The sequence below is a fragment of the Kogia breviceps genome, chromosome 12 (assembly GCF_026419965.1).
Source record: "Kogia breviceps isolate mKogBre1 chromosome 12, mKogBre1 haplotype 1, whole genome shotgun sequence".
Taxonomy (NCBI): Eukaryota; Metazoa; Chordata; class Mammalia; order Artiodactyla; family Physeteridae; genus Kogia; species Kogia breviceps.
The window spans coordinates 88,486,373-89,001,488 of NC_081321.1; the positions used below are offsets into that span (position 1 = coordinate 88,486,373).

Below are 515,116 nucleotides of genomic sequence, written 5' to 3' on the forward strand. Positions count from 1 at the left end.
AGGTGTGGGTGAGGGTGTGACATGGGTCTGTGTATTGTACAGAGGAGAGAAAGAGAAGAGGAAAAGAAAAAAGAAAGAGCAGAAAGAAAAAGAGGAAGAAGGACTTCCCTGGTGGTCCAGTGGTTAAGACTCTGTGCTTCCACTGCAGGGGGCACAGGTTCGATCCCTAGTCGGGGAACTAAGATCCTGCATGAACCTCGGAGCAGCCAAAAAAAAAAAAAAAAAAAGGAAGAATTCTAGAATGTGTGTCAGCAAAGTAAGCTTAAGGGGAACACAAGAGGGAGAGTGAAAGTGAGACAGAGACAGAGAGCAGGTTAGAATGTGTGCGAGGAAGCAGGGGGAATAAAGCACAGCTGGGGGAGCTCTTAATGGGGAGAGGCCCAATTTAAGAGCAAATACTCCTTTAAGAGACTGGCTGTCAGCCTGTCTGTCCATGTATCAGTCAGTCACTGGCAGTGTTGTACAGGCTGTAGGAATGTTAGATGTTTGGGGGTCATGGTCCCACCCACAAGGAACTTATAAGGAGATGGGGAGCTCCAGGAGAAATCCCTGAGGGCTCCAACACAAGGGGTAAGTGAGAACCAGTATCAGCGGTGGGGCAAAGTTGTTAGTTTGCTGGGGGGTAAGGGTTGGGGAGGGAAGAGGACTCTAAGTCCAGCACTGAGTTCAACAAGAGGGAACTGTTAAATAAATTATAATCTGCCATATAATGTACCACTAGGAATAATGACATAGATGCATATCGATTGCCATAGCAAGAGATCCACAATTTATTGTGAAGTAGAGAAAAACCAGCAGGTTGTGAAACAGTACATATGGTATGATGCAATTTTATTAAAAAATTATACATTTAGATATATGAAAAAGGATACATGTAGAATTGTTAGTAGTGATGATTTTTGGATGGAGGGATCTTGATTTCCTTATTTATTTTATTTTTTTTAGTAGGCATGTATTTCTTTTACAATCAGGAAAATAGGAAAGAATGTGTATAAGAGAGAGAATGAGAGGCTGTGGATGGGATAAGAGCAAGTGCACATTGATCAGTTCTGTCTTGGAGGGTGCAAAAGGCTCTGTTTGAAAGCCCAGAACTAACCAATGACCACCCATGGCTGATCAGTGACCAACGAGTGATGACACCATTGTGTCTCCCATCTCCCCCTCCCCCTCCTTTTCTCCTACCCTCCCTGGTCCCCTGCTTCCCCCTCTCCTGGCACTGGGGGATGGTCCTGCTGATCTTTGGGAAGGTGCCCCCCTAACCCTGTGCTGAATTGGACCCAGATGGGACATGCCCTTGACCCCAGGGAGGAGGAGGAGAAGGAAGGAACAGTGGGGTGCCCTTCAGGTTTTCCCCCTCCCTTTCCCAGGAAGCAGAGCTGAGCCAGACCCCAGGGAAACAAGGACACACATTCTCCTGCTCAGATGGACTTGGAAGATGACTTTGTCCTCCTGCCCCATGTGACACCTAGATTGAAAGTTCTTGTGGAGAAAAACCAGGGAGCACGTTCTCGGCAGCTGACTAATCTGATTCATTCTTTTATAGTTTGGGTCTGAGGTTGGCTCACACCGCTGAGGCCGTCTGCCAGGGGGGCAGGGGTAGCTCAAAAATCAGCACACCGCGGGGCTGGTGTAAAGGGAGACTGTGATAAACACCTTTTGGGGGCTAACCGATCTCAGAAGGTGGACTTAATTTGGGCTCTTCTTGTTTTTTTGCGGTAGGCAGGCCTCTCACTGTTGTGGCCTCTCCCGTTGCGGAGCACAGGCTCCGGACGCGCAGGCTCAGCGGCCATGGCTCACGGGCCCAGCCGCTCCGCGGCATGTGGGATCCTCCCGGACCGGGGCACGAACCCGCGTCCCCTGCATCGTCAGGCGGACTCTCAACCACTGAGCCACCAGGAAAGCCCTCTTCTTGTTCATCTTGCTCAAGCCCATCACTGGACATACAAGTGAGTTTTTAAAACAGTTTTTAAAACAGTTTTAAAACAGAAAAACAGATACTACTTAAAACACAGTTGCTAACAGCTGCTTCTGCTAATAGTGATATACATTCTCTCTAGAGGAGGTGGCTTTTGGGTTAGCAAAATTCAATTTAATTAGGAGCTCAAGCAAGCACTGTGCTTGCCCCCTCCTGCCCCAACCAGGGGTGGTTGAGAAAGTGACAAGAAAGCAGAGGTAAACTCTCTGATAAGAAATGAATAGAAACTTTGGGACATGGAGAACGGAGAGCTTAAAAATGAAATGGTGGTAGGTAGAAGCTATGGAGAAACATGCCTAAAAAGGTCCTAGTGTCTAAGGTGGCCTAAGGACAACTAAAACCAAGTGTATTTTATATTCAGTGGTTTTGTTTTGTTTTGTTTTGTTTTGTTTTTTTGCGGTATGCGGGCCTCTCACTGTTGTGGCCTCTCCCTCTGCGGAGCACAGGCTCCGGACGCGCAGGCTCAGCGGCCATGGCTCACGGGCCCAGCCGCTCCGCGGCACGTGGGATCTTCCCGGACCAGGGCACGAACCCGTGTCTCCTGCATCGGCAGGCGGACTCCCAACCACTGCCCCACCAGGGAAGCCCGAGTGGTTTTGTTTTTGAATCAGTTCCGAGACTCTGTAGCCCCCTCGGTCGCTCCATTATAAAGAGCATTGTTCAAGTGACAGAGTGAAGCACCAGTGGTTTAGAAATTGGGTTCTGGGTCAGGCTGCCCAGTTTGAGACCCGGCTATGCCACTTGGGGGCTCTGTAACTTTGAACAAGTTCCTTTACTTCTCAAAGCCTTAGTTCTTTCACCTGGAAAATGAAAGTAATGGTATTTGTGAGGATTAAATGAGATCAGCTGTATAAAGCACTTAGTACAGTGCTTGGCTCATAGTAAACGCTTAGTGTCAGTGGTAGTGGTGGTTGTGGTGATGGTGACGATGATGGTGATGGTGGAGGAGGAGGAGACAATGATAACACAGCAGCTGCAGCTGCATTATATAGTCTTTCATCTGCCAGTATTTAATATCAACTAGAGAAACCATAGAAGACCTAGCTGAACACTGGACTTTCGATGAATTTGTACAGTGGTTTTCCAAGTGTGGTCCCTGAACCAGCAGGATCAGCAGCCCCTGGGAACTTGTTAGAAATGCTGGTTCTAGGCCCCACCCCAGATCTACTGAAACGGAAAATCTGGGTATGGGTCCTGTAATCAGTATTCTAAAAACGCTTTCAGATGATTCTGGTGCACACTTTAAATTTGAGAACTACTGAATTCGTGAACGCTGCTTTAATGACTTGCAAGAAAGGAGCCACATTGCTGGTGGGTTAATGTTTTTCACCCGTGTTCTAACGTGGCCAGTATACAATCATCATAATTTCACTGCATGCGATTATAAATAAATATATAGTGGAGTCAAAACTTATCCAGGTGTGAAAACCAGTACTTCCGTTTTCTAAAACTGATCTCATTTTGCTCTGCAGTTCCCATTCTTCTGGGGAAAGTCTTTTTCAGTTTAGCTCATTGATTTACTTCATCAGTTCAAAGTTCAAACTCCTGTTGGAGAAGTATTTTGCCCTCCCCTCACCACCTTTCCAGGATGGCATCTGGTGCAAGAGGGAGCTAAGGCAGCCTCATGGTAGCGGGGAGAGGTCTTTGCACACGCTGGGTGTCCTCCCACCGTGGGTGTTGCTTATCCCTCTGGGCTCACAGATGTGACTTTGCTCCAAGACTCTGGACTCTGGCCGCTCCCACCTGGTCTTTTGGTGCCTCGTGCTGGCACCTGCTGCCGGAAGCTGTCACAGTTTGCCCCACTGTAGCCTTCTCATCCCAATCCTGCTGCCTAGACCTCCTTGGATCCTGGCCATCTGGACAGCAGACAGAGCCCAGACTGTTTCAAACCAGGGAGGAGGCAAGGAGAAATGCAATTAGTAAGAAAAGACAAAAATCAATTTATTCCATAGCTATTCACCCTCCTCCCTCCCTTCCTCTTTCTTTTCTTCTTTCTTTCTTCCTTTCTTTATTTCTTTTTTTAAAAAAATTATATATATTTTTAAATCAAAGTATAGTTGATTTACAATGTTGTGTTAGTTTCAGGTGTACAGCAAAGTTATTCAGTTATATGTATATGACAGATTCTTTTCTTTAATGAAAAGCCAAAAGGGAAGACATCTGTCTTGGAAATTGAGATTTAATAAAAGCAGGTAATACTCGAGGAGGACCTGGTTGCTAAAATTGTTTAAATATTCAATTCAAGATTATTCCCAAGAACTCAAGGTCTAGGTTATATGACAAGACACATCAGGAATTAAATTTTCTTTCTACTTAGGTAGAACAAAAATTAAAGTCTTGGTAATTTGGGTTTAATATAAAACCAGACCTTTTCTAATTATTGTAGGACAGTCTCTTTCTCTTCACTGCCTTCTAGAATATGTACTATATTAAAAGTTTTCATTTATTTAGCACTCCTAATAAGCAGTGAAGACTTATTTAATATTTCATTTTTCTTAAGTCTTCTGTTCTACATGAGTTATAAGCTGCTCAAGGGCAATGATTGTAATAATGATAGCTGACAGTAATTTGAGAGGTTGCTGTGTACCAGGTTTGTTAGGCAGGGTGGACTAGGTTATGCTGTATTAACAAATGACCTCAAAATCTCGGTGGCTTAACACAAGAAAAGCTTTCTTCTTGCTCATTGTGTATGTCCACTGGGGTCATCAGGCAGCCTCTGCTCCAGATAGACTCCCTGGATCCAGGTTGACAAAGCGACCTGTGCTCCCACAGTCTCCCCAGCAGAGCAAAGCGGGTGTGGAAGATTGTACAGCATCGCTTAAAACTTCTGCCTGGAAGTGACATTTCAGTCCTGCTCACATTTCATTGGCCAAAGCAAGTCATACAGTCACAGCTTACTTTAAATTGGGAAGGTACAAACTTACCGTGTGCTTGGAAGAGAGAAAAATATTTGGGGAGCAGCACTAATGATTATACCAGGCAATATGTTAAGCTCTTGATTCATCTCTCCATCTTTACAACTCCGTGATGGAGGAACTGTATGAGTCTCATTTTTTATAATATGAGAAACGAAGGTCTCATGATTTGTAAATGGTCAAACAGGATTCAAGACCAGATCTGCTGGATTCCAATATTTGTGCTTATAACCAAAAGGTTATTCTGCTTCTTAAAGTATAGTGAGTTAACTTTTATTGAGCTCAGAGATTATCAAGGCACAAAATCTAAGTGTTTTGTACACTTTATCTCATTCCATCCTCCCAGCTTTGTGAAGTAGATTCAATTACTGGTCCATGCTAAGGGAAAACAAAGCTTAGAGAAGTTACAGTCTCACAAGGAAACTTCACCCTTCTCTAACTCCAAAGACTAGTCCCTCAATCTACACTGAACTGCACTGTTTCTCAGAGTGAATGTTCTTCATGAGAAGCTCAGGGTGCTTATTCACTGCTGGCTCCTGGACCCCCTACTGACCCACTGAATCAACCTTCTCGGGAGGGGCTTGGGAATGACAGCTCTGATGCTCACAGGAGTTTGATATCGACAATCCTCTTATCACTCTCATCCATGGTTGCCTCACTGCCCCGGCATGGCGGTTTGCTTCTGGTGGCAACTAAGCAAGGAAAAAAACAAACAGCCCTCTATCCCACCACCAGACCAAAAAGAGATGATTATTTCTTTGCCACTTTGCCGGCACTTACGGGAGAAGATGAAGAAATGAATACATTCAGCTCCAGGCTCCTAAGCAAAATCCCCACCATCAACACTTTTTAAGATTTAAGGCAATAAAGGAGGGGGGGAAATGAAAATTATTTCTCACTGAAATTAACTCCACAATTTAAGTCATAATTACAGAACTCATTACGGATCTAAAGCAAAATCGAAAGACATTAAGATTCTGTGAGTGTAGACAGTGGGTGCCTTTCTCCCTCCATACCCTACACGAAGGCAGCTAGATTCTGATGGTCTGAACACAGACAGGGCAGGTCCATTGTACACAGCTGTGCAGGCTGAGCAGTACGTGATGAGGATGCCGTTCCCATAGCCTGTGATGTACCTGCTCTGAGGAGGGGTCACAGATGTGGTTAAAGGACCTGATTTCTGAGCCCATCTTGGGCTTATATCTTTCTAGCTGTTGTGGCTTGGGCAGACTCTTAACTTTTCTGGACCTACAAAATGTCATGATTTTGTGAGGTGCATTATATGGAGATTTTACTGATTAACACATTTATTGAATACTTTATATGCCCCAAGCCCTATTCCAGTACTTTAAGTCATGTAAATTTCAAAATAACCTCTTGAATTAGGTACTATCTCCTTTTTGACGGATGAGGAAACAGGCACAGAGAGGTTAAATGATTTGTGCAAGGCCACCCAGCTGCTACGTTATAGAAACAGGATTCAAATATAGGCGGTTGGCTCCTTAGCTCAATTCTAAATAGCCTTTATATGCTATCAGCTCTATTCTATGGTACCCAAAGGCAGCAGGTGTAAAACTTGGCATCTAGAATGAACTAGTCCAATTTACTTGAGCTGGCCAGACCACAGTCAGTGGTAGGCTCAGCTCTAGGTGATTTACCTTAAAAGAGGCGTGGACTAATTGGAGGTGATTCAGAGAAGGCTGGTTAGTACAGTAAGGAAGCTGGAGCCCTGTCAACAATAATAAACTCACACTTACTTAGTGCCTGACTATATGAAGTGCTTTACCTGGATTGTTTTATTTAAGCCTTTATGACATCCTTGTGGAGTAAGTCCTAAAATTATTCCCATTTGATAGAAAAAGAAACTGAGGCACAGAGAGGTTAAATAATCTACCCACACACCGCTAATAAGTATCAGGTCCAGAGTACAAACCCTGGCAGTGTGAATCCAACCTGTAATTTAAATCAGTCCTGTGCACAAGTCACGGGGAGATCCTGTTAAAAATGCAGTCTCTGATTCAGTAGATCTGGGGTGAGTCTGAGATTTTGAATTTCTCACAGTTCCCAGGTGATGCTACTGGTCCACAGGCCACACTTTGAGTAGCAAGGCTTTCAACCACTCTGCTTGACTGCCCGCCAGGTGGGAGGAGATGGGAGGAGCCAAGAGAGTTTAGCCTCCAGGCAGCTCAGTAGGTAAAGTTGAAGAAGGTCATGGCTGTCCTCAAGTATTTAAAGGACCTCTGTGTGAAAAGCAAATCAGACTTGAGTTATAGAGCCCCAAGGGTCAGAATGACACTGACATATCCCTGACCTTGTCCCCGAGCTTCAGACTTCCATATCTAACTGCCTGCAGGACCAGCCCCCTGGGTGTGTCCCTCAGGCAACTCAAACTCGATGTGTCCACGTACACCCATTGACTTTCCCCTGATTCTCCACCTCAGTCACCCACATCAGGAACTTGAACCATCCTAGACTACACTCAGTCACCCCAAATCCCATTGGCCATCAAGCCCATTTTACCTTCTATTTCTTCTTTTTTAATTTTTAAAATTGAGATATAATTGACATATAACATTGTATTCATTTTAGGTATACAATATAAGGATTTGATATACGTATATGATGTATGTATATTTGTATTATAGAATGATTACTACAAGTTTAGTTAACATCACTACATATAGTTACAATTTTTTCTTCTCATGATGAGATCTTTTCAGATCTACTCTCTTAGCAACTTTTAAATATAAAATAAAGTTTTGTCAACTACAGTCACCATGTTGTACATGACATCCCTAGGACTTACTTGTCTTAAAATTGGAAGTTTATACCTTTGGATCCCTTTCACCCATTTTGTCCACCCCACCCCCACCCCCTGCCTCTGGTAACCGTCAATCTGTTCTCTGTATCTATGAGTTAGAGTTTTTTGGGTTCCACATATACGTGATATCATACAGTGTTTGACTTATTCACTTAGCACAATGCCTTCAAGATCCCCCCTACCTTCTATTTCAACACATCCTTCCTCAGTTTCTTTGCCTCTATCTACTGTGTTCCTTGAGTCTCTTAGCATTTTTTACCTGAACTACTATTATAGCTTCTACACTGACCTCCAATCTGCTTGCAACTCCTTTCTCCACACTTTGCCAGAATGATCTTTCTGAGGTCCACACCTCACCATAGATGTTCTTGGTTTAACACCTACCCACGGCCCCTCACTGTTCTCAGGATAAAACCCCAGCTCCTTAGAATGGCCAAGACTCTTCTCGGCTTGTGCCCTCTGCACTGTTCCAAACTCATTTCCTTCCATGTCCTTGCACACTCACTTCTGTCATAACTGGTTCTTAGTGTTATCCTCAACACCTCCCTAATTTTCCTGCTTCCAGGCCTCAGCCAGGCTAGTCCCACCCCCTGGAAAGATCTTCACCTGCCAACCTTACAAATCCAAGCTTCATATAGCTATTTCTCCCTTAGGAAGCCCTTCCTACCTTTTTCCTGGGTTTCTAAGTACATTCATTTTAATATTTAGCCTGTTTAATAGTCTTTAATGTTACTGTTTTTTAACCTTGAAAATAGAAACTTTTAAAACTTTTTTTTTACAGGGACTTTAATATATTAGGCCCTGATATATAAAAATGATCTGGGAATGTGTCTGTCTCTTTCTGGGGAGTACATAAACCAACTGTGTTTTATTCATAGGGTATCCCCACCGTCTTACACGAATATTTGTTGGCTTAAGGTTGCTTGTGGAATTATCTCTGACTCTCCTCTCACTTTCATACCCACATCCAACAAGTCCTGTTGGTTCCACCTTTGAAATACATTCAGAATCCAACCACTTCTAATCCATTTGCTTCCTGGACGACTAGAGCAACCTCTGCACTGGTCTCCCCTCCCTCCCTCTTCTTCACCCTTCTGTTCCCACACAGCAGCTGGGGTGATGCTTTGAAAACATCAATCAGCTCATGCCATTCCTCTGCTCAAAAGCCTCTGGCAGTTTCCCATGACTCTTAGCATGAAATCCAAAGTCCAAAGCGTGGCCTTCAAGGTCTTCATGCTCTGCCCTCACAATCTTCCCTGACCTCTTTCTCCTGCCTTTCTCTCCTGTATTCACCACTGTCCAGTCATCCTGGCCTTCCTGCTTTCACTCAGATATGCTGAGCAGGCTCCTGCTTCAGAACTTCGCCCTTGCTGCTCCTCCATCTGGAATGTTCTTCCCTCAGATATTTATAAGACGCCCTCTCTCACTTCAGTCAGGCCTCCAGGGTCACCTCCCCAGGGTGGCCTTCCCTGACCATCTTTTTTAAAAATTGTACTGTCCTCACTCTCAATCTCCTTGCCTTGATTTATTTTCCTCATAGTTCTTAGCACTATCTGTCTTTATCTTTATATATACACTGTACATCTCTCCCACTAGAATCTAAGCTCCTTGGAAATAAGTCTTTATCTGTCTTGCTCTCTGTTGTGTCCCAGGACTTAGAACAACGCATGGCACATAGTAGGCCTTCAACAAAGACTTCATGAATATTTATTTCATGAATAAGACCAGTGAGTGGAAGACTTTGTGTCATGGGAGGTTGAAGATGGAAAGCACTGGCTCTGGATGCGATAAATTCCCTGTCATGGAGACCTTTCATTCACAGAAAAGCTGGGCAACAACTGTCTCATGGGCTTGCATACAGGAGATTTAGAGCAGCTGGGGGGCTGGACGGGACAGTCTCTAGTACCCCTCAAGGCTTTGGCTGTATTCGGTTTCATGCACCAGCAAATGATCCTCAGGAAAGCCTGATGGGCACCCTTGAACTTGACTGAAGGAGCCGGGATGCGAAAAAAGTCACAGTTAAATGCTTTTCAACATAAAATTTATTTTTTCAATTTTTCAAGGAAATATATGATCATTCAGTAGATTCAGAAGGAAGGGGAAGGGAGAAAACATATACATATAATCTCCCTGGAGATGATCACTGTTAATACTTTGGGGTATCTGCTTCTTGTTTTTTTTTTTTAATGTATTTTTTGCTGTTACTTTATATAGTTATATATTTTGTATACTTATATATTAGTTATCTATTGCTGAATAAGAAATCGCACCAAAACTCGGTGCCATAAAACAGCAACAGTCATTTATTATCTGTGGGTCAGGAATTCAGGAACAGCTCACCTGGGACTTCTGGCTGGGGTCGTTCATGTGGTTGCAGTTTGGCTGGGGCTGGGACAAGACTCCTTTCAGTGGCTTCTACATTCATGAGTCTGGTGCCTGGGCTTGAAGATTTAAGTAGCTGGGATTCCTCAGGCATCTTTCTCTCTCTGGAGTCTGGCCACATAGTCTTTCCAGCGTGGGCTTGGGGGTCAAGGTGGACATCTAGATGACAGCTCAGGTTTCCAAAGGTACTTGTCTCAAGAGAGAGAACCAGGCAAGGTTCTTTAATGAGCTAGTTTTGGAAGTCAATAGCATTTCTGTCACTTTTACCGGTGGAGGCAGTTACAAAGTGCCACCAAGGGAGGAGGGTTAATGCAACATTGTGAAAAAAGTATCTATCCATCCATCCGTCATCTATCTGTCTATCCATCCATTCTCTCTCTCCCTCCCCCACACTGCAGCTTTGGAAAATCCAATGCCTATAAGTTATAATCATAAAATGTTTCCTATGTTTAACAAATTTATTATAACATAAGGCTCCCCTCAAACTATAAACCCTTTTAAACATTTTAATTGCCAATAATATTTTGCTCTAATTAATTGTACCTGGTTTTGGACCTATATTTGGTTTCTAGTTTTTTTCCCTACTATAAACAATCATGCAATGAACATATTTATTAATTATGAAGCTTTTCCTTCTTTATCTCAACAATCGGGGATATGAAACTATTCTATAAAATTACTGGTTTAAAAAGTATGAACATAAAATCTATGTTTCCCTCTTCTAAATAGGATAGAAATGTTTCTTTTAATATTCTCAGTACATATTACCAAGTTGATTTCCCAGAGTGTTGTGGTGACCACTTTATATTCCTGCTACAATGTATGCAAGTGTCTGTTTCACCTAACCTTAGAAATTACCACTAAAATAAAATGGTTGCTAATTCGACAGGCCAAAAAAGTATCTTTTGTTACATTTCTTGAATTACTAGCAAGAGTGAGCATGTTTGCCTCTGTCTGATAGCCTGCAACATTCAAACATTCTCTTCTTAAAAAACATTTTATAATTGAAAACATAAAGCGTTCAGAAAAGTAGAGAGAATATTGTAGTGAACCTCCACGTACCCATCATCCAGCTTTATGACATCCAACCCATGGATGGATGGATTTCATCTATTACCTGCTAACTCTGCCTCCTACGTTAGATTATTTTTAAGAAAATCCCAGCTATCATATCATTTTCCTTATAAATATTTCAGAATGTACCTCTAAAAGATAGATATTTTTATAAAATATAACCATAAAACCATTATGACACCTAAAATATTATTATAATGTTAATACCAAAATATTCTTTAATGTTCAATATCCAGTCAATATTCAAGTTTCCCTGCTTGTCTCAGAATATTTTTTTAAAGTGGAATTTGCTTGGTGTGTATCTTAAGCCTCTTTTAAATTTATAGATTTCTCCCCCTCTCTTTTTTTTTTTTTTTTTTTTAGTTTTTGCAATTTATTTTTTTAAGAAAACAGGTCACTTGACCTACAGAATTTCCCATATTCTGAATTTTGCTAATTGCATCCCTCTGCTGTTTAACATGTTGCTCTGTCCTATGTATTTTCTGTGAATTACTAATTAGATCGAGAGAACTAGTCTGGTTCAGGTTTGAGTTTTGGCAAACAGTAATTTACAGATGACATTGTACACTTCCATTAGGAGCCACGATGTCTAGTTCTCTTTTTTGTGATGGTAGCTGCTGTTGATGACCATTGCCTGGAAACATTGTTTCCTAAAGGGCTTTGCAAAATAGTTATTTAAAAAATGTTTTCATCCCTTCTTGATTTATTATATGGAAAATATCCATATAATATCCATATCCATATAACACAGTTTTCTTCATCAACTATTTGGTTACCTCGAGGTATATAGGAAAGGCAGGTTAAATGCTTGATTCTTTTCCTTTACTTAGCAAATTTCAGAATTATGAGTTGATGTATTAGTTTGCTAGGGCTGCCACAACAAGTACCACAGACTGGGTGACTTAAAAAACAGAAATTAATTTTCTCACAGTTCTGGAGGCTGGAAGTCTGATACCAAGGTGTTGGCAGAGTTGGTTTCTTCTAAGCCTCTCTCCTTGGCTGTCTTCTTGCTGTGTCTTCACATGGTCATCCCTCTGTGTCTATGTCCTAATCTCCTCTTCTCATAAGAACAGCAGCCATATTGGATTAAGATCTACCCCAATGATGTTATTTAACCTTAATTACCTCTTTAAAGGTCCTGTCTCCCAAAACGGTCATGTTCTGAGATATTGTGTGTTAGGACTTCAACATATGGGATGCAGTTCAGCCCCTAACAGTTGATTCCCTATCATTCTCCAGAGGTGACCAGTGAGAATCCGCCCCCCCAGTATCATTATGAACTCATGGATTTTAACGTATTTGATATACTTTAATTAACTGTGGTTATTATTCTAATTGGTGCTTAAATTGTCCAATCTTTGACTAGTGGAAGACTCTTAAAGTTGACTCCTGAGTCTTTTAGACATAGTACAATTGTCTTTGATTTCTTGTGTTCTGGCATAACAAAATGTTCCAGGTTCATCTATATATTTCTTGCCTCAGACAAAGAATCAGCCATTTCTCTAAGTAGCCTTGCTCCTTTGCATGGGAAATGGCAATCAGGGCCCACAATATAGGTACAAGAGATGCTCAATACTACTGGGTTGCTTATTGAAATATTCATATTTTTACAAGTAAAATGCCAAGATATTGATGGGAGGTGATGGGATGATACAGTAACCACAAAACCCAAACTCCTAGAAGGGTGGGAGACAGTCCTTTACTCACAGAAGATCTGCTTCATCGATTCACACTTTCATTGCTGTCAATGTCATTTGGCTTTACAAGTATGAACTGAGTGATCCCTAAGGGCAGGGCACCTGCAATGTGTTCGGACCCAAAGATGAGTAAGGCACGGTTCCTCTTGGCAATTTGTTTTCAATCTAGTGGATGTACCCACATACCATTATTTTCTTTGGGTTGCTTCAATAATGTTCACTTACTTCAATAATAGGTCTAACATTGATTGGGTGCTTCAAACCCTGGTTCTGTGAGTTGCTAACAGGTTTAAATGAATTAATCCATAAAAAGCACTCAGCCCAGTGCCTGGCTTATGGTAAGGGCTCAGTAATGTCAGTATTTGCTGGTTAACTGCCTGTTTGCACTCAGATTCCCCCCTGCCCTTCTCTTGCTCTGCTCTGTATTTCAGAGAACAACATTTTCTCAGCTCTTTGACCCTATAGCTCCCAGGGAGGTTCAGCCGTGAAAGGTTTTGGTGGAAAACTGGAAGACAGGATTTGGGGAGAGGCCAGAGTATTTCTCCTCTGTCTATCTGCATCCTATGGCATCTCCTCCATGGCTCCAGCTCAGACCCTGCTGTGGTTTCAGCCCCTGCAGGACATCCTCCTACTGTCCCTCCAGCCCTGACAGTGTCCCACTATTTCTAATGTCTGAGTTGCTTTATGGGCATCTGTTTGGTGTCTCAGCTCTGTTGTCTCCTGGGTCACTTATTTCCTGTATTAAATTCCGGTTGATTGAAAGACCTAGAGTGGTTCATGTTTCCTTGCTGGAAGAGTTAGATGCTAATATTAATATTAGTATCTCATTTAACTGTATAATCACTCTATCAGGTGAATGCTATTATCATCCTCATTGTATAGGTGAGGAAACTGAGGCAGAGGGAGGTTAAGTCACTTGTCTCCAGTCAGATACTTAGTAAGTGGTGGAGCCAGTATATGAATCCAGAAGTATCTGTCTTCAGTCTGGTTTTTGACGTGCATGATTAGGTAACACAACCATCTTCCCACCCACTGTGCTTTAAGAAACCTCTTCTTATGCTTTCTAGCCAGTTCCTAACCTGAGGAGGGGCACCTCTTGGTATCTTGGGGTTATTTCTCTTCTGGGCGTTTTTCCAGGCCATTTTCTCATGAAGCTCCTCTCCCTGGGAACTCATGAATGAATAAAATGTCATGGTTCATTTCTGCATTGTTCTCTTTTAGTGATTTATTGATAATTTAGAAGGCTTTGCTGTATAATGTACAGGCATATGACGGAAAGTTGATTAAGCACAGGCTTTGTGGTTACATCTATAAAACATGGAGTATCAGCCCTCGGAAGGAACATAACTCCACATGGTAAGTGTTTCCCCTCATGTACCTAGAATCAACTGACAATATCTTTTTCTAAAATGCCATCCATAATAGTCCCAGGAATGTCCATGTTATTCAAAAAGACTCTCAAAATTTAGAACAGCTGCCTTTGAGTGGGATGAAAAGTGACAGAAAGCTTTACAAAGTGGAAAATTACTATTGTTCCCTAGAGCCCAGTATGAGAAATGGAACATCAGATTAATCTCACACACGAAATAAAAAGTATTAAAAATCCCTATCGTCCCAAAAAGGCATTAAACATGGACACTGATGAGAGATTACTTTCTTTCAGAGAACGGGGGCTTTTTCCTTACAACTGATAGCATTGCTATAAGAAGGTATTTTACCACTTTAATCATGAATCTACTTTCAGATTTTGCCATTTAGGCGGGGACTAAATTTGGGGTGAGCGGATCGCTCAGGACTTTACGAGAGCCCACGTCACCTTGGCAAGTCTCGTTGAGCCCGTTGTGTAACAGGGTTGCTGGGTTTGTGGATTCTGCCTTCCTAGGCTCCAGCCGTGAAAATCATTTCTACCCAGCACCTTGGGTGATTTGAAGATTGGTTACATCCTCCCTAGTTTGGTGTTTCTACTGTAAACAACACTGGTATGAGAGTCTTTAATGAGGACTTTTGAAACAGGATCCAGTTACAACGGGATGCTAGAGAGGGTCAGGAGAAAGACACCCCATCCCGTACATCACACACCCCTGCTGCCTGCCCCAGGAAACTAGTGAATCCTTTCTTTATGGTCTTTTCCTGTTTCTCAATTCAAAGTATCCTCTGTTCACAATTATAATAAAGCTGATAGGGCTCAAGGCCACATTTAGAGAGTTTATTTAGAGAAACCATTCTGCAGTTTTAATTCTTTAGCATTTTCTTTTTCCTGACCACTATTCATGGTTGCAAGACACTGTAGCCAATTAATTTTCACTTTATCACTCACCTGATAATTCTGTTGGATCCTTTTCTGTGGTAATTCCAAAGGACCAAAGTCGGTTCAAGACCAAGATCAGTCTCATTAAATGCCAAACTCACCAAATTAGAATCATGGGGCCAGGAGTGATGTACAAGCCCCTGCTCGAATGAGGCATTAGAGGCTGGCTCACTGTGCTGACCTTTCAGAGTCTCTGCCATCTTATCAATAATGCAAAGAGCAGCCCTCACAGCTTAGGGCAGGCACAGAACAGATAACTCCTAAGGATCAGAATACATCCCTACTGCTGTTCCAGAGAATAAATATGGAGAAGGGGGGCCAGCATGTATCGAGAAAGCAGGCTGCAGCCAGCACCTTGACCAAGGGCCCAGGCTGACCCTGACAGTAGCTAATTAGTGAGGAACAGAAAGAAGCTATTAGCCTATTTGCATGTCACAGTATGACACCATCTCAATTTTTAGCACAAGGCAGAGAACTTTTCCAACTTATAACCATCAAGCTCAGAAGAGAAGAATCTCCAGGCTTCCTGCTTCCAGTCCCATCACACCCAGTGAGCAGAGTTCTTGAGGCTACTATGGGGATAAGACTTTGCTGTAATAGTCAGTGGTTGCTAATAAATGTAAATCTCCTCCTTTCAAGAGACATTCAGAATGAACTAAAATCTTCTAGTCCCAATCCCAAACACCCAGGATATAGATTCTGATTTGTTCAGCATGAGTCACATATTCATAATTGGTCCAATCAACTTTGAGTAGGGTGACAGAAGCCTCATAGAACACACATGGCTGCCTGGGCCCATCCCTGTAGGTGAGGGGCAAACTAGGATTCTTGTGAGCTGAGGAGAACATGCAAATAGTATATACTATGATTGTTTTGCAAGAAAGGTCTGGATGGCAATTCCTGTTCTTAGAATAGAATACCACTGCTCTAGCACTATATCTTCTTTCTTTAAATTCTCCACTTTCTGATTTAATTGTACTTTCAGTATTCACAGCATCTACTGTTAGATGGACACAATGCTAAGGATTCCAGATCCTAGTTTTTGAATTTTGCAACATGGCTGCACACTTTTCTAGGCTCAGTATTAGCTAGGTCCACCCACACGAGAGCCACATTAAATGAATAGCCAGACTGTAATACTTAGGTGCCAAGGTATGCCAGACATTTTCAATCTCTCATCCTTTGTTCTTGCTGTCTTCTCAGCCTGGAATAGTCTTAAATAATCCAGCTATTGAAATCCTATTCATTATCCCTTGAGGCACAATTCAAATGCCAATTTCTCTCTGAAGTCTCCCTTGATCCTCCCAAGTTTAGAGTTGCCAGATTTAGCAAATAAAAATATAGGATACCCAGTTAAATTTGTTTCAGATCCACAATGAATAATTTATAAGTATTTCTCAACTATTTCATAGAACATACATACACTAAAATTTTATTTGCTGTTTATCTGAAAATAAACTTTAACTGGGTATCCTATATTTTTATCTGGTAACTCAGCTTCAATTGGATTTAGGTACAATCTCTTCTCACTCCCAACATTTAGCCTACACTCTTTCTTCACATTTATTTTATACTGCTGTGGATTAGTTTATTGTTCCTGTTTCCTTCTTTCTCAATAAATTATAAGGTACTTGAGGGCAATATTCTTCCTTGTTTTTTAAAGACTTTTTTAGAAGGGCAGTTTTAGGTTTACGATAAAATCAAGAGGAATGTACAGAGATTACCCATATAATCCCCTCCTCCCCACCGTGCATAGTTTCTGCAATGTCAACGTCACTCATCAGATTGGTACTTTTTTTTTTTTTTTTTTTTTTTTTTTTACCAAGAATGAACCTACATTGACACATCATAATCACCCAAAGTCTATAGTTCACTATTGGTGTTGTAGACTCTATGACTTTGGACAAACGTATGGTGACAATTATCCATCATCATAATATCACAGAGTATTTTTACTTGCCCTAAAAATCCTCTGTGCTCTGCCTATTTATCACTGCCCTCCCAGAACCACTGATCTTTTTATCATTTCTGTAGTTTTGCCTTCTCCAGAATGCCATATAGTTGGGATCATGCCGTATAGGTGGAATCATACCGTATAGGTGGAATCATACCGTATGTAGGCTTCTCTGATTGGCTATCTTACTTAGTTGTTAATATGCGTTTAAATTTCCTCCATGTCGGGCTTCCCTGGTGGCACAGTGTTTGAGAGTCCGCCTGCCGATGCAGGGGACACAGGTTCGTGCCCCAGTCTGGGAAGATCCCACATGCCGCGGAGCACCTAGGCCCATGAGCCGTGGCCGCTGAGCCTGCGTGTCTGGAGCCTGTGCTCCCCAATGGGAGAGGCCACAACAGTGAGAGGCCCACGTACCGCAAAACAAATAAAAATAAAAATTTTCCTCCATGGCTTGATAGCTCATTTGTTTTTAGCGCTGAATAATATATTCCATTGTCTGGATGTACCATAGTTTATTTATCCATTCACCCACTGAAGGACATTTTGGTTGCTCCCAAGTTTTGGCCAGAACTTAGGCACAGAACCACATCTTGCTGCAAGAGAAGCTGGGGAACATCGTCTTGTGGTTGTCCACATGCCCAGCTAAAGCTCAAGGGTTCTTTACAGGAGAGAATAAGTGGAGAATGGGATTCGGGCGCATCCAGCAGTCTCTGTGATAAGCGTCAGAGTAAAGGAGGCAGAGGAGCTGTTAGAGTATGAGACTATGAATTCAGGGAAATGGAGAGTCAGAGCGGTGAGAACATAGAGAAAATAAGGGAAGTCACAGGTGAATGGCTTAGTCAAAGGCTGTGCTGGATTTTCACATCTCCCTGAGCTCCCTGCGATCTACTGTGAAGGTGGGTGTAGTGGACGTTTGCCATTCTTTATGGCCACCCAATACCTTGAACATCCTTCCTATGCTTGAGAAATTCTATACTTAATGAGTCAACTTCCCCACCTTCATCCTAGGTAGAAGCCAGAAACTTGCTTTTGCAGCCTCCTTGGTAGCCAGGATACAGTCAATGGGATGCACCTGCTCTAAATAGTAAACTGGAAACTAGTGAAGCAGAAAAGCAGTTTCTGGGTAGAATCCATTCTGATGAGAATGCTGGCAAACACCTCTGTTTACAAGAGGCAGTAGGGACAGAGGTTCCAGGGGTAGCATCTAGGGCCCAGCACTGGTGGTATAAACTGAAGAGGATGTGCCCATGGGTGGCAGCAGTGGGAGTATGATAGACTGGAAAACTGTCTCCACTCTTCACTGTCTCCCTATCATAGAATCCGTGCCTTTGGACCGGTAACTTGCAGTGCCTCCCATGACAGTAGACAAAGTCTACATTCCAGACCCATTTGCCTTGAGCTGGGCTGTATGACTTATTTTGAGCCATGGAAAGTAGATGGGAGGGATGGTGTCTTAATTCTATCTAGGCTGAGGGTTTTAGAAGCATGGTGAGTTTCCATTAGCGCACTGGAGCCTCCACCCTCACCATGAGAAAAGCATGCTCCATGTAGCCGTTGTCCCTTCAGCCTGGGTCCTAGGATGAAGATGCCTGAAACAAACCTGAACCTGACCCGAAATCTGGACCCAAATCCCAACTAAGCTCAGCTGAGCCCAGCCAAGATGAGCCAAACCACAACCGATCCACTGAAGATAAAATAAAATGCTTGTTGTTGAGATTGGAGAATAATTTGTTATGTTGCATTATCATAGGAGAAACCTGACTAATACAATGTTCCTACTGGAATGTGTCCAAAGTATGATTTGGACAGGGCTGATATCCAGCGATTATGTTCCAGAACAGCTGTAGAGGTTATTTACCATGTTCCACTATTCTGATTAGTTGGAGCCTATGTCAGATGGTTGTCAAATATTTGAGAATGATCCCTAGGTTCGGGTGTCCCTGGCTATGTGGCTCCTAAGCCTGGTTCTTTAGCCTTTCTGGACTTCTGTGATGTACCTAATATCCTTGAAGAAATTAAGTTTTCTGCTTAATAAAAGGAGTAAGCATGTGTTGATTTGCAACTTAAAACCTTGACTAAAAGAGATGAGAGTGTCAAGGTCGAGGCCATTGAGAGGGTCTCTCATGTCCCTCAGTGACCACAAAACATTTTCAAATTTGTTTCATGAAAGCATTTCAGCACTTTCTATCTTTGGACTTTGGGTAAAAATGTCAACAACCTAAAAACTATGATTCCACATTTTACAAACTTGGCACCAGTACTCAAGACTCTTCTCTTTGGTGCCCCTGGGACAGATTTCCAGTCCATTGGAAAGAAGACTTGGCCATGACCCAAGAGACCTAGGCTCCAATCCCTGTTGAGCTAGCAAAATCTGTGTGACCTTGAGAAAGTGACTTTACTTCTTTGGGTCATAGTTTCCCTGGATGCAGAATCCCAGGACACGAACATCTGCTTTCCTTTTTATGATGGTGGCCAGAGAAAAAGAAATGATGGGACTATGTCATGGAAAGTCACAAGATCTAAATATATGCAAAGTATATGGCATGCATCTCTGTTTAATATGAAGTCCGGCACTAATTATGTACAAATGTATGTATAAGCATACATAAATAACAGTCTGGAAGGAAATGTGCCAATATGCTATTTATGGTTTCCTCAGGGCTCTGAGATTATGGGTGATTTAAATATTCTTTCTTAAATGCTCCTGAATTTTCCACATTTTCTATAATGAGCATTTATTACTTTCATAATGAGGAGATTATTTTTTAAAAGAAAAGAAAGGCACTAATATACTATCTTAATGTAGGGCATTTATTATAAGTTCTCTTGAAAGCACTTTGACTCAAAGTGGGACCTCTTTTCAATTAAAAGAAAACATGAGGAAAGGCAGGGGAAATGGAAAGCGGGAACAAGAAATGGTAGCAGGGAGAGGCCCCCATTTCAGTCAGGCCACTGGCCCCTTGCAGGAAGGGAGATGAGGAGAGGGAATAAGGATCCCCCTTGTAAGTCCAGGGACCCCCCCCCACCTCCCCTTAATGTGGCACTTTGAGTCATGCAATCATTCATTAGCAGTTAAGCCACGACCACCAAATGTACAGGAAGTCGAGCAGAAACCTGACCGCCCAGCATTAAGCTATAGTGACTGTTATTCCTGTCCCCCAGCACAGGGCCATAAAGGATCTGGTTACACACATCCTCAGGAAATCCTCAGGAAATAATCTGGGCACATGACCCCGGTGAAGAGGGGCCAAAAACTTTCTCTTGGTCCTGGGTTTTTTGAGATGCCTGCAGCAGCCAACTTCCAAAAAGCTTTCCCATTGTAAATGCAATGGAGATGAGGGGAACTGAGGCTACAGTCTGAGAATGGGCAGAGGCTGTAGAGTTTGGTTGCCACCTGACCCTTACTTTTTCATCCCAACAAGACAACTCTGGCCCTACCAAAAAAAAAAAAATGAGAGAGGAAAATCAGTTATGGTCATATTGCTTCTAAGCCTAAGGACAACCCTCTCCTCCCCTCCCTCAATGCACGCTTCCTGAAAAGTTGCCAGGTTCATTCCACAAACCTTTATGGAGCACACCCTGTGTTCCAGGCGCAGGGCAAGGCTAGGAGTACAAGGGGTGTGTCAAGATTAATCTAGTGAGAGAGAGAAACAGACACACAGGTTTCAATACCAACTGGTGGGTTCTCTAAGAAAGAGTTAGTAATGATAATTGTTAATATTTAATGAGGGTTCAGTATATACCAGGTATGTGCTAGGTTCTTCACATGGGTTATCTCGTTTAAGCTTCACACCAATACATGAAGTAGGTACTATCATCGACCCCATTTTACAGATGAGAAAACCACTGCTTGGGGAGTTTAAATAACTGGCTGAGGTCACACAGTTTACTAGTAGAGGAGGAAATGTGTGAATCGAACTCAGCTGACTCCAATCCCTCTGCTGTACAACACAGAGAGGGAAGACAGAGGAAGAGCAGTCCAATTGGCCTGGGGAAGGTCAGAGAAAGCTTCATGGAGGAGGCGACTCTTGAGCTGGGTCTTGAAGGATGAGCAGGGGTTTCCTTGAGGACAAGGAGGCAAGAAGGACATGCCAGGCATGTCCTTGCCTCCTACTGAGGCAAGGGGTGGAGAAGCAACTTGGCTTCTTCTGGAAATACCAAATATTCTGGTACAGCTGGAAGGTAGGGGGCCAGCAAAGGTAGGCTGTGCAGATGAGGAGCTTGCTGAGACCCTTGGCTCAGCAACTCCTTGCACCTGGTGGCTTCTCCTCGGAATCCTCACCAATATGTGTCCATGCCAACAGGCAGGGTGTGAGCCAGCAGTGGCCCGTAGGGTCTGGCGCTCCCAGCCCAGTTGGGCCTCCTTTCCAAGGAGCTAAATTGGGTGTTTTCCAAGATGTTCCCTGGTGAACCTGAAGGCAGCCTGTCTGAGTGCCAGATACAGCAGCGGTATTGGAATGTGAGAGGGAAAGTTCTGGCAAGGAAAGGCAGGAGAAATCTTTCACCTGACTGCAGGCTTTGCCTACAGAATGGTGGACTGGAAGCCCAGCTCCTCCATTTACCTACTCTGTGACCTTGAGCACATCACTTAGCTGCTCTGCCCCTCCCTGTGGGTACCATCACACCGATTTCTTAGGCCATTTGTGAAGATTAAATGAAGCAATTCATATCAAGTACTTAGCTTAATGCCTTGCACAGAGTAAACACTCAGTTTATAGTGGTCTTTATTATAAGCAATCATGGTTACTCATTCAACATTCATTCAGCAAAGATTTATTGAGTGTTTTCTCAGGCCTGCACTGGATTATGGCCATGAACAAGGAACACTAAGTCCTTGTCTTCCTGGAACTTATGTTCTAGGGAGGGAGACAGACAATAAGCAATTAATATGTATAATAATTTCAGATAGTGATGAGTGCTATGCAGATCCTAAGAGGATAAAGAGTGAAATGTGTATGTGTGTGTGCACATGTTAGCTTTAGATAAGGTAATCAGCTAAGGTCTCCTTGAGGAGGTGACATCTGAGCAAAGACCTGAATCAAAGGAGCTTATCTCATGAAAATGTAGAGCAAAAATGATGCAGGTAGAGGACACAGCAAATGTAAAGGCCCAGAGGCAGATAAGAACTTAACATATTCAAAGAATTACAAGAAAGCCAGTGGCCTGATAGGGGAGAGAGTGATAGGAAATGAGGGGGTAATGGTAATAGTAATAATAACAACAATGATAATAATTTTATGGAACATTTGCTCAGGGTTAGATGATTCATACTCATCTTCACAACTGCTCTGTGAGGACGGGGCTATTAGAGTTCCCATTTTTAAATTGGGAAATTAAGGTTCATCAAAGCAAAGAAACTTGCCCAAGGTCACACAGCCCACATAGGACTGCAGAGCCAGGATTTGAGCCCAAAAGATGGCTCCAGAACCCATTCATAATCACTGCCCTATTCCACCTCCCCTGGGAAGGCACTCAACTATGTATCCAGACCTGTGTGTAGCAGAGGGATGTGCAAGTAAGTGTGTGTGTGTGTGTGTGTGTGTGTGTGTGTGTGTGTGTGTGTGCATGCACGTGGGATCAGAGGAGGAGGAGGACAGTGAGAATTACAGATGTGTCTGAGCTCTGAGCTGTGGAGGCGAGACTAACATGCCAGCCAGCATAGTGACTAATTGAAGACAAAATACTATTAGGTGACAAGTTTCCCCTAGTACCTTAGGAACTCTCTAGAGAAGGGGGAATTGATGAAGGGAGCAGGGGGAAGCAGTACAGTTTACTGATAAAAAGAAAGGACTCCAGACTCAATGGATAGGGCTCAAATCTCAACTGCTCCATCTGTCAGCTTAACCTCTCTGCACCAGTTTCCTCATCTGTAAATTGGGAATAATAACAATATTGTGAGGATTAAGTGAATTAATCTACATGAATTACTTAACATAGTGCTGAACAGAGAGTGTTTGCCATTAAGATATTTTTTTTTTTTTTTGCTATTTGGTTCTAGATTTTTAAAAATAACTTCACCAATAAAATATACATTTTCATTAATAACCTCTTTACTTATAATTTATTAATTTATTTCTACTACCTCTCAGTGCTGCAGTTTCAGTATGGATGATCCATCCCCCCTCCCCACCACCTAACACCTTGGTGTTTCAGTTCCTTGAACTTCTTTCCTCCAACAACCTTCTTCTTCACCCTGTCAGTCACTCTCATAGCCACATCCTATAACTGCACTCCATCCCTAATCTTGATTTCTGTGTCTACTCTCTAACCACTATGGTCTTTCTCTAAAGTTCCCCAATGCTAACAACACTTTGTCCCCACTGGGACCTCCAGTTTATTGATCCTACCATGTCACTACATGGCCAACCATTATAGTACTATAGCATGCCATGTAGTATATAAATACCATATATATAGTATATACACACATATATGCTATATATTACATACTATTACATGTACTACCACCCTTATAGTATATAGTATATACTATATACAGTATATACTTATAGCATAGTACATATATATAGCATATATAGTATAGTATATACTGTATACAGTATAGTATCAACTCCCTTGCCCCCTTTAGCTATGTCATCCTTGCTGGGCAAAATGAAACCCTGGTTAAATCCAGCACCACTGACTCCATGTCCAAACCCACGCAGCTAAATGTGGCTGGAGAGAATTCACACAGACTTCTTGCTGATTTCACTTTAAATTCATGACCACAAACTTCACATGATATTTCTCTAGTGAATTCATTTTCTCACCATGTAGATGAACTTTGGCTTCTATTTAAAGCCAGTCCCTCCTCCTGTACACAAAATCTCATCCCCTGTACCAAAGGGCATCATTTCAGCAGTTCTCTCCTTTCTCTCCTGGATTTTTCCCTCTACAAGATCATTCACAACAACATACAAACCTGTTTTCTTTCTCTTTTCTTAATAAACCTTTATCTAGCCCCACTGTATTAGTTATTTATTGCTACTTACCAAATTACACCCCAAAATTTGCAGCTTAAGACAATAAACACTTATTATTTCACAGTTATTTGGGGTCAGGAATCCAGGCATGGCTTAGTTGGATGTCTCTGGCTCAAGGTCTCCCTCAAGGCTGCAATCAAGAGTCCATGGGGCTACAGTCATCTCAAGGCTCGAGAGGGGATGATCCACTTCTAAGCACACACACTTGGCTGTTGGCAGGCCTCGGGTGCTTCTTGGCTGTTGGCTGGACCCATTAGTTTCTTGCCATGTGGGCCTCTCCATAGGGCAGCTCACAATGTGGCAGTTTGCTTCCCTCAGAGTCATCAGACCAAGAATGTGCCCAAGACAAGCCTTTAACCTAACGTTGGAGGTGACAGCCTGTTATTTCTGCCTTATTCTATTTGTTAGAAGCAAGTCAGTAAGTCAGCCTGGGAAAAATTGTGCACTGGGAATGTAAAATGGTGCAGCCATTGTGGAAAACAGAATGGTGATTCCTCACAAAATTAAAAATAGAATGACCATATGATCCAGCAATTACACTTCTGGTTATATACACAAAAGAATTGAAAGCAGGGACTCAAATACATATCTATAAACCCATGTTCAAACAGCATTATTCACAATAGCTAAAAGGTACAAACAACCCAAATGCCCATTAATAAATGAACAGATAAACAAAATGTGGTATGTGCATACAATTGAAAATTTTTCTGCTTTAAGAAGGATTGAAATTCTAATATATGTTGCAACATGGATGAACCTTGAAGACGTTATGCCAAGTGAAATAAGCCAGTCACAATAGGACAAATATTGTATGATTCCATTCATATGAGGAATCTGGAATAGTCAAATTCATAAGGACAGAAAGAAAGTAGAACTATGGTTACCAGGGGCTGGGGGAGAGGTGGGGAATGGTGAGTTAGTGTTTAATGGATACAGAGTTTCAGTTTGGGATGATGAGAAAGTTCTAGAGATGGATAGTGTTGATGGTTGCACAACAATGTGAATATACGTAACGCCACTCAACTGTACACTTAAAATGGTTAAAATAGTAAATTTTATGTTAAGTATATTTTACCACATTTTTTTAACTGGTAGGGGAAAAAAGTCAGCCCACACTCAAGGGAGGGAATGAATATGTGAACACAAGGTCATGAACACCAGAGAGCAGCTCTAGTTGGTGGGAGGTAAATGTTGGGGTTTACGTTGGTGGTAAATGTACACCCCCATCTGTTTCATCTGGTTTGGATGCCCCCAACCAGATGAAAGTTGATTCTTGGTGGGAGAGAGAAAAATCTTACTTATTTTTTATGTAAGTATAAAGCACAGACACATACATAGTACCTAAACAGATGGACAATATATCTGTATTAGTGACATTTCATGGGAAAGCTATTAGAAAAAAATGTTTTCAAATGCTCCTTTGGGGAGGACCATAATAACACTGGGTTAAGGCAGAAAGCTGGCCTCTTCCGGCCACAGTTTTGTGAGGTGGGGTTGTGGGAACCCAAAATCAATGATGAGAATCCCTTATATTGATCTTACTCCATAGAATTTACCAAGGGCTCTTGAGTATGGTGGGTGTTCTTAACTCTAGACCTGTGGACGTTTAAGTGGCAGTGGATGGGCTTTGGGTGGATAAATCTGTGACTTTCCTGAATTGTAGGCACAGTCTAGGTACCCCTGTATGAGGAGCAGTGAAGCATCGTTGTTAAATCACTGAGTTTGAGTCAGATGACCTGGGTTCAAATTCTGGCCTTGCTGCTTACTTTGTGACTTGGACATGTTACTTAAACTCTCTGAGTCAGTAACAAATCATAGGTTTGCTGTGATGATTAAATAAATGAAGCTGCTAGAACATAGTTAAGTATTTAGCCAATGTTAGGTATTATGTCCACACATGCTAATATTTCTGGGAAGAGAGTATACAGATTTCAGAAATTCTGAAAGGGATCCATGACTTCCAAAAGGTTAAGAATCTTGGAAATACAAGAGTTATTCTCATCAGAAACCCACGAGGTAATATACAATCCTCACCCTGCTTGTCCATAACCAAAGAACCACCATGTTCTGTCCATTCAACTACTATATCATCCACTACTTAGCTCAGTCACTCACCATCTCACTCCTGGACAATTTCAACAGCGACCTCCCCCAATCCCTCACTCCTACCACCACTTCATCCCTTCATCTCCCATCTTGCCCTCTTTCAATCATCTGGAATTGTTATTAGTTTATTGGTTGGGTTTTTCAAATCTTTCAAGTCCTAGCCAATCTCTCCCCTCCTGAAAATTCTTTGGTGGCTCACCATGACTTTTAGAATAAAGGCCCAACTCCTTTGCATGACATAGTCATGACCTGGCCCCATCCACCCCTCTCGGCTCATGGTGGCCACTCCCGGCTTCCTACACTATGCTGGAGCTGTCCTGAGCCTACTCCTCTCCACTCTTCATGCCTTTGCAGATGCTCTTCTCTGTCTAGAATGCCCTTATCTCTCTACAAGCAGGTCTCAAGCTCAAAGCATTGCCTGATATCGTCCGCCAGACAGACTTTTGTGCTTTCTCTATACTCCCGTTGAATTTAAAAACAATTTTTCCGTTGTTTTTTGGTCTTTTTATTTATTTATTTATTTGTCTCCCAAAAAGACAGGGATCAAATAGTTTCATCTTTCAGCCTCAGTGCCAAGTTCAGTGTCTAGCACTTAGTATATGCTCAATAAATACGTGTTAAATAAGTGAATGAATGAATAAATGAAAGCATGAATAAAGTTTAATAACTTGCCCAGGCTCATATGTTAGTAAGTGGGACAGCTGAATCTAGAATTCAGTAAATTCAGACTCTTTTGGATCATAAGGGACAGCAAAACCCCAAGTCAGCGTAGCTTAATTGAAAAGAACAATAGGCCCCAAACCGTGGGTTTCAGTCCAGGTGCAGCTGGGCCCTGGGGGTGCAATGACAGCATCAGCATTCTGTCCCTCCCTCTCCACCCCTCAGCTCTGTTTTCTTCTCAGCTCTTCAGTCTTCCATAGGCTCTGTCCACTGCTGATGGCCTCTGTCAGCAACAGGCGTAATTCATCCTTAGAGCTCCGTGACTCTAGAAAAAACAAAGCAACTCTCCCTGCTGGCCACCGCAGATTGAATTACAGATCTTCCTTGACTTACAGTGGGGTTACATCCTGATAAACCCATTGTAAGTTGAAAACACTGTAAGTCAAAAATGCATTTAATACACCTCACCTACCGAACATCAATGGCTTGGCCTAGCCCACCTTAAACCTTAAATGTGCCAGAACACTTACATTAGCCTACCGTTGGGCAAAATCATCTAACACAAAGCCTATTCTATAATAAAATGTTGACTATCTCATGTAACCTATTGAATAAGGTACTGAACATGAAAAACAGAATGGTTGTCTGGATACAGAATGGTTGTAAGTGTATCTGGTTGTTTACCATCATGATCGTATGCTGACTTGGAGCTGCATGAGAGTATTGGACCGCATATCCCTAGCCCAGGAAAAGATCATATTCAAAATGTGAAGTACGGTTTCTACTGAATGTGTGTCGCTTTAGCACCATCGTGAAGTTGCAAAGTCGTAAGTCCAATCACCATAAGTCAGGGATTGTATGCACTTGGAGGGGCTCTCCTTGAGTCTTGTGTTCCCCCACCCTACCCCATTTCAATGAATCACTGTAAGAAGGAGTTGGGCTTTGCCAAGCCTGAATCACAAGTCCATCCTTGTGGCCTCTGTCTGATGAGGTGCTCTGTGTAGAGGATATGGGTGGTTATCTAGGGGCAATATTGAGCCTCATCTTGATCCCTGCTGCCCTGCTCTCTGTAACCATCTCATCCCCTTCCAACGGCCCCTCACCTTGTGGGATATCCGTTCTCTTGGCACCCTTGGACAGCCCATGTCTCCTACCCTTTCCTGTAACCCCTGCTGCCTGACAGGGTGCCTTGGGAGTCTCTGACTTCCTCTTTTACACTCTCAGATGGCTGCAGGAAACTGGGCTGGGGTAGAGGATGCCCCATTCTCTTCCTGTGCTCATTATCCATGGCCCCTTCTCTCTCAGCCATCACGGGCTACTCCAACAAGCCTCTTGCCTTCAGAGGTCTCCAGGCAAGAAGCCCCTGGGTGCATGCCAGCCCCCGCCCCGCCCCGCGAGCTTCCACTAAATACACACTCTGCCTTATGCAGACCATAAAAGGGCACCCCATCTGAGTGGACAAATTACCAAAAAGTTTCCCTTTCCAATTGCTCCTCAGCCCCTATTCACTCCTTCAGCCAGGCATCCTAATGCAGGGCAAAAACGCACAATCCTATACTGTGGCCTTCCCAGATTCTGGGGGACACACACCAAGTTCTCCCAAGCATCCCCTCACCCCTGATGGCAGCCCACAGTTTGCCTACTGACTGCAGTTCCTCAAGCATCCAGAGAGGAAGCCAGTTTCTACTTCTTGCACGCACAACACCCCCACCCCGGCCCTGCTCAGTGATTTTCTTGATGTTTCACCTTCTCTCAATTTGCTAGGACAGTGGTTCTTATAATGTGGTCTGTGGACCCCTGGTGGTCTTCCTTTCAAGGGGTCCACAAGGTCAAAATTATTTTAATAATAAAATATTATTGCCTTTTCACTGTGTTGACATTTGCACTAATAGTACAAAAATAATTGGTGTGTAAACTGCTGGTCCCTTAGCATGAAGTAAGGCAGTGGCACCTGAATGTTCTAGTTGTCATTGGATCTTCAGCACCATGCATGGAGCAGTAGAAAATATTCCAGTGTCACTTAAGAATGTTTTGATGAAGCAGTAAAAATGATTAAATTTAATCTCAGCCCTTGAGTATGTCTTTTTAATAATATTTTGTGTGGCAGAATGGGAAGTACATGAAAAGCATTTCTGCTACATGCTGTAGTATGATGGTTGTCTTAAGAAATGAACACTTTTGCAACTGGGTTGTGGCCTGAACTAGCCTCTTCTTTCATGGAACACCATTTTTTACTTGAAAGAAAGACTGACATATAAACTATTGTTATCCCGACTTGGGTAGTTGGCAGTCATTTTCCTGAAAATGTACAAAGAGACCTTGTCAGTTCTAGAAAAAGGAGCTGACAGTATTTGTCACCAGTGATAAAAGTTGAGTTTTCAAGCAGTAATTGGAATTTTGCAAAACTTGCATCTGAAACCATGAACTTGATAGCTTCCTTTACTTAAAAGACTTTTCTGATGTCACTGCTAGTGATGATAATGAATGTGATTTTTTAAACTAGTAGATGCAATGTTTTTATTTGAAAGATCTACATAACTCAGTGAACTAATATTTTCAAATGACCAATCAATGAATGATGTTCCAAAAAATTGGTAAAAGCTCCATTCCTAGTAGAAGATAGACCAATGGATCAAAACCATTTTTAAAATTGAGATATAATGACATATAACATTATATTAGTTTCAGATATATAACACAATGATTTGATATATGTATTTATTGCAAAATGGTTATCACAATATGCCTAGTTAGCATCCATTACCACACGTAGTTTCAAAATTCTTTTGAATTTTGAAGATTACTCTGTTAGTGACTTTCAAATATATATTTGCTAAATGACTACCATGATAAGTTTAGTTAACATCCATACCACACATAGTTACAACTTTTTTCTTGTGATGAGAACTTTTAAGACCTTTTCTCTTAGCAACTTTCAAATCTACAATACAGTATTGTTAACTATAGTCACCATGCTGTACATTTATATCCCCAGGACTTATTTGTCTTAAAACTGGAAATTTGTATCTTTGGCCAACTTACCCATTTCACTCAGTGGATTTTAATACAACAAAGTACAAAAAGGATTGAAACGGTTTCAGATTCCACTTAAGAAATTACCACTTGTTGAGTTTTAGTGTAATATCAAAGAATAGCCACAGTTATATAAAAGGCTAGGAAATATTACTCTTTTCCAGCTGCATATCTGTATGAGGCCAGATTTTCTTCATATTCTTTAATCAAAGAAATATATTGCAACAGATCGAATGCTGAAGCAGACATGAGAACCCAGTTGTTTGCTATTAAACTAGACATTAAAGAGATTTTCAAAAATGTAAAACAATGGTACTCTTCTCATTAATTTTTTCTTGAAATATAGTTGATTTACAATATCATGTTTGTTTCAAGTATATAGCACCATGATATATATATATATTCTTTTTATATAATATATATAATATATATATTATATATATATATATTCTTTTTCAGATTCTTTTCCCTTATAGGTTATTACAAAATATTGAGTATAGTTCCCTGTGCTATACAGTAGGTTCTTGTTGGTTATCTATTTTATATATAGTAGTGTGTATCTGTTAATCCCAAATTCCTTATTTATCCCTCCCCCCTGCTTTCCCCTTTGGTAAACCTGTTTGTTTTATATGTCTGTGTGTCTCTTTTTGTTTTGTAAATAAGTTCATTTGTGTCTTTTTCTTTTTTTTAAGATTCTACATATAAGCAATATCATTATATTTGTCTTGCTCTGTCTGGTTTATTTCACTTAGTATGATACTCTCTAGGTCCAGGCATCTTGCTGCAAATGGCATTATTTCATTCTTTTTTATGGCTGAATAATATTCCATTGTATGTATATGTGTATATATATATATATATATATATATATATATATATACACACCACATCTTCTTTATCCATTCCTCTGTTGATGGACATTTAGATTGCTTCCATGTCTTGGCTATTGTAAATAGTGCTGCAGTGAACACTGGGGTGCACATATCTTTTTGAATTATGGTTTTCTCTGGATTTATGCCCAAGAGTGGGATTGCAGTCATTAATTTTTTATTTTTGGAAAATAAAATTATTTTTCACTAAAATGTTATTTATGTTAACACATAATAGATTTATTTTTTAATGAATTAATAAGTGTATAATTTAAAATTTTCTAGTTTTAATTTCTAATACTGTGAATATTCATAGATAGAATTCATGTAAACAAAAGGTCCTTAGGGTCATCAATCATTTTTAAGAGTATAAAGGAGTCTTAAGTCTAAAACATTAGTTAACTACTGTGCTAGGAAATGAGGAAGCACCCCTCCCATCCACTGTAGAAGAAAAATTCTCTGATCCCAAATCAGCAGGACCCAGTAGGCCTGTGACTAACTACCCAAACCTCCCACAATTCCTCTCCTCCGGTACAGAACCGGTCCTTCTGCTGCCCTTATGAAGTCCTGGGCAGATAACTGGCCCAGTTATTTGTGGCTCTGTTTAGAAGATTGGGTATGTGGAACCTTCATTCCGACTTAGTTATCAATTCCTGGAACTAAGAACCTTCCTGCTTAATATCTTATTAAATAATCTTTAATAGTTGGACAGTATTTATTTTTGTTCCTTTGTGGGAGAATAGTTATTCTGTTGTAGTGTAGACTCACTCTCATTTAAAAATATTCATATTATTTGGTATGACAAAGAAGAGAGGGTGGTGTTTTGAAAAGAGCATGGGCTTTAATTTAGAATCCCAGCTTCGCCATTTACAGAGTAACTGACCTTTCTAACTTTATTTTCTTATCTGTAAAGTTGGGATAAAAATATACCTGCCTTTCAGGTTGCTTAGGGATAATGCATATAAATTGTCTGACACATAATAGCCAATCAAATGAACTATCATCATCATCATCCTAGTATAGGAGCTGGGAAAGGGTTTCTGTTGGAATCCTCTGAGACAAGTATGATAAATCCTTTTTGGTGCCCTTGCTAATTTCCTAGTGGCCTCTTATTTACTTTCTCACCAGAATCTCAGAGTTTCTCCCCGAATACTGGGGAACAGGAGATCGATTGTACAAGATGAATATCTGACACCTTCTTCCACATTCTGTCTTGACAAAGAGGGATTGTTTCACCCTGATCGAAGGGTCATTCTCCCTAAGAGCCTTCTTACCTCTAATGCCCCTCAAGGCAAACACCTTTCTCTGGGCTTCTTCCAAATTCTAGGCCTCGGTGTAGGCTAGAATGAACCAAAAAATCACCACTGAATGCCATGTTTGGCTGATAGTGGAAAAAATGAACAGCTGGGTGGATTTTATGGGGCAAGATTTGCTAAATAAAGAGTTATGTGAAGCTGCAAAGAATGTTCCCTTGAGTATTTTTTTTTCCCTTAGATAAGGGCTCCAGGAGGGGATTTTTAAATGGAATAATGCGTGGGAATGGTATGCTTCTTCATGCTGCTAAAATGGAAGCCCTGGGTTCCTTTTGTGGCTGAGGGAGGCAGATTAACCGGTTGGGGGGTGTGGCTGCTGCCTCCCAGCAGCTGGCTCAATTACCTCTCCTGCTCCAGCTGGGCTGTCGGCCTTGGCACACAAGCCTGATGGAATTCTGACCTTGCTGGAGGATTTTGCTCCTTCACTGAGGCTGCCTACTTCTAGCTTGAATATGTCCTTTACTTCTCATAGATAGGTTTGCTGGAAACATGGGTGTGAGGGAATTGTCCAGTGAGTTTCTTTTTAAAAACAAGGAGAGTAAATTAGATCATGAGGATGTTAACAAATGAGAAGCTCTGGGAAGAAAAATTATATGTATTTGGGGAAAGGATCTTAGTGCATTTTATTCTAATGAAGCATTTTGGTGGGAGAAGTGGCTTGTCCAAAGAGGTTGGTCAGAAATCATTTGATTGCAAGTGACAGAAACCCACTCAGATTAACTCAAGTAAAACGTGGCTCTCATGCAAGGCACTAGGTACACCTCATGGATTCCAAATACAGAAAGAAGAACTGAGAATTAAGAGGTTTGTAGCTCTATGGCTAAGTGTAGGTTTCTAACTCAAGTTGCCTGGCTTCAAATTCTGGATCTATCACTTACACTGTATGGCTTTGAACAAGCTACTTCTCTCTCTGTGCATCAGTTCTCTTCTCTGTAAAGTGAGGGAAAATAAGAATTTAAAAAACAAGAATTATATTTTAGAATTGTGTTGAGGTTTAAATGAGTAGATACCCATGAAGTACATGGAACAGTGCCTGGCACATGTAAAGCTCTTAATAAATGTTAGGTATAGAGGATTTCCATAATAGCTATCTTGTTTCACCAAAGACAATGAGAAAAGCTGAATAAAAATTTCAAAAATCATTCCAAAGATATTGGAAAACTACCAAGGCTGAGAGGCCTTTAAGAGCCTAAAATCTCAGAAAGAAAGGAAACAGAGAACAATGAGCCTGAAATTCTGTGCTGCTTTTCCTCCAGGGCATTTGCTAGTTGACAAGCATTACCTAAGATACTGAGATGCTGCAGAGAAAAGACTGACAGGTGAAAAGCTGAGCATCACTTCTGGCAGTTTTATGGGGGTGGAGGAGACACCAATGAAATTTAGGGCCTACCAAAGAGGAGGAACCATGGTGTTTACCCTACTCTTTCAGTTAGAACTACCAAGGGTTATAATCCAGAAATATGGATGAGCTATAAATACATCAACCCTTATAAAGACTGAAGCCTGGTTCTGAATCTGCTCACTGATTTAATTAAGGTGGGCCCATCTTGCCAGAAGCAAAAATAATCCTCTCCAGAGGAAGATAACACCATCCAGAGCCTTATATATTATATCTCATATCCAGTCCAAAATTACCAGACTCACCTGGAGGCAAGACAAAATGTCCAAAAACTATGAGGGAAAGAAACTAAGACATTATAAAGAAACCAACAGGAAATAAAAAATATTGGAGTTAACACAGACACAAAAACAGCTATCATTAATGTAGTCAAGAAATTAGATGATGAAGTGGTAATTTTCAGCATCGATTAAGAAACTATTAAAAAATGGCCAAATTAAAATACTAGAACTGAAAAATACAGTAGCCAAATTTTTTTTAAAAAAACAGCTCAATATATGGAGTTACTAGCAGGTTAGAAAGAGCTGAGGAAAGGTTAGTGAACTGAAGAATTTGACAGAAGAAAACATCTGGACTGAAGCATGGAGAGATGAAAGAATTAAAAATACAGAAATGAACCTAAGAAACATGGGACAGAGTGAAAAGTTGAACAAATAAGTGGTTAGAGTCACAGAAGAACAAGAGGGGTAGAATGGGGGGAAACAATGTATGAAAAAGGGATAGTGGATGAAATTTTTCCAAAACTGATCAAATACATTGCACCACAGATTCAAGAACTTTTATGAACTCCAAGGAGGATAAGTAGAAAGGAAACCTCACATAGGCACATCATAGTAAAACTACCCAGAATCAAGGTTAAACATCTTAAAAGCAACCAGAGGAAAAAGGCATATCATCTTTAAAGAAGCAACAATAATCTGATAGATGACTTCTCACAAGAACAGTGGAAGCTCCACAGTGGAAGAAGACAAGTGAATGGCATCTTCAAAGTGATGAAAGATAATAGTTGGCATCTAGACTTCTGAACCCACTGATAATAACTTTTAAAATACAAGTGAAATTAAGGCATTTATAGACAAACAAAAAAGAGAATTCATCACCAGCAGACCCTCACTAAAGAAATACTTAAGGGTGTTCTTTAGGCAGAAGGTAAATGATATCACAGGGAAACATGGGAAAACAGGAAAGAATGAAGATTAATGGAAAGCAAAATATGAGGATATATCTAAATGAATGTTGAACATTTAAAACAATATCTTATATGTTTGAAAATAATTATAGAATTAAAGTATATGACAATAATAGCATTAAAGGTGGGAGGGTGGTGAATGGAATTAAAGTGTTCAAGTTCCTGGAATTTTTCAGGAAGGAGTAAAATTACTAATTTATACTGGACTTTGGTAAATCTTTCTGTATAATTGTCTTCAGGACAAGCAGTGACAGAATAAAGAATAAATGTGTGAAACTATGCTAATGGACAGATGGAATAATTACAAATACATAATTTATCCAGAAGGGAAAAAACTGAAAAAGGAACATAAAACAGGTGAAACAGTGAAAACAAACTAACAGTCAAATTTAAAAATTAACCCAAATGTGTAGGTAATTCCATGAAATACAAAAGATGTACTACTCTGATTAAAAGCCAAAGGTTGTCAAACTAAAAAAGAAAATAAAGCCATATTCTTCTTATAACACACACTTTAAGCACTAAGATGCAGAGAACTGAAAGCAAAATGTCAGGAAAAAAAGGTATACCATGTAATGCCAACCAAAAGAGAGCTGACATAGTATACTAGTAGCAGACTAAGTAAGTAGCTTTAAGGCAAGAAGAATTACTAGAGTTAAGAGGAGCACTTCAAAATGATAAAACAGTCCATCCACAGGAAGATGTAAATATTCTGTTTGTATGAACCCATTAACAACACCTCAAAAAATATGAAGCAATAATGACAGAACTAAAAGAAGTAGACAAATCTATAAGCATACTTGGAGATTTTAGCATTCATTTCTCAGTAACTGACAGAAAAAGCAGACAAAAACTTGACATGATTATAAAGCTTGGCTTAGTTGAAATATCTAGAACTCTATATCTAAAAACTGCAGAATACAGACTCTTTCCAAGTACACATGGACATTTACCAAAATTGGCCATGTGCTGATCCTTAAAGCAATTCTCAACAAGTTTTAAAGGATTGAAATTTTAAAAAATATATATTGTCTAGCCACAATGGAATTGAGCTCAAAATAAATAACAATGGGCAACTATAATATCGCCAAATATTTGGAAATTAAGCAACACACTTCTAAGTTGTCCATAAATCAAAGATAAAAATCACACCAGAAATAAGAAAATATTTAGAATTGGATGGTTATGAAAATATGACATATCAAAACTTGTGGGCTACAACTAAAGAAGTGCCTAACAGGAAACATGTAACCTTAAGTGCATATACTGGAAAAGATGAAAGGTTGAAATTCAATTATGTATGTATCCATTTTGAGAAATTTAAAAATATCCAGCAAGTTAAACCCATAGAACGTAGAAGGAAAGAAGTAATAAGTATAAGAGCAGAAATTAATAAAACTGAAAATAAATGTACAGGGACTTCCCTGGCGGTCCAGTGGTTAAGACTTTGCTTTCCAATGCAGGGGGTGTGGGTTCGATCCCTGGTCGGGGAGCTAAGATCCCACATGCCTTGTGGCCAAAAAACCAAAACTTAGAACAGATGCAATATTGTAACAAATTCAATACAGACTTTAAAAATGGTCCACATCAAAAAAATCTTTTAAAAAAAAAGGGAAAGAAATATACAATAAAGGAAATCAAGAAAACCAAAAGTTATTTGAGAAGACTCATGAAATCAATAAATCATGTGAAGAAAGAAGAAGAAAAGAAAAAGAAAAGAAAATAGGTACAGATTTCAGGAATAGAAAAGGAGATGTTACTACAGATTCTGTGAGTATTAAGAACAGAGCGTGGACTTGAGGATATGGGGAGGGGGAAGGGTAAGCTGTGACGAAGTGAGAGAGTGGCATGGACATATATACACTACAAAACGTAGGATGGATAGCTAGTGGGAAGCAGCCGCATGGCACAGGGAGATCAGCTCGTTGCTTTGTGACCACCTAGAGGGGTGGGATAGGGAGGGTGGGAGGGAGGGAGACACAAGAGGGAAGAGATATGGGAACATATGTATATGTATAACTGATTCACTTTGTTGTAAAGCAGAAACTAACATACCATTGTAAAGATAAAGATGTTAAAAAAAAAAAAGAACATACTAAACAACTCAAGACTATTTGAAACCTTGGCGTGTTAAAGGAAATGAACAAATCCCTAGGAAATCAAAGCTTAATAAAATTGACATATGAGGAAATGAAAGATATGAACAATATTATACCTATAAAAGAAATATAATTAATAATTTATAATTTTCCTGCACTTTAACCTTCAGGCGCAGACAGTTTAATGTTGAGAGTGGTGGAAGAAATTTTCACATATTGAAGTATTGGGAAGTCATTCTTGCTTATACCTGATTTGGCTTGAACTTTATGCATTGTGAATTTGCTTTAACCATTAAAGAAAAGAATGCATTTAAAAATCAAAATGGAGTAATTGTGGTTCAGGCATTCAAAATGGAACCAGGTAGCCATTGTAGTTGTGGTTTCAGACACGTTCCTGAATCACTGAGAAATTGAATTTTCTGAACTGTATCAAATTCAAGGATACCACCAGCCATTTTCTAAACAATGTCTGCTAGCAGCTGCCAGCTGCAACTTTATGGTCTTAAGGTCTCTCCTTGTAACTATGCAACCATTTAGGACCCCAACCAATCCTTGCTTAACAAGCATGCTTACTTCTTGCCAGCTCCAATCCTAATTCTTGACAAACAACTTATGTAGCTTTGAGATTTTTGCTTATATAAGCCTCCCCCATTTTGTAGTCTGGTGGAACACCATTCAGGTACTTCTTCAATCTGTGTCTCCAGGACTACAATCCACAGTTTGACTTGAATAAAACTCTCTTCTATTCTTATTATAGATTGTTGACTATTTGCATCAACAAGAGAATAGACAAAGCAGGAACACCTCTCAGCTTCTTCGTTACAAAAAAGAAAAATCACCAATGAATTTGTCTAATAATTGTAGATCTAAAAAAATCCTAAGCTGGGACATCCCCAGTGGTGCAGTAGATGAGAATCTGCCTGCCAATGCAGGGGACACGGGTTTGATCCCTGGTCCAGGAAGATCCCACATGCCGTGGAGCGACTAAGCCCATGCACCACAACTACTGAGCCTACACTCTAGAGCCCACGTGCCGCAACTACTGAGTCCACGTGCCGCAACTACTGAAGCCGGCGTGCCTAGAGCCCATGCTCCACAACAAAAGAAGCCACCACAAGGAGAAGCCCACGCACTGCAACAAAGAGTAGCCCCCGCTCGCCGCAACTAGAGAAAGCCTGAGCACAGTAACGAAAACCCAACACAGCCAAAATTAAAAATAAAATTAAATCTTAAAAAAAAATCCTAAGCTAAATATTAGCAAATCAAATTTAGCAACATATTAAAAGGATAATACATTAATTCTCAGTTAGATTTACTCCAGGAATGCACAGTGGATTTAACAGAGAGTAATCAATATAATTCATTATATTCACAGAATAAAGGGGAAACATCGTGAGCATGAAATAGTTACAGAGGAAATTTGCTAAAACATTCAGGAGCACATCAGGCTTTTGTAAGCCCCGAAGCTGGTACCATTTCTAATATTAATAAAAATGATAAAGAATTACCAGCAAAGGGCTTCCCTGGTGGCGCAGTGGTTGGGAGTCCACCTGCCGATGCAGGGGACGCGCGTTCGTGCCCCGTTCCGTGAAGATCCCACATGCCGCGGAGCGGCTGGGCCCGTGAGCCATGGCCACTGAGCCTGCGTGTCCCGAGCCTGTGCTCTGCAACGGGAGAGTCCACAACAGTGAGAGGCCCGAGTACCGCAAAAAAAAAAAAAAAAGAAAAGAAAAAAAAATTACCAGCAAAAAACAAAAGACATGGAAGTGAAGGTTTATTTAGCATGAGAAAAGAAATCCCAACAAGTTACAAATAGTAAAAAGATGACAAATCCCACAAACATCACAGAGCCCGGAAAAATTTTAAATTACCTTGATGATTTAATTGTCTGACATAACTACAATATTTTTCCTTACATTTTTTGGCTGAATAAATCTTTGGTCACTCCTTTTTATGATAATTATTTGTGCAATACTTTCTATAGAGAAAATAAAAAGATAACTTGGTCTTTTTTCTAGCATGATTTATTTTAAACTTTTTATTACTTATTTAGAAAAAATGTATTTTATCTTAAAAGCTTGTTATCGGCAATGAAATGTAAATACCTAGGATTGCTGTCAATTTGGGGAAAATCTATCAAATTTCTTTCATATAAAATTTCTAACATTACAGGGCATATGAATTTTTCTTCTGTAATTGCTATTCTAAACAACTCTTTGAATTGATGACGTTCATTAATCAATAGGCATATTCTCAGAAGTCATGCCTACAGTAGGACAGCAGCAATGACTCAACTATTCACAGATACAACTGAAAACTACATAAATATCCCATTAAACACTAAGTATATTCCAAACTCAATTGCTACTTTCCCTACATCCCCACAAATGCTCATGGCCACTTCAATGCTACCTGACATAAAGGAAAGTATAATGAGAGCAAGCTGGAATGGAAAAACATGCTGATCTTAACTGACTGTAGTGAGTATATCTTTTTCACATTTAACATAATACATCTTCATGTAAACACATTCTCAGAGCCCTAAGGAAAAGATTAATAAATTGGTCTATATGAAAAAAATGAATTTTTGTTCATCTAAAGACACCATTAAGAGAGTGAAATGCAAGCCAAAGAGCAGGAGAAGATATCTATATTAGATGTAATCAGCAATGGACTTATATCTGGAATACATAAAGAATTACAAATCAAAAAGAAAAAGACAGAGAACCCAATTTTTAAAACTCATGGCTTACAAAAGAGGAGGATATTCAAAAGTATACCAAGTATATGAAAACATTATTATAACAATTTATTAATAATCATTAACATTATTCACAAAGGAAATGTCAATCAAAACCACAAAAAGATACCCATAAACACCCACCAAAATGCCTAAAATGAAAAAAAAAACCCTGACTATATCAAGTAGTTGTTGAGGATATGGAATAACTGGAATTCTCATACATTGCTGATAGGGATGGAAATTGGTACAACCTCTTGGGGAGACTTCCTGCAGTATCTACTAAAGCTGAATGTATCCATAAACTAAGACATCCATAAACAACCCCACCCCTAGGAGCATATACTCAACAGAACAGAAGTGAGTTTATACGGACACCAAAGGACACAAACAAGAATAGTCACAGCAGCATTACTCTTCGTAGCTCTAAGTAAAAACAATCCAAATGCCCACCAGTGATAGAATGAGTAAATGAGAGGTGGTATTTTCATTCACTGGGATACTAGAGAGAAATGAAATTGAGTGAACTAGTTCTACATGAAGAAACATGGGTGAACATCATAAAGATAATATTGAGGGGAAAAAGCCAGATGTAAAAGAATACATATGATATGATGCCATTTATATAAAGTTCAAAAATGGGCAAAATAAAGAGAGAATGTTGGCTACCTTTGGAAAGGATGGAGGGGGTAGTCATTGGAAGGGGGCATGGCTGCTGGGTAATGTTCTATGTATTTAGTTGCTTATTACATGGATGTATTGATGATTGTGCACTTTTATGTATGTATCTTACACTTCAATAAGAGTTTTATGTATGTATGTTATGTTACAATAAGAATTTTATTTTTAAAAGGTTAGCTATTATCATCATCATTATTATAAGGTGAGGACTGGTGAGGAAAAGCAACTTAGGGTTTATTCATACTATATATGTTTCCTCAGACCCTCCCCTAACATTTGAGGGGCCTGGAATGAGGATACATCTAGAGTATACCAAAATACCATTTATATAAATATTTAAAAGTTATAGATCAGGCTGAGACTGTTCACTAAAATATGCTCTGTCTTCCTGCTTGGAGAAATATGCCTTTATTACTGCCCTGGAAGGCTGGGTGAGAATTTAGAATTCTCAGGTTCCTCCAAGTTCAGAGCTGTCAGTAACAGCCCAGGGAGAGGCAGCCCTCAGTCCCCAGCCCCCAGCCCACTCCGCCTCTCTTCCCATCTCTGACTCTCTGCAAGGAACCTCATGCATTCCCGTGGACATGGCAGCTTGCACAGGCAAGCTCCTTCCACACTCCCAGCAAACAGCTGCCCCATGGCCACCCCTCAGGTCCAGGGATACATAAACCATCAGCGTGGCTCAGCTTTGGGAGGACAGATCTGAAGAAGCCTGCAAGGCCCTGGTGACAGACTCAGGGACATTGTGGCAGAGGATACAGAGTCAGGGATACCAAGAGCATGGTGTAGGAGGGTGGCATGCAGTTTTCGAGTGGACTTATGTCCTTGGCCTCATGGACTCCTCTCTTGGTGTGCAGGCGCATGGGCAGAGGAAGGTCAGAACAGGACCCTCCAAAGTGTAGGCCAAGGGTAGAGTCTCTTACCCAGTTGTAAGGGAAATAGTGCATTTTCTTATAAAAAGCCAACTATGCATTTTCAACCATTAAAGAAATAGAGGGAGACAGACATAAACACACATATAGAGAGAAACAGTGAAAGAGAGAGAGGCAGAAAAAGATTTCTAAGGAGAATGGGGAATACCACTCAATAAACATATGTCCTGATACAAATCTCCCTTCAGGTTATAAATACCATAAATATGGGGATTTTTTATTCATTTTTCTCACTGCTATATACACCCAGAGCCTGTGCATGGTAGGACTCAATAAACATTTGACCAAAAAATGGATCTGCATTTCCCTCAGTTGTTATCAGATGCTTTGTGCTTCTAGCGTAAGCATCTTGCTAATGCTAGTGTTTAAAGACACAGCACAAGTTTTTTGAACAACAGTGAAAAGCGGGTGAAGTCTGCTGGCCCCAGATTGAAGAGTTTGGGATTACAGACCTGAAACCTGGAAAGGCCCTTATTTGTCCTTTAGGCAAGCATCTCAGGGGATCCAAGCACCCCAGAAGCTGGGTGCAAATCTGTGTGTGTACAAATGTTCATTTTTCTGGTGAGATGTCCAGAGCTTTCATATAATTTCTAAGGTGTCCATGACTCCCAAAATATCAAAAGCAGAGCTGTCAGTGAAAACTCTTGTTTCACAGATGGGAGGTGTGTAGCACGAGGAAGTGAAGTAATTCAAGTTCACTCAGAGCTCTACTTACATCTACCGATTCCTGAAGCTTCTTTTTATTGCCTCATAACAGAACTCACGTCCTCAGGTGGAATGGGGTAGGAGACATTATTAAGCTCTCCTTTGCAAAGGTTCTCAAATGTAGCCACACATTAGAACCATAGGGATTTCAGGTGGGGAAGGTGTTTCCCACGTGCAGCCCGGGTTGCGAATCACTAGGTTAGAATATTTCCCTACGAAGAGTGCTGTGGACATGGTGGGGTGAGATTTTAGTGCCAAATCCTGTTCCAGGAGTCTCCTCTTCCCAGAATTTTGACTGTGAGAATCCAGAGTTTAGATAACAAGGAAAAAGACCTAAATGAAAAATAAAGTTCCACTCTATTAATGGATGAGCATGTGCCCCATTCCCCCACTGTCACTCATGCAAATTAGCCGTTTCTCTGGTAAACAGAGCCCGATAGCTGAACTTCAGCTGGGAAACCCAACTAGGACTTCCTATTTCTTTGCCCCTGAAAAGATAACATAGCCTACAGAGCACACCCCACCCGGCTGACCTATGTGGGTACAGGTGAAGAGGCTGGCACAGGCATGGGAGGATGGCTGGGCTTCCAGGGCAGGGCTGCCTGGTCTCTGTCATACCCAGGGCTGCAAATTCTCTTAGTTTACCAACTGTACAGAAGAGAAGAAGTGGAAGAAAGAGAAGGTTGACCAAGTTACCTCCCAGACCCTCTGTTGGTGGCAGGGGAAGCCCAGAAAAGTCCTGACCCTCTTCAGGAAGGATGGAGTTTTCTTGACCATGGCAACCTCACTCACTAAAGAAATGTGGCTGAGTCAATATCTTAGGTGCATCAAATTAGCAATTACTTTCCCATTAGGTGGGGGATGGGAAAAGGTGGGAATTAGAAAAGAGTGACCCGGCATTGGAAGGAGAAGAATATCTCACCTCAACAGCAAAGAGTGATGAGAGTTAACGTCAGGCTTTATTGGGCCGTAGAGGAAAGAGCTACTGACCTGTGTGGGGCGGAGAGTGAAAGGCCAAGGGCGGCTTTATGGATGAAGTGCCTCTCTAGCTGGATTCTGAAGGAAGAATGCAAGTTTTCCAGATGAACACGTGGAGGGAAATGAATTTTCACACGCATTATGGCATAGAGGGTGAGTAATATGGTATTTGAGAGGACTGTAAGAGTTAAGTCTGACTAGTATGTAGAATGAGTGAAGATGTATTTGTAATGGGTTATTAAAATCTAAGAATTAGGCGTGGCAACCACTCCGTGAATATTGCTTAGGATGAATGAATTACTTAGCTGAAACTAAAGAAATTCTTTTAATCTTCTTGGTTTGGAAAACTTCCACTAATTTTGATCAGCTTCTCTTTTTTCACTAGACTTTGAATAATTCTCTAAGGACAAGACTGCTTTGAATTTGACCCAATAGGAGTCACAAATAACAATGCCTGACTTTTCATCTATTCTGAATTAGTGCATTTTAAATATACTTTCTAGGCCCAAACCTCCACAGGAGAATCTCAGAATTACTGAAAGCTCTTGAATTGGCCCATGTATAAACAAAGCGTAATCCCCAGAGTGGAGATGTCTTGTGCAGGTTACAAAGAAAATGTTCTTGCAATCAGCTGTTGATTCCAACACTGACAAGGTCCCCTATGGGGGTGTGTGGTGAAGTAGAAGTCTTCGGACCCAGACAGGCCTGGGTTTGAATCCCTGATCAACCATTTACTGGCTAAGAGCTTCAGGAGGTCATGTTGACCCTCTAAGCTTTGGTATCCACATTAATAATGAGAAATATTACTTATCTCATGGAATTTTTGTGAGAATTAAGCTGGAAAAATGTTTGTGAACAGACCATCCTGGCCAAAGCTCTTTTTTATTGCAAGGAACAGGAAACCACTGAAACTAGTTCAACTGAAATCAAGGAACAGGAAATAAAATACTCCTTGGGGAGTAACCAAGAACTGGATTGCTGGAATCTACGTACATGCTCTGTCTCCCAGGAGCCACAGAGTCTGCCTTATGGGGTCTCCATCTGTTTCTCTTTGCACATTCTCCCCTCTTTGCTCTTCACAGACTGGTGTCCTTAGCTTTCCTCAGCTCCTTTCCACCTCTCACTCCTTCCCCCTTCTCTAGACCTCTCTACACCCCAGCCTTTCCACAGAAAGTCCTGTTCAGTTTTCTGGTGACCAATGCTATATTTCTGGGAGAAGAACTGGATCAACTGAGTTTAGGTCCAGTGTCCACGCCTGGTCCAATGATCTGTGACCAGGATGTGAGACTGTCACATAGTATAAATACGGCCCTGGCTAGCCTACCCCTTCAGCTCTATATGGGGTTGATTCCTAGAGACAGGACCTGCAGGAGTGCAGACACCAAAACATTTCAGCTGCATCTTGCACAACAAATGTTATCCTCCATCTCTTTCCCTTCTCCTTACTCTACCAGAGCAGGTTTCCATAATGAGCCCCAGACAAATTCATGATTAACTTTAGGTTTTCACTTTTACTTGGACTATACCTCTCACTAAGGATATCCTACTCAATCTATCCATCTGTTCATCCACCCATCCCTTCATCCATTCATCCTTCCATCCACACTTCCCTCCACCCATCCCTCCCTCCATCCACCCATCCCTCCCTTGATCTGTCCTTCCATCCACCCACCCACCCATCCCTCCATCCACCCATCCCTGCCTCCATCTCTATCTTCCTTTTATCTTCTATGTCCTCTAGGAAATCTTCAATGATATCTTCAACCCCTCTTGATCCTCTTCATTTCTGACAATTCCTTATAGTCTGTAGTGTAAAATTTCACACAAAATTATACAAGGTTTGGATTTTTCTCTCAATCACTTTTAAGGTATTAGTCTTATAGTTTCAACTAGATTATAAATGCATTCAGAGCAGAGAGTGCCATGGGGCTAAGAACAGAGAGGAACAAAGAATGAATGTTCAATGAATGGAGACAATTCCAGCACAGTAAAAATTCTATAGCTGGAAGGGATTTCAAAAATAATTTAGTCTAATCTCCTTGATTTCAGAAGAACTGAGATCAAAATAGAAGAAGTTTTTTGGGTTGATTGAATATAAAGAATGAAATGTAGACTAAATGTTATATATGTAACAGAAGAATCCTCTGCCATCATACTATGGAGTAGCACCTGAAGAATCAGAATACATTTGACCTGGAAGGGAACTTAGAGGTGTTCTAGGATGTGCTGTTCAAATTTATGGATGAGGAAAGTCTCTCCCAGGAAAAGGAAGTGATTTGTTCAAGCTCATCCACATATTCAGTGGCAGAGCTGGGATCGGGCTCTACATCTCCTGCTCACTCCTATGATTTTCCCTTGCCCTCCACTGCCACCAAATCCTTGCCAGTAGCATTAGGTATTCTCATTCCCCCCCTTAACCATGCACCTGGCACCATGAAAGAGGTGAGCTCCAGACTCATTTGCCCTTCACAGTCATTTTCTGTATTACCTGCCCTGACCCGTTCCTTGCACTATAGTCCTTTTTGGCCTCCTCTTCCTCCTGTCTGTTTTTACCTCTGCTCTCTTTGTCACTTTTTGCCTTGCCTTGCCCTGTGGACTAAATGCTTGGTTCTGTCTCCCTGGCTAAAACTGATTTTGCTCCTGACCTCTGGCTGGTGTAAATACCCTTCCCAGTTCAGCCTGGCCTCACGAATGGGTATTGCCCACTGTCGGCTAATTTGTGCATTGATTTAATACAAATGTACCGTGCATGTCCTCTGTGAAAGGTTCTGAATTCTGAGGAATTCAGAGATGAAGAACACTTAGTCCCCACCTCAGTATGCTCACAGTCTGGTGGTGAGAGGTAGATATTTTAAGACAATGTGGTGTGTGTATTCATTTCAGAGATTTATTCATGAGGGAGCCCAAAACAGAGCCTGGAGGATTGAAAGGTGACCATCATGGAAGACTTCCTGGATGAGGTGTCGCTAAGATGAGGCATTAAGAACAGATAGGTGGATAAGTGTTAGCAGATTGGGCAATAGGGTGGGGGAGAGTGGATATGCAGTCAGAAGGAATAACACAAGCAAAGACATAAAAGTATGAAATAGCAAGGAGCATGAAAGAAATTACAAGCATCCTGATGTCCTTGAAAGATAAGAAGAGGGCAATGGGCAGTGTGAGATGAAGCTGATGAGGTGGGTAAACCAAATCGGAGGGCCTGTCTGCAAGTAAGATAATTCTACTGTTGGGACTTAGGGCACTAATAAATGACACCCATGTTCCCTGCCCAGGTTCCTAATTAATTGAGAAAAACCCGAAGGAGTCATCCAGGTGGAAATTAAAATGCCAGGTTTATTGCTGATAAAACAATAAGCATGGCTTAGATCTGGCCAAATTGCTTGCTAACACTTCCCAGTACTGAACTTAATTCCCAAACACAGGCCTCTCCTACAGGGACAGACCTGCTTAGAGCTGATGAGCATCTGGTCCCCAGAGAAAGAGAGAGATGAAACTCAGCACGCTCAGCTCCTTGTCCTAAATTCGCCAGTCGGATAAGGCACTCCTCATCTGGGAGAAGAGGGAAGAACTGTTACTTGAATGGTGGTCCCTCTACTTGGAAACATGAAGCAAGGGGAAAGGAGGTTCCCACTTAAAATATATGCACCATGTACTGAGCACCTACTGTGTGCTGCCATGCAGAATGCCCTGGTTCTACAAACTGGAACTGGACAGAATCAGAATTAGGTTGGGAAGTTTCTCTAACAGAATGGGTAAAAGGACATGGAAACCTCCACCCTAGAATGTCAGGACTGAAAGAAACCCCAAAACTCATTGAATCTTGTTTTCCATCAATGCTTGAAAATATCTATAGCATCTTATTCCTGCAAAATGGCCATTCACCCTCTGCTTGGATCCCATAGCACAGACATAGCAGAGAAAATGGCTGGGGTAAGGCTATCTACCTTAGATAGGGTAGGGCTCCCTAGAAGATAATGCTCATAGTCTTTGTTTTCTCCTTCTACTTTGCTGAAATTTTCACAATTTTATTTTACTGTGGAACAAATAGAAAACACTGCTTTATAGTTTCCATTTGTGCTTTCACGGACTTTTGACAGGTCTATGGAATATCCAGTTCTTACCATTTTTTTTCCTTCTAGGACAGTCAGACATTATTTTGGGATGTTGTAGGAAAGGCAGCCCTACCCCCACAGAGCTCCCGCTGCTGGGTTTATGTGGATCTACAACAGTCCATTCTATCAACAAACTGTTCTGACTTTAAGAAAGTTCCTCCTGACTTTGAATCTCCACGGTCTCTTTGCAGCTCTCACTGTGGTCTTGGTTGCAGAGCCTGAAGCATTGTGGGCTAGTTCTGGCATCCCCCTCTCCTCTAGCAGACCAAGCTGGTCTTCGACATTCATGAGATGTTGAGAAATACAACACAAGAGTTCGTCTTCTGAGCCCAGCCCTGACTGTCCAGTTACAACTCCTTAGAGATCCACATGGAGACCAGACTAGATATGGATGGCACAGGCCTCTGTGCTTGGACCGTGCTGCAGCCAGCGTTCTATGACCTTGTATTAGAAACCTTCCTCAAAGGAGGGGCTGCAGCCCATTAATCAATATCCTTTAGGCACAGTCATTTGGCCAGTTATACATCCAACTACCATCCATACTCTACAGCTCTATCTAACCTCTAATACTCAAGGATATATCAAGAGACCCTGACAAACCCCTGTCTTAACTGCTTAAGCACAACTACAGGAGACTTGGAACCAAATAATCCAGGTTTGGATTCTAATACCAACACTTACTTTCTGTTGTGTTTCATGCAAATGGCTTAATGTCTTTCAGTCTCAGATTCCTTATCTGTAGATTGAAGATAAAAATATTTCCTACTTCCTAGGATTATTGTGAGCATTAAGTGTGGTAACATACCTAACTCACAGGGTTAGCAGAGCAGAGTGGTTACGCTTGCTGTTGGCTCCAGAGTCAGGTTACCTGGGCTCACAATCCAGTTCCACTGCTGACTTAATCCCGAGGAACAGAGGTGATGGTGTGCCCTTTAATAAATGTATTTTTTTATGTTCGTGTTATGTGAAACTTTCCAAGGAGCAGGGCCCGGGGCAGAGGTCCCATCAGGCCTGGTCTAACAGAAACACTGGAATCAAGAGTGGAGAGTGACGTGCAGGGGTGTGTAGCAATCTTTTCTTTTGTTTTGTCTTGGTGAGAGAGCTTTGGTGTGATGATGTCTAGTACAGTGCCTGCCTGGTGGTACGTGCTCAGTGGTAATAATAACAACAGCAAGGACAGCAGCCAATGTTTCTTGAGTGCCTACCAAGAGCCTGGCCTTGTTCTAAGTGCTTTATATAAGATTCTATCATTTAACCCTTGCAACAGCCTTATATGGTAGAGAATATTAATTGCCTAATTTCATTAGAAGTTAAAACACAGAAAGGCTTTAATTTACTCAGAGTCATATATAGCCAGTAACTAGAAAAGCTGGGAGACAAACCTATGCAGCTTCATGCTTGAGCCATACTCTTAAGCACTTTACTATTCTGCCCCAATCATTTTTGTGTTGTTATTGAATTGCTGAGCAAGAAGAGTACTGGGGTGGGGTAGCTTACTCTGAGGATGGGGGACAGGGTGATGCCAGGATGCATAGGTTCGTTCCAAATTGACAAGTGAAGAAAAGTAGCTCTTTGGTTTTCCTATAGAATCAATGTAGGTTGCCATAGGAGGGAAGAAGATGGGAGAGTACAGCAGAGAATTCTATTTGAGTGGTGCAGACTGTATTTTACTGGAGCTTCCATCTCCCCTATTCCATCGTGGGCATGTCCAATCAAATCTACCTCTGCAATGTTTCTCAAAGCCTTTTCCTCTTTAGTCTCCAGCCACTGCCCTAGGTCAGGCTTTTATAATTTCTCACTTGGACTTTTGCTTTCATCTCTTAAATGTGATCCTTGCTTCCTGTCTCTGCACCTTCTAATCCATCCTCCGCTCAGCTACATATAAAACCTCTAACGTCTCCCCACTGCCTACAAGACAAGGTCAAATCCTGGCATGAAATTCAAGCTCCTTCAAGGACCTTCCCTAGCCCATCATATTTACCATTTCAGATTCCTCTTTAGATACTACTCGAGTCTCCCTTGTAACCTGAAACCCAACCACAGAAACTTACTCTTTGTGCCCCTAATACACCACACTTCTAGGATTTTGCATAAGTCCCTCCTTCTTCTTTCAGTGCCTTTTATCTCCCTTCTCTGCCTAGTAAAGTCCTACAGTAGCAGAGATGATTAGTTGGTCAACAGAAATGGCATAACCCTTCCATCCTGCAGAGTTGCTGCCTATGGAGACGGGACCATGCAACTAGCACCGGTGGAATATAAGCAGAAATGTACGGCACTTCAGGCTGATGTGGCCTCTGTTTGGGGTTCACAATCCTTTGCACACTTTCTCTTCACCCAGTGGCTACTGGATTCAGAGTATCTGGAAAGGACTCTGAGGCCTCAGGGGACAGTGGAGCCGCTAGATGGAAGGGCCTGCACCCCCTGAGTCAGCAGGTGATGGAGAGGTACGCAGGACAGCCTCCTGACCAGTTATGTCTGTATTCGCTTCTGCGTGAGTGTGCAACTTTTATTGTGCTAGTCCCCTGAGATTGGGGATTTACTTGTTACCGCAGCACAGCACACCCTATCCTGACTTACACTTACTCTCTTTTCGAGGTCCAGGCCAAAGGTCACCTCCTCTCTGAAGCTTCCCCTGACTCACCTGTGCAGGTGGCGTTAGCTACCACTCCCTGGACCATGCTCCTATTGTTCTATGAACCTACAGCTAAAACCCCATTCACCAGATTTATATTGTAACGATTTGTTTTTGTCTGTCTTCTTCATTAACCTGAGAGCTCCTTTTGTGCAGAAATCATCTCTTCGTATTCCTGTAATCTCACATTGCTTAGCACAATACCTGGCAATTCGTTGACTGGGTAAATGAGTGAAAAAACAACTTAATTAATGAATTAAATGATTAATTAATATTCGTCTGTAACTAAGAGTTTGATAGGAAATATAAGGTGAAGCCCTTTGGGGTTCAGGTAAACCTGCCTAATGGAGGTTAGGAGTATAGCAAGCATTGCTAGTTTCCTGTCTAATATTCATTCTCTGTCTTCCTTACTAAAGAACCCTGATTTTCTTCAGGGTAGCAGCACACCCAGATGAGAACAGCTACATTCCTAGACTTCCTGCAGCTCTATTTGGACATAGAATATATAAACTTTTATTGGGAAAGCTCTTATGTTTCTGATATAGATACCAATTCTTCCTCCTTCCCTATGCTACTCCCCGTATGGAATGCAGACGTCATGGCTAGAGTTATAGCAGCCATCTCGTGTCCATGAGAATCAAAGCTAATCATCTATGGATAGCAGAGCAGACAGGAAGATCCAGGATCCCTGATGGCATCGCAGTGTCCACACAGCTGGAATTGCCTTCTTCCAACATTCAGTTGTGCGACAAAGGTAAATGTGTGCTTAAGCTACCACAACTTGGAATTTCTGTTGTTTAAGCTGATGCAAACCAATTGATATTAAAAGGAGAATTCTGAGGCACTGGTAATCCTACCCTCTACTTGGCCAAATTTAAATTAATGACAACCCCTTCAAAATAATGGATGGTGAGCTAGATCTAAATTCTTTGATTCTCTAAGGGAATTTGATAAATCTGAGTAAGGTAAGGATAGATTGAGTCCTTAGATAGCTGGGTAACCTGGAAAATCTTATGCTTCTCTGATGTATAGTATATACATTTGGAACTGTCATTTTCTAAGCACCTAGAATATAGCAGGCTAAATGGTAAACGAGTTACAATAGGTTAAGTTACACAACAACCTGGTAATGTAGATATTTTAAACTTCTATTTGAAGATATGAGGAAATTAGGCCTCAGCAAGTTTACTTACCCAGTGCCACAGAGAGGTGAACCTCCTCACACAGAGGTGAAGAGGTTCAAAGCCACAGAATTTGAACACACAGTTAGTTTTGATTCCTAAACTATACCCTTAATCATTATTATACTTGCCTGGACTAGTAGGCACTTGATAGATTTTCATTTAATGATCATATGAATAAGTGAATACAACTATCCCTTTCTGTTCTAATATCTGATATTGCTATAGATATGGGGGTCAAGGCTTAATTAATCTGTGTTGGTCAAGAATATTTCCCTGCAAGTAGAAGAAACTCAATTCAAACTAGTTTAAGAAAATTTTTTAAAAGCATGGGGTGAGGGGCTTCCCTGGTGGCGCAGTGGTTGAGAATCCGCCTGCCGATGCAGGAGACACGGGTTCGTGCCCTGGTCCGGGAAGATCCCACATGCCGCGGAGCGGCTGGGCCCGTGAGCCATGGCCGCTGAGCCTGCGCGTCCGGAGCCTGTGCTCCGCAATGGGAGAGGCCACAACAGTGAGAGGCCCGCATACCGCAAAAAAAAAAAAAAAAAAAAAAAAAAAAAGCATGGGGTGAGGGAGGGATATGTAATTTTTGGCCCTGAATAATCAAGGAGTTGTACAGGCTAGTCTCCAAGACATCTGCCCCAAGGAGGCTCAAATGCTATTATGTCTCTCTGCTTCTTGTTCTGCTGTCTCTCCTTGTGTGGGCTCTATTCTCCCCTAGTGGGGCATCAAGCCACCAGCAACTGCAGGTTCATTCGAATCTATGACCAGAATGAATGAAGCTGAAGGGCGATTGGTTCAGCTGAGGTCACATGCTCATCATTGAACCAATCACTATGACCAGAAGAAACTGGCCTTCTTATTGGTCCATCTTGTGTGACTGTGGCAACCCCAGAGGCCAGAGTATGGAGCATGGCTAGTGGCCTCTGTCAAGGGGTGGTCCCTCAAAAAAGGGAGGAACATCTATCAGTTGAAAGAGGGGAACTGTGGAGACCTCCAAACCCCCATTAGTTGCCAACTACAGAACCCAGCCTCCAGTGTCTAAGTGTCTGTCATCCCTTCTAATTCTGAGAGTTCTTTCCTGCCACAGAGGAAACGGTTCAGAAAAGAAAAAGCCAGTGGGAAGCTAATTCTTTGTAGGAGCAGAAGTTGATACAACGCATATTGATACAGACTCAGAGAATATGTGCTGGGGCCTGACTCAAAGAATCCAAAACTGGGAGGAGAATTCTGAAGGAAGGCAGTAGCTGAGTCAGCCTTCACAAAAAACCCAAGGAGAATGCCTGAAGGGACGACAATGAACCTGTTTAGCAAGGAGTTGGGAAGACCTGGCGGATGTGGTTTTTGCTTTTATTCACAAAACTCATCAAGTTCCAGTAAATAATCAGCTTGTGAGCAGGTTAAAGGGCCGGGGAGGTGGCTGGGTTTGTACCTTGCAGGTTTTCAAGGTGTGCAAGTCTTTTCCTTGACTGCCTTCACCTCTGTCCAAATAAAAATGAAAGTCCCCTTTCAATCCCCTTTTGTAGTGAGAGTACAATTCCTTTCCCTATCCTTTGCTTTTCTTTCATTGTGCTCGGACCAGTTAGGATGCTTTGAACAGAACAATCAGGATGTTCCTAGAACAGTTAGGTTGCAGTGAACGGAACACCTGACTAAATGTAACTTAAATAACAGCATTTTATGAGTCTCATGTAATAAGAGGTTTACAAGCAATGCTAGGGTTGGTGCAGTGGCTCAACTGTGTGGTTCGGATGAGGGACAGGTGCCTTGTGCCCCTTCCTGAAGTTTCCTTCCCTTTGAAGGAAGCTTAATCACTGTAACCTCTGTTCTCTTTCTGCCCCTTTATTCTCGCTGTCCCTGGTGGGGAAAAGTGGCTTATCTGTTTGGTAAATTTGGTCAAGCTCCTCCTGGGACGGAACTTACCACACGCAGCCCTTGGTCTCTGCTGCTCTGGGTGTGATCTCTAACTTGGTGCTAAGTCTGCCTAACCTGGGGGCTCAGACCCAGCTGGTTCTTGCATTAAGTTACATCCTCATAGTTAGCATTTATCAGCAACCAAGGTGATATTTTCCCCTTCATCTCTGCCTCCATTATCCGATTTCTCAATTTGTTCAGAACTCAGAATGGGAAAAAGGGAGCTAGCTATTCATTGGGTTCCAACAGATGCTATCAAGAACCAAGCTATATTCTGTCTGCCTGCTCTGCCATCATCAGTCTGTCAACAATGTGTCCCCTTGGTGTCACAAGATGACTGCCACAGCTGCAAATATCACATTACCACATGACTGCATCCCAGGCAAGAAGGATGGAGAAAGGGGCAAAAGGGATTTTCTCTTGAAAATATTTCTTAGAAGCCCCCAGTAGACTCTCCCTTACAACCTATTGTTCAGAACTGGGTCACATGTCCACTCCAGACCAATGACTGGCAGAGAGAAATGGAAGTATCATGACAGTTTAGTTCAATTCAACTAACTGATGTTGAGTCACTCAGAACTGGGGATATGGCCTCTCAAACAAAGCAGGGTTCTGTTAGCACAAGAAAGAAGGGAGCGATGATCTCAATAGGCAGCTACTAGTGTTTGTTGCATTAACTATTCACAGTTTGTGGTTGAGTATTTATCGGTTTGACGATTCATTAATGATCTGACTATCCTTTCCAGCCTAAGTCCCAGGAGGCAGGATGGGCGGCTGTGTTGTTCAGTGCTGTGTCCTCGGCACCTGTTATAGTGCCTTCCACAAAGTCGGGGCTCAATAAATATTCATGGGAACATATGAATAATTACATGCTCAGAATTGCTGGGCACTGTAGTGAATACCAAGAGAAATGTCAGACACACTCCTTGTTTCAAAAGACTTTATGGTACAGATGAGGCAAAACTAATATATTTAAATCCTTTTCTATCAACATGAGACAAGGTGTCTCCCTTCCTTCTTCCAAATAATACTTATCAGGTGTCTACTACATGCAGACACAATGATAGGTGCTGGGGATGTATGCAAGACCCAATGGTGAAGGGTTGTTAGTGAGGGAGATGAATGAGGAAACCACCATGATAAAGACAAGTAGGGTGGCTGGGGGAGCATAGGAGGGGAAGTTCTGTATTTTTTCTTTGCCCCCAAATCCACAGGATCCAGCCCAGGGCCTCGTACCTCATAAGCACTCAAATAATAGTGACTATTGATTGTTGCAGGGGAAAAAAAATACACACACACACACACACACACACACACACACACACACACACAAACTTATCAAACATTTAGGGCAGGCATTGTTGATCCACTTTGCAGATCAGGAAATTGAGACCCAGAGACACTAAATGACCGTCCACAAATAACAAGGGACATAACCAGAAGGAGATCCCGGCTCTGCTGAGGGCTTGCTCCTCGTTTCTGCTCCTCCTCCCTGCCTTCCTGATGAGGTGACCAGCTGACATCAGATTCTTAGTCTCGGAAGTTGTTCTGTGTCTGGCGTCCTCATTTGACCCATGAACATCTAGACCCATCTTCTCACATGAAGTGCAGAAAGCAGCATTCATTTCCCTCCTGTCATTTCAGCTAGCAGCCCAGCATGAGCAAATGGAAACAGCCAGTGCTGGGAGGCCAAGGTCTAAATGTGTAAGATTTATTTTTCTCCTTTTCTTTTAATGACGGTATGTCTTTTTTATTTAAGCACTAATTATAATTAGTCACTTCCTAGAAAGTGTGCAAACATCACAGCACAGCTGGGAGCCTGCATAATTTAACCACGATTGCTCATTTAACTTCACAATCTGGGATTGTGTGGGTTTTACAAAAGAAACCTCCAACCCTGGAAGGTGGGGAGGAAAGTCCTTTATTTTCTTATCAGCATCTTTCTCCTAGTGCTCTGCACAAGCCTTTGTATGGATTTATAAGATTTCACATGAAAATGCTAACAATCAAAATATTTAAATACTATTATTACATTAAGCTTTCAAAGAGGCTTGGTTTGCCAATTCCCAGCTATAATTTTTATACTTTAACGGGTATGAATAACTGTTCTCTAACTTGGGTATATAGGAAATAGCATTTTTTTTTTTTTTTTTTTTTTTTTTTTTTTTTTTTTTTGCGGTATGCGGGCCTCTCACCGCTGTGGCCTCTCCCCTTGCGGAGCACAGGCTCCGGACGCGCAGGCTCAGCGGCCATGGCTCACGGGCCCAGCCGCTCCGCGGCATGTGGGATCCTCCCGGACCAGGGCACGAACCCGTGTCTCCTGCATCGGCAGGCGGACTCCCAACCACTGCGCCACCAGGGAAGCCCCGGAAATAGCATTTTTAAATTTCCTTTAAATCACCTTCATTATGACACTAGACCCTTATTCCCCTGGGATGTGGAAAATTTAATCTCAGACTTTATTGGAACGCCTTCAAGTTCCAAGGCTTTAACGGGATCTGAGAGACTGAAGTGGTCAGACATCCTTACTGTCCAAGCTCACGGGGGTAGAGGGGGACCCTTGAGGTCCAGAAGTCCCTGTTTCTGGGCCAGTCATGGGGTTTGGGGATTTTTCCTGATGGGGCCAGGGTCTCCCTGCCTCAGGCACACCGAACAGTCATCCTCTCTGAAGCTCTTCCATCTTCTAGACTAGGCCACAGAACAGTGCGTGGGGCTCCGTGCATGGAGGACCACGTCAGTACTCCCCTCCCTGGCTGGGCAAGTCATCCTGTTTCCAGAGTCTCTCTATCCTCCCTTCTCAGAGTCTCTCTGTCCTCCTTGGTGTTTTCTCTTCAAGTGGCTGAGGTTTCAACAAAAGATTGGAAAAGCTCTCAGCTCCAGGTTGCTTCAGCTCTTCCACCCTGTAAGCAAGCACACAAGTCCACCTGGCTCCCTGCTGTAACTGCAAGGAGGGAAAGGTTTAGGAAGAACAAACATCTCTTAATCTCTTAATATATTATCCTGCCACATTAGGTAATCCTCACCAACCAGTAGTTTTCTTCTCAACCTAGAGAGATTAATTTACTAAGAATACCCTATATATTTATTCAAGCATTATTTATTTAGCATCTCATGTGCAGTGCAGTGTGCTGTCTACTGCAGGCACAACCATGTAATGCAGTGCATTATTGCTCCCAATTCTTCACCCATCCTTGTACCTGCACCCTTTGCAATTGTCCCTACTAGAGGTGGAGTATGTTACTCCCCATGTTACTAAGGTCAGGCTTGGCCATGTGGCTCACTTTAGCCCATGGGGTGTGGACAGAAGTGACTGTTTGCCAATTCCAAGACTAGGCCTTGAGAGACTTTGTTTGCTTTCAATGCCTCTAGCACTTCTGTCAGTGCCATGAGAAAAACATGCCAGTGGTTCTAAAGAATAAGAAGTACTGTCAGCTTGGAGTTAAGTTCAGTGGAGACCAGCCTAAATGTATCAAACTGCAGCCAACCTATGGCTATATGACTGAGAATAAATAATTGTTGTAAGTTACTGTGTTAGGGCATTGTTTGTTATGCAGCATTAGCTGACTGATACAAGTGGTGAATGAAAAAGACATGATCTCTGCCCTCATGGAATTTATAGTCCAGAGGGAGAGGCAGACATTAAACCAATTATTACACAAGCAATTTTAAAAATTATAATTGTCATGAGTATCATGAAGGAAGTACACTAAAATACATAGTGCTGAAAGAGTGTGTGACAGGAGCATCTAGCCAAGTTCCCCCCCCCATGGGGAAGATAGTTCTAGAAAGAGTAACACTGAGGTTTCCTATCTGTAGCTAACTAATTATACTGTCAAATTCCTTCAGATAGTTGACATTGTTGCATTTGTACGAACCTTTTAAGCTATCTTAACGCTAAGAAATTAAACAACTAAAATACATGAATAGATACTGATGATGTGTACATGTCTATGGCGGAGCTCTGGAGCATTCAGGTAGTATGAGATTTGATGTGCTCTCTAGCTACTGGGGTTGGGGGAAACAATATGCAAACTTAACAATATGAAGTGGTATACTATTAGTCTCAGAATGTCCCAGGTAAACCTTGATGGACAGGTGAGCTACACATTGCTTGTGGCCTGCTTCTTTTCTTGCCCTTTTCTATCCTAGGAGAAAGCACTGTGTGCGCCCAAAGATTTGGGAGTTGAGAGCCTTTTTAGGCAAAATCCCATGGGGATATGCCAATAACATATTCAGCAGATGCAAGTGGTCTTATGGGAGTGGGTACTTCAAATTCATTAATGCTCACAGTACAAGATGGAATAGGAGATGCAAATAGAGCCAAGTGGGGCAGTGAATAAAAGTGGATGTCAGTGCCAGACCAGCCTAGGTTTGAGGTGCCACTTAGTAGTATATGATCTTAGGGAAGTGATGTAACTTCTCTGAGTCTCATTTTCCTCCTCCGGGAAATGGGGAGGCTGCTAGAGTTTACCAATATCTGCTTCTGCTCCTTCCTGGGCACACAGCCTAACTATACTTGATTGAGTTCTGGTCCCTAGAATGTAAGTGGAGGTGATGTGAGCTCTTCCAGGACTGGTTGATAAAACTCTCCCATGTGCTGTCCTCATTCTCTCTCTTTCCCCATCTTGCAGCTGAATAGAGAGGATCCTGATACCCTAAAGGAGGGTCCAGCCACAAGGTGGAAGGATCCTGGGTCCCTAAATGACTGCATAGAGCAGAGCTCCCCCTCTTAACCCAAATCACCCAACCCTTGTGAGGTGAGCAAGATATAAACTTTCATCGTGTTCAACCACTGGAATTTTAGGGCTTGTCTTGTTATAGACATAAACTTTTCCTGATTAATCCAGTCATCTACTTTGCATGACTGTTGTGAGAAAGCTTGTGAAATGGCTAGCTTAGGTGTTCAATACATGGTCCCCTTGTTACTGTTAAGATTATTAATAAGTCCTATAAGAATGGTGCCAAACAAAGATCTGGGGCTTCAGGGGAACATGGTGGTTTCCTGTCTGGCCCTCAGTTCCTTGAGTGTGGGCCCTGCCAAGCCACTGAGATTATACGAAGTTTAAGAAGCTGGGAGACCGGGCCTTGGAGTTTTCTGCTACCTGCCCAGAGGCCCGCAAAGTGATTGCTCAGTGCAGGAGACAGAGGAAATGAGAACAGCCTTGGAAATCGATGTACTCAGAAAAAAGCAATGCCACTATCTCCAGAATGCAGACAAACAGAGGGTTCCCATTCTCAGAAAGCTCTTCTCTCTTTTCCCTGATGATGACTGATGCCGGAAGTGGGGAGCCTAGACATGGCAAAGCCACAAAGTGCCTTCTGAATCAACCCCAGAACCAGCCTTAAATGCATTGTAGGATGCTGTAATTCTCGGAGAGCCAGCCATCTTTGACTGAGTATAAGTCTGGTATCTGGTAAGTCAATTAACTAGCATTTTTCACGTAAACAGAATACAGTATTCTCCAATCCCACACTTCCAACTTGCAGCCCAACTTTTAAAAATTAAGCTAGTTGCCAATTTTTAAAAACTGGAAGATTTCACATAAATATTTATATTTCTAACACCTCTCTAATAATCAAATGACCTGGTAGTGCTGGGCCCACATTTCTGGCTGGCAGCTGTTGGCTGCTGCTGAATAGAAGCTGCCTCCATGAGATATGGCAGACATCATAGCATTGGCCACTGTACTTACCCAACCCTGTTTTACCATTTACACTACTTTCTTGGCCTTGATAGTCTCCCGAGTTTGCAACCCCTAAATTAACATACGATAAACATGACTTTAGTATATGGTATAATTGTTGGCGATTATGACTTATGGTTATCATCTTTATGCCAATGGTATTTTAAATACACTCATTTATTTAGATATGCTAATCGGGCAGTTGTTATGTGCAATGCACAGTGCTGAGTTTTGCAGTGATACAAAGATGCATTGTATTCTCAAGAAGTCCTAGTCCAATATGGGAGATATAATACATACAAAAACTATACTAAAAGTATCCATTTCTAGGGAAAGAGAAGGGAAAGATTGCTTTCTCCTGAAAAGGTAAAATAAGACTTATGGAGGAGGAAGCATTTATGCTGGGCTTTGAAGATTTGGTATGATTTAGGTGTGTAGAAATTGCAGGGATGGACTGCTAGGAACTGCATAAACAAAGGCATGGAGGTATTCAAGTACTCAGTATGCACAAGGAATAAAAAATAGTTAAGTTTGATGGGAGCATAGGACTCACGAATGAACGTGGTGGGAAATAAATTGGAAAGCTGGGTGAGACCAGAACATGAAGGTCTTCGGGATAATCTAGAGAATTCAAACTATTTCTGTGGACAATGCGGAGCCACTGAGAGGTTTTGAGCAGGAGAAAGCCAGGCTCAGAATTGTGATTCAGAGAGAAGAGTTCAGAAATGATATGGAATGTAGATTAGTAAAGAAAGAGACCAGAGATTATTGCAACTTTCTAAAAAAAAAAAAAAGTACCAAAACCAAGGTCATAGACATCCAAACAACAAGACAATGGAAGTGAGAGATATTAAGGATATAAAGTCTCTGGGCTTTTATAAACAGTTGGTTGTTGGGGACCAAGAAACAACTAGAATTGAATGCTTCTGAGAAGGGAAGGCAAACATGGAGAGTGAGGAAGAAGTGGGACGTGTAGGCAACTCTCTGAAGAAGTGTTGAAGGAAAGGAAAGAGGGCAAGCATGGCCCGGTGGAGAGATGGTTTTGTAATAGGGGTACTTGAGCACATCTGGATGCAGGGAGAGGCAGGACTTTAAGAGGCAAGAGGGAGGAATCAATGAGGCAGGGCCTTGGAGGAAGCAGGAGGTGGGATCAGAGAACAGGAGGAGGAACAACCCTCAGATGTTGTCTGGCTGGTGAGAGTGACCCTTATCCAGATCAGCCACTTTTGGTCTCAGGACCATGTCTAACAGGTAGGACACCTTGACCATTTACTTCTGCTGAGTGGAGCACTGCTGGCTGATGCCTCCTTGTGCTGTTGTGGATGATGCCAGCCTGGGAGGCCACCTCTGGGGCACTGGTAACACTAGCCTGACAGTTTCTTAGCTTCTGGTTATCCTTTTCAATCCATCACCTGAAAAGTGATTTCCAACCAAAGCACATCATGGCCCACGGAACATGTTATGTTCTCTGGTTCTTCCCTACAACAGATGCAACTTACTAACCACAGCAGACTGTCAACACAAGGCTCTATAAAAGTTCTTATATATCCTCCCCAGGCCACGCTTTCCAGGCTGCTTTTATTTCCTTTTTGCTTTTATTCTCTGTTTCCCATATATGAATATGTTGGTGATTACAACTAAAAGCTGCAGAGAGAGTGTTTAACATCTATGAAGTGTTTTCTCATTTGATTCTTCTAACAACCTATGTGGTGGGTATAATCATTAAACCCATCCTACAGATAAGGAAACTGAGGCTCAGAGAAGTGAAATATTTTGTGCAATCATTGACAGGTAATAAATTGTAGAGCTGGGATTTGAATACAAGATACAAGGTTCCAGAGTTCGTGTTGGAAGGAGCTAAACCATCCAGACACTCCATCTGAACGATTGATTTTGAGGTTTCAGGAGTTTAGATTTAAGCAGCTTCAGTTTGAAGTGTATGTCAGTTATCTATTGCCACTATAATGCTATGTAACAAACAACCACAAAACCTCAATGACGTGTGACAAAAAACATTTATTAGCTAACAAGTCTGCACAGTCAAACTGTTCTGGGCTGGGCTGATCTTGGCTGGGTTCACTCACGTACCTGTGATCAGTTGTGTTTTGGCTAATCAGTTCTGCTAAGCTCACTTCCAGGTATGGGAATTGGCTGGCTGTTGGCGGATCTAGGATGGCCTTGAATGAGATGACTGGGTCCCAGCTCTGATCCATGTCTTTCTCCTTCCAGCTAGGCCAGATATGTTTTATGATGACAGAGGAAGTCGAAACATGAAAGCGCTTTTCCAAGTCTCTGCTTGCATCACATTTGCTAACAGTCCTTTCAAGGTAAGTCATATGTCCAGCCCAGATTCTAGGTGAATCTTTATTGAAAAGAATTGGAAAGTCACATGAAAAAGCACATGGATATAGAGAGGGGTGAAGAATTGGGGTTATTAATTCAATCAGCTTACCATGAGATGAATGTCCAAATTGAGACTTTCACATTTCTACAGATTTTCTATAACATCAAAATACAGCTAGAAAGCAATGCATTTCAAGTTCTGTGGCTTCCTGTGGCACTCAGAGTAAAACCCGGCTCCTTCCCATGACTACAAGGCCCTCCATTAGCTGGCTGACAACCTCTGCAAACTCAGCTCTGACCACTCTCTTCGTCTCTCCCTGCAACTGGGAGGAAGCCTCCCCTCCTTCATCTCTTCATCTCCCCTCCTTCATCTCTTCATCTCAGAGTGCTCCAGCCACACTGGCCTCCTTAGGTCTTCAAACAGGCCCAACTTTCCTGTCTCAGGGCTCGGCACGTGCTGTTCCCTTTACCTTGGAACCTTCCCCACCCCCACTCCTCACTCTTTGTTGCTACCTCCTCTGCATCCTTTAGGACTAGGCTTAAATGTCACCTCCTCAGAGGGGCCTCCCTGCAACTCCTGAACCAAAGTTTTAGTCTCTATCTCAGCTTCCTATTTGGACTCCTACTTAATCCTCATCACCCTTTGCTTTCTTGTAGAGTTGAGCTGTTGCAGCAAAGACCACGTGGGCTGCAAAGAATAAAATCAAACGGCCCTTTACAGCAAAGGCTTGCCAACCCCTGTCCTATATGATCGCCTCATCCGTACTCCCCATGGTCACCTCTCAGACCCCTGTCCTCCCACCCTGCTCACTTTGCTCAGTCCACACACTTGGGTCTATGCTAGTCCCCTAACTTAGAACATATCTTTCCACCTCAGCCTTGAAAGGCTGATCCACATCTGTGGGGATATTCTTCCCCTCAGTATCCTTATGACTTGCTCCCTAACTGCCTGCAGGTCTTGATTCAATGAGTCTTCTCACCAAAAACTTTCCCTGTCACCCCATTTAAATTGCAACCCTCCCTCTCCCAACAGCCTCTATCCTCCTTTCATGGTTTACTTTCCTCCTTAGAGCTGTGCACTAACGTAATACATATTTCACTGCTTGTCTTGTTTATACCCTTGACCCCAAAAGTAAGCTCCTTGAAGATAAGCATTTTTGTCTTTTTTGCTCTGCTCTATCCCCAGGGCTTAGAATAGTGCCTGGCACATAGTAGGTGCTCATTAAATGTTTGTCAGATGGATAAATATAACATCAAAGGCTCATAATTCTGCTGCCCAACAGAAGACCCAAACAATAGTGGCATATGATATCAGTGATATGATATGATATTTGTCTTGGTCTGTCTGATTTACTTCACTCAGTATGACAATCTCTAGGTCCATCCATGTCGCTGCAAATGGCATTATTTCATTCTTCTTTACGGCTGAGTAATATTCCAATATATATCTTTAGTGGCTTATTCAGGTTGTAGGGTGGCTTCGCCATCAGGACCCCTTGGCTCCTCCTCCACCTCCCCTCCCTGCCATCTTTGGTGGGTGGCTTTCTTTTCCCTATGGTGTCCTTGTGAACACAGGATGGATGTTCACTCCACTCTGGCCTCCCCTTCATGTTCCAGGTGACACTTACATCAGGAAAGAAATCTTTCCCAGAAATACCTAGCACGCTCCTGCTGACATCTCTTACGCCAGAACCAAGTCCCACAGCCACCCTCAGCTGCAGGAGAGGTTAGGAGATGTGGTCTTACAGCAGGACACATGACTACCCTAAAGAACATATCAAGTTTCTAAGAGTAAGGAGAAAAGAGAAATGGATATTAGAGAGGTGACTTACAGCATTTGCCTCATCTGCCTTTTGGTTTTTTTTTCTCAGCTGGGAGAAGTATAGAGGGTGGGACTTGGGAGAACTTCCAGGACTTTGGAAGTTCTGATTGCTGATTTTTATAAGAGTTCAGCCCAAACTTTCCCTGTAGTAAAGTCTCCTAGCTTGCTGAATGTCCCTTGTCATCCTACTTTTTGTGAGCTTTATGTCATGCTCGCCACTAAGCATGTCCTCAGCAGTGTGTGTCACATGAGGTAGATGCTCAGGAACTATTTCTACATGAGTTAATAAATGAAGTGAAATGAATTCTGAGGAGCGTATACACACACATAGGTACATATATGTGGGTGTCTAAATGCCTATATTTCATTTATTGCATGTTTCCTATATGCCATCACATATATTCAGTTCTGCCAACAATCCTAGGAAACCAATAATAGCATCTCCATTTTTGTGGTGAGGTGTCTCTGTTCCAAGGCTCAGTAATCATAAGGAACGTGTACAGCAGCACACAGCTAATAGCTGTTAGAGGCAAGACTCAAACCCTAAGTCACTGAGTCTAAAACTTATGTGCCCCTGATCACATTCATTCAGTGAATCATTCAACAAATATATACTCACTGCTTCCTGTGTGCCAGGTACTGTTGTAATAATCATATTTCCTGTGTCAAGAAAATATTGCTCAAATCAATAGACAAATGTTGGCAAGTAAAGTGCAGTATAAAGAGATTAAAATATACATGCCCTATCTCTTTTTTATCTGTGTGTTTCTTCTGAACATTTCTATGTAAAGAACCCACCCATGTGCCTTCAGGGTCACATGACTTATTTTAAATTTCTTAACTAGTTTCATTTAATTCTCAACTTGTATGCATATTATTTGTTTAAAGAGATTGTAGGTTACTTGAGATGAGGTATGTCTTATTCATTACTGAGTTCCAATTTTAAGCTTGCCTGAAGTTAGGACAATAATGGGCACTCTGGGCTCAATAGACTCCTATTGCATGAAACAGAACTGACTAGTATTAGACAGGGTTTGGGGCTGCAAGCAATGGAAACCCGCCCTGAGTGATTTATGCAGGAAAGGGATTTATTGAAAGGATGTAGCTTGCAGGAAGGAAGTGAGTTTAGGTAGAAAAAAATACAGCCAAAATCATGGCTGGTTAAGCTACTACCACTGGCAGCACCACTGCTGGACACTCAATCTACCATTTGCTGGACACTGAATGCTGATATTCATTGCTGGACTACTGTATCAGTGAGATTATGCTGCAGTGACAAACAGCCCCAATATCTCAATGGCTTAGATGACAAAGGTTCATTTCTCACTCCCATTATATGTCTACAATCATGGGCCCAGGCCAGCGGATGCCTCACGCTTCCATGATCCCAGAAACTGGAAAAGGGAAAGGCATGAAGCCGAATGCAGCTAGCCAACCTAACAGCTCTTAAAGCTTCTTTCTGATGTAGCACACGCTACTTTCCCTCACATCTAACTGACCAAAGCAAGGGAGGCCTAATCTTTTACAGGATGAGAAAATACAATTCTACTAAGCACCCAGAATGAGAATTTTTATATTTGTCATCAGCTTTGATGACTCTGACAGTTCCAATACCACTTCTGCCATGAACGCTTGCTCACTAGCTTTGCATTTTATGTGACTCATTTAGAATTCAAAATCCTGGTGGGAACATCCCACCAGCCAAGGTAAGGTCATGTTCAGTGCTCCATCAAGAAGGCATATGAGGGAGGGCACATGCTAGTCAGTCAGAAGGCTACAACGTGACAGAATCCTTCCCCATCTTTTTCTGTTGGAATCTGTACTGCTGATCAATTAAACCTGCTTCTTCTAGGATGATGCATTCTCAGAGGGACTCCTCAAATATGAGCTAAACTCTGAGCTCTTCAAGGAGGCAGTGCTACATACTCAAAACATATATATATTTTTACAAAGAATAAATTTAAAAATAAATTGTCTTATATATTCTTATGCCTTAGGACCTAGCACTCAATACATATTAGTTTTGCATGTTTCCTTAAGTGTTTTTCTAAGTTAAAAGCTATTACTTGAAAAAAGTTAGGAGGTCAAATAAGTATGGAAAACGCTGGGTTCTTTTAGTCATTCTTTATGGTAGGCAGCCTCTAAGCTGGTCAGTGACCCCCATCTCCCAATAATCACACCCTGTGTAAGCCTCTCCCCTGGGGTGTAGGTTGGATTTATTGACTCACATCTAACAAACAGAATATGACTGAAGTGATGGATGTCAATTCTGATGTTAGGTTATAAAAAGACTGTGGCTTCCATCCTGGGTATCTTGATCTTTTGCTCAGAGAGAAGCCAGCTGTCATGTGAGCTGCCCACGTGCAAAGAACTGAAGCCTCCAGCCAATAGCCAGTTAGGACCTGCAGGCTTTCAACAGCTGTAACTAATCTTGAAAGTGGGTCCTCCCCAAATGAAGCTTGAGATGACTGCAGCCCAGCCAACACATTGATTGCAGCCTGGGAAACCCTGAGCTAAGGACCCATCTAAACTGTGCCTGGGTTCCTGATACACAACTGTGAGCTAATAACTGTTTGTTGTTTTAAACCATGAAGTTTTGAGGGTAATTCTTTATCAGCAACAGATAAAGAATTCAATAAATATCTAACAGCAGTATGTGAAGCTCTTGTGACACATTAATGAGCACAAAAGACCTGACTTATGCCCTTATGGAGTTTAAATTAATTTAAATGTGTTTCTATGCTGCAGGAATAGACAGAGCCTTTAATATGCAAGTTTATACCATCAATCTCTAAGAGGGGGAGGATGGATCTCTTACTTTTAAACTCTTTTTTTTTTTGCTCTCCATTTCATAGGGCTAATGTTTTATGTAATACACACTGGATAATTCTCTTATTAGCTAAATGGGTAAATGAATTAAAGTTGTAATTTTAAAGGTTTAAGCTCCCCTGCAAAAATTTCAGAGTATGCCACCCTTTGTTCATTATAGACTTAATAGCTATTCTTCTTTTCCTGGACCCCATGCACATTTTCACTAATTTACTTAAGCAGACATTGACTGATTATCTACTGCAGGCACCGAATGGTTACTTGGGCAATGGGGCTGCTGTATTTCTCCTGAAGTGTATTTGGAAATTCACTAATTGTTTCATTTTGTGAGTAATGGTTTCAGCCACAATATTTGGACAGAGAGCCAAGGAAAGAAAGAATGGGATTGGTTAGTGTTAAAATCAAAGCTTTGCTGAAAACTGTAATGTGTATTGAAGCAAAGCATTGTACTCAAGGAGAAAAAACATAATTGGTATTGAAACTGCCTGAAACACTTCATCGGACTGTATTTAAAATGTTTAAAGAACTCTTGGAACAAATAAAGCCCTGAAAAGGTCTTTCAAATTGAAATGATTCTTGGCATGCTTTCCCCTCAACTACCACTGCTCTCCACACAACAGCCTGCTTCAGAGAAGCCTGTGGAAGCAGGGCTTTTGTCTTAATTGTCAAACATGTGTCACAATCCTATTTTGTCTTTGGTGCACTGCTCCTTGGGATTGCACGTGACATTTCCAGATTTAATGAAGTAAGAGATGTCCTGGAACCAACCCCTCAGCAAACTGTGTCCCATTTCTATCCCTGGTAGGCAAGAGGCAATGCCGGTGTTGGCAAAGACACAGAAATGGGATGGGTTGAAGATTTAAAAGTAAAATGTGAAGATATAAGATAGGATAATATTTATCCTCTTGAGAGGAAGGCAGACTTTTCTAACTTACCAACATTAAATAAAAGAATTGACAGTTTTAACTGTGAGAAAATTAAAATCTTATGCTAAACAAACAAATAAATAAATACAAAGGGCAAGTGGCAAGCCATGGAGCATTACCTGCAGTGTATACGACAGAGAAAGAGTTAGTATTTTTATTCTGTAAGTGGTTCCTAAAAGTCATTAGGAAAAAGACAAACATCTTAGGATGCCCCCTCCCCACTCCAAAAAAAGAAATGACATAAACAGGGAATTCTTACGGGCAAAGATATGAAAGACAAACAAGTGAAAACATTCAACTTCTGGGGTGATTAAGTAAATGTTAGACTCTATATTGAAAGGTAAGAGCATAAAGCAAATAGTGGCACAGTCTTTGGGTTCAGGCTGCCTAGGTTGCTGCCTCAGTTTCCTCATTGATATCATACAATTGTAATAGTGCCTGGCACACCAGGAGTGGTATATAAATGCTAGTTATTATTTCTCTTATTAAACTGATAAATACAAAAATGATAATAGCCAGTGGTATCAAAGGAGTGAGACAAGCACTCTCGTTCACTGCGGGGGGGGGTGTATAAATTGGTACAATCTTCTTGGAGGGCAATTTAGCACTGTGCAGTAAGCTCTTAGAATGCTATATTGCCTTGTGCCAAACTCCATGGTAGGAATTTTCCCCAAGGAAATGAGAGGTCAAATATATAAAGAAAAAGCTGTAAAGACTTTTCTTTAGATAAGGTTATAATTGTGCAATGCTGGAAAGAACTTAAATGTCTAACAATAGATTCACTGAACAAATTACTGGACATCCATTAGGTAGCATTCTATGTAGTCATCAAATGACATAAAGACCCACTAAAAGGGCATTTGGGGAACAATTGAAATATGACTTAGATAATGTTATTGTATCAATGCCATTTCTTGAGTGTGATAATGGTCCTACAGCTCTTTGTAGGAAAATGTAGGATACATGCTAAAGTGCCATGATGTTTACAGCTTACTTTCAAATGGTTCAGGAAAAAAAGAACATAACACACCATACACACACACACACACACACACCATATATATATCCATAAATATCTCACAGAGAGAAAACAATGGTGAATCTGGGTGAAGGGTAGATAGGATGTTTATTTTATCTATCAACATTTCTGTCTGTTTGAAATTTTTCAAAATAAAAAGTTGGAAAAATGTAAGAAAACATTTAAGGACAAGAAGAAATAATATATTTTAGGGAAAAAAGTAGTTTACAAATCAGTATATGCAATATGATCTCATTTTTTTTGTTGAAAGATTAGGATTAGCTGGTATTTATTGGAGCTTCCCACATGCCAGACACTGTGTTAAGTGTGCATTGTCTCACGTAGTTAAAACCCTATGAAGTTCTGAGACATTATGATTTTCCCTACGTAAAAGATTAACAGATAGAAATTCAGAGATTAAAATCTTACTAATGAGGATTCCCTGGCGGTCCAGGGGTTAGGACTTGGTGCTTTCACTGCTGTGGCCTGGGTTCAATCCCTGGTTGGGGAACTAAGATCCTGCAAGCTGTGCTGCATGGCCAATAAAAATAAAAATAAAAAATAAAAATTTACTAAAATCAAACGGCCAGCCACTTGTACTCAAACATGGGTCTTGATGACTGCAAGTTCACACTCTTTTTTTTAAAAAATGAATGAACGATTCTTTTAATTCTATAGTGCTTTAGAATTTTCAAAAGTTTCACACACATGATTTCTTATAATCCTATAACAACGCTTTTGTTCCTCCACCCCTATCTTGCCCCTCCCCCCTTCCCTTTGCCCACTGGTAACCACTAGTTTGTTTTCTATATCTGTGAGTCTGCTTCTTTTCTGTTTTATTCACTAGTTTGTTGTATTGTTTAGATTCCACATATAAGTGATATTGTGCAGTATTTGTCTTTCGGTGTCTGGCTTATTTTGCTCAAGTCCACACTCTTAACTACCACGTTATTGCACAAAGAGCAGGAGGCTGCTGTGGCTTCTGACCGTGATATTGATTATGGCTAATAATTATTGATAAGGGCTGTAATGGAGATACATAGTCAATGTCTTAAAGAAGCAAAAGCAAAGGGAGAGGCTAGTTCTATAGGGCAGGAGGACAGGAGGAGTGTAGTACTTACTACAGTGGTACCATTTGAGACGACGGGCTTTGAAGGATCCATAGGAGTACAATAGGGAGAACAGCATGAGTAAAGACACTGTATTTAAGAAAACCATAATTAGTTTGTAGGGAGTGTAGGGGCAGTTCACCAGGGAAGAAGGCAACTTATAAGATTGGACAGGGACCAGCACTCCTCCTTTCTGATGGTGAGGGGAACTGCTTATGAAAAATGACCCAGGCAGCAGAGTTCTGGATGGGAAAATGAGACTGTCACTGAGGAGACCAAGTGAGGGGCTTTTGGGAACTGTCCCAATAGGAGGTGATGAACAATTCTACCAGAATAAGAACAGTGGGAATGAAGAGGGGACAGAATCGAAGCTTGCTCCTCTGAAAGTCTGCAGTATTACTCAGGGACATGCCATAATAGATACATGTCTTGAAATATCATCTTATCTTCCTGAGTTGGTCCTTTGTTTGTGCTCATATCCATCTAGTTTGTATCACAGGAGCTACCTTTCCCAGACTCCCTCACCCTCCAACTTCTTGGTGGGTTTGCCCAGTGGGAGGCACTGGCAGAAGATGTGGGGCAGGAGGAGGGGTGAGCCCAGGGCTTTTCTGTTCCTCTCTGTCTGGTACAGGTCCTGTTCCTGGCAGCAGCTGTGTCTCATCCATGAGGCCAGATCCTGCTGGGCAGCCCATCCCAACATGGAGCTACCTCTCCTGCTTGATCACCACTGGCAGAGGCTCCTTGCTGATGCTACTTTCCTCCTTGTCTCGTTCCTGTCCCATTTAGCTCCTCAGCTCTCCCATCCTCTCTGGAACTGATTCCTTGTATTAGATTCCCTCAGATTGAAACACCTAGAGTATTTCTGTTTCTTGGCTAGACTCCCCTCCCAGAGCAGAATTTCCTAATGGACAGGCACTGTATCTCTCCATTTTTTTAATTATACAAGGAGGAAGATAGAATTACTCAAGAAATATTTGATTGATACTTGGCCTTGGATCCCAGCAGTAATCGTCATTGGCTCACTTGTGTGGGATCTGAAAAGAGAAGACACGAAAGAAGTGAGTTTTAATTCCTTCTTCCAGGTGCTTAGCTTGGATTATGGTGTAGTTTCCACCCACTCATTGATTCATCCAATCAACAAACATGGATTGAGTGCCTAGCAAGTACTAGGCACTTTCCTAGGTGCTGGGGATATAGCAGTGATCTTTCCTTGGGGAATTTACATTTTAGTAGAGGACTTTAATGCACCAATAAGCCACTGGGGAGAAGGGGCTGGCTCATTTTTTCTAGAGTCACTGCCTGGAGATCCCCCATCAGATAATCTGGTTAGGAGATGGAGACTTTCAGGTAGGAAATAAAAATAACAGTAATATCATTTGGGGGGCAGATTCTGTGCTAAGACATCTATCCATCCAATCCAATAAGCATTTCTTGAGTACCCACTATGTAATAGGTGATGTGGTTTACAGAAGTGAGCAAGACAAATAGGTCCACACCCTCTTGGATCATATCGTCTAGTTGCGGTAAAAGACATTAAACACATAGTAAGGTGAATATATAATTAAAATTAGGGCACATGCTCTGAAGGAGAAGTAAATGTGCTATAATAGAGCTGATAATAGGGGAACTTGACCTAGCCTAGGGGTACTGGTGGTCAGCTAAGGCCTGCCTAGGGAAGTCAAGTTTTGGCTAAGCCTTGAGAGCCCAGTGGGTTGGGTGGTAGAAAGTGTTCTGGAGCAGTTTTCATTTGCCATCTCATTTAACACTGACATCAGAGGGTCCAGAAACTCGAGAAGCAATTTCCTATTTTCTTACTGCTCTCTAAGGGCTTGTCACCAACATTCTCAGATTTTAACAGACCAGATTGCTTGCAAATAATGAACTTGGAAAGATCAGCATCTCCTCCAGAGTCTGTCAATTAAACTGTCCTCCTATGGAGTAATACTTCTAGTAGAGCAAAAGCTGCATTTGTGGTAGCCATTATGATTGTTCACAAATATTCCAGTTTCCTTTCTGGGTACATGTGAGATTATGCTTTCAAGTTCCTTTGCAATTAGATGCAGTCATATGAACGGTGTTAGTCAATGAAACATGAGCGGAAGTGATGTGTGTGTAACTTCCAGGTGAAAACTTTGAAAGTCAAGAGTGTTACTCTTATGTCCTTACCCCTTTTCCTGCCTCATCAATTTTGGAAGCATGTGTTGAGATGGTGCTTCCAGCAGCCTGGGTCCCTAAGTGAACACTATAAGTAGTGTAGCCAACCCTATCGACCCACATTGCACATTGGAGCCTGAGCAAGAAAGAAACCTTTGCTGGTTTAGCCTGCTGAGATTTGGGGACTGTTTGTTATTGAAGCATAACCTAGTATATCCTGACTGATACAGGATTGTTTGTGTATTTTCTTTTCCTCTTCTCAGTGATGAGTGACCAGTTGCTCTCAAACAGACAAGCCAGGCACGTTACGTACCTTATGTTAATGAACTCTCCTAACTCTAACAGTTTGAGGTAAGCATCATATTTCCCAGTTTTGCAGCTGAAAGTCAAGAGCCATCACAGACAGGGCTGCCACTGGGCTTTGCACACAGGACCCTACAGTGTCACCTGGCTCCTAAGGAAGAAGGGCGAGAGGTTTATCGAGCTGAGAAAAGGGAAAACCTTTGGCTTGGGTAAGGCCATTTACAGCTTTACCTAAAATCCCTGGGCTCTGATGGGCGTAAGGCAAATTGGTTCTGAATGATTGTGGCCCTGCCTTCTTTCTCGTAGTTAATCTTGTAGGTCTACTGATTTTGGGATTTCAGGGAGGCAGGGCATATTGGCCAACCGTGGTCTGAAATTGATTAGTTCAGGATTAAGTCCAAACTCTGTAAAATACCCTCTGGGCCTTTACGCTGGCCTGTGCCTTCCTTCTCTGTTTCATTTTACAAATCCCTTTTTCTACCTCTGAGCTCAGCAACACTGACCTTCTGCCAGTTCCTCCAAACGACTGAGTTCTCTTTGGCCCTGGGACCCTTGTATGTGCCATTTCTGCTTTGGGGGAATATTTCCCATACTGGGTAAGTTCCTACTCATCCTTAAAGTCTGACCATCTGTGTCACTTCTTCCAGAAAGCCATCTCTGACTCACCCACTGTGGGTTAGGGTCCCCTCCTCAGGACTCCCTTGGCATACAAAATGTCCCCTATCACAGCCCCGTGGTACTGATTCAGGAAGTGGAATGGAGTTGGAATGTCTGGGTTAAAATTCTACGTCCACATTTTGTAGCTCTTTGACTTTGGGTAAGTTGCTCAGCTTCTTTGCACCTCAACTTTCTCATCTATAAAGTGGGGATTCTGTGGGGAAGGTACATGAACGGTGCGTAGAACAGTTGTCTGGCACAAAGTACATTCTCAATAAGGGTTAGAGTTTATAATCATTATCATATTAATTGACAATTAGGACAATTACAGGTGGAATCTTGGGGGTCAGTGAACCCCAGATATTGTATACCAGTTTAATACAAATAATGTTTATGCACACACATGCAGCTCTACCCGTTTATCAAAGGATGCATGACCCTAATACATGAAGACTCACTGCCGTGAGGGCCATGCTTGCACTGGGATCTGCTCTCAGAGCTGCCTTGTATTAAGAGGTGCAACTATACCCCTTGCTTAAAAGTTACCTCTTAATAGCTCCTTGAGTTGTGTGACCTATCTGCTCTGCAAATGAGCAAGCCATTATGTTGACTCTGCAATTCTTTCAGGAAAAAGTTCAGAAGAAGTAGGCACATACGTCCCTTTCTGATGCAGAGCAGATTGAAATTGGGTTGGACTCGTCAGTAGTCTTCTACCTAGTGACAGAGTCTTCCACTCACAAAGACACTCACATGACAAAGGGCTCATTGCAGAGCTTTACACACACTGACTATACATCCAGGGAACAGCTGGTATTTGCCAGGGGCTTGCTCAGAAATGGTGCAGTGAAACATACACAATCTGTTAATTTGTGTGTGTAATTCTTGAACTTCCTCTTTCCTGAAACTCATTGCACTTGCAGCTCTTATTAACATCTGTCTTTCAACTAAAAGCTCAACAAGGGCAGGACCCAGAAGGAAAGCTGAGTCCCCATTGCCCCCAACAACCAGCACTGTGCCTGACCGATAATAGAAGTAACCAACCCTAGTTGAGCATTTACAGTGCTGGCCAGACACTGTTCTAATGATCTCATTTAGTCCCACAGCCAACTGGTCAAGGTATTGTTATTATCCCCAGGTAAAAATGAAGAACAGAGGCATGGAGAGGCACAGAGAGGCTAAGAAACTTGCTCAGGATTACAGAGCTAGAAATTAGTGAAGCCAGGCTTCAAACCCAAGCGGACTTGTTTGCTCCTGCACAGTAGATGCATAGAAAGCACGTGACAAAGCTCTCAACACGTGTGACCCTAGCTGAATGAGGCTGGCTCACATTATGGTTGTTGGGTTGGTTGCTATGCTTGCTGCTTGGTTTCTAGAATGCTGAAGGATGAAAGATTATATTAATACTTTGAATGACAGGTAGGCTTCAGAATAATGAGCAGAAAATTATTTAATTTTCTTTGGAAAATAGCTTTCTGACTCTGGTAAAAATGATCCCTATTTATTGTAAAAAGTTCAGAAGTATGAAGAGAAAGTTAAAAAAAAGATCATAAGAAAACAAAAGAAAAAGAAGAAAACATCAGGGATAGAACTAGAATCAATAAAACTCCTTTTAAAAAAAAATCACCAGAAACCCAGCAAACTAGTTATAGCTATTATTTCCACCCTTTCAGGCAAGTTTACATATTTATATACATATTTAGCTCTACATAAAGTATTTTACATAAATGGGATCATATTATATGTGCAATTCCAAAACCTATTTTCAAAAACTTCACTCACCAATACACTGTGGAAATAAAGATCACCATCATTATTCTCTGCAACTGCTAAATATTTCCTTGTATGAATTAATATAATTCAGTTCATCAGGCCTTATTGAAAGGCATCTAGGTTGTTTCCCAAAGTCCTGTGTTAAAGCAGCATTACAAAGAACATTCTGTATACTTTTGAAAAATTTAAAAGGATCACCTTGGACAATATCAGAAGATATGACTTCTGGGAAGTCACAAGGAGTGCACACTGACATTTTGATACATATTGACAAACTGCCCTCCCAAAAGATTGCCCCAATTTCTGTCCCATCGTGACACATATTCATCACGCCTGACTTTATAAATCTTTGCTAATCTGATAGGCAAAATAACCCCAGTAATTTATTTCTGTTTTCAAAAAATCTTTAGTATATGTTTATTGTTGATCTGCATTTCTCCAAGGATAACATAGATAAAACTTCTAGTTTTGAGGAAGAGAGTTATTTATGTACAAAGAGGTTCATCCCAGCATTACTTATAGCAGTTAACAACCAAATAGGGAATCAACCCACCAGTTAAGGTATAAACATATGTTGGAATATTTCATAGTCACAAAAAAGAATGTTTTGGATGAATATTTACTAGCATGGGGAAATGATTATAGTATCAAGTTTGAGAAAACTTCTTAAGGAAAAAGTCAAAATGCAAAATGATTTACAGAATAATTCCAACTCTGTTAAAATATATATGTTAGAAGAAAAAGACGGGAAAAAATTAGAAAGACATGAAGGAAACACAAGTCATTAATGTTCATCTCTGTAAGATGGAATTTGGGATGATTTGAATTTTCTTCAGACTTTTTTGAAGATGCCAAATTTTCTCATAGTACGGGGCTAATATTGAACACGTGGTTGGTGTGTTTATTATTCTCAGTGCTTGGGCTCACTCGCCCTCAGTCATTTAGCATTATCATTAATGATCTATTTCAGTAAACTAAACAGACATATGCTTTGGTTTATCCATAAGACTAACTAAGGGACATGCTCATTAGTACTGGAACTGTGTTGGGGGCAAGGCCCGGCTTTCAAGGAGTGTGACTTCTGAAAGGGGAGAGGAGCCATCTGCACATCTGTAGCATAACAGGCAACAGCATGTCTACTAAGATATGGCAAAGGCTCCTAGACAAGGTGGCATTTCAGCCCAGCCCTGAAGGATCATTTGGATTTTATATATAACATTTGTCATTTTTTTTCTGACTCTATAAGAAATGTGTTTATTACAGAAAATAGGAAAATGTATAAGATAATAACAGACATGTATAGGGTTATTATCATGTGTGGAACACTGTGCTAAATCCTATATACGGAAAAATCTCATTTAACCCCCCAGCAACCCAAAAAGATGGGTGTGATTATCTGTGCATTTCAAAGGCAAAGGAAGAGAGTATAAAAGAGATTGAGGGCTTCCCTGGTGGCGCAGTGATTGAGAGTCCGCCTGCCAGTGCGGGGGACGTGGGTTCGTGCCCCGGTCCGGGAGGATCCCGCATGCTGTGGAGCGGCTGGGCCCGTGAGCCATGGCTGCTGAGCCTGCGCGTCTGGAGCCTGTGCTCCGCAGCGGGAGAGGCCACAACAGTGAGAGGCCCGCGTACCGCAAAAAAAAAGAAAAAAAAAACGCAAAAAAAAAAAAAGAGATTGAATGATACATGATTGGAAAACTGGCAGAGGCAGTAATGGAACCCAAGTTGACCTGGTGCCATCAAAAATATAAATCAATGTTAAGCCCATTGCTTTCAGTCTCTTTTCTTCCCTGTGCATGAGCTTTTCTTGGGTTCTCTTGCTGCTTACACTCTGAGAGGTCATCACTCAAGCATCATTGGCACATGGGTGGGAACTGAAGGCATACAAGTGGACGAGATCACCAGGGAAACACACAGAGAAGACAAAAGGCTCTGGGAACAAATCCTAAACAACAGAGATGGAGACACCCTCCCAGGTCTGGGCTGGGTGGACAGGAGGCAACATCAGGAAACACTTCACTGTGGTGGTAATCTTGGAGCTGAATCTTAGAGGGTGAGGTTTGCCAGGTTCAGAAGAGGAAGACAAGGTCTTTGAGCAAAGTGAGCAAAGGAAAGAACATCTGCAAAGACTTATCGGATGCAAGGGACAACATGTTAACTTGGAAAACCAGCAAGTGATTTCAGTATGGCTAGAATATAGGCGTGTGTGTGTGTGTGTCTGTGTGTTCATGTGTGTGCAGGTATCTGTGTGGGTGTGGGAGTGCATCTGTGTGTTTATGTGACTGTGAATATGTGTTCAGGAGGCTAGGGTGATGACGGAGAGCCTAGAGGGGGAAGCAGGGTTCAGATCATTAAAGACTGTGTATCCTTGTATTCGATGGTATATGAAAAATACATATAGAAAAAGATTTATTATGAGGAATTGGTTCATGTAATTATGGAGAATGAGAAGTCTCACGATCTGATGTCTGCAAGCTGGAGGCCCAGGAAAACTGCTGGTATAATTCAGTCCAAGTCCAAAGACCTGAGAACCAGGGGAGCAGGTGATGTAAATTCCAGTCTGAGGGCTGGAGAAGATGAGATGTCCCAGTTCAGTCAGTGATGGGGGGTGGGGAGTGATGAATTCTTCCCTCCTCCACCTTTTGTTTTATTCAGTCCCTGGGCAGATTGGAAGATGCTCAACCACATTGGGGAGGGCAATTTACTGAGACCATTGATTCAAATGCTAATCCCACCTGGAAACGCCCTTACAGACATGCCCAGAAACTATGTTTAATCTGGGCACCTGTGGCCCATTCAAGTTGACACATAAAATTAATCATCACAATCCCTTTTAAAAGGTTTGGAATGTTATGGAAAAAGTCTGGGAACAAAGTGTGGAGATCCCTGAAGGCCACTAATCAGTATAAACTTTATGTGGAAGGCAAATGGGAACCTTTGAATTTTTTTCAAGAGGGAAGCGACAAGATGAGAATTGGGTTTTTGGAAGATTCTTGGGCTGGATGGTTTGGAGAAGGAAGAGGCAGGAGAAGAGGCCAGTTGGTAGAATATTATAATAGTCAATAGAGAGGGGTAATGAGCATATGCATTAGGATGATAGCTACAGGGTGATGGTAGCATATACTGGGGTAAAGGGATGGGTGATGGTGGATTTGGGCTGACAGAGATGAGAAACATCAGTCTACTGGGTTATCTGGCAAAATCCATTGTTGAACATCAAACCAACAGTTCAAAAGCATGTCCGTTCTTCCTTCCTTCACCCATTTACAACAGATATTTACTGACTGACTACTCTGTGTCAGGCCTATGCATGGGGAACCCCTAGTTCAGTGTGGAATCTAACAAGTAACCGGACTGTAGTAACCTAGTGTTACAAGGGGCCAGAAATCAACAGACTCAGAAGTGGGGGAGGCAGTTGAAACACCCAGGACAGTATTAAGTGTTAACAAGATACCAGGCCCCAAATGGAGTCACTTATGCTAAGCTCCACTTCACCAAACTGAGACACTTAATTACAGTTTTGGCTCTCCCAGAAATGGAATCTTAAAGTAGTCAATCAGGAATCACCTGATCAGCAGTAATTAGGTAATCTGCCTTATAGACCTCTGCCATCTCCTAGAGGAAAGTAACCTTGCAATAAGCAACCTGCTTTTTCACCTAGTATAAATTCCTTGTTCCTTCTCCATTGTGTCTATGAAAGTCTTTCATTTTGTACAGCTCCTCTCTATCTGCTAGAGTGGATACTGCCAGATTCGTGAATTGTTGAATAAAGCCAATAAGAGCTTTAAAATGTACTCAGTTGAATTTTGTTTTTTAACATGAAGGATATGGGCTACCTTCTTGTAGGATGGCACTTCTAAGCTGGAAACTCAGAGGAGAGTCCCCTACAGGTAGAGACAGTGGGAGCTGGTGATCCCCCAGGTGAATAAGATATGGTTTCTGCCCTGGTGGATGGGGACAAATAAATAAGACAATGCCACTGGACATAAATGCAACTAAATCATGCATATATACCATTCTTTATTCAAAAACGAAAACTCTCCTCTGTACAAATTTATCCTTTTTAAAGCTGAGCTCTCTGGACCATTACCCACCAGAACGTCAAAGTGGGACATAAGCCTTCCCTGCAGTGTACCCCCAGGCATTTGAAGGATGGGCTCAGCGTCCTCCTTGCTGCTGAACGAATGTAGTTAATGAGTGTTGGTGGCAGACGGCTGACGTCCGGAGACTCAGCCTTCCAGTGATGTCCACTTCCCTGATCCCTCTGCTTTGCCTGGTGTCTTATTTCCCTCCGCTCTGGGGCAAACTGGGGCTGAAAGAGGACCTCATTAATTGTTTTGGGGACCCGAAGGTGGGGGAGGCTGGAGAGGGAGAAAAAACATGCTTTGTGTACTAGAGAAAGAAAAAGGAAAGTGAAATCCGAAACGCAGGGGCACAAAGCGACCCCAGGCAGACACTTTGTGAACCGCTGGGGGGAGCACAACTCGGTGGGTGGGTGGGTGGGTCACATGCCCAACCTACCATTCTCCTGTTCTGGTATCAAAGCCGAAGGCTCAAGGACAGGGACAGCAGCAGAGGGGTGGGGGGGCATCTGCGTCTCTACGCTCCCACAAGTCCCCCAATTCTCAGGCCCTGGCTCCCCACTTCATGGAGCCTCGGTCACGGGCCGGGGGCGTGTATGAGGGGCGGGGCTGCGTGGAGCTGAGGAATTTTAAAAAGAGGTAATTAGCATCCTCCAATCCCATTGGCTCTCCGCCGGCCCTGCTTTACATACGCCCGCCCCGTTGGGCCGCCCGCGGCTTGCGGGATTTTGTAGGGTTTGCAGCTGTCGCGGTCGCTGCTGCGCTTCAGTGCCGGGCGGGCGAGCGCTGAGCGAACCCCCGGCCGGGAACCGGGAGCCGGGGAGCCGACAGCCGAGAACCAGCTGCCGGCAGAGGTGCTGCAGCGGACATCTGGGTCGATTTCCGTCCTACGAACACCGAGGCCGGCTCCCAGTGGTTTGTGCGCCCAGCCCGGCCCGGTGGGGAGGGGGTCAGACAGTTTTATTTTATTTTGGAAGAAAGAGAAGAGTCCGGCGTGAGCTTCTCCCCCGGCCTGGCTCGCTCCTCAGCGTGTCCCAGCTCCGGCCCGGGCTCTGGAAGATGACTCTCTGCTCTGCCCTGCGTATTGCAGCGGCGACAGCTCGGGGAGGCATCCGAAAGTAGTAACAGTAGGTAGTAGCGGCTGGTGGAAAAGTGAGCCGAGGCGGCGCGGACTCGGTTCTTCCCGCGCCCGGGCGCCCGCTTTTCCTCACTGCTGCTTCCCCTCGGCTCCCCGGCGGCCGCAGCATGAAGTGGCGCAGCGATGGCCAGGAGAGGTAAGAAGCCCGTGGTTCGGACGCTGGAGGATCTGACGCTGGACTCGGGTTATGGTGGCGCGGCGGACTCGGTGCGCTCCTCCAACTTGTCCCTGTGCTGTTCCGACTCGCACCCGGCGTCCCCGTATGGCGGGAGCTGCTGGCCGCCTCTAGCTGACTCCATGCACAGCCGGCACAACAGCTTTGACACTGTCAACACTGCCCTGGTGGAAGACTCCGAGGGGCTGGACTGCGCCGGCCAGCATTGCTCGCGGCTGCTGCCGGACCTCGACGAGGTCCCCTGGACCCTCCAGGAGCTGGAGACGCTGCTACTGCGCTCGCGGGATCCCCGGGCAGGCTCGGTGGCCCCCGGCGGCCTACCCAAAGACGCGCTGGCCAAGCTGTCGACGCTGGTGAGCCGGGCGCTGGTACGCATCGCCAAAGAGGCGCAGCGCCTGAGCCTGCGCTTCGCTAAGTGCACCAAGTACGAGATCCAGAGCGCCATGGAGATCGTGCTGTCCTGGGGCCTATCGGCGCACTGCACGGCGGCCGCGCTGGCCGCGCTGTCCCTCTATAACATGAGCAGTGCCGGTGGCGACCGCCTGGGCCGCGGCAAATCGGCGCGCTGCGGCCTCACCTTCTCTGTGGGCCGCGTGTACCGCTGGATGGTGGATAGCCGCGTGGCGCTGCGCATCCACGAGCACGCAGCCATCTACCTGACGGCCTGCATGGAGAGCCTTTTCCGGGACATCTACGCGCGGGTCGTGGCCTCCGGGCTGCCCAGGAGCTGCAGCGGCCCGGGCCCGGGCTCCAGCTCCGGCCCGGGTCAGGGCTCGGGCCCCGGAGCAGCCCCCGTGGCGGATAAGGAGCGGGAGGCGCCAGGAGGGGGAGCGGCTAGCGGCGGCGCCTGCAGCGCAGCCAGCAGCGCCAGCGGGGGCAGCAGCTGTTGCGCCCCGCCGGCCGCCGCTGCCGCCGCCGCCGCCGCAGCCCCACCGGTAGCCGCCGCCAACCACCACCATCACCACCACCACGCGCTCCACGAGGCGCCCAAGTTCACCGTGGAGACTCTGGAGCACACGGTCAACAACGACTCCGAGATCTGGGGGCTGCTGCAGCCCTACCAGCACCTCATCTGTGGGAAGAACGCCAGCGGTAAGTGGCTGCGCGGGTGCTGCCCCCTCCCACCCAACCCGGCCAAGTCCCGTCGTAAGTTTGCCTCCCGGCCCCCTCCCGCGTCCTTCCGGCTGCCCGCTGCTGTCTTAAGCCTCCGAGGGAACCGCCGAGCTGGAGGCGGCTAGAAACACCACTGGTCCCTCCTGCTCTCGGGATCCGCGTACTTTACGCGCTGGTAGGGTCCCAAGTCCGAGAGGGCGCGGTTCCGCCCCGCATTCGGGGCGGGGCAGCGGCTACCTGAGGCAGGCGGTGGGAAGAACCCAGCACCACTTTGGAGGCACAGGTGTGCGATCATTTGCGCCAAGTACATATTTCTGCCAGAGCCCTGTGTTTCGTTGTTGTTGTTTTTTCATTTTAAACATTTTATTTATTTAAATTTATTTTTGACCTTGAAGATGCCAAATACCCGGGCGCAGGAGTTTGGCTCCCTGGAACTCGGGAGGAGGCGCATTCCGCCCTCGCCACCCAGTTAGCATACTTCCCCGTGCCCTCGGGGACACCGTCGGTGCGCGCAGGAAGGCAGGGCCCCGTGACCGTAAAGGCAGAATGTTTGAGAGCTCGCTCGGCCTAGAAACAGTCGGGGAGAGGTGTGTGTGGTGAGAGGGTGGAGCGGGAAGGCTTATAGGTCCCGAGTTTTTTCCGGGGCAGTTTTTGAGGGCCAGAGCTCACAGCTGGTGGCCGCTGCGCAATGGGCAGGACCCCCCCCCCCCCCCGATTCCGACCTCTTGCCGCTGTCGGTTGGCTGGAAGGTGCAGCCGTCACCACTTGGCTTAAGGAGCGCCACAAGGGACCCGGTCAGGATGGGAGTGGGGCGGGGTTCCGAAGGGACTGTCAGTTTAAGAGGTCTTTTCTAGCAGGTTCTGTCATTCCTTCCCGCACCCCCTGTTTTGAAGGCCGGAGCTGCGTGGGTTTGAACCTGCAGTTCTGGTGGCGGAGGGGTGGGGCCCGGGGCGCTTGTTTTGGAGAGCTCCAGCTGGCGGTCCTGCCTGTCTGCGAAAGCCGGAGCTAGACACTTCAAAGCTTCAGTTTTCCACAGGAAATGGTAGAAGCGTAACTGGAGACTCCAAAAGCGAAATAAAACTTTGTTACATATTCGGCGGTTTGGCTGGAGGTTGCGTGGTTGGAGCTGAAATGCAGTCTTTCTGGGCAGATTTCATTCATGTTGCTGCCTGTCGTTTCCCCGGGGCTGCAGCAGAGATGCAGCGGGCGCGGCCTCTTGGGGGTGCCAAGTGTGTGCATAGGCGTGTGTGCGTATTTGTGAGAGTCTGTGTGCGCGCGTCCGTGCGTGTGTATGTAACTGTGCCTGTGAGTGTGCGCGGAAGCAAGCAGCTCCCGCAGAAGCCCTTCGGAAACAGAACCTCCAGTTGTCAATCCCCTCACCTGGCTTTGGTCATCGTTGGGGGAGGGGAAGGAAGAAGCAAAGCGTGTGTGTGTGTGCGCGCGCGCGCTTGTGTGGTGGGGGCAGGATGGCGACTTCCGCGTTGATCGCCAAGACTCCTCCGACCTCTTTGCCAGAGCCCTTCCCCCTCTGCTGCCAGTAGAGGGCTAAACCTCTAAAGGGAGGGTACCTGTGAGGCTCCCCGTGCCTGCCCCACCTCCACCCGTGAACTCCTGATGAGATGGAAACACCTGGGAGAAGGCGTTGGTCTTTGTGTGTGCTTCTTCTTCTGGAGGAGGAGGATTCACCTGCAAAACCCAGGAGCTTTGGACTGGACAGTTCTTTGTTTGAAGACCTACCCCAGTAAAAAGTGCAGAGAGGCGTAATTTTCTTCCCTCCGCATGTGCCCACCACCCCTGTTCTTATCCCCCCATTACAATCTACTGGCCCCCCAGACCCTTACCTGCTGGAATCTCCTCCCACTCCTGTGTGTCCTTTGGGAAGAAGGAGCATTCCCCTTTGGGCTCCAGTTTGGGATGCTGGGTGCCCTGCTCCACCTTGGCCATTCTCTTGAAGTTATGATTGTGGGTCATAACTCACTTTCCTTCTCTGGGTCTCAAGTCTCCTCATCTATAAAATAAGGGCCTAGATCTGTAATGCACCCCCAGGTCCTCTTGTAGCTCTGTCTGTTTTTGTTAGTAGCCTCTGCATTTTTTGAAATTGGTTTTACTTTTATGATCTTTAACATCTTTTAAAGACAGATTTTATGTTTATCCTTTTTGGAATAAGTATAATTTGAGGAAGGAGAAGACCGCAGAGCTGGTTTGGGGCAGGGTGAATGTGTGGTGGTTAGGGTTTGCTGCCATCATAGCATTTCCCACACCACAGAGCTTAACTCCTAGGTTTCAGGGCCCCTTCAACATCTCTTAGTATGGGATATACTGTAATTTCATTGTGATCTCTTCATCTCTTTTCCTTGGGCTTGTTAAAAATGGCAGGAAGCAGTAAGAAATGAACAGTTAATTTCTTAGGTATCTGAAACATACATTAAACATCAAACCTTTTTCTTCAACTACTTTGCATGACATTCTTTCTGATATGCAAGCTTTATTAAGGAGCCCATGCCTTACATAATCTTTTTCCCCCTTTAACTCAGTAGCCTCACTTATTCATTCGTGAATTCATTTGTTCATCAATATTTATTGAGCAGCTACTAAATCTAAGGGCTGCACAAGTACTGAGGTACAAGCTAATAACGGCTAACATGCATCCAACACTACTCTATATATTGACCCATTTACTCTTCAACATTCCCTTGAAAAAGTACTGCTATTATCCCCATGATACAGAGGAGGAAACTGAGGCACAGGCAACTTAACTGTTTTGCTCTTTAGTGACAGATGAGTTCCCTGCCTTCAGGCCATCCGCCCTGCCCTTCATTACCTACGCAGTTGAACCGAGGCCCTTGATAGCCTGACAGTCCTTCTGTTCTAACACACCATATGTTCCTATTAAACTGAACTGGGCAGTCCTGGATTTCATGTTTTTATATCCTCTGTCAAGTCTGAGAGGGCCTGGTACACAGTTGGAGCTTATTAGATGCCTGTTGAGTTGAGCAATCTATTGTATAATATTGTACAATGATATCCTGAAAGAAACTATTGAATTCTGAGTTCCTTGAACCATCCTTTCAAGTCTTTTTACCTTGGTTGCCCATTCTTACTGCCATCTCTGCACCTGTCCGCCTTTCTAATTTGCTGCTGCTACTGCCTGAGGAATCAGGAAACGGATCACATGGGACTCATGGGGTGATAGCAGTGTCCCTTCTATCTATAGGGGTGTGGGTTCAGGGGTACTTGCATTAGTCAAAATGCATTGCATTGTAAATTTAACATATGTGTGTTTCGCTGTACTGCAAATTACACTTCAGTAAAAAAAGGAAACATAAAAAAGCCATAGGCATCCTTGGATGAAATTTTGTTTTAAATGCAGAAAGAATTTGAAGGGAAGACTGCAAGAGGCAGTGTGGTGTGATGAAAGGGAGAAGGGCTTTACACTTAGAAAGATCTAGCCTCAAATTTTGGCTCTGCCACTTTCTAGCAAGTGACTTAATTTTGCTGAATTTGTTTTTCTCATCTGCACAGTAAGGATTACAAAACAAAAAAAGACATGAAAAAGGAAGAAAACCCAAACCTACCACATAGGGTGATTAAAAGGATTAAATCGGATCAGATATGTGAAAACAACTGTCACATAGTAGGCACTCGATAATAATGGCTCTTCCTTGAAAAACAGATTATTCAGGCTGGTGATAATAATAATAAGGGGATTTGGAATAGTCTCTTTCATTGCTGGGATCCCCAATCACTTTATAAACTTTAATTAACATGAGCCCTCTCCTCACCAGCACTGGTTTGGTGGGTAAGTTGGTGTTCAGGTCTTTTGCTTTTCTGTTGCTCATAAACTAAATGCTTACTCAGCAGTTTTGCTGCCTGCCCCCCCAGCCCCGCCCATCACCCCGTCCACATCCCCGGAGCTGGTTCCATGGTACAGTGTTGCTGTGCTGGACAAAAACATCACAGAAGAAACCCAGCTTTTTACAAAGAACTGCAAAAGCTATCTCAGCAGCCAGCCATGTCAGTGTCTGTGATCACAGAGCATGTTTTTAATTAACTAGCTTAATGTAAATTAAAACTTGGAATTCGGGTCAGTGGAGGGTTATTTGGTTTTCTATTCAGATTTGCCAGTTCAGTGCTGGGGCATTTGTAACTAGAATGTTTCCTGAAACACACCATAAAAATAACAAAAAAATAAACAATGGCAGACCAACCTGGAGATCTGGGGTCAGGGGCGGGGTGGCTAATGGCCTTTGAATAGAAGAAAGCCCTCTAATTCTGGGTCTGTTATTATTTGTGACCTTGAGCCTGACACCAAACTTACCTATAAAACGGGTCTGATTATCATTTACTGAGAGGTAAATATAAAATAGTAATTGACTTTGGAGCCAGACACACCCATAGCTTGCAGTTTCCCTGTCTGTAAAATGGGTCTTGTAATAATAATAGCTATACTTGTATAGTGCTTATTATGTGCCAGGCACTGTTCGAAGAGTGCTATATGTTATAATTGTTGTTGTTACATTAGCTATTGTAAAAGGCAACCCCCAAATCTTAGGAGCTTAACACAACAGAAGGTCCTTTCTTACTCACTAAAGTCTGATTGCAGGAGGAGTGTGGTGGGAGGGTGCTGGAGGGTCATTTAAGTACCAAGACTGACGGAGAGAGTGCTTTCTTTATCTTCAATATGTGGACTTTAGGGCCTTCCTTGGTCATTTATCCAGCCAGTAGGTAGAGAAAGAAGGAGAGTATGGAGGATCTTAAGAAAGGTGTTATGGGCTAAGCCTGAAAGGAGCCTTCATCACTATGCCCATATATCATTGGCCAGATGTGTCACTGGCCCCCTTGGCCACCAAATATCTATGTGCCTCCTTCTTCTCACACACAAAACATGCTTCCCTTCCCCTAAGGGAGGATATTCATGTTCTAGCCAATCTGTGCTTCCAACTTAAAGTTCAAGATCTTTGGGTGAATTCCTGTCCTATCCATGGGATTGAACATGGCTTCTCATGGTTCAGAGACCCATGAGCTAAAAGAGACTCATTATCTTCCCCTCTGTGCCCATATACCATATTGGAGGATAACCCATTAGGAAAAGGCAACAGTGGAAGACCCACAGAAGTCGCTGGCCCTCAGTAATTATGAAATCTTGCCAAGCAGACACTGTGTGACCATGCCCTGGAAGTGGGTGAGGTTCCTTGCTTAAGCCCTGATTCTATTCTCTGGAAGCAGTTTCCTGGTTCATTGTCCTCCATGGTCGTGGCTCTGCCCTGTGGCAGGATTTTCTTTGTCCGTTATTCCTCTTGGCCACACTTGAAGTGGGTCTTGGGGAATATGACCTCCTTGAGGCCCTAAACCTTGTGTAACCTAGTTCCTGCCCTTGAACTTTAAGGGGCCCAAGGATTGTTTTAATGCTTTAACAGTAAAAAGTTTTTAAAATCCAAGCTTATAGATTCTGCCAAAACAATTCCCACAACAACTTAGTAGGATTTTCATCTATGACGTCAATTGTGCCAGCAGTCAAAGTTATTTCCTAGACCTAATTCTCAAGCCTGGATTATTTCTTGGCTTTCTTAACCCCATACCTCTATTTCTCACTCAACTTAATGACAGCTACCTTGAGGCCATCAGGCTTATGTGGTGGGAAGCTTATACACTTCATCTGATATTTATTTCACTTAGAAGTCTGCTCAATCTTTACTCTTATTGTTTGGGATCTAGGAATATTGTCTTCTTCGTGTCTCCACTATTCCGTAACAGTTTTACTTGCAAACAGACTAATTCATGCCTGAGATCCTCTCTTTCCCTAATACCTTGCTAAACTCAGCCAGGAACAAGCAGCAAACTCTCTTACCATTATTTTTCAGTCCTTTTTCCTCTAGTGCTTACAGGCTCAGTAGGCATGAGTTCTGCCTTCTAAGTTATCACAGGTGACAGTTTAACCAAACCTTTTATTGCTGTATAACATGGCACTCCGGTTTTCCAGCCTCAAACATCATAACCCACCATCTGACTTCTAAGCCAATGCCACATATGTAAGGAACCCACTTATGGTGTCAATTTCTTTATTAGTTAGGGTAATGCAAGCTGTGGCATCAGATAAACCCTAACATCTTAGTGGCTAAACACAATAAAAGTTGTTTTCTCATTCATGTTGAGTCCAGTTGAAGGTAAGGGAGGGAGGCGCTGTGTTCCATGGAATCTGATGGAGGGTCTGCCCTCTGGAACACGTGACTCCCAGGAGCTTCCTTCATTGGGGGCAACAGTGTGTGGAGGATGGGGATATTTTTATAGGGGAGTCTTGGATGTGGGTATATTAATTGCTTCCACATTCCAAACACCAGAATTTAGTCATGTGGCCTCAACTAGATATCAGAGGCTGGGAATTATGGTCTCTGGCAAGGCAGCCACTCCCAGCCACAATTCTGTACTGTTAGAGGGGCATCAATTTTTGGTAGAGTGTTAGACATCTCCACCATCATATATTAACTATTTGAATCCTCACCACAACTATATGAAATAGGTGCTATTATTATTATTGTTCCCATTTTACAGGTTAGGAAGTCAATTAGGAAGTAAATTCAAGAATTTGACTAAGGCGACACAGCTAGCAAGTGTTTGGGTCACATTTGAACCGGAGCAGTCTGGCTCTGGACTGCCTTATGGAATGTTTATGAAGATCAAAGTAATATTAAAATAATACTATGGTGGGTGCAAACTGGTTTCCCCAGTGTCTTGTACATGGTACATACTTAACAACTTATTCTTTATCTTTATTATTCTTGTTATTATCATCCTGTTCTGGAAGTGGTATATTATATGGATTAACAACAAATTGGTGTGAAGCTCTCAGGCACGGTTAAAATATGAATCCAAAAGAGTGGGTGCTCCAGGCAAATTGTACTATGTGCCTGTCTTCTCCCCTCTGCCACCCCCTGCATTTCATACACTGGGGAAACTAACAGTTGCTGAGCCGGGTACTGTACGGGGCCTTTCACACACGTTAGCTCATTTAATCTTCACACTGTTCTTGTGAGGTGGGTGTTTCTTATCCCCATTTTATTGGGGGAGGAAACTGAGGCTCAGACAGGTTCAGTGACCAGTCCGAGATGCCATAGCTACTGAGGGGTAGAGTTGGAATTTGGGGTCCAGAGCCTGTGCTCTGAACAGCTATGGCACAGTGGTGAAATCTGGTTCAAATGAGACTCTGAGAGGATCCCAGATGGACTCCAGGGCAGCTTGAGGAGTGTGTGGGGTGGAAGCGGGGCTTGCCCTGGTGCTGCTGGTCATGGTTGATGATCTTCCTTTGTATAATATGTGGTCATAGATCTTTTTTTTTAGCCCCTGCTGGTTTCCTCTTCCCTGGCTGCCCCATGAATCACTGCCCAGCTGTCCATGACGTTGCTATGTAGCCTCCTCAGCCGAGACCCTGGAGCAGCGGGTGGCTTTGTGGCCTCCAGGGGTCAGCTCCTTCCATATCCTGTCTAGCTGGGTAGGCTCAGGGCAAGAAGGAGCTCAGGCCTTCTTACCAGAACTGAATGTAGAAATCTGAGGCTTGGTGGGGAATCTGTCCTCCCTGAGAATCACAGACTGGGTTTTCCCAGACTCTGGAATTAGGTGGACCAAGTCTCTACCACCCATAAGCCAGGTGACCATGGGCAAGCCAGTTAATCTTTCCGAGCCTCAGTTTCCTCATCTGTTAAATGAGGATAATGGTAGTGCTCCCCCCTCCACCACTGGGGGTCTTTGGGGGCATGAGTTAATTTATGTAAAATCCTCAGAATAATATTGAACATATCATAAAAACTCACTGTCTGTTAGCAATTATTATTATTATTAAGTGCTTAAGAAGTGCCAGCCTCCTTGCTTAAAGATCTGTTCCCTGTACCCTGCTTCATTTATTGAGTGAAAGGTTTTAAGCAGTTTGCCAGTAACCAGACTTACTTGATTTGACCACTCACTAGCTGTGTGATATTGGGCAAGTTACCTAACCTCTCTGTTATTCAGTCTTCTCTTTTGTTAAATGAGAAAAATAATAAAACCTAATTCTTAGAGCTTTGGGGAGCTGCCTGGCATATAGAAATTGCTTAATAAATGTTGGCATTATTGGATTTTATTATGTTCATTAAGACTTTTTCTACAGGCACTGTGTTAGATGTGAAGCAACATGGTCTTTGCCCTCATGGAGATTGCAGGCCTGTAGTGGACTTAGTTTTGTCATCAAACAAACAATCATGCAGATGTAAATTTACAGCTATGGCAGTAGCTACAAAGGAGAGATGAATGGGGCTGTAAGAGTCTTTACTGAGGCTCTGGATGTAGTCAGGAGTGAGGAAAGGAAGCAAGGAAGAGTGAGGCTTGAATGAGGTTGAAGAATGGTGTATTTGGTTGAAAAGGTAGAAGAGTACTCCATGAATGCAAGCAGAATGTGCAAAGGGCCTGTGGCAGAAGGGAGTTCGGTAAGGAGGAGAGCAGCCAGTGTGGCTGGAATGGGAGAACCAAGTGAGTGGAGCTGTTTAGAGGTTGGGCTAAGCATCTGCCAGATTAAGGAGTCTGTCTTTCCCAAGGACACTGGAGAGCCTTTGGAAGCTTTTAAGGAGGGAGATGCTGTGATCAGATTTGTGTCCTAAAAAGCTCATGTTGGCTGCAGTACAGAAAGCAGACAGGAAGGGAAGGGTGAATGTGGGAAGGCCAGTCAGGTATTGTTATCACCTCCATCTTACACAAGAAGAATCTGAGGCTATGAAACATTTAGTAACTTTCCCAGAGTTGCTAAGACAATAAATGGCAGAGCAGGGATTTGAACTTGAGCCTGAGGGACTTCACATTCCACCTTCCTTCCACCCGTGCCACGCCTCATCATTCAACTCTCACGTTTTACAGATGGGAAAACTGAGGCCCAGAGCAAGATACTGCCTTGCCCAAGGTCACAAGTTCACATGGCAGATCTGGACCAGTATCCCAGGTTTCTGGATTCTTAGCCCAACTCCCCTCCACTGTGATGCATTGTCTCCTCCAAACCAGATAACTCCTGGGAGGCAGAGTGGGGTGAGAGGCTGCCTTGATGTCAGACAGCAGTTTGGGAGATTAATTTGCCACCTGGGTGTAACATGGCGGGTTTTACTCTACGTATGTCTCACAGCAGCAGGGAATGCTAGTCTGGAAGCTTGCAGAGGTCTCCATTAGCTTGAGCCAAGGAAAGCAATTACTGTGCAGATCAGGTGTGCTGAAGGTAGAATCAAATTAGTGGTTCCCCAGTGTATTAACATCTGAAAGCAAATCAGAGAGGCAGCTCTACAGGGTGAGTGGAACCTTAAGGAGGCTGAGGTTGCTTGGATTCAGTGGGGGTTCTTGGGTAGTGTGTGTGCCATTGTTTCTTCCTAATCCCAGCTCACAGTGCCAGCCAGGGGCTCAGGGTGTGTGTAAGAAACGTGCACACACAGATCACCTCCTGCCTCCCTCCCTCCCTCTCTCTCTCTCTCTCTCTCTCTCTCTCCCTCCCTCCCTCCCCCCCTCCCCCTCTCTCCACCCCCCCACCCCCATCTCCCTCTCTGTCTCCCTGTCTCTCTCTCGATACCTCTAAAATGTCAAGTACTGGGGAGCATACATGGATACATGGTTTTTCCCTCCCTCAGCCTCCTCCCTCAGCCCCTTCAGCCTTTTTCTGGCTGACTTTGAGGGTTAGGGCCTGGGTTCACCCTTGTGAGCAAAACTACACATGGTTCCTGCCCTCACGCAGCTTGCAGGCCTGAGGCAGGTTTAGTTTATGCACAAGGAATCACCCAGATGTAAAACTGCACCCATGGCAGGACCTACTTAGGAGCGGTTCATGGGGCCCGAGGACAAAGCCCCCTCTGACGCGGGCTGAGTCCGGGTGCCCCCTCCCTTGTGCTTCTGGGCTGGCTGTGGCCAGCACAGGGAGACTAGACATCTGGGGCCCAGTGTGGGGTTGGGGTTAAGACTCAAAATTCTCTTCCCATGTTGGAGTATGTCATCAGGGCCGGCAGGGGAGAAGGGCCGGGCACCTCCTCCGCGGGTCGGCGTCTCCGAATTCTGCATCTGTTCCTCTGTCTTTAGAAACCTACCCTCACCCCCACTCCTGCTCGCTCCGTCCTGCAGCTGCCATTTGGGGGGCCAGTTTATGAGTCTCTCGATGCTTCATATTCAGATCACTGGGGCAGGCTGGTGCAGGTGTGGGACCAGAGGCTCAGTTCCAGGGGCCAGGGCTGGGGCCCCAGCCTCTCTCTGCATCCTGACCTCCTCCACGCCTCCCCACCTGCTTCCACTGCTGTTGCTGATTTGGCTGCTGCTCCAAGTCCTCCTTCCTCCCAGCATGAGAGCTGTGGATTAAGGAACAGACCAAAGAGCAAGCTGGTGATTTCATGGCCTCTGATGGTCCCATCATGTGGAACCTCTGGGGGCTGCTGGGAGCCTGGGGAGGGGGGAGGAGGGGGTACAGGAGGGGAGACGGGTCCTCCAGTGAGTGGGAAGACCTCGGCTCAGGCGTAGCGGGGGTACCCATGCTGTGTGACCTTGGACAGGCTGTGACCCCTCTGAACCTGTTTTCTCATGTAAGAATGGGAAATCATGACACTACCAGGTTCTGGTATTCATACAAAGTTACAAGTGTCAAAAGAAGCAACACTTTGGAAAACCATTACCAGCACTTAGTAATGGCAAAAGCTAACACTGATTGAGTGTTTACCCCTGTGTTAGGGTTCTTCAAAGAAACAGGAGTATAACAGGAATTGGCTCACGTGGTTATGGAGGCCAAGAAATCCCACAATTTGCCATCTGCGAGTCGGAGAACCAGGGCCCCAGGGGGCCTCTGGTGTAGGTCCTGGAGTCTGAAGACCTGAAAACCAGGATTTGCTGCCCTCGGGTTTCCCAGTAGCCTGTGCAAAAAAGGAGCCAACGTGAGCACGTACACAATTCAGTGTGATGGATGAGACAAATAAACTAGCTGCTGTAGCTGTTCCTGGGGCTCAGGCCCGAAAGAAATTTGTCAGCAGGAGGCTTGAAGCAGTTATTAAGTTGTACTTGTGACCTCACATTTCGGCCTCTGATTGGTAAGAAAGAATGAGGAGGACCTCTTCTTGATTTGCAGTGTCTCTCTCCCCTCCCTGCTGCCCGCACCTCCTCCCTCATTCCTTACAGAATGTCCAGTTGTGGTGATCATGTGTGTTCACAGAAGGCTGGGGGTGGGCAGCGTATCAGTGTCCCTCCTGTATTTGGGAGGAGGGTCTTGGGGTTAGAATCTGGCCTTGGAAGCTGATGTCTATGTCACATGGTCCCTAGAAACCAGATATGAGTTCATTTGAGTGAAAGTGTACAAATGCTCCTCTGGGTCGGGGTCAGGGGGAAGCATCCTGTGTACTGAGCCTGTAAATGAGGTCCCCAGCAAGCCGGGCTATGAGTTTGGGGAGGTGGGTGGGGCCTGGGCCTTGGAGAGATTGGCACCAGTGTGGTCAGATCAGATGCACTTGAGGGTTTAAGGACAGAAGAGGAGGGCATGAGACCCACTGTGGAACAAGCTGTGTGATCTCAGGCTAGCGATTTAGTCTCTCTGGGCTTGTTTTCTTATCTGAAAAAAACCAGCAGAGTTTTGAGGCTCAGATGAGTCCTCAGATGTGAAAGTGATCTGCAAGCTGCAAGATAATCATTCATTCATTCATTCAAAAAACGTTTATTGAGAGCCTATTATGGAAGAGGCATGGTTCTGGGCACTTAGCATACATCGGTGCACAAACAGACAAAACTTCTTGCCTTCATAGAACTTGTATTCTAGTGGAGGGAGACCCTAAACAATCAACATAAGTGAATAATATAGGATGTTAGAAGTTGATATCTACCATAGAGGAAATAAATCAGAGTAAGGGGCATCTGGAGGGCTGGTGATGGTGGGTTGTAATTATAAATAGTGCGGTCAGGGTGGTCTCACTGACAATGTGAATTTGGTGCAGAGAGAGGTGAAGGTGGTGAGGGATTTACCATGTGAGTACCTGTGGGAAGAGTGTTCCAGGCAGAGAGAGTAGCCAGTATAAAGGCTCTGAGGCAGGAATAGCAAAGAAGCCATTGTGATGGAGAGAAGTGAGTGAGCCAAGAGGGATAAGACAGGAAAACAGAGAGTTCCTAGGAGCCAGCTTGGGTAGGTCCTCATAGGCTATGGCGGACTTTGGGTTTTGCTCTCAGTGAACTAGGAAGCCACTGCAGGATTTTGACTCAGGATTTGAAGGTCTGACTTGGGATGTAAAAAGAATCACTTTGGGGACTTCCCTGGTGGCACAGTGGTTAAGACTCTGCCTGCCAATTCAGGGGACATGAGTTTGAGCCTTGGTCCACGAAGATCCCACATGCCAGGGAGCAACTAGGCCCACGCGCCACAACTGCTGAAGCCTGTGTGCTAGGGCCCGTGCTCCGCAACAAGAGAAGCCACCGCAATGAAGAGTAGCCCCCACTTGCCACAACTAGGGAAAGCCCACGTGCAGCAATGGAGACCAATGCAGCCAAAGTAAATGAATAAGTTAATTAATTAATTAATTAAAAAAAGAAGATCCCATTCTTCCTTTAAAAATAAAATAAAATAAAGAATCACTTTGGCTGCTGGTCAAAACTAGACTCTAGAAGAGCAGGAGGGAAGGCAGGGAGACTGGTGTGTGGAGGCTCTTACAATAATCCAGGCAGGAGATGGTGGTGTCCTGGACCAGGGTGCTAGCAGTGCAGGTGTGTTAAGAAGTGATTGGATTTGGGTCATAATGGAAAGGAAGAGTCAGCAAGACGTTGCCGCGCTGGGTGTGGGGTGTGAGAGAACAAGAGGAGTCAAGGATGCCTCCAGGGACGGTGTGGAGAGAAGGGAACCTCCTACACTGTTGATGGGAATGTAAATTGGTGCAGCCACTATGGAAAACTGTGGAGGTTCCTTAGAAAACTAAAATCAGAGTTACCGTATGATCCATCAATCCCACTCCTGGGTATATATACGGAAAACTCGAATTCAAAAAGATACATGCACCCCAATGTTCATAGTTGTACTATTTATAATAGCCAAGACATGGAAGCACCCTAAGTCTCCATCAACAGCTGAATGGATAAAGATATGGTACATATATACAATGGAATACTGCTCAGCCATAAAAAAGAATGAAATAATGCCACTTGCAGCAACATGGATGGACCTAGAGATGATCATACTAAGTGAAGTAAGCCAGACAGAGAAAGACAAATATATGACATCACTTATATGTGGAATCTAAAGAATAGTACAAATGAACTCATTTACCAAACAGAAGCAAACTCACAGACATAGAAAACAAACTTATGGTTACCAAAGGGAGGGGGGGATAACTTGGAAAAAAAAAAAAAAAAAAAGGATGCCTCCAGGGTTCAGTCTGAACAAAGGGAAGGGTGGAGTTGCCATAAACGAGGTGGGAAAGACCTTGGAAAGAGCTGGTTTGGAATAGTGGAAAGATCTGAAGTCCAGATCGGGATGTACTGAGTTTGAGGTGCCTTTCAGACATCCAGGTGGAGATGTCAGGTAGTAGTTGGATAGCCATGGCTGGTGTTCAGGAGAGAGGATGGTTTGGAGATACAAATTTGGGAGCTGGGAGCATGCGAGTTGATTTTAAAGCCATGAGACAGGACAAGGTCACCTAAGGAGTGAATGTAGAAGAGACCGGAGGACCAAGGATGGGGCCCTTCCTTGACCTGGGCAGAGGAGAACCCAGCAAAGGACACCGAGAAGGAGCAGCCAGCAAGACGGAGAGCCAGAAATACCCTAAAAGTCAGCAGAAGGAAATATCTAGGAGGAGGAAGTGATCACCTGTGTCCTGTGACAAGCGAGGTAGTTCCCACCACTGCTCCCCGAGCTGTGGGAGTATTTCTGCCTGCTACCCCTGGGCACTGTTTGAGGCCCAGTGAACAAGCATCATCGATGTGCTTAATGGGAATCACACTAACCATAGTGAACCAGAAGGATGTTTTGGATGTTTTCTCAAAGGGATGGAGGCAAAATGGCCTCAGTATGTCATCTATAAATTGAGGGAATTAGGCCAAATCGGTGACTTCAGTCTGGGCTTTCTTGAGTCTTAGGGTCCTGTAAAGGGCCTTAGGGAGTCCTATAGGGGTCACATGGGGAGACTCCACACACACACACACACACACACACACACACACACATACACATTTCATCAGAGTTGCTACCCTTTCATCTGTTTTTATATCGGAGTTTTGCATAAGATGCATTTGAAAAAGGGATTCTGTTGCCAGATCAAGTTTGAAAGGCACTGGCCTGGAGGATTAGCAAGTCCTTGCTGCTCTGACTTCCCAGGAGGCTCAGGCTACCCAGGGAGCAGGGATCACACAATGTGCTTTGGCTTTGGCTGTGGAGACAAGCCAGGAGAGCGTGTCCCGCTGAGGCTCGGAGAAGCACTGAGCGAGGTGGGGTGGCGAGAGGGGAGAAAGCTAAGTGCTGTGCTTGGAATCTTGTAGAGCTCCTGGACCCAAAAGAGATGGAAAAGAGAGAAAGGGAATGAGGGGAACCAATACTGGGAAGAGGCGGAACTGGTAGAATGCAGGGTCCAATAACCAGATGCTTCAGAGTCAAACGTGACTCTCCTCTCCCCATCCTCACAATTATTTGCAGTTCTGCTCGCTGCCTGATGCAAAGCTCTTCTTTTTGTTCCTCCTCCGCTGACTGCTGCATCCTCACCTCCCAGGTGGCATTTCTGATATGAGGGAGCAGAGGTAGAACTCTGCTATCAAAGCTGCCTTGGAACCCAAAATAACCCTGTCCAGCCAGACACATTCCAACTTTCCATGCCAAAGTGCTTGCTTTCATTTGTTGAAGTCGGCACATTCACCTGTGGTTTTCAAAGGTCTGAGGTTCAAACTGGCTTGCCTCTGTATTAAAGAAATATGTATATTTTTTTCTGAGGGGTTTTGTGGCTAAACCCATTTTACATAAACAGAAAGGATCAGTCCTGAATTCCTAAATCCCAACATAGAAGATGGTGACTTTAGGATATTGTGACTCCTGGGGTATTAAGTTATTTACTCACCAAAATGTCTAATCTGGTTGATGCTTTGGAGAGCAGTCAACATGGTGTATCTTGTCATGTAACCAAGGGTCTGAGGCCAGAAGCCTGGGGGCCCATCCCAGTGCTATCCCTTACTGGCTGTGCCACCTTGGACAAGCTGTTCTCTCTCAGCCTCAGTTTCCTCCTCTGTAAGAGTGGCCACCTCGTAGGAGTATTTTGGGGATAAAAAACTAAGTGACATGACATTTATATGCACTGAGTTTGGAGTAGTGAGTGCTCGATGCATGTCAGCTCTTATTGTTGGGATTATCATCCCCCAGTCATCTGAAACCTCTATTATTATTGCACTCATCAGGTTACACTGAATAGTTCACTCACCTGTTAATCCTTACAAGTCAGACTATGTCTTCTTCACCTTTGCATCTCTGGTACCACATCTGGCACACAGTAGGCACTTAAACATATTTGTTCAATGAATGAAGGAGGCCATAGAATGTAAGCTCCATTCAAGCAGGGGAGCTTGTCTGATTCATTCACCACAATCACCTGGCATACAGTGGGCGTGGAATAAATATTTGTGGTCTGTGAAATGAACTGTGAATCAATGGAACTTCACGGACAGGAAGGCCGTTGCTAACCATTGGCTAACTGGCTGGGTGTCTTCCTCTGTTTCTGAATTCTCCGCACTGAAAATCTCTCCTCTTCAAAGCTTGCTTCTCTTTGAAGAACAGAAAAGAAATGATTGCCCATTATTCCTTTATACCCGGTTTCTTCCTGTGAGATGGCACCTTGCTCTAATTCAAAGTGGAAAGCTGTGTCTGCAGAGGCTCTTGCATCTTAGAACTGGAAGGAGCCTGCCCAGCTCTCCTGATGCAGCGTAGTCTGGGTGTCAGGCAGATTTTGCAAAGCAGACACCTGAGAACCGCAGGGATGAATAGACGTGTGTGAGGCCACACAGCCACTGGCAGATGAGCGAGCTCAGTGGGTGAGACAAGATACCGAGCTTTAGAGGTAGAAAGTTCTGAGTTCATGGTGGGGCCAGCCTCAGCTCCCTGAACCCCCAGGTTGGCATCTCTCCACGATGCCATGCTGCCCCAGGAACCAAAGAAACATGGCTTTGTTTTCTTTCCTTAGTTGTGATTAACCCCGGGTCCCATTTATTGGAGGTCAGCTGCGCCGGGATTTGTGCTGAGCAATTTCCCTGTATTCTCACATTAAGCCCTCCAACCCCGCCGTTGAGGTCAGTGTTGTTTGTTCCACCACCCCAGTCAGGGAAACCGACTCAGACAAGCTCGGGGACTCACTCCAGGCCACGCACTGGGGGAGCAGGAACTGGGATTCCCACCCCAGTCACCTGGTGCGTTATCCTCAGGCTTTCCCGTTAACCCCGTTGGCTGCTCTTTCTGTGTTTCCCCATACCACTCCATGAGCATTCTTGGCGCTCAAGTATTTTGAGAACTTGGATTGACTATCCCAAGGGGATGTGTGACTAGTACACAGGGGCCCCATCTGAAGACTCATCAGGATGTAGAGGTTACCCCAGCCTCTGGATCCCCCAACCTTTGGATGTGTGGAGTTATTCTCTCCCTCCCCTGCATCCTCTCAGGTCTCAGTGGAACCTTGAGTCTGACTCTGGCTCCCACCTTTCCATTTTCAGCCATAGGAGGGACCACCCAGACCATTTTGATTTGGGCTTCAGATGCTGCTCCTTGAAGGTCAGTAAGTGTGTGGATTGTCCACTCGGAAAGAAGAGAGAAGGGGCCATGGGAGGAGGTAACCTCTGGATTATCAGAGCTTCTGTGGGCTCTGCAGACTGCAGATGGACCCTTCACCAGCTTTCCACTGGCCCCAAAGGAAGGGGCCTCCATCATGGGATACTTGAGCCTCCCCCATAGTGGAACTTTCTAGAGGAACAGGTGGCCCAGCCTGAGCTCACTCTGCTGAAAGAAAACACGTGTAGAGGCTCACAAAGCCCAGGGTGCGCAGCTCAGCTGTAAAGTCCATTCTGTCCCCGCACCAAAGAGGTCTTTCCTGGGTGCCTGGAAAGATGGGTGTGCCCTGTGGTAGACATGCTGCCGGCTAGGTCTTCAGTTTGCCAAAAGTTTTCCATTGCAAGGACTGTCACAGTCAGAAATCCTTATGTATTCCATCCACAGGGTCTCTGTTATGGATCTTAATCACTCATCATGTTTGCCTTAAAGTAAAATGAGTTTTCTATGAAAAGAGAAGTGGGAGGTTATTGATCATGCATCATACATCAAGGAAAGCTTCAGTTTGTTTTCGTTTGGATAAAGTAAAGGGAAGTAGTTGTTACTGCAGCAGAGACCCGGGAAACAGGCAGCCACTCTGTGTGTGTGTGTGTGTGTGTGTGTGTGTGTGTGTGTGTATGCACGCACTTGCACAAGTGCCTACATCAGCTCAGCAGAATTGTCAGAAATCAAACATTTGCCATATCTTCTGAGTTTTGATAGTTAAAATTTTGTAGACTGTCATATAGGTGGTTTTAACATCTTCCAAAACTCTAGTCACCCTGTCTTTGGAGGCACCATCCCGTGTCACCCTCAAACATACCCCGTTAAGTGTGTGTTATGGACGGAAAAAGATTGTACTGGTTTTGCTTTGGGAATTATTTTGCTCTGTGTGTATCTTACCTGTTTTACCGTGGGCTCTGATTTCTCTCCCATCGTCAACGTGTCCTCAAGAATTCTTGCAAAATGAGAAAAACCTAACCAGCTTCCCTACCCTCACCCCAACAGTAATGAGACTGGTACGAATATTGAAGTCAACAATTCATGATGTTGATTTCATGGTATTGATTTTAGCCACTTAATTACAGTTATTAATTATGGCTTTGCAGTTTTCTTTTCATGTTTTATAGCCAATAATTTTAGCTTATAAGGCATCAGATATTTCTGTAGGCCGAAGAAGAGGCCCTAAAACTGAGTTGCCTAGTGGAAAGAAAGGCCCTGTGTGGTGACATCAAGAAACTGAGTTGAGATTGGCCTCAGAAAGATCATTCTGAGAGTTTCACTGCCCAAGTGAGGTATCTCTCTCTCTCTCTCTCACACACACACACACACACACACACACACACACACACACACACATGCTATATAGTTGTTGAGGTCATTAGAATCTCATGCAAAGTCAATAGTGAGTCCTCTCCTGCATCTCCTGCTCCCTGTGGGCGGTGCGGTGTGTCTTCTACAAATCTGGATAGAAAGTCTGGTTCTACAGGTGTTTGGGCTCAGAGATGTGGAATGAAAACACAGTTGGTGCCTGCAGTGTGAGTCCTTGTTTATACAGTTCACCTGTCTCTTTTCCTACAACTACATGGAGCATTGATGCTGCCCTCAGGGGTTCATTAAGGCCAACCTTCCCATTTTAGAGAGAAGAAGAGAAATGAGCACTCAGGCAGGAAAAAAAAAAAAAAAAAAAACACCACCAACCACTCCTGGGAGATTCACCAGAGATTTCCCAGGATGGAGAATTTTTCTAGCTTAGTCACTTTACCATCTGCACGTTCCCAACTGCATTTTCAGAGGCTTGCCAAATGTTTGTAAAAGATCACGAATTTGGTGAAGGGAAGCAGAAAGGCAGTGCTGAGTGCCTGTTCTGGGCCAGGCTGGGTGCTGGAGAGACACGATGGATGGGATGCAGTTGGTGCCCTTGACGAGCTTGAACCATTACTCGAGCATAGGATGCCCTGAGCTGTAACGCAGGTTGGAGACAGTGGCGTGGGAAGGGCTGGGGCACAGACTCCAAGCCCTGCCATAGGTACCTGGGAACTATGAGCCAAGGAGCCAAGGATGCCCTGTTAACCACGTGCCCGAGCTCGGTCGCCAGCAATAACTGGGCACGGCCCAGGCTTGAGTAACTGTGGCTCTGCCACTGTTGCACTGAAAGCCACCTCCAACCCCTCCCAGTCAAAGCTCTGTTTAGTAGATGCTTATGGAGCACCTACCTTGTGGTGGGTTTTGTGCCAGCAGCTGGGGGTTCAGCAGTGAATGGGAATAGCCTTGCCCCAAACTTGTGAGGCTGTCTAGGAAATGTAAATGTTAGCTGAGTCATTACAAGTTCAATGGGGGTGACAAAAAAGGGAGTGCAGCGTTCAGTGGGCTTCAGTAAGATGAGGGAGGGAGGTGTTTGTCGGTGGCTTTCAGACTTGGTGGTGACCCTTTGGTTTGGAATACAGCTTTGGGGGGAGCCTCAGTACGTGAAACAGGAAAAAGCAGAGTTGTTTTGCTTTGTGTATAGGGGACCCTACTGCTGTATTGAACCCACTTTGAAAACTGGTGGGTGAGATGGTCCTTCAGCAGCCTTCCAGGAACCCATGCTGTTCTAGAATTCTAGAATCTCTACATCCTGATGAGTCTTCAGGCAGGTGAGGTCTCTTCCATTCCAAGTCATCACGATCTTGTGTCTGGAATCCTGAACTGTCCGTTGGAGCAGGGCTAGCATCTTTCTTTCTGTGTGGATGCCAGACTCACACTCTTTATTCTTCCTTGGGGGACTGGAGGAGTATGAATGTCAAAGCTTCCATCCAAGGAGCCTGCCTGCAGGGGAGGAGACGGGGGATGATGTGCAGTCAGTTTGCTCTGTCCCTCTAGCTGTCCAGAGTGACCCCCAGCCAGACAGACCGTGGTGGTACCGTTGCTCCTGTCGTCCCATCTGCCGCAATGGCCCCATCCCCACTCAGAATGTCCCAGGAGCCCACAGACCACAGTCAGCCAGCCTCCTTACTGGAGCCTCACCTTAGTCTTGTTTTCCACCTCCTCCTCGTCTCAGTCTATTCTTCCCGACACCCCCGATTAGCCTTGCTCTGATAGTATGGTTTCCCTCTTGGTTGCACGGTCAAGTCCAAGCTCCTCATCCTGGCACCCCCTAATCCTGCCTCAGTGGAGCCTCTGTAGCCTCCAAGGCTACTCTCATCCTCCCCTGAACACTTTCATTCCTTATTCTAAGCTTCTACTCAGGCTATTTGTCCACCTGGAATGGCTCCTTTCCTCCCCTCCTTTCAGTTGCAGTGCTCCAAGCCAAGCCCTTCATCTGTCCTGGGGCTGCCCCAGAACAAGCAGCTTTCCCTTTCTTTGAAATCCCACAGCATTTGCTTACTGTCTGAAACACTTTGGCTGTGAATCATACAGGTCTTTATGCTGTTGGAAATCTGTTGCTGTGACTGTGACCTGCCTCTCCCATTAGACCATAAACTTGTTGAGGGAAGAGTCTGGATCTTCCAGTTCTTTTGTCCCCTTTTCTGCCCTATACTCAGTGAAACTCTTACTTGATCAGCTCGCCCTGAACTGGAGCACAAACCAATGTATTCAGTTAGAGCATTTTGATTACTAAAGGTGACCAGAGGTGAAGACGCCATCCTTGACCAATAAGAACACTTGATTTTAATTGGCCAATCTGATGTCAGATTGTATTTGACTGCTAGTGTCAGAGACCAAACTAACAGTGGCTTAAACAAGACAGCGAGGTGGTTTTCTCTTTTATAACAGTCCAAGGCAGGTAGGCAGTCCAAGATCGGGAAGGTGGTTCTACAACCTCTCAGGATCCTTTTTCTTCTCTGCCATCCTTAGCATGTGGTTTGCATTCTTCAGGTACCCTCGTGGTCCCAAGATGGCTGCTACAGCTCCAGTCGTCACTTCTACATCTTAAGCAGGATGAAGAGTGATGAAGGGTGGGGGAAAGGGTGCCTGCCAGTGGAGTCAGCCCTTCTTTTAAGGAACTTCACCGATGCCTCACCCGGTAATCCTGCTTTTATCTCTTTGGCCAACAATTAGCCCCCCAGCCACCATTTTTCCAAGGGAGGCTAAGAAATTTAGTTCTTTAGCTGGACATATGTTTCTCACCCCCACTACTCAATCAGAGTTCTCTTAGTAAGGAAGAAGGCAGAGAGGAATATTGATTGGGTTGGCAGCCAGCTGTTGTAGCTGGTTAATGACACTGTTGTGTTTCAGGCTGAGTAGGTGTCTGTCAAAGAAGGCAACAGATTTTTCCAGTCCGTGCTTTGCAGTTTTCTGCCGGTGAATCCAAGGACTTCAAAGGTTGGGTTTATCCACAACCTCATCCTCAGATGAGTGCTTCTTGAATGATTCAGCCTGAGCCCCCAAAGTCACTGAACTGTAAATGACCTCATAAAGGGGTGATGGCTGACACCCTTGTCATGGCCAGCTCAGCCTTTAACCCTGAGGAATGGTCCTGGTGTTCTGGATCACTTTAAAGATTTGCTAAAGCCAGGCCACACCCTCTACATTAAATTCATTGTCCCTAGTACTTGATTTTGAGCATAATCTTGATTACACACAACTATGAGCTTCAACAAAGATTTACTTTAATATTTCTGTAGATTTTAATTTGACAACCTGATTAATAAGAGTAAATTTTGATTTTTAAAAATGATCGATTTGCTTTTAAAATCACTCTGGTGGGTAAAGGGACTCTAAAAGAAATTAGCATTGGACCAGAAAGCACCCCACCTCATGATTTTATGGTCAGACCTTGTTTATTTCCAAAGGAAGATAATGATCTTCCAGCCTGCCATTCATCCCAACTCACCGAATAAGCCTTCAGCTGGATGTCACCCCTGCTTTTACCATTGCTTATTATGTTCTCTGCCTGGAAGGAGAGTCCCTTTTTACCCATCTCTGCTTTCTGTTTACAGGGCATTTAGTGTTGAGAGATGAGAGTGAAGTATCTTGTTTGTGGATTACCATGGTTTGTCTCAAGGTTGAAAAGATGTGCAAAATCAAGTGTGATGGAGGCAAGAGATCCTTTATAAACAAGCAGACACTTCGGTGGGCCTGAAAAATGTATCTGTGAGGCCACTTGTAAGAGAACTAGATGCTTCATTCCCTGGTTTTAGAGCTCTCTGTGAAGGAAGAATTCTATAGGATTTGTCTGGCAAAGAGAATTGGTTTTGTCCTTGGATAAAAAGGGCCTTGTGTCTTCGGATTCTTTCAGATGCGAGTGATGAAATATCCAACCCAAACATCCACGTAGGGGAGATACTGGCTCATGTAAATGAGAGGTCGAGGGACAGGGCTGGGTCAGGGGCTGCTGGATTGAGGCTCCATCACGTCCTCGGGCCTCAGCTGCCCTTGGTACCTTTCAGCGGCCCCTTCCTCCCTGTGGGGGTTTATCTTCAGATGGCTGTCAATACCCCAGACCTGACTCCCTCATATCATATCAGGAGGAGAGAATGATCTTCCCCTTCCCAGACATCCTGATAAACATCTGGTCCTGTTCACTGGTCCTGACCGAGTATTGGTTGGGCCTGTCCCTGACCCAGTCAGTGTAGTGTTGGGGGGGGGGGGGTTACCCATGCTGGAATGAGGTTTCCTCCAAAAGGAGGGTGGCCCCAGAGAGCTGGAGACCAAACAGTTCCAACATCCAGAAATCCCAGAAGATGGAATTGGGATCTAGAATGGCCAAGAAAGGAAGTTTTGTGGGGCCCCTGAGCCTGTAGCAAGAAAGCCGTTCCTTCAGGGTGTCGTGTGCTCTGTTCTCACCAGTGTGTTCTTTCATTCATTCACCGCCCCGCCCCACACAAATGCTGGGTCCCTGCTCAGGCCAGACCCCGTGCTAGGCTCTGGGACTATGCAGATGAAACATTCATTCCCTGACTCTGAGAACTTACAGCTAAGCGGAGGAGACAGGGCACCTGGGCAAGTGCGATTAGAGACTCAAAAGTGTGGATTAGGAGCATGGAAAGGGAGGCTGGGAGGTGGGGGGTGACGGGCTGAAGGAAGTTCTGTATTAGACCAATCAGGCTTTGAGGAGGGAAGCAGAAGGGCAGGGGTGCCTTCTCCCCCCTAATTTGAACCGACATTGGGCAGGTATTGGGGGTGGGCCTCGGGGGGTGGGCAGAGTGCAGAGGAAGCTAAGCAGGAACACTGGGGAGAAGAAAATGAAGGGTGAACCGGAGAGGCTGCCCATAAGCGGGGAGATGGTCTCCCACGCCTGGTGTGTGCCATCTGTTCAGCTAGAGCAGCTCCTTTCATTGAACATTTACTACCTTCTAAGCGTCTCACGAGACGTTATCTCACGCAGTCTTCACGGTAGTCCCCTGAGGTATGAGCTGTCCTTGGCCCCCCGTGGACCCAGTGAGGTCATGTGACTTGTCTCAGGTTCCATCGTCTGTAAGTAGCAGAATCGGGACTCACCCCTGGGGCCGCTGAGATGGAGTTTGTACCTGCTCCCCTACCGTGCAGCACACCAGAAGGGTCCGGTTGAAAGAGGCCGGGGCTCCTGAGCGAGGATTTGACCAGGCCCTGGCATAGGGGGCCCCGAGGTCCCTTTTGGTGCTGAGTTTATGATGTGGATGAAGATGGAAGGTCTGGATTTGGGTGGGGCTGAACTGAGAGGACTTGAGAGGCATCCTGGTGCAGAGCATGGCCTTGTGATGGTCCAGCAAAGGCATCCTACAGCCAGATCTCTCAGCTACAGGCGGTATCCCATGACAGGAAGCCCTTCTAATTGAGGCTGCTTCTAAATTTTTACCAATAAAAAGTAAATGCAATTTTCCTGGAGGCAGACACCCTGACTTGCCAGACTCTGTCTCTGAATGCCTGGGAGTAAATAGCCAAGGCCATAGGACCACATCTCCGTTCTGGTCCTGCAGGGAATGAAGAAATTGTCAGGGCTTCCTAGTACCAGACACAAAAATGGGGTATTTTTATGCGATGTTTTTATAGTAACTCATAACCGGCAATATTCCTAAAACTTATTGGGGGTAAATCATGGTTTTACTTCATCCCTTCAGAAGTCTTTTGTTTAGAGCAGTGAATAATATCCTGTACATCTCCATATAAATGCTACCCATTCATTTTTCACATGGGCCAGGTAGTAGCTTCAGCTGATTGCTGAGGACAGTTTAGCTTTATTTATTGAAGTAGTCCTCCTAACTTGGGGAAAATTTAACACGTCATTACTTGTATTTAATGTTTTACATGTGTGTGGATGTGTATGTGGATATGGCTATATATAAATACATGTGTATATTTACATAGGTGTATATAAATATATATATACATACACACATACCCATATAAGTGTGTGTGTGTGTGTGTGTGTGTGTATATATACATAAAGTATTTTTTACACCGAGACCTCCATTCAGTCTTTCACTCAGCAAACATGTCCTGAGCACTTAATGTAAGCCAGACAGTGTTCTAGATGCTGAGGATGCGGTGGTGAGGAAAACAAAAGCGGTGAACAAGAGGCTGTTCTTGGAGCTTATATGTTATGCGGGAGACCAGCAGTCAACAAATGGACATTTCAATCGTGATGTGATTTCGGGTAGTGCTGAGCCATAAGGTGGAGATCTTATCTGTTTTAGACAGAGCGGCTGGAAAGTCTCTCTTGGGAGGTGACACTTAAGCAAAAGTGGGGATGCTCTTGGGCAGAGAATTCCGGGAGAAGGGAACAGCAGGGCCTGTGTGAACTGCTTCGGCACGTATTGTCCCCCTCGTACCCTGGTTCTCTCCGTAGACCTGCCTTGTTGCACCGTGGGCTCTCTGAGGTCACAGGCTAGAGCGAGGGGCTGGGGACCCCTGTCTGGGGCTCTGCTGCTCTGAGCCAGAGGAGGGTAGCTGCAGGTGGGGGATGGTCAGCTTCCAGGCCTCGAGCTCCAGGGCAATGGCTTCCCAGAGTAGTGAGGAGCCTGTTCTGTCCAGATACCCCCACCCCACTCGACCCTGCCACGCCCCGCTGTTCTGGCACCAGGATATTTGTTTTCACTTAGGGAGAACCTGACCTCATCTACGGCATCAGTGTTGTTCTCGGGAAGCTGGCCCTTTCCCAAGAGGAGGAATGTGGGGCAGGGTCATTGCGGTGGGCAGTTTTGCTCATAAGGAGGTGTGGCTGGGATTCCGGAGAGGGAATGAGGACTCAGAGCAAGGCACATAACAGGTTCTCTAGCTACTCATCTTCTGCAGGTGTGCATTCATTCATTCATTCTCCAAACGTGTGCCGAGCATGTAGATGGAAAGGTAGAGGTTCACGTTCAGCTCTGCCACCTATTAGCTGTGTAATCTCAGCAGGTTATTTAGCCTCTCTAAGCCTTTGTTTCTTTAACTATAAAATGGGTATTATACCTATTTTTCAGAGCTGTGAGGATTAGATGAGAAGAAGCCCTGGGGATAAGATTGCCAGATTTAGCAAATAGAAAGGATGGGATGCCAATGAATCTTGAATGTCAGATAAACAAGGGGTATTTTTTAGTATAAGTTATGTCCCCAATATTGCATGCTTATCTGACATTCAGTCTTAACTGTGCATCCAGTATTTTAACCAGCAACCCTACCTGGGGATAAAGATGATGGAAAAAAAATTGCCTGACTTTGAGGAACCCGTGGCAGTGGTCGGACAGGCGTGAAGAACGTCATTGCCATGCTGGGTGATGTGAGTCATGTCAGAGGTACAGACAGAGTGCTGTGGGAACAGACGTCCCCCTGTGAGCTCTTAAGAAATCCAGACTCACTCACCCTTGCGGATTGCTGCCTTGCTTGTTGAGCGCCCACCGTGACCGTAGGATTGACGCCACGAGAGCACAGGGTGTGAGCAATTAACTGAGATGGACAGTTGAAGTTTGCTTTCCTATCAAGTAATCGGGAAGATGAACTCTTCTTCCTTCTCAAAGCAAAGGGTGATCTTTGTTGATCAGGAAACAGACAATACGTTACTTATACTCTTTTTCTATAAGCTATTTAGAAATAAAATGAAATTAATTTGAGGGGATTGTTGCCCGACTTTATGGTCTGTGCATCTCTCAGATAAAGTGCTGATAATTCATTATTCTGCTTCCCTGCAGATATAGAGATAAATTTGCCATGCGCCACCCAGGGATCTAATAGGAGACACACAATTGGAGTCTGGCTCCAAACTACAGTCTACCCAAAGCCTCTCTGGCTAAAGCTGCAAGCATCAAAACGCTGGGAGGAGAGTTTGGGAATATTTTGCAGAAGGTGAAGCTGCCAGACACATTCTTGTCTCCCCTTGCAGATGCACCGCCTGGGCTGGAACATGGTCTGATCAGCATTACTGAAGGCTCCCTCTTCTTTCCCAGACGTGGCAGGGGATATTTTAGTTTTTTAAAAATTGTTTTTGCTGTTTTTTTTAACACCTTTATTGGAGTATAATTGCTTTACAGTGCTGTGTTAGTTTCTGCTGTGTAACAAAGTGAATCAGCTGTAGGTATACATATATCCCCATATCCCCTCTCTCTTGCCTCTCCCTCCCACCCCTCTAGGTGGTCACAAAGCACCGAGCTGATCTCCCTGTGCTATGCGGCTGCTTCCCACTAGCTATCTATTTTACGTTTGGTAGTGTATATATGTCCATGCCACTCTCTCACTTCGTCCCAGCTTACCCTTCCCCCTCCCCGTGTCCTCAAGTCCATTTTCTACATCTGCGTCTTTTTTCCTGTCCAGCAGGGGATATTTTAGATAGAGGGTTTTTTTTTTTTGAAAACCCTGGAAGCCTCAAGGCCATTTTGGAGTCCCCTCAATTGCCTGCAGCTGCCCTCAGAAACCGAATACCCTGTGAGGTTTGAGTTTTCCCCTGTACCACGGTGAGGGATGGGAGGGAGTCAAAGGTAGGATTTGTGCTGATGGGATTGGCAAAGGGGAAAAAACAGGGCCTGGGTTTGAGTCCGGGGTGGAGGGAGGGTGCATCATGGGGTTATAAAAAGCATTGTTCAGTTACAGGATTCACAGATAGTTTTTTTAAAAAATAATTTTTAAAAAATTTAAAAAAATATTTATTTATTTTTGGCTATGTTGGGTCTTCATGTCTATGCGAGGGCTTTCTCTAGTTGTGGCAAGTGGGGGCCACTCTTCATCACGGTGCACGGGCCTCTCACTATTGCGGCCTCTCTTGTTGCGGAGCACAGGCTCCAGACGCGCAGGCTCAGCAGTCGTGGCTCACGGGCCTTGTTGCTCCGCGGCATGTGGGATCTTCCCAGACCAGGGCTCAAACCCGTGTCCTCTGCATTAGCAGGCAGATTCTCAACAACTGTACCACCAGGGAAGCCCACATGGATAGTTTTAATTGACTAGTAAGGGCCTGGCACTGTGCTAAGTGCTTTTCATACAGCATCTCTTTGATCCCACTCATACCTCATGCAGTAGGTGCCTGAGTTCCATTTTACAGAGTGGAGACCCAGTGTTCAAATTAGCTGCCCAAGGTAACATGGGTAATAAGTAGCCCCGGGCTTTCTGATTGCAAAGCTCTTGTGCTTAACCACTGTGTTCTACTGCATTTTGCCATCAGAGTTTCTCTAAAGGAGTGTTCCGAGTGCTTCAGGTACTTCTGCTGTCTCTGTCTGCTGTGGTAGGTGGAGGATTGGCCAGGCTTCTAATGCCCTCTCCCAGTGGACCGCACATGCGTGACCTGAGGAAAGACATGGAACCTCCCTAAGGCGTCAGCCTCCTTCTCCATAAAATGATGGGTCAGGCTGAGTTAGTAGGAGTCTTCAAAATCCTGGTGTGTCCTACCAATGGCAAGCAATTTTGTTTCATTCACTTACCTCTTCATTAGTTGATGAATTCATTCATTCAATAAATGTCTCCCTTGTGCCAAGTATATGTGCCCCAGATACAATGGTGAATTGGTGAATAAGCAGCTGGTTCCCGCCCTTGCAGAGCAGGGGGTCTGGGGGAGAGACAGCAGAGTAAACAGGCTATCGTGGTACTGGGTGAAAAGAGCTATAGGAGGGAGGTGCCAGGTGCCCTGGGGTCACCCATCTAGGACTTGGTGGGGTGAGGGGAGGCTCTAGTGAAGCGGGGCACATCTAAGGTAAGGGCTGAGGGATGTGCAGGACTTGGCCGGGCTTGGAGGGAACAGTGTGTGCAAAGGGAGGGCACACATGGAATGCTTGGGGGACTTGAGAACTGTGCTGACTGTCTGAATGGAGGATGGAGTGCAGTGGGGAGGGAACAGACTGGAAGGGGAAGAGCATGCAGAAATAGACAGGGGCCACATTGTGCAGGACCTCAGGATCGCCTAGGAGGAGTTTGGTGTTTGTTCTCAGAGCAGTAGGCAGACACTGTAGGTCAGGCCTGCCCTGGGCGGTTTCCCAGGTTGTGTCCTGCACAAGGGTGCCAGCTAAGGGGAGCCCCTCCACCCACCAGACCATGGGCCCCAGTGTAGGGCCCGTGTCTGCCTGGAGGAGGGCACCTTTTTCTCATTCTTATCAAGGAACTTTAAGGGTCTGTGCTTTCCTTGATATCAGGAGAATGATGTGATCAGATTTGTGTTTTTGAGCCTTTTCTCTGGTTGCAGCATTTGCTGGATGACGGACGGATCAGGAGGGAGGGGGAGAGTGGTGGGGTGGGGGGAGGGGTGGGCATGGAAGAGATGGTGGCAGCCTGGGAGGCAGTTAGGATGGAAACAGGTGAATGGATCTGAGATGCAGAAGAAGTCATGGCCTGTACGAACCACCTGGTTCTCTTTGCCTCCTATGACTTAACGAGGTGAGGACATTCTTTCTGGAGCAGAAATACTAAATCACGAAGGAACACAGCCTACAGGATTAGTGTTTTGCCCCCTGGCTCCTGAGAAAGCCAGAGTTAAGTGTGGTCCCCTGCTCTCCAGCTCACACTCAGGTATTTGATCCAACAGTAGGAGGCCCATCAGATGGTGACTGTGTGTTCTAGTGACCAGACTCAAGGACGAGTGCCAGGAGACCCAGGCATGGAGTTCATCGTAGCTCTTCTACATTTCTGAATGGCATTCTCCCTGCCTGTCTTTTGTTATCCCCTGATTATACCCAAACATTCGTGCACTGCCTGCTAAGTGCCTGGCTGTGTGCCCAGCTGTGGGGGATACAGAGTCCAGAGGCACAGTCTTGGCCCTCAAGGGACTCACCAGTGGGGCAGTAATGAGACTTCTGAGAGGTGCTCAAGGAATGTTCCAGCTTTTCAGTGTGCAGGCGGGCAGAGCACATGGGATCTGGAGTCAGAACTGAGTTCAGAATCTGGCTTTGAAAACATTTCCTAGTTGTGATCCTGGGCTAGTCACACAACCTCTCTGAGCCTCAGTTTGCCCACCTGTAACATGGGGATAGTAATACTTCAGTGGGGCATATAAAGTACTTAGCAGAGTGTCTACTAGAGGGTAACCTTTTTTCTTTTTCTTTTTTTTTTTTTTTTTGTGGTATGCGGGCCTCTCACTGTCGTGGCCTCTCCCATTGTGGAGCACAGGCTCCGGACACACAGGCTCAGCGGCCATGGCTCATGGGCCTAGCTGCTCTGCAGCATGTGGGATCTTCCTGGACCGGGGCACGAACCCGTGTCCCCTGCATCGGGAGGCGGACTCTCAACCACTGCACCACCAGGGAAGCCCGAGGGTAACCATTTTTAATACTGATTAGGTTAGGCTTTTTTTTTTTGTATCTTTGGTGTATAGTTCTGAATTTTGACAAGTACATCGTCATGTAACCAGTACCACAAACAAGACACACATTATTCTACGACCTCCCTCCAGATTCCCTTGTCTTACCCCTTTGTAGTAAACCCTCCCTCTACTCTTTTTTTCTTTGTGATAATTCATTCCCTTCGTTTTTGCAACAGCTTTCTTGAGATGTAATTCACACACTGTACAGTTCACTTATTTAAAGAGTACAGTTCTGTGGTTTTGCAATACCTTCACAGAATTGTACAACCATCACCACAATTTTAGGACAGTTTCATCACTGCCACAAGAAACCCTGGATGCTTTAGCAGTCACAGTCCTTTCCTGTTAGCTCTCCCCTCCTCCCCTGCCCCAGCCCCTGACAAACACTAACCTACTTTCTATGGATTTGCCTATTCTGGACACTTCATATAAATGGAATCATACATTATCCTGTCTTCCGTGACTGGCTTCTTTCACTCAGCAGAATAGTTTTCAAGGTTCACCCATGTTGTAGCATGTATCAGGACTTCATTCCTTTTTATTGCTGAATAATATTCTATTTTATATGGATCTACAGCATTTTGATTATCTATTTGGGTTGTTTCTGTTTTTTGGCTATTATAAATCGTGCTGCTGTGAACATTAGTGTACAAATTTTTATGTGGACCTATGTTTTCTTGTGGAATTGCTGGGTCATAGGGTAACTATGTATAAGCTTTTTGAGGAACTGCCAGACTGTTTTCCACAGCAGCTGCAGCATTTTACAATCTCTCCAGCAGTGTTTGAGGGCTCCAACCTCTCCACATCCTTGCCAATACCTGTTATTATCTGTATTTTTGATCCTAGCCATCCTAGCAGTTGTGAAGTGATGTCTCAGTGTATAATCTCCCCATACATATCCTTCTTCCCTGGCAACCACTGATTTACTCTCTGGACCTCTCGTTTTGCCTTTTCCAGAAGGTGATAGCTGTAATCATACACGATGTAGCCTTTTGACTCTCCTTCTTCCCCCCAGCATAAGCCACTGGAGATTCATCCATGTAGCCTTGCTCCTTTTCATGGCTGAGTTGCATTCCTTCCCTCGCATGGACGTGCCACCATAGGAACCCCTGCCCCTATGCACAGTAGAGTTAGGCGGACCCCTTGCCCAGGGAATCAAAGAATAAGCCTCACTCCTTGCCCAGGGCCTTTTAGAGTTTGGGAGGCCTTTTCCCAGCCTCCCTGGGCTGCCAGCATTGCAGGACACCCAGGTTGTTCCTCTTAGAGGTCCCTCTGAGCTGCAGAGCTGAGTCCAGTGAGCTGGAGCCGCTAGGGAGCGGAAACCCACCCGGGATTAGAATTTCTATATCGTGGCTCTGACATGCCATTCTTTTTTTTTTTTTTTTTGTGGTTCGCGGGCCTCTCACTGCTGTAGCCTCTCCCGTTGCGGAGCACAGGCTCCGGACACGCAGGCCCAGCGGCCATGGCTCACGGGCCCAGCCGCTCCGCGGCACGTGGGATCCTCCCGGACCGGGGCACGAACCCGCATCCCCTGCATCGGCAGGCGGACTCTCAACCACTGAGCCACCAGGGAAGCCCTGACATGCCATTCTTGGCATGAGGCCTCTGTATGGGGGCTGCAGCCCAGTGAGACAGGTGGGGTCTCGACCCCTGAGGCAGCTGCTGCTGTGGACCCTGGGCCTCCGCTGCCCAGCTGTCTCCCTTCTCATCAGGGAGCCCCGGAAGCTCCTTGGGCTCATAAACAAAGCCATTTTCTTGTTCCCTTATCCGTCTGCATGGCCGGTACACAACTTGGAGCATTTGCCAGCCCCCTGCCCCAAGTACAACAGTTTCCCAACTCTCTATTATAGGCACAGGGAGAATATGATGTAATGATAATAAACTAATAATGAATTTGCACCTACCAGTTTTAGTATCTACAGCAGAATCCACAAGGTAGACATAATCACTTTATGCAGGAAGAAATCAAGGTCCCAGGTGGGTAAATAACAAGTTCAAAATCACCCTGCTGGTAAGCAGTAGGCTTGGGATTTGAACCCACCATCTGTGCTTTCATCTACTCCCAGTGGGTTTCAGACCTCAGTCATCTGCATCCCACCTTTGTGAGTTCCTTCTACCACCAGCGCTCTAGTTATCTAACATTTTTATTATCATCAACTTGGCAAGAATAGTTTTTGTTCATGAAAAACAAGGCCAGTGCACAAATGCACATAACACAGAGGGTTTGATGTGCTAGTTGTGTTTCGGGGGGATTATACATGAAAATAAACACATAACTCAAGATTAAAATGTTCATCCATATATCGCCTAAAACCAGCTCACATCTACCAGTGCTATGTGGATCACACTTTGGGGAAAGGAACATGTGATGTGCAGAGATTTGCTTACAGGTCTGTCTTTCCCCCTCGATGGGGGGTGACAAGTAGGCTGTTCCTGTGATTTATTCATCTCGGCATCTTCAGCATCCAGCACCGTAACAGACCCGTTATAGGCGCTTGCTACGTGAATAATGGGTACATGACAGAGTGAATGGAGCAATAAAGAGCAAGGGTAAGAGTGAGTGGCATTTCTCCTTCCTTATGGAGAAGACCGGAAGAAAGCCTCTTTCCCTGACCGTTGATGAGATGGGGAGGCTGGCAGGGAGCTGGGGCCTTAGCACCAGGGGTACAAGACTGCTTAGAAGCTACGATGCCTGCGGTCACCATGGAGAGGTTGGGAGGCTGACATTCTCCATGTGAAGTCCTTCCTGCCCTCTCAAGCTCTTGGTTTGTGGGACTGTGGACACTGTCATCTCCCTCCAGTCCATCCAGCCGCTTTGATCTCTGGATGTGGAAGGACATCAGCCTGCTTCTGGCTGTTTCTCTTGTCAAAAGTTCCCACCCTGTGTACCACTGGCTGCTTTCCTTCCTCCTCCAGCCTCTTCACAAAATCTGCCAGTGCTCCAGGCAGATTCTGCACCATCTACCCTAGCGGAAAATGCAGCAACAACTATTTCAAGAGCTGGTGAGACCACAGAGTCCTGTTCGATATCTGGGTGAGTCAGAAGATCTGTCAGTGAACTCACCAGCCAACATTTATTGAGGACCTACTATGTGCCAAGCACTGGGCTAAGTGCCCCTAATTCTCTCCTACTTTAGAATCAGACCATCTAGGCATAGACGTTGAAGCCAGAACTTGATTTCTGAGTTTAAAAGGAAAAACTCAGCTCAAAAAATATTTATTGAAGCCCAACTGTATGGGGGTGGGAAGGCTGAACTCAGACTTGAGAATACAAAGAGGAGCTCAGAGGACCCTGAGGAATCTTGTTGACTTACAGCTTGGGAAGTTGCATGTGTGTTGGGCAGTGTCTTGAAATGTCATCATACTTGCACCCTTAGACAGCCAGCATATTATGGGCACATTCAACAGGCAAACGTCATTCATGAGTTCATCCAACACTTATGGGGCATCTTCTGGCAAGTGTATGGCTCACGCGTGCTCCCACCATCACCAACTGCCCCACAGTGGGGGTCCTGGAGGTGGCCTCTGCATCCCTTAGTACCCCAGGCATTCAGAGTTGATATTTGAAGTGAAATCTACAGCCCTTTCTCTGATAATTGAAAGGCACTAGGACTAAAATGTCCCTTCTGTAATGAAATGATGGTGCTCAGAGCTCTGTGTGGCACCACACGTGCTGTGTATCGTCCAATTCCTGGGCCGCTATTCACTCAGGCTACCATGTGCTCCGCAGCCTCTGGTCCACCCTGTGGGGTCCTGAAGGGATAGGAGATGGTAACTGATGTTTCTGGGCTTTTAAAGCACTTACTGGGCAAAATAACAAAGTCAGTACCCACGTTGTTGATCTGCAGCTATTACAAGAATATTACTTGTCTGTGAAATTCCTTTCTTCCTTCTTTGCTTTCTTCTTCCCTTCTCACTCTTTTCCCCTCCTTCCTTCTCTTCCCTCTCTTCCTCTCTTCCCTGTATCCCTTTGCCCTTTGCTCTTTCCCTTCCACAAATGCTAGATTATCTACAATATACCAGATACTATTCTGGGATACAGCAATAAATAAGTTAGACAACCCCCCTTGCCCTCGTGGAGCCCACATCCTGGTGGGGTGATACAAAAATAAATAAAATCAATGATATAAAATATATAGTATGGGGACTTCCCTGGTGGTCCAGTGGTTAAGACTTCACGCTCCCAATACAGGGGACCTGGGTTTGATCCCTGGTCACGGAACTAGATCCCGCATGCATGCCGCAACTAAGAGCCTGCACGCTGCAACTAAAGATCCCACATGCCACAACTAAGACATGGCACAGCCAAATAAATAAATATAAAATAAAATAAAATAAATAGTATGTTATGTGGGGATAAGTGCTACAGAGAAAAACAAAGCAGGGAATGGGGATAGTAAATGTTGGGAGATGGTGATTGTAGATAGGGTGGCAGGGGAAAGCCTCATTGACAGAGTGACATTTTAGTAAAGACCTTTAAAGAGGTTAGGGAATGAGCTATACAGGTAACTAAGGAAGGGCCCTCTAGGCAATGGGACAGCACATGCAAAGGCCGCTGTGCCTGGCATGTTTGAAGAATAGTGAGGAGGAACAAGGGGAAGGTGTAGGAGATGGCTTCACACAGGTAATGACGGATAAAGGCCAGACCTTGCAAGGGTTTGGGAATTCTATCCAAAATAATGGTTCTCAAAGTGTAGTCTCTGAACCACCCCAGATCCACTGAATCAGAAACTCTGGGGGTGGGGTCCACAATCTTTGTTTAAACAAACCCTCCAGGGGGGTTTCTGATGCCCGCCAAAACGTGAGAGCCACTGATAGCGAACATCTGGGCCACTGCCGACCATCCCCGCATGGTCTGCAGTTCCCTCCGGTGTGCGGTATAAAACAGAGGGGGTAATCATCACTGACCTGACCTCGTCACCCCAAGAAATGCCATCATCTTAGTGTCTGGACGTTGACATTTAGACTAATAAAAAAAAAGTCAGACGCCGTGCCTGTGCTCAAACTGAGGTCAGGCGAGTTCGAGGGACAGAAGGTAGGAAGAGAAGGCAGGGATGGGTGGCCCAGTGCCTCTGGGCTGGGATCATTGATTGTCAGGGTGGAGAGACCCTGAGGACATCTGGTCCTGTCCCCATATTTGTCAGAAAAGACTGAGGCCTAGAAGGGGGAAAGGACTGCTAATTGGATACACGTTGGGTTCCTGAGGGCCCTCTGGACTTCTAGGCACCTGCTCCATTTCAAATTGTGCCTATAGGCTCAGAGCTTTGTGGCACCCAGACACCATTGCTGCTGGATAGATGTAGGGGATGTCGCAGTGTAGGTAACTGTAGAGGGCATTAGTGGTGTAGGTAAGTGTAGGGGATGTGGGTGGTGCAGGATCAGAAAGAGGTAGAGGATGATGAGGAGAAGAAACACTTCATCAGGGGCTTTGAGGGAGCGGTGTCTGGACCATTTGAGGAATGGCTAGAGTTTTATGGAGCTGAGCCAGTGGGGTAAGGATGAGGGCCAGATCCAAAGGCCATGAATGTCGTGCTAAATGGTAGGGACTTTAACCTTTGGCAGCGAAGGCCCCAAAGTCCCAGGTGCCCATTTCCTGATAGTTGTTTCCAGGCTGTTCTAAGCCCCTTGCTTGGGTCACCACTACCTCCGCTACTCGGCCACTACTGACTATCCCACAGGGCTCCTACGGAACCCTGCCCTGACTTCTATCAGAACAGTCAGAACAACTAGACCTCAACTGATAAGTCAGGGAGGACCCCAGACGATCTGAGCACAGTCCCGTTTACCTAATGGCTCTGTTTCCAAAACGAGGCCAGGTCCATCTGCGGCTGGGAAGTATAGGTTGCGCTCTCTGAAGGAGTTCTTGCCACCAGCCACTGCACCCTTGGCTTTTGAGAAATGAAAAATACGTTCTTTTCTTATTTTGAAGGGAACACATGTACATTAGGAGAAAATGAAGCATTTACATAAGCAATAAAAGAAAAAATTGAAATGACCCACCATCTCACTATCTAGAGAGAAAGTGTTAACAGCTTATTGTATATCCTTTCCAAACGTTTTTACGCATTTCATGTTTTCCTTACAAAATAGAATCACCTTGTACATATTGTTCTGTACTTGCTTTGTTCACTTAGATTATGAACATCTTTACATGCTGTTACATACTGTTTGGTAGCATCGCTTTAAATGGCCGTATGATGTGCTATCTCACAGTCAGTTCCCTAATGTTGGATGTTTAGCTTGTTTCCCATTTTTCGATTCTATGATCAGCTCTGTCGTGAATTGTCCTGTAATATAACTTTCACATGGGATTGCTTATATGCTAAGGTTAAATTTCTAAATGTGGTATTGCTGGATCCGACCAGCCAGCTCATAAAAGGCCTCGAATGCCCACCAGAAAGATTGCAGTGACCATAATCGAGATTGGAGGCAATCCAATAAACAGCACTTCTTTCCCTACACCAGTTCTCATATAAGAGGTAGACACGGGAGAGATCAGGTAGATGGAGATGAAAACGCTGCTTTTATTATTAATAAAGACTAGCTAGGAGAACGTGGCTTAGATGTGCAGCTACGATTGGCTTTCTAATACTGGATCCTGCCACTCATCAGAGGTAAGCACCTACTCATGAGCTGTGCTGGAAAACTGCAGACCTCACCCTGGAAAACTATGGCAGAGCGGGAGCTCAGAGGACTACTCCCTTCCGGTAGGCAGCTGGCTTCCCAGGAGAAGGTAGGAGGAGCTAAGCGAGGCCTGCCCAGCACCTCCTCCCACGCGCATTAACAGGACGAGTCATTCCACCCATCTCCCCAGGGAAGGAGTAAGAGGGTAAAGAAAAGCCAAGACTGTTATACAAATGGATGTCCCTCCACATGGCAGGAAAAGAGCAAGGGAGGGCAATAACCGTTCTCTAGTAATAATTATAAAAATGATAGCTCATTTGTATTGAGTACTATGTTAGGCTTTGGGCATGCATCTTCTCCTTTGATCCTTCTAACAATGAAATAGCCATTCTGGCCATGTCTATCTTGTAAATGAGGTAACAGGCTTAGAGAATTAAGTAAGATGTCCCCAGTCTTCTAGCTGAGGGGGAGGAGGAGCTGGGATTTGAACCCAGGCAGCGGGACCCCAGAGACCAGTCATTAGGAATCTGCTTCCCGCCATCAGCAGCATCACCTGACTTTTGAAAGGTTGACAACCCCTAAACTTAGAGGAAGAGTGAGCTAAGAGCCAGACCTGCCAGCTTGTGAGTGTCCCCAGGTTGAAAAGGCATGCCCTTCACTGGCAGACCTTCTGACCAGCCCTGTTGCCATGGAATTCATTAATTGCTTTGGAGAGGACCACTTAAGCAAGTGTCCTGAATTACGACGAGCGGCGATTGCGGTGATTATGATGGACCGCACAGGACAGAGAGGACCTTGACAAGTGTCCTTATTCACAGAGAACTCAGAGACACATTCAAGTTCACGAGGTGAGGTTTCTGATGATTCCATTTTATCTTAAGGATCTCAGCAATTCATTAAGGATTTGCTTGGATTTAGGGAGAAAATAATGAATCTGTTAAAGAAAAATTTTTTTTCAATCAGAAAGAAAACATGTAATTTGGGGGGATGGGGTGAGAACACTAATTATACTTTTAATTGTATCTATTGCCCTTTAGGGTAAACTCTAAGGAATTGGGTAAAGAAAGAGAAACTGAGTTTTTCTTTTAAGTGGCTTATGATCATTCCAGGCAATTCCCTAAAGAACAGTCACCTCTGTTGCAACCCATTTTTGGTTTTAATTGCTTTACAAGCAGAAGCTAGGCTTTTTTTTTTTTTTCCTTCATCTTTTTTAAAGCAAACAATTTTGGTGCTTCTTTAATTATATGTTCTTATAATTCCTTTATTCTTTAAACATTGGCTAAGATTTACCAAGAAACTTATAGACCTTGATCTTTATGCATTAGTATATCTGACTGGTAAAAATGTTAGTGAGGAAATGTAGGGTACTGATTAAGAACATAGATTCTGGAGTTTCCATTCTTGAGGTTCACAGTTGCTCTACCTTTTATTAGCTGTGTGATCTTTGGCAAGTGACCTAACTTCTCTGTGCTTTAGTTTCTTGTCTATAAAATGGGCATAGCAACAGCACCCCCAGCATAGTTGTTACAAGGATTCAAGATAGTCAAGATGGGCTAGGTTATGCTGCAGTAACAAATCTCAAATCTCAGAAGTTTGATGATACCAAAGTGTATTTCTCACTCCTGCAGAGTCCTCCAAAGATCTGGATGATTCTCATTGCAGTTGCTGTCCATGTGTTGGCTCAACATATTCTAGGCCTTCAGTTTTACAGCCCCTTCATATCAACATGCTTCCATGCTTGCTACAGTGGAGAAGACAGATGGTGGGGAATTATGTAATGGCTCTCAAAGGTTTTGACAGGCAGTGACACAAATCATTTCTGCTTGTGTTTCACTGGGGAAAGCAAACTGCATGGTGATACATAAATTCAAGGTGGCAGAAAGGGCCTAAAAGCAGAGGGAAACCAGGGTCATGGGTGAGCAGTGGTATGTCCACCACCATGTGCATAGCGCTTGTTAGAAATAAGCATGAAATAAGAGTAAGCTATCATTGCTGATGGCTAGCACTGCCAAAATATAATTTTAATTTTTATTGAGGCTGTTTTTTCTTTTTTTGAAAAATAAATTTATTTATTTATTTACTTTCTGCTGCATTGGGTCTTTGTTTCTGCGGGCGGGATTTCTCTAGTTGCAGTTAGCGGGGGCTACTCTTCGTTGCGGTGCATGGCCTTCTCATCACGGTGGCTTCTCTTGTTGCGGAGCACGGGCTCTAGGTGTGCAGGCTTCAGTAGTTGTGGCTCGCATGCTCTAGAGAACAGGCTCAGTAGTTGTGGTGCACGGGCTTAGTTGCTCTGCGGCATGTGAGATCTTCCCAGACCAGGGCTCGAACCCGTGTCCCCTGCACTGGCAGGTGGATTCTGAACCACTGTGCCACCAGGAAAGTCCTGAGGCTGTTTTTTCTTTCTTTTTAGATTTGGTCTAAGGAATAACTTCTACATACTCAAAGAGGCGCAAATAAACTCCCCTGGGAGGTAGTGGGTGTAGCTACTGTCACAGTAGTTGCTTTAGTGTCCTGTCACTTAGTAGGTGGCACATATTTGAAAGGTAGCATTAGTTGTGTTTGAGAACCTGGGTTTAGCATCAGGTGGACTTGCATTTGAATCCCAGAACTAACACCTACTGAATGTAATCTTGACAAGGTGATTTAACCTTTCCTGGACTCAGTGACTTCCCAGTTAAATGGGGTCGTCTTTCTAATTTTGTTATTCATTTTTCATTATGTCCTTTTTAATATCCCTCTTTTATTTTTCATCGGTTTATTTCTCATTGGTTTATTTTTCATTATTTTATCTTTTATGGCAAAATTGCCTTACAGCCAATTAGTTATGCAGTGAAAATGTTGGTGGCAAAAATATTGGCAGCAAAGATGTTTACAGCAAAGAAGTTCACAGAGATAATACAGGACACAGATTAATAATTTCCTGAACCCTCAGCTTGCTCATCTGCAAAATGGGAATAATAACACTAACACTTTAGAGCTTTTTAAATCACATACGTGGACACTTAATACACAAAGTGAACACCAAAAAATATTTTTTTTCCTCTTTTCTCCACCTGCTTCATAATTATGTCAGACTGTGATCCTGATCTAGCTGTAGGGGAGCCATTTGGGACATCTGCAACTCTTCCCTGCCTCTCAAGGTTGCTGAGGGGTAAACGAGCTGATGTGAACATTTACCAATGTGGGTGCATTGCAGCTTCTCAGTAGATGTTGTTTTCCATCACCTTTCCCATCCCATCATGTCCTCTTACTACAATGCTCTTCCCACAATGGGATGGAGTTGCAAACATCAGGGAGGGAGATGTTTCACGACATTGGATGGGTCCAGCTTGGCACTGCGCACATCTCACCAGACAACTGCCCATTCCACCTGCTGCAGTGAATTGACCCAGCACAAAGTGAAAGGTTATATTTCACTCACAAATGGGCGGCATTCATGGAATTCGACTGCCTTTGAAAGAATACTGGCAGCCAGTGACCACCTCACACTAAGACTGACCAGTAGTTGGCTGAGGTGCCCACGGGTGCCCATGGGAGCTGATGAAGCCAGAGTGAGGATTATGTATTGTGAGAACACACCACACATCCCTGATAACATTGCTACCACCAGCACCTTTGTGTGTCTTCTAGAAGGCTTCTGAGAATGTGCCCTGCTTCTCTGAAGCCCTTTTCTCCCCTTCCCGGCCAGTCGGCCACTCCTTGCTTTGTGCCCTACTTGAACATCTGGTCAGTATCCATCAGTGAGCCTTCTGGAGGGGAACTGGATCTCATTCATTCTTGGCACCCCAGGCACTAGCACACAGTAGGCAGTTAACAGATGATTATTGAATGAATAATTACGGGAGGAAATCAGGGACCTTGAAAACAGCGATTTTCCAGAGAAAACATCTTACATAAGCTCTTTGGATACAGTGAGTCTCCTGGGAAGAGAAGAATGAATATTTTCCTTCTCATCTATTTTTTTTTTTTTTTTTTTTTAAAGAAAGAAAAGGAAAAACTTACCACCAGGAAACTCTGCGCGGTACCATTTGAGGCTGCGGAAAAGGTTCAGTGATTGATTAGTCATGCCTGCTGGGGAGGGGGCAGGGAGGAGGGCAGCACTCATGCCTGACAGCTGCCATCTCTCTTAAACCTTTAACTAGTGACCAAATTAGTGAAAATGCAGCTTAAACAGTGAAGTATGGCCTTTCCTTCAATGTTTAATTGGGACATTTAACAAATGTGTTTTACTATTTAAACGAAAGTGGGGTGGAAAAGAGATTTTATTTTATAATCCATTTTGAGTATATATTGGTACCCTATCAACAGAAAAGATTCTGAGAAGGAATGCAGCCCCCTATATCTGAGTGACTGATTATTCTTTCTGGCTAGAAAGGGATCTGATGATAGTCCTGGGGACAGGGAGGAGGAATGTTGCTTGTACACCAATAGCCACCTATAGGGGTGGGTCAGTATCCCACGTTATCCTTGGCCTTAAAATCAGAACACCTATGTTTTCCTCCCAACTTTATTTTAATTGAAAAATTTCAAACCTACAGAAAAGTTGAAGGACTAGTACAGTAAATAACTGTATACCCCTTATCTTTAGCTTGATTCACAAACTGTTAGCATTTTGTCCCATTTGTATGCCCCCCTCCCTTCCTCTGTCTTTACACATAGACACACACACACACATTTCTCTTTTGCTGAACCATTTAAAAGTAAGTTTGAGGTATCATGACACTTTATCCCTCATCTTCACTGCAGATGCTTCAGCTGCTTTTCCTCACGACATGGATATTCTCCTACATAATTATAAGACCATTACTGCAATCAAGAGATTTAACATTAATACAATATTATCATGCCTCAGAAAATTATTTATTCATTTATTCATACTGAATGAAAATTATTCATTCAGTAATGTCATCTGCTATTCAGTTCTTATTTAATTTTCCTGAAATGGCCCAAGAATGATTTTTATAATTTTTAACAAATCTAGGAAGCAATGTATTACATTTGATTGTGAGATCTCTTTAGTCTCTTTAAACCTAAAACAGCTCCCCTGGCTTTTTATGTTTTCATGATACTTTTTTTTTTTTTTAAACTTTTTGGCCACATCATGCAGCATGCGGGATCTTAGTTCCTCGACCAGGGATTGAACCTGCACGCCCTGCAGTGGAAGCACGGAGTCTTAACCTCTGGACCTCCAGGGAAGTCCCTTCATGATGCTGTTTTTGAAGAAGAACAGACCATGTGTCTTGTAGAAGGTCCCACATTCTGGATTTGTCTGATGGTTTCCTCGTGGTTATGGTAATGTGAAACACGTTTGGCAGGAATACCCACAGGTGTTGCTTTGTATTTGTTAATACATCCCTTTGGGAGCACATAGCATCGGGTTGTCCCACAGTTGGAGACATTAAGTTTGATTTCTTGGCTAAAGGTAGTGACAGCAAGAGCTCGCCACTGTAAAGACACATTTCCCTTTGTAACTATTAATCTGTGAGTGATATTTTGAGAGCGTGTGAATATCCTATTCTCCAACAGTTTTCCTCCCAGAAGTCTTAGCCTCTGTTGATGATCCTGACCTGAGTCAATGATAACGCTGAAGATTGCAAAAGGGTAATTTTTCTAGTTCTATTGTTCCTTCCACTTTGATTAACTTACATTCCAGAAAACTGTGGGTTGATTACTTATCCTCTCTGAGCTTTACCCTACTTATCTATATAAAAAGCATAATAAAAGAGTGTTGATATAAGGATTAATCTTGATAATGAAGAACCTTGTATCACATGTTTGACAATTGAAAGGAATTACTATTATTTACATTCTGTGGGGGGGGTGCCTAAAATAAAATGAATGCATTTATCTAAGTTGGTGGTTTCTAAAAGAAAATGAATAAGAAGCATACAAACAGTTCAGTTCAATTCAGCAAATATTTATAAGCTTCTGCTGTGTGCCTGACACAGTGCTAGGCATAGAGATAAATAGTGCAATGTCCTGAGTTAACTCGATGCCTAGGGGGAAAGAAGATGTGTAAACTAGGGATCATTGGAAGAAAAATTAATTTGTTAATCAGTTAACTCATTTGCTCATTCATTACTTTATTCATTCAATAGACATTTGATGAGGTGCTAGGGATGTTAAGTCAAATAATCCCTGGTCCCTGTCCCCAGAGAGCCAACAGTATGGTGCAGAGACTTACAGCTTCTTTCTGGGGCATCCCCTGAATTCAGACTCAGGTCTGCCTGACTCCAAGCCCAGCCCCTTTACAGTACTCCAAGGAAAGAAACGATGGCAGGGATCTTCTCTGGTGAACTGTTTGGGCTGAGCTGTGTTTGTTGCACAGTCATTGCTGCAATGTGTCTACATAGTGGATTTCCAAGCCAGCCTACTCCTGAACCCCGCTTCCTCTTGGAACCCAGCAAATTCAGGCTGAAAGTCTTGCATCATCTCCTGCCGGTGCGACCAGAGCATGACTTGCTGGCTCGCCCACTGGCTGACCATTTGTTCTCAGCGGAGATCCTCTCAGGGGCCAAGATCACTCCCCACATGGGGGGATGGAGCCCATCAAAGCCATCGATTTGTGCCATTCGGGTCTTGCTTCTCCATTCCTCTTGTTTGCTGCTCTGTTCCCTCACAGGGGCGCCTTTCCTTAGATCACGGTGAAATGAGGTATTGGCAGTGGCTGCTGTGGCTGTAATCTTTGTACCAAGGAAGCGTAGTAACCGTGGAGGTTGTGAAGTGAAAGTCTGTCTGGGTCAATTAAAACTTGGTGGGGAAAGGAAAACTCCGTGCTTACAAGTCTCATTGCCATGAAGACTGATTGGCATAAAATGCATACAGAAGTCAAATAAGGAAAGTTATGTACACCTCTTCCCCGTGCCTTTTCTCCTTTGATCTCAGATATAATGGAGAGTTGAGTAATTCATACTCATAAGTTTATGGAAGTTTCATTCTGTTTTAGTTCTTAATTTTTTTGTCTTCATCTGTGATCCCCACTCCCCTATAGGTACCCATGTAAGGTGTCTAATATATGCCCTCAAACGGGCGTGTGTCTGAAAAAATACAGTATTGTTTTTTGTGTGTGTATTAATGATTTATAGAAAGGATATTGTGTCAAGGACCTTGTTTCTGTTCTTACCATTTTCACCCATGTTCTCACTAAGGTTTTAAGATCTATCCATGTTGTTGGCTGTACATCTAGTTTATTGCTTCTAACAGCTGCATAGTTGTATCAATCAAGGTAGGCTATGTTATGGTACAGTAACAACACCAAATTCTTATTGGCTTAAAATGATAAAGGTTTACTGCTTGGCCACACTACCTGTGCATCAGGTCAGCACGAACTTTGCTTCACATCTCACTCAGGTCATAGGCTGATGGAGCCTCCACCATTCACCATGGGAGGGAGAGGAGAAAGTGGCAAATAACACACTGGCTTGTAAAGGCTCTGTCCAGAAGGTAGCAAATAGCACACTGGTCCACAGGTGGCCAAAACAAGTCACATGGCCATTCCCAGTTTCATAAGGGATGGGAAGTATAATCCTACCATGAACCTAGAAGGAGGAAAACTGGAAATAATTGGTGAAAGGTGCAAATAACTACCACAAAGTAGGTGCCCACCATATTTTGCGTTTATCCATTCTTTAGCCATAGGCAACTAGTTGCTTCCAATTTCCCATCACCACGAGCAGTGCTATCACAAATATCCTTTGCTTGTCCCCTTATAAACCTGTGCAGGTATCTCTCTGAGCTCTATCCCCAAGTGTGTGTTTTTAGTCATAGGGTTTATAGGCACTTGGTTTCCATAATCACTGCCAGATGAGTCTCTAGAATGGCCACACCAATCTAGACTCCCACCAGTGGTGTGTGGGTTCCCATTTACCCATACCCTCTCCAACATTCAGTATTAAACATTCTAATTTTGCCAATCTGTTGGGAGTAATGAGGAATCTTGTCATTGCTTTCATTTTCATTTCTCTCATTACCATGAATCTGAGCATTTTCTATATATCTGTTGAGCAAGCTAGCATTCTAGTTTCCACTTTTTTGAACTGCCTATTCATATTCAAGGATCATTGTTCTGTTGTTTCCTGTTGATTTATTGGTGTTTCTTGGGTAGCTAAATGTTAATCGTTTGTTGGGTTTAGATGTTGAAAAATCTATACCTTTTTATACTATGCCACTTCTCTGTTAATTTTGTCCACAGTTACTTCTGTTGAATGGAAGCTCTTCATTTTGATATAATCAAATCCATCTTTTTTTTTTTTTTTTTTGCTTTATGGATTGTGCTTTGGGAATCTTATTTAAGAAGTTCCCCCATACCCTAAGTTCATGAATATAGTCTCTCACACTTTCTTCTATTAGATTATAGATTTCTTTCTCCACATCTATGTTTTTTATTCATTTGGAGTCTACCTTTATATATGTGGGGTATGGGAGGTATCCAAATTCATTTAGTGAGTCAGTTTTCTCAACATTATTAAAGAGTCGGTCCTTTCTCCATTGATATAAGAAGCAACCTTTATCATAAATCAGGTTCTTGTGTGCATCGGTTTGTTTCTGAGCTTTTTATTCTCTTCTGAGATCTCTGAACCTTAACATTTGAAAACGAAAGAAGAATGAGGTTTTTGTTTTGCACAATTTGTATGTTGTGTTCTGAGCAAGGGAGCCTTGACAATTTCCTGTAATGCTGAGAGGTGGTGAGGCATAATGAAAGGAGCAGGGTTCTTGGGGTCAGATAAACCTGCCCTCAGCCCTGGCTCCACCACTTCCCAGCCACGTGAACTTGAGTAACCCCTCTGAGCCTCCATTTCTTCATCTGTAAAACAGGGAGGATAATATGCACCTCCTAGGGTTATTGTAAGAATTAAAAGCTATAATGTATATGAATGCATAACACTCAATAAATGTTATTTCCCCTCAGATCATCATCAATGACTTAAAAAAAATTTTTTTAATTGAAATATAGTTGATTTATAATGTGTTAGTTTCAGGTGTACAGCAAAGTGATTTAGTTATATTATGTGTGTATACATATGTATAATATATATGTATATACACATACATATATTCTTTTTCAGATTCTTTTCCATTATAGGTTATTACAAGATATTGAATATAGTTCCCTGTGCTATGCAGTAGGTCCTTGTTGTTTATTTTATATACAGTAGTGTGTATCTGTTAATCCCAAACTCCTAATTTATCCCTCTACCTGCTATCCCCTTTGGTAACTATAAGTTTGTTTTCTATGTCTGTGGGTCTATTTCTGTTTTATAAATAAGTTCATTTGTATCTTTTTTTTAGATTCCATGTATAAGCGATATCATATGGTATTTGTCTTTCTCTGTAAGTGTTTAACTTACTTCACATAGTATGATACTGTCTAGGTCCATCCATATTGCTGCAAATGGCATTATTTCATTCTTTTTCATGGCTGGGTAGTATTCCATTATATATATGTACCACATCTTCTTTATTCATTCATCTCAGACAATGCCTTTAAGGGTGCTCTGAGCTATTTCCCCAGGCCTCACCAAGGTGTGGGTATAAATGGGGGAGCATGTTACCCTCAATCCCTCCAATGTCATTGCCTCTTGCCCCCACCTGCTAATCCATGACTTCCACTCAGTTATTTCTGGTGTCCCCATATTATCCCACTTGGGCTTCTGAAAGCTTCCGCTGGCCTTTCCACCAGCACATCTGTGGGCACCGCCAAGGTCTCCACAGAGCACCTGCTCTGTCCAGCCCCATGGGGCTCTGAGACGAGGGCCTGGCACATGGCAGATGCTTAGCTGGGCCTGTGGAATGAATCCAACGAATGCTCGTCTTGCCTGGCCATTTCTGCACGTGGGCTTCAGGAACACGTAGTATTTCTGCTTGGCTCCCCTGCCCCTCTCAGCCCTTTCTCCTGAAACGGAAATAAAAATAGAAACAAAATAAAGCAGGGTCTCTGGGCCAGAGGTTTGAGAGCAGCACCAGCGGCTTCACAACCAGGCTCTGGGCCGCTCAGCCTGTGCCTCTGGAAATAGTTTGGTTTAAAGGTAGCACAGAGCTGGCTCTGTGAAGGCACTTTTTTTTGGGCTGCCTTTCAAAAAGGACTTTTTGAAAAAAACTTTTGTGATTTAAGCCTTTGATCCCTTGGTTGCAGCTCTGTTCTGTCCCCTTCTTTCCTGAGCTTTGGAGGGCTGTCCCTCTAAGAGAGAGGACACGTGGTTCCTCTTCACATGGCGCACTGGCCAACAAGGGCGACTGCCTCCTCCCAGCACGGCTGCCCTTGGAGGGCGAAGGGCGTGCCTCTGGGGGATCCCCCTGATCCTTCTCTCCCCTCCCTTCCCATTGTGTTTTTTTTTTTTTTTAACATCTTTGTTGGAGTATAATTGCTTTACAATGGTGTGTTAGTTTCTGCTGTATAACAAAGTGAATCAGTTATACATATACATATGTTCCCATATCTCTTCCCTCTTGCATCTCTCTCCCTCCCACCCTCCCTATCCCACCCCTCTAGGTGGTCACAAAGCACCGAGCTGATCTCCCACTGCTATGCGGCTGCTTCCTACCAGCTATCTATTTTACCTTTGGTAGTGTATATATGTCCATGCCACTCTCTCACTTTGTCACAGCTTACCCTTCCCCTTCCCCATATCCTCAAGTCCATTCTCTAGTAGGTCTGTGTCTTTATTCCCGTCTTACCCCAAGGTTCTTCATGACATTTTATTTTCTTAGATTCCATATATATGTGTTAGCATACGGTATTTGTCTTTCTCTTTCTGACTTAACTTCACTCTGTATGACAGACTCTAGGTCCATCCACCTCACTACAAATAACTAAATTTTGTTTCTTTTTATGGCTGAGTAATATTCCATTGTATATATGTGCCACATCTTCTTTATCCATTCATCCGATGATGGACACTTAGGTTGCTTCCATCTCCTGGCTATTGTAAATAGAGCTGCAATGAACATTTTAGTACATGACTCTTTTTGAATTATGGTTTTCTCAGGGTATATGCCCAGTAGTGGGATTGCTGGGTCATATGGTAGTTCTATTTGTAGTTTTTTAAGGAACCTCCATACTGTTCTCCATAGTGGCTGTACCAATTCACATTCCCACCAGCAGTGCCAGAGTGTTCCCTTTTCTCCATACCCTCTCCAGAATTTATTGTTTCTAGATTTTTTGATGATGGCCATTCTGACCGGTGTGAGATGATATCTCATTGCAGTTTTGATTTGCATTTCTCTAATGATTGATGATGTGATTAAAAACCCTGTAGAAAGTAGGCATAGAGGGAACTTTCCTCAACATAACAAAGGCCATATATGATAAACTCACAGCCAACATCATCCTCAATGGTGAAAAACTGAAACCATTTCCACTAAGATCAGGAACAAGACAAGGTTGCCCACTCTCACCACTCTTATTCAACATAGTTTTGGAAGTTCTAGCCACAGCAATCAGAGAAGGAAAGGAAATAAAAGTAATCCAAATCAGAAAAGAAGAAGTAAAGCTGTCACTGTTTGAAGATGACATGATACTATACATAGAGAATCCTAAAGATGCTACCAGAAAACTACTAGAGCTAATCAATGAATTTGTTAAGTAGCAGGATACAAAATTAATGCACAGAAATCTCTGGCATTCCTATACACTAATGATGAAAATTCTGAAAGTGAACTTAAGAAAACACTCCCATTTACCACTGCAACAAAAAGAGTAAAATATCTAGGAATAAACCTACCTAAGCAGACAAAAGACCTATATGCAGAAAATTATAAGACACTGATGAAAGAAATGAAAGATGATACAAATAGATGGAGAGATATACCATGTTCTTGGATTGGAAGAATCAGCATTGTGAAAATGACTCTACTACCCAAAGCAATCTACAGATTCAATGCAATCCCTATCAAACTACCACTGGCATTTTTCACAGAACTAGAACAAAAAAATTTCACAATTTGTATGGAAACACAAAAGACCCCAAATAGCCAAAGCAATCTTGAGAACGAAAAATGGAGCTGGAAGAATCAGGCTCCCTGACTTCAGACTATACTACAAAGCTACAGTAATGAAGACAGTATGGTACTGGCACAAAAACAGAAATATAGATCAATGGAACAGTATAGAAAGCCCAGAGATAAACCCACGCACATATGATCACCTTATCTTTGATAAGGGAGGCAGGAATGTACAGTGGAGAAAGGACAGCCTCTTCAATAAGTGGTGCTGGGAAAACTGGACAGGTACATATAAAAGTATGAGATTAGAACACTCCCTAACACCATACACAAAAATAAGCTCCCATTGTGTTTTGAAGTGCCTCTGGCACAGCAGAGCCAGACACTCTCTTTCCCCTTTCACTTTGCAATATTAATAAAGCAATTCCATCTCTCTCTGGATCCTGAGACCTGTGTGCTGCCTTTGGCTCAGTCCCAGCTTGCCTAGCAAGTGGGAATATCATTCTGGAGCTTTGTTGTGTCAGAATCAGACTTAATCCCACCTCTGGGCTGCTGTTCTTGAAACAGCCTGAAAAAAAGGCAGTGGACAGAATCCCAGAGAAAGGAGACTTGGGAAGTTGGCCCCAAACCTGTTGCTGAGCAGGTTTGTGAAGGATCAGGCAGTAGCAAGGTATCTTGTCCTGTCTGTCCAGGCCCTGGGAGGGAAGGATTTGACTGGCAAATCCAGTTCTCAGAAGAGATTTCACTGCTTTCCTGCCAGACTCCTCAATACCACCTCCTGTGGAGCTCTGGGGAGAGGAGGTGGGAGGGTGAGGTGTCTGGGGAGGGGTCCTCTGTCCAGAGCTTGGCCCCCTGATTTTAAGTGGTGACACCTTGGCTGAGTCTTACTTGTAATTAATCATTTAGTAGCAGAGAATTCTTTGCTCTTTCTCTTATTTCTTAAATACTCCTAGAGTTGAAGAGGTAAATAAATGTACACTCAATGTTATGAAATTGAGTTTTTTACTGCTCCTCTATTTCCACTTCAGTAGTGTAGCATATTAATTATATTTCTATGTTAATCATTAAAAGGAAGGACATAATTCACTTTTAAAGCTACATTTCCACTTATTTGGTCTCCACTTAAACTTGGATGACAAAAAATACTTGGAATGTATGCCACCTGGCTTCCTTGTTCATAGCAGACCCAAGTAAATGAGCACAGCACTTTTTCTCACTGAGTTCATATAGGATATCAGAAGTCTTCTTAACACTGTTTTAGGCATGTCTGTTGATCAGTTGGCAAGTGAGATGAAAGCTTATGCTATTCAGCCTTATATGTAGTCATCTGTTCTTCATAGTTCTTTGTTACTTCTCTTCAGCTGGTACTTTGTACCTTACATTATTAATTAGATATACATTTTAACTTTTCTACTACCCCATAAGTTGCTGGAGAGAAGAATCTGTGCGTGATTCATTTTTGCATTATCCCAGCTCTGCCCTGTGGTTATCTCCAATAACTACTTGTTGGATCAGTGAATAGATAGACACGTCTTTTCGTTAGGACTAAGAGGACAGTGCAGAAATTCTATTCACAACCAGCTCTAGGGCTTGTGACTCCCTCCTCAGTGATACTTATCATTATATTCTCTCTCCTGAAATGAATGAAAGCCAACCAGCAATCACGAAATGAAAACTAAAAGCGCATTTAAACTCATTTCCTGCCCAAACCAGAACAAAGTAGGGGCAATTTGTCTTATGCAAATTTCATAATACAGGAAACTGCCTTCCCTGAGCCAAAATATAATTCAGCTTGGCGTCTTCCTCAGCTTGGTTCCAGCAAGTGTGTGGCCCTGAGAGGTTGCATACAAGGGCATGGCCTCTGTCCTCAAGGAGTGCACCACCCCTGGGGGCCAGAAGATATCCACACAACCAAATAAATTGTCCCAGTCACTTTCTGACCTCATGTCCGACTACTCACTCCCGGCTCACGGGCCTCCTGCTTCACCTGAGGATGCTCGTGTGTCCTGCCCGGGGCTTTTGCCCATCACATCAGGCAGCTATTGGTTCACTCCTCATTCCCCTCGGGTCTCTCCTCAATGTCCCCTTTGTCCCTGGTGACTGTGTCACTCTTCTCTCCTGTCCTACTGTGTTTTTCTCCTTAGCACTTTGTACCCACAGACTCCTTCCTGTTAACTTGTTATCTGTCCATTGTCTGTCCACTGTTCTGGGATGTGAGCTCCAGGAACACTGGCCTGTTTGGTGCACCGCTGGATCCCCAGGGCCTGGAGCAGAGTTTCTCAGCCTCAGCACTACTGACACTTTGGACCAGATAATTCCCTGTTGTCCGGGGGCTGCCCTATGCTTTGTGAGATGTTGAGCAGCATCCCTGGCCTCTACCCACTAGATGCCAGTAGCACTGCCCCCTCCAAGTCATGACTTTGGATCCCAGGTGCCTGGGCTGTACGTCCTTGAGGGAGGGACGATCTTGTAACTCAGCCTCCTTCACAGCTCCCAGCCCAGAGCCTCATTCACGCTCAATAAATATTTGTGGAAGAATTGAGTGCACAACCCAGCAAATGAAAGGGGCAAAATCACCTCTGGTTGAGAACCACTGGCCTAGAAACATGTCGCACATAGTAAACACGAGTATGTGTCTAGAGAATGAATTAATTCAGCGTGTATTCACATTCCTACCATGTGCCAAGCACCGTGCAAGATCACTCCCATTTACCATTGCATCTGTGTGCAGGCGGAGCAATTCCCACTTTGTGGGGAGGTGGTAGGGTTTAGGAATAATATCCATAAAGCAACTGAAACAGTTCTGGACACTTACTAGTAGGTGCTCAATAAACGGCAGTTATGATGTTGTACAATGGCCCTGACCTGACCTCTCCTCTATTTGCACCTTTAGGCTTCTCACTCCATATCCCCGTCTCCAAGCCCCTCCATTCTACAGAAAAAGAACTGAAATTGAGACAGCTGGAGGAATTTCTTCAAGGTCATACAGTTAGGAAGTCTTGGAGGCTGGACTTTGGATCCCAGGTGCCTGGGCTGTACGTCCTTGAGGGAGGGATGACCTTGTAACGCAGCCTCCTTCACAGCCCCCAGCCCAGAGCCTTATTCACGCTCAATAAATATTTGTGGAAGAACTGAGTGCACAGCTCAGCAAATAGAAGTCAGACAGGATAAATGCTGGAGTGGGGTTCATGCAGGGAGCTCAGGATACGCGGGAGGGAGATATTCTGGCAGAGAGGACTTTTAGTGAATTATTAGTCAGCGTCCTGGGCAGCGGCCTGGCCTCGGGTCTCCGTGTGTCTCCACGGTGGGAAGGGATGCTCGGCTCCTGTACCACTTAGCCCTGGCGTCTGTGGGCGTGGGCAGGGGAGGGGCTGCTGGCAACTCTGCCTCTGCTCAGCCAGCCTTCCCAGCACCCCTCCCCCTGCTTCATCAGAGCAATTCTTTATTCTTCCCCCTCCGCTCCTTTTCCAAATCAGAGGCTTTGAGTCCCGCTTGGTCCTTTGCGCATTCTACTTCCTGTCTCTTACAGCCCCTGCCTGACTTCCTGACAGACAAACCCCAGCTTCAGAACTGCCCTAGATGCCTAACCTACATTTCCTTCCCCTGCTGCGCGCACCTGTCAGGCCCCTCCTGGAGCTACGAATGATTTCTGCCCTGCCCCACAGTGCGGGGTAGATCCTGAGGCCTTGCTCACATCCTCACATCATTTCCCTGCTCCTTACCCTCCAGGGCTGGGACCCTCCCCATGCTGAGCCCAAGACTGGGCTTTCAAACCTTTGCACGTGGGTGGGCCGGGCGGGGAGAGGTGGGTGTGTTGGCGGGTGGACTTTTCCTCAGTGTTCTCCTTCCTCCTGGCCTTCTCCAAAGGAGCTGCTGTGTTCCTGGGCCCTGACATGGTAGCCCCTCCCATTCTGCTGGGACAGGAATTCTCGGCTGCCCTGCTTGCAAGTGATGCTTAATGTACAGAAAGTGAACCTCGGGGGCGCGTTTCCTTTCTGGACCCTGGCAGAGTAAGATGGACTCAGACTAGCGGCTTCATGGCTTATGGCCCTGAATCTTCTCATGCTTTTTTCTGCAGGCACCATTCAGCTGGAACAGTTAGGAGCAGAGCCCCTCCGTGGTGAATTATCTGATTATTTCATACATTGGAGACTCTCTGGTAGCCACACTCACCTGACAGTTGGGCTCTTTTCTCTCTTGGGTCCTGGGCTGGACCCACAGATGGAGGAAGCAGGCAGCTCTGGGGAAAGGTTCAGTCTTTTTGGCCTCCTCCCATGTTTGGAACAGAGAGTGTCTGGTCAGAGGCCACAGAGAAACCATTTAACTGGCACCTCAGCTGCTGTGACTGAGGAACCTCCCTGAAATGTTTCTTTCTACAACTTACGTTAGTGTTAGGGCTTGCCTTAGAACAGAACATCAGCAGCAACAAAAACCAAAACCCATTCGGTCCTCAGCGTGGGCTTGCTGGCGGAGCAGTTCCAGAGAAGAGAGAGTCCTGGCCCCCGTTCTCCCTCTCACTGGCCACAGAACCCTCGGCAGATCTCTTGCCGCCTCTGGGCTCAGATTACTCCTCCACGACATGGCGATATTCATCCCGTAGTTGCTGGAAGGCAAGAAGCTGGGCCAGATGCTCTCAGGAGACTTCTTACTGCTCCAGGACCCGGGATCCTTTCCCTTCTTCCTCCCCTGATGGGCGGAAGAAGAAGTCCCTGATGGGACTTCTCTTGTGTCCTGGAATCCCATGCACCCCAGCAGGGTTCCTCTCCTGCCCAGAAACTTGCCAGGGGCTTCCTTCCCATCACCCTTGGAGGAAGATCCAGAGTTCTCGCCTGGCCTGAGGCTCTGTACAGTCCAGCCGGGCTGCCTCTTCAGCCCCAGGGCCCTCCCCCTTGTTTATGGTTTTTCCAAGCTCCGGGGGCCCTTTGTGACATTCCCCGAATATGACAGGCAGCTCCCAACCACCAGGATGGCGTCCCCCAGACACCCTGCGGCTCCCTTCCTCACTTCCGTCTGGAGTTTGCTCACTGCCTGAGATGCTTCCCTGATCATTCTGTCCAAAACAGCCCTCCCCTTCTCCACCATTCCACCCACAGCCAGCCCCCTCTGTCCTTCTGCCTGGCTATGTGTTCCTTCTTAGGGCCTGTGTTACAAACATACAGTAAGTCTCCTACGTATGAACCTTCAAGTTGCGAACGTTCAAAGATGCAAATGTGCGTCCACATGTCCAATCACATAAGTTAGTTCACGTGTCTGGTTTACATTGTCACTTGCGTGCATCCTCTACAAGTGGTCGTGCTTTTGTGTACTTTACTGTGCAGTATTGTATAGAGTACAGGAGTACAGTATCTTTATTTCAAGCCCAGGGTGTCCAGAAGCAAGCGTAAAAGCAGCGGTGATGTAGCTGGTACTGCTAAGAAGCACCAAGAGAGACAAGAGGAGGAAGAAGTAACTGAAGAACCGAAGAGATTCACGACACAGGGAATGGCAAGGGGGTTTTCTTTATTTGAGGAGGCACTGTTAGTTTTTGAGGCACAGGATCCAAACATAGAACGGTGCACGAAGGTTGCAGCAGCTGTTCAGAATGCAATCCAGCGCTACTGTGTCATCTATGACGAGAAAAAGAGCTACGACCCAGACATCACTGGGTCATTTTTTCAAGAGGGTAGATAGAATTGAATCCAGCAAGGAACCAGAACCTGTGCCGTCCACGTCAGGCATGAGTGAAACTGCAGCTTGCCCTCCGTCTCCTGTTGCTGACGATCCTTCAGCTCTGCCATCTCCCACCTCCTCTGCCTCCTCCACTCAGTAACTCTCCTTGCCTGTTCACTCGATGCCAGCCCCTGTATGCCAGCTGTTGTACGGTACTACTGTACTTTTCAAGGGACTGTACTGTAAGATTAAAAATGTTTTCTTTATTTTTTGTGTTTGCTTGTTTTTTTATGTATTATTTGTGTGAAAGGTATTATGAACCTATTACAGTACAGGGCTATATAGCTGTACAGTATACTACTATATAGTTGGGTACCTAGGCTAACATTGTTGGACTTACGAACATGCTCTCAGAATGGAACTCGTTCACATGTAGGGGACTTACTGTATTGGTTCTTTTGTTCCACTCAATTCCATGAGGGCCAGGCTTTCTCCATGGATAACCGCAGTACTCCCGGGACCTAGAATTGTTCCCTGTATATAATTGTAGGCCCTGAATAAATTTCTGATAGATTTGCACCTATGCTGCAGACCCTGTGAGACTAAGAAATACACGACTGCTGTGCCCTGAAGTAAGCAGTGTCTGCCTCCACTGTGGGTTTGTATCAATGACCAGAGTTGCCTCTTATGCAGTGATTACTGTACTCAGGCATGTGTGTTGTCTTATCCAGTCCTAGAGCAGCTGAGTGTGGAGATGTTATTAGTGACCCCCTTTTACAGGTGAGGGACTTAGAGGTATAAGGGACAGGTTCTCCACTGGACCCCAAGCCTGTCTGATTCCAGAGCTCAACATCTCAACTACTGCCCCGTTCTTCCGCTCTTCAATGGGGAAAAAGAGTCAGTGGCTGTCCCTAGCGCTCTCAGACCAGAGGTGTGCTACTGGAGACCCCTTCAGGACTGAAGGCCACTCCTCGCCGTTTGAAGTGCTGCTGGTACAGCCCTGGGCTTGCAGCCATCTTCGGAAATTGCCTCTGTTCAGAAGAGTATCTGGGCCTGCATGGTATCACTTATATGTGGAATCTAAAAAATACAACAAACTGGTGAATAAAACAAAAAAGAAGCAGACTCACAGGCAGAGAGAACAAACTACTGGTTACCAGTGGGGAGAGGGAAATGGGGAAGGGAAATATCAGGGTGGGGGAGAAAAGAGTTATTATGGGATTATGTGAAATCAGGTGTGTGAAACTTTTGAAAACTGTAAAGCACTAAAGAATTTAAAGAATCATTCAATTAAAAAAAAAATAGTATCTAGGCCAAAGTCATGTCCCTTCTGTAGGCAGCCCTCACTCAGTGACCGCGAGTCTGCTTCTTTTTTGTTCTGTGTAGGGGATATAAAACCTGGGCCGCCACTCACCAGCTCAGGACAGCTCTGAAGGGTCACCCCAGCTTCTGAGCGCCCAGTGGGCTGGGCTGAGGCCCCCGTTGAGACTGCATCACAGCCCAACTTCTGCCACTGCCCAGTCTTGCTTCTCACCTTCCCTTACGCGGGGGCCGAGCCCAGGAGCACTCCTTTGTCTCTGTGTGCCTAAGTCCTGTAGATACACCTCCACATGCTCGACTCCACCTGCTTTTCTGCTTCTCAGGGAACCCACCTTGCCACGTGACTCCCCCCTGCATCCCCTCAGAAGTGTCTTGAGTCTTGGAGGGCCAGCATATGCTGGTTGAAGGCTTGGGACTGTTCATTGGTAGCCATGACTAGAGGGAGGGGACCGTCAAGCGTCAGACTCAGCATGGTTTCTCCCTGTGGTTCTGAGTTGTGATGGTCCACTGATGAGATGAATAACTTTGCTGTGAGCCACTGTGAGCCCGTCCTGTGGTCTTCTTAGGAAATGCCTGTTGAGAACTGGGAATAAGAGAGGCAGAAATGAAATTGCTCTTTTAAGATTTCACACACAGCCCGCACAGGAGAGGGAAAGACCTTATTTTGGGTGGGCAGTGAGATGTGGCCAAGTGTAATGCATAGGTCACCTTCTGGTTGTTCAATGCTTATGTCCGGTTGCTTCATTTTCAGCCCTGTCCCACCCTCCTTTTAATACTCTTCTAGTTTCCAGCAGGACCACAACATACAATAGATGCTCAAGAAGTGTGGGAAGAGGATCAATGAATCAGCAGGAAGGGAAGTAATGGGAGACAAGCCAAGGGAGAAAGTAGGGAATATAATCTCATCACGGACTTTGGGAGACCCACAACTTGGACATTTCTCAAACCTCGGTGGAGTGCTCACTCTGAAAAGCCGATCAGGGGCTGGAATATCAGATGATTCAGCCGCAGTCCCTGCCCAGAAAATGCTGTGACTCAGCCTTGGGCATGTTCCTTAACGACGGTCTTTGCCTTGGCTGTATTCAGACGTGGTCTGTTAACCTCATGTCACTTAAAGCTTGGGGGGCGATACCACTGCACCTTCTTTACATCTCACCTGCTCATGCCTTTGCCTCCCCTTACTTAACACACCAGTTACATGACTGGACCACCACCACTATTACTGGTTGAGCACTTCCCATATGCCAGCTCCTGTGCTTGAAGCAGTTTATATACACTATTTAATCCTTATAACAACTCTGTAAGGTAGGTACTAGTATTATCCCCATTTTATAGATGAGAGCCTGAAGCTCTGGGAGGTCCAAGGTCTCACAGCAAGTGAGTGGCCGATTGATGTAGCCCATTCTCTTGGCGCTTCTTCATCCGCTGAACCTCCTGGTTGCAGCTCCACACACTGGCTTGTCTTCCCTGTTTTTCCTTTCTCATCTGTGTCCTGACTGTTCATGCCCAAATCTACAACTGCGCTGGCTCCTTTTGCTTTGGGGAATGAGAGTGGATCTTCTGTAACTTGTGAAAATGTCCCCTGACAGGGCTTTGGCTGCACGCCCCACCCTGTAGACAGACATTGGGGTTCCCCAGGAGTATCCCCGGAGGCACCGAGTTGCTGCCTCCACCTGGTGTGAGAGCTGCCCCCACCCTTACAGCACAGAGTAGCATAGGGTGCTGGAAAGAACTCAAGAAGCACGGTTTCTGCTCCCAGTGGCAGGCAGGGTGGGGTGGTGGTTAAGCATCAGAGCTGTCAGAGCTGACGTTCTGGGTTGACCACGTACCTGCTGAGTGACCTTGGGCAAGTTACTGAACCTCTCTGTGCCTCCATTTCCCCTTCCCCTTCTAAACAATGGGGATTACAACAGTACCCTCCCCAGAGACTGCTGGAAAGAGTAGCAGAGACATTGCTTTTCAAGCACTGGTTGCTCCAGCTGATGTGAGGTAAGGGCTCTGTGAACGATTGTTTTTAGCACTGTTCTTAGTATTGGCAGACAAGACATAAATTGAATTTCCATCTCTCATCTCCCTCCATCCCTTCCTCAATGTTAGTCACCTTCTGCTACCAGCAAAGCCTTGTGCTGGGGAGTGAGAGGCAGAGATGACAAAGACCGACCCAGCCTTGAGCTTACAGAGCCTTCCAAGGAGAATGAGGATTCGTGGGTCAGGCTGCCGGGAAGCCTTGGCCTTAAGTCTCACCTCCACTCCTCGCTGTGTAACTCTGGGACAAGTTGATTTCTTGGAGCCCCGGGTTCCTGAACCTAACAATGGGCTTTACTCGCATCCACCCTAACCCCTCACAGTACTGTCTGGTCACAGTCCAGGGATCCAGCAAACCTCCACCATCTACATACTTTGCAGCAACAGAATTCCCAGGCCCCTGACATCCCTGGCATTGACGATGCTGAGATTCACCTGTGACACTTAAAGGACCTGCCCTTAACCCCAGCGGGCGTGCAGAACAACAGAACGGGTCCTCAGCGCCAGCAAATGTGCTCCGAACTGAGCGCCAATAAACGGACCTGGGATTTCTGAATGGGTGTCACTGGCCTCCTGTTTTGCATTTTATCACCAAAGATTATGGACGATTGGGAGCTCTTATTTCAGCGGATGCTTTATGGTTTTCATTACTCTCTTGAATCTCTGCATAATTCGCTGGGGTTAGAGATGGAGTGCCTTTGTTTCTTTGTTTGCATTTTTTTTCCTTTCTGTGTAAACCAATAAAAATCAATAAAAGGCCAGCAAATGAAAGCCCCGCCCACACCAGAGCTTGGTTGAGTGTTGCTTCAGGACCAAGTGGGCCCTCTTCTAGGTCGGGGAACAGTGGTGTGGTTCAGGCTGAGGGAATCTGAGCCTGGGTCTCTGGGCCCCTGGGGATTTAGACCAGACCCTGCGTTTACAGATGGGGAGACCAAGAATTAGGAAATGACTGTCTGGGGCTGACTTACCTAGCATCTACTGAACCCCATTTCCTGAGTCACCTGACAGATTATTTTTGGGTGTCTGCTACGTGTAATTAGCCAGAATCAGGGAGTGGCCTTGTTACTTTGTTTGCGGTTTTCCTTTTTAACACTAAGCCGAGCTGACATTCTGGCACTGTGGTCTCTAAATCAGGGTACACGTGTGAGTGTGCAGGATGATGCACCAGGAGGAAGGAGGAACGTTCCAGAACGCCTCTTCCTCATCATTTTTTTCTCATCCTTGTGGTATTTCTATATTTTGTGTCTATTTTATAATGAACTGTAGAACAAAGTAGTACAGCAGTGATTAGGATAGTCTATGATTAAATATGTATTCATATACTGGAGAGGTACCCTCAAGAATTATAGGGTAGATTCCATATGGACTTGAGATCACGGGGAGTGGGAAGGGTAAGCTGGGAGGAAGTGAGAGAGTGGCACGGACATATATACACTACCAGACGAAAAAATAGATAGCTGGTGGGAAGCAGCCGCGTAGCACAGGGAGATCAGCTCGGTGCTTTGTGTCCACATGGAGGGGTAGGATAGGGAGGGTGGGAGGGAGACGCAAGAGGGAGGAGATATGGGGATGTATGTATACGTATAGCTGATTCACTTTGTTATACACCAGAAACTAACACACCATTGTAAAGCAATTATACTCCAATAAAGGTGTTTAAAAAAAAGAATTATAGGGTATATGATCAAAAAAATTTGGAGACCATTGGTTTAGTGAATGGACAGCCATCCCCAACCATGCTAATATAGCCTCACCCCATTACTCTCTTTCCCTCTCCTCTGCCTTTGTCTCCATCTTTCTCCCTGACATTATATTATATTTTTGTTTCTTTCTTATGCATCTTCTGCATTAGAACGTCAGGTCTGCATGGCTGGAGATTTTGGTTTGCACGCTGCTGTCTCCCCAGCACCTGCAAGGCTGGCATGTAGTAGGCATGCAGTAAATATCTGCTGAAACAAATGAATGGTTGGGGAGCCACTGCAGATGGGTGAACACACATGCCCACTAGAGTGGGCTACACACAGGGTTTGGGGGAGTGCAGGGTCCTAGGAGGACGCCAAGGGGGCACCTGACCCAAGCCTTTGGGGAAGCTTGCTAAGCTGGAACCCTGAGCTGAAACCTGCAGAGTAAGAAAGGAGTTGGTCAAGAAAGATGAGAGCTCCAGGTAGAGAACGGCAAAGGCAAATGGCAGAAACAATAAAGGACAGGGTCTTCCAGAAGTTTCCTCGGGACTGGAACTTAGTGTGTGCATCAGGGAATGGCCAGAATGAGGCTGGAAAGGAGATTAGATCTGATCACCAAAGGCTTCCTCATCGTGTCAAGGAGTTGAGGCTGCATCCTGAGGGCAAGTGAGAACTATTCGGACCTCTGTGTGGTGTGGAGCAAGGACTTCGCAGGCAGACTGCCTGGATTCTCATCCTGGCTCTGTCATTTAGGCAAGATATTTAACCCTGTCTGCCTCCGCTCCCTCATCTGTAAAATGGGGATGATAATTAGGACCAGCTGCAGCAGGGTGATGCGAGGATTAAATGAGCTAATTCATGTTAATCACAGAGCTTGTTCCTGGCATGGAATAACTGCTCTGCAAGTCTTACTTATTATAATTCGTTCAACAAATATTAACTGCATATCCTACTGTTCTCCAGGCTGGGGTTACATTGTGACCAAATTATACATAAACCATCCTGGCATGGAGCTTGCATTCTAATTAGGGGAGAAAAATAATAAATGAATAAATAAATTAACAGGAACAAATCAGTCAGTGATAAGACTAAGGGGAGAAATTACAGCAGGGATGTACAGAGGTGCAGGGGGCTCACTTGGGTTTGGTGTCCAGAAAGGGACTCCTGGAGGCGGTGACTTATCTGCGGTGAGACTGGGTATATGCGAGGGCCCAGAAGAATCAGAGTGTTGGAGATGAAGCAGGGGAGGGGGAGGGAGGCCAGGACCTGGTCTGTGAAGGTAAGGGGTTCGGGTAGAAATGCACTGGAGGGCTTAGGAGGCGATGGGATTTGGCTCCTTTTATTTTGTTCCATTTTAGAAGTTATTCAATGAATAATTTGCATATGTATTCTCATGTAGAAATGAGTACAGGTTTCGCATTTGACTTTATCAATTAATAGAGTCTAATATTAACATTGTCAGACTCTTCAGTACATTTTAAAATCACTAATCATGTCTTAAGTTGAAATTTAGCTGTAAAATAATATGTATATTAAGTATGCAAACTTTACTACAAGGAAAATAGCACATATATTTTACAATAGCTAATAAATATCTCAGTTTATTCAGTCCTCCCTTCCCCCTTTTTTTTAACATCTTTATTGGAGTATAATTGCTTTACAATGTTGTATGAGTTTCTGCTGTATAACAAAGTGAATCAGCTATATGTATACGCATATCCCCATATCTCCTCCCTCTTGCGTCTCCCTCCCACCTTCCCTATCCCACCCCTCTAGGTGATCACAGAGCACCGAGCTGATCTCCCTGTGCTATGCGGCTGCTTCCCACTAGCTATCTATTTTACGTTTGGTAGTGTGTATATGTCCATGCCCCTCTCTCACTTGGTCCCAGCTTACCCTTCCCCCTCCCCGTGTCCTCAAGTCCATTCTCTACATCCGATTCTTGATTCCTGTCCTTTTGGCTCCTTTTAAAAAGACGCTTGTGGCTGCTGTGTGAACTCATTGCAGAATGGGAAGCAAAGAGATGGAGAGAAAGATGTGTTTATCTGTGTCGCTCTTGCGATGGCACTTGGCCTGCCATTGCTACCAGTGCCCGTGTGTTGTCTCCCTGACCCCGTGTCATGCTCTGATGCTCATTCAGGCAAAGATCTGAATGTCGGCAATAGCCTACTTAGTGGCTCTTGGTTTGGGGCAAGATCAGCCAGCAAGTGAAAGCCACATTTGGGGCACAGACCCACTCCTGAAGCTGGGGTCTGTAGGACTTCCCTGCTCCTGCATGTATAGTTGGTCTGAGACTGTCACCCTCTCTGGGGTGTCTTCTGTCCACAGCTCTGACTTTTGCGTTTGTCCCTGGTGACACTTTGCCTCTTGGGTTTTGGGAGGCCGCCAGCTGCAGGGAGTAAATGAGCAGTCCCCCGGGTCAGGGCCTGCTTCCACTCCTGCCGTCTGGGTGACCTTGGCAAATTCCTTAACCTCTCTAGATCTTAGTTGCCTCTGTAAAATGAGGATAACAATAGAGGTAACCATTTCACAGAGTTATAAGTGAGTTAAAATTTATAAAGCCCTTGAAACAGGGCCCAGCGCAGAATAAGTGGTCGATGAGTATTGTATTTGCTATTACTATCAGTATTATTTTCCTGCCTATTCAAGGGGAGAAGTGCCTGTTCTGTGCCTACCTTTCAGAGATGGCTATAGGATTAATGAGATAATGATTGTTGACTGTCTGGAGGTTTGCAGAACAAAGGCACTGCATAAATACACATGATTATCGTTATCATCTTTATGCTTCGTGGGCAGGCCGACTGTGTGGTTGGTTGATTTATGGAAATGGCGAGTCCCTAGTTGATCTGAATCACTGATAAGCAAATTTCAGACAGTTCAAATAACAGTATCTTCCATGTGCTCCGGGTCTTTCATTCTGAAAGCTTCTAGAAGGCTGGTAAGGAGGAACAGCAAGAGGACACCCATGTAAGCGTCGATCCTAGCATCTAGGCATCACTCCCAGCATCCAGGCATGCATGCATCCATTTACCATCCACCCAGTGATTAGCGTCAGGCCCAGGCTGTGATGGGCTTGTTGGGCTGCACCCCTGCACACCTGCACACCGGCACCCCTGCACCCCTGCACCCTGCACCCCTGCACCCCTGCACCCCGGCACACCTGCACACCTGCAGTCCCTCTAGGAGAGAAAAGACAAACATACACCTTATAGAATTGGCCGTAGCTAAGAGCTAATGTGTCTGGGGCGCTTGCAGTGTGACGGGCTGTGTTCTGAAGGCTTCCTATGTATTGATGTGTGTGATCTTCAATGTCCTGTGACAGAGGATTTCATTTTACGAAGGAGAAGACAGAAAAGACTTAGGCGTAGTCTCATGTAGCCAGGAAGGGTGAAACTGGGTTTTGAACTCAGGCAGCCTGGCTCCGGAGGCAACTATGTCCTTAACTAGCCCAAGGCCATTTCTAGCCCCAAACAAAAAGCCCCCAGGTCTCAGTGGGCTGAGGAATCGGTTGCCTGGGAGCCATGGCACTGACCCAAAATTGAGGCCCTGGTCGGGTTTCCTTGGTTTCCAAAGTGCATCTTGGGAGGTGTCTTAGGTTGAGTTTCCTGGAAAGGAGACTCTCGGATTTGCCTTCAGGAGGATGGGTGAAGCGTGCTCCTGGGATCAGCAAGGGGAAAGCAGAAATGGACAGATGGGGAGGTTGAACTGCAACGGAGGTCTCTGCTAGTGCCCTGGGGAGCTCCAAAGCTGGGATGTCCCTTCAGGGCTGTCCCCAGTTCAGGGAAGGGGGCCAGGCCATCGCACCTCCACGTGGACCAGTCATTAGACGCAGCTCTCCCGTGCTGGGACATGATCATGGGCGAGGCCCTTCCTTATGCTGAGCAGTTCCTGGAAAGGGTTTCAGCAGCTGGGGGCAGGGTGCCTTGAATCTGAAAAGGGGGCCTTGGGAGGAAGCCCTACAGACACCATCTACTACATGAGGCATTACTGACTCTGACCAATTTTGTATCTTTTATTCACTATGGAGTCACTGTGGAATCAGGAGTCATAACCAGAAACCAAGAGAATAGCTTGGACTTTGTGTCTTTCTCAGCCCTGTGTTGCATCACCAAGTCATGCCATTTCTCCTCGGGCACATCCTTCCTTGCCTCCACTGCTCCCCATCACCATCCTGGGCTGGCTTCAGCACTTCTCCCTGGGCTGGATGTAGGCTCCGAAGCTTACTGAGCATTGGGAATAAGCCCAGCCTTTCGAGGGGTGATGCGCGTTAGTGGGATAGTGTATAAAGCTCTCCCAGCCCAGCGTCCAGCACGTGTACAAACTCCACACTAGTTAGCTTTCTTCCTTCCTTGAAGGAAACCTTCCTTCCTCCTTGCCTCCCTTCCTCCCTCCCTCCCTCCCTCCCTCCCTCCCTTCCTCCCTTCCTTCCTTCCTTCCTTCTTTTCTCTTTCTTTTTATTGTTCACCCATTCCACAGCTATTTACAGAGTAAGTGCCGGGTTCTGGGATACAGCAGTGAGAGGCAGGCAATATGTGCTGTCTTCATGGCGTTTCCCTTCTCCTGGCAGACAAGTTAACACGTGGGATAATTTCCAGCAGTGATGAGTGCTGTGATGAAAATAAAGCAGGGTGTTGGGGGTAGTGACTGGAGGGCCTCTCGGTGACAGAGACAAGTTTGTGGCTTACACATCTTTGCATTCCCTGCTGCCTAATGCAGTCTCCCCTTACATGATAAATATTCATTATTTGAGTGTAGCTGAATGACAGGCTGGCTTAACTGTCATTGTCAAGGCTGGGAAGCCTGTCTTTCCTTCCTGCTGGCTAGGGTGGGGTTCCACAAAGCTGCTCCGGGGGTGTGGTGCCTGCTGACTTGGCTGTCCTCTGCATGGTAGGGCTGAGATGTTCCTTGGAAAACCTCCCACCTTGGTCCTTGCCCGAGTACCCTGGAAGTGAGGATCAGAGCAGCTCTGCCATGAAGACAGCTCTTGGGGCCTGATGGCTACCCATACCCTCCCTACCACCCTCCCCAAGGCCAAACACAAGTTGGGCAATCTTGTGAGAATGGGCGTTCTCTGCTATTTCCTGCTTCTCGCTGGCCTGGAATGCCTTGTGAGAACAGCCCTGCCCCTACCCTCCTGCCATCCCCACCAGCACACCCAACCTAGCCTGAGCCAGGACCATGGCAGACCTGGAAAGGGGATCCTGGGGGCTTTGAAGATTTCATGGAGTTTCACAAAACCAGGTTTTGAGTCAGAACTCTGAGTTCTGATCCTGATTCTGCTGTGTGGTTCTCTGGGTTTTAGTTCCACTTCTGTAAAATGGGGATAAGGTGAATACAGCTTTACCTGCCTCCCAAAGTGTTCTTTCCTGCCTCAGTGCCTTTGCACAGGCTCTTCTCTCTGCTAGAATGCTCTTCCTCACCCCTTTCCCTTTTACCTAATGGAGCCCATTCCTCCTTCACGTCTCAGTCAATCATCACACCTGCCTAACCGGGTCAGTTCCCCATTATCCACTCATGGGCCTACACAGAGCCGCATTCCTTCTCTTGGTCACTGGTCAGTTGTCAGCTGGCATTTGTTTGTGGGATTCTTGGATCAGTGACATCCTTATTTGCCCCAATGAAGGCAGGCACCTTGTTGTCTTGTCCGTGGCTATATCCCCAGCATGCAGCAGAGTGCTTGGCGTATAGTAGATGCCCAATAAACGTTTGTTGCTGAATGCCTATTCAGATGAGATTATGTAGCTGAAGACCTTTGTAAATGAAAAACACTAAACAAAAGGGAGGTGTGTTATCAACAGGTTCGTAACATCGACCCGGGGGAAGCATCTCAGTATCTTCAGGGGTTTGGGTAATTCTTCTAGAACCTAAAAGAACACTTGTCCAACTCTGCCTTGTGCTCAGTGAGCTGACAGTACTGACCAATCATTCCTTGGCCCTTGCTGCAGACCAGGCAAGGGGAGGTGTTCCCGAGGCCCTGGCAGATTGGCTTGCTCAGCCTCTCCCTACTCCATCCTTTGACTGCAGCCGCCACACACAATTTTCTAATTGCATCATGTCACAGTGATATCCTTGGTATGTCACAGCAGCCTGGGCCTCCCGGGTGGGAGGCTGAGAAGTCAAAGGAAGTGGAAAGTGTTTGTGTGTATGGGTGTGGTGTGGTGTGGTGTGGATAAGACAGGCAGCTGCATTCCAAACCCACGTTAAACATTCACATCTTCACAAGCCCGATCCTGCAGACGGGGCTCTTCTACCCCTCTTGATGTTAGGCAGTCTCTGTCCCTCAGTCAGTGCGTAGCAGTGAGTACTGTGTGTCAGGTGCCTGACTAGGTGCGGAGGACTCCCTGGTGACAACACAGGCAGGATTCTTGCCAGCTTGCAGGGGACTGTTCAGTGAGAAGACAGATGTTAAATGAATCACCAGATGTAGTTGCGATTCGGTATCAAGGTATCAAGTGTTCCAGGTGCTGCAAAGAAAGGCGACAGGGTAGGTGCGTTGTTTTTAAGTTCATCCATTCATTTGTTCAACAGTCTCTTGAAGCACCCACTCTGCCAGGAAGTGTGTTAGATAATTAATAAGCACATTTCCTTCTGGAAGCATCCTAGACCACCAGGCCAGAGTAATAACTCCCTTTCCCCTGAATAGCCCACATCACCTGCATCTCCCATTTGAGACTTGGGAACTTTTGACTTATGCCAATTAGCACTGATTTAGCACTGATATAAGCATGCATATATATTGAGAACAGTCAACATATCAGGCCCTAAGTTCTGGGAGATGAAGATGTGTAAGAGCCTTCCCTGTCCTCCAGCATCTAGTACAAGAGCTTTGTTGCCTTTTTCGTGGGTTTGGTTTTTATTCCACCAAAGAGTTAGAGCATCCCTTCTTCCTTCTCTTCCTCTACCCCCTTCTCCTCTTGCTCCTTCCTCTCCCTCTTTTTCTCCCCCTCCTCCTCCCTTCTACTGGAGGCCTGGCCCAGCTGTTCTTGGGCACTTGAAGGCCTCTGCTGGGGGCTGGGTGAGTGTCATCTGTGTAGCACTGAAGGGTCTCCTTTGCTGAGTGTTCCTTATCTCCCCAACGTCTATTTCCTGGATGGCCCCAGGGCTCTATTAATAGATATAAAGTGCTTTGCTCAGTGTCTGGCGCATAGTCAGTACTGATCATGTTGGTGACTAGGGTGATGGTTATTAGGAACCAACGTTTCCTCTTCAATTCTTTCATGGATACGTTCATTTAACAAAGATCAAATAGGCTTCTCAGATCTTGTGTTCCTTGGGGGAAGAGCATTCAGTGTTTATGTTTTCCATGTTGGAGTGAATCAACATTAAACATCAGAGTCCAACTTTTTGGATTTCGTTTTTCAAAGAAACAGGCATGGGCTGCAGATGAGTATTAACCCATGGTAATTGGGGCTACACCTCTGTACCTTGCACATCATAAGCCAGCTCTGTTTGCATGCTTGGGGATGGAAAATGGAGCCAGAGGGTAATGGGATTGACCTCAATAAATCTGCAATAATATTTGGGAAAATTATTTTAATTAAACAAAGACTCTTCAAAGAAGCTGTATCATTCAAGCTGTAACTCCCTACTTCCTCCAGTCTTTTCCCCATAATAGCTAACAATTTTTATTTCTTATGTACCAGGCATTTTGCATCTTTTATCTCATTTACACTTCCAAAAACCCTATTTTTCTGTTTTACAGGTAAGAAAACTGAGATATAAGCAGGAATTCTTCCCAAGGGTCACATAGCATATAGATGACAGAGCCTGGACTCACACCCAGGCAGTCTGACACCTGAGACTCCACACTTGCCCACAGTGACATTCTGCCCCCCAACAAGAAACTGTTAGCGTACAGATTCTGAAACTGGCATGGCACTTGTCTCTCCTCAACTGGCAGTTGAGTTGGATTTCCTCCCATGGTCCCGTCCAGAGTGAATATTTTGATTATCAATTGCTACATAACAAACTACGCAAACTATAGTGACTTAACAGTGTCTTATGTCTGGGAGTTCTCCGTGTTGGCTGGGCTCAACCGGGTGGATATTCTGCTTCAGTGATGTCAGCTGGGGCTGTGGTCAGCTGGGGGCTCTGCTGGACTGGCACCTCTAGGACAGCTCACTGATGTGTCCAGTATCTTAAATCTGAGGTCAAGTGGGATGCTGGGATACCTGGGGTGTGTGTCTGTCTGTTCCCCTCCCCTCATAGAGGCCTCTTCATGTGGCCTTTCCACGTGGTCCCTCCACGTGGTCTTTCTAGCACAGTAACTGACCTTCTTACATGGTGGTTCAAGGCTCCCCAAAGCTCCAAAGCAGAAGCTGCCAAGCCTTAGTCTATGGCCAAAGTCCTGTCTCATTCATTGTGGGAGGAGACTAAACAAGGGCATGACATTGGGAGAGATGGTCTTTTTGGGGCCACCTTTGGAGCCCAGCTAACATGGTCGGGCTGGTTAGTGCTGACATGGTACTTCTGAGGATGGAGAGAGAGTCCAAGGACTGATGACCTCAGATGATGCTTCTTGGAGGCAGCAGGACTTACACTGGACCGTAAAAAGCGATCGGGATTTGGAAAGAAGTCTGAGTCCAGGGTGGTGATCAATGACCTTACATAACATGTGCTACACAGGGCACTTGTAGCTTTATATGAATTAATTCATTTAACCCTCAAACAACCCAAAGGACCGAGTGACACCATTATTGCCGCTTCGCAGATGAGGAAATTGGGGCACAGAGAAGTTGTAGCTTGGCCAAGTACATACAGCTCCTAACGTCATGGAGCTGGATTCAGACCCAGTCAGGCACCCAAATCGGGATCCTAATCATCAGGCTTTACCGCCTCTCCTAAGGGAGGCTGGCTTTAGAGGGACGTCCTTGGGGGGAGTCGTGGGTAAACCAGCTTGACCAAAATATTAAGTGCTTATAGGGGAGGAATGGGCAGAACCATACTGAGCACTTAAATAGTGTCCGATGAATTCCTGATTAATGCCTGTCTCCTCTGTAAGACCGTACACTCCCTGAGGGCAGGAATCACCTCCATTGATGAGCCAAGTCCAGCGATGGTCACACAGTAGGCACTTAGTACATGTTTACTAGACTGGATGGAAGTGTAAAGTATAGGTTGTGTTCACAGGGAAAAGGTCAGTCCTTTCTTCGGGTATCAGAAAGAGTTTCTCTGATCCGGGGGAGGTCTTCCTCCCGGTAGGAGCCCTGTTACAGACTCACGGTGGACAGGTCACCAAAAGGCCCAAGGAAAATGGCGGATGGGAAACTGTGACGTGCTTTGGCTCTTGCTGGATTTGGCCTTCAGAACAAGAACCGCTGGTGAGGTGAAAGAGGAGGCAGGTGTGCAGGACGTGCCCATCCCAGGTCCCCGTTGGTGCCTCTGCAGCAGCCGTTGAGGAAGCTGGTGATTGGCATGTAGGTGACTCAGGAAATGCTTCCTTGGGGGACGCTGGGGGCGATCAGGCAGCCACGGGAGCTCCTGCTCTGCAAAATGTGATCATGATTCCTCGTCTTAAAAATAAATCTTCTGTGGTTTTCTAATGAGGTCACAGAAAGAATGCTCTGCGCTTTCTAGTAGGAAGTGTGAGCAGGGCAGGGAAGACGATCTCTGAGTGTCATTTCACATCTCAGGCAGAGGCGCACAGGGGCGTGTAGGTGCCGGGGAGATGGAAATCCAGAAGCATCTAGAGCCTCCCCCACCTCGTGCACTGTGGAGCAACAGGGGCAGGAGACAAAGAGCTCTGAGTGATGACGGGACCCTAGGCTCTAGCATTTACAGTGGTTTCCCCAACGGCACTGACCTTGGCCAGGCAAGGTGGGATGCCCTCCACGGAGGTGATGTCATTTAATCTTCACTGCAGTCCACCCCACTTTACAAAATCACACCTGTCGTGTGTCTGGGTCATAGTAGGTGCTCGGTAAGTGCAAATGAATGAATGATAAAACCAAGGCGCGGAGAGGTGAATTCACTTCCTCAAGGTTGCACAGCCAGCAGGGTTCAGATTCTCACCCAGGGCCGCCTGACTCCAAAGCCAGGGTTCTTAACCATGGCTCCATCACGCCCTTTTTTGCAAAAAACTTCCGCACCGTTGCTTCTTGAAGCCCTACAAATAACCCCCCCCCCCAAACTAGGATTTCCCCAGGCAATTTGTACACATCATCTTATAAAATTCTTCCAGTAGTTGTTGGACAAGGCCCATACTGGCTCATTATTTCAGATGGGAAGACTAAGGCTTAGAGAGGATCATCCACTTACCCAGGGTCACAGAGTAATAGGTGATAGAATTCCAGAGTCGAACCAAGTATTATAAAGGCATTTCTTTAAGGAAGTTTGCATCCTGTTAGCTTAGTTCTTCCTCCTGGACCAGAATTTCTGTCTGTTCTGACCCCAGCCAGCCAGGTAATGGTGGGTACAGCATCACTGCATTAAGACCACTTGAGGCTCGAATAAGGAAATGAATACCGATGTGTTTCTGCCAACACTAAAGTGCTGTTCAAATGTAAGCTGGTTTTTATACCCTGACTGTCGGCAAATGGGCTTTCGAGTGAAACCATGGGGTTCACATCCCAGCTCTGCTACCAGCGGTGTTACTTAACCTGTCTGTGCCTCCATTTCTTCCTCTGCATGATAATACTACTTTCCTCCTGAGGCTGTTGAAGTTAGTTAATGCATGTGAAGCATTTATTTAGAACAATGCCCGGCACAGAGCAAGCTCTCAGTAAATGGCAGCTCTTATCACCTTCACCATCATCATGATCATCAAGAACATTATTATCCCTCAAAATACAGGTGGGCCGGGGCTTCCCTTGGGCTAGCGTGAAGGCTCCCAGCAGAGCCAGCGCAGCCCTGCACTCAGCCCTGGAGGCCACTCTGGGCAAAGGTCCGGGGCCTTTACTCTCCTCTGGCCTTTCTGTGGAGCCCTGAGCTCCACCCACCTGCACACCTGGCCCAGCCCAGTCTCTGACCTAGATATTTGCCTTTGCAGCCCCGCTGCCCCCCATCAGCAGGTGGCATCTGGAAGTGCTCCTGTTGTCCTCACCTGTCGGAGTCCCAAACACCCACCTGCACCTGCATTGAGCTTTAGTCCCTGGCCCACTGGTTTACCTGTTCGTATGCTGGGGCTTCCTGGCTTGGCCTTTAGGTCACCTGCTAACGCTGTCTAGAGGTCTAGGTTATTTGCCTGTGGCCGTGACACCCCCCCCCCCATACACACACACCCCTGGGATTCACCTGTGCTGCTTGCACGCCTAGCTACTAGTAGCTCCAAACTGGTTTGTTAAGTGTGTTTATTGAACACCTACTCAGTGCACTGTTTGAAGCCAACTGTCTGTGCCAACTGTGTCCAAGCATTTCCTCAATTGCAAGCACGCCCCTGCTCAGGTGTGTGCTGCCGCCCACCCATCAGAGGCTCTTTCTGTGTATGTCCATGGCCTCCCTAATCGGCCATACTCCCAGGTGCCGTGGGGGTGCCGACCACCCCCAGCAGGGCCAGCCCTAGTCACTTCCCTCACTCCAGGCCCGCCCATCCCCAGCTGCCTTTCCTCTCATACCCAGTGTCCTTTAAGTTCCCTTTTTTTTTTTCCCAGAAGGGAGCCAAGGCACAGAGAGTGTAAGTAATTCACAGAAGGCATCACGGAAACCACGTGTGGGGCAAATGGATGGTGACCAGAGACACTCAGATCACGGTGTGATGGGCACCAGAGGGCTGGGCCGGGAAGGATGCTGGGAATGATAGGACCAGGACCTGGGCACTCTCCCAAAGTGGGCAGGGAGCCGTGAAGGTGCAGGCATGGCCAGGGCAAGCAGGTGTTTCCTCTTAGCTCCCCACTCCAGCCGGACCTCATCCTGCCTAAAACCTGGGAGGTCCTGGGCCAAGCGTGCCCACAGCCTTTGCATTTCAGACCCTTTACAACCCAACCCAACCTCTCTCTGCCTCTCCTCTTTGTCCTCTGCATGTTAATAATACTTTCCTCGTGGGGCTGTTGTCTTGCTTTAATAAGTTACTGCATATGAAGAATTTAGGACAACGCCTGCAGCTCGAGGGCTCTGCCCCACCTTCTCCCCAGCCTCCTGCCTCTCGTGGAAGTGTAAGCCCTGAACTTTGCCCACCCGTGTGGAGTTAGGTCCAAGTTCAGAGTCTGCTTGCCTTGCGGGCTTGGGCAAATCTCTTCACCTTCCCAAACTGCAGCTTTCTCATCTGTACAATGGGGGCGCTTCGGAGACCGCTGTGAGGACCAAATGAGGTAAATGCATTAGAAAGGTCCGTTTAGCCAGCGCGCAGACTGTGGCCAGCGCTCTGCGGAGCTCTGCATTTGTAGCAAAACGCGAGGTCCCAAGCTCCGCCCTCCGGGGAGGTGGACCCGAACTAAATAGTGTGGCGTGGATGATTCTTTCACACGATGAATTTTAATTTTATTTGCTTTGGGATTAATGTTCTTTTCAGTAATTAACAAAACAGAGTATATAAAAACCCCCAGTAGAATTAACGGTAGTTAATACTTTCTCATATTTGCATGATTTTCTCAGATAAAAGAAGGAACACATTTTAGTAAGAGCTGAAATCGCTTTTGTTAGCCACACCCCCAGTCCTTCCCCCTTGGCCAGAGGCAACTACGATCTTGAATTTGGGGTAAGTCTTCCAATCTGTCTTTATACTTTGTTCTCTCTCTCTGTGTTCATAATTCATGGATGGTCTTTTCTGTGTTATATTTACAATATATAACATCAAACTGTGGGTGATATTCTGCAACTCAGTGTTTTCACCCACTATTGTGTTTCAGATACATTCATGTTGAAACACTGAGTTCACTCATTGGATTGCTACATGCTGTTCTGTCAATTCCCCACCTTTGCCCTCTCCCAGGGCTGTCAGTGATCAGGCGGGTGTGCCTCTCTTCCAGCTCCCATGGGAGGTATTCCTAGAGGTAGAATTGCTGAATCACAGGGCGTGTGCGTTTGCAGCTGGGCTGGACAGTGCCAACTTGTTTTCCCGAGTGTTTGTACCGATCTACTGTAGCAACATATGAGAGTTCTTGTTTCTCCACATTCTCACCAGTGCTTGGTATTATTAGACTTTTTAATTTGTGCCAGTCTGATTGGATGTGGAATGGCATCTCATCCTTGTCTTCATGGTCACATCTCTGATCACTAGCAAGTTGGACATGATTCTAAGCTTTCTGAATATTCGGGTCTCCTATTCAACAAAATACCTGTTCATATTCTTTACCCGCTTTTTTTTTCCTGTGGGTGTTCCTGATACATCTTGGGGACTGATTCTTCATCTGTTGTGTATTTTTCAAATGCCTTTTCCCAGTGTATTGCTTATCGCTGAGCCTTATTCATTAGGCTTTTTGTCATGCAGAAGGTTTTAATTTTGTTATGGTCAAATTCATCAGTCTTTTAAGATTACAACTTTCTTGTCTTGATTAAGACCTAAGATTGTAAAGTTACTCTCCTATGTTTCCTCCTCATAATTTTGAAGTTTGTTGTTTTAGTTTCACATGTGGGTGGTTGATCCATTGGGAACATATTTTCGTGTGTAGTGTGAGGTAGGGATCTAATTTAATTTATTTCCCCTAAGGAAAGCCATTTGTTCCAGCACTGTTCTGTAACACCACCTCTGTTCTGTACTGAGTTGATATGTTTATGTGGTCTTTTTCTAGGCTCACTATTTTGTTCTCTCTATCTAGACGTAAAGTATTACTTAATCATAATTGTGGCAAATGCCACCATAGAAAAGCCCAGGATGCTATGAGAACGTACAGCAGGGGGATTGGCAGGCCCTTCATTCCTTTGCTCTATTCTGCTGCTTTCTTAGCTTTTATATGAGTTACGGACCTCTTCATTACACAGCCTAATCGTCTTATGTAAACTGTCTGCCCTGACATAGGGTTGAGGCTGGATGGGAGAAGAAAGCCTGACCCACTGAGCAGTGACAGATGCCACACCACCCTGGGTGGCCATGTGCAGGCAAGGTCCGAGTTTGTTTGCAGAATCCTGGTGTTTATGCATACCTGTCCTCACTGCCATAGAGTAATTTTTCACAGCAATTTAACCATGGCCACGGGCCTGTCCCCACAGAGACTGGATAACACAGACGCAGGATAGCACAAATTGGCTCCCGCAGAAAAATTTAAGGTCTGTGAGCTCATTGGCAGGACAAGTGGGCATCTTCCGACTGAAAGAGGAGGCCAGAGGTAAATTCCCAGGATGGGTTCTCCCATCGGTCCCCGGGAGCAGAGCCCATCAGTTGAAAAGCAAGCACGCTGACTTCCCGGGCCTCTCAGAGGCTGCATTTCATGTGCCACATCCCTCCCTCAGCATTGGCCTTGGCCCCATGGTGTCCAGAACCATCTCTTCATTTCCCGCTTCTGGTTCTTGCATCCAGGGTGCTGCATCGCACACAGTTCTCACGCTACTCAATCTCACTTTACAATCTAGTGCGTGCAATTTGGGAGACCTCTAAATTGGGGCTGATGGGGACTTGGAAAGGGTGGGGGAAGGTGATCATTTATATTTTACACTGAGGGTCTAAACTCACACAGGACTTACTTAGCAGGGAGTTCCAGGGAGCTCTGTACAATTCACAAGGCACAGACTGGCTTCCTAGTACCTTCTGAGAATCAGTACAATCAGTAAAACATTAAGAGCCTGGACTCTGGACCACAGACCAGGGCTGAGTTCTGTGTGAGCCTAAACAAGCTACAGTGAAGTCCCATCTTGCATGGGGTATGGGCAGAGGGGTATTATGTCTAACTTCTGTGCATTAAGTGAGAGTCTACACTATGCTGGAAGAATCCCTTACGTTATCTACAAAGTGTGACGTATAGACATCCATTCTCAAAACAGGTCCACCACAGCTAGTTTTTCCTCTGTTATTGGGACAGATCACCGTATCTTTGGTGGAGCCCCAGATTCCCCAGCAGGGGCACAGCTCCCCATCCCCAAGCCTCTTCCCTCTAGTGTTAGAACCTGGCTCCGCCTCTGTCTTTGAACACTGGGCTGACGCTCAGGGCCAGGAGGGGAGCCCATTCAGGGGGGATGCGAGCCCTAGAGGAAGCAGAACACTCAAGACCCCCATCTCCTCTATATTCTGGGCATGAGCTTATCAATTAGAAGAGTGGGTGGAATCACCTGCCCCCCAAATGATAATGAAATCACACCACTACTATTATTACAGCTAACACTCTGTGTCCAGCACTGTTGTAAATGCTCTCTCTGTATTAACTTACTTAATAATATGTATGTAATAAACACTGCAGTGTGCTCCATGATAAGATCGCCTGGGGTGCTCATTCACCAGACAGGTTGCCAGGCCTCTCTGCTGGGATTTCTGATTGAGTAGATCTGGGTCAGGGCCCAGAAATCTGTGTTTTTAACAAGTACCCCAGGGAATGCTTGTATACAGGCTGGTTTCGGAAATGCAGAATTATTTCTCTCCGTTAGTTTGCTGGGCTGGCACGGTGAAGTCTGTGTCAGTTTCCATGCGTGTGCCTGTTCCCCTGAACTGAGCCTGTCTCCTCTTCTGTGAAACTCGAATGGTAACAGGATCTACTGCCCAGTGAAGATGAAGAGATGAAGTAGAGATGAAGCATTCAAAGCGTGAGGTCTGGTACCTGGTAAGTGGCCAGCGCTACCATTGTTATTGCTATTATTTAGAGACGTACAGAGCCCTAAGAGAGACTCACACCCCTGCATCAGTGTTACCGGTTGGAGTGGCCTTTACCCAGTTTACTGCCAGGATATGCCCAAGCTAATCTCCTTTTGCCTGTTCTCACATGTGGATCTGACGCCCAGAGGAAAATGCATTGGCAGAGAGTTGATTACTTCCTAACTCCCTCAGCAGCCACGTTTCAAAAGGTCCCGGTCAAATTAAAATGCATTAACTGCGTTTGTCAAGGAGCCACCAGCCATCTGGGAGAGCCCGTGCCCCGCCTTCCTGTGTCAGGCCACCGACCATCCACGTTCACATGCAGGACCATGCAGTTCCAGGACTTTTCCTGTGGCTGCAACCCGGCTCCCATGGAAACCTGGGGTTTGGTTCTGAGCCTGGAGACAAATGAGGTGGCTATCTGTACCATGTTCCCAGATGGGTTCTCTTTCATGTCCAGTATTTTCCCCGCCTACTGTAGAGGCTCAGCCTCAGAAAGCAAAAGCAAAAGCACAAAAAGGCCAAATGGAGAAATAGAGCAACGGAAAGGGAGCCAAGGAGAGATGATTACATAACCCGGCAGCTAGGCTGTCTGCAAGCCATATGACTTATTTAGCTGTCTGTCTTTGCAGGACGTCAGACTCCATCCTTTCCAGCTGGCTCTCTGCTTCGGTGATTACATTAACACTCGGTAATTATAGGAAATAGACACCTCTCTAGTCACCAGCAGTCCCAAGTGGCAGGATGGGGGAGATTCAATACCAGGAATGCCTGATTGCTGGTCGGCACACTGGTCCCCTACCCAAGGTCTCGACCGTCTGTGGCAAAATGAGACAGAAATAAGGGGAGAGTAGTGAGTTTGCCCCGGAATACTGCAAAATATATACAGCTTAAAGGCTGGTGCTTGATCTTGAGTTGATGTCAGAACGTCCTTTAAGAAATCCAAAATGATGGTGATAATAATTAGTGGTTTGCCTTTGTCATTTTGATACCACACAAAGTTGGTCCCTAATAATGGTTTCTACTTTGGGGAGAAATTCCTGATCTGTGGAATCCTCGAGTCTGAGAATCACTGCTTTATATAGAAAGGAATAGAGCAATGTAATAAACCAAACGAAATAATAAGGTATAAAAGCAACCTCTCTCCTTTTTTAACCCACGTGCATAGCATTTTTAGCCTTGACCTCTGCTCTTTACACAGTAGGTAACGAGAACGCATAGGGATTGATTCCCGCTGGCTCCTCCTGCTTTGTTTCCTACGGCCCCCAACCCTGCCTTACCCCACTGAAGACAGAATTTCTAGCTAATGACATCCTTGCACTTCTGCTAACCCCTAAATTCCTCCTCTTCCTGGGTTTACATCTCTGTGGCTGGCTCAGTGGGTTGGAAACCTGTGAGGCCAGCAGTTTCCAGGAGGGTAACCGTAGCTCTTGGGTTTATTCCCTTCCCAAGCTGTGCTGTTGGGAGTTGGGGAGGGCTGGTCCCCAGCCGCAGCATACCTTAGGCACAGATCCTAGGTCCTTCTCCCTGCTTTGCTGCATGTTGCTGAGAGGGCTCCTGCAGGCCTTGGGTGCAAGTCGTGCATCTGTTTGCATGGATGCCCTTTAACGTGGCACCTGTGATGCCTCAGACGTGGTCTGTAGATCACATATGTAAGTGAATTCTCCTGACTGCTTGTGAGGTGGGTCTCATTGGTTCCATTTGACAGACGAACACACTGAGGCCTGGCAAAGGCGGAGAGAGATGTGCATATCGCTCATAGCCCATTCATGACAGATCTGCCCTTGCACAGTCTAAATATCCCTGTGCCTCATATGATACAGGCCAGAAATGCAGTGGGTGTTTAACCAGGCTCCCTCAATTTCCAGAATCCATAAGAAGGCTTGGGGGATGGGTGGCCCCAGCTCCCTACCAGCCTCATCTGCCCAGGGTATGCCTTCACCTCTCCAATGAGCCTTGGTTTTCTCATCCCTCAACTGGGTCTACAGATGCCTAATAATACCTCCTAGGGCTGTAGGGAAAGTAAAATGAGATTGTGTCTGCAAAGTGTTCACCAATGGTAGACATTTAATAAATGTTATTCTCCTTATTCTTGATAAAATCCTCCATCCTCCGGCAACATTCTTGTTTTTTTTTTTTTAAAAAAAAACATACAGCTCTCTGAGGGCACAGACTGGGTGGTCAGGGAGCCCTTTGCAATCACAGATCCCAGAGGGCAGGAGGGAACGCCAGGCAAGGAATACACTCCTCCAAAGGCTGCCCGTTTACGCGAAACTCTGAGGATACCAGTGAGAAACCCTCCTTTCCAGGCCTCCTCCCCAAATCAGAAGTGCACAGTTAGAGGAGACCAGATAAAATGCCTGGAAGTCTTTGGAATTTATGGAGAAACCAAAGTCAATGGCAAACAGATTTTATTCTAATGATCCACGTCCCATCTGTCGGAAAGAACTTGTTCCCACAAGTTCTTTCTATGCTCTCCTGAGCAGGGTGAGAGGGGCCAATGAAACTGCAGTTTTGGAAAATTGGCTCCATGAAGACACGGCCTCTGCTCCAGACAGGCAGTGTGGTGGCTGTGCTGCCTCTCAGGAGCTCTCACTGCCTCCTGTCTCTTTAAAATGCGTAATCGAGACAGATCTGCTCAAGACTGCCTTTGAAAGCAGCTCCAGCATCTCACGTAGCACCGCAAAAGATGGAGTATTTTGTGAACTGCTTGCTGGATTTGGCTCTCCTGGGACTTCCTCTGGCTTCTAGGAATAATGCATACCCAGTTTTCCTACCTGCTTGGGGAGCACTGATTAATGGAGCTGTAATGCTCATTGGAAGCAGGTGCTTTTTCACTGCTCAGCTGGCCCTGATGGATGGCACACCCTCTTCCCTGGCTGGGGCGGCCTCAGTGGAGGCTCCCTGTCCGCATTCCAAGCTTTATTCATCACAGTAGCTACTATGGCCCAAATGCCGGCTGCATTAGAGGCACTGTTCCTGTGTCTGTGCTCCTGTAAACTTCATAATCACCCACAGGGAAAGCACTATTATTATGATCTATTTTGTAGTTCAGTAAGGTCTGGTGAGGTTTAGGAACTCCCCCAGGCCTTGCATCCGTATAATGTGGCCGATCCACGATGCAGACTCAGGTTGGTACGAGCCCAGGGCCCTGCTATTTTGCTGCAACACTCTGCTTCAGTGAGCAGATCTTGGGAGTGATGTAGACAAAGTGCTGGTTTGATTTAGCTGCCTTAGGAGGCACCTCTGTCTGGGCCATGGCATACAGTTGGCCAGGTTGTACACTGCATAGCCACAGAGGGTATCAATCACAGTGTAGTTTTTTGTGAATGGCACCCTCTAGAATTGTGCAGTGCACAAGCTGCACAACCAAAAGGGCAGCCCTGGAATTCTAGCTGTTTTCAGCTGTTTACTCCTAGGTGGAGTAATGTACACCATCCCATCAGCTCTGGGTTGGACAGCTGGCTCTCTGCTTACACTTGTGTGACCTAGGACAAGTTCCTTAACCCTTCTGTGCCTCAGTTTTCTCATCTATGAAATAGAAAATGAGAGTACTAGGGAATGAGAGCACTGTCTTTCTCCAGAGGTTGGTGTGATGATTACATGAGTTCATCCATGTACAGTGATTGGGACAATCCTGGCCTACAGTAAACGCCCCATGAACGTTGGTTGCTCATGTTTGCTGTTGTTTTTATAACCTGCACAACTTTACTTCCCAATGTCCCTTTCCCTACACACCTTCTAGACAAATGAATTTCCTCACACATTCCTCTACTTTCCTACCTCAGTGCCTCTGCTCATGTTATTTGCCTCATGTAGAATGCCATTCCAGATTTTTACTGTGTCCACATTCTACTGTCAAGGTCTTGCTCGGGTGCAGCCTCTTGCGTGAAGCCTTCTCTGATCCCCCCTCCCCTGTTCTAAGCTTTCTTGTCACATAAGAAAGTGATAGTGCTTGTCTCTGACAGTGATCACATCACAGCTATGCCTCCTGTGTGAGGTGTCTCCCCCACCAGGCTTTGAGCTGGTTGGGGACATGACCAGTTGATCTGGCCATACGCCTTAGTCCCCACAGTACCTTTGCCCAGGGCTTAGCACATAGTAAATCTTTAGTAAATGGTTTGCATTTTTAGTTGAGTGAGTAGATTAATATCCCCCTAATGGTAACCTAACAGCTGGAGTTTTGTATATGATGGGCATAACCATATATCTTTCCTTTTTGTTTTAAAATATCAACAGCTGTCATTTATTTCACCTCATTTTTCTTTTTAAAATTCTCTTTCATTTTTTAAGTGTAGAATTCAGTTGTTTTTAGTATAGTCACAAAGTTTTCATAACCTCAGGAAGAAATCCCATTCTCATGAGCAGTTCATCTTCATCTTCCCCTCCCCCCAGCCCCTGGCAACTGCTAATCTACTTCTGTCTCTAAGGATTTTCCTTTTCTGGACATTTCATATAAGTGGAACCATACAGTATGTCGCCTCTTGTGTTTGGCTTCTGTCACTTGGCAGTATGTCAGGGTTCATCCGTGTTGCAGCACGTATGAGAACTTCATTCCTTTTTATGGCTGGACAATATTCCATTGGATGGATAGGCCACGTTTTGGTTATTCCTTCATTAGTGGATGGACATTTGGGTTGTTTCCACTTTTTGGTGATTGTCAATAACGCTGCTGTGAATATTCACGTACAAGTTTCTGTGTGCCCTTTTCATACTGCCCCTGACATCTCTACATGTTCAGAAGAACAGTTTGAAAGGGACTGTTGCAGAGAGTGGCGAAAAGGAGGAAGTTTTGATTGAGATTGCCTCCCGAGTGCCAGGCTCCGTGCTGGGTGGTGGGTATCAGCTGTCAGCTATCTCCTTTCATCTTCACAAAGCTCAGTGAGGGTCTCAGAGAGGCCGAGTGCCGTGCTTAAGGACATGTCATGGGTAGGATTCGAACCCACACTTCTGTGACTTTGAAGCTTCTGTCCAAGCCGCTGCCTGGCCGTGGCTGCCTCTGTGAAGTGAGCAAATCCACTTAATGAAAGATGCCCCTTTCTTCTTCCCAGAGAACTCATGCCTTTCCAGCCTGGCCCCAAGCAATCTTGGATGCGGGTGCTCTTCCCTGTTTGTCCTGGGCCACCCCAGCCAGCATCCTGGGCCTCCCAGGCATGGGCCACCTAAAGCCCAACATTCAGGCTGCTACCTGCCAGTGTTCATAAGGATTGATGTGGGGTGGAAGAAACCAAGTATCTGTGCCAGCCAGGAGTGCCAACTGTGACCCAGCAAGCAGTGAAGAAGCTCTGCCAGATAGGAGCTCTGGGCAGGGAGGGCCCCCCGTGCTCAGCAGACACCATGACGACAAAGTTTATACGGCCCAACCTTATGAAGACGGACAAGGGCTGCAGAGACTTCTGCTAGGTGTGGCTTACCCTCTGTCTTGGCAAGTGGTGACGCTAACTGAGCATCTGAAGGGGACTCACTTTTCTCTTCTTTTTGAAGCAGGGGATACATACAGGGCCAGAGGCTGAGGGTTGGTAGCGTAGTGCACTAAGTGCCATCAGGGTCCAGAGGAGGGCAAGGTGGGGTCTGGGCAAAATTGACAACCGTGTACATTGTCACAGAATGTCAGAGGCCTGTGCAAAACGACACAGGCAGAGGACCTCACTGTGGCCAAATCTTCCACCAGGTGGGGAGGGCAGCAGGCCCCTTCCAGAACACTGGTGATTCCTCCAGACCCAGCGCTGAGCTTCTTGGCCCAGGAAAAGCTTAGGATCACAGCTTCCAAAGGATCCATTTGAGGTTGTGAAAGGAAGGTGATCTGTTCCCTGGAGGATGGGTGGACTGGCCCACGGTGTGTGTGTGTGTGTGTGTGTGTGTGTGTGTGTGTGTGTGTGTGTGTGTGTGTGTGTGTGAGAGAGAGAGAGAGAGAGAGAGAGAGAGAGAGACAGACAAATGGGTAGACCCTAAACCAACTGACGAATGCACATGGGCTCTATCTAGAGAAGGCTCAGGCTGCGGCTCAGAGGCCATAGTAACGGCTGACATTGGTTGGACACCTACTGTGTAACGTGTCTCAGGAATGACCACATCTCGTTTATTCCCTACAAACAACCCTATGTGGTGTTAACATTCATTTCATTTCACAGCTGAGAAAATTGAGTGCCTGGGAACAGCTCCTCTAAGGCAGCAGAAGCAGTGGTGCTGGGATCTGGACCCAGGCCATGGGGTGCCCTTACCCCCTCCTCCCTCTGCAACCCTGGCCACACCCAAGGCTTTGCCAGCCTGCTCTTGGCCTGGGTGGACAGGTGGCTGCCTGGGTCTGGCCCCAGCATGGTTACTCACTTGCTGTGTGACCTTGAGCAAATCACTTCTCCTCTCTGAGCCTTAGTTTTCTCATCTGTAAAGTGAGGGTTTGGCCCCGAGCAGTGGTTTTCAAAGTGGGTTCCCCAACCCCCAAGGATCCTATGGGGACTCAGAGACCGCTGACACTAGAGCACTGCCCGTGTTATTTGTTTTGTTTATCAGATTTCTGAGGGAGACTTTAATTAAAGGCTTCTGGTAGTTATAAATAAACAAATCAATAAGCATTAAAAAACCTCCAAACTAGATACTAAGGAATTTCCCAGCTTTGACTACCTGAGATTCGGAGAAGCAGCCCTGAAGTCCCCACCAGCAAGCTCCAGAGGAGACTGGACCTGTATGCTGGGCTGTCCCATTTGGAGGGGCTGCATTGGTATGAGGGTGGGGCATCCCCAAAGAGGCCAGCCATGAACGGGCTGGGGCAGGACAGGTCTTAGGATGACCCTGAGGTGGTGGAGTCACCTGAGTGGCCACAACCAACCCAGGCAGTGTTTCCCCAGCTCCAGTTATTTGAGCACTAAGCCATGATTTTTGCTGCGTCTCCAGTACAAGAGGCAGTATGGCCTGATGGTTAGCAGTCAGGCTCCCTGGGTCATCTACTTACTATCTGCTGCCTTGGGCAAGGTACTTAATCTCTCTGAGCCTCAGTTTCCTTCTCTGTATGATGGGGATGATAGTAGGGCCTGTCCATGGTGTTGTCATGATTTAATACATGCGAAGCATTTGGCACAGTACCGGGCCCACTGTAAGTGCTGATTATTACTGAAGCGATGTGACCTTGGCTCTTTCCTTCTATTTCCACACCTGTTAAGTGGGGATAATGATGAAGGCAACCTATCGGGTCTTTGTCAGGATCGAATAGAAAGTCATCATTAAATCGTCGAAATGGTCGCTATTTTTATTTACTTGTATTTTTCTTTAAATCTATGCACACCTTCTCCTTTGTTTAGCCTCACCCTCTCTTGAAGGCAACCACCATCTCAGCGGTGGGCACAGGTGAATGGTCAGTGCCGGTGAGGGTACCCAGAGCTGTCCTGCCGGGCAACTGAAAGAGAGCCTCGGAACAGCAGACGCGGAAATCCTCAAGTCTGGGCCGGAGCCACCGCGGCCGCCTGACCCGCCAGCTCACGCTGGGAGGGGAAGCCAATCCCTGGGTGGGGGGTGCTGTGCTATAGACAGACACAAGCCTGGCATGGACGCTGGCCAAGGAAGTCCTCCCTGCCTGGAGTTGGTGGAGTTGGCTCCTCTGTTTCCCTGCCTTCCCAGGGCCCATCGTCCGCATGTCCCATCAAAGAGAGATTGAGCTGGGCCTTTAGAGATCCAGTGCAGGGCTTCCCTGGTGGCGCAGTGGTTGAGAATCCGCCTGACGATGCAGGGGACACTGGTTCGTGCCCCGGTCCGGGAAGATCCCACATGCCGCGGAGCGGATGGGCCCGTGAGCCATGGCCGCTGAGCCTGCGCGTCTGGAGCCTGTGCTCCGCAACGGGAGAGGCCACAACAGTGAGAGGCCTGCTTACCGCAAAAAAAAAAAAAAAAAAAAAAAAGAGATCCAGTGCAGGTCCCTTTTCTGCTCCTGACCAGCGCCCTGACTTGGGTGTGATGCTCCCACTCTGCCATCAGTAAGTGAGGGCGTGGTCCAGATGACCCTGGAAACTCTCTTCTTTCCCTGCCCTGGTTTGTTTGAGGGACAGCATAGGGTAGTGGTTAAGTGGAGTGGAGTCATACCTACTCCTGTGTTCTAATTCTGGTTTTGCCGCTTCTTAGCTGGGGGACAGGTTACTTCACCTCTCTGGGTCTCAGTCTCCTCGTCTGTAAAATGGGTTGGTGGTGGGGTTGTGATAGTACCTATCCCAGGGGCTCGTTGTGAGGATTATGAGGGTGCTTAGAACACCAGCAGCGCTCCACCATTGGAGCTAGTTACTTACCAGGCTGCTCCTTAAACATCCCCCGGTTTTCCTACTTGAAGAGTTAGTCCCATCGTCCCAGGCCTCAGGGTTTAGTTGCTGTTAAGTCCAGGAGTTGCCAGCCTTAAGTCAGATCAGTATGCTGGGGTGGTCTCATGCAATGCACGGTCTTCATTCACCAAGTACTACTTCATTCATTCGTTCAGGGCTGCCTAGTGAGCACCTGGGGTGTGCCAGGCCCTGTTCTAGGCACTGGAGATGTGTCTGTGACCAGAACAGGCAGAAATACCTGTTCTTATGGAGGCTGCAGTCTCGTGGGGGACGACAGACACCCAACAAATAAGCAAGTAGAATATAAGCAGGAATCTCCATGCATTGCTTCGGAAAAACCGTAGGTGATTTTCTGATTCCTACCATCCCCATCATCGGTTGAGACTCATTGATCTAGAAGTCCCTACTGTATTCCTCTGGGAGTTCTGAGCCACCCTCCTCCAAGCTAGACTCTCATTCCATTATTCCTCCAGAGGTTGGGCTCTGGAGTCGGACGGCCTGGGCTTTGAGTCCTGGTTCTGCCAATCCCTGGCTGCTTGACCTTGGGCAAGTCACTTGACCTTTCCATTCCTGTTTCCTCGTCTTTAAAATAACATCGCCCACATCCTAGGACTGTCAGGAGGATTCAGGGAGTTAATACATGTAAAGCATTTAGAACACTGCTTGCCCTGTATGACCTTGGGCAAGTTACTCTTGGAGCCTTAGTTTGCTCATCTGTAAAATGGGTGTAAAATAGTTCCTAACTCACAATGGAAGCCGGAGATGTGATGATGTATGTAAAACACTTGGCTTAGCACAGAGTGGTGGTTTTTCCTCCTCTCCTGTATTGATTAATTATTGCTGCATAACAAATCACCCTGAAACGGGGTGGCTTATAACAACTATTTATAATTGTTTACATACCTGTGGGTGAGATAAGGCAGCTGAATTATTCTAGGCTAGACTGGACTGCTGTGCTTTAAAGCACAGATCCGACAGGACTTGGCTCCTCACTGGGGTTTGGGCTCAGATCTGCTCCACGTGTGGTCCATCTTGGGGCTTGTCTCAGAGAACAGTAGCTACCCAGAGAATATGCTTCTCATTGCAATGCAAAGGTAAAAGAGGGCAAACATGCAAGGCCCCTGAAGGCTCGGGCTGGAACAATACTTTCCCTTGCACCTGATTCTGCCTGTAAAAGCAATCACATGGTCAAACCCAATGTCAGGAGGTAGAGAAATAGATTCCAGTCTTTTAGTGGAAGGAACTGCAGTCACATGGCAGGGGGTGTGAAGAATCTCAGGGACATTAATGGGATCTGCTGGGCCTCCCAAGAGCCCCCAGGAGAGGACCAGTGTAAGAACTGCCAGCGAGGGGCAGTGATTTGGGGAGTCCTTTATATTTTCAATTGTACGTGGGGACAATAGCCCTGAAACACTCACTGGATCATCGCTCCAGAAAATTGCTCCCATCTTGCACCCAGATTGCCTGGGGTTGTAGCCTGGGATTTTTTTCCCAGGAATGTTGTGCAGAAGTGGAAGATGGGTACAGGGAAACCGGACTGCAAAAAAGCCCTGGGATGCCACCCCCTGACCCCCCTCCCCATCAAACCTGCCTTTGCCACAGAATGAATAAGACTGTCAGCTGGAAAAATGAGGGGCCAGCCGACCAAATATGATAAACTGTCTCTTGCTGTGTATTGTGCTCTCCACGATAAAACTCCAAGCAGATGCTAAAAATGTATGCAGCTTTGTGAGGAGACAAGCATGCTCTGTGTGGCCGAGATTTCTGAGAAAGGTAACTTAACTGCAACACGCATAAAGGAAAGAAATGCATAGAGCGGTAATTTGGAAATTGTACATCAGGTGCTTTTAAAAAATTGATATTGTTGCTTATTTTTCTTTTATTAAAACCCATAGTCCTGCATACTGCTGTCCCATCCTTATCTAGCTCATGGGAGGTACATGTTGACATTTCTAATTTGCACGTTTAAAGATTGTCAGGAAATGGTTTAAACACGTTGGAGAGCTCTGTTAGTGAGGAGAGCATCTCTGGGAAGACGGTTGGGTACAGGGTGGAAGAGCTGGGCTGGATTTAGGGAGACTTGGGAAGAGCTAACACTTACTGAGCACTTAGTGTCAGACATTACTCTGTGTGTTCTACGCATCTATTTTATTTTACATTAAACCTGTGATTTCCATTTTGCAGATAAGGACAATGAGGCACTGAAGGTTAAATAACCTGCCCAAGGTCACGCAGCTCCTAAGTGGCAGAGCTGGCTTTGGAACCAGGCATTCCAGTCATTTCGCTGCCTGAGCATTAGTTTTCTCCTCTGTGTAGATATTAATACCTACCTCGTGCGTGGATAATTGCGTTAAATGCCATAATATGTGTAAGGCACTTGGTACGTGCCTGGTCGTCCTTAAACGTTGCCTGAGTGATCGTGGGATATTCACTCAGTAGGCGCTTAATAAACATTAGCATCCCCTTCTTACTTTCTTTCGGAGCCTCCAACTGGCAAGCTCTGTTGCCTTGGTGAGTCTTGTTACCCCTCTGGTCCTCACTTTCCCCATCCGTGGGAGGCTCTGGGCCACCATCTCTGATCCTGTGGTCCATCAGCTGCAGGGTCCTATGGAGCTGGACAGATTTATGCCCGTGGCTTCCCCTCACCTCATCCCTCAGCCCTGCAGGACTGACTGACCAGTGGTACCCAGCGAGGTGCATTTTAACTGCACTGACTAGTGGATGGTGTGGTTTCTGATCTGAGCTCCATCTAGCCCTGCTCAACCAGTGGTTCTGGCGGCTGAGAGCGAGCGAGTCCCCTTGTGGCCTGTAGCCCTGGGAGCCACAGAGCAGTGACTCCCTTTGTGTTGGGAGTGTTTGCTCCTGTGTCAAGAATGCCAGGGCCCCAGCAAACCCTGACTCAGCAGGAGAGACGGCCAGCTTCAGTGTCGTTTAGAAATTGTGGGCCTTACGACAGCCATCAACATTGTTTAGAGGGCGGCCGTCTATTACTCTACCTCACTGCCACCATCAACAGCAGACACTTATTGAGCTCCTCGTGTTTGCCAGGCGCTCTGCTAACCCTCTGTATACAACCCCTCATTGTATTCCTGCGGCAGCCTGTGTGGTGTGCATAACGCACTTTTCTCTGTTTTGTAGATGAGGAAGCTGAGGTTTGGCAAATTCAAGTTACCTGCTCCAGGCCACACAGCTCGTGGTCTGAGCCTGGCTCAGATGCCGGAGCCAGCATTCTTCCTGTTGGATATTATTCATCCAAGCAGGACACATCAGTCTTACAAGGTTGAAAGAGGCAGTGGAGAGGAGCCATTTGTGCTTAGCATCTTCCAAGGGGTGATGCATTCATGAAAACGCATTAACAGCGGAACGCAGAGATGTAGGAGGTTGGAACAGGGCCTCAGAAATCCTTTTGTTATTTTGCGAATGAGAAAACCGAGGCCCTGGTTGATGAAGGGCTGTAAGGTGATAGACACAGATTAATGAAGACACATCCTTCCCTGACCACGGTCAAACTCGAAGCCTAGTCCCCTGCTCAGTTAGGGTGCCCCTGCTGGGGGCAGCAGCATGGGGTTGAGGTGGTAGGAAGGTCAGAGACCCCCATATTAGAGAAGCTCTGCGTTGAGGGACTTCACCTTCACTTGGTGGCCTCCATCCTCCACCCTACCCATCTGGTGCCTGAATCATCTAGATGGATGGGCCCCAAACTCATGGATCATCCGAATCACCTGGCAGACCTGTTAGAACTGCAGACTGCCAGGCTACGGCCCTAGAGCTCCAGATGCGATATGTCTGGGCTTGCATCTGGGAAATGGAGCTCCTTTAAAGGCCCCGCTGATTCTAACATGCAGTCAGATTTGGAAACTGCTGCTGCCTTAGTCCAGCATTCCCCAGAATGTGCTCCACAGAACACCAGCTCAGCTCAGTTCCACGGGATTTCCGGGCAAGTAAGTTTGGAAACTGTTGAGTGAAAGGAGTGATTTCCAACTGTAGCTGTACATTGGAACTACTGGGGAAGCTTTGACATCTCCTGTTCAGGCTACACCCCTGAGTCCCTCTTTAGAGGCGGGACTCAGGCGTGAGGATTTTATAAGGCTCCCCAGCCACTAGGTTAGACAAAGTTAGACACTTTTTTTTTTTTTTTTTTTTTAAACTGCAGAACTGCTCAGGGCCTCTAATACACAATGTGCACTGTAGATCTCCAAAAAGAGAAATAAACAGATGATTTTCTAATCTGGCGATCAGGGACATAGGAGAGAAAAGAAGGCGTGGCTGGAAAAGGAAGGACCCTTTTAAATATGGAGAGAGTGTGTGTTAGTAGGAGGAGGTGATGGTAGGCCATGTGAAACTTAACAGGCCAGTAGAATTTTTGAACTCAAATGAGCATGAATGTTTTTTGTTAGACTGTTTTGTGTGATGGGGATAATTTGGTAATTGGTAATAGTTCTAATACATTTTACGCTATACAGACAGCTTTTCTGTAAGCGATAAGCACAGTGTTACCTGTATCATCTTGCTGGGGGCTCCAGACACACTGGGTGGGTCTTATGGGCTGGGCAATTTGCTCCATTCTGTAAGGAGTGATGCTTTAAATTTTAAAGTCTAAACATATCAACCAGGTCCTCTCATTCTCCCATTTTAAACTCGTGGAAGGCTCACTATCCCACTCCTCACTCTTTTTTTTTTGCGGTACGCGGGCCTCTCAGTGTTGTGGCCTCTCCCGTTGCGGAGCACAGGCTCCGGACGCGCAGGCTCAGCGGCCGTGCCTCACAGGCCCAGCCATTCGGCGGCATGTGGGATCCTCCCTGACTGGGGCACGAACCCATGTCCCCTGCATCAGCAGGCGGATTCTCAACCACTGCGCCACCAGGGAAGCCCTCCTCACTCTTTTTCACAAAGTTCTATATTAGTGATGTCTGAAGTGTTTTTACATATCCCGCCCCCCAAATTTGAGCACTCACCTTCATTATATGCCTATTCATTTAGAACTTAAATACCTATACTACCAGCAATAATATAGTGAAATTCGTTGAGTTTAATTTCCTTCTTAGATTGTTAGATCCTCAAATAAATGTAGCCGGAAGGTCTCATTTTTTTCCTGCACCCAGTCATCAGAGCGTGCACCCCAGTTTGGAAGCCTCACGTGATTTGGTCCCTTCCTTTCTCCAGCATCACCTTTCCCCACCTTATCCCTCGCCCACTATACTCCAGCCCCACAGCTCCTATCCAAATTTTCAAGTGTGGCTCAGCCTTTGGGCCTTTACACTAGCCGTTCCCCCTTCTTGGAATGCGTCTCCTCCTGCTTTCTCTGTAACTGGCTGCTTCTTGTCCCTTGGATCTTATTTTCAATGTTACCTCCTCCAAGGGGCCACCACTCCATCTAAAGCTGCAGTCCAGCCACTGTACCCTCCTTTGCCCATTTACATTCTCTGAATAGCACTTATCACCATCTGGGATTTTTCTTGTTGTTTGTTTATGGCCTGGCTCCTTCAGCAGAAAGGAGCAGTGCTGGCCACAGGGTGAGAGCTCAGTAGCTATTGAATAAACACACAGACTGAGACTCAGAGGTTAGAACAGTGGTCTAGGCCATGCTGTCATAAGCGGTGGGGCTAGGCTTTGAACTCCAACCTGTGTGCCCCCCAAGTTCAAGGTTCTTTGCATCACACCAAGCCTGCCTCTTGTCCTTCAGAGGCTGGCTGAGCGTTGTTTGAGCCCTGATTCTGACAGTTTGAGTCTGAAATCAGTTATGATGTCAGATGACTATGGAAGGTGAAAGAGAGAAAAAAAAAAAAATGACTGGCATTTTACGCTCTGTTTCACAACCAGCCAGTAATGGGAGTTTGGAAAAAATTCCAGAGTCTGAAAGAATTCAGTCAGGCCCAGCAGCAAACTGGAAAGACTGTGGTCAGGAAGTGCAGTAGGTAGACGCAGCCTGAAGAAATGCCTGGCCCGCGTGTCATACGAAGCCCAGAATGGGAGAAGAGGCACCGGGGTCCGTGTGTTTGTTGCAGTGAGAAGAAAGTCCCTCCATCTTCCCTTCTGTTTCTTGTGCAGTTTTGAAGTGTGATGTCAAGAACTGAGCCCTAGATAAAGAGGTATTGGACGTTCCACTTCCTTCTTGAGCACCGCAGCTTGAGAGCATGTACCAGGTTCTGGAAATCCAGCTGGCCGGCCCTTCCTCTAACCAGAAGCCACCGCGCCTATCCCTGAGGCCTGGGGAAGGAGACAGTAGAAAAGAGGATGAACTCCTGAGGAGGCCCTTGACCTTTGGAAGAATGAATGGTTCCTCTGATGCCTAGTTAGGTATGCTTTTTAAGAAACCGGTCACTTCTTTGCATGACCTCTTTCTGTCCTTCCCGGTGTGACCCGCTCACATTTGAGCTGAAAAGCAGTTCGTTGCCTGACTCAGCCTGGTGTTCATCTTATTTCACTTCATGGCCTCTTCATGCAAAACCTGCTGTTCCCTTCTTCCCTTTCTGTTGAGCACAGGAACCCTAGTGGTGAATGAACAGGCAGAATTAAGAGTGTTAAATTTGACACCTGAAGGCAAAGAAGTGCAACTGAATTTTTTTTTTTTTTTTTTGGCCTGGCTCTCCCTCCTTTCTATCCTGTCACTGAAACAATATAGATCTTCTGCTGTAGTGAGGTTTCCTTATTCCTTCCTTCATTCCTTCTTTCGTCAAACCGTGGATCCATTCATTCATGGTTAAGAGCACAGCATTTGGGGTCAAACGGACCCACCTCTGCCACCCACTAGTGTTGTGACCTGCATTAGTGTCCTAGGGCTGCTGTGACAAATTACCGCAATCTTGGTGCCTTAAAACAATAGAAATTTATTCTCCCAGTTCTGGAGGCTAGACATCCAAAGTCAAGATGTCACCGCAGGGCTGCACTCCCTCTGAAGGCTCTGGGGAAGAATCCTTCCTTGCCTCTTCCAGCTTCTAGAAACTCCAGGTGTTCCTTGGCTTGTGGCTGCATTTCTCCAAGCTGTCCTCCCTCTGTCTTCTAATGGCCTCCTCCTCTCTGTCTTCTCTTCTGTCTCTTATAAGGACACTTGTCATTGGATTTTGTGCCCTCTCAGAAAATCCAGAATGATCTCAAGATCCTTACCTAATTATCTCTGCAAAGACTCTTTTTTCCAAATAAGGTCACATTCGCAGGTCCCACCATTCAACCCACTGTTCAACCTTAGGTAGGTTATTCAACCTTCCTGAGCCTCAATAACTTTAGCTGTGAAACGGAGTTGCCCCTGCTGTATACCTCATAGGAATAATGTGTGGAAAGCTTTCCCAGTGCCCATTCATAGCTCACACTCCATCAATGGCAATTACTCTTACTTACTGAGTGTCCGTTGTATGCTGAGATATTGTGCTGGGCTCACAGGGTCTCCCCTGATACCCCTTTCTGAAACACTCTGAAGAACCTGTGTTTAATTCCTGTGTGCATCCAAGGCCTTCCCAGTTACGTGAGTGCCCAGGAGTTCTGCAAAACCCGGTTTTCCTGTATACGTGTGGAATGACCCACTGCCCCACCTGTAGGGACAGTTCTAGAAAATTCCTCACCTTATCCTAGGATACCTTTCTGGGGATGGTCGGGACAGAGGAAACCAATGCTTGGCTTTTGGAAGTCATTCCAGCCCTGCATCCTATCCCCCCACCCTAGCCCCGAGGGTCTTTTCTCAGTTTTTTGAATTGATATGGACACTTCTCATGTACCACCTGGTGGGTATGGCACAGATGACAGGGCTGTGAACACGGAGAGCAGGAGTGGCATGTTGTAGCCTAGAAACTGGACAGCCGAGAAGGAGTTGGCCTGATGGAGAGCTGGCAGGAGTGTTCAGCCTGCTCTGCAGTTTCCTTGTATGACCTTGGGCAAGATTCTGCACTTCTAAGGCCCAGATATTCAGCTGGAGGTGCACTGGGGCTGCCTTAGAGTGGAAGTTCTCCTGCTTTTGAAAAAAGCAGTAAAGCTGCTTTCAAAGCTTTCCCAGAATCCCATTTTGTATAACCAGATGTCCACTCAGGGCTCCCCGGCCTCAGTCCTACCCACTGTGAGAGCCCACTGGTTTCCCCACGATTTTTTTTCAAGTGTCCGCACTTGCTTCCTCATTTGCAAGTACCTTCCTTGATATCAGAATGCAGAACTCACCTCCCTTCCTCTCTGGCAAGAACTCCCCTCCCTCTGAGCATTTCTGTGGACTTTACTGAAGGTGAAAGAGGGCCATGAGAAGGGGTCACATCCTGGCCCAAGCTGGACTGGTACCCTTCCACGTGCCTCACCCTTACCCTTTTCCTCTCTCTACTGCCTGTCTTAATGCCCCATCATCCCCCCTGTCTCAACATCCCCTCACCATCCCCACTCCCCACCCACACCGTCACTACCAAGGGAACTGCCACATTCCTTCCATGGTCACCCACAGTGACCATGTTCTACCCCTGTACCATCCCCGCCAACAGGCCCAGAGCAGACATGACTAATCCATCAGAGCACTTCTTCCCACAGACCCTGAGCGTGGTGAACACGACCGTCCAGGTGGTCCTGGAGCCGTCCCTTCAGATGAAACCTCTCTGCCCTCCCATTCATGATGGGAGAATGGGGACTCGTGTGGGGCAGACACACTGCAGGGCTGCAAGTTGGCCTCCGCAGCTCATCAGGAGCAGGATTTCTCCTTGTTATGGGCCGTGATCCCCAAGTGATGGGTTTTGGGGTTCCTTGTGCTTTACCTCCTTTCTTCCCATTTTTCTTTCACACTGCTTTCACTGCCACCGCGAGGGTTATCTTTCTCAAGTACAGATCTGATCAGCTCACTGCCCTACCTTACTTATCAAGCTTAAAAAATCTCCTGGCACTCCCTAGAGCCCACAGAGATATTCCCAAGTGGCAGACCTGGCATCAAAGGCCTAGAACCCCTAGCCCCAAATACTTTTCAGTGTCACCTCCAGCCAGTCTCTGCATGTACCCTATGGCCAAGGCCCCGCTTGGTTTTCTAAACCCAACTGTGCCTTTTAGGCCTCTGTGCCTCTGTGTGTGCTGTTCCTCCTGCCTGGGAATGCCCTTCCCTACTGCATTAGTTTCCTCTTGCTGCTGTAACACATCATCACAAACTCAGTGGCTTAAAATAACACAGATTTAGTATCTTAACAGTTCTGGGGCTGAGAAGTCCAAGGTGGGTCTCACTGGGCTAAAATGAAGGTGTCATCAAGGCTGTGTGCCTTTTGGAGACTCTTGGGGAGACTCTGTTTCTTGCCTTTTCCAGGTTTAAGAGGATCCTGCATTTCTTGACTGGTGGCCCCTACCTCCATCTTCAAAGCCAGCAAAGGCCCATCTAGTCTTTCTTACGTGACATCACTCTGACTTCTTTCTCTGACTTTCTCTGACTCTGACCCTCCTGTCTTCCTCTTATAAGGACCTTTAGGATTACACTGAAGTCACCCAGATAACCCAGGATGATCTCCCCATCACAAGATCCTCAATTTAATCACATCTGCAAAGTCCATTTTGCCCTGTAAGGGAAAAATAACCCCAGGTTCCTGGGCTTAGGGCATGGACATCCTTGTAGGGCCATTATTCTACTATCCCACCCACCTTTTTCTGTCTGTTGAATTAGCCCTTTAGGGGCATTTCAGGTGTTCTCTCCTGTCTATAGCATCCCCTGTTTCCTCGACAGAATCACTCTTTCATATTTTTTTTTAGTCCATGGCATTTGAGTATCATACTGTTAGACCATGTACTGCCTGCTATTATGGTTCCTTGATTACAGTCTTGCTCCCTTGGCAGACTGTGAGCCCACTGGAGGCAGAATCCTGAGACCATCACCTTTGGGACTCAGTGTCTTCCATAGTCAAATACTTAAGGAATTCGTTGCATTTGTCTTTCCTTCAAGAGGCACCTCATGTGCCACCTCCCCCGCTATGCTCTTCCATTCCCTTTAAAATGAACTTTCCCATCTTATGAATCCCAGCACTAACCACATCCGGTGCAGAGCCAAGGCCCAATGGATCCGGAAGAGCTGACAACCTCTCCCAGCCTCTGATTACACAGTGGAGCCGCACCTCGCCCAGGCATTGTGTTCGAAAGCGGTGTGTCACAGTCAAAATTACCCTTGACATGGCAGAATCACACCCAGGATCTAAGATGCTCCCCTTCTGCTGAGCCCGTGGAAACCCCAGGTTCCTGTCTCCCATCTCTCCCGTATTCCCTGGCATCTGCACATCGACTGGGATTGTGGATAACTCTGCCCACACTGTCTGGATTAGTTTTTTCTCTCCCTCCCTGCGTTGCTGGGTGGGAGTGGTTGGATTTGCTTAAGGAGAATATCTGTAGGAGGAAACACTGTGGACATCCACTTCCCCCAACTCAGGCTGTGTCCCCGCTCCTCTGTTCCCAGGTAGCAGATGGCCTGCTAATTTAATGCCGTTACAGGGAGCAGGTCACTGAAATCTAATAAAAACAAAAACACTTTGAGAAGACTCTGCTCTCAGAGACAAGCGTGAGGACAGGGCGAGCAAGGTCACTGGGCTGCCCAGTCCCAGGGGCTGCATTCACAGCAGGGCCCAGGTGGACAAGCCCCCACAATGTGGTGTGGAGCGTGGCCTGTGTGGCTATGTGCAGTGGCCTGCAATGGAGGGAAAGATGTTTGTTCTGAGACCTTTTCCTCTCCCATCCCACTCCTCAGGGCACGACCTGCTTGGTCTCCCAGTAGGCCAATGGGACGCTTAGAATAAAATCCAGATCCTTTTTAATGGCCTAAGAAGTCTGGTCCCTGCCTGCGTCTCCAGACCCTCCTAGTACCAGTCTCCCTTTGCTCACTACACTTCTGTTTCTCTAACATGTGGGATGATTCATGTCACAGGACCTTTGCACTTGCTGTTCCCTCTGCCTGGATTGTTTTTCCCCAGATATTCCCGTGACCGCCCCACACTCCTTGTTTAGATCTCAGCTGAAATGTTACCTCCTCTGAGAGGGCTGCCTGGAGTGCTCTATTTTTTTTTTTTTTTTTGGTGGTACGTGGGCCTCTCACTGCCGCGGCCTCTCCCTCTGCGGAGCACAGGCCCCGGACGCGCAGGCTTAGCGGCCATGGCCCACGGGCCCAGCCGCTCCACGGCATGTGGGACCTTCCCGGACCGGGGCACGAACCCGCGCCCCCTGCATCGGCAGGCGGACTCCCAACCACTGCACCACCAGGGAAGCCCTGGAGTGCTCTATTTTTGCTGCTCCCTATATTAGTCAGTTTAGGCTGCCCTAACAAAATACCATAGACCTGGTGGCTTAAAGAGCAGAAATGCATTTTCTCACAGTTCTAGGAGGCTAGAAGTCTAAGATCAAGGTTGTGGCTGATCAGTTTCTGGTAGGAACTCTCTTCCTAGCTTATAGATAGCTGTCTTTTTGCTGGGTCCTCACATGGCAGGAGGGAGAGAAAAGTGGCGGGTGGGGGGGGAGCACTCTGGTGTATCTTCTTATAAGGACACTAATCCTATCAGATCAGGGCCCCACCTGTATAACCTTATTTAACCTTAATTACTTCCTTATAGGCCCTATATCCAAATGTAGTCACTTTGGGATTAGGGTTCCAACATATGAATTTTAGGGGTACACACACATTCAGTCCATAATACCCCCCACCACCCTGTCACTCTCTATCCTGTTACCCTCAGCTGCTTAACTCCCCTGTGCCTTGTCTTCTCACCTGTGAATTAGTGCCACCTTACCACCCAGGATGGTTATAAGGATTGAATGAGTTACTACACGATGAACACTTAGACCAGCCTAGCACAGAGTGGGTATTCCATAGTGTTAGCTAATTGCATTGTCACTCTCATCATTATTTCCAGTCCAGACTTACCCTGACTTATGGCTTCACAGAATGCTTTTTTGCACACATGCTGCACGAACAAGAGTATGAATGAAGGTACAGGAGTTAAGTGAGGAGTTGGGGGGAGGGCCTGCCTGACAGAGGGAAGAGCATGAGCAAAGGCAAGACGCAGCATCGTGAGCTGAGAAAGCCCAGTGAGTGGTATCAATAAAGTGGAGTGTTGGAGGAGGGAGGAGGGAGACGAGGGTGGGGGAGTCCCCGAAGCCCCTGTCGGCCAAGTTGGGAGGTTGGCCGGGGGGAACCAGTGAAGGGTTTTCAGCAGGGGAAGTTGTGGCCAGATTTGCGTGTGAAATGATGGCCCTGCACCATTTTCCCAACACGAGGATGAAACCCAAGACAAGGGTCCCCATTACTTCACTGCTCTCTTAGGGACCCCAGTTTGCTAATCCAGTGGTGGGTTTTCAGTGATGTCCTTCTTGATCTTTCCGCCACACATGATAGTTGACCACGCCGTTCCTCCCAAGCCTCCCACATCCTTGGCATCCCTGGCCTTTTCCTAGGTTTCATGGGAGGTGGTGCAGGGTGCTGGAGAGAACTCTGACCTTGGTCCTGAGTTGGAATCACGGCCCCATCCCTGTCTCTGCTGTGGGACTCAGACAAACCCCCTACCTGTCTCCTTCAGAAGCTCCTTCGTTGCCTGGAGATGAAAAGAACTGCCTGAGGATTGACATGAAGTAAATAGAAGTCATTCCCCAGCCCCCCTTGTCTTCCACCTCCGGCATTCCTTTCTCCTCCTGCCACCAAATGCCAAATGTAGGTATTCTCCAAGGGAGCTGCCTGAATCAATACTGTTCAAATTACATAAGCCTTGGTTCCCAATTTTGCTTGTCTTCTCTGCCAACTTTTTGAGCTATTGTAAAGAAGGAGTGAGGTCTCAGAGCACCTTTCCTGGGAGAAGGCCGCTGAAGGGTTATTGCCTGAGGTTCACAAGGTTCACGAGGTTATCACCCTGTTTTTCTTTTTTTTTTTTTTTTCATGTGCTCAATATGCTGAGTCTATGGAGGAAAATTTTGCCTCAAAGAGGAGGTGCAAGAATAGGCAAGAAGCACAGTCCTATTGAGAGGCTTTTTAATTAGCCTCATACATGGATCGATTTTCTCTTCCTGTTTAAACTTAACGTCTCTGCAGTTTTAGAGAAATTTGCCAATTTCTCTAAATTGCATGCGGTAAAAGAAAAAGGAGAGATTATTTTGCACAGTAAGGAGGAGGGAAGGGATTTCCTTTAAACACCCAAAACACAGGGACCTCTCTGCTGGGACCTTCCATGGCAGAGGGGGTTGGTTGATATTATATGCCAGATAATATATTGGCACCAGAAGCCAGTAACCCCTCTGTGCTACTTTAATGAAGAGAAGGAGAATCTGCTTAGACTTTCTCAGAATTTAAGGCAAAGAGAAAAAGCCTGCAAAGCTTTTCTGCTAAGAGAAAATGTAAAAAGTGCTGAAATGACTTAGAGAAATGCGAACTGTGGACTCGCAGGCCCAGCGCTGAAGTCATCCAGCCCGTCTGAACCACCTCGGTACACAACAGCGGTACACTTTTGTTTCATCTGTGGAACCCGATATATAAAAATAAAAATTGAGGGGCTCCGTCGAAGCAGGGAGGCGGCCCCAGAGTGTCCCCCAACCCCACTCAGTCTAAAAGTGAACTATACTTTGAAAACCGTAGATCTCATCTGATCTCTTCCTTCGCACATGGAAAAATGAATGGACCAGAGAGGCTGCTAATGGCCCAAGGTCATTCAGCACACGTTCAGCACTTACTCAGGCTCCTGACAAAGACTTATTGAGCAACTGTGGTGAGCCAGGCACCGTTCTGGGCCCCGGGCTACAGCAGTGCGCAGGACCGACCAAGCCCTGTCCTATGGAACCTACACTCCAGTGGGCAAGACAAGCAGTATACAAATGGAAAAATGGATTATGTCAGATGGTAAAAAGTGCTACGGAATAAAGTGAAGTAAGGCAAGGGAGGAGGAGTGAGGGGGGCTAATTTGGATGAGATGGTCAAGGAAGTCCTCCAGGAGATGAAATTTGAGCAAAGAGAGGGAGGCAGGAAAATATGGGGAGGTGAGGGTTGCAGACTGAGGATGGAGCAGGTGCAAAGTCTGAAGGTGAAAATGTACAAACACAGAACAGCAGGGAGGCCAGCCTGGAGGACGAGGATGGGAGACAGGTCAACGAGGAAGCTGGGCTAGCTCTGCCTGGGTTTGCAGGTTGTGATAAAGTCCTACAGGTGGTATAAGGCCTTTGGATTTTATCCAAAGTGGGATGGCAGCCATTGAATGGTTCTGAGCAGAACAGTGACGTGGTCTGAGTTAGATTTTAAAAGGCTCTTTCTACCTGCCTGCAAAATGGAGAATAGTCTGTAGAGAGATAAGAAAGAAAACTGCAAGACCCAGTGGGAGATGCACGGTAGTTTAGGTAAGAGATATCGGTGGCTTGGACCTTGATGGTAGCAACAGAGGTGATGAGAAATGATAAAATTTGGGATCGATTTTGAAGACAGGTCCAGCATGATTTGCTAATAGAATGAATGAAGACATAACTTCTTACACTTCCTCTGTGCAAAGCACTGTAGTATGTTATATGGGTCAGGACTCTTGCTTTGTAAGAGCAGAAAATGAACTCAAACTGACTCCAATCACTGAAGCTGTACATGGGCTTCAGGTATGGCTGGTTGCAGGAGCACAAATGCTATCTTCAGGATTTAGTCACTTCTCTCTTTTCATATCTTAGTTTGGCTTCATTTCTCACATGGTGGCCCCCAGCAGCTCCAGGCTGACATGAACCTTACAGATAACAATTGCTGTGGGAAAGGGGTATTTTTTGCTCAATGGTTTCAATAGAATTGACAATTCACCCACCTTAAGTCATCTGCACATTGCTCTGTCCAAGGAAATAAAATACACTGATTGGTGCCCTGTGTCTTGTGCTCAACCTGGAATCAGGGCTGGCGGAAGAGAAGAACACTCTCCCTTCCCTGAGAAAATAATTGTGCATCACTAGGAGAAGGGAAAATGAATGCTGTGTAGGCAAAAATAACCCTAGCCCTAACCCTAACCCTAACCCTAACCCTAACCCTAACTTTAGCCCTAACCCTAACCCTAAACCCTAACCCTAACCCAGGCATAATGATATATATTTTTTTAATAAATGAGAATTCTGCCTTCTCATTTTTCTTGGGTCACAGAATATGCTTTCCTGGAGACAAAGAAAGTAATTGTAGCAATGAGAACTACAATATGCTGGATTCCAGTTTTCAAAGAACCTCCCCACACATGATCCAGCTGCAGAACATGATAGCTCCATGCCAAGAAAGGAGCTTGGGCCTGAAAGACTGATGGTCACATGTTCTGTAGCCACCTGATGAGCCCAGTGAGAGCAGAAAGAAGCACAGTATTTCCTGCATTCTGAAGGGATAGAACACTGTATTGTATAAGGAGAGTGGAGAATCATAATAGCAATGGGGGGGGGTCAGGAGAGGAGCTGGCTCAGACAGCAGGGGGGACCATCGCACAGAGGTCCGGATTTGTAGCCTGTGATGCCTAATGACCCCTGGACATCAGGTTTTCTGTTTAAAAAAGAGGATGGCTGAGTCACTTTGAATTATTCAAATGAAAGTTCAGTGATAACCTGATACCATTCCAAGGCTGGCCCTGGCGGCCTGGGCTGTTTGGCCTTAAGAATGCAAGCTGGACTCATTTAAAGAAACATTCTGAGAAGATGCTGTTTTTGCTTCATTAAAATAACAGTTCCTGCATTGCCTCTCTTGCTCTGAATGATACCTGATCATGTCCCCAAGTTGCCTTCTTTGGGTAGTTTTGCTCTTGCCTAGGTTTTGTTTGCTTCTGGGGCTGCTTTATTTGTGCCAGTTAAGAAGCGCCCCAAAAGCTCCAAATTTGCCCATGAAATTGTTAACTTGCATCTTCCTCCACACCATGGCACCATAAGCTGAGCCACGTGACAGGGCGAGGGAATCAGCTCACACCATTACCTTGAGAGGCCAGAGGGGGCACTTAAGTGGTGTAAAAAAACATACATAGTTCTGTCTCTCCAGCCTGGGGACATCTGCTTGGTCACCTTATCTGAGGCTGCTTCGTCCTTGTGACTCTGGGGTCTGATTCAGGTTCAGCAGCATCTCCAGTGCATCCCAGCAAATTTTAAGTGTTTACTGGGAAAACGTTATCCTCCCCATCGTCTTTCCTTTCTCCACCCCCACTTCTCAACTGCACTTGAACATCAAGATGGCAAAATTGCTGCTCTGTGGTATGGTCAGGCCCATATTCCATCTCCCATGGATGTGCTGAGCGGATTTAGAGCTTGAGGAAAGGAGTGGGAGCTGCCAGGAAAGGATGAAAAGGCAGCTGGGCGTAACGTCAAGTTCGGAGGCTTTCAAATCAGCCAAATACGGGTTCACACCCCAGCTCTGCTATGTGAAAGAAGCCGAATCTCGCTTCTTAGCTCTGTGGCCTTGGGTATGTGGCTTAATCTCTCTGAGTCTCTGTTTTCCCATCTGTAGAATGGGAATCCCATCCATTCTGTAATGTAGACTTCTGTAAGGAATCAATGGAGCAAGATTCATAAACGTTTCTCTTCAGCCCAGGCTCCTCTCCTGACCCAGACCCAGGTGCCACCCAACTGCTGCAGGAAGGGTCCACCTGGACGACCCACCGAACCCTGAAACCCAACTCGCCCACAGCAGATCACCTCAGCTCCTCTCATTTCCACCCTCAGGGCATCTCCTCCTAGAACTCATCTGAGACTCCTGCATCTCACGGTCCAAGGTGGGTGGGCCAAGTCTGCTAGGTTCGCCTGCCTCACACACCGGCAGCCGGTCCTGCCTCTGTGTCCCCACAGCTCCTGCCTTAGTCCTGGCCCCATCACCTCCCAGGAGCCGCCCAACTGGTCTCCCCGCATCAGTGGCCCATGCCGCAGCCGGTACTTCTTTTCTAAAATGCAAGCCTGGTCATGTCACAGCCTGGTTTGCCTTCCATGGCCCCTGTTACCCAAGCAGAGGGCCCCTTAGCTCGCTCGGCCCTGCCTACCTTCCAAGCCTCGTCGTTTGCTGCACATCACCCCTCCAGCCGTCCTGACCTCCGTGCGGTCCCCGGAGGATACCCCGCTGTTTCAGGCCTCATGCCTTTGCGGTATCCCCTCCTCCACCATGAACGGCCATCCCTCCTTGGTCTGCCTGGCTCGCTCGCACCTACTCATTTTTCAAGATCGGCTCAAGAATCAGAATCACCTCTATTATTCACCCATGAAAAGGAGTGAAGTATTGATACATTTTACAACGTGGATGAACCTTGAAAACATTATACCGAGTGGAAAAAGTCAGACACAAAAGGTCATGTATTGTCTGATTCTATTTACAGAAATAACCAGTAAAGGTAAAAAAAATACATAGAGACAGAAAGCAGATGGGTGGCTGCCAGGGGCTGGAGGTGGGGGAAATGGGAACTGTTTAATGGGTATAGGGTTTCCTTTGGGGGGTGATGGAAATGTTTTAGAGCTACATAGAGGTGGTGGTTGTACAACATTATGAATGTACTAAATGCCATTGAATCGTTCACTTTAAAATAGTTCATTTTGGGCTTCCCTGGTGGCGCAGTGGTTGAGAGTCCGCCTGCCGATGCAGGGGACGCGGGTTCGTGCCCTGGTCCGGGAGGATCCCACATGCCGCGGAGCAGCTGGGCCCGTGAGCCATGGCCGCTGAGCCTGTGCGTCCGGAGCCTGTGCTCCGCAACGGGAGAGGCCACAGCAGTGAGAGGCCCGCGTACCACAAAAACCAAAAAAAAAAAAAAAAAAAAAAAAAAAAAAAAATAGTTCATTTTATGTTTGTGTGAATTCACCTCAATTAAACAAACAAAAAGAATCTCCTATTCTATAAAGACTCTCTGAACCACCCAGGTGAAACAGACTCCTCTTTCCAGGGTGGCCCCTATGCCCACCATATGCCGTCTAGATGTTTATCAGATCCCCTCCCCCCGCAGGACTTCACTGCACTCATTTATTTCCACATCTGTGCCCCCGGCGGCCTGTGAGCATCTTGAGGGCATCCATCCAGCTCCATCCAGCCTGCATCCTCTGCTTTAGCACAGGGCCAGGCACCAGGTGATGCTCAGATGTTGAACCTCCCGCCCCACCTTGTCTTCCTAGGAGGTTGTAACCTTTCAAGCCCTCCTGTTCTGGAGAGAGGAGGTACCCTCTGCCTGCTTGGGTCGGACCATCCATCACAGCCTCGGGAGATGCCCAGAGTACAGACTTCCAAGGATCTCTCCTGCACTGAGAAGGCATTTGCATCTCCCACACGGGCTTCCAGACCCATCTCCCTCCCACCCTCTAGCAGGGGGATTCACAGAGCTCTGGCCTAGTTGCATAAATGCTGGCATCTCCTTTTCGCCTCCTCTCCCAGGCGTTTCCTTTTTATTTACTATTCTCTCCAATTTTGTGCCATCAGCACTTCACAGCAGAGCTCCCTCCCACTTTTTGGAGCAGTTTAGACTGATTAAGGGCAGAACTAGGGCCAGGTAGTGGCCCGCTGGCCCCATTGTGTGTCTGGCCAGGCTGAAGGCGGATGGATGGAGACAAGGGAGGGGTGACTCCGCGCTTGTGGTGGGGACTGTGAACCTGCTGTGAGGCGGTGCAGATCCCTCCGGGCCGCCTTCCCCATCCCTGGTGGGACACAGCCTGCTAATCGACGCATGGACTGATTCCAGCTGGAGGTCTGTAGTGGGCTCCCAGCCCGCTGTGCAGGGCCAGCTCCAAAGCTCGGGTCCAGGGGCACTGCTGGCCTCTCTTCCTGCTCTCCCAACCCAAATCCTCTCCCCTTCCTTCCCTGGTCACCCAGGCAACATCCAGATGTTGTTCCTGCAGCCTCCCACTAGGGTGTCTTGCACAGCTTGACTGGGTTGGTTTTCTGGATTAGCTCCCTGGCATGCAGTGGCCTTGCTGAGGGTCAGGGTGCAATGAAAGGCAGCCATTATGGAGAGGGAGGGTCAACACTGCCTTGACCCCTGGGGGCAAGAGGGCTGGAACTTGAGTCTCCCCCAGGTAGACCTCAGCCTTCTCCTCCTCCCACCATCCTCTGCTCCCTCACCCAAACCAGAAACCTGGGCATAACTTTGCCTCCACCATCCCGCTACTCTCCCACCTCTGCCAAGCCCTGGGGGTCCTGTCCTCATAATTCCTTTCCAGTCACCCACTCCCCCATGCCCCTATGGCTTCACCCTTAGGTCACCATCCCCTGAGACCTGGCAGCAGCCCCCTTACTCTCCTGCTCTTTTCTCAATTTCATCCATTTTCCCCACTGCCCCCAGAGCCTTTGTATCAGTTTTCTTGTTGCTGTTGTAATGAATTACCATAAACTTTGTGGCTTAAATCAACACAGATGTATTGTTTTATAGTTACGGAAGTCAGAAGTCCAAAATGAGTCTATGGGCCCAAAGTCAAAGTGTCAGCAGTACTGGTTCCTCCTGGAGATTCTCCAGGGGAGAATTTGTCCCTTGCCTCTTCCAGTTTCTAGAGGCTGTCAACATTCCTTGGCTTGTGGCTATATCACTCCATCCTCTGCTTCCATCATCACATTGCCTTCTCCTCTCTGACCTCTGACCCTCCTGTATCCCTCTTATAAGGCCCCTTGTGATTACACTGGGCCCACCGAGATAATCCAGGATAACCTCCCCCATTTCAAGATTCTGAATTTAATCACATCTGCAAAGTCCCTTTTACCGTGTAAGGTAACATATTCACAGGTTGCAGAGATTAGGTCGGGGGTTCCCTTGGAGGCAGCAGGTCGGGGGTCATTATTCAGCCCACCACAGCTATCTTCCTAAAATACTCACCATTCTCCCTTTAGAAATCTATGGTGGCTCTCAGTTGCTTACAGATCAAAGTCTAATTCTGACAGCCGGGTGGATGGAATGTTCACTGTGTGCTCGGTGTGTCCCCAGCACATTAGGCTCCTCACAAGAGTCAGAATCCTCCAGAACAGCCTTAACCCCCTTGCCCGCCTTATCTCCACCTCATTTTTTCACGTGTCCCAGGTCCAGCCAGGTTAAACCACTTGCTCCCTTTTCCACACCATGTGGACTTCTCCTCTTAGTCTTTGCTGAGCTGGGCCCTCTGCGGGGAATGCCTTTCCCTCTCTTCTCTGCCTTTTAAAACCCACCTCCTCCCTCTTTGACTCTCGCAGTGTGTCTGGCACAGCAGTCAGTAGGTACTCATTAGGTGCTTGGTGAATGGGTGGATGAAAGATGCAAGAAATGAACAAATATATGAATGGAATAAGGAAGACCAGCTTACCTGGCTAAGCCCTGAAATGGCTTTGCAAATTTCAGCATAATTGACATCCAGGGATCGCATTGGCCAACACCACCTCTCCCACTCTAACAGGTGCTGTCAGTGTCCCACCTGTGTCCTCAGCTCCCTCCTGAGTACTCCTGCATGTCTGCCCTGTGTGTCCTCTGGCCACTGGGGCATGTTCAGTCTGGCAGGAAGTAGGGGAGTTAACACCCCAGGAGTCACCCTCTACCACCGAAGGATGGGAATTGGTGCATGACCTTCTGGCATCGTCACCCTCTTGGTGGGACAGTTCTGGGTGCATTCACACATCTCGGAGGGTCCCCAGCAAGGCTGAGCCCCAGTTCCCTATAGTGTAACCCTCTCATTAAAGCGACTCTCTTACCTCCCAGAATGACCTCCCAAATCAGTGACTCACACAAAAACCCCTGCCTCAGGGTCTGCTTTGGGGGACTCCAAACAAATACCACACATGGCGAAGAGGCAGCATCAGGTTAAAATAATAAAATCTAACATCACATGCCAGGTACTGTGATTAGCTACCAGCACTCATATCGTTTGATCCTCACAGCAGCCCTGCGAGATGGATGCTGTTTTCAGTCCTTTTTTTTTTTTTTTTTAATTTTTATTAGAGTATAGTTGATTTGCACTCTTGTGTTAGTTTCTGCTATACAGCAAAGTGAATCAGTAATACATATACATATATGAACTCTTAGATTCTTTTCCCATATAAGTTATTACAGAGTATCGAATAGAGTTTCTTGTTCCATACGGTAGGTCCTTATTAGTAGTCCTCTTTTATAGATGAGAAAACGGAGGCTGAGAGAGGCGATGAGACTTGTTCAAAGTCACGTAGCTGTCATATATTGCTTCACCAAGCCTCCAGTCCCAGCATCCAGGGCAGGGAGGTCCAGAGGAATGGGGTGGTGGTGGGAGGGAACATCCTTCAAGGAGGACTTGTTGCCGGGGGGAAGGGGGTGTGGGGTTGTTTTTCTGGTTTAAAGCACAGAAAGTGCTGGTCTTCTTTTACCATCAGCTGGCAGGTGTCTACTTCTTCTGTCTCTGTTCTGCTTCTGAGTTGAGTCAGCCTGCCCCAGCCTGGGCAGTGCCTATGGAAGGTGATGGGACCCGCTGACCCTTGGCTGCCCCCCTCCCGGGGCTCGCACTCCCCTCCCCTCCCTTCAGCCTCGGAAGCCCAGGTCAGTAGCCCTCTGGGTCTCTTCCTTGCTCTGGACTTGAGATGAGAACCTCTCCGCTGTCCGCCTGGTCGACTATACTTCTCAGCCCACACCATTTAAAATTTTTCATTCTCTATTTTATATACAGTAGTGTGTATATACACACTACTGTATATAAAATAGACAACTAGTAAGAACCTGCTGTATAGCACAGGGACCTCTACTCCATACTCTCTAATAGCCCATATGGGCAAAGAATCTAAAAAAAAAAGAATGGATGTATGTATATGTATAACTGATTCAATTTGCTGTACACCTGAAACTAACACAACATTGTAAATCAACTATACTCCAATAAAAATTAAAAATAAAATAAAATAATTTTTTTCATTCTCTTGCCTGGTCTGCCCTCTTCACTGGGAGGCAGGGAAGTGAAGCGTGCAGTGAATCACAGCTGTCTCATCCTCTCACCCGGGCCAAACGGTTCATCACCCTGCGGGCTGGGCTCTCGGAAGTTCTGGCATTTGTCCTCACCTGCCAGGTTCAAATTGCAAGGTCAGCTCATCGGAAACTGCTGATTTCTTGGAACTCCACGAGCTGCCCCTGGGTGAACGGCGATTTATGAGAGATTTGGTCATTGGGTTAGGTTTTCTTCAAGGCTCAGCACACAAGGCAGTCTGTTTTATGATTGTGTAGATCTGGTTTTTCTTCACAGATATACAGGGCCTGAGTCAGCCATAATGCAGAAAAGGCTGTTGGCCTGTCACTGGCCACGGACAGGGGTTGCCATGTCTGGCATTGGGGTCCCATTGTGGGTGTGACCTTCTGAGACAGAGCATGGCAGACTACTTATTTCTTAGATAGCATGTTTTGTTTTCTAATTACTTACTAAGAAGCACAAAGAAAAGGTAAACAAAACCACCGAGATAATCAGTTTTCACCCTTGCGTGGGAGTCTTTCTAGTCTGTTTTCTATGCTTATAGCTGTAATGTACAAAATCGGATTATTTTAAGCATACCGTTTATATTGTGCCTTTTTCATTTAGTGATGTATCATGACCTCTTTCTTGCAATAAGTATTGCTGCCCTAAAATATAATTTTAAAGTACTGTTTTGTATTCTGTCTATCTCCTAGGGAAATCATAATTTATTTACCCAGTCCCCTTTTGCTGGAAAGTTGAGTTGTTCCTGCTTTTTGCTTTTATAAATAGCATAATGTTGTATATCTTTGAACATAAATATACCCATGCATCTCAGATTTTTTCTCCTGAAGAAAAATTTCTAGATTAAAAGGTCCGAAAAAGGCTTTTGCTTTTAATGTTTGTTGTTTCAGTATTATACTTGAAAATTTAAGGAGTACCCATTACCCCACACTTTTGGCTTTGTAAGTCAGCCATCACCACACCTGCATATAGTCACGACTTGGGCCCCTACTTTCTAATATTTGTCTTTCTTCCATCTATCCTTCCATCCATCCTTTCCTCAATATATTAGCTACAATTTCTAAAATAATCTTAAAAAGTTACAGTGAAGGGTCGCTTATTCTTGTTTCTGAATTTAGTGGGAATCTCTAGTGTTTCACCGTTAAGTATGATGTTGATTATTAGTTATAGAGACATTCCCCGTAACAGTAAAAAAAAAAAAAATTTTCTGTGCTCTTAGTTTTTCAAATCTTAAAGCAGATTATGAAATACCTTTTATCATCCACAGAGAAAATCCTTTGTTTATCTCTTTGGATCAGTTGGTGTGATTGAACCATATTATTTCCCTGACATGAAACCACCTTTTATTATTGGGATAAACATTTCTTAGTCAAGACTTATTATGGTTTTTCGAACATACAACTGCGTATGTTTTTAAGGTGATGCTCGATTAACTTTATAAAATAAATGGAAAAGCTTCCTGGCTGTCCAGGAGACACTCACCAGAAGCATGTGAGCATGTAAGTGCTTGTGCTCCTTCTGGATCTTTCCAGTAAGTGAATCAGGGTCTACCTGACCTGGATGAGTAGCAGGTGAAGCCTGGCAGACCCCGGCGAGAAGGGGGTATTGTTTTGCCCTGAAAAAAATGACTCACTCCATTTGATTCCCGTTCCTGTCCCTGGCTGACCAGTGGGTGGCAGCGCACAAAGGATTGCACAAATGCTCATTCTGTCCCATAAGCAGGCTTTGTTTCATCACCTCTGCACCCCTGGGAGTTCTGGCACATACCATAGTAGGTGTTTTTAAAAAGTCAACCCAAAGAATTATAAATGGTGACTTTTTTTCTGGGCAACAAGTAGGTAAGTCAGATCCCTGTGTTCAGACACATCTAGGTTGCATTGCCTCCCTCCAACCCGATTCTCCCTCCCTTGTGTAGCCAGAGGTGGTCCTGAGGATGGAAAGCCCTAGAAGCAGAAGTCACTCTGAGGCTTGAGGGGACTGACGGGGATTGGGAGAGAAGGAAAGAGCCATTTTTGTTTGTGAGAGTAGGATAAAGTGTGTGAAGAAAGTGGGTTATGAGCTGATTTTGTGAATAAGACCCTCTGGTACATTTTAACGTCTTAGAGTCTCCATAAAACTATTGAGTCCTCAGCGAAGCAGGCCCCCAAACTCCTTTCTTTACCCTGGGAAGGTCCTGGCAGCGCTTGAGTCTTCATTGAGGACCTCCTGTGTGTTTCGTGCTGGTTCCCAATGTGTTGGAAGCGGCAGGTGTGGATCCTGTTCTCATTTGGCAAACGTACGGTAGTCCCAGTGCACAGCTTTGTGGCTGGGACAGAGGAGGTGTGCAATGACAGATGTCGGGTGGATGAGTGGATGGGAGTTTACACTGACCCAGGCGCTGGACACTGGTGAACACTGGTGCCCAGAAAGAACAAAGGGACCATGTTTCTTCAAGTGTGTCCTGGGAGGTCCCCTGCTTCAGAATCCCTTGGGAAAATCGCTAAAATGCAAATTCCTGGGCTCCATCCAGATGTTCTGTATCAGAGTTTCTACAGAGGGACCCAGGAATATGCATTTATAATAAGCTTACCCTGGGAGGTTCTGATACACCCTTCAATTTGAGATCCACGCTCTAGGTGATCTTCCTTTATGAGATTATGCTGTGGAAAGCTTCCTGTTCACAGCCCACTCATTAACAAGCACACCTCTTTGCCTGCCTCTTTTTCACAGTAGAACGTGGTTAACACATTCAAGACAAGACGAGGAATTAGAGGTTTGTCAGAGGTGGCTCTAATGGATTTATCCAAACCATGAAGATGAGTTACAATTAGAATCTGTAATTACCCATCAGCTGCTGGGGAAATAGCAGAGCATGACATGGGCATCCCAGGAAGGCTTTGTGGGGTTTGACAGACAAGATGGTGAGGGGAACAGATAGAACTAAGGGGGGCAGCGGTCCCCATGGAAAGGACGTCTGATTTGCTGAGTGCCTACTGTGTGGCACTCTGGGTGTGTGATGTCTGTTCTCTCCTCTGAATGCTCATAACAGCCTTACATAGGGTAGGTTTCTAACCTAACCTTGTCTTAGGTTGGGTCTCCCCCAGAAACAGATCCTAAGCGAGGATTTGAGTGCTAGAGATTCATATGGGAGGTGAAAGTAGAGGAGTGGAGACTGAATCAAGGAAGGGAAGACCACCGCTAAAGGGTGTGTTAGCAAGCCAGCTACCACCGTGGGCGCCTGGGACTTATTCCCACCAGGAAAACTGGCAGCCAGCGTAGAACATATATCTCAGAATTATCCTCCCTGCAGGGCAAGGCAGCTGGGGTATTTATACACCAGCTTCTGTCAGTCTCAGCTGCTCCATCCAAATAGTCAAAGCAGACCCAGGAGACAGATGCTAACTATAATTCAGTGTCCAAGAATCAAATCTGTGTTAGCAATAAAGGCTGATGGGAACATGGAAGAGAAAATAATTCATTCTGCTCAGGACGGGTAGCCTAGGAAGTGGCAAGTTGGCTCCGGAATGTGACCAGCGCCACCCCAGATGGCCACCATGTGCCCCGTGAACATGTCAGCATGGCTCTAATTTTGGAGTCCTTTATATTCAGCTGAAGTTTCTTCTTTGAAACTATGAACTTCAACAGCACTGCAAAAACACAGATCAAAACCATGCTTGCCAAATGTTAATTAAACATAAGCACCTCTGGGGACTTCCCTGGTGGCGCAATGGTTAAGAATCTGCCTGCCAATGCAGGGGGCATGGCTTTGATCCCTGGCCCGGGAAGATCCCACATGCCACGGAGCAACTAAGCCCGTGCGCCACAACTACTAAAGCCTGCGCTCCTAGAGCCCGTGCTCCACAACAAGAGAAGCCACTGCAATGAGAAGCCCACACACCACAATGAAGACCCAACGCAGCCAAAAATAAATAAATAAAATTTTAAAAACTTAAAAAACATAAGCGCCTCTGAATTCTCTTGCCATGTTGTTGCTCCGTGCACACGTGTTTCTCTGGAAATTTAATTGTTGCATGCTGGCCATTTCTCCTGCTGCTTACACGTGACAGTGTGTGCACATATTCCCAGGCCCTGACTGTAATCCACATTCTCCGAGAGAAGCCACTGCGTCCTCACAGGGTGAGGGAAGCGATACACATGAGAACCCTTTATAAATAGCACCTTCCCCCTGGCAGCCCCCATCACTCTCTGTGGCTTCAAGCTTTTTATTTCTTTGATGTACTAAACACATTTTAAAATAATTTTCTTGATTCATTCATTGACTTGTTTGTCATCTGGCTCTCCTGCTCTGGAATAAAAAGACCACGAGGACAGAGATCTCCTCTGCCTTGTTTGTCACCTACCTCCTGCACTTGACACAGGGTCCGGTGCACAGTAGGTCCTCAATAAATATTTGTTGAATGAGTGAACAGATACAAATATGAGGGTCATTATTGTTTTCTTCATGTTAATACAGTTTGTTTAGCCAGTGTCCTACATGGAAGCATTTGGGATGTTTCCAATTTTCCCTTGTTTTCAATGGTGCCCTCTGTCAACCCTCAGAATGGGAGAAAATATTTGCAAATGAATCAATGGACAAAAGATTAATCTCCAAAATATATAAACAGCTCATGCAGCTCAATATCAAGAAAACAAACAACCCAATCAAAAAATGGGCAGAAGACCTAAATAGACATTTCTTCAAAGAAGACATACAGAAGGACAAGAGGCACCTGAAAAGCTGCTCAACATCACTAATTATTAGAGAAATGCAAATCAAAACTACAATGAGGTATCACCTCACACCGGTCAGAATAGCCACCGTTAGAAAATCTACAAACAACAAATGCTGGAGAGGGTGTGGAGAAAAGGGAACCCTCTTGCACTGTTGGTGGGAATGTAAATTGATACAGCCACTATGCAGAACAGTATGGAGGTTCCTTAAAAAACTAAAAATAGAATTACCATATGACCCAGCATTCCCACTACTGGGCATATACCCAGAGAAAACCATAATTCAAAAAGACACATGCACCCCAATGTTCACTGCAGCACTATTTACAATAGCCAAGTCATGGGATCAACCTAAATGCCCATTGACAGACAAATGGATAAAGAAGATGTGGTACATATGTACAATGGAATATTACTCAGCCATAAAAAGGAATGAAATTGGGTCATTTGTAGAGACGTGGATGGACATAGAGACTGTCATACAGAGTGAAGGAAGTCAGAAAGAGAAAAACAAATATCGTATATTAACACATATATGTGGAATCTAGAAAAATGGTGCAGATGAACCGGTTTGCAAGGCAGAAATAGAGACACAGATGTAGAGAACAAACGTACGGACACCAAGGGGAGAAAGTGTGGGTGGGGATGAATTGGGAGATGGGGATTGACATATATCCACTAATATGTATAAAATAGATAACTAATAAGAACCTGCTGTATTAAAAAAAAATTAGAAAAAAAAAAGATGGTGCCCTCTGTACAGGACACTTTGCTCTTCCTTTATTGTTTCCCCAGGATGTAATTCCTGAAGTGGCATTATGGGGCTAGAGGGCATAGCCCTGCTCTGTCCGATAGAACTTTCTGCTCTGACGGGACTGTTCTATAGCTGTGCTGTCCAATGCAACTGCCTTTTGCCCCATATGGCTATTAAGTACTTATGGTGTGGCTGGTGTGACTGAGAAATTGAATTTTTAATTTTTTAAGATTTTAATTAATTTAAACCTAACTAGCCCATGTGGGTGCCACATCGGACAGTGAAAGTATAGTCTGTTTTCAACTCTTTCTCTGCATTTCCAGGGCATTCTCCTCAAAAAAGCAGCCAAGGCACTGTGCCACCAGCACTGTCCATGTGCATCCACGTGCCCACAGCTGCCCACGTGGAGTTTTTATGGTTCATCTTAAGCCAAGGTGGAAGGGATGCGAACAGGGACAAGTTCACTGGCTCGTTTCTTCATTCAGGAAACATCTACTGATTACTCTCCGAGGTGTCAGATATGGTACTGGGAGATGAGAATTCAGAACTGACACTCAACCCCTCCCTCAAGCAGCTTATCAATGAGTAACGCTGTTCCTTTTAGGAATGATGTGACAGACACAAAAGAGGCCTAATTAAAGACCGATGGGAGTACTGAGGAGGGAGGGACAAACTGGGCTTGGGGATCTGAGTGTGGCCCCCAGTTAGCTCTGGGATTGTGTTTTCTACCCCCAAATTGGGTCACATGGTCTGAACAAGGATTAGGGACTACTTCTGGGTGAGGCAGGCAGTCTGGAGTATGGTCACCACATTGGGGTTTCTGGAGGCTTGTAAGGGTGTGAGGGCTTTTACCTGGTGACACAGTCAAGCCTGTGACTGACTCAGAGCATCCGGGAGGCTTATCTTGCCTGCCACACTCTTCCAGATGCAATGAGCAGTCAAGCCCTAAAGGGATTTGTGGCAGAAAATCCAGATGTTGGACTCTCTGTGTCTGTATTTTCCCAGCCTGTAATGGGAAATCTATCAGCACTGCTTATTTAGTGCACAGCTGCACACCTGGCACATGAGGTGCTTTCTAAATCTTTGCAGGATGACTTCTAGAATAAGTGAGTGAATAAATGATGAGCTGTGTGACGCTGCACAGCTCTGGGCCTTCAGGGAGATCTGTGGTGTTTGGTAATTTCTGGGGTCCTGGTCCCATTTGAGAATCTGATGAAAACTGTGGACACTTTCCCCTCAAAAATGCACGACTGTTTAGCCACACAGAATATGTATATGATTTCAGGGTAGAAAGTCATCCCTGAGCTCGTAGGGGTCCATGGATCCTTCTTGGGAAAGGTTGGGCTGTAGATAGTGCTAAGCTCCTTTGGGTAATGTCCTCTGATTGTGTGTATTTTTCCTGTAACTGATGTAACACCTTACCACAAACTGGGTGGCTTAAAACAGTAGAAATTTGTTCTCTCACAAAATTCTGGAGACCAAAAGTTCAAAACTGAGGTGTCAGCAGGGCAGCACTCATTTGGGGTTCTAGGGGAAGAATCAGTTCTTTGCCCCCCTCCAGCTTCCGGTGGCTGCCGGCATTCTTTCTCTTGTGGCTGCATGGCTCCAGTTTCTGCTTCCCTGGTCACATTACCTCTTTCTCCTCTGTCTGTCTCCAGGCTTCCCTCTGCTTTTCTCTTATCAGGACACTTGTCATTGGTTCAGGGCCCCCTGGATAATCCAGGAGGATTCCTCATCTCAAGATGCTTAATTTAATTACATCTGCAAAGAACCTTTCCCCAAAGAAGGTCACATTCACAGGTTCTGGGAATTAGAATGTGGACATATCTGTTTGGGGCGCCACCGTTCAACCTGCTCCAGTGAGTATGGGGGCTTGTTTGCCTGTTCTTACTGTTGTCCCAGGGCTACCTCCAAACAGCCTTGACCTTGATTGGAACTGTTCAGCCAGAAACCACAGACACCGGTTTGCATTTTTCCTGTTTTTTCTGGTCCCAGCTGGTCTCTCCTGAGGATCTTCTCTCAATGGGAGGCGATTCAGAGGTGACACAGAGACCCTGAGCTGGGTTAGGCTCAGCTCTAAGGTGATACAGCCAGGCCCAAGGCACTGAGTTACTCCTGTATCCCTGTTTCTGCTCTGGGTTACAGTCGCTGTGAACCCTCTATGTGATGTTATTTTCTGGAAACATGAAGGGGGATTGAGTTGGGGGGCTCACATAGCACACCCTTTTCGTGCATTGGCGAGCATGGATGAGACTGTCTGTAAGCCATTCTCCTGAGGATGGGGAGTCATCAAGTCCTACCTTTCCAGGCCACAGAAACAAGATTGCCTTTTAAAAGTTGTCTTAGATCAACTCTGCAGAACCTTTCGATGGATTCCTATAGTGGGGGTAGGCGTTTAACTCAAATGGAGCTGTGTGAATGAATCAATTCTCAGAAGAAGCCTGCGCTTTTCCTGCTTCGCTGCTCTGTCAGAAACTTGAGTGCTGCAGCCTTGAGAGACGTTGGAATATTCTTTACATGCTTAATGCTTTGTCCGCAGGAAATGCAAATATCCGTGCTTTCTGGAAACACATCTTCCCGCAGATAAAAGGCATCAGCCCTCCGAGAACGTCTCCCTCTCTTTCTCCCTCTCTCTCTTCTTTTTAAAACCAATAAACTGCTATGGTTTTCCCTGCTCCCCCATGAATTCTTGGAGCCATTCCACTTAGTGACCCCCTAGTTCTCACCAAAGATGGAACAAAATGACACATTAGCACCAGATCCTTTGTAGTGATTATCTAGGTGGAAAAATAAATTCTAGCCTCAGAAGGCTACATACAGCTGCTTGCCTCTCAGAAGGCAGTTGCTCCAGGTGAAATAACTTTGAATGCCAAGCAATGGCACCACCTTTCCAAAAAGTCTTATTTAATATCTGTTTAGCTGAAGAAAGCACCCGTTTGTGCCAATATTAGGCAATTAGCAAATGGAAATGCATTTTGCAAACATAAGGCATCCCCCGTTTTATTTTATTTTTGTGGTTGTTAACAGCCATGGAAGTGTGGCTAATATTTGTCTCTGGAAGAACAAACCATTTGTTCGTGGCTTGAACATAAAGACCGTCACCCACGCACTGAATATATTCAGCAAAAAACGCATACGCCCTTTTTGGCCAAGTGCATCATTGTCGAAGTTCTGCCGCTTTTCAAGTGCTTTCAAGGCGATTCCAATCTACCTCTTGAAAACTGTTTCATGCAATTCTGCCTTGCGTTCAAATCCTCTTCGTTGTCTTACCTCAATATACAAATACATACATCAAAAAGACCGACCATATAGCAAGGGAGGTCACCCGAACACTCTGCAATAATTTACATGGGAAGAGGATCTGTACCAGAATATATATATATATATATAAAATGTACAAATGAACCAGATTGTGTACACCTAGGGCAAACAATATTCTAATTATTACCCTGATTAAAAAAATTTAAACAGCGAATTATTTCTCATTTCTTCAAATTAAAAGAAAGCCAAACAACAGAGTTCTTACTTAAAAACAAAATGTTAATATGTACCATCATATAATTCAAACAAGTACCTCTTATTACCAAAAATACTGTGTTACAGACTTTCCAAGTAGTGCTGCTAATCATCTTATAAAGGTGATCAGCCTGAAACTAAGATCTTAAATTTTAAATGAAATATATATCAGTAAGTAGGTTATGGTGGAGGGAAAAATAGTACATAAGAGCTATAAGCACTTTCCATCTAGTAAGCAATACAACTCCCTTGAGATTTTTTAAAAATTATTATTATTTTTCGGAAGACAATGAGTTTTCTCGAAAGAAACCTTGTGCTTCCACTTCCTAGTTGGAAGCTCATCCTGCTCTGCTCTATACCAAATGTGAACGTCAACGTGAGCACTAGCCTCGAAATAAGGCCCTGACTTAGCCTTGCCTAATGGAAGGCGAGCATATTTATTTATTTATTTATTTATTTATTTATTTATTGAAATGTATTTTTATCATGGGGTTTAGACCGTCACCCATGCACGTGAAGTGCTAATAATTGCGTGTCTTTAATGGTGCTGTAATTTGTAGCTAACAGCACTTCAAATGTCTATGTTTTTAATTCTTCCAGGATTTAACCTTAGCTAGACATGCCTGGCTTAATAATAAGGTTGACTGTCTCTTTTTGGCACGAGCTGGGTCTGAACTTTGGCTGGGGAAATGTTCGGAATGAATAAGGAAGCATTCAGATCAGTTAGCCTCTCACTTCTCACCTTAGGCCTCTTACTCCTGGGGAGGGATCTGCAGGTCAGAAATCTCACCTCCACCTGTCTGTTCGTTGGCTGGCTGGGATGCTCAGGTCACACGTTCCCCTCTGCTGAGCCCTTGTGGATGCCTGGGAGCCCATCGGTGGGGTGGGCTCCAGTGCACCTTGGGTACCCCACAGGCAGGGCTGAGACTACCCAATAGCCCCACCTCTCCTCCTCCACTGCCTCCTCTCTGGCCCCCCATCTCTCCTGGACCAGCACAGAGGCCTCCTCCCTGCTTCCGCTCACGCTCTTGCCGCTGCTGTTTATCTGCACACGGCAACCAGAGTGGGCTTTTAAAAATGTCCTCCTGCTGGTGTTATTCCCCTGTTGCTTGGCTCATCCGTGGCTTCCTGTCGTGCCTGGAATAAAATCTAAATACCTTCATATGACTTATTTGACAGCCTGATACTCAGCTGGTGTTCGTTGTTAAGGTGATACCGGTTGTTGGAAGTCTTATCTGGCTCATTACCTAGGGACCCCTCCACCCTCCCACAGCTCTGCATAATCCTTCAGTGAAGGTTTAACACCTGGTGCCTTTGGGGCCTCCAGGCCCTGCTTCAGCACTGTGGTCAGCATGCCTTCTGATGCTGTGCAGACCTGATAAATATTCCGCCCATCACGCAGCTTTTAAGGCTCTGCACCAGCTCCCTGCTCCAGGTTCATACCTTTGCCTTCTCCGTCCGGCCACACTGACCTCTTTCAGCTCTCCAAACACCCCAAGCTCATGCCTGCTTTCCTGAGCATTTGCCCTTGACGTTCCCTCTGCCTGGAAGGTTCTCATCTTCAAGACCTTCTTATCATTCCAGCCTCCATTTGGCTGTTGTTGCCTCTTCGAAGAGGCCTTCCTTTACCATGCGTCCTCCTTAGGGTTCCTCTCTCATTCTCTGTCTCTGTGCCACCTTTATTTCATGCGTAGAAGTTAGCCCAGCCTTGGTTATTTTGCGTGTTCACTGTTATAAACTCTTCCCCATGAGAATGTATGTTCTACTGGGCCTGGAACCTTGTCTGTGATGACCACCCTTGAACTTCCCAACTACCTAACACAGCGCCAGAAACCCGCAAGTCACAGGGCGAGTCTCTCAAATGGAAGAAGTAAAGAAGGGAGACAGGGAAAGGAAGGAGGAGGAGAAAGAGACAGTGGAAGTGAGTAGAAGGGCTGGGACCCCACCAGACAGAAGACAAGAAGGTGACAGCTGCACTGAGCGAACGCTTGCACCACGCTGGACCCTGAGTCAAGGGCGTGACGGACACACCCCTTAGATTCTCACAATGACCTTTGCAAGTGTTTAGTATTTCTCCCATTTTATGCATGAGGAGAATGAGCCTCCAAATTGGAAGTGGCTCGCCCAAAGCCACAACAGCTAGGCAGTGCCGAGGTTAGGGATCCGTCCAAAGCTGGCCTGCTGCTTTCCCCCTGAGCTGGGCACTGGAGGAAGAGACAGAGCCAGGCTCAGCCACGGCGGGCCAGTGGTTCTCAAACATTAAGTTAAGCTTCTTAAGTGCTTAAGAATTACCTGTAGTGTTTACTTAAAATGCAGACTTCCGATTTCACCCCAGAAGTTCTGATTTCAGTAGGTCTGGGATGGGGGCCCTAGAATCACATTTTTTTTTTTTTTTTACATCCTTGGTGTACAGCCTTTTCTTTTCTTACTCTTGAGGACAGCGAGGGCTCATCCTACCTTTGCATTTCCAGGGTCCGGCATGGGATATGTAGCTGGTGTTCAGTAAGCATTAGCTCGATGAATAGATGAGTGAATGAATGAATAAGTAAATGTTTTCATTTTAGATCCTTTTTTCCCCCCCAGTTAAGTCAGAAATTTTGAAAATAATTCGGGTCCTGTTGGAATTTAATAGGGTGTTAGCTCTAATCACTTTCCTCCTCTCTAGGCTGTAACCTAATTTATGTTTGAAAAGTAGAGAAAACTGTAGATTTCATTTCCTTTTTTGCCCATTGGAAGCCAAACACCTTTTGGTTGCTGTTATTTGTGTCCCGCTAACGGTGGAGAATTGATTTTGAAGGCTTTTTTCATATTATTTATTTGGCCAAATAGCCTAACATCTGCTAGCTTTTCTTCAAGAGGCTCCAAAATTTTAGGAAATAGAGTAGCAAATAAAGAGGTCTGTGGGGGGTTTTTTTCTTTCTCCAATTTTTCCTTCCTTTCTCTTCCTCCCAGCCAGTCATAGTTCCAGGACAGGTAATAAGGGACTCATGAAAAGCTTAAAGCATGTAAATCCTGGGAGATAACTGTGCTTTGTGGAGGCCCAGGAGGACTCTTAGGCAAAGAGCGTGGAGGAGGGGCGGGACGCTTGTCCTGCTCACCATCCTGGATCTTCTCTCCTTGACTTGGTGTTACATGATCCCCAGAGCAGCCACCCTGCTATTAAAAATCTGCAAAGGATGGCGATGCATTTGCTCAGTAGGAGTTGGAGAAAATGAAATGGCATGGCTGGTTTTCTTAGGTTTCTCAAGAGCAAAGGAGAAACTTGGGAGGACCAGGCAGTGGGCAGGGTGGAGGGACTGGGATGCCCCACGCTGCCCTTCAGGGAAGCCGGAAACTAGAGGAGCCACCTTGGGAAGCATGTGACCAGGAGGATAAGCACTCGCTTATTCACTCGTTTGTTCATTCATTCATTCCACAACTCTTTATTCCATTCCATTAGGCTTTGTTCGTTGCTGTAGCCTCAGTGCCTAGAAAAGGATACAGCCATGAACATAACAAAGTCCCTGCCCTCACTGAGCTTATATTCTAGTGGGGGAGACAGAATATATGTAAGTAAATGAGCTTTTAAAAAATTAAATAAATAAATAAATTGCAGACTGTTGGATGGCGATAAGTTCTATGTAGAGAAAGCAAGAAGTCGGGGAGGCAGAGAGTTTCTGGGGCAGAGGAAGTGGACGTTTTAATAGGGCAATCCGGAAAAGTCTCCTTGAGAAGGTGACATCTGAGCAAAGACCTTGTAGGAGGTTCAATCCCCGGAAAGCCAACTCTGAGACTCGTGGAGAATGGTCACAAATTTCGTGATTTTAAATAACATAAAAGTATTACTTTACAGTTCTGGACGTCAGAAGCCCTAAAGTCAAGGTATCGGTAGAGCTTTGTAACTTCTGGAGGCCTTAGGGAGAACCTACTTCCTCACTTTTTCCAGTCTCTAGAGACCACCTGCATTCCTTGATTTGCAGCCCCTAACTCCTATCTTTAAGATCAGTAGCATAGCATCTTCAAAATCTCTCTCTCTCTCTGACCTCTGCTTCTGTCATCCCCTCTCCTTCTCTGTCTCTGACCCTCCTGCCTCCCTCTTATAAGGACCCTTGTAATCACAGTGGATCCACCCAGATAATCCAGGATAATCTCCCCATCTCAAGGTCCTTCATGTAATCATATCTGCAAAGTCCCTTTTGCCCTGTAAGGGGACCTATTCACAGGTCCTGGCCCCATCATCAGGGGTTATAATTCTGCCTACCACAGATGGGAGGGCATTTCAGACAGGAGAAACTGCTTAAACAAAGGCATAATAAACATAATGCCAAGTGCTATGTGAATGCATGGGAAGAAAAATTAGAGCATTTTGGGGCCTCCTCTTAGGTGAGAAGTGGTTTTTGGCTCTGAGTTCTGTGATAAGAGGGGCTGGAGGGTTAGTCTAGAGGTAGAACGGTGGTCCAGGGGATGTGTTCTGAAGCTACCATATTGTGTGCCAAGCACGCTGTCTTTACTTAAATGGTGTGTTTATTTGTGGTGGCTTGTGGAGGGAGGGATGGTTTGGAGATTAAGAAGGGCCTAATGCCATGCAGACTGGGAGGGAGAGTGGGTACATCTATGTCAGGTTTTATAAGCTACAGAGACTGGCAGTCCACTGTGTGCTAGAGCATGGACACAATAAGTGAGACACCGAGGAAGCCAGGATTGTTTCCTCCCGTGTCCCCCACCATATGGGCAGGGAAGCAAGCCCCAGGAGACCGTGAGGAGATCAGAGCAGCTCCTGGGTACCTCCTGGGGTCGGCAGAGCTGCAGCCCAGGCTCCAGCTGCCTCTGTGTCTGTCCCCAGAGTGACCACTGATGCCAACTAAGTCCTTAATCCCAGAGAAAAGAATTGCCTCTGTCAAATGGAGTATCTAGTAGACATGGGGTCACAGGAAGAGGCTGCACCCAAATTCTGAAGATTTGTGCAGATTCCAGCTGTCTTGCAGGCAGACGAAGCAGACCTGGGCATTACTAAACCTCTCAGAGTCTCAATTTCCTCATCTAGAAAGTATGGATAATAACTTCTACTCCACTGGGCTTGTTGGGAAGATGTGATAATGTAATGCTTTGGAAAGTGCCTTCCAAATAAAAGCTTTATAATTTTTTTAAGTGTAGGGTTTTTGGAAGTGGATTCTAACTTGGAAGGTGTTCATCCTCTCAGGATCCCATAGCCCCTCTCAGTTAACCAGAACAGTCTGTTTTCCAGAGCAGTCTGTTCCAGAACATTATGGGGGGACAGAATATATGGCCCCAGGCATCTGCCCCCTGGCTAAGAAGAGGAGGTGGAGGCCCTTAAGGTTGACTTTTTCTCCCTCTCCCTGAGCCCTGCCTGGTTCTTCATAGTGGAGGTTACCTGAGAATACAGGTCCTCCACACCTGCACCCTAAGCCAGTGGTTGGGGGTCCAGGAAGTGAGACAGTGAAATGTACCCTCTCCTGCACACAGGGATGCTTCCAGCAGCTTTACCATATTTGAAATTCAAATAGCTGCAGCACTTCCTGCACTGTATTAACCTTCATGATTACCAGGGAGAAAGGCTCCCGACAGAACTCGCAGGTCGACCATGTAATGGTTTTGTCCCCATGAATTATGCAGCCCGCCCCAGGTCCGCTCTGCTGAGAGAGGGGGAGATCAGGGGAGCCAGGCATAGCCTCTTCGTTAAGGCATCCTTCAAGCTAAAAACGCGATTTGGAACTTGCTTATTCAAGCCCAGAGAGAACTTGAACTTCGACCTCTGACCCACGGCCGGGTGGGCCTAGTGTTCTTGGCCAGGGCAGGTCTCAGGGGCCCCATTGCTCAGCCCAGGCTCAGGATACCGTCCTGTCCTCCCAAATATTTATGAAGGAATTGATGGGCCAAGCGTGGGCTAAGGGCCTCTCCGTAACTGTCTTCAGTGCACTTCAGAGCAACCCTGTGAAAGCAAGTTCTGTAATCCCCATTTCAGAGATTGGAAGAACGAGGCCCAGATGGAGATGGAATCATACTGACCTGAGTTAGAAATCCATCTCCCAAACCAGGCTTCCATCTCTTAAGATAGGCGAGTGACTTGCACTGATCCTGGTCCTCTCAGCTTCAGTTTATTCACCTGCAAAAATGGGGACCATTTACTGACTTAAGGGGTTGCTGTGAGAAATAAATGAATGAAGGTGTGTAATTACGGTGGGAACTCCCTGAGCGGCAGCTGTGTGATTGACCTGCCTGAATCTCGTGGTTCTGTGGAGCCCCCATCTTTGACCACTAGTTCCATGCTCTGCCCCCAGGGGGCATCATGCAGAGTCTGCATTCTAACACCCACTCCTGTCTCTGTAAAAGGCACCCAGAAAGAAAGGAGGGCAGTTTCCAAAGAAACTAGAAGAGATGGGAACAAAATAATTTAAACTTAAAGCAAAACTCCAAACTGAACCCAAAGCAAGGCCTTCAAAGCACCCACCACCTGCTACAGCTGCAAGGAGCATCTGGGCTGGGGAAGAGCCTACAGTTTGTTTTTCGCAGGGCCTTAGGACCTCACAGGATAGGAGCTCAGTGGTGGGCTCCCAAATGAATGAATGCATGAACCCAAGCGGTATCTGGAGGAGCATGAGAAAGCCCAGTACTGAGAAGTAAGAGGCATTAAGAAGGAGGCCTTGGCCAGGTGACCCTGGGCCACCCTTGTGTTTCCACCTGCCAGACATTTGACCTCGGGTGAGGCAGTCATGTGCCTGGACCGTAAGGTTTCCTGCTTGTAAGATTGCGGCTGCGGGCAGTCTGGACTCCAGCACTTCTGGACCCACTGTCTGCGTCCAGGAAGCCCAGACAGCACCATAGGGAGAGCCTCTGCTGTGGGTTTTCTTTTTGTCCTGTGGTGGGTCTGTTTCCCAGAGCAGGGACAGGCCACACTGCTCTGATGAAGCAGAACTCTTAAATCTGAACTGCTCATGTCAGCATCTTATCTCCAGATGGCATGTGGGACCAGTAACAAATGGACATCCCAAAATGTAGAAATGTAAGGCTGCAGGGAACCTCTCCCCAGCTTCTCATTTCTCTGCCTATATCTTCCTTCCCAGCCCAGGAGACGCTGAGCTACGGGAGTGAGGGGCCCCACCTTCCACTTCGTTGGGATCCCTCCAAGTAGCACACTCTGTTGGCCATGGAGCATAATAACATCCACAGTCCTGTATAGTTTGCATACATAAGCCACATCACCTCATTTTCAGACCTCTGTTTTCGCATCTGAAGATAAGGGTAATAAGATTTCTTCATTTCTGAAGGAAAGACATGAGGTTTAACTGAACTGATGTTTAGCACAGTGCCTGGTATGCAGTAGGTGCTCAATAAATGTCAATGCTCTTCTTCTCTTAATAGTAAATCTTCACTGTCCCAATGATTAATGTGTGGTTGCTGGAATTCTGTCTCATGAACAGCCCATGGGGACAGGTAGGAAGCGATTTGAGGGATTCCTTGGGGGTCACTTGTCTCTGGTCTACCTTATTCTTACTGATTCTCTCTCTCTCTTTCTCTTTCTCCTTCCCTCCCTCCCCGCCTTCCTACCTTTTCCCTCCCTCTTTCTTTCCTCCTTTCTTTCCCCCTTCCTTCCTCCCTCCCTCCCTTCCTTCCTTCCTTTCCATTCTCTTCTCTTCCCATAAGAGGGGGGAAGAAAATTCTAATTCCCCCTCTGGATTAAGATATGTTTTCTAACAAGTAGGGGGTCATGTGAAATATTTCTACAGTTTCTCACGTCAAGGAATTCAATATTGGAAATGGTGCCCTTTCACAGAGCAGACGGACCCCATATTGCAGCCCCCGAGCTATTATGCAACGTCATGTACAGCATGCTTTGCTTTGATAGGTTTGAAAGAAGTGACATTAAAGAAAGAAAACTATGGCACCAGAGAGGATGGATTTTCTTCCTCTTGCTCACGACATAATCCGAGACGAGATGGGTGAGCTTTGATAGCTCTTTTCGCTCTCTTCCTTGCAATGTGCGAGGTGGAAACCTCACTTCTTTTTCAGCTGGGGGCTGAGACTCCGAAGGTGAGCCTGGTTAGAGCGCGTGGAAGGCAGGGCTGTCTGCGATGTCTGCCACCCTCCCGCTGCCTCCCGTGGTCCTGAATACTCCTAAGGGTTGCGCGAAATGGATGCGTGTGCTCCCTGGAACTCATAAATAACTGTCTTCGCCTGCCCCCTTCTAATTCATCTTCCACACAACCACCACAGCACACTGTTAAACACAGATCCTGTCTTGCTTTAAATTATCCATAGGTTTCCCGCTGCCCTCAAAGTCCAGGGCCCTTAGCGTGGCTGACAAGGCCTTTGGGATCTGACCCCTGCCGGCTTCCCCAGCCCCATCCCTTGCTGCTGTCCCTCTCCCACCCAGTGCTCCTTCCAGATAGCCGGACACACTTGCTCCTTCCTGCCTCCCTGCTTTCTACTCATTCATTCATTCACTCAGCCAACAAGTATTGAGCACCAAACATGTGCCAGGCACTGTATTTGCTCCCAGGGTTAAGAATGACACAGAGAGAGATCAAAAGGTCTCTGCCCTCATGGAGCTTATAGTCTCCAGGGGTGGATCATGGAGGGGAGATTCTTAAATCTTTAGAACGATGTATCAATAAAATAATCACCAATTGTGATAAGCGATGGATTAAAAAAAAGCAAAACACCAAGATGTGATACGGGATAATGGGGCAGGGCTGAAACACCCTTAAGACAGAGTGGTCAGGGAAGGCTTCTCTGAGGCTGTGACATTTCTGCTCAGAAAGGACCAGCTCATATGGAACAGCAAGGGGAACATGACCCAGGTCTAAGGAACAGCATGGGCAAAGACCCTGAGATGCAAAACAGTTTGATGTACTCAGAGAATTGAAAGGAGGCCAGGTTGTCTGCCTGAGATGCAAATTGTCTGGATAGTCATGAGCCAGGGGGGTTGGAAGACCAGATCCTGAGGCTCTGAGGCCAAGGTTAGGAGCTGAGATTTTTTTTGCCACAGGCAAGAGAAGGTGATTAGAGGGCTTTAAACAAGGGAGTGATATGTTATTTTCATTTTAATTCCTCTGGTAGGAAAGAATGATTGGGCTGGGGCAAGAATGGAAGTAGGACCCCCCCCCAGATAAGAGGGGATGTGGCCTGGAGGAGGGGTACTAGTGGGGATAGAGAGAATGGAGATTGGAGCTAAATTTGGATGGTAAAACCCACAGGACTTGCTACTGTTCTGCAAGGGGGGCAGGGAGGTAGAATCCTGATGACTTTTGGCTTTCCAGCTGGAGAGATTGAGAGGATGGTCGCACCACTGACTGAGTAGGAGAGGTACAGGGGCAGGAAGAAGGGAGCAGGTTGAAGGGAAATCAAGAGTGCACTTGGGTTGTGCAAATTTCTTGAAACACCAAGTTCTTTGTGTTATTCATTATACATACCCCAGCTCTTAGCCCTGTACCCAGCACACAGTAGGTGCTCATAAGTGCTTGTTGAATGAATAGACACCCAAGTCTACCTAACCAGTGAGGCTACTGCTTTGGTCCTTGCTGATGCAGATCTGTCTGGGGGTACCCAGAGGATCCACACTTGCATAGGCCCAAGGAGGACAGTCTGCCTGGTTTCCAGGGCCCACTGCCACATGAGAATGCAGTCCCCTCGTTCGAAATTGTTAAGAAATTCAAGATGGTGACAGGAGAGCATTAAACCAAGCAGGAGGCGCTGTGTGACTGCACAGGCCTTGCTCTTAGGTAGGAAGCCGCGAACTCTTGAGGACAAATGTGGGTTCATCCAGGGTTTCTGAGATAAAGTCTGATGCAGAACTGTCTGAGAGGCAGCAGAAGGGGCCCAGATGTTCAAGGAGCCCAGTGGGGACAGACGGGGTGCAGCCTGGAAGTCCTGGGAAGCAGTTCAGCCATACATGTCTCTGCATTTTCACTCCTTTCCTTTAGTCTCTTTTTCCCTGTCAAATTTATATCTCTGTTAAATTAGGTTGCTTTGAATTATAATTATTCATTATTATAAATAATAATAACAAATGGCTTCTAATTATTCAGCTCTTGGTATGTGTCCCCTTATCTGCAGGTCATTCAGCAAGTGAGGGGAAAAAAAGTAAAAAAACTAGTGAGGGGTTTGAACCCCTGTTTTTCTGATTCTGGAGCTGGGGCACGGTGCCACGTTGCTGGGAGATAATCTGTACCACCTCTTAACTCTGTGGTTTGAGGCAAGTCTCCTAATTTCTGAAAAATCTTACCACCTAAGTTGTTGAGATGATTACATGACTCCATTTAAAGTGCCGAGCTCTTGTGTTGACACAGAGAAGGTCATTTGGTACTTGTTTTTCCTCTGTATTCCTTCACTGTTGAGGTATGGGATGCTCCGATCCCCTGCTCATTGGAGAATGGCAATAGGTGGGAGAGAGATACTTTTATGCCTCTGTGCCTTTGCCTGTGCTGGTCTTTCTGCCTGGAATGCCCCTTCTCCTTGGGAGGGATCCTTCAAGGCCCAGTTATGATGGGATTATTTTCTTGGTGGTGTTTCCCCGACTTGATAGCAGACTCCTGAAGGTGTGAGCAACATCTTTTTCAACATTTGTTTCCTCTGTGTCTACTACAGCTCTCAGTAGGTAGTTGGTCCTGTATCAGTTAGGTATTGCTGTGTAACAAACCATTCCCAAACTCCAAATGACTTAAACAAAAGCATTTATTGATACTCACAAGTCTGGGGACAGCTGGATGGTTCTTCTGGTCTCACACATCCTCAGAGTCAGCTGTCATTTGGTGCATCAGCTCTGCTTTCTGGGCTGGGCTGTCTCACAGGTTTGGAGTTGGCTGGCTGCCGGCAGGTCTAGGATGGCTCAGATGGCACATCTGATGGCCCAGAGCCTCACCTGAGCCCTCCTCACAGTCACTCCTCCTGCAGCAGGCTAGCCTAGGTTCATTCACTTGGCTATGCTGGGGCTCCGGGAGAGGGAGTAGAATTGAACAATATTTCTTTAAATCTAGGCTCAGAACTGGAGCACCGTCACATCTACTGCATTCTCTAATGAAGTCACAAGGTCTGGCTCAGAATCAGTAGGGAAGGGCACTCCCAGAGAGTATGGATCAGACATATGATAAATTAGACACATAATGTACAATAAATGTTTATTAAGTAAATGGATATGCCCTTACTTATGGGGACCATTTTAAGCCTTTTCCATTGCTATAGGCTGAATGTTTGTGTCCCCCCACTAAAATTTATATGTTGAAGCCTAAACTCCCAATGTGATGATGTTTGGAGGTGGGCCTTTGGAAGGTGCTTAGGTCACGAGGGTGGAGCCCTTGTGAATGGGATTAGTGCTCTTATAAAAGAGACCCAGGGTTTCCCTGGTGGCGCAGTGGTTGAGAGTCCGCCTGCCGGTGCGGGGACGTGGGTTCGTGCCCCGGACCGGGAGGATCCCGCATGCCGCGGAGCGGCTGGGCCCATGAGCCATGGCCGCTGAGCCTGCGCGTCCGGAGCCTGTGCCCCGCAATGGGAGAGGCCACGACAGTGAGAGGCCCGCGTACCGCAAAAAAAAAAAAAAAGAGAGACCCAGGAAAGCTCCCCTACACCTTCTGCCGTGTGAGGTTATGGCAGAAAGATGGCCCTTTATGAACCAGGAAGTGGGTCCTCGCCAGACACTGAATCTGCCAGTGCCTTGACCTTCAAGCCGCCAGAATTGTGAGATTTAAATTTCTGTTTCTATGCCACCCACTCTATTGTATTTTGTTTTACGGCCCCAATGGATTAAGACATCCATATTAACCCATCTGATCATGACAACAACCCTCTGAAGTAGTTACTAAATTTTATCCCCTCTTTATAAGTGAAGAAACTGAAACATGGAGGGGTTATGTAACTGGCCCAACGTCACACAGCTAGGAGGTGGTAGAACCTGGATTTGAACTTGGGCAGTTAGTTGGCTCCAGGGACCGTGTATGTGGCCACTAAGGTAGTCTTACTGCCTCTCCATAATCCTGGGTAGCCCTTAGTATTGCTCACAACCACTCACGTCAGCCTGGAATAGTTGTTTGACAAGCTCGTTTTTGGTGGCGGTGGTTGTTTTTAATCCGAGGGTGTGGAACTTTGAGATATGGCACTCACGGCTCATTTAAATACAAACTGCTTCAAAGGCTGTCCCAAATTTTACTGCCTGGCAGCAGAGCTGGCTTGCCAAAAGACTCTGAAGTTTTATTAACTGTCATGTGGCAATTTCAAAGACATTGGTTATGCCAAAAGATTTCCTGACACTTCTTATTCATAATGGTGCTGGCAGGTCCCAGGCAGGCTGATCTATAGCTTTTAATCAACTAATGGATAGGATCTCCAGGTACAGACTCACAGCATTCAATCTTGTTAGAGCAGAAAGAAATCTGCAAGCTTAGAGCCATCCCAGCTCCCAACCCAGAGCTAGAGTCTTTCGGGGCAGACAGTGGTAACATGGCCCTCTTCAGCCCGATCAAAAGCAGCAGTGTCACCTGCAGCCCTGGAAGCACGCCCTCAGCTGCCTGCTGTGTGCCAAGCCTCGTGCCCTGTTCCTCCTTCTGTACCTTCTGCTTAGCCATGTGGACCAAGAGAACCAGTGGCTCAAGTGTTCATCCATGAGAGGCAATCAGGACGTGACAGTTACAACAAAGTCTTTGGCAACAGAAAAAAAATGACGTTGGGGTCCTTCCACGTCCGTTAGTGGCTATGTGACCTTGGGCAGCTTGCTTGACCTTTCCGAGCCTCAGTTTATTCATGTGTAAAATGGGAATAATAGTGCTGTGAAGATTGAAATGGGTGATACATTTAACTTTGCAAAAGGTTCTCTGCTGCCGTCTTCATTTGCTTCTTCCTCCTCATCACTGCTGAGGCCGTCTGTTCCTCCCAGGCTGGATAAGAAGGGAAGTAATATGTACTGAGTCCCTACTGTGTGCCAGGCAGTGTTGTGAGTGTTTCATGAAGGCTCTTTTATTTCACTGTCACAGTTCCCTGTGGGATATAGGGGTTTTATTGTGGTTTGACAGGCAAAGAGAGTGAGATCAGAGAAGTTAAGTGACTTTTGTCAGGTCACTCAGCAAGCAGGAGCAGAGCTGGGACTGGAGCCCAGTCCATGCTAAGACCAAGGTCCACACCCTCTGGGCAGTTGGCAGTAGTGTTGGACCCAGATCAGCAACCTCATCAGTACTTGTTTAATGAGACAGGACAGAACCTGGTGGGATGGGTCTCCTCCTGAAAGTCTTCAAGGTTTAAACTCAGCATGGTTGGGTCAATGGAGACCACCAAGGACCTGAGAGTGTCACAGTTAGAAGGGGCTCTACTGCCTCACACTGCTGATGGGGACACTGAGACCCGGGATGGTCAAGGGACTTGTCCCAGAGACATGCAGCCAGCTGGGGGCAGGGCCAGGACTTAAACCGAGATGTCCCAGGGAGCTTCTGTAGCCAGGAGGGCTCTGTAGGGCAAGGGAGAGCCCAGGGATACCTACTCCATCTGGACACACCCTCTCCAAATCCCCTCACCACCCAGTTATCTGCTGTCTCCCAAGGATGAGGCCATGGAACCCAGAACCATCCTCTGTCAGGGGTCCTGGGATGATTCACTTCTGTTCATTCATCTGCCACTTCCTCCACGCCCACTCTGTGCCAGGCACTGGGATAGATGATGGCAGCTTGGTGGTTGCCTGGAAGCTCTAAGGTCCCTGAGGATGGGGGGGCATGTCTCCCTTTCCTCATCCTCTCCTGCAAAACTTTGCAATGTTCTACCCCAAATGGTAATAAAAATCCAGTAGTAATAAAAATAGCTGATATATACGTGGGGGGTTGGCAGTGTACCATGCACTTCAGATTCATCTCGTTGATCCTCCTCACAGCCCTATGGGGGTAGCAATGTTATTATCCCCTTTTTACAGATGAGCAAACTGAGGCCCAGAGACAGTAAGTGATTTGCTCAGGTGCCATGCCAGGCAGTGAGGAGTTAGATTCAATTTCTAGAGAATCCGAATCCAGAGCCTCTTGTTGCTGGACTGAATCCTGTCATAAATGTTTGCATCTCTGTGTTGATTTATTTAACAAATATTTGTTAAGTCCCAGGGAATATGACAGACACTAGAGATTCAACAGTGAATAAAATGGACAAAAATCCCTGCTCTCATGGACCTGCCAATCTGGAGGGATAGACCATAAACAAAATTTAAAACTAGAATACATAAGATGTTAAGAGAAAAATGCAGGGAGGGAGCTAGGGAGTGCTGGGGGTGCAATTTTAAGAAGGCTGGTCAGAGATGGCTTCCAAGATGAGGTGATTTTCAGCAGAGCCTTGAATCAAGTGAGGAAGTGCCCATATGCCTGTCTAGGGGAAAAGTATTCCAGGCAGAGGGAACAGCAGATGCAGCAAACCACAAGGCAGGTAGGGGCAGAGGCCAGTTATCAAACTCTAGCCTGTTAGCCATTCATTAAACCACAGGATTATGCCTGCTCTGCCTTCAGAGGAAACCCGGGCTTGCTGGCTGGCACTCGTGGCCCTTTGTGGTCCAACCTGTGTGCTGCAGTGTTGAAGGGATGCGGCCAGACCCCAGAGCACCCCCCTGCAGGCTGGCTGGCTGAGCAAGATCCTCCCACCCTCCAGGCACACATAAGCCCCCCGCTTTCATCTCTCAGTAGATTTTTAAGCTGCACTGGGGGAATAAAAAGAGTTAGCATAATGAACCTGCAGCAGGATTTTGAGGAGAGCTAATCTGAGAGATAGATGCGAAAGGGGACCCAGCAAGGTCTGGCTTCTCTTGATTTTTTTCTTTCTTTTTTTTAAAGTTTTCAGAAATTGTTTATTCATAAATTCTTTTTTTAAAAACATCTTTATTGGAGTATAATTGCTTTACAAAGTTGTGTTAGTTTCTGCTGTATAACAAAGTGAATCAGCTATATGTATACGCATATCCCCATATCTCCTCCCTCTTGCGTCTCCCTCCCTCCCACCCTGCCTATCCCACCCCTCTAGGTGGTCACGAAGCACCGAGCTGATCTCCCTGTGCTATGCGGCTGCTTCCCACCAGCTATCTGTTTTACATTTGGTAGTGTATATATGTCCATGCCACTCTCTCACTTCGTCCCAGCTTACCCTTCCCCCTCCCCGTGTCCTCAAGTCCATTCTCTACGTCTGCATATTTATTCCTGTCCTACGCCTAGATTCTTCAGAACCATTTTTTCCCTTAGATTCCATATATATGTGTTAGCATATGGTATTTGTTTTTCTCTTTCTGGCTTATTTCACTCTGTATGACAGACTCTAGGTCCATCCACCTCACTACAGATAACTAAATTGCATTCCTTTTCATGGCTGAGTAATATTCCATTGTGTATAGGTGCCACAATAAGGGAAGACAGCCTGGCTCCCTGTACCCTGCCAGTGCTCTGCCACTGTGTCTGGAAAGTGACTAGTGTCTCAAGAGGCAATTTCTCCCCAGACCCCCAACAGGTTTCCAAGCCATCTGTTTTCTGTTACCAACTCACCAGCCCTGTTCTTTCCTTGGTGAGAAAATGGGGAAAGAGAAAGAGCCTTGGACTGGGGAGAGAAGGCCTGGGTTCTAGGCCCAGTTCTCCACATAGCAGCTGTGTGACCTTAGGCAAGTGGCCTAACCTCTCTGAGCTGTTTCCTCATTGGATGATGAGAAAGTCCACTCTCCCTTTATGGTTGTTATGAGGTTATACTGGTGTACTAGCTGGGGGAAATTGTTTGAAAACTCCAAGTTCTCCCTCAGTGGGGCCACAGCATTGCTTCTGTTGCTAACTTGACATCTCCTTTTGCCATCTTACATTGGGGGGCTGGAGACTGTGCAAGGCACTCAGAGAGGGTCCCAGTGTGGGCAAGGTACTAAATAATTTGTTTAAATTCTTGCCCCCTCTACTGGGTTGAATAGTATCCCCCCCAAATTAAAGTCTACCCGGAACCTCAGTATGTGACCTTGTTTGGAAATTGGGCCATTGCAGATGTCATGAGTTAAGATGAGGTCATACTGGACGAGGGTGGACCTCTAATCCAATGTGATTGGTGTCCTTATAAGAAGAGTGGACACACAGAGGACAGACACGGATGGCAGAAGGCCATGTGAAGACGGAGGCAGAGATGGGAAAAATGCAGCTACCAGCCAAGGAATGAACGCCAAGGCTGCTGGGAACCCCCAGAAGCTGGGAGGGGCCTGGGACAGATTCTCCCTCAGAGCCTGGGAGAGGGACCACCCTGCTGACACCTTGATTTCAGACTTCTGGCCTCCAGACTAGGAAAGAATGGATTTCTGTTATTGAAGCCTCCCAGTTGGTGGCAATTTGTGACGGCAGCCCTGGGGAACAGACAGCCCAGCTCTCCTTGTGTTTCAAATCCTTGATTCTGTGGCTTCTGAATAATCAACTTTCTACTTGAGACTTCTCTGGCAGATTTGCACAGCAAAAGAAAGACAGTTTTGCAAGTGGGGAAGTTGGGGAGAAGAAAGACATGGATTAGCCTGGAGTAAGAAACCCAAACTTCAGAGATTCACAGCAGCCCCACAGCTTCCAGAGAAAGAAAATAAATCAGGCCTGGAGCTGGGAATGTTGAGTGTGGCTCCCCTGGCATAATCAAGGGATCCCCCCTGGTGAGATTCCAAAGTCAGCTAGACTTAAAAGTGTGCTAATGAATAAATAAGGAGAGCCAACAGGAACCAAGGTTTCTCTGGAGAGTTCCATTGATTTTGCGTCGTGGGTGGGGACAGAGAAAAGGGCATCCCAGGAGAAGATGTCTGCATGGGGAGAAGAGACTGAGCCCTTCCTGATTGATTTTTTCCCTTTGGGACCCGGGGAGAATCCTGAGATTGAAATCTGCCTCAGTTTAGAAATCTCTTCAGTAGAGGACAGAGTGGGGCTTTGCAGCCCTGGGAATCTTTTTGCACTGACTTTTTATTTGCAGAAAATTTAAAGTCTTATTTTTATTAATGTCTTTAAAAAGAGGTGAGATTTTAATATTGATTTAATGTTCAATAAATAAAACTATCTTGAGTGGATCTTTCAGCCTTCCTGTGATTTCTCTTATCTTTGGAACAGTTTTGTTTTGTTTTGTTTTGAGTGTTGAGAAATCCTCTAAGCAAATGTTTGGGGAGAAGCAAAAGCTTCCCTGGGAATCAATGGGTGGGGACTTGAAAGTCAGTCAACAAGTAGATTTGTGGAGCCCTTCACTGTGTTGGATTTCATGTCAAGTTGGAATGATGAGAATGGTGAGAATGGTGATAATGGGAATAATGATGATGATGATGATGACAGTGATAAGGTTGATGGGATGATGATGAAGATGGTGATAATAGTGATGATGATGGTGGTGATAATGGTGATTGGGATGATGGGGATGATGGTCATGGTCATGATGATGATGGTGATCATAACCTTTAATGACTGGCCATTGTCCTGGCCACCCTGCTAAGCACTTTGCCCACATGATCTCCTTTCATCCTTACAAGCTCCCTATGAGGTAGGTTCTAGGATTTACCCCTATTTTATGCATGAGATAACTGAGGCACAGAGGAGTTAAGTAACTTGCCCAGAATCACACAGCCAGTAATCAACAGAACTGGGATTTGAACCCAGACACTCAGACTCCAAAGCCTGTACCTAAACCACATAAACTTGGTGTGAGACGAGTGCTTGCAACAATGTTGACGACACCAGCAATAACAAATGTGATCTGTTAAGCTCCTACTTTGTACCAGCCATGTGCTGGGCTCTTCATAAACATTCCCATTTAATCTCAACAACCCCTCAAGGGGCTTCTGTCCCCATTTATCAGATCAAGAGCTTTCCCTAATGCTGTGCTAAGGGACCTCAACCAGCCTCTCTTTCACTTTTGCTTGTAGAGCCCGCCATCCTGCCTGGGATCAGAGGAGATGGGGATTCTGGTCCCTGGATTGCCACCAACTCTCTGTAGGACTGTGGGAAAATCTGCCCCATCTCTGGGCCTCTTGTCATTTCATCTGAAAACGAGGGGGAGACACAGATGATCTCCATGGCTTGTCTGATTCGGTCCAGGGAGGGGAAGCACAGTGGGGCCCCACTGGAGCCATGTTTGGGGGCAGCTGCAGCCTGGCTTTGCACTTTGCCATGCATCGGACCCTCAGCCTCCTTGAGTCAGGACAGCTCTAACTCTGGTCAGATATAGATAAGCTACAGGGTGGAGGGTGAAAAGGAGCTTGAGAGCCATGAAATGTGTATGGGGTGTGTGTGTGTGTGTGTGTGTGTGTGTGTGTGTGTGCGCGCGCGCGCGTGTGCGCGTGCCTGCGTGTGCGTGCGCGTGTTGCATGTTGCAGTGGTCAGAAGCCTCTCCGAGGTGGTGGTGACATTTAAGCAGAGGGACTGAGCCAGCCTGGTTATCTGGGGGAAGAGCATCCCAGGTAGAGGGAACTGCAGGTGCTGAGACCCTGGGGTCTTTGGAGGCTTATTTATTTGAGAAACAGCAGGGAAATCAGTATGTCTAGAGCAGTGATTCTCAACTTGGGTCCTTTTTACCTGCCCAGGGGATGTTTGGCAATACCTGGAAACTTATTTGGATGACACAGCTTGGTGAGGGGGTGGGCATTGTTGGTGATGCTACTGGTATTTAGAGGCCAAGGATGCTACTAAACATGCTACAGTGCACAGGACAGCCCCACCCCCAGCCCCAAACACACACCACCCAAGTTTATCTCTAATCCCAAATGCCAGTCATGTTCAGGTTGAGAAACCCCAGTCTAGAGCGAGTGGGGTGGGGAGAGAGTGCTAAGAGCTGAGGTCAGAGAGGGGCTAGATCACTAGTGCCTCAGGGGCCATAGCAACAACTGCCATAGCATTTGTCCCAGGGTAATACTAATTACTATTATCATTAGTTGCAGTAGTATATGAAACTCATGCAGAAGATGCTGCAAACCATACAGTGTTCTGAAGACTTGATACATAGTCACTCGTTTGAAACTCACAACGGCACAGTGATGTAGGCACCATTACTAGGCATATATTAGGATCAAAGGACCTGAAGCACAGAGGTAAAATGATTTTTGCAACATCATGCGTTTAGGGGATGGAGCCCAGTGTCAACTGAAAAAATGCACAACTTAAAAGTTGAAAATTACGTTTTATTTGGAGGACTTACTGAGGACTTAAGCCTGGGACGCAGCCACTCAGGTAGCTCTGAGGGATTGTTCAGAAGAGGTAAGGGAGGAGCCAGCACATTATAGGAGTTTTTGCAAAAACAAAAACAAAAACAAAACACCCAGGTAGTCTGAACATCAAAAGATTACTGCTAATTAAAGAAAACCAGACATTTCATGTTAATGAATTTAGCAGGTTTCTATGTATGGGAAAGATGCAAGAATCTGGGCTCACTGAAATCATTCCTTTGGTATGCACCTTAACTATCTAGGGCCAAGATCCTGTTTTTCTCTGTCCTGAATCACCTCAAGGTGCACCATCAGGGGTGGCTGTAGTGGAGGACGGCTCAATGGCTGCAACATCCTTTACCAATACGATAAGTGACATTCTTTGTCCACACCAGCATCTTACTGGGCAACCTTGCTCCAGAGCACAAGTTCATGGCCACTAGGCTGCACTCTCTGTGTTAGGATCATTTGTTTTTGTCTGGGTTCCCCTAACCCCCAACTGTAAACCCCTTGATACCTTTGTATCCCCAGTACCCGGCATGGGAATGCTCAGTAATGGCTTTTTGGATGCAAATGGGCATGCAGCTCTTAAATTTAAAAACAAAGGCAGAGTCCCACCATCTGAAAAGTGTAGGCATCCCTCTAAGGGGAAGGGGGTGCTGGAGGACAGACTTACCTCATGATGCTCTGTCCTCATCTACGTACCAGAGTGGAAAAAGTCACAACCAGGACCACTGCCCTGGGGTCAGGCTCACCACTGGTGTCCCTTGATCACTAGGCCACCTTCTTTGACTCAAACCTCAAGTGCTAGGCTTGCCCAACTGATCTCATGGGCCTGGCTTGTCTCATCTCTTCCTACCTCACATATTTTCAGGCCTGACATCCATGACCCCACTTCCAGAAAACACACACACACACACACACACACACACACACACAGAGTCTTCTATTTATGTCTTTTATGCTCTTGTACGAAATAAATCTTCTCTGCATTTTGTTCTGCCTCTCAGAGCTATTCTTCATTTATCATTAATTCATTCACTTCACAATCGCTTATTGAAGCCCTACTATGTGTCCAGCATTGCTAGAGACTGAGGACACTGAGCTGAGCAAAACAGACCAGTGCAGGGAAGACAGACAAGTAAACAACTGTAATAAGCTGAACCGTATTTATAATTTTAGCTGCTGACTTCAGCATCCCCCGGGCGGATGCTGATCACTTTGAGGAAAAGCTTTGATGAGCTGCTTGTGATAGAAGGTAGAGCCTGAGGCCCAGGGGATAGGGTGGGAGGGTATTAGGAGGATCTAGAAAGGGAAAAGCTGGTCAGTTTCCTCTGCAAGGAGGAAACAGGAGTTGGGCCTTCTCCTAAGAGGGTGGAGCAGGGGTGAGAAGGCAGAGTAGAGGGGAGGGGAGGGGAGGGGAGAGGAGAGGAGGGGAAGGACCAGTGAGATAAGGAGGCTTGGGACCCGGGGTGGGGGGAGGACCAGAAAATTGTCCTGTGGCGACATAGGACCCCACATTCAGCTTGAGGTGGGTTGTATTCCTACAGTGTGACTATCCCCTCTGCTCCGCCCACCCCAACAGCAAATGTCCAGCAAAGGTTTCTCTTCTCACATATGCTTTGTGTAGTGGATTCAGGTGGGCATCGCGGAAAGGGCTGGTTATCATGTGAATGAGCCCACTCGGAGGAAGGGAAGCTGGAGGCTGCAGTGATCACAGATGAGATCCACCCCTGGGAATCTTGCAGACAACTTGAGGGAATGTCTTCTGAGTGGTGTGGAAGTGGGCCTTGGTGCCTGGCTTGTCCAGATTCCAAAGAGCAGACAGGGTCCCCTGGCATCAGGTTAATGCTCAGCCGAAATTGTTTCTGGCAAGTTAATAAAGAGCCATGCAGGTCTGAGCAGGGCCAAGAAGGATATAGCAATTCATTCTGGGCCAAGTGAAATGAGCATGTGCCTCACCGAGGAAGGGGTATTTGAGTGGCTTTTGAAGGATGAATAGGAGTTGACCAAACAGTGAACGAAGTTGGGGGCATTCAAGGCAGTAGGAAGAGTATTTGCAAAAGACAAAAGGAGCGACAGATTCTGGTGTATTCAGAAACCTGTGTGATTGACTCCTAGGGTAGGAAAAGAAGTGTATGAAAAGCAGTCTGCTGGGGAGGTATGCTGGGAGCAGAACCTGCAAGGCTTTGCATCTCTGAAGGTAATTTTTTAGAAGTTCTCACGTATACATGAGGGAGGCCATGCAGCATGCGGGGCTGAGAGCCCAGATCCAGAGCCAGTTGGCCTGGGTGTGAAGCTGGCCCCTAAGCTCACCAGCTTCACCTCTCACGTTTCACTATGCTCTGCAAACAGGGCTTCATATTCCATTATCTGCAAATGCAAAAGCGCCAAAGCTCTGGAAACCAGAGGTTTTTCCATAAACTTGGCACAGATTCATTTGGCAGCTGAACCTGGCCCAGGGGACATGAGGCGTCTGTAGTGTTCTTGTTCCAAGTGGGGAGAGTCCTACGAGTGGCTGCAGGAGTGTTAAGGTGATGGATCCTCTGAGTGTTAGTAATCTACAGCACATCCACATTATCATCTTTCTAAAATTCAAAAAGTTCTCAATTCCAAAACACATCTGGGCCCCAGGGCTGTGGAAAAGGGATTGTGTATCTGTAGCATCTATCTCATGGGGTTGCCAAGGGGGATAAAAATCAGTTTATTCAAGTGAAGCGCCCGACAGCACATGGGTGACAGCAGACAGGAGCTGCCTGTGCCATTAGTTGGATGAACTATCAAACTCTAACATCCTTTGGTGCCAGAGCCCACTGTCTGCAGAGCTGGGGTGCAGCGAACAGCCAGGTAGGGAAGGAGAGCCCACTGCACAGGGGGTTGGCCTCAGCTTCGAGGGGACCACATGAAAGCAGGCCTTTGTGCAGTGCTGTTTCGGAGACCAGCAGGCATGCCCACTTCCGGCCAGCGCTCCCAGTGGGTGTCCTGTGCCTGCAGCAGGCCCAGCCTGGCCTGGCGTGTGGCAGACAGCCTGCGAGCTCCTGGCAGCCCCGGGCTGTCTTGTAACTCTCTTGTCCTCAGCACCAGCTGGGACATTCGATAATTGTTCACTGAATTGCATCCATCTATTGACTCTAGAAGCCACTAAGTCGACGCCTGCTTGGGAGGCTACATTATTCTCCAGCCCAAGATGCATGCACGCAGGCATGTACACACACACACACACACACACACACACACACACACACACACACACACACACACACACACACACACACACACACACACCCCAAGACCCAACCTATATTTTGACCCACTCAGGGCTCCAGAGAAACCAGTTTCTTGAAGTGACAGTCCTTTTCCTCCTGCTTTTCTTTATCAGAGACTTCTAGAGAAAGGACCATGCTTTGTTTTACATCAAAGGTCATCCCCTCCTTTTGTTTATGGTAACTGTTTCCTTGCACACTTTCCCTTTCTGGAGCCGCTTCACTGCCTGCTGCCCACCAGTTACAAAGAGCAGAGGCATGGCTGGCTCCAGAGGCTCCAAAGTGGCCACCAACCATCCCTCCAGATGGGATCCTCCTGACCAGGCCAGAAGTGGCCCCCCTCACCGTGTGCAAAAGCAAAAGGAGGTGCCTGCAGAGACCCTTTCCCCTCTTGTCTTTGCCTTGATTTGAAAGATTCTTGGGCTTTGCTAAAGCTCGTCCAGACTTTTTACAACCAGGACATGCCAAATCCATCCTCTGCCCCTGGATTTTTGCATATGAGCCCTTCCTGCAGGAGCTGAGGTCAGCTGCATTAAAAGCAAATACGTGCCCCTCAGAAGACTGAGCAGCAGGGAATTGGCATTCTATTAATCAAGCAAAAAAGGGGAAAATCTGAAGAGCAAGCTCTCCCTGGCAGCAGTGAAGGTGGAGCTGGAGCCAGCCAGCGTGGGCTGTTTATTTTTCACTTCTGTGGACCTAGCAAGGGAAAGACGCTCCTTCCCTGATTCGCTGGGAGAGAGGAAAGCTGGCCAGACAGTGACCTCGTGAGTGGGTTGAGTTTAAGGGGGCTCTGGCTTCTGGCAGAGGACCCCCAGGGCCACAGGTATTGCAGACAGCCAGAAAAGCGAGTATGAGCAACGTGCTACGAGGGGAGCTATGGGCCGGGGCAGGGAGCCTTGGAGGGTGACCTTGAAAACAAACAGCACCTCTTCAAAGACCCACTGTGGATGAGGCTGGATGGGAAGGGATGATCTAGAAGATGAGCTGCTCTGGGCTATGGATTGTGAGCTGAGTGATGCTTCATACTCGGTGAAGGGAAGGGTGTGGTCATTTATTAATACACTATAAGTATTTATTGAGCAGCTACTATGTGCTAGGCACTCTTTTAGGCAACGCGGGTAGAGAGATGAACAAAAGGCCCTGCTTTGTGGGGCTTACATCTTGGTGGGAGGAAAATAGTAAGTAAGTGAAGAAATCCATAAATACTACATGTGCTATGGCAAAAATAGAGCGGGGGGGGGGGGCAAGGAGGGGTAGGTGTTCTTCCTCTTTCTGTCTCTCTGATATTTAACATTAATGGACTGTTTGCATCAAACAGTTTTCTAGGAGTCTTGAAACTAGGATGTATAACATTTAACCCTCACAGCAACTCTGTGATCTGAATGTTGTCATTCTGTGTCATCTTCGGGACCCTGGCCCTGGGCCCTGAGGACGGCCCTGCCACCCAGCAGTGCTGTGGTGCCTGAACAGCAGGTGTGAGAAGTGCAGTCACAGGAAGCAGTGTGGATGCAACCCTTGGCAGAACTGGACGCTCCCCATTTATCACTCGGAGCAGAGCAGGCAGCCATCTGCGGGTCACCCTGGGGCCGCAGGCCCCTGCGGGTCACTTAGCGCGTCTGCTAATTAAAGGCCAGATTAACCGACCCTGGTCTGGTGGCACCTCTCCCGGTGCCTGGCTCTGGCTGGCTAGGCCCCAGCTGGGAGGGGTTGCCTCTGCTACTTGGGATGGTGGCCAGAGAGGAGGAAACCCACCCAGAATGGAGGCTCGGGGGAGAAAGCACCGAGCCATCTGGGAAGCTGTGGATAGCCCGATGCCTCACTGGCCACCTGGGTGAAATGAGATCTTGGTCTAAAACGGGAGTGACAGGGGAGGGAGGCTGGCATGTGGGCATTTATTCCCATTCGTATCTCCAGCACCTAACAGCAGTTGTTGGGAATTGTTGCTGTCAGAGAGAACAGATGTGAAATACCGAGTGTGCCAGGCATGGAGGAGGCATTTAATAAATAATAAGTTGTTGAATGGCTTGATGCATGGATGGTGGGGCTATAAGTACACAGCCGGTCCTCTGTGTTTTCTGTGTAAATTACAACAGCAAACCCTTATCCGGCGCTTTGAGTCAGGTGTTAAACTAAGCGTTTATTTGTTTGTTTACTTACATACTTACTCACTCAATGGATTCTCACAAGAACTCTGTGGAAGATATTATTACCCCATTTTACAGCTGAGGAAACTAAGGCAGAGAGAAGTTAAGTAGCCAGCATAAAGTCATTCAACTAAGAAGTATTAGGGATAAGAGAGGGATCACAAGGTTTGGAGATCTAGAAGGATTGTCTAGGTGAACTTAATCTTCTTCCAGACTTCTTCCAGAATCTGCTTTTCATTTACCTGGAATCTTAGGATTGGGAACAGAAGTAGGGGCTCCCACTGCAATGAAGGGAGCAAAAAAAAAAAAAGAGTGTAGAGGAGAGGAAGTAGTTGGATTACAAAAAAGTACCTAGGAGTTATTGAGCCTTTTCTGTGTGCCGAGTTCTATACTGAGCCCTTGAGCTGGTTCATCTTATTTAATCCTTAGAGCAGCAATACTTTGAGTTGGTGTGAATTTTGCCCCCAGTGTGTAGTGTAGCTTTTACAAATGGGACACATGGCAAATGGCCCTCTAGACTCTGGAAAGGAGGTACAACAGCAGCTTCTCCCTCTGCTATATCCAGAAAGTCAGGCTTTAAGGTGGCCCCCTGGGGCTCCCTGGGCTCATCCATCCTGACACCACGGTGGGTGAGTTCTTCATGCCTCAGTATCTTCATCTATGAGATGGGACTAAGAATGCCTCCCTGGAGTTCTAAAGAGTTGATTCCCTTGCCTTAAAGCTTTCCATACAATTGCAGATTGACCCTAGCCATTGAGGCTCCTGGACTGTCCTGGTGTACCTGGTTATAACGCTGCCCCCTGCAGTAGACAGAGCAGACATAATCTCCCCACTTTTCAGGTGCAGAAACTGAGACTCGGGGGTGACTGGAACCCAGCACAGCTCAACACCTCTTGAACCTAAAGACAAAATAGCTGGCCATTACCAGGAGGGATGTTGGGGCCAAAGAGAAAACACCAAAGGGCCCTTGAACATGTCTTGTGCAACAGAGCCTAGAATACAGCCTCTCCATCCATTCCTGTCATTTCTGCAGCAGAGACAGAGCGAGGCACTTAAACGATGAAGGGCTCTGAGCAGCTGCCGTGAGTGTGGACTGGTAAACCTTAAAGGTCTCTTCAGTCTAGGAGGATAAAGGCCAAGAGGGGCAATGTGGACACCTATACAATGTGGAAGGGAAAGCGTGGATGGAGCAAACAGGACAGTAGATGCCCTGGCCTTGCCAGTGGCCAGGACAAATCAAAGCCCAGCCAGCTTTAGGGAGAGGGTAAAACACGTGGACTCTGGAGCCAGACTCCCTCAGTTTGAAACCCCACCCTGACATTTACTAGCTGCGTGAGCTTAGGCAGTGCAGTCAGCCCCTCTGTTCTTCAGTTCACAAGTGTAAAATGGGCTGGTAGATAAAACCTAACTGGAAAGGGCTTAGAACAGTGCCTGGCACAAACATAGTGAGGGTTGTATGTGCGTGGGCTGTTGCTGTGACTGTTACTGCACCTGGTGGGAACATCAGCAGCTCAGGTCCAACACAAGTTTATCTGATCCTATACTTAGGGCTGGGCCCTCATGGTGCACAGAGGAACGCTCCTCGGAGGGACCCACAGGCTGGTGGGATAAGACATAAGGACAAAATTGAGCATCAGGAAGCCCATAAGGCTTAGCTGACTCCAGGGACGTTCTATGGAGCCGTCAGAGGACGTCAGAAGTCTCTGGGGTTTGACCTTGACCTTTCGACCTCCCTTAGCACCATCAGCAGAGACAGTCCCCACCAGGCCACAGGGGACATCCCATCCCAGTGCCTCTGCTCTGTAGATGAAAGATGACACTCAGGCCCTGGGAGACCTGGGGACCGAGGGGAGGCCACAGCAAGCCAGTAGCCGAGAGAGGACAGAGGAGTACCATGTGGGAGTTTTTTGGATCCTTTGTACCTTTTTTTTTTCATTCATGAACATCTCTGGGATGAGATGTTTTTCACCTGAAGTGTAATAGACACACAGAAAATACACACATCCAAAGTATAGAGCTCAGTGCATTTTCACCACCAGAGCAGACCTGTTTGATGCTGCCCCGATCCCTACAGCATAGATTAGTCTCACCGCTTTGTGATTCCATAAATGGAATCACACAATATGTACTCTTTTGTGTCTGGCTTCTTTCGTTCAGTATTACGTTTATTTGACTTACCCATGTTGTTGGGTGTACCTGTGTTTGATTGCATGGGATGAGGAAACCACATTTTGGTTTATCCATTCTACAGCTGATGGACATTAAGTGGTTTCATATTGGGCCTCCCATGGGTGCTAATGCTGTGAACATTCTAGAACATGTTTCCAGTGTCAGTTTGCCTACTGTCCTGCTGGGTATATTCCTGAAATTAGGATGACTGAGCCCTCTGTACTTGACCTCTAACATGGGACTCAAGAAGAGCCCCTCAGCCCACATTTATTGGACACAGATTCTAAGCTAAATCCTGTGCAGGGCTCCCATCCATCAACTGCATCTGAGAGCCACCTCAGCTCACTGTTTCTCTAATGAGGGTGTGACCCTGAGTCAGACCCCTGGGACGGAGCAGCATGGAAGGTTTATAACGAGATACTGACACATTTAAGGGAGACACTTCCTGCAAACTGCAGGCCCTTTTCAAATGATTAAAAGCTATGGGCAGCAGGGATACTTGAGCAAAGATATCAGAGCCTGTTTTCTTAAATGGCTCAGCCCTGTGGCAAACAGGATGGGACCGTGGACCTGTAGCTGGACCAGTGATGTTGGGAAGGAGAGTGGTCAGCCATGCAGGAGGGGCGGGGCATTCAAGAGAAATCCAGAAAGGTTAAAGCTGTTAGGATGCCCTTGGCCCTAGAGGGACAGGTAAGAAGGGGATGGCCAAACATAAAATGAATTAGAGAGACTGATATGATGAACCTCCACTTGTTACCACCATTTTACCAACCCTCCACTCAGTGCTTGGTACCCAGCCTCCCAAAGCAGCAGAAGTCCCTTCCCCACCCACCCCAGAGTTGAGGTGAACACAGACATCTGGTCCACCACTTCCCACTGAATCATATTCTCCCAGGCTGGGGCCAGAGATGCAATATTTTTGTACAAGTCCCAGTAGTCATTCTGATTCTAGATCTGGAAACTACTGTTTTTTTTGTTTTGTTTTTTTGCGGTATGCGGGCCTCTCACTGTCACGGCCCCTCCCACTGCGGAGCACAGGCTCCGGACGCGCAGGCTCAGCGGCCATGGCTCACGGGCCCAGCCGCTCCACGGCACGTGGGATCCTCCCGGACCGGGGCACGAACCCGTGTCCCCTGCATCGGCAGGCGGACTCTCAACCACTGCGCCACCAGGGAAGCCCTGGAAACTACTGTTTTAAGATACCAGTCTCTTTGGCCCACACTGAGCCCCATCACAGAGGGACTCAGCTTTCCCAACTCACAGCCTCAGCTCACTTCCTGATTTTCTCAGCTCTCCTGACACCGAGTTTACCCTTCACTTTCAGGATCTCTTTACCTTGTGCCCTATCTGACTGCAGCTTTAGTGCAGCTCTGCAGTGAAACTCCATCCCAGCTTAGCTTCTCGAGGCTGTTTTTTATTCCAATTGAAACAAAAGTTCATTCTTGTTTGATTGAGTGATATTTCATTGTCTGATTATACCACAGTTTTTCTTACTGAGATATAGTTGACGTATAATATTATATGTTTCAGGTATACAACATAGTGCTTCACAGTTTTTAAAGGTTATGTTTAATTTATAGTTATTATTGGGGCTTCCCTGGTGGCGCAGTGTTGAGAATCCGCCTGCCGATGCAGGGGACACGGGTTCGTGCCCCGGTCCGGGAGGATCCCACATGCCGCGGAGCGGGTGGGCCCGTGAGCCATGGCCGCTGAGCCTGCGCGTCCGGAGCCCGTGCTTCGCAACGGGAGAGGCCACAACAGTGAGAGGCCCGCATATCACAATAAATAAATAAATAAATAAATAAATAAAATTTTTTTAAAAAAGAAGGGACTCTAGGTGCATCGTCATCTGGAATCCCAGAGTAGTCTCCTGCCTTGGCAGCCCTGGATTCCCACCTTCTCAGCCTCTGACCCTTCTGAATGGCCTTGAGCTCAACCAACTTCTAGGTTTGCCCTAAGACACACTGACCCAGGAGCAACCTTTGAACTGCCTGGTCCTCCAGAACTTTGAAACTAATAGGGGAAATGAGATTTGTTTGAGATTCTTCCCGAAGATGTTCTTTGTAACTCTGCTCCGCACCCTCCTTCCTCCTTCCTACAAAGTATTTAAAATGCTTTGAGAACCAACAAGTTTTGAAAATTGTGCATACATTTACTTGGCCCAGGGAGTGATGGACACATCTGGGCTCCAGATGTTTTCTAGCCCTGCAGAGTGGTAGCTGATCGCAGGTGGTTGTGGACAGAGCTCAGACTAAACAGTGGATAGCCCTGCATAAAGGCATCTTTCAGATTCCTGTATGGCCTTTGCTACTGCCTTCTCCAGTTCTGGGATGCCCCCAAAGAGCCTCCCAAGGTCTCTGTCCCAAGAGACATCACAAATGCACCCTGTTAGCATGCAGGTGTGAAGGGGCTCAAGAGCCACATGACCTGGGATTGAATCCCAGCTCAGCTGTGTGACCTCAGGTGAGTTATTTGCCCTCTCTGTGTTTCAGTGTTCACATCTCCAAAAGAGAGCTAACGGTCTCTACCTTATAGGGCTGTGGTGAGAATTATAGAGTAAATGCATATAAAATGCTTAGGACAGTGCCTGACCCATACTTACCACAAAGTAGGTGTTTGCTGTTATTATTTCTAATTTCCTTCTTCTCCGGGGGCCCCTGAGAAAGTTGGCCCATGTCCTCTAATTGGTCGTTTTCACCTTAGCCCTGTGGAATGGTACTTTTTCCTAATCCTTCCCCAGGGCCTGGTAGTGATGGCTATGATTGTATTGAAATTTATTGAGTACTTCCTCTGTGCCAGGCACTGTGATATAAGCATTTTGAATATACTTACTTGACATATATATCCTATATGAGATCCTATACCTTGGCTCAGTGCCTGACATAGAGTTTAATGCATACAATAATTCTGTGAAGTAGGCAATGTTATTAGCTCTGTTTTTCAACTGTGGAAAAGAAGGGTGATTGAGGAACTGAGGAAGCTGGTGGCATCCAGGACGTGATCCAGAATAGTCAACACCAGATCCCATGTTCTCAGCCACTACGCAGAGTGGGAACCTTAGGTAAGAAGCATTGGTGTGGGATACAGGCAGAACAAGTGATGCCAAGTGCTATAGGAACTGGGGGGAGGAATAAGCTGTGTCTGCCTCCAGAGGAGGTAGCCTTGAAAAGGATGGGTAGAGAAAAGAATTCCAAGTGGAAGAAGCAGCAGGAACAAAGATGTAAAAGTAAAAACCCCAGAAAATGTTTAAGCAGAAATAGTTAGCTTTAGCTAGAATTTAAGCAAGTGGAAAGCTAACACACGACCTGATTGTGGAGGGCACTGGATGAAAAAAAGGACGTTAGCCTCGAAGGAAGTAGCAAGCCATGGAGTGCTTTTGAGCAGAGGAGAATATGCCCACAGCTGTGCTCTAGGAAGATTAGCCTGGAAGAGGAATGTCAAGTGGAATGAAAGGTGGAGAGAATGGACACTGGGAGATCATTGGATTTGATGGTGCCTGTTTTTCCTTGCAGCCCTAAAGTAATGAGGCATTCCCAGTTTCCTAGAACTGAGGTCAGATGACTTGTCCAAAGTCACATATCTAATGAAGTAGTAGAGCCCAAACTCCAGCCAGATCTTCTGACTGTAAATTCTGTGTTTATTCTGCTGCATCAGGCAAAGACATGGCTGAGTCTGTTTGGTCTGAAAGGGTTAAGTCCCCTGAACTCTGAAGGGTCATGGCTCTTGCAATAAGGGGTTTGAGGACTACCTGACATCGTAGGCAGAATGGTGTGTGTGTGTTTGTGCGTGTGTGCGTGTGTGCGTGCGTCCTGGGAATGTGCACACAGGTGGCATTTGACTCAGGAGATGGTCCATTGCATCAGCTTCTTAGAGGAATCCATGATCCATGACCACAAAAACAGTGTTGACCTGCTGGGACGCATCAGGGATCACACCCAAAGGTGAAGCCCAGGATTCTGCAGGAACAATTCTTGGAATCCAAAAGCAAGGATAAAGAGAATAGAGATAGATAGATAGATAGAGATAGATAGATAGATAGATAGATAGATAGATAGATAGATAGATTCCTGGAATCCAAAAGCAAGGATAAAGAGAATAGAGATAGATAGATAGATAGATAGATAGGTAGGTTTTGGAAGGATGGTTAGAGGTGAAATGAACACTCCAGGCTAAGGAACCAAGAGTTGTCCTCTGGTCTGTCAACATGTTTTAGAGCAGTGATTCTCTACCAGGGGTGACTTTGCCCCCCACAGGGGACATGTGGCAATGTCTGAAGACATTTTGGGCTGTCATAACTAGGGGAGATTATGCTATTGGTATGTCATGGTTAGAGATCTGAGATGCTGCTAAACCTCCTAAAATGCACAGAACAGCCACCACCAACAAAGAATTATCCAACCCATGTCAACAGTGCTGAGGATGAGAAACCCTGCTTTAGAGAAAAAAGAAATCTTTCCTTTTAAATATGCACAGAGGCTCAGCAGGACCACTGGGTTCATGCCTTCCACTGTAAAAGCTTCCAGAAGAGGCTGAGGGCTAATTGACCTCCTCTGGAGTGACAGACTTATATCAGAAGCAGGTACCTGGAGGGCTTTGTGTTATCCATTAGCCTCAGTAAAAAGGGGACCATGCAGAACCCAGGCCTGGTTCACTCTGGACCCCAGATCGCATCTCCCCCTCATCGTTGGGAATTCAGGACTTGAGCCGATAGTGGTGGCCCTTTGCACAGACCCACAGGGCAGAACTGGAGGGGAGCTGGGAGGTCATCGGGTTCCCCTCACCCACACCCAATACTGAGAGAGGAAGGCACTGAATCCCGGGGAAGTGAACTGACTCGCCCTCGCCTGTGGCTGTGCATCCACGTGGACTCCTCTGGCACAGAGGAATCCTGCTCAGACTGGATTAATTCGGGTGTCTTCATTCAATAACCAAAGCATTCAGGGTTACAGCTTCAGACACAGCTGGATCCAGGAACCCTGACAACGTCACGAGATCCCACCTCTGACCACCTCTTGGCTCTGCCTTCCTGTCCTCAGCTCTGCTCTCTCCCGGTACCTTCTGAGTCTTGCCCTTCTGGGGGGGCAAGATAGTGGCTGGGTTTACAGGCTATACCTTCGCAGCTCCCAGTGAGGAGGAAATAAAGTGCCTCTCGCTCAGCAGTCCCTAAATGTACCTTTTGTCTCTGAATTAGCGAACACACCCATCGCTGATCCAACCCCTGTTGCCGGAGGGAAAGGATACTCTGAACGACCAGTCAGAGCAAACAGGTTGTGGCCACAGTGCCTGCACAGGGAGTGGGAGACGGGTGCTCCTCCAGAGGAAGTTTGGGGATGCTGCTACCAGAAGCAGTAGGAGTGGACGCTGGTGGACTGAAATGACACATGGTCACCACCCCCAGCCAGTAAGCGGCCGAGTGGGCACCCTCAGCCCAGGTATCCTGTTATCTGCCTGCTCTTTCGTCTCTGCCGTGGCCTCCGAAGGCAGAGCTGCTGCCTCCTAAGGTCCCACCCACGGTGTTGACGCTTGGCCCAGGGGAGCGGAGGTGGAGGAGAGGGTGAGAGGGTGGTCCAGGGCTGGGAGCTCAGCCCGGTGGAGTCTGAGGTCTGGCCCCACTCTCTTCAAGGCTCGGACTGGGGCTAGGGGAATAGGGGCAGGTGGCTGTGATTAGGCAGTGACCCGGGGAGACAGAGGACCAGAAGGGCCTGGGTCCCAGACTTGGGAAATGACTTCACAGTCATTTACGGCCTCCCTTCCAGTAAATACAAACTGCGCGCATACCGTCTGCTCTCTTATCTTCCCCTCCGGCCGAGGGTCCAGTGCAGGATATCTCCTCCTCTTCCCAGCCCCTCCGGAGCTCTCTTCGATGCTCACTTTAATCCACTTTCGTGTGTTAGGCAAGTTGGAGGGGACGGCTCCCGCCCGTGGTTTCCTTGGACCCTGCTCTTCCCAGGACCTGTGGGTGGTCAGGACCCCTGGAGTTACAGATACTTTCCGCCCATTCCCAGGCCCGCTGCCAGGTGCCAGGCCCCCCAGCCTCTGTCCTGCAGCCTCTTCTCCTTCCTCAACAGACCCCTGGCAGCTCCCTGGCTGGCATCAAGGAGAAGCAGAACAAACTTGTTTGCTCTGATTCCAGAATGCCTGCCTGAGCTCCTTCCTGATGTAGAGGAGAGGGTATTGATGCGATGGGTCCAGGTTGCTTACTTATAATCCAATACAAACAGGCTTATCAAGGGTGCTTCCACCTCATAAAGAAACATCTGTAAGTCCTTCCACGGGTGTCCATTGAGCCTTTACTCTGTGCCGTACGTCATTTTAGGCTCTGGGGATGGTGATGGAAACACAAGACATCCCTCCGTGCCTTCGTGGAGCTGCCCATGAACATGTAAGATGTCAGGTAGATAGCATGTCAGATCAGAAAGGCTCAGTGGAGAAAAACAAAGTGAGTTGAGGATGAAAGATAAAGAGACAGAAGCTGCGACTTCAGACAGGGAGTTCCAGAGCCTGTGGGAAGGTGACGTTTGCACACACACCTGAAGGAGGGGAGGGAGAGAGCCGTGTTATGCCTGGGGAGAGGCTCCAGGAAGAGTGATGAGCCCACGTCACTGCCTGAGGGTGAGTTCAGGAGGTGGCAGCCGCGCCCCAGAGGTGAGTGAACCCTCTTCCCAAAGGAATTATAAGGACTTCAGCCTTTACCCCAGTGGGATGGCAGCCGTTGGAGGGTTTTGAGCAGAGGAGGGGCCTGGTCTGATTTTTTTTTCTTTGTCGGAACCACTCTGGCTGCCATGTTGAGAATAAACCTGGGTGAGGGTGGGGACAAGGATGGAAGCAGGGAGACCACTCCTGATGGTACAGCTGTAACCCCAGTCAGAGATGGGATGGCAGGACTGGGGGCAGCAGTGGGGATATTGAGAAGCAATTGGATTCTGAGGAAAGAGGCCACAGGATTTGCTAATGGACTTGATGTGGAGTAGAAGAGAATGGCGGAGTCAAGGCTGACTCCCAGATCATTGTCCCAAGCATCGAAGGATGGAGTGGTTGTTTACTGAGATGGAGAAGCAGGTTGGGGGATGGGCATTGATGAGCGGTCAGTGTGGGATGTGTTACATGTGAGATGCCCTTGAACATCAAGGGATGATGTCCAGTTGGCATCCACCAAGATGGAGAAGGCTACAGGAGGCATACTCTAGGGCTTACAAAAAGACCTTCATACATGTTCTTTCCTTTAATGCAGATAAGACTCGTGGGCTGGTAGATCAGTTTATACCCATTTTAGAGATGAGTAAACTGAGGATCATAGGGGTAAATAACTAGTCAGAGGTCATAGGATGCCTATGTGGCAAGATAGGCCAAGCCCCTCTGATTTCAAATCCATTTCCTTTTTCCTTTCTGTCATTCTGCTCCCTCCAGAGTTCCAGGAAATTTTTAAAATTGGTGGGGAAAAGCATAACCAGTGAATGTCATCATCGTCTCCAGCTAAGAGAGAAGAACCCCCAGCTGCACCTCAAGACCCCAGTCCTCCCTTGCTTCTGCCGTGTCTGGTGCAGTCTGGGCTGTGGGTGACAAGGGCACAGGCACCACTCCCGAGATCAGAGTAATGGGGCTGTTTGGCTCACATGGGTGCCCTTCCTTTAATGCCTCTTTCTTCTGGCTCTCTGCCACTTGCTTCTTGACAAGGAAGTTCTTTTGGGGGACTCTGAGTATGTCTGTCTGTGTCTCTGTATCTGTTTTTGTACATTGTAGGCTAGAACAGTGAAAATAGCAGAATGCTTGAACTTGGGAAACGAATAACCCAACCTTGCAAATAAATCAACTATTCTACCAGCCCAAGAGGGATTACACCTGTAGGGCAAGAAATGAGATCATTGTTTTCTTCTTATTATTTCTTTTTTTTTTTTTTCATATTCTCTTGACATACAATATAACTATTTCTGGAAGGGAATGTTTCCAGGACTGAAACGTGAAAGAAAATATATTGTCTCTATGGTTAACCTGAAGAAATGACTTTATGTAACTATCTTACTCTCTTAAATGTTTTTCTGAGCGTGCTGAGGTGGCAGGGAATTTTCTGATTCCAAGTTCCTAATAACAGAATAATTGAGCCGTGGAGGGCATATACCCAAGTCTGGAGCAGGAAAATAACTAGTTGGAAGGTATATACGGTGAGCATAAAAATAAGCGACATCCTCAGATTTTCAATAATGTGTTTGACATTGTTACTTGGTATCCATTACCTCATTAAATTCTCATAACAACCCATTTTACAGATAAGAAAATGAGGCTCAGGGGAGCCCTAGATCACTTACCTAGGAAATGGCAGAGCTGGAATTTGAATCTGGCTCCAAAGCCTATGATTTTTCTACTGCACTGCATTTATAAATCCTACCCAGGCTCCATGGATGACATTGGAAAATCTACCCAGGTGTGGGGTCAGAGGACACAGTGAGTGGCCCTGACACTGGGGGACACATGCATTATCCCCCAGGCCCGGCCTTTGCATGTAGCAGCTTTGCAGGGTCCCACGACCAGCTGGGCCATGAAGGGGTTTTCTCAGCAGAGGCTACGGAACACCTGCATCCTGCCTCCCTCCTGGAGAGGGTGTGTGTTGAGGACTTCTGGAAGAGGTGGCCTTCGTGCCATACACGGCTACCATTTTGAAATCCATGGCTCCCAGGAATGATGTGAGTTAGGAAGGAAAGATGTTGGGGTGTTTTCCAGGGATGGCCAGGGATGCAGGTCTCTCTCTCTCTCTGTCTCTCTCTCTGTCTCTGTCTTTTCTCTCTCATACACACACACACACACACACACACACACACACACAGAGCACAGGGATGTTTATCTGAGTGTTAATTTCCCCTCCAGTTGGTTTTAAGAATTTTGAAAGAAATGTTTACAAGTCAACTGTGTAAAAGAGCCATGCCTGAGGATCAGTTCTGCAAAAAACACCAATAACCTCAGTGGGCATGGCCAGGTCTAGTACTGCCATAAATCTGGGTTTGTGTCCCGTTAGTCCTCTAATTCAGGGATTGGCAAACTATGGCCCGAGGGCCAATTTTTGTAAATCAAGTGTTATTGGAACACAACCACTCCTATTCAACAGCAGAATTGAGTAGTTATCCAAAAAGCTGAAAATATTTACTATCTGGCCTTTTATAGGACAAGTTGGGTAACATTTGCTCTAATCCAGTATACACACACACACACACGAATTTTATCTAGCAAACTCCTATGCATACTACACGGCCCAACTTGTAGTATTTTCTCTACTGAGAAGCTTCTGTAGCCAACCAAGCCCAAAACAAAGCTAACCACATCCTCCTCAGGCCCCCAAGGGACTTTGAATAACAAATAATCACTGATGTTCATAGAACACCGTGTGCCAGCCACTGTTTCTAAGCATGTCATGTGGACTAACTTAACTTTCATAGCAATTCTAAGTAGTAAGTACCTTTATTATCACCTTTTTACAGATGAGGAAACCAAGGCACAGAGAGGTTAAGTAACTTTCGCATAGTCACACAGCTGGTTAAAAGGTGAGCTGGAGTTTGAACCCAGGAAGTCTGTCTCCAGAGGCCAGTTTGTTCACCATTTTGTCATAGATGTTGTTATTATCCCTATCTTACAGATGTAAACAAAAACTGTTACACAGCACATATTCCATTGTGTTATAATAACATGCATCCACATCTGCATCTTCCCAGTTTTCCCTCGAGGGCAGAGTAACGCTCTTTCTCACCCCACACCCTAGTGCCTGGCACACAGCGGGTGCTCAGTGGATAAAGGCCTAGATGGGGTCACTTTCTGGACTGTAAGCCCCTCAGACCCAGGGAGGTCATGTCATTTATCACCAGATCCCCAGTGCCCAGCACTGTGCCTTCCTCAGAGAAGTGGGCTCAGCAAAAGGACAAGGAAGAAAGACATTTTTCCAGGAATAGGAAGCCCTCTTATTTGGCTACCTGTATTCTTCCTTTTCCTCATTCTTTTCAGCTCATCATTTCTACATGGTGTTGGCCATTGAGGCTTGAGGCCTGTACCTTTCAGACTGACTGCTGTTAGGAAGAGGGCAGCCACACCTCTGTGCCAGAGTCTGTTTAACTTGGCTGGGAGCATCCTCAGAGAAGGAAAGGATGTTACTTGCCATGTTCACTGGTGCTTAATGTGATCTGGCTACCTTCTCACTGATTGCACTTAGGGAATAAGTCAGCATAAATTCTGCTGGCACCAGGAAAGATTTCAGCAAAAATTTTAAAAATTTACCCCCTTTCATTCCAGTGAGATTGATCTTTGAGGAAACAAGTTGATTGACAAAGACCCTAGGTACACTTTTGCATTCACAAAACCACAGGCATTTTCAGAAAAACCCTCAGGGATCATCTGGGCCATTGGAGGGAAGGGAGAGTTTTTAAAAAAATCACCTAAATACAAACAGTATTTGATCACCATCAATTGAGTATTTATTTGAGCAGCGAGCAAAGGGTGACACAGATAACAGGGTGGTGGACATCCAGGGGAGAGGTGGCCTGCCCTTGGGTTGGCTGGGGCAGGGCAGAAAGACTTCCTAGAAGAGAAAGATTAAAGCCAGGCTCCCAGGGAGGAGTAGGACTAGGTCAAGCAGGAGGAGGGGCGCCATTTTGGTGTGGGAAGCAGCATTTACAAAGGTGCAGAGTGGCAGGTAGAAGGTGTGGTTCAGGTACAAGGGGCTGGCTTCAGGGGGACACATCCAAGGAGGTACAGCTGGAAGGTGGTGGGAGATTTGGGGGCTTAGAGTGGCTAAGAATTTGGTTCGGAATCAGACCTGGGTTCCGTTCTCAACCGGTTCCTTTGCAAGCTGCATACCCTTAGCTGGCAACTTCAATTGTGTGCTTGGGAATGATGGAAATGGACTAGGACTTTGTTACCAAAAGTGTGGTCTGGCTGCTCACCGCTCTAAAACCCATACTAGAGAGGCAAGGTTGGTGGAAAGGAAAGTTTGCTTTATTTCAGAGGCTGGCAACTGGGGAGAGAGCAGACTCGTGTCCAAAGGCCAGTTCCCCCACTGACAATCAGTGGGCAAGGGCTTTTAAAGGGGAGTTTCAGGGGTGTATAGGCGGAGGGAGGGGGCTACATGCAGAAACAGCAGTCAGCTCTGACAGTCTTCTCAAAATTGGTCATCGGGGACTTCCCTGGTGGCGCAGTGGTTGAGAGTCCGCCTGCCGATGCAGGGGACACGGGTTCATGCCCCGGTCCGGGAGGATCCCACGTGCCGTGGAGCGGCTGGGCCCGTGAGCCATGGCCGCTGAGCCTGCGCGTCCGGAGCCTGTGCTCCACAACGGGAGAGGCCACAACAGTGAGAGGCCCGCGTACCGCAAAAAAAATTGGTCATCGGTGGTCTGACCAGCATCATCTTGTTTTAAGTACAGTTAGCCTTTAGTTCCAGGGTCGATTCATTCCCATTTCTTTGAGGCCAGTTCTCGGAATTGTGGCCGCTTATGTCATGGCTACAGTCTGGTCATCATGTAGTTAACTTCTTCCACCTGGTGAGGGTTTCAGTATCTACAAAACAGTTCACAGGATATGGCTCAGAATATTGTCTATAGCCCTTGAAGAGGAACTAAAGGTCCTTGACCTTGCTTGATGACTAAACTATTATTATTTTGTTCTGTTTGACTGTTTTCCTTTGCGTCTGCATTTTCTCATTTCTCCGATTAAACTTATTCTTTGGCTAGAGTTTTTCTACAGACAAAAGGCAGGCAGAGGTAATTGGCAGGGGGGAACATAGGGTCCTGCTCAGTTTCAACTTGATCGGAGTCTTACTCGCATAGGTTGTACATTTGTCGAAACTCATCAAGCTGTACACTTAAAATGGACATTTTATTATATGTGAATTATACCACAAGAAAGTTGATTTTAAATGGAAAAATATCTGTGCCCTGATTTCTTCATCTGAACATGGGAATAACAATAATGTCTACTTCATCAGATTGGGGTGAGGGTTGACAAGCCAATGCCTATAAATTGCTCAACCCAGCATTGGCTCACGTAAGGTTGCTGTGTTATATAATCACAGAGAATCTTAAAAGCCCAGGCTGCACACTTTGAACTGTGTCTGGTAGGCCCAGGGAGTGACTGAAGGTTTCTGAGCAGGGGAACAATCCAAAGTTTTTTTTTTTTTTAATTGTGGTAAAATATACATAATATAAAATTTACCATTTTGACCATTTAAAAAGCATACAGATTAGTGGCATTAAGTACATTCACATTATTGTGCAGCCATCACCACCATCCAAAACTTTGCTTTTAAGAAAGTAGGGGGCTTCCCTGGTGGCGCAGTGGTTGAGAATCCGCCTGCCGATGCAGGGGATACGCGTTCGTGCCCCGGTCCGGGAAGATCCCACATGCCGCGGAGCGGCTGGGCCCGTGAGCCATGGCCGCTGAGCCTGCGCGTCCGGAGCCTGTGCCCCGCAATGGGAGAGGCCACAACAGTGAGAGGCCCGCGTACCACAAAAAAAAAAAAAAAAAAAAAAAAAAAAAAAAAGAAAGTAGGGCTTCCCTGGTGGCGCAGTGGTTGAGAGTCCTCCTGCCGATGCAGGGGACACGGGTTCGTACGGGTTCGTGCCCCGGTCCGGGAAGATCCCACATGCCGCGGAGCGGCTAGGCCCATGAGCCATGGCCACTGAGCCTGCGTGTCCAGAGCCTGTGCCCGCAAAGGGAGAGTCCACGACAGTGAGAGGCCCATGTACTGCAAAAAAAAAAAGAAAGGAGTTGGGCAGCAAAACCCAGAGGAGAGAGAAACTCAAGTGAGACCCTCGGCAAGGTTGTTAAAGCAGTGCACATGGGAGACGTTTCGGGCCTGACCTAGGGATGAACTTACAGGAATGGAAAAAATACACAAGAAAATTTAGGAAGAAGAAACCATAAGATTTAGTAAATGATTGAAAGTTGGATATAAGAAAGAAAGAAGAATCAAAGATGGCTGTGATTTCCAAGAAGAAAGAAAAAGACATCTCAAGTTCTCTTTGTGATACTTCTAGTCACAACATATTACTTGGCTATGATCTTGGCAGCCCTAATAACACTTAATGCTGGGAAAGGTGTGGTGAAATTGGCACTTATGGACGTTACTTGGGGCACAACCTTTAGACAACTAATTTGGCAGCACATGTCAAAGGCCACTTAAAAAATGATTCTCACTCTGATCCAGTACTTTGACTTCTGAGGAATCATCCTCAGAATAACACAGATTTCACAGGACTGTGTGTGTGTTGATATCCATGAACCTCAGTTATCGTAGTTTGTAATAGCTCCCAAGTGGAAGCAACCTGAGTGTCCCCGACTAATTGAAAAGTTCAAAAAAGCATGGCATTGAATCTTAAAAAAAATGTTTTTTCAAGATTTATTGCAGGTAGCAGGGCTCTGTTCCATTAGGAGATGCCCTGAGGCATTTAAAATATTGTTTGACAAAAATTATATTTATATACAATAGTTAGGGAATAATAGGCCCATTGCAAACATAAAAGCCACTCATAGGTGGATCTCTGTTCGTCAACTCTTTAATCTTACCTTGCTCCAGGCACGCTGACATGACTGGGAGAGTGACCCCCAAATTCCAGTGAATGCTCGGGCAGCTGTTCCTTAGCTGTCCTCCACTTTCCTAGGTTTAGTGCCGGAAAACGGGACTGCTTAAGGAGACTGTGGGTTTGCACTGTGGGTGCATATTCCCTGTCCCCGTCCCAAGGTCAGCCAGGGCTCCCGAGAGGGCGTATATCACAGGCAAGTGGTAGATGGTGGCAACCCTGTTCTGGGTGACAGTCCAACCATCATCACTGAGACTGGAAACGACCCCTGCGGTGGACTTAAGAGGGCATCTTCTACCCACTTTCATAAGAATATTATTCCATCTGGACTGGGGGAATTGGCAGAGATGGTGGCCTCTGGATTTCTTGGGTTACAGGAACAGAAATGATAGTGTCCCGGAGAGAGGGATATGGATATTCACCAGGATGGAACCCACCCAGGAAGCGCTCTCTAATGCCCTTAATAATTGAATCGGAACAAATGGCGGTTGGAGTTAACCACAAAAGAAAAACAACCCCTTTTGGTGCATTTATGCTTACAAAGCGCTTTCATTTTCTTTTTTGTAAACAATTTTTTTTATTGAAGTATAGTTGATTTACAATGTTATGTCCATTTCTGCTCTACAGCAAAGTGATTCAGTTATACGTATACTGTATACATTGTTTTTTTAATACTCCTTTCCATTATGCTTTATCATAGGATACTGAATATAGTTCCCTGTGCTATACAGTAGGACCTTGTCGTGTATCCATCCTGTATATAATAGCTGACATCTGCTAACGCCAACCTCCCACTCCATCCCTTCCCCATCCCCGTCCCCCTTGGCAACCACCAGTCTGTTCTCTATGTGAGTGATTCTGTTTCTGTTTCATAGGTAGGTTCATTTGTGTCATATTTTAGATTCCACATATAAGTGATATCATATGGTATTTGTCTTTCTCTTTCTGACTTACTTTGCTTAGTATGACAATCTCTAGTTGCATCCATGTTGCTGCAAATGGCATTATTTCATTGTCTTTTTATGGCTGAGTAGTATTCCATTGTACACATGTACCACCATCTTCTTTATCCATTCATCTGTCAATGGACATTTAGGTTGTTTCCATGTCTTGGCTATTGTGAATAGTGCTGCTATGAACATAGGGGTACATGTATCTTTTTGGATTAGAGTTTTGTCTAGGTATATGCCCAGGAGTGGGATTGCTGGATCATATGGTAATTCTATTTTTAGTTTTCTGAGGAACCTCCATATGGTTTTCCACAGTAGCTGCACCAATTTACATTCCCACCAACAGGGTAGGAGGATTCCCTTTTCTCTACACCCTTTCTAGCATTTGTTATTGTATTTGTAGAGTTTTTAATAATGGCCATTCTGACCATTATTAAATGAGGTGGTACCTCATTGTAGTTTTGATTTGCATTTCTCTAATAATTAGCGATGTTGAGCATTTTTTCATGTGCCTGTTGGCCATTTGTATTTCTTCTTTGGAGAAAATAGCACTTTCATTTTCTTCATCTCATTACAACAGTCCTGTGAGGGAGGCTGGGCAGATATCATTGACCCCACTTCACAGAGGGAGAAACAGAGGCATGGCTGGGCAAAGCAATTTGCTTCTTGACCTACAACAAGGATTAGGGGAGAAAGGGTGCTGTTGTGTGTTGGCCACATTCAGTGTTTCCAGGGCTGCGCTGGGAATTTTGAAATAATTGCCTCACTTAATTCACTCTTCACAACCACCCTGAGGTCTCGATAGCCCCTTGTGTAGGTGAGGGAAGAGGCTCAGAGGTAGGATCACTGGTCAAGACCACACGGCTTGTGAGAGGCAGAGTCAGGATTAGAAGTCAGATCTGCCGGACTCCAAAGCCTGCTGGGACCACACCTTTATGTCATCATCACATAATAATAACTGTACATCTGAGTAGGTGGGCCTCTGGCTGAGGAATCATCCTGTCTTCAAGACTAAGATAAGGAGAGGAACAGCTCTCCACACTTCATTCATTCATCACCCAAGTGAGTAGCTGCTGGGCTACATGCCTTAGCATCTTGGTTGCCCTGTTGATGAGAGCAGGTCCACACACCTTGTTGTCACACTCTGTTCTTCGGGTCTGCTGGCAACATTAACAAATAGGAGGGAACATGGTACCAGAAGGGTGCAGTTTCCTTTCATTTATTTGTGTTTTGTTTTGTTTTTTGGCCACACCACATGGCTTGTGGGATCTTAGTTCCTCGACCAGTGTTTGAACCTGGGCCCTCGGCAGCGAAAGAGCAGGTTCCTAATCACTGGACCACCAGGGAATTCCCTGCAGTTTCCTTTTAAATGCATTCATTCTTTCTTTGGCTCCTTCATTCATTTATTCATCCAACAAACACCAGCCAGGCATTCCCTTTGTACTGGGCCTTGAGCTAAGAACCAGCACTGCCAGCTGAATGGAGCCCAGTCCTCCCCCCACAGAGCACAGTCCAGTGGGTGGGATGGAGGAGTCAGCAGTGATAAGCCATTTCATTTAAGAACTGGGTTGAGTCATGGCTTGGGCTCTGGGGAGACGGTCATAAAATGGAGCAATTCTCAGAGGAGACTTTATCAAATTATGTTTCTGAAGCCCTTGGATGAGAATTTAGATTTTGAGAGTGGAAAGAAGCCCCTCCCACTTTGCCCCTTTCCTGTTCTGCTGCATTCTCACCTCCAGGGAGGGACACCTCCTAACAGTTTGTTGACCGTTGTCTCGCCTGAAGCATGGGGGTGATGCTGCCGACCCCGGGGTGTTGCCCCATCCGTGTGCAGTATGTGCCGTCCTCTCTCCACCTTCAGACGGGGAGGCTGAGGATCAGAGTCCCTGGAGTCCCTGGCTCAGGGTGCCCCTTGGAAAGCCAGAGGAAGGATGTGCACTTGGCTTTTCCCGGCTCCAAAGCTGGACCCTTTCCCGCCGCACCACGGGACCCTCGTAAAGCCAGTGGCCCAGGTGCTGTCGTCCAAGCCTGCACCCCCTCCCACTTCGGTGTCCTGTGCCCCAGGCCCTCCGACCGCCCCCTGCCTGCTCGCTCTCCTGTCTTCATGCCCCCTCCATCGTAGGCATTCCCCCACACCCTGCACCACCCCCTAGGGCTCTCTCAGACCCTCCAGAGGCGGAGGCCGACCAACCACACTCTACACAACCAGAGAAAGCGGTGTCACAGTTCAAGCCAGCACACGCGGGGACCGCTGCGGGTAAGAACCTGTGCTGACCTCTCTGCTTACTTATTAGCTTTGTGCCCTCGGGCAGCTGCTCGCCTTCCCGGAGGTAACCCGGTGGGCAGCTGCCATGCAGAATGAACAGAGGGCCTGGAAGGAACTTTGTGCTCATAAGTGCCACCCGGCATCAGTGTTTAGTAGGTATTGTTTTCCCGGTGCTGCTGATAGGATCAAAATGACATTAGACCAACAGGAAGCGCGGTAACCCCCAGGGCTGGAGAAATGCGCTAAGCTTCCCCCGGGCCAGGCCGCAGAGAAAAGAATTCTCTTCCATCATAGAAAATAGAGGGAAAAGGCCAGGCTCCAGCCCAGAGTAGTCACGGGGGACTGAGGAAGCTCTTGGGGCCTCCCAACTCAGGGTCCCTGCAGGGAAGGATGAGCAAGAAAGGCGGAGAGCGGGTTGGCCTCTCCCTGCCAAGCCTTGGCCCTCTCCTTACACTGTCCCAGGCGGCGGGAGCCATCGTGCAGAAGATACCCTCTGTGTGGGACAGGGAGGCGCCCTCTGGGCCAGGACGTCCCTGATGGGTAAGTCGGGCTGGAGCACGAAGGTAGAACTCTGATGGCACTTGCAGGCAGCAGCAAGCAGAGCCTGCATCCATCAGCAATGCAACCCCAGAGTGCTGGAGCCTTCTCTCAGCCTCTGAGGCCAGCTCCTCTTTCATGGGAGAAGGAAAAGGGTCTGGCATTTTTTGAGAATCCATCCTATGCTTGGTATCTTTATGTATGTGTTATGGTTTGAATTGTGTCCTCCCCAAAGTCTTAACACCCAGCACTTCGGAATGTGACTTTATTTGGAAATAAGTTCATTGCAGATGTAGTTAGTTAAGATGAGGTCATACTGTAGTAGGATGGGCCCCTAATCCAATATGACTGATGCCCTTATAAAAAAGACAAATTTGGACACAGGCATACATGCCCACAGAGAGACACCATGTGACAATGAAAGCCCAGATTAGGATGATGCTTTTTCATGCCAAGGAATGCCAAGGATTACCAGCAAACCACCAGAATGTAGGGGAGAGGCATGGGACAGATTCTCTGTCACAGCCCTTAGAAGGAACCAGCCCTGCCAACACTTTGATCTCAGATGTCTAGCCTCTAGAATTGTGAGATAATAAATGTCTTTAGTTTAAGCCACTGAGTTTGTGGTACTTTGTTACGACAGTCCTAGCAAACTAGAACGGTGTGTTACCTTCTTAGACCTCACAACAAGCCTGCAAAGGGAGATATTATTATGCACATATTATTATCCGCACTTTACAGACATAGGAACTGAGGCTCAGAGAGGTCAAGTGACTTGTCCAAAGCCACACAGTAAGTAAGAAAAGAGGACAGGTATGAGCCTAGCTCTGTTCAGCTCCAAGCACACAGACAGCGTAGGACCCACTTGAACATTGAATCCTGGGTCTTGGTTGGAAGCAAAGGAGATCTGAGAAGCACTTCGAGATCCCTAGGGTCTCATTCAACAGCCTGGGATTCCTGGCCTACAAAATGAGTCCTGCCAAGACCTCCCCTCCCACAATAAGTGGGGCTGGGACAGAAAAGTCAGGACGAGCCCGGAGCATATGGAGCTGAGCCGCTGATGTGTGGTCTGGGAAAGTCAGGGGTAAGGAGCTGACCAGGAAGTAGAGGGAGCCCCTCAGCCAGCTGTCTGAAGGCCAAGGGCTTCCTCTGCCCAAGAAAGGTGTGGCCAGGGAGCCAAGGGGCCCCGGCTATAAGGCTCAGCTTTGCAGGGGCCAGGAGCCAAGAGATCATAGGGGTGTCCTAAGGAAATCTGCCTCTCGCTGTCTTTAACATTCTTCTTCAGGCTTTCAAAGCCTGGGCCTTTCCCGCTGCTCTAAAACACCGAGTTATTACCCAAAGGCCTCCCTCTACCCCGTGCCACCTCCCTCGGGCTCAAGCAGCTGTCCCCAGGCAGTGCCTCCCTTCCCCACTGAGGGCCAGGCTCTGCGACGCCCCTCTGTTTCCTGTATCCCTGTCAGAAGAGCTCATCCTCTCCCCCAGCAGGGCCCTGGGATCATTTTTAATCAAGGCACGGAAAGATGGCATCTCAGTCCCCCTCGAGCCTGCAAAATAGGCCCTTTAAGCTCCGTCTCTTGGCAGGGGACCGTGGGGGCCACAGGGGAGCTGTCACTGAAGAGCCAGGGGAATGCAGAGACAGGGTGAAGGCTGACTGTCGCTTCTCAGGACCCAGGGTAAGGCAGGGGGTAGCCGGAACCCCCAGCTGCCCGAGGGTCCCCTCCCAGGCATTTTCAGATGGAGGCTGTCTGCACCTCCAGCTGTCCACAGGAGCCCCACGCCCTCTCCCTTGGAAACTGGGAAGCGGGAGAAGGAGGAGGATGTGACATGTTTTACAGGGAGCAGAGCCAAATTGCAGTTGGGGTAATTACATTTTGCCTTAGCCGTTGCCTCCTGCTGAGCCACTTGGCCAGCGTCCAGCCTGGGCGGGGTGCGGGGCAGAGCCAGGCCCACTTCCACTGGCTCAGCCATGCTGTGGCGTGAACGGCCCTCTGTCTACATGCTCTGCAGGTAGACCGGACTCGAGGCAAGCAGCAGAGGGGCTCAGAGACCCAGCCTGACCCCTCAACCTAGGGGAGATGACCAGGCAGGCCAGCCCGAGCTGGTGGGAGGCCTGCAGAGGGGGTTCCTGGCTACCCACATGTGCTCATCCTAGCCCTGGCCTGCATATGACGAGAGCGGGGCACAGCCATCCCAGGACTCCATCTCTCATGGAGGCCAGAGGGGCATCTGAGAGGCTGGGGCTGGCTGCCCCTGTCAATTACCACCCCCGAGGCTCAGCCAGGACCCCACAATCACATCTAAGGGGCTCCCCTCGCTGAACTTTGGGGAAGCCCTTCCTATCTTCAGCTGGTACTGCTGAAGGTACCAGGGCCTCTTAAGGTATCAGTTCCGATGTCCATTTCCCACGGGGTCAGCCAGGGCAGCTCCTAACTGTGCCTAATATAGTCTTTTATAAGCATCCAGGTCCTGGGTCTCTGGGTTCCAGTTGCAGCTTTGCCCAAGTCACATAACTCTATCCTGCCTCTGTTTTCTCATCTGTAAAATGGGGATAATAATAGTAACTACCTCATATGGTTACTGTGAGGATTAAGTGTGATAAGACTCAAAAGTATTTAGAATGGCACAGTAAGTACTAAATGAAAGTAACTGTAAGAAAGATGGTGATGATGATGATGTCTGAGTTTCCGCAATGCTGCTGCTATTACTCCTACTACTGTGATTGCTGCTGTGACTATTAATGCCATTATTCCTACAACTACCTTTTGTAGTGGTACTAAGGCCACCACTAGGATAAGGGTGGTACTAATGCCACCCTCCAGGATATGCATAACAATTATGGGTTTATAAACCTTTGGAAATTTTAATGGCTCCCGCTGAACCTGTAAAATGTTAATGTGCTGGTCAGGGTTTTCATTCTATAGTTCTGCCTCCTGCCGCCTGGGCTCCTGCCTTATCCCCAGGTACCGCCTCCTGCCTGGCATTTCCCCAGGAATCACCTCTCTCCCCTACTTTCCCCCTCTAGCCAGACCAGCTCCTTCTTCCTTTTTTATTAACTCCCTCTCTTTTTAAAATTACACATTCCTATTACTCAGCCATAAAAAGAAACGAAATTGAGTTATTTGTAGTGAGGTGAATGGACCTAGAGTCTGTCATACAGAGTGACGTAAGTCAGAAAGAGAAAAACAAATACCGTACGCTAACATATATATATGGAATCTAAAAAAAAAAAGGTCATGAAGAACCTAGGGGCAAGATGAGAATAAAGACACAGACCTACTAGAGTGTGGACTTGAGGACATGGGGAGGGGGAAGGGTAAGCTGTGACAAAGTGAGAGAGTGGCATGGACATATACACACTACCAAATGTAAAATAGATAGCTAGTGGGAAGCAGCCGCATAGCACAGGGAGATCAGCTCGTGGTGGTTTGTGACCACCTAGAGGGGTGGGATAGGCAGGGTGGGAGGGAGGGAGATGCAAGAGGGAGGAGATATGGAGATATGCGTATATATATAGCTGATTCACTTTGTTATACAGCAGAAACTAACACACCATTGTAAAGCAATTATACTCCAATAAAGATGTTTAAAAAAAATTACACATTCCTAAGGACTCAGCTCAGATGTCATCTGTCTGCTGAAGTCTTCCTTGGCTGGGGAGAGATAAAGATGCAAAATAGGAAATCAGGTGTGGGGATTTTATTGTCCAGAATGGCAGCAAGAATAGAGGCAACAAAGACTCCTAATTAGATTCTGAGAACTGGTTTAGGAGAGAAGCCAAATTAGGAACCTGAAGCAACCAAATCTGCCTTCGAGTGGCTTAGATGAATTCTGCTGAGCACCTTGTAATAACAAGAAACCAGTTATTGAGCATCTACTGTGTGCCAGATACCGTTCAGCTATGGATACATACAAAACAACCCTGTGAGGTTGTTCTGATCATCCCCACTTTACAAATGAGGAAACTGAGGCACAGAGAGGTTCATTAATTTGGCTGGAGGGTTAATAGAAAACAGAGCTAGACTTAAACCCAGGCAGTCTGGCTCTGGAGCCTGGGTGCCTAACCACTACTCTGTCTTTTTCTATCACAATTACTGTTTCTATTTCTATTTCCCCTTGCCCATCTTCCCTTCATTCTGTGAGCTTAGGGTGGTAGGGACCAAGTCATTCACTATTCATTAATTCAGCAAATATTTCATGCCCACCAGCTGAAGATATAAAACATGTGAGTATATGAAAAGTACTTAGAAAAGTACTTAGTGCCTGGCACATGGTGGTGTCAGCTGCAGTCATCACCATCATCACCGTCAGCATCAGCATCACCATCTTCACCGTCAGCGTCAGCATCACCATCATCACCGTCAGCATCAGCATCACCATCTTCACCGTCAGCACCAGCATCACCATCTTCACCGTCAGCGTCAGCATCACCATCATCACCATCAGCATCAGCATCACCATCATCACCGTCAGCATCAGAATCACCATCTTCACCGTCAGCACCAGCATCACCATCATCACCGTCATCGTCAGCATCACCATCATCACCGTCAGCGTCAGCATCACCATCTTCACCGTCAGCGTCAGCATCACCATCATCACCGTCAGCGTCAGCATCACCATCATCACCGTCAGCGTCAGCATCACCATCATCACCGTCAGCGTCAGCATCACCATCATCACCGTCAGCATCAGCATCACCATCTTCACCGTCAAAATCAGCATCACCATCATCAGCATCATTACCATCGCCATCATCTTCATCATCTATACCCCCTGCACAAAACCTGGCACTAAGAAGGTTTTCAGTGAATATTTTGTTGAATGCTGGTTGATGAGGCATTTCTCACAATCACTCACATTCCCAGGAGGGACAGCTTTTCTGTGTCAGAAAAATCAATGCTCTTATTCTCTTGAGTCCCCAGAGGAGCCATTTGCCACCATCTCCCTCCCTTGAAGTGGTGGATGCATCCTTCCTTCTCCTGGAAGGGGCTCGGTCCCACCTCAACTCTCTGACCCTAGTGGGCAGGAGTGATTCCCCCTTCTCATGCCAGAACACAGAGCCTGGCCCCACTCTGTAAGCCCCTCTACCTTCCCTCCCCATTAGGAGGACCTTGAATCTTAAGCATATCCCCAAAGCAGAAGACAGTCTCCAAACAGAAACTAAAAAATGAAAGGAGGCTCAACACTAGCCCTCAAGGTCACTTCTTCAATGGGCTGCAGGGGATAAATAAAAAGAGCATCTCTGAAAATAAATGCCAGAGACAATGATCTAAAAGCAGAGAGAGAAGTGTCTGGAAGAACAGAGGAAGAAAGTTATGAAAAATGACACTCTTTGGTCATCTCTATTTCTGCATTAAATGCTGGAATTTACCCAGAGGAGAAAAAAACAAAGGCTGAGAAGGTATTCAGACTGAAAATAGATAGTACAAAGTTTTAAAGTGAAATTAGATGTCTGGACTTCTAGAAAGACAATGTTCATTTCAGAATGGTTCTGTCAGGTGCCCAGCACCCTGAGGAGTTTTGTAAGTCTCAGTCTAATTATAGGGAGCTTTAGTCTCCTGTGTCTGCTGTAACAAATTACTACAAGCTGAGTGTCCTAAACAGCATAAATTTCTTCTCTTACAGTTTGGGAGGTCAGAGTCCAAAATGAGTCTCACTGAGCCAAACCTAAGATGTCAGCTGGGCTGTGTTCCTTTCCAGAGGAAAGGGAAAACCCATTTCCTTGCATTTTTCCAGCTCTAGGGTTGCCCACATTCCTTGGCTTTTGGCCTCCTTCCATCTTCAAGACTAGCTATAGCTGGTCCAGTCTTTCTCACACTGCATCTGTGACACTGACTCTTCTGCCTCCTTCTTCTCCATTTGAAGGACCCTTGTGATTACACTGGACCCACCCAGATAATCCAGAATAGTCTCCTAATCTTAAAATCACTTGATTAGCAACCTTAATTCTATCTGCTACCTTAATTCCTTCCACCCTTGCTATGTAACTTAACTTATTCACAGGTTCAAGGGATTAGGAAGTGGACATCTTTGGGGACCATGACGTTGCCTACCACATAGTATTATGACTGTAGAATTATATGCTAGTTCTTTCAAAATTGGTAATTCATCTGGAATATTTCTCACCCATAAAAAAGAATGAAATAATGCCATTTGCAGCAACATGGATGGACCTAGAGATTATCATACTAAGTGAAGTAAGTCAGAGAGAGAAAGACAAATATCATATGATATCACTTATATGCAGAATCTAAAAAATTGATACAAATGAACTTATTTACAAAACAGAGACTCACAGACATAGAAAACAAACTTATGTTTACCAAAGGGGAAAGGGGGTAGGGATAAATTAGGAGTTTGAGATTAACAGATACACACTACTATATATAAAATAGATGAATAAGGTCCTACTGTGTAGCACAGGGAACTATATTCAATATCTTGTAAAAACCTATAGTGGAAAAGAATCTGAAAAAGTATATATATGAATATGTATATGGATATGTATATATATACACACATGTACATATATAGGATATATATATACATATAGAAAGAAAACTGAATCACTTTGCTGTACATCTGAAACTAACACAACATTGTAAATCAACTGTATTTCAATTTTAAAAAAATGTTTAATTGGTAATTCATCTCTGGAACTGAAAGCGGGTTTTCATTATCCATAAATGGGATTAAACCAAGTTAGTGTGACCTCAGGAGAGTAACTTAACCTCTCTGGATAAACCTGTGTTTTCTCATCTCTAAAATAATGAGTTTAGCGGTAAGCTCTGGTAATGAGCGACTATGGCGTCACTATCTCATGCCCGGGGCCCAGCACACAGTAGGCACTCAGAAGATGTTTGTGCTGACTTGGGAGAGCTGGATTTAGTGGTGTCAGAGGCTTCCCAGCCTTCAAGGTCTGTGGTTTCCTGACTCACAGTTCTAAATAACAGAACAGAACACAGATTTTCAAAATGCGTATTCACATCTGTCAGGAAACTCCTCCCAAGCAGAAGGTGTGTCATTTTTCTCTGTGGCACAAATCTTTGTATAAGAAGGCACCCGATGACACACACACACACAACACAATAAACAGAAGGATGGACAGCTGTGAATGTGTGTGTGTGTATATATATACACGTATACATGTATATATACGTACACACACGGGGGGGAGGGGGAAGAGAGAAGGAGAGAGAGAGAGAGAGAGAGAGAGAGAGAGACAGAGTATGTGTGTGTGTGTGTGTGTGTGTGTGTGTGTGTGTGTATGGTGTTCAGTTTTGTCATCTGTAAGCTAAGAACAAGAATAATAATACCAACCGCAGAAAGATGTTGTATGGATTAAACTAGCAGTTAATAGGGAACTTCCTGGTGGCCCAGCGGTTAGGACTCTGTGCCTTCACTGCCGAGGGCCCGGGTTCAGTCCCTGGTTGGGAACTAAGATCCCACAAGCCGTGCGGTGGGGCCAAATAAATAAATAAATAATAAAATAGTTCATACATGTAAAGAGTGCCTGGCTCGTAACAAGTGCCATATAAAACCTGAACTACTGTTTCTCATCAATATCATGATTCTCCAGCCACAGCACTGAATGGATGTGGACGTTCCATGCGTCGCCCTGCAGTGGGATGAGGCGGGGGTCCCAGCCACTTGGGGAGATCTGGGGCAGCTGCTGAAGGAAGTGGCGTTTACGTTGTGCGTTGAGGAAAGGGGGGGACACGCTCCCTGTCGAAAGCCGAGGGCAGGGCGTTCTGGATGGGAGGAGCCGTGGGGGCACACGTGGAGGTGGAGAGTCCTACTGTGGAGAGTGAGTCCCTCTGTCACTTTGGGAGTGGTATGAAATTCAGCTGGACAGCTAGGTTAGGTAAAGGTCGCAGGGGTGTCTAAACGCCTGGTGAAGAAGTTTCCGTCTTATCCTCTAGGAAGTGGGGAGCCACTGAAGATTGTCCGAGTGGAGAGAGTGGCCATGGGCTTCAGACTTTGCTCTAGGCAGTACGAAACATTTAAAATCACAGAGAAGTAAGTTAGTCCTAAGGCTGCTGTAACAAATTACCGCAAACGGGTTGGTTTAATACAACTGTGAGAGAAATGTATTCTCTCATAGTTCTGGGGGTCAGAAATCTGAAATCAAGGTGTTGGCGGGGTTAGTTCCTACTGCAGGCTCTGAGGATGAGTCTGTGCTGTGCCTTGCTTCCAGCTCCTGGTGGCTGCTGGCCGTCCTTGATCTTCCTTGGCTTGTAGACACATTACTTTAGTCTGTCTCCATCTTCACATGGCCATCTCCCCTCTGTCTCTGTGTCTCGAGTGGCCCTCTGCCTTTGCCTTATTAAGGACATGTCATTTGATTCAGGGCCCAGCCTAAATCCAGGATGATCTCATCTTGAGATCCTGAATTACATTCGCAAGACCCTGTTAACAAATAAAAGATGTCCCGGGCTTAGGACTCAGATTTCTCTCTTGAGGGCCATCATTCAACTTACTACAGATGATTAAATCAATTGTCATATACACACTATTATATATAAAATACATAACCGACAAGGACCTCCTGTATAGCAAAAGGGAACTATAGTCAATATTTTGTAATAACCTATAAGGGAAAAGAATCTGAAAAAAATAGATATATATGTATGTATAACTGAATCACTTTGCGGTACACCTGAAACTAATACAACGTTGTAAATCAACTATACTTCAATTTAGAAAAAGAGAAAAAACAAAAAAAAATAATGTATAATGTAAAAAAACACACACAATTGTCCAGCACATGTCTACACATAAATATACATTCCTGCCATCAGCAGGATAGAGCTATCAGAAGTATGGAAGTGCCATGGAGCCCTGAGTCGTTTGTTTTCTTCCTGTGGTTCTTCTTATCTGTAAAAGTCAATGTGGTGTGTGAGGGCAGGCCTGGTGAGGGGGATGGAGGGAGCAACTGTGATTTGGGTTAACTCAGAGGTTCTCCACCTGGATACACATGAGAGTCACTGGGGAGAACACTGGAAAAATACCAGTGCCTGGGCCCTGCCCCCCTAGAGATTCTGATTTCATTGGTCTGGAGTGGGGACTGGGTGTCAGTACTTTTTAATATTCTCTAAGTTATCCTCACGTGCAGTGCAGTTTGGTTCACTGTGGGTATTTCAATGAGGGCAATATAGAGCCAAGGGAGTGAAAACTGGTTCTTGGGAGGCAAAAAAAGCCCTTAGGATTACAATGGTTTGTGACCCTCCAGATGGCCCCAGCACATAAACAGATACACAGTGTATCGATGCTATTAAAATTCCATGGGGTGGGATGTTGTACAATATAGTATATTAATAGAAAATCTGAGGTACAGGGAGGCCAACGGATCAGGAGACGATTGCCTTGAAAAGGTAGTCTGTTACTCTCAGCTCCCAAGAGGAAGGGCATGCCACACCCGGATGGGGGGGGAATGGGTGGACACAAGGAAGCACGGGGTGGGTCAGCAGGCAGAGGAAGAGGGGGAAACGTGGGCAAGACCCTTTATTGTGGTCTTCAAGCAAAGGAACTGGCGAGGCAGGGTAAACAGATTTAGGATTGGCTAGTTTCAGTGGGCTCAGGGGCAGAGGGGAGTCCCTAATTGTTCTGGTACCTGCTGGCGGCGGGGGTGGGTGGGGGGTGATTAGGGCGGGTGGATAGTGGTCTGGAGCGTGAGAGCCGGTTTAAGGAGGTGATTGTGAGTGTGGGCTCTGGATTGGTTGCTTTGCATTTGAAAAGCACATTCACTAGCAAGTTGTTTGATATCTCTAGGAACTGGCTAACCTTGGGAAGGATTGACCCTCCAGGGTCAGCAAGGGCCCAGATGTCAAAGCATCAGAATATAGAAATAAGAGACATGGTGAATATCGTGGAGGTGTGGGTGGGGGACGGAAGAAAATGTCCAAAAAGACTTCTTGGGCAGAAGGAACCGTAATAAAAAAAGGTTGAAAACATTGAGTTGTATCTGGGCTACATCATAGATTTCTTGATAGAACTCCCAGAACAGGTGCTAGGAGGAAGCATCTCCCTGGAAGCATCCTTATCCACATGTACAGCTGGATAGGGCCCCTCTTCACCAGCAAGGACCATGAGCTTTCTTCCCCAGGGGCCCATGGCCTTGTCAAAAGTGCAGTACCTTTTTTTTTTTTAAGAAGCAAGGAAGGGGCGTGAACCTTGTGCCTTTTTGGTTTTTTTTTTAAATTTTTATATTTATTTTTGGCTGTGTTGGGTCTTCGTTTCTGTGCGAAAGCTTTCTCTAGTTGCGGCAAGCGGAGGCCGCTCTTCATCGCGGTGCGCGGGCCTCTCACTGTCGCGGCCTCTCTTGTTGTGGAGCACAGGCTCCAGACGCGCAGGCTCAGTAGCTGTGGCTCACGGGCCCAGTTGCTCCGCGGCATGTGGGATCTTCCCAGACCAGGGCTCGAACCTGTGTCCCCTGCATTGGCAGGCAGATTCTCAACCACTGCGCCACCAGGGAAGCCCCCTGCAGTACCTTTTAGCAGCAGCGACAAATGAGAATTTACAGTCCTCTTGAGGTTGATTTTGCTCTGTAATCAGCTGCTGAGTTTTTGGCCTAATGGAATTCTAATGTTTTTTTTTTTTTTTTTTTTTTTTTTTTTTTTTTTTTTTTAACATCTTTATTGTAGTATAATTGTTTTACAATAGTGTGTTAGTTTTCCCTCTACAACAAACTAAATCAGTTATACATACACACATGCTCCCACATCTCCTCCCTCTTGCATCACCCTCTCTCCCACCCTCCCTATCCCACCCCCCCAGGCGGTCACACAGCACAGAGGTGATCTCCCTGTGCTATGCAGCAGCTTCCCACCAGCTATCTAATTTACAATTGATAGTGTATATATGTCCCTGCCACTCCCCCACTTCGTCACAGCCCACCCCTCCCCCTCCCCATATCCTCAAGTCCATGCTCGAGTAAGTCTGTGTTTTATTCCCGTCCTACCACTAACCTCTTCATGACATTTTTTTCCCTTAGAGTCCATATATATGTGTTAGCATACGGTATTTGTTTTTCTCCTTCTGACTTACTTCACTCTGTATGACAGACTCCAGGTCCATCCACCTCATTATAAATAACTCAGTTTCATTTCTTTTTATGGCTGAGTAATATTCCATTGTATATATGTGCCACATCTTCTTTATCCATTCATCTGTTGATGGACACTTAGGTTGCTTCCATGTCCTGGCTATTGTAAATAGAGCTGCAATGAACATTTTGGTACATGAGTCTTTCTGAATTATAGTTTTCTCAGGGTATATTCCCAGTAGTGGGATTGCAGGGTCGTATGGTAGTTCTATTTGTAGTTTTTTAAGGAACCTCCATACTGTTCTCCATAGCGGCTGTATCAATTTACATTCCCACCAGCAGTGCAAGAGGGTTCCCTTTTCTCCACACCCTCTCCAGCATTTATTGTTTCTAGAGTTTTTGATGATGGCCAATCTGACCGGTGTGAGATGATATCTCATTGTAGTTTTGATTTGCATTTCTCTAATGATTAATGAGGTTGAGCATTCTTTCATGTGTTTGTTAGCAATCTGTATATCTTCTTTGGAGAAATGTCTATTTAGTTCTTCTGCCCATTTTTGGATTGGGTTGTTTGTTTTTTTGTTATTGAGCTGCATGAGTTGCTTATAAATTTTGGAAATTAATCCTTTGTCAGTTGCTTCATTTGCAAATATTTTCTCCCATTCTGAGGGTTGTCTTTTGGTCTTGTTTATGGTATCCTTTGCTGTGCAAAAGCTTTTAAGTTTCATTAGGTCCCATTTGTTTATTTTTGTTTTTATTTCCATTTCTCTAGGAGGTGGGTCAAAAAGGATCTTACTGTGATTTATGTCATAGAGTGTTCTGCCTATGTTTTCCTCTAAGAGTTTGATAATGTCTGGCCTTACATTTAGGTCTTTAACCCACTTTGAGTTTATTTTTGTGTGTGGTGTTAGGGAGTGTTCTAATTTCATACTTTTACATGTAGCTGTCCAGTTTTCCCAGCACCACTTATTGAAGAGGCTGTCTTTTCTCCACTGTATATCCTTCCCTCCTTTATCAAAGATTTCTAATGTTTTTAAAAGCTAATTTAGTAATCTTTGTATTTTCAACGGATTGTGAAAGCCCTATTAGTTATTTATATTCACTGTACACATGCATGCCTGCAAATGGCAGATTTATGCTTTTATGTGCCATTAACATCTACACTATTGTTAACAGCAGCATTTAGCCAGTTCTCAGAATGTTGGCCTAATCTCCTCTATGCCTGTAGGCACACACACACATACACACACACACACACCTCTGTCATTCTGTGTGGTCAGCCATAGGGTATTTCAACTTATTAAGATCCTAGTGGGGCTTCCCTGGTGGCACAGTGGTTGAGAGTCTTCCTGCCGATGCAGGGGAGGCAGGTTCGTGCCCCGGTCCAGGAAGATCCCACATGCCGTGGAGCGGCTGGGCCCGTGAGCCATGGCTGCTGAGCCTGTGCGCCCGGAGCCTGTGCTCCGCAACGGGAGAGGTCACAGCAGTGAGAGGCCCGCGTACCGCAAAAAAAAAAAAAAAAAGTTTCTAGTGAATGGTTCCTCACTATATCATATCAAATAAGTGATAATTCTATAGTCACCAGGCTATTTAATTAAAGATAATCAGTCTTTGAAGACTTAGATTACAGTTAAATATACTTAACACTAAAGCTCAGTTGAACATGATTTAATCTTTCTTGGGTGATTCAGGATCTTACAGGTCTTGGGGGCCTTTGTTATGAATATAAACGATCTTCATGCCTTACTCTGCAGAAGTTCCATTGGAAAGAAATTTCCAGTTGAAATCCTGCCAAATACACAGAATTTCATTGTAGAAGGTACCCTCGCAATTACCTGGAAATGGTTTCTAGACATCCCAGGGATGACAAATCTGTGAATATTTGTCCTTGCCATAAAATGTTCTGACTGCTTCTGTGAAATCCGTTTTCCAGCCCCCTTTTCTTTCTCTATCAGGGAGAAATTCTCCGTGGGGTGCTACTGTATCATTAACACCATTCTTTAAAATGTACTAATCTTTCTTTTCCATCAAGAACTCTACCCAGGACTCATTCATTAATTCAACTTGTGTTTAGCAAGGAAGTCTCAGTGAGACACAGTAGAATTGAAGAGTTGGCAGAAGAGAAGGGTACAGCTAAATTTGTTTCAGGGCACATACTGTATATTCAAATAATGAATCCAGAAAGTTTCTTAAATGGATATATACGTCCTTACCACTCCTCCTGCCTATCATTTCCTTCCTTCTTTTTCTAGTGTGATCACCTTTACTAGTTGAAACATATTCAAATACTTAATGATTCAGAATTTAAATTAATCTGGGAAAGAAACAGCTAAAAATAGCCCCAACGTACGTTGTAAAAAGAAAAGGCAAAAACTGATAGAACTGCATGGAGAAATAGATAAATCCACTCTAATTGTTGGAGACTTTAACACCCCTCTATCAGAAATGGACAGATCCAACTGGTAGAAAATCAATAAGGACATAGTCGAACTAAGCACTATCAAACAACTGGATACAATGGACATCTATAAACTACTTCATCCAACAACAGAATACACATTCTTCTCAAGCTTACATGGAACATTCACCAAGATAGACCATATTCTGGGACATGAAACACACCTTAACAACTTTAAAAGAATAGAAATCATACAATGTCTGTTTCTCAGACCACAGTGAAATTAAACTAGAAATCAATAACAGAGTGATAGCTGGAAAATCCCAAATACTTGGAGGTTAAACAACACACTTCTGAATAACACATGGGTCAAAGAAAAAAATATCTCAAGAGAAGTTTTAAAAATATTTTGAACTAAGTGAAAACATAACATAAAAATCTGTGGGATGCAGAAAAAGCAGTGCTTGGAGGGAAATTTATAGCAGTAAATTCATGCATTAAAAAAGAAGAAAGATGTAAAATCAAGAATCTAAGTTTTCACATTAGGAAACTAGAAAGAGAAGAGAGCAAATTAAATCAAAAGTAAGCAAATGAAAAGAAATGATAAGAATTAGAGCAGAAATCAATTAAAAACAGGAAATGAACAGAGAAAATCGATGAAACCAAAAGCTGCGTCTTTGAAAATATTGATGAAATTGATGAACCTCTAGCCAGGCTAACTAAGAAGAAAAGAGAAATTACTAATATCAGAAATGAAAAAGGGTATATCACTATAGATCCCATGGACATTAAAAGAATAATAAAAAATACTATGAACAACTCTGTGCTCACAAATTTGATAACTTAGGTGAAAGGTACCAATTCCCTGAGAGACCCAATCTACCAAGACTCACACAAGAAGAAATAGATGATCTAAATAGACCTATATCTATTTAAGAAATTGAATCAACAGTTAATAACCTTCCAAAACAGAAAGCATCAGGCCCAGATAGTGAATGCTACCAAACATTTAAGGAAGAAATTATACCAATTCTCTACAACCTCTTTCAGAAGATAAAAGCAGAGGGAATACTTCCTAACTCATTCTATGAATCTAGTATTACACTAATACCAAAACCAGACAACAATATTACAAGAAAACTACAGATGAATATCTCTTGTGAACATAGATGCAAAAATCCTGAACAAAATGTTAGTAAACCAAATCCAATAATGCATAAAAAGAACTTATCAGAGTCCTTCAAAGCACCAGGAGTTTTCTTACCTCTGTGCCTTGGCTTTTTCTGCTCCCTCTGCTTTGCCCTTTCCTATACTCTTCTCTTCCCCACCCCCCACCCAATTCACCTAGTGAACATCAGCTCATCTTTTAGTACTGATCCTAGGACAGTTCATCTATGAATCCTTTCCTGACACACCACTCAGGTAGAATATCCAATTTCTACTTGTGCTGTTAGCGTAGCATGTACGAGCTTCTGTTACAGCACCGGTGACAATCATAAGCATCTGTACTTATCCCACTAGATTATGAATTTCTTAAGGAGAGGGTCTGTCTCTTACTTTTCATTATAGTCCCAGGCTGGCACCTTATATGGGATGGATGGATGGATGGATGGAAGGAAGGGTAGGTGGATGGATAATTAGATAAATGAATGGAAGTTAAGCTCCATGAGAGCAGCTACTCTGTATTGTCTTCTGCTGTATCTCCATCGTTTAGCACAATGTGTAGCACACAGCAGATGCTCAAAAATTAATTAATTACCCTTTAATTAATTAAAGGATGATCCAATTTAAAAGTGGAAGTTCGATCCTTCTCAAACTCTTCCAAAATATAGCAGAGGGAGGAACACTCCCAAACTCATTCTACGAGACCACCATCACTCTAATACCAAAACCAGACAAAGATGTGTCACAAAGAAAGAAAACTACAGGCCAATATCACTGATGAACATAGATGCAAAAATCCTCAACAAAATACTAGCAAACAGAATCCAACAGCACATTAAAAGGATCATACATTATGATCAAGTGGGGTTTATCCCAGGGATGCAAGGATTCTTTAATATATGCAAATCAATCAATGTGATACACCATATTAACAAAATGAAGGAGAAAAACCCTATGATAATTTCAATAGATGCAGAGAAAGCTTTTGACAAAATTCAACACCATTTGTGATAAAATCCCTCCAGAAAGTAGGCATAGAGGGAACTTTCCTCAACATAATAAAGGCCATATATGACAAACCCACAGCCAACATCGTTCTAAATGGTGAAAAACTGAAACCATTTCCACTAAGGCCAGGAACAAGACAAGGTTGCCCACTCTCACCACTATTATTCAACATAGTTTTGGAAGTTTTAGCCATAGCAATTAGAGAAGAAAAAGAAATAAAAGTAATCCAAATTGGAAAAGAAGAAGTAAATCTGTGACTGTTTGCAGATGACATGATGCTATACATAGAGAATCCTAAGGATGCTACCAGAAAACTACTAGGGCTAATCAATGAATTTGGTAAAGTAGCAGGATACAAAATTAATGCACAGAAATCTCTTGCATTCCTATACACTAATGATGAAAAATCTGAAAATAAAATTAAGAAAACACTCCCATTTACCACTGCAACAAAAAGAATAAAATATCTAGGAATAAACCTACCTAAGGAGACAATAGACTTGTATGCAGAAAACTATAAGACACTGATGAAAGAAATGAAAGATGATACAAATAGATGGAGAGATATACCATGTTCTTGGATTGGAAGAATCAACATTGTGAAAATGACTCTACTACCCAAAGCAATCTACAGTTTCAATGCAATCCCAATCAAATTACCACTGGCATTTTTCACAGAACTAGAACAAAAAATTTCACAATTTGTGTGGAAACACAAAAGACCCCAAATAGCCAAAGCAATCTTGAGAAAGAAAAATGGAGCTGGAGGAATCAGGCTCCCTGACTTCAGACTATATTACAAGGCTACAGTAATCAAGACAGTATGTGGTACTGGCACAAAAACAGAAATATAGATCAATGGAACAGGATAGAAAGCCCAGAGATAAACCCACACACATATGGTCACCTTATCTTTGATAAAGGAGGGAAGGATATACAGTGGAGAAAAGACAACCTCTTCAATAAGTGGTGCTGGGAAAACTGGACAGCTACATGTAAAAGTATGAAATTAGAACACTCCCTAACACCACACACAAAAATAAACTCAAAGTGGGTTAAAGACCTAAATGTAAGGCCAGACATTATCAAACTCTTAGAGGAAAACATAGGCAGAACACTCGATGACATAAATTACAGCAAGATCCTTTTTGACCCACCTCCTAGAGAAATGGAAATAAAAACAAAAATAAATAAATGGGACCTAATGAAACTTAAAAGCTTTTGCACAGTAAAGGAAACCATAAACAAGATGAAAAGACAACCCTCAGAATGGGAGAAAATATTTGCAAATGAAGCAACTGACAAAGGATTAATATCCAAAATTTATAAGCAACTCATGCAGCTCAATAACAAAAAATCAAACAACCCAATCCAAAAATGGGCAGAAGAACTAAATAGACATTTCTCCAAAGATATACAGATTGCCAACAAACACATGAAAGAATGCTCAACATCATTAATCACTAGAGAAATGCAAGTCAAAACTACAATGAGATATCATCTCACACCGGTCAGATTGGCCTTCATCAAAAACTCTAGAAACAATAAATGCTGGAGAGGGTGTGGAGAAAAGGGAACACTCTTGCACTGCTGGTGGGAATGTAAATTGATACAGCCACTATGGAGAACAGTATGGGAGTTCCTTAAAAAACTAAAAATAGAACTACCATACGACCCAGCAATCCCACTACTGGGCATATACCCTGAGAAAACCATAATTCAAAAAGAGTCATGTACCAAAATGTTCATTGCATCTCTATTTACAGTAGCCAGGACATGGAAGCAACCTAAATGTCCATCAACAAATGAATGGATAAAGAATATGTGGCACATATATACAATGGAATATTACTCAGCCATAAAAAGAAATGAAACTGAGCTATTTGTAGTGAGGTGGATGGACCTAGATACTGTCATACAGAGGGAAGTAAGTCAGAAAGAGAAAAACAAATACCGTATGCTAAGACATATATATGGAATCTAAAAAAAAAAGAAAAAGAAAATAAATTGTCAGAAAAACCTAGGGGCAAGACGGGAATAAAGATGCAGACCTATTAGAGAATGGACTTGAGGATACGAGGAGGGGGAAGGGTAAGCTGGGACAAAGTGAGAGAGTGGTATGGACATATATACACTACCAAATGTAAAATAGATAGCTAGTGGGAAGCAGCCGCATAGCACAGGGAGATCAGCTCGGTGGTTTGTGACCACCTAGAGGGGTGGGATAGGGAGGGTGGGAGGGAGGGAGATGCAAGAGGGAAGAGATATGGGGATATATGTATATGTATAACTGATTCACTTTGTCATAAAGCAGAAACTAATGCACCATTGTAAAGCAATTATACTCTAATAAAGATGTTAAAAAATAAAAAAATAAAAATAAATAAAAGTGGAAGTTCGGATGGATGGATAAATGAATGGTTGAATGGATGAACTGATTAGTGCATTTAAATTATAAGTATTCAAGAAGAAGATGCATGGCCAGCTTGATGTAGAGCAAGAAAGTCTCCATAGTCCCAAAAGCTGCCTCCTCATTGTTTTATTCTGGCCTGTTGCCATATGTTAATTGAAATGTCAAAGACTGGTTTTTCACTCAAAATACTCTAACACACAGCTTCCCTGTCAGTAGCACCCAGTGCTGAGTTTTATCACCACCACATGAAACTATGACCACGAGTGTCGCTGCTATATAACACTGGTAAACAAGGGAGACAGATGCTTTTCAGAAAACTCCCAGATAGCCACAGTCCATGGTCCTGGGAGCCAGATGATCTTCAAAATGTGATCAACCTCTGACATTCCCAAGACCTAGCTGGAGGTGGAAAATACCTCTTAGGAGGAGTCAGGGACTGAAGCAGAAACTCACAAGCCCTGCAGAGCCCCAGGTGCACTTCACTACAAAGGTTAGAAAACTGGGGAAATGAGTCTTTCTCTCTCCTCTTAAGCCCCTGCGAGATGGATGTAGCTCAGAACTCTATAGGGAAAGTTGCAAGGATAATGAAATAAAGACAGAATGCTGGGAGAGGAGGGAGGGCACAGGAAGTAACCAACAATCTTGTAAGGATGTTTAACTGTGCTTGCTAGTGACAGGGAAGAGGAAAGAGAGGCGGGAAAGCACAAACCACAGTGGGGCTTACATGACAAGGCTTTACATCATGGGAGGTCAGGAGAGAGAGCAGGAAAGCCTGTACAGCATCTCCACGTGGGTGTCCAGTGGGTGTCTCAAGTTAAACATAACCAGAACTGAACTCCTGATCTTTACCCCAAACTTGACCCTCCTGCAATGTTCCCTATTTCAGTAAATGGTAAACCCCTCCTTTCAATCAGGCAGGTCAAAAACCTTGGATTTGTTCTTGCCTCCTTTTTTTTCTTACACCTTACACCCATTTGGCCACTGTATCAGCTTTTCCTTCACTTTTCTTTTTTAAGATTTTTTTTTTGATGCAGACCATTTTTTAAGACTTTATTGAATTTGTTACAATATTGCTTCTGTTTTATGTTTTGGTTTTTTTGTCTGCAAGGCATGGGGGGATCTTAGCTCCCCAACCAGGGATTGAACCTGCACCCCCTGCATTGGAAGGCGGAGTCTCAACCACTGGACTGCCAGGGAAGTCCCCTCCTTCACTTTTCTAGCATCTCCACCATAACTACTCTGGTTCTGCCCTAGCCACTGCCTACAGTCTGTTCTCAACCCACCAGCTGGAGTGACCCTCAAAAAAGGTCAGGTCACATCCCTCCAAAACTCCAAACCCTCCAGTGGCTCCCATCTTGCTCAGAGTAAAAGCTAAAGTCCAGAGTCGCCTACGAGACTCCACCGGTCCTCCTTCATCACTTCTCTGACCTTATCACCTACTGCTTTCCCCTCACTTTCTCTGTTCCTTCCTCTAACAAGCCAAACCCACCCCCTCAGACCTTTGCCCTCACATCCCCCCGCTCTGCCCCCAAGATATCAGCCCTGCTCCCATGTTCACTTCCATCAAGTCTCTCTTTGAATGTCCCTTCTCCGTGTGACGCCGCTACCCCACCCAGCACTCCCCATCCTCCTTTCCTGCTCTGTTTTTCTCCATGGCACTTACCACCCAGCTGGCTACATATTCTAATTCTGTATTTGGAACACACATACCAAGAGGGCAAGAATTTCCAGTATTTTGCTACTGGATCCTCAGTACCTAGAACTGTACCTAGCACCTAGTAGGAGCTCAGCTAATACTCACTGAATGAATGAATGAACAGAGTATTTTCCCTTTGTTTTTCTGCAGCTTTTCTTATTTATGCCATCAGTGGTAGAGCCGCACCATCACCCCTGTGTCCCTGTGTGCCACGCACCATGTACAATGCCTTAATAACATCATGGCTGCCTCTGTGCCCTGCTCTAAAGGCTGACACTCCCTGACCTAGACTTCAATTACTCTCCTTCACTCCTGAGCTGACTGCGAGGGAAAGCTGGCTGCATCTGGCTCACATGGGGAGGGCCGCGTGTGGGGTCACCTTGTACTACTTCCTCCTTCGTGACCTCCCCCCCGCCAATCCCCACCTTGTCCCTGCCTCTCTGCCTCAGTGTCCAGCATGCACACCGAGTGCAGTTTTCTTACTGTCTCAGGATTTCCTCTCTGGACTGAGAGCTTCCTAAGAACAGGAACTTCTTTGAGTCTTGAGATCTCAAAAGTGGCATTTGAGTTGGGCCTTGGAGGATGAACATGAACTTGCTGGGCACCCGTCAGAAATGGAGATAATAGGTATAGGGATGAGGGAGGGGAAGACATGGACATCGTGGGTGTCAACCACTCTTTCTAGAATTTCAGCTGAGAAAAGGGAAGAGAGAGAAACAGGGTAGCTGGAAGGTAAAGGTTTAGTTTTTAAGTCCAAACTTTTTTTGGCCCAATGCCCCCAATGGTCCACCCCTACCTCCCGGTCCAGCCCCTTCTCCCAACTTCTGCACCCTCTTGTACCCTCTGTTCCAGCCACTCTTATATGCAAAGCACATACCTCTGGGCCTTTGCTTTTCCTTGGAATGTCCTTCTCTAATCATCATCATCTTTATAATCATGATCATATTTGTTGAGCTATTTATAGGGTCCAAGATTTACATGTATTAACTCATTTGATCTTCCAGTGGTCTTACAAGCATTGTACAATGACCATTCCCATATTATTCACAAGGAAACGGAGGTACAGAGAGGCTAAATAGCATCCCTGGGCAACATTGCTGTGAAGTAGCACAGATGCAATTCAACCTGAACGTTCATTCGGGCTCCAGAATCCACACTCTTTCAACTCTGCTGTAAGGCATCTGCTTCCCCAGGTCCCCTAAGCTCCCCTGGGAAGCTGCCCTGAAGCTCCCAGGCCAACTTGGGTTCACCCACTGCGCTCCACGGGGACTTCATGCACGTCTCTGCTCTGGTGTTTCTCCCATAGTGGTTCAGTTGGTGGGGGGTCTGTCTCCCCTGCCAACCGGGAGCCTTTGAGAACAGAAATGTGTCCTACTGTCTTCGTGGTGCTCAGTATCGGTGGTTGAGTGAATGAATGATCCATAGATATCTTCATATTCTTTTAAGGTTGGCATGCTTATTCCTCCTGTGTACTTCAGCCTCCACGGATGGGCATGTTATAGAACCCATCCCTGAAAATTCTCCATCTTTGTGTTTTCTGCCTCTTATTTCTTTTGATGGTTTGGCTTCAGACTTCCTAAGAACTTTCCCTTTGAATGTAATTCATTATGGGGCGGCGGGGGGCAGGGCACGGAAATGAACCATGGTCTGGATGTATCCTAATTGGAGTACGGCGGGCCTCTCACAGATGAATGTGCTTGCCAAGCCAGTCCTGAATTTGTTTCCCACTGCCAAGTCTCTTAAAATAAAAAGGAATTTCCAAGCCGCTTGTGCAAACATTTTAAAAAATCTGATAACTTCCTATCTTGTTTCTTAATAAACTGAACAGTAAAAGAAAACACTCTGGCACCGTGTTATTGAATTTCTAAATCTTTACTTTCAAAGAACGTCACTTAGATTATTAGCAAACATTTATCCACCCCCTTTGTTGTGACAGGTTGTCCATGTAGATTATCCCGTTACAGGCTCCCAACCTTGCTAGGAGGTAGATAGCATCAAACATGTTACAGAGGGAGAAACAGAGACTCAGAGAGCCAAGTGGCCAAGCCCCAGGCCACACAGCTGGAAGACGGCAAGGCGGGAATCTGAACCCAGCCAGGTCTGTCCGGTGCCAGTACGCGGGCTGGTCTGCTGCACCCCAGCTGCTTCCTTCCCGTTTCTTAAAGCTGGGACTGGTGCCAGGACGCTCCACTTTAAATTCTGGGGATAACTTAGCAGAAAACAAAGCCTAGCCTGGCAAGCAGGACATAGGAGAGTCTGTTCCCTTCTCACAGCCAGAGACAGGCAAGGCAGAACCCCAGCCTGGGTGAGGGTGCCAAGACCTACGTAGCCTCCTCCTCCACCATCACCACCGTCAACATCAAAGGGAGAATGGATGAGTGCTGCTGGCTGTCTTATTTGGTTTTCTCTCGGTGGGTAAATAGCAACCTAGTCCAGTGATAGCATGGAGACACAGAAAAAAGCTGAGAGGAGAAAAAGGATGACGCGGTTATATTTGCCAAGGAGCCATCCAATCATACAGGAAGGTAGGCATTCAGGGAGGCAGAATTGCCCTGATCGCCCCATCGGAGACAGAATGCCAGATGTGGTTGGTCCAGGGGCGCACCCAGAGGAGCGGTTTTCATATTTTCTGTTCTGAATGCCCTAACCAAAAAGTTGTCTGTCTCCATTCGCACAAGGTTTTGGAAAGATGATCTGCAAGACTATTTGAATCCAGACATTAAATAAACAAAACTGCACATTTGTGGGAACAGGCCATTTAGTAGACGCTTACTATAGGCTGGAGGCCTTAAATATTTATCTAGTTTAATCACTGCGATAAACTGATGCAGTAGATATTTTAACCCCTCTTTGCAGACACAGACGCTGACTGGGGATCTGGGAAGTGCTTTGTCCAGGTTGCCCAGGGGACGGGGCAGGACCGGAGCCTGGCTCTGTCAAGAGCCCGTGGTCATGCCTGGCCCCTCTGTCCCACCTACAGCCAGTCAGTCCCGGGTTGTTTATGGCTGGAAATGCAGACATCCAATGGCATTGTTTCATCCTCTTTTAGCACTGCCCAACCCCTTGAAAAATGTGAATGGATTTTCCCTTAGACAATGTACAACCCACCCAAAGTAATAGATTTCAGTAAGACCATGACCCCTTCAACATAGTGGACCCTCCCCTGTGATCACCTGCTTTCCGGGGGAATTATTTCCTTTAGGTCCAAAGTCATATTTGAACCTTAGGTTCCCCCTGTTTTTAGACTTGAGTCTTAATCACCAGGCTGTGGCTGTCCTTGGCTCCAGTAATGGAAATTTCTGAGTGGTCCAAAATGGAGGCCTGCAGCTAACACTAAAATATAATACTGGGACATTCTTAATGACTTAGTTGGTTTTTGTACAAAAAAAAATGACTCTAGTTTATGTGTGTACCCCATATAAAGTCCTCAAAACAAAAGAAAAGAAAAAAAAGGAAAAACCTGGTATATAATCTTTGCATAATAGATTAATTATAGATTTCCCAAATCCTAGTACTCTAGCTTTCAAAGCTTCTTGGAATAATTATATTTTCACATTTAAATTTCATAACCCTCTAAAAGAAGGAGGAATAATTCTGAGGGAAATTATTTATTCTTATGATGAAGCATAAAGTAGTCCAAAGCTGGGCTTATACACAGTAACTGACTTTCATCTCAGTTAACATATGTCGAGCACGTACTATTGCTCAGCACATGCAAAGTAAGTTCTTTAGTACACATTGTCTCACTTCACCCCCACCTGCAGCAGCGCCATGAGGGAGGCAAGGCCATTCCTCTCACTCCCATTTCACAGAAGAGGAAACTGAGGTCCAGAGAGGCTCTGTGACCTGCCCAAGGTTAAACATGGGTGGGAAGTGGCAGAGCCAGGACTGAAGCTCTGGGTTCCAGACTCCATGTCCCGTTTGCTGGTGCCTCAATCAACAAGTGAAGCGATGTTTCAGATACAGGCCTGGGTTAAGAACTTGCTGCACGTAATGCAATTACCAAGAAAGCAATCCTGTGAGCACATGTCAGGGCCATTCGTACTTCATCCTCCCTGACATTCAGGGCTCACTCACAGGTCTCCTTTGCTGTGAAGACCGTGATCACCACCCCGGCCCCCAGCGGAGGCCCTCATCCCCTGAACGTCGGGTCACTTGTCACGCTGGGTCGTGGTCATCTGGTGTCATTTGCCGTGAGCATTTTTAAGGGTAGTAAATCTCTGAATTAAGAGTCAGGAACGTCAGAGGCGTCAGATGAGGGATTGGCCCAACGTTCATTGCCGTGGCAACGGCTACTTGCCTTGGCCTCTGACCAGATGTCTGGGCAGGTGAGCAAGCAGGAGGAAACAAAGGTGACTCAGGGCGTCCCTGCCTGGTGTGATAGGGCGATGACTCAGCTGTTAAGAGAAAAGGACAGGCAGGAGGCCAGCCTTGGATGGTGGGCATTTCTGTGAAGGTCTTGTCTTTCCTGAAAAGCTGAGGGTTCCTGAAGTGCTTGGATCGCCTCTCAGCCATCTCTATGTCCCGTGTGGAGCCCGGCCCAGTGCTAAGTAGTGTCCAGTAAATCGTCAATCTGTATTGTCCAATTAATGCCAAGTTGTGAACTGGCCCAGCCCATAGTGTTTTTCAAACTGCTAGTCGTGACCCACTAGTGGACCATGAAATCACTTCTGGTGCTGCAGACAGCATTTTTTACTGGTAAGATAGAAAAGAAGTGAAAAGGAAAAAAATGAGAGTGCCTCATACATAGTAAGGATCAGTATTGTTTTTCATGAACTTTTTTCATGGAAAGCATGAAAAATGTGTGTAGTAGTGGTGGCGGTGATGGTGTGTGTGTGTGTGTGTGTGTGTGTGTGTGTGTGTGTACTGGGTCATGATGTAAAATACATTCTTTTTTTTGTAGTTTTAAAAAATTTTTATTGGAGTATAGTTGCTTTGCAGTATTGTGTTACTTTCGACTGTACAGCAAAGTGAATCCACTATATGTACACATATATCCCCTCTTTTTTGGATTTCCTTCCCATTTAGGTCACCACAGAGCACTGAGTAGAGTTCCATGTGCTATACAGTAGGTTCTGATTCGTTATCTATTTTATGCATAGTGTCAGAAGTATATATACTGTAGCAATAGTGTATATACTATATCAATCCCAATCTCCCAATCCATCCTACCACCACCCCTTTCCCCCTTGGTATCCATACATTTGTTCTCTATGTCTGTGTCTCTATTTCTGCTTTGTAAATTAGATTGTCTATATCAATGTTTTCAGATTCCACATATATACGTTAATATACAATATTTATTTTTCTCTTTCTGACTTATTTCACTTTGTATGACAGTCTCTAGGTCCATCTACATCTCTACAAATGACCCAATTTCATTTCTTTTTATGACTGAGTAATATTCCATTGTATATATGTACCACATCTTCTTTATCCATTCCTCTGTTGATGGACATTTAGGTTGTTTCCATGTCCTGGCTATTGTAAATAGTGCTGCAATGAACACTGGGGTGCATGTGTTTTTGAATTATGGTTTTCTCAGGGTATATGCTCAGTAGTGAGATTGCTGGGTCATATGGTAATTCTATTTTTAGTTTTTTAAGGAACCTCCATACTGTTCTCCATAGTGGCTGTACCAATTTACATTCCCACCAATAGTGCAAGAGGGTTCCCTTTTCTCCACACCTGCGCCAGCATTTATTGTTTGTAGATTTTGTGATGATGGCCTTTCTGACCAGGGTGAGGTGATACCTCATTGTAGTTTTGATTTGCATTTCTCTAATAATTAGTGATATTGAGCATCTTTTCATATCCTTGTTGACCATCTGTATGTCTTCTTTGGAGAAATGTCTGTTTAGGTCTTCTGCCCATTTTTGGACTGAGTTGTTTGTTTTTTTGATATTGAGCTGCATGAGCTGTTTTTATATTTTGGAGATTAATCCTTTGTCAGTTGCTTCATTTGTAAATGTTTTCTCCCATTCTGAGGGGAGAAAACATTTGCATTTTCTCCCATTTTTGTCTTGTTTATGGTTTCCTTTGGTGTGCAAAAGCTTTTAAGTTTAATTAGTAAAATACATTCTTATTGAGTCTAAAATTTTTGAAAAACAATGGGTAGAGAACAATCTCAGTAACTTAACTTGACCAGCTTCCTGATTATGGGAACATGAAAATCTAATGGTCATTTGCCTTGTTCATCCATTTATTCATTATTCATAAAACAAAATCTACTATGGTTGCCTTCTCCACCGTGTCAGCCTGTTAGGCGTGAAGGTGAAACATTCAGAACAAGTGACTGGTTCAGTGTGGCTGGAGCCACTAATTAGGCAGCAGGGGCCAGAGGAGGTGTGTGATGGGTGCCGCCTCACGCCTGCCCATCTTCAAAGGAGAAGCCTTTGGTTACCATCTTTATTGGAGTATAATTTCTTTACAATGGTGTGTTAGTTTCTGCTTTGTAACAAAGTGAATCAGTTATACATGTACTTATGACCCCATATCTCTTCCCTCTTGAGTCTCCCTCCCTCCCACCCCTCTAGGTGGTCACAAAGCACTACCAAACGTAAAATAGATAGCTAGTGGGAAGCAGCCACAGAGCACAGGGAGGTCAGCTCTGTGCTTTGTGGACTTGAATTTTGACCTTTGTGTTCTGTCTGTCCCCTCACCCTGACAGGGGACTTAAATAATTCAGCACCTGTATATTGATACTGCTTTATTGTACCCCAGTTGTTCTGTCACTGGCAATCTTGTTTCTCCAGTGAGTTTATACTTGAATACGTCTTCTGCTTCTTTTCCATCTCCTAGCAGGATTTGGGAATACTGTAGGCATTCAATAAGTGCTTCCTACTTATTGACAACTACTTTTGTTCAGGTCCCTGCTAAGATATCCCTTTATTCCTCATCTTCTCTTACCATAGAGCAGGTCTCATTTGGCTTTGTGGTTATGTGTGTAACAGTCCATCTCCTGCACTTAGACTGTGAGCCCATTGAGAACAGGGAGTATGTGTATTCTGTCCATCACTGTATCCTCAGCCCCTAACTTAGCACAATGCCTGCCTTGTTCATTGTCTCCTCAGTGATTGACACTTGGTAGGTGTATCTGTTAGTTATCACCATAATAATGCTGAGTAGCAAATAACCCCAGTGACATATGAAATTAGCATTTGCTTTTGTGGGGGCAGCTCTAAGCTGCAGATTGTTACTGCATTGGCTCTGTCTGTCTCTCACCTTTCTTAGACCAGCAGGCTAACCAGGGTGTGTTTTTCACATAACAATGGCAAAAACATGAAAGAGCAAGTTCAGCCACACAGGTGCTTTTCAGGCCTTTGGTTCCATCATGTCTCTTAATATACCTTTGGCCGAAGTTCGTCAAGCCCGAAGTCAAGGAGCAAGAAAGCACACTCTGCCCACGGAGGCTGGGGAGGATATGGGAACGGTGATTATTTCTGAATAATCAACCAAAGTAAGTTCTCAGGTTCTCGCTAAATGTTCATGGAATGGAAAGGACGGGATGAAAATAATTGGATTCCAGGGATTTCCCATGGGTATTCACCATACAAGTTACAAAAGTCCATGGGGACTTTTCACCTCCTGACATATAGCTCTACGGAGAAAGCCAGGGCCTTGTCTAACAGATAACAGCCCAGCCACCCAGAGTTAAATTTGCTGGGCAAGTAAAGCAAGCTCTCAGAAGAATCCCAGCAGAGACTTCCTCCAGGGCACTTGGGGAGGCAACTGCCTCTGGGACAGAGAGTGGGACAGTGACCGCTGGTTTCTCTGCGTGGAAGGAATCCCTGCGAGCTCTGGGGAGATGATTTTCTTTTGTGTCCTTTGGAAATGTGTGCATACAGACGGATGCCACCATGTTTGTTAAAATCAGCAAAAGACCTTTTAAAAGAGCTAGACAACATTTCTAAGAGGATTCAGAGCCTTGGTTCCCATGTTGGCTTTGTGGTACCAGCCCTGGTGTGGTTTGAGGCTGTGCAAGGTTTTGCACCCCTCCTTTGGTTCACTGAACAGTAACAATCTATTTTTCTTTCACTCTCTCTCCCCACCAACCACAGGGGTACTCTGCCTGCCAGACAGCCTGAACCTTCACCGAGACCCGCAGCGGACCAGCAAACCGGGAGAGCTGCCCATGTTCAGCCAGTCTGAGCTGAGGACCATCGAGCAATCCTTGCTAGCCACCCGTGTGGGCAGCATTGCAGAACTGAGTGAGTGGACGCTGCTTCTCTCATCCTCTCTGTTCCCAAGAGACCAGCTGCCCTTAGGGCAGTGCTTTGTAACCAGCCAGGGGATTCCTTTTATTGAGCACCTGCTGTGTACACACACCTGTGCTGATGGCCATGGTGAAGGCAGCAGCTCTGGAATCAGGCAGACTTGTAAAGTTCCTGGCTCGGCCTCTGATGTAGGTCAAGTTCCTACCCTTTTCTGAGCCTCAGTTTCCTTTTCTGTAAAATAGAAGAAACGATAATACTCAATAGTTGTGGCGATCTAGCAAGCGAATGCCCATAAAGGGGTTCACCACGGTGCCTAGCACACAGTAAATCCTGCAAATGCTATTAATTTCTACAGTGGGATCACATCTCTCCTCTATTCAGAATCCTCCACGGGCTCCCCTTCTGATCCATAGGAAAAGCCAAAGTCCTCAGAATTACGTCCAGGCTCGCCCACCTGTATTCCTCAGACATCTTCTTCTACTCTCTCCCAAGGCCCACTGGCCCCTGTTGTTCCTTGGACATAGCAGGCATACCTTAGGGCCTTTGAACGTACTGTTCCTTCACCACTCATCCTCCAGATATCCACATAGCTTGCTCCCTCGTTATCTGCAAGTCTCACCCAAATGTTACCCCTTAATGAAGCTTTCCCTAACTATCCTATTTAAAATTATAGCACCCTGAGGACACTAATCCCTCTTCACTGCTTTGCCTTTCTTCCCAGCTGTTACCCTATGACATACTCTATTTTTTTGTTTGTTTTTCAATAACAGCTCCACTGAGATATAATTCATATCCAGTTCACCTACTTAAAGTGTATCATCATTCAGTGGCTTTTAGTATATTAACCAAGCTATACAAACATAACCACAGTCAATTTTAGAACATTTTCATCACCCCAACAAGAAACCTGATAAGCATTAGCAATCATTCCCCTCCCTCCTTCCCCTAGTCACACTCTATAGTTTACTCATGATTTTTTTTTAATTGTCTGTTTCCCGCTACCAGAATATTTTTTCATGGAGAGTACACATATTTGTTTTGTTTGTTGTTGTAACCTCAACACCAAGAATGCTGCTTGACACATAGTAGGTCCTCAGGAAATATAAAGAAGGAAAGAGAGAGAGACAGAGACAGAGAGAGGGAGACAGCGAGATAGGGGGAGAGAGAGAGAGGGAGAGAAAGGGGCAGAAAGGTGGAGAGAAGAAGGCTGCGGTGTCCCAAGTTTGAGCAATGATTGCTGTGCTTGTATATCCCCTAATTCGGGGCTGTGCTTTCTGAGTCTGGCCAACCAGAGGAAAATAAAACTGTATTTACTTATGATCCAATTGATTGTCAGATGACATAGCCGTGTGTTAGTTCTGGATGGAACTGGAGCATTGATCTCAGAAATGCTAGAGTATGTTAAATTATGAGTTGGTGTGATATTCTAGAAAATTCTGAACTATAAAAGAATTCAGGACCCATAAAGCAACTTGTGCCTCTTCCCCAAAATTCCCTGTACACCCGGGACAAGCATCCACCTTTGAGTATACGACATGCACCTCTGAAAAGGGAAACCGTAGCTGATTCAAGCCATAGGGGGTCCTTATGGTCACTAGAGTTACTTTCCTGGCACCTGAATTTGGAAATTGTGCTTGCATTCCCATCAAACCCCTGAAGTCATAAGATGCCTCTGATTACAGGGTCTTCCAGCCACTGGTCAGTTGTACGATTGTTCTTAAACTTTTGCCATGGACCCCTTTGGCAATCTGATGAAGCCTATGGACCCTGCCTCAGAATAATATTTTTAAATGCAAAAAATAAAGTGCATAAGTTTATAAAGGAAGCTAATTATATTAAAATACAGTTATCAGTATATTTTTACCTAAACTGTGACACAGTAATTCTATGCCTTTTTTATTAGAACATTATAAAGCAAGATCTAGCAGCAGCTCTGATGACCCATTATTTTGAGGGAGTGATGTGTGTGAAGGATATTTTGAGATACCTGCAACAATTGGAACTGGATAAGGAAAGGTCTGCATTTTAACATCTCCCCAGGGATTCAGATGTAGCCGGTCCAAGCAGCTCCCTTGGGGAAACATCTCAAGAAATGCCATACTGTTTGGGACTCAGCAAATTTCCAAGACATTCCTGTGACCTTGGAAAGGCCAAATCTGGCTACCGGGTTGGTTCATGTCTGTGTGGGTGCAACCTGGGAAGAGGTCCCCACGCATTCTTCGCTGGTGTCTCAAAAGTTTGTCCTGCGATATTTTAAGGGCCCCTCCTAGCACCTGAGCTGGGGCCCTGCTCAAATCCGGTTCTTCTCTTGGAGGAAAGGATTTGCTAAACAAATCTGCACTTCACCTAAGCAGGCAGCATGCAGGAGTGACTTGCCATGTAAATTGTTTCTAAGGACAGTTTGCTCTGTAAATTAAATGCTGTCATCTTCGTTGAATGTTGACTTTCGCATATGAATTGTTGGCACACAGATGGGTGCTGCTAATTACGAACAGGTTCCCTACGTTCATTAAGTCAGCCCTGTAGAACATGTGTGCAGTAGCACGTTGATCAGCCACATTGGCGACAGAAGGTAATAAAATTGCCTTCTTTTCTGATCTGACTATAATTTAGACTGGCTTGCTCTGTGGTCTGAATCAATACAGCCTTGCTCTTTCTGTGTACATAAAGAACTGTTCTTCATATTCAAAGGTTACTCTGACAGTGTGGATTCCAGAAACCACTGTTGTTCCAGCAAAGGCAAGATGGAAAGAGTTCGTTCCCAGCCATCCCTGCTCTTCTTGAACCAGGCTGTTCAGGGGTGAGGGCAGATCTCCTGACTATGGCCTCCTTCATAGCCAGCAATAATAATAGCAGCCCCTGATGCTGTTGACCTGGTGATCTATGAAAAATCTACATGAGCTGTTTCCAGTGTAACCATTATTATCCACATAGATGTGGGCATGGAGGCAGGAAGGGGACAAACAACTTGTCTAAGATCAACCACACCTGTGAGCTGATGGCTGAAGTTGAGTCCAGTTCTCAAGGCAGAGCTTTCACCACTAGGCGTGCCTCCCTGTCTCTGGGGGAAGCCCAGGTGTTTCTATATGATACAGGTGGAATGAGAGTCCACCTCTGTAAGATCATCATGTTTGTCAGATCTGTGTTCCTTCCAGGTCTGAGGATCGCAGTTTGCTCTGTAGGATGTATTGGGGATGCTCTCCTCAAAACTAAACTAGAGACGTGAGAATTCACAAAGGTTACCTAGTATTTCACCAGCATCTATATGGCAGGACCCCCCTGCCCGCTGAGACTTCTGCCTGTATACCCCCTGCTTCTATCCTCAGGGCATCTTATTAGAATCCAGAACTGTCTTGATCAGTGGTGATGTCCAGAGCACTTTCTTTGTCCAGCCTGTTATGGCTTGAGGTGAAAATATATCCACCACTTCTGGACCAGCTACTGCATGCCAAGTGCTTTAAATATATTAAAGGTATTTTTATTCTCATTTCATAGATAAGAAAAGTAAGACCTGGAAGGATAAATGTTTTGCCCAGAGCCACACAGCTAGGAAGTGGCAGAGTCACATTTCAAACCGTTTTTCTTTTTCTACTTTTCTGCATCCAGTTCGGCTTTGCATTCTAAGCAACTAACACATCGCCTGTAGCTTAGGAAATGTCTGTTGAATGGCAGATGAATACATGAATGACCCACAGTGAACAGGTCTGTGAAACAAAAGCTGAAGAAAATGCTACAGGGGAGGGGAACTCTTAATGAAACTCTTGTCAAATATTAAACTGAATTTTGAACTCAGAGAACTAGAGCTGAATCTCTGTATGTCAAATTATTTGAATGAGAAGCTAAATCAGGAGACCACAAAGGTCCACAAACTGACACAAGCCTGGTGATTCTTAACTGTGAGCCCGAGGAAATTCGCAAGGCAATGCTTAGAGTCTGGTGGGCAGACCAGGTCTTCTTACCTGAACCAGGTCAGGAGTAGGTCTAGGGGAAGCTGGTCTGTCCCGTCTCCTCCACTGAGGCCACAAGGAAAGCAGAGGCTCTGGCTATTCTCACTTTTTTTTTTGAGAGAACAGAAGTTAAGGCTACTTTATTTATTTATTTTTTTAACATCTTTATTGGAGTATAACTGTTTTACAATAGTGTGTTAGTTTCTGCTTTACAACAAAGTAAATCAGTTATACATATACATATGTTCCCATATCTCTTCCCTCTTGCGTCACCCTCCCTCCCACCCTCCCTATCCCACCCCTCTAGGTGGTCACAAAGCACAGAGCTGATCTCCCTTTGCTATGCAGCAGCTTCCCACTAGCTATCTAATGTACATTTGGTAGTGTGTATATGTCCCTGCCACTCTCTCACTTCATCACAGCTTACCCTTCCCCCTCCCCATATCCTCAAGTCCATGCTCTAGTAGGTCTGTGTTTTATTCCCGTCCTACCACTAAACTCTTCGTGACATTTTTTTTCTTAGATTCCATATATATGTGTTAGCATACGGTATTTGTTTTTCTCCTTCTGACTTACTTCACTCTGTATGACAGACTCCAGGTCCATCCACCTCATTACAAATAACTCAGTTTCATTTCTTTTTATGGCTGAGTAATATTCCATTGTATATATGTGCCACACCTTTATCCATTCATATCTGTTGATGGACACTTAGGTTGCTTCCATGTCCTGGCTATCGTAAATAGAGCTGCAATGAACATTTTGGTACATGACTCTTTTTGAATTATGGTTTTCTCAGGGAATATGCCCAGTAGTGGGATTGCTAGGTCATATGGTAGTTCTATTTGTAGTTTTTTAAGGAACCTCCATACTGTTCTCCATAGTGGCTGTATCAATTTACATTCCCACCAGCAGTGCAAGAGGGTTCCCTTTTCTCCACACCCTCTCCAGCATTTATTGTTTCTAGAGTTTTTGATGAAGGCCAATCTGACTGGTGTGAGATGATATCTCATTGTAGTTTTGATTTGCATTTCTCTAATGATTAATGATGTTGAGCATTCTTTCATGTGTTTGTTGGCAATCGGTATATCTTCTTTGGACAAATGTCTGTTTAGTTCTTCTGCCCATTTTTGGATTGGGTTGTTTGTTTTTTTGTTATTGAGCTGCATGAGTTGCTTATAAATTTTGGATATTAATCCTTTGTCAGTTGCTTCATTTGCAAATATTTTCTCCCATTCTGAGGGTTGTCTTTTGGTCTTGTTTATGGTATCCTTTGCTGTGCAAAAGCTTTTAAGTTTCATTAGGTCCCATTTGTTTATTTTTGTTTTTATTTCCATTTCTCTAGGAGGTGGGTCAAAAAGGATCTTGCTGTGATTTATGTCATAGAGTGTTCTGCCTATGTTTTCCTCTAAGAGTTTGATAATGTCTGGCCTTACATTTAGGTCTTTAACCCACTTTGAGTTTATTTTTGTGTGTGGTGTTAGGGAGTGTTCTAATTTCATACTTTTACATGTAGCTGTCCAGTTTCCCAGCACCACTTATTGAAGAGGCTGTCTTTTCTCCACTGTATATCCTTCCCTCCTTTATCAAAGATAAGGTGACCATATATGTGTGGGTTTATCTCTGGGCTTTCTATCCTGTTCCATTGATCTATATTTCTGTTTTTGTGCCAGTACCATACTGTCTTGATTACTGTAGCCTTGTAGTATAGTCTGAAGTCAGGGAGCCTGATTCCTCCAGCTCCATTTTTCTTTCTCAAGATTGCTTTGGCTATTTGGGGTCTTTTGTATTTCCATACAAATTGTGAAATTTTTTGTTCTAGTTCTGTAAAAAATGCCAGTGGTAATTTGATAGGGATTGCATTGAATCGGTAGATTGCTTTGGGTAGTATAGTCATTTTCACAATGTTGATTCTTCCAATCCAAGAACATGGTATATTTCTCCACCTATTTGTATCATCTTTAATTTCTTTCATCAGTGTCTTATAGTTTTCTGCATACAAGTCTATTGTCTCCTTAGGTAGGTTTATTCCTAGATATTTTATTCTTTTTGTTGCAATGGTAAATGGGAGTGTTTTCTTAATTTCACTCTCAGATTTTTCATCATTAGTGTATAAGAATGCCAGAGCTTTCTGTGCATTAATTTTGTATCCTGCTACTTTACCAAATTCATTGATTAGCTCTAGTAGTTTTCTGGTAGCATCCTTAGGATTCTCTATGTTTAGTATCATGTCATCTGCAAACAGTGACAGCTTTACTTCTTCTTTTCCGATTTGGATTCCTTTTATTTCTTTTTTTTCTCTGATTGCTGTGGCTAGAACTTCCAAAACTATGTTGAATAAGAGTGGTGAGAGTGGGCAACCTTGTCTTGTTCCTGGTCTTAGTGGAAATGGTTTCAGTTTTTCACCATTTAGAACGATGTTGGCTGTGGGTTTGTCATATATGGCCTTTATTATGTTGAGGAAAGTTTCCTATATGCCTACTTTCTGCAGGGTTTTTATCATAAATGGGTGTTGAATTTTGTCAAAAGCTTTCTCTGCATCTATTGAAATGATCATATGGTTTTTCTCCTTCAGTTTGTTGATATGGTGTATCACGTTGATTGATTTGCATATATTGAAGAATCCTTGCATTCCTGGAATAAACCCCACTTGATCATGGTGTATGATCCTTTTAATGTGCTGTTGGATTCTGTTTGCTAATATTTTGTTGAGGATTTTTGCATCTATGTTCACCAGTGATATTGGCCTGTAGTTTTCTTTCTTTGTGACCTCTTTGTCTGGTTTTGGTATCAGGGTGATGGTCGCCTCATAGAATGAGTTTGGGAGTGTTCCTCCCTCTGCTTTCTTTTGGAAGAGTTTGAGAAGGATAGGTGTTAGCTCTTCTCTAAATGTTTGATAGAATTTGCCTGTGAAGCCATCTGGTCCTGGGCTTTTGTTTGTTGGAAGATTTTTAATCGCAGTTTCAATTTCAGTGCTTGTGATTGGTCTGTTCATATTTTCTATTTCTTCCTGGTTCAGTCTCGGCAGCTTGTGCATTTCTAAGAATTTGTCCATTTCTTCCAGGTTGTCCATTTTATTGGCATACAGTTGCTTGTAATAATCTCTAATAATCTTTTGTATTTCTGCAGTGTCAGTTGTTACATCTCCTTTTTCATTTCTAATTCTATTGATTTGAGTCTTCTCCCTTTTTCTCTTGATGAGTCTGGCTAATGGTTTATCAATTTTATTTATCTTCTCAAAGAACCAGCTTTTAGTTTTATTGATCTTTGCTATTGTTTCCTTCATTTCTTTTTCATTTATTTCTGATCTGATCTTTATGATTTCTTTCCTTCTGCTAAATTTGGGGTTTTTTTGTTCTTCTTTCTCTAATTGCTTTAGGTGCAAAGTCAGGTTGTTTATTCGAGATGTTTCCTGTTTCTTAAGGTATGATTGTATTGCTATAAACTTCCCTCTTAGAACTGCTTTTGCTGTATCCCGTAGGTTTGGGGTCATCGTGTCTCCATTGTCATTTGTTTCTAAGTATTTTTTGATTTCCTCTTTGATTTCTTCAGTGATCACTTCGTTATTAAGTAGTGTATTGTTTAGCCTCCATGTGTTTGTATTTTTTACAGATCTTTTCCTGTAATTGATATCTAGTCTCATAGCATTGTGGTCGGAAAAGATACTTGATACGATTTCAATTTTCTTAAATTTGCCAAGGCTAGATTTGTGACCCAATATATCACCTATCCTGGAGGATGTTCCATGAGCGCTTGAGAAAAATGTGTATTCTGTTGTTTTTGGATGGAATGTCCTATAAATATCAATTAAGTCCATCTTGTGTAATGTATCATTTAAAGCTTGTGTTTCCTTATTTATTTTCATTATGGATGATCTGTCCATTGGTGAAAGTGGGGTGTTAAAGTCCCCTACTATGATTGTGTTACTGTCAATTTCCCCTTTTATGGCTGTTAGTATTTAAGGCTACTTTATTTTATTTTATTGGTTTTCCTTTTTATTTTTTAATTTTTATCAGGGTATAGTTGATTTACCATGTTGTGTTAGTTTCATTTGTACAGCAAAGTGAATCAGTTATACATATACATATATCCACTCTTTTTTTTTTTTAGGTTCTTTTCCCATATAGGCCATTACAGAATATTGACTAGAGTTCCTTGTTCTATACAAGTTCTTATTAGTTATCTATTTCATATACAGTACTGTGTGTATGTCAGTCCCAATCTCCCAATTTATCCCTCCCCTCCTTATCCCCTGATAACCATAAGTTTGTTTTCTACATCTGTGACTCTACTTATGTTTGGTAAATAAGTTCATTTGTACCCTTTTCTTCAGATTCCACATATAAGCAACTTCATATGATATTTGTCTTTCTCCGTCTGACTTACTTCACTTCATATGACAATCTCTAGGTCCATCCATGTTGCTGCAGATGGCATTATTTTGTTCTTTTTTATGGTTGAGTAATATATACCACTGTATATATGTACCACATCTTCTTTATCCATTCCTCTGGACCAGCTCGACTCTGCATTTGGTCCCATCAATCCCACATTTGTGGGATCTTGTTGCAGCCCTTCTGCCCTCCCTGCCTTGTCCCCAAGCTCCCAATTAAAACGGTATTGGACAGTCATTAATTAGAGTAATTGCTTTCTGCTCTTTAAAGGGGAAAAATGAGGGCTTCATCGAAAAATGCCTCTTTCTGTTTTCTTTTCACACTAAACTGTGAACTTGTTGTTCCCACTCAATGAGTTCATCAAAATGGGGCCATTAATTTACAACTGTGCATAAAAAGGTTTACGGGTTGTCTCCCCTTGGTGTCACCAGAAAGAAAAACAGCCCTTATTGCTTGGACAAGGGGCTCTCTCGAATGCAAATAGGATCTTTTCAGAAGGTCCTGCTGCCTCCAGCCCCTAGAATGCACTTGTGACCTTTTCAGGTGGTCAAGTGGCTACTGGCCTCTTGGTATTTCTTGAATGTTCCACTCCACAACAGGGCCTTTGCACTTGCTCCTCCTTCTGCCTAGAAAATTTCCCTTGATTTTTGCAAAGCTCCTCCCTCATTTCATTCAGGCCTCTGCTTAAATGTCACCTCCTCAGAGAGGCCCTCCTATGACAGCCCCACTCAATCCTCCCTGCATCACTGCTTTCTATACACACTTCCTGCTTTAATTTTCTTCATAGCACTTAACACCACCTGACATACTATATGTTTATTTTCTGTTCACCTCATCAGAACTGTAAACCCCATAAGAGCTCAGACTTTTTTTTAACATTGACTGTATCCCCAGTGCCTAGAACAATGTCTGGCACATAGTAGGATGCAATAAATATTTGATGAATGAATGAATGCATGAATGGTAAGTTTCCTGCTGGACCCAGAGTTCAGTCTTCCCTTGTTCATCCCTGTTTCTCCAGCTCTCCTTCTCCTTTAAAACAAATCTCCTCTCATTACTTTGTACTAGGCTATACTTGGTCTTTCTTTTTTTCAAGGGGAGGAGTTTCAGTGAGGCAAGTTAAACTGCAGTTTATGATGCTGGGGGGTGTCTTGGCTTCCTTATCTTTGCTGTGTGACCTAGGGCAAGTGACGTGATCACTCGGATCCCCAAGGATCTGTGAAAAGAGGGTGATCATACCTCCTACCCCAGGGTTGTGTGAGGTTTTGGAAACGTACTACAGTAAGTGGTCTTTGACTGAGGATGAAGAGTGGGGAAGGAATTGAAGGTGCTGTCACAGCATAGGTTTTGGCAGGAACCCATGTTGGAATGTGCAGCCCTTTGTCTCAGGGGGATCACACTGGCATGCAGGAAGATGGCTTAGAGGGAGCTACACTGATAGCTTGAGTCTGGCAGGTTAGAGCAGCGTTTCCCAAAGGGTTGCATGGGAGATAATTGTAGGTGATATGCAAAACACTTTCTATTTTTAATTGCTATGAATTTTTCACAGGTACTAGAAAAATATTGGTTTTCCTTTCATGGCACTGATATGAAGTTTCCTTTTAAAATGACTTTATTGTGTGAAAGAATGAGCCAATTTAAAGAAAAATATTAAGTAAATAAACTGTACCTGCGGCACGCAGATATGTGAGAATTCATGATGCTGATTCTCAAATGGCTGACATTTGGAAAACCCGGTTATAAGCGGGTTCTCAAGTAGGTTCCTAGAACCAAACTCCAGACACCCAAACTCAGTGCAGCTAGTGACAAGTGGATTTGTTGTTTTGGGTTCATGAAGCTGACAGGTGAAGCAGCAGATAGCACATACATAGAGTGGGATTTGAAATGGAGCTTGTGCTTACAGAATCCCCCTGCCAATTCCATCTCCTATGGACAACCCTCATCAGAGACATCCTTTCGGCCTCTGATCCAGAAACTCGGCTGATAACGATGATGATGATAATGAAAGTGACGATGATGGTGGTCATGATGATGGAAAAGATGGTGATGATGAAGATGATGATGGTGGTGATGATGATGATGTGATGATACAAAGCAAAAGAAATAGCACTGAATACTTATTATACACTTAGTATGCGCCAGACCCTATTCCAGGTGCTTTAAGTGATTTGTGACTGCTTCATTTCATATTATGAGTTAGGCACTATTATTATTTCCATTTTTCAAATGAAGAAACCAATGCTGGGTACTTTATACATGTTATCAATTTAATCCACACAACAAATTCACAAAGGTCATAATCATCCCCGTATACAAAGAGGTTAACTCACCCAAGATCATGCAGGTAGTTAGTGGCAGGTTGGAGACTCAGACTCAGACAGTCTGCCTCCAGAGAGCTTGTCCCTAACCACTACACTACACTGCTCCTCCAAGAACAGGACAATGAATGAGTCATGTCTCTGCCTGTGAAGCTCAGTAGGGGAAGTAGATGTGTGGGCACTTAAAACACATCTGAATAAAACAATTAACATGTTAGACTTTATTAGCAGGTGTTGTGTGTACACAGGGGAATGGGAAGTTGATTCTGATCTGTGGCATCCTGGAGGGCTCCAGGGAAGAAGTGGCATTTGATCACAGCCTTGAAGGTCATCAGTAGTTGAGAGGATGAAGGGGGGGGCACTCTAAGATGAGAAAACAACAAGAGCAAAAGCAAAAGCAGGAAACCTGGAAGTGCAGGGTGAGCTGAACAATGCTCTGAGGAGATGGTTAGCCCAATCAAGGCCAAAGCCTTCCCAGGGTCTTGGGGAACTTGAGGGGTGATGCACTGCCCCAAAACATGGATCCTCTTCTCATCTCCACTCCATTTTGGTTTTCTTATTTTGAGCTTTTTTATGAGTGCCTTCAAGAAAGACAGAGGGGGACTTCCCTGGTGGTCCAGTGGTTAAGACTTTGCCTTCCAATGCAGGGGGTGCAGGTTCAATCCCTGGTTGGGGAGCTAAAATCCCACATGCCTCCTGGCCAAAAAACTAAAACACGAAACAGAAGCAATATTGTAACAGATTAAGTGTACCCCAACCTGACCCTAGATGGAAGGTACAAGAAATTTAAACACCACCTCGGTAAGTTTATTATTCTGATAATACCAAATAGCACATGCCGTAATTCAAAATTCAGAAATGACAAAAAAGTTGGAAGGGAATGTCACCCACAATCCCACTAGGCAGAGAAATCCTTGGTCAACATTTTGCTTTTTTTTTTTCCTCCAGGTATTTACTCAGAGCATATTTTTAAATAACATAATCCTGATCACACTGTATGCAGTTTTGAATTTCACTTTTTTCCCCACTTACCATTTTAACACAAAGCTTTTCATCATTTATTGCCACTCTATGTAAACATTTTTAGTAACTGCATAAGTTTTATCACATACCAGAGTTTATTTAACCACGCTCTGATTTTCAAACATTTGTTTCTTTGTCAAATTTTGGACCCTGTAAATAAGGTTTGGGTGAAAATCCTTGTGCATGAAGATTTTGCTGCATTTTGGATTCTAACATTGGGACAACATCCCAGAAATGGAATTACTGAATCAAGGGAAAGGAGCATACCTTGGGTACATAATGCCAAATGGCCCCATCATAGACTTGGAGCTGGCCACAGATGCAGCAGGATGTCCCTGAAAGAAGCACTCAGGTCAGTGTAGGGCGATGAGCACAGACATTAGAGTCAGACAGACCCAGGTTGGAATCTTATCTCTGCCTTGTGACCTTGAGCCTCAGTTTCCTTATCTGTAAAACAGAATTTCTCAACCTGGACATTATTGACATTTGGGCTAAATTCTTTCTTGCGGGGACTGATCTGTGCACTGTAGGATGTTTAAGAACATTTCTTCCCTCTACACGTTAGATGCAGTAACAGTCCCCCGGACATGGCACCAGAAATATCTCCAGATATTGCCAAACATCCCCTGGGAGGGATGTTTATGATCATTCATAATCATCCTGGTTGCAGATCACTGCTCTAAAGCTAAAATAATATAAACATACCCTATAGAGCCTTGTGAGGATTAGAAACAATGCACATGAGGTGCTTTTTCACCTGGTGCCTGGTATAGGGTAGGTGTTCAATGAATGGCAGCTGGGACTGTTGTTCATGTAGAACCATGTTTCTCCACATTTTCCATCTGCAGGTCCCCTGGGGATCTTCCCTGCCCACCTGCCACTAAAAGAGAATTTCCTTCTCTGATTCTTTTTTGAGGTTCTTGCATATATTTTCCTGCTGTGGCAAAGGGAGAGAAGGAGGGTCAGACTCTAGGTTAGGCTTGATAAGAGGCAGAGGGGTGTAGGGAAGCAAACCTTCCCCCTACCCTGCCCCACTGCTATCTTTTAAACTCCTGCATCACTGTTCAGATATTAAGCTTAGTGGATTGTACTCTGGTTAGGTCGTCCTGATGAGGCCTTAGGACTCTGGCAACATAGAAGTTTCCTTTCCTCTGACAACTCCTATCAGAAATAGTGGTCACTTGGAATCTTGCCTCAAGAAGGATTTTTTAAGGCTGCATCTACACTTAGTGGATAAGGGCTCTGTGATTGACTAAGCATGTCTGCCATGGGCATGGAAGAGAAAGGGGAATGTTTGCCATTTCCACCCTCAGGTGAGACCTCATCTCCATAGTCTCACTCCCACAGAGGGGGTGAATGGTCCTCTTGTCAGTCTTCTTTTGAGGAAGTGGCCCTTTTCCTCAGATAGGAAATGGGAACCTAGAAGGCAGGTCCTGGGCCTTCAGAGGAGAAACTCCTGCCTCTCACTGAGCCTCACTTTCTTGGGTTTGGATTTTAGGTAAAAAGTGTCATGTTAAAAAGTACAGCCAGATGGCAGAGAACTGGTGGGCTCTGCAGGCTTGGTTTCAGCTGGGCAATGAAGGATTGGGAATGGGGGCTTTAAACTCCAGTAGGAGTTGATGTTTCAGTCCTGAGTCTGAAGGCAGAATTCCTTCCTCTTCAAGGTCCTCTATCTTTTCTCCTAAGGCCTTCCTTCAACTGACTGGATGAGGCCCACCCACAATATGGAGGGTAATCTGCTTTCCTGAAAATCTACTGATTTAAATGTTGATCCCATGTAAAAAATAGCTTCACAGCAATATCTAGTCTAGTGTTTGACCAGCCAAGTCGGCACCGTAGCCTAGCCCAGTTGCCACATAAAATTCACCGTCACATATACCTTAGAGGAGTGTCTCCCCAAGTGTGCAACACCTCCCACTGTGCATGAGATGATTTCCAGTGGGACAGGGGCAGTGCCTTAAATAACATTGGTCATGGGAGTGACTCTTTTAAATTCTATTTTAATTCTAATTGCTTTCAGAAGAAGGGCTCCACTTGATATGAGCCCCTAACAACTCTCTCACTTGTTATTTATAACAGTAGAAAGCAGGACCAGAATTCAGCTATAAATGAATTAGGCTGGTTCCTTTTCCTCAAGTTAACTTTCACAGTGACCTTCTGTTTCTGGCAGGTGATACTGAGTTTCCACTTATGGCAGTGACATGATGTTTCCTTTTTAGATGTATGTATTTTAAAAAACAAAAGGAGTCCATTGAAGATTAAGTAAAGAATGGTACGGGTGGTGTTTGGATACAGCTACACTCACAAAGGTTGCTTACAAGCAATCCAAGTTTGAGAAACACCATCTTAGCCAAGAAAAGTTGGGGCTTCAGGCCCAGCCAGCATCCCACAGGAGGATCCTCCCTCCATGGCCAACCTGGGAGCGTGCAGCTTTGGTTTGATTAAGGAGAAGGCTGGTTTCCTTCTGAGAAAGCGTGAGAAAGAGTGTTCTCAGGGTTTGCCAGTGCTGAGAAAAGTAAAACATGCCCCTCAAGGAGCACAGTTAAGTGCGTGGATTCTGGAGCCAGACTCTGCCGGGGTCAAATCCTCCCCCTGCTGCTCATAGCTGTGCACCCTTGAGAAGCTATTTAACCTCTTTGAGCCTCTGTTTCCTCATCTGTAAAATGGGTCTATAAAGGTACCTACTTTATAAGGTATTGTGAGAATCAAATGAATTAGTGCTATCGCATAAGAAGTGTCATTTAGGACTGAGTCGCTGTTGTTGGGAGCGACTGACAAAGAAAAAGAGTATTGTGACACAGTGCTCTAAATGCTGTACCCAAGAAAGTACAGTGTGATATGATACACAGGGGAGTGCGGGAGATTCCAGGATGGCTTCCTGGAGAAATGAATATATAAGCCGATACCTGGATAATCAGTAGGAGTTAGCCTGGAAAAGAGGAGAGAGAGAATGTTCTGGATAGAGGGAATAGTGTATGCCCAGGCTTAAAGGCAAGTGACAGTTCTTGTGACTGCAAAGAAGGCAGTGCTTATTACAGCAGAGGATGTGACAGAGGGTGTGTCCCAAGGTGAGGGAGGCCGGAAGCAGACACATACAAAGGGCTTTCTGTGCCTTGTTAGAAACAATGGGTCCCAGAAGGGCAGGATTGGAGTTATCTTAGCAGCCCTCTGTGCTTGAAACAGCACCCCAGACCTGGTAAGCCCTTGACAGTGGTGTGGTGAATGAACAAATGCTTTCCTCTCTGCTTGATGTGTGGCCTGGAGGTCTCATTGGACCACTCCCATTGAATGAGGGAATCTCAGGGTGGAAATCTCTGCCGAGATCTCCAGGCACATCTTCTCTGCAAGTCTTGGCTGCCTGAAGGATCTGAAATGTTACTTCTGTCCACAGGTGACCTGGTGTCCCGAGCAATGCATCACCTGCAGCCCCTCAACGCTAAGCACCATGGCAATGGCACCCCCCTGCACCACAAGCAGGGGGCGCTCTACTGGGAGCCCGAGGCCCTGTACACGCTTTGCTATTTCATGCACTGCCCGCAGATGGAATGGGAAAATCCCAACGTGGAGCCCTCCAAAGTCAACCTCCAGGTGGAAAGGTAAGACTTGTGTTGGCTTTGAATGGCCAAAGAGAGGGGCTCCCTTCTGGCCAACACCACCTTATGGTGAGTAGGTATTGCCTCCAGGGTGGTACAGGAGTGGGGGAGGAGAGGGATGCTGGGGGTCAGAGCTGCCCAGTTTCCAGAAACTCACTGGAGGGGTGTAGATGACCTTGAGGGGTTATCGGAGACCTGGGTGGAATCTTTGAAATGGGTTTGCATGGGGCTGGTCCAGTTTGGGATAAAAGTGGCCTGGGTCAGAAGAGAGGGTCTGCAAATCTGGAGGGATGAGGCCTCTGCAGTGCAAGGGGGCTTCCTTGTAAAGGCAGCTTAGGGGGATATCAGCTCCTTGGGTGGGAGATGTTTTATCTTCATTTCATCCTGACTGCCCTGGGGATTTCAGGGGGAAAACATAACAGTTGCTCAGCCAGAAGTGGGCCTCTCATGTGAGCAGGAGACAGCATAGCAGTTCCCATGAAGCAGAATCCTCATGGCAGAGAAAGAAGGGAGGGTTCCCTGGAAGAGGAAGCTCCCTCTGAGCTGGCTTCTACTGCTCCCCAGTGCCATCCGTCCACTTCCCCATGCCTCAGCCTCCACATCTGTAAACAAGCAGCTGCACTAAGTGCTTTCCAGGTTGCCTTCTACCTGGAAAATCCCAAGATTTTCTGAGGATGGTTTCACCCTCTCAGAGGCAAGGCATCTAAACCACCATCAGGAAAGGAGGCTGCCTGGAGGCATCCCCTCTTCCCCTGGGAACAGGTCCACAGAGATGTGGACCTGCTCCTAAGGGAACATCTCCCCCCAGCATCTCACAAATCAGGCCCCTCCTCCTGTGTACACAGGCTTGTTCACTCTAACTACTGCAGTAGTGACGCTGTTTATCGAGTGGTTAAAGAACAGGCTCTGTGATCCAGACTTCTGGGTTCAAATCCAGGCTCTTCCAACTAAAAGCCAGGGTGTCTTAGAAAAGTGCCTTTAACCTCCCTGTGCCTCAGTTTCTTCATCTACAAAATAGAGGTCCTAAGAATAAATCCTTCATAAGGCTGTTTGAAGATTGAATGCATTGAACAGTGCCCAGCACGTAGTAAGTGCTCAGTAAATGTTCCCTTTTATTATTGTTGTTGGAGATCTTATCTGCAAATAGCTGAACAACTCTCAGTTTGGGCTCAATGCACTTTTCTCTGTTAAATGGTTCCAAGTGGTTTTGAAACGCTCACTGGATGCTCTATTTCTGCCAGGATGGATCGGGCTTAATTGGGCTCCTAAACCATGTCTCTTGGCTTTCAGTTTAGAGTAGAGGATGGAGGATGAGCGAGACAGAAGTTGACTCTTTCTTTTTTTTTTTTTTTAAATCCCAAGTTAGCATCAATATTTCAATCCAGTCTGGAATTAACTTAATCAGAGGATTACTCATGTCTCCCGCCATCCAGGCCAAATCAGTGGGTGCCGTGTGCATATTTTCATGTGCCAGATATGCCCAAAGTGGAGAGGTGGCAATGTGCCCATGGTCCCTGGGCAGAAAATAACCTCAGTCAGACACACCAAGACGTTGCTTTCTATGAGTATGAATCGTGATGGCTGGGAGGATGGAAACTATTGGCCTTGCCCTTTGGGGTACCTAGTTCTTCAGTCCCTATCCCTACCCCAGCAGCCTGTAGAATAGGGCAGTTTCTCTGGCTCACCTACCATGCCACTCTTCAATTCCCGCCTCTATGCAGATGACACCACCTCCATCTCCAGCCAGACGTCACCACCTCTGAGCTCCAGAACCTGATCCAGCTCAGCCTTCCAGTTTCCACTGTCAAGTCTCACACTCTCAGGCTGTTTCTTCTCAGGGCACCTTATTCTCTTCTGCCCAACACAACAAATGTGTGTGTGTGTTCATTGCCTGTGAGCTTCGTAAGGGCACAGGACACATCTGTTTTGGTTGTCACGCCACACCTAATGCCAAGCTCAACATCTGGTATATATCACAAAGTCAGTAAATATTTGTAGGATGACAGAAGGGACAAATCCATTGATCCAACTGCCTGTGGAACATGTCCATCAGGAGTGCCCACAACCACCTCAAAACTAAAGCCAACATCTTTCCCCCAAAACTGACTGTTCCTCCTTTCCCCCCGCCCCCAGTCTCTAAGAATGGCATCACCATCAACCCGGTCACCTCGGTCAGAAAACTGGGACTCACCCCACACTCCTTCCTCTCCTTCCCTCCTTCCTACAGCCAACTGGTCAGAAGGTCTCACCGATGCTACGTCTGTGCCGTCTCCCGTTCCTCTAATCCTTCCTCCCCAGATTGCTGCCTCACTGCATGGTTTAGTCCCTCGTCTCCTCTTAGTGACATTACTGCATTTGATTTCTAAATCGTCTCCCTGGACGGGAGACTTAATATTCTCTGGCCAGCTCCATCCTCATGGCCACCAGACTGAAACTTCTAAAATATACATCTCATCGTGTGACATACCCCCTGCCCCCAACTCAACACAGTTGCATGGCTTCCGTTATATTTTCTGTTATGTGGTTTCCATCTTCCCTTCTGGAATCTATTTCAGGATTCAGAGTGTAGTTGAAGTGGCTGTAAGTCTAGGGAGACCATCTAAGGATTCCAAACTTTCTGGGACAAGTTTTAAAGAGGCATGAGCTGCAAGGGGGAGCCGAGTAAAGAGAACATGTCCTAGAATTTGTCAGAGTCAATTATCTCGGTCTTTCCATTCCTCCTTGGCTGAATTTTCAGGGTACGACACAAAACAGAAAGAACTTGTCAGTTTTTGAGTTTTGTTCACTTTGGTCCTCTGGAAAGAGTATGGATTTGGGAGTCTGATCGACCTTTGGGTTTGGATCCCGGCTCTGCTTCTTCTAGTTCTGGGACCTTGAATGAGTCATTTCACCCCTATTGAAACTCTTCTCCTCAACTGTGAAATGAGAACAAAACCAGCCTCTTGGGACTGGTGTAAGCAATGAATTAGATACCGTAGCTAAGACATCCAGTGCCATGCCTGGCACAAGGGGAGCCCCCCTCACCCCCACCAAAAAGGAGCTGATATTATACATCTTCTTTTTATTTTTATTTTTTGGCTCTAAAATGTTATTATCGTTGTCCTTAAAGAAGCCTGTGTATGATTTCTTTGAAACGAAAAGCTGTTTCTTCCCGTTCCATGATAGGCTAGGCGTTGATATTTATTAGCGTCTGAAAACACACAGGGAAGGGCTTCAGAGGAGAGAGGACTCTGTTTCCAGCCAAGTGTTCACAGCAGCTTCATACCAAAACTTACAAACAATACGTTTCCAGTGGGAGGTAGGATTCTGATTTGGAGCTGTTTTTTTCCCTCTTTTTCTGTCTTCTTTTTCCCTCCAAATCAAACAACATTTCCTTGACTCTCTACCTCTGTTCTGGAAAAGTCAAGTAAGGCCATGGTGTTTATATGGTTTTCCATAGACTCTTCAAGAACAGGAGCTGAATATTATGTGTTTTTTGTCCACGCCAAGCAGAAGGCCTGGAACATATTTGTTGACTGAAATACGGATTGTTTTGTGCCTCAAACCATCTCTGCTTGTCAAAAGGGCCTTTCTTGGCTGGAGTACTTGGAACTAGCCCTCTGTATACCATTTGACTCTTTCATGTGGGCATAGCTTTCCAGTTGCTACATTGGTGTTGGATAGCTTCATTTTTGATTGTGGGGTTTTGAAGAAGCTCAGTACCAGTATAAAATTTCTGTAGTTTAAGTTGTTCCAGAACTTTGGCTACTATTTTTTGAGGTTCTGAAATCTTTCAGTCCCTCAGATACTTTATTTAGGAAAAAAAAAAACAAACCTCAGATAAATTTTGTATGATTATGATTAGGCTATATTTTTTTTCCAAATAGTAATGATAAATGTAAACACCTCAGTTTTGAGGATAGGGATCATGTGAAGCTACTACTCTTTTTAAATAGAATCATCTTAGATCTATGACAAAATTTCCCTGCCCCAAATCATTACTGGAAATACTAGTGATTCCTAGATGTGTCTGGCCATGAATGATTTCAGTAATTTGTCACCATAAAATTAAAAAGAGTAGGATAAATAGGAGGGTTTTGTTGCCTGAGGTAACTGGTAATGCCTGAGAGGAACAGAGATCAGCTTCACCTAGAAGACTAGACAATTAGGTAGTTTTACTCTCCCCCAGTCTCATGGGAAACAAACCAGAATTTACATCTAGGCACTGGCAGCTTTCACCCCTTTTGTAAGCAGAGCTGTGTAAACAGATGTGGCAGACATCTGTTTCCCTCTGTCTACCAGGGAAATCTCAACCACAAACATGAGTATGCAATCACCAATCACCAACTATTTCAGGAAAATGAATGGAAGAAACAGCACAGTCTTAACAAATGGAAGAATTTACACTCGAGGAAATAGAGTTAATAAAGCAAACATACCAGATATTAGAAATTAATGGTACCCAAATACATCTTCTAAGAAACCCTCCCAAAAGATCACCCCAGCACATCAATATGTGACAGGTGATATCCAAATTTTAACATACTCCAACAGACATACCCATGGTTATGCAAAATTTCCAGGCTTCTAATTATAACCCTTCCCCATTCTTTCCCATCAAGGAATCTATATCAGAACACAAGTGAGCAGAGGTATCCTTGATACAAGCAGCATTACTAGTAGGAATGCTTAGTTGCAAGAGTTGAACCTGCTTAGCAGAAAGAAGACCTCTGGGAGGCCCAGTGTAGGCAGAGGGGTTAACAAATCCTTTCCACTCCTGCATGAGAATTTGACGTTGGGTTAATTTTCTAGCTCCATTCCCCTGGAAACATGATAAAAATTACAATATCAACTGTGTTACTAAGCAACATTGCTTATGGTCAGAATGACCCTAAGTTGGTACATTAGATCTGGCCTTGTAGTACTATAGACACTTGGTATAAATACCAAGTGTCTATAGTACTACAAGGCCAGATCTAATGTACTTGGTATAAATACCAAGTATCTCTACTACTTGGTATAGGACTTCCAGAGCTTTGGGCTTCTTTGAATTCGCTGATCCTTATAACTGGCAATGTCCCTTGCAGGGACCTTGAAAGCTACTTCTGTGGAGTTGTTACAAGAGATATTGGGGTTCATAAAGCAGGGCAGTTCTCACAACCACCCAACTGGATCTTATCTCCTTGTACCTGAGTGTCACCGGGGCAGAAGATAGCTCTGAGACAGCTGGGTGAATCATTATAAAGACTCCCAGTAAAAGGAACGTCTGCTGTTGTCATGCAGGACAAGTGTGGCCTATGATGGTCCCATGAGTCTAAATGTTTAGTAGAGCTTAAGAAGACTTCTGGAGGGCATTGAAGCTGGAGAAGTAGGCTTTGAGCCCACACAACCTGGAGCAGTGCCCAAGTTGCACCCCAGGATTGCTCAGAGCCATAGACACTGGACTTTATACCACTGAGGCTGAACTTTGGCCACTCCCAGCAGGACCTTTGTCACCATTACCTATGAAAGCTGAATGTCTCTGCTACCACTCTTGTCATGTTCCATCTATGTCACACCACTTGCTTCTAAATCAGTGGAGCCTGGGACACATCCTTGCACCCTAGTAGCAGGGGTGTCAGGAAAGGTGAATTTCTACCTTGTTGAACTATGGTATAATAATATGGGAAATTCTCCAAACGGTAAGGTCATCAGTGGTTCCAAACACCCAAAAGAGTTGATGAAGGTTCACTACACTCTTCTACTTTACTTTTTTTTAAAATAAATAAATAACACACAAGTGAATCATTTGCACAGTTCAGTACTTTCGACCATTATTAGCCTTTAGTACTTTCACCCATTATTGGCTTACACACCACAGTGAATACTCCCCAACGTAAAGACTGCTTGGGCTGACACCCTAGGAACCTCAACAGCAAGAAGGAGGAGACAGGAGGACTGTTTTTTTCTGACACCTTAAGCAGCAGTGCAGAACGCCTTTCCCCAGAGGAAGAATGCTACTTTCTCACCTTCTTGAGGGCAGTGATCACATCTGGCACAAAAGTCCCCTAAAATGTCCACCCAGTGCTAGTGGGTCCTGGAGAAATTCATAGTCAATGGATGAATGGGGACAACCCAGAGTGGGAGAACCATATATTAGACCTGTTTTCTGCAGGGCTACCTGTGGGCTTTTGTGGGCTTGCTTGGAATTCCTACCATTATATAAATGGTTCTAATGAAAAACAAAATGCATGTTGAATTCTAAATAATTAACTTAAGAAACAAAGTTTTAAAACATGATCTATTTGTGACATGAGCGTTGCTGCAGTTTATTTCATCTGGCTAGGGTCAAAGCAACTCTAATCCCAATATTTTTCAAACTGTAGGTTACAGCCCATTAATGGGCCATTAAAGCAATGCAGTGCAGAGATTGGCAAACAATACCCCACAGGCCAAGCCTGGCCTACTGTCTGTTTTTATAAAGTTTTACTGGAGGGCTTCCCTGGTGGCGCAGTGGTTGAGAATCTGCCTGCCGATGCAGGGGACACGGGTTCGTGCCCCGGTCCGGGAGGATCCCACATGCCGCAGAGTGGCTGGGCCCGTGAGCCATGGCCGCTGAGCCTGCGCGTCCGGAGCCTGTGCTCTGCAACGGGAGAGGCCACAACAGTGAGAGGCCCGCGTACCACAAAAAAAATAAAATAAAAATAAATTTTATTGGAACACAGCCATACCCACTTGTTTACATATTATTTATGACTGCTTTTGCACTTGTGGTTAGTTGTGACAGAGACCAAATGGCCCACAAGGCTGAAAATACTATTTAGCCCTTTCCCCTGATGCTGTGGGTTGTAACCTGCATTTTTAAAAAATTAAGTAGAATTGAATTAAAAAAACATCAAAGTAGCTTGCATTGAGGGAAGGTAACTATATTTCTTGAAAGTTTGTTGGGTTTTTTTTTCGGGGGGGGCGGGTACATTAACTTAACTGGAGTTGATTAACTTGCCAAGGTCATGCAGCTAACGTTGCAGAACTAGTGTCTGAACTCCCTGCATCAGGCCCTACTCTGTGCTTGTCTTTGCATCCCTAATCTCTAGAATCTTTTTACAATATTTATGAATGTTTACAGGATATAAAACTAATACACTTATTAAATAAAATATAAGTACAAAAACTTTAAAGAAGAAACTTTGAGTCACCCATAGTCTCTGCATCCAGGAATAAGCACTGAGACCATATGGGGTATTTCCTTCCAATCTTAGTTTTCTGTGTATATTCAAAAGGTGTTTGGTTGTTTCACAAAATAAGGACTGTTCCATCATTGGATACGGAATTTAAAGTCAAGAGAAAGCTGAGAACAGGCATGTCAAACATGCTTCATTCCTGTCGAAGATGATAAAACTGAGGCCTAGAGGGATGAGTGGACTTTTTGGAGTCATAAGCATATTTTCAGTGGATTTGCAAGGCAGTGCCACAGTGCCTTGCACATGCTTTGCCCTCTTCTTGGACCACTGCCTCCCCTCTGCTCCGTCATCTCACTACGCCCATCAGTTCATCCTTCAAGACTCATTTTAGGCATCACCTCCTCCAAGAATCCTTTCCTACCACCTCAGGATGCACTGAGTGTCCAGAGCCTAGCTCAGTGGATAGCATATAGTAAGTGCTTAATAAATGCTTGCGGAATTGAACAGAGCTGGGCCTGAAACCTATATGTTCTGGCTCTCGGCCCAAAGAGCCATGTTGCCACTGTCAACTCAGACAGCCTTTAGATTGCCACTGGCTCTACTGATAACATGCTCCAGGCCTCAGTTTTCTTAGCTGTACACAAAAAGTAATCATTCCTACTTCATGGAGCTGTTTCGATGACTAATGAACTAACTTATGTAAGTGTCACACACAATCACTGACACTTAGCAGGTGATCTGTCAATGGCACGGATTATTATTTACTTCCTTAAACCAGGTTGACCTCCTCTTAGATATTATAAGAGATTTTGATCAACACTTAGTTTGTGGCAGGTCCTGCTCTATACTTCGTGTGTATTAACTAAATCGTCACAGTACCCCTTGAGGCGGGCGCTAGCCTCACCTCTCCCCATTTCACAGATGAGGAAACTGAGGTGCAGTGAGGTTAAGTAAGTTGCACACTTGGGCAGGTCTGGGAGTATCAAAAACATCAAATGAATGCTGCATGGCTATAGGGAAGGAAGCTCTCTGCTAAGGGAACAGAATGCATACCATGGAGGGCAGGAAGGTGAGAAAACAGAAAGCGAGACCTTGTTCTGAAGAGGTGTTGGGTAGAGTAACAAATTAGACAGGAAAGAAAGTTGAGAGACCCGCCAAGGTGTCAGGACTTTCTCCTATAAGCAGTGAAGAGCTGGAAAGGATTCTGAGAAGGGAGGTGAAGAGACCAGAACTGTGTCTGATTCCTTGTAAGCCCTCCCTTGATGGAGACATAAGGATGCCTGAAGGAAGGTAATGAACATTTGATGCACCTACTATGTGCCGTGTGCTATGTGAGCTACTTTGCTTTCAGAGTTTAATTTAATCCTTACACTCAACTTTGTGAGGTAGAAATGCCTTCATCTACAGATGAGACGATTAAGTCTAGTTGCTACTAGTAGGAAAAGGCTATTTGGAAGCTATTTAGGTAAAGCTAAGGACCTTCACAGCACATTAATTATATCTCTGGATATTTTTTATTCTGGAGCCAGAGTTTATATCTTGGTTCTAACACTTATTAGTCCTGTGACCTTGAACAAGTTACTTAACCACTCTGAGCCTCAGTTTTCTTATCTGTAAAATGGGAGCTATCATAGAACCTGCTTCAGAGGGTTGTTGTGAAGCTATTATGTGTTAATACATAGAAAACACTTAAAATCCAGCACGCATTAGTCTCTTTATAGATAATGGCCATTATTATTCTCACTGTCATGGTGCTTATAACCTAGATGTACACTATAGCAGGCCTTCTCAAATTTTAATGTACATTTGAATCCCCTGGGACATCATTAAAATGCACATTCTATTCGTTAGGTCTGGGGTGGGGCCTGAAATGCTTCATTTCTAATAAGCTCCCAGGTGGGGCTGATGCCGCTGGTCCATGGAGCATCACGTGAATAACAAGATACTGTGTTGTTCATTTCCCCAACCTACTCCAACCCCCATTTTCGGTTACATAAGGGCAAGAAATAAGCCTTTTGTTGATTTTTGTCTCTCTGGTAGAGCTTAGCACATAATAGGTGCCTAAGAAATATTTCTCAGGCTTTGGGGGCTGGATTGAGCCTCACAGGGCCTCTAGTCTTATCTCATGAGAGGCTGGATCCCTCTGCAATTTGCCAAAATGAATGGATTTCAGAAGTCGGATGTGGCCAGCCCGTGGAACTCTCAGGCTTTGGAGCACCAGCCAAGGGAAAGTGCTGAGCATCCAAATATAATCATCATCTTCCACTTAACAAGGTGGCCAGCTCCTCTCAAGAGGCTTGGGAATAGCAAATTGGCCACAAGTGTGCAGGAGAAAGGTGAGGCAGGATTTGACAGGTGTCCTCCCCTGGGAGAGGCAGCAGGACAAATCCTAAACCACAGCAGCTAAAGGGCTGTTAAACGCGTCCAGCCCTCAGGGCTTGTCAAACTGTTTACACACAGTTGCCCAGGAGTTTTTTCCCAGCCAAAGGGGGTGCAGTTGCTCCTGACCACAGGTAATAAGCTGGGGGCTCAAGTTTAAAAACAGCCCCCTCTCCCAATATGGGGGGTTAGTCTGATCAAATGCATGTGCTTCACTTGTTCATTTCAACATCCAGGTCTTTTCTGAATCCCAGTTAACTGGCTGCCACAGCAGTCTGGTATGGTCTGACACCAGCTTCTCTTTATTTAAGGGAAAAAGAAGGAAAACCTTACCTTTATGATACAAAGATTAAGGAGCTAGTGCTGCACTATCCAGTACAGTAACCACTAGCCATGCAAAGGTGTTTAAATTGAAATGAATTTAAACTGAATAAAACTAGAGCTTCAGTTCCTTAGTATCACTCGCCTCTTTTCAAATACTCAATAGCTAGATGTGGCTAGTGGTTCCTGCATTGGATTCCACAGAGATAGGACATTTCCAACATCACAGAAACTTCTATTGGATGTCGCTGAACTAGAGACTCAGTGCACATAGTGTCCCCATTGCAGGAAAATAATAATAATAATAATAATAATAATCCCACTCCTGAAGCAATAAGATAGCAAGTGTAGGAACCAGGGACCAGCTCCCCTACCGAGGCATTTTGCGTGTTTCCGTGTTTGGATCATCTTAGAGCTGCCGTTTTCAAAGCGGCCATCTTCATCATCACAACCAAATTTTACCAAGTACTTACGACATGCTAGCCTCTCTTCTAAATGCATTAGTCATTGGGTCCTCACGAGAATCCTGCAGGTGTAGTAGCATATCTTACTCTATCGCAATCTCTTATCTTTTCCTCAGTAACTTCAGGCTCAGAGAGGTTGTGTAGCTTGCCCAGGTCACACAGCTAATCGGGGCAGAACTGAGACGCAAAGGTAGGAAGCTTGAGTCCAGAGTTTACTCTGTCAGTTTACTCTGTCAGGTGCCATGCCACGGGGATGGGAAGGAGGTCGGATGTGAGGGGGAGGGCATAGGATTCCCTGCAAAGGTTCAAAGTCTGAAAATCTCCCAACAGGAACATTCTTGTTTTAATATGCTTCCTCCACCTCTACCCTTTTCCTTCTAAGATTTTCCCTGGCTTAGGCTTTAATAAATGTCACTAATATAAGTGGAATAATGGTAATCAAATCATTTCATCTGATTAGACAACAGTTAAAAACCTTTGAGAAACATGTTAACCTCCTGAAACAAACTGCTGGATATGTATATATAGTCCCTGCCTCTTAAATCTTTACCTCAGTGCTACTTGAGCTTTTCATTTCTTATTATACTTTTCAATATTGTTAATTGTTTTATTTACTACTGGACTTTTTATTCAGTTGTTCATTCTTCATTCATTCATTGAACACGCATTGAGTGCCTGCCCTAAGCATATTAAAAGGACAAGCTGGTCTTTATCAGAGTCTTATGTGTGCCAGGCACCATTATAAGCACTTTACATGAATTAACTCATTTATCCCTCATGATAACTCCAGGAGGGAGGAATTGTTACTATCATCCCCAGTTTATAGATCTGGAAAGTGAGGCAGAGAGGATAAGCCACTTGCCCAAGTTCACAGGGCTCAGAAGTGGCCCCATGCTGGGGAGGTGGGGCCCAGGGACCTCTCAGGACTCCTGCCCTGAGCAGCTCATTTATCATCAAAGATAGAAAGCGCCAAGGTTCAGAAGGGAGGTGCAGATAAACTGCTGAGGGACTCGGGGATGATGGTTTTTGAGTCAGGCTTTGAAAGATGGATAAGATCAGGCATTCTGAGAGGGAGGAGCAGCTGGCAAAGGCTCCAAGGTAGGAAATTGCAAGGTACATGGGGGGAAGCATGTACCATAGACCAGCTGAGTTGGACCAGAGGCCAGACTGACCTTCAGCTCGTTTGCAAAAGTGCAGATGGTTAGCCAGTTGTTAAAATGCTAAAATACTTCTCTGTGAGTTGGTAAAACGCTGCTGCCCCAAATGTCCCCTCCACCACCCTCATTCCCCACCTCATGTCCTGCAGCTGCCCCATAAGAGGTCCTGTCTGCAGCAAGACCATAGGAGTTAGGTGGTACCTGGGCCTTCCCCATAGTCAAGTATTTAGAAAATCCTCGCTGAGTTGAAAGTCTATGGGAGAAATATACATCCTGCAGGTGTTGATGGGCCTCTGTTCCTTCCACAGTGGGGTTAGGGTGAAGGTTTGAACAAAGGAAGAAGCATAAGCAAAGTACAAATTCCTGCTCATCCTTCAGGACTCAACTGCATCCTCACCTGTGCTGTGAAACTTTGTGCCCTTCACCCCCAGTCCCCATGAAGCCCTCCCTCTGTGAATAATTATAACAACTCATGAGTGCCAATGTGAGCCAGACCCTATGATGAGCTTTGCTACATTATCCCACTGAAATGTCCCAATCACCCTCTGAGATACTGTAACTCTGACTATTTTACAGATGAGGAAAGTGAGGCTTAGAGAAGTCCAAGGACTGGACCAAGGTCACATAGCTAAGCTAGTAAGTGGCTGGGCTGGAGGCTGAGCCCAAGCACTGTGATTCCGGAGCCTGTGTCTTCTTGACCCCCTACCGTGTGGCCCCAGTCATCACCCTGGCTTCCAAATGGCACTCATTTGCTTCCAAATGTCTGTCTTCACTGCCAGACTTTGAGCTCCTTGCCAGCAGGGACTGGACTTTGATCATCTCTTGCTCTCTCTGGCAGCCTGCCAGGCCTGGCACAGAGTGGATGGGGATATAAAGATCAATCTGAGTGCACGGCAGCAGGAGGATGTAGCAGGGGATGATGTAGGGACCAGTTAGAAGTTTCCTGCAAAGGTCCCAAGAGAGGTGACAAGAGCATGGCTTGGCGGAGTGCCAACCTCTGTGTCCCTCAGGCAAGAGATGTCACCAGTGGCCTCCTTTTGCTGAATGGTCCGGAGGAAAGCTCCATTAGCCTTCTTGGATTTTTGGTGCTTTCTCATTTGCCTAGAACTGGCAGGCCTTTGCTTTCCCTGTGTCTGGGGCCTCGGGCACCATATGTGAACGTTCTGAACGTGCAGGAAAATTTTTTTTTTTTTCCCTTTTGCGGTACGCGGGCCTCTCACCATTGCGGGCTCTCCCATTGTGGAGCACAGGCTCCTGACGCGCAGGCCCAGCGGCCACGGCTCACGGGCCCAGCCGCTCCGCGGCATGTGGGATCCTCCCGGACCGGGGCACGAACCCGTGTCCCCTGCATCGGCAGGCGGACCCCCCCAACCACTGCACCACCAGGGAAGCTCGGAAAATTCTTTTTGAAGACATTAAAAGGGCGAAAATTAGCCCTTGAAGCTGCCTAGTGTAAACTGAGGGCTGACCCAGGATGGCAAAGGCAAACGAGAGCCAGGATGCATGGAACCAGAAAGGCCTGCAGAGAGAGGGAGAAAGAGAGAGAGAGAGAGAGAGAGAGGAAGAGCATTCTCTGAGCTCAGCCCGCTTTCAAACCATCTGCCCCTTTGCCAAGTTTTCACTCTTTTTCATCCCTTCAGAAATAGTGATATTGACAGCTGCCAGCACATAGCTGGGTTTCACATGTTATGGTTTCCCAGGCAGTAAATCTGGTCATTTGCCCTGAGCAGCAGAGCATCTGAGTTGCCCTTTCATTCTTCAAAGTCTGACTTCCCAAACGAAGCCTATACATGTCTCCGTCTATCCTAGGCTACAGTTTTCCTAGGTTTCTTGATTTAATCACATTCTCTCTTCCATCCATTTTGCTCTCCTCATGGACTGCATATGTTTACAACTACAATACAAGTGCTATAAATACAAATTTTTATATGATTGTATCTTTTACTGAAAAGCTAATATACTCCTTTTTTTTTAATTTTGGAAAATACAGAAAAATGTAAGAAAGAAAATTAAAATTACAATTCTACTTCCCAGAGGTAGCCAAAATGATGATTTAGTCTATTTTCTTATCTCTTTTTTTTCAAGACAAATTAGGCTTTTTAAAATAATTGTACTGTGTATATATAATTTTATATCTTTTTTATTTCACTTACTAGTACACCATAAGCATTATCCTGGCACTACTACAGAACATTCATAAACATTTTTAATGACTGCAAAATAGTCCATCTTGTGAAGGCATCATAATTTGCCTAACGGTTCCCAGGTTGCCAGGCATTTGGGTTGTTTCCAATGTGTGAATTGCTGTTCTTTTAAAACGTCCCATAGTGGCATGACTAACACACCAATGTTGAGGGAACGGATATAAAAAGAGTAGTCTGTCTGGAGCAGAGCAACTGAGGGGTTAATTTATGAGGCCTCTGATAGCCCAGGTGAGGGAGAAATTGCAGAAGAATCAGAGCACCGGGAGGTGGAAGAAATGCCTTGTGGGAAACATCAGGAGTGGCCCCACCAGCCTGTAAGGTTTCCAGCCACAGTCATTATCAAATCTCCTGGAGTGAGTGCTTCACGATTTCCGGTGATCTTCCACCCTTTGCAATCTCCCTGGATTCCGGAAGTGGGAAGACCGGCCGCAGTTGCTTTTCACAACTTAAGAGACTGAAAGAAAAGTCTAGAAAAGTCGTGAGATTTGCCCAAAGCCATGCAGTGGAGCGGTCAAATTGAAACCAGAGGGCTGCTCTCGGGATCCCTGGAAATCCCTACCCTCCTTCCCGCATTGCTTCTAGAACGGAGAAGAGCATTCCAGCATTATCAGAAAGCAAGTTTTGAGTCTGACCATGTACAGAGTTCATTGCACATGTACTTGGCCACGTCTATAGATATGGAAGTTTCCACGATTCCAGGAACTGTTGGTTGGTTGGTTGGTCGGTCGGTCGGTCATGTTTGTAATTCTGGATTTAAAGTTTTTGCTCTGTTTTTAGGTTTTCCCCGCAGATAAGAAACATTCCCTGGGAAGGCTTCCTCAGTTCTTTCACACTGGTGTGAGGAGTCCAGTCAAGATTCAGTAGGTCAGGTTCAGGCCTGCCCAGGAATTTAGGCAGAACATGCTGGCAAAAGAAGGTGCCTATTTTCCCAGGCTTTGTTCTCACTGAAAAGCCCCAAGGCTGGAGCTAGCAGTCCTTTGTCACACTGCTCTCTACGAATTCCTTACACAGAATCCCACCCATCACACGGCCATTCTCCAATCCGTTATGGCAGCAGGGGGTGGAAAGAACATTTTTATGAAGAAAAAAGGAAACCAGGAAAGTATTGTCAAAGTCAAGGACCAACCTGTTGAAAACACTAACACTGACTGCAGATTCCACTGCCTCCAAAATCCATCCCCAGAGGCACTGTCCTTCTTCAGACCCCAGGGCACTTCACAAGAGCATCCCACCACGAGACACTCCTCATGGTCAGCCTTGCGTCGTGGTTATCTGCCCTTCCTTCTTTGATGGCCGCTTTATGCTCCAGTCCACCAATCAGAAGTCATGGTGTAACAAGTATACAAGGATAATTAAGGGCAAACAGACATCGCAATTGGGGCTGCCCTGGGAAACCGGGGATGTGTGGCTTGAACTCCCTTGCTAGGTTGAACATCAGGGTCCAGGTTTTAAATTCTTGCATCTTCCACAAAACCCAGCATGGACCCTTGCTCCAAGGAGATAGCCAATAAATAGGGAACAAGTTAAATGATTGGCCTGCTCCATGAATGACCCTCCCTGTTCATGCCTTTATCATCCCCCAGGTTCATCGGCCACCATGCCTCCCATCCTCTTATCACTTCAGCTACTCCAGTCCCCACAGAGTCCCCCAAGCTTGCTCTGCATTTCCTCATCTGATTTCTGCCTAGATTCTTCTTCTGAGCCCTTCTAGCTCTCCGCCTTCCAGGCTCAGGATGGCATTTTACAACATGCTCTTACCCCCTTCAGCTCCAGCTGATTTTGATTCATTCTCTCGTAAGACTTTGTACATTTCTTTATCAAAAGACTCTTCAGGGCTTCCCTGGTGGCGCAGTGGTTGAGAGTCCGCCTGCCGATGCAGGGGACACGGGTTCGTGCCCCGGTCCGGGAGGATCCCACATGCCGCGGAGCGGCTGGGCCCGTGGGCCGTGGCCGCTGAGCCTGCGCGTCCAGAGCCTGTGCTCCGCAATGGGAGAGGCCACAGCAGTGAGAGGCCCACATACCTCAAAAAAAAAAAAAAAAAAAGACTCTTCAGATAAGCTTCTTTTCTCATGTTTTTCACATTAGACCATGAGTTTGTTGAGGGCTAGAATCTTTGCACTATCACCAAGTATAGAAGCTGGTATATAGTAGGTGCTCATTTTATTCATTCATCTATTCGACATATATTTATAGCACATCTATTCTATGCCAGGCAAAATACCTGTCTTCATGGAGCTTACCTTTTACTAGGGGTAGCAGATGAGGAACAAATGCATACATAATAAAATATCAGGCACAGATAACTGATATAAAGAAAAACAAAACTGGGTACTTGAACCAGGTACAGGTGATGAGAGGTGTTATTTTAGCGAGGATGGTCAGGGAAGTTTTCTCTAAGGAAGTAGAATTTGAGCAGAGAAATAAAGGAATTGAGGCAGTAAGCTATGTGGATATCTGACCAAAGATCTTGCCAGGGAAAGAGAGCAGTAAGTGAAAGGCCCTGGGACAGGAACATTCTTGGAACATGCAAGGAACAGCAAGGGGTCCAGTGAGGCTGGAAGAGAATGAGTGAGCATGTGGGAGATGAAGTCCAAGGTGGGCAGGGTTAGATCTTGCAGAACGTTTTGAGCATATGAAAGAGTTTGGTTTCTAGTCCACATTTTTGAGAAGCTCAGTAAATGTTTGTTAATCTGAATTATTTGAGTCAGGTTGAATTGAACTGACCTGAACTGGGCTTCGCTAAACTAAACAGAATTGGGTCTCATCTTGGTATACAAACTGCATACAAGTTTTGAAACGTGCAAAATCCCAAGTCTGCCCTTATTACCTACAAATGGTAAAGCACTATGAATAATCCCATTTATCCGTTTTAAAACCTGTTCGTGTGTGAGGTCACCTGTTCTGGAACTGGCACAGCCTTGTAGATTGTTCCAAATGTCTGTGGCCAGTGACACTTTTGCCAGCCCCTCCTACATGCACTAGTTTCACTGTGGTGGCAGATTGGGCACAGGGGACATCTCCACCCAAGAGGAATGTGGTCCTAATGCCTGCTCATCATTCATGTTTCATTTCTGCCTGTCCCAGAGTCTGAAGTCTTTGATGATCTCACTGGGATTTATTGGGGGCACCTGGCCAAGGTCTTGAACCTAACTTGTAACAGAGTTTTTACCCAAGCCTGGTTCTCACTGAATTTTTTTTAATAGATCTTTATTGGAGTATAATTGCTTCACAATACTGTGTTAGTTTCTGTTGCACAACAAAGCGAATCAGCCATATGCATACACATATCCCCATATCCCCTCCCTCTTGAGCCTCCTTCCCATCTTCCCTATCCCACCCCTCTAGGTGGTCACAAAGCACCGAGCCAACTCCCTGTGCTATGCGGCTGCTTCCCACCAGCCAACGATTTTACATTCGGTAGTGTATATAGGTCGGTGCTACTCTCACTTCACCCCAGTTTTGTCCTCCCACTCCATGTCCTCAAGTCCATTCTCTATATCTGCCTCTTTATTCCTGCCCTGCAAGTAGGTTTATCAGTACCCTTTTTTTTTTTTAGATTCCATATATATGCATTAGCATACGGTATTTGTTTTCCCCTTTCTGACTTATTTCACTCTATGACAGACTCTAGGTCCATCCACCTCGCTACAAATAACTCAATTTCGTTTCTTTTTATGGCTGAGTAATATTCCAGTGTATATATGTGCCACATTGAATTTTCATTATGTGGATTCCTACCCTTAACACAACTGAAAATAAACTACATTTAACTATTTTTATCATTTTTCTTAGTCTTTATAAAACCATCCCAGTTACCTGTCACCCACAGTAAAGTGAGAAACCCACCAGAATTTAAGCTAAGCAAATTCACAGGATTCAGTCATACATTTGTTGATTCATTTAACAAACATTCATTCATTCATTCACTCAGAGAATGTTGGTTGAGGACCTATGATGTACCAGGCACCACGCTAAGTGCTGAGGATAAAGCAGAGCACAGGATAAGTCCCTGCTCTCATGAAGCTGATAGTCTAGTGGAGGAGACAGAACAAACCAGGAAGGGACTTCCCTGGTGGTCCAGTGGTTAGGGCTCCACACTCTCACTGCTGAGGGTGTGGGTTCAATCCCTGGTTGGGGAACTCAGATCCCACAAGCGACCAAAAAACAAACAAGCAAACCAACAAACAAAACAGAGCAAACCAGGACACTAACATAAAATGTCATCCTGAGTGGTAAGGGCTACAATATGCGAGTTTGGGGTATATAAAGATGAATAGTTCGTGCCCCCATGGTTAGCTGGGATGGTAGTAAAGACATAAATGATAACAATAAAATGATATACATGGTATTATGGAATTATGTACAAAATGCTTATCGAGTTAGAAGGAAACAAAGGACTAACTGTATTGTGGGTATGGGGGTGGAGGGCTCTTGGGGAACAGTTCCCAGAGGAGGTGATATTCGATTGGTGTCTTTTTTTTTTTTTTTTTTTTTTTTTTGCGGTATGCGGGCCTCTCACTGCTGTGGCCTCTCCCGTTGCGGAGCACAGGCTCCGGACGCGCAGGCTCAGCGGCCATGGCTCACGGGCTTAGTTGCTCCGCGGCATGTGGGATCTTCCCAGACCAGGGCACGAACCCGTGTCTCCTGCATCGGCAGGCGGATTCTCAACCACTGCGCCACCAGGGAAGCCCCGATTGGTGTCTTAAAGATGAGTAGGACTTAACTGGATGGAGAGGATAGAAAGAGAGAGGGGACAACAGCAGGAGCAATGCAGGGAGATGTGAGCAGACACCTGTGTTCCAGAAATGTCTGGCCGTTTGATGTGGCTGGAGCACACTGGTGCCGGACGGGCATGGAAGGGACACGGGAGAGTGAAGAGGTGGGTTGAGGCCAGTTAACAAAGGCGCAGGCTGAGGAATTTATACTTTTATCAGATGACCCCATTTACATGTTAGCACATTCATCATGGCAGCAATGTGAAAAGATTGAAGAGAAAAACCACCACCCGGAAATTATGATGAAAATAATGCAATGGTCCAATCCTAGGAAGAGTCTTGTATCAGTGGCCAATCAGTTAAATGTGGAGTGTTAGACTCTTAGGGTGGGGAGGGACTCCAAAAAGTCGTCTAGTCTAACCGCCCATTCGATGTTTAAATAGGACCTTCCTAAGGTCCTCCCCACGGGACTGCCCAACCCAGGCCCCAGCCCTTGAGGCTTTCTTCCCATCTCAGCTCTAGAGAGCTGAGACTCCTCTGAGGTCTTACTTAAGTGAGCCGAGGTCTGCTCCCTGGAGCTACCACCACCACTCCTTCTTTTGCTCCTTGGGGCTTCCAGAACCAACCAGTCCAATTTCTAACCCAGATGCAACTTCTCACCATTCAAAAACAGTTGTAATTTACTGAGCACCTTCTGTGTGCCGGGCAAGCCTGCAGGGTGTGCATTTCCCCATTTCCCAATTGGACCCTGGGGCTCGTTGGCCATGTGACTTGCTGAAATTTGGTCACTGACCCAGGTAAGTGACAGCACCAGGTTCAAAACTCACAGCTGTCTGACACCTGCACCCTTAGAAACAGCTATCAGTTTAACTCGACAAACATTTTTTAGCACCTATTCCTTTGAATCCCCTGTCCTGGGTATCACAGAAGGGGAAAACTTAAGGTGAATAAGCATGGTTAATGAGGTCCAGCACTCCCCACTCTAGTGATTTGGACAGTGGAGTCAGTACCCAAGCACTGTGACCATGTATGTATGCTTGACTTTGGCCTGCCGTCTGGCTAGTCCAGAAGAAAAATGATTCATGTTTGGCCCATTTCATGGGACTGGTTCCTGCTGGTAGCACTGAGGCAAGCTCAGTGCAGGAGCTGTGTCTGGGAAAGAAGATCTCTATCCCGGGAGGACGCAGGAGGGGGGATGTACCTAGAAAGGTGGAAGGCATGAGACGGATGTTTATAATCACATTTGGGTAAAGCAAAGCTTCAACTTGGAGGTGTCCCAGTGATAGGCGAAGAGGGATGCGGCAAGACGGAGAGGCTGGAAATCCGGAAGCGGAATGAGAACAGGTGTGAGGAACTGATAGGAAAAGCCAGGAGAACCCAGCCTATGTGCTGAGCATGTGTACAGGAGCTCCCCCAAGGCAGTTTGTAGTGTTGCTACAGTCGTAGCTGGAAAACCCTGACAAGATGAGGTTCTGGTTAGCAGAACTACCTTCCTCTTTGTGTTTTTCTTCATCTGATGTTTAAGTAGGTAGCAACTTAGACTAGATATGTTAGATGCCTGGTATACATGAAGACGCCTGAATGTAAACCTTTCATATAACTGTAGTTCTGTACCTGTTACCACATTTTCTCAGTGGCCCTGTAAAGGACCAATGGACATTATCCTCAGTCTTTAGGTGAGAGAGGAATCTAAGGGTTAGGTGGCATCTTTGCCTTATCCACTCACCATGCACCCAGCTTCCATTCAGAACCAACACCCGCACCCCAGAGAAATAATGAACACACACACACATACACCCGTACCCCCCCACCTCACCCCACCCCCCAACCTCTTTGCCAGCCCATCCCTCCATCTCAGAGGAGTGCTACTCAGGACTTGGCCAGGCCTCCCCTCCCCGGCCTGGACTCATCCCTGGTTAGGATTTGCTTTGGTTACTCTCCCTTCCCTGGGGCTGGTCCCAGAACGTGACCCCTTCACTCAATGATTGGGCCAGAGAGGCTGCAGGAATTCTCCTAAGAGGATTGGACAGGTCATGGTATGTGGGTAGGGGACACACCCAGACCCCTTTCCATCTCATCAGATAATCATCCCTGAATATTTTGCCTGTGTAGTTGGAGAGGGTCGCCCTGGAATACTGACCTAGACAAGGAATCCTTTCCTAGATAGCACCAAAGTCCAGCTTAACAAATAGCCCTTCTGGTTTTCCTTTAATTAAAATCACAAGCTTCCTTCCTGGTTTCTGTCATCTTTCACTTCCAGATTCAGTGAAATGTAAAATTGGTAACATTTAATCCAAGAAGTAAATTATGCATGTTTTCTTCTCACGCATATGGAGATTCCATAAATCTGCTAAATGGCCAAACGGTTGTTTTGTGTAGGCCGCAAAACTGCCTCCCTTACTCCTCTAGTCTCTTCCTTGATTTTTTTAAAAATATACATTTTGCAGCTGTATTTTATTTACTTATCTATCTATCTATCTATCTATCTATCTATCTATCTATCTATTTAGGCTGTGCCAGGTCTTAGTTGTGACATGCAGACTATCAGCTGTGGCATGTGGACTCCTCAGTTGCAGCATGCAGACTCTTAGTTGCAGCATGCATGTGGGATCTAGTTCCCTAATCAGGGATCGAACCCAGGCCCTCTGCACTGGGAGCACAGAGTCTTACACACTGGACAACCATGAAAGTCCCTCTTCCTTGATTTTTTAGGCTCTCTGGGGATTTCTCTTTCTTTCCTTCCTTTCTCCATGTTCCTTTTTTATTTTTCTTTTACTGGGAAGTTCTATCCCATTTCTATCCCCCACATTTTCAAAGGACTCCCCCTCATTCTACATGGTGACATTCTCTTTTTTATTTTATTATCCCAGTTAATCTTGGGGCTTTGGTGCAAACTGAGACAGATGATGTTTATCCACTTATCATTTATAATGAATCTAACTCTGAAAAAGGTTAGAACTAGACTCACAGTATGAGTTAGATATAACAGAACCACAAAACAAGGATAACAATACAAAAACATGTCATTAACACTAAGGAAGACCACTGTACAAGAAAAAAATCTCTCCTAAGTTTAACTATAGCAGTTGAACACAAAATTTAGCTTTGAGTTTCCTGGCCTCCAAGGCAAAAAGAGAAACATGCATTATAAAGCTCTCATTATCTTATTTTAAAAGGATCTTTTCTGACTTTAACAAGTTCAGTCCAGGACTAGTACTCTTAGATCATTCCGGTGATCTGAATCACCTGGGGAGTTTTTAAAAACAATGTATAACCAAGTCCAGGGTCACACTGAGGGAAATCATTGAACTGTGCTGAGAGCAGTCAGGTACTTTTGGAGTCACATGGTCACATCTGTAAACAATAGCATTTGTTATATAAAAGTGGCCCCCTGGGTGAGGGGTGGGGGTGGAGTTTAGGAATCATGACTTTTTCCTGTGCGAGTGGATCTTAGAGTTCATATGGCTCAGTTTCCTCCTCCACAGACGAGGAACTGAAGCTTCTCAAGGTCCCATGACTCAGCCAGTGGCACACTGGTCTTGGAGAAGCCATATAAGAATGGCTAAGCATGTGGATTTTGGATTCCGGCAGACTTGGGATCAAATCCGAGGTCTGCACCAATACCTGTGGTATCCTATAGTTACTGAGTCTTGCAAAGCCTCAGTTTGCTCATCTGTAAATAGGGATGATAGTAATAATAACCTTCCAAGGTTGTTACTATAATTAAATGAAATAATATACATTTAAGCTTTCTGCACAGAGCCTGAAACATTGTAAGCACTTGAGTAGATGCTATAAAATCCTGATAACGACGGCGATGATGTAGATCATGATAATGGAAAGAAAACGGAGTCAAAAATTAGGTTGCCTAATATCTACTGTAGCCCTTTTTCCACTTGCACCAGGATTCCTGTCTGGAACTATACTGACCTGAAGGGCATTCCTTTGAACTGCACCATCCAGTAGGGTGGCCGCTAAACACATGTGGCTGTTTAAAGTTAAGTTAATGAAAACTGAATAAAATTAGAATTTAGTTACTCAGTGGCACCAGCCACATTTCAGGGGTTCAGTAGCCAAAGTGGCTTTGTGGCTGTTGTATTAGACAGCATAGATTCAGAACATTTCCATCATAGCAGAAAGTTCTATTGGAAACTGCCTTCATGGCTTTTTTCCCCCCAACTTCCTCGTGGCAGTATGTTATTTCTTTCTTTATTTCAAAATATTATACTATTATTCTAAGCTAGAAGGGAGGGTTCTCTGGTCTCTAAACTCTACTGTGAGTATACTCGAGGCCCACAAAGCCTCAAGACACACAAATCACAATGGCTAGTTAGTGGCAGAGCCCGCTCCAAAACATGCTTCTAACTCAATGCATGAGTCATTCCATGGAGGCCTGGGGAACCAGCTGTCTTAAGTCTGTGTTTTGATAAGTAGAGTTCTGATTGATCAGTGCTGGAGTATGAATTTAATCCATGCTGTCAGACTGCCAAATGCAGGGTAATGTGAGTTCAAGGGGTTTATTACAAGAGAACTAGAATATCATTTTCTCAAAGCCACAGCCCAGTGGCAAAGACACCAAGGGCATGTAGGGGGAACCTCTAGACTATGCCCAGCCTCACTTTATCTCCTCTTTTTTTGTGGGAAGGAAGAGATTCTGCATGGTGTTTTAATTGATCTGTTAATGGAATATTATTCAGCCAAGAGAAAAAGAAAGAAAATCCCACCATTTGTGACAATGTGGATGGACCTTGAGAGCATTATGCTAAGTGAAATAAGTCAGAAAGACAAATACTGTATGATCTCACTTATAAGTGGAATCTAAAAAAGCTGAACTCAGGGAAACAGAGAGTAGAATGGTAGTTGCCAGGGGCTGGGGGTGGGGGAATTGGGGAGATGTTGGTCAAAGGGTACAAACTTCCAGTTATAAGAGGAATAAATTCTCAGGATCTAATGTACAGCTTGGTGACTATAGCTAACAATATTGTATTATATACTCCAAAATTGCTAAGAGAGTAGATTTTAAATGTTCTCACCACAAAAACAAAATGGTAATTATGTGAGGTGATGGAGGTATTAACTAACCCTACTGTGGTAATCATAAAATATGGGTATCAAAGCATCACACTGTACACTTAACACTTACACTCTGATGTATGTCAACTCTATCTCAATAAAGTTGAGGAAAAATAGCTAACATAAGCTAAAATTCCTTGCAAGAAAACTTTTGCAAGCATAAAGACTTTGAGATATGTTTCTGTCTCCAAGAGTATCTATATTGTGATTTTGGGGGTTAATTTTGACAAGCTCAAAACCATTGTCAGTAAAATTTCACAAAGTTGATGAACAAAATCAACTTCCTATGGCATAGTTTACACCTTTAAATGAACAAACAATTCACTGTAACAAATATTTTAATAAATGTAGTTTCTGGGAACAAATACAATCTCAAGGTTAAAATTTGTAGTCTTTAGAAAATAACTACTGAAAAGAAATGTTTCTTTTTTTGCTAAACAGAAAAACTCAAATCCATGGTGACACAATAAAGGAAAAATAGAGATTTAATGTAAATGTTATGGGAACTGATATGAGTGTCACTTAGAATTAGATTTAGCTATCAGTGACAGAAAACTCAAACAGGTGTTTACAGAAGATAGAAGCTTATTTCTCATATAAACTAAGTCTGGAATTAAGAATCCAGGGAAGGTATGGCCACTTAACTAATCATCCTTCTTCTATCTTTTTGCTCTGCTGTCATCACATGTGGTTTCCACCTCATGGTTCCGTTTGACTGCTTGAGCACCAGCCATTATGTCTACATTCTTGTCAGCAGAATGGAAAAAGACCAGAGAAAGTTGGGCCTCCTCTATTTAGGGACTTTCCTAAGAGTCTCACAAGAAACTTCTGCTTATATCTTTGTAAGAACCAGTCTCCTAGCTGCAAGGGAGGCTGAAAAATGTAAGCTGGGTAGTCCTGAGCCCAGCTAAAGATTGGGGGTTTTATTACTAAGGAAGAAGAGGAAACATATAAAGGGACCCAAGCAGTCTCAGCCAGAGTATAAAAAATTCTCCACTTTCTAAACAAGCAGTTGTGGTGAACCCATTGTTTTGCATTCTCAGAGGTATTTTTGTCAACCCATTTTTGATGTTTCTTTTCAAATATTTTTCTCATTTTGTGTTTTTCAACTGCAATTCTCAGGGAAAATTAAAGTATTAGGAGTTTACAGTTTTATTGCAGGAGTTACAAGGCCCTGTGTGGTTCTTCTGTCTCTCTCCAGTGTTGCCTCCTACCTGTCCTACCTCCTGCCTCCCTCCACCACTATCTCCCCTCCATCTCAGCTCCAGTCACACCCAGCCTGGGTACACTGTAGCCTCTGCCTGGAAATGACGTGGTTACTAGCCCCAGCGCTGGGTCCACCTGCCTGCATGTGTAATCCCAGTACTGCTGCTTATAACTGCTTGCCCTTAGATATGTTACATAACCTCTCTGTGCTTCCTTTCATTATCTGTAGAATGAAGATCATAACGGTACTTACTTTATGGTTCTAGTCATTATCTAATGAATCAATGAAAGAAAACCGCTCAGAACCATGCCTAGTATATAATGAGCCCTCAATAATAGCTCCCTTTGTTGAGCATTTACTATGTGCTCAGCACCTTACAGGCATGCTCTCATTTAATATGCTCAAGAACCCTGTGGGGTAGCCTTACTATTTCTCCCATTTTACATATGAGGAAACTGGGGCACAGAGAAGTTCAGTAACTTGCCCAAGGCCCCACAGCAAATGATGGAGTCTGGGCTCAAATGTAGGGCCTTCTGTCTTCAGGCTGTGTGTCCGTTCCACCACACCAGCATTAGATTCAAACATGCAGTGGGTTTCTTTGTTAGGCTGTGTGCTGCCTTTTGGAGACTTTTATAATAATCCTCTTGGAGGCAGGGGTAGGCTCAGATGACCCCGGGAGCCCATCTCTGGCTTTTGCCTCTTGGCCTTGATGCTGCCAGGCCCTGCCTTTTTCGGTTTCTTGAGCCTCTGCTGCTAGGATATGAAGCTGTGCAGCCTTTGCCACCTCCCGGATGTTTATCTTTTGTACCCAAGGCTGCGAGGAAGGTTCTGCGGCAGCATCAAACAGAGCCTATGGCTTCCCCACTTCTGAAGCCACGGCTCCCCTCCCAGGGCCATTTATATCCCCTCTAGGCCCCATCATCATTCTACGCACTTGAGATCAGGTTCCCACCGCAGAGGCCTCTGCACCCCTGAGCCAGGCTCGGCTGTGCTATAGCCAGCAGCCTACAGAGGAGACGTGCGGGCTGGTCTCTGGGCCCTGCATGATGTGTGAGGAAGGACTTTGGGCTTGCCAAGCATCCCTCAGCTCAGAGCTGGCATTCTCTAGACCTCAGAGTCTCGGCCTCAGGTAGTCATCAAAAACCCCTGCAGAGAATGGGCTAGACGCAGATAGATGCCAAGTGTAGTAGACCGAATAGTGACCCCCCAAGAAAACAGGTCCTAATCCCCTGCAACCAATAGATGTTATTTTATAAAGAAAAAGGGTCTTTGCAGATGCAATTCAGTCAAGGGCCATGACATGGGGAGATTATCCTGCATTATCTGGATAGGCCCTAAATCCAATCCCAAGTGTCCTTATAAGGAAAGGGAGATTTGACACACACACAGACAAGGAAGAAGTGATATAAACACAGAGGCAGAGATTAGAGTAATGTAGCCACAAGCTAAGCAATGCTAGCAGCCACCAAAAGCTGGAGGAGGCAAGGAATGGGCTCAGATCCTCTAGAGGGGGCACAGCCCTGGGGACACCTTGATTTTGGAATTCTGGCCTCCAGCACTCTGTGAGAGTAAATGTCTGTTGTTTTAAGCCACCAAGTTTGCGGTAGTTTGTTACAGCAGCAACAGGAAACTAACACACCCAGCAAATGGCAGGAACTCAGGACTATGCATTTCAACCAGTTCCCCTGGTGATTTTGAGCTCCCCCTGCTGAAGATGGAAAACTAGATGGAGAACCTAGACTGAAATTCCAGGAGGACTGAGAATTCTTACTCTCCGTCAGTCTTGCTCCTCTCCTATTCAAATTGTGAGAGACGGGAGCATGTTGAGTGTTTAAATGCTGAAGGGAAAGTCCGGAGAGGAAGTGCAGGTTGAGTTATGGGACCGCTGGGAGAGCAGTGATGGGGCCACGTGCCCAGGGAAGAGGGGGAGCAGTGTAGGGTGGGGGTGGGGGTGGAGGAGGAGACCTTCCTCTCCAGGGTGGGAGGGAAGATGAAGGCTGGGGATGTGCAGCTGTTTGTCCGCAGCGAGGAGACTGTTACTATTTGTATATCATTTTTGCTCTGCTTGCACCTCCCCGCTCCATTCGTGGACCCCGCAGCCCTCTAAATCACCTTCTTCAGAATGTGTGACAGGAAAGCCAAAGAAGGCTGGGTGGTCAGTCACATGCACCTGCTGGCACTATTAGGGGAAATCACCTCCTCACCAGTACCCCTGGGCACTTGTCCCATTTCAGGGGACTTATATAATCACCTGTTGGTGGAGTGGACTTCCACACGTCAAGGGACTTGTCCTTTGGTATAGCATGGCTTACCCTTCCCTAAAAGCATTGACCCTACCCTACCCATGATGCCTTTGTCTCAGTTCCCAAGGGATGTGTCTGCACACTTGGGATACTGGGAAGTGGTCCTCTGTGTGATCCAGCCCCCAAGCCTCCTCCCTGCCCCTGCCAACTGTGCATGATGCGGAAGCGGGTGGGATCATCGTAGACAGAGGAGGCTGCATCACTACAAACAATTAAATCCCGTGGCACCCGTTGCAGGTTTGTATTAGGTAGGGTTTTCCAGAGAAACAGAACCACTAGGTTGTGTGTATGACCCAGGAAAGAGTCAACGTTGCAGCTCAGATCTGAAGGCAGTGAGCTGGCAGTTTCCCTGTTTTTCGGAGGAGACCAGTCTTTTTTTTCTCTTCAGGCCTCTAATAGATTGGCTGAGCACTACCCACCTTATGGAGGACAAATTGCTTTACTCAGAGTCCACTGATTTAATTGTTAATCTCATCTAAAAAATACTTTGAACACCCAGCAACATCCGGACTACATATCTGGGTAATATATGTTTGACCGTATACCTGGGTAGCTGTGGCCTGACCAAGTTGTCACATAAAATTAACTATCACAAAGTGTATTTTTTAAGCATGTACATTCCCGGGATGATGCTAAACACTGTCGTGAATACGAAACACCTATCAGACAATGGCATGGGAGCTCAGTTCATAACAAACTCCCTAAGGCTGGGAGATGATGTTTCAAAAGATTACTGGAAAGCTAAAGGAGAATCCTGGTGGGAGGCAGAACCCACCTCCCCCGATAAAAGCTGAAATCCCCAAAAACACTTGTTCTCCCAGCCTCGCCTACAGCTTGGTGCAGTCTTGTGACCTAGGTTCAGCCAATCCGACAGAGCCCCCAGGTTTCATCAGGAGGTCCAAGTACAAGCTCCTTCCCTTCTGTCGTCTCCTGGGCCTCTTGCCCCTCTTGCAGCTCTCTCCCTCCTTGCCTCACCTTCTCCCCCTTAATTAAACATGATAACCGAATTCACCGTCCCTGGTTTCTGGCTTGAGTCGTAATACTTCCTAGGGCCTCGTTATTTAAATGTGGTCAGTAGATTGGCAGCTGCATCATTGCCAGGGAGTTTGATAGAAATGTGGAGTCTCGGACCCTACCCCAGACCCACTGAATCAGAATCTGCATTTTAAAAAGATTCCAGACTATTCGTACGCACATTAATATTCAGGAAGCAAGCGCTGGCTGACCTAGCCCACACCGTTGGCGCCTCCTACTCTGGGCTGTCTGCAGGAACCACCCCTTCAGGCAAGCCCACCATACTTTGCACGGTTGGGCTGTCACTATAGTAACCAGACATGGCCACCTCTGACCTCTGCCATCATCTTCCTAGCTTTGGTCTCACAACTACAGTGAGATTACAGTGAATATTGCTATAGAAACCAGCACTGGATATTGTCTACTATCAATGCTGCTGCTCGTCCTTCACTCCCTGTTTCTCTGAAATTATGAGCCTCCCAAACCACAGTCAAATATCTAAATTCCTCTCCAGCCTAAGAAAGACTCAACAAATAACGAACATGAAAAGTCAGAGCCACACAATTTAGAAAGGAAAGGCATAGCCACTGCAGAGATTTGCTTTGATTTGAAAAGAGAAGACGGAAGCGTTGCTCTGTGTAGCAAGCCCTTTTCTTCCATCTGGCAGAGAGAAGGTTGACTGATGCTAATAACAATGTTGGTGATGATGATGATGACAGCTACCGCTTATGAGCACTCTCCTGGTACCAGGCACCAGGCTACATGTACCTCATCCCATCCAGTTCTGACAATAACCCTCTGTGTTAGTTTCCCATGGCTGCTATAAAAAACTGCCACAGGGACTTCCCTGGTGGTCCAGCGGTTAAGACCTCACCTTCTAATGCAGAGGGTGCGGGTTCAATCCCCGGTCAGGGAGCTAAGATCCCACATGCCTCCCAGCCAAAAAACCAAAACATAAAACAGAAGCAATATTGTAACAGATTCAATAAAGACTTAAAAAAATTTTTTTTAAATTTTTAATCAAAAATAAAAATTTCCACAAACGTGCAGGCTCAGAACAACACAAACTGATTATCTTACAGTCTGGGGGTCACAAGTATGAAATCAGTTTCACTAGGCTAAAGTTAAAGTGTCGGCAGGGCTGGTTCCTTCCGGAGGCTCCAGGGGAGAATCTATTTCCTTGCCTTTTCCAGCGTCTGGAGGCCACCTGCGTGCCTTGGCTCCTGGCCCCTTTCCTGCATTAGTCCAACTTGCTTCCGTTGTCACATCTACTCCCTCCTTTGACCTTCTTGCCTCCCTCTTCTAACTTGGCTTGTGATTTCATTTGGGGCCCACCTGGATAATTCAAGACAGTCTTCCCTACTCAAAATCCTTAACTTAATCACATGTGCAAACTCTGTTTCATCAAATAACATTGACAGGTTCTGGGGATTAGGATGTGGACATTTTGGGGGGCCACTATACACCCTCTGACTTAGGTACTGTGTCAGCCACACCCTCTGACAAAGGTACTGTTATTATCCCCATTTTCCCAGTGAGAGAAGTGAGGCATGACCATCGGAATACAGTCACATCCTCCATATCCGTGGGGTCCACATCCACAGTTGGTTGAATCTGCAGATGCAGAACCTGCGAATACAGAGCACCAACTGTACCATTGCCATTCTACGTAAGGGACTTGAGCATTTTGGTGCCTGTGGAGGTCCTGGAACCAATTTCCCATGGATACCAAGGGACATATGTACTTTGTTCAAGGTCACACAGCTTGAAGGTGGAGCTGGAATCCAGCTCTTAGTCAGCCTGTCTCCAAAGCCCAAACTTCTGACTTCTGCATGGTACAGCTTTCAAATGGCTTTAACTCACCCACTATTGTCACTAGGAAATGAACAGAAAACCATCACACTCTAAAGAGTGTGAGCTTCCAATAGAAGCTCCTCTACCACAGACTAAAACCTCAAGGGCAGAGCAAAATTTAAGTCAAACCACAGGCATATTAGTCTGCTGGGGCTTCGATAATTAAAAAAGGCGACTTGTACAAAAGAAATTTATTTTCTCACAGTGCTGGAGGCTGGAAGTCCAAGATCCGAGCGTCAGCAAGTTTGGGGTTTTCTAAGGCCTCTCTCCTTGGCTTACAGACTGCTGCCCTCTCGCTGCATCTTTTACATGGGTGCCCCTCTGTGTCTCTTTGTGTGTCCCAGTCTCCCTTCTTATAAGGACACCAATCACACTGAATTAGGGCCCACCCTAATGGCCTCATTTTAATACATTCTGAGGTTCTGGGGGTTAGGGCTTCAACATATGAATTTGGGGTGGACACAGTCCAGCCCGTATCAACAAGTAATGCTTGGACCTCAGGAACAAGGCAGTTTGGGCATCTGAGATGAATTCCAGAGCCCTGTGAATGCCCTCATTCCAAGCTCTAACACTTGACTCACATTCTCCACCCCCATGTCTCCAACCTCACCTGCAGCAACCCAGTCAATACCCTGGCTTAGTCTCCTGTGGCTGCTGTGACAAATGGCCACAGACTTGGTGGGTTAAAACAACACACATTTATTCTCATACAGTTCTAGAGGTCAGTAGTCCAAAGTCAGTTTTACCAGGCCAAAATCAAGGTGTCAGCAAGGCTGTTTTCTTCTGAAAATTCTGAGGGAAGAATCCATTTCCTCATCTTTTCCAGCTTCTAAGTCTGCATCCCTTGCATTCCTTGGCTTGTGGCCCTTTCTTTCATCTTCAACCCAGCAGCAGAACATCTTGCTTCCATATCACCTGTGTTGAATCTCCCTCTGTTTCCCTCTTATAAGGACCCTTGTGATTGCATTTAGGGCCTACCTGGATAATCCAGGTTAATCTTCTCAAGATCCTTAGCTGGGCCACATCTGCAGACTTTCTTTTGCTATCAGTATTCATAGGGAATCAACCAGATATCTTTGGGGGCCATTATCCAGCCAACCATAGTGATCCTTCCTCACACATGTCCTGGCCGCCCCATCTGTCCTGGAGGGCCAACTAGGACATGATGTGTGTGAAAGCCCTTGGCTGAGCTGTAAAGGTCTTTTCTGCCTCAGGGCCTTTGCACAGTCTGTTACTGCCACCCAGAACATCCATCTTTATACACACACATTCACATATGGCCAATTCCTTCACATATTCAAGGTTTTGTCACCTCCTCAGAGAGGCCTTCCCACCAACCTATGTCAAGCCTGTTTATTCTCGATCCCAGCACCCTGGTACTGATCACAGTTTATAATTGCTTTATTACTTGTTAGTTTATGGGTTTCTTATCTGTCTCCCTGTTAGACTGGTAGCTCTATGAGAACATAGATGCATCCTGTTCTCCACTCCAGCTCCAGCTCCTGGACGCATACCTGCAATATGGGTGCTCCCTAAAGGATTGTTGGACGAATAAATGCTGTTAATAGATGACATTGTATCAGTTACACGCCCATGGCCAGGTTTGGGTTTTATCCTTGAAGGTTCTGCCTCTGAGTATGCCTGTGGCTCAATATTCCCCAAATCCAACCGTGACCTCTTCTTGGAAGGGTCCTATTTTCTAATCTCTCCAAAGCTTTCTGTGCCATCACTGGGACCTTCATGTGCTTCTTCCCATCTTCGCTGATCTGCACACTAGACTCAACCTAAGCCCCTAGGCAGCTGACTGTTTCGATAGAATCAAAGAATTTTAGAGTAGGAAAGAATCAAACAGACCCAGAGTTGGCCAACTGTGACCCACCATCTGATTTCGTGAACAAAGCTTTCTTGGAACACAGCCAGCTCTGTCATGTATGTATTGTCTGTGGTTGCTTACTCACTGCAATGGCAGAGTTGACTAGTTGCAACAGAAATTGTATGGCCCATAAAGCCTATTTACTACCTGGCCCTTTACAGAAAAGGTTTGCCAACCCCTGAAATAGACCCTCAGATCCAAACCCACCCACTTTACAGATGAAGACACTGAGAGCCAGAACTTTACAGACCAGAACCAGGGTCCTGCTGTGAGCTCTTGGCAGATTCAGGACTAGAATTCAGTTCCTCAGAATCCTGAACAAACCAGGCTCTCCCACATACCCCACCATCCTCTTGAGCACCCAGCCCCTCCCCCACGAGACTCCCTTTCCACTCTGGGGGGCCACCCTCATCACCAGCTCTCTCTTCAGCATTTCAGAAAGGCCCCACCCATGTATGACCTTCTTGAGTCTGGGCCCAACAACCTTCCTGAGCTGACTTGCTCTCTTGACCCTGCAAGAAACCCATCTAGGCTTTCTTTTCCCTTCTAGAACCTCTGGTCCCACTCCCACAAACCTTCTCTTCAAAAGCCTTAGTGACAATTTTGTTTTAGGGTTTACTTCTTTTTAATTTTTTATTGAAATATAGTTGATTTACCATGTTGTGCCAGGTCCCAGGCTCACAGCCAAGTAATTCTTTTTCAGATTGCCTCCCTACTACAGGCTACTGCAAGATATTGAGTAGAGGTCCCTGTGCTATACAGTAGGACCTTGTTGGTTATCTGTTTTATATATAGTAGTGTGTAATTTTAATCCTAAACCCCTAATTTATCCCTTCCCCCCTTTCCCCTTTGGTAATCATAAGTTTGTTTGCTACGTCTGTTAGTCTGTTTCTGTTTTGTAAGTAAGTTCATGTGTATCTTTTTTTAGGTTTCACACGTAAGTGATATCATATGATATTTGTCTTTGTCTGACTTTTTTCATTCAGTATGATCATCTCTAGGTCCATCCATGTTGCTGCAAATTGCAATATTTCATTCTTTCTATGGCTGAGTAGTATTCCATTGTATTCCATTCCACATCTTCTTTATCCATTCATCTGTCGACGGACACTTAGGTTGCTTCCATGTCCTGGCTATTGTAAATAGTGCTGCTGTGAACATTGGGGTGCGTGTGTCTTTTCGAATTATAGCTTTCTCCGGATATATGCCCAGGAGTGGGATCGCTGGATCATATGGTAACTCTATTTTTAGTTTTTTAAGACCATAGCAACAATTTTAATGGCCACTGGCCTGTTGAATGGACCATGTCTCCCCTCTGTTCACCTCAGGACACCTGCTCAGGGGTTATTAAACCTGGTTTGCTCCCAAATTTCCAGAGGAGCTTTTATTTAGAATACAGATGCCCAGGCCCCATCCCAGACCTGTTGAACCAAAACTCTGGGGGTCAAATTGAGGCCTTGACAATTTTCACACCCCGCCCCTTCCTAACCTCCCCCAACCCCGTGATTCTAGGTTGAATCCCCTTCCCTAAGCCATGAGCTTCTTGGGCTTCCTCTAGGTTTTCGTTACTACAGACAACTTCCGAACAAAGTCCGTAGCCAGTGGAACATTGTTGTCCTAAAAAATATATCAGGAGACTACAGTCTTTTTTCCCTCAGCGTTCTCCACCCTCTCCTTAACTCAAGACCCTAGCATTCTTTCCCATCTCCAACTCCTCCAAAAGAAACATCACAAATAATACTATTTTTCTTTCCTTCTGAGTAGCCAAGATAAGAAGATTTTTAGATGAGTTGCTGGCAAAGAATTCATGAGCTTATAAGCTATTGAGGTCAGAGTGACAAAAAGAAGGCAATGATGAAAGGGAAAAATAGGTACATAGAAAATTCCAGAAGAGGCCGGAATCCTGGGGTTCAAGGATTCTTACTCTGGTGCTCGCCGGCTGTCTTGGTAAAGGTGTTATTTTGAAGGCAGTAGAGCCTCTTTTTCTCCTCTTTGGTATTCATCAGAAGTTGGCTGTGTGCCCTGGGCCCCAGCATCTAACATGAAAGGCAACCGCAGAAGGGCAGTCTGTGCTAGAGACGCAGCGCCCCCAGGGACCGGGAGTTGTGGGCTATGCTTTGAGGGGCACTGCACAAAGGAAAGGCAGACCAGGGCTTGGGGGTGCTGCCTCTGAAAATACAACCCAGAGGGGGCATTCTCTGAGTACCCGGGGCTGGTTTTAGCAGTGATGGAGACATGGTGACAAAAAAAAATCCTGCTTGGGCTTCCCTGGTGGCACAGTGGTTGAGAGTCCGCCTGCTGATGCAGGGGACATGGGTTCATGCCCCGGTCCGGGAAGATCCCACGTGCCGCGGAGCGGCTGGGCCTGTGAGCCATGGCCGCTGAGTCTGCGTGTCCGGAGCCTGTGCTCTGCAATGGGAGAGGCCACAGCAGTGAGAGGCCCACGTACCGCAAAAAGTAAATAAATAAATAAATAAAAATTAAAAATAAAAAAATAAGTCCTGCTCACCTGAGACTGTAGAATCCAATTCAATTTCAAGTCAGTGTGTTTATTGAGTGCCTGATTCAGTTTAGGTGATGGAGAGACTGAGAGAATGAGGACGACAGCCTAAGCAGCAGGCTGATCTGGATAGAAATTCCCTGGGACCCTGCCCCACAGGTCCATGGGTCCAGAAACTTGATTTTATCTGTTTCACCCATTAAGGAATTGATAAATCTTAGTCCATTTCATGAGCACATTATTTATTAAGTGCTCACAGCCTGCCAGGCACTGCCCTGGGAGTAGGGATGGGGCTGGATCGGTGAACCCAGCAGTTCCAGGTCCCTGCCCCAGGGAGCTTACATTCTAATGCGGAATCTGCAAGGCTGGTGGGTAAGGCCACTGGGGTGAGGGCTACCATGGGAGGGGTCCATACTGGGAGGAGTCCTCAGGAGAAATGTTTAGGGAGAGGTGGGATTCGGACTGTGGTTTGAAGGTTAAGTGGGGTGTGGCTTTTTAAAGGGCTGGAGGCCTTACAGAGAGGGGATTGAGCTGCATGAGCAGGAATGAAAATGGCATGCCATCAAAGGTCCAAGACCAGATCGGCTTCCCCTGGTCCTGGGAAGGAAGTTGGACAAGAGAACATGGATGGGTACCACATGCAGTTATAGCACATAGGCTATGTAGTCAAATGTCTTGGGTCTGACTCCCAGCTCTCGTACTTGCTAACCTTGTGATCCAGGGCATTTACTTAACCTCAATAAACTTCCTTCTCCTGATCTAGAAAACGTGCATAATCATAACTAGCTTGTAGGTTGATCCCAAGCATTTAGATGAGATCATGAATGGAATTAACTGAGATGAATGTAAAAGCTGTTTAATCTTAACATTGGATAAATAGGTTGCTTTCTAAGAAAACTGGAACCTGCCACCAAAACTGAGTGGGAAGCTCGTGACATCTGCATACTGTGAGGGGGTTGCTGCCTTGGGTAAATAAACCCTTTATTTACCAACCTTTTCTCCCTCCCATGGCAGCCATGCTGGGCTAAATGGCAGCACCGGGGCTAGGGTGAGGCAAGAGAGCTCTTAGAACATATTTACTTGATCTGACGCTCTTAAATTTTGTACCCAGGCGCCCCATGTGCCTCACCCTGGTCATAACCATGTTGAATGGTAGGACACCTGTTTGATCTACACCATGCGTTTCTCCAAGTGTGGCCCTTGGTCTACCTAAATCAATATCATATGGGCTGCTTATTAACATTATATTCGTGGACCCTATGCAATCAGCATCCCTGGAGATAAGGCCAGGGAATCTGCATCCCCCACCACACACACATTCACACACACACACTCACACACGCACTCACACACACACTCAAAACCAGGTGATTCTCAGGCCCTATACCATACCTTAGAGCAGAAGTTCTTCGAGTTTGCCCCTCCAGCCCGGCAGCATCAGCATGGCCCCAGAACTCATTAGAGGGGCAAATTCTTGGGCACCTCCCCTGATCTACTGAATCAGACCCTCTGGGGGTGGAGCCCAGCAATCTGCATTTTAACAAGCCCTCCGGAGAATTCTGATGAGCGTTAAGGTCACCTGGGGGATGTTTTAAACACTACCAATGTCCAGCCCAATCCTAGATAAATTAAATCAGAATCCCTGGGATAGGACTCAGGTATCAGTATTTTCCAAAAGCTCCCCTGCCCTCAATCCTAATGTGAGGATGGAGTTTATAATAATCACCGGAAGAAATAAGAAGATGGCACAAATGTATTACACTTAGAAAGTTATAGTTCAGCCTCAAGCATTATCTCGGTGAATTCTGGCAGCGAGTTGGACCCCTGCTGTGATCCCTTTAGCCGGTGGGGAGCAGGAGACTTCCCAAAGCTTCAGGGGTGTGGCCAAGGCCCCAAAGCGCCGCCCCTTCCTCCCCCGCACTTTGCTGGCAGTTCTGGGCTGCCCGGTCAGGCTCCCCGGGAAGACTCCTCGTTTCCAGACGCTAAAGCTTGCTGGCCGCTTGGTGCTTGGGCAGAGCTGAGGCCTGGGAGAGCTCCAGAAGGATGACAGGGAGCAGCTAGGGGTGGGAAGAGAGAGTTGGAGGACGATTTACGATTGGGCTCACCATGGGGAGCCCCAAGTCCTAAAAACCCCAGGAGTTGATTGGATTTTCTACTAAGTACCCGACTCTGTGCATGGTGCTTTAAGTGAGTCATCTCCTTTATGTTCACATGATCGCCGAGGAAGATTACACTCACAGAAGAGTCACATCGTGGCCTTTCAGTCACATTATCCCCGTTTTGCAGATGAGGAAACTGAGGCCCAAAGACTCAGGAGAGCCTGCCCCGAGGTCACCAGTGCGGTCCGGATGTCTCCAAAGGTTCTCCCACTTTGAATTGAGAGACAGGGTCTCCAGGGAAAAGGGGGTGGGGATAGGGAAGTAGGGGGGGTCGGCGATGAGCGGTGGGGGTGGGTCTGAGCCGGCAGCTCCCGCCGCGGCCCCCCTAACGCGTCTCGGTCCCTCCCCCGCCGCAGGCCCTTCCTCGTGCTGCCGCCACTGATGGAGTGGATCCGGGTGGCCGTGGCGCACGCCGGCCACCGCCGCAGCTTCTCCATGGACAGCGACGACGTCCGCCAGGCCGCCCGGCTGCTGCTGCCCGGCGTGGACTGCGAGCCGCGCCAGCTCAGGTAGGGCGGCGGGCGGGAGATCGGGGCGGCGGGGCGCAGGGAGGGCGCCCTTCCCCGCACACCCAGCCGGCGTCCGGGTGTAGGGAGAACGGCCGCAGCCCGTGGGGCTCGGGGCTGGTTGCGCCCGAGGCGGTGTGCGCCGGCAGCCTTGCCGTCGCTGAGATCGAGGCTTCGCTGGTTTAAAGGACAGACGCCGGCTTAACAATGACCAGGTCCCTCGAGTTGCAGGGATGGAGGAGGACAAGGAGCAAGGCTCTGTGGGAATGCGCCTGATTCTTCGATTGCAAGATATCGGTGTGCCTTGATTCTATTCATATTCTTTCTTTTCTATTCTCCTTCCTCTCTCTCTCCCAGCCCTTCACTCCCTCTCTTCTTCCTCCTTCCCTCTCTCTCCCTCCCTCTCCCCCCCTCTTCTTCCCTCTCTCCCTCTCTCCACTAGAAGTAAATCATTGTCTTCCTGTAGTTTTCTAGCAAAGCCTTGCAGAGTAGAATTTCTGGCTGGGTCAGAGCCCGCCTGTGCTTTTTCACTTGCACGGGGATAGAGCGACTCTCCCTCCATCTCTCATGCCTGCATCCAGGTCTCTCCTGCTGCATCCAGGTCTCTCCTGCATCAGGGTGGGAATTACTCGCGGGCTGCTCAGGGACCCCATGCAGGGGGGCTCACATTTATCCAAAGTGAAAGAAAGGAAACAACTCGCTCAGTTTAGTCAAAACCTGGTTCTACATGCAGAAAATACAGACACTCAGACGTAGGTGTGTGTGCACATGTGGTGTACTTTCTTGACTCCCTGCACTGTGGTCCGGGTGCTCATTGTCACCATTTTCAAATCCCCATTGCCCACCAGATGAGACGCTGTCCTTCCTCTAAAGTTCATCTAGCCTGTGATGTGGCCAGGCTGCAGCGATGTCCACCCTTCCATTATATGATTGGAGGTCTTCAAGGAAAGGGAGGGTTTGCAGTACGAAGTATAGCCCATTGAAGGCCCAGAGGTGCCCCGCAGCCCAGGAACATGCAGGGGCCTGATGGAAGTCAGCAAGCATTTATTGAATGCTTACCATAAGCTGAGCACTGTTCTAAGTGCTTCACACAGATTAATGAATGTCGAATATTCTCCAACCTGTATGAAGTGGGCATTATTATTATGCCCACTTTACAGATAAGGAAACTGAGGCACAGATAAGTTAAGTTACATGCCCAAGGTCACAGGACTTGTAAGTGGTGGAGCCAGGATATGAATTCAGGCAGCCCAGACCCCCAGGCCCCCATAGTTCTAACCACTGAGTTGTGCTTTCCTCAGGTTTCTGTCTAGACAGAATCTGTCTGTGCTACCATCCCTTACATCTTGTCACCTAGAATAACAACAGGTCTCAGGGAGAGAGACAAGGGAGAGCCACTTATTGAGCACCTACTATGTGCCTGTTATTAATTGCAACAAGAGATTTGCATTCATTACTTGTCTCCTTTGAGCTCTGAAGCAGCCTCCTGAGGTTAGTATAAGCTTCCCATTTTAACAGATTGGGAAGCCGTTGCTGGGACAGCTTATAGGTGGAGATATCAGGGATGCAATCCTTGTAGCTCATATTCCAAAGCCCATCCTCTGCCCACCAGACTCTTCTGCCTCCTGTTTTATGGACGTGGCTACACTACCTGCAGGCTCACTCCTACTGCCCCTGCTCACGGTCCCCAGCTCCGACCTGGGATGACCTTCAGACTCCAGCTCTCCTTGCAGCAAACCTGAAACTGCTGGCTGGCAGGGAAAGTAAGAGGCTTCCTTAACACTTGCTGACAAAGCACTTCTTGTTTGTCATGCTCTCAGGAAACCCCACAGCCTAAAGGTTAGGAGCCTGGGCTCCAGAGTCCTGTTGCCTGGGTCCAAATCTCACCACCATGGCTAATTAGCTGTGCAACCTTGGGCAAGCTCGTTAACCTCTCTGGACCTTTTTCCCCACCCATAACATGAACATAATAATAGCAGCTCCCTCGGAGATTGGTGCAAGCACAAAGCAGGGTCATGAACATGAAGGACCCACACAGACAATGCCTAAAAGGAAGTGAACTTTACCCTAAACCTCTACTATCTCTGCAGCAATAATGCAGACTCATACCTAGGTATTGCTTTATCTTTTTTAAAAGATAAATTTATTTATTTATTTATTTATTTATTTATTTATTTTTGGCTGCGTTGGGTCTTCGTTGTTGCGCGCAGGCTTTCTCTAGTTGCCGTGAGCGGGGGCTACTCTTCGTTGTGGTGTGCAGGCTTCTCATTGCAGTGGCTTCTCCTGTTGCGGAGCACAGGTTCTAGGCGCGCAGGCTTCAGTAGCTGTGGCACGTGGGCTCAGTAGTTGTGGCACACGGACTTAGTAGCTCTGCAGCATGTGGGATCTTCCCTGACCAGAGATCGAACCCATGTCCCCTACACTGGCAGGGGGATTCTTAACCACTGCGCCACCAGGGAAGTCCCAGTATTGCTTTATCTTAACGCTTTCTCATGTGAGCCTCAAAACAAACACTCTTGCTATCTGGGAAGGTAGTGCTTCCCCATTTTACAGAGGAAGAAATCAAGGCCAACAAGGTTAGGTAACTCTTCCAACGTCACAGAGATACTAAGTGGCAGAGTTAGGAGCCGAATATCAAACCCAGACACCCAGAGATATAACCAACTTTTCTGATCCTCACCCTAGACCTAGAGTCAGCCCTCTTGGTGGATGCTGATAACCTTCTTCCAGATGCTTCTATTTCATATACTAATTCCATAGACTGAACAGGAGCTCCAAGGGCTGCTGTCATCTCTTTGCTCTTTCCCCAACACAGAGCTTTTGCTACATGGTCTAGTGACCAGATATGTGCCGTTTGACAGTCAAACCAAGGATTTCCATTTCAATGTCTGTCCAGTTTGAGGCATCAGCCCTACCATTCGGGATGTGATTGTGATCACCTAGCAGGCCAAGATGCACACAGAGCAGCCAAACAAAGGAAGTCAGTTCCACTTGAGTCTCTAGGCTATTTTTAGTGATTTACCTCTCAATTCTTGACTCTTTTGTCTCCAGGATGATGATTTGTGTGTAGGAACTATACGAATTGATTGTTCCAGCCAAATTTTCATCGTTTGTAAATCATATTCCAAGAGAAAACTAAAATATAGTGTTTCATTATAAATTTTCCTAAATCGTAAGTGTAAGACCAGTTGCATTAACTAGACCAAATTCAGTACATGATACAATGAGCCAATTTTTTTTTTTGTTTTTTTTTTTAAAGAGTACCTATTTTTCAGTCTGGTCAACATACAGATACATCTCTACATATATCTCCCAATCACATTTAGTGTGACATGAAGTAGGAATTACTGTCTCCAGTTTTCAGGGGATGGGATCAAAGAAGTTTTGTTCATTCAGATAGCCAACAAATAGGTATTGGATGCCTACCTTGCACTAACAGTCTTCATGTTGTGCCATCCCCAACAATTCCACAAGGCAGACTTTATTATCCCATTTTACAGACAGAAGCACTGAGTCTAGTTGCGGTTATGGGACTTGTCCAAGGTCACACAGCTACTGTGGGGCAGATGAGGTGTAGGATGGAGGACTTGGCAAGTGGACTTGTCTTTCTACCCTCCCAGACGTTCATCTTCAAAGTTGCCAGGCAGGCTCCTAGTTCTGACTCATTTGGAGCCTAACATACCTCTCTAAGTAATCAGCCTTAGAAAAGTGTGGGTAGTTTGGTGTTCTAACAGATGCGGGAACTTGGGACATGGTGTTGGCAGCTGGAGTGTCAATGACTTTTAGCACATGTAATTACCTACCAGCTGGCTGAGGCTTCCTGGTGGGGAGGCAACCTGGACACCAGCGGGAACAGAGCAAGCAGAGTCAAGGAATTCCCGCTCTGACGCTAGTGCTGCATTGTTTTTCACAGTGACCTTGGTCAGTCCTACGGGAGCTCTGCTTTTGTCTTTATTCTGCTACAGTAAAGCCTCACCATGGCTATCGGGTTTATACCAAAGGAACACCATTTAATGCAGCTGCAGATTGTAAGCTGACACAGGTGACCCATTTATTCTTCCTTAATTAAAGTATCAGATCATTGAAACCTGGGAATTTGGGCCCTTTCTTTTCTTTTTCATGTCCTTCGGGAAGTGGGGGAGAAGGGAAGTAAGAATAAAGGAAAGAACAAATAATACAAACTGGAGCAGTGTGTACATTTTCTTATTAATAATTGGTTTTGAAACATTTCAGAAATACAAAGAGTGAATACTGTTGTTTTCCCCATATTTTTAAGGGGCAGTTTTTCTGCTCCAGAGTGAGGCTGTGTTAAAATAACGATAGTAAGGGGTGTTCTCAAATCGTATCTTAGCTGATAAACAGCACCTACCAATGAGATTTGGGGGTTGTTAGAACGATGAGCTCACTCCAGGAAATGGTTAATCTTTTTGCAAGTGTTTCTTTTTTTTTTTTTTTTTTTTTTTTTTTTTTGCGGTATGCGGGCCTCTCACTGTTGTGGTCTCTCCCGTCGCGGAGCACAGGCTCCGGACGCGCAGGCTCAGCGGCCATGGCTCACGGGCTTAGTTGCTCCGCGGCATGTGGGATCTTCCCGGACCAGGGCACGAACCCGTGTCTCCTGCATCGGCAGGTGGATTCTCAACCACTGCGCCACCAGGGAAGCCCTTTGCAAGTGTTTCTTAAATTCAAACCAGATTTTGAGCAGTCCAGAATGGATGTTTGGGGTAATAGGATGCTAAGAGTATCAGGACAGAGACCTGGGTCATTATGTTCTTTCCTTTGTCTTCTAGTACATTTTTTTTGAGCACCTAAGGCCAAACCCCACACTAGATGCTCTCATCTGGGTCTGTTGCTTTGTAACGGGTCACCTTTGGCAGGTCACCTTGCTCATCTCACAGGGCCAGGTTCATGCCCTGTAAAGACGGGGGTGACAACTGCTTCGTGGGGTGGGGAACCTCAGTAAGAGGTCACATATGAATTTTTTAAATTGCACCACTGCTTGGTCTGCCCCTTGTAACCCTTCCCAGGTCTCCTTGGCACCTCTTGAGGGTACTAGGTCTTGTTATTTGTCTGGTTTGGGTCAAGGTAGGTTCTAAGGCGAAGTTTATGCCACAGCAGCACCTGAAGTGAAATTCTGGTGCCTCTGAGACAGCCCTATAAGCACAGCTGGAAGTCCGGGTTCATTTGCCAAACATGGGCCGAAAATGTATTGGGTGTTGATGGCCCACCAGAACCTGTGTGGGACCCAGGGACACCAAGTCAGGGAAAACCCAGCTGCTGCCCATCACATGGGAAGCAGGCCTGGTGCTGCTGGAGCCACTGGTCCTCATTCCTGTAAGCATCTGTGGCCCTTTAAGAAGAGGATCACCCAAAAGTAAATAAATAAATAAATAAATAAATAAATAAAAATAGGGCTTCCCTGGTGGTGCAGCGGTTGAGAGTCCGCCTGCCGATGCAGGGCACACGGGTTCGTGCCCCGGTCCGGGAAGATCCCACGTGCCGCGGAGCGGCCGGGCCCGTGAGCCGTGGCCGCTGAGCCTGCGCGTCCGGAGCCTGTGCTCCGCAACGGGAGAGGCCACAACAGTGAGAGGCCCGCGTACCGCAAAAAAAATAAATAAGTAAGAAGAGGATCACCCAGATGAGGGGAATTCCAGCCCTTGGTGTCAGAAGGAAAGATACTCTCCACCCGTTCCTTGCCCCATCTGTATGGAGCCAGGTCTTGTTCTGGGCTCAGAGGAGATGGAGTCCCTGGGACTTACTGCTGCTGGGGAGACACCAGTAATAGACAGTAGCCAACGGATTAGCAAAATAATCTCACAGAGTCTGAGTACTGCAAAGAAAGTGCAACAGAGTCTGGGGTAGAGAGGAGTTGAGGAGAAAAGAACAGGGCACCTTGGGACCTCGGAGAGGAAGGGACAGTGTCACATGCCTGCTGTAAAGGAATACTTGATTTCCTGGCCAGGGGCTTATGGAGAAAACTGGGGGCAGGGGGATGTGGAGAGATCTCTAGCCACATCCATACCAGCCATTTCCCTTGGTCAAGTCCACATCGACCCCTGAATTCAGACCTGGGCCTCCCTGTTCTCTCCCTCAAAAGGTCACCTGCAGAGGCCGAGCACCTGGGCCCTGCATGCGGCCCTGGAAGGCTCCCCAGCCTGTCACAGCCAGACCCACGCTCTCCTCTCCCCTGGAGAGCCCTTGTCCTTGCTGTTCCCCAGCCTCTCCGGCTTGAAGTGCAGCCTCGTGATGCTGGTTCCTCCACCTCCAGCGGGCATCAAGCCCGTGCTGCCGGTCCCCCAGTGACACCGTTGGAACCACAGCTGCCCCTGCACTGATGTCAGTGCATTAGCGCCTCCTGCAAGACAGGAAGCCGCCCTCTCCCTGACCCCAGGAGGGCTGCTCTTGGGCTCAGCTGTCCTCCCTAACAGTGTCAGGGACAGGCCACAGCACAGCTCCAGGATCCGAGCTGGCAAGGCGGGCCCGCACTCAGCAGACACAGGCCAAGCACCCACTGTGCACCTGGCCTATTGTGAGTTAGACTGGAGGTGGGTGGGCAGAGAGGTCGAAGGAATTACAGAAAAATCTGGTAAACGTTTTAATAGAAGGCAGTAGAGATCTAGGTCTGGGAGGGCTCAAAATGCAAGAGGTACCATTTGATCTGAATCCTGAAGAACAAACAGATTTATCAGGTAGAGAAGGTGAAGCTAGGAGAGGAATGGAGAAAGGGCATTAGAAAAAATAAGTCCACCCAGAGGGAACCATGTATGTAAAGGCCAAGGTGAGAATGTGTGTTGGAGGAAACAAGGAATTCAAACTGAGAACACAGGGTTCAACCAACACTGCTCTGAGCACCTCCTGTGGGCCAGGCCCTGGACCAGGCATTGGCTACAGTGCAGAAAGCTGAATTCCTCCCAGGGAGGGCCTTGTATGCCACGCCGAAGACTTTTGACTATATTCTGCAGGAGGTAGGAGCCGTCACAGATGATTAAGTATGGGACTAGCATCAGAGTTGTATTTTAGAAAGGGGGGCTGGTGGTGGCCAGGAAGATGGGCTGAGGTGGGCAGGGGTCTGGAGTCAAGAAGTTCTTGCAGGGATCCAGGTGAGAGACGCTGACAGCTGGAGTGACGCAGAAGCAGTGAGGACGGAGAGATGCTGGAGAGGCAGAGAAGGTAGAATCAGCAGGACTTGGGGGCACATGTGGTGGGGGGAGGGACTGAGCAGTGTTAGAGGTGGCCCTGGTGGGCGGCGGGGAGAGGGGCCTGGGGAGTTAGTGTTTCATGGGTACTGAGTTCCAGTTTGGGAAGATGAAAAATTCTGCAGATGGGTAGTGGTCAGGGTTGCACAACCGTGTGAATGTACCTAATGCCAAAGAACTGTACACTTAAGATGTTAAAACGGTCGATTTTTATGTTATATATACTTTACCACAAGTTAAAAGAGTAGTCCTGGTGTGTTATCAAGTGAAAGGGATCATAAAGAAAAGTGTATGACGTGTCACCCTGTGTGAAATATATACGTGAGTATTTGCTCTCTGTGCTCAGACTGTGTCTGAGAGGGTAGGTATGAAACCAATAACCAGAGTCATAGCCAAGGAGGGGAATTAGAAAACTGGATATATTGGTTTTCTATGGCTGCTGTAACAAAGTACCACAGACTGGATGGCTTAAAACAGCAGTCATGGGCTTCCCTGGTGGCGCAGTGGTTGAGAGTCCGCCTGCCGATGCAGGGGACACGGGTTCGTGCCCTGGTCCGGGAAGATCCCACGTGCCGCGGAGCGGCTGGGCCCGTGAGCCATGGCCGCTGCGCCTGCGCGTCCGGAGCCTGTGCTCCGCGACGGGAGAGGCCACAACAGTGAGAGGCCTGCGTACAGCAAAAAACAAAAAAACGAAAACAACAACAGCAGTCGTTTATTGTCTCACAGTTCTGAAGGCTAGAGTCCAAAATCAAGGTGTCGGCAGGGCCATGCTCCCTCCGAAGCGTCTGGAGGCGGATCCTTCCTTTTCCTTCCAGCTTCTGGTAGCCCCCCACGGTCCTTGGCTTGTGGCAGCATCACTCCGATCCAGGCCTCCTTCTTCACATGGCTGTCTTCTCTCTGTTTCTCTGTCCAAATTTCCATCTTCCTGTAAAGGGCACCAGTCATGCTGGATTAGGGGCCACCCTAATGACCTCATGCAGTTTGATTGCATCTGCAAAGACTCTGTTTCCCAATAAAGTTACATTCACTTCACAGATGCAGGGTGGTTAGGACTTCAGCATTTCTTTGGGGGAGTACATAATTCAACCCGTTACACAGGAGTACAGAGATGGGAGGGAAACTTACTTGACTGTTGGACTTTGTAGCATGTACGTGTGATACCTCTTCCCCTCACCAAACTTTTACGTTAAAAATGGATTCTGAGGATAGTGTGTAGCTAGGGATGCTTTTAACAAATACGGGACAAGGACAATGTCAGAGAAGTAATAATGGGGTCAGGTTTGAAAATGTTGAGTGCCAGATGCCGCCCACTTGGTTGTCCATGGAAATGAGAGTCTGCGTCAGGCTCCTCCATCGGAGGAAGGTTGCCAGGGAACTAAGTGCTCCTGTTATCATCTAATTAGAGAAGAAGCAGAGCAGAGAGGCTAGGAGCACAGGCCCTGCAGCCTGACTGCCTGGGTTCCAGTCTTGGCTCTACTGCTTACTCTCTGTGTGACCTTAGGCAAGCTACTCACCTCTCTGGGCCTCTGTTTCTGTATCTATACAATAGGAGCAATAGTATATGCCCACCCCATAAGGTTATAGGAAGAATTAAGTAAAATAATATATATAAACCATTTAACACCACGTAGCATGAAAACCATGTAGCATACTTGTGTCATAGTAAATGCACATTAAATATTAGTGACTATCCTTACTGCCCTACTCTGGACCAAGAAGGTCAGCTCCTCTCCGTTGCCAAAAACAATCGCCTCAACTTCCTCTGAGAGAGAGGAGAAACATAGATCTTGAAGAGATGTGCTAGTCTACCGTCAGGAATATGGTTTGTAGCCCACGCTGCAGTCAGGTGTGTCTGGGCCCTTCTGCCGCTGCTGGTGGCTCAGTCCCCCCAGAGTGCAGGAAGACAACCGGGGCTGACTGGCTTGGGGGCCACTGTCCCTATTCCAGTGACTTTAGAGTTCCTCTGGATACTCAAGTTTTATCTTTTCTCTGACGTGTGAGATTTTTGAAAGCCGTCATTGGCCGGAGTCCTGAACCTTGTCCAGAGCAGTTGATCATACATCACCAGCTGCTTTTGCAGTGTTGGATGAGGTCACTAGCAGGAAGAGATAAAAGAAGGGAAGAAAGACATGAGGACAACAAATATGGCCCCTCATTGGTGGGGTCTCGTCCCAAGTGAGCAGAGGTTAGGGGAGGGGGGCATAGAATATTTCAGAAGAAAGAGTCACAGCTTGGACTTTATCTCAGAGAGTAGCCTCCTTCTCTCTTTAGGGCGGGGCCAGAAATCAGTCTCCTTGATTGGGGTGCCTACCACAGGGCCTGGCACATAGCTGGGGCCCAGTGAATACTTGTCGAATGAATGAATGATGCAAAAGGCTGTTATCAAGTGTGTTGGTGATACTAGAAGTGACAGACTGAGATGTCCTGGACTAATTCAGAGGCAAAAAGGCTTCAACATGGAAACAGTGGTAGGTAGGTGAGATTCAGGCGTGGAACTCAGAAGAGAGGTCTTAACTAAAGGGGCTTTTGAGGGGTACGCTGGCAGACTAGTGGCCCCTGAAGTCATGGGTGGGGCCGAAGCCCAGGAAAAGGACCAACGAAGAGGCATCATCATGAGACGAAGGAAGAGGACTCCCAGGTCCAAGAACAGCCTGAAGAAAGCAAGGCAGTAGACTTAGGAAACTAAGATAGGGAGGGGTCACCAGTATCCAAGGCTACCCACAGGCAGAGAAAATACAGACCAAAAGGAGGCCACAGGGCTTGGCAGTGCAGGAGCCATGAGCTCCCTTAACGGCAGTTTCGACAGCCCGGTGTGGGCAGAAACCAGATTGCGGCAGCAGACAGTTTGCCGACACTTGGAATTTGTTTGGCGTTTCCAAGTGTTAAAAGCAAAACAGAAACACATTTGGTGCTTACAGCAACACAGAGAACTACATCTTAAATGGCATTTGGGGCTCACTTCCAAACTGGGGCTTCAGATTCAGGCGGCAGCTTGAGAGTACATAGTTTGCCATATGGGATTTGGCTTCCTAGGAACAGGGATTTTAGCGGGGGGGTTCCCCTCTTGAGTCTGTTAAATTTCTGTCAAAGATGCTTATTTACTTATCTGTGAGCAAATCTCCCAAACTCTAGGTTAAAATATTAGTTACACAGGAGCATTATCTTCCCTTAGCAATTAGCCAGCCAACCTGCAAAGCCATGCCCTTATACAAAGTCCTTCATATAAGGTCATGACAATGGTGTTTTGGGTAACAATGAAAGAGTGGGTCCCAGAAAGTTTGCAGTCATCACAACATTTGGAACATATGTGCCATTTTTCCAAAGTGAACTAGCCTCTCATCAGCTCATTAAATCACCCTATGAAAGGTTAAAAACCACCAGACTGGGTGATCTCCAAAGTCCTTTCCAACTCTGAAGATTATTCAGTTTTGTGGTCTGATGTTCTGTGTGCAAACGGTGGTGACACTTTTCCCTGTGCAGGAAACTGAGGCATGCAGAGGGTGAAGGAAATGAGTGGAGCTTCAGCTCACATCTCTCCCACATCTCACAGGATAACAGAGGGAATGATTGCGAGTCGTGGGCCAGACACTGTCCTGGGTGCTTTTTGCACTGCGTTCAGTTTCCCCCAACTGCATGCGAGACTTTATTTTCCTCTTCACACCTGGGGAAACCGAGGCTCTGGGAGGTTGGGAAGCCTGCCCACCATCACCTGTAGAAAGAGCCCCATCTTGGATTTGAACCAAGTCTATCTGACTCCAAAGTCCAAGTTCTCTCCACTAAAAAAGTAACTCCAATCAAAGGATTGGCACTGGGAAATGGGAAAGTAACTTTTGAGTGAGGCCCACTGGTTCACCTTGGAAGGATTAACTTCCAGCCTTAGTTTCCCTTAGGAATTTGGATGCCCGTCTGTCTCTTTGTCACCCTACACTTTCAGCATCGTCCGAGGCCAAGGATCCCTGTGAAGAATTAACGTAGAAATAGTCCAAGAAATGTATGAAAAAGGCTCAACCTCACTAGTAATCCTAGAAATGCAATTCAGAACCACACCCCGGTATGCATTTCATAACCGTTAGATTGGCAAAAAAAATTAAAGTCTGATGATATCAGATTTGAGAAAAGATATAGAAGCGTGAGAACTCTTAAACATCCCTGGAGAGGACTCTGAATCCACTTTCAAGTAAACTCGAAAACACATATCTAAGTCTATACCCTACAGGAACTCTCCCATATGTACAAAGATGTTCATAGAAGCAGTGTTTGTAATAGCAAAATACAGAAAAAGAGAAAGGAACAAGCTTTCTACAGGAGAACGGATGTATAAATGCTGGTATGTTCATTCACGGGAATACAAAGTAGCTATGAAAATAAATGAACTAGAGCTACATGTTATTATATAACTAAATCCCAGAAACATAATATTGTGCAAAAAAAGCAAGTTGAGGCAGGATTTGGGTACAGTGCTAACATTTACATAAAGCTTACCAACATGCAAAACAGTCTATATATTATTAGGAATTCATAAAAGTAGTAGAAAGTATAAAGCGTGACAGTGATTATAAATGTCAAATTCAGGGGAGATGGTAATCTCAGGAAGGTAGAAGAGATGATAGAATCAAGAAGAGTGTGCAGAGGCCTTTGTACTTGTAATATTTTATTATCTCAGCTGGATTGGGTGGTGAACATGTAGGCATCATTGTACTACTCTATATTTTATGTCTGCCTAAAATAACTTGTTAACAATAAAAGTTACTTAGCTGGTGTTTGCAACAGCACATTCAGGAGGCCAATTCTGGGATATTTATAAGCATTATTTTAAAAGTTGTAAGTGGTTCAATAAATTTGGGAAACACTGGCTTAAATAAAATAAAACAGGCTTTTAAAAAAATTCTCAGTGTTTTTTTTTTAATGTTGTGTATTTTATTTTATTTATTTATTTATTGGCTGTGTTGGGTCTTTGTTGCTGCACGGGCTTTCTCTAGTTGCGGCGAGTGGGGGCTACTCTTTGTTGCGGGGCACTGGCTTCTCATTGAAGTGGCTTCTCTTGTTGCGGAGCATGGGCTCTAGGTGCTCCGGCTTCAGTAGTTGCAGCACGCAGGCTCAGTAGTTGAGGCATGTGGGCTCTAGAGCACACGGGCTTCAGTAGTTGTAGCACAGGGGTTAGTTGCTCCACCGCACGTGGGGTCTTCCCGGACCAGGGATCAAAACCATGTCTCCTGCATTGGCAGGCGGATTCTTTAACCACTGTGCCACCAGGGAAGTCCCTCTCAGTGCTTTTAACATCCTGTCTTTCTTGTAAATCCCCAAAAGAAGGTTATCCTATTAAATTCTTTTACCATAGATGAGGAGTCAGCAAACTAGAGCTGCCTGCCACCTATTTTTTTCAAAGAAGTTGTATGGGGAAATAGCCATGCCCCTTTGTTTACCATTGTTTGTGGCTGCTTTCACCACCGTAGCACAGCTGAGTAGTTATGGCAGAGACCACATGGCCCACGAAGCCCAAAATGTTTACTTTGGCCCTTTACAGAAATAATGTGCAGATCTGTCATAGAGCAGTTTATGGGACTGGTGTTACTGGGAATTAATTTGGGGATTGTAACACTAGAACTTTGCCCTTACACCTCAGGAACTGGTATGTTTATTTGTGAAAATTATTATAAAGAAGACTATCCATTCTTTCTAGAATTCCTTGGAAGATGGTGTTTCATCTTTGAATTTCCAGCACCTAGTGCAATAGCCCGCATATATTTAGTGCTTCCTGTGTGCTTCACTGAATTGATTTAAATTAAAGAACCATTTGTGGAATGGATTAATTAGGATATAGATTCATTAGCTGTAACAGACATGAGAAGTACCTGTGGCTTGGATAAGATAGGAGCTTAAAATTTTCCTCATCTAACAATCCAGGCATAGGCAGTCTGGGCTGTTATGGCAACTCCAGGTCAGGGTCCCAGGCACCTTCCCTCTTATTGCTCTGTGGTCCCTTAGGTGATACCTTTCTCTGCATGGCCCGGCATGGCTGGCCCCACCCACCAGAACTACATCTATCTAGTGGGAAGAGGGAATGTAAGATAGGGCATGCCCCAGGTATTGTACACCATCACTTCCCCTTACTCCCTATTGGCCAGCATTTAGTCAGGTGGCCATGTCTAGCTGCAAGGGAACCTGGGAAATGTAGTCTTTATCTGGGCAGCCACATCCCCAGCTAAAAATTCAGGTCCTACAACACATAAAGGAGGTAAAGGATTCTGGAGGAGAGCAATGAGTCTCTGCCAAAAAGGGATATGTTAAGGGCTGCCAAAATCAAAGGTGACTCCTTTCTGTAGGGATAGGCCTTATTTTCAACTCTTTTAAAATAAGCCATGATGCCAGAGCAAGAGACATGTAATTCTGCTTCATTATTTTCGACTCAAAGTAACATGACAGCATGTTCAGATATAACGTGCTAGTTTTGTTCTCCTAGCCCTTGCATTAGAGATGTCTTTTTTCACGTATTTGAACAGACCCAGAATTTCTTTCTTGGTGAGGACGTAAACAAAGTGGGTTTTGCCACTAACTGAGCATTTACTTCTAAGAAGGAGAAAGCTTCCAGGTCCCTTGCTGTATCTCACGAGGCAGAAGAGATTGGCTGGAAGGAGGACGTGGAATCACACTTTTGTTACATTATCCAAGGCAGGTTTAATGAGCTGGCTCTTTTCTGTACTTTAGTAGCAGCATTAAACAGCAAGCGGGCACGATTGTTGGACAAAGATTTCTCCTAGGAACTTTGAGAGCATCGCATGTTCTGGTTGCAACAATCATATAATTTTCTTACAAAGGTGCACGGAGATCTTGGTGTGACTTACTTCAGTACAAAGCGGTCTCAATTTGTTCATCTTTTTGCTACCCAGAAGAGAAGGAAAAACTCATTACTGGGGAGACTTGAAGGCTCTGAAAAGGAATTTGGCTTCCTTGGGAAAATGTGTTGAGGAGGGGGGCCAGGGGCCTCTATCCAAGTGAAGCCTAGAGTCCTCTGATTTTCCATTTCACGATTCATTTCTGAAGGTTCCATTTTATTGTCACGGTTACAGAATCCTATAATGGGAACTGCCCACTACATAAGAGATGATGCAAAAAAATTGTATTTCCTTCTGCCAGTGTTTCTCAACCTCAGCACTATTGACATCTTGGGCTGGATCATTCTTTGTAGTGGGGGATGTCCTGTGCATTGTAAGCTGTATAGCAGCATGTTTTGCTTCTACCTACTAGACACCAGTAGCAGGTCCCTAGTTGTCACAGCCAAAAATGTCTCCAGACATTGCCAAATGTCCCCTGGGAGACAAAATCACCCCCATTTGAGAATCACTGCCCTGCAAAACCTAAAGGTATCCATCCATAGTGAGACTTGCTAAATAACCTTAAAAGAAGACATGAATTCTGCCCCTAAATACATCTGTGACCCCTAAAAATTAGTTAACCCTTCTCAGGCTTCCAGTTTCCTGATCTGAAGAAGGTAGAGAGTTGAGTTGAGTGCTCTCCTTCAGCACTGACCTTCTGGGATTCTGCAGATCAGAAGCTGTGATGTGGGACTTGGGTCTAGAATACAACTTGAAGGAAAGCAGGATTCAGGGGAGAGAATTTGCAGTGAGGGTCACACCATGCATGCAGGCAAGAAAGCGGTAGGGAAATGTGTATATGGAGTGGGAAGAGACCCTGTGGCTGGAATGGTGGGAAAGAAGAAATGGTTGAGAAATGGGGAAATTTCCAGAGGGGCAACTGCAAAACAGCCTTGAATTTGTTTTTTGTGGGGTTTTTTGCGGTACGCGGGCCTCTCACCGCTGCTGCCTCTCCCGCCGCAGAGCACAGGCTCTGGACGCGCAGGCCCAACGGCCATGGCTCACGGGCCCAGCCGCTCCGCGGCATGTGGGATCTTCCCGGACCGGGGCATGAACCCGCGTCCCCTGCATCGGCAGGCGGACTCCCAACCACTGTGCCACCAGGGAAGCCTGACAGCCTTGAATTTTAAGCCTGTGGTTGGGAATTTAGATTTCTTTGGCACCCAACTCAGGACCAGGCATCTAGTAGTTACCCACGCAGCATTTGAACAGAATCTAAGTGAACATGGAAGGCCTTTTGTAACACAGAGAGGCAGGGGAGTGGGGCAGTAAGAGCAGGGCTCCAGCAACAGTCTGCCTGGTTCAAATCTCAGTTCTACTTACTACTTTCAGGCCCTGTGACCTGGGGCAAGTTTCTTAGCCTCTCTATGCTGCAGTTTCTTCTTCTGAGCAACGAATATAAATTTTCTAGGGTTAAAGTAAGGATTGGATAGGTTCACATATATGAATGAGTATATATGTGGGTGTGTGTGGGTGTATATATATATATATATATATATATATATATACACACACACATATATAATAAAATTAGAACAGATCCTAGTACACAATAAGTACTAATGTGTTTGGTATTATTATTATTAGTATTACTATTATTTGAGAACCAATAAAATACTTTTAGTATGTCTTGCATACTGCTTGACATATAATAGGTGATCAGAATGAATTAATGAAGATTTCTTAAAACATTAGTTTCTTAATACCTATCTGTGATACTAGAACTTATCCCATATCACCCTTCCCTAGTCCACGGTCCAAAACTCAGATGCCCCAGAGCCAGACAGGGAACACCAATGAGTGGACCCAGCTGGAAGTGAGATAAGAACTAGGCATAGGTATGCCCCACATCAAAGTTTTCCAGCTGTTTTCAAACCCTGTGCCAGTCAGCAGCTTAGGTGCTAGGACTGCACTGGCCTAGAGCTTGCCCTTCTGCTCCCAGGCCCAGCACCTCTCCCTCCTTCCTGAAATTCTCCTCCAGGCAGACTCCTGTGCTTCACAGCAGGGACAGAGTGTGGCTTTCTTTGTTGTGCTTTGAGAACCACTGGGCTGCTTTTAAATCCAAGTGTAAACTGGCAAATTCTTGGCCTTGTTTCTCCTCAAGCTGACCTCTTCCAGGTGCCCAGCAAGCTGGGAAACTAGACACATTTCTTTCCCAGGTGATCCTCTAGGCTACAGTAATAAGTGTTTGCATGAAATTAGAGCAAAAACCAAGAAGCTAAAATGTCAGGATGGAGTCAGGGAGAAAGCTGTTGCACAGTAGAGTGGTACATGAACACCAGAAAACATGTGATAAACTCAGAGAATGTGCATGCTTGGATGCCCCTAAGAGCTTGACTAGCCCAACACCCCCATTTTATAGATAAGGATACTGAAGCTGTCAGTGGAAATGTGACGTATCCAAGGTCACAGCTAATGGGTGGTACAGCCACGACTTAAACCAGTGGCCCTATTCCTGCCTTACCAGTTGCTTTCAGAACCATTATATAGGCCCCTGTTCTGTAGGGTTCCTCTTTCTTGGCTAAATCTGGTCATGGCCTCAGAATCCTGCTTAACACATTTACTCTAATCATCCAATGAATCAGAGTTTGCCCAAGATGAACCCTGTTCCATCCCTAGTTGAGATGTTGTTTCACAGACAACACAACATTACCCTGAATTCCTAAAGAGGTAGTGGGAGTGCTGACTCCTTGTAATGTTTCTCCTGCATTTCCAATGACTGACATAGGCCCACATCTTCTAGAAATTCATAGTCTGTGTCACACATCCCACATCTCCAGTTACGTATCTGTATTCAAACAGTACTTCCAGCATAGCAAGAATAGATTTGTATGCACCCCCTCACTGATTCCTCACAAAAACCTTGACACATATGTACCGCTCTCCCATTCCATGAATAGTTTTTTCTGCCACCCTTGGGTGAGTTCCTGGGTCCGCAGATAGATTAAATCAGCACTGTCGTCTGCTCCTGGATGTCAGAAATCTCCATGCCCGCAGAGAAATGTGAAGGGATGGCGACTTGATCCGCAATTACTATTTTGAACTAGTGTTGTACTCTCAACCCTAGGCAACTTCATTTCCAGTTACACAGTCACCTATGTAGTCAAACATCTTGCTTAATATCCTTCTCCATGACAGCCCGGGAGGGCAGGGCCCGTGTCTGGTCCACTTGCTGCTGGACCCCAGCACCTAACCCAGCGCCTGGCCTGTAGCTGGTGCTCAATACGTGGAATGAATGAATCATGGCACTTCACTTAGCCTCCGAGGTTCTCCGGGGCCGAAATATCATCCTGTTGGCCCCTCTGTATTCCCAGTGTATGGCTCATGGCATTTGATAGTGTTGGATTCTGAGGAGTTGGGCTGGGACCAGGTGTGGGACTCCTCACCAACCCGGGTCTTACTTAGGCCTAACTTTGTGATGAGACAGGTCTGGTGACTTGGAGATAGAAGAGCCAAGTGACTTTAGGGCAGGTTACTTTACACCTCTCGGTCTCTGTTTCCTCACCTGTGAAATGGGCATGTGGAAACCTGCCTTTTGGGTTTAAGGGTTTTGGCAAGAAGTGAGCATGGGCTCAGGAGTCAGACCACCTGGGTTGCACCAGGCCTTGCCACCTACAAGCTGTGTGGCCTTGGGCGGGTGACATAACCTCCATGCCTCTGTTTTTTTTCATCTGTAAAATGAAAAGAACACTGCCCAGTTTTAAGGGCTATGTTGAGGATGAGATGGGTTATTACATGTGAAATGCTTAGCGCATGGAAAGCTATCTATAAATGTCAGTTGGTCGTAGTAGTATTATATTAACTATAGTGTGTTGGGAAACTGTAAATATTTACTAAATATTTACCTCAGGCCACTGCCTTTGAGAGGGGTCTCGAAACGTGCTCTGTCTCAGGTTGCCAGCCTGCTGGCGAGACCTTGATGAACCAGAATAGAAACACGGGGAAAGGGAAGTGAGAAGCCTTGAGAGAAACCGCAGAGCTTTCACAAGGCCCAGCAAACAGGAGTCTGCAGTGAGGGCTGGGCTCTGGGATAGCTGGAAATTGCCTCAGGGGGCAAGGAAAGACCTGCCCTGGGACTGGAGGATTGTGTGGTTGGAGAATGGGGGAGGGGAAGGGGGAAAGGGGAGATTCCAGATGGCCTGATTAAATCCCTAGAAAGAGGACCTGCAATTATAAAATAATAGTATCGTAATAAATATGCATCCCATGTATCAGGCAATTATGATCACACACTGTGCTGAGTGGTTCGAAAGTATCATCTCCTTTAATCCTCATTGCAGATATAGACATTAAGTACTGTTGTTGTCAAGCTTGCTTTGCAGATAGAGAGACAGAGGCTTAGAGAGGTTAAGCTACCTGCCCAAGACAGCAAGTAAGAGGCTAAACAGGGATGTGGACTCTGGTGCTGGGGCTTGGGCTCTGCCTGCTGCATAGGTGCACAGGCTTTGGTGTCAGACACTCAAACCTGGGCTTCAGCTTCCAGCAGTTCCTTCAAGGAGAGAATCCATTGAAGTGGTGGGAACCGAGCACTTTGTACAGCGCTTGGCATATAATGAGCTTGAAGTGAAGGGTAGCTTTTTTTAGTACTGATGAGGAAGTCATGGTTATGGGAACTGCTTAGACCTTTTGGAGTTCAGATCCCAGGGTCATGAGGAGTCCCTTTGGAAGCCCAGTGGTTGCCAGCACATCACTTAAGAACTGAGCAGTATGGACTAGTCAGTGGGACTGACCCCAGATCCAGACTGTCTCAGTTCACATCCTGACTCCTCCTTATTAGCTGTGTGACAATGAGCAAATTAATTAACCTCTCTGTGCCTCATTTTCCTTATTTGTAAAATAGGTTAGTGATGATAATGCTTTCCTCATAGCGATATCATGAGAGTTAAACAAGTCTATTTGTAAAAAAACCTTACAATATGCCTGGTCCATGGTCACTGCTTTCTAAGTCTTTGTTGGATAAGTAAAATGTGATGTTAGTGTCCCTATTTTACAGAGGAGAAAAATAAAGGAGATTGAGTAACCTGTGCAGCATGACCCACGGAGTGAGGGCAGAGCCAAGCAGTGAACAGGCAGTCTGGCTTCTGAGCGCACACCCTGGGGGACGGGCTTAGCAGAGTTCCACTGCAGCTCAGGGATCCTGGGAGCTGCAGGTTACCTTCTCGTACCAGCAGGGTCAGGATTGGTCCTGGTGGTGGAGGAGGAAAGAGGGTCTGGGAGCCTGGCTGGGCAGGCCCATAGCATCCTGAGAGGCTCTGCCTTTTCTTGCTGTTGAACTGTTCCAGAAACTGTGCTTTCATCAAGTGTGACTCCCATCCCCCCTCCCTCCCCAACCTCTGTCGTCATTTACACTTTGCTTGCAGAAGCATACAGGACAGGAATGACAGCCCTTCTGGGGGCATGGTTTCCCCACTAGGAAAAGGACTGCCTTTATTCTGGTAGAACTTGTTAAATACAGTGTCTAATCTGAGACCTTAAGAAGCGCTATTCCTAAAACGTTCTTTAGTCTCTGTGTCTCTGCATTTGCTTCTTTGAAATACAGTGTGTTTTATCCAGTCTGCACCTTGCTTTGTGATTTGTAATAATGATTATGGTATGAGATCTCTAACATTTAATGAGAGCTGTGTGCCAAGCTCTGTTCTCTTCCACACGCTGTACATGGCTTATCTCATTTAATCCACACCCAGAATCCTACAAGGAAGGTATTATTACTAAAAGCTCATTTTACAGATGAGAAAACTGAATAACACAGAGGTTAAATAACTTGCCCCAAGATCACATAGCTGCTAAACAGTAGAACTGGGAAAACCAGAGTTCATGCTCGTAACTTCTGTGCTAGCTTTTAAAATTCATAAATGACTAAAATGTGTCTGAGGCCTCACCAGCTTGCATTTGTCACTTGGACTGCATCAAGATATCAGCAGAATGTATCAGCTCTCACCTCAATGCCGCCTCCTTCCCAGGGGAGAAAAGGCAGTGCAATCACTGCTGTCCTCAGGCCTGCAGGCCTCCTGGAAAACATCTTTCTGAAGTCATGTTTCTGAAGTAGTGGGAAATATTGAACCAGTCTCTTGGGGCCAGGGTCCTTGAGAAATCAGAGAAAATGACCACCTTGGTAGCTGACCACTCTTACTTAAATTGATCAGATTTTGGGGGGGGCATCATTGAAAGCCACTCAGAGGGAAAAACCACAAAGTTGATCACCTTCTAGTGAAGCCCCAGGTGACCGACTTAATAGATTTCTACATAAATACGTCCTGCACTTAGGCAGGCATGCTCATTTGTCCAGGCCATGGGAAACCTGCTGGTCTTCCGGGGCAGATCCCTCAGAGACTTTCCAGAAAGAGTAAATGGAGCTCTGAGTCGTGTCTGCAATAATGCTGCAGGGGGCTTCCCTGGTGGCGCAGTGGTTGAGAGTCCGCCTGCCGATGCAGGGGACGGGGGTTCGTGCCCCGGTCTGGGAAGATCCCACATGCCGCAGAGCGGCTGGGCCCGTGAGCCATGGCCGCTGAGCCTGTGCGTCCGGAGCCTGTGCTCCGCAACGGGAGAGGCCACAACAGTGAGAGGCCCGCGTACCGCAAAAAAAACAACAAAAAAAGAATGCTGCAGGAATTAAGACTTGGAAGAGTTAAATTTTCTAACAAACCCAGTTGAACAGAAAGCCACATTTTCACATACTGCTATGGAAAATGTTTCTTACCTGTTTCAGTCTGCTGGCCTGCATTGGCTGGCAGAATTCAGTCACCAGAACCATTACTTAGTTTGTATGGCCGAGGGATCCTTGAGGAACAGACGTTTCCTAGGGTCTGCTCTCAAGAATGAACGGTGGGTTGTGCATGGATCACACATCTGTTAATGCCATTATGCTTCAGGCACTGTTGGGGATACAACAGACAATAAGGTAGATGTGGTCCTGCCCCCAGGAGGCTGACATTCTCATGGAAAAAAAAAAACGAAAAACAAGCTTTTTACAAGTGAAAAAATAAATTAATAAAATAGTCACAGCCTTTGAAAGGTGCCAAGAAGGAGACAGATGAAATTGACCTGGAGCCAAAGTGTACAAAGATAGGGGAGAAACTTACCTCCTTTAGATGGTCAGAGAAGACATCCTATGGACATGACCTCCAAGTTCACACTTGAGGGGAGAGAAGGAGTCAGCCCTGCAAAGAGCCAGGGGAAGGGCATTCTAGCCAGGGGGAACAGCAGGAGTAAAGTCCTCCGGGCAGGACAGACGTTGGCCAGCTGAACGTACAGAAGAGAGAGGAGAATTGCTCATACAGAGTGAAGGAGGCAGGGAAGTGCTGGAGAGCAGGGCAGGGTCGTTACCCCAGAGCCCGGCAGGCCATGCGTGGAGAGCTGGATTCTATTCTCAGTACATGGGAAGGCATTGAAAGGTGTTAAGCAGAGGCAGAACATGGTCCTATAGACTTTTGTTTTCCTTGGCCATGCTCCATGGCTTGTGGGATCTTAATTCCCTGACCAGGCATTGAACCTGGGCTCTAGGCAGTGAGAGCGCAGAGTCCTAACCACTGGACCACCAGGGAATTCCCCAAATAGACGTTTTAAGCTCACTCTCACCTTGTGTAAGAGACTGGTTTGGATAGAGAGAAGAGTGAAATCTTTTTTTAAATTTATTTATTTTTTGGCTGCGTTGGGTCTTCATTGCTGCGCGCAGGCTTTCTCTAGTTGTGGCGAGCGGGGGCTACTCTTCATTGTGGTGCGCGGGCTTCTCAATGCGGTGGCTTCTCTTGTTATGGAGCATGGGCTCTAGGCACGTGGGCTTCAGTAGTTGTGGCATGCAGGCTCAGCAGTTGTGGCACATGGGCTTAGTTGCTCCACGGCATGTGGGATCTTCCCAGCCCAGGGATTGAACCCGGGTCCCCTGCATTGGCAGACAGATTCTTAACCACTGTGCCACCAGGGAAGTCCCTCACACAGAAAACTTTTATTAAAACATTTCAACATACAACTTTCCAATATATAAAAGTCTAAACAACTGTCCCTTCCCAACCCTCCCCTGTTAATGACCCAAGCCAAAGCACTGTCATGAGAATTTGTCATAACAAATTCTTATGCCTATGCTTGGTGCAAGGCAGTCCTTGTTTGTCAGCAGCTGTCTAAGATATCACAGGCCTAAGAATTAAAATATGCCCAGACCTGAAAGACTCTGCATTACGAGCACTTTAATAGGACTGAAATTACAACCTCTAGGCAAGAGATTCTGGTGTTGTAGGGACACCAAGCGGGGAAAGCAGGGGTGGGGAGGTGGGATGAACTGGGAGATTGAGATTGACATCTATACACCAATATGTATACAAGAGGTAACTAATAAGAACCTGCTGTATAGCCCAGGGGACTCTACTTCACTTTGCTGTATGGTAGAAACTAACAGGATGTTGTAAAACAACTATACCCCAATTAAAAAAAAAGATGCTGGTGTTTAGAAGCAGGGTACGGGTGGTGGAGGTGGAGAGAAGTGGGCGGGTCCGGGATTTGAGTGGGAACATTAACAGCTGATAGAGTGAATATGGGCAGGAGAGAAGGTTCTGGCCTGAGCACCTGGGTAGATGATGGTGCCATTTACGGAGATGGGATGACTGGAGGACAAGGATGGAGGGTGGGGATGGGCATAAAAACTCCATAAAAAGCCCAATTTGAGGGTCTGAGAGCCATCCAAGCCGTTTGGTCCAGTAGACGGTTGTATATGTGAGTATGCCAGCATGATGGCTAAGTGCCAGTGTCAGGCTGGGGTCTCAGATCAGCCAGGTCAAATCCTGGCTCGCCACTTACCAGCCCTGTGACTTGGGCAGTTTCCTCATCTCTGGAACGGGGCTCCCAATATCACCTACACTGTGGGCTTGTTGTACTGATCGTATGAGTTAATACATGGGAAGAGCTTAGATTTCAATAAACGTTGGATTCCTATAATAACAATTATCATCATCATCATCTTAGCAACAGTAATTTTCTTGCCATTTCTCTCTTTCTAATTAAAATCAAGGACCTTTGTAGCTGGTAAACACTTCTCCTGATGTTCCAGGAATTATTGCTTTACCAGTCCGGGAGCTCCGTGAACACGGGGAAGGGTCTGTGTCTCTCCTCCATAACCTCCCCTCCTGGTGCCCACACACAGGATGTACCGCAGTAACCCTCATCCAGTCACATGGAATTTAGCGTGATTCCAGAATAGATGCTTAGCTGAGAGAGTCAATCAGGCATTGAAGACAGCAGAAAGGGCTTGGACACAGACAGGAGACAGGAAATTGCAAATTGAGTGACGGTGACGATTCACAGCATCTTTGCTCCCCAAGAAGGAGGCTCTTGATTTCACAAAGCAACCTCTTCCAGAATTAGATAATGGTCTGTTAGAAGAAAGGTTTCCCTTACAATTAGTCAAATTAGATACCTCCCTGAGATTTGCACACACACACCCCCATCAAGGCTCCAGACACCTCGGTACGACACCTGCAGGCCCCCATCTCTCCCTCTCCAGAAGCCTCTGTGATGTGTGCCCCAGGATCTCACCCTGTTGCTCTCACCTTCTTCTCTCTGTCGTGTTCATTTGCCTGAAGCAAAATGCCTGAAGCATCTTCCTTAACCACTTTGGGGGGAACATGCGTCCCTTAGATGAAGCCCACCGCCACACCAAGCACCTCCCTTCTTCCCCTGGAGATGGGTTGCTGTCTACACTTCAGTGGGATCCATGATCTCACCGTGTGTTCTTTCAAATCATGGCACGTGGCTCTGCCCTTTCCCAGATTTTTTTTCTTTGAGTTAAATTTCAATTTCAGATAAACAGTGAATAATGTTCTAGTATAAGTTTGTGTCACTCGGTATTTGCTAAAGTATATTTATTTGCTAAATCTGGCCACCGTAGCTGTAAGAATCCCAAGTCCAAATTCCCACGAACTGGGCCAAGAAGCCCTAGGGCACAGCCCCATTATGTGCCCTTAGAAGTTCACATCTTGGGTGCTGATGCCATGGTCTAAAGCCAGACCCGGAGTCTTCAGCCCTCCCCTGCCCACACCTGGAGAGCTCTCAGGCTTCCCTGGAGAGTCTTCCAAATGAGGTAGTCTTGGCTCCCCGCCCTGCCATGAAAAGGTCTTAATCCTGGAGTCCAGGGTCCAGGTCCAAGTCTCCTAAATACCCTTCTTAGTTCCTCCCAGGGCTGTCATACAAACAAGCCCTTGGAGGGCCTGGCCTGACACGCAGTTCCTGAGGCATGTATGCAGATCAGACCCCACGTCAACACCAAGCTTCCTCTTTCTCTGGATTCCATCGTCATTGCATCAGCACCCTCTGGTCCTCTAAGAGCCCTAACATCTCCTGTGACTGCGTTCCTATTTCGGGACAGCCTTCCTCCAAGGCTCCTTTGCCAGCTGAGATGAATGATAGGTCAGGAGCCCAGTGAGGGGTCAAGGGCACACCCACCCCACCTGATTCCTAAGGCTCCCCGTATTCTTCGTCCTTCAGGTCCCCTGCCCCAGGTCCGAGCCGTACTGAGGAGCCTTAGTGCCATAAACTTTCAGAACAATAGTCCATCTCATTTCCTTCAAGGATTAACAAGAAGCTAGTTCCCTGGCGAACTTCACCCCTCCTCACACCAGAAAGTGGGTTATTTAGAGGCAGGAGTGGAACCAGGAATTCTGGAGTCCCGGCTCCTTTCCTGAGTATCCATGACCAGCATTAGCAAAGAGCAGGAATATGAAGGCGTCCGGGACAGCACAGACTCCTGATGATGCAGAACGTGTAGCTCGCCAGCCTGAGGACAAGGGCCATCACCTGAGAAATGGGCACCTGCTCGTAGAAAAGACAGGATCCTTGTCCTCTGCTCCGTCCCAGCACCCACTACCTTCACTCAGCCGCTTGTCACTTCACACTTGGGCAGTGACTTCTTTCTGTTGGGCTGTTTCTTTTAGCACTAACATCTCCCCACCTCTAGGGCCAGCTCCCCTCAAATCCATCCTCCACGCTCTCCCAGAGTTGGCCATCCAACCGTATCCCTCCCCTGCCTGCTTAGAAACCTTCAGTGGCTCTTACGGATAAAGTCTTAGGATTAAGTAAAGTTCCCCACCCTCAGCTTCTGGCCCTCTGCCTGGAAGTTTATGCCCCAGAAACACTAAAACCTCCATCGTTAGCTCTCAGAGCCCGCCACGTCTTGTGTCCATACCTTTGCTCATGCAAGCCCTGCTCCAAATTCTCCTACCCTCTGTCCCTCTCCTTATTTAAGACACAGTTCAGTCTGTCATACAGAGTGAAGTAAGTCAGAAAGAGAAAAACAAATACCGTATGCTAATGCACATATATGGAATCTTAAAAAAAAAACAAACGGTACTGATGAACCTGGTGTCAAGGCAGGAATAAAGACGGAGACGTAGAGTATGGACTTGAGGACACAGGTGGGGGAAGGGGAAGCTGGGATGAAGTGAGAGAGTGTCATGGACATTTATACACTACCAAATGTAAAATGGATGGCTAGTGGGAAGCTGCTGCATAGCACGGGGAGATCAGCTCGATGCTTTGTGATGACCTAGAGGGGTTGGATAGGGAGAGTGGGGGGGAGACGCAAGAGGGAGGGGATATGAGGATATATGGGGATATATGTATACGTGTAGCTGATTCACTTTGTTGTACGGCAGAAACTATCACAACATTGTAAAGCAATTATACTCCAATAAAGATATATATTTTTTAAAAAAGACAAAGCTCAGGGGTCACCTTCCCCAGGAAGCCTTACTGGATCCCCTAGGCTCTGTTTGGTGTGTGTCTCTGAACACCTCAATCACTGCAGTTGCCGCATGGCATTATGGTTACCAGGGCCTGTGTCCTCTCCCCTTCCAGGCATTGTGCGCCTCTTGCAAACAGGTGCTCAGTAAATGCTTGGTGATTTGATTTGACAATTCACCATAAGAAGGAAGTTAACATCCTTTGCAAGCGTAGTTTGTATCCCCTTCTTGAATTCCTTGATTCTCCTCCCCACCCTTCCCTAACCTGGCTCACTTCGCCCAGCTGGCTCGGTTAGTTTCCAGAGCATCTCACCACTAGTACTCTTATTTCATCTTGCCAGGTCTCCGCCCTGCTTCCACTTTGAAAGTAGAGACTCCAGCCATTCTGTGTTCACTCGGCTAACGTTTTTAACACCTCCATGTGCTGGGTGCTGTCTGGACTGTGATGCAGAGACTTGCTGGACAAGGTCCCTGCTCTTAGAAGTCCCCTGCCTGGAGGGGAAGTCAGACAAGGAAAGAGGCAAATAGTAGATGCTGTGATGGGGGGACAGGGGGACACAGTAGATACCCAGGTCAGCTCTCCACAGACTGCCTTGGGCTCACATCCCAGCTCACTGCTTTTTGCTGTGTGGCCTTGGGCAAGTCCCTTATCTGTGTCTGTTTTCCATGGTTAAAAGAGAGGGTAATGATAGTACTTACCTCTTAGGGTTATGTGGGGCTAGCTAGTGGGAAGCAGCCACATGGCGCAGGGAGATCAGCTAGGTGGTTTGTGACCACCTAGAGGGGTGGGATAGGGAGGGTGGGAGGGAGGGAGACGCAAGAGGGAAGAGATATGGGAGCATATGTATATGTATAACTGATTCACTTTGTTGTAAAGCAGAAACTAACACAGCATTGTAAAGCAATTATACTCCAATAAAGATGTTTTTTAAAAAAAAGAGTTTAACCATAGTGAACAGTCAGTAAATATTAGCCATTATTATCCTTAGCTCAATATGCTGTGGGAGCAGAGGAGAGATAAGACAGATAAGCAGCAGTCATAAAAGACAAGGATCAAGAGATATCCATATTCTAACTGGAGCCCAGAAACGAGCAATTGACATGAAAAGGAAATGGAAAGTCTCCTTGGTGCTTCCTAACTCTTGTGGCCCTCGAGAACCAGTCCTGGCGAAGCTGCTGCACGCACCTTGACCATCTCTCCCTCCCTTAGGGCCGACGACTGCTTTTGCGCTTCTCGGAAGCTGGACGCAGTGGCCATCGAAGCCAAGTTTAAGCAGGACCTGGGTTTCCGGATGCTGAACTGTGGGCGGACGGACCTGGTGAAGCAGGCAGTGTCTCTCCTGGGGCCCGATGGAATCAACACCATGAGCGAACAGGTACAGGGTCCTCCGAGTGTCTGAACAGGCACCCCACCTCCACCACGTGCCCTGCCCCAGGGCAGGATGGAAACAGCAGGCACTGGACAGAGGCTCCCCCTTCTGGTGACGTAGGGTGATTGTGGTGGTGTTGTTGTTTAGTTTTTTAAATATCTTATAAAAATATCTTTGTTCATCTGTACAGAAGTTGCACGTGATCGTTGCAGCTGAAATGGAAAATAGAGAAAAATAGACCTATTCCAGAAAGGAAATCATGCCATCATCATCCACCATCATTTATATTTAGCTTGTGTCCTTCGAGCCCTTTCTCCAGCATGGTTAAAATTAGTTCTCTGCATCACAGAACAAATCCAAGCAGATTTTCACCAAACTTTCAGGGTGTGTTTAAGATACACAAAAGTCATTCTGAGGGACCCTAGGAGACACCTCAGAGACAGGCAGCCATCCCCCAAAGCACTGAAACTGAGGTACAGTGAGAGGCTTGTGTGTCTATCAGGGAGACACCCCGGATGGGTGAAGATGTCACGGATGGAGAAAACAAACAGCAGCTTTCAATGTGAGCCCCAGATGGAAAGTCACAAAGGACAAATGGAATTGCTTCTCACATGGGCAGCTTATGCAGCAAGTTTCAGGGAAGGGATAACAGCTAATAATTTTCTTGAGCAACACAAAGGAGCCCTGATACACACACATACACACATATTATTTTTTAAGAACAAGGATTTATTATCTTTCTGGTTTTGGTATTTTGTATTAAAGATACTTTGCAGTATCATTAAATATTCTTTTTTTAACTCACTCTTAATGGCTACATAAAATGGTCATATTATTTGTTCAGTGAACCATACCTCAGTTGTTGAATACTTAGATTGTTTCTAATTACTTATACCAGTAATGCTGAGCTACATATACTTACACAAATCTTTGTTCAAATCTCTGATTATTTCATTAGGGAAATTTTTTTAAGTGGAAATAGTCACTCAAATGCATCAACTTATCTTAAAGTTTTTGATCTCAAATTACTTTCCCAGAGACTGTTTCCTTGTACACACTCTCCAACTTTTTATGTGTACCCTATTAATCTTTTACTTAATTTAATTAATCTTTTGCCTGTCTTTCATTAGAGCTTAAGTGTTTTTCTTCTTTATTTCAAAGAGCTCTTTACCTATTAGACATATAACCCTCTGTTATACTATGACAAATATGTCTCAATTTATTGTTTACCTCTTAATTTTGTTTATGTTTTCAATTGCATGTCCTCAACGCTGTAATGATTTTCTTTTGTGATTTCTTCCATTACTTTTATGCCTAGAAACGGATCCAGTTAGATGTCTTTTATGGTTTTAATTTTTTTCTCTATATCTCTAATCAAACTGGAAATGATTTTTGTGTATAGTGTGAGATAAGGCTCTAACCTGAACATTTTCCCAAATAGCCGCCTTCACAACACTGTTTATTGAAAAATCCATCCCTTACTTCTGTTGGTTGTGGTACTTTGTAATAAGCAGGAATCATGGGCAGATATGGAATTCCTGAAAGTCATTCCTCATTCCCTTGCCTTTTGCTTGTAAATGATAATGTCAAAGCTGACGTCATGCTGGGGTTGTACTCAGAGGCACCAATTTCCCTTGACACTGACCAGCAGCTCACATAGAGCAAAGATGACACTTATATTGTGAAAGAGAAAATGTCAAGGAAACAGTGTTTACCAATTAGATAGCTTAGGGCTGATATTGTAGAATCCAGAAAGTTCCTAAGAGCTTTCATTTGAAACCAGCCATTTGTTTTAGCAAACACTCTTAGATCTATTGCACCCTAAGACAAACAAAAAATCCTCTGACTTAAGCCAAGATAAATGCAAAAAAAAATAAAAAACCAAAAAAGCAATGTATGTTTCCCTTCTTGCTTCCATTTTGGTTTTCAAAATATGGAGGATTATGACCTTATAGGGCTGTACATTTACTTTAAAATACTGGATTTTGAGTACAGTTATAGCCTCCTTCACACAAGTAAGATTTTCCATTTGTTTTGTCAAGTGACACAGCCACCTGGTAAACCTCCATTCTCTGGTTTTTAACTCACCGCAGGGCATGACCCCCCTGATGTACGCCTGCGTCCGCGGGGACGAGGCAATGGTTCAGATGCTGCTGGATGCCGGAGCTGACCTGAATGTGGAGGTAAAGGGTGCAGAGGGCTTCAGGGCCCCTGGGCCTGGCAGTCCCTGGGGAAGGCGAGCAAAGAGAGGGGGTCTTATCTCCCAAAGAGCCACCTCTGAGGGTGCTCAGTGCAGCAAATAGGTCAGACCAGCTGTTGGATTTCCTCCGTCCTGAGGCCCCAGCCCAACCAAACTCCAAGGAGCTGCCCAAAAACATTTTTCATTTAAAAACAACCAATGAGGCCACAGGAGCCCTAGCTTTGCCCTCAGTTCAGCTGTACCCAATCTCTGATTCTTCTTGATGATCCATTCCTTCTGGGGTCAGGCAGAGAGAGCTCTCCTGAGCCATCAGCCCTTTCCTCTGCCAAATACAAAGTTGGTCCACGTGCCCTGAGCTAAGGTGTAGCTCCCCCAGATCTTCCACCCTCCCCCACCGAATCCCGACTGGCTCACCCAGTTGGCGGGTTTAAACCACAGGTCTTAAAGCTAATTGCAAAGCTTCCTCGAGGCAGTGTGGTATAGTGGAAAGCACACCCCCGCAGGCTTTAGAATTTGGCACGTGGGTTCAAATTCTGAAACTGCTGCATCTTAGTAACTTGCTTTTCTGCTTGGGCAAATAGTTTAACCTTCCTGAGCCTCGGTGTTCCCCTTTGCAAAATGGGAGAATAATCACACCCATCTCAGAGAGTTGTTGGAAGAAATAAATACAGAGTAGCATCAATTTGGGACTCAGTTATTATTGGGTCCTGCCCCCGCCCCCGCCAAGGCTTATAATAGGTAAAATTACACTTTTTGACCATGTTCTATGCTGACTTAAGACCCACTCTCACAAAACAAACAAACAAACAAAAAGAAGACCCACTCTCCTCTGGCAGCCTAATATTGGCAGTCTCAGAGGCTGAGAAGATCGATTGACATGCTGCACTCCTAACTCAGCCACCCCAGGAAACTTTTTTTAGTTCAAAATTAGATGCTCGGGCTTCCCTGGTGGCGCAGTGGTTGAGAATCCGCCTGCCGATGCAGGGGTCACGGGTTCGTGCCCTGGTCCGGGAAGATCCCACATGCCGCGGAGCAACTAAGCCCGTGAGCCATGGCCGCTGGGCCTGCGCGTCCGGAGCCTGTGCTCCGCAACGGGAGAGGCCACAGCAGTGAGAGGCCCGCATACCACAAAAAAAAAAAAAAAAAAAAAAAAAAATTAGATGCTCTTGTAGTCTTAGTACTGTGGTTTAAAAAAAAAAAAAAAATTAGCATGCTTTATATTCATCTGAGGAAAGCAGGCAATAGACATGGTTTTGGATCCAGAACCATTTTGGATCTTATAAATTTCAAGTATTGGGGATTTTTTTTCCTGCTATGAATCCCCAAGCACTGTGCACATGCCTGCAAGGGCTTGTCAACTCTGGGTCCTGGTGGGGTTCTCTGGTCCTCTAGCCCATCCCACAGCTCCCCGCTCAAGGTCCTCCCCCCACCGGTGATTAGTGAAATCAACTGCTATGAAAGCAGCAGGCAGCGCAGCTATATGGCCCCAGGAATGTTTGGAAGAAAAGCCATGTGTAGGTGGCAATCCTGCAGGACCCTAACCTTTAGCTGTCCTGCAGTTTATCTCTTGGCCTGGGGTGTTCTGAGGTCCCCATATGGGAAGGTCAATATCAGATTGCTCATTCGTGGTGTGCCCAGGGAAGGTCTGGGCTGAGGTTTCCAGTAGCATGAGGGTCCTTGTCAACCAGGAAGCCAGCAGAAGAATGAAATGAGGACAGTGTGGGGTGAGCTGTGACCAGATGGTGATGTTCCTCCATCAGATGGCTGGTGGTATTGCTTGGCTTGAAAGCTCGAAGCAGACGTCCCCTTGCACGGGGTTTGCCACTGCCAAGAATTTCCCCTAAAGATGTGGATGTGATGGTAGTGGCCTCACACTACCTGACATCCTGTAGCTCTCAGAAGCATCACCCTCCCTTAAGCAGGAAGAGGAGACAGGCAGGGGAGCAGGCTCATTGTAGCCACCATTACAGCTTCTCCAAGGCTCCTCAGAGGTGGTCAGAAATCATCCATTCAACTCTTTTCAGATGAGAAGCAAAGGAGTCCTTATTGTGATGGAGGATATAAAGTCACTACCCCACATCTCCAGTGTTTCCCGAGGCGCCTTCTAGGACATCCTTTTGTACATATCTAGCCCACATGCCCAGCCACAGATAGGTCAGATTTGCTAGTCTAAGTGTTGTTAAGGTCACATTTTGAAAATAACTTCAATTTGTTTATAGGTTGTCAGTACTCCTCATAAATATCCATCCGTCCACCCTGAGACCCGCCATTGGACGGCTCTGACTTTTGCTGTGTTGCATGGACATATTCCTGTAGTTCAGGTATTAACATATTTCCCTATCCACATCTGACCTTTAATTTTACCTCTTTCATTACACAAATTTGTACCTCTCCCAGCATGCCTATTCCCTAAGAGATTCATATTGGTTAATTGCAGTTAAATATAGCACATTCATATCATATGAATGAAAATATTATATGTAATGCTCTATATGGCCTGGCTCTAACCAATATGAACTTAACACATACCCACATGCAGCCTCACACTCAGAGTGGCAAACCTATCAAGTTGTTCCCAGTTGCTCGGGGGTGGGGCCTGAGCTATGATTTTTGTGGATTTGTTCATTTTTGCTTGTTGTAACATGAACATAAGACCTGGCTGGTATGAGACCTTAGAACCTTCCCTTAGGTGTGACCCCAGTGTTTGCATAGAGTCTAGTGGTTTCGAACCACTGGAAAGAAGCATCCAAGTCGCCAAGGGAGCGGTTCCAAAAGATACTTGCTTGGGTCCCACTTATGGAGAATCCCATCCAAGAGGTCTAGAGTAGGGTCTTCACATGTGTCTTCTGAAACAGCTCCCTGAGTATGGAGAGATGTTTGGGCACGTAAGTGTGTTTTGCTTGCACCTTTTCTGGCTGTTGTAGAGTTGGTGTTCGATGCATAGCCATCTAGTATATTCTAGATCTTAAGCTCGGTTTACTCTAGATCTTAAAACTTCACTGGAAAAAAGAGATCAGCATCCAGGTCCCTGACCACATCTGACTCCCTAATAAATGCTGAGCTTTGGGTACATCAGGAACTCACCTCCTTTTAGGTGGTCCAAGCCTCTTAGAATTATGCAGAGCGGAAAATAGTGTGCTAGGGACCCCTAGGCAATGTTGGAGTGCCACAGGAATCCTTCATTGTTTCCTAGGTCGTGGGAATCCTTAAGACAGATCCGAAGTCATGTTTCAGGAGGTTGAGTGTGTGACATGTCACACCGAGAGCTGGCTTCTGCCTGTAGAACGTCATGACCAGCCCACTCCTAGTGGAGGGATCTAAGAAAGGAGGGGTCAGAGGGTGGCCTAGTGGACACAAATGCCATCCCTTAATATGCAGTGGCATCCCCAGCCTTTAAATCAGGAATAGGAGCAGTGGGTAGCCAAGCAAAGCCAAACAGAAGTCAGGTCACCTCTGTGCAGCCGGTGCACACATCATGGAATGCCCTGTAGGCAGCCCCTTCCTGGCTGTGCCCTCAGTTAGCCCTGAACAGGTAAGACAGATGTTTCCCCCTCATTTTACATCAGGAGTGCTGACAGCACGTTCACTGTGAGATCCAGCATGGACAGCACCTCTGTTTTTAGGAAACCCAGGTCTCTTAGAGAACGCACAGAATGGAATCATATTCAGCAGCACTCTTGGAAGCTCACTCTGCCACTTTACTCACTGATCTTGCTGGCCAGAAAACTCAGCGTTTGCCGAGCTGTCCTCAGAGCCCTCCAGGATGCTCTAGAAGCGATTCTTGTCCTGGTTGGCCCTGGTGGTCCCCAAAGGGTTTTTCAGAACTCTTGAGTTGCTATGGCTCTAAGAGACCCCATAATACTCTCCGAGGCTTTGTGTCACCGACCCCGAAATGAAGTCCTCCAACACTCTGGTGCCACGAGCTTCTAGCTCAGTGCTTCTAGGAACTTTTAATGTACATATAAATCACTTGAAGAACTTGGTGAAGTGCAGATTCCCATCATTCGGTCTGGGGTGGAGCCTCAGAGCCAGCATTTCAAACAAGCTCCCAGGGGCTGCTGATGCTACTGTCCGTGGACCACAATTTGAGTGATCTGAGGCTCTAGAGATACGAGAGGCTCTCGGTTTTTCCTCTGAGGTGCGATTGCCCTCCCCCTGTGCACATGCTCACAGGCCCAGAGGGAGGGCAGGAACACTGGCGTCACACTGATTTCCACCACCTTTTCCTGACGTCTCCTCACATGCATGTCCTTTAAACATCTCAATGGCCACTCTTCCCCCACAGCTCCTCCTGGACGCTGGGGCCAAGGTGGAGGGCTCTGTGGAGCATGGCGAGGAGAACTATTCAGAAACGCCCCTCCAGCTTGCAGCCGCCGTAGGTAAGAGTTGCTGATGCTCACGCCGGCCAAGGGGCTCCAGCGCGCTGGCCCTTGATGTGTCTGTGACTGTGTGTTTGCTTGATTCTCTTATAAAACCCCCTTCTCTGGGCTTGCAGGAAATTTTGAGCTGGTTAGTTTGCTGTTGGAGCGTGGCGCGGACCCCCTGATAGGAACCATGTACAGGAATGGAATTTCTACCACCCCCCAGGGTGATATGAACTCTTTCAGCCAGGCCGCAGCCCACGGACACAGGTAGGCTAGGATGGCCCAAAGCCACGAGGTCCCAAGTGGTGCTTGTTAAAAATGCAGATTCCCAAGCCTACCCCAGACCCACTGTATCTCTGGATGTGGGACCCAGAGGCAGACCAGGCCTGGCCAGCTTCATGCAGCACACGTCCACTCAGACTGGCTCGTCTGGTCCTTTCCCAGCCGGCTTTCCTATCACAGAGACGTCAGTCTTTGCCAGCGTTGGTCAGCTCTCATCCTATCACCTGTCATGAAGTGAGAAGAATCCATTTTAAAGAATCGTAAAACCCCTCATGTTTGGTTACTTCCTGTCTACATTTCCTTCAGGATTTACCCCATCAGATTTTACTACACGTAACCCCAAGTGAAGCAAATTCACTATGGGGAGGGGACTGCAGGCAGACGGTTCTAGAACCTTCTAGATATCTGGGGAATGCACTTAGCTCCAAGTTGTCCTCAAGGAAACACAGCCACACCTGCCCCGCCATCTCTTCCATCCACCAAACGTAGCACCCGTGGTCAGGCCTCTGAAACTGCCACCCCGGAGTTGGTCCCGTCCTTCCCTTGCCCCAAGTGAGAGGTCTCCCCACTTCCCCTGCCTAGTCCCTGCCCTGGCACAGCCCTTCCATCTCTGAGTGTCTTCATCTCTGGGTTTATGATTGACAGGAATGTGTTCCGCAAACTGCTCGCTCAGCCAGAGAAGGAGAAGAGTGATATCCTGTCCCTGGAGGAGATTCTGGCCGAGGGGACAGACCTGGCGGAGGCAGCCCCGCCCCCCCTGTGTGCCAGCCGCAACAGCAAGGCCAAACTCAGAGCCCTGAGGGAGGCCATGTATCACAGCGCTGAGCATGGCTACGTGGATGTCACAATTGATATCAGGAGCATAGGTCAGTCTGGGGACCCTCCAAGGCTGGGCACAGAGCCTTTGCCCAGCTCCAGGTCACACACACACACACACACACGCACGCACACACGCGCGCACACACACCCCACGCAGCCCAGGGAACTTCTCATTTGCTGGTTGGAGCATTTCCAGGCTAAGTTCCCACACCATCCCCGCAGACAGCAGCATCCTGCCAGCCCCAAAGTCCCATCCTCAGGTCCCCCTTCCACGATTCCCAAACTCTGGACCCTGAGTTAGAAATTTGAATCACCTGGGGAGCTTGTCTGAATACAGATTGCCAGGCCCTGCACCCAGAGGCTCTGCCGTCGAGGGTCTGGATGGATAAAGGCTGGAAATCTTTATATTTAACAATCATCCCAGGTGGTTCCCAGTGGTTGGGGAATCGCTGCCTGAGAGCACCCAAATCCATGAAGCGGCCACTGGCACCAGCTATGATGAGGGCATCTCTTCCCTAGCAAGGCCGCACCCACTTCAGGGGCAAAGCCACCCTCGGGAAAAGTTAGGGGTGGCTCTCCCTTGAGTGAGCTATGCCGGAGCCATCTCCTCCGTGCGTCTGGGGAACAGGCTGGCCTGGCCTTCACCCCTCTCATGGCACTAGGCCCGGCCCAGAAACAGCAGGATGGAGCACGGGCTGTAAACACAGGCTGTGGCAGATCAGGGTAGGCTGAGGCCCCAAGGAGGGGCCCCCGGTGCTGTTCTGGAAACTGGTCTCTCTTGGAGGGTGGCTGTTCAGTGTGGCGGACGTTTATGCCATTGCCCTGGGAGCCTGTGACGCTTGATTCTGAAGCTCAAGACCCTGAATCGTGTGCTTGTTATAAACAGTAGCGAGTGCCTCAGTCTCACAGTGAGGGGGGAGAAGCAAGTCACAGCAATCAGCTGCTGGAGAGGCTTCTATCAAGGGAGAAAGACCTGATGAAGTGCCTGCAGATGGAAATGTTGTTTTGCACATGGGAGAGGCATCAGTATCCTCCTGTGTCTTCATATTCAGATGGAAATATCTGCCCTGACCAGAGCAGTGGATGGTGAGGTCCACCCGTGGGTTTCACCACCTCTAAGCTCTTGGCACGGATGTAGACGGGATGGAGACGAAGGAAGTCAGAACTCAGAAGGATGCAATCTGCATAAAGAATGTGCATTATAATTCCAATATTCTACACAAGGATTTTACCTTGTGAAATGCAGCCCCTAATAATATGAGTAGCTGAAATGCACCCCCTAATAATATGAGTAGCCTGCAGAACTAAACACCCATAGTTAAGGGAATCGAATTACGACCTTTAATTTCAACTTCTGTGGGTCTTCGGGGAAAAAAAAAAAAAGCAACACTGGCTCTATTCATTGAAAGGCAGGCTCTTGGTCTCATGATGTGGTAATGTCCCCGAGAAAGGCCAGCTGCCAGATTAAAAACACGCCTTCTCCTCTGGTTGTTTTCTGCCCTCCCCTCCCCTCCCCCACCCCTGCCCGCCCCCTTTCCAGGGGTTCCGTGGACCCTGCACACCTGGCTGGAGTCCTTGCGGATCGCCTTCCAGCAGCACCGCCGGCCCCTCATTCAGTGCCTGTTGAAGGAGTTTAAGACCATTCAGGAGGAAGAGTACACGGAGGAGCTCGTCACCCAGGGCCTGCCCCTCATGTTCGAGATCTTGAAAGCCAGCAAGGTACGAGGGCCTAATGCTGTTGCGCTTGTGGGCAGAGAGAAAGGCCGGGGGCTCTGATCTCCGTGCTCCCTGAGCCTGTCCCACGGCGGGGGGGGGGGGGGGTGGCCTCCCTGCAGTCACAGCGCTGGTGCAAATGTGCCCCAGCCGGTGGTACAGCCTTTCATGGGGCAGCCGCTTTACTGAGCACCTGTTATGTCCCAAGGCACTTGGGCACGTGGGACAAAGTAAAAGATACCTTCCAGCCTGGGGAATTTGCATGAAAGCTGGGGAGCTAAAGCCCACCCATGGGCCCCAAGGACATCTGAGGTGGTCTGTGAAATAATATTAAATTGGGTGGCACCAGCTCTGAGGGGTGTGAGATGCTCAGGGAAGGCGTCACTGAGGCGCTGAGACCAGGGCAGGCCTGGATGGACATTAGGAATCCAGCAGCAAGAGAGAAATGGGTGCAGCTCTCTAGGTCGACGGGATGCAGACCTTACCAAGGTCCCTGGAAAGCCAGGCCCTGAGAAGGCTTTTCAGGTCTGAGGATTGGATGAGCCTAGCGCTTGAGGCTCACCCCTTCCTCAAGGGCCTCTGAATTCCTGCTGGCACTATGTTCCCAGCAACAGGGAAATGCCACAACCCCTTCACAACAGGCTTTGCAGGACCCTGGGGTCCTAAGATAGTGGGAGCCTGTGAAGTGTCAGGCAAGTAGGCCTCTGAACCAAAAGGGCAGCGTGGGTTCCCCTGCCAGCCTTGGCCAACAAGCTGTCAAGAGTGGAGAGGGGGAGCAGCCTTCTCCAGGTGGCAGGGGTGGCCCCGCAGCAAAGCAGCAGCAACACACCCAGCTGCTCCCTGAGCCTCGGAGCACTTGGCCTGGGGTCCAGAGCGGGTCCCATTAGGTATTCTCATTAGCACCAGAGTCTCAGCCTCTGTGGGCTGGATTTGTGCTTGATGTCAGGACCCGCTGAGACCCAAAAGGGGAGGAGGTGCGCCGGCCCACAGGTAATGAGCCTCAGTGATTCCACAAAGAGCAAAACCTGCTGGAAGTATTTCAAAACCAAACTCACCCTGCCCCTCACCCCTCACCCCACAACTTGAAAAATAAATAAATAAGGCCTGAAACTACCTAAGAAGCCACCTTAGTGAAAAATCATTGCTAGGTCTGTTCCCAGGGTCTTGGTGTTCTAATTGGTTTTTGGTTTGGTTCATTTTTTTCTCTTCTACGGGCTGTAGTGGGAGTTCCAGAAATTACTGAGGCACCCTATGTATTGAGGAAACCTAATCTATGGTTTTTTAAAGTAAACTTTACTTTGAAGAATGAGATACATCAGAAAAGTGCCCAGATCGTAACTATAGATCCTAATGAATTTTCACAAGGTAAACTTACCTGTGTGGTCAGCACCCAGACTGAGAAATGGAACATTGCTAGCACGCCAGCGGGCCCCTTATACCCCACTCAGCCACCACCAGGAAAGGGCAGCCAACAGCAGCTGAAAGCAGCAGCTGGAAGCCTGGAAGAAGGCAGGGGCCTTTGGCAGATGTGGACTAGAGCCTGCTCCCTGTCAGCTGTACTGATCTTGGAGGGTGGGGGGAGCCAGGGATGGGGCAGGAGCAGCTCGTGGTCAGGAGGGGCGGCAAGTCTGGGGAAAAGGGTGCTTTCAAGAGTCAAGTTTGCCCTTATGGGGGGTGGTCAATGGCAACCCCTACTGGTGAGATGTGGTATTACATCATCATGTACACTGACCACGGGGGGCAAAGAGGTGATCAATTTCCCTTGGCTGCCGGGGCAAGTCAAGCGGTCCAAACATCACCAAACATGGTGATGTTCCTGGGGTCAAAAGATGTCTGGAGAGAGATGGTGGCAGAGAAGTTCAGAGAGTTGAGAAAGTGCTGCAAAGCTCTGCCTTCAGAAAGTGTCCTATTGGAGGAAAGGAGTAGCCATGTATCACACAACTAGCTAGCATTGCCCCTTCTCCCTCCACTAACGGATTCCTGTTCAAATCATGTCTGCTGTTCTGTGGGCACAAATACCTAGTTCTATCAGAATAGTGGGTAAGAATATGGAATTCCTGTAAATAAACCCACTTTATGGTCAACAGCCATCCTGTAAAGTGAAGTGATGCCTTCTCCCCATCCGTGATGCATGCTCAGTCATACGTTTCTTGAAATCTAGTTGCAGATGTGTTTTTTTTGCCCCCAGTTATAAATTTTATCTTTAAAAGGGTTCAGTGTCTCTAGAGTTCCCCAGGAGTAGAACAATACAGTCATTTTTTAAAATACATATGTTTAAAGAGAGCTCTTGGCCCATTTCTCCCACACATAACTCCTCTGGGCATTTATTCATGCTGTAGTCATGAGTGCCTACTAGGCTACAGGGGTGACAGGACCTTCTTTACCTTCTTTATGGAACTTACTGTGGCCAGGGGAGGGGCAGACACCTAGTATGCAAGGAAATACATCAGCAAAAGAGAGTGAGAGCATGATAAATGCTATGAAAAAAAATGAACTTGGACAACGATGGAGTCTCTGGTGGGTGGAGCAAGCAAGGTCTAATTTAGAGAGGATGGTAAGAAAAGTCTCCCACAGGAGGTAACATGTGAACAGCCACCTAAGTGAGGAAAAGCTTCCAGCCACGCAGAGGTCTGGAGGGAAGGCATTCCAAGTGGGGGAACTGCAGGAGTTCAGGCTCCAGGTGGGAACGTGCTTGATGTGCTGGGGCAGCAGGAAGCAGTGGGACACAGGAGAAAGTGTAGGAGATGAAATCAAGTGGCACGGAGCCTTTCTCCATGGTGGACATGTAGGGTTTCTCTCCATGTGAACTAAATAGAACACCACTGGAGGCTTTAGCCAAGGGTGAGACATGAGCTATGTGTTTGTTTGTTTGTTTCCTTGTGGTTTATACACGTTGCTAGGGGGGTTTCCCACTGTTTTAAAATTGAGTTTTGTAAATTAAACTTTTTAGTTTAAGACAATTGTAGAGTCGCATGCAGTTGTAAGAAAACATACAGAGAGATACTTCGTTTGCCCCATTGGCAATGTCTTGCAAAATGACAGTTAAATATCACAACCAAGATATTGACATGATACAGTAAACATGCAGAAAACTCCCATCACCATAACCGTCCCGCATGTTGCCTTTTTACAGCCACACCCATATCTCTTCTGCCCTCATTCCCTCCTTATGCCCCGGTAACCACTAATCCGGTCTCCATGACTCTAATTTTGTCATTTCAAGAATGTGATTTAAACGGAATCATACAGTATGTAACTTTTTAGGATTGGATTTTCTCACTCAGCGTAATTCTCTGAAGATTCTTCCAGGTCGTTGCATGTGTGGATAGTTTGATTCTTTCTGTTGCTGACTAGTACTCTGTGGTACGGACGGATCACAGTTTATTAACCACTCACCACTGAAGGACATCTGAGTTGTTTCCATTTCTGAGCTATTACAAATAAAGCTGTTATAAACATTCCCGCACAGGTTTTTGATAGGAATATAAGTCTTCATCTCCCTGGGATAAATGCTCAGGAGTGCAATTGCTGGATTGTATGGAAGTTGCATGTTTAGTTTTAAAGAAACTGCTAAATTGTTTTTGAGAGTGGCTGCACCATTTTATATTCCCACCAGCAAAGTATGGGTAATGAAGTTTCTCCACACCCTCCCTGTTTGGTGCTATTGCTATTTTTTATTTTAGCCATTCTGGTAGATGTATAAGTGGTATCTCATTGTGGTTTTAATTTACATTTCCCTAAATGGCTAATGATGTTGAACATATTTTCATGTGTTTATTTGCCATCTGCATATCCTCTTCAGTGAAATGTCTCTTTGTGTCTTTTGCCTGTGTTCTAATTAAATTGTTTGGTTTTTCACTGTTGAATTTTGAGAGTTCTTTGTAAATTCTAGAAAATAGTCTTTTGTCAGATACGTGGTTTGCAAATACTTTCTCCCACTCTGTAGCTTGTCATCTTATCCTCTTAACAGGGTCTTTCACAGAGCTTGCATTTCGAGGAAGTCCAATTTAAGTTTTTCCTTTTATGGAGCTTATGCTTTTGGTGACAGGTATTAGAATGCTTTGCCTAGCCCTAAATCATGAAGATTTCCTCTGCATTTTTTTTCCTAGAATTTTCATAGTTTTCTGTTTTACACTTAAGTCTGTGATTCATTTTTACTTTGAGTTAATTTTTGTATGAAATGCGGGACTCAGAGCAAAGTTGTTTTGTTTTTGTTTTTGTTTTGCCAGTGGATGTTCAATTGCTCCAGCACCATTTGTTGAAAAGACTATCTTTCTTTCATCAAATTACTTTTGCAACTTTGTCAAGTCAGTGGGCATATTTGTGTGGGTCTGTTTCTGGGTTTTCCATTGTTCCATTGATCTATGTGTCTGTCCCTCCACCATTACCACACAGTCTTAATTACTATAGCTATAAAATAAATCTTGAAATTGGGTAAATTTGTTCCTTCCATTTTATTCTTCGTTCACAAAATGAATTCAGCTATGTTAGTTCTTTGCCTTTCCATATAAATTTTGGAACAAATTTGCTATATGAACAACAACAGAAATCTTGCTGAGACTGATAGGAATTGCGTTAAACCTCTATATCAGTTTAGGGAGAATTGACATCTTTCTATGTTAAGTCTTTCAGTCCATGAACATGTTAGTCTCTTGGTGTCTTTAGACCTTCTTTGATATCTTTCATCAATATTGTGAGTTTTCAGGGTACAAGTCCTGGACATGTTTTATTAGATTTACACATAACTATTTCTCTTTTTTTAACAATTATAAATGATGTTATATTTTTAATTTTTTGTCCATGTGTTCATTGCTAGCATATGGAAATACAATTGATTTTTGTATGTTTATCTCGTATCCTGTGACCTTGCTGAACTCATTTATTAGTTCTAGGAGTTTTTTGCAGATTTATTGGGATTTTTCTGCTTAGATAATCATGTAATCTGCAAGTAGAGACGGTCTCATTTCTTCCTTTTCAATCTGGTCTTGGAGATTTCTTTAAGGGAAGTTTTTTAAATTACAAATTCAATTTCTTTAATAGTTACAGAGCTATTCAAATTATCTACTTAATATTGAGTGAGGTGGGGTACTTTGTGTTTTTCAAGGAATTGGTCCATTTCATCTACATTGTCAAATGTATGTGTGTAGAGTTGCTCATCTTATTACCCATCTGATGTCTACAGAGTCTGTAGTGATAGCCCCTGTTTCATTCTTTTTTTTTTTTTTTTTTTTTTTTTTTTTTTTTTTTTTTTTTTTGCGGTATGCGGGCCTCTCACTGTTGTGGCCTCCCCCGTTGCGGAGCACAGGCTCCGGACGCACAGGCCCAGCGGCCACGGCCCACGGGCTCAGTCGCTCCGCGGCATGTGGGATCCTCCCGGACCAGGGCACGAACCCGTGTCTCCTGCATCGGCAGGCGGATTCTCAACCAATGCGCCACCAGGGAAGCCCCTGTTTCATTCTTGATTTTGTTAATTTGTGTCTTCTCTCTCCACTACTCTTCTGTTTTAAGTTTCATTGATTGTTGCTCTTTATTATTTGCTTGCTTTGGGCTTATTTTGTTTTTCTTTTTTTTCTTATGTAGTTTTTCTTTTTCCAGGTTCTTTAGGTAGAAGCTTAGAATATTAATTTGAGACTTTTCCTCTTTTTTTTTTTTTTTTTTTTAAGTGATACGCGGGCTTCTCACTGTCGTGGCCTCTCCCATTGCGGAGCACAGGCTCTGGACACGCAGGCTCAGCGGCCATGGCTTACGGGCCCAGCCGCTCCGCGGCATGTGGGATCTTCCCAGACCGGGGCACGAACCCGTGTCCCCTGCATCGGCAGGCGGAGTCTCAACCACTGCACCACCAGGGAAGCCCTCCTCTTTTCTTATATATGCATATCTTTCTCAGCACTACTCTGGCTGTGTACCACAAAACTTGATACTTTTTATTCTCATTTTCATTCAGTTCAGTGTGTTTTTTATTTCCCTTGGAACTTCCTTTTTGACTTATGAATTATTTAGAAATGTGTTGTTTAGTTTCCAAGTATTTGGAGATTTTCCTGTTATCTTTCTGTTATTGATTTCTAGGTTGATTCCATTGTAATCAGAGAACACAGTCTGTATATTTCAATCCTTTTAAAATTTTGAGGTTGGTTTTATGGCCCAGGATATGGTCTATCTTGGTTTCATGGGCACTTAAAAAGATTGTTTTCAGAAATTCCCTGGTGGTCCAGTGGTTAGGACTCAGTGCTTTCACTGCTGGGAGCCTGGGTTCGATCCCTGGTCTGGGAACTGAAATCCCACAAGCCATGCAATGTGGCCCAAAAAAGAAAAGACTGTTTTCTGCCATTGTTGAGTGGAGTGTTTCCATAACTGTCGATAAGACCCTGTTGGTTGAAGGTATTGTTGAGTTCTTCCATATCCTACAGATTTTCTTTCTAGTTATTCTATCAGCTGAGAAAGGGATATTAAAATCTCCAACTCTAATTGTGGGTTTGTCTATTTCTTCTTTTGGTTCTGTCAGTTTTTGATTCACATATTTTGCAGATCTGTTGTTTGGTGCATACACATGTAGGACTGCAATATCTTCTTGGTGAATTAACCCTTTGATCATTATATAATGCCCCTCTCTGCTTCTGCTAATTTTCTTTGCTCTGAAGTCTACTTTATCTAATATTTATATAGCCACTCTTGCTTTCCTTTGATTAATGTTCATGTGATATATTTTTTCCATCCTTGACTCTCACCTTGCCTGTTTTATTAGATTTGAAGTGACTTTCTTATAAAAAGCATGTAGTTGGGCTTTTCATTCACTCTGCCAATCTCTGTTTTTTAATTGGTATATTGAGACCATTTATATTTTACTCAGTTCTTGCTACTTTAGGGCTTAAGTCTGCCATCTTATTTTTGGTTTTCTGTTTGGTCTCTCTGTCTTTTTTCTCTTTTCTTTTTCTGCCTTCTTATGGACTACTTGAACACTTTTTAAATTCCATTTTTATGTGTCTGTAGTGTTTTTGAGTGTATCCCTTTGTATAGTTTTTCCAGTGGTTGCTTGCAGTATTATAGTGTGTGTGTGTGTGTGTGTATAACATCATAGACTACTGGTTTCTTCATTTTACCAGTTCAACTACAGAAACCTTACTTTCCTTTATGTCCCTTTACCCTCCCCCATTTATGACATAATTGTCTTTAAATATTTCATCTACGTACATTTAGAACCACATCAGACACTTATAATTTTTGCATCAACCATCAAACATAATTAGGAAACTCAAGAGAAGAAAGAAAACCTATTATGTTTATCCATATTTTTGTTTACCATGTTCCTTCTTCCTGATGTCCCAAGATTCCTCCCTCTATCCTTTCTGTTTAGAGAACTTTCTTCAGCTATTCTTTTAGGGTAGGTCTCTTGGTGACAAATTCTTTTAGTTTTCCTTCATCTGATAATGTCTGATTTCCCTTTCATTCCTCAAGGGTATTTCCACTGATATTTTTCTTTAAATCAATTTGCCTTCCATTAAATGTATTTAGAAAGGAAACATTGTGTTACTACCATAAATTGAAAACCTTCGTCGCTTGCGGTGAACAAAAGGTACATATCAAAACACATGGATGACTATTTAAAAGCACTTGAGTTCATTGTGTGTTCAATTTCATCTTGTGCACAACTCCAGTGGTGCTACATGCTGACCTCGCAGAATCCTCTGGAGGTGGGGACCCTTCCCACCTCCACCTTTCCCAGGGGTGTGGCAGCGCAGAGCAGCTCACTGCTCACAGGTCAGCCCAGTGCATCCCACAAGGGAGGGGCCTCTGTAGGGAAGAGTCAATCGCTGTTGACAGTGGATTGAGGCAGAGAACTCACTGCCAGTGTCCCCAGATAGTAACAGTAATTCCGCATTCTCTTGATTCTGAGACACAGCTTTTTCCGCCTTCCAGCATTTCTCAAGTTAAATGGATCTTAAAAATGGGTGTGGGGCTTCCCTGGTGGCGCAGTGGTTGAGAGTCCGCCTGCCGATGCAGGGGACACGGGTTCGTGCCCCGATCCGGGAGGATCCCACATGCCGCGGAGCGGCTGTGCCCGTGAGCCATGGCCGCTGGGCCTGCGCGTCCGGAGCCTGCGCTCCGCAATGGGAGAGGCCGCAACAGTGAGAGGCCCGCATACCACCAAAAAAAAAAAAAAAAAAATGGGTGTGTGTGTTTAATGTGATGAGTTTCTTTTTCCGCTTCCTAAAAGCTGCCATTAATTTTATGACATTTTAGGATCTAGAAAAATAGGGATTCGTCTGAATTATGGGAAATTGCTGTTTGGGGGGTTAAAAATGGTCAAATCTCAGCACTTTCCTTTGGTTCAACAGTATATTGGGATGTGTTATCCTTTTTAGCTCTCATAGCAACCTCACCAAGCAGGTAGTTTTAATCCACTTTGGAAGAGAATACCAAAACCCAGGGAGGCCGAGTCACTTTTCTAAGGTCACAGAGCTAGTGAGTGAGGAACCAGGACTGGGACCCAGTCCCATCTGTCCCCCTTGTCCATGTTTTTACCACTGTGTAGAACCCCCGCCTAAGCCACCTGAAAAGGACCTTTGGGATCAATCTTAGCACTCCTTTGTGAAGAAGAGAAAGTGTTTCAGTATCTGTTTAGGAGAAGAGTGAGGGGCTAGAGGAGGAGAGGAAGGATGTCAGCCCCAAAATCCACAGGAATCCATCTCAGGGGAGTCTCCTGGTAACCGTGGTGTTAGGAACTTGGCTTCATTCCTGTCTAGTTCTATGTAGCCGCATAGTTCCGAGTCCCGAGGGCCCAAGTTCACCCCACGAGCACACATATCCAGCATTTTCCTTGAGAAACCTGCATTCCAGGTCCCCAGCGGCACGCCAGTAACAACCGCTAACTGGCTGCCGTGTACATGAGCCTGGCCAGACCTACCTCTCCCAGCCCAGGCCTCCCAGGTCAGAGCCTGCATGCTGGGGCTAGCCTGCTCCCCCTGGGGCTTGAGCCTTGTGGCCCTTTGAGCTCAAAGCACCATGCTTGCCCTTCTGCCACGTGAGGCCACAGTGACAAGACAGACTCCTATGTGCCAGGAAGGGGCCCTCACCAGACACCAAATCTGCCGGTGCCTTGATCTTGGACTTCCCAGCTTCCAGACTGTGAGACATACATTTTTTTTGGTTTAAAAATCACCCACCCTATGGTATTTTTGTTATAGCAGCCTAAATAGACTGAGATGAGTGCACAGTTATCATGGAAATGTTTTACAAGAAGTTACATAAAAGTACAAACATTTGAGAGAATATTATTGTGGAGAGGGATTCAGTGGATTAAAGATATTGTCTTGAGTAATGGAATAATTTATTCACTCCATACCTCTACTTAATGCATTGTAAAACCTTCAATGTCATAGTTAGTAGAAAAGTGATAGCAGATGCTATACAAAAGCATGTGGACCCAGTTGCCATGATGTAAGAGAGGAGATTTGAGACTCTTTCTGGGAGACTTAAAATCAAATACAATTACATTGATGAAGTCACATGAAAGGCAGGGATCTCATCGAATTTCATTAATAAAGGAGATTTAAAAAAAAAAAAAAAAAAGCACCATGCTTAAATGTGTCGCTCAGAGGAGAGTGTCAGCATCTGTCCCGGCACAGCCACCCAGCCCACGCCCACCCGCAGAATAGAGTGAGCCTCAAGCTTGGCTAATTCCAGCCCCTGTCTTCAGGTTTGGGTCCAGAGCTAACTAAATCCGTAGGGTAGACCAACCCCACAAGAGTCATTAACTTACACGAATTACAGCGTGCCAGGGAAGCAGAGTGAATTATCCCAACAATCCCACAGTCTGGAGGAAGTGCACAGAAAAGGCCACAGAGCAGACACCTCGACAAACACAGATGAGTTCAAGGACACAGTGGTGAGTCTTCTCTCAGGGTTCCCATCTCTGAAAGAGAAGCAGCCAGAAAGCCTCGGAAATGGCAGCATCTTTGGTGCTGGCATCGGGCTTATCAACATCATCCTTCACACAGCGTCCAGCCCTCGGGGTCTAGCCAGTGCCTGGCACTTAGCAGATGCTCAATAAATATTTGAAGAAAGAATTCATGAATGGATGAAAGCATAGCTTAGTGCATGAGGGAAAGTTTACATTCATGAGAAACCTTTGGGGGATGAATGAGTCAAGCCTAGGGAACTGTTGATGACCCGTCTTCTTTCCCTTTCTCTCCTGAACTTCTAGTGCTTTCATCATAATGTTCCTATTTCCTCATTGGGCAGCTTTTAATAATAGACTTCATTTTTTGGAATGACTTTAGATTTACAGAAAAATGGAGAAGATAACACAGAGATTTCCCATAGAACCCCTCACCTGCTTCCCCCATTATTAACATCCTGCATTAGTGTGGTACATTTGTTATAATCAGTGAACCAACATGGATAAGTTATTGTTAGCTCACTACTTTATGCCTGTTTCCTCGGTTTTTATCTAGTGTCTTTTCCTGCTCCAGGACACCACGTTACCTTTCGTTGTCATGCCTCCTTAAGCTCCTCTTGGCTGAGACAGTTTCGCAGATTTTCCTTGTTTTTGATGACCATGACAGTTTTTGCGGAGTACTGGTCACATATTTTATAGGCTGCCCCTCTAGAGGAGAAGCAGCATTTGTCTCACGATTTAGACCGAGATTGTGGGCTTGGGAAGGATGACCACCGAGGTAAAGTGCCTTTCTCATCACATCAGGTGTACAGACTATCAATATAACTCATCACCAGTGATGATGACCTTGACCACCGGGCTGAGATTGTGTCTGTCAAGTTTCTCCACAGCAAACTTACTGTTGCCTTCCCATCACTTTCCAGACTGTGCTCTTTGGAATCAAGTCACTATATGCAGCCCTCACTTAGGAGTGGGGAGTTACGTGCCTCCCAGATAATTTTTAAGTGCTTGAGGATTGTCCCTTTGGAACAGACAGCCCTTGTCTTTACTTTCTCAGGTGATACAACACATAGTGAAGTTAGGAAGTGAGGCCAAGCTGTGAGTTCCTGGAGAGATGGGATCTTGCTCTGCTGCCTCTGTTGCCCCCAGTATGGCTCCTTTCACAGTGCCGGCCACCTCTTAGATGCTGAATAAGTACCTATTGAATTGAATTAAACAACTACCACCACCACCACCAAAAAAAAAAAAAAAAGCCCCACGAAGAGTCCACTGGTTGCTCAGGCTTCTCTTACGGGTCACGAAACCCAGGAAATGGATCTTCATTGCTTCCCCCGAGTTGATGAGATGGGCTGACTCACCAGCAAGGCTCCCAAGACAACCCCAGGTGCAGGTAGTGAGACCAGCACCATTCATCACACAGTCTGCACAGAGCATCTTGCAGGTCACAGGTCTCATCTTTCTTGTGATCTGCGAGTATTCACTGTGCGTCCACAGTGTGTCAGGCACGCTGGGGTCAGAAGGATGACAAAATAGGCAAACTCTAGATGAGCTGTATTAGTTTCTATTGCTGCAGTAACACATGACCACAATTTAGAGGCTGAAGACAACAGCCATTTGCTATCTCATGGTTTCCATTGGTCTGAAGTCCAGGCACAAGGTCTCGGCTGGGCTCTCTACTTCGGGTCTCACAGGACCAAAATCAGGGGTATCAGCAGGGCTGAGTTCCTTTCTAGAGACCTGGGAAGAATCCACCTGCAAGCTCATTCAGGTTTGGGTAGAATTCAGTTCCTTGTGGCTGTAGGACTGAGGTCCTATTTCCTTCCTGGGGGTCAGCTAGGGGGGGTCACATTTTGTTCCTAGTGTTGGGGCCTGCATTCCCTCTCAAGCTCACCACGTGGCCCCCCGCCATCTTCAAGCAACAGTGCATCAAGTCCTTCTCAGGCTTCCAGTCCCTCTGACTTCCACTTCTCCCCCATCCCTTCTGAATTCCTCTTCAAACTCTAATTTTAAAGGCTCATGTGATTACAGTGGGCCCACCCAGGTAATCCAAAGTAATCACCCCCTTTTAAGGTCAACTAGTTAGTGACCTTAATTACTCCTGCCAAGTCCCTTTTGCTCTGAAAGAGAACATATTCACAGGCGTGGTATCTCATGATATCACAGTCCCAGGGATTAGGGCACGCAGTCCTCTAGGGCACTGCACTGCCAACCACCAGGTGCTTCTCCAACATTAGTATGCATGGGAATCACCTGCAGAGCGTGTTAATGAGGATTTGACTCAGTGGGCCTAGGGTGAGAGTCTGCGTTTCTCGCAAGCTCCCAGGCAATACTACTGCTGCTGGTCGATGGAGCACGTTTGTGTGGCAAGGCTTTAGACCAAAGGAAACAAGTTTATAGTCCCCAGCCCAGGTCAAACCCAAGACAGAATTTCAATATATGAAACGTGTGGTTCTCAAACCAAAGGGAGCATCAGAGTCATCAGAAAACTTGTTAAAGTATTGACTGGTGGGCCCCACCCCCAGCCCACGTGAGGCTGAAGTCTGGGATGGGACCTGCGGATCTGCATTTCTAACAAGCTCCCAGGTGATGCTGTGCTGTTGGTCCAGGGACCACACTTTGAGAACCGCTGCTGCAGCCATGAGACAGTCACTCTGTGAGGGTTAAGTGAGAGGAGCAGGTAACACCTTTGGGTCATAAGGCATCATCTTTGAAAGCAGAATCCCTTTTTCTGTCCAATATGATTGCATCTCCTTAGGCACCTCTGTGGACCCCTTCTGAGGTAACATGGTGCCTTGCAGGATCAAAGGGTTGGGTTTTCTTTCCATTTGCTGAGCTGTAATCCCTCTCTTTCAGGAACACAGTGAAGTAGATTCAAGAATAAGGACTGCTAACATCATTAGTAGTCCCAAACCTATCTTTTAAAATTAAAAATAACATTTTATTGTTTTTATGACCAAAGCAACACTTGTTTATTATAGAAAATATAGATAAAAAGAAAAGGGGAGACATTGTCATCCCACCCAACGGTAGCTACTCTTTTTCCAGACCTTTCTTTATACATCCAAATATATATGTAGCATTTTACTTCCAAAAATACATGGTACAAATTGTGTTGTAACCTACTTTTCTTAATATACTGTAAATGTCTAGCTATCTGCCTCTGGTTTTTGCCCCTAGTTTCAACCCCCTTCACCCAGTAAAAAGCATCCAAAAAAATGCTCTGATCCCTGGGCTTCCTTCCTGCACACCTGCAGTTGGAGGGAGATCAATGAACAGCTCGGGCCCCAACGGGAAAGGAAGAAAGAACGTGAAGGGCAAAGGGTGGTCAGAAACAGGCTCCCTGAGCAACTGGGGCAGCTGTAGTTTTGCATCATAGAACTATTCCCCGCACACACGCACTCTTTTTCGGAGGAAGTGATTCAGCTGAGCACTCCTGGATCTGGAAATGCCTCAGCACCAGAATCAAATTCAGAAGAAAGCCGAATCAGGAGGATTTGTATCTTGGTCATGGATAGCACAAGCACAGGAGCCACAGGGCTTCCTGCTGCGATTTTCGGGATAATTACCTGCTGCTGGAATTTTGGAGAATTAATAAAGGTGTGTTTAGGGTGGAAAAACTTATTTTCCATCCTGTGAGTTACAAAACTTGTTTTCTAATGGATAGTAAAGAAATGATTGGAGCAAGAAAGGATTTCATTACAAATTAAACTTCCACCAACGGAACCTGCTAGAAATAGTGGACAAACGAAGCAAGCAAATCCAGGGCCTGAGGCGCAAAGTGAAAGAAAGTATGATGTCGGGGGAATTTCTCTGAGCATCTGCAGTAAGTCTGTGGGCTCCTCTCGCCTTGGGGGAGGAACCCATTGTTACAGCACAGCTCGGAGGAGTGCACAGCCCCCAGCAGTGTGAGCTGTTCTTTCCTTTCCACAGAACGAAGTGATCAGCCAGCAGCTGTGTGTCATCTTCACTCACTGCTACGGGCCCTACCCCATCCCCAAGCTCACAGAGATCAAACGGAAACAGACCTCGCGCCTGGGTGAGTAAGTGCTTCCGGGGTCCTGCCCTGCGCCGCCCTGCGCCGCCGCCGCCGTTGCTTTGTGATTTGAGGGCAGGGAGCAAGCAAACGCCCCCGTAAAAGAAGGTGGGAGCGTTGGAGGGCAAACGAGGTGGATACTGGAGTGAGGTAGGTGGAGATCGGGATATCACCTCTGTAATGCGATTAAACTGTTTGGAGAGCACACCTTGGAGGTGTGGACAAGGGAACTCGCCAAAATCTCATCTCTCCATTGAGTGTCTTTCTACTACCAGTCGCCGACAGTGACGGGCTGCCCGAGACCCTCTGAGCCCACGCACTGCCAGCAGCCAGGTAAAGTCCCAGAGAAGGCTGAGCTGTGCATGGCTGCTCTCCCCCAGCCTCCCCTCTAAGGAGTCCCTCCTCCCTGAGATGGAACAAGCTAGGGACAGTGACAGTACGGCAGTGTCCTCCTAATAGAAGTCCTGCAGGGAACTGGGAGGAGAGGCGAGGAAGTGTTGCCCCCTTCCCGTACCCCGTGCACACACACACGAGGGGAACGGAGCCGAGCTGAGGAGACAGGACACCCTGAACTTCCATCAGGGCAGCAGTAATCACTTTTCACCCTGCTTTGACCCTGGCGTTGAGCTGGCCACAGCAAAGCCCCTGACCTACTACTCTCTCAAGCAATCCCCGGGCCACCCCAGAAGGCACACAGTGTCATCCTGGTCAAAGCTGAAGAAAGAGAGGCTCTCGGAGGCTGCAGCATCAGTTCAGGTGGAACTGGAGCTTGAACCCAGGTCCCCCCAAAGCCACAATTCCATCATTCTCCAGTCCGGCTTCTGGGGTTTTCCAGAAGAAACCTTTCCATCAGGCACTGATTTCATTCGGAAGATCCTGAGTCTGCTTGCAACCTGGTTGATCAGCCTGGCAAGAAGGCAAACACCCAGCTGCCTTGAATCCTGAAACGTGAACCTTCTGTTGTGAGGGCCTGTCTCTCACTGCCTGGGGGATGATAAAATATTAAAGATAAAGGACTCCCTTTGCCATGAAGGTTGGGGACTTTCCTACTTCCTGTTTCCTCTTCCTATAAAGACCAGGAAACTTTGGAGAAATGGAAGCATCTGAAAAATTCCACCCTTTAGCAAAACGCCTACTTTTGAAACAGGTGAGCTAGTTTAAATTAGTGAAAAGGCTAAATTCATGAAACTGTTTTAAAGTATTTTTGTTCCTGTCATGAATAACCTGTTAATTTAAATGATACAACTTTTATGCTAAGATGAAAAACTTAGCAGTTGAATCAAAACTGTCTGGTTTTCTTTATGCCCATTCATGTAGGCAAACCAGAATGTACTAAAACTGCTAGTCGTTCTTACCTTGTAGAAAACAGGTGTTAATTAAAATATTATCAGGGCAACAAATTATAAAGATCAATCAAATTAACAGACTTTAGAGATTGAAGGTTACATTGCCAGGACACAGCAATAATCTCTGACAGCTGGTGCCTTACAAGACACCCTTGTTAGAGCAAACATTTGCAAGGCTGTTTCACTGATGCAGCATAAAATCTGCTTTCCTGTAGCTATAGGAGAGGAGGGAACATTTTTTTTCCTCCTAAACTTGCTGACATTTCTTTCACCAGCAATTAAAAGGGCCTGGTTTTCAGCCCAAGCATTGGAATCCCAAGGGTTATTAGCAGCAAGAGAATAAAGGCAGGCCTGAGAGGCTCAAAGTTCACAAGATGAAAGAAAAAGGCATAATTACTAATAAGTGGAATATGGAACATATAGTGTTTTGCATCTTCAATACAGCATTTCAAGCTCAGATAACTAAAGGTGGCCAAATAGTAGTTCCTTAGGAATCTACTTGAAAGGAAAGAGTAGTGACAAAAGTTCCAAACTGGCATCTCTGTAGGGCCAGGCAGGTCATAAAAATGATTGAAGTGAGTTTGGTGTAAGACGATAGGGAGTGGTGGGGACTATGGCAAACTGGAGAGCACATGCCTTATTTTTTTATAGTATGTTGTCCTCTTGCCCTCCCAGTGAATTCTGGGAGAGAATGGTAAAAAGAGCTAAAGGTAGGAGATATTAGCAATTTGGGAAGCAGGAGTGGGGGCTAGTTGAAAGTAGACAGTGGGAGTGAGAGAGACCCAGCAGAGGGAGGCAGGTGGCTGAGAAGAGGGAGAAAGTCACTCCAACCTGTTAACAGTCTTTAAAGCAAGTGGAGAAGTGTCAGTCAATGCTGGGGCCTTCCCCTGTAGCCTCTCTTCCCTTTACCTGGAGAGTTTTAGAAGTTTGGGTTTTGTTGTATTTTTTTTAATAAAAAAATTTTTTTTAAGATAGTGGGATTACAGGTGATTTTGACTTTATAATGCTTTTTTTGATATGTTTTAAATTAAAACTTTTATTGGCAAGAGGTGAGGTGGCTGTAGGTACGGACAGAGAAATACAAGTGGAGGACATCCAGGACCACCACCTGGGGCAAATCAGCCAAGAAGGCAAATTCTGGGTCCAAGTTACAGCAGGGCCTGGGCAAAATGGGGCCAGGCCAGGGGTTTGACTTACAAGCCGGGTGGGGTGGAGCCGTGTAGGGGTGCACGGGAGTGTTGGTGGATTTTCCCAGCGAGACAGAAGTGCTGAGCTGAGGACAGACTGACACCTTCTGTAGCCCCAGGAAAAATGGCCAAAATGACAGGCAAATCGGAGGATCCCAGTGCTTAGCAATGCAGGCCCTGGAGTCAGAATGTCTAGGTTCACATCCTGGCCTCTCCACCTGCCATTTGCTTGACCAAGTCACTGTGACTCCTGGCCTCAGTGTCCCCAGTTGCACACCTGACAGCCGTCCCTTTCTCCCAGGACTGAATGAGTTTACGCGTGTAAGTGCCAGCTCACACGGTGCCTGGCACATCGTGAGTGCTCAGTAAGTACTAGAGGACTCGTTGTACAACTAGTTATACAACTTCTTTATTCTTGGAGTTGAGGGCAGGGGCCTGGCTTGTTTGCCTCTGGCCCTGAGAAAAAGGCTTGGATTTCGGATCACCTGGAACGCAGCGGCAAGGGGACAGCTCTTCAGAACCACTTCGCTCCGGCGGCGGGAGGGCGTGGAGCTGGAGGAGGAGCGAGATGGGGTGGGTGACTTCCTTAGAGGCCAGGTGGGTGGATGGTCACCTTCCACACCTGACAGTCATCTGCACTTGGGCTGGGGGCGAGTCTTCTAAGGGGAAATGCTACTTTTAGTCGCGAGTAAGCTATGAAGATTTCCTACAAGAAACCGAATTTCAGTGATTTGAGTGTTCCTTTAACTGATTCTGTCTCCTGTTTGGTCACTTTCTCTCCAATGAGTATGTTTATCGCCATGGCCTCCCTGTCAGCTCTTATGGGCACTTTTCCAAAAGAGGAATCCAAACCTCACCCTTCTCTCCTCTAAAGCTACCCTCTCTCCCTTTCTTGTTCCAGATCCTCATTTCCTTAACAATAAAGAAATGTCAGATGTTACCTTTCTGGTAGAAGGAAGACCATTTTATGCTCACAAAGTGCTGTTATTTACAGCCTCTCCAAGGTATGTGTCATCAAGTTTGAAAGCGCTGAATTACGAGGGTGGCTATTACTATTCTCTGAAATTCAATTTGGGTGGTATCGTCACTGAACTGGCAGATTTTCTTCTCAAAATCAAGGATCCAAGAGTACAGGGCATTTGTACGCCATGTGCAGGCAGCATGACTCACAAAGACAAAAGGGGGAAGCCACCCAGGAGTCCATCAGTGGAGGAATGAATTAAAAAATACATAGTGTATACATATGTGATTCAGCCTTAGAAAGGAAGGCAGTTTTGACACATGCAACAATATGAATGAACTTGGGAACCTTATATTAAGTGAAATACGCTCGTCACAAAAAGACGAATACTGTATGATTCCATTTATATGAACCTAGAGTGATCAACTTCATAGAGACAGCAAGTAGAAGGGTGGGGCTGGTGGGGCTGGAGAGGGGAATGGCGGAGTTGTTTAACAGGGACAGGGTAAGTCCTGGAGACTGATTGCTCAGCGATGTGGGCGCACTTCACGTGAACGTTACACTTAAGAATGGTTAAGACAGGGCTTCCCTGGTGGCGCAGTGGTTGAGAGTCCGCCTGCCGATGCAGGGGATGTGGGTTCGTGCCCCGGTCCGGGAAGATCCCACATGCCGCAGAGCGGCTGGGCCTGTGAGCCATGGCTGCTGAGCCTGCGCGTCTGGAGCCTGTGCTCTGCAACGGGAGAGACCACAGCGGTGAGAGGCCTGCGTACCGCAAAAAAAAAAAAAAAAAAAAGAATGGTTAAGACAGTAAATTTTATGTTACATGTTTTTTAACCACAATTTGGAAAAAGAGCACAGGGCCGACACTAGCATAATCAGCAGCCTGATTATGTGGCTTAAGACAGGGCACCATTCCTCTAGGCAGATGGGGCACATACCGGGCACAGAGCTTCGTGAGCAGAGTGTGGATTGGATTGTCGCTCCCTCAGCCAGGTGTCCTTGTGCAGCCTGAAAGCTCCTACACAGCAGCGTTGAAAGGCCTGCTCTCCAAATGTCAGGGAACTTTGACATAAGCCACCCAAAGCACAGAGGTCCTGAACCTTACTTTTCCCTGACTCTGGAGTGACAGTAGTATAACACCGTCCCTGCTAGCTCTGCTACAGCCCTTGCTTCTCCTTTTGATTTGAGTAGAGATGGAGTTGACCATTTAGAACTGCATTATCCCGGGACCTGAACGGGGATCAGTGAAGGTGGGCAGAGAAGAAAGTGATGCTGAATGAGGAGAAGGCAGGCTGCCAGGGGGTGAGCAGAGGGTAAGGACACCGGGATCCAGGTCACTAATGAAGCGGTGTGGCCAACACTCCCTGGGTTCCTGAAAGCCTCCTGGCATCTCCAGTGTTCCCCCCAAAACCTAATACCCCAAATGTCTGCTTTGCCGCTGCAAGAAAAATACACTGTCCCTTGCAATGTTCTCGGTTGTGACACCATAGAAGAACTAGATCAGTATTGTACCAGTGTTAATTTCTTAGTTTCAACAAAGGTGCCACGGCTATGTAGGATGTAACATCGGGGGAAGCTGGGTGAAGGGCATCCTGGAACTCTCTGTATGATGTTTGCAACTCTTCTAAAATTATTGCAAATTTAAAGTTTAATTTCTAAAAAGAGACACAGCTTAGCTTATTTCTAAATGGATTGAGTATCCATGTGTTCCATTGACTGAGCCTCTACCCACAAGGAGCTTAGTTTAGTCAGTGGCAGGAGAATGCACCTAAAACCCCAGACAGAAGATCACCCACATAGGGAGATGGTTAGGTAACCCACAGATGTTGATTAAATACCTACAGTGCATCAGGTCCAGCCTGGCATAGGCTCTGAGGAGGCAGCAGAGGCAGAAATGGCAGAAGTCCCTGCCCTCTTGGAGCAAAGGTTGTGTGGGAGGCGGGGAAGAGGGAGGTGGAGAGCTCCGTGGGCGCCTCAGGAGCTTGAGGCCTGAATCAGGAAGGACTCCAGGAAGAAGGCAGCCTTTGTGATGGGCCCTACAAGGTAGACGGGGTTTTAAAAGGCATTTGTTCTTTTCCAATCACCTGTTTGAGAAATAATTTAACAGTTCCAAACACTGTTTTTAACTTTAGAGTTTTAACTTCAGATTGAATTATGGTATCATATCAGAAGGGGGAGCATTATGTTAAACAGTCTATGGATATGTCACTGTATTTCAGAGTGGGAGGGGATACAAGACATTACATGTTTCTGTCGTCAGAGAGCTGAGTCTCCTGCAAGCTGTTGATGTCTTTTTGAGTCTTATCTCACTTTTTATGTTCCTCCTCAGGTTCAAAGCCCTCCTCTCTAGCAAACCAACAAATGACAACACCTGCATAGAGATCGGATACGTGAAGTACCCCATCTTTCAGGTAAGCCCCTGCTGTGGCCTGGAACCCTGCCGGTAGGTGTGGGGCACCGGTGGGTCCCTCCAACCCTCCACCTGTGGATCAGCCACTGTACTGAGTCAGCAGCTCCTGCACTCTTGGCCCCCATCCGCACACTGCCCTCCCACTTACCAACCATTCCTGCCCGCAGCATTAACTGAGCACCTATTATGTGCCCAGCACTGTGTTGGGACCTGGAGACACAAGGATAAAGGACATTCTTCTCCTGGGGACTCAGAGTCCAGAGGGGGGAACTCTGAGTTACGGTATAAAGTGGGGTGTGCATGAGAGAGGGGTGAACCAACAAGCTACAGAGATTCAGACCAGGGAGACTGGGCAAGGCCCCTGGATGAGGTGTCGCTGAAATATTGCAGGCTGAGGAGAAGCTGGCAAACCATGGGGAGGCTAGGGCTTAAGAAAGGGAGTTGGAACATTCCAGGCAGAGAGCAGCAGGTATGAAGTCCCCAAAGGTGGTTGAGCCCAGTGTGACCAGGAACCAGTGGACTTCAGGGAAATCCAGTGTCATTTTAACATTGGCCTGAACCTAATGTAAATAGGAAAGGAAGGTTTGTCAGAGGCCGGATGACATTGCCATATCTCCTTCCATTTGAAATCAATACCGTTTGGTTTATGGGGCACCTCTAAGGGGGCACAACAGCTTTCTTCCCTTTTCTTCCATTCTTCATGCCTGATTCATTTTTTTTTTCTTTTTTTTTTTTGGTGGTGTCTTTGTCTGGTTTTGGTATCAGGCTAATGGTGGCTTCATAGAATGTCTTTGGGAGTGTTCCTTCCTCTTCAGTCTTTTGGAAGAGTTGGAGAAGGATCGGTATAAGTTCTTCTCTGTACGTTTGGTAGAATTTGCCTGTGAAGCCATCTGGCCCTGGATTTCATGCCTGATTCATAAATCCAGCCTTGCAATGACATTCTCGCCACTAGGAGAAATTCACACCCCCAGCTGGCCTCGCAGCCCTATCTCTGAAGCTCCGAGTCTCATCAGGGGCATGGAGGCTGGTGGGCTGCTTACGTCCAGCAGGGGGCCTACAGGGGAGACTGTGGCCCCTCCGTGCTGTCTTCCCACAGCCAGGGTTAGTCGGCCAATGTGGGTGATCTGGGGATGGAGCTTATAGGATTCTGAACAGGACCTGTTTCCTCTGGTTCAGTTCTGGAAGGACAGCCCTGGGAAAATGTGGATAAGGCTCAGGCTGGCCCTCGGGAGGCTCACACTCCAAGAGGGTTGAGGAGATCGCTCAGACATAAGCAGGAGGCAAGCATGGCTGTAACCAGGGTCATAGGGCGGGGGTCCTGATCTGGGCCTTGAAGGACAGAGCTGCGTTTCAGGATCTAAATGCTACCTTCCCCAGTTTAAACAGCTGCATTCCCCTGTTTAAAATCATTGTCCCTCGTGTGACCTTGAACAAATTGCCCAGACTATCTGAGCCTCAGCTGCCTCATCTGGTGAATAGGAGAGAGAGGGTATTCCAGAGGGAGAATCAGGATAAACAAAGGCACAAAAGTGGGAAATCGAGGTGTGTATTTGAGGGAAAGTGATAATAGTCCATTCAGCTGTGTCTTAAGGTATACTGGAGACTGAAAAGATGCATTGGAACCACGTACTCTAAGCCAAGTGTGGCTGCCCAGATGATGGTTCTTCCCTCCACTGGTGATTGACCCTGGTCCCCCAGATCCTGTGATTCAGAGGGCTGCCAGGAAGCCTCCATGCCCTCACACTAAAGCCCTAAAGCCCACTGAGGTGTCAGTATTTCCACATTAGAGATGCATTCCTTTGGTTATGTTGAAACTTCAAACTAAAGAATCCTTATGGAATAACCATCCACAAGACACTCTCTTCTCTGAGCCTCATTTTCCCCATTTTTAACTCCAACTATGAATGAGGCACTGACCTTTGCTTGCATGTGGTTATCTGGATTAATCTTGCCACTTTTAGAGGCGGGGAAACTGAGACCCAGAGAACTCAGTGCTGGTCAGTGACAGAGCCATTATTTGAACCCAGTCTGGTCCAGAGAGAAACAATAATAAGAGCAGCTCCCATTTCATGTGCTCCAGCTACGTGCAGGGCTCGAAACCAGTGGTTCTCAACCTCAGCTGAGCAGTGGAATCATCTGAGGAACTTTGACGATTCCCAGTGTCCAGGCTGTAAATCAGAATCTGGGCTGCGGCCCAGGCATCAGCATTTTGAAGTCTCCACCCTCTGCCGTCATCCAGAGGCATGTGCAGCCAAGGTGGAGAACCAGTGCTCTCAGTTACACTGGTTCTCGAAATTTAGGAGGCATCAGAAACTCCAGGGGAAGCGCCGGGGGGTGAAGGGAGTTGCTTGTTAGGATGCAGAAAACTTGCTAAGATGCAGATTCCTGGGCCCCACCCCCCGGAGTTCCTGATTCTGTCGGCCTGGGGTGGGGCCCGAGAATTCATGTTTCTTACAAGAACCCAGGTAATGCTGTTGCTGCTGGTCCAGGGACCCACTCTGAGCACCACTGCACCACATCATCCCATTCAGTCCTCCCAGCTCCCCCTCCAGGTGGCTCTCCTCCCACCCAACAGACAAGGTAGAGGAAGTGGCCCGAGCTCCCACGGCTCATCACAGCCAAGCTGAGCTTCAGACCCAGGCCTGGCTGACTCCCAGACCCGACCTCTTAACGGCCTCCCTGCTCTGGGGCCTTGGGTCCTCCCTAACAATCGCCCAGCCCAGAGGAAAGGCCCATGAGCATTTGGAGCATGAACCAGATGCTGGAAACCACGCACCCCCCAGCTCTCCAAGTGCTCATGGCCTGGGACTAATTAGGGAGGTTCTTGTCATCAGAACCCGGCTTGTAGTAGGCACTCAATAAATGTTTGCTGTGGGAGCTGGTTAAATGAGACACCTATGTGGAAAGGCACAGCCCCAGAGGAATCATAGGCCTGTAATTGCTTTGGGCTGGATTAGGCTTCCGGGCCACATTAGCCTCCAGTTACTGTAATGGGCAGAGAAGATGGAGCGTGCCCCGGGGACTTTTCCATGTGCCCACCCCTTCCCCATAAAAGAAGAAAAGCCTCATTTGTGGCTCAAAATAGGCCAAGTAGGGCTGAATCTGACCCAGAAGGAGGCTCCCAGGAGCCTGTTCACTTCACTTCCATGCTGAACAGAAGAATTTTAGTAAATGAGCCAGCTTTGAGTTTCCTCCCTGCAAGAATGTTTAACATCATACACGGGCAAGAGCCCCACGCAGCTGAGGCTGCACCTGGGAGCAGGGCCTCCATGAGGCTGTGGACGCCGTTTACATCCTGCTTCGTGCAGGCTGACGGCTGCCAAGAAAAACAACTCCATAAACAGGCCCCTTGGCCTCATAAGGGTCCATTTCACCCCCTTGCAGAAAAGCCTTGTGCGGGCTGAGTCTGCAGGTGGCACGGCTCAGCCCGGTTTAAATTCCATTAGCCCCACGTTCTCCATCCATGCTCTTGAAAGCAGCATTTCAAGTCAACAACCCAACCGTGAGGAAATGAGATAACATGCTTTGTAACTGGAGCGGCCCCGTGTTCAGGACAGTTATTATTATGGCTCTTACCGTTATTATTGTTGGTTTGGCCTTTATGAAAGAGAGGTGCTAGGGGAATAAATGGATTTTAATAAAGCAAATATCCCAGCATTCGCCGATGTGGTGTTTTAGATGCTTATGACCCATCAGGTTTGGGGGTGGGGGCGGGTAAATAATGCTACGATATCACTTCACAAAGCCTCAGCCATCACCATTAAAGCACCGCCATCTCTGCAACAGGCAGGTGGCCAGAGCATGGGAGACTCAAATGCAAAAGAGGAAGGACAGGCACTGGGGAGGCAGAGACGGACGAGACCCAGTCTGTGCCCTCAGACTCCAGCGGGAAGTAACACTGCAGTCATGCGCGATGGGCTGCCCGGCACGGGGTGGGAGGCAGCTGAGAGATATGAGCAGATCTGAGGAGGCTTCACAGAGGTGACCTCTGAGCTAGATCCCGAAGGAGGGGCCAGAGATCAACAGGTGGAGAAGAAGGGAAGGGCATCCAAGCAGAGGGAACAGCATAGACAAAAGCAGAGGAGTGAAAGAGACGGTGGTAAGTTCTGATCAAGGCAAATGGTTGGGAGCGGTTAGAGCGAAAAAGGCAGATGTTATCAAGGTTAGGAGGAGAGAAGGACAGAGTGGCAGGTGAGATCTGAAAAAGTAAATTGAGCCATAGTAGCCGTATTCCTAACAGCAAAAAAAGTGGAGACAACCCAAAGGTCCATCGGCTGATGAATGGATACACAAAATGTGGTCCATCCACACAACGGGATATGATTCAGCAAGAGAAAAGAGGTGAAAGAGTGATATATGTGACAGCAGGGTGAACCTTGAAAACATCACACTGAGTGAAAGAAGCCAGACACAAAAGAGCACATGCTGTATGATTCCATGTGTATGAAATGTCGGGAACAGGCAAATCACAGTGGTTGTCAGCACAAGTAGGAAATGGGAGAGGCTGCTGATGGGCCTGGGGTTTGTCCTGGGGGTGTTGAAAATGTTCTAAAATTAGATTGTGGTGATGGTTGCACAACATTGTGAATATTCTAAAAACCATTGAACTGTATACTTTATTATTATTATGTTTTTTGTTTTTGTTTTTGTTTTGCGGTACCTGGGCCTCTCACTGCTCTGGCCTCTCCCGTTGCGGAGCACAGGCTCCGGACACGCAGGCTCAGCGGCCATGGCTCACGGGCCCAGCCGCTCCGCGGCATGTGGGATCCTCCCGGACCAGGGCATGAACCCGTGTCTCCTGCATCGGCAGGCGGACTCTCAAACCACTGCGCCACCAGGGAAGCCCTGAACTGTATACTTTAAATCAAAGCATTTTGTGTCATATGAACTCTATTTCAATACAACTGTAAATAATATATACATATACATATTTTTTGAACAATCTTTTTAATGAAGTATAGTTGATTTACAATGTTGTGTTTGTTTCTGCTGTGCAACATAGTGATTCAGTTATACATATATATATACATATTCTTTTTCATATTATTTTCTGTTATGGTTTATCATAGGATATTGAATATAGTTCCCTGTACTATACAGTAGGGCCTTGTTGTTTATCTATTTTATATATAGTTGTGTGTATATGTTGATCCCAAGCTCCTAATTTATCCCTCCCCAACCCCTTTCCCCTTTGGTAACCATAAGTTTGTTTTCTATGTCTGTGAGTCTGCTTCTGTTTCGTAAATAAGTTCATTTGTGGCATTTTAGATTCCACTTATAAGTGATGTATGGTATTTGTCTTTCTCTGACTTAACTTCACTTAGTATGGTAATCTCTAGGCCCACCCATGTTGCCGCAAATGGCATTATTTCATTCTTTTTGTCGCTGAGTAATATACCACATCTTCTCTGTCTATTCATCTGTCAGTGGACATTTAGGTTGTTTCCATGTCTTGACTATTGTAAATAGTGCTGCTGTGAGCATTGGGGTGCATGTATCTTCTCGAATTAGAATTTTCTCAGGGTATATGCCCAGTAGCGGGATTTCTGGGTCATATCGTAGTTCTATTTTTAGTTTTTTAAGGAACCTCCATACTGTTCTCCATAGTGGCTGCACCAATTTACATTCCCACCAACAGTGTAGGAGGGTTCCCTTTTCTCCACACCCTCTCCAGCATTTCTTATTCATAGATTTTTAATAATGGCCATTCTGACCTGTGTGAGGTGATACCTCATTATAGTTTTGATTTGCATTTCTCTAGTATTTAGCAGTATTGAGCATCTTTGCATGTGCCTATTGGCCATCTGTATGTCTTCTTTGGAGAAATGTCTGTTTAAGTCTTCTGCCCAGTTTTTGGTTGGATTGTCTTTTTTTGCTATTGAGTTGTATGAGCTGAAAAATGATTACTTTAAACACACATGCAAAAAGTAGATTGAGATCAGTCACAAAGGATGTTAAATGGCCTGAGTAAGAAAGTGGCAGCACATGGCAGAAGCACTACTGGAAGAAGATTTTTCAACCTCAGAGAAAATTGAAGAGCCAGCATTTATTGAGTTCTTGCCATGCACCTGCCAGGGCCGTTAGGCCTGTTACATATATTCACTCATTTAATCCTCATCACAACCCCATGAGGTAGGTCATATTATCCCCACTTTACAGATGATGAAACTGAGGCACAGAGAGCCTAACTTAATCCAGGTCACCCAGCTTTTAAGTGGCAGAGCCAGATCAGAAACTGAGGCAGCCCAGCTCCAGGTTCCTTGCTCCTAACCACTGTTCTGTATTAGTCACAGACTCTCAGAGCCTGAAGGGACCATAGAGGGCAGCCCAGTCCAAGCACCTCATTTTATAGGCGCCCCAAAATGCAATGTAACAGTCTACAGATTTTTCCAACACACCTTTATTAAGCCCAGGCAGCTAAAGTCAGTGTGTCATACAGGCAGGCAGAAGACATTAGAGAGGAGTGGAGACAGTAGCCGACCGGGAAGGATACACACCACCTAAAACATTTATACTCAGCTCCATGGGAGGTGGTGACAGCCAATACTAACACATCCTGAGGCTTCATTCTACTTGAGGGACACCAGTTTGCAAAGCTCTGAGACTCGGCACAGCATCCTGCATCCTGAGTCACGTGTACAAAACCCGGCTTGGACAGTTCACACCATCAATGAAACGTTGAAACCCTGGACCCCTGATGGCTTCATCTTGGATCTTGTCAAGTTATAATAAGCAGGTGGTTTCACCGTGGCTCAGTCACCCTCTGGAACTTAAACAAGAGGCTTCTAGTCAAACCGGGCCATGTTCCCAGGGGGACTGCCGCTGGTGCAGGGTCTTTAAGCCACACCACGTGTGCTGCAGTTCTGGGCAGCTCGGTGGGGTGGTAGGTAGGAGGACAACCTAGGATTATCACTCATAGACGGGGGAAAACCATCCCGGGGAGCAGAGCTTAGAATTGTTTAATTTGGCGCTGAGGATGAACCACAGGGAGACAGACTGCAGCATGGCGTAAGGAAAAATATCCAGCCTATAAAACTTTTAAAGGGAACTTCTCCTGAAAGGCAGTGATCCGGTGGGAATGGCCACCCTTAAAAAGGGGTGTCATACAGGGACTCAGAACCGGCCTGAGGGTTTGAGTGGATGGCTTTAAGATGACTGTGTCTGTGTGCCATTGACACTTGGCTCCCTGGGTTCTGTCTTCCAGCTGGTCATGCAGTACCTCTACTACGGTGGCCCAGAGTCGCTTCTCATTAAAAACAACGAGATCATGGAGGTAAGGAAGCCGCTGTGTCATTGAGTGGGTGGCAGTCACGGGCGGTGTCTGGGGGGAGGCTGTGTTGGGTCTTCATTTGGATGCAGGCTTTGGGGTCCTGCCTGCCTCCTTAGATCTCCCAAGGGCTTCTCATCAGAGCCCCCTCCCCTGGAAGGCTGGGGTGCTGGGTGCGCTAGTCTGATCCCTTTTCAATAGCAACTGAGTGAAGCCCAATTTTAACTGGCTTTGGCGGGTGGAGGAAAGGAAATTTACTGAAGAGTCTGAGGCTAGCGCTAGCTTCAGGCACAGCTGGGGCTCAAATAGCATCATCAGGAACTATCTTTGATGACTTCTCGCTTGTCATTTGTAAGAGAAATATATGGTCTGAAAGCATTCCTCAAATCTCAGCATGTCCACTGAGGCAGAAGCCAAGAACCAGTTACAAAGCTCTCCTGGCCTCACTCAGGCCCCTCATTCCTGCAGCTCCCTGGCTCTCCCAGTCTCCTGTCCACCTCTCGTAACTCTGCCTCTTCTCCCCTCCCTGCTCCTTCCTAGAAGTGGAACTCGTGTCAAAGCTGGTAGCTTTGAACCAGAAGCCAAAATCACTTTGATATTCCTGAGCGAAAGAGCCAGGAGCCCTTTCAGGTGCCTGAAGTCCAGGGTGGCTGATGAGAGATGTCAGAACACTATGAGTTGTTCAAGAGGTGACGCCACACAGTGGTTCAGACATGGGCTCTGGGCCAGACTGGGTTCAGATCCAGGCTCTACCCCTTCTGAGCTGTGTGATCTTGGAGCAGTAATTTAACCTCTCTGATCCTCAGTTTCCCAACCTGTAGAATGGGGATATGTACAATATCTACCCCATTGGGTTTTGAAGATCCTGAGAGTTTCTATTTGTAAGGTGCTTACTACAGTACCTGGCATGTGTCACAGGGGCTGTGTGTTCACTGGGGGCCATTTATCCTTTTGTTCTTACTCTGTGAAACCTTCTGTGGTCACTCCCCCGCCCCCCAGAGTTACCCTCCTGTCTCTCTGGATGGCTCCTCTGACACGTCACAACCTCAGGGCTAAACTACACTCTGAGGACTCAGACTCTTTTGTAAATCTTTTCAAAAAATTATTTTCAAATTGAAATAATGAACATACATTTCAATCATGTAGACAATACAGAAGGGCTTTATAGTACATGAAAAGCACCTCGCCCAGCCTCCCAGTCCTTTCCCCAAAGGCAATCCCTCTGAACTCTTGCTTCAGCCCTTTCCTCCCCTCCCCAGAGCCTCTGCTCGGCATCTGCCACAGCCAGGTGCCGTGCTCAGGGCTGGAATACAGCAGCTATGCAAAGGGACAGAGATCCCTGCCCTCCTGGTCTCTGGAGAGGGCGACAGGCATGACATCATGTCTGGTGTGAGAAGGGCTGTGAGGAAAACTCAGACAGGGTAAGGGGGCCAGACGGTGATGGAGGGAGGAGTCCTGAGGTGACATCTGTGTGGAGACATGGATACATGGAGTGAGCCACATTGACACCCACCTTGCTGAATAAGAGCGTCACCCTTATTGCTGGACGTAACAATTTTAGGCAGTTTTCCTTGACCTCTTGCTATAATAAATGTAAATTTGATTCACTTCGACCCCACCCCTCTCCCGTGCCATCTTCCCCTGCAGTTGAATTCTGTCGCTGAGTCTTAGTCCTCTAATGCCGGCAACAGCTTCCAGCTTTAGAGTGATGTCCGACACTTTATTTCTGGTGCCTTCACCTTGGGTACCGCTGTGGGAGGTGAAGAGTTTTCTCACTGTGGGCGTTGCTCTCCTTCCACCTCCCAACCTCTAACAGGCTCTTTTCATGGTTTTTAGCTTCTGTCTGCTGCTAAATTTTTCCAGCTGGAGGCTTTGCAGCGACACTGTGAGATTATCTGTGCAAAGAGCATCAATACCGACAACTGTGTGGATATTTACAACCACGCTAAGGTAATCGATCCCATCCTCGCTTGCCGAGCACCCCCATGCCCTGATGCGGGACAGGCTTTCTTTGCAGACACTCTGAGTCCAGGTAGAGCGCAGATGCTGGGCCTGTGCATTTAGGCCAAGCCGTCATCACTCCTCCCAAGGTCTGCTTCCTGCTTAGAAGAGATGTCTTTCCCTTTATCCACGCCTCCAGAACACAATGAAAGCAAGCAAGCAGACGTTTCAAAAGCAGAGTCATTCTCAAACTGTAGCATGCGTATGAGTCACATTGCAGACTGATTCAGCAGGCTCTGGGGTGGGCGCTGGTCCTGCGTTTCTAACAGGCTCCCAGGTGAAGCTTCTGCAGCTGGTCTAGGCCACACCTTGAGCAGTGGTTCTCCAAGTGTCGTCTCCAATCCAGCAGCATCAGTATCAACCAGAAACTTGTCAGGAATGTATATTGTAGGCCCCACCCAGAGCTACTGAATCAGAAACTTTGTGAGTGAGGTCTGGCCGTCTATGGCTTCCCAGGCCCTCCAGGTGATTCTGGGGTGTTCACAGGTGAGAACTATTATGCTAGAACTGAGGTTCCTGATGCTGGCTGCAGCTGCACGGTAGAATCACCTGGGCACTCACTTAAAATCCCCATGCCTGGGACCTATCACAGTCCAATTCATCAATCCCTGGGGGTGGAGCCTGGAAAAAAGGTATTTTTTTCATAGCTTCCTGGGTGATTCTCAGATGTGCCAAGGTTGAGAAGAGGCTGTCAATACTAGAGAGGTCCAAGGCGTCCTCCTGGTCAGGTGGCCCCAACACCTGGGGTGACATTTGGAATCTCGGTGTGGCCCTTCACCCCAAAGATCTCTGCAGGGAAGCCCAGGAATCTGTATTTTTAACAGGCTTGCAGGGCAACCTTTGTGATTTCAGCCCTAAGGCCGGTCTTCACTCCAGTTTTTGGAGTAAAATCAGTGAACCACCGATTTCATCCAATTCACTTCACAAGTGGGGATACCGGGACCAAGAGAATTAAAATCATGTGTCCAGGTGCCACTTCATTTTGGTTCATGCGCTCAGGACGGGGGGGATTAGCAACTGCTGGGAAGAAACAATGAAATAAATTAAGATCAGGAGTTAATTTAAAACAAAGCGCTCTTCTTTGGTATAACTGGAGCTCAGCACACATGCCTCCCACATCCACGGTTGTAGAGTGACAACTGATGTGAATAATGGTTACTCTGCTTGTTGTGAAAACACAGGTTGCGTTTTAGATGTTATTTTCTGTTTTACACCGACATTCCCTGAGTCCTTTCCAGGTGCAGGCCTCTGTGCTTAAGGCTTTGTTGCGTTGTCTTTTGAAATCCTCACCACAACCCTCTCATTAGTCCCATGTTATAATAAGGAAACTGAGGCACAGAGAGGCGAAGTAACTTGCTTAAGGTCACACAGCTAGTACAGAGATTTTTTTTCATTATGGTAAAACATACGTAATGTGAAACTTACCATTTTAACCATTTCTAAGTGTACACACTTCAGCGGTGTTACGTTCATTCGCGTTGTGCAACCATCACTGCCATCCATCTCCAGAATTTTTCATCTTCCCAAACTGAAATTCTATACCCATTAAACACTAACTCCCCATTCCCCCTCCTCCCCAGCCCTTGCAACCATCATTCTACTTTCTGTCTCTGTGAGTTTGACTGCTCTAGGTACTTCATGTAAATGGAATCATATGGTATTTGTCTGGCTTATTTCTGTGGCCGGCTTCTTTCGGTTAGTACAATGTCCTCGGGGTTCACCCATGTTGTAGTGTGTGTCGGAATTTCATTTCTTTTTCAGGCTGAATAATATTCCATTGCATGTATGTACCACGGGTTTATCCATTCATCCATCAGTGGATACCTGGGTTGCTTCCACCTTTTGGCTCTTGTGAATAATGCTGCTATCAACAGGGGTGCGCAAATATCCGTTCCAGTCCCTTCTTTCAGTTCTTTGGGATATTTGCCCAGAACGTAAACCTAGATTTGCCTCACTCCAAAGCACAGGTTTACTTCCTTGTGTTTATTGTCTGGCCTAATAAATGTTCAAAATATTTGCAATAATCCTTGCAATAATACTCAAAAAAAGATTTTCTGATTGGTCATCAGTAAATCAAAAGGTTCAGTCAGGCTACTTTCTACCCACACACACTGGATGTTTTGGTTAAGTAAGGGCTTTACCAAAATCTGGTTTCTTGAGACACAGCAAAAAAAAATTTTTTTTTTTTAATCTTGAACTGGTTACTTTGCGAAAAAAGCATCCAGAGAAACTCTCTACCCAGGAAGAGGGCCCAATTAGTCTCACAGTCCTCTGCCCCCTCCCCTGGCCATTAGACACCCAAATTGCCCTGTGAACCCCACATCTACAGTGGCTTTGCTGTGGCCTATCTCCTTGGCAGCAAGGCCTGCGTTCCACAGTCCCATTTTAATAACTTCAGGCTCCTTGGCAGGCAGCTTCTGTAGCTGTCTTTTTATTTAATAACGCACCCGATGCAACGTGAGCCCGGGCTGGGAATACATTAGTGCTACAGGCTTGGAACACCGATGGCAAAGAACTGCCTCTTTCATTGACGTGCCTCTGCAGCCAGAGCTCGGTCTTTTACAGACGCCAACCTCTGTCTACCCTCCCAGGCCTCATCCTGGAATGTTTCCAAGGTCAACGCCTGCCCTTCGTGATACTCGCATGGAGAACGGGGCAATGCCAGCACCCGTTGCCCTTTCTATTTTCTGCTTCCCCTGTGCTGTGGATCCTGCAGCTCCTGCTAATGATAACCTGCCACGTGGATTCTATTACTGCCAGCTTGTGCTGCATACTGAGGCTAGTTTAGTAAAAGAGACAGAAAAGAAACCAATACTCGGTTTGGAACCCCAGGAAATGCAGGCATTGAGATACTAACCACCATGCTTCAAATGTCAACAAGTTCTTGGCAGCCTTACCTCTGTTCTGCACCTAACCATTGGAGACAGCTGTGGGGCTTTCCAGCCCAGAAGAGAAACCTAGCCCATAAATGCATGGCTTCCTCATCTTTCTTTTCCTAGCAAAGCTGTCTCGAACTATTCAGTCATGAAGAAGAGGCCCTGGAGCTTCTGATGGCCCTTTCAGGGTGTCTTTCAACTCGAGAATAAGAACAAGCTGGTTCATCAAATTGAATCTAAGCTAACGCAGTAAGCTCAATGGGGCACTGTGATGGGAAGAACGTGTGTTTGGAAACCAAGGGATTCATTCCCTAGTGTTTATTGTGAGCCCACTGTTTACCAGGAGATGTATATACATCTGAATAAGAAATTAGTAAGATATGGTCTCTGCACTTGAAAAAGGTACTGTCTAGGAGAGGGGTCAGCAAACTTCTTCTGTGAAGGTCCAGATAAATATTTTCACAGAGGCCATGCTGTCACTTTGATCCTACTCAATTCTGCCATTGTAGTGAAAAGCAGCCAGAGACAATATGTAAATGAATGGGCGTGGCTGTCTCCCAATAAAACTTTATTTACAAAAACAGGTGGTGGGCCAGATTTGGCTCACAAGCCTGTAGTGTAGTTTGTCAACCGTTGGTCTAGAAGGTGAGAAGTCTGGTCCCAGTTCTATCTGTAATTAACTGTGTAAAGGTAGGCAAGCATCTGATATATACTCACCATTCAATAAATATCACCAAATATAAATGTAAGTACTTCTTGTGTTTATTCTTTTCCAATTACACTAACTTGTGATGAGAGACACCCCTATACAAAGCAAGTGGCTAGGTGTGGTAAGGGAAGAGGGTCTCTCTGTGGCCACAGAATCAGAGATAGGAAACTCTGAGCCTTAGTTTCCCCACATGTACAATGAGGCTTTTTCTCTGTGACTCTAAAAGGAGGGTTCATGTTGAAAGAATGAAAGCATTCCTAAGAACTCTTCCAGCTCCAAGATGCTATGCATCTCTGTGAACATTTGTGTGATAACAAGCCTGCTCACCTGATAAAGCTCACCAGGCCCCCTAAGCCTCTCAGAGCCCACAGAATTGCCTGGTGTGTCCGAGTCCTAAATGCACAGAGCATGGTACCCTCCAGTCCACACCCCCTCATTTTGTAGCCTGGAAACTGAGGCCCAGAGAAGTGATTTGACTTGCCCAAAGTTGCACATGATTTTTATGAAGATAAGTCATTGGCTCAGTGAATTAGCACACGGTGTCAGTGAGTTCAAGGTACAGGCTCGAGGGAGTTCCCTAGTGGCCTAGTGGTTAGGATTCCAGGCTTTCACTGCCGTGGCCTGGATTCAGTCCCTGGTTGGAGGACTGAGATCCCGCAAGCCATGTGATGCAGCCAAAAAATAATAATAATAGTTTTTAAAAAAAAGAAAAAAAGGTTACAGGCTTGGTCCTTCTATGGGCCAGTTAGCTGAACTAGGTTCCATAGATACAGTCAACTCCCCTTATCCCAACCTAGGCACCTACTTTGTCCACGTGGGTCCCTGGATTTAAATGAGTGAGATGAGAGTCATAATTATGAATAGTTTACATTTAGCATGTCAGCTAACATTGAGTGAGCACTGACTACAATCAGCCATTGTTCTGAATGTGCCATGTATTATCTCGTTTAATGCCGGCGACAGCTTATTAGGTAGGTGTTATTATCTTCCCCCATTTTAGGGACAGGAATATGGAGGCACAGAGAGATTAAATAACTTGCCCAGCAGCCGATGGCTGGAAGTGGCAAAGTCTGGATTAAAAACTCACACAGATTCCAGAGCCCCCTCCCTTAGCTCCCTTCCTAAGCTGCCTCCCCTATAAGTGTGACAGATGACAATCCTGCCATCAGTTATGTTCCATTCAATCCCCCCAACAGGTCTATGATGCAAGTGACATAGTTCCCATTTTGAAAATGAGGAGCCTAAAGCCAGAGGCCAAGTGACCCAGCCCTGGTCACATATTCAGAAAAGTGGGGGAACCCCAACTTGAATCCAGGTGTCCCGCTCATTCCACCATCGCCCTGTTGGCGCTGCCTCATCGTAATTCCACCATTCCGCGTGGAGCAGCTTAAAGCGTATCTCTGGCTTAAGGACAGCATATTAGGGAGTTCAGAACGATAAATTCCGCATTTAGATAATTTAGCATCTAAATAAAGCAACAGGATATCATCTCAGGGAACGTTTAACTAACTTCTGAGCATCCAGCTCATTGCAAAAGAGAGACAAGCTTTGAAAACTGTAGAAAAGGTTTGAATAAGGACACAGCTGACCCTCGTATGCACATTTGCTTCTGCATCTCAAACAGGAATTCCTCCACCAAGCACGCTTTCGAGGTTGAATGGTATCAGGCCAGAGGCAGTGCATCCTAATGGTCAAACACACAGCCTTCAGGACTTGAGTTACCAGGGTTCAGCTCCTGGTTCTGTCCTTGACATGTTGTGTGCATTTTTGTCAGCTGCTCTCTTGTCTCACTTTCCTCATCTATAAATTGAAGGTGGTAATAGTACCTGCCTCAAGGACATTTGAGGACTGTGAGATGATGCACGTGAAGTGCCTAGCATGGTGCCCAGCACATGATATGCTGTCAATAAATGTTTGCTGCTGGTGTCACTACTCTGAGAATTAACTGTTCATTCATACGTTCAACAAATCCATATTGTGTCTACTATCTGCCAAGCCTTCTTCTTGGGCTTGTAAAGTGAGGCAGGTCAATGTCATCCCTTCCGTATTGGTTTAGTCTGTCAGGAACCATGTCTCCTGATCAGTTTCTCAACCTTGGCACTACTGACAATGTGAGCTGCATAATTCTCTGCCAGGGGGTCTGTCCTCTGCATGGTGGGGTATTTAGTGGCATCCCAGGCTTCTACCCACTAGATGCCAGTAGTACACATGCCACCCCCGCCCCCAAGCTGTGACAACCAAAAATGTGTCCAGACTTCCAGATGTCTCCCTCAGAGACAAAATCACCCCTTGTCGAGAACCACTGCCCTAAATACAGGGGGTAGGTAGGCAGTGCCCACTCATAGGATGGTTGTGAGAATTAAGTGAGTTAATAGATACTTGTAAAGAGATTAGAACTGTGTCGGCAACTCCGTCGGTGCACCAGTTATCTGTAGTGGAGCAAAGAGACCCAAAACCCAGTGTTAAAAGAGTGAGTGCTTGTTTAGTACATGAGTTGACGGCGTGGCTGGGCTCTTCTGGTCTCAGCCAGCCTTGCTTCTGAGGTCAGCTGGCCGGTCGGCTGTGGCTGGCTGTGCGGATCCTGGCTGGGCTCTGTCGCCGTCGGGTCAGTTTCACGTGGTTGGTCCAGCTGCAAGCAGGCTAGCTCAGGCTTGTTTTTGAGGCAGAGGCAGGGTTCTGAGAGAGAGCACGGAAGCACACATGGCCACTTGAAGCCAGCTCAGAACTGGCAACTCTCACTTCAACTGTGTTCTCTTGGCCTGAGCAACTCACAAGGCCAAGGCGGGGAGAAATGGACTCAGCCCTTTGATGGGAGGAGCTGCAAAGTCACATACCCTGGGTGTGAATACAGCAAAGGATGCAGAATCAGGGCCACTGTCACAGTCAGTCTACCTTAACAGGTGTTCGCCATCAACACATGTGAAAACAGGTGCTTTCAGAAACATAACCATCTCCTGCTTCTTCTCCACTCTCCACAGTTTCTTGGAGTCATTGAGCTCTCAGCATATTGCGAAGGCTACTTTCTCAAAAACATGATGGTCCTCATAGAAAACGAAGCATTCAAGCAGCTCCTATATGACAAAAATGGCGAAGGGACGGGCCAGGATGTGCTCCAGGACTTACAGAGGACGTTGGCCATCAGGATTCAGTCAATCCACTTGTCATCTTCCAAAGGTTCTGTTGTATGAAACGTCCAGTCCAAGGAATGTTCCCTGGGGACTTGCCAGTTCTGCTGCTGCATTGGCTTCACACAAACATACAAGTCTCACCTGGCATCTGTTTTTGGCTGGGCCGAGGAGCTGCCTTTACTGCCTCAGCTGCTCTTGAATAAGCAAATGCAGCTCCCATGAGCTCCTGTTGAGAAACAAAGGACATGCCACTGGCCTGCAGGTCAGATTGCAGCTGGATCCACAGCTAGAAGGCCAACGTGGGGCAGCCGAGCTAACCTCATCTGAAAGCACCCCTGGGGCAGTTGAACACCCCTTGCCAGGGACCGCTGTCCAGCAAATAGACTGAGAACTAAAGGTCGTTCAGGTTCCAGGTTGACAGCTGGAGAACTTCACTGTACCAACTCTGAAAAGCATTATATTTATTACACATTACCTTAGTAGCTGCAATTCCGCAAGAGTTAAACCATGGTAGCAAATTGGTGAGACTGTTCCCAATGACGAAGACATCATTTGGCATATTTTTAGGGGTGGGAACTTTTTAAAATGTTCATAAAAACAAAAACCCCAAAACAGGGCAGCCTTGTAGTTTAAAATATATTTCTAAAAGCTTAACAGTTCATTTTCAACTGGATTGTGTTTAGGGATCTGTGTTTTGAGATTTCTTTTTTTTTAAAAAAAAAAAAACAGTCGCAGTTCTACACTGTATAAACATGCATCTGAGAAGATATTGCTGATATTCTACACAAGGTGAAATAATAACCTTGCCTTAGTGATCATGGTTACACAAAAGAGGTGCACTGCCAATAATTAACTCAATAGTTGAAAAAAACCTGCATGCTAATCGTGATTTCGGGGTGAGAATAAAATCCCCCCACATAAAAAAAAAAAAAAACATGCATTTGCATGGGCCTGAACCTGTAAAATGTTATGTTTGTGCTTCATTTTTTGCCAAGGTAAAAATGTCCCATCACTTCTTGCTAAAAGTCCATTTGGTGAAACTATCATATCCATTTCCTTTCCTAGTTACAAATGATGCTGGGATGCTTTTGCAGAAACGTGTTCATAGATGATGCTGCATAGGGGATGGGGGGGCACGTCAGAGAATTTACTATTAGTCCCAGAGTTTCCTCTGTATTCTCAGAAGATGTTAATAGTTTGTTACTAGCCAGAGGATATGACTATGTTAGATTATTTTTAAAGATGAAACATGTATGATAGGATGGATTCTTTCTGTATTCTGAGAGTGTACAGTACAGGGTTATCTATAATGAAAGTTTATATCGACAGGGTTCTGTTTGCTTTGCCATATATTATAAGCAAAAGAGATTAGTGAAGTGCCACAATATTCCAAATAATTTTTGAGTCGCTGCCTTTTTTTTTTTTCTTGTCCTTTCATCTGAAACCTAGATAACATGCAGTAAAAACTAGGAGAATGACTCTTACCCTTTGGGATGGCAAAGTTTCGTTGACAAAACTATTTCCTAGCATGCCTTTGGGAACTTGTGCGCAGACCCCAGAGTCTAAAGGAGCTGCTGTTCAAACGTTGTACTAGCTCCCTGAGCCATTGTTCAGAGGACCAATGTCAAGTCCTATTTCATGGGTATGACCCATGAAGTACCCGGGCCACATCTGTCTACAGCATTGGCTCTTCCGTGATGCTGATACACAGGTCTCTCTTCCACTTGGTCATTTGCAAACCTCCCCAGACCCCAACATCCGATGAGGAAGGGGAAAAAAAAAAAACTGCCTACAGAGGAGTCCAAGTTACAGATACACAGCACATCCTGAGTCATTGCTGTCTCTCGCCTCCTGCTGTCCGAGATGCTGCGTGGATGTTTCCTTAACCGCGACTGACTTCCCTGTGAATGTCTGATGCTAGCTCTGGGCCTCTGGGCATTGATTTGTACAGTGGCAACTCCTGACGGGCTTCTGTCATAGTTTGGTGTGCTTTCTCTGTCATTAAAAGAAATGATTTTCCCAAGCCACGCATTGTTTGTATGGTACCAGTGAGCTCTTACCCCGCAGTTGGAGCCTGAGAACTTCACTCAGTTAAGAGATCGGAAAATGTGCCCCTGCAGAAAAAAAAACAAGGGAAATGAAGATGTTAGATAAAAGATGGTGCTCGTGTCGCTGATTGCCTTGCACTCTGCCAACTAGAACTTGGCTAACCAAGCTCTAGTCCCATGGGTCTGCAGACACCTCTGGGTGCCACCCTTGGATTTCCTTCCCATCAGGCAGAGGACATAGAGGTGCCACCTGTAATTGCCTCTTGCCTCCTGCAGCTAACTCGCCTGCAAAGGATGGAGTTCTGACTGTCATTTGTGTGCCTTGATGAAGCTTTTGGGGAGTGGGGGAATGGAGAAAAACAGGTTATCTCAACCTAGCATGCCCCGCCCCCAAGGGCAGCATGAAGTGATATTTGTGGATGGTGGCAGCTTTCTGGGATTGGGGGTGAGGGTCATGGAGGGACAAGCAGCTCTCCCCTTGGGGGTCAAACCAAGTCCCCAGCTGGTCCCCTCTGGCTCCTGACCCAGCCTGGGCCCAACCCAGGCCTGGTGGAGATGAATACCTCTGGCCTATCCACAGAGGCCTACAGGAAGCCAGGGAGAGGTCCAGGCAGCCCCTGGAGCCCTGGGCCAGTGAGGCCTGGTCAACAGCTGACATCACAAGCACCTCTGGCAAAGACTGATCACCCCTGCTTAGCAGTCGAGGTCTGTTTCTTCTTTAGGAAGCAACCCAAGCAACTGAGTGCCAGGGGCCAGAACTCTGAGTCAGGCCAGGAGAACAGAAGGTCAATTTATTTTTGACTGCATCACCCCCTGTGTAGCCTCGGGGTGAATAAGGCATCTGATGTGTTCCTTTTGGAAAGATAAAGTGTGTGCTGTGGCATTTGCCTTTTACTTGTCAGATAGGGGGCTTTGTCCCCCGGTTCTTAGCGACTGCACAAGGGCCCCTTAGCATGGGGGGTAGGCGTAGGCGGGGGAGCCTACCTGCCTGCCACGTAGCTCCCCTGCGCCCCTTCCCTTCACAGTGAAAAACCAGAAGGCTCGTGTGCCTGCAGCCCCGGGAATCAACATGAAGGGCTTGACCTGGCTTCTGCTACCCACTCCCCAACTCAACGTGTGAAGGGTCTTATATATACCATGCTTGGGTGCCATCTGTTCTCCCCAAAAGAAGGAAGATTCTCCACCCAAAACAGAGATCAAGGTGTGAGCTCCCAACACAAGAGGGGCTCAGGCAGAAGCTCGAGGAAAGTGCAGTCGGGCCTCTGGTACGGCTGGATAGAGGGCCTCTACCAGAGTCTCTGCACCCCTGGGACTCTGGTGTTCTGTGACTCTTGTAGCTTGCGTTTCTTTCCTGAGAAGCCCCAGGCAAAAGTGTTACTCCAGCTGGGTGATATGTCATCCAGAGTTGTCTCAACAAAGCTGGTATCACACAGCGCTTACTAACCTCAGGCGTCCTGCTCTCAGGGTGGGTGAAAGGTAAGGATCCTAGGCAATTCTTTGAGGAAAATCTCCTCTTTCACCCATCTTGGGCTCCCCGCCTTCTTCAGAATCCAGTGCTCAGCTCCCCCGACCCCTCGCCCTACATTCGCCAGCTTGAGTCACATATGAGTGGTCAGAGAAGTGTTCACATCCTCCCGCTCCTACCTCCCCTTCCCACCCGCCCCGACGTGGACACCCTCCCCCGCTTGCGGACCGTTTCCTGAGCTTGTGGGCTTCAGCGTTCAAGTCGGGGAGGAATTCACCCAGCCCTTCTGTGCAGCGCCCACTGCTGGACGTCAGGCTCCAGTGCAGGCCTGAAACCTTCCCTTTCCCAGCTGATTCAGCCCGACTCACTTTGAAAACAGTGGACAAGTTATTACGGCATCTAGTTTTCATTTTCCTCTTTTGAGAAATTGGGTTTAAAAATAACTAGTGAACAGGGTTCTTGGGAGGATTAGAGGAGGTATTTTGTACAGGGCCTCTGCTTGTAGTAGTAGAGAAAAAGCGTTCTGAATTTCTAAGACTGAGCAGAGAGGAGAACATGATGACTCACAAGGAAAGGAAGGTTAATGATTTTACCATTCATTTCTAGAACTTTTTTTTCTTTAATTTTTTGGCTGAGTTGGGTCTTCGTTGCTGCACACAGCCTTTCTCTAGTTGCGGCGAGCGGGGGCTTCTCATTGTGGTGCCTTCTCTTGTTGCGGAGCACGGACTCTAGGCGCGCAGGCTCAGTAGTTGCGGCACGTGGGCTCTAGAGTGCAGGCTCAGTAGTTGTGGTGCACGGGCTTAGTTGCTCCGCGGCATGTGGGAACTTCCCGGGCCAGGGATTGAACCCGTGTCCCCTGCACTGGCAGGCAGATTCTTAACCACTGCGCCACCAGGGAAGTCACTTTCTAGAACTTTCTACTGCAGAGTTTCCCATGGTGGTTTGTGATTCTCTGAGTTTTGCTGCTCTTCCAGGCGACATGGGGAAATTGCCCCCCAAAAATTCTACTGCCAACCTCGTTCCTAATACAGTGCCTTAACACAGAGTCGGTGACCAAGAAACGTGTAACTTAATGGAAGCCAAGTTCAACTGGATTTCCTTTCAAATAAATACTCAATTTCCTAAGTACTAGAGTTGCAGGGGTTTGCTCTTCCAAACTCCCCTTCAACTCAAGAATGTGAGACTCACATTTGTGACTCATATGACACAAGGCCCCAAAAATGACTGGGCAGGGAACAGACTCATTGGGTCTGACTCTCAGTTCAGGTCTGGGGGCCAACACTCTTTGGGGAGGGAGTGGGAGTCATAAATTCCCAAATGAAACAAACTGCTGGATGTCACCATCCAAAAACCCTGCATCTCTGTCCTCACCAAGTCAACAGCTAAGCTCAGCTCCTTTGCTGCCACTGGAGTGTGTGGACACTCATCCCCAATCCCTCCACCAGGAAATCTCCCTGGTAAGACTTCACGCCACCCCTGTTCCTCCCCAGCTGGCCAATGCCTTGAATAAAGTAGCACATGCCTTTGGACAGGGCCGTTACAGAAGCTTGGTAGGATGCCTATTTTTTCACCATCTTTAAAAATAACCCAGCACATTTTAAACTTCCTGCTTCACAGGAAAAAAAAAAAAATAGAACTCGAACTCAGCAATCACATTGCACATTAGTTCCCATTCCTGATGAGGCAGTCAGATAACGAGAACACTGCAAAAGGACACATCTCCAAGTTTAGCTGTGAATATGAAAAGTCAATCTGTCCACGTGAATAGGCAATTAAAAGAGAGGCCCTGATGTCGCTGATACGTTCTTTGGATGTTGCTTTTCGGAGTTAACCTTTGGATGAGTTCTGCATTTTAATGCCATCTGAAACCTCTGGGACTAAGCTGCAGGTGGTATAACAGAGGGGCTCTGGGCCCCTCTGGGCTCTGGTACCAGACCTCACCTGTGGGCCCACTGCTGCCATCAGCTACTTGGGTAAGGTTGACTGGGCCTCTTCTCCACTCTGGACCCGTTTCCTCAACTCTAAATGGGAGTCCTTCTGAGATGATATTCTGTCACCTAGACTGGGACATGTCACACACACTCCTCTTACTACGTATATATATTATATATTACATATATTAGAATGGTGGTGACACTGTTTAGTGTGATAGAACATTCTGGATTGCATACAGGATGACTTCGGAAGAGGGACCTCAGTGTATGATGATGTCTTCGGTAAAACAGGTGGGAAACCAAGTAAAGCCCTACAGCCAGGCTCCAAGGACATTTTACTCTGAGGATGCATGTCACCAGATCAAGGCCTCATGACTACCATCTCCTTTTGTTTTGTTTTTCTCACTTTTTGTTTTTAAATAATTATAGATTCACAGGAAGTCCCAAAGAGAGTACAGAGAGGTCTGGGTGTGTACCCTTCACCCAGTTTCCCCCAATGGTAACATCTCAAGTATCTCTAGTATAACATCAAACCAGGAGGTGGACATTGGCACAATGTGAGTTTATAGCTCTATGCCATTTTATGACATGTGTAGATCTGTTTAACCACCACCACAATCACTATTCCATCACCAAAGATGGAATAAAGATCTCTTCGTGCTACCCCTTTATAGTCTCTCCTACCCCCTTCCTCCACACATACCATCCATAAGCCCTAGCAACCACGAATCTGTTTTCCATCTCTGTAGTGTTGTCATTTTGAGAATGTTATATAAGTGGAACCATACAGTAAGTGGCTTTCTTCACTCAGCACAGTGCCCTTGAGATCCATCAAAGGATGTTGCGTGTATCAAAAGTCTGTTCCTTTTTTATTGCTGAGCGGTATTCCCCAGTGACTCGTCTCCTTTTTACCTAATGCTCCAGCATGTCAGGAAGTATGGCAGTGAGACAGCTTGGCTCTGGCAGCTGCCTCTCTGGTCAGAGATCCCAGAAAACAAGTGTGTCTCCTGAGAGCTGGACATGACTGCCTCACCCTGCAGCCTTGAGGAGAGAATGTCCCATGACGTTAGTCCTACAATTCAGTGTCGGTGATGGATCACGGAGGTCCACTGCTCTCACTTGGGCTCACCTGGGTCTTTCGGCTCTGCGGTAAGGGCCTTCTATGATTGACTGACTTTTCCAAACATCTCACTGATGGTATTGGGAAAGGCGTCTCACACTCACTCTGTATACATATCACTGGGGATCTCGTTGATATGCAGGTTCTGACTCAGTGGGGCTGGGTCGGGCTTGAGAGTCACCATTTTGAACAAGCATCCAGGTGATGCTGATTCTGGTCCAGGGACCACACTTTGAGTAGCAAAAGTGTAGAGTCTAGAGATTCATCTCAAAGACTTTCTCCTGCCAGACCAAACTGTGGCTTTTGTCCTATCACCTGGCCTTTCTGGAACTTCAATCTTGTGGATTATTATGAGCCTTTCTTTCTGACGCAGACCATGAAGACATTTTAGCAATATATCTGGGGGAGTCATCTCAAATTATATTTTTCTAGGTGGTTCTGAATTATGCCTAAGGAATTATTCTCACAGAACTCCATACTACCCTCACTTTTTCCTGGTAGTATTTAGACCCTACTTTGGGTCTCAATCAAATGTATTTATCGCACAGGCGTTTACTGATATCGTAAGATGCATAAGGGACCCTCCTCTCTGCCATCAAGTACCCAAACTCTCCCCCTTTTCTTTTCCCTTTTTCCTTCAGGGATGGCAGTAGAAGGAAAGGAGAAAATTCTTGTTTATTTTAAGGCTGTTTTATGAGGCTTCTTTCTGCACTCAAGAGACACCCTGGGAGCAGTAGGGACTCAGGAGCATCAAGAAGGGAACAATCAAAGACAGCTGTCCTTTCTATGTTCGCTTGAAAACTCTTTGATAGTGGAGAGGGATGAGTGACGCATCTGGTTCAAATGGCTGCCGGGTGACCTTGAGACTTGACAGCATGTGCTGCAGGGGAAGGAGGGGGTAGGATTTCATCCTTAATTACTCCTCTTTCCTTTCCTTGTCAAGGGAATGAGTGTATGTTTTCAATATTTCAAAGGAATCACTCTCATATACTAAATATTGTGATTGGAGGTGGGGGGAGAGCTCAGACACCGTTTTCTGTTGAACAAATGGTACGAAAGTACATAAGCTTCTGTTTTTCTAGAAATTCCTTGGACCAGGGAGTGACTCCCTGCCCTAGAAGCGTGAGGGTTTCGGTTAGCCGTTAAATTGAATGTAAGTCAGGTGTGTGACGTGGTCACTTAGGAGAGTTAATTTGGCTATAGGCTACATCAGTCGAAGCAGGATCACTGGGATGAGGCCGCGATGGTTCTCTCTGCTCCAGAGAGATCCCCACTGGAGCTGTGCGTTCAGTTCAGGGCCTGGATGAATCAGGGTTCCCAGCAGCAAGCAACTCTGACTAATTTGAGACAAAAGGGGATTTATTCAAAGCTATTAGATGATTCATACAATTGTTGAGAGGGCTAGAGAAACCATTTTAAAGGCGGGGCTTTTAGGAATAACATGAACTGTGACACAGAAAAGCCCTGATGAGATCACTGCTGTCACTGCCACCACCAGCTACCACGAAGGCAGAAATCAATAATGGCAGGTCTGCAGTTACCAGGAGCTTGATTTCTATGACGGCCCCGGCCGTGAGCACCGACACCGTTCCTGCATCGGGAACTCAGCCTGCTCGAGAAGCTCATGCTTTTACCTCCACCTGTAATAACAGAGCTTCACCTCAGTGCATCCCACAGGCGGAACCTGGGTCATGTGTCTGTGTCAGACACAGCGAAGGCTGGGAATTTCAGTTCTTACTGCTGCATTAGGGAGACAGGACCTACACCGTGGGATTTCTACAAATATAGAAAGATGATGGGTGGCCGTGAACATGACACATGATGTCCCCTTCATTTAATGAAGGTCACAGAGAAATTGCAGCCTCATCAGAAGGAAATAACCAGAAAATGAAAGAACAGCTGAAGAAAATGGGATGTTTGGCCCATAGAAGAGAAGACTTGGGTGACCATGATGGTTGCCTTTAAATAGAGGGAGAGATTTCATAGATAAGAGGAATTAGCCTCATTCAGTATGGCCACAGGGATTAGAGCTGTCCTAATGATGGACTCTTCAAGGATTCAGACTTCATCTAAGCATAAACAAGAAATTTAAAAAGTCAGATCAAAGCTTTCCCAAGACTGAATGACTTCTCTCAGGGGATAGTGAGTTCCCCGTCACAGGAAGCATTCAAGAAAATGCTGGTCAACTGCAAGCAATAAAGCAGGGTAGAATTTAAAGGTCTCTCACAAGTCAGGGACTTTGTCATTATTAGTTCTCTTCTTCTGATAGTAATCATCCATTTGGCCTCAGAAAAGAAATCAATCTTGATAGATCTTATATAGAATTTGTAATGACCTCCCAGCCTTCGTTTTTTTGCCAGGGCTGCATTGTATTAAAATCTGCCACCCTATTTATCCTCATCCAGTTAGTGAGGCAGCAGATCTATTCATTATTATTACTTACCTAATACAGAAGGAAGAGAAATGTTCTATAAAACCTCACCAGCTGGCAGGAAAAAAAAAAGTAGCTAGAAGTGATTCAGTCACTGAAAAATGGGACTTCTTTTTATAAAGGGGAAAAAAGTGGATTTCAGTAAAGCAATCAAGTTAGGGAGGGCCATTTTTGAGAGTAGAAAGAAATCCAGGTATGTGAAATTGCATGTGTCAACACCACCCCTGTTATGCATTTTTAAAACCAGACTCAACAGAGGAAAACCATGAGTGGTGCATTAGTTTGACCACAAGTGCCTGGTGGGTGAGTTCCCCTACCAGCCTCAGTCTTCCCACCTGCAGAATGGGAATGCCGCTGCATTGACAAAGCCAGAGGTGGAGAGGCACTCTTGCAGTAGTGGCGGGGAGGGGGGGGGGGGGGTTCTGTCAAAATGCAGAACGCAGTGTTCACCAAGGGCTGGACAAGCAGAGAGAAGCAAGAGGGAAACTAGGGTTTGTCCCTAACCTGGAGCTGGCCACCTCCAGTCTTATCGCTGATTGGTTAAATCCACCTCTCCCGCAGCCTCGGGTCCCCAAAGGCCAGCAGGTGCTCTGTCAGCCATCCAGCCCGGAACAGCCTGACAGCCCCCCTCTTACTACACTATTGAGTTTGAGGAGTCACCCACTAGATTCCAGTTTGATTCATGACACCCTCTTGACAGCCTCATTCCCCGGAGTCCCCAGGGACTCCTGCTCCGAGCTCTCAGGTAGGGAATCTTACTCTGAGACTGTGAGCCACTGTCACATTTCATCCCAGAGGCAATGAAAGCCATACCTGAATATGGTACCCCTGTGTGCTGCTTCCGTGTGACTGAAATATCATTTTCAATGCACGAGAGAGTCGTGTGTTTCCCATTCCTTTATATTTCACGTTCCTCTTTTATATCTTTGCAGAAATTGGCATGACAGGACAGGGCTGGTTTTAGAGAATGACTTCTTGACAGGTAAAGGACCACCACAGGGCAATCGTATACATTCCTACCATGGAAAGATACTCTGCAATGTATATATATGTGAGAACAGGTAAAACCCAGAATAGTGAGATCTAACATTTATGGAGCTTTTATCATGTGGCAGATACTGTACCAAGTACTTTACATGCACAATCTCAGTCCTCACTGTGAATCCTACCTGATAAGGTTCTGTATTTCCATTTTACAGACAGGGAAACTGAGGTGCAGGGAGCAAGGCTAAAAGATAAGTGCAGAGCTGGGCTGTGGATCTGGGCTGGTCTGACTTCTAAGCAAGCCCAGTCCTCTTGGTTTATTGCGTCCTGTATAGAGAGGTGGGGAAAATATGATGCTTCTCTCTTGTCCACTGCTTGAAAAATGACCATTCGGATAACTATTCAGAAGAGGAAGATAAAGCCTTATGGGCTAAGACAAAGGTTAATCGTGAGCTATTAGACTAAGGTCAGCTGCCTCTGGATGTAGTTTTGTTGTGAGTTTTGTTTGGGAGAGAAAGGATTTGTTGAGTGCTGTAAGGGTTCCATTCAGATCAGCCAATATTTAACGGGTATTGATTTCACTGGGGACAGAGATGAGGACGATGCATCCCTCAGAGATGCTCCCTGACACACAGACACAGCCTAGGTACTGAGTTGCTGTCAGGCTGACTCGGTACAAAGTGAGGTGGTGGGAGGTCGTCAGACAGCCTCCGAAGACCCACCACCCTGTCCAAGGACCCACCACCCTCCATGCCTCGTTGACAGAGGGGTCACCAGTTATCATCATCCTCAGCGAGGCCACGGGTCAAACAGGAGACGTGATTGGTCCCCTATGCCTCTGAGCCCGCCCCTTTCCCAACTCAGATTTTTGGCTTTTGTTGGGCCAGGGTCCCACTGACCTGAGTTCTCAGCCTTGTGGACAAATAGAGAAAGCAGTGGGGGAATTTCCCTAAAGGCTGACTTCACCCCCAAACAGTGACTCAGGGACGGGCATCACTTCCCCAGGGGCCTACACCTAAGAGGCATCTCCTGGCCTCCAAGACTCTGCTCCCTCAGGGTGCGGGGAGCAGAGTACAGTTGTGTTAACTCAAAGCGGGACGTGGTCCCCTTTCCAGGCACGGGGAACAACCTGAATTTGGGAGGTTTGGGTTTTAGTCTCTTGTTAGAGCTGAGAAAGACTTCAGAGACTCAGCTGCTTCTTAGAGCTTTATAAACGAGGAAAGGCCCACAGAGCCAGCAGACAAAGGCCCCATTTATTGCTTCCGAGGCTGCAGAAGAAAGCACGCCCCGTGGCCCAGTTCCTGCAGTGCAGCAGCCAGGCTGCTTATTTTGACTTCCACGTGGAGGACAAGAGACTTGATTGCTTTCTGTTGCTGAGGCTGCCCTAACCACAAATTTTGCTTTCAGTTGCAACCTTTCAGAAGCACCTCAAGAATAAATCACCAGAAACTCCTCACGCTTACACAGGCATTCTAATTTTTTCCTGGTTTTTGTTTGTTTTATTGTGGTGTTTTTTTTTTTTTTTTTTTTTTTTTTTAGTAGATCAGCTTGAGCTGAAACACAGTTCTGTTTCTCCCGTTTTCTACTGTACACACAGCATCTTCATCTTCACTACATCTGTACCCAGGGGAACAAGAGTGGATTGAGAAAGCCCAGGAGGTACTTTTTCTTTCTTTCTTTCTTTCTTTCTTTAAGCAAAATCGGGAAATAAGTAAACAGCTGTGATGTCCAGGCAGTGGAAAATCAGGACATTGAACAACTGTGGTTCAGCGGTTCAGGGCTGAGCTGTAGGCAGGTGTCCTCAGTGCCAGCCTGGGGTTAGACGGACCGGCCTTTGTTTCTGACTTACTGTGTAGGGGTCACTGCAGTACTCAGCGCTCGATTGTGTTAAAGGAGGGTAGTGGATGGCAGGCAGGATGCAGCATGAGCTGAGGATGTGCCTCACTGGGTAAAACCCATTAACGGTCCAATGAGGAAGCAGTCCAGCTGCTACACCTTCTGCTGCTGCTTCTACGTGGAATGAGGAAGACAGCACAGGAGAGCCGTGGACACCGCCAGCTCAGGAGCCGAGAGCACCGGCTCACACTTCCCTCACTCTGGCTGTGGCTGGCAGCTTTGGGCAAGTCATAAACTCTGCTTTACCCCTGCTTCTCCACCCGTGCAAGTGTATACAGCTCTCTCTAAAAGAAGTGCTCTGCTCCCTTGCTTCTCTGAGTGGGCTCCACACACAGTAGCATTAGCCTCATTGGAAGTTTGTGGGAAATGGAGAACCCCGATACCCCAAAACACGCCCGAAAAGACCATCTATAAATGGTCAGAATTTGGGGAGCTGACCAGGGTGGGATGTTGGAGAAGACCTTTAAAATGTTTTATTTGTTCATGGGACTTCCCTGGTTGTCCAGTGGGGAAGACTCTGCACTCCCAATGCAGGGGGCCCAGCTTCGATTCCTGGTTGGGGAAGTAGATCCCACATGCGTGCTGCAACTAAAGATTCCGCATGCCACAACTAAAGATCCCACATGCCGCAACAAAGATCCTGAATGCGGCAGTTAAGACCCAGAGCAGGCCTTCCCTGGTGGTGCAGTGGTTAAGAATCCGCCTGCCAATACAGGGGACAAGGGTTCGAGCCCTGGTCCGGGAAGATCCCACATGCCATGGAGCAACTAAGCCTGTGCGCCACAACTACTGAGCCTGCGCTCTAGAGCCGGCATGCCACAACTACTGAGCCCACGTGCCACAACTACTGAAGCCCATACACCTACTAAAGCCCACGCTCCGCAACAAGAGAAGCCACCGCAATGAGAAGCCCGCGCACCGCAACGAAGAGTAGCCCCCACTCGCCACAACTAGAGAAAGCCCGCATGCAGCAACGAAGACCCAACGCAGGTAAAAAAAAAAAAAAAAAAAAATTAAAACAAACAAGCCCCACCCAAGAAAAGACCCAGAGCGGCCAAATAACTAAATAAATATTTTTAAATTTTTTAATGTTTTATTTGTTCAGCTGTAATAAGTCTTTTTTAAAAATAAATTTATTTATTCATTTATTTATTTTCGGCTGCGTTGGGTCTTTGTTGCTGAGTGCAGGCTTTTCTCTAATTGCAGCGAGTGGGGGCTACTCTTCGTTGCGGAGCACAGGCTCTAGGCACGCGGGCTTCAGTAGCTGTGGCGTGTGGGCTCAGTAGTTGTGGCTCGTGGGCTATAGAGCGCAGGCTCAGTAGTTGTTGTGCACGGGCTTAGTTGCTCCGCAGCATGTGGGATCTTCCCGGACCAGGGTTCGAGCCTGTGTCCCCTGCATTGGCAGGCGGATTCTTAACCACTGCACCACCAGGGAAGTCCTGTAATAAGTCATTTTAAGACCTCTGTATTCTCAGAGACATTTTCTTTCTTTCTTTCTTTAGTTTGGCTGCGTTGAGTCTTTGTTGCTGCACGCTGGCTTTCTCTAGTTGCAGCAAGCGGGGGCTACTCTTCTTTGCGGTGTGCAGGCTTCTCATTGCGGTGGCTTCTCTCGTTGCGGAGCACAGGCTCTGGACGCGTGGGCTTCAGTAGTTGCGGCACGTGGGCTCAGTAGTTGTGGCTCGTGGGTTCTAGAGCGCAGGTTCAGTAGTTGTGGCACATGGGCTTAGTTGCTCCGCCGCTTGTGGGATCTTCCCTGGCCGGGAATCGAACCCATGTCCCCTGCATTGGCAGGAGGATTCTTAACCACTGTGCCACCAGGGAAGTCCCTCAGAGCCGTTTTCTGATAGTCATTTGTGCATTCTTTTACCGCCAATCACTTCTCCCCTGACTAGAGGTGTGAGATGTTTCTCAAGTCCGCTGCAGAATGTCTGGTAAATTACCTTCCCTGCTGGGTGGCTTCTTTCCTGCTGTCTCTCACCAGGGGCATATTGTGAAGAAAGCTTTGGAGCACCATATATATAAGCAATCATCCTTTTCAGTCACCTGTTTCTGCTGACAACTTTAGGAATTACCAAGCATTAGGTATAAATCACTCCATTCTGGGGAGAGATGACACAGAGAGCTAAGGGCGTTTTGTAAATCCACATATGCATGCTTGAGATTTGCCCAAAGCCGCTTGTGTTCCACGTGGGACAGACAAGCCACTCAAGGGGCAGGAGCAGAGAAGGGAATTGAAGGGAGGGAAGTGTGATGGCTTGAAAGAGGATGTTTCAAGGGTACATGGGCAGGAGGAGGGGGGGCTGACAATCTCAAACATCTTCCTTAGAAATGTCCTTTGAGAGCATAAAAGTTAAAACAAGAAACTATGATGTATACAGAATGCCCTAAACTCCTAGGATTTCAGCCTTTAGATTATGTCTCTACATACCTATTAATGAAACATGATCTTTTTGCAAAATTGCTTTTTTGTAAAAGCCATTCTTTTCATCCAAAGGAGATCAAGGCCCTGCCTACAATGCAACGTAGAGAAGGAGTACTGATTAATTATCCAGATAAGCCACAGCCAGCCTCCCCCAGCCCAACTACCTCTGTACACAAACCATCATCACGGACCTTTCCAAAAATATCTGACCAGGGGCACTAACCACGTGATTGGGACTTGGTTTAGCACAGGGGTTCCCAACTCCCGGGGCCGCGGTCCGGTTATCAGCCCTCAGCCTGTTAGGAACCGGGCCGCACAGCAGGAGGTGAGCGGCAGGCGAGCGAGCGAAGCTTCATCTGCCGCCCCGCATCGCTCCCCATCGCTCGCATTGGCGCCTGGACCATCGCCGCCCGCCCCCGCCCCGTCCGTGGAAAAATTGTCTTCCATGAAACCGGTCCCTGGTGCCAAAAAGGTTGGGGGGCGCTGGTTTAGCAAACTGCCTGCCTTGTGACTCCCTCCATTTACTCTGTGCTGGTGGTTCTCAACGAGGGGAGGGGGCTGTGAGGTTACGCCCGGGTGTCTGCCAAGGTCTGGAGACATTTGTGGCGTCACGAGAGACGGGGTGCGGCTGGCATCTAGTGGCAGAGCCGGGATGCTGCTAAACATTCTACAATGCGCAAGACAGGCTCCACTGCAGGATTATCCTGCCCCCGAGTGTCAGGAGCGATGAGGGTGAGAAGCTTTGTTCTGGGGAGGTGGGTTTGAGTCTCCGTTCACCGCTCAGCATGGTGGTATTGAAGGAATTTGGGTCAGAACTTCCTCACCGTAGTTTCTTGGATCACAGGCAAGTCAGCACGAACAGGCTCAAGGGATGAGCCCAGGTTGCTTCGCACCCCAGGGCCAGGTCCTGGCCACTCAGCTGTGTCACCACATGGCCTCCTTGGAGGGCAGAGCCCCCTCATTTATATTTTAGTCTCCAAAGGGATTTCTGGGGTTTAGCTTCTTCCAACCCTGGTACCTTGGCATAGATCGGGGCCTCTGGGAGGTCAAGAGAAACCCAGGTCATGTCCATTTTAGAAGCTCCAGGTTATAAAAATGAAGAAAGGCAAAAACAAGATTACAAAAATATCAATTAATTTAAAATATTTGCATATAAGGAATTAATATTTCTACCCTGGACTAATAGAATGCAATATACTTGTGCTATTAAAACATCTATAAAATTCATATATTATTTCATAGTACCCTACAGACAAGGTTGTCCCATAATGGGATACAACCTTACAGGTGCACAATGAAAGTTTTCTTCTCTTCAGTCTTAGTGTGTCTCTGTAGCTATAAATATACTTTACTTGGAAAAATATTAAAGATCTAAATGTACAGTTCTTTGAAGCTATGTCATTAGGAGCAGCAAAAGTTCAAAGCCGAAAATAATAGTTAAAACATATAAGGACTTACATATGTATATATGTATATGGCTAACTATATATTTATAGTTAAAACATATAAATACTGGGTATCCTGGGTAGTATTCTGAGTTAACTAAGTAATAAATAAATATCCGTTGTTGTCAATCCCATTTTACAGATGGGAAAACTGAAATAGAGTGAAATCAAGTGATTTGCCAAAGGTCACATACTTTACAAGTAGGTGTGTTCATAGAATCAGGTATGTAAGTAAAATTAGGATTCAAACTGAGAGAGGTTGGCTCCAGGGGCCATACCCTTAAGTCTTTTGATATTCGGCCCCTCAAAAGGAGAGACACAGGTCCAAGAAGATGTGCAGAACCATGGAATGGCTTTAGAAAGCATCAGTGCAATGCCAGCAGTATAGGCACTAGAGTCAGACAGATCTGAATTCAAATCCTGATTCTCACCCTTGTTAACTGTGAGGCCTTGGGCTCCTCACTTAATCTAAAGCAGATTTCCTCTGCTGTAACATGAGCAAGGTGGTCCACACACGTCCAGTGAGGCTGTGCTGGGATCTGAAGATTAGCGCAGGGGTACAAGGGGTACACAGCTGTGTGATGATAAAACTGAAGCTCAGAGAGAGCAAGTCAGTTGCCCAAGGCCACACAGCAAACTAGTGACAGTCCTCTGGACACCTGGTCCAGGGTTCTGGGCACAACTTCAGCCGCTGTAAACCATTTCATATAGCTGGTCCCCTCCATCCCCTAACAGCATCTTTCTCAAATTTCTCATTTCAGGGCTGCATACAGGCTCTGCTCACCTGCAGGGCTAGACTGCCATACATGGTGGTCCGTGCCAAACTGGGTGAAGTGGGGACGAGTAATTAGAGAAGCTACAGTTCAGGAACAAGTGGGGGCAAAATGTTCAAGCTCCAGGCACAATCCTCAAGTATCCACTAGGTGGAGCCACACTTCTATTGATACATTCGCGGGGTTCTCAAACTGTTTCCAGAGGACAGCATGAATTTGGCCCGTAAGTGAGGGATAGAGGAGGCTCACTCATTCACTCACTCATCCATTCATTCAATAAGTATTTACTGAGCACCTACTCTATGCTAAGCATGGTGATACAGCAGAGACCACCGTACCTACAAACCCTGTAAGGATCTGACGACTCTGCTCCTGGAATGTCCCATAGCCAGGCGACAACTACATCATTCTACTCACTCCATGCTTAACAGAGATCCAGAGATATCATTCTTCCATGTCTTATTCAAATATTCATTTGGCATGTATTCTCCACCAAGCTCTGGGAATCCTAAGAGCGATCAGGCACAGTCTGGTGGACAAGAAAAACACGTGCGTTCCGCTTGACCACTGTGGTGACTGATGCTTGCCAAAAGCTGGCCAGAGGAGCCCAGAACTTGACTTGACTTTAAAGGTGTCCTGGATCCTTTAAAGTCAAGTCATTTCTCTGTTGGCACCCTGAAGTGGGGAGATCAAAACCTTTGCCCCATACATCCTTTCTTCGCTTCTTGTGAGCAACTGGGTCCAGTTCCCAATCCCCGTTCTCATGAAAATGGAAATAAAGTTCTGTCTCCTCAGAAATCTCTGTTAATGCCACTAGGTGGCGCTTGAGATGGCAGGGATGTGATTCATTTCTTTCATCTGGGGCTTTGGTGAAGCTTCGTTCTTCCCCGGGCACACTTTTCTGCCTTCTCTTCTAGAAGGGGCTGTGTGGGTGTGGAGGGAGCCACATAAGACTGAAATTGGAAGACTCAGGCTCCGACCCCCATCTTGACCCCTATGTGGTGTGTGGTCTTGGATCAGTCTTAGCCTTTTTCTGGGCCTCAGTCTTCTCATCTGTGGTAAATTAAATACAGCCACCAATTCTTTACAGACCCTCCCATCAGGAGATGGGGACTTTCCCCACTTCCCTCCATCCCACAGTCAGCCATGCTCCACGTGGCATCATCTCCCCCTAGATTAGCCATACAGTAGCCTCCTAATGGTTCTCCGCCCCCCCACTCACTCGGCTCCCCCTCATCACACATTCTACACACAGGAGCTCGAACGGCATGAAAACATAAGTTAGATGTGCCCTTTGTCTGTCCTATGCTCCCTACTCACAGCCCCCAGCGTCCTTCACCATGAATTGCAAGACTGTCACCATCTGGCTGCCCACCACCTCTCCACCTGTCTCCTCCTTGTTCATTCTGCTCCAGCCTCACGTCTGGGATTGGGACCCTGATTCCACACAGCTGGTCACCTGGAGAGAAATTGGAGCAGAAAACCAAGGTAGAACTGGAGTTAGAAACCTTATGGTATTGAAGTTTCAATTTAAGAAAAATACTGAAGTGTTACCCAGAACTACTCCTTGAACCTAGGGAAAGGTTTTTTTTTTTTCTAAGAGTTGGAGATGGTGGTGGCATAAAGGAGGAAGGGTTTGGGGAAATGCAGAGTTTCTGGTGGAAGCTAAGGGGTCAGAAACCTCAGCTGTCACTTAGCATCTGGACAGGGAACAGGGCGAGTGAGTCAGCCATCAGGCTGCTGCAACCACATGTGCTTGCACATCTTAGTTTTCCCTTGACTTTACACCTCTAGTCCTCCGTTAGAGTATAAACTCCTCTCAGGAGAAGGACTATGGCATATTCATCTGTGTAGCTCCCTGTCTCTCAAACAGAGCCCTGCACAAAGATGGCAGAGAAAACTTTTGACGAATGTCCTGAGCATCGGTTCTTCCCGCCAGCCCACTGATGGGAGCAGCATCCCAATCCTCTTCTAAAGAACTCTCCTTTCCCCACCCCCACTCACTTGCACCATGTGACAGCTGACTCCTTCCCTGGCTCCAGAGCAGGACACATGCTCAGCCCCAGCCAAGCAAAGCATCACCTTCTCCTGACCACAGTGACTACTTCAAGAATGGGCAAGTGACCATTCCAGAACTGAAGAGACAAATGAGGCAGAGAGAGGCAGGGATAGAGGCAAGTGCTTTTCTGCTAGGATTGCAAGTAGTAAGGATACTGCAAGTTGGAAGCTGCTGAAGGCCTGAACTTAGCCAAGGCATTGGAAGATGGAGACAGAAGATGGGAGAGAGGTCAAATCCTGAGGGCATGGGTTAAGCCCCTGGATCCAGCTGAGTCTGAAGCCATTTATGTCATTGCATTCTCGAGTCACCGGAGCACATCAATTCCATTTCTTGCCTAAGGCAATTAGAATTGGGTTATCTATCACTTGCATCCAAAAGAGTGCTGACAAGCAAATGAATGAATGAATGAATGAATGAATGCATCTACCAGAAAACTTGAGGCATAGAGGAAAGGATTCTGTGCTAAAAGTCAGCACGGTATGTTGTCATTTACTGTGTGACACTAGGCAAGTTGCCCGATATCTCTGGACTTCAGTTTAGAACTCTGATATAATTCATTTATTCAACAAATATTTATAGTATGTATTGTGCCAGGCACCATTTTTATGAAAATGGAAAAAAGTTCAGTTCTAGAAAAATAAATTTGATTGTGTCACTGTAAAATCTGTTTGTGGTAGAAGTCTCTAGCACTTAGTAACTGGTAGCTATTATTATTCCTTCCACTCCTTATCAGCTAATATTGCAGGGTTCGCTACAGGAGGGGCAAGAAATAGAGCCTAGTGTAATGGGGGAGGGGGTACCACACACTTCACTCCCTTCCCTGGCTCAGGACCAATCTGAAATCATGTTTAGGAGCCTAATTATACCAAGCACTGAGCTAGAGGGTGTGGTGAGAGCCTTGCATGGGCCTGGGTCCAATCCTCTGGGACCTTTAGCTATAAGAATAGTCAACATGCTACCGAGTACATTTTTCCTGGCCTCTGACAAAGAGACTTTTCTGAGTTAAATATGCTCATCAGTGCGCCTAAGAATCAGGTTTAGAAATGGAACTACGTAAGCTCAATCTCTTTCTATTCTTGTAATAAGGAAATAATGATGCCTACTGCAGTTGGATTTTCAATTCTAAAGGGAATTCACAGCTTGGGTTGAAGTGGCAGAATGTCAGATCTAAGCCCAGTAAAAGAGTGTAAGTTTAGTAGCCCAAAGTAGCCAGAGCCGTGCTGCACCTTCTGTTATTTTATTTATTCATCCATTTTAACAAATATTTATCAAGTACCCACTCTGCACCGGGCACCATCATGCAGCAGCAGCTGGCTCTGAAGAAGGCAGCCTCCAGAGAAAACAGATCGAGAGGCAAATACTCAAATATGATCCCACTCCCGCGTACCAGGTGTGCACACCTGACTAGGCCCAGCCAGGTGTTAATAAATCAGCCTTTACTAATATATCAGCTCATGTGCTCTGTTCTAAATATAGCCCAGGTTCTTGCCTGTTCCAGGTATTATTGCTGCATTTTAAAATGACCTCAAAATAAAACAACATGACCTCAAAACTTAGTGGCTTGGTACTTAATGCCACTGACTTCTACACTTAAAAATTATTAAAATGGTAAATCTAATCATTAGATTATATTATGTATATTTTACCACAATAAAGAATTATGGAAGGATAAAAAAAACTTAATTGTTTGAAACAACCATTTAACTATGCTCACAGATTTTGGGGGGTCAAAATTGGGGGCAGGGCACAGTGGGGAGGATTCATCTCTGCTCCACGGTGTCTGGGCCTCAGGTGGAAAAACTCAAAGGTTGGGGGTGAGGGATTTAGTGTCTGGTTGCTGGAATCATCTGAAGGCTCTTTCATTAACATGTCTGGGTTGACTCAAAAACTACGACTGTCTACTGGGGCACCCACGTGTGGCCTCTCCACGTGGTTTGGCTTCCTCACAATATAGTGGCCTCAGGGTAGTCAAACTTTTTATATGGCAGCTCAGAGCACCAAACATGAGTGTTTCTGGGGAGAAAAAAGGCAAAACCTGCATCCCATTTATGACCTAACCTTGGAATGCCTGTCATATTCTATATTGGTCAAAACAGTAATGAGCCTATCCAAACTCGAGGTTGGGGGGTGGATAGAATTACACTCCATGTTTTGATGGGAGAGCATCAAGCCCACATTGTGGAAGAACATGTCTGAAGGAAAGATACTGTTACAGCCACTTCTGAAAAATAGAACCTGTCGTACCCCCTTTCAAAATGGGCTGAAAGCAAAGAAGCTACAGAGGAATCAGTTCAGATGAACAGAGCCCTGGAAGAGCTGAACACAGTCCACCAACCCTAGGGATTAGCAGTTCACACCTGAGAGGATCCCTTCTCAGGCTGGGCAAGTGCCAAGGGCATCCGTCTGAATGTACAGAGTTGCCGGTGTCTAGTTATAGTTCTGTCAGTCCCTAACTGTGTGTGATCTCACAGTAGTAAGGCTTTTCATCACTGAACTTCCTCACCTTTAAAATGGAGGTAATGCTTGATCATGTTTCACCAGCATTGTTGCAAGAACCAAGCAAAATATTGTATGTAAGAAAAATGTGTTGTGAAAGTGCCCGCAAATTGACCCCACAGCACAGGTGGGCAGCCCACTTTGACAATGCATCTGGGGCAAACCACATGCTGCGGGTTCACCTTTGCCACCACTCTCTCTCCATAGCAGCCACCCTCCTGTTTTGGCTTGCCTGTCTCAGAGGTAGGAGAGAGAGATGGAAGCTCAGAGAGGGCAAATGACCTGGACAGGGTCACACAGCCAAGAAAAAGATCAAAACCTAGACCTTTATGCAATGCTAAGACTTTCCATTCTAAAGTCTCCAGCCACTGACATTTTCTAGTAGGTGACTTTGACCTTAGCTGAGAAGCCTGACACAGATTATAGCCAGCATGTAGAGTCACACTGCCTGGGTTCATATCCTAGATACTTACTAGCTGTGTGATCTTGGGAAAGATAATGTTTCCCCATATGTAAAATGGGAGCAAGACCTCCCACACAGGGTTAAGAAGTAACCAAGTTAATATAAGGCACTTAAAACGCTATCAAGCACTTTGTGTTTTCTAGTGCTACAACCACTACTGTACGCTTAGTATACAAGTAACATCCAAGAATGTAATGAAATATAAAGGGCGGAAGTATCTCCTTGAAATGATAAATTCATTTCGGGGGAATTCCCTGGTGGTCCTAGGGTTAGGACTCAGCGCTTTCACTGCCAGAGCGGGTTCGATCCTCGGTTGGGGAACTAAGATCCCGCAAACCGCGCGGCTCGGCCAGAAAAGAATGAAAGATAAATTCATTTTGGAGAAAGCTTTAAAAATAAACCTAAAACCTCTACCATTTGTCAGCTTTTAGTCTATGGAGGCAAAATAAAGGTCGGTGGAAATTTGCCTCTGACCCCTACAGTTTCACTTATTTAGTCATTGCTTCCACGAAGCCTACAAACACCGTCACAGGTGTCCTGTAGAGCCCATTCACACCTTCCCACACAGCACAATCCAGCCCACGCGGATTCCTCGCCCAGCTGCATCAGCTTCCAGCCCTTTCTCCACCCCTTTCCTGTTTAGGCGCCTTCGAATGACGTCAGAAGCGGGCGCCGACGCCACGGGAACCAGCGCCCCGCGCCTGCTCTCTGCCGAGGCTCCTCCCGGAGGCCGTGGGGGAGCGTTTGGGCACGAGCGCGACAGGGCTTCGAGACACGCTGGGGCCAAGTCTTTAGCTTGACGCGTCGCTGCGCCGAGGACGATGAACCGCAGCCGCCAGGTGACGTGCGTGGCCTGGGTCCGCTGCGGCGTGGCCAAAGAGACGCCTGACAAGGTGAGGCCTGGTCGCTCCGAGGTAGGGGGAGCGGCCTCTTTGCAGCACCCTGAGTCAGCCCCACCTGGGGACCTGGACCCTGAACGCGCGGCCCTGGCGTGGCTGTTGGGACTGACGGGGTGAGGCCGGCTGTGCCCTGTTGTTTGTCGTGACTAGGACTGCGGCTCCGAGGGTCTGGGATTCCAGGGCCTGGGATCGGGCGCCCCGCCTCCTCACGGTTCCTTCTCCCAAGCCCAGCCCCACCCCCAGTTCGCACACACGTGGACCTCACGGGCTGGAAGGGGGCGGGGTGTTGCTCGGAAGGGGAGCTCCCCCAGAGCCTTCCTGACGACACCACGTCGTCTCCCACCAGCCCGGTGCGTTTCCAGGCATAACGGGAAGAGGGGCCACATATGTGAAACTACACTTTCTACCCTTCCGCTCGGCATTTAGAGAAATAAACTGGATGAAAGCTGTGGTGTAGAAAAGCTGGTCTGGAGACCACGGTGTCGTGAGGCTGGGAGTTGAATTAGGAATTTCTCGCAGTAGTCCAAATGAGATGTTGATATGGCAGTGGGGATGCGAGGTAAACGCGACACGTCATGAAGGGAAAGCCTACAGGAGTGAGAGACTGAGTCTGTAGCAGAGGAGAAGATTACTTAAGTTATTCAGCAGATACTTAACGAAGCACTTTCTCTGTACTAGGCATTGTTCAGGGTCCTGGGATAGGCATGAACAAAACAGGAAAAGTCCCTGCCTTTATGGAGTTGATACGTGCATATATAATACTATGTCAGCGGGAATAAATGCTATGAAAGATGCAGGGACGGGGGAGTGTTTGTCTCAATGTTTTTGAGCCAATTTCACCAGGGCACAGACTGTTTTATTCACCAGTTTCTCCAGTGTTTGGCTCACAGTAGGCATTCAGTGCGGTATATGTAGAATAGGGACAGGAAACTATCTCATATTAAAAATTATTTAAGGAGGTAAGAGTTGTTGTTTAAAAGGAACATACAGCCTTTCAAATACTTGAAGACAGTGATTTCCAAACATATCTACACATTGGAACCACTTGGGGAGCTTAAAAAAAATACCAGCTCCCAAGTGTTATGATTTAATTAGCCGGGAGTAGAGCCTGAAATTGTTAAAAGATTCCCCCATGTGATTCTAATGTGCAGACAAATTTGGAACCATCGCTTGAAGAGTTTATAGGAAGAAGAGATTGAATTTATTCTACAAAGTCCCAGAAAGGAAAACTCAATAAGAGAGATTTGAAAAATAAGTATCTTTTGATTAAACTTAAGAAAATTTAGTTTCTGCAGCTAACAGTAGAATGTCATCACCCAAGAGGATTTCCATATTATTAAAGGCCTTTTAGTACAAACTGCGTGATTGTTTCATCATCTATCATCAGGTATCCCTACCATGGGCAGAACACACAGTGACAAGGAGCTTACAGTTTAGCAGTGATACGGGCGTTTTTAAAAGGTACTGAAGCATTGATTAGGTGAGGGAATGCCAGTTTTTAAGTAAAGAGAATGACTTCAGTTTTGAACAGGATGTCCAAGTGGAGAGTCTTACAGGCAATTGAAAAAATGGAACTACAGTATACAGGGCTAGAGAAGGGAAAGTTTGGAGTAATCTGTTCAGAGATGGTGGTTTTAGCCTTGAGAATGAATGAGCTTTGCAAGGAAGTGACAGCGTAATGAGTGAATACTTGGCAGGGATACCAGGGGAAAGAGCAGAGGACCAAGGCAAGGGTGGTTTGTTTAGGAATATCCACAAAAATAATGGGGAGAAGCAGTCAAGGAGTTGGGGTAATTGGAAGAAAATGAGATGGGGTTTCATAGGAGCCAGTTTATACAAGTCCGTCTTTTTTGAAAAAGACTGGAGAGGTAGACCGAACATGATTTTTTTTTTTAACAGTTTTAGGTGAGAAGGATCTTAATTTGTAAGGACCTGTGAAAACTCCATTTGACTTTTGATGTCTTTTGAAGCTATTTTTTATATTAGTTTGTAAACTTCTTTTTAATTCAAAGGCTTATCATGATTTCTTTAAATATATCATGATGAAATGTTTGGTCTTTTTTAGGTAGAGCTTAGTAAAGAAGAAGTGAAACGTCTCATTGCTGAAGCAAAGGAAAAATTACAGTAAGTTTTGGGATGTTGACGCCTGTAGTAAAGTCCAGATGAAATGTGAATCTTAAACGATGACGACAAGGCGGTCTTGTTACTGAACACGGTGCCTTTTGGGTGATCTTTTTACTTTTTATTTTTTTCATTGGCATAGAGAAGAAGGTGGCAGTGATGAAGAGGAGACAGGCGATCCTTCAGAAGATGGCATGCAGAGTGCCCGTACCCAGGCCCGACCTCGGGAGCCCCTGGAGGACGGCGACCCAGAGGATGACAGGACGCTGGATGATGATGAGCTGGCCGAGTACGCCTTAGATAAATATGATGAGGAAGGTGACCCAGGTTAGAATTCACCCACTTCTACTGGTTTTTAATCACAAACTCAGTGCGTTAGATCATGCTTCTAGCGTTCCACCAAAGCTTTACTCTGAGAATCTGTTGTCCTTTATGTCAGTCAAATAATTGGGCTCCAGGAAGACAGCATGTTTCCTAAACTGATTTAAAAAATCAGTTCAACCCTCTAAGATCAAAAAAACAAAACAAAATGTTAGTATGGTATGTTTTATTGCAAGTAGTGGTTATGATAATCTGTAATTCATTTTTCTTTACTTGCAATGAGAGAGGAATTATTACCTCCATTTTACAGGAAAGAAAACAGGCTTACAGAGATGAAATAACTTTGCCAGTATCATGCAGCTGGTGATTAATGGAGCTGAGGTTTGAACATTCTCTGGCTCTGAAGCCTTCATGCTTTTCAGTGTACTTCACTAGATGCAGGGGATAGTTTTTTCCATTGGAGTCTGGGTTGTGGGCCCCTCTGGGTTGGCTTCCATCCTACTAGGACAGAGTGCCATGGGAATACAGAGAAAGAAGAGCTAACCAGCCTGGAGAAAAGCCATTCAGACACTGCTCCCTGATACTCTCTGTACCCTGCAGAGTATTGACTCTGTCTTTCTCATCCAGTAGAAATTCCTGTCTCTGTTGCCTGTCAGATGCTTAAGACGTATTAGCCCTGCCTCCTTAAAGTAGCTTCCCCTGAAAATTAAGAGTATCTTCCTTTCCCTGAGTTTATGTTATTCGGGGTCTACTCTGTGTCACCTTTGCAGACATGCCATAAAAGAATGCCATTTTGAGGTAAGTTTGGTGGAAAGGGTGTGTAGTATCCTCTCTTTCAGATTCATTAGGCAAATTAGCATATCAGTGGTTATGAGACATCTTGCAATAAAGAAACCTATTTAACTTTATGAGACTCATCATTTTTCAATTTTATTTAACCAAGCAACCCTTAATTTATTGTGTTGATACCAGTGTTTTAGGGACCTATTTATTTCCAGGTCTGCGACGCCACCTCTCTGTAGCACTTTTGAATAATGATTACAAGGAGCAAACTAGAGGATCTGAGTAGAGTTCTAATATTTTCTGAAAGGGAGTTTCTTTGTTTGATTTGATTCTTTTAATGGAAGATTGAGTATTCCAAGACTATCAGATGTGCATTTCAGGGCCAAATATAAATGGCTTTTAAACTCCTATTTATTATTATCCACTATTTCCTTTCCCACTTGTGGATGATCCAGTGTTAGTTATGAAGTAGATGATTGGATCTAAGTCTAAAGATGGGATGCCTTAGGAAAAATGCTTTTGTCAAAATGACTGTTTTATTCATTTTGTTTTATGAATTCTTACAGATACTGAAACTCTTGGTGAATCTCTTTTGGGTCTTACAGTCTATGGGAGTAATGATCAAGATCCTTATGTTACTCTGAAAGATACGGTAAATATCTATATGGCTTTTCTAATTATGCTCCTTAAGTGTTTGAAAAACCTTCCCAAATATCTGATTCTAGTCAATGACTTTTTCTCTCTCCACTCAGGAGCAGTACGAACGTGAAGATTTCTTGATTAAGCCCAATGACAATCTCATAGTTTGTGGCAGAGCTGAACAGGACCAGTGCAATTTAGAGGTACATGGTAAGTGGGATACATCCCTTACTAAAAAGTTTTCTACTTAAGTGATACTGAAATAACCATCATAGGAACTATTATGGATTTCTAAGCACCAGATCCTTCTGTATTTCATTTAAGTTGGTTATGTAGTTAAATCAGACTTCCTGGTTATTGTGCCTGGGCATGTGTAGTCCAATGTGTTAGTTTGGTACTTTACTTACGGAAATAGGTCACCTGGAAGGTTCTAACTGGGTTTTTTAAATCTTTTGTTTAAACATTTTTGCCAGTTTTTAACTTTTTCCCCTTAATGGAGAAAACCTGGAAGTAAAACTATTTTAAAATGCAAGAAAAAATTATAATCTCATTACCCTGAGGTAACTGTTTTTTACCCTGGTTCTTTACTCCAGTTTGCTTTCTGGCTGTTTTTTCTTTATGTGGCAAAGATTACACTCAATATAATTTATCCTGCTTTTTTTCAGAGTCATTTCAAATAGATACCCTTTTGCAAAACATTTATTCTTTTCATAAAACGTCAGCATAGAGGCCCACATTTTTCTTCAGAGACCAAAACATTTTGGTCACCTTTCTCAGTGCAGAGAATGTTTGCACTAAAGCCAGAGGTGAATACAGTTGAACCTTGAACAACATGGGGTTGAACTGCATAGATCCACTTATATGCAGACTTTTGTTAATAGTAAATACTACAGTACTACACGATGCGAGTTTGGTTGGGATACAGAGGGTGGACTGTTAAGTTATACAGGGATTTTCTACTGTGCAGAGGGTCAGCATCCCTAACTTCTGCATTGTTCAAGGGTCAGCTGTACTTTGAATCTGAAGTAGGCAATGATTTGAATTTTTCTTTTTTATTGGAATTCTTAAATCAGATACTTCTTAATGTTGATATTTATTAATTCAACAAACATTAATGACTATTTTCTTAAAATAGACCTTTAAGATGTCTGGAATATTCTGCCTCCATATCTTCCCTTTTTCTTTTTGTTTTTTGCCCCTTCCTGTGTGCACACGTCCTCGGACAGGTCCATTCGTGCCCAGATACTCTCCTTCCCCGACACTCTTCTGTTCATCTGTTTTAAATTTTTGAAGCTTTAAAGAGATTAATAGGCTAATGCCTTTTCTTATAGGAAACACAGTCACACAGTTTGAAAATTAAAACCCTTGGTTTTAATGTTTTACTCCATTTTTTAGCTTGGATTTCTTTTTTTTTTTTTTTTTTAACATCTTTATTGGGGTATAGTTGTTTTACAATAGTGTGTTAGTTTTTCCTTTACAACAAACTGAATCAGTTATACATATACATATGTTCCCATATCTCTTCCCTCTTGCATCACCCTCTCTCCCACCCTCCCTATCCCACCCCTCTAGGTGGTCACAAAGCACAGAGGTGATCTCCCTGTGCTATGCAGCAGCTTCCCACTAGCTGTCTAATTTACATTTGATAGTGTATATATGTCCCTGCCACTCTCTCACTTCGTCACAGCCCACCCTTCCCCCTCCCCATATCCTCAAGTCCATGCTCGAGTAAGTCTGTGTTTTATTCCCGTCCTACCACTAATCTCTTCATGACATTTTTTTCCCTTAGAGTCCGTATATATGTGTTAGCATACGGTATTTGTTTTTCTCCTTCTGACTTACTTCACTCTGTATGACAGACTCCAGGTCCATCCACCTCATTACAAATAACTCAGTTTCATTTCTTTTTATGGCTGAGTAATATTCCATTGTATATATGTGCCACATCTTCTTTATCCATTCATCTGTTGATGGACACTTAGTTTGCTTCCATGTCCTGGCTATTGTAAATAGAGCTGCAATGAACATTTTGGTACATGAGTCTTTCTGAATTATGGTTTTCTCAGGGTATATGCCCAGTAGTGGGATTGCTGGGTCGTATGGTAGTTCTATTTTTAGTTTTTTAAGGAACCTCCATACTGTTCTCCATAGCGGCTGTATCAATTTACATTCCCACCAGCAGTGCAAGAGGGTTCCCTTTTTTCCACACCCTCTCCAGCATTTATTGTTTCTAGAGTTTTTGATGATGGCCAATCTGACCGGTGTGAGATGATATCTCATTGTAGTTTTGATTTGCATTTCTCTAATGATTAATGAGGTTGAGCATTCTTTCATGTGTTTGTTAGCAATCTGTATATCTTCTTTGGAGAAATGTCTATTTAGTTCTTCTGCCCATTTTTGGATTGGGTTGTTTGTTTTTTTGTTATTGAGCTGCATGAGTTGCTTATAAATTTTGGAAATTAATCCTTTGTCAGTTGCTTCATTTGCAAATATTTTCTCCCATTCTGAGGGTTGTCTTTTGGTCTTGTTTATGGTATCCTTTGCTGTGCAAAAGCTTTTAAGTTTCATTAGGTCCCATTTGTTTATTTTTGTTTTTATTTCCATTTCTCTAGGAGATGGGTCAAAAAGGATCTTGCTGTGATTTATGTCGAATAGTGTTCTGCCTATGTTTTCCTCTAAGAGTTTGATAGTGTCTGGCCTTACATTTAGGTCTTTAACCCATTTTGAGTTTATTTTTGTGTGTGGTGTTAGGGAGTGTTCTAATTTCATACTTTTACATGTAGCTGTCCAGTTTTCCCAGCACCACTTATTGAAGAGGCTGTCTTTTCTCCACTGTATATCCTTCCCTCCTTTATCAAAGATAAGGTGACCATATGTGTGTGGGTTTATCTCTGGGCTCTCTATCCTGTTCCATTGATCTATATTTCTGTTTTTGTGCCAGTACCATATTGTCTTGATTACTGTAGCCTTGTACTAGAGTCTGAAGTCAGGGAGCCTAATTCCTCCAGCTCCATTTCTCGTTCTCAAGATTGCTTTGGCTATTCGGGGTCTTTTGTGTTTCCATACAAATTGTGAAATTTTTTGTTCTAGTTCTGTAAAAAATGCTAGTGGTAATTTGATAGGGATTGCATTGAATCGGTAGATTGCTTTGGGTAGTATAGTAATTTTCACAATGTTGATTCTTCCAATCCAAGAACATGGTATATTTCTCCACCTATTTGTATCATCTTTAATTTCTTTCATCAGTGTCTTATAGTTTTCTGCATACAAGTCTTTTGTCTCCTTAGGTAGGTTTATTCCTAGATATTTTATTCTTTTTGTTGCAATGGTAAATGGGAGTGTTTTCTTAATTTCACTCTCAGATTTTTCATCATTAGTGTATAAGAATGCCAGAGATTTCTGTGCATTAATTTTGTATCCTGCAACTTTACCAAATTCATTGATTAGCTCTAGTAGTTTTCTGGTAGCATCCTTAGGATTCTCTATGTATAGTATCATGTCATCTGCAAACAGTGACAGCTTTACTTCTTCTTTTCCTATTTGGATTCCTTTTATTTCTTTTTCTTCTCTGATTGCTGTGGCTAGAACTTCCAAAACTATGTTGAATAAGAGTGGTGAGAGTGGGCAACCTTGTCTTGTTCCTGATCTTAGTGGAAATGGTTTCAGTTTTTCACCATTTAGAACGATGCTAGCTGTGGGTTTGTCATATATGGCCTTTATTATGTTGAGGAAAGTTTCCTGTATGCCTACTTTCTGCAAGGTTTTTATCATAAATGAGTGTTGAATTTTGTCAAAAGCTTTCTCTGCATCTATTGAGATGATCATATGGTTTTTCTCCTTCAGTTTGTTGATATGGTGTATCACGTTGATTGATTTGCGTATATTGAAGAATCCTTGCATTCCTGGGATAAACCCCACTTGATCATGGTGTATGATCCTTTTAATGTGCTGTTGGATTCTGTTTGCTAATATTTTGTTGAGGATTTTTGCATCTATGTTCATCAGTGATATTGTATCTGTAGTTTTCTTTCTTTGTGACGTCTTTGTCTGGTTTTGGTATCAGGGTGATGTTGGCCTCATAGAATGAGTTTGGGAGTGTTCCTCCCTCTGCTATCTGTTGGAAGAGTTTGAGAAGGATAGGTGTTAGCTCTTCTCTAAATGTTTGATAGAATTCGCCTGTGAAGCCATCTGGTCCTGGGCTTTTGTTTGCTGGAAGATTTTTAATCACAGTTTCAACTTCAGTGCTTGTGATTGGTCTGTTCATATTTTCTATTTCTTCCTGGTTCAGTCTCGGCAGGTTGTGCATTTCTAAGAATTTGTCCATTTCTTCCAGGTTGTCCATTTTATTGGCATACAGTTGCTTGTAGTAATCTCTAATAATCTTTTGTATTTCTGCAGTGTCAGTTGTTACATCTCCTTTTTCATTTCTAATTCTATTGATTTGAGTCTTCTCCCTTTTATTCTTGATGAGTCTGGCTAATGGTTTATCAATTTTATTTATCTTCTCAAAGAACCAGCTTTTAGTTTTATTGATCTTTGCTATTGTTTCCTTCACTTCTTTTTCATTTATTTCTGATCTGATCTTTATGATTTCTTTCCTTCTGCTAAATTTGGGGTTTTTTTGTTCTTCTTTCTCTAATTGCTTTAAGTGCAAAGTTAGGTTGTTTATTCGAGATGTTTCCTGTTTCTTAAGGTATGATTGTATTGCTATAAACTTGCCTCTTAGAACTGCTTTTGCTGTATCCCATAGGTTTTGGGTCGTTGTGTCTCCATTGTCATTTGTTTCTAAGTATTTTTTGATTTCCTCTTTGATTTCTTCAGTGATCACTTCGTTATTAAGTAGTGTATTGTTTAGCCTCCATGTGTTTGTATTTTTTACAGATCTTTTCCTATAATTGATATCTAGTCTCATAGCGTTGTGGTCGGAAAAGATACTTGATACGATTTCAATTTTCTTAAATTTGCCAAGGCTAGATTTGTGACCCAATATATGATCAATCCTGGAGAATGTTCCATGAGCACTTGAGAAAAATGTGTATTCTGTTGTTTTTGGATGGAATGTCCTATAAATATCAATTAAGTCCATCTTGTGTAATGTATCATTTAAAGCTTGTGTTTCCTTATTTATTTTCATTTTGGATGATCTGTCCATTGGTGAAAGTGGGGTGTTAAAGTCCCCCATTATAATTGTGTTACTGTCGATTTCCCCTTTTAAGGCTGTTAGTATTTACCTTATGTATTGAGGTGCTCCTATGTTGGGTGCATAAATATTTACAATTGTTATATCTTCTTCATGGATCGATCCCTTGATCATTATGTAGTGTCCTTCTTTGTCTCTTGTAATAGTCTTTATTTTAAAGTCTATTTTGTCTGATATGAGAATTGCTACTCCAGCTTTCTTCTGATTTCCATTTGCATGGAATATCTTTTTCCATCCCCTTACTTTCAGTCTGTATGTGTCCCTAGGTCTGAAGTGGGTCTCTTGTAGACAGCATATATATGGGTCTTGTTTTTGTATCCATTCAGCCAGTCTGTGTCTTTTGGTGGGAGCATTTAATCCATTTACATTTAAGGTAATTATCGATATGTATGTTCCTATTACCATTTACTTAATTGTTTTGGGTTTGTTATTGTAGGTCTTTTCCTTCTCTTGTGTTTCTTGCCTAGAGAAGTTCCTTTAGGATTTGTTGTAGAGCTGGTTTGGTGGTGCTGAACTCTCTCAGCTTTTGCTTGTCTGTAAAGGTTTTAATTTCTCCATCAAATCTGAATGAGATCCTTGCTGGGTAGAGTAATCTTGGTTGTAGGTTTTTTTCCTTCATCACTTTAAATATGTCCTGCCACTCCCTTCTGGCTTGTAGAGTTTCTGCTGAAAGATCAGATGTTAATCTTTTTTTTTTTTTTTTTTTTTTTTTGTGGTACGCGGGCCTCTCACTGTTGTGGCCTCTCCCATTGCGGAGCACAGGCTCCGGACACGCAGGCTCAGTGGCCATGGCTCACGGGCCCAGCTGCTCCGCGGCACGTGGGATCTTCCCGGACCCGGGCACGAACCCGTGTTCCCTGCATCGGCAGGCGGATTCTCAACCACTGCGCCACCAGGAAAGCCCCAGATGTTAATCTTATGGGGATTCCCTTGTGTGTTATTTGTTGTTTTTCCCTTGCTGCTTTTAATATGTTTTCTTTGTATTTAATTTTTGACAGTTTGATTATTATGTGTTTTGGCGTATTTCTCTTTGGGTTTATCCTGTATGGAACTCTCTGTGCTTCCTGGACTTGATTATTTCCTTTCCTATATTAGGGAAGTTTTCAACTATAATCTCTTCAAATATTTTCTCAGTCCCTTTCTTTTTCTCTTCTACTTCTGGGACCCCTATAATTCGAATGTTGGTGCGTTTAATGTTGTCCCAGAGGTCTCTGAGACTGTCCTCAGTTCTTTTCATTCTTTTTTCTTTCTTCTGCTCTGCAGTAGTTATTTCCACTATTTTATCTTCCAGGTCACTTATCCGTCCTTCTGCCTCAGTTATTCTGCTATTGATCCCATCTAGAGTATTTTTCATTTCATTTATTGTGTTGCTCATCGTTTCTTGCTTCCTCTTTATTTCTTCTAGGTCCCTGTTAACTGTTTCTTGCAAATTGTCTATTCTATTTCCAAGATTTTGCATCATCTTCACCATCATTACTCTAAATTCTCTTTCAGGTAGATTGGCTATTACCTCTTCATCTGTTAGGTCTGGTGTGTTTTTATCTTGCTCCTTCATCTGTTGTGTGTTTTTCTGTCTTCTCATTTCGCTTATCTTACTGTGTTTGGGGTCTCCTTTTTGCACGCTGCAGGTTCGTAGTTCCTGTTGTTTTTGGTGGCTGTCCCCAGTGGCTAAGGTTGGTTCAGTGGGTTGAGTAGATTCCCTGGTTGGGGGGACTAGTGCCTCTGTTCTGGTGGATGAGGCTGGATCTTGTCTTTCTGGTGGGCAGGTCCTCGTCTGGTGGTGTGTTTGGGGATGTTGGTAACCTTATTATGATTTTAGGCAGCCTCTCTGCTAATGGATGGGGCTGTAGACCTGTCTTGCTCTTTGTTGGGGATAGGGTGTCCAGCACTGTTCTTTGCTGGTCCTTGAGTGAAGCTGGGTCTTGGTGTTGAGATGGAGATCTCTGGGAGATTTTCGCCGTCTGATATTACGTGGAGCTGGGAGATCTCTTGTGGACTAGTGTCTTGAGGTTGGTTCTCCCACCTCAGGGACACCGCCCTGGTGCCTGGCTGGGGCGCCAAGAACCTTTAATCCACACGGCTCAAAATAAAAGGTAGAATAAATAGAAAGGAAAGAAAAGGAAGGAAGGAGGGAGGGAGGGAAGGAAGGAAGAAATGAAGGAAGGAAGCAAGAAAGGAAGGAAGGAAGGTGCAGAGGAAGAAAGGGAGGAAAGAAGAGAGGAAGGGAGGAAAGAAGGGGGCAGGAAGGAAGAAAGGAGGGAAGGAGGGAAGAAAGGAAGGAAGAAAGAAAGGGAGAAGACAGAGTAGTATAAAGTATAGTTATTAAAATAAAAAATAATTATTAAGAAGAAAAATTTCCTTTAAAAAAAAAAAAACAGAAAAATGGGTCGGTCTAACCCTAGGACAAATGGTGAAAGCAAAGCTATACAGACAAAATCTCACACAGCAGCACACACATACACACTCACAAAAAGAAAAAAAGGGGGGAAATAATAGTATATCTTGCTCTCAAAGTCCACCTCCTCAACTTGGGATGATTCGTTGTCTATTCAGGTTTTCAACAGCTGCAGGGCACTTAAAGTTGATTGTGGAGCTTTAATCCGCCGCTTCTGAGGCTGCTGGGAGAGACCTCCCCCTCTCCTCTCTGTTCGCACAGCTCCTGGGGTTCAGCTTTGGACTTGGTCCCGCCTCTGCGTGTAGGTTGTCCGAGGGCGACTGCCCTTCGCTCAGACAGGACGATGTTAAAGGAGCAGTTGATTCGGGGGCTCCAGCTCACTCAGGCTGGGGGGAGGGAGTGGCACGGGGGCGGGGCGAGTCCGCAGCGGCAGAGGCCGACGTGACGCTGCACAGGCCCAAGGCGCGCCGTGCGTTCTCCCAGGGAAGCTGTCCCTGGATCCCGGGACCCCGGCAGTGGCGGACTGCACGGGCTCCCGGGAGGGCCGGTGTGGAGAGTGACCTGTGCTCACACACAGGCCTCTTGGTGGTGGCAGCGGCAACCTTAGCGTCCGACACCCGTCTCTACTGTCCATGCCGACAGCCGCGGCTCGCGCCCGTTTCTGGAGTTCCTCTACGCGATGCTCTTAATCCCCTCACCTCACACCCGAGGAAGCAAAGAGGCAAGAAAAAGTCTCTTGTCTCTTCGGCAGCTCCGCGCCCGCTTCTGGGGCTCCTTTAAGCGGCGCACTTAATCCCCTCTCCTCGCGCCCAGGCAGCAAAGAGGGAGGAAAAGGTCTCTTGCCTCTTCGGCAGCTCCAGACTTCAACCGGACTCCCTCCCGGCCAGCCGTGGCGCACTAGCCCCCTTCAAGCTGTCTTCACTCTGCCAACTCCAGACCTTTCCCTGGGATCCGACTGAAGCCCGAGCCTCAGCTCCCGGCCCCGCCCGCCCCGGCGGGCGAGCAGACAAGCCTCTCGGGCTGGTGAGTGCCGGTCGGCACCGATCCTCTGCGGGAATCTCTCCGCTTTGTCCTCCGCACCCCTGTGGCTGAGCTCTCCTCCGCGGCTCCTGAGCTTCCCTCTCCGGCGCCCGCAGTCTCCGCCCGCGAAGGGGCCTCTAGTGTGTGGGAGTCTTTCCTCCTTCACGGCTCCCTCCCACTGGCGTAGGTCCCGTCCCTATTCTTTTGTCCCTGTTTATTCTTTTTTCTTTTGCCCTACCAGATATGTGGGGAGTTTCTTACCTTTTTGGAGGTCTGAGGTCTTCTGCCAGCGTTCGGTGGGTGTTCTATAGGAGAAGTTCCACGTGTAGATGTATTTCTGATGTCTCTGTGAGGAGAAAGGAGATCTCTGCGTCTTACTCTTCCGCCATCTTTAAGCCGTCTCTAGCTTGGATTTCTTCACAGTCTTTAAGACTGCCCTCAGGAAGCCTATCAGTCAGGCCATTTTTATTCCATGGCCCATTGTGATCTATTTATAAAGTCAAAAAGGCTTTAAATAGCAAATACATCAATGTGAAGTTATTCTCCTAATTATCTTTGAACTATTTACATATTTCAAATGTAAACCGTGATGGTGGAATTTTTTAAAGACCAATTCTAATTTTAAAAAATTGCAACTATTACGGTTTGTTATCATTGATTTTTACGCATTCTTATTTGAGAATTTACTGTAGTCATTCCTTTGAATCTCATGAGCATTAGACAGGAGCTGAGACGTTGAAGTAAAACAGTTGTATTCCTACGTTGTTCTAGGTTAGGTCATTAACGATATATTTTATTTGGATTTGGTGTGAATCTCCAGATTACCAGTATATCTCTGTTCAAGAATAATTTCAAAATTGCACTCTAAATCAAATCTGAATAATAATCTGACATGGTTAAAAGATTATTTTAAGGCGTCATCATCATTTTTATTTAAAATGTAAGCTGAGTACATTGTCCATAGTTGGGGTTCTTGCAGGGCCACAACCTAATCATTTTGAACACATTCTTATCATAAAGTGATGTGATAGAGCATTACATGGAATCTGCTGATCCCAAGATCTGTCCCAGATGCAGTGGTCTGAAGAATTTTTTAAAAATCCATAGTTTATCTTAACATTGCTTCTTTCTAGTAAAAAAACATATTGGGGGAAGTTTCTGACTACTTGGGCTCTATTTTTATCAGTGTTTCATTATATAATTTTTAAAAGACTTCTTATTGATTTTAACAATAAATATTAAAGAAGCAATTTTTGACAGGCATTTAGATTTCTAAATATGAATTATTTCTCTCCAGAGCTGATTTGTTCTTCTTTACTTACGGCCAGATAGACCTTTAAAAGATAAAATAATAATGAAGTACTTCTTATGGAGACCTCGTTTGTTTTCTGTAATTGGTGAACCAGAAGGTAGGACCATTTTAGCCAGGAAACATGCAGATGGAGTATTCGGGCAGATGTCAATTCTCTGTCAGTGTTCCTGTTCCCCTTTGGGGCACACCAGGTGCTGGGAATATATTAGACATGAAAAATTTTTGCCTAGCAGTAAATATTTTGCAACGTCTTTCATGTCATAAAATATGTCTCACTTTAAGCAAGTGTCTCCCATAGGTTTAAAAGGGAGAATCTTTTGAGTGGGATATGACTTCTTATTCTGATGTAATAAAGTCTCTTTTCCCAATCTTCTCAGTTTATAATCAGGAAGAAGATTCTTTTTATGTCCACCATGATATCCTGTTGTCTGCATACCCTTTGAGTGTGGAATGGCTGAATTTTGATCCTAGCCCAGATGATTCAACTGGTAATTAGAAAACTTGAGATTGCTCAATGGTTCTACTCCTATGTGTTTTTCCTAGCCACATAAGTTACCTATTTTGTGTGAATGTTTTCATAATTATTGATGTTTTATGAAGTTAATGTTATTTTATGAAGTTATATAGTTCTCCAAACACAGTCACTTAATTGTTTTGGGTCTGTGTGTCTCCAGACTTTGGACAGGCTAAGGAGGTTGCTGCTCCACTGTAGGTAGAAGGACAGGGCCTAGAAGCTTTGGGTCTGCAGAACTGTGTGAAGGTCTCCTAAATACCCAAACCTATAAACTGGCATGGTGTGTCTGATGTTACCAGCTAGAGTTTAGTGCATGACCCTTTTCAGAAAACATCAAGGTAAACCAAAATGAAGAAAGAATTGGGCTCTCGTGTTAGTCCCTTTGGCCGTAGCTGCACAGTACTAGTTGCCCCTGCATACTTCTTAACAAGGATAAAAACTGTTAATACTCATACCTTACATCTTGTTTGCAAAGCCTGTTCACATTCGTGATCTAAACAAATCCTCATCCTCACAACAGTCTACGAAGGTAGGAAGGGTTTTCTCATTACATAAGTGAGGACCCTGGGACGGGGAGGCCCTTGTTATTCAAATTGTGGTGTGAAGACCGGCAGCACAGCATTGCCATCACCTGGGAGCCAGTTAGAAATGCAGTTTTGGGCCCCACCCAAGACCTCCTGAAACTGAATCTGCATTTTAACAACATTGAGGTGGTGCACACACACATGAAAGTTTTAGAGAAACTGCTCTAAGCCATGACTCAGTTAATCTGAAGTGTAATGTATTTCATTAGGTGTTGTATTTTAAATCATAAGTATATCATCTCCTCCTGTAGGAAATTACATTGCTGTGGGAAACATGACCCCCGTTATTGAAGTGTGGGACCTTGATATAGTGGACTCTTTGGAGCCAGTCTTTACACTTGGAAGTAAGCTATCAAAAAAGAAGAAAAAGAAAGGAAAGAAGGTAAACAAGCTAATAGATATTTAAACTCTGATGACAAACAGAGAGGTTTGTGGGGATGGGGGATGGGAACATGCACTTTTTCAATTAGACACTTTTGGTGAAATAAGACAGGTAATTATGAAGTTATACTCTAGTTTCTAGTTTTGAAAAGCCCATCCAAAGAAAAATTGACTTCTGATTATATAAAACCTCCACTGGCACGTTATTCATCCTTACACAAAACAAATTACTCTTAAGGTTATGATCTTCCTTCATATAGAGTAGCTATTCACACTAATATGCTATTTTTGAACTTTTAAAATATTTCTATTTAGCCTTGAGTATGTTGAATTCTAAATATCCATGTATTAATTTCTGTAGCTTTTAAAACTCAGGTTTTTGGTGGGGGAGAGATGGGTGGGGTGGGGATTGACTTGTAGAATTATAGCACCTAGATGAAGAACTACTATAGCTTCTTCCCTGTAAAGAACATTTATCACGTCTCTCAAGTAAGAGGAGGAAAAGGTGTTTCTTTCCCTAGATATTTGGGCAAGTTTACTTAAAATAAGGTTTAAAGAATCTTTCAAATTAATATACCAATTTTATTTGGGCGTGTACTTTAATACCAAAAGTAATTAAACAATTATTACAGAATTCCTCAGCAGATGGGCATACTGATGCTGTCCTTGACCTTTCTTGGAATAAGCTGATCAGGTAAAAAGAAATACCATTTGCAGGATTGTTAAAGACGGTAACCATTGTGATTTTACCTCCTGTCTACACTTCTCTCTCTACATTGTGAGTTTCGCATCTTTGTGTCCATGTTTTATTTTCTTTTCCTGCAGTACAAGCTGCTAGAAGGCAGGAGCTTTGCTGTCTGTATCCTTGCACCCCCCAGCATCACCTGCCAGCTCTTCACTTAGTAGATGCTCATTACATATTTGGGGACCAAGTGCCCTCCTCTCCAACACCACTGGGAAAAAACAGTATGTACTGCAGTGCCAGTGGTGCGGTAGAATTGTTTCTTCAGGGAAGACGTTTTTCTCACTACATTTAGTCTTCACATCTCATCCACGTGTTCTTTATATATATATATTTATATTTTTTTTAACTGTGGTAAAATATATGTAACATTACCACTTTAACCACGTTTAGGTATACAGTTCATTGGACATTTTTGCACATTGTTGTGCAAAACGATTACCACCATTCAACTCCAGAACCTTTTTATCTTCCAGAACTGAAACTATATGCCCATTAAACAATAACTCCCCATTTCCTGCTCCCCCCAGGCCCTAGTAACTACCATTCTACTTTCTGTCTCTATGAGTTGACTCCTCCAGGTACCCCTCTTTTTTTTTTTAACATCTTTATTGGAGTATAATTGCTTTACAATGGTGTGTTAGTTTCTGCTTTATAACAAAGTGAATCAGCTATACATATACATATATCCCCATATCTCCTCCTTCTTGCGTCTCCCCCTTGTAAGTGGAATCATACAGTATTTGTCCTCTTGTGACTGGCGTACTTCGCTTAGCAAAAGTTGTAGCATGTGGCAGTATTTCCTTTCTTTTTAAGGCTGAATAATATTCCATTGTACATATATGCCATATTTTGTTTATCCATCTGTTGATGGACTCCTGGGTTGTTTCCACCTCTTGGCTCTCGTGAATAATGCTGCTGTTATTGATACAGATATAAATAACATGGACTTACGTGTATTTGTTAGAGTCCCTGCTTTCAGTTCTTTTGAATATATAGCCAAAAGTGGAATTGCTGGATCTGATGGTAGTTCTATGTTTACCTTTTTGAGGAACCACCATACTGTTTTCTACAGCAATTGAACCATTTACCTCCCCTCCAGCAGTGCACAAGGGTTCCAATTTTTCCACATCCTCTCCATCACTTGATACCTTCTGTTTTTGTTATTGTTGTTTTCATAATAGCCATCCGAACAGGTGTGATGCGGTATCTCATTGCAGTTTTTTAAATAAATTTATTTATTTATATTATTATTTTTATTTATTTATTTGTTTTGGCTGTGTTGGATCTTTGTTGCTGTGCACAGGCTTTCTCTAGTTGCCACGAGCAGGGGCTCCTCTTTGTTGTGGTGCGCGGGCTTCTCACTACGGTGGCTTCTCTTTGCAGAGCACAGGCTCTAGAGTGTGCGGGCTTCAGTAGATGTGGCGCACGTAGTTGTGGCTCGTGGGCTCTAGAGCGCAGGCTCAGTAGTTGTGGCGCATGGGCTTAGTTGCTCCGCGGCATGTGGGATCTTCCTGGACCAGGGCTTGAACCTGTGTCCCCTGTAATGGCAGGCAGATTCTTAACCACTGCGCCACCAGGGAAGCCCTCGTTGCAGTTTTGATTTGCATTTCCCTAATGATTAGTGCTGTTGATCATCTTTTCAAGTACTTATTGGCCATTTTTGTATATTCTTTGGAGAAATGTCTATCCAATTCTTTCTGTCCATTTTTCAATTGGGTTGTTTGGTTTTTTGTTGTTGAGTTGTGTGACTTCTTTTTATATTCTGAATGTTAATCTCTTATGAGATTTATGATTTGCCAATATTTCCCCCCATTCGATTGGTTGCCTTTAACTCTATTGAAGTGTCCTTTCATGCACAGAAGTTTTTCATTTTGATGTAGTACAGTTCATTTTTACTTTTGTTGCCTGTGCTTTTAGTATTATAGCCAAGAAATCATTGCCAAATCCATTGTCATGAAGATTTTCCCCTAAAAGTTTTATAGTTTTAGCTCTGAAGTGTGTGATCCATTTTGGGTTAATTTTTCTATACTATTCTATACAAGGTAAGGGTTCACCTTAATTCTTTTGCATGTCGTCCACATATTTTTCATACTTATCCTTAAACAACAATTACTGCAAAGGGGCCATTTTCCTGATAGTATAGTTGGTTTGAGGGGCTGCTAAGGCAAGGGAGGTAATAAGCATTAGGTTGAGTACAGCTTACTTAAGGGTGGTAAGAACAAACTGGATTACCCAGGGCACTGTTTTTAAAAGCATTTCTATTACACTGAACACTTTATAATTGTGAGCATTCTAAGGAAGATCCCAGAGTGCTGGCTTACTGAAGGATATCCTATCTTATTTGTGTTCAGACCTCTTCAGAGTTACAACTAGTTGGGGAAATGGACCTGAGAAAGTTGTTTAGGTTAGTATTTCCCAAACATAGCTGCAAATCAGAAATTTCTGGGTAGCCCTTTAAAGTACAAGTTCTAGTCTCTAATCCCCCAAGATTGAGTCAGTCGTTCTGGAGCAGGGGTCCAAGAATCTGTTGGTGGTTTTGTTTTTATTTTCAAAGCTTCCCCAGATGAATCTCTTGCTGCTGGGCTACAGGCAGGTGTTCGGGTTTTGCTTGAATTGGCCCTGATCCTGACGAATGGGCAGATAAATAAGATCTAATAATGAGTGTACCATGCTTTTAGAAACCCAATTTTATTTATAAATTCTAATATAGCAACTGTTACTTTGAGCAACTGAAAGTTATTTCTAATGGAACAACCTCTCGTCAGTATTCCAACTGACTCGTCAATTCCTTTCCCCAGCCACAATTCCCTAGTTCCGTTTAGACCCTTATCAGCACCTGTACTCCCTTCCTTCCCCATTTGCACTCACATCTCTCTGACTTCAGTGCCATACATTTCTTTGCTCCTTCACTCTCCTTTCTCAATCTTATTTTAGATCTTGGTTCTCTTTTCCCCTTTCTTTACTGAAAAGGTACAGTATATGCTTTAAAATATGTCCCGTACTGTGGTGCACAGAGTTTAGGATTATGGTGAGGAATAACATGTTGACCTTGTTACTGGTGGGGCCCTTGATTTCTAGTAAAATCCTCCCAGGAAAAAAAAAATGCATGTTCTCTGCTAATTCATACTCTCGTTGGAGTGCTCTTCTTGCAGTTGTAGTGTTCAGAAGTTTTGTTTTTGCTTTTTTAGCCTCATACAGTAAGAACTTTAATGTGGGGGGAATCTCAGATATTTTTGGAATGACTGGGATGAAAAATGTACTGTGGAATTTTAACTTTTTGCTGTTGGGAGACATAGAATATAAATAAACTAGTTACTGGGAATTTAAATTAATATTTAGTTTATAAAATGCTAAGGACTTAAAACATTGTGACCTGTATGTGGGACTTAATGGTAGAAAAAAGCTGGCATGACCTGAATATACATGATCCTCTTAAGGGACCTTGCATATATCACTGAAGTGTGAGTTACACAACTGAAAGTAGTTTGTATAATGGAAGTAATTTATTGAGGAAATAATATCTGAAAATGAGTCGATCAGCATTTTATTTCAACAGTATATTGGTTTTCTGAACAAAAACATTACTGTCACTAATGCCCTCATTTTGTGTTGAGCCATGTTAAAGTTTGATGTTGAAGAATGAGCTTTCAGTTTCAGGAGTATCTGTATTTTTAGGAGGCAGCTAACATTTATCAAGGGCCTGCTGTGTCCCAGTTAGCCAGGTTCTTGCATAGCAGCTCTTTGAGGTTGGTTGTTTCATTCTCATTGGCAGGCAAGTGGCAGCACCAAGACTCCATTTCAGGTTTTCTGGGCCCTAAAGCCTGTGTTCCACTGTAGAGCTACGTTATTAGCACTTGATCCCTAAGAGGTAGATGCATTGGGTTTTTTCTGTTAATAGCATGTAATGCTCTTTTTTAAGGAAGAAAAAAAAACAGTTGAGATGTAATTCATACTATATGACCTAGCCAAGTACACATGTCATGAAATCCACTCTTTTAAAGTATGTAATTCAGTAGTTTTCAGTATATTCACAAAGTTATGCAGCCATCACCACTGTCTAATTCCATAACATTTTTCATCAGTCCAAAAACCATGCCATAGCCATCAGCAGTCACTCCTCGTTCTCCTGTCCCACCAGCCCCTGGTAGCTACTCATATGCTTTCTGTCTCTGTGGATTTGCCTATTCTGGACATTTCCTAGAAATGGAATCATATAATATGTGGCCATATGTATCTAGCTTCTGTCACTTAGCATGTTTTCAAGGTCCATCTGTGTTGCAGCATATATCGGTACATCATTTTCTATTGCTGAATAATATTCTCTTGTATGGATACACCATATTTTGTGTATCCATTCACCAGTTAATGGACATTTAGTTTGTTTTTGCCTGTTATGAATAATGCTGCTGTGAACATTCATGAACAAGTTTTTGCATGGACATATGTTTTCATTTTCTTGGATACATACCTAAGAGTTTAATTGCTGGGTCATATGGTAGTGTCTCTACCGTTTACATTCCCACCAGCAATGTAGGGGGGTTCCAGTTTCTCTACATCTTGCTAACCCTTGTCTGTCTTTTTCATTATAGCCATCCTGTGAGTATGAAGTGGTATCCCATTTTTTTGATTTGCATTTCCCTAATGACTAATGGTGTTGATCATCTTTTCACATGCTCATTGGCCATTTGTATATCTTCTTTGGAGAAATGTCTGTTCAGATCCTTTGCCCATCTTCTGATTGGGTTTGTATTTTTATTATTTGGTTGAGAGTTCTTTATGTATTCTAGATACAAGCCCTTTATCACTTATATGATTTACAAATATTTTCCCCTGTTCTGTGGGTTGTTTTTTCACTTTCTTGGTAGTCTTATTTGCAACACAAAAGTTTTTCATGCTGATGATATCAGTTTATTTATTTCTTTTGTCGTTTTTGCTTTTGGTGTCATATCTAAGAAACCATCGCCTAACCCATTGTCATGAAGATTTATACCTGGGGTTTTTTATTTTGTTTTTTTGAGCACTTTGTAGTTTTAGCTGTTATGTTTAGTAGACCTGTGATCTATTTTGAATCACTTTTTGTGTATAGTGTGAGGTAGGGCTCTATCTTCATTTTTTTGCTGTAGAATATTCAGTTGACCCTGAGTCATTTGTTGAAGATACTGTTTTTTTCCCCATTGAACAAAGAATGAATACTCTTGGCACCCTTGTCAAAAACCAGTGAACATAAGAACATAAATTTGAGGATTTAATTCTGGACTCTTCTATTCTTTATGTCTGTCCTATGCAAGTACCACATTGTTAGGATTACTGTTATTTTTCGGTCAGTTTTGAAATCAGGAACTGTGAACTTTTCAACTTGCTCTCCTTTTTTCAAGATTATTTTGACTAGTCTGGGTCCCTTGCATTTCCATATCAATTTTAAAACCAGCATTCAGTTTTCTGCAAAAGGGTCAGCTGGAATTGTGGTTGAATCTATAAATCAATCTGTAGTTGGCAATATTTCTGTCTTAATGTTAAGCCTTCCAGTCAGTGAGCATGAGATGACCTTCCATTAATTTAGATACTCTTTAATTTCTTTCAACAATCTTTTATTGTTTTCAGTATATTAAAAATCTTGCTTTTCTTTTGTTAAATTTATTCCTAAGTATTTTATTCTTTTTGATGGTATTCTAAATGGAATTCTTACATGTAATCCTCTTGATTTTTAAAAGATTACCTGATTTGTTTCCTCCCTTTCTCAGAAATGTGCTGGCCAGTGCATCAGCTGATAACACTGTTATTCTGTGGGATATGTCCTTGGGGAAACCAGCAGCCAGCCTAGCCGTACATACAGACAAGGTATGGTGATTTAATGGATAAAAGGGAATCTAAAATATCTGAGACATATATTGACTACAAATAATCCCAAACATTTATATATGGCTTTTTGTGAATTACAAAGTGCTTTGACATGCTCTCTCACTGGATCCTTCACAGAGCCCTTTGTGATAGTTATAATTACCCACCTGAGAGATGCAAAAATGGGTGCAGAAAGGTGAAGTGACTACGAACATTAGTGCTTTGCAGCATTTTTACAGAGGCTCCTAAAAAGGGGTGAAGGGGTATCAGTCACCAAATGGGGTTAAAGAATTTAACAGATGTTACTACAGAACCCAGGGATCTAATGTGCTAATGTACATTGTGAAACTTCCGGAACGTGTGGAGTTGCCCAGTAAGTTTGACAGCTCCCATTTTTTCTCCTCATTATACTTTAGCATTTGAGGGACATAGGTATACTGCCAAGCACAATTTGGGAAATGCTGCATTGTGTCTTTAAGTGTCAGCCTTTGTTCGGAAGTATGTTTTGTCCTTTTGATTATGCAGTACATTTACGTTTCTTTAAATAGTACTACATTTCAAAGGGAAAAATCTGCAGAAACACTGCCAAATTGAGTCTCACCAAGTATAAGGCAGTTTTACCAAACCAAAATAAACATTGATCTTTTCATTTATGTTTCTTCCTTTTAGGTCCAGACTCTCCAGTTTCATCCATTTGAAGCACAGACTCTGATTTCTGGATCATATGATAAGTAAGAAAGCATTTCAGGAATTATTGCTGTCGTTTTTATCCTCTTGAACTAATTGAGAAAGTGTCACTTGATGCTCAGGTAGAATTTATTACTGAGGCTTCTATGTGTTTAAATTTGTAGGAGTACTTATTTGTCCTTTCAACTTGATGCTTTCAATCTGCAAGGGAATACGGTTCTGTTATAATGTAGTTCCTAACTAGCAACTACTTTGATATTTTTAGAGGGTGTATGAGTTAGACATTGCTGTGAAATAAGCTATCCCAAAATTCAGTGACTTAAATCAGTGAACATTTATTTCTTATCCCCTGCAGGGTTGAGCTAATCGAGGGTAGATTGAACTGGTAGCTCTGTTAATCTTGGCTTGCTTAGGCTGGGCCCGGAGACATGGCTCTCTTCCTTGTGTTTCACATCTTCCTGGGACCAGCAGGCTGGCCCACACGTGTTGCCATAGCAAGGTCAGGAGTACAAGCACAGACACCAAGGCCTCTTAAGATCTGGGCTCAGACCTAATACACGTCTGTCTTACTCTTGGCCAAAACCGACATCACATGGAGTGGGAAATGAACTCTGCCTTTAGGGGGGGAAATCGTCATATCACTGACAGAGGGCATGGATGTAGGGAGAGGTGAAGAATTGGGACCACTGTGGTCAGCCACGGGGTTTCCAGTCATATGTGTGCTTTTTACAGATTGGGTCTGAAGGTAGGAGAGGTAGCTAGTAGAAACAGAAACCAACTTGCAGTCTTTATTTTGATTCCTTACCCTTTTGAAGAGTCCTATATTTACATTTTTTAGTTGGGATTCATGCAAAAAATGCAGAAGTTTATTTATCAGTTCCCCCAACACAGTAGCCTGCTTGTAAAGAGTAAATGTGGCTGAGATGTGAGTTATCTGGCTCTGAGCACTACTGGGAAATTAGAAATTGTCCCGTTCTTTTGGAAATAGAGAGGATTCATCTTGGAAGTAGAGGATTCAGTCTGGGGGAGGTCAAGGCCACTGTGACATCCAGAGCTACCAGTGTCTTCAAGTGACAGGACCAGAGTCTACCAATTAGTAAAAATTAACTCTTCTACTTTTAGATGAGTTGAGTTTTCTACTTAAAATAGGCTTTAAATAATTGGATCTTGATTTCATGGTGTTGTTTTATTACCATTTCATTTAAAATAAGCTAAAACATACAGGAAAATTGAACTCTTAAAACCCTAACTTTGCCTGAACACGTCCAGGTCGGTGGCTTTGTATGACTGCCGAAGTCCAGAGGAAAGCCATCGAATGTGGCGATTCAGTGGGCAGATCGAGAGAGTGACTTGGAATCACTTTTCACCTTGTCATTTTTTGGTAAGAGTGTGCATATTACTGTTTGTTTTTCAGGTTATTAATGACTTTTTTTCTTTACTTCCATTGTAGAGAGAATCTCTGAAAAGCTTTTTCTGTATTAACAGTGTGAAGTATTTGGGTTTGGGTTTTCTTTTAAAAAAAAAAAGATATTTTTAATAAGAGAACAATGGATTTGCCACAAAAAACAGTAAACATGTAAATGATTTTGCTAATTTCCAATCATTCCAAAGTGTGTTGCATTTTATTAGTTGTAATTAGTTGATCATTTTAAAATTACTTTGAAATACTAAGCATGACTAATATTCTTATGTTTCTTAATGGTTAAAGCAATCCCCCAAAAATAGTCCTTTATTTATATATTAGTACTTCAGTGGAGCTCCAGTGATGCAAATGCTAACCTATTTATTAATTAATATAGCACTTAATATACCACCATCTCCCAGATAGAAAGTTTACGATAATTTTGTAAATACCCTTAATATCTATAGGATAACAGCTTTCCATGTAGGATCCAAAGATGCCACTGACATTTCAATCCATGAAAAAATAAAATCCCACCTTTTATCCAGAAGGGAAGATTAATTAGAGAAATTGTGATACATCCATATATTGCCTAATTTTCCTAAAGCAAATACGTAGTGCTTTGTAAATGAGGAAAGGAATTCTTTAAAAAACAGCTTTCTTAAAATATGTGAACAATTTTAATAAGTTTCCTGCACTTGTGGGAACATGTAATCTCCTCCGTGTGGAGTTGCATGCAGTTAGTTCCCAGCTGAGCTCCCTTAAGCCAGATTTTATCTTACAGTTACCAGGAGTGAAGTCTGTTATATTTGAATGTTGTACTGTACTTTGGCTCTCAGCAGGCAGGCACACATATTTCCTGAGGTTATTTGCTAACAAGTGGTTATCAGTACTAAATTCACAAATATTTAGGGAAATGGAAAGTAATCAAAATAAAATGGTTTACCTCTTTTCCCTCCAGTCTCAAACGATGGGATGTCCCTCTTCTTCTGTTTTCATGCCCATCTGCAGCTCCACCTTCAAGACTGCATCAGTTGTACTTTATTCCCCCTCCCTTTTTCCTGTCCTGGCTGTTGCCCTTGGCCTGTATATAGGCTCAAGTTTCTGTCTCCTGTCCTTGACTAGGTCTCTTAATTCCTTCAAAATTTTCTCTTCCTTTCTTCAAAGTGGAACTGTAATCTGCCTTTCAATCCTTTGCTGATTAAAGCTCTTTGCCAAAATATTGACAGCATTGTCACTCCTTTCTTCAGAACCCCTCTTTCCTTGGCTTCTTTAACATTCTTTGTCATTCCCTCCTCCCTCTTTGATTCTTACTTCTGTGAGCTCCTCCTCAGCCTCTACCGTCAGTGGCTGTGCTCTCCAGGTCTCTGTCCTCAACACAGTGCTCTTAATTATACACTCCTGGGTGTATCCCCTCTGTTCTCAATGGATGTAACTTCTACCTCTGTGCTTCCATATCTCTGCAGGCTGTATCACTACCACAGCTTCATACTCGTATCCAACTGCCTAATAGACATGTCAGCTAAACTAGTCCTTGTAAGAACCAACTTGACTTATCCACAAGTAAATTCTTTATGTCCATGTTAATTTGTAATAAGCTCTTCAGGTAAGTCAGGTACATAGCTGATTTTCACAATGATTTATACTATTTACCCATTGCTAAATTTTATTGTCATGTAATATTATTACCTTGCCCATCTTTTACTCTTTCCAGGCCAGTACAGATGACGGCTTTGTATATAATTTGGATGCACGTTCAGATAAGCCAATTTTTACACTTAATGCACACAATGATGAAATTTCTGGTGAGCAAGAAACTGTTTCTTTCATCTCTATTAACCTATGATGAAGTAAATTTATTTCAAAGTGAGAGTCTCTGAACTAATCTTCCTCTAGGTCTTGATCTCAGTAGTCAAATCAAGGGCTGTCTTGTGACTGCATCAGCGGACAAGTATGTGAAGATCTGGGACATATTAGGAGATAGGCCAAGCCTAGTTCACTCTAGGGACATGAAAATGGTAAGAATACCCCTGGGCATCTTGGGTTTTTTCTGTTTCTGATCTGTCGTTTGTCTTTCTCTAGGAATCATTGCACTAAAGAATATGGATTTGTTGGGAGGTTAATTTGGGGCTTAGTCAAATTTGTGGAAGTTTTATATAAATTAGGACAGTTGGGGAGAAATCAATAACTAGCTGGTTCCTTTTCCACCTCACATGATTAACAGTTGCTGGGGAAAACAAGGATGATGAGGGGGTGGTTTTCAAGGACACAAGTGGAATGGCCACATTTTTTTTTAACTTTTTATTTTATATTGGAGTACAGTTGATTAAACAAAGTTTCAGGTGTACAGTAAAGTGATTCAGTTATACATACACATGTATGTTCTTTTTCAGATTCTTTTCCCATTTAGGTTGTTACATAATACTGAGCAGAGTTCCCTGTGCTATACAGTAGGTTCTTGGTTATCCATATTAAATATAGCACTGTGTACATGTCAACCCAAATTCCCTCCTCCCTTTCCCCCCAGGTAACCATAAGTTCCACAATTTTTTAACCTTAAAATCAGGACCATCCCAGGAAATCTTGAACCTTTATAGGGCACCATAGTGGTTGAGGTCAGTTTATCACCTACTTCTTTGTATAACTAGTTCTTACTACACTGAAATTGATTACTACATAGTAGCAAGAGTTTTAGAAATAACTGGAATTCAATAATTCATTCATCAAATATTTATTGAGCATATACTGTATGCCAGGCACTAAATTATAAAAATTAAATTGCAGACATAGAACACTACACACAGCTGTTTAAAATTATGTGTGTGTGTGTATATATATATATATATATATATATAAATATCTGTGGAAAGGCAGGTTACAGAGCAGTTTTTATAGCATCATTCCATGCATATATTTAAATACCTTTAAATATTTAAATATTTATATTTTTAAAATATAAATTAAATATATATTTTTAAATACCTAAGTCTTTGAATGCTTATATTTAAATCTAGAAGACCCTGTCCCAAAACATGAACAGCTGGTTATCTCAGAGTGATTTTTATACTTTTTTTGTATTTTCTATGATGTGTATGTGTTATCTAGTAATAAAGTAAAAAAAAAAAAATTTTTTTAACAATTGAATAATGACATCTGGTATCAGCATCATTACTTCAAAAGGAGAATTAAAGTTTCTGGGGATATTTAGCAGATTAGATTAATTAGGAAATCCTTATTAGAATGACCATGGAGATGAGACCTAAGTGGTGAGAGCATACACCTGTCCTCACAGAATGTCCATCATGCTGAACTTGTCCAGCTTTGTATTGTAGAGATAGTCCTTCCAACTTGACTGTGAACTACCTTTACAAGAGGCTTGAAAGATTCTGGTGAGTTGGTTTTGAGTAACCATTCCAGTCATAGGTTCTTGTAGACAGGAGTAGGGATCGAGATTAGAGCTTTCTGGAAAGACTGAAATCACTGACTTTTGTATTATCTTCTCAGGGAGTTCTCTTCTGTTCTTCCTGTTGCCCTGATTTGCCATTTATTTATGCTTTTGGAGGCCAGAAAGAAGGGCTTCGGGTCTGGGATATAAGCACAATCTCTTCAGGTAAGAATCTTAATTTCCTGCTTTTTCTGGATGAGTTCTGTAAGAGTTAAAGTAGTAGAATCTGTGGCTTGAATACATTAAGGAGATAACGAACGTGGATCCAGTGTTCACCTCTAGTACAGTCTGTTTAGGAAACATAAGATCAAATTGTAATTTGGAAATGTTCATGTTTGCAAATTTGTTTTTACACTTTAGATAATTTTTAAATATCTTTGACAAAATTTGAATTTTAAAAATGAAAGATTTTATTGGAAAGCTGGAAGGATATATAGTGTGGTCTCAAAGAATGGCCCTCCTCTTTCCAGTTCCCAGTGTGAATAAATCTGCCTTTTTTCAACTACTCCCTAGAAAATCTAGCTTTCCTGAAGGGGCCACTCTGTTCCCTTCTATTACTTCCTGATTCTTCCCTCCACTGGGGTCCTAAATCCAAAAAAGTTCTATTTTGATCATGATACAGAGAAAGATTAAGGTAGGAAACAATCAGAAGTACAATAAGGGAAGGACAGAGTCACTGTTATAAGGGCTTGGACATCTGTTATCAAGGTGGATTTGATAAATCCAGGACAAGGCAAAGAAAGTAAAGTATTTTAAAAAAGGACCAATTTAAAACAGTTAAAACCTCAGTCAGAACATTATCTTGGACTTTTGAGTTGGTTACTTACGCATTTATAAAGTGCTAAATATATATTTTTCAAAACAAAATCACCACCACAGGGTAGAGAACCCCATTGCTCATGTCTACATTTTAGTCTCTTTTTATAGGTTCTTAGTTTTCTGATCTGGTAGCTTCTTAACCATTTATTTATGTTTTAGTAAATGAAGCATTTGGAAGACGAGAGAGGCTTGTTCTCGGCAATACAACAAGAAATTCATCTATTAGTGGCCCTTTTGGGAGCAGGAGCTCAGAAACACCAATGGAGTGAGTCTTAATGAAGATCATACAATTTCCTGTTTTATTTACCCTAACTCAGTTTTTAAAAGCTGGCCTAAAGATGTTCCCTGCTGCAGCCATCAAAATGACTGAAACAAAATTGCCTGACATTCCTCTCTGCAGCTATGGTGGCAGCACAAACAAACAGGGCTGGTCTGTGCTAACCTTTCAAGCGTGTGGTATATAGGGCTCCACTTGCATTTCTTGAAAGGGATAATAAAAAAGGTTTTTAAAAAAATAATTCCTTAAGTATGCCATCTGTCACAGGTAATCTAGGTTTGTAAAATAAGTAATACTTCATAGAATTTTAAAAGAGGAAAATCCTCTAATCTTAAAAGATGGGTAAACCCAGCCCTGGAAAAGTGGTAATTAGGCCAAGATTGCACCGTAGACCATGAGCACAGGCAGGTCCCTCTGGGACTACACTTTCCTGACTCCAATAAGTGCTCATGACTTAGAAGTGTTCTTAGTGCTACTCTCTTAAAAGTGGCATGCCTTTTTTTGGCCATAGCATAGTGTTCAGTGTTACCAAACAAAAGAGGCATTACATAATGATAGTCCAGCAAGAAGATACAGCATTTGTAAATAAATATTTAGCTACCCTTATGTTGGGTGAATAAATAAAGCAAATGGTAAAAGAGCTAAGAGGAGAAGCAGCAATACTTACTAGTAGGAGACTTTAAAAGATTTCAAACAAACAACTTCACTTTTCACCTCAAGGAACTAGAAAAAGAAGAACAAAGCCCAAAGTTAGTAGACAGAAGGAAAAAGATCAGCATGGAAATAAATTGAATAGAGGCTAAAAAGACAATAGAAAAGATCAATGAAACCGAGAGCTACTTTTTTAAAAGAAAAAACGGACAAACCTTTTGCTTGACTCAGTAAGGGAAAAGAGATGAGGACTTAGAACTGAAAGGGGAAATGTTATACCTCAATACCCCAGAAATACAAAGGATCATAAGAGACCACTATGAGCACTGTACATCAACAAATTGGACAACTACCAAGACTGAATCATGAAGAAATAGAAAATCTGAACACACCCAATTACTAGTAAGAATGTTGAATCAGTAATCAAAAACCTCCCAGTAAAGTCCAGGACCAGATGGCTTCACTGGTGAATTATACCAAAGTTAATACCAGTCCTCAAACTCTTTCAAAAAATAAAAGTGGAGGGAATACTTCCAAACTCATTTTAGAAGGCCAGCATTACCCTGATACCAAAACCAGACAAGGATGCCACAAGAAAATTAAAGGCCAATATCCCTGATAAATATAGATGTGAAAATCCACAAAATATCAATAACAGCAAATTGGATTCAGCAATACATTAAAAGGATCATACACCATGACTGAGTCAGATTTACCCCAAGGATGCAAGAATGGTTCAACATCTGCAAATTAATACAATACACCACATTAACAAAAAAAAAAAAGGATAAAACTCATAGGATCATCTCAATAGATGCAAAAAATCACATCTGACAAATTCAACATCAATTTATGGTAAAAACAAGGTGGGTATAGAGGGAATGTACCTCAACATAATAAAGAACATGTATGACAAGCCCACAGCTAACATCATATTCAGTGGTGAAAAGCTCAAAGCTTTTCATCTAAGATCAGGAACAAGACAAGGATGCCGCCACTCACCACTTTTATTCAACATAGTATTGGAAGCCCTAGCCAGGGCAATTAGGAAAAATAAAAATCCAAATCAGAAAGCAGTAAAATTGTCACTGTTTGTGGATGACATAATATGTATAGAAAACTCTAAAGACTATTTAAAAATTTAGAACTAATAAATTCAGTAAAGTTGCAGGATACAAAATCAATACACAGAAATCTGTTGCATTTCTATACACCAATAACCAACTATCAGAAAAAGAAGTTAAAAAAAGCAATGCCATTTACAATTGCATCAAAAAGAATAAACTACCTAGGAATAAATTTAACCAAGGAGGTGAAAGACCTATACATTGCAAACTAAGACACTGATGAGAGAAACTGAAGACACAAATAAGTGGAAAGATATTCAGTGCTTGTGGATGAGATGAATACTATTGAAATGCAGGAACTAACCAAAGCAATCTACATCTTCAATGCAACCCCTGTTAAAATTCAAACGGCATTTTTCACAGAAGTTGAATAAATAATCCTGTAATTTGTGGGGAAGCACAAAAGATCCTGAATAGCCAAAGAAATCTTGAGAAAGAACAAAGCTAAAAGCACATGCCTCTTGATTTCAAACTATATTACAAAGCTATAGTAATCAAAACAGTATGATACTGGCATAGAAACAGATACACAGATCAATGGAATAAAGAGTGTGGAAATAAACCCACACATATGGTTAATTTACAACACAGGACCAAGAACATACAGTGGGAAAAGGGCAGTCTCTCTTCAATAAATGGTGTTGGGAAACTGGACCACTATCTCACACCATACACAGAAATTAACTCAAAGTAGATTAAAGACTTGACAAGCAGACCTGAGACCATGAAACTCTTAGAAGAAAACATTCACAGTAATTTCCTTGACACTGGTCTTAGCAATAATTTTTTTGGATCTGACAAAAAGCAAAGGGAACAAAAGTAAAAAAACAAGTGGGGCTACATCAACCTAAAAAGCACCACACAGCAAAGAAACCAACAAAATGAAATGAAGAGGCAATCTACAGAATGGGAGCAAATTTTTGCAAATTATATATCTGATGAGGGGTTAAGATCCAAAATGTATAAAGAACTCATATAACTCAATAGCAAAACCCACCCAGTTTAAATGTGGATAGAGGATATGAAAAGACATTTTTCCAAAGAAGACACACAGAAGCCACAGGTACGTGAAAAAGTACTGAACATACTAATCATCAGGTAAATGCAAGTCAAAATTACATCAGATGTCACCTCACACCTGCTGGAATGGCTAGTAATCAAAAACACAAGAAATAATGTGTTGGCAAAGATCTAGAAAAAAGGGAACCCTTGTGCACTGTTAGTGGGAGGGTAAATTGGTGCAGCTACTACAGAAAATGGATGGAGGTTCCTCAGAAAATTAAAAATAGCACTAACATATGATCCAGCAATTCTAGGTATTCATTTGAAGGAAATGAAAACACTAAAACAGATACATGAACCACCAGTGTTCACTGCAGCATTACTTAAAATAGCCAAGACATGGAAACAACCCAAGTGTCTGTAAATGGATGAAAGAAAATGTGGGGACTTCCCTGGTGGTGCAGTGGTTAAGAATCCATCTGCCAATGCAGGGGACACGAGTTGGATCCCTGGTCTGGGAAGATCCCACATGCTGCGGAGCAACTAAGCCCATGTGCCACAACTACTGAGCCTGCGCTCTAGAGCCCACGTGCCTATAGCCCGGGCTCTGCAACAAGAGAAGCCACCACAATGAGAAGCCTGCGCACCACAATGGAGAGTAGCACCCACTCACTGCAACTAGAGAAACCCCGTGCACAGCAATGAAGACCCAACAGCAAAAAAATAAATAAGATGTGGTACACACACACAGTCATAAAAAAGAAGGAACTCTTGCTATTTGTGACAGCATGGATATACCTTGAGGGCATTATGCCAAGTCAGCAAGAGACAAATACTAAACTGTATGATCTCACTTCTGTGTGGAATCCAAAAAAAAAAAAAAACCCCACTACCACCCACCCAAGCTCATAGCTATACAGAACAGACTGGTGGTTGCCAGAGGTGGGGAGAGTGGGTGAAATGGGTAAAGGGGGTCAAAAGGTATAAACTTCCAACTATAAAATTAAGTCCTGGGGATGTAATGTATAGCATGGTGACTATAATTAATAATACTGAATTATGTATTTGAAAGTTGCTAAGAGTAAATTTTTAAAGTTCTCATCACAAAAATTTGTGTGGAGTGATGTTAACTGGACTTACTGTAATCATTTCACAATATATACAAAATCTAATCATTATGTTGTACACCTGAAACTAATGTTATGTGTCAGTTATATCTCAATTTTTTAAAAAAAGGAGAGAATGTAAAACAAAAAGTAAAGATGTGCCCCCTCAGGCAAAAGACAAAGACAAAATATATCTTAATTGCCTCTGTCATAGCCAAAGTATATCACTTCTACCAAATGTTCTATTTCTCCCTAACACAACTTCCTCTCCTCCAGAATGAGTTAAATATAACAAAAAGAAATGCTATGACTATATTAAAAGCAAAGTAGTGACTCATAAATATGTTTTCCTAGAACTCTGTGGTAGGTTAATTGGGAGTACTCTCTGAAACAAGAAAGAGGGATGCAGAGTTATGTGGAGGGATAAGTTGAACTGATAGGAACTTTCCACAGATGTCCCATTCAGATCTCTAGCCCTAAAGCTGAAATGACCCTCCACAGAAGTCCTAAAGTGAGGCACTGTCACTGAGTCTTTACCTGTACACCAACCAGTCATTTGGTTTAGACTGCCTGCAGGAATGAGCAGGCATTGTCTCCCTGGGCAAGGCAACTGCCATAAGCTGAGAGCCATCTCCAGAGAAAAATTCAGCTGTGAGCAGTCATAGGCCAGCACCTCTGGAAAGAGCTTGTTATTCATGAAAGGGCTTCTGGGTGGTACATCCCAGCATCCACTACACAGTTCAACATCTATTTCCACAAATGCCAGACTAAGAAATACAGATCACAGAAAATCCCAAGGAACTAAGTCATTGAGGAAATATTGCAGGAATAGCCAGGAGAAAACAAACTGAGAAAGTTGTACCTGATTTGGGGACTATTTTTTTTCTTGAGGAACATGTGCGGTTACAGAAAAGTAGCTAAAGGCCTGAAAAGCCAAGCATAGATTTTTTTTTTTTCTTATTTAACAGTGAAGTGCTAGTGGGAAACAACTGGTATTGAGAGGCATCAAGCAGAGAGGTGGGTGTTTGAATAACTTCCCAAGGCTCTGAGTTGATCTAGAAGTAATGACTAGCCAGAAACTTATCCTCCCACAGATTGAAGGCCAGTTTTGAATCATCTGAATTATAATTAACGTAATCCAGGATTGCTAATACCCTTACCTGCCTACCAAAATGACAAATCATTTGGAAGATGAAGATAGCATCATATGGGGCCACACATTTTTATTATAGTTTGACATGTAATAATTGGCATAAAAATAACCAGGTACAGAAGGAAACAAAACATAATCGAAAACTGGAAAAAAACACAATAGAAAGAAACACACAAGAGATCCAAATAAAGGAGTTATTGGAAACATTTTGCAATAACTATCTTTAGTATGGTCAAGGAAACTTAAAAATGGAGAATCTTGGCCAAGAACTAGAAATTATATTTAAAATATAGAACCTAGAACTGAAAGACATAATAATAGAAATAACAAACTCCATAAATGGCCTTAACAACAGATTAGATGTAACTGAAAAGAGATTCTCTAGAAGTAGAGGAGAAAAAGAAGAGAAAAATGGGACAGAAGCAATATATGCAAAATTATGGCTAAAAGTTTTCCAAGAATAATGACACCAAATTAATGACTTATCAAATGACAGATTTGAAGGCACCAGTAACCCCATACAGAATATACCCAAAACCATATCTAAGCACATTATGGTAAAGTGCTGAAAACTATAGCAAAGGCTAAGGCACAACCATAGTGAGGCAGGGAGAGAATTTAAAGGAGCAACAACTCACCTTACAGATGAATTCGTAACAAAAATAATGGAAGCTGGAGGATAATAGATGTATACAGTCCAGGTACTGAAAGAAAATAGTAGCCATATTTGAATTCTACACCTAGCAAAACGATTCTTCAAGAACAAAAGCGAAAGTTATTTTCAAATAAAAAACCCAGAGAACTTCCTGTCAGGAGACCCACACTAGAATAAATGGAAGAGGCAAATATTAAAATACACAAAAGAAATAATTCTGTGACAAATTGAATCTAAAGAATGAAAGTGCCTGGAAAATATTGGTCAACACGTTTTTATTATAATTTTTGATATGAATAATCAGGGCATAATCAGATAAAGAAACAAACATAAATGAAAACAAACAATAGAAAGTGCTGAAAGAAGATAGTAGGCAAACTTGAATTCTATACCTAGCAAAAATGTCCTTCAAGAACCGTAAGGTGAGGGGGCTTCCCTGGTGGTGCAGTGGTTGAGAGTCCACCTGCCGATACAGAGGACACAGGTTTGTGCCCTGGTCCGGGAAGATCCCACATGCCGCAGAGCGGCTAGGCCCGTGAGCCATGGCTGCTGAGCCTGCGCTTCTGGAGCCTGTGCTCTGCAACAGGAGGGGCCACAGCAGTGAGAGGCCCACGTACTGCAAAAAAAAAAAAAAGAACCGTAAGGTGTTTCTTGATCACTATAACCTAAAATGGGGGTTGGTGAGTTTTCCAAAAAATAGCCAGACAGTAAACATTCTGGATAGTTAGCTAGCTGCATCTGTCACAACACTCAACTCAGTTGTAGCACAAAAGTAGCCACAGACAATACATAAATGGACATTAAAAAGAGAAAAGGGAGACTGTTCTTTCTTTTTCAAATACTGAATGCCTATTCTGTATCTAGTGCCGTTCAGGCATGGGGAGATTCAGTGTGAATAAGGAAAGTCTTTGCCCTCCGCTTAATAGGACAATTCTAATTACAGATTTTCTTCCTATTAAAAGTGAATTTTAGCAAGCAGTAAAAATTAGTTTGATTTATGAGACCCAATCCTAACATGATAGAATAAAAGAGCTATCAGTTCATGAACCATTAATATTTCCTGTTTAATTCATGAATATGACTTCAATCATTTCAGTGTTAATCCTGCAGAATATCACTCCAAGTCAGACACTGGTATAAAGGTACAATGGTGAGAGGCCCGCATACCACAAAAAAAAAAAAAAAAAAAAAAAAAAAAAAACACCTAGATATAGGTAGGCTCCAGCTAATTATATATCAGAATTCAAATTCACTGAGACCAATTTTTTTTTGTTTCTGTGGTACGTGGCCCTCTCACTATTGTGGCCGCTCCCGTTGTGGAGCACAGACTCTGGACACGCAGGCTCAGCGGCCATGGCTCACGGGCCTAGCTGCTCCACAGCATATGGGATCTTCCCGGACCGGGGCATGAACCCGTGTCCCCTGCATCGGCAGGCGGACTCTCAACCACTGCGCCACCAGGGAAGCCCGAGACCAATTATTTTTAAAGCAGAATCAACTTATTTTGCTGGGGGGATGCATTACACAGGAGTAATGATCAGGCCTTAACTGTTCAGGACAACCCCAACTGTATGTTGTAAAGTTCATTACATCTTAAAGCTCATGTTATAAACATGACATCTTAAAGGTAGTACATACTTTTTTTTCCTGGTCTTATCAAGACAAATTAATAAAGCAGAAAAAAATATAATGTCAGAGCAAACATCCAGAATGTGGGTTCAAAAATAACTCTATGTTTCCATTTCTAGCTATGACAAATTAGTTTGTTATGCTCTTCCACTGAAAACAAGAAAGGCTGAACAGAATGCATGCAACATCTATTTGAAGTCATTGGAGAGTTTCTAAGGCACCTGAGACTTGAGGGGCAAAGATCCTGGGAAAAGAGACCTGTAGAGAAGCAACCTAGGCTGGTTTTCTTCTCAGGCATTTACTAGTTTTTATGTTGTGTGAGGTGAGAAACTAAAAGGGAATAAAATGTAGGTGAAAAGTACAGCAGAGCATTCTCTCACAGTGCTAACAAAAAAAAAAAAAAAAAAAAATTGAACTTAAGGACCTCAAGGAAGGTAGTTTCCAAACACTTCAGGCTCTTATTGTGACCCCTAGACTAGAAGTTGAGGTGAACCAGACACAGAGCCAGCTTTATAAAATCAGAAGCCCAGCCTTGAATAAGATCAGTTCTTGACTGGACTGAGATGTTCCTGCTCTAGTTCTTTGCCTCTGAATCCTCTCTGGAAGAGGAGGATTTCATCCACAGCTTCCAGTTTTTCATATACAATCTCCAGCATCCCATCAAAAATTACCAAGCATAGGGACTTCCCTGGCGGTCCAGTGGTTAAGTCTCTGTGCTTCCACTGCAGGGGGCACAGGTTTGATCCCTGGTTGGGGAACTAACATCCCACATGCTGCTCAGTGTGGCAAAAAAAAAAAAAAAATTAACAAGCATACTAGGAAATGGGACCAAAAGAGAAATGGACCTGAAAGGAATTCACACAATTGACTTCTACTGGACATGGACTTTGAAACAGCCGAGATTGATACATCCAAGACAAGAGAAAACAAGATTGACTATGTCACCAGAAAACTGAAATCTGTAAAGAATTAAATGAGAATTCTAGAACTGATATATTAAATAGGGAATTTTATGTATGGGATTAATGAAAAGTTAGACACAGGTGAGGAAGGATTAGTGAACTTGAGGGCAGGTCAACAGTAAATATCCAGGCTAAGTACAAGGAGAAAATATTTTTAAAAAATCATAAGATACATATTGGACACGGTACAGAAGTCTAAACTAAATGTAATTGGAATCTGAAAATGGAATGAGAGAGAGTGATATTCAAAGAGATTATAGCTGAGAATTTTTCCCAAACTGATGAAAGGCATCAAGCCAATAAGCACTTGCAGAAAAATACTCAACATCACTGGCCATGAGGGAAATACAAAATAGAAACACAGTAAGATACCTCTTCATACCCACTAGGAAGGCTATAATTAAAAATACAGGGCTTCCCTGGTGGCGCAGTGGTTGAGAGTCCGCCTGCCGATGCAGGGGACGCGGGTTCGTGCCCCGGTCCGGGAAGATCCCACATGCCGCGGAGCGGCTGGGCCCGTGAGCCATGCCCGCTGAGCCTGCGCGTCCGGAGCCTGCGCTCTGCAACGGAGAGGCCACAACAGTGAGAGGCCCACGCACCACAGAAATAAAACAAAACAAAACAAAATACAAGTGTTGGTGAGGATATGGAGAAGCTGAAACATTTATATATAACTAGTAGGAATGTAAAGTGATGCAGCCACTTTGGGAAACAGTTTGGCAGTTTCTTAAAAAGTTAAACATAAATTTACCATGCAAACCTTCTAGGTATATACACAAGAGAAATAAAAATATATCCACACAAAGACTTGTATGCAAATGTTCAGCAGCATTATTCATAATAGCCAAAAAGTGTAAATAATCCAAATGTCTATCAACTGGTGAATGAATAGACAAGATGTGGTATATCCATACAATAGAATTCTATTCTGAGATAAACAAGAATGAACTACTGACACATGCTGCAACACGAGTGGGCCTTTAAAACACACTAAATGAAAGAAGCCAGACACAAGGGACCACATATTGTATGAATTGCATTTACATTATCAGAAAAGACAAATCTATAGACAGTGGAATAATAATTTCCTGGGACTAGGGGTGAGAATGGGAATGACTGCAAATTGACACAATGGATCTTTCTGGGGTGATGGAAATATTTTAAAATGGGATTGTGGCAATGGTTGCACACCTCTGAACATACTAGAAGCCATTAAATTGCACATTTTAAATGGATGTATTTTATGGTAAGTAAATTACCTCAATAAAGCTGTTTTCTAAAAAGATGAAATAAAGACATTTTAAGACAGAATGTCTTAAAACTGGGAAAATTATCTTTAGACCTACATTAAACTTAAAAATGAAAAATTATCTCAGATGGGAACATGGAAATGCAAGGAAGAATAATGATCAATACAGGTAAATTTAAATAAATATTATTTTGTAAAACAACAATAATAATCTTGTGAAGAATGTAAGATGTCTGTAAAATTAAAATGCCTGACAATAATATAAAAGGCTGGAAAGAGACAAATAGAGTAAGGTATTCTACAATACCAACATTCTTTTAAAAGCAATAAAAGTACTAATTGATATTACACTCTAATAAGTTAAAGATGCATGTTGTAATTTCTAGGGTAACTACTAAAAGAATAAAGAACATACAGAGCCAAAAGGGGGGAGAAGGAATGAATAATAAATACTTGATTAATCCAAAAGAAGGAGAGAAAAAGGAATACAGAATGGAATAAATAGAAAACAAATCGTTAAGATGGAGAATTTAAACCCAAATATATCCAAAAGTATAATATATATAAATGGTCTAAGTAATTAAGGGCAGATTATCCTAATATGTACAAAGCGAAACATAATTGTATGCTGCTTACAAGAGCCACACTTAAACATAAGGATACAGAAAAGTCAAAAGTCCTCAAAGAGTGGAAAAATACACACTATGCAAATATCAAGATTAATGTGATGCAGCTATTTTAATATCAAAATAGACTTTAAGGAAAGACATTATAAAGACAGTGGCCTTTTTACAATGATAAAAGGATCAATCCAACACAAAAATTACATTTCTAAATTTTTAAACATCCAGAAACACAGCTCCAAAATACATAAAGCAAAAAGGACAACTAAAAGGAGAAACAGACAAATCTACAATCAGAGTGAAGATTTTCTCAGTAACTGATGAAACAAGCCGACAAAAAAATTCAGTATGAGGCCTAGTTAACATGATTATCGAGTTGACTTGTTATTCATTGAACACTGTACCCAAGAAAAGCAGAACATACATTCTTTTCAAATGGAACATTTTCCGAAACTGACCATATGCAGGGCCCTGAAGCAAGTTTCAACAAATTTTAAAGAACTGAAATTATTCAGTGTGTTCTCTGATCATCATGGAATTAAACTAGAAATCAATTAGAAAAGATCAACTAGAAAATTCCTGAAAATTTGGAAATTAAGCCATTCATTTATAAATGATCCATGGGTCAAAGGAGAAAGCACAACAGAAATTAAAAAGTATTTTTAACAATGAAAAACAATGAAAGTCTAACAAAAATTTTATAGGATGTAACTAAAGCTATATTGAGATGACTTATAGCCTTAAAAGCATATTAGAAAAGAAATAACATCAGTTATTCAAGCAGCCATCTTAAGAAGAAAAAGAATAGAAATTTAAACCTGAACATGTGGACAGAAGGAAGAGTAGAAAGTAATGTCACAGAGACAGACATACAATACAGAAAATCATCAAAGCAAAAATCTGGTTCTTTAGAATACTAAGAAAGCTGATAAACCCAGGAGCAATACTGATAACAAAAGACACACACAAGTTATCAACACCAGGAACAAAAAAAGGGGACATTGTTACAGATCCTAGAGACAAATAATTAATAAGATATGAACTTTATGTGACTAAATTTACACATGTATTTAAGATGGAAAACTTCCTAGAAAAACATAACTTACCAGAACTGATACAAAAAAAAATAGAAAATATGAATACTGAAACACACTTAATATTCATATCCTGACAGACACATAAGCTAAGTCAGAGAACCAAGGAGTTATCCCTGACTGCCCTGAAAGAATTTCTTCCCTCTTGTAGCCGTAAGGCTGACACAGTGATAAACCAGAAGCAGTCTGATCCTGCAGGTTACTGACTTACAACACAGGTTGAATTCATAGCTTCAGCAGATTTCTTAAGTGAAAATTACAGTATTGGGGGGTAAAAGTACAAAACTGAAAGGCAGAATGGTAATATTTGAGAGGATTCTAATAACTCCAATCACCCCCAAACCCCAAAGATTTCCCTTGTCAACAGAAGCAGCTCCTCCTCCACTATCTGAGAATGGTTTTGATTTTCTTGAATATCCTGTAATGACCACACCAAAATAAAATTCCAATTCCCCTCATGTACCAGTCCTACTACCTCCTACTGCCTCTGACTTATGACTAAGACAAACCCTCAAATTCTGTATAATTCCAAAGACAAACCTTGGAAAAGAACACTTATATATTAACAGAATTACAAGAATTTCCTAACTCTTGAGGAATATGTGTCCAAAGGATTCTGAGGATGCTGGACCGGGAAGGGGAAACATAATTTAGATGAAACTGAATTTATTGTTTTGAGCACATTTCAATGCAAGTGGTCACAGGTGATGATCTAACTCATGTTCCAACCATGGGGGCCAGGTACAATTTTGTACCCCATCCTCTAACAGGAGCTGCATCCTCAGTGCCTTGAAACCCAGCTAGGTCAGACAACTAATGCAAGATCCCATTTCCTTGTGGATCTATTTCCTGTAATATTTCTGGATGCCAATTACTTGATCAGCATTCTCATTTTCAGAAAACAGAACCCTCTCAAGATAGTTTAAGCAAAAAGAATTTATTATGCAGTATAGATAACTCATAGAATCACTGAAAAGGTTTCAAATGGAGTCCAGGCTGAATTCTAGGAATGACTCCCAATCCCATACCACAGAAGTGAGCTTGCAAGGTACAGTGCTGCTTCTACAATCAGGAAGCTACCTGCCACACCAGAAAGCCTCCATCCATCCACACAGCCACCAGCTCCAAAACCACATCAGCCTTGGTAAGATCCAAGCCTGCATAATAAATAGATGCCTCAGGCCCTGCTTCTGTCCCCACATAACTCACTTCCAAATCAAAGTCTCACACAAGTGCATCTGATCAGAGAAACTTTGGTTTTGTTTGGAATCTTAGCTCTAAAGGAGTCTGGGAAGCAGGCATCCTTTTTCATAACATTGTATTGCTTAGTATGAATGTGCCATAATTTATTCAGCATTTCCTTTCTGGAAGACACTTAGGTTTCTTCTGTCTTCACTGTTAAAAACACTGATGTATACCTTCATCCTAACTACCCACCTGTAAGAAAGGACTATATCCTGAATATATCTTTTTTTTTTGGCATGTGTGTGTATGCTTCTGGGCTTGAGATTGAATTTCCTGGTCATGAGCCATTGTTTTTTCATCTCCCTCCCCTACACTTATCTCCCTCCTCTACCCCCCTTAAAGTCTAACATGTTCCTCTCCCAAAGAGAACAAATATATACTGAATGAATGGGTCATCCTGCTTTTCTTTTGCCTCAAAATACTATTTGCATTTGGGAATTTCAGATGCAAAATAGCCTGGTTCACTTTCTTTTTGCTACAGCATATCTGGGTCAGGCATCTTGAGAAAGTCCCTAACAGAATATTATGTCATCTCCCACGCTTTTGACTAATTCATTTTTCATAGCCAAGCACCAGTTGTCTCTAACCAATTAAGAGCAATGGCCCACAACGGTGCCGCTTATAAAAATGCATTTCACGACCCCAGCACAAATACGCAACTAGCAGAGGTAGAGCAGTGTGATGCACCCCGAAATGAGGTGTCAGAACAGCAGCATGTGGAGTCACATGGAAGAGAACCCTGGAGGAGAAATATTTACAAACATTTTAAAATGTACTTTTAAAAAAGTGCTCCCAGGCAGCAAAGTACTGAAAATGAAATGTGGAACATCTTTATTTTTCTGAACTTCATTTTCAATTACCACAAAATGGGGGTAATATCTACTTTTATAATGCTCTACTAGGATTAAACAAATGTTGAACTAAAATATACTACTGCTGTTACAAACGATATCTGCAAGTAAATGTGTCACAAATGTCCTAGAACATGTTAGCTAAGTAGGGCTGGAAGTTGTCTACTGACCAGTGATAGATCAGTCAAGAAGTAAATTTTCCCAAAGTTAGTACCCTTCTCCCTAAGTGATTTTCTCTCCTCATGCTGGCCATTAACAGATCTTGATGTTTGTCCTACCCCAAAGCCCTACTCTAGCCTGTGTCTCAGCAAGTAGGTAGCAGCATGAAGCGGGTGGAGGGTGGAGAGGGCTGCTGCAGCAGAGGAGAAAACAAAAACCAAAGCATGCTTTCCACGAGCTCCCTAATTCGTGTATATAAATGTTTTGTCTAAATAGAATAATTTAAATGTTCTGTGTGACTGCCTTTAAAGACTTGTAGCCTGTCTGTATGCCATGGTGAGATCCCAATTTTAGCCAGACCACTACTGAAGAATCAATAAAGCTTGGTGGGCTAGGCGCAGACTGCCACTTAACAGCCATGTAACTGTGTGCCAATTACTTAACCTCTCTTGCACCTCTGTTCCTTCTTTATACTAGGGATCATCACAGGTCTACTGTGCAGGTTAAATGTGTTATTTAGAAAACATTTAGAACAATGCCTGCCACAAGTAAACACTACCAATGCAATTAAAAATAATCAAAAAGCAGCTATTGATTTGGTAAACTAGTCATTCTAAAAGTTTTAGCCCTGGGACTTCCCTGGTGGTCCAGTGGTTAAGAATTCACCTTCCCAAAAAAAAAAAAAAAAAAAAAAAAAGAATTCACCTTCCTTGGGGACTTCCCTGGCGGTCCAGTGATTAAGACTTTGCTTTCCAACGCAGGGGACGTGGGTTTGATCCCTGGTCAGGGAACTAAAATCCCACATGCTGCGGGGCAACTACGCCCGCGTACTCTAGAGCCCGCGCATCACAACTAGAAAGAAGCCCACGTGCCGCAACGAAGATCCTGCACGCCCGCACCTAAGACCCAATGCAGCCAAATAAATATTTTTAAAAATAAATAAAAATAAAAATTTTAGCCCTGTTATCTCAAATGTATTGCCCCAGCCTTATTTTACTACACCACAGATCCAGGATTGTTGTATCCACTTTTCTTTACTATTCTTCTCTTAGTATGACAATTTCACTCCTGCTCCTAGATTTTACTACTTCTTGTACCTCTAACACTTGCCATGGTCTGGCTTGCCTTGGGTATAGGTGTCTGCATCTGCATCTTGTGGGGTCTCCAATGTTTAATAAGACTCCTGTGGACTGCTTCAGGATCACCTGGGGAGCCCAGGAGGCTCATCAGTAGGCCTGGGGCAGGCCTGGGGCTGACCTGGACACCTGACTTTTCTCATTTCTCATTTCCACAGTGATCCAGCTGTGCATTCAGATCTCTGCAAAATTTTGACTTTCCAGAGGACAAGGGCATAAGTTCTAACCATTTTTCTGTTCCTTTACAATGCCTTAATCTGTGCCAGCACTCAATAAATGTTTCGGGGGTTTTTTTGGTTTTGTTTTTTGTTTTTGCCAATAAATGGTTTTTGAAAAGTTGTCCTTGTCTGAGGATGACACAGGCCTGGGGGCTCCATGACTGTCAAGTGTGTATATGCAAGAAAAGCAAAGGAACAAAAAAATAGCTGAGGAGCAATTCTATCCTTCCAGCAGTCCAGAAATCTGCCAGTGGCAAAACACACCACTACAGATTGTTACTGCCATTATATTGCTCACGATTTGTAAAACTGAGATTAAACTGTAATCGCTACTCTGGAAGCTGCTCCTCTATGAAGCAATCATCATAAAGATGGTCTATTCGGTTGGACAGTATTTAGTTTGCCAGGGCTGTCACAACAAAGTACCACAGACGCAGGGGCTTAAACAAGACAAATTAATTTTCTCACAGTTCTGGAGGCCAGAAGTCCGAGGTCAAGGGGTCAGCAGAGTTGTTTCTTCCGAGGCCTCTCTCCTTGGCTTGCAGATAGCAATCTTCTCCCTGGGTCTTCACGTGATCTTCCCCCTGGGTCTCTCTGTTCAAATTTCCTCTTCTATAAGGAGACCAGTCATACAGGATTAAGGTACGCCCTAAGGACCTCATTTTAGCTTAATCACTCCTTTGAAGACCTTATCTCCAAATATACTCATATTCTGAGGTATTGGGGTTAGAATTTCAATATATGAATAACAGATGATATCATTTATATACCTGAAGTTGTTTTTGAGTGTTTGACTCTAAGATGCAGCTTGGTGATCAGGTAATACAAGTTTACATACTTAATAAGGGGCTGATAGCTCTGGCAATATTTATGTTCCTCAGGACACACTAGGAAGTGTAAATATAGGTCAATAGGCTGAAAAAGCTGAAGCAGACTAGATCCTGTCACCTCTTTGCCCTCTAAAGTACTGAGTTCCATGGAACTCAGCACACATGCCAAGATTGCAACTCGCCTTTTAAGGAAGGAAACAGCTAACATACATATACTGATCTACAAGAAGACTGCAAACTAAATAGTTTCTAGGCTTTGGCCTTGAAAACTCAAGTCATGCCAGTTTTACTTGTCTTACTAAAATCTAGGACTTCTTGGGTCATGAAGAGCCATATTTTAAGGATAGAAATCTGTGCTAGGATAATCTAAAACTAAAGAATATTAGCCAGTGCTCACTGTATGCTGAGCACTGTGCCAGCCTTTTACATGAATTAACATCAAACAATACTATGAAATGGAAACTCTTATTAACAGTCTCTTACAGTTAAGTAAAAAGAGGCAGAGAGGTTACATAAGTTAAGTAAGCTTCCAAACCATGGTGCAGCAAAGCCGAGTGGAGAACATTCAGCAGGGCTGCAGAGGCCACACTCATAATATCCAGCCTCTGAATGTGACCATTTACCCAACAGCAGACTGATCCCAGCAGCAGCAGCAGAGGAGGCCACCTGCAATGGGCAAGGAAGGCTCAGAGTAAAATCTTGTCAAAGGGGCAGCTACTAATTTACTCATCTTGTGAGAATGACTTATAATGTGTCACTTAAGTCTAAGAGGTTAAAAAAAAAAAAAAAAAAAAAAAGGAAGACACAGTTGTAAAGCAAGCAACAACAGCTACATTTTCACTTAAACTATTTCCCAGAATTCCTTTTGTTTTACATAAGGTTTAACTGTCTTGGGCAGCACTTCAACTAGCACCTGGAAATGAAGAAATTTAACCCAGCGTGAGCCAGAGTTAAAGGGAGAAAGGGTGCTTGTAGTTCTAGCACCGATGGTTTCCTTGGGACAGGAGTCGCTGCCACCAGGATGCCTTTACCAGCTCAAAAGGCTGAGCTTAGAGTTGCCTCAGTCCCACCGGAGCTCCCTGATGGAGCCTTCATGACCCAGTGTTGACAGACACCTCTAACCACCACAGCTCACCAACTCCCTCAACTGGAGACCTCTAGTTCTCCAAGGAGACAGCAAAGTAAAGGCACTTACCTTAGGACAGAAGAGGGCGGGGATGAGAGCTGGAAACGCAGGCAGCATATTTTATTTAAGCACTGTTAGGCAGAAGCATGCGAAAATATACTTTCAAAGCTACAGTACTTAGGAAATACTTTCTCCACTTCTGACCTTAAGAAAAACTCAAGTTGTACCTCATTTTTCCCCTAAAAAGACTCATTCCTGGGCTTCCCTGGTGGCGCAGTGGTTGAGAGTCCGCCTGCCGATGCAGGAGACACGGGTTCGTGCCCTGGTCCGGGAGGGTCCCACGTGCCGCGGAGCGGCTGGGCCCGTGAGCCGTGGCCGCTGGGCCTGCGTGTCCGGAGCCTGTGCTCCGCAACGGGAGAGGCCACAACAGTGAGAGGCCCGCATACCGAAAAAAAAAAAAAAAAAAAAAAAAAAAAAAAAGACTCATTCCTCTCCCTGCACAAAATGAGATTACAAGAGGAACCGTATTTTTTTTAAAGTTTTTATTTTAATCCTTCCTAGAGGAATACAGATTTGAATGAAATACATTCATTCTATAAATACATTAGCAGCAAAACCTTCCCACCAAGGTTCTCTCTATTCCAGCCCAGAGGTCGTGCCTTAGAGCAGGAGAGCATGTTCCACCAACCGTCAACTTCAAGATGTGTTTGCCTCTTGCTGAAAGCGGGAGATGCACGAGAGAGACAAGGTGAAAGATCAGATGGGTAGATGACACCCTCGTGGTGACCATTTAACCTTCTGCACTTCCCAAATCCTTTGGCATCCACCATGCTTAACTGATGAGGTCCTTCATTGCAGACAATTGGGAAGACCTAACCTTGCAAATGCACCAATATGTCATCTGTCATTCTGAGTTGGCAACATTTTAATGGTGTCTTGATCCTTTTCATAGAGTAAGCCAGATAGGAAGGATCATTCCCTCCTTCCTTCTATGGGCCAAGGTACCACTTTGCCAGCTGAGTCCACATGTCCTTGTTATCAGGAGACAATGCAGCAGGCATTACTTGGCTTGCTACACCCCCAGATCCCCTCTGTCTGGGTGCTGGAGGCTTCACTGGAGACAGAGACATGTCTAAACCTACAAAGATCTCTAAGGAACAACCACCAGATCTCTTACCCCAGCTTCCATCAAAGCTAGTTTCTTGGACAGTGGCCCAGGCATCTCTCCTTTTCCCATCAGTGCCTACCGCCTGGCTGCTCCCTTTTTTATCTGCCCTCTAGGTACCTGCTGAAAGGTACCTAGGAAGGAAGCAAGATCTACCCTAGATTCCCAAGCAGCCAGGAGAGATTAAGGTAGGTGGTGCTTTAAACTTGTTAGTTGCAGTCAGGAGTAACAAACTTATGTTGTTATATTCCAATCCATTCTGGGATGAGCTTAAGCCACAAGTCTGCATAAAACAAAACACCAGAACCATATCAGGACGACTGTAAGGCAGGGACCGAGTTTAGAGTGCTACCAAATCAGTGGGTTGGGAGAAAAATGGAAAAATGAAAGAATTTTAAATAAATCCGATTCTTTGGGCAGACAGCAGCTCTTACTCAGGCATAAATGTATCACCCAATTATGTAAATAAAGAATAGATCTCAAAAGTTGACACTTTCCTCCCCATACGCCACTTAAAAATAGGATACATGCTCTTTTCTCAATCTTTGTTAAAGTGTTTTCATTAGGATACTCTTCTATAAGTGCTTTATCTGTTCCCATTTAGTCTGTCTTGACTGTTGGCTGGAAGGAAATCAGAAATTATTTTATATAAAAACCACTGTAGTGGATAACTGGTTATGTTTTTCCCTTTTGTATTTTCCATCCAAAATAGTTGGTTTTTCTTTTATTTACGTGTAGACAGAGACTCATCTGCTGGATACACGGTACTGTTACTCCGACAGTCTTCTGCCCCCACAGAGTCTGCTAGCTCCTCCTCCTCCGAGTCATCTTCCTCCTCCTCCTCCTGTGCTGATGAACTGGACGTGGGCCCTTTGCAGGTCTTCAGGTGTCGGGTGAGATGATATTTGGTTAGATAAGCCTTTGTACATTTTTCACAGACATAATCCCGTTTTCCTTCATGTGAATTGAGATGTTTCTTTAAGTGATTTGTTCTCAAGAACAGCTTATCACACTTGGGGCACTTGATCTGGCGTTCTCTAAGAGGAACACAAGAAAAAAACATTTGATTCGGGGTTACAAATGACAATGGAGGCGCACACTTATTCTGCACAACCTCAGACCTTTGTCAGAGAAGCTCGACCCGACTAGAATCAAACTTTTTTTTTTTTTTTTTTTACAGGAGATGTATCATATAGAAGAGTCATAAAACATTCGTAGTTTAAACACCATAGACTGATTTTGCTTGTTTTAGAATACTATGTAAATGGGATTGTACTGTATGTATATCTCTCGTGTTTTGCTTCTTTCACTCAATATGATGTTTCTGAATTTCAATCAAGTTGCTGTATCAGTAGTTCACTCCCTTCCATGGCTGTAAGCTACTTACAAATATACCACAGCTTATCTGTGGCACGGCTCCGTCTGTTGTTAATGAGTATTCTGGTGGTTTCCAGTTTTTTATCACCACGGGCAAGACTGCTATGAACATTTCTACACTGCTGTGTAGATTTGCGTGCGCACCAGTCCCTCTACGGCAGGGGCCCGCGGCCCGGTCAGCAGAGGTGAGCAAGAGAAGCTTCAGCGGCTGCTCCCCATCACTCGCATTACCACCTGAGCCATCCCCGTCCCCCATCCGCGGGAAAACCATCTTCCGTGAAACCGGTCCCTGGTGCCGAAAAGGTTGGGGACCGTTGCTCTAGGGCATATACTCAGGAGAGGCATAGCTGGATCAAAGCATATGTACATCTTCAATTTTACTAGATAATGCTGTTTTCCAACATGGCTGTAACGATATACACATCCATCAACAGCCATTTGAGAGTTCCCGTTGCCCCACATTCTTACCAACGGGAAAACTCAAATTTGAAAACATCTGCCAATTGACCAATACATAGTGGTATCTAACTATGGTGTTACGGTAACCCCTACAACAAAAAATTACCCGGCTCAAGATGTCAGTAGTGTCAAGGGTGAAGTAAACCTGGCCTAGACATTTAGAGCTGAAAAGAAACTTAGGGATCACACAGAGCAGGAATTTTTAAACTTTTTTTGAGCAGCTGAACCCTATGTCTTAATGAAAGTCCAATATGTGAAGCAAATAAAAGGGGGTTAAAATCCTTGATGGAGTGTGAGGGTGCAGTGGAAAGTTCTGAAGCCTGGTCTCCTTAGCATTTCTACCACCTTCTCCCAGCAGGACATGGCAGAGAAGAATTCTGTGGAGCTATAGGACAGGGAAAGCTCTGTCCCTGCCTTCATGGAGCTTATTACATTCTAGTGGAGGACGCACACCATAAACAAATTAAAAATATATAATGTGATATTAAAAATATATAATGTGATATTAAAAATATATAATGTGATATCAGATAGTAATAAGTACTATTAAAAAAAAATGAAGCCAGGTAAGAGTGACAGAGTCCTGTTTTATATGAGATAATCAAGGAAGGCCATTCTGAGGAAATGACGAACTTAAGCAGAAACCTGAATGAAGTGAGGGAGGAAGACAGGGAGATATCCAGAGGGAGAAGTTTCTAGGCAGAGGCAGTGCAGTGCGAAGGCCCTGAGACTGTGTTCAGCATGCTGAAGTAGTAGCAAGGGGAGGCCCAATGTGGGTAAAATAGAATAGTATGAGAAAAGCAATAAAAGATGGAGTGGGACACGTAGCCAAGTACCACTACCACATCATGAAGGGACTTCTAGTCAATGAAGAATCACGACTGGAGATGTGCACAATCTGACTTATGTTTTAAATACATCACTCTGGCCACTATGGACAAATACAGCATGTGTGTGTGGCACCTGTGTGTATATGTGTGTTGGAGAATGGATGAGGAGAGAGAAGAGAAGCAGGGAAGTCAGCTGGGACACTACTGAAGTTGTCCATAAAAAAGATGCTGGTGGTCTCAACCAGGCAAGAGCTGAATGAAGGAAAGAATGGAAGACTGAGTTGAGGATGACTCCAAGGTGTTTGGCTTGAGCCACTGGGATGAATGGTGGTATCATTTTCTGAGCCAGTGAACACTGGGGAAAATCAAGTTTGTTGGGTTAATACGAAGAGTTGAGGTTTGGACTTACCAGGTTTGAGCTGCCTAGCAGACCTCCAGGACTCAGAGATGCTGAGTGAATGGTTAGTTACATAAGGCTGGAGATATAAATCACAAAGCCACGGGACTAAGATAATGACCTAGGGAATAAGCGCCCCACTCTTGCTCTCAAGTTCCTTTCTTAGAGGAAGGGCAAAGTCCCATGCCTTATACTCCCAGGGGAACACTGGGAGAGGAACTCCTCCTACATTTGGCTTTAGGGGCTATAGTTCTCTTCTAGGCAGATAAACAGATGAATTCCAATACTAACATATGCATTTTAAAATGCCTAAAAGTAAAGATACAAACATCTGAAAATTTTACCAATGATCTCTATAGGAAGTCTCATTCAAAAATATTAGTTGGGGAATTCTCCGGCAGTCCAATGGTTAGGACGTTCACTGCAGAGGGCATGGGTTCAATCCCTGGTTGGGGAACTAAGATCCTGCAAGCCGTGTGCTGCAGCGCAGCCAAAATGTGTGTGTATATATATATATATATATATATATATATATATATATATATATATATATATATAATATATATTATATATATTATACATATATGGTGAATGGTACTTCTTTTATGAATGACTTATACTAGCATAAAGTCTTGACAGTCCGAAAACAACTTTTATACCATGGGAGTTAGGCAGAGGCTTATTATATTTTGTCATCATGAGAAAGTGTCCATATCCACATATAAGAAAATTGCTTCCATTGGTCAATATCTGATAAAGCCAATTTCCAACTCAAAAGGAGATAAACAGTTATGACTGATCTCAAAATAATTTCTATTTCATTATGCTGTGAAATGGCTACCATAAAAGCAAGTGCAAATTTATGCATCACTTAAAAGAATAGAAAGTCAAGGTCAAGGAAGAGAATAACTCCTCTTTATGTGTGGTTTTCAAGAAGTAACAACATAGCCACTTGCCAGAGATACTGTGAAACAAGTCTTTCATTTGGATCAACTCAGTAGCACTCAACACTGACTGGACATTAGACTCACTTCGGGAACTTTTTAAAAATACCAAGGCCAAGGCTCTACCCCTGACCAACTAAATTAGAATCCCTGGAGCTGGGGCCCTGGCACCAATCACTGTTTTTCACATTTCCCAGCTGATTATCATGAGCAGTGTTATCGGTTGGATATTTGTCATCCCCCACCCCCCCTCCTAAATCGGTATGTTGAAGCTCTAACTCATAACATGATGGTATTTGGAGGTGGGGGCCTGTGGGAGGTAATCAGGTTTAGATGAGGTCATAAGGATGGGACCCCTATGATGGGATTAGTGCCCTTATAAGAAAAGGAAGAGAGACCAGAGCTTGCTTGCTCTCTCCACCATGTGAGGACATAAGAAGGTGGCCATGTGCAAGCCAGGAAGAAGGCCCTCATCAAAACCCAACCATGCTGGCACCCTGATCTTGACTTCCAGCCTCCAGAAGTTTAAGAATATAAATTTCTTTTGTTTAAGCCACCTCCCAGTCTATGGTATTTTGTTATGGCAGCTCAAGCTGACTAATATAAGCAGCTAGACGAATTGATCCCAGAGATCTCTTTCAGCTCTAATTATGTACAATCATATCTAATATTTGATAATTAATGTGTCTAATTTCTAAAATTTCATACTAAGAATGAAACCACTTAATGAAGACTTTGTTTTAAAAGGTCATTTTGAGAGTTTGGAATGTAGATCCAGACTCCTCGGATGTTTTAGTGTTTCATTCAGGTTATCTGGCTATGAATCAGATAAAAGAGCTGATATGAAAGCAAAATATTTATCTAAAACCCATAATAAGAATATAAAGTCTCCATTTTTTATGGATTTCTAAATAATTATTCAAGCTAATGTTTTCTCCCTCTTCTATCACTTGCTAAAAGCTCAGGACCACAAAATCTGTTCTCTTCTCTCTACTACTACTGTAACTAACACAGACTGGGCAATTAATTACACTTGGATCCATGCAATAAAATCCTAATAGGTCTCCCAATGCTTGGCCTTCTCCTCCTTCAATCACCCCTTCGTGCTGCCAGAGTAATCTTTATAAAATGAACATCTCACCATGACATTCTTTCCCTTAAAATCCTTCAATGCCTGTGCAAGAATGTGAATACACTTAACATTACTGAACTATATACTTAAAAATGGTTAAGACAGTAAAATTTGTGTTTTATGCCATAATTAAAATACACACATGCACACACACACAAAAGCACAGAATAGTTCCTGGTACATAGGTAGGAAAAATGCTTCGGTGACTCTCCATTATTTCCAGAAGGAAATTTAATTTTCTTAGGTGGATAAAAGGCTCTTCATGGGGCTTCCCTGGTGGCGCAGTGGTTGCGAGTCCGCCTGCCGATGCAGGGGACGCGGGTTCGTGCCCCGGTCCGGGAAGATCCCACGTGCCGCGGAGCGGCTGGGCCCGTGGGCCATGGCCGCTGAGCCTGCGCGTCCAGAGCCTGTGCTCCTCAACGGGAGAGGCCACGACAGTGAGAGGCCCGCGTATCACAAAAAAAAAAAAAAAAGGCTCTTCATGATTTGGTTGCTGCCTCTCTCTCCCTCACTCTCATATACACCCAATGCTCTAACTATAAAGAACCACTAGCGGGACCCCCTTAGAGGTCCAGTGGTTACAACTCTGTGCTTCCACTGCAGGAGCACAGATTCGAAACCTTGTCAGGGAACTAAGATCCTGCGTGCCGCACAGTGCAGCCAAAAAAAAAAAAAGAAAAAAACCACTCGCATTTCACAGTCCTTTTCGCATACACCGTTTCATCTGTCTAGAACAGTATTCTCATCCCTTACCTTTCACTGTCTTCCTGAATAACTCTAATTTATCTCCTTTAATACTTGCTCAAACTACCAGGACACTGCAGGCTGGGCTGGGGCCTCCTCTCTGGTCTCTCAGGACCCAGCGCTTACCCTGACATCTGCAACACAGTACAGCAATTACTCTTCTGTCTCTTAATGCTCTCCGAGCTCTTCAAATCCAAGGACCATCTAATCTTTGTATTTTCACCACTTAGCACAGTGCTGGGCATCAAGGAGGTACTTAAAAATTTGCTAAATTAATGAAATGATGTTTTGAAAATATGAAAAAAAAAAAAGGAAATAGAGAGTAGAGGTGAAAAATAAGAAAAACAAACAAGTGAAATCTTCCACGATAAACCAAAACGTTAGTTTTCCAACCTCTGCTTGGCTACGCGGAACACAGGAAGCACCGACGGGTGCCAAGGCAGGGGACAGATGACAAGCCTCGTTCCCCGCCCGAGGGGCGTCGGGCTGCAGGCAACTCACTGTGTGTGGATGAGCACGTGCTGCTTGAGGTCCTGCCTCCGCATGAACAGCTTGTCACAGTAATCACACTTGAGGTTCTTCTCGCCCGTGTGGATAACCATGTGGGACTCCAGGTGAGCCTTCTGGGTGAAAGACTTGTCACACAAAGTGCACCTGTAGTTCTTCTGACCTGCATATCAACCCAAATTACCACACCGTGAATAAAACTGCCACGAGCATTCTCAGGATGAAAAGGCACATTGTATGGGTATGTGGCAGAGGCAGGAATCAAACAGAACTGACTGTAAACTGGAACTTCACTTTCTGGGACTGTCTACCCAGAGCCACTCAGAGCCACTGAATTTATTCTGCAACTAAAGCTAGTGAAGCTAACAAATCTGACCTCCTAGGACTGCTTACCTACACACACACACACACACACACACACACACACACACACACACACACACACACACACGCTTTTTAATGTTTATAGCTAACACGATATAAACTCTGGAAAAAAAATCACTTATAACCCCAGTACCCGACTTAATTCAATTATTTTTTTTAAAAAAACTCATGAAATCTAGTACTTGCCTATAAGCAAACATATTTTTACAACCTACATTTTAGTTTTCTTTTTAAAAACATATAATATGACCTCATAAACCAGGGATGAAATAAAATCCTTTTAAGAATGCAGAAATAGGGACTTCCCTGGCGGCTCAGTGGTTAAGAATCCGCCTGCCAATGCAGGGGACACGGGTTCAAGCCTTGGCCCAGGAAGATCCCACATGCCACGAAGCAATGAAGTCCATGCACCACAACTACTGAGCCTGCACTCTAGAGCCCACCCACCACAACTACTGAAGCCTGTGCACCTAGAGCCCGTGTTCCGCAATGAGAAGCCACCACACTGCAACCAAGAGTAGCCCCCGCTCGCTGCAACTAGAGAAAAGCCCACACGCAGCAACGAAGACCCAACGCAGCCAAAAATAAATAAATAAATTTATATTTAAAAAAAAAAAAAAAGAAAGAAAGTTACTCTAAGTCAGGGGTTAGCAAACCTTTTCTTACAGGCCGGTCAGAATCTTAAGCTTTGTGGGCCACATGGTCTCTGCTGCGACTACTCAGTCTCAATGGAAAAGAATGAGGAAATGTTTTACTTTCAAAGATTTGGAGAATGAATGACTCAGCCAAGAAAACGAAACTAAAAGTTACTTCATAGCAAAGTAAAAAAGTAAGTGAAAAAAATAAGTGCTAAGAGAAAGGGGTTGGTTTGTATTGAGTTTAGAAAATAGAAACTCAACCAATTTTGGCAGTGTTTACTGAGCAATATTCAAAGGAAAGAAACTGGCTGTGGCTGGTGACCAGGGGTGAGCTCTAATGGGAGGGAGGCTCAGGCTGTTTCTGTAGAATTCCCTTTAGGTCCAAACACATACATCAACTTCCTGATTATTAAATGCATTTTTCCAGTCACCTTCAAACTATGGTGGGGGCACCTAGAAAGTGAAGCATCTTAATAATGAGAAGTAATACTCTCTGAGGAGGCACAGTTTTCTCACCAAGATTTATGACCCAACGAAGCCCTGCTGACAGCCAGGTGGACTCTTTCTCTAACATCTGATCTCAACTCTACCTGCAAGACTATCTTGCTGCCAAGGCCTTACTAATTTCTAATTTTGTAAAATTCCACTTTGATGGTCCAACACAACTTACCTGTATGTATCTTGAGGTGGGTCCGCAGGTTGCTGGGATCACTAAAAGCCTTGCTACAGAAATCACACTTGTGGGGCTTCATACCCATGTGACCCATAAAGTGAACATGAAGTTTGGAAGGAGAGATAAAAGCTTGGGGGCACATGGAGCACTTCCACTTCCTTTCTTTGCTGTGGCTTGGCCCATGGCTGCCGCTGTGGCCCTGGCTAGGAAGATGGTTATGGATGTGGCTGGTCAGGTGGGCTTTGAACTCTGTATAGGAACTGCACTCCTTGCCACAGTTACAGAGGTGCACATCTGGGTGTTCAGGAACACCTTAAGAGAAAGATTATTCAATGTCTCCTGATATTTAAATTTTAAAACTTGTTGATATTAGTAATTGTTGCTTATAATTCTCCCTTCTACCAAAATTTCTAGCTTGCCCACTAACTGTAAAATTAAAACATCTTGTTCAGTGCTCTAGACCCAACATATCAAATAGCGTGTCAGGCACATACATAGGGAACACTTCGTAAATACTGGATTATAAGGCACCTTTCCTAGGCAAAAATCTTAAGATTTTGTAGTATACACAAACTCCTAAACATCACTTGTCATCATGACACAGTGCAAGAAAAAGCCTTTGAAGGTTAAACCAACTCAAGAAGCTTTGCTGTCCTGTATGAAATTAAATTGTAATGGTTCAAAAGGAACTTAGGAACTTCAAATTCCCTAAATCAAAGTCCTAACACAAAAGTTCATACTGCCTGGTCAATAACAATTAGCTTATGAAGAATCTCACGGATTTTAACATTTTTAACATGGGGTAATATCCTGTTTTTATATACACAAAGGTATGTGATTTGTTTCAGCTTACATGTAAATCATTACCAAAACTTTACTACTGGTCCTTGGTGCTTTTACTGTGCTAGATTCATGCAAACAAATCTTACATAAACTTACCAATCTGCTGAGCATAATCCCGGCTGTAATAAAAAAGCAGTTCATTTTCAGGAGGGATATCTTGTGAGGTGCAGAAATAGATTTTTCCATCATGGGGATAAGCCACCAAATTCTGCTCTTCCCGATTCCTAAGTTATCACATTTAACAGATGAAGCATATTAAATTTATTTTATTAATTGAAAAAAATTTTTTTGGCTGTGCCACACGGCTTGCGGGATCTCAGTTTCCCGACCAAGGATTAAACCCAGGCCACAGCAGTGAAAGCCCAGAATGCTAACCACTAGGTCACCAGGGAACTCCCATCAAGCATATTAATTCTGAAATATATACTAAACACATCATATCCCTACAGCAAAATCCTATATGAAAACTTAGATGTACTATTTCTCTGGGTCATTTCTCTAATTCCCTATACTACCTATTAGGAGTAACTTGCATAGAAACAGGATTTTTACTTCAATATCGTCCTTTATAGTCAGAAATACTACAGTCTGTTACTGGAAGAAAAATAAAGTCTTAAAATAATATGACAAAGACACAGAAACAGATAGCTGAACAAGAATTAACCACAACAGCAGCCTAAGGGGTTGACTAATAGCTAATATAAAGAAAAGGTACCCACTTGCAAGGTCAATGGTAATTGTACCATTCCTTACTGCATTAGTAAGTTGAATAAACTGTTCATAAAACAAGGATAGTTTCTTATATTTTGATTTATAATAACCCTTAGTCAACAACTACTGGGGTGAAGAAGGTGAAAAGCCTTAGGCTTTAAGGTATGTTCACAGATATCACTGTCATTTGGATTCTTGGATTCTTCCCTGTTTTATTCAAAGCTTCCTACTGAAAAACATCCAAATGGTAACTATTTGTTTCATCCAAGTCTACTCTTACCTGGCTTTGCGCACAAACATCATCCAATTACATTCATTTTCGTCAGTTGTAATGATGCAGAATTCTAGGACACCACTGTGGTATATCTGTCAACAAAAGGCAAACATACACATCAGATGAACTGACAAGTGATACACAATGTTACTAAGTTTAGTCTAGCAATAATCTCATTTACTTTGCAGTAGGTACCAGCTTTCCTAGTCAGTGTGAAAATACATGGTAGTCTTCTCACATGTTTGTCATTTCCCCAGTCCCCCTATTTCCAGCAATACAATAAAGACCACTAGAGACCTACAGTTAGTGCTCAGTGTACAGAATCATGTTGCTCTTGATTATTCACATTTTGGCTTGACTGGAAAAGACATAAAAAACAGTCTACTTGGGCTTCCCTGGTGGCGCAGTGGTTGAGAGTCCGCCTGCCGATGCAGGGGACATGGGTTCGTGCCCCGGTCCGTGAAGATCCCACATGCCGCGGAGCGGCTGGGCCCGTGAGCCATGGCCGCTGAGCCTGCACGTCCGGAGCCTGTGCTCCGCAACGGGAGAGGCCACAACAGTGAGAGGCCCGCGTACCACAAAAAAAAAAAAAAAAAAAAATACTCTATTTGTCTTCATCACCTACCACATGAATGGAAATTAAGGTCAGAGAACCACCTCTTCTCATTATTTCTCCAATGCACGTAGCATTCCTCTATGTTTACTCCTGGATACCACAATTAAAGTCCCCAATGCCAGTGGCACTCTACCTTTCCAACTATCACAAGACCCATTTCCCCCTTACTTCAATTTTTGCAGGTATCATTCCCAACCTATTGACTAAGATTCTATATAAACATGTTATAGGAATAGCTGTATATATCAAAAACTTAAGTTTCTAGCGCTTCCGTTAGAAAACTAGAGAAATAATCTTAGCTTCCAATTCTACAATTGTTTCCCAAGCTAGGTATTTGAGGAATGTTTTAGTTGATTACAAAATAAGACTTTCAACATATAAACAAAGTCCATGGCCTCAGCTGCCACAAGTAATAAAAGCGAATAATCACTGGGTTATATAACAAAATGGAGACTAAAACAGTTTATCTTCCATATTCAATACCTGATGTTTTGCTATGCATAATAAGTTGGCTACCAAGAACAGAAAGAATGTACTATTAAATGACTGATAAGTGAAAGGCACTGTATGAATCTTGGCTAAGTTTGACTTTTACATTGCTTTTAACTACCTCATTACAGTAAAAGCATCCAAAAGTCACAGAAAAGCTTCATAAACACTGACCTTCCAGATATGATTAACCGCCTTGTCTGTCCATTCTGCTACTTCCATGGAGTGACTCTGCTGGCCAATAAGAGGTCCAAAGCAAGTCCGCACAGGAATGGTTTCTCCAGTCCATACACCTATCAGTGGAAGGACATGAACTACACAATCAATGATTTAAACATCTAATCAAATAGAGAAGAGAGTAGCTTAACTCATGCAAAGAATCTTATTTTCAATGAACCTAAGCACTACTGATATTCTAGCACTCCTGAGAGGTAGATAAGTCTTATGGGTTCTATCCTGTAAATAAGGAAAAAGTAATAAACAGATTAGATAGGGGCTCAGAAGAAATAAGCAGAGTAAGAAGCAGTATCAGAAATTCCTGAACCCATTTTTATACACAAGGAACCAAACCATGTCCCTCCAAATACGTTATTTTGGAGTTGATACATAAAACAGACTAGAGAACATCATTTTATCATAAAAAAGTAAAGCAATTACTACAAAACAAATCAAACTTCTAAGATCACTTGTGCTTAAAGCACTGCTTTCAATTGACCCATGCCTAAGTTACACCTGAAAGAATAACGAACCTAGTATTGTATTTTCAAAGAATGGCACAGTGATTCAGATACCATGTGAAATTCCAATAAGGATAAGCATACTTTGGCAGTCTACAGTTCTTATTACCTTTTCCTAAGGAGTATTAGGCAATTTACAAACATCTGATGTAACTATCTTTAGTGATAAAAAAGTTATCAATGGTGAATTTTCTATGTTTTATAAAAGAAACTAAGTTTCAAAGAGTGCTTTGTCATGATTATTGATAGTGGATGATATAGCTGAAAATAAAAGTCAAGTCTTCAAAGATTCAGGCTAGGATTCTCTCCTCTATTCAATTCTGATTCTAAGAAAGGGGAATTTTCCCAATAAAGTTTTCAACTTGATGTACTGCTGTCACCACTGGACAAGACAAATATTCTGTAAAAGAATAAATCTTCAGCTATAAATTGACTTCTGGATCAACCAAATAATCAGTAAATTATACACAGCCACTTTTACAACTTTACCCTACAAAGAAAGAAGAACCTCTGATGGGGTTTTATGGTTCCAAGGGTCTTACCAACATCTGCTCCCACAATTGACTGGCGGAGAACAAGCTGCTTTGGGAGAGAAAGCCTCGCTCTGCTCTCTATTGGAGTGTCAGGAACGAAAGTCACCGGTCCATGATCTGGGCAGTCTGAGGGATAGGCTCGGTCACACAGAGTGCACCCTGCAGATGGGAAATTTGAGACATAAATGGGGTCAGTTCTAGCAGGCAAATGAGTGACCACCTGCTTTTTAATTTAAATACAAATTATTAAAATGTAACCAGTATGAAGCAAGGTTCTAGTAGAAATTCTCTGATCAAAGAACCACTTTCTTACACTAAAATATACATCCACTGTTGTACCTCTCTTCAGCAACATTTGATATTTTTCTTTTGATCCAACAGGACAAGTTTTCTATTCAGTGCGTTAAGAGAAATACTGATAAAAAAATAAGCCTATATTACTTCAAGAATCAAGTATATTATTCTTTACATTAAGTAGATAAGTAATACCTTCAGATATGATGTTCTAAAGTCCAAAAGATTCCAATTCTACCAAACTATAAGAGGAAACTGAGTTGAAATGCTGTAGCAATGCAAAGCCAAAACAGAGATGACAATAGAGCACAACAAAGTCAGAGCCAGATGCACCACTGCTTCGTTTGCTTCACTATTAAACTGGCTGATCACGCTTTGATGAGAAGCTCTTAAGACAAAAAAAATATACAACCTGCTCTTTGGGACAGCAGGTGAATCATATTCTTGCAGACATATTTGCTTAACATTCTTAATTCTTATTGTTCATGCGGTCTTTTTGCACTGTCAGAAAAAATGCTGAATTCATATACTGTTTTCTGTGCTTACTGTAACTTCACTTTTACAAGCTCAGGAGTGTCCTCCTTCTCTATAAATCTTTTGTTCTATTCTTTTACTTTCCTTTCTGTTACCTTAACAGTAGTATTCATGACCCTATTTAGTCAATGATTGTGTTCAAACTTTCCAAAGTCATTCACAAAATAGTTGCAAATACATAAACCTTAGAATCACAGCCTTCTAGGTGCCTTTTTCTCCTAAGCAATCCATTAGAAATTACCAATTAAATGGCATAAAATATCAGTAAGTTTTCATATTTAGCCAAAGCAGTAATAATATATTACTTCTTCGAGTAGTACTTGATTAAAAATTCTTTGAATATCAGACTAGAGATCCCCTACACACTCTATGAGAACTTATTCTCCAATGCTCTTAACAAGAAACCATGTTAATGCTTCAAACAAAGGAGATTCAGATTTCATACTGCAAACAATGTTTACAGGTCTCCGTCAAAGATATACAAACGGCCAGTAAGTACATGTAAGATGGTCAACATCATTAGTCTTAAGGAAATGCAAATTAAAACCACAATGAGATGCCACTTCACACCCACTACAATGGATATTTAAAAAAAAAAAAAAAAGTCTTGGCAAACATGTAGAGAAAACGGAACCCTCATACACAGATGCTGGGAATGTAAAATGGTGCAGCCACTTTGGAAAACAGTCTGGCAATTCCTCAAAACGAGGAATTCCACTCCTCATATCCAAGAAAATTAAAAACATATGTTCATACAAAAACCTGTACATGAATGTTCCTACCAGCATTGAATATCATGGCCAAAAAGGAGAAACAACAAAATTTTCATAAAAGATAAATGGATAAACAAAATGCAGGATATGCATACAATGGAATGTTCTTCTTCCAAAAAGTGGAATAAAGTACTAATACATGCTATAACATGGATGAGCCATCACAACATTATGCTGGAAAGAAGCCAGACACAGCCACGTAATGTATGATTCCATTTATATGACATGACTAATAGGCGAATCCAGAGAAAGTAGATTAGTGGTTGCCTGAGAATGGGGGGCAGGGGTGAGAGTGACTGCTAATGGGGTTTCTTTATGGGGCGATAAAAATTTTGGACTTACACAGTGGTGATGGTTATACAACCTTGTCAATATACTAAAAACCACTAAATTGTACACTTTAAAATGCATACGTGAATTATATTACACATAATCTATTAAATTTGTCTTATGTTGAAAAAGCAAATGGCATGTCACACAGAATACCTTACTGAAATTTACTTCTATAATTAACTATCTGTGAAATTTTGGGAAATACCTAAGTACTATTAGGCTAAGCTTACCTGTAAAATACAGAAATGACTGTTTCCTTACTTCAGGAAGATGCTATAAGAACCAACAAAATGTCTATATACTGTGTGGCTTACCTGGGGAAAAGGTACCACATTAATACAAAGGACAATACAAAGGCAAATAAAAGTTCCAAAGTCTAGTTACTTTCTATACTCCCTTAACACCTGACTTTGTGACTAAACCTGTTAAGGATGATGGCCCTTTCTATCAATATCTCCAAAAGAAAAAGGCTAAGCACACTCACAAATTGTAAACAAGGTTGCCATATTTTCCTTGTTTGAATTGGAGTCTTCCATTTGCAGTGAAGGTGGTACAAAAGAAAGACTGTCTGAAGACACATCTACATGACCTGTCCCCATAGCAACCTCCTGGGTGATGGAGGAGACAGCCACAGGTTCTAGGCTTAGGCCAACTTCATGGAGGGAAACAGATTCTAGGGAGGCGAGGTTGTGTGAGGTAGAGAGTGCCACGCTTACAGAGTTGGTGCTCATGGCCACGGTGTGGATGGAGTCACTGAGGGCACTGTCAGACATCCCGTTGACCCGACTTGCAATGTGGTCTGTCTCCATGACCACAGGGAGCTCCAGGCCATTCCCATGAATGGGTATCACACCACCATGTCCTACAGTTTCCGCTGCAAGGTTGCTGCCCACAGAATCCACAGACAGAGGTTCATGACTTCTGGAGCCATTTGGGATTTGGGTATGCTCGCCTGCAACACCATCCATGGCAAGTTCTTCTGCCATTCCATCTGTAGAGATTGGGCTGGTGACCCTAGAGACGTTCTCCATAGTAATTGCTGTGTCCAAGGTCACCTCATGGCCATCAGTGGGATGAAGACTTTGGGCACCATGTGTGCTCACAGAGCGAGAGTCTATTGGAACAATGCCTGGTTCTAATCCAACATTTCCATTGGACTGATAGGGATCTAGCGCTGAAGGGTTATTGGTGATAGATAATGCTGTATTACCATCAACATTTATAGAGTTAGGGTGGATATACTGAGGAGGTGGTCTGTCAGCTAAATAAGATAAAATGCCTGAGAAAAGGAAAAGATGAGATATCAGGAATTTTTCAGTATATTGTTAAATATAAAGAATTCCAAATTCCTTACAAATGTAACTAAATTAAAATAATCTCCTACCTATTTCTTTGGTTTGATATCTATATACTTTATAAATAGCAACATACATATACCACAATTCCGTTTTTCCCGTGAAACTCAGATATCATAAAAAATTAACTATGTTCCTTTAAAGTCACTAGAAATTAATCACTTATAAATGCTGCCTTTAATATATACATGGCTGGAGTTCCTGAGTCTTAAGTTGCTGAAATCTGCTCTTTAAGAGTTAAAAGGTAAAATCATTTAAAAGCAGATTTGCCATGTGAAAAATAAAAATTAAATATAATTTTTAACTTATTAAACTATCATAAAACATTAGGCTCTATTCAAAACAAGTCACAATTATACCCGCTTTATTAAAACAGAAAAATATTTGAACACTCGTGTTTATGAAGATGTGGTGAAATGGTACCTGCTGCATTGCCAGGAGGAGCCTAAATTTCTAAATCCTCTTTGGAAAGTATCTATAATAATAACCTCAAAAATGTTCATACCCTCTTGCACAAGAAATTCCACTTATGGTAATCTCCTCTAAATGCATTTTGTAAATATTATACACAAAGACATTCCTATATGGTAATTTTAAAAACTGGAAAAAAACTGTCCAACAATAAAGATTGATATAATAAACCATGGAATATCCACTCAGTAGACTATAATGCGTCATTAAAAGGGATAATTATGAAAACCACATAGCAGTTGGGAAAAATAACTATGTAAAAAGGGAGAAAAATATTAAGTAAAAAAAAGGTATACAATTGTATAGAAAGTACTATATAGTCTTAATTATGAAAAACAGTAAAAACCTATACATAACAATAAAAGACAGGAAGTACACCCAAAAGATGGATGATGGGACTATGAATGATTCCCCTTCCCCCTTATTTGCTAAATTTTTTGAAATGAGTATATAATACTTCTAAAATAAAAATTCAATAAACTTTAATTTATAATAAACAATGACACTGTACGCAGGACATGTGGTTGATAGGAATTACAACTGCAGAATTATAAAAACTGAACCAAGGAGATGCTAGAGGAGACGAGAAAAATTGTTTATGTGACATTAAGAAATTAAACTTAGTCAACCTTCTATGTTAATATGTTATCTGTATGTTCTAAGAGGAAAAGTACATAAATATGAACAATTTTTTCCCACATAGATTAATAACTAGTAGTGAAAAACAGAAAAAAGTGTTATTCAAGTCTTCAAGAACTGAAGTTAAGAGTTGGCTGAATTCTTTCTTCTAAATTCCTGAATAACTATAACACTTACCAGGTAGAATGGTTCTGAAGTAACTGCTCTCAAGGTGGGGGTAAGGTGGTGGAGGTAGGGTGTAGTTTCTTTCAGGTAACCCACACATCACCCCTCGATCCCCAATACCCATTGGGAGCATGAGAGACAAAGCAGAAGGCAGAGAGCTCAGGGAGGGACCCAGGTTTGGAATCGCCACTGGCAGCCCTACAAAAAAAAATTTTTTTTTCTCCATTAAAAGTTAAGTATCTTAGGGCTTCCCTAGTGGCACAGTGGTTAAGAACCCATCTGGCAGTGCAGGGGATATGGGTTCGATCCCTGGTCAGGAAGATCCCACGTGCCGCGGGAACCACAAAGCCCGTGCGCCACAACTACTGAGCCAGCGCTCTAGAGCCCGCGAACCACAACTACTGAAGCCTGTGTCCCTAGAGTCCGTGCTCCGCAAAAAGAGAAGCCACTGCAATGAGAAGCCCGCGCACCACAATGGAGATTAGCCCCCCGCTCTCCGCAACTAAAGACAGCCTGCTCGCAGCAATGAAGACCCAAAAGAGCCATAATTAAATTAATTATTTTTTTAAAAGTAAGTACTTTAAAATTCTGTAATCACTTCCTCAACTCTTAGGAAGGTTTTGCAATGGGCAAAAATCTCACCTAGCAGCCCTTTACATTCCCAGATAGGTAGTGTTGTGCAGACATCCACAAACAAGTCCTAAATTTAGTCAAGTTAGTTTTAAAATGCCAACTTGATCATCCAGTTGTCTACTGCTCTTAAGTATCAAAGCATTTAATTACAATTAAAAACCTAGGTTAAATTCAATTTAAGAAAACAAATTATTTAGAGATAAAAAGAATGGGAAGAAACATACCAAAGTTCAAATAAATATATCAAAGTTCAGAGTGGTCTCTGAGTAGTGATAGAACAGTTGGTTTTTTTTTAGAATTTTATTCATTTATTTATTTGGGTCTTTGTTGCTGCGCGCAGGCTTTCTCTAGTTGTGGCAAGCGGGGGCCACTCTTCGTTGCTGTGCGTGGGCTTCTCATTGTGGTAGCTTCTCGTTGCAGAGCATGGGCTTCAGTAGTTGTAGAGTGCATGCTCAGTAGTTGTAGCATGCGGGCTCAGTAGTTGTGGCGCAGCACAGGCTTACCTGCTCCACGGCATGTGGGATCTTCCCGGACCAGGGCTCAAACCCGTATCCCCTGCACTGGCAGGCGGATTCTTAACCACTGTGCCACCAGAGTTTTTAAATTTATTTTTGCATTTTATTATATTTTCCTTTTTATATGGTGAGAATGTTTCACTTAAAAAAAGATATGATATGCTTCTGGGTTTCCCTGGTGACACAGTGGTTAAGAATCTGCCTGCCAATACAGGGGACATGGGTTAGAACCCTAGTCTGTAAAGATCCCACATGCTGCGGAGCAACAAAGCTCATGCACAACTACTGAGCCTGCACTCTAGAGCCTGCAAGCCACAACTACTGAGTCCGTGTGCCACAAGTACTGAAGCCCGTGTGCCTAGAGCCCGTGCCCTGCAACAAGAGAAGCCACTGCAATGAGAAGCCCGTGAACCACAACGGAGAGTAGCCCCCGCTCGCCGCAACTAAAGAAGGCCTGGGCGCAGCAACAAAGACCCAATGCAGCCAAGAAAATAAACTAATTAATTAATTTTTAAAAAATGCTGCTACTTGGAAATTAATGTAAAGCTAAATGTATAACTGTACATACATATTTTCATATAATCTTTTGTATATATGTAGTTCATGAGTTTTAAAAATTTACACTTTATATTTACCTTGGACTATATCTATCTGCAAGTGCTAAAGCGACCCTGTGCCTACGTATCATAATGAACAATCACCAACGTGGACAGTGCTGATTTGCATTATTTTTGCCAGTGGCAGTATTTTTTAATAGGTTTTTCCTCAATAAGAGTGTCCACTAAATGGAATGCCTAAGAGATAATCAAATGAGTTAAAAATAAATTTTTTTTTCATGTCTTTTGTGGACACTAAAAAGAAATGTGAAGAGACCCTAGTTTTGACAAACCTTATTTAACGGCTGCCTATTAGTAATTAAGCAGGTAATTCTCTATAGAGAACTAAACAACTTAATAGATTTTAAATACTCTTAAACATTAACTCCTACTTTGATAAAATCCAATACATTACAATGTCAAAGACCGAAGAATCACTATCACTCAATGGCTTATTTGTTTCGTTTCCATTTTAATAGAAAGAAAAAATTGAACTAGCCAGATAAAAAGGTTTTAAAAGTACAGCCATGGGGAAAAATGAGCTTTTCCTATACTATTATTCTGTTCCAGTACTGAGGCTCAGGGGGAGTTCTATGTAGGAGCTCCATCTCTGAAACCTCATCTTTGACCATAATTCTAGGCCTGGTGTGTTTGCAGCTGTTGCCAGTTTGATATCATAGAAAATAAAGCTGAATTTCCCATGTGTTCTAGGAATAGTTATTACAGTAACTTTGATTCTCTCCTAATAACCCAGGGACAGAATGCCAAGGGGGAAAACAGATGAATGGGTAACCCTAGATAAAATGCCAAATCAACTACAACTCTAGACAAAAGGCCACTAACCCAAGAAGAGAACAACCAGAAAAAAACCGCTACTCCTATTCTATCCACTAGGACTTCAGTACTCTAGAAAAATTGCTGCCACATGTGGAACCACCATTTAGACCTGCTGGGTTTCTCCCTTCCACTCTTAAAGGGGCTTTGACCACCCTGTAGGCTCCATTTAGAACTGATAATGCAATTAAGTGCTGAAATTCAGTCACTCACCTGGGGCTGGGATGGCATTGTGAGTGGGTGAGGCAGCCAACCCCAGGTGACTCCCTGAGACTGGCAAGGCGTTGCTCACAGAGGATGAAGTCAGCTGCTCCATCCCCACTGGGCTCAGGTTCATTTCATTCATCCTAAGAAAGAGCAGACAAAACCAGTTATGCAAAAAATTACCTCAGGGACTCTGTTTAAGGTACTAAAGAATGTGAAACAATGGAGGTGGGGAAATGGGACTTAACCAACTATGACTTCATTTCTATGCTCACAGCTCCCTGATAACTAGGGTCACTGGGATTCAGAGATGTTAACTCAACCTTCATACAGCAGAAACAGGATTTAACTCAGGTGTGCCTTGCTCCAAACCCCTAAGCACACTATCTAAAGCAAAGTTTGCAATCCTTAGAGCACACTGGCAACGAGGGTTTGTTTTTTAAATTCACCTAAGTTTTTTCCTTCACAGTATTTAATTTCTCCAACCAGCTTATTACTTCATACCAGGAGTTTTATAGACAGTCTGTTTTTGTGACTTTTTTTTTTTTTTTTTTGCAGTATGCGGGTCTCTCACTGCTGTGGCGTCTCCCGTTGCGGAGCACAGGCTCCGGACGCGCAGGCTCAGCGGCCATGGCTCACGGGCCCAGCCTCTCCGCGGCATGTGGGATCTTCCCGGACTGGGGCACGAACCTGCGTCCCCTGCATCGGCAAGCAGACTCCCAACCACTGTGCCACCAGGGAAGCCCTAGACAGTCTGTTTTAACTTACTCAAAGAATTTTTGCTAATTCCTTTTACCAGGAGTTAAAGTGATACTGGGTCTGAATTAGATTACCAATAGTGTAAAGAATCACCATATCTTCTCCATGGATCAGCATTTTATTAAAATTCTGTATAGATACCTAAATAATTAATCAATAATTTTAGTAATATCCTCCACATTTCAGGTTCATTAGGTAAGCGTTGCTAGATACCTTATAAAAAATTACTTCATATTTGCTCACCAATTCTTCAAAATAAGGTAAGCAAGGAAACAGAGGCTCAAAGAGGGTTTGTCATATGCCCCAAATCACACAGCAATGAAATGAAGAACACAGATCATGCTGCAAAATATTGTCCAAAAGTTTTTCAATACACCAAACTTTTTTTATCTAGAGACCATTTTTGGCTGAGGAATCTGAGAATTGCTTTTTCCATAAAATCCATCTTGTAGTGCCATTAACAAAGTCATTAGAATAAGAGTATACTGATTTGAATAAGACACTACTAGAGATTGTTATCAGTAAGTATTAGTTCCTATGTCAGAATTTAGAGACTGCCATATTATAAACAACTTCAAGAGGCCAGCCAACAGGCTATCGGAAGGAGGTCAGCAGTGACCTCCAATGCTTATACTGAGTTATCACAGTGATGCAAGTTCGTGTGTGTGCACCTATGTACATGGGAGGGGTGAAGAACAGGAAGGGGAATCAAATCGGTCTACACACTCCTTAGCAGTGAAGGCAAAACTTAATAGGTTTTTTTTTTTTTTTTTTTTGTTTTTTTTTTTTTTTTGTGGTATGCGGGCCTCTCACTGTTGTGGCCTCTCCCGTTGCGGAGCACAGGCTCCGGACGCGCAGGCCCAGCGGCCATGGCTCACGGGCTTAGTTGCTCCGCGGCACGTGGGATCTTCCCGGACCAGGGCACGAACCCGTGTCTCCTGCATCGGCAGGCGGATTCTCAACCACTGCGCCACCAGGGAAGCCCCTTAATAGGTTTTTAATCTGAAAAATGGCAATATCAGCTACCAATCAACATGAAAATAATAATAACTAATACTTGTTACTCCCTTACTTTAGGTGTTAGGCACTGGGCTAAATGTTAACATGTAATTACCTCACCGAATCCTTATACCTACTGTGAGGTAGGCGTTCTTAATCTCATTTTAGAGATGAGAAAATTGAGACTCAGGCTAAGAAACTTAACCCAAAATTACATTAACCCAAAATTACATTAACTAGTAAGTGGCAGAGTCGGGATTTAAATCCAGGTCTGCCTAATTTAAGAAACCAGTAAGTCGCAGAATTGGCAGTTAAGTCCAGGTCTGCCTAATTTAAGAAATCTAAACTCTTTAACTATGACTAGAAAAAGACAATTACAATAAAAGAAACTTTTTGCCTTTTACAGTTCCAACATTTATGATCTGTGTATTTATATTGTGGAGTATGTTTAAAGTCCCACATAGAACTATTCCTGAATTATTCTCTATCCATAAGCTTCAACCTTATCCCGGGCTAGGTATCTCATACAACTAGGCTCCCAGACGTTAATAAAGTGTACAAAGCTGAGGGCGATACCCTATATAGAGTAGGCATTCTGAAATATGTATTTGATTTGGATGAAGCAATGCAAACTCATCTTTACTAGAAAGACAACTAGCATCACATGGCAAATGAGGTACACCTTATGAAAGACAGCACATTAATAAAAGTATTTAATTATACTATAAAAGAATGCAAAAATCCTTACAGCTGAAGAAACGATAACAATTCTGAAGGTTTCTGGGTTTGGGGTGGTTTAAAACAGACTTTTCCTGTGACTTTTTATAGCTACAAACGTTAACTAAAACTTTAGAACCACTGGAGCAGTAATGACCTACAAAAAACTGGTTATGATAATTTTTTTAAGTTCAATTAAAAGTCTGTAGCTTCTAATTCCATGCTGAAAATTTGAGTATTAATCTGTGCACCTATTCTCAAGATAAAAATCAAAACGGTGTTTCTAGGTTGACTCTTAGGCCTTCTCAAACCAGTTCAAACCGGAGTTTAATGTGAGAGGCTCAGCAGATTTCTGCTTTGTTGTGAGTCACTAAAATGTGATGATCTCAGCAGCCATAAACCAAAGGTAACTAGTATCCCTCAGAGAGAAAGCAGATGAAGGGAATTTACAGTATGAGCCTCAAAAGACTCCCTCATTCCAAAGTGCAATTCTTTTCTAGCTCCTTTTCTCATATGGGATGCTAGGAAGCAATCTTGGGAGAAGGGCCAGAATCAAGATACTAAGCTCACTCTTCTTCCCTATGCATTCATTGTAGAATCATATCCTTCATCTTCTCTAGTTTATGTGACCTATGTATGAACCATTTGTTGATCTTACGACTTTTTCTTAGAATGACATATAAAAAGCTAACTGAAATGCAGCCACTTTGCAAGTGCAATGGACAGTTTCAATAATTTGAATGAACTTTTTTTTATCTTCCTTATCCTCAACATACAACCTATGAAAGGGCTCAAAAAGAATAGCCAAATGTAACTATTTCTCTGGCACACTTCTGTACTGTAGTGGCATAGTACCACAAAGTACTTTCAACATTAACATGAAGCCTGCAGAATTAATAACTTAATTTCTCTACATTACCAGCCAAGCCAGACGGTAACCAGCAAAATTCAAGGTGAAACATGGTAATGAGCTAAAAACACACTTCGAAATCCAGATAAAAATATTAAACGCGCAAATAACTCAAAAGCAAGGATAAAGATGTCCAACGAGCCAACAATCGACGTAATGGCTAATCGGAACAACTACTCACATTTGGAGTAAATCAAGTTTAATGAGAGTGTATTCAACCCAATACTGGTTTCTGCCCAATGGCACCAAAAACAAAAGCACTCTGAAGTCTCATTTGCCAAATGTTTTCCAAAGATGTCACCAACGCTGAGTCCACCAAGCTACTCACCTGTGATGCATCTGCTGAGGACCAAGTGTCAGAGAAAAGCGCACACGGGTGGTGGAGAACCGGCATCAGTGTTTGCGTTCCAGGTTCACGTGCTACCGCATCTTGCTTACAACCGCTGCACAAACGCGGCCATTCGGCCCCTGGGCCGCCCGGGGCAGCCCAACTTCTCCCGAGGGCCGGCGGCCGCGCACCCTGCCGCGAGATAAGGCATGCCGGGGGACACCCGGGGCCTTTCCTCCAGAAGCTTCGGGAGGAGGACTACCTAACCTGAGGGGGAGGACAAGGGCGGTCACCAAAACACGGGAAGGATGCAGCCCCCGTCCCCTCGCCGCCAGAGAGCACGGGCCTGCTAACACTGCCTCCCAAGGGCGGCCAAGTCGCCCGCTCGTCGGCATGGGGCCCGCAGGCCGCCCTCGCCCCGCCCCGGCCGGGCCCGCGCGCAGCCCACCTGCCGGCCGCGCGGGGGTCGCGCACGCCTGCCCCACCGCTTTGTTCCTCATCCGGGCAAAGCTCGCCTCGGGGCCCTCCCCGCCAGCACGAGCCCCCCACCTCGGGGGCCGCTCGCCTAACGTTTCACCCTGGCCCGGCCCAACCCGCAGTGTCCTCAGGGCCGCACCCTCCAAGGCGCGTTTCCGGTTCCTCAGCCACTCTCGGCGCCCGCCGCCCCGCCCCTTGTGCGTGCGCCCTTCCGGCCGCGGCCCGCAAGCGGCGCCCGCGCACCGACTCACCCTCCCCCAACCCACCCCGTTCCGCGCTTGCGCGCCGCGGGGACCCGGGCCAGAGTGGGCGGGCCGTGAGAGGCTCGGCCCAGAACGCCTCGTCTCAGTACGGCCGGGTCGAGTCGAGCGCCGAGCGATCGATCCCATTGCTAAGTAACCAGGGCTGACGTGCGCGCAGGGAGTGAGTTCTCAGTCTTATAAATCCACCAGGCTTAGGATATCAGTTTTCCTGGCATTCTCCTAGTAGAAAAGCGTGGGTTCCCACAAGCCTACAAGATTTGAAATAAGGGACTTAACCCAGAGGTGTTGGCGGTGTTGCCCAGGAGGAGTTGAATATCCCGAATATTTGTCGTCATACGTTACATCTGAAGGTTGCTCAGTTTCCTTGCTTGAAGTCATAAAGAGTGGTGTTTGGGATTTTGTACAAATTTCCTTCCCCTTCTCTCTTTGCCGTTCGTTCCCTACTGCATGTCAGGCACTGTGCTAAGCCCTAGGGATACTGAGATGGCTTTAAAGGAAAGTGGTCCAATTCATGAGGATTGGACATTGAAACTACAACACACACTACCTGGTAGCTTCCATTCACCAGCAGAACAGCAGAGACCCAGGAATCCCTCCTTTCATTCAGAAGACATTTACTGAATTACATCTCAAACACAGGATACAAAATAACACGCAGGTCCATCCACTGGTGAATGAATAAACAAATTAGAGTATATCTACGTAGTGGAATACTATTCAGCATTAAAAAGGAAAAAGCTGTTCACAGGTGAATCTCAACAGCATTAAGCTAAGTAAAAGAAACCATACACGAAAGACTACATAATATGTGTATCCATTTATATGAAATTCTAAAAAAGGCAAAACTGTAGTGATAAAAAGGTAAGTGTCAGGAGTTGAGGATGAATGGGAGGAATGAAACTGCCTGCAAAGGGGCATGAGGGGACTTCTAAGGGTGATGTAATTATGTTGATTGTGGGAGTGGGTATATGACTGCATACATTTGTCAAAATTCATCAAATAGTACACTTGAGATTGATGAGTTTTATTGTATGTAAAAATACCTCGAATAGGGGCTTCCCTGGTGGCTCAGTGGTTGAGAATCTGCCTGCCAATGCAGGGGACAGGGGTTCGAGCCCTGGTCTGGGAAGATCCCACATGCCGTGGAGCAACTGGGCCCGTGAGCCATGGCCGCTGAGCCTGCGCGTCCGGAGCCTGTGCTCTGCAACAAGAGAGGGCGCGATAGTGAGAGGCCTGTGCACCGCGATGAAAAGTGGGCCCCCCCCTTGCCACAACTAGAGAAAGCCCTCACACAGAAACAAAGACCCAACACAGCCATAAATAATAAATAAATAAAATTTTTTTAAAAATTACCTCGAGTAAACAGTTCTCAGAGCTTTCAGAGATAGATGCTCTTCCTGGGTTATAATCCTCAAATTTGGCTTGAATAACATTTTCCATTTCTTTCTTTTAAGAAAAACGCACTCAAAAAGTTGCTTTAAAAAGAAAATGATGTCAGAGTCATCAAAAATTGAAGCATCCTAACCCCATTCCCCAGACCAGATTAGGTCCACCATATGTTCTCTCACTGTCCTTATCTTCATTGTAATTAATTGTTTAATTTTCTGTCTTGCCAAGTAGATTTTAAGTTTTGGGGACAAGACCCATGTCTATCTTACTTAATGCTATATGACACAGCACAAGTTTCAGCATATATTAGGTTCTCAATAAATATTTGTTAAATGAATGAAAGTCAAACCGGCATAAATCAAAGCTATGCTTACTGACTCAAAAATCTACTTACTTGGAGACCTACAGTAAAATGGATGCCCACAGTTTGTCTAAGGAGCTGATTTATGGTGACTTACCACTTAGGAGACACCAAGGTGCCACTGAGACAATAAAAACAATAGGAGAATTACTGACCAATTAGACAAGTAGAAATGAAGAGCATAGCTGCTCTTTTAGAACCCAAGTATTAGAAAGACTGTGGAACAAAGATGTAGGGTTGCAATCAAAGGTAAACCTTAGAGATAATTGTGTATAAGACAAACCAGATAGCAAGCATTAATATTTTGCTGGATGGCAAAGACAGAAGTGGAGAGCAAATTACCTTTTTAAAAAAAAATTATTTATTTTTTAACATTTGTCTGTGTTGGGTCTTCATTGCTGTGCGCAGGCTTTTCTCTGGTTGAGGCGAGCAGGGGCTACTGTTCGTTGTGGTGCACGGGCTTCTCACTGCGGTGGCTTCTCTTGTTGCGGAGCACGGGCTCTAGGCGAACGGGCTTCAGTAGTGGTGCCGCACCGGCTTAGTTGCTCCGCGGCATGTGGGATCTTCCTGAACCAGGGCTCGTACCCGTGTCCCCTGCATTGGCAGGCGGATTCTTAACCACTGCGCGACCAGGGAAGCCGTGCAAATTACCTTTAAACGTTATCTTCTAGCCCTAAAGACAAGGACAGTAATGGGTAAGTTTGGGCCTGGACTGGGCTTCTTAGGATATCTTTCTTTCAATTGACTCTAATTAAGGTTTCAAATCCTGCTTCTGATGGCTCATGTAAGGGAGGGTCTGGAAATACGACTTTTTACAAGGGTAAACCTGTTCTTTGGAATTCTTGGGATTCTCATGCATAAGCCTGATTTATTGTAAATCAGACTTATGATTTACAATCTGATATAATAAATTATAATTATCAAATATAACTCTAACTGACTTATTTCTTTATTGAGTATTTGCAGAAAGGCATGGAAAGGCTAGAGTTTGTTCAACAAATATGTGTTGAGTGCCTACTATTGCTCTAGGCACTGGGGAGACAACAGTGAACTAAACAGGCAAAAGATACCAGTCTTTATGGAGCTTACATTATAGTGGAGAAAGATAATAAACAAATAATGAAAATATAAAATATATGAGATAGCAATAAATACCATTCAAAGTATGGCAAGGAATATAGATTGTGCTCAGGGCTAGGAGCTGCAATTTTAAACAGGGTAGACAGGGAAGTCATCATTGAAAATGTGACAATTGAAACAAATGAGATGAGGGAGTGAACCATGTGCACATCTGGAAGAGTGTTTCACTCAGAGAGAATGGCAAGTGCAAAGGCCCCGAGGCAGGAGAATCCCTGACAGGTTTGAGGAATTGCAAGGACGCCAGTGACACTAGCACTGGACGGTCTAATATGGGAGCCACTAGTCACGTGTGGCTATTGAGCCCCTGAAATGTCCCTAGTTCAGATTGTGTAATTATTTTAGAGTGATTGGGTTACTGGCCCCAGTTCTTCACTCCTCTTGTAACCATGCCCTTTACAAGGGGACTTCATAGCTCATCCTAGGAAAAGAAAAAAGAAAAAGTTTTTTCTGCTCCTTGATTCTGAGTTTGCCATGTTAGACATATACTGGAATTCAGCCTAAATCATTGCCCCTCAGGCTCAAGAACTAAATAAATGCTTATTTTCTTAAGCTATTGAGTCTTGGGGTGGTTTATTTGATGGCAATTCTGAGAGGCTGCCTTCCTTTTCTTGGATACCACTGATTTTCTGCTTTGACCTTTGGAAACAGTTACATGGGTATAAAAGATTAACCACTGGTATTTGGAACATTATTTCGCTTGGGTTAAGTTCCAAGTATTTGGTTTAACTTCTCTAAGGCTGCAGAATGGCTTGTTTTCTAAATGGAGTGTGTATGGGACTAGAACTGCGATAATCTTGTGTGTTCTATGGACTTAAAAAAGCAGAAAACATGTGGAGATAAACTAATTCAATTCCTCAGATTTGAAGAGACTGCACGAATTTCAGTAGATGATCACCTAGGCTAAAACTGCTGAAGGAACCCTGACTTTGCTCAGACTGGGCAGTGTGACCCCTCTATTTGAGACTGAGCAGAATCGGAAACTGGGGGGAATGATCTGTGGAGTTTAACCAAAGATTTTTTTTTTTTTTTTTTTTTTTCGATATGCGGGCCTCTCACTGTTGTGGCCTCTCCCGTTGCGGAGCACAGGCTCCGGACGCGCAGGCTCAGCGGCCATGGCTCACGGGCCCAGCCGCTCCGCGGCACGTGGGATCTTCCCGGACCGGGGCACGAATCCCCGTCCCCTGCATCGGCAGGCGGACTCTCAACCGCTGCGCCACCAGGGAAGCCCAAACCAAAGAAATTTTGATGTTGATAACTTTGAATTTAAACCTATAGGGTAAGGTTATTTAAACTTTGGGTTTTAAGTTATCCTTAGCAATTTGATAATGGGTGCTTTTAAAAATCTGAAGTATTGGGGACTTCCCTGGTGGTCCAGTGGTTGAGAATCTGCCTTCCAATATAGGGGATGTGGGTTCGATCCCTGGTCGGGGAACTAAGATCCCACATGCCACAGGGCAACTAAGTTCACACGCCCTGGAGCCTGCGTGTGTGCGCCAGAACTAGAGAGAAGCCCGCACTGCAAAGAAGACACCTCGTGCCGCAACGAAAGATCCTACATGCCACAACAAAGATCCCGTGTGCCGCAACTAAAACCAGATGCAGCCAAATAAATATTTTTTAAAAATCTGAAGTATTGCTCTACTGATAATTTATTTGATTGCATAATCTCTGGCCAGCTATATTGAAATGGTTTTCATTAGAGAAAGGAAAAGAATGCGTTTTTGGCCAAGGGACCACCAGGCTTTGAGGTTAATTTAACAAATGTATTGTTCTGATCTACTTTAGAGATTTTAATGGGGCGAAAGCTAAACTGGTGCAACATTAGATGCTTTCCCATAAAAAAGTACAAGGATGCTAGCATTGGACTAGAGATCTTAGGCAATGAAATTCAATAAGAAAAAATAATGAGTTATACTAGAAAAGAAGAAACAAAACTATCATTACTTGTAGACGATCTGATTACAGTTTAATAAATTGTAGAAAACTATCTTTAAAAAATAACTATTCGGGGACTTCCCTGGAGGTCCAGTGGGTAAGACTCCACGCTTCCATGGCAGGGGGCACAGGTTCGATCCCTGGTTGCGGAACTGGGATTCCACATGCTTTGCAGCACGGCCAAAAAAACAAAAACTATTGGCAATTCCCTGGTGGTCCAGTGGTTAGGTCCAGTCCAAGCTCTCACTACCAAGGACCCAGGTTCGACCCCTGGTCCAGAAACTAGAATTCCACAAGCTGCACGGTGTGGCCCCAAAAAAACCTATTAGAACTATCTTAAGTGGGGTGTTGTTTCACAAGTGTATACATATATCAAAACTCATTGAATGATGTATTTAATATGTGAGAGTTTAACTATATGTAGATTTTCTCTCATTTAAAAATCATTAAACTAGTAAGAGAGATCATGAGATGACTGGATTAAAAATTAACATGAAATGAGTCAATAGCTTTGAAAAAATTCTATTCACAGCAGCAATCACACCTGTAAAACATCCTGAGATAACCATAACAAGAAGCATGTAAGATCTACATGAAGAAACATATGAAACTTTATTAAAGGGCAAAAAGAAGGCCTTAATCAATGAGTTCTACTATGTTCATATAGGAGAGATTCAATGTTTTTAAAAAAAGTAGATTCTCTCCAAATTAATCTGTATATTTAACACAATCTCAATTAGAATCCCAAAGTTTTCCTCTCTCACGGATATTAAACGTGCATGTTGGGTTTCCCTGGTGGCACAGTGGTTAAGAATCCACCTGCCAATGCAGGAGACACGGGTACGAGCCCTGGTTCAGGAAGATCCCACATGCCGCGGAGCAACTAAGCCCGTGAGCCACAACTACTGAGCCTGTACTCTAGAGCCCACGAGCCACAACTACTGAAGCCCACGTGCCTAGAGCCCTGCAACAAGAGAAGCCACCACATTGAGAAGCCCGTGCACTGCAATGAAGAGTAGCCCCCGCTTGCAGCAACTAGAGAAAAGCCCGCGCCCAGCAACGAAGACCCAATGCAGCCAAAAATGAATGAATAAATAAACAAATAAATTTTTTAAAACGTGCATGTTACTTTCCTCTTCTTTTCCAAATTTGGGCATCCTTGCTCAATAGTTCTTTCAGATAAATTGCAAAGTCAGCCATCCATTCTCCAAGCCTTGAACGTGGGACATTTTTCTGATTCACACCAAGATGCCACATAGACAAGGAAAGGCCTTGTAAATGTGTGGTAGGAGAAGGTAGACTTAAGCAAGAAAGAAAAGACAAAAACCATAAGGGAAGGATTAATGGATATGACTACATTAAAGTTTTAGATTTCTATTCAATAAAAGACTCCATAGACAAGGTTAAAATGCAAAGAGTGTTTGAGAAGCTCAGAAAAAAAAAGTGATAAATTGTACCTAAATATTTGTGGTTCTTTAAATCTTGCTGTAAATTATATTATCTTTAACATAGAATGTAATGGTGTGGGTAAAGGATTAATAAAACTTTTCCTCTTCTTCCACGACAATTTGACCTTCAGTTAACTTGCTGTTAATCTGTTTCTCTGAAACCTAATGAAGATCGAATGTCAGCTATGTTGTTAGGAAGCCTGACTTGTATTAAAGCAATTACCTGATTGTTAGATTGCATCTGGGTTGCCATAACTATAGCTGGTGGGGGAGCATAGCTTTGGGCTTTCCTGAGTGTGAAGACTCTTTAATTGGGCCTGTGGTTAGGTCCCTGGAAGCTATGCCTATGGGGTCTTTACAAGACATACTGGCTCCTGAGGGGTACCAGACTTCTAAGTCAGGGCAGCTGCCACACTGGTCTGATGTGAGTGGTCTTGCCTTGCACCTGAGCTGTCACTTGGCCGCAGGTGGGTTAAGGGGGAGCAGCTATGTAGATTTCTGCATAGATTACTGCAAGGACTCCCAGGGAGGTGGAACACCTAATTCGGCCCTGCTCAGAGCTCTTATTCCTGACCTAAATCCTTCCAAATGAATCTGATGCTAAATGTGGCCCATGGTAGTCTTAACGAATCTTGAAGTTTAGTTGTGCCTGAGAAGACTCCTGCTGAATGCTGCACATGGTAATACACACAGTTTATACTTGGGCTACATAGAAAAGAACTAATTGCATAGAATTGTGTTAGATCATCAATTTGAGATTTATGTAACTACACCTGTGATAAATCTTACTTGGATCACGAGGTAATATATATATGTTTCCCTGTTCCCCCATCAGTGGCAGCTGATGCAAATTGCAGGTATGGGGCCAGCGGGTATGCAGCCCTCTGTGCCATGGGTTTAGGATACCAAAATCTACAATGTGATATCAAATACTTCACAAGAAGGGCCAATCTAAGTCTCTTTATCTCACATATTTCAAGCAAGTGATGAGGGACCTGAGTTTTAGGGGTGGAAGTTTTCCTTGGCCTTAGAGATACCTTTAAATCTCCTGAGCCTGACCTTTGGTGAATCTCATTCCCCCTTTTACAAGCAGATCTAAGTAGGACTACACAAACCTAGTCCCAAACGCTCTTGGCGGTTTTGCCTATCTGTAATGTGATCTAGCCAGTCTTAAGAAAGCATCTTTAAAGTTGGTGAGAACATTTGTCTGGATGAAAACTGACTGGGGAGTCAGAATCTCCTCTTTTGATCTCTTATATAAGAAAGAAGGCAGCCCCCCCATCCCCCCCCGCCCGCCACATACACACTCACGCACGTTGTGCGAGTAAAATGATGCTTCTCTCACTGGAAAAACCACTTATTTCCAACGCACATGCACCTTCAAAAAGTGTAAGAAAGAGTGTCAGCATCCTTTGTGACCATGTAGTAATCATAACACCACTTGGACCCTCTAAAAAGACCACTATAGGATCAGGGTCTGGCCATTGTTGACTGTGGTATTAGTAGTGGGGAAAAAAAAAATCCTGTAGATATTTATTCCTCAGAGACAGAATTTATAAGAAGCCAGAAAACTTGGCCCAAGAACTTTAAATTATAATGATAAATCTGTTTGTTTAGGTCAGACCAGGGTATCATTTGAGTTTTCTATATATTTTATCTTAGTATTTTAAAGTTCACTAGATCAGAGAAAAGCAAAAGAATATTTGTCCTTTGTAATACTTTAAATAGTAGAAATATCCATAAAGAAAAATGAACTACTCCCCCATCCTCAATGCCACCTTTTTTAGGTAACCAATGACAAAAGTTTGGAGTGTGTCTTTCTACTTTTTTCTCTGTGCTCATTTAAAGACGTCGTGCAGAATAGTTTGTTTTAAGTTCATGCTGCATATGTTACCCTACCATTTGCTTTTTTTCACAACGTGTTATGGACATCTCTGCAAGTTCTTACATATAGATCTAACTCATTATTTTTAATAACACAATATGGTAAAAGGATTATCCCTTTCCCTACTGATGGACATTCAAGCTATTTCCATTTATTCTTTTGTTTTAATCACTAAAAACAATGCTGCAATAAATATTATTGTACATATAAATCCATACCGGTGCATTTATTTTTGCAGGATAAAATTGTACAGAACTCTGAGTCAAAGGATATGTGATGTGCACTATTAATTTTAATATTTTCCCCAAAGCTTGCAGCAATTTATGCTTCTGCCCTTTCCCCCAATCCTTGTTAGCAATCTTTTAAATTTTTGCCAATCTGAGGATGAAAAATGGTATCTTAACTATTCTCTTTTTTGTTCCCCTCCAATCTATTCTGCATTCTGCAGTGATCTTTTAGAAAAACAAACCTTACCACGTCACCTCTCTGCTCAAAACACCTCATTTATTTCCCATCACTCTTACAGTAATGGCCGACATGGCCAAAAAGCTCCTTGTGGTCTAATTGTCTGCCTCTCTGGTGGGCTTTTCGCCCAATAGGGCTTCCCCCGATAGGTCTCAACTCTACTGAGAAATCAAGATGACATATGTTTGTTTACTGGTACAAGCCTCCGAGAGAGCTACACCTTTTAAAATGTGACTAACTTATGCCTGAAAGGAATAATTATTTCTATTTTATTTGCCTTGATGGAAGTGTTTTTCCAATTGCTTCAGGCAGATCATCAGAGTAAACAGGGAAGCACAGGACTTGTCAAAAGAACATGTTAGGGCGACACCTTGGCTCCCGAGGAACAGGCAGAAAGTCTGATTGAAAACGTAGGGGGTTTTTGCTTCTCTTGTTTTTAAGTCAGACTTTTAAAGTAGAAGCTGCCTTTAATGTGCTGGTTTGCAGAACAGGAAATCTGATTTTCAGTGTGATAACACATTCTTTGACATTAACCAGTACAGTTGGATTTTTAATGACACTTTCATCTTCAAAGCCCTTCACCAACACGGTGGATTAATTATTCATTTTTTGGTTGTGTGTTAAAAAGACAAATCTTCAAAGCCATCATCCTTTCTCCTCGGAACTGAGGCTCTCCACCTTTCAAATGTTGCTTTCTTACCCCCAAGGGAGAAAATAAATTACATCTTTTTTTTAAGACAAAAAGAATACAATAGAAATATACTCTTTACACTATGGAAAGCTGATGTCCTTATATCCTGGGTGGGATCAGAAGAGGTCGGGAAGCAGTGCTTAAGCTGTGTTTACAGTAAGCACTGTGAGAAATAACTGGCTAAAAGTGTTTGTTACTGCTCAGTCTTTTGATGTGCTCTTAAAACGTAGCACAAATACATCACGGCCCCGTGTTCAACATAATAATATGCAGACCCTTATATTTGTTGCTAAAGTATATTTCTTTTCTGTTCTCTTCAAAAAATGTCTACTTGGGTTTTTAAAAGTTTTGCTTTTGGAGAAGAAAACCCTCAAGCCTTCCCTAGGGTCCTCCTTAACTTGACACATTTTATAACCACAAGGGAGCAGTCTTCCCTTTGATGAGGTCTTCTCTCCACCTCTCCAGAAATGAAAGAGTAAGTTGTAAGTTTGCAAACAGCCTAAAAGCTCTTTCCATTAGCCCTGGACACCGGAAACCAGAAAGGGCAGTCAAGTCTTGATTTTCAAGGAGAAAGCCTCTGGTAAACTTTCGCTCAGCCGCCAGGAGATCTGTTGGTTCCTGGGAGGAGCTCTTCTGAAACCTTGACGATTCCTGAGTTCATGAAGACACAGAGCGGTGGATTACAGTAATTGAAAAGCTTTGGTGGCTTTGGAAGATTACTGTATGTTTGGTGTGCGCTCACATTTCCAGGCTAGGGGACCGAGTAGAGGAACTCCTTTTGTTATCTTTTGAAATAAGATCAGAAGGGAAGACGGGGTTTGAAGTGTGGATTGGCGGAGGGGGGGTCTCCTAAATCTTTGCCCATCACCTCCGCCTGGATCATTATAAAAAGATCGAGGAGTACAATGAACTTAGGGAATCATGCAACGTTTCCGTGAAGCCTGTTCTGGAACCTAGCTTCCGGATCAGGAAACTTCACCAGAAGCAGACCAGCTGTGCTAGGCAGTCTGAATGGACCAGCATCTCCGCTTTGAAGATTTATTTTGTCTTATCTTCTGCTGAGAGATTCACCTCTGGGGTGATTGGTTCGCTTTTCGGCGGATGATGGAGAAACGTAAACAGGCCGGACTGCTGACACTGCCGTACCACCCGCTCCCGGGGCCCATGGGCGTGCCTGGGTCCCTGCCCCGCCTTCCCCTGCGGGACCCCTTCAGGGTTTCCTTGCGTCTGGACGCCGCGTGCTGGGAGCGGGAAACGGGCGGCTGCGCCCCGCGGCGGCCGTACTTGCCCCTGCCGCTGGACGGAGCCTTCGAGCCCGCCTTCCTCCGCAAGCGCAACGAACGCGAGCGGCAGCGGGTGCGCTGCGTGAACGAGGGCTACGCGCGCCTCCGAGCTCACTTGCCCCGCGAGCTGGCGGACAAGCGCCTCAGCAAAGTGGAGACGCTCCGCGCCGCCATCCGTTACATCAAGCACCTCCAGGAGCTGCTGGAGCGTCACGCGCGGGGGCAGGAGGGCGCGACCGGCGCCGGCCCCTCGCTCAGGGCCGAATGCAACAGCGACGGCGAGTCCAAGGCCTCGTCGACGCCTTCGCCCAGCAGCGAGCCCGAGGAGGGGGCCTGTTAGCGAGCGCTGGGCCGGCCCGGACCCCTTCCGCTGCGCCGCGCTTTTGGAGTCTGCTCTAAGGTTCCCTCCGGAGGTGGTTTGCATTTGCAATCTGTTTTTTTTTTTTTTTTTTTTTTCTCCAGAACTAAATCTTAGGAAAAAGAAATGAGTGTTTTAGGGGGAAAGAAAGATTTTGACATTCTAGTTGTTTCCACCCCCTCCACCCCCCCCAATATTGGTTATGTGCCTGCAACTGAAAGATGCTTATGAAATTTTTCCTGTACTTCTCAAAGACAAACTGTACCAGACTCTGAACTCCTCAAAGGGCGAAAACAACGAGGATTTGCCACAGTCAGCGGGGTGGGTAAATTAGGGACGTAAATACTGAAAGAAATCCAACCTTAACCAAAGAAGAACTTTCCAAAACTAGCTAACTAACTAAATAACAGCCCTTAAGATGAGCGGAAGGTTTTTCCTGCATTCCTTCAGTTGGGAATTGATGAGAAATGTAATTGACACCGTGCTTTGGAGGAAGGTGGCCCTAAGCTGACACCTGGGAACACGTTTGCCAGAGCACGCGGCCAGGCCAGCCTGTGCTGTTGACTAAGCGTGTGGATGGCGGTGCTAGAAAAGACATTCTATATTGGAAACATCATGTTTTATCAAAAAAGTGGTCGTGGGGCTTCCCTGGTGGCGCAGTGGTTGAGAGTCCGCCTGCCGATGCAGGGGACACAGGTTCGTGCCCCAGTACGGGAGGATCCCACGTGCCGCGGAGCGGCTGGGCCCGTGAGCCATGGCCACTGAGCCTGCACGTCCGGAGCCTGTGCCCCGCAACGGGAGAGGCCACAACAGTGAGAGGCCCGCGTACAGAAAAAAAAAAAAAAAAAAAAAAAAAAAGTGGTCGTGTGGGAACTTCATAGCATCTAGCAGATAGTAACGTTGTCAGTGGCAATGATCTTTTTGGAAGAGAACTCAGATTTGTATGAAAACTTACTTTTCCTCTCAGGTATCTTGTGTGTTGTGTTTTCATTTTCCTTCTCTTTGCACCCCTCACCTCCACCCCCTTGTTCTCACTCCATCTAACTTTCCGTTAAAGTGACACTGTGGTCTTAAAAAAAAAAAAAAAAAAAGGAAATGCTTAGATGGTTGAATGGGAGGGATTGAGGTTGGGACATTCTCATACTTTTATCACCTTGAGGGCTTCCAGCTATTCTGAAATTGTCTAGTGACTCTGGAAGTCTTTTAAAAATATTTAATTCTGGTCTTTTTTCTGAGAAACAATTATAAATTCAGTAGGTAAGTCAAATGCTTATTGACATATGAAGATAAGCTTCCTATCTCTAAAGTTTTCTAATATGCTGACTTTCCCTTTCCCTGGAGACAGCTTTGCTCTTGGGGTGAGGGTGCTTGGGGTGCCGGAAAGAGGTCAAAGAGAGAAAACTAACAGTGCTGAGCCCTTTCCAGGTATTATTTCATTAAGTCCCACACTGAGGTAGGTTTTATTACCCGCTTTCTGCAGATGTGTGAACAGAGGAAAGCAAATAAACAATAAACATCTTTTACGTGCCAGAAATTTTGTTGTGTGGTTTTCACATTTTGTCCTATTTATTCTCATAACTCTGTGAAGTGGGTATTATACATATTTGTAGTTAAAATGAAAAAAAAAAAAAAAGGCTGGGAGAGGTTACATGCCTTGCCCAGGTTAGTGTTGCTAGAATTAGTTGAGCTGAGATCCAGTCCTAAGTCTGCCTGACCATGCTCTCCCTTGCCCTGGTCATTTGCTAGCTAGGTGACCAGCAAAAGCTTCTTAACCTCTCTGCAACTCAGGTTCCTCCTCCTCGTCCTACTACTTCACAGAAGCATAGGTTATAGACCTTGGTAATCTGTAAGCTACAATCCAATGATCAAGTTAGTGTTATTGTTTGGAGAAAGTAGTATTTATTAGCTCTATGGAGAGTAAGCCTGGTTAAAAATGATGTCTAGATGGAGTGAGTGTGATTTCTTCAGTGTTGGAGTAAACCACACTTTATTAGGATTCTATCTTCTATTGTAAGGTTCTAGGGGACATGACTGGTGGAATGCTGAATCCATGTTGAAATGTATTACTACTACTATTTATGATGATGAATTATTATGGGATTCTATTGTTTCTGACTACTCAGGTAAATAATGTGCAATGCTTTACTACCAAACTACTTTTTCTTTAGAAGCAGGCAGAGCTTTGTGGTTTGAATGAGCAAGATGGAACAGCTATTTTCTCTTACCCATTACTTAGTTACGTTCTGACAAACTCCTATAATGTATCCATTTTTTCCCCAGGCTGGTTCTTATTCCAGTGCCGGTTTCAGTGAAGCAAGTATAAGTAAGATGTATTTGCTAATTAGGGGGGAAAAGAAAAGAAAAAAAAAAAAAAAGGGAAAGCACTCATGTTACCTTCCCGGCTGTGTTGGAGAAGAGGCTAATTAATCAAGTTGTTAATTGGAGAACCTTGAGCGACTATTTTAGGGGTATTCGTTGGATGGTAATAACACTCTTTATTCCTTTTTTCTGCTCCAGCTAATGGGTGAGAACCTTGACATTCTCTTTTCTAAAGTAGGAATAATAATAAAAGAGTATTTTTTGTTTAATCTATACGGGTTATGTGGTTGCTTTTAATGCAGGAAAAAAGAAATAAAGATTTCTTCATTTACTTCTTCAAAATATGTGTATAAAATGTGTGAATAAGTGTAATATACTTGGCTGACATGAGTGGTTTATAAAGAGAAGGACAAAGGCAGTTTTAAAAGAACTTTTTTTCTGGATAAAATTTCTTGAGACACTTCTAATGAGACTTTTGTATAAAGTCCTATTGAAAAAAAATTTTTAATTAAAAAAATTAAGTCCTATTGAGCATAAAGCAATGATTGTGAGAAACCTTTTGAAAAAAAATAATAAAATCCTATCTCAATCGTAACTTTTTTTTAGAGAAAAAAAAAATCAGGCAGTTTTTCTGGAACTTTCCTAATGGCTTACAGGAGGAGCAGCAACCCAGGAATGGGACCTTTTAAAATGTTCAGTCTTCCCTTTTTCTGTGACCGAACACTTAATTAACCATAGAACAATTTGACTCTCGGGAACTCCCGGGCGGTCCAGTGGTTAGGACTCCATGCTTTCACTGCCGAGGGCTCGGGTTTATTCAGGGAACTAGGATCCCGCAGGCCCCGTAGAATCAATGGAGTGGAGAGGAGTTTTATGGAAATGATGCATTCATGAAAGGAGAAATACTGCAAGTCCTTCAAGATCTTCCCTATTTCTTTGGACACTCAGCCCAGACATATCCATTGATTACACTGTATTGCTTTTAGAATATTCATAACACCGATTAATACCTGTGACACCTTACCCCCATCCCTCGACTGCAAAGAAGAAGGGGCTGTAGAGGGGTGTGGGAGAGTGTGCCCTCAGGCTTGGCCTTTCACTGATCTGGTGACCTTGGGCGAGTCCCTAACTTTAGTGATCTCAGTTCCCTATGCTAGGGCATGTGAAGATTGGACTGCATGATCTTTTAGGCCTTCCAGCTAGAAAATGCCATTCTTCTGACATGTGCAAAGTCCTAGACTAGGGGAAACAAATGGCGGTAAGGCATGCCCACTTCCTGCCACACAGTGCAGTGGCCCTATGCTTCTGTATCATCTTCTCCCTCTAGAAAGATCCAGTCCCAGAGCTGCAGTTTACACGTTGAGTCTAGTTGCTGTTACAATGCTTAATTTTAAAAAACACAAACTTCGTAATCTTTTGTGGGGTGGACTTTGAAGAATCTTACAATCTGGAGGAAAAATGAACCCATTTCACTTCAATATAAGGTAAAAAGGTGTAAGTGTTACTACTGGGGTCCAAAATGAACAATGCTATGAGGATACAGAGAAAAGAGGGATTTGTTCTTACTTCAAGTGAGCAGAGGACTAGGAGGCAAGGCTTTGGGGGATATAGCATTGGGCAGGTGAAAATGGAATGAGAATTACAGGCAGAGAATCCAAGGGGAACAATTACAGGCAGAGCATCTAGCAGGGAATCGACTGGATTCCTACCTAGAAGCAAGGAACTGTGTTTGGAGAATAGAAGCCGAGTAATAGGAGATTAGAAATGATGGCTGAGACTAGGTTCTAGGAGGCATTGAAAGCCTGGCTAAAATAACTTGAACTTTATTTTTAAGACAATGGGGAACTATTGAAAAAAAATTTTTTTTGGCTTGCAGAGAGGGTGAACTGTTCAGCGCTGTGGCTGAGGATCACTCTGGGGGCAGGAAGCAGCAGACAGATGGGGCATTGCAATAATGAAGGAAGAGGAAGTGAGGGCTTAAATGAGGGCAGTGGCGGTGGGGATGGGAAGGAAGGGATGGATTAGGAGGCGGTGTGGGAGCAGCACTAATACGTCTTGGCTACTCAGAGGATGGGGCTGGGGATGAAGAAGAGGAAGAAGTCAGAGACAACTCTAGTGAGTCCCTACTAACTGAAGTTGGGAATGCAGAAAGAGAAGCAGATTGAAAAGGTACCTGTCTTGATTTGGAGATGCTGGGTTTAAAATATTAATACGTTACTCCTGCCCACAAGCAGTTGGAAATGCTGACAATGTGGTCAGGAGGGAAGTCAAGGACAGCTGTAGATTGAGAGGCATAAACATATAGGCAGCAGTAGGAATAGATGAGAACTCCCAGGGAGAGAAGAAAGCCGGGCAGGCCTACACTGAAGGCGTGTAGAAGAAAAAATGTCTTTGAAGAGGACTGAGAAGTTGGAAGGAGAACCAGGCTGCTGTGAGATCATGGCAATTAAATGAAGATGTCATTTTGTAAGAAGGAGGCAGTGGACAGCATCAAGTGAGTCAGAGGTGTCAGGGAGTTAAAGTGTGAGAGGGATGCATTGGATTTAGCCATTGAAAGATCACTAGAGGGACTTCCCTGGTGGCTCAGTGGTTAAGAATCCGCCTGCCAACGCAGGAGACACAGGTTCAAGCCCTGGTCCTGGAAGATCCCACATGCCGTGGAGCAAATAAGCCCATGAGCCACGACTACTGAGCCTGCACTCTAGAGCCTGTGAGCCACAACTACTGAGCCCTCATGCTGAAGAGCCCGTGCTCCACAACAAGAGAGGCCACCGCAATGAGAAGCCCGCGCAACGCAATGAAGAGTAGCCCCTGCTCGCCGCAACTAGAGAAAGCCCGCACGAAGCAACAAAGACCCAGCACAGACAAAGATAAATTAATTTAAAAAATAATAAATAAATTTTTTAAAAAAGACCACTAGAGACCTTTGTAAAAGGATGGGGTGAGAAAGCAGAGGTAAGGCTGAAGACTGTCCTTTCAAGATGCTTCAAAGCGAACAGAGAAGGAGAGCTGGGATGACATAAAGGGAAACCAGGAGGAGAAGATGGCACATCAAAGACAGTTCTGAGCCTGAGGTCTTACAGGTGAAACAGCTCTAGTTGATGCAGAGGCTCACGGGTGACAGGGCTTCAAGTCGTCTGAAGTCAGGTGGAGGTGAAGGTCCTGGGAATTGGCAATATTAAAGAACTGAGAGGCCAGCGGGTTGGAAGGTAACCAGTTAAGACTAAAGTGGGTGTTTAAGTCACTGAAGAAGATTGAGCAGGGTCTCCCATTTGCAGACAATGGTGATGACAAGAGAAGAGGGCGTATGAAAAGTATGGGTTTAATATTGTTCCTTAGGTACTGTCTGGCTTCAAAAGCACTGAGTTCACATTTTTAATGACTTGGTTAACAATCTGCACAAACTCCTCTGTGACGACACAAAAATTTAAATGATATTCGTATTTATTTCATATTTTATACTTTTGTGACTGTAAACAACTCTGGAAGTCCGCCAGTGTTTATTGTATGAGATAATGATAATATACACAACACATCTTGCCTGAGTCTTGCAGCAAATAATAGATGCTCAATAATTTATTAAGTTCCTTTTTTTCTGTGGCTTCTAAGGCTAAAAAAAAAAAAAAATACTTGGGGACTTCCCTGGTGGCGCAGTGGTTAAGAATCTGCCGCCAATGCAGGGGACAAGGGTTCGATTCCTGGTCCCAGAAGATCCCACATGCTGCAGAGCAACTAAGCCCGTGTGCCACAGCTACTGAGCCTGCACTCCAGAGCCCGCAAGCCATAACTACTGAGCCCACGTGCCACAACTACTGCAGCCCGCGTGCCTAAAGCCCGTGCTCCACAACAAGAGAAGCCACTGCAATGAGAAGCCCGTGCACTGTGACAAAGAGTAGCCCCCACTCGCCGCGACTAGAGAAAGCCCGCGCGCAGCAACAGACCCAACGGAGCCAAAAATAAATATATTTTAAAAAAAATTCTTCTCACGCTAGAATAGCATTTACAGAACAACCGGTATAACGTTAACTGCAGTGGATCAAGCGCTAATGAGAAAGAAGAAAACAGTATCTTATTTTCTTCCCTTTGTGGAATTATTTCTGGAGACAAAGAAGAATACAATAACCTAGGAAAAAGGAACAGAGTTTGGAGGCGAGTAGAACTGAGATGCCCTTCAGTTATCTAGATCCGAAGAGATGGGGTCTGCTCCTTTGGCCTTGCCGTTTGTGATTTTGGGGTAACATAACTTCAACTCAGGACACTTGAATTTAACTCACATCCTCCTGACTCCAGGTGCTATAAGACTTAACTGAATTTGAGAGCAAAGTCCCATCAGACTGGGGAAGGCGTTTCATAGGATGAGTCAGCGTTACCCGGCTATAGCCAACCACGGTTTTGGATTGGTGCATTTCAAAAGCTTTCTGAGCTGTTTCTGCTCAGAAACCTCTGAAGGTTTTCTTCAATGCTCACAAAGTTATCATTGTCTTCTCCCAAAATGGATAACAATCCCACTTGTCGCCCTGGGAATGAGACTTTTGATGGAAACGTGGCTCAGCGGACTCCTCTGCAGAATGATCACTTCTCCACCCTTCTCTTTCAGCCATCACCAGCCCTTTTATCTCCATGTAAGGCGGACAGGCTGCTGGAAGAGGGCAGAGGGCCTGAAATTGCTTTACATTTTCTTTATTGGCCCATGAAACCATAGAACCCTTCCCAGCTCTTTATCATCGCTGAGTTGTGTATGCGTTTTACACGAGGGCTCTCTGGGTGGTGAGACTGGTCTTTAATCCTTTTGTAGCTATTTAGCTGTGTCCTTTGCTGAAAACCTGTCAGCGGCCTTTTCATGTTGGGTTACACACTGTCATTAACCACAGCCAAAATGAAACTGCAGTTGTGGCAGAAGGAAGTGCGTCCAGACGATGAAACTCTCCAAACTGGTTTTTGCCTGAAAAGCAAGCCTTGAGGGGGGCCACTGCTGAAGACATTTCTCATTTCCCTGACAGTAGAAACATCTCTGAAGAAGGAATCCTATCTCAGAGTCACAGGACTAGAAAGGGCCTTGGGAAATGACCTGATTCAACCCCAGGGGTTTTAGTGAAATGAAGGATTAAACCATGCAGGGCAGAAGCGTATCTGTTCTCTCTTAAAAGACCTCTAATGACAGAAATTCTCTACCAGTCGACATTTCCTGAGGGCCTACCAGACAGGAGGCTAGCCCTTCTATGTATTATTCTCATCTGATCTTCACAACCATCCTACAAGTTATGTATATCACTTCCATTTTAAAGATGAGGAAGTGAAGCTTAGAGAGGTTAAGTAGCATATCATACAGATCAGTGGTAGTAAACTGTCTCCGGTTCGTCTTCATCCATCCATCTGTCCATCCATCCATTCATCAATCAGTAAATATTTAGTGGTTGCCTACATGGAGCTTAATTTTAGGACAGGAAGAAAGTCAGTAAACAAGCATAAATATGCTTCAGGTGGTGATAATGGCCAAGAAAACTAAAGCAAGGATTTTTGTAATTCAATTACTCTTCACTCGAATTTTCAATCAACATCTCTTCTCCTTCTACTGTTCTAAAGCAGCCCTGTGCAGATTCAAATGACTAGACAACTTTCAATCAGACCAGCGTATCTGAAGACTGACATTAAGTTCCCCTGGAAGCTCTCCTTGTTTGAGACCCATGGTTACCACACTCAGCTCAATATCCATGTAAAAAAACGAGGGACAAATGGAATAAAGTGGGGTCCTACTTGGTAAGGGGATCCCCATCAATCCCCTTTCACATTCACAGCAACCAAAGTTGATTCAGAACATTAGAACACGTCCTGATGTAATTTCGGTTTGACATCTGCAGGTAAGCCAAGTGTTCCCACAGAGGCCCATGACACTAGCTGCACCTTGATGGAGTAGAAAGGACCTGTATTCCAGTCCTGACTTCCAGCACTTATTGGTTATGTTTCCTTGGGCAAGTGACATGACCGCTCTGAACCTATTTTTCTCATCTGTAAAATTAAGGATAGTAACTCCTATTCCATCTCACAGGGTTGTGGTAAAGGTGAAATGAGGCTACATAAGTAAAATCTCTCTCTAAAAAGTGCTATTATCACTATTAACCCATATGCAAATCAATTCTCCAATGGAAGTTAGGGATCGCTTTGCAGAGAAATACAACTACTCTATCCAATTTGAGGAAAATTCTATTCAGCATAAAGTCAGTTGATATTGATTAAATTCTCAAGTATGAGGATGGAAATAGAAACACACTAGGTTTTCTAATGTTGTGTAAGAAGTCACTCTAAAATTTGCAATAGCAATTTATTGTTTCTCACAATTGAGACTGTGATATTAACTGGGTGGTTCATCTGCTGGCCTCCCTTGGGGAGAAGAGAGGAGAGGAAGATTCTTTTATAAAGGAGAGGGGAAAGTTGGGAGGGGCTGTTATAAACAAAGAATCCTCTGGAGGAAACTGGGAGTTCCAAGTATGGTAGCTTTTCATTAGCTGAACCATGACTGTCTCTCATTGGCTGGGCTGTCACTGGGCCAGGAGAAATTCTTCCTTCCTCCTGCTGGGTAGTAAAGTAGTAACCTTCTTGCTGTTGGGTCTGCAATTGATGGCAAGTGGTGGGCATGAGAGCTCCCTCTTCTGGCCTCCTGACTCCATTTTAAATGAGTTTTCTGTTTTCTTATTTTTTTTTTTTACATCTTTATTGGAGCATAATTGCTTTCCAACGTTGTGTTAGTTTCTGCTGTATAACAAAGTGAATTACCTATACCTATACATATATCCCCTCCCTCTTGCGTCTCCCTCCCACCCTTCTAGGTGGTCACAAAGCACCGAGCTGATCTCCCTGTGCTATGCAGCTGCTTCCCACTAGCTATCTATTTTACATTTGGTAGTGTATATATGTCCATGCCACTCTCTCACGTTGTCCAAGCTTACCCTTCCCCCTCCCCGTGTCCTCAAGTCCATTCTCTACATCTGCGTCTTTATTCCTCTCCTGCTCCTAGGTTCTTCAGAACCTTTTTTTTTTTTTTTTTAGATTCCATATATACATGTGTTAGCATAAGGCTTTCTTTATTTCTCTTTCTGATTTACTTCACGCTGTATGACAGACTCTAGGTCCATCCACCTCACTACAAATAACACAATTTCGTTTCTCTTTTATGGCTGAGTAATATTCCATTGTATATATGTGCCACATCTTTATCCATTCATCTGTCAGTGGACACTTAGGTTGCTTCCAAGTCCTGGCTATTGTAAACAGTGCTGCAATGAACATTGGTACATGCTTCTCTTTGAATTATAGTTTTCTCATGGTATATGCCCAGTAATGGGATTGCTGGGTCATATGGTAGTTCTATTTTTAGTTTTTTAAGGAACCTGCATACTGTTCTCCATAGTGGCTGTATCAATTTACATTCCCACCAACAGTGTAAGAGAGTTCCCTTTTCTCCACACCGTCTCCAGCATTTATTGTTTGTACATTGTTTGATGATGGCCATTCTGAATGGTGTGAGGTGATACTTCATTGAAGGTTTTTGTTGTTGTTGTTTAATTTTATTTTTATTTATTTATTGGTTGTGCTGGGTCTTCATTGCCCCACAAGGGCTTTCTCTAGTTGGAATGGGCAGGGGCTACTCTTCATTGCGATGTATGGGCTTCTCATGGCAGTGGTTTCTCTTGTTGCAGAGCTCAGGCTTTAGGCACATGGGCTTCAGTAGTTGTGGCACGTGGGCTCAATAATTGCGGCTCGCAGGATCTAGAACACAGGCTCAGTAGTTGTGGCGCATGGGCTTAGTTGCTCCGTGGCATGTGGGATCTTCCTGGACCAGGGCTCGAACCCCTGTCCCCTGCATTGGCAGGTGGATTTTTAACCATTGCACCACCAGGGAAGTCCCTCTGGAGGGTTTTTATCATAAATGGGTGTTGAATTTTGTCGAAAGATTTTTCTGCATCTATTGAGATTATCATATGGTTTTTATCCTTCAATTTGTTAATATGTTGTTTCACATTGATTGTGTATATTGAAGAATCCTTGCATTCCTGGGATAAACCCCACTTGATCATGGTGTATGATCCTTTTAATGTGCTGTTGGATTCTGTTGGTTAGTATTTTGTTGAGAATTTTTGCATCTATGTTCATCAGTGATATTGGCCTATAGTTTTCTTTTTTTGTGACATCTTTGTCTGCTTTTGGTATCAGGATGATGGTGGCCTCATAGAATGAGTTTGGGAGTGTTCCTCCCTCTGCTATATTTTGGAAGGGTTTGAGAAGGATAGGTGTTAGCTTTTCTCTAAATGTTTGATAGAATTCACCTGTGAAGCCGTCTGGTCCTGGGCTTTTGTTTGTTGGAAGATTTTTAATCACAGTTTCAATTTCAGTGCTTGTGACTGGTCTGTTTACATTTTCTATTCCTTCCTGGTTCAGCCTTGGAATGTTGTGCTTTTCTAATAATTTGTCCATTTCTTCCAGGTTGTCCATTTTATTGGTATATAGTTGCTTGTAGTAATCTCTCATGATCCTTTGTATTTCTGCAGTGTCAGTTGTTACTTCTTTTTCATTTCTAATTCTGTTGATTTGAGTCTTCTCCCTTTTTTTCTTGATGAGTCTGGCTAATGGTTTATCAATTTTGTTTATCTTCTCAAAGAACCAGCTTTTAGTTTTATTGATCTTTGTTATCATTTCCTTCATTTCGTTTTCATTTATTTCTGATCTGATCTTTATGATTTCTTTCCTTCTGCTAACTTTGGGGTTTTTTTTGGTCTTTCTCTAATTGCTGTGGGTGTAAAGTTAGGTTGTTTATCTGAGATTTTTCTTGTTTCATGAGGTAGGATTGTATTGCTATAAACTTCCCTCTTAGAACTGCTTTTGCTGCATCCCATAGGTTTTGCGTCATTTTCATTGTCATTTGCTTGTAAGAATTTTTTGATTTCCTCTTTGATTTCTTCAGTAATCAGATTATTTAGTAGTGCATTGTTTAGCTTCCATGTGTTTGTATGTTTTACAGGGTTTTTTTCCCTGTAATTGGTATCTGGTCTCATAGCGTTGTGGTTGGAAAAGATACTTGATACGATTTCAATTATCTTAAATTTACCAAGGCTTGATTTGTGACCCAAGGTATGATCTATCCTGGAGAATGTTCCATGAGCACTTGAGAAGAAAAGTGTATTCTGTTGTTTTTGGATGGAATGTCATATAAATATCAATTAAGTCCATCTTGTTTAATGTGTCATTTAAAGCTTGTGTTTCCTTATTTATTTTCACTTTGGATGATCTGTCCATTGGTGAAAGTGTGGTGTTAAAGTCCCCTACTATGACTGTGTTACTGTTGATTTCCCCTTTTATGGCTGTTAGCATTTGCCTTATGTATTGAGGTACTCCTATGTTGGGTACATATTTACAATTGTTATATCATCTTCTTGGATCGATCCCTTGATCATTATGTAGTGTCTTTCTTTGTCTCTTGTAATAGTCTTTATTTTAAAGTCTATTTTGTCTGATATGAGAATTGCTACTCCAGCTTTCTTTTGATTTCCATTTGCATGGAATATCTTTTTCCATCCCCTCACTTTCAGTCTGTATGTGTTCCTAGGTCTGAAGTGGGTCTCTTGTAGACAGCATATATACAGGTCTTGTTTTTGTACCCATTCAGTCAGTCTGTGTCTTGGTTGGAGCATTTAATCCACTTATATTTAAGATAATTATCAATATGTATGTTCCTATTACCATTTTCTTAATTGTTTTGGGTTTGTTATTGTAGGTCTTTTCCTTCTCTTGTGTTTCCTGCCTAGAGAAGTTCCTTTAGCATTTGTTGTAAAGCTGGTTTGGTGGTGCTGAATTCTCTTAGCTTTTGCCTGTCTGTAAAGGTTTTAATTTCTCCATCGAATCTGAATGAGACCCTTGCTGGGTACAGTAATCTTGGTTGTAGGTTTTTCCCTTTCCTCACTTAAAATATGTCCTGCCACTCCCTTCTGGCTTGCAGAGTTTCTGCTGAAGGATCAGCTGTTAACCTTGTGGGGGTTCCCTTGTATGTTATTTGTTGCTTTTCCCTTGCTGCTTTTAATATTTTTTCTTTGTATTTAATTTTTGATGGTTTGATTAATATGTGTCTTGGCATGTTTCTCTTTGGGTTTATCCTGTGTGGGACCCTCTGTGCTTCCTGGACTTGATTGACTATTTCCTTTCCCATATTAGGGAAGTTTTCAACTATAATCCTTCAAATATTTTCTCAGACCCTTTCTTTTTCTCTTCTCCTTCTGGGACCCCTATAATTCAAATGTTGGTGTGTTTAATGTTGTCCCAGAGGTCTCTGAGACTGTCCTCAATTCTTTTCATTCTTTTTTCTTTATGCTGCTCTGTGGTAGTTATTTCCACTACTTTATCTTCCAGGTCACTTATCCGTTCTTCTGCCTCAGTTATTCTGCTATGGATTCCTTCTAGAGAATTTTTAATTTCATTTATTGTGCTGCTCATCATTGTTTGTTTGCTCTTTAGTTATTCTAAGTCCTTATTCAACGTTTCTTATATTTTCTCCATTCTATTTCCAAGATTTTGGATCATCTTAACTATCATCACTCTGAATTCTTTTTTGGGTAGACTGCCTATTTTCTCTTCAATTGTTTGGTCTGGTGGGTTTTTACCTTGCTCCTTCATCTGCTGTTTCTCTGTCTTCTCATTTTGCTTAACTTACTGTGTTTGGGGTCTCCTTTTCGTAGACTGCAGGTTCATAGTTCCCATTGTTTTTGGTGTCTGTCCCCAGTGGGTAAGGTTAGTTCAGTGGGTTGTGTAGGCTTCCTGGTGGAGGGCACTGGTGCCTGTGTTCTGGTGGATGAGGCTGGATCTTGTCTTTTTGGTGGCAGGACTGCATCCTGTGGTGTGTTTTGGGGTGTCTGTGAACTTATTATGATTTTAGGCAGCCTCTCTGCTAATGGGTGGGGTTTTGTTCCCATCCTGCTAGCTGTTTGGCATGGGGTGTTCAGCACTGGAGCTTGCTGGTTGTTGAGTGGAGTTGGGTCTTAGCGTTGAGATGGAGATCTCTGGGAGAGCTCTCGCTGATTGATGTTACGTGGGGCCGGGAGGTCTCTGGTGGTTCAATATCCTGAACTCGGCTCTCCCACCTCAGAGGTTCATGCCTGACACCCAGCTGGAGCACCAAGACCCTGTCAGCCACACAGCCCGGGCAGCCATCCTGTCATGGAGTCACCTGAGAGTTGGGCGTCCTGTCGGGGGCTCCTCTTCTCGGGCCCCGGAGACTCCTGAAGGGCAGCCTCCTGTCAGGGGCTTCCTGGTCAGGTGCAGTTGCCTGAGAGATGGGCATCGGGACTGAGTCATGTGGGGTGTTGGGAACTCACCTTCTCTGCTCCAGAGTGCAGCATTGGGGGGTTTGGCCGGCATCTTAGCTCTGTTAATTTTCACTCACACTCCAAACAAGGTCGAGGTCTGTGTTTTCCAACACCACCAAGCAATTCTCTAATTCTCAGTGGACACTGGTTGTCCTACAAATATAACTCAATTCTGACACTATGTACCTGGAGACAGCATCAGATCCCACAGGTTAGGGGCTCTGTCCACAGGTCTTCCCACTTCAGATGCCAGTCACAAGTCTGGGTTGTCACCTGTGCTTCTGACCCACTGGTTATAAATCAGAGGTTCCCATGACCCCCTTCCTTGGGTTTAATTTACTAGGGTGGTTCACATAACGCAGGAAACCAGTTTACTTACTAGATTACTGGTTTGTTACAAAGAATATTAAAGGATACAAATGAACAGCCAGATGAGGAGATACAAAGGGAGAGGTCGAGAAAGGTCCTGAAAACAGGAGCTTCTGACCTCGTGGAGTTTCAGGTGTGGTACCCTACTGGCACGCGGATGTGTTCTGTTTCACCAACATGGAAGCTCTCTGAACCCCTTCTGGGTCTTTATGGAGGCTTCATAACATAGGTATGATTGATTAAACTACTGGCCATTGGTGATTGAAGTCTGTCTCCAGCCCCTCACGTTTCCCTGGAGATCCAGGGTTGGAGCTGAAAGTTCCAACCGTCTAATCACATGGTTGGCTCCCCTGGCAACAAGCCCCCCTCCTTAGGGGTTTTCCAAAAGTTATCTCATTGGTATAAACTCTGATGTGGTTGAAAGGGGCTTGTTATGAATAACAAGGCACCTTTATCACTCATCACTTAGGAAATTCCAAGGGTTTAGGAGCTCCGTGCCAAAAGCCAGGGGTGAAGACCAAATTTATATTAGTTATTATAGATCACAATATCACACAAAGACACCACCCTGCATAACCACTGAATCAAGAAATCAACATTGGTATATCCCTACTGGCCAGTTTACAGATTTTATTCAAATTTCACCAACTGTCTCAACAATGTCAGTGTTTCCTTTTTGTTCCAGGATCCTATCCAGGAATATACACTGCCTTTAGCTGTCATGTCTTTTCAGACTCCTTCCATCTGGAACAGTTTGTCAGCCTCTCCATCTTTCATTTCCTTGACAGTTTTGAGTGCCTAGGCTTTCGTTCTGTAGGATGACCTTCAACTTGGGTCCTTTCAATGTTTGCTCATGACCAGATTCAGGCCATGTGTTCTCGACAGGAACATCTCAGAGATGGTGCTGTGTTCCTCTCTGCCTCACACCAGGAGATGTGAGTCACCCCACCATTGGCCATGTTAACCTTGATCAATCTGCCAGGTTTCTCTACCTTAAATTCACCTTTGTAATTGATTAGTCTTTGAGGGAGGGAGAGGTATTCTGATATTATGCCAATATCCTGTTCATCAAACTTCCACCAACTCGCCTTCATGTTTATTGACAACTCCTATCTGCATCAGTCACCTCCATAGTGGTTGCCAAATGTTGATTCTCTATCTCCATTAGTCCTTCCGTATTTATAAGTTGGCACCCTCCTATAAGGAAGAGCTTTCCCTACTTTCTCAATTAATTTATTCATTTATTTTTATCAGTATCAACTCATTCAGTAGGTTGTCACCTATTAATGTTATTTTTGATAAATACTGTTCCTGAGTGTTCAGATTGTTTCTAACTTGACTGGGGGTGGAGAAACCCCTTCAAGCTGGTTCCTTTTACATGTCCCCATTATTCATTGAGCTTTTCCTTATTTTCTGGCACAAGAAGATGTTCCAGTCTTTATCCCTCTCTCTCTCTCTCTCTCGCACACACATCCTTGTGATTTAACAAAGATGACCTCGGTAAACCCTATGAGTTATATGCAAACTTTTGTGTGATTGATCGTACATTTTTTCTGGGGAGAGATCTAGCTTAGCTTTTACTGGATTCTCAATTACGTCCCTGACCTCCACAAGTTTAAGGACCACAACTAACATCTCAAGAAATGCCTATTGAGTCTTTCAGATCTACCATTTTTCAGGTTCCTTATTATTGGGTAGGTTGGAGGGGTGTTATTTCCTCTTGCTATCTCAATTACATCCATCCTAAAACAATCTCCAGCTTATAGGAAATGCTCAATAAATGTTAACTATTAAGATTTTTAGGGAGGATTCTCATGCTCTGGTGCTAGATTTCCTCAGAGTCTGAGTCCTGAAAAATCTTTCTCTGAAATCTAACAATCCATTTAGAGACTCCCTTCTCAGCCCCTGTAATACATGTTCAGTTGCCTCCTCCATGGTCTGAAGCACCTTAAATTCAATGTGTCTAATGCCAAACTCACGACCCTCTTGAAATCAGTTTTCCTCAGCAATCTCTGTTTCTGAGAGGGGAGCCATCCTTCTTTCAGTACGTCAGGTGCGAAACTGTGGATTCAGCTGACTCCTCTCTTCCTGCCTACTTCCATCATCTGATCACTGTACCAGCCAGGCATCTTATGGTTGTAAGAAAATTCAACTCAAACTGACCTAAGCACAAAGGTACGCTTTTTTCCTCTCACACAATTGAAAAGTCCAAGGGTATCCTGCTTTGGGGCATGGATAAGTCCAGTTCAAATCTTCTCCTTTTTCAGCTCTGCTTTCCTTTATGTGGGTTCCATTTCTCAGGCAACTTTGTTCAAATGGCAAGAAGGCCAGCAAGAGGCCCAGGCCTACATCATATCCTCTTAGCAACACCAGGGGAAAAAGGGTACCTTGCTCTTGGGTAACAGAAAAAACTCCCAGTTAGCTTTTCTTCTAACTGGATCATGTGCCAATCCTCAACCAGTTCCTGGGTCTGGGGGCTTGGGGCGGAGGAAGTGATGCAGGTACCCAGGTGTGAGTCTAGGAGTGGAGTCAGTCCACCCCAAAAACCACATGAACTGAGAATGGAGGCGGAATGGTTCGCTAAGAAACATATGGGTTCTATTACCGGAAGAAGAGGATTTATGCGGAGCAGGCTACCAGCTAATGCAGTCTCAGAGATGGCAGATAAGGATCTGAACAGATAAGTGACGTAGGCACTGAAAATGAAGAGAGGCAAGCATTTTAGAGATAGCCAAGCGTTAGAAATGACAAGACCTGAACGAAGGTAAGAGAGGTGAGAATCAAAGACACTAATTTCTGGTTTAAGTAATCAGCCGGTGGTAGTGTCTTCCTTGAGACTGGGAACAGATCTTGAAAGAAGGAAAAATGATGAGTTGAATTTACATGTTGATTTTGAGATGTCTATGGGATCTTTAGGGGGAGCTGTCCAGCAGGTGTGGATTGGAGAGGTGAACGTGGGGTCACCAGCCATGGGAGTGGTTGACAATGAGCCATGAAGTATGTGCACAGTGGGAAGAGGGCCAGGATGAAGCCCAGTGAGAACACTTTTTTATTTAAAAAAATTTTTTAAAATTTTTTGGCTGCACTGTGTGGCTTGTGGGATCTTAGTTCCCTGACCAGGGATCAAACCTGTGCCTCCTGCAATGGAAGTGCAGAGTCCTAACCACTGGACTGCCAAGGAATTCCCCCAGTGAAGACGTTTTAAGGGAGTGTTCCAAGAGTGATTAATAGTACCAAATACTACACAAGGCAAATACAAACAAAAATTGGTCCATCTAACTAACAACCACAAGGTAATTGGTGACGTTGGTGAGTAGTTTCCTTGGAGTGGTAAGGGCACAGCCAGCATTACGAAGAATCAAGGACAGCATGGGAGGTGAGGAAGTGGAGGCTTAGAGCACACACACCCCTCTGAAGTAGCATGGCTGTGTACAACGATGGGCTGGAATTCAGTGTCTTTTCTCTACAACACGTATTCTTCACACTTATCAGTCAACGCTTAAATTGCTTTGAGTTGCTTTTGCTTGAAAAGTATGCACATCTGTTCCACATTCTCAACTAGACTCTAAGTTCTTGAAGGTAGAATGACGATCTTTGTGAACTTCCTTAGGATCTAGCACAGTGCTCTGCTCACGGTTAAGAATAAAACTATTGTTGATTAATAAAATACTGATTTAGAATCGAGAGCAAAGGGGTCTCATTCCCCCAGTAACTTGGGCAAGTGTCTTGGTACCTGATTATACACAAATTTTTCTCCCATTCTGGGAAAGAAACATGTAGCAACAGAGGTAAGGCAAACTCCAGAAGTCTTTCTCAAGCTAACACTCAAAGTGGGGCAAATGTTTACAGGGTCCTGGGGTCCCTGGAGATGCTGTGTTTTGAGGGCTACCTGACATTTACTAATTTGTGGGCTAGGACACAAAGCAAAAGGAGAGGCCTGTTTTATACACATTCATCAAGCAGAATAAAACCTTCATAGTTCACACAGAATCCTTAATGGTGGTCAAGATCTCTGACCTGCCTCAACAAGGACAAGCAAGGAAACTAATCCCATTTAAAAGAAATTTCTGTGACTGCTCCATGTTAAAAGTTCCAGACTGGTCTTGGCTGGTTCTTGTACTGATTAGAAAAAGCAGCACAAAGTGGTTAAATGAGGCAGTGTGACATCAAGAAAACAGGGGCAATTCCCTCACGGTCCAGTGGTTAAGACTCCCCTGTGTTTCCACTGCAGGGGGCGTGGATTTGATCCCTGGTTGGGGAACTAAGATCTCGCATGCTACGTGGTGGAAACAGAAATTTTAAAAAATAAATAAATAAATAAATAAATAAATAAAAAATTAAACTTTGGAGTCAAAACACCTGGCTCTCTATGCCTGGCTTTGTCATTAGTTGGTGCCCTTGGGCAAGCTGTTTGACTTTTTTTTTAAGTTTTATTTATTTCTGGCTGCGTTGGGTCTTCTCTAGTTGCAGTGAGCAGGCTTCTCATTGTGATGGCGTCTCTTGTTGCAGAGCACAGGCTCTAGGCATGCAGGCTTCAGTAGTTGTGGCACACGGGTTCCGTAGCTGTGGCACACGGACTTACTTGCTCCGTGGCATGTGGGATCTTCCCGGACCAGGGATCAAACCCATGTCCCCTGTATTGGCAGGCGGATTCTTAACCACTGCACCACCAGGGAAGTCGCCAAGCTGCTTGATCTTTGAGGCTACATTCTAATTTGTAATGATGCAATAATACCTATCTTGCCAACTTCATTAAATTCCAGTGAATGGCTCACACAATCCTCCCTTCCTCCTTTTAGATAAGAAGTGAACTTATTTAGAGAGATACACATTCCACATACAGAATGAAGTCCGTCTCAAAAGGCTAGAGGCCCTGGAATATGGGGTTGTTAGTTTTTATGGGCTGGGTAATTTCATAGGCTAATAATGAGTGGGAGGATTATTCCAACTATTTTGGAGAAGGGGCGGAGATTTCCAGAAATTGGACCACCACTCACTTCTTGACCTTTGATGGTCGGCCTAGGAACTGTCATGACACCTGTGGGTGTCATGTCATTTAGCATATGCTAATGTATTACAATGAGCATATAATGAGGCTCAACTGGAAGTTGAATCTTCCGCCATCTTGGATCTAGTTGGTTCTAACCAGTTTTTGTCATGTCCTATGGCTATGTCATTCTTTTAAAGGTTGTGCCCTGACCCCTCCCCTCCTGTTTCATCCCCCCCTCAGAGATTTTACTCCCACATTCTAATGGGAAGCAAGAAGCAACAGTCAGTCTTCTGTAACTGCTTCAAGGCTGAGTAGAGGCGTCAACCCTGCCTGTCAGTCCTCCCTCATTTATTAAGGACTAAAACCGTATGTAAAAATGTTGGGTAAACTGCAAAGCAGGAATGGTGATTTTTAATGTGTTAAGCACCTACTATATGCTTGGCACTTTGTTCCTGTACAACATGTCTGTCTGCAAGGTACAACTTCAATCACCACTCAGTTCTCTATGACATGTCCCCCTTATAAAGTTATCTTCTCTTTGGATCACTGGTGTTTCAGATATTAGTTTTAAAGCAAGATCTTTTAAAGATCAGAATCTATCATAGCAACTTTGCATACTCCAAGGTGCTTGATTAATAATTAACAGCATCTTTGAACTCAACTGATCCAGATGGACCCAAATCATGCTCTCTGGACAACATGAAAATCCCACATAGTCAAGCAATGGAGCACATGTAACAATAAGGACATAGGTGAGAAGTACGGACAGAGAGGCTATATGAGTTGTGTACTGGAATAGCAGGCACAGAGAGTTGCAAACACTTCAGCAATATAGGTGATGCTTAAAGGCAATTTTCAGAAATAGGAGAAAGAAGCTTTAAAATGAACATGAGGGGAAAAAAGCAGTCTTACGCAGAACAAAATAGGAAAACCTAAAAAAAACACTTCAGTTCCTGAATCTTCAGTTCCTTGTTGCTCCACAAAATATTCACAAAATTAGAAAATTAGTGAATGTTCATATTTTGTTTAAATCTCATGAACTGGTTTTCCCAGCCATATGCTGATGACAGGAATGGTACAGCCCGTCACCAATGTGTGAATGGCAGTGCTTTTGAAAATATTAACGATAAACCTACTGACTTTAGAGGCCTGAAAAAGGGACCAATATGTGCATAGAAATAAGACTCATCTTCATGCCTGAGAAAACCAGACAGTGCCTTATCAAAGGGCTTTCCCAGCTGCGTTCATGTGCCCAGGCATGGGGTTCTTTTACTCAGGGCAATAAAAACAGTCCGTTACATCAGCTTCATTTGAACATTCACTTTTAAGTGGCTTTTTGCCTCAAATGGGAAAATAACATCCTTAGAACAAGGAAAACAATGTTTGTAGTTTTCTTTTTGAACTCAAAATATTAACCATTACTTTCCAAGGTCATTAATAGGGTCAAGTTTGGTAGAAATGCTACATATAAGAAAAGCTTATAATACAGAAATGCCATGGCACAAACCATCCTTCTCTATTTCTCCTCCTCACCAGCTCCCCTCTCTTTCCTTCCCAAAGAGTGACTTTCAAAGCATCCAATAAAACATAACCTATGTATTTAAGATGATCTGCAGCATTTCTTGCACTGACATCAGTTAGTTTTGGGAGAGGACTTTGCTATGACTCAGTTTCAAACAACATCACTGGGAAAGCCCAGTTAGAGGGCATCCACTCAGACACTCCATGTTGCCTCATCTCTAGAGAATCTAGCACTTGCCAGAAGCCTGTTTCTCATCTTTAAATGCCCTCCAGCGTTCACAGGTAACCTACATCCTTAAGTCATCTGTGCACAACAACTGCTGCTCCAATCTGGAGGCATAACTAATGCATAATTATTGCATTACGATTACTAATTTACTGATAACTTTCAAAATCTACCATCAAAACCATTAAAGGTACCGAGTGCTCAGAGTCAAGATACGCTATTTCATATCATACTTTTTTCAGAGGAAGTCTGCTTTTCTCTAGCCTTCCAAACAGCATTTAGAAGACACTCCAATGGGGGGTTTTATTATAAGCTGAGAGATAAGTGTTAGAAAAGAATATCTTTTAGGGCGCATCTCTGAAAGCAACCAGGGAGAAAATTAGAAAACAGAAACACTGTCCAAAGTGAACCAAGAAAAAAATACTAATTATCCTAAGCCATAGAACATTAAGCACAAAATATAAACAACATATTACAACTTTATTAGATTCTTCTATTTTACTGGCTATTTAGACTCAACTATGGCCTTAGTAACCTATAACGTTAACATCTTTGGGTGTCACAGTATATAATACCAATCTGATCAGGTGACACAAGGACTGGCCAACCTGTCAACACAGAGTAACCATTAACATCATAGCTGCGGCCATTTGATGCTTTTATAATAATTCGATCATAAATGTAAAGATATCTGTATTATGTTAGGGTTCTCTGCTGCTGCTGTGCAAGTTATTATTCAAGAAAACTCTGCCAGACTAGGCCTACTTAAAGATACCAGCTGATGCCATTTTTACAGGCAAGTCAGAAGTC

At 44.8% G+C, this 515,116-nt stretch overlaps 4 protein-coding genes across 8 annotated transcripts; 3 read left to right on the top strand and 1 right to left on the bottom strand.

Annotated features, from left to right (window-relative positions):
• The first annotated feature begins 1,723 nt into the window (after positions 1-1,723).
• Positions 1,724-391,615, top strand: ABTB3 (ankyrin repeat and BTB domain containing 3). Of its 4 annotated transcripts, XM_067010051.1 has the most exons (21): positions 1,724-1,946; positions 50,151-50,311; positions 60,566-60,663; positions 69,330-69,441; positions 70,801-70,888; positions 264,945-265,094; positions 280,174-280,378; positions 317,094-317,246; positions 344,242-344,407; positions 346,495-346,584; positions 348,821-348,922; positions 350,887-350,980; positions 351,097-351,232; positions 351,893-352,113; positions 353,607-353,785; positions 367,605-367,710; positions 371,142-371,244; positions 373,531-373,612; positions 380,816-380,884; positions 382,715-382,828; positions 389,443-391,615. In XM_067010051.1, exons 6-21 carry the CDS (start codon positions 265,019-265,021, stop codon positions 389,650-389,652), a joined length of 2,106 nt encoding a protein of 701 aa, XP_066866152.1. In that variant the 5' UTR covers positions 1,724-1,946; positions 50,151-50,311; positions 60,566-60,663; positions 69,330-69,441; positions 70,801-70,888; positions 264,945-265,018; the 3' UTR covers positions 389,653-391,615. The 4 variants fall into 4 exon arrangements, with proteins under 4 accessions (XP_066866152.1, XP_058937976.1, XP_066866151.1 ...); XM_059081993.2 differs by lacking the exons at positions 1,724-1,946; positions 50,151-50,311; positions 60,566-60,663; positions 69,330-69,441; positions 70,801-70,888 and adding an exon at positions 78,508-79,751; XM_067010050.1 differs by lacking the exons at positions 1,724-1,946; positions 50,151-50,311; positions 60,566-60,663; ... (2 more) ...; positions 351,097-351,232; positions 351,893-352,113 and adding an exon at positions 78,508-79,751.
• Positions 391,616-411,779: 20,164 nt separating this feature from the next.
• On the top strand, positions 411,780-440,751 carry PWP1 (PWP1 homolog, endonuclein). The gene is made up of 15 exons (XM_059082014.2): positions 411,780-412,021; positions 414,093-414,151; positions 414,291-414,475; positions 415,819-415,904; positions 416,005-416,101; positions 426,196-426,306; positions 427,168-427,298; positions 427,930-427,991; positions 433,784-433,880; positions 434,550-434,611; positions 435,837-435,948; positions 437,684-437,774; positions 437,866-437,987; positions 439,474-439,579; positions 440,393-440,751. The coding sequence occupies exons 1-15, from the start codon at positions 411,950-411,952 to the stop codon at positions 440,500-440,502; spliced, it is 1,503 nt and encodes a 500-aa protein (XP_058937997.1). The 5' UTR covers positions 411,780-411,949; the 3' UTR covers positions 440,503-440,751.
• A 17,102-nt stretch (positions 440,752-457,853) lies between these two features.
• Positions 457,854-482,490, bottom strand: PRDM4 (PR/SET domain 4). 2 transcript variants are annotated; one of them, XM_067010053.1, is made up of 12 exons: positions 482,388-482,490; positions 481,839-482,105; positions 478,135-478,268; positions 475,356-475,541; positions 473,198-473,992; positions 470,789-470,938; positions 469,684-469,802; positions 468,411-468,496; positions 467,516-467,643; positions 466,574-466,888; positions 464,876-465,044; positions 457,854-459,528 (listed from the first exon to the last, which is right to left on the bottom strand). In XM_067010053.1, exons 2-12 carry the CDS (start codon positions 481,847-481,849, stop codon positions 459,216-459,218), a joined length of 2,406 nt encoding a protein of 801 aa, XP_066866154.1. In that variant the 5' UTR covers positions 481,850-482,105; positions 482,388-482,490; the 3' UTR covers positions 457,854-459,215. The 2 variants fall into 2 exon arrangements, with proteins under 2 accessions (XP_066866154.1, XP_058937980.1); XM_059081997.2 differs by having other exon boundaries at positions 482,287-482,490.
• A 9,973-nt stretch (positions 482,491-492,463) lies between these two features.
• On the top strand, positions 492,464-494,596 carry ASCL4 (achaete-scute family bHLH transcription factor 4). The gene has a single exon (XM_059082028.2). It carries the CDS (start codon positions 492,994-492,996, stop codon positions 493,513-493,515), a length of 522 nt encoding a protein of 173 aa, XP_058938011.1. The 5' UTR covers positions 492,464-492,993; the 3' UTR covers positions 493,516-494,596.
• The last annotated feature ends 20,520 nt before the right edge of the window (positions 494,597-515,116 follow it).

Coding starts and splice junctions, on each gene's coding strand:
- ABTB3 (XM_059081993.2), top strand. CDS start 78,608: ATGGCCAGGAGAGGTAAGAAGCCCGTGGTTCGGACGCTGGAGGATCTG. Junction 348,923..350,886: donor GACATATTCCTGTAGTTCAG/GTATTAACATAT, acceptor CTTCCCCCACAG/CTCCTCCTGGACGCTGGGGC. Junction 371,245..373,530: donor TTATTTACAGCCTCTCCAAG/GTATGTGTCATC, acceptor GTTCCTCCTCAG/GTTCAAAGCCCTCCTCTCTA.
- PWP1 (XM_059082014.2), top strand. CDS start 411,950: ATGAACCGCAGCCGCCAGGTGACGTGCGTGGCCTGGGTCCGCTGCGGC. Junction 426,307..427,167: donor TAGCCCAGATGATTCAACTG/GTAATTAGAAAA, acceptor CTCCTCCTGTAG/GAAATTACATTGCTGTGGGA. Junction 439,580..440,392: donor TATAAGCACAATCTCTTCAG/GTAAGAATCTTA, acceptor TTTATGTTTTAG/TAAATGAAGCATTTGGAAGA.
- PRDM4 (XM_067010053.1), bottom strand. Junction 470,939..473,197: donor GGCAACCTTGTTTACAATTT/GTGAGTGTGCTT, acceptor TCCCATCTGCAG/GGTGCACTCTGTGTGACCGA. Junction 468,497..469,683: donor CGGTTAATCATATCTGGAAG/GTCAGTGTTTAT, acceptor TTTTGTTGACAG/ATATACCACAGTGGTGTCCT.
- ASCL4 (XM_059082028.2), top strand. CDS start 492,994: ATGATGGAGAAACGTAAACAGGCCGGACTGCTGACACTGCCGTACCAC.